The following is a 576716-nucleotide window of genomic DNA, read 5'->3' as shown; positions in this document are numbered from 1 at the left end:
TTTCAAATTTATACTGACTTTTTGGTCACCCGGTACATTTATGTGTTATATACATTAAAATATGTAACCTCTACGTATCCTCTCATTAGGCGAACAGTATATCGTCGTAACGAAGCAGTGCAAGGGACATAGACGACAGCTCTAAGGGGTGGAGGGGGCGCTATTCTGAGCCGGACGGCCGGGGTTCGACGACCGGCGTCGGCCGTGGGTCGGTGACTCCGGCGGCCGGCTAGACACGGGAGCGGCGGCGGCGTCTGGCGGCGGCCTATGCTAACACGCCGCCATTCTGCTGCCTGCCGGCCAGATTTACGGCCCACAGCTGAGCCAGCAGCGGCCGCGACCTGCCCAACATGGGCGCGCGCCTAACAGCCGCCACCGCCGCCATTCTGCGATCCAGGGCCGCTCTCTGTCCGTCCTCTTGATAGACCTATTACCCACATGTGGAACAACAACGCACACTGGCATCACCTTTCTATACACGGCCATTCAGGAACAATAACTGTGTATCTACCGATATACGTACTGGCGGAAGTAGAGCTGTGAGCATGGGGCGCGAGTCGTGCTTGGGTAGCTCAGATGGATGCCGGCACGGTAGCTCAGCGTGTTCGGTCAGATGGTTACACGTGCCCTCTGTAAAAAAAACTGAGTGAATAGATCAACTTTGAACTTGAATAAGCGTCATGAGACGTCCGCCCCGAACAAATACAACGACCGATAGTGAACAAAATGAGATCAATTAAAAAAAGAAGTTGATAGAGCACTTAATCTCAATAGGCAAAGGTCCCGAGTTCGAGTCTCGGTCCGACACACAGTTTTAATCTGCCAGGAAGTTTCATATCAGCGTACACTCCGCTGCAGAGTGAAAATCTCATTCTGATATACGTACAGTCCGCAAGCCACTACACTCCGTGGCAGAGTGTGCCTACTAGCGAGTTCCAGTGCCACTCCATTCGCGTGCTGAGAGACGGCCTTTGTGGCCTCGTATGTTCTCTAATTTTTGTTTCATTTATTCATTCATCCAGTGATCATCGCGCAATGACATAGGGTCTGTCATCATATTTCAATGAAAATAAGTAGCTCTAACATACATACATATATTTTTTTTCCTTATTGTTATTTCATTCCCCTCACTCCCTATGTGCGTGCGGTGTGCTGTCGGCTGTACAATATTTCGCTCTTCAGCCGGGAACATTTTTAAAAATGTAGCAAAAATGAAAAAAATTGAAACTTATTTTCTTACTGAAATTGAAAATCAAAGACAGACATGCAAAAAAAACGAAAACATATACATTTTAAAAACACATCACAGAATGGCGAAATTCTTCTGAGAAAAAGCACTGGAGCACTGCACTTTCACTTGAAATCTGAAGGACATCCACTGGGAGAGTAGCGTATCTGGAGGGGAGAATATGTTGTACGTGGTTAAGAGGTACAGGTCTATTAGGTAGGAAAGCAATCGAGATGAAGGTAGGTGTTGGGGTGGACAGTGGGAAGACGAAAGGTGGCGAAGACAAAGGGTGAGGAGGAGTCTCGTGTCTAGCTGGAGTAGAGGTAACAACACGAAAGAAATGGGGGTGGATGGGGAGGGAAAGGGGGAGGGGATCCTGATGTGGAGTGGGGTAGGTGGGGAAGAGTTAGACCTGGTAGAAGGGGTAGATATCAGGGTGCGTCTCATTATCTTGTGGAAGGAGTTGGTTGGGATAGGATATGGAGTGTATGTAGGCGAAGGGACGCGGGACTTTTTGTGAAGTCGCAGCACCAAGCAAGGGTTTCTGTTTGCAGCGGAGCAAATAGGTTTATTGGAATCTATTATGCAGTTGGTATAGGAGTGCAGAGGACTTAGATGCCGGTGAGAAAGGGTGGAAATTTGATGAGATGGTAGAAGACCGACGTGGGGGAAGGTAAACGGATGCAGGAAGGGAGGTGGATTGCATGGCGTTCGAGGATTTGGAGGGATATACGTAACTTTGGTGAGGCAGATTTCCATCGTCGTGGTGGTAAGTTCCTATGAGACCAAACTGCTCAGGTCTCGGTCCCTTGGCTTACACACAATCTAACGCTAAGGACAACACACACACCCATGCTCGAGGGAGCACTCGAACCACTGATGAGGGAAGCAGCGCCGGCCGCTGTGACCGAGCGGTTCTAGGCGCTTCAGTCTGGAACCGTGCGACCGCTACGGTCGCAGGATCGAATCCTGCCTCGGGCATGGATGTATGTGATGTCATTAGGTTAGTTAGGTTTAAGTAGTTCTAAGTTCCAGGGGACTGATGACCTCAGATGTTAAGTCCCACAGTGCTCAGAGGCATTTGAACACCATTTTTGGGGGAAGCGAACCGTGGCAAGGCGACTTAGATCATGGAATATTTGCATTGCAGAGGATGGGTCGGATTAGGGTTTTGTGGATGTGGAGAATAGTGGACGGGTGTAATCCGCAAGTTCAGCCTGTTAGTACTTTTAGCAGTGTTCATCTGTTGGGGGCTTTCTGTTGGATGGTTAGTAGGTGAAGTTTCCACATTAGTTACCAGTCGATGGTTAGTCAAGATATTTTAGTGTATTAGTTAACTGGACAGGACGGTTGTAATTGGTAAGGTAAATATCGTGGGGATGGACTGTGTCAGTGATTTGTTCTACATTTATTGCCTGGGTTTTGGAGAGGTTGATCTTGAGGAGCCATTGCTTACAACAGGAGGTAAACTATCTGAAATGTATTTGAGGGGATCGTGTGGAGTAGAGGGTGAGTAAAGCGGTGTCATTAGCATACTGAACGAGGTGGTCTGGTGGAGGTGGTTAGGGCGTATCAAGTGTGTAGAAGAGATGAGAGAGATCACCGCCTTGGGGACTCCTGCAGTGGCATGGAAGGGATGGGAGCTAGTATTGTGGATGGGCAATAAGATAGGAAGCATAGAATGAGGCGGACATAGCTAACTGGAAGTACATATGGCTGGAGTCTGAAAAGGAGACCAAAATGCCGTACATGATCATAGGATATCTCTAGGTTGAAGAAGACACAAATACCGGATTTACGGAAAATGAGCTGGTGAAATATGAGATGGGGCATCAGTGGAGAAATTAAGATGGAAGCCACATTGCTTGATGGGAAGGAGACGGCGTTGGTTAAAGTGCTGTTCGATGCGTCAGGAAAGGATGGAACGAGGTGAGGCAGAAGAGACAGTAGGATGAAGTATCAGAGCAGGTTTCTGTGGCTTTCCATTGCTGAGGATAGTAATCTGCTGAGAGGTTGGAAGGAGTCTGCTGGGGTACACTTGTATGTGGCACCCTAATATGAAAAGAATATTAATGTACACCAGACTGAACATTATAAACGATATATGTCTCTGATATTCTTTATAAAGCGGATCCCTAACTGCACGACCGCAGAGCCAAAGATTGTAGTGTTGGAGTAAGAGCACTGGGCGCACAGTTGTAGGTAGCTGTCTGTGAGCGAAATACGATGGAGAAGGCAGTTTTTGTGGTGTGCTCTCTGAAGCGACCAAGTGTTAGATTAATTTAGGTATGTCAATATTGTTGAATATGGAAGCAGAAGTCTTCATGTTACCAAGGTAAAAATGTTAAATAATTATGATTTTTGTTTTCCCAGCGCGTTAGTGCAGATGAGTCGGCTGATAATTAGTAATTGTTGAGCAACACCAGAATGTACGTAAACTGATTTTATAAAAAGGCTAGTTAGATATTTCACTTTTGTAATGCTTATAAGATTTGTTAACAAAGCTATATGTAATCTGACGATCTGCGTTTATGCTGGATTAGTGAGGCTAGATAATAGTTGCTGTAAAAAAATCTAATTATTTGTGGGTCAATTAATAAATATCATATATTCCTTTTTTAAAAATGTAACTTCAGTTGTCAAATGTTTTTCAAAAGACAAACTTAACTTGCAATACAATTTTGCCAAAAAAACACAGTGTTAGTAATTCACCATAATCAATACCGCCTCACTGTCCAGATCATATATTTTTCAAAGAAGTTGTTCCTCAGCCATAAGAATTTAAGGTGCATGTCAAGTGTTATGGTCAGCATTGCACAGTGTTGAGCGTGTAGTTAGCAGAATATACATTTTGTGATCAAAAGCATCCGGACACCTCAAAAAACACACGTTTCTCATATTAGGCGCATTGTGCTTCCACCTAATGCCTGGTACTCCATATCAGCGGCCTCAGTAGTCATTAGACATCTTGAGAGAGCAGAATGGGGCGCTCCTCTGAACTCACGGACTTCGAACGTGATCAGGTGATTGGGTGTCGCCGCGGTGGCCGAGCGGTTCTGGGCGCTTCAGTCCGGAACCATGCGACCGCTACCGTCGCAGGTTCGAATCCTACCTCGGGCATGGTTGTGTGTAATTTCCTTATGTTGGTTAAGTTTAAGTAGTTCTAAGTTCTAGGGGACTGATGACCTCCGATGTTAAGTCCCATAGTGCTCAGAGCCATTTGAACCATTTGATTGGGTGTCACTTGTGTCATACGTCTGTACGCTAGATTTCCACATTCCTAAACATCCCTAGGTCCACTCTTTCTGGCGTGATAGTCATGTGGAAACATGAAGGGACACGCACAGCACAAAAGTGTACGGGCCGACCTCATCTGTTGACTGACACAGACCGCCGGCAATTGATGAGGGTCGTAATGTTTAATAGGTAGACAGCCATCGACAACATTACACAGGAATTCGAAACTGCATCAGGATCCACTGCAAGTACTATAACAGTTAGGGGGAAGGTGAGAAAATCTGGATTTCATGGTCTAGTGGCTGCAAATAAACCAAAAATCACGCCAGTAAAAGCCAATCGACGCCTCGCTTAGTGTAAGGAGCGTAAACATTGGACGATTGAACAGTGGAGAAATGTTGTGTGTAGTGACGAATCACGGTACACAATGTGGATATCCGATGGCGGGGTTTGAGTATGGCAAATGCCCGGTGAACGTCATCTGCCAGCGTGTGTAGTTGTTCAAATGTGTGTGAAATCTTATGGGACTTAACTGCTAAGGTCATCAGTCCCTAAGCTTACACACTACTTAACCTAAATTATCCTAAGGACAAACACACACACACATGCCCGAGGGAGGACTCGAACCTCCGCCGGGACCAGCCAGCGTGTGTAGTGCCAACACTAAAATCAGAGGCGGTGGTGTTACGGTGTGGTCGTGTTTTCCATGGAGGGGGTTTGGACCCCTTGTTGTTTTGCGTGGCACTTTCACAGCACAGGCCTACTTTGATGTTTTACGCACCTTCTTGCTTCCCACTGCTGAAGAGAAATTCGGGGATGGTAATTGCATCTTTCAACACGATCGAGCACCTGTTCATAATGCACGGCCTGTGGTGGAGTTGTTAGACGACAATAACATCCCTGTAATGGACTGGGCTGCACAGAGTCCTGAAGAACACCTTCGGGATGTTTTGCAACGCCGACTTCGTCCCAGGTCCCACCGACCGATATTGATACCTCTCCTCAGTGCAGTGCTCCTTGAAGAATGTGCTGTCATTCCTCAAGAAACCTTTCAGCACCTGATTGAAAGTATGCCTGCAAGAGTTGAAGCCGTCATCAAGGCTAAGGCTGGGCCAACACCAAACTGAATTCAAACATTACCGGTGGAGGGCGCCAGGAAGTTGTAAATCATTTTCAGCCAGGTGTCCGGATACATAATGTATCGCATTCCACCGTTGCTGCTTTAGAGGTAAGAAAATTTAATTAATTTGTTATGTGCACAGGGGCCGAAGTTATCACTTATAAGTTTTGAATAGGCGCAGAGGGTTCAGTGCTTAAGGGGCTGAATATGTTTTTTCACTGACTGTATTTCATTATTGGTACTGGGAATTGCATTGCCCTATCAATGCGTACAAAGTTTTGCTAACAATGACACAGAGTAAGCACACCACTTGCAGTTACAACACGCTACACGATAACTCGAGTTTAGTATCCATTCTACAGTTCAGACATTCATTCGACATAATCTAAAAAAATAATTTTTAAAGAGCGTTACAAGGTTAGTGATGTAAAGGATTTTAAAGGTGAGTGGAAAGGAGACGGGGCATTCCTTGCGGTGTTAGTAAGTAATGCAGTCGTTACCAGGGGAAGCGTTGCGTTTTCTGTGGAACACGCGGTGATTTCTTATCTTGAGACAACGTAGTACCTCAAAAACTACAATTCGGATTAGAAAACGAAAAAGTATGTGTTCAATGCAACAACTGTAGCTCCTAGTGCCATACTGCCTTTTCACCAGTTCAACGAAAAAGAAGAGGAATGGCTCGAGTTGTTGCAACAGTATGAAGCCCACATCATTGCTCATAACGTATCAGGAAATGCGAAGCTACATTACTTTTTGTCAATGATAGGAAGTGGTCTCTCTCCTCATTCAGAAACCGTTCCCTAACGCCACTCCGAGTAAACTTTCCCATGAACAGGTTGTAGATTCTCTAACTATTATGCCTAACAATTGAATCTGGTGGCAGATAGGTACCAATTCTTTCGTTGCAAGAAAAGGTCAGAACAAACTTATCACGAGTGGGTAACAGATTTGCAGGTATGACGAGGAGATGCAAACTGAAATGTGCTTATGTTGCTTAATATTCAGATGTTACGTTGCGTGATGCGATCGTGTACAGTGTAACTGATGTCAACAGATTTTGAAACAGTCCAGTCCATCGTTTCAGCATGTAGTGCAAATTCTAGATTAGTATGATTCAGGTGCCATAGCGGCCGATAAATTTGAGCAGCAGCCAATTTGTCGTGTTGAGTTGTCCCTTGCTCACGACCGGCCCAGTAGGCAGCAACAGCACGTGCAACAGTTCTCTAAATAGGCGAACAGAATTAAGTCATGCCCTCGGTGCTATTGACGACACCAACACCAAGACTGCCCTTCTTGACAAGCACAGTGTTACGCTTGTGGCAAGAAAAGACATGTGCAAAGCACATGTTTGCAATGGAACAAACTTAAGAATTCTGCCCGCTCACAAAAATCTACTCATAAGGCCCATGTCATAGATGTAGCGTATTCAAAGCCTGCTGCAGGCATTAGCAAAAGTAGCAAGCAAACAGTTTCTTCAGTGCTATGCTAGTCCAACAAACGCTTTGTTCATTTGTATCTTAGTGGAAAACATGTGAAATTTCAATCGGACATGAGTGCCTCTGTTACACTGCTGAAAAGTAACACGTATGAACAATCAGGCTCCTCACGCCTGTCTAAAACTAGCACGCACCTAACGGCTTATTAAAGGACAAGACATTCCCGTTTTCGGAAAATGTACTTTGCCTACCACTATCGCTCGCATACTTGAACTGTGACTTTCACTGTGCCACAACCACGCGATTGTGAGAACATATTTGGCCTTGATTCGTTTGATTTGTTTGGCTTTAAAATTCAGGACAATGTGTTGTAAGTGAGTGCATTCAATGCCAACGACTGTGTAGCTAGTTTGCTGAAAGAATTCACTGAACTCTCTTCTGAAGGTTTAGGTACGGCTAACAATTTTGTTGCACATATTGCCATGAAAGACAATGCTCAGCCGAAAGTTGGCAGAGCCAGAACTTTTCCCATTGGGTTTCGGGACAAAGAGGCTGTTGAACTTAAGGAATTGCAAGATGGTGGAGCTATTCCGCCCATATAAGCTAGTCAGTGGGAAGGTCCACTGGTTTTGCTCCCTAAACCTTCAGGTCGTATTTGGCTTTGTGTTGACTTTAAGTCTATAGCCAACCCACAAACTATGATTGTTACTTATCCATTGCCACGCCCAGAGGATCTCATGGACAGATTAGGCGCTGGTAGCTACTTTTCAAAAAATGATTTGCGTGACGCATATCTTCAAATACCACTAGATGAAGAATCCCAAGCCGTGTGTGTTGTGAACATTCATTTGGACTTGTTCAGATATTTCTGTTTGCTTTTTGGCAGTGCTTCCGCACCCAGCATTTTCCAACGGTATTTGGAACAGCTGACTGTTCAAGTACTATACTCTTCAAGCTATTTGGACAATATTGTCGTAGCAGATCGTACACCTGAAGAACACATTGCAAATTTTCGTGCTTTGTTTCGTGTGTTATGTGATGCAGGACTAAAGAGTAGACTGGATAAGTGTGATTTTTTTTATTTTATTTTTTTTAATCTGAGTTGCAGTATCTTAGTCATGTCATAAAGAGTCAAGGTGGACATCCTCTTCAGTCACATTTGTTAGCTATACGTGACGTGGAAGTTCCTCGCAATGGCACAGAATTGCAGTCTTAGGGCAAATGAACTATTGTATTCGGTTCATACCGAATGCTGCACAAATCGCAGCACCATGCAACGCTTGCGCCGCAAGAACGTCCTGTTTGTTTGGACAGATGAGTTTCAAGAAGCTTTTCAAAAACTTAAAGATGCATTGCTTAGTGATCGATGCCTGGTTCACTTTGATCCTGACAAACTACTTGTGTTGCAAGTTGACGCTTCCTCTTACGCAATCGGTGCAGTGCTTTCACACAGATTTGGTGATAAAGACAGGACTATTGCTTTCGCATCAAAAGGGTTGTCAAAAGCTCATGCATAAATACAGAAAGAGGCAATGGCTATTGTTTATGGTGTCACCAAATTCTACCACTATTTGTATGGCAGAAAATTCTACTTAGTAACGGATCACAAGCCATTGCAGTCCTTGTAGCATCCGATGCAGCCGGTTCCTGTACGAAGTGCCCAAAAATTACAAAGATGGGCTTTGTTGTTGTCTCAATACCAGTACGAGACTGTGTATCGTCCGACAGCTCAATTTGGTAATGCGGACCCACTTTCACGGCTTCCGACTGGCCCTGATACAGATTTTCTGCTGCATCTTGTTGTCACAGCGATGCTCAGGATTCTGAATTGCTTCAATCCTTTCCTCTGAATTATAGGAAAATTGCACAGGCCACGGAAGCTGCTTCAGATTTGAACATTTTGCTAAAATGCATTCGCACATCTTGGCCTCGCTCATTGCATAGCATAAAGAACTCTGTAGAGCGCCGATACCTTGCACGGCGCCATAGCCTCGCTATACAGCAAGGTGTGATTCTTGTTCAAAATGACAGTGGACAGTCACGTGTGTTGATCCCCAAAGCTTTGCAAAAATAAGTTTTGCTGCTACTTCAGCAAGGACATTGAGGGAATGTTCGTACGAATCAGTTAGCGCGTCGACACTGTACTTGGCAGGGTATGGACACCCAAATAGAACAGATAATATCACAGTGTCACGCATGTGCGGAAAATCAGTCCGCTCAGCCGCAAAAATTCTCTGCTTGGCCTAACTCTCCATCACCATGGCAATGTGTGGACATAGACTGTGCGGGACCTTTTTGGAACACTCGCTGGTTGATTGTGATAGACTCATATAGCAAGTTTCGTTTTGCCGCGCCAGTAAACTCGACGAGGGCACGTAGCACAGTTCAGGCGTTGTCCTCTATTTTTTGCCACGAAGGTTTGCCTGAAGTCATAGTGTCGGACAATGGCCCTCAGTTCACGTCAGATGAATCTGAAACATTCTGTGAACGAAATGGCATACAGCATTTAACTAGTGCACTGTTCCATCAACAGTCAAACGGCGAAGCGGAACGTTTTGTCAGGACCTTCAACCAGGAGCTGTCCAAACTTCGCACGGCACACACCAGGGATCAAGCATTGCAACTGTTTCTCGCCTCATATCGTTCGCACCCACGAGATGGACCATCGCCGGCGGAATTGCTACACGGTAGACGCCATCTGCTCCACCCTCCTCAGCATCCGGCGCCGAGGGAAGGCCGCAAGTATCGTTTCGCACCGCATGCTATTGTGTTTTTCAGGGTTTTTAGCGGCGGCAGGCGATGGGCGCGAGACGAGATGCTTCGTGAACTTGGCGCATGCATGTATCTCATTTCAGGTCCAGACGGACTGCAGTGCCGACATCACAATCAAATTAGCCACTGTCATGTGCACGGTGATCCTGCTTTATCTCTTCCCCCAGATTTACGGAACCCGAGGACAGCGCGGACACAGCAGCCGCGAGTGGGTGTCATCAGGACACTGTGGACGACCCCATGGAGACACAGCCTTCGAATCTTCCGTTCCCTCTCGTTCTACCGATGGAGCCCACACCACAGCAGTCGACGCCTTCTACATCTGGGTATGGGCCTCCAGAGGTACACGTACCCTTCTGGGCGTTTTCCAGGGGATATTTCAACCAGAGCGAAGGCCGTATTGCGGGGTACGCCCGGAAGTCTGACGTCCACTGCAGCCAGAGCTTCCTGTCCATCAGAGCGTCCACGCTCCTACCTCTACACCCCCCCCCCCTCCTCATATACGACGACCGTCCGTCGCTTTGGAGGAGGGGGGGGGGCGTGGAGGAGGAATGTTACTGCATAAAGTCAGCGCCGGCACGGCAGTCGGAAACGACAGAGGAGCGATGGCTATGAGAGAAGGTCAGCCAATCGCACGGTAACTGACCTCCCTCCAGGACGACAAAGCGACAGCAGCGACCGCTATGTGAAGGAGACATAAGCGCTAGGCCCGACTAGTGGCAAGTCACTTCGGTAGCAGCGTCAACTCTAGTGACTTCATTAGCACTCTCTACTTAGCACAGACTTGTGTTTGTCTATTCTGAAGAAGACGGATGATTTTGCATTTAGCCTTTCGTTTGCGACACGTATCAAAGTAAAGCAATTGTAATTCTTTTTTGTAAAAAAACTCATTAATACGAACAGAGTATGCAAGATTCCTAGAGACTACACAAACCACTCAGTGTTTTGTAGCTTTTTCGATGTAGCTGTTTTGAAAGACTGATTGACTCACTCGTTCATTCACACTGCTTGTGCACGTCGCCTTTTATTTCTTAAATACGTTCCTTCACATTCTCACTGAGCTGTTAGTTAGGATGCGCACTGTTACGGTAGGAGAGGGTGTGCGGATGACAATCAAAGGAATCCAGCTGCGAAAAGAAATGCCACCTCGTAAGTCGAGCAGAATGGCAGGCGTCGGTCAAGGTGGTACCCAGAACTGTCCGGAGCGCCTCCAAACACGTCTTCGCTGGTCATCGGGGTTCCCCAATAATCCTACATTCTCTGGTATACCACTTCGTTTCCAACCCCACCTGCATCCAAATCCCTCGCGTAGGAAATGTTACCAGAATCCCACAATACTATCATCTTCTCAGAATTCAAAACTGCGCATCTTACCACCATCTTACCAAGCTTGAAATCATCATTTTTATTCATATTCACTTAACTTTATACACTGAAGATCCAAAGAAATTGGTACACCTGCTTATATCGTGTAGCGCCCTCGAGAGCACGCAAAAGTGCCGCAACACGATGTAGCACGGACTCAGACTAATGTCTCAAGTAGTTCTGGAGATAACTGACACAATGAGTCCTGCAGGGCTGTCCATAAATCCGTAGGGGTACGAGGAAGTGGAGATATCTTCCGAACAGCGCGGTGCAAGGCATACCAGATGTAATGTTCACTCTGGGGAGTTTCGTGGCCATCGAAAAAGTTTAAACTCAGAAGAGTGTTTCGGTGCTACTTTGTAGCAATTCTGGACTTGTGAGGTGTCGCTTTGACGAGCTGGAATTGCCCAAGTCCGTCGGAATGCAGAACGGACATGAATGGATACAGGTGATCAGACAGGATGCTTACGTACGTGCCACATGTCACAGTCGTATCTAGACGTGCCATTCACTCCAACTGCATGCGCCCCACAGCATTACAGAGCCTCAACCCACTTGAACAGCCCCTGTTGACTTGCATGTTCCATGGATACATGAAATTGTCTCCATACCCGTACACGTCCATCCACTAGATACAATTTGAAACGAGACTCGTCCGACCAGGAAACATGTTTCCAATCATCAACAATCCCATGTCGATGGTGACGGGCCCAGGAGAAGTGTAAAGCTTTGTGTCGTGCAGTCATGACGGATACACGAGTGAGCCTTCGGTTCCGAAAGCCCATATCGAAGATGTTTCGTTGATTGGTTCGCACGCTGACACTTGTTGATGGCCCACCTCTGAAATCTCCATCAATCTGCGGAAGGGTTTCACTTCTGTCACGTTGAACGATTCTCTTCAGTCATCGTCCGCCCCGTTCTTGCAGGATTTTTTTTCTGGGCGTAGCGATGTTGGAGATTTGATGTTTTACCGAATTCCTGATATTCACGATACACTCGTGAAATGATCGTACGGGAAAATCCCCACTTCACCGCTACCTCGGAGATGGTGTGTCCCATCGCTTGTGCGCCGACTGTAATACCACGTTCAAGCTCACTTAAATCTTGATACCCTGCCATTGTAGCAGCAGTAACAGCTCTAACAACTGCGCCAGACACTTGTTGTCTTATATAGGCGTTGCCGACCGCAGCGCCGTATTCTTCCTCTTTATATATCTCTGTATTTTGATACGCCTGCCAATAGCGGTTTCTTTGGCACTTCAGTGTACGCAGCTGGTTTTTTCTACGTCTGAAGAGGGGTCGCATACGCATTTCGACCTCATTCCATTCTTGGAGAATGTATGTAACATACAGACTATGCAGTCACGTCCAAGGTAGATGTGGCCCCACTCTGTAAGCGACTCGTTATGAATTTACTGTCTCCAGCTCTCCTTACCTCCCGATCACGTGACGGGCTTGGTTGACAGCTTCGGTTTTTACTCGTTCCTTGAGAGTTTGAAGTGCTGTGAGCGTCTTCTCGTCCTTATATCTCTTACTCAAGTAAATTATACCATATTTTGCTAATGAAACGATGTGTGTAATTGAAGCTTATACCCTGACCAGTTAAGAAGATTCATGAAGTTGCTCATGAACGATTCCCGAACTCCAATATTCTTAATAAAGTCTGTTCGGAAGTTGATGACAAATTGGCGGTCCAGTGGTGATGTCTCCAATTCTAAGCGTTACTGTAAGTCTTCAGTTAGAACTGCGGAAGCTGTTAGAAACATTTTGCTTGTAATTAGTGTTAGTCCAAAAATATCTATTAGGTGGCTTTCGCAACAGACGAGTTTGTACCGTACAGCCCATGTACCAGGAACCTATCATGTGTACAAGTATTATCTGTAGCTAATGCAGTAAAGAGGTATTGCGAGTGGTTGCCTACAAAGACTGTACATGGTGGATTTGATCCGACACTGTATTTTAAGAACGACTAAGCTCGGTTTTTGACCGTTTGAATAGCCAGACTAATCGCTAAGGACCCACGGGGGAACCTTCACATTGTGAATCAAATACCACTCCATTATTAAGAGAAACTGGACTTTGCTGCAAGATTTCTGGTGTTTGGACTATCAGGTACATGTTCTTCGAATTCAATATGAATACTGGGGTTTAACATCAAATTTTCGAGGACGTCTGTTACCAATTAAGGGAACATGGAACAGGGTACAACTATTTTTTCGAGCAACGTCTCGTCGATCGCTGTTTCGTATAGGTGAAACACAATGAGGAAAGGTTTGAGGCCGTCTCGTTTCCCGGACCTATCTGCTTGTGGTTTTTATCTGTGCAGATATTTAAAAGGAAAAGTATACGAAGATAATCCTGAACCGATACACCAACTGAAGGAAAACATGCGCCGGAGTACTGAAGCAAATGACATTACAATCTTCGAAAAATACAGGGTGATTCAAAAAGAATACCACAACTTTAGAAATTTAAAACTCTGCAACGAAAAAAGGCAGAGCTAAGCGCTATCTGTCGGCGAATTAAGGGAGCTATAAAGTTTCATTTAGTTGTACATTTGTTCGCCATTTCAGCCAATAAAATTTTTAGTCCCTTTTTCTTCGAAGGTGCTACTGTAACTGGATTACAGAGAATTGGCTGTTCCCTCAGCTCGAACAAGAAGCACAACAATTCATATTTCAGCAGGATGGAGCGCCACCACATTGGCACTTACCTGTCCGTAACTACCTGAACGTCAACTACCCGAGGCGATGGATCGGCCGCCAGGCAGCCCGTGACAGAGCACTTCATCACTGGCCTCCAAGAAGCCCTGATCTTACACCCTGCGATTTTTTCTTATGGGGGTATGTTAAGGATATGGTGTTTCGGCCACCTCTCCCAGCCACCATTGATGATTTGAAACGAGAAATAACAGCAGCTATCCAAACTGTTACGCCTGATACGCTACAGAGAGTGTGGAACGAGTTGGAGTATCGGGTTGATATTGCTCGTGTGTCTGGAGGGGGCCATATTGAACATCTCTGAACTTGTTCTTGAGTGAAAAAAAACCTGTTTAAATACTCTTTGTAATGATGTATAACAGAAGGTTATATTATGTTTCTCTCATTAAATACACACTTTTAAAGTTGTGGTATTCTTTTTGAATCACCCTGTAATACTGAATGTAATTCCAGGAACACAAAAAACGCATAGAGATGCAGAGGAACATTTCCAATATGCGAGCCGGCCGGGGTGGCCGAGCGGTTAAAGGCGCTACAGTCTGAAACCGCGCGACCGCTACGGTCGCAGGTTCGAATCCTGCCTCGGGCATGGATGTGTGTGATGTCCTTAGGTTAGTTAGGTTTAAGTGGTTCTAAGTTCTAGGGGACTAATGACCTTAGAAGTTAAGTCCCATAGTGCTCAGAGCCATTTGAACCATTTGAGCCAATATGCGAGTGATAGGTTTGCAACTGCGTTGGAACTGTGGAGTGGAAAGACTTCGAGCTGTGGGGTCATAATTTTATCTTTCGACGTAAATTTATTTGAAAATAATAATTTCAAAAAACCGTTCAACAATCTTACAAGCACAATGTTGGCGAATTGGCGTAATATTCTGATAATGAAAGAGAAATGACAATAAGAACAATTGGAAACGTGAAAAATTTAAATAACCAATGATTCCCAGAGAACGTATAACTTGATGGTTCGAATGGCTCTGCGACTTAACTTCTGAGGTCATCAGTCGCCTAGAACTTAGAACTAATTAAGTCTAACTAACCTAAGGACATCACACACATCCATGCCCGAGCCAGGATTCGAACCTGCGACCGTAGCGGTCGCTCGGTTCCAGACTGTAGCGCCTAGAACCGCACGGCCACTCGGGCCGGCGTATAACTTGAAACTTGCAATGTGTCGCTATGGAATTTAACTGGCCTTGACGCTCTACAAGTGCAGTAGCACACATTTTTCCGGTGAACACATAGATAAACACTGCAGAATAAAAACACAAATGTTTTAAATCACTACACCACACAGTTATCAGCTTAAGCAGCGGCAGTGAGAATAGTGAGAAGCTTAACATCAAAATTGATGACCACGAAGCAGACGAAGTGAAGGAATTCTGCTGCAAGGTGACAGTTACTGAACTATATGAAATAAAATCGTCATCACTTCTGAACGGTTTGGGCCAGTACGTTCAAACTGCACGGTCGGCCACAGGGCCTTATAGGAATTAGTATGCATAGGCATGATTTGGTTTAGCGACGAAGCCCAAATTCATTAGGATCGGTTTGTCAATAAGCAAAATTGACGCATTTGGGGGACTGAGAATCCGCATTTCTCGATAGAGAAATCTCTCCACCCTCAGCGGGTGACTGTATGGTGGGCAATGTCCAGTCACGGAATAATCGGTGCGACATTCCTTGATGTCACGGTGAAAACCGAACGGTACGTGAAGGTTTTCGAAGATGATTTCATCGCCGTTATCCAAAGTGACCCTGATTTCGACAAGATGTGGTTCATGCATGACGGACCTCGACCCCATCGAAGCAGTAGAGTGTTTGATGTCCTGGAGGAGCACTTAAGGGACCACATTCCAGTTCTGGGGTACCCAGAGGCCACTGGCATGGGCCTCGATTGGCAGCCTTTTTCCCCCGATGTGAACACATGCGACTTCTTTTTGTGGGGCTATATTATAGACAAGGTGTAGAGCAATAACCAAAAACCATTGCTGAGCTGAAAACAGCTATTCAGGAGGTCAACGACAGCAGCGACACTTCAGCGAGTCATGCAGAATTTCTCTATTTGTCTGATCCACATCATCGCCAATGATGTCAGGCATATCTAACATATCATATCCTAAATCCTAATATCTGTAGTGACGTTTAAATGTTGTATAAAGTGTGTACATGACGTAATTTGAAATAATTTACGTTTTTTCTCAAAGTTAAATAATTGTCACCCTCTACCTTCGAAGCAAAATGACCCGTGACGGACAGAGCAAGGAGGACATAAGAAACAGACAAGCACAAGTGAAGGGGGCATGCCTGACCAAAGAAGTCTAATATTATCAGACATAGCCCATAATTTGAGGAAGAAATTTTTGAGAATGTACGATAAATAAATGTCGTGTGACTAGGACCTCTCGTCGGGTAGACCGTTCGCCGGGTGCAAGTCTTTCGATTTGACATCACTTCGGTGACTTGCGCGTCGATGTGGATGAAATAATGATGATTAGGACAACATAACACCCAGTCCCTGAACGGAGAAAATCTCCGACCCAGCAGGAAATCGAACCCGGGCCCTTGGGATTGACATTTTGTCGCGCTGACTACTCAGCTACCGGGGGCGGACAGAACGTACGTTTGGAGTACAGCATTGTGTGGTAGTGAATCATGGTCTAAGGTGAAAACCGGAACAGAGAATCTAAGCGTTTGGGATGTGGTACTACAGAACAGTGTTGAAAATCGGATGAACTGATAAGGTAAGGAATGAGGAAGGTCTCCGCAGAATCGGCGAAGAATTCTTTGACCATTGCCTTTGAGTGACATCAGGCATTATCTCCCCCCCCCCCCCCCTCCTTTCATCTGTCACTCCGCCACCCTCTAACGCATTATACCAATTTAAGCACCTAACTAAACTGTAGAATGAAAGACTTTTCTTAGAACACTTATTATTAAAATGATGAAAGATGAATGATATTTAGTGCATATGTGTGTGTGTGTGTGTGTGTGTGTGTGTGTGTGTGTGAGGGAGTTAGAATAGATGACGAAGGAATTCGAGGTGCATCGCTGACTGTTGGCAAGAGATCTGCTAGGAGAAGGAGATTTTCAGATAGTTTTACTATTGGTGTTTGTAATAGATATGACCAACTGTCAGAGTCTAGTGGAGAGGAATCTCTAGTAGCTGTAGATGTAGGAAGTATGCAGCAGACCTCAGCAGTTACGGTGGCTAGGACAGTTGCAAAGTCTAAGAGAAAGAAGAAGGTTCTGCTGTTAGGTAGTTCTCATGGTAGAGGTGTAGGCCAGCAGTTGCAGAAAGTTTTGGGGAGTGAGTACCAGGTCACCAGCATTGTGAAGCCTAATGCAGGATTGGCTCAGGTGACTTTTAACATAGGGGGGTTATGTAGGGATTTTACTAAAGAGGATCAGGTAGTGATTGTGGGTGGGGCTGGTAATAGTATTGATAGGGATGGGGAGTATGACATAGATGGTGACCTGGAAAAGATAGCCACTCAGACTGGCAACACGAATGTGCATTTCGTGGAACTGTTTCAGCGTCACGATCGGCCTCATCTTAATACAGCCGTCAGGCGTAATAACATGAGACTTGGGGGTGCGCTGATGACAGAAGGCATGAGTCACATTTCAGTGGTGTCGGTGGAGTCTATCAGCAGGACGGGTTTCACTAGACATGGCCTGCACCTCAACAGGTATGGGAAGGGGAGGTTGGCAAAACTTATAGGTGACAGCATAGGTGGGGGTGGTGGGATCACTCATGGGAAAATTCCGGTAGTTGTGGGTGTTAGAGCTGTACCTTTTTTAGATTGAAGTCAGCTGATAGGTATTCCTGCTTAAGGGAAGTCTCTCTAACAAAGAAACCACTTTCTACAAAGCTTGGGTATCCGATTAATGAGGGAATTAGTATATTTCATCAAAATATACAAGGTATTAGAGATAAAGTTAGTGAACTGCTTATAGATGTTGACTCTGAAATTATTGGTATATCTGAACACTTCTTAAATAAGGAGATAATTCAGAGGCTTCCTTTACCAGGATACAGGTTGGCTGGCAGCTTTTCTAGGAGCTCTTTGCGGTGTGGGGGAGTAGCCATGTATGTAAAAAACGGTATCCCATTTGAGTCAATTGATGTTTCAAAGTACTGCACTGAAAAGGTGTTTGAATGTTGTGCAGGTGTGGTTAAATTTAGTGGAGCTAAATTTCTTACTGTTGTTATTTATAGATCCCCAGACTCCGATTTCACAACATTTTTGCTAAAGCTAGAGGAGGTTCTTGGTTCACTTTATAGGAAATACAAAAAGTTAGTTATATGTGGTGACTTCAATATTAATTGTATAAGTGATTGTGCAAGGAAAAGGATGCTGGTAGACCTCCTTAATTCATATAATCTTATGCAAACCGTATTCTTTTCAACGAGAGTGCAAGGGAACAGTAGAACAACCATAGGCAATATTTTTGTTCATTCGTCATTATTAGAAGGGCATTCTGTTAGCAAAAAGGTTAATGGCCTTTCAGATCATGATGCACAAATTTTAAGTCTAAAAGATTTTTGTGCTGCAACACATGTTAAATATAGTTACTAACGTTTTAGGAAAGCTGATCCAGTTGCTGTACAGACTTTTGTAAACCTTATCAAGGAACAAGAGTGGCAAGATGTTTATAGTGCTGATACAGTAGACGATAAATATAATGCTTTCCTCAAGACTTTTCTCGTGCTCTTTGAAAGTTGCTTTCCGTTAGAATGTTCAAAACAGGGTACTAGCACAAACAAGCAGCCTGGGTGGCTGATTAATGGGATAAGAATATCTTGTAGAACAAAGTGGCAATTACATCAAAACGTTAGAAACAGTCAAAATCTAAATGCAGCAGCCCATTACAAACAGTATTGTAAGGTGCTTAAAAAAGTTATTAGGAAGGCAAAAAGTATGTGGTATGCAGATAGAATAGCTAAGTCTCAGGATAAAATTAAAACCATATGGTCAGTCGTAAAGAAAGTGGCTGGTCTGCAGAGACAGGTCGAGAATATAGAATCAGTGCGTAGTGGGGATGTCCGTGTTACTGATAAGTCGCATATATGTACAGTACTTAATAATCACTTTCTGAATATAGCAGGTGAACTAAATAGAAACATAGTCCCAACAGGGAATCATATAGCGCTCTTAGAAAAAAGTGTTCCGAGACTGTTACCTGAAATGCTCCTCCATGATACTGACAAGAGGGAGATTGAGTTAATAATTAAATCACTAAAGACCAAGAACTCTCATGGATATGACGGGGTATCTAGCAGAATACTGAAGTATTGTTCCACGTATGTTAGCTCAGTACTTAGCCATATCTGTAACTTTTCCTTTAGGAGTGGTCGGTTTCCTGACTGATTAAAGTACTCGGTAGTGTAGCTACTTTATAAAAAGGGAGACAGGGATAATGTTGACAATTATAGACCTATTTCTATGCCATCGGTGTTTACTAAAGTTATCGAGAGGGTTGTATATACAAGGTTACTGCAGCATTTAAATTTACATAATTTGCTGTTAAATGTACAGTTTGGTTTTAGAAATGGCTTAACAACTGAAAATGCTATAGTCTCTTTTCTCTGTGAGGTTTTGGACGGATTAAATAAAAGGTTGCGAACGTTAGGTGTTTTCTTTGATTTAACGAAGGCTTTTGACTGTGTTGACCACAAAATATTACTGCAGAAGTTGGAACATTATGGAGTAAGGGGAGTAGCTTACAATTGGTTCGCCTCCTACTTTAAGAACAGAAAGCAGAAGGTAATCCTCCGCAATATTGAGAGTGGTAATGATGTTCAGTCCCAATGGGGCACTGTTAAATGGGGCGTTCCCCAAGGGTCGGTGCTGGGGCCACTGCTGTTTCTTATTTATATAAATGATATGCCTTCTAGTATTACAGGTGATTCAAAAATATTTCTGTTTGCTGATGACACCACCTTGGTAGTGAAGGATCTTGTGTGTAATATTGAAACATTATCAAATAATGTAGTTCATGATATAAGTTCGTGGCTTGTGTAAAATAATTTGATGCTAAATCACAGTAAGACTCAGTTTTTACAGTTTCTAACTCACAATTCAACAAGAACTGACATTTTAGTCAGACAGAATGGGCATGTTATAAGCGAGACGGAACAGTTCAAGTTCCTAGGCGTATGGATAGATAGTAAGCTGTTGTGGAAAGCCCATGTTCAGGATCTTGTTGAGAAACTAAATGCTGCTTTATTTACCATTAGAACAGTATCTGAAATAAGTGACATTTCAACACGAAAAGTAGTATACTTCGCATATTTTCATACGCTTATGTCATATGGTATTATTTTTTGGGGTAATTCTTCTGATTCAAAAAGGGTGTTTTTGGCTCAAAAACGGGCTGTTCGAGCTATGTATGGTGTAAGTTCGAAAACCTCTTGTCGACCCCTATTCAATAGTCTGGGAATTTTGACACTGCCCTCACAGTATGTATTTTCTTTAATGTCGTTTGTTGTTAGCAATATTAGCTTATTCCCAAGAGTTAGCAGCTTTCACTCAGTTAATACTAGGCAGAAATCAAATCTGCATGTGGAATGCACTTCCTTGACTCTTGTGCAGAAAGGAGTGCAGTATTCTGCTGCATCCATTTTCAATAAGCTACCACAAGAACTCAAAAATCTTAGCAGTAGCCCAAACGCTTTTAAGTCTAAACTGAAGAGTTTCCTCATGGCTCACTCTTTCTATTCTGTCGAGGAGCTCCTGGAAGAGCTAAAAAATTAAGCAAATTCCAGTGTTACATTCTTGATTTTCTTTATTTAAACTAACGACTTGTTGCCTGAATATGTTTCTTATATTTCATTTTATCTGTTTCTACAATCGTGTTATAATTTCATGTATCGACTCGTTCCATGACCATGGAGACTTCTCCTAAATGTGGTCCCACGGAACAATAAACAAATAAATAAAATAAAAAAATACTACTCACAACTCCTCATCAGAAAATAAAGCTCACTATCCACAGTGAGGGTAGACACTTGTCAAAAACCATACTACTCCCGCATTACTCCTCTCTACTGCGGCACTTGTTTGACCTGCACACTGCAACGCCATTTAAAATCATAGTTCAGATACGTGCACTATACTTACTATTCGTAAATCACTTCATTGCTGCGTCCCTTACTTCTGAACTGGCAAAAATTGGACGACTTCAGGATGTTAATGCTTTATGGCTAAGCCCTCTAATAATAATAACAATAAAACCGTCTACAATACTGTAGTAGCCCTTATGTAGTTAACTGCCGTGTTGTGCTGTCAATTCATTTATCTGTTTCGAAACGAGTAATGAAGCAATTTCTGGACTACTGCAGGTACCAACTACAACTTAGAGAAGAAATTTTCTTGAGATATTAAGCATTTGTTATGTACGTGTCTCATTTTTATCATCAGTGATGAACGAGACAAAGCACAACATACAGGGTGACAATTATTGAACTGTATGAAAAAAAACATAAATTAGTCACAAACTACGGCGTGGAGACACTTTATTCAACACGTATACATCACCACAGATGTTCGGATGTAGTTTATGACATACTGGATATGCCTGCCATCATAGAATTTGTGGCGCTGACGAATAGCGAAATTCTGCCTGACCGACTGAGGTGTCGGAACACTGATGCTGTTGATGACCTCCTGAATGGCTGTTTCTAGCTCAGCAATGGTTTCAGGATTAGTGCTGTACACCTTGTCTTTAAATATAGCCCACAAAAGGGGTCACATATGTCCAGATCCGGAGAATATGGCGCCAATCGAGGCCCATGCCAGTGACCTCAGGATACCCGACAGCCAGAATGTGGCCCCGAAGTGCTCCTCCAGAACATCAAACATTTTCCTGCTTCGATGGGGTCGAGCTCCGTCTTGAGTGAACCACATCTTGTCAAAATCGGGTCACTCTGGATAATGGGAATGAAATCATCTTCCAAAATCTTCACGTAACGTTCGGTAGTCACCGTGCCATCAAGTAATACAGCATCCATTATTCCATGACTGGACACTGCACACCACACAGTCACCCGTTGAGGGTGAAGAGACTTCTTGATCGTGAAATGCGGATTCTCAGTCCCCCAAAAGTGCCAATTTTGCTTATTAACTAACCCATCCAAATGAAAGTGGGCTTCGTCGCTAAACCAAACCATACAGCGCATACTAATTTCAATCATGCCGCGCGGCCAATCGTGAAGTTTGGACGTCCTAATGCAAACCGTTCAGAAGTGATGACGATTTTATTTCGTAGAGTTCAATAATTGTCGCCCTGTATGTGTGTAATAGGTGGATTATTTGATGAACCTGTAACCTCCACCGGATTAATGCTGCTAATTGATAAAAAGTAGTTATTGATAACTTACATAATATTATTACAGTCTTACAAAATTGTGACAATAGCAATGTCTTTTGAAAATAATTTAGTTTAGTGACTGAAACAGTATCGAATCGTTTAGTTTTTGCCCCTCAGAAAATATCATTTTACTCCTCACGGGGTAATTACCACCTGGTGTGAAACCACTGTACTAGGGGGAGAGGTAGAAGGCAAAAACTGTACAGGAAGACAATTGAAATACGTACAACGACCGAGGACGTAGCGTGCAAGAGCCACTCCAACATGAGGTTGGCACAGGGGACGAATGCGTGGCGGGCAGCATCAAACTAGGCAGCTTTTGCAGCCACCAGGAAATTAACCGACCGGTAAACAGACTTCCTCTGCGCTGCCTCCGTGTGACTCCCAAGGGCAGCTGCGGCCGCTCCATCTCGACTTCCACGGTGGTAGCCGCAGCCTCCACTCTTGAAGCTATGTGTAGCGAAAGCATGACAGACTTCCCGACCGCGCCCATATTGGCCCTTTCTCGCTCCTGCTTATACGAGGGTCGTTCAATAAGTAATGCCCCACATTTTTTTAAGCCATTAATATACATAGACAAAAGTCCTTGTTTGTGCTTCACATTTGATGTTTGTTCCGTGCGTCGGTGAAGTTTCGAACCGTCCTAGCAGATGGCAGAGTAGTAGTACAGCGTCAAAATGGCGTCTACATACTACCCATGTTACAAGCAGCGTGCTGTTATTCACATCTTGTGTGCAGAAAAAGAAACCGTGGTGAACATCCGTAAACGTTTGTGTGCAGTGTATGTCGATGTTGCAGTTGATAGAAGTACAGTTGGGCGATGGGTAAAGAAAGTTACAGCCTCAAGAATAGCGGAAACAGGACTCCATGATCAGCCATGCTCGGGACGTTATGTAACAGCCACTTTTCCAAGATAAGCTGAATCGTACGGGTGTCATTATTCGTGCCGACCGGCGCATCACAGCTCGACAATTGGCTCTACAGTTGTCGGTCAGCATCGCAAGTGCGTCTGCAATGATCGAGAGTCTCGGATATTCAAAGAGGTGCTCAAGATGGGTTCCACGAATGTTCACAGCGGACCACAAGATTCAAAGAAAGGCCATGAAACCTGATAGTCAAGGGAAGGCAGGATTTGGTTACGATTGTGGACGGGCCGTAATCCGTTACTATTGGTTGCCTTTTACAATTACACAGAATTTATTTTAAGCCAGTAATTCCAGACTCAACAATAAATAAAAATACCACACGTTAATGAAGGAATAAACAACTGTGTAAAAAATAGTGTTTTCAGTGAGTTACAATTTAGCAAATCACCATTAAATACAGATAAGCAGATAATGTTTTAAAAGCAAGCAACTGTGATCTGGGCAGAAGGCCTTACACGCCAGTAATAGCAATAAATTAAGAATTGTTTAAGAACTCGCTGCAATTTACAACTTAAAGGTATTGAAATATTATAGGTAAGTTGCCACTAACACAACAGAAGGCATCAGACGCTAGGAATGGCAGTAAATAAGGTTTTAAAGCTTACTGCTGGAATATAAATCCCAAATTAGAATTTTAAGGCAAATGACCAAAATCACGGCTGAAGGCCTTACACGCCAGGAACGGCAATAATATAAAAAAATTAGAAACCTGCTGTAAAACAGCAAATACAATAGCAAAGGTCAATAAAGAAACAAGCAACTGATCACCAAACGGGTGAAATAAGATGATAGTAAACTTTGTAACACAACCATTAACATCCACTGAACGCTACACTGCTAGATTTATCCCAGAAGGCGACCCGAACTATTAACAAGACATATATAACCTTTAATGTACACCTTACAAGGTATTGTACTAAATAATACAATAATAAAACACAAGGACCAGTACATAAGATCCTTAAAAGGTACTGAGGCAGATTATACCCGCAGATGAAGTGGACTGAGTGAGCGTTACACTGAACTACTGGCCATCAGACCTCCCTTTAGAACACACACGTCTTACAAGAACCCATGGGCCACAGACGGTGCTCCAGGAGTCGACCTCTGAGAAGGTCCGGCAACAAACAGTTTCGCGAGCGATGAGACAGCCAACCAACAGTTGCATTCACTTCACAAGATGATAACTCCGACAAGTAGCAGTCTAATGAATGACTAATGATAATCTTGCTGAAGCTACTTGACGTCCGATAAACCAAATTCAACGATGGAACAATACGCCAAAGCGGGAACCGGCGGTCTGCCCTACGTCCCCAAATACTGTGCTTCGAGTGCCCGGAACGAGAAACGAATCACTACCACCAGAGTAGAAGAATCACCAACCAGCCTGCAATGAAGAAAGCTGTCAAAACTACATGCCTTACCGGACAGCAGCGGCAAGGCGAGGAAACGTACATAAACTAACCCCAGGGCAGAAGGGCAGGTAACTGGGGCGTTAGCGGTCACCAGGTAAGAAAAATTACCGCTGGTTGAACTTAACGAATTGTAACAAGTTGAATGCACTAAATAGTAATAAGAAGTCGAGGAAAGCTAATCAGATCCGCCTTCCCCAAGCACTCCACTCTCCGCTCTTCGACTCGGCGACACGACGAGCAGCAACACGAATCCAAGTCACTGGAGAATCGCGAGATATCACAATGGTGGAGGTTTCTCTACTTGGATTGAAATGCACTCATCTTAAGGCTTGTTGGATCCGGTTTACGACGAGGTCGTGCACCCTCGTAACCACAGCCCTTCCATCCGGCAGTCCATGCGTGCCACCAGGAGTCCCAGCGTGTTCTGGCACTGCGCGGACCTGGCTCCTCCTGAGTCCTCAACCAAACTCCGCATACTGACATGACACGGAGAAACAACGACGTCGCCCCAAAGATAGTGCTTTACTACAATCTTCCATATTAGATGTACCACTTATTTTAGACCAAATATAAATTTTTTCGTCGGAATTAATCTTACGTCTAGTCCTACAATTAAGTGACAATGGACCATAAGGTACTAAATAAGAACCTTCACTTAATACAAGAATTTCGGCCAAATGTACAGTACGAAATGCCAAAACTTCACGAGATGTAAAACTTTCCAAACCAGTCCTAGAAGCGTCATGACAAACAACAACAGCAAACGTAATCCAACCATTACCTATAGCACTTGATTCGGATGATTTTGCAATAGAGAAATTCAATTTAAGTCCTAAAAAGTAATTAGGACCTGACAATATAGGAAGACTGGCAATCTTCTTGAGATTTGATACCTTCTTACTCGTACCTGGCGCTGGAACAGTACCATAAGTGCCAGTAATATTCACCAATTGTTTGTAGACCAGCATTCGTCTGCGACGGCGATATCCAAAACGGCGACCCATTGTTGAATAATGCTATTCATATAATGAATGCGCGAAGTTGCATCAGCAGCTATTTATAGCTCAAGATACAAGCGCACGCTGCTTAGTCGCCTGTATCAAATCTCAAGAAGATTGCCAGTCTACCTATATTGTCAGGTCCTAATTACTTTTTAGGACTTAAATTGAATTTCTCTATTGCAAAATCATCCGAATCAAGTGCTATAGGTAATGGTTGGATTACGTTTGCTGTTGTTGTTTGTCATGACGCTTCTAGGACTGGTTTGGAAAGTTTTACACCTCGTGAAGTTTTGGCATTTCGTACTGTACACTTGGCCGAAATTCTTGTATTAAGTGAAGGTTCTTATTTAGTACATATCGATAACCGTCTGGCTTCCAACAGAGGGCGGAAACCTACAAACAGCACCAACGCGAGCCGCATCATGGCTCAGGCCATTTCATCTGAACTGTTGGAGTGTTTTGAGACCGACATAGAGGCCCTTCTGTCACGGAGCGTTACGGCGTACGAAAGCTGGGTGCACCACTATGAGCCAGAAACAAAAAGGCAGTCCGCGGATAGGCATCATCCCCATTCAACACAAAAGAAGAAACTTGAGACAACCTCCTCAGCCGGAAATTTCATGGCGACAGTCTTCTGGGATTGTGACGGCGTCATTCTCGTGGATCTGATGCCAAGAAGGTCAACCAGAAATTCAGAAGCATACGTGAAGACTCTGAATAAACTCCAGAACCGTTTCCGACGTGTTCGATCGGACACTAATCCAGCAGAAATCTTGCTCCAACACGATAATGCACGCCCACACACAAGTCTGAGAACCTGGGAACCCATCGGCAAATTGAACTGGACATCGTTACCATCATTGCCTCATCCACCCTACAGCCCAGACCTGGCACCCTCAGATTTTCATCTGTTTGGGTCACTTAAAGATTCTCTACGGGGATCACGCTTTGAAGATGACGAGAGAGTCAGTCGTGCAGTGAAAACATACGCCTACAGGACAAGAGCTTTCACCAACATGCTCTTCCACAACGTTGGCCAACGGCCATAGAACGTGATGGGGACTACGTAGAAATATTGGACATGGACATGTTGATGTATATTGTCACCAAATTCTGACTCTTTACAATAAATATGTTCTGAGAAAAAATGTAGACCATTATTCATTGAACGACCCTCGTACATTGTCACTACAGCGTATTTAGCAATTTTTATGGATACGAACCTTAGCAGGTAAAAACGGAACTGTTACAGGATCACTTTGTTCTCCGTCCCCCTGTCTGTCTGTGAAGACGCCTTTTTCTTAGGAACGAGCAAAGGCATGAAGCTGAAATTTATATCAAGTACGGCTACTGTCTTTTGGAAGTGTAAATAATTCAAGCTTCCAAGTAAACACAATCAAAAACTACGTCCTTATACGTAACATGTCTTGATAATCACAAATTCACTCATCAACTAGCTACGTACACTACTGGTCATTAAAATTGCTACACCAAGAAGAAATGCAGATGATAAACGGGTATTCATTGGACAAATATATTATACTAGAACTGACATGTGATTACATTTTCACGCTATTTGGGTGCATAGATCCTGAGAAATCAGTACCCAGAACAACCACCTCTGGCCGTGATAACGACCTTGATACGCCTGGGCATTGAGTCAAACAGAGCTTGGATGGCGTGTACAGGTACAGCTGCCCATGCAGCTTCAAAACAATACCACAGTTCATCAAGAGTAGTGACTAGCGTATTGTGGCGAGCCAGTCGCTCAGGCACCATTGACCAGACGTTTTCAATTGCTGAGAGATCTGGAGAATGTGCTGGCCTGGGCAGCAGTCGAACATTTTCTGTATCCAGAAAGGCCCGTACAGGAGCTGCAACATGCGGTCGTGCATTATCCTGCTGAAATATAGGGTTTCGCAGGGATCGAATGAAGGGTAGAGCCACGGGTCGTAACACATCTGAAATGTACCGTCCATTGCTCAAAGTGCCGTCAATGCGAACAAGAGGTGACCGAGACGTGTAACCAATCGCACCCCATACCATCACGTCGGGTGATACGCCAGTTTGGCGATGACAAATACACGCTTCCAATGTGCGTTCACCGCGGTGTCGCCAAATGCGGATGCGACCTTCGTGATGCTGTAATCAGAACCTGGATTCATCCAAAAAAAATAACGTTTTTGCCATTCGTGCACCCAGGTTCGTTGTCGAGTACACCATCGCAGGCGCTCCTGTCTGTGATGCAGCGTCAAGGGTAACCGCAGCCACGGTCTCCGACCTGATAGTCGATGCTGCTGCAAATGTCGTCGAACTGTTCGTGCATATGGTTGTTGTCTTGCAAACGTCCCCATCTGTTGACTCAGGGATCGAGACGTGGCTGCACGATCCGTTACAGCCATGCGGATAAGATTCCTGTCATGTCGACTGTTAGTGATACGAGGCCGTTGGGATCCATCACGGCGTTCCGTATTACGCTCCTGAACCCACCGATTCCATATTCTGCTAACAGTCATTGGATCTCGACCAATGCGAGCAGCAATGTCGCGATGCGATAAAGCGCAATCGCGATAGGCTACAATCCGACCTTTATCAAAGTCGGAAACGTGATGGTACGCATCCTCCTTACACGAGGCATCACAACAACGTTTCACCAGGCAACGCCGGTCAACTTCTGTGTGTATGAGAAACCGGTTGGAAACTTTCCTGATGTTCGCACGTTGTCGGTGTCGCCACCGGTGCCAACCTTGTGTGAATGCTCTGAAAAGCTAATCATTTGCATATCACAGCATCTTCTTCCTGTCGGTTAAATTTCGCGTCTGTAGCACATCATCTTCGTAGTGAAGCAATTTTAATGGCCAGTAGTGTACATGTTGGGCCTGGTGGTCTAGAGGTAGCCGGCACGGTAGCTCAGTGCGTTGGGTGAGAGGGGTGGCTGTTCTCTGTAACAATAGAAAATATAGTAAAAGAAATGAGTGAGGGGATCAACAATGAACTAGAACGGGTGTCATGTGACGTCCGCCAAGGACAAAATGCAACGGAAAAAACGGGGAAGGGGGGGGGGGGGAGGAGAGGTGGGGGGGGGGGGGGCTGCAAACCGCGTGCCTGAAATCCGAGAGGTCTCAGCATCAAATTTCGCCCGGACCACAGGTTTTTCACTCTCCGTTTTAACCTGGCGTTCACATCTCAACGATGTGTGGATTCACCAGAAATAACAGGTGGTTCGGATTTCACGTAAAACGGTAGGGCCTCTTTCCCGTTTGGACAGTTGGGGTAGGGCAGAGACACAAAGTCGCCAAAGTTGCATGCAAAAGAAAGACCATTCCACCCCACAGAATTATTGTCATTAATATTAAATTGGTGCATAATTTCGTAGAGTTTCCCAAAAGTTTAGTAAACACAGCAGATAAACATATCAACGACCTTACTCATTAATAACATATCCTCTTTCGCTATTTAGAACAGTCTGCCAACGTTGGGGTAACGCTGTGATTTCGCTACTGTAGAAATCACGTGGCTTTGAGGCGCACAACTCGTCGAGCCATGTTCGGAGCGCATTTTCATCCGGAAACGAAGTTCCTTGAACGTTGTTCGATAGAGAACAGTAAAGGTGAAAATCTTAGGGCGCAATATCAGATGAATAAGGTGGGTGCGGAATCCAACTCCTGTGCAGTGGTTTTTGCCAGTCTAGCAGGATGCGGGCAGGTGTTATCGTGGAGTAGCATCACTTCATGTAGTCTTCCTCGACCGTCTGCAAGACGTCTAAGTTGTTGACAGTAAATGCCGGTGGTTATCGTTACACCTCGGGGAAGCAATTCGTACTACACCACACCGTTGATGTTTCACCTGATGCATAACATTATTTTTTGTGGATGCACGCAGATGTTTTTGCGGGGAGTTGTTGCTTTGTTTGGGCTCAACCATTTCTTTATTTTCTTTATTTTAACATAAAGACACCATTTCTTGTCACAAGTAACGATACAGGATTGAGATACAGGACAGGAGTGGTCGATGCTGTTCACTAACCAATTGATAGCGAGCAAGCAGAGACGCACATTTGACCATCTGCAGATTTCTGTGAACCGGCCGCTGTGGCCGAGCTGTTCTAGGCGCTTCAGTCCGGAACCGCGCTGCTGCTACGGTGGCAGGTTCGAATCCTGCCTCGGGCATGGATGTGTGTGATGTCCTTAGGTTAGCTAGGTTTAAGTAGTTCTAATTTCTAGGGGACTGATGACCTCAGATGTTAAGTCCCATAGTGCTTACAGCAGTGAACCATTTTTTTTTTAATTTTTGTGATTTTGGCTCAGAGCATGCGGTACGCATACACCCAATTTTTGAACCTTAACCATTGCATGTCGCAAAATGGAGGAATGGTTCATCACATTTGCTAGTTCTCCAGTATAATGACGTGGATCATTGTGGATTAATGCGTTTAAATGATCTTCATCAAATCCCGAAGCTCTTCTTGAACGTGGAGAGTCACTGATGTCGAAAAGATCCTTCTCAAAACGAGAAAACCATTTTCTTGCTGTGGTCTGCCCAATGGCATTATCTCCAAACACGGCGCAAATAATTATAGCCGCCTCCGCTGCTGTCACTCCTCTACTGAATTCTAACAGAAGAATATGTCGGAAATGTTCTCCACTCGTCGCTCCACTTTCTAGCATCCACAGGCCCACTCACTATCACCAAATGACAAAATGACAATACTTAAACTCAAATAACACCAGTGAACTATCAATAAAAAATGACAATCAATAAATAAGTCCATAGCAACCAGAATACCAACAGGAAAAACAAAAACGCTACGAACTTACGGGTCAACCTACTATATACTGAATTTAGAATTATATTTGTACTTTCAGCTGCTGACGGGCGTTGATATACAGGGTGTTACAAAAAGGTACGGCCAAACTTTCAGGAAACATTCCTCACACACAAAGAAAGAAAATATGTTATGTGGACATGTGTCCGGAAACGCTTACTTTCCATGTTAGAGCTCATTTTATTACTTCTCTTCAAATCACATTAATCATGGAATGGAAACACACAGCAACAGAACGTACCAGCGTGACTTCAAACACTTTGTTACAGGAAATGTTCAAAATGTCCTCCGTTAGCGAGGATACATGGATCCATCCTCCGTCGCATGGAAGCCCTGATGCGAGGATGCAGCCCTGGAGAATGCCGTATTGTATCACAGCCGTCCACAATACGAGCACGAAGAGTCTACATTTGGTACCGGGGTTGTGTAGACAAGAGCTTTCAAATGCCCCCATAAATGAAAGTCAAGAGGGTTGAGGTCAGGAGAGCGTGGAGGCCATGGAATTGGTCCGCCTCTACCAATCCATCGGTCACCGAATCTGTTGTTGAGAAGCGTACGAACACTTCGACTGAAATGTGCAGGAGCTCCATCGCGCATGAACCACATGTTGTGCCGTACTTGTAAAGGCACATGTTCTAGCAGCACAGGTAGAGTATCCCGTATGAAATCATGGCGGTGAATCGAGGAAGTACAGTACATACTGACGAAACTAAAATGAGCTCTAACATGGAAATTAAACGTTCCCGGATACATGTCCACATAACATCTTTTCTTTATTTGTGTGTGAGGAATGTTTCCTGAAAGTTTGACCGCACCTTTTTGTAACACCCTATATATCAAAGGGGACAGGTGAAAATGTGTGCCCCGACCGGGACACGAACCCAGGATCTCCTGCTTACATGGCAGACGCTCTATCCATCTTTTTTATTTTTTTAAATCTCATTTTGTCCGCTTTCGTTCGTTGCATCTGCTCGGGGCGGACGTCGTAAGACACCCGTTTAAGTTCGTCGTTGATCGGTTAACTCAGTTCTTTCATTACAGAGGGCTGCTAACCCACGGAACCGATCTGAGCCACGGAGGATAGGGCGACTACAGCGACTATCTGGCACACGCATCTCGTGAGACCCACATTCTCATCTTGTATGTCCACACACTACATTCGTAGTGTCCCACCCCAACACATTCATTACTAGTGGAAGACATTCTTACAAGTCCCGTAAGAGTTTGGGGAATATGTGTCCATCCGCACAGAAGAAGGTCATGGCCGGTATTGCCAGAACTACATATTTATATGGATATGGTGTCTGTTCTTTCGCACATGTCCCAAACGCCGGCACGGTAGCTCAGCGTGGCCTCTGTAATAAAAAAACTGAGTGGAACGATCAACAAAAGAACTAGAACGAATGTCATGTGACATCCGCAACGACCAAACACAACGATAAAAAAAAAAAAAAAAAAAAAAAAAAAATAGATTTATAGAGCGTCTGCCATGTAAGCAGGAGATCCCGGGTTCCAGTCCCGGTCGGGGCACACATTTTCACCTGTCCCCGTTGATATATATCAACGCCCGTCAGCAGCTGAAGGTATAAATATAGTTCTAATTTCGTTCTAGACGGCTTCAGGTCATCAATGGTGTCTGTTCTTTCGGACATGTCAGAAAGAACAGACACCATATCCATATAAGTATACTATATACTGGGTCGGTCGTATACGGATATTTAACTTCGTATAGAACCTTCAGAGTGCGACTCGTACCTGCGCTTGTCCGACTTTTACTAAAGAAGCGGATTCAGACGCCCCACACAGCACTAACGTAAATCACAAGCCTCCGACTGGATATCTAGAATTTTCAGCAACAAAAAATGGAAGCGTAATGGGTCAACAAAATATATTTTGACTAGGTCAAACTTCAGTTTCCGTCATGCTAACATTCATTAACAGTGACAACGGTAAGTTTTTAAGTTCCTCTTGTAACTGAAAGCTAAAATACTTTGCGTTGCTGTATATGTAGCTTTCAACTGATCATCACAGATTGACAGAAGCTGAAAATAGTAAGCAACATCAGTTCGTGAAACGTCGCTTGTTCGAGGAAAACTGAAAGTAGGATGGCAAGCGCCGGAATTCTGAAGCAGTTGCTGTGACAGTTTAAAAGAATTTAACGAAAACGAACCACATAATAGTACAGCAGCGTTATTTAACCTGCAAAAAGGTTTAAATAAAACACCAGATTTCACATTTTCCCCTGCAAGGTTATGCAGAAATTTTCAACACATATTTGTTCAAGTTAAAATATTGCAGGTCTTTGCTACCTGATAAATTGCCAGTGAATCTTAAATCTTAAAATTTACGTTATTGTATGAAAATTGTACTTATTACATATAATCAGTCTTCTCTTCCAGTTTGCCAGTTAGCTCTACTGATTTTCGCTTACCACATTCTTCCTCTTAGTGCATCTGCCTCTTCAGAAGGATGGCTGTAAATATCCCCTCCCCCCGCGCCACCTTCACTCCCCAGCAAGGTAGCATTATTCAACACGAAGTTTACGAAAATACACAAGACTTCCTATGTTACACAAGCAACGTAAAGGCCCAACACGGCGGAAAACATCAGCTTCAAAAGGGAGGGAGGGATGTAAGGCTGCACAGAGCTTTACCACACGGGATGTTAGAGGCGCCATCTCGGGAGCAGTGACGGAACTGCACGCGAGTTTAGCTTCACCTGACCAGTGGGCTGTGACCTCCAGTTTTGCCGCGAATATCACGGCACTTATGTACCTATTAGACTGTTGTAATTTTTAAAAATATTTTCTTTTTTAAAATAAAATTGCGCTTTTTATGACCAAATGTTGTATTATTAACGAGGGTCTCTTATTTTTGTCGTACTGAAGGAAACCACTAAACAGATACGGCCTAAGAGTGCGGCGGCGCGGTTCTTTCCGTCTCTTTACGACGAACCTGCACCTACCTGTGAACATTGTCTCAGCATATCATCAGTAGGGAAGCCGACCGACACCTACTGTACTTCGACGTGAACGAGGCTACAATTAAAGTCACTAATCTACGTTTCGGGAGAAAGTTTTCACACGAAATGAAATGTTGGAAATTTTGTCCTCGATTAATATATTCTGAAACTTAGGTGAACAAGTATCACTGCCAAGCCCGTGCTAGTCTTAACACAGTCACTCACAATCCCTTTCACTCACGTTAGCAAGTTTATGGTGTTGCAGTTCCCGAAAACGTAATAGCTACAAAAGTACTGATTGTTTTTGATTGAGAATGCTCGCCAATATTAAGTCTGTCGGTACCAAATGCAGTCACCGACCTGCTCAATACGCCACGCGCAATATATGTCTTTCCTCGTAACAAAATTCACTTAAAAATTCCGAAATTTCTACACGCCCATCGGAATAAGTATGCCGTCACTTTAGAACGCTTTTGATGTATGAAACACTGCTAGATCCGGCAACTTATCGTTTCCATCGGAACTACTACTACACACGTCCGAACTGTTTCATGGCTAGGCTCCCAATCTTCTGTAGAACACTTTAAGTCTTCTCTACCAGCAGAGAAAGGCGCGCGAAGAATATTGCTTTACCATTGGTCAGTTTACTCAACAGCCAATAGCAAAACAACATTCTCCCGCGTCAGTCCGCGCTTTTCATCAATAACCAATCGCAAAATAGTAAACCTAACGCCTGCACTTTTTACCGACGTAATTATCTAATATGCTGAAGTTTTGTTTATGCATAAAGTTATTTACTATTGTAATTTATACCTGAATTAACTTTCCCTTTACCATAAACTTACTTTACAAATCTATTCTACAAAAATCCCCTTTGTTCACATCCATACTTCTTCGAAATGTTCCCACATTAAATCCCACTACATAACTCGTTAAACTATTATCTTCATATTAACCTTAAACCACACTCACGCATCATTCATACTATTAAAACACATTTATAACATTTTACCTACACAAAAAGACATAATAACATTTTATGAAAATACTAGAACAGTTTATGAAAAACATTCTATTACTTTAGTGCACTCTACTGGGCACAATCGAAACTAAATCAGTCCCATGGCCAGTATTGTCCTCTATCGGCTGATACATAAACTACGTGCGCGTTCAGTCTCGCGTCACCATCTGTCACTATCCAGCTCTGAGACACACCTCTCACTTAACCGCCTCCAAGGCAGGATCGGTATACGGCGCTACGCCTCAAGAGGACTCCAAAACGTATACCGACGAGAGGGGAGCTCGCCTAATAGCCCGGTGGGACCTGCAGTAGCCGCAGGCACTAAGTAGGCTAGGCGGGGTAACTAGCATGGGGAGGTGCGCCGCGTGCCAAGTGCTGGTCCGAGACAACTGACAGTCTGGACACGCGCCTCTGCGTGCGTGCGGACACGCCCCTAGCGGGTCGCCACGCGCTCATGCACTGCGCGTGGGCGTGCACGCGGTGTGTCTTGGCGTGCGTCCTCTTGCTTGCTGCTGTATACTACCAGCTGCCTCTGCAAGACCGGCCGGAGCCGGTACTGAAACCCCGTGCTAGAGCTTGGGCCGTTGTTCGTTGCCCGGCACACATTACTACATGACACCGATGTGCAATACTAGCCGTCTTTAGTTGGATTAAAATATCCCCGGACCCCCTATTTTTTTTAAATTTTCCTCTGCTGCGTACTTTCGAATTTGTAGTCATTTGCAAGTGAGTACTGTGCAAGATGAGTAGAAAGTCTTTCGCCGAAGTTAAAAATTTATTTCTAACAAGGGAACCTCCCCATCGCACCACCCTCAGATTTAGTTATAAGTTGGCACAGTGGATAGGCCTTTAAAAATTGAACACAGATCAATCGAGAAAACAGGAAGAAGTTGTGTGGAACTATGAAAAAATAAGCAAAATATACAAACTGAGTAGTCCATGCGCAAGATAGGCAACATCAAGGAGGGTGTGAGCTCAGGAGCGCCGTGGTCTCGTGGTTAGCGTGAGCAGCTGCGGAACGAGAGGTCCTTGGTTTAAGTCTTCCCTCGAGTGAAAAGTTTACTTTCTTTATTTTCGCAAAGTTATGATCTGTCCGTTCGTTCATTCACGTCTCTGTTCACTGTAATAAGTTTAGTGTCTGTTTTGCGACCGCACCGCAAAACCGTGCGATTAGTAGACGAAAGGACGTGCCTCTCCAATGGGAACCGAAAACGTTTGATCGCAAGGTCATAGGTCAACCGATTCCTCCACATGAAAACACGTCTGATATATTCTATACGACACTGGTGACGGCATGTGCGCCACATGACAACAATATGTTGTCGACCCACCTAACTTTGTACACTTGGCGAATGGGTAAAAAGACTCTTCTATCGTGCCCGATTTAGGTTTCCTTGTGGATGTGATAATCACTCCCAAAAAAAAGTGATGAAAACATAAGAGTTTATCACATAAACTGCAACAAATGAATGCAACAGTTTCGCAGTCGCACAGTTTTCCATGTGCTCTGTCAAAACATATGTTTTTAACGTTTTCAAATTTTTTCCGTGTGTAGACCGTCAAATCCTGCATATGTCCAACCAAATCTGAACATGTCCTGGAATTTTGGAGAGTGAAGTTGATTATGTGTGAGTGCCTGAACTTTGATAATTGTCTGAAAATAAAAAATTGAACTTTTCACTCGAGGGAAGACTTGAACCATGGAGTTCGCATTCCGCAGCTGTTCACGCTAACCACGGGACCACGGCGCCCCTGAGGTCGCATAATCCTTGATGTTGCTTATCTTTCGCATGGACTACTCAGTTTATATATTTGGCTTATTTTTTTCATAGTTCCACACTACTTCTTCCCGTTTTCTCGATTGATCTGTGTTCAGTTTTTCAAGGCCTATCCACTGTGCCAACTTATAACTAAATCTGAAGGGGTTGCGATGGGGAGGTTCCCTTGTAAGGAACTACGGTAGATACAGTTTACCATTTTGTTGGAAATGGTACTTTAACTCGTGAAGCTTTTTGTGGATGCACTTGCATATGCGCCCCGTTTATTGCCTGTGGAATGTCTAGACGATACTTAATTCCTTTACGTATACACTGAACAGCCAAAGAAACTGCTACACTTGCCTAACATCACGAGCACACAACACGACGTGGCATGGACTCGACTAATTACTGAAGTACTGCTGGAGGGAATTGACACCATGGATCCTGAAGGGCTGTCCATAAATCCGTAAGAGATCTCTTCTGAACAGCACGTTGCAAGGCATCCCAGATACTCTCAATAATGTTCGTGTCTGGGGAGTTTGGTGACTAGCGGAAGTGTTTAAACTCATATGGAGCCACTCTGTAGCAATTCTAGACGTATGGGGTATTGCATTGTCCTGCTAGTACTGTCCAAGTCCATCGGAATGCACAACGGACACGAATGGTTGCAGGTGATCAGACAGGATGCTTATTACGTGTCTCCGGTCAGAGTCGAATCTACATCTATCAGGGGTCCTATATCACTACAACTGCACACACCACTCACCATTACAGAACCACCACCAGCTTGAACAGTCCCCTGTTGACATGCAGGCATCACGGATGGATGCATGAGGTTGTCTCCATACCAGTACACATCCATCCGCTCGATACAATTTGAAACGAGACTCGTCCGACCAGACAACATGTTTCCAGTCACCAACAGTCCAGTGACGGTGTTGACGGGCCCAAGCGAGGCGTAACGCTTTGTGTCGTGCAGTCATCAAGGGTACACGAATGGGCCTTCGGCTCCGAAAGTCCATGTCCATGATGTTTCCTTGAATGATTCGCACGCTGACACTTGTTGATGGCCCAGCATTGAAATCTGGAACAATTTGCGGAAGGGTTGCACTTCTGTCAGGTTGAACGATTCTCTTCAGTCGTCATTCTTGCAGGACCTGTTTCCGCCCTCAGCGATGTCTGAGATTTGATGTTTTACCGGCTTCCTGATGTTCAAGTTACACTCGTGAAATGGTCGTACGGAAAAATCCCCACTTTATCGCTACCTCGGAGACGCTGTGTCCCATCAATGGTGCGCCGACCGTAACACCACGTTCAAACTCACTTAAATTTTGATAACCTGCCATTGTAGCAGTGTTAACCGATCTAACGAGTGCCGTAGATTTCTTATATAGGCACTGCCGACCGCATCGTTGTGTTCTGCCTTTTCTGTATTTGAATATGCTTGTCTATGCCAGTTTCTTTAACATTTCAGTGTATTTACGAATGTCCTTTCCGTCATCGCCTCTACATTCTCTCGTATCCGTGCTGTAGTAAAGAGTGCGGCAAAACGTCCTTTCTAATTTGAAGTCGATAACAAATGGATCGAAATGAAAGATATGTATTAACATGAATGGTACGTATGGAGTGTGAAACCTAATAGCTATCGCATTGCCACCCTCTTTAAATAAAAAGTATATTTCGAGTCTTGTTATTATAATTCCAAACTGAGAAGTATAACCCATAGGTCATGTGAAATATTGTAACTGTGAAATATTGTACATGTATATTTCGTGAATTCACTGTGAATAAGTCTATTTCAAGTCTAAATTGACCTGCTACCTGGCGACACTATATTTTCTATATTTTCGTTAATTTACTGTGTTAAAAAGAAAAATGAATGACGTTATTGCAAAAAATGTGTATATAAACGCTGCAAGGTTTCTTGAGTTACCCCAGTTTTTCGAGAGATTTCAAAGTAATCATCGTGCCAGTGGGTTTAGTAAAAATAAGAGGAAGTTCTCTTTTAGAGGGAGATATTTGGAAGTGGCAGAGGTAGAGGCTGTTCTTTGTTTGGTGTGGAGGTATAACGGCCGCACGATGGTGTGATGGCTTTTCTTTGTACCGTTGTAACAATCTCCAGATATGAATAAAACATCTTGGAAACTACAAAAACAATATGTGTAGCACAAATTAGTGCCACATAATTGACTGCCTGGCCAGTGGTCGTATCACCAGGAATTTTCTTTTACATAGATCAACTCACAGCGCCACTCCACTCTGGTTCAAAATGGTTCAAATGGCTCTGAGCGCTATGGGACTTAACGTCTGAGGTCATCAGTCCCCTAGAACTGAGAACTACTTAAACCTAACTAACCTAAGGACATCACACACATCCATGCCCGAGGCAGGATTCGAACCTGCGACCGTAGCGGTCGCTCGGTTCCAGGCTGAAGCGTCTAGAACCGCTCGGCCACATCGGCCGACACTCCACTCTGGTTCGAGATCTTTGTGTTAGTTCACATCAAATAGCAAGGTACTCTGGCATGAGCCACAGTAGTGTTGTTCGTGTTCTGCATCGCTATAAATATCATCCTTACCATATTAGTCTTCACCAAGAATTAACTAGTACGGAGCCGGCCACGGTGGCCGAGCGGTTCTAGGCGCTTCAGTCCGGAACCGCGCGACTGCTACGGTCGCAGGTTCGAATTCTGCCTAGGGCATGGATGTGTGTGATGTCCTTTGGTTAGTTAGGTTTAAGTAGTTCTAAGTTCTAAGGGACTGATGACCTCAGATGTTAAGTCCCATAGTGCTCAGAGCCATTTTTTAAAGCATTATCTGCTGTATCTGTGCACAGAGCCAACTGGTACGGATTGTATGTGCCGCACTGAATTGCGCCGATGGGCTCAACTTCAGATTCAGAGGGATGACACATTTAGTAATATGATTTTATTTAATGACGAGGCTACATTCACGATCCATGGAAATGTTAATTTGCATAACATGCATTATTGGACAACTGAAAATCCATGTTGGCTGCTTCAAGTTGCACACCAAAACCCGTGGTCAGTGAATGTATGGCGTGGGATTCTGGAGGACAGAATTATAGGCCCCTATTTCATCCGAGGAAATCTTAATGGTAGGAAGTACACCACATTCCTACAAGAAACATTAGGCCTGTTATTGGAAAAAATACCTCTAGGAACAAGGAACAGAATATGGTATCAAAACGATGGGTGTCCGGCACATTTTTCGCTGATGGCTAGAAATGAATTGTAGAGGCAATTCCCAAGTCGTTGGATTGGACGGGGAGGAGATGTGTCGTGGCCAGCTCGTCCGCCAGACTTGACGGCTCTGGATTTTTTCTTGTGCGGATTTGTAAAAGACATTGTTGATAAAGACGTTCCAACTATACCTGGAAAAATGCGAGAGAGAATTGTAAGAGCATGTGCTTCGATAAGTGCCTATGTGATTAGGAATACTACTCAATCCATGATAAGAAGACTGCAGCACTGCATTGATACCAATGGTCATCACTTCGAACACCTTCTGTAAATGGACGTTCATGCCACGTTTGTGGCCATTGTTGACCTTCAAAGACCTTACTGTTACACATAATTGGATTCGTCTCGATAGCCGCTATCAGAAAATAAGTACCAAACTATAATATCCCATTTAAAAAAACGAAGTTGACCTTGATATCTCCGAAGCGACCCCACCTAGCAACGAAACACCAGCATCATCCTATGACCGCAGTTGTCCTATGAAACTTTTGTCCCACAAACATTTCAACTTCTATCATACTCGCAGGTTCGAATCCTGCCTCGGGCATGGCTGTGGCTTAGGTTAGTTTGGTTTAAGTAGTTCTAAGTTCTAGGCGACTGATGACCTCAGATGTTAGGTCCCATAGTGCTCAGAGCCATTTGAACCATTCGATATCTGTTATTTACTTCAGTTTTATCAGTGCTGTACACGAACATTCCAAACAGAAACTTTCCATAAACTTATCGAAACTATTTGTAAGCGTTTAAAGCGTTCAAAGTAAAAATTGCAATGATGACAATTTAACAGAAATGGTTCAAATGGCTCTGAGCACTATGCGACTTAAATTCTGAGGTCATCAGTCCCCTAGAACTTAGAATTACTTTAACCTAACTAACCTAAGGACATCACACACATCCATGCCCAAGGCAGGATTCGAACCTGCGACCGTAGTGGTCGCGCGGTTGCACTGTAGCGCCTATAACCGCTCCGCCACTCCGGCCGGCGACAATTTAACAGAGTCTGGCTTCATTGAACATTTGTAACGGAGGCTGACTGCGGTACTGTCTACTGTGCCTATTTAAGGACTGGCAGAAGTTTTTTTATAAAATGTCAAAATGCACACTAATTTTATTTCAATAATAACACAGAAGACAGGAATAACGGGTAATTCTTATACGTACCTGCCAATGAAATTACTTAGTTAAATTGTAATCTGTCTTTCTTTTCGTGGCACCAATAATACTCATATTTCAATGAGCTAATTTGTAGTTGCGGACTTCTCTATAGAGACCAAGCCAAGATTTGTTCTTTTAAGAACCGAAACGAAATGTTTACAATGTTTCCTTAGTTACTATAAAATTATATAAAATTTAGGGCGATAAGATTGTATCACTGCGTTATGGAAACGTTGCATTCGAAACTCTGAATAGGTGAGATGATCATTGATGGTTGGGAGTCCCCTCCTGGTTACGTTCGGCCGCCAAGTTGCAAGTCCTGTCAGCTGACACCACGTTGTTCAACTCGCGTGTCGATGATAATGAAATGATGATGAGGGCAACACTACACCCAGTCGCGAGTGGAAGAAATCTCCGACCCGGCCGGGAATCGAACCCGGGCCCACTGCATGGCAGTCGGACTTTCTGACTACCCAGCTAAGGATGCGGACAGTTTAAATAATTGGCCAATAATGTTGCTGAGTGTAAACAGTTCCTGAATTACAAAACTCAGAAAAAAACATTATGTTCTTTACGTGCAAGAGAGTCTGGCTTTCAAATGAGGTGAGTCCTGCCTGAAACAAACACTTATGAATAAATTTAGCACATTCAGGAAGCATACATGTACAGGTGTTATTAATGAGAGCTCATACCACTCTCGAAGATACAAGTTGGTGTATTTTAATGCATTGGTATACAGATTATCGAGGTTGCCACTCCGCCAACATGAAGTTAAAAGAGAGCTGAACATTTTAAAGCAAGTGGCAGTGGTGAACGGAGACAGAGGTAGAGACGCGATGCAAATTTATGACAAGATAATGAAGAATAAACACAAAATATATGTATTTAAAAAAGCAGATAAAAAATCGCTTGACCCCTTCCTAGGAGACAGTTTCCATTCCTTCCAATCTGACTATGTAAGCATAGGATAGATGCTGTTTAAATTCAGAAAATATCGCCGAGGGCAGTTGACATATATTTACCAAATAAATTAATAAGAGATGGTACTGATCCTGCAGAATTCACAAAACAGATCAGAGCACTGTTGCAGAAGCAATGCAAAAAACAAGCCAAATTTAAGAATACGCAAAGCTCCCAAGATTGGCGAAGTATTACAGAATCTCGAAATTTAGCGCGAACTTCAATGCTCGAAGTTTCCTATTGCTTCTCTCTCTAGAAATCTGGCAGAAAACGCAAAGATATTCTGGTCGTATGTAAAGTACACCAGCGGCAAGACGCAGTCAACACGGTCACTGCGCGATGGCATTGGTGATGTTGGGAACGACAGTGCCACAGTGCAGAGTTACTAACCACCGTTGTCCGATAATCCTTGACCAAATAAGACGAAAGAAATATTCCAAAATTCGAATTAAGAACACATTCCGACAGAATAACTTATAAGTAGGTATCTTCGGTGTGGCGAAGCAGCTTAAATCCCAAGCCAAGGCTTCCAGTCCAGACGGTACATCAGTGAGGTTACTTTCAGAGTACAGTGATAAAAAGTTCCATACGTAGCAAGTATACAGGGTGGTCCATTGATCGTGACCGGGCCAAATATCTCACGAAATAAGCGTCAAACGAAAAAACTACAAAGAACGAAACTGATCTAACTTGAAGGGGGAAACCAGATGGCGCTATAGTTGGCCTACTAGATGGTGCTGCCATAGGTCAAACGGATATAACCACGTTTTTTAAATAGGAACCCTCATTTTTATTACATATTCGTGTAGTAAGTAAAGAAATATGAAAGTTTTAGTTGGAGCACTTTCTTTGGCTTTGTGACAGATGGCACTGTAATAGTCATAAACATATGGCTCACAATTTTAGACGAACAGTTGGTAAGAGGTAGGTTTTCTAAATTAAAATACAGAACGTAGGTACGTTTGAACTTTTTATTTCGGTTGTTCCAATGTGATACATGTACCTTTGTGAACTTATCATTTCTGAGAACGCATGCTGTAACAGCGTGATTACTTGTAAATACCACATTAATGCAATAAATGGTCAAAATGATGTCAGTCAACCTCAATGCATTTGGCAATACGTGTAACGGCATTCCTCTCAACAGCGAGTAGTTCGCCTTCCGTAATGTTCGCACGTGCATTGACAATGCGCTGACGCAAGTTGTCAGGCGTTGTCGGTGGATCACGATGGCAAATATTCTTCAACTTTCCCCACAGAAAGAAATCCGGGGACGTCAGATCCGGTGAACGTTCGGGCTATGGTATGGTACTTCGACGTCGAATCCACCTCTCATGAAATATGCTATTCAATACCGCTTCAACCGCACGCGAGCTATGTGCCGGACATCCATCATGTTGGAAGTACATCGTCATTCTGTCATGCAGTGAAACATCCTGTAGTAACATCGGTAGAACATTACGTAGAAAATCAGCATACATTGCACCATTTAGATTGCCATCGATAAAATGGGGGCCAATTATCCTTCCTCCCATTATGTCGCGCCGTACATTTACCCGCCAAGGTTGATGATGTTCCACTTTTCGCAACCATCGTGGATTTTCCGTTTCCCAATAGTGCATATTATGCCGGTTTACGTTACGGCTGTTGGTGAATGACGCTTCGTCGCTAAATAGATCATGTGAAAAAGATCTGTCATCGCCCCGTAATTTCTCTTGTGCCCAGTGGCAGAAGTGTACACGACGTTCAAAGTCGTCGCCATGCAATTCCTGGTGCGTAGAAATATGGTACGGGTGCAATCGATGTTGATGTAGCATTCTCAACACCGAAATTTTTGAGATTCCCGATTCTCGCGCAATTTGTCTGCTACTGATGTGCGGATTAGCCGCGACAGCAGCTAAAACACCTACTTGGGCATCATCATTTGTTGCAGGTCGTGGTTGACGTTTCACATGTGGCTGAACACTTCCTGTTTCCTTAAATAACGTAACTATCTGGCGAACGGTCCGAACACTTGGATGATGTCGTCAAGGATAGCGAGCAGCATACATAGCACACGCCCGTTGACCATTTTGATCACAATAGCCATACATCAACACGGTATCGACCTTTACCGCAATTGGTATACGGTCCATTTTAACTCGGGTAATGTATCACGAAGCAAATAACGTCCGCACTGGCGGGATGTTACGTGATACCACGTACTTATACGTCTGTGACTATTACAGCGCCATCCATCACAAAGCGAAAAAAGTGGACCAACTAAAACTTTCATATTTCTTTACGTACTACACGAATATGTAATGAAAATGGGGGTTCCTATTTTAAAAAACGCAATTGCTAGTATTTTCGTTTGATGCTTATTTCGTGAGATATTTGGCCCGGTCACTAGCAATGGACCACCGCGTATAAACGGCTCTCTCGTCGAAAGATCCTTACTAAATGGTGGACAGCTGCACATGTCACACCAATGCCGAGAAACTGAAACAGGAGTAATCCGCTGAATTACAGAGCCATGTCACTAACATCGATTTGCAGTAGCAATATGAGACATATACTGTGACCGAAAATTAGAATTACCTTGAAGAAGGTGCTTTATTGACAAATAACCGACACAGATTCAGAAGACATCATCCTTGTTAAACACAGCTAGCTCTTTATTCTCAAAAAATAATGAGTGTTGTCAACACGGGATGTCAAATTGAGTCCATATTTTTAGATCTCCAGAAGGCTTTTGACACCGTTCCTCACAAGCGACTTCTAATTCAAACTGTGTGCTTATGGAGTATCGTCTCAGTTGTGTGACTGGATCAGTGATTTCCTGTCAGAAGGACAGATCAGAGACGAAGAAAGAATGAAAATATCTGAAAGAATGAAGAAGTATTGGGCATACAGAAGAGCAAAACACCCTTCACGTAATAATAAATTATAATAATCCTTGTATTGAAGAGCATTATGTTATAGAATAAAAAGAATTTCTATAATCCCTTGTATAACTGACCAGAGTGGTTCATTGCTCCACCACGAAGATGACGTGCTACAGACGCGAAATTTAACAGACAGGAAGAAGATGCTGTGATATGCAAATGATTACCTTTTCGGAGCATTTACACAAGGTTCGCACCGGTAGCGACACCTACAATGTGCTGACATGAGGAAAGTTTCCAACCGATTTCTCATACACAAACAGCAGTTGACCGGCGTTGCCTGGTGAAACGTTGTTGTGATGCCTCGTGTAAGGAGGAAAAATGTGTACCATCACGGTTCCGACTTTGATAAAGGTCGGATTGTAGCTTATCGCGATTGCGGTTCATCGTATCGCGACATTGCTGCTCGCGTTGGTCGAGATCCAATGACTGTTAGCAGAATATGGAATTGGTGGGTTCAGGAGGGTAATACGGAACGCCGTGCTGGATCCCAATGGCCTCGTATCACTAGCAGTCGAGATGATAGGCATCTTCTCCGCATGGCTGTAACGGATCGTGCAACCACGTCTCGATCCCTGAGTCAACAGGTGGGGACGTTTGCAAGACAACAACCATCTGCACGAACAGTTCGACGATCTTTGCAGCAGCATGGACTATCAGCTCGGAGACCATGGCTGCGGTTACCCTTGACGCTGCATCACAGACAGGAGCGCCTGCGTTGGTGTACTCAACGACGAACCTGGGTGCACGAATGGCAAAACGCCATTTTTTCGAGTGAATCCAGGTTCTGTTTACAGCATCATGATGGTCGCATCCGTGTTTGGCGACATCGCGGTGAACGCACATTGGAAGCGCGTATTCGTCTTCGCCATACTGGCGTATCAGCCGGCGTGTGCTATCGGTTACCATTGGTTACCCGTCTCGGTCACCTCTTTTTCGCATTCACGGCACTTTGAACAGTGGACGTTACATTTCAGATGTGTTACGACCCGTGACTCTACCCTTCAAAAATGGTTCAAATGGCTCTGAGCACTATGGGACTCAACTGCTGAGGTCATTAGTCCCCTAGAACTTAGAACTAGTTAAACCTAACTAACCTAAGGACATCACAAACATCCATGCCCGAGGCAGGATTCGAACCTGCGACCGTAGCGGCCTTGCGGTTCCAGACTGCAGCGCCTTTAACCGCACGGCCATTTCGGCCGGCCTCTACCCTTCATTCGATCCCTGCGAAACCCTACATTTCAGCAGGATAATGGGCGACCGCATGTTGCAGGTCCTGTACGGGTCTTTCTGGATACAGAAAATGTTCGACTGCTGCCCATTCCAGCACATTCTCCAGATCTCTCACCAATTGAAAACGTCTGGTCCATGGTGGCCGAGCAACTGGCTCGTCACAATACGCCAGTCACCACTCTTGATGAACTGTGGTATCGTGTTGAAGCTGCATGGGCAACTGTACCCTTACACGCCATACAAGCTCTATTTGACTCAATGCCCAGGCGTATCAAGGCCGTTGTTACGGCCAGAGGTGGTTGTTCTATGTACTGATTTCTCAGGATCTAGGCACCCAAATCGCGTGAAAATGTAATCACATGTCAGTTTTAGGATAATATATTTGTCCTGTGAATATCCGTTTATCATCTGCATTTCTTCTTGGTGTAGCAATTTTAATGGCCAATAGTGTAGTTTTTGTGATAGCAAATTTCGAGTTCCACCAAGTTTTTAAGGAATCGGCTCTTTTGAGCTCAGTGTAGAATGTCCAAGTTTTCATCAGTCTTCGTGACAGAATGCAATAAAGTCACCACCCTCGCCGCAAACGCTGTTTTGTTTTCAGAGTATCTACGCTCGCTCATTCTAGTTTCATAGTTCCTCACGGTTTGCCGTTTGTATTATATACTGTTGTCACTGCGATTGATCTTATACTCACCTGAATCCCGAACTTATTCCTGGTATTACAGATTTTGTGGCCTAGCGTGAATTTTAGCATGTTATTTGTACGAAAACCTATTTTCACATTCCGTTTACAAACGTATATATCGATTTTGTCGAAAGTCTTTCCGTTACAGGTCATAGTCACGTACGTTTTCTTGTTGTCATTCTAAACTATGATGTGACTTCCATTTAATTCTTTTAATAGTTTCTTCATGCACATCTACATGATTACTCTGCAACTCACAATTACGTGCCTGCCGGAGGGTTCGTCGAACCAACTTCAAGCTATTTCTTTACCGTCCCACTCTCTAACATCGCGCTGGAAAAACGAAAACTTAAATATTTTCGTTCGAGTTCTCATTTTTCCTATTTTATGATGATGATTATTTCTCCCTATGTAGGAGGGCGTTAACAAAATATTTTTTCAACTCTGAGAACAAAGTTTTGAAATTTCATGAGAAGATGCTGCTGCAACTGAAAACTCCTTTGTTTCAGTGAGTGGCACACCAAATTTCGTATCATATGCGTGGCGCTCAATCCCCCGTTTTGTGATAATGCAAAACGATCTGTCCTTTCAGCTTTTTCGATGTCCTTCATCAATCCTATCTGAAGCAGATCCCACAGGCACAGGAATGGCTGACACGCGTAGTGTTGGCAATCTCTTTAGTAGACCTGTTGCATCTTCTAAGTGTTCCTCCAGTAAATTGCAGTAGGTTTACTTGCCGCGCAACATTACCTATGTGGTGGTTTCAATTTAAATTATCCGTAATTGTTATCCCTAACAATTTAGTTGTGTTTACAGTCTTTAGATTTATATAATTTTTCATGCGACAGAAATCCAATGCATTATTTTTGCTTTTCGTGATTTACAGTCAATCGCTACTTTTTACACCACACAGATATCTTGTCTCAATCATTTTGGAAATCGTTTTGATCTTCTGATGACATTAGATGATTGTAAATGACAGCATCAGCTGCAAACAATTTAATATGACTGCTCAGAGTGTCTCCTAAGTCTTTTATATACTCTGGTCAGTTATACAAAGGATTATAGAAATTCTTTTTATTCAATAACATAATGCTCTTCAACACAAGGATTATTATAATTTGTTATTACGTGAAGGGTGTTTTGCTCTTCTGTATGCCCAATACTTCTTCATTCTTTGAGATATTTTCTTTCTTCGTCTCTGATCGCCGGCCGTCGTGGCCGAGCGGTTCTAGGCGCTTCAGTCCAAAGAATGAGATACGTTTTCTCCCTGAACGTGCTCATTACTGTTTCTATTTTCCTGTATACTGTTTCATTTGAAGCTTTTTCTCCAATGCCCATTTACTTGATATAGTTTATTTATGCATGTCCTAATTATTCTTCTTTCTATCTTTAGAATTTTGTGCCAGTTAAGCCGTGTAAATTATTTTGAAGATCGTTTCAGCTGCGTAAGTTGTTTCTGGTTGTGTAATTCGTTTACAATGTTTCAGCTTTGGATCTATGAATAAGCTTTTTTAGTTGTATGTATTTTTGGTAATGTAATTTGCTTTATTCACTTTTTTAATTATATTTTACCATGAGGGTTTCTCATTTAGCTTGTATTTTACGATTTCATATAAATACTTAAATTTATAAACTATTTCGGTTTCTTACTCTGCAATTGTAATTGCTATTGTAATTTTGTTTTGCAAGTGGTGGGTGGGTCAGTTACCACAATCTTTGTTTTTTCGAATGATGTTCTAAGGCCAGTTTTCTATGCTATTTCTTGTAGTGATTTAACTTGTTGCCTGGTTTCATGGACATTGTTGGCTAGGAGAGTAACGTCAGCAGCAGATCCCCCAGCAGTTTTCGCACTACCAATTCCTATGTTCTTTGGGCTATCATTGTACCATTCTCTTATTATGTATTCCAGTGCACAGTTGAATAGTAATTGTGGTAGACAGTCACCTTGTCTTAAGCCTGTTTTTATAAAGAATGGTTCAGAAATTTCTCCTCTAAACTTCACTTTCTATTTGGAGTTGCTTAGAGTAAGTCTCACTAATTTAATGAGTTTTGGATGGAGCCCCATAGTCTTCAACATTTTTAATACACAGTGTCTATGGAGACACTCATATGCCGTCATAAAAACTACAACTGTTATTTCCAGAGGTTTTTTCCGTTCCCTGTGGTAACCATAATCAGTTTTAAACTAATGATCTGATCTGCACCGTTTTCCGTGGTCTGAAACTCCCGTTCTAGTTGTTTCTTGATTCTTCCGTATAGGATCTTGGATAAAATGTATGTGCAGTCTAGGAGAGACATTTCCTTCTTGTGCAGTGGGTGTATAATGGCTGCGGTCCAATATTCATGGAATTGTTCTATTATTCAAATTTTTGTTGGAGCCACGTGCAAAGAGGTCTTGGCTGTTATCAGTTGAATATTTTCACTTTTCAACAAAAACTTGATCTTCTCCACATGCCTTATAAGTTTCTTTTGTCCTTTGAGGGCTCTTTCTATTCCTTGTAAAGTTGAGGGGGGGGGGGGATTATTGGGGTATTTACGTTGATTTATAAGAGTTCTTTGCTACTTCAAAGTTCAAAAGTTTATTAAATACTTTTGCCATGATTTCAACATTTTCTTTGTTGCCTTGTGCCATTCTTTCATCTTCATCTTTCTGTATTAGCGTAGGGGGTTCATATTGTCGTAGTTGTGTTGTGGTAATTATCTTCTATAGCGTTTATTACGTCTCTATTGAACCCTCTCCCTTTCATTTCATTTTTGAGGTTTATGGCATTTTCTTCTGTTTTGTGTGTTCGAAACTTTAACCATACCTGGTGTGTTTCCTCCTGGAATTTGTCACATTCTGGTATGCATCATGCATGTTTTCTTCGTGGGTTCAAGGGAGCTAAATTCTCGGCTTGTTTCTTGAGACTTGGTATCAGTTCTTTTGTCTTTTTAATTAGCTTTTGTAGGTCATACCTCGTACTTGTGTTATTAGTTTTTCAACACTTTTTGTTTAATGGAGTGAATTGTATTTTAATTTTAACCAAACAGTGATCTGAGCCTGTGTGTACTCCTGTGAATATTTTAGTATCGTAAATTTCCTAATGAAAATTTTTGTCTGTACAGACATGGTCCTCCAGTCTGGGTGTTTCCGTGTTTTAAGTTTGCTTAGCTACCTCCTGAAGTATATTGATTTAGATATAAGGTTGTCTTCTCTGCAGAGTTCTACAAGTATTTGACCATTCTTGTTCCGTTTTCCAAATTGGAGACATTGCTTCATAGCCCTCTGTCCTGGTTTACATTGCTTCGTAACCCTCTGTCTTCGTTTACCATTGTAGATTCTGTATCATTGTGATTAGAACGGGCCATCTTTCGTGTTCCTCACTTGTTGGAGCCCCGCTATTAAAATTTTTTGTTTATTTAATTCATCTGTGAAATTGTTGAGATTTCCGGTCTTAAGTAGTGAGTTTATGTTGTGTGTTGCTATATAATTTATTTACTTATGTCGAAACTTCTTTTTGTGCAATTTCCGAAATGCGCAGCTATGATTATTAATAAACACTACATCCAGATAGTCTCAGAGAGGCTGACAACACGGGATTTGAACACAAGCACGCAGGAAATACGACTGGGTGAGAAGGAGTGAGAAAGCAGGACACGACAACTCGTGGAAACTGGACAAAATTTTGCTGACGTTAAGCTCACACTAGAGAGCTTTTCTTGATACTCCATTCGTTACGGAATGAGCACTGAGGGAGTACTGGGAGTAAAGCATCAGCAAGAACCCACAGACTGTCACATCGCTAGCACAGTGGAAATCCGGCTATGTGTAATATAATCCGATAACAGGAATGCTTAATGGTCGTCTGATATTGGTGTGAGACTCGAAAAACTTAGCAGCACGTAAATACACTCCTGGAAATGGAAAAAAGAACACATTGACACCGGTGTGTCAGACCCACCATACTTGCTCCGGACACTGCGAGAGGGCTGTACAAGCAATGATCACACGCACGGCACAGCGGACACACCAGGAACCGCGGTGTTGGCCGTCGAATGGCGCTAGCTGCGCAGCATTTGTGCACCGCCGCCGTCAGTGTCAGCCAGTTTGCCGTGGCATACGGAGCTCCATCGCAGTCTTTAACACTGGTAGCATGCCGCGACAGCGTGGACGTGAACCGTATGTGCAGTTGACGGACTTTGAGCGAGGGCGTATAGTGGGCATGCGGGAGGCCGGGTGGACGTACCGCCGAATTGCTCAACACGTGGGGTGTGAGGTCTCCACAGTACATCGATGTTGTCGCCAGTGGTCGGCGGAAGGTGCACGTGCCCGTCGACCTGGGACCGGACCGCAGCGACGCACGGATGCACGCCAAGACCGTAGGATCCTACGCAGTGCCGTAGGGGACCGCACCGCCACTTCCCAGCAAATTAGGGACACTGTTGCTCCTGGGGTATCGGCGAGGACCATTCGCAACCGTCTCCATGAAGCTGGACTACGGTCCCGCACACCGTTAGGCCGTCTTCCGCTCACGCCCCAACATCGTGCAGCCCGCCTCCAGTGGTGTCGCGACAGGCGTGAATGGAGGGACGAATGGAGACGTGTCGTCTTCAGCGGTGAGAGTCGCTTCTGCCTTGGTGCCAATGATGGTCGTATGCGTGTTTGGCGCCGTGCAGGTGAGTGCCACAATCAGGACTGCATACGACCGAGGCACACAGGGCCAACACCCGGCATCATGGTGTGGGGAGCGATCTCCTACACTGGCCGTACACCACTGGTGATCGTCGAGGGGACACTGAATAGTGCACGGTACATCCAAACCGTCATCGAACCCATCGTTCTACCATTCCTAGACCGGCAAGGGAACTTGCTGTTCCAACAGGACAATGCACGTCCGCATGTATCCCGTGCCACCCAACATGCTCTAGAAGGTGTAAGTCAACTACCCTGGCCAGCAAGATCTCCGGATCTGTCCCCCATTGAACATGTTTGGGACTGGATGAAGCGTCGTCTCACGCGGTCTGCACGTCCAGCACGAACGCTGGTCCAACTGAGGCGCCAGGTGGAAATGGCATGGCGAGCCGTTCCACAGGACTACATCCAGCATCTCTACGATCGTCTCCATGGGAGAATAGCAGCCTGCATTGCTGCGAAAGGTGGATATACACTGTACTAGTGCCGACATTGTGCATGCTCTGTTGCCTGTGTCTATGTGCCTGTGGTTCTGTCAGTGTGATCATGTGATGTATCGGACCCCAGGAATGTGTCAATAAAGTTTCCCCTTCCTGGGACAATGAATTCACGGTGTTCTTATTTCAATTTCCAGGAGTGTAATATGAAGTTGCTGCGTGCTCCAGAATATACGGGACGCAGCCTACATTAAAGAGCACCTGGCTGTCTACCACTCAGGCGCAACACAGTTAGGAGAGGTTCCAGCGAGGAAGCTCGCGATCAAGAACTGTGTTACGATTCCGCTTGACGTCACGCAAATAGTTGCCAAGCGCACATTCAGCAGCCAAACGCAGATGAAAGCAGACGCACTGTTTCAGACAGACAGTATCGAGGTAGTCTCAGCGTAGTACCTCAAGAAAATCATCAAACATCAGTCGCTACGAACAAGAGCGAAACTGGGCATTCTACACAAGTGATGTTAGTTATCGTTCACTGGGATTAATACTACAACTGTGTTTAAAGACAAATCAGTTAAGGTGAACATTGATGCAAATTGTCGTCACATTCTATCTTCATACTGCAGTTAACAAGTGTAAAGTTACTATTAGCAAATTATTTAAATTCTTGCTAATCTGTGTTTCGGTCGTTTTTTGTCACAGCTGTTGCGTAGCCCTATTTGGCTCTGTGAAGAGGCTGTGTACGTACTGCGTGCAAGCAGAGCACCTCATCACAGCAGGGGGCCCTCTTCCTCCAACAATCATTTGTTTGACGCTAAGAACATCTGGTGAAGGCAACGAAAGTGATGAAAATTTCTGGCAGACCGAAACTGTATGACTAACCGGAAGCTTGTCAGATTCGAGTTCCGGTCAGTTGCACGCTTTTAATCTGGCAGCAGTTTGAAAACAGCGCGGGCTCAACAGATTCATTGTCAAAACAATCACCTACACTGTAGGCTACTAGGTGTAGAAGTATGAAACTGGAATTTGGTTGCAATAATTATATGTCTGTTAGTTGAAACTGATAAACAATATCTTATTCAAAATAATCTATTGCCACGACAAAAAAAAACAGATCATCTTTGAAACGAACCAGTCAGCGAGCCATTATTCGTATATTTTCATACGAATTGAAGCGTTCATCAGCAAGAGCGTGTCCCAGTGATGCATATAGATGGTAATCGGTCGGAACCATGTCTGGACAATAAGTCGCATGCCCTAGTACTTCCCAACTGAACGTCTCGATAGTTTCCCTGACCCGTTTTGCTGTGTGTGATGGTGCATTATCAAGGAACAATATGACTGTGTTGCCTTTTTCCATATTCCCATCGTTTTACACGTAATGCTCTATTTAAATCGATTATTTGCTGTTGGTAGCGATCAGTGTTAAGGGTTTCACCAGGTTTTAACAGCTGATAATATATAACACCCTTATGATCCCACCAAACACAGCATTGTCTTCTTTCCGAAGCGATTTGGTCTTACCGTGGATGTCGATGTTTTGTGTGAATTCACCCATGATGTACGACGCTTAGGATTCTCAAAATATACCCATTTTTCATCACCTGTCACTGTTCTATGGAGAAACGACCTTCTTTTGTATCTAGCGAGCACCATTTCACAAGCGGTCTTTCGACTTGCTTGCTGTCTGTTATTCAGTTCATGCGAAACCCAACATTGCACTATCTGTACTTTTCCCGTAGCTTTCAACCGAAGAGAAACGGCTTTCTGCCTCACATTCAATTGTTGCGCGAGTTCCTGTTGAGTTTGAGTATCATCTTCATTCAATAAGGCTTGCAATTGGTTGTCTTCGAACTTTTTCGGTGGTTTCCCGCGCTCGTCGTTTCTCACGTCAAAATTACCACTTTTGAATTTTTTTACCACTCGAAACACTGCAATAGCACTGAATAGGGGATCATAGAGGAATGCATCATACGTTGAAAACAATAGACTGGCTGGGTGAGATTAAGATATGTCAACACAAAATAAACAGTCTCGCATATGCGGATGACTTATTTCTGAGCCGGCCGCGGTGGTCTAGCGGTTCAGGCGCTCAGTCCGGAACCGCGCGACTGCCACGGTCGCAGGTTCGAATCCTGCCTCGGGCATGGATGTGTGTGATGTCCTTAGGTTAGTTAGGTTTAAGTAGTTCTAAGTTCTAGGGGACTGATGACCTCAGCAGTTAAGTCCCATAGTGCTCAGAGCCATTTGAACCATTTGAACTTATTTGTGATGGCAGATTCGATTGAAAGTTTGCAAAGTAATATTTCAGAACTAGATCAGAAATGTAAGGACTATGGTATGAAGATTAGCATCTCCAAAACGAAAGATATGTCAATGGGAAAGAGAGATAAATGGATTGAGTGCCAAATAGGAGGAACAAATTTAGAACAGGTGGAGTGTTTCAAGTACTTAGGATGCACATTCTCGCAGGATGGCAACATAGTGAAAGAACTGGAAGCGAGGTGTAGCAAAGCTAATGCAGTGAGCGCTCAGCTACGATCTACTCTCTTCCGCAAGAAGGTAGTCAGTACCAATACTAAGTTATCTGTGCACCGTTCAATCTTTCGACAACTTTGTTGTATGGGAGCGAAAGCTAGGTGGATTCAGGTTACCTTATCAATAAGGTTGAGGTCGCGGATATGAAAGTAGCTAGGATGATTGCGGATACTAGTAGATGGGAACAATGAGGGAATCAAAGAAAAACTGGGAATGAACTCTATAGATGTAGCAGTCAGGGCGAACAGGCTTAGATGGCGGGGTCATGTTACACGCATGGGAGAAGCAAGGTTACCCAAGAGACACACGGGTTCAGCAGTAGAGGGTAGGAGGAGTCGGGGTAGACCGAGGAGAAGGTACCTGGATTCGGTTAAGAATGATTTTGAAGTAATAGGCTTAACATCAGAAGAGGCACCAATGTTAGCACTGAATAGGGGATCATGGAGGAATTTTATAAGGGGGGACTATGCTCCAGACAGGACGCTGAAAGGCATAATCAGCCTTAAATGATGATGAAGATGATGATGACTCGAAACACTGTTTCCGAAGAGCACGTTCACCGAAAGCTTCGACAAGCATTCGATGCGATTCTGCAGCAGTTTTCTTCAAATGATGACAGAAAACCAACGCTGTCCGCAAATCGTAGTCCGTAGGCACAAAACACGACATGTTTACGGGTTAGAAACAGATAGCGACGTATGGGACTTGGGTTACTGTGTGTTGGCATTCGTCGTCAGCCGTCACAGGAAGCAGATGGCACCGCAGACGCGCTCTCACATTTCTTCCACTGACGGCTAGCACTATCTGTAGGGAAATTCCGGTTTCATACTTCTACACCTGGTAAGCTATGTCTCCGCAGTATCCTTTCTTCCAGGAACGCTAAGGTAGCAGGGAGAAATTGGGTCAAGTTCGGAAGGTAGGAGGAGAGACGCTGGCGGGAGCGAGGCTGTGAGAGCGTGAGGTAGGACTGCGAGTCGTGGCTGGGTGTGGTTCAGACGATTCACACACTCTGCCGGACCCCGTGGGGCGTCCACAGCTCTGGCCGGCTCTGGCCGCATCGCACGTCGAGCCCGTGGCGTACAGAACCGCCCGACCGTGGGCTCGATGCACGCGAGCGATTTGTCGCGGGTCGCATCGTCGCTTCCTCGCGCGGTTTAGCAACAAGTAGGAACAATGGAGCCACGCACACTGCGGCAGTGGAGCTGCGACAGACCGGTGCTCCCCGACCACGGCTAATCGGCAGCGACCTCGCCGCTCACCGCGGAAATTGTGAGAGAATCAGGCGGCGCACGCGTGTCCACAGCGCTGCCATCAGCCTGCCCAACACCGACTCAAAGGAAGGCCTCGGCGCTTGTTCGTGACGTCACGTCAGCTAGGCACGGCCAACGCCAGGTCTATTGCAGGCATACTCGATATGGTGGTGTCTCCCTCTCTGACACAGGAAAATGTGAAACTATTGGTGGCAGTTGAACACACATTGTTCTGAGAGATTTCTGCAGTCAATTAATTGTGCAATTCATTACACTTCTTAACAGATAGTGTACTCCTGTTTTAAGGATTGACATACAAAAACAACTTCATAGTCCAGCAGAAACAGAATTCGTGCTTCTTTACCGTATTTGTAAATCTGAGGAAGTTACGTTTGTACTGGGGTGCTCTTCTTTAGGTATCTTGGTTGACTATGGGGTAAGGAGCACTGAATGTTAATGAAATATCTTGCGATTGTACGCGTTGGGGGAGGGTGTGGGGGCACAGAAGAAGAGGCAAAAGAGAGATACTTGTTTTATAGAATAAAATTGTTTTATGTTATAAAGTTTCTCCTTTCAGTTGCAAGAGGGGAATATTTATCTTTTCTAATGTTCATGTTTAAAAATCTTAAGCTCAGCAGTATTTTCGATGTATGAAGCTATTTTGTTTCCTGTTTAGAATTCCTTTCGTTGAAAATGACTGTAATCTAATGACTGGCAACAGTTGGACATTTACACATGTAAATTAGTTCACATTTGCAGTGACGATGTCAAACGAAAATAAATAAATAAAAGAAACGAGTTCATTGTAAGGGGGTTGGGGTAAGTTCCGATAACAAAATGGATCAAGTAAATATAGTTACTTGAATGTAAAATTTCCGATGCTTGCAATGGGGCAAAGCATCTTATTTTGATCTACGTTTGTTTCGACAGGATTCAGTAATACATGACTATGATTTTCATTTGTAGCTTTACGACAGTAAGAAAATCTTTCATCTAAATAAAACTGCAGAATCCAAAACAATACCAAACATTTTGTCCAAAAATAAGAGATTTATAGCGATAAGCACGCCCAGGCGTTTCTGCCTGCAACAGACCTGGCGTTCGCCGTGCCTAGCTGACGTGACGTCACGAACAAACGCCGAGGCCTTCCTTTGAGTCGGTTTTTGTTTTGTTTTGGTTTTAGGGCGCAAAATTGCTATGTTCAGTAGTGCCCGGTCCGTGACTTAGGAAACAGTAAAAACCGAAAATGGAAACCAGCAGAAATGGGAACGAAACTCAAAAAATTGGAGAAACTAAAAGCAGAAGGAAGGCTTAAAAATCCACTACAGAAAGGGGTTGGTTGTCCCCAAAAAAAGCTTCAAATGACTGACGTCATTTCACTGGCACTAATACACTCTAGAACGCGATCGGCCGAGCGCGTGTCATGTGCTAAAATGGACGATATATCAGGCGACAGCTGTAGACGGGCGCGTAACGGAGTAAAATAGGGGCACTCAATTAAAAGGTGTCTTACCGTCCACAGCTGAGAGCAGTGGGGACAGAGTGGGGGAGGATCGCCGCTTAAAAGATGTCGATGGCTAAAAACACAGTGCCCTATCCGGAGTCTAGTTAAAGTTACCTCCTCCCGACGTCGCGTTCGGGAGGAAGAGGTCCAAGCACAAGGAAGAGCTCTCACGTCCCGCAATTTATTATGGGGAAGTGTCGACCAATGGGCGTGCCATAAAAGAACAACTCGACGACATAAAACGCTCCGTAGATCGGTGAAGGGAATCGATTGAATAGCTGGCCGAAGAAGAGAGACTGCAGCCTTGGCCGCTATATCGGCCGCCTCATTTCCACAGATACCAACGTGTCCTGGGAGCCAGAGGAACGCCACCGAGACGCCCCCCAGGTGGAGCAAGCGCAGACAGTCCTGAATCCGGTGGACCAGAGGGTGGACAGGGTAAAGAGCTTGGAGACTGAGGAGAGAGCTGAGAGAATCTGAGCAGGTAACATACTGTATCCGCTGATGGCGGCGGATGTAGTGGACAGCCTGGAGAACAGCGTAAAGCTCCGCAGTATAAACCGAACACTGGTCGGGAAGCCGAAATTGATTTGGGGTGTCGCTAACAATATAGGCACTCCCTACACCTAACGATGTTTTCGAGCCATCAATGTAAATAAATGTGGCTTCCTTCATTTGTGCACATAGAGCAGCAAATGCCCGACGATAAACAAGTGAAGGGGTACCATCCTTGGGAAACTGACAAAGGTCACGGAGCAGGCAGATCCGGGGATGGAGCCAAGGCGGTGCTGTACCCCAAGTTGTCAAGAAGCTTTTAGGAAAGAGAAAGGAAAGAGAATGGAGAAGTTGACGGAAGCGGACTCCCGGTGGTAGTAGGGAGGAAGAGTGGCCTGCGTACCCTACATCAAAGGAGGCGTCGAAAAAAATGTCATGGGCTGGATTAGCAGGCATGGAAGACAGATGGCTAGCATAACGACTCAGAAGGACTGCTCGCTGATTGGGCAGCGGAGGTTCAGCAGTCTCAGCATAAAGGCTTTCCACAGGGCTGGTGTAAAAAGCTCCAGACACTAAACGTAATCCACGGTGGTGGATAGAGTCGAGACGACGAAGAATAGTCAGCCGAGCAGAGGAGTAAACTATGCTTCCATAGTCCAATTTCGAGCGCACTAAGGCGCGATAGAGGCGGAGAAGGACGACTCGGTCCGCTCCACAGGAGGTACCATTCAGGACACGGAGGGCGTTGAGGGATCGCAGACAGCGAGCCGAAAGATAGGAAACGTGGGAGGACCAGCACAGTTTTCTGTCAAACATAAGACCCAAGAATTTAGCGACGTCCGAAAACGGAAGGTTGACAGGTCCTAGATGTAAGGAGGGTGGAAGAAACTCTTTACGTCGCCAAAAATTAACACAAACGGTCTTACTGGGAGAAAAACGGAAGCAGGTTTCGATGCTCCAAGAGGAGAGGCGATCGAGACATCCTTGAAGACGTCGTTCAAGAAGGCTGGTCCGTTGAGAGCTGTAGTAGATCGCAAAATCGTCCACAAAGAGGGAGCGCGAGACATCAGGAAGGAGAAAATCCATAATTGGATTTATGGCAATGGCAAACAGTACAACACTTAAGACGGAGCCCTGGGGTACCCCGTTTTCTTGGGAGAAAGTACGGGAGAGAGTAGTGTTCACCCGCACTCGAAATGTGCGCTCTGCCATAAATTCGCGAAGAAAACGGGGCAGCCGACCTCGAAAGCCCCAAGAAAACAGTGTGCAGAGGATGCCTGTCCTCCAACAGGTATCGTATGCCCTCTCCAGATCAAAAAATATAGCTACCGTTTGGCGTTTCCGGAGAAAATTGTTCATGATGTAAGTGGAGAGAGTAACAAGATGGTCAACTGCAGAACGATGCTTTCGGAAACCGCATTGGGCAGGTGTTAAAAGACTGCGGGACTCAGCCACCAAGCTAAACGGCAATTCACCATACGCTCCAAAACCTTACATACACTACTCGTGAGAGAAATGGGGCGATAGCTAGAGGGGAGATGTTTGTCCTTTCCAGGTTTCGGAACAGGAACGACGACAGCTTCCCGCCATCGTCTGGGAAAAGTACTGTCGGTCCAAATTCGATTATAAATGCGAAGGAGGTAACGCAGACTATGGGTTGATAAATGCAGCAACATTTGGATGTGGATACCATCCGGTCCTGGGGCGGAGGAGCGAGAAGAATAGAGTGCATGTTGGAGTTGCCGCATGGAGAAAACAGTATTATAGCTTTCGCGATTTTGAGGGAAGAAAGCAAGAGGTTGCACTTCCGCTGCACGTTTCTTCGGGAGAAACGCTGGCGGGTAATTTGAAGAGCTCGAAATCGCAGCAAAGTGTTTACCCAAGGAGTTAGAAATTGCGATGGGGTCCACTAACGTATCACGCGCGACAGTGAGCCCAGAGACCGGGGAGAAACTAGGCGCGCCAGATAACAGTCGAATTCGACTCCAAACTTCCGAGGAGGGAGTGAAGTTGTTAAATGAGCTAGTAAAGAATTTCCAGCTTGCCTTCTTGCTATCGCGGATGACGCGACGGCATCGCACACGGAACTGCTTATAGCGGATACAGTTGGCCAAAGTAGGATGGTGGCGGAAAACGCGAAGAGCACGTCGCCGCTCACGTATTGCGTCACGGCATGCCTCGTTCCACCAAGGAACTGGGGGGCACCGGGGCAATTCGGAGGTGCGTGGTATTGAACGTTCCGCAGCTGTAAGAACAACGTCGGTAAGATGTGTGACCTCATCGTCGACGCTAGGAAAGTGACGGTCATCGAATGTCGCTAGAGACGAAAAAAGTGTTCAATCGGCTTGGGCAAACTTCCAGCGTCGCGGGCGCATATATGGCAGTTGAGGCTGCAGTCTAAGGACACATGGAAAGTGGTCACTCCAGTGTGTATCATCAAGGGCGAACCATTCGAAGCGCCGAGCTAGCGGAACGATACCGACCGAAAGGTCCAAATGAGAGAAATTTGTCGTGGAGGTAGACAAAAATGTAGAAACCCCAGTGTTGAGGCAAACTAGATCCGCTTGATGGAAGACGTCTAGCAATAGTGAGCCACGTGGACAAGGATGTGGAGACCCCCAAAGCGGGTGGTGGGCATTGAAGTCCCCAACCAGCAAATAGGGGGGGTAGAAGCTGACCAAGAAGATGAAGGAGATCAGCTCGTGCCATTGGTGTGGACGATGGAATGTATACAGTACAAAGAGAAAAGGTATATCCAGAAAGGGAAAGACGCACAGCGACAGCTTGGAAGGAAGTGTTTAAGTGGATTGGGTGATAATGGAGAGTATCATGGAGAAGAATCACGCGTCCTCCATGGGCTGGAGTGCCTTCAACAGAGGGGAGATCAAATCGGACGGACTGAAAATGGGGGAGAACAAAGCGGTCATGGGGATGCAGCTTTGTTTCCTGAAGACAGAAGATGACCGGCGAGTAGGATCGTAAGAGGATCGACAATTCGTCTAGATTGGCTCGAATGCCGCGGATATTCCAGTGGATAATGGACATAGGGTGAACAGAAAGGGAGGAATGTGACCAAGGTTGCCGTCAACTCAACGACTGCTCAGAGCTTGCGACCGACAGCATGGAATGGCATTCTGCCGAAGGCAGAAGATCCTGATCCATAGGTTGTTCAGGAGCAGCTCCTGCCACCAGCGATCGGCCGGTTGATCGGCCGCCAGCAGTGCGCCTCGGCGACACAGAAGACGGCCGAGGGCGATTTCCGCCAGGTGGTGCTGTAGATGGGACATGTCTTGGCGGAGAAGGAGATGAACTGGGTTTCTTATTAGCCTTCTTGGAAATATGATGTTTAGATGAAGGAGGAACCGATGGTTGTGAAGTTGGGGTACGTAAAAAATCTTCACGAGTGTGCTCTTTTTTCGATGTCTTGGTGTCTGACTTGTGGGCTCGAGATTTAGCAGAACCCGATGAAGGGTGAGCCATAGAGTGGGCAGGCGAAAGTGGTGAGTTTGAACGGGCGATCTTTGCGCTGGCCGATCTGACGACCGTGGTACTAAAGGTGAGGTCGCAAGTCTGCGTGGCCGCCTCCTTTGTTGGCCGAGGAGAAGCAAGGACAGTGCTGTATTTTCCTGTCTGAGGCACGGTGGGCTGTCGACTGGCGAATAATTTTCGAGCAGCAAAGGTCGACACCTTTTCCTTCACTCTGATTTCCTGGATGAGCTTTTCGTCTTTAAAAATGGGGCAATCTCGAGAGGAAGCAGCGTGGTCACCCATACAGTTGATGCAGCGAGGGGATGAAGGTGGACAAGCACCCTCATGGGCACCCTTGCCACACGTAACACATTTGGCCGGATTGGAACAGGACTGGCTGGTGTGATTGAACCGCTGACACCGATAGCAACGCGTAGGGTTTGGGACGTAAGGGCGAACGGAAATTATCTCATAGCCTGCTTTGATTTTCGATGGGAGTTGAACTTTGTCAAATGTCAAGAAGACAGTGCGGGTTGGAATGATGTTCGTGGCAACCCTTTTCATAACTCTATGAACAGCCGTTACGCCCTGATCAGACAGGTAGTGCTGAATTTCTTCGTCAGACAATCCATCGAGGGAGTGTGTATAAACGACTCCACGCGAGGAATTTAAAGTGCGGTGCCGTTCAACCCGGACAGGGAAGGTGTGGAGCAGTGAAGTACGCAGCAATTTTTGTACCTGGAGGGCACTGACTGTTTCTAACAACAAGGTGCCATTCTGTAATCTGGAACAAGACTTTACAGGACCTGCAGTTGCGTCGACACCTTTCTGAATAATGAAAGGGTTGACCGTGGAGAAGTCGTGACCTTCGTCAGACCGAGAAACAACAAGGAACTGTGGCAACGATGGAAGAACTGTCTGTGGCTGAGACTCAGTGAACTTACGCTTGTGAGCAGACATAGTGGAAGGTGAGGAAACCATTGCGGAAGAATCCCCCATGATTACCGGCGTCTCCCATGGCGCGCTCTTCCCCTGGGGGGGGGCCCTCTCTGAGGTCACTCCCGCCTTAGGTGATTGTTCACACCTCAGGTCACACCTCCCGACAAACGGACGGAGGGACCAATCGGCACTTTCGGAAGGTATCAGCTCGGGTAATCACCCCTCCCTGGGCCTGGCCGTTACCAGGGGGTACGTACGTGTCCTACCTGTCTACCCGGGGCGGGGAATTACGCGTTACCCCGTCACCGGCTACGCATGGAAATGCGTGGGTCAGCCTTCAGACACGCACAGGGAGAAAAAAAGAGAAAGGGAAAGGAAAGAAGAGGGGTCTCAAACGCCGCAGCGGAGAAAAGGGCAAAGAGAAGAGGTAAGGAAAAGAGAAGGACAGAGGAAGGACAAAGACTTGAAAGCAGAGACAGCAAAGAATTTGTAACAGATTCGAGCGTCCGTCTCCGGACGTAGGCACAAACCATACTCCCAGAGGGGGAGAAAGGGAAGGAAAGGGCCAGAGGTGAGGGGGAGGGGCGAAGATGGGGGATGGGGAAGGATGCGGAAAGGGAAGGTATGCAGCCCAGAAAGGAAGGAGGGCCACATTAGCTCGGGGTCCCGTGCTCGCTATGCACGTATCCACAAAAGAGTTGTGGACCCCCTGGGGGGCTTTGAGTCGGTGTTGGCCTGCCATGGATGAAGCCGGTCTGCACTCGGAACTTTTTAGTAAAAGGGTGGAGGAATATTCTGGCATATGGGACTCACCTCCGAAAGAATACATGGTGTATCAAAAAGAATCATCCGATTTGGCGTCTGCCCCTGGTAGGTGAGTGGTCAGCGGCATAGAATGTCATGCTTAACGGCCCGGGTTCGATTTCCGGCTGGGTCGGAGATTTTCTCCGCTCAGGGACTGGGTGTTGTGTTGTCCTTATCATCGTTTCATCCCCATCGACACGCAAGTCGCCGAAGTGGCGTCAACTCGAAAGACTTGCACCAGGCGAATAGTCTACCTGACAGGAGGCCCTATCCACACGGCGGCATCCGATTTGGCCCGTCTATATTTCTGAAACTAATAAACATACACAATTAAACAGAATGAGATTTTCACGGAGCGGAGTGTGCACTTGCCCGCGAAAGGCAAAGGTCCCGAGTTCGAGTCTCGGTCCGGCACACAGTTTTTATCTGCCAGGAAGTTTCATACACAATTAAAATTCTGTTGTTTTGAAAATCCACCTTATGGAAACACAGTTGATTTTTTTTATATTTACCCAGGCATGTTTCGTCACCTTGTATCATCTTCTGTGGGTCAAATTTTTATTTCTGTAAGTACAATATCAGATTTATAGTAATTTCACCAGTAGGTACTGGGAGAGGAAGAAGCTTGCACAGGATAGAGTAGCGTGGAGAGCTGCATCAAACCAGCCTCAGGACTGAAGACCACAACAACAACAACAACAACAACAGTAATTTCACTGTTGTAGGCCTAAGAATTACAGTACATGCAAATTGCTTTGTTTCGTTTAGACGCTCATTGCTAAATGAACTGCTTATTAAACACCGGCGTTATTTTGACGGCATGTCGTCTGCAGACTAGCCATGAAGAAAATTATTGCGTATTTGTGAAGAACTGTTTCGTGGGTAGAGGTTCTGTGCGTTTCAGTACTTACATTTTCCGTTCTGTTTCTGGTTGGTGTTTCGATCAACTGCTGTTCACTGCACTGTTTCGACACAGTTTTCCACAAAACGTTTTTCTCACTAGTTCACCTCCCATGCACTTTCACAAAATGTGACGAAATGTGATCTGAGCAGACACTTCTGATTCCATATCCAGTGAAAGGTGTTACTGTTGACTTGCTCATAGTTGCTCTCATGTTTGTTGTGGCGGTAATTTTGAATGTTTCGTCAGAACTGGTGTGATGTCACTGCTGGGAGAGGGCAGAATGTATGTAATGTGTACACATGTGTGAGTGTGAGTGAAATCGCAAACACGGAAGAACATCAAACGGAGCTACAAATCTTAGTAAAGGATACAATAAATTTTGTTTTTTGATAAATGGGAAACTCGAAAGTTTTTTCCGTAGCATTTCATAGGTGCTCAATATGACCACCCCCCCCCCCCCCCCCCCTTGAGATATTCAGTTTGCTTCCACACTGCAGCGAGCATGTCTTGACTTACAGCTTCCACACAGCTGCTGTTATGCAATGTCTCAGGTCATTCATTGTTGTTGTTAACGGAGGCACATAAAAAGAGTCTTTTATAAACCTCCACAAGAAATAATCACCTATAGTCAGGTCCGTTGAACTTCGAGGCCAGTAATGTAAGGCTGAATCACTTGACCCAGTTCAGTAATCCTTTCATTTAAAAATTCTCGCACTTCCAGATACCAGTCTCTCGGTGCCCCATTCTCTTGGTGAATGAAATCGTTCGAATTAGTCTCCAACTGTGGGAAAAGAAAGTTCTCAAGCATATCGAGAGTCAAAAACTGGTTCAAATGGCTCTGAGCACTATGGGACTTAACTTCTCAGGTCATCAGTCCTCTAGAACTTAGAACTACTTTAACCTAACTAACGTAAGGACATCACATACATCCAATTCCCGAGGCAGGATTCGAGCCTGCGACCGCAGCGGATATCGAGAGTCCCTCTCATGTTGTGCAACTTCCTGTGGTTCATTCGTAACCCATATTCTCACATTATGACGGTTCACTTTTCCATTTAAATGGAATGTTGGCTCGTCATTAAACACTAAACGTGGAAGAAGATTGCCATCCTTCGTCTTGCCAAGAACGAAGTTGCAGAACTCCACACGTTGTTGTTTGTCACCTTCACGAGCAGCCTGCAGTGGTTTGTACGATATCATGTTAAACGTCGACGCAACCGACGCCAGATGGTCATCGGGGGGCGTGTTGAGGTGTCGAGATACATGGCGTACGGATTTCTGTGGACTCCTTGCGAAGCTGTGTGTTCAACGTCTGTGTCAGACACTCGTGGACCATGGATGTGTGTGTTGTTCTTAGTATAAGTTAGTTCAAGTTACTTTAAGTAGAGTGTAAGTCTAGAGACCGATGACCTAAGCAGTTTGGTCCCTTGGGCATTCACACACATTTTGAACACTCGGGGGCTCCCCAGCGATTTGCGTTTACACGAACAACCCGTTTCTCGGAATTGTTCACGTCATCGTCTAATGCTCTGTTCTGTAGGAGGATCCACACCATAAATAGTACGAAAAGTCACGCTGAACAGTTATTACTGACCCGCACTGCGCAAAACGCAGAACCCAAGACGCTTTCTGCTGTCCCGACACCGCATTTACCAGGACTGAAGTGTGCGCACACTTCTGCTACCTACTGGGACCCATCTAAAACTCTAGAGTTTGCTCTTTCCAACAGTACGTTGTTCACGCACATACCTCATATAGTATAATAGTTATGATTTTTTAAATCGAATGATTCTTTTTGATACACCCTGTATTATGGTAAGATTAAGATGACACCGACATTGTTTTAAGTGGGTGAAAGATTCCCGAATGTTTTGCTGCGAAACTCTGTTTTCATCCTCTCTTAAATCTACGACAATGTGACGAACGAGTGGAGGGGGCGCGAAACCTCCTGTTACGTTCCACAAAAACACAATCCGTATTCTCCTACGTCCACACTGTTTTCTTCCAGTGTAGTCGTGCTGCAGCATTGTCGCTGGGATGTCGCCACGTGCCAGTTGGCGTGGCTGATGTTCGCTCTCGTGTGCAACGAGTACAAGGAGCCGAATGCGTTCATCACGCGTAAGCGGAACGAAGATTGTCAGCGGTCTACCCAGTTGTCTCTTATGAAAGTATGTGTTCACAAAAATCCCCTTAATAAATGGGCTTTTAAAATATAAGTTTATACACTAGAAATGATTTTATAACGCCATATGACCATACAGATGGAAGAATGGAAAAACTCGTAGAAGCCGATCTCGGGGAAGATCAGTTTGGATTCCGGAGAAATGTAGGAGCATGCGAGGCGTCAGTGACCCTACGACTTCTCATAGAAGATAGATTAAGGAAATGCAAACCTTCGTTTATAGCATTTGTAGACTTAGAGAAATCTTTTGACAACGTTGACTGGAATACTCTCTTTCAAATTCTAAAAGTGGAAGCGGTAAAATACACGGAGCGGAAGCCTATTTAGAATTTGTACAGAAACCAGATGGCTGTTATAAGAGCCGAGGGGCATGAAACGGAAGCAGTGTTCGAGAAGGGAGTGATTCAGGGCTGTAGCCTATCCATGATGTTACTCAATCCGTGTGTTGAGCAAGCACTAAGGAAACAAAAGACAAATTTGTAGTAGGAATTAGGGGAAAAGAAACAGAAACTTTGAGGTTTGTCGATGACGTTGCAATTTTGTCAGAGACAGAAAAGGACTCGGAAGAGCAAAGAGCAGTTGAACGGAATGGACAGCAAAAGAAGGAGATAAGATGAAAAACCAAAACGAGGGTAATGGAATGTTGTCGAATTAGATCAGGTGATGCTGAGGAAATTAGATTAGGTAACGAGACACTTGAAGTAGTAAATGAGTTTTGCTATTTGGGAAACAAAATAACTGACGATGCTCGACGTAGGAAGGATATAAAATGTAGACTGGCAATGGCAAGAAAAGCGCTTCTGAAGAAGATAAATTTCTTAACGTCGAGTATCGATTTAAGCGTAAGGAAGTCCTTTCCGAAAATATTTGTAAGGAGTGTAGCTATGTATGGAAGTGAAACATGGGCAATAAATAGTTTAGACAAGAATAGAATAAAAGGTTTTGAAATGTGGTGCTACAGAAGAATGCTGAAGATTAGATGGGTAGATCACGTAAGTAGTGAGGTGGTACTGAATATAATTTGGGAGAAGAGAAATTTGTGCTACAATCTGACCAAAGAAAGGGATCGGTTGGTAGGGCAAATTCTGAGGCATCAAGGGCTCACCAGTTTAGTACTGGAGGGAAGCGTGAGGGTTAAAAATCGTAGATGGAGACCAAGAGGTGAATACACTAAGCAGATTCAGATGGATGTAGGTTGCAGTGGCTACTCGGACATGAAAAGGCCGGCCCAGGATAGAATATCATGGAGAGCTGCACCAAACCAATCCTTGGACTGAAAATAACAACAACAACAACCATATTAACAGAAAGGAGCATATTCAAGAGTGTCACTGCTTACTTTGTGTAACGGAAGAAATAGCCGACAGAAATGAATATTTAAGTGAATTTTATGATCACAATTACCATTAGAAAGTTCATAAGCTGGTTTCGAGAACGTGTAGAAACTTATCTTCTATCTAAGTTATATGCAATGACCTTTGTGGTATTACCTCCAGTCTGCCAATGGCACATTCAGTCAGGGGTTTTCTCAAAGGGGCGACATTAGTTAGTGGTTAACAAGATACGTGATTTTACATAACTCAACAGTCGCGACATAAAAGCAGCCAACATTGACGATGGACAGTCTCTTCAGATGGCACCATATAGGCACCTCATTGAAATTCGTCTTGCTTTGACCGCAACATTACTGTATTGCCATCCTTCATCAGAATTTTCTCTTGTAATTGGGATTTCATGAGGACAGGGAGCAGGCAGGCGGGCTTCATTATACAGAAGCGGTAACAGATGAGACCCACACAAACCTCACAATAAAATGTTACTTTCTGTACGAGAACGATCGGATAAAATATCCCAAGGGGAGGAGGGCTGTTCTGACTATGTTATAAAGCAGTTAACGAGAGAACACTGATAGTGCTCTGTCGTCCGCCTCTGAACAATCCGTAGCTAACCCCTGTTCTTTTCCATTGAAACACACATAAAAATACAATATAAATTAAGTAAATGACATGGAGACGGGATGGTTGTCCTCGTGAAATAATGAACTCCGCTAATTAAGGTGAAATAGATAATTATTAATCCAGCAAAATTACATTCAGCCCAACGTACATCTCTTCTGTAGAAGCTACCGGTGAGGGAATTATCGCACAGTAAGCATAACAGCTCACGCATTCAAGTTGCTGACAAGAGTAATCTACAGAAGAGTAGAAAAGAAAACTGAAGATGTGTTAGATGACGATCAGTTTGGTTTTGGGAAAGGTAAAGTGACCAGACAGGCAATTCTGACGTTGCGGTTGATAATGGAAGCAAGACTGAAGGGAAATCAAGATACGTTTATTGACTTTGTCGATCTGGAAAAAAGCATTCGAGAATGTCAAATGGTGCAAGATGAACGAAATTCTGAGTAAAATAGGGGTCAGATATAAGGAAACAGTACTGAATATGTACGAAAACCAAGGGGGAACAATAAGAGTGGACGACCAAATACGAAGTGCTCGGATTACAAAAGGTATAAGACAGGGATGTAGTCTCTCCCACACTGTTCAATCTATACAGCAAAGAAGCAATGGCAGAAATAAAAGAAAGGTTCAAGAGTGGGATTAAAATTCAAGGTGAAAGGATATCAATGATAATAATCGCTGAAGACATTGCTATCCTGAGTGAAACTGAAGATGAACTACAGGATATGCTGACTGGAATGAACAGTCTATCGAGTATAGACAGAGTAAATCTAAGAAAGGCGAAAGTAATGAGAAGTAGCAGAAATGAGAACAGCGAGAAACTTAACATCAGGATGGAAAGTCGCGAAGGAGATGAAGTTAAGGAATTCTGCTACCTAGGTAGCAAAATAACCAATGACAGACGGAGCAGGGAGGACATCAAAAAGCAGACTAGCACTGGCCAAAAGGGCATTCTTGACCAAGAGAAGTCTACTAGGATCAAACGCAAGTCTTAATTTGAGGAAGAAATTTCTGAGAATGTACGTTTGGAGCACAGCATTGTGTGGTAGTGAAACATGGACTGTGGAAACACCAGAAAAGAAGAGAATCGAAGAACTTGACATGTGGCGCTGCAGAAGAATTTTTAGATTTACGCTGAAGCGCCAATGAAAGTTGTATAGGCATGCTTATTCAAATTATATGTAAACCGGCAGAATACGGCACCGCGCTCGACCTCACCTATATAAGACAAATGTCCGGCGCAGTTGTTAGCTCGGTTACTACTCCTACAATGCCAGGTTATAAAGATTTAAGTGACTTTTAACTTGGTGTTATAGTCGGCGCAAGAGCGGTGGGACAAAGCATCTCTGAGGTAGCGATGAAGTGTTGTGAAATCTAGCTTCGCAGGACAGAGCGGATCAAGTTGTGAAAAGGGACCCAAATCAGTTGCTGTTATTTGCACAAACATACAAACTTTATTTTGCTAAAGCACTTAATCACACATGTCCTTAAAAGAATTCAGAAACAATACCGCTGAAGGCCAGAATACAAGTTATTAAAATTGCCTTAAGGAATACACACGGCTAAAGGCCTTAGTTACAAACAGAAGAAGTGAGGGCTTAAGGCTTAGACAACAAGAATTTCAGTAAGAAAATTTTAAAAATTTTAAACAAATAACCTTTAAAATTTTAATTTAAGACGTCTGAAGGCCTTATCTTAAAATATTTCACATAAAGTTCGACTGAAGGCCATATTCTGAACATAGAACAACTCTAGTCTTAAGACCTGGATAGCAAAATTAAGATAGAAAAGAAAATTCTCAAATTTCCAAATGATTTTTTTAAATCTTAATTTAGGACAGCTAAAGGCCTTATTGTAAAAATTTCACGTAAAAGTTCGGCTGAAGGCCACATACTGAACATTAAAACGAACTAAATTAGTAAATGGCTGAAGGCCTCACTCAGTACTTGAAACTAAAAGAAAACCACAATCGAAAACAACAGAATAGTGGTGCTCGGAAGTGTTCCAGGGGTCGGCCCGGGGAGGAAACTCTAACATAAGTTTAAGTGGTACAGGCAGCCAAGTGTAATACTAAATAATTGGATGCCCACACGACCTAGGGATAGCTGAAGAAACAACCAACAACCTAATCAATTCCCTACCACCCGACCAACGGCACGACAACCGAAAATATCAGCGAGGACGAAGGTACCAGCAGCACCATGCCTTGACAACTGGTGTCTAAATACAGTCAAGGCACAATAACCACTTTTAAAAAAAATATGAACAACACAAAGGCTGTCGAACTACACCCCTTGCTGGACAGCATCAACATGACAAGGAAAACACACTGCTGGAAAACTGTGCTAACGTCAAGGGCAGGTAACCGGAACATTAACGGCCACAAGGCAGAAGATACCGCTGGTGCAGTTCACTAATAAGTTACAATCAATTCAATAGTTAAACATCATACAGGAAGACAGCTGCAAAATTTTGCCGACTCCAGCACACCATATGTTGCTGCTTGGCAAACGGCTCAGGAAGCAACAACCGGCAATGAACGAAGAGATGTCACAGCAGTTGAGGTTTCATAAGAGATTAACTGATTACTCAACTGCAGTATCCAGGTTTGGTGGGCTTCGACCTTTGCAGCTCTTGCAACTAGTGCCTCGCAAATCCGATGGCGCATATACACCGCCAGCAGCCCCGGCCTGACCCAGCACTGTGGAGACTTCCTCGCTGCTCTGTCATAACCGACTGACTGCCTCACACACACCACCTCACGGAAATGTAGCCGTCACACCAAAGATGGTACAGCAGTACTAGTATCGATAAGCGCTGCTGCTGCCACTTTCGGAGGCACGTCAGCAACCTGTTACGGTAGTTACTCAAGGAGCAATAAGACGCTACTCGATTGTGAGAATATGCCAAAGAAGAAACGACATCAATGCGACCCGGCCACGGCTCAATCTCTCCCCCCCCCCCCCCCCCTCTAACACCAACCCAGGAGGGGGGGGGGGGAGGGTAACTAACATTAGGACTAACCAAATTTAACTTGGCTAAAGTGTACCCGGTACTGCTTACTGGTGTGGTTATCCTTAATCAGCAGATTCAGCAGAACTAAAATACGTACAACGGTGCAAGGTCCCAAAAAACGGCTAGTGAATTTACTAAGATTTCCGACACGCATCTGCCTCCCGGGAAAATTACGCACATAGACCCGATCTCCTGGCCTTCCTCTAAAGGCTCGCCGATTACGATTATAACGCTCAGCTTGTTTATTATGGGCCCTGAGTATATTATGGTTGGCATGGTTCCAGTTTTCCTTGACGACCTGAGGGGTAACTTCCGCTGGAATGAGATCTACAATTCCCCACAAGTTCGAAAGAGGGGAATTACCTGGATAGGCAAGGACCAAGGAGGTGGGAGTAGCTTCTAAGGCCTCATGATTGGCAGTATTGAAAGCAAAACTAAGCCAAGGCAGAATAGAGTCCAACATACTAGGCGTCTTTTGATGGTAAATAATCAAATCAAATTTAAGATTTCGATTGACTCTCTCTGCAAAAGATCCCTGCGGATAATTCCGCGTAGTAGTGATATGCTTAACACCGTTCTGAAAACAGAAGGCCTTGAAGGGAGTCGAAAGGAAAGCGGGTGCATTATCACTAAACATTTTGTTGTTGTTGTTGTTGTTGTGGTCTTCAGTCCTGAGACTGGTTTGATGCAGCTCTCCATGCTACTCTATCCTGTGCAAGCTTCTTCATCTCCCAGTGCTTACTGCAACCTACATCCTTCTGAATCTGCTCAGTGTATTCATCTCTTGGTCTCCCTCTACGATTTTTACCCTCCACGCTGCCCTCCAATGCTAAATTTGTGATCCCTTGATGCCTCAAAACATGTCCTACCAACCGATCCCTTCTTCTAGTCAAGTTGCGCCACAAACTTCTCTTCTCCCCAATTCGATTCAATACCTCCTCATTAGTTACGTGATCTACCCACCTTATCTTCAGCATTCTTCTGTAGCACCACATTTCGAAAGCTTCTATTCTCTTCTTGTCCAAACTAGTTATCGTCCATGTTTCACTTCCATACATGGCTACACTCCATACAAATACTTTCAGAAACGACTTCCTGACACTTAAATCTATACTCGATGTTAACAAATTTCTCTTCCTCAGAAACGCTTTCCTTGCCATTGCCAGTCTACACTTTATATCCTCTCTACTTCGACCATCATCAGTTATTTTACTCCCTAAACAGCAAAACTCCTTTACTACTTTAAGTGTCTCATTTCCTAATCTAATTCCCTCAGGATCACCCGACTTAATTCGACTACATTCCATTATCCTCATTTTGCTTTTGTTGATGTTCATCTTATATCCTCCTTTCAAGACACTGTCCAATCCGTTCAACTGCTCTTCCAAGTCCTTTGCTGTCTCTGACAGAATTACAATGTCATCGGCGAACCTCAAAGTTTTTACTTCTTCTCCATGAATTTTAATACCTACTCCGAATTTTTCTTTTGTTTCCTTTACTGCTTGCTCAATATACAGATTGAATAACATCGGGGAGAGGCTACAACACTGCCTCACTCCTTTCCCAACCACTGCTTTCCTTTCATGCCCCTCAACTCTTATAAATGCCATCTGGTTTCTGTACAAATTGTAAATAGCCTTTCGCTCCCTGTATTTTACCCCTGCCACCTTCAGAATTTGAAAGAGAGTATTCCAGTTAACATTGTCAAAAGCTTTCTCTAAGTCTACAAATGCTAGAAACGTAAGTTTGCCTTTTCTTAATCTTTCTTCTAAGATGAGTCGTAAGGTCAGTATTGCCTCACGTGTTCCAGTGTTTCTGCGGAATCCAAACAGATCTTCCCCGAGGTTGGCTTCTACTAGTTTTTCCATTCGTCTGTAAAGTATTCGTGTTAGTATTTTGCAGCTGTGACTTATTAAACTGATAGTTCGGTAATTTTCACATCTGTCAACACCTGCTTTCTTTGGGATTGGAATTATTATATTCTTCTTGAAGTCTGAGGGTATTTCGCCTGTCTCATACATCTTGCTCACCAGACGGTAGAGTTTTGTCATGACTGGCTCTCCCAAGGCCATCAGTATTTCTAATGGAATGTTGTCTACTCCCGGGGCCTTGTTTCGACTCAGGTCTTTCAGTGCTCTGTCAAACTCTTCACGCAGTATTTTATCTCCCATTTCGTCTTCATCTACATCCTCTTCCATTTCCATAATATTGTCCTCAAGTACATCGCCCTTGTATAAACCCTCTATATACTCCTTCTACCTTTCTGCCTTCCCTTCTTTGCTTAGAACTGGGTTGCCATCTGAGCTCTTGATATTCATACAAGTGGTTCTCTTCTCTCCAAAGGTCTCTTTAATTTTCCTGTAAGCAGTATCTATCTTACCCCTAGTGAGACAAGCCTCTACATTTTTTTAGGGGGTCCAAAAACACTGAAAACATTAAATTGGAAATAGAAGTGGTAGCAGTCACGTTACGACTCGGAAGGGGCCAGGTAAATCTCGAAAACGCTTCGATAATAACCAACACGTACCGATGACCTCTCTTAGTACGAGGTGGTGGTGGTGGTGGTGGTGGTTAGTGTTTAACGTCCCGTCGACAACGAGGTCATTAGAGACGGAGCGTAAGCTCGGGTTAGGGAAGGATTGGGAAGGAAATCGTCCGTGCCCTTTCAAAGGAACCATCCCGGCATTTGCCTGAAACGATTTAGGGAAATCACGGAAAACCTAAATCAGGATGGCTGGAGACGGGATTGAACCGTCGTCCTCAAGTACGAGGTAAGCGCCCTACATAATCGATATAGAGCTTGTGCATAGGACAGGATTCGTGCTCGGAACTCAGCAGACCCTGTTGATGAGCATTCTTAGGTTTGGCTACATTACACATCCGACATCGAGAAACCATCTCTCTCACGTCACGGTCCATGGAGAGCCAAGTCAAATGCTCCTTAATTTTTTGAAAGGTCTTGAAAGTTCCTAAGTGCCCACCCACCAACGAATCAAAATGGTTGAAATGGCTCTGAGCACTATGGGACTTAACATCTGTTGTCATCAGTCCCCTAGACTTAGAACTACCTAAACCTAACTAACCTATGGACATCACACACATCCATGCCCGAGGCAGGATTCGAACCTGCGACCGTAGCAGTCGCGCGGTTCCGGACTGAGCGCCTAGAACCGCTAGACCACCGCGGTCGGCCAACGAATCATGAAAATAGCGGAAAACAGGGCGCACCAGAGCTACTGGCAAACAGATCCTGAGTTGCTTAGTACGTCCCACCCTTTTACGCAAAATGCCCTTCTTGATAACATACTCATCCGATAGTTCCCCAGCCAAGAGGCGTTACATAACGGGTGACCAACTAGGGTCCCAATCCTGATGCTGAGCAACATCAAATAAAAGGCGTATCTCACGTAACATGCTACAACTAAGACGGCCTCCCTCTGTCTCCGGAGTGTCCTCACTCGGTGTAGGTTCAGTGAACATACAGTTGAGGACATCCGCAAGGACATTTTCAGTGCCTCTCACGTGTTTAACTTCAAATTGAAATGCAGAAATTCATACTGCCCACCTGGCGATATGGTCAGTTTTAAGTGGCCTGGTTAACACCCAGCTCAATGCCTGATTCTCGGTTTCTAGCTGAAATATCGGATGCTCAAGACAGTAGCGGTACTTCTCGAGCGCGAACAAAACGGACAACGCCTCGCACTCGTAGACAGAATATTTAAGTTGGGCACCAGTCAACCGACAAGACGCGTACGCTAATGGCTGCCTCTGACCCTCGAACTCCTGTATGAGGACAGCCGAAATGCCCGCATTAGATACGTCGGTTTGGACAATAAACTTTTTATTAATGTCTGGTACTCCGAGAGCGGGAGGGTTGGCTATAGCTGCCTTAATGTGCTCAAACGCGGTCTCTTGGGCAGGTCCCCATTCAAAACGCACTCCTTTCCGGCGCAATTCGTTTCAGGGGGCCGCCAACTGAGCAAAATTAGGGACAAAACGCCTAAAATAGTTGGCCATTCCTATGAACCTAGCAATTCCACGTTTATAGTGGGCGGACGCAGAGCTTGTAATGCGTTAGTTCGGTCCTGGTCGATGCGAATACTCTGACCTGACACTAGGCGACCTAAAAAGGACACCAGCTGCCTGGCTAACGTCAATTTACTGGGTTTAACAGTTAACCCGGCTCTCTGCAAACTCAAAAAAACTTGCTGGATATGCTGCAAATGGTCCTCAAACAAATGGCTATAAATGACTAAGTCTTCCAAATAATTATACACACGCACTAATATCAAGTCCCCAAGGATATTATCCAGAAAACGAGTAAGAACGGCTACACCAGCAGCCAAACCAATGGGAACCCTGTTAAATTCAATAAAACGTTTACATTCTTCAGCTAATGGAATCTAATAATAGGCTTGGTTCAAGTCAAGAACAGTAAATCAATTAGCACCGGCAAACGAAGTAAAAGAGTTATGAAGATCAGGTAGAGGAACATACTCGAGGACAGTAGTCAACAACAGGCCTGAAATCCCGCCCCTGATCCTTAGGGACAAGGAATATGGGAGAAGCATAGGCAGATGTCGAAGGCCTAATAACCCCTTGCTCAAGCATTTTGGATATTTTAGCTCTCAGTATCTTCACCTTAGGGGTTGAGAGGCGATATGGGGACTGCCTAACAGTAATATCCTCAGCTAGATGGATATGGTAATTAAGAACGTAAGTAATCCCAAACCTATCACAAAGAAGCTCCGGGAACCTCTGCAGCAAATCCTGTAACTGAGAGGCCTGATGTGGGGAGAGATGGGCGAGATCGAACTCCTTAGGCACAGCCTCAACAGCCAGGATGCCAGAATCCTGATGCACAGTACGTTTAGCACATTCACAGAAACCAAACTTCTCCGCAGGAGCGAACTTAAAGAAGAAGGTGTGCCCAGAGTAATCCAAGAACAACCCAGTTTTATTGATGAAATCACAACGCAAAATTAAATGCACTGGCAGCTTCTTAACCTAGTCTAACGATAAAGGCCAGGAAAAATCCCCAACCGATATACTCTCCCAGACCCAACCATGAAGAGGCAACACCTGGCCACTGGCCACCCGACATCTCTGCACCGGAGAAGGGACCGACCGAAATTTCGTAAGATGATCAAATTCAAGAAACCATTCAAAGCTTAATAGTGAAAGTGAGCTACCAGAATCCAAAAGAGCGCAAATCGGTTCCCCACCTACTCGAGAACAAATATAAGGCAAGCGTGGTGATGAGGGAGCGACAACACGGGTACATAACGATTCAACGGCTCGGTGCCGAGGTCGCTGGCCATCCCGGCGTCATTTATTGCCTCTGGATGCGCGAGACTGAATGCAAGAGCGCACCAAATGAGCCGTGCTACCGCACATGAAGCCACGCTGGGGTTCCCTTGACAATGCGCGTGGCCTGACCCTTAACTTCACGACATACATCGTCCGCAAGCGGAAACGCAGATATCGCTACAACAGCGACATGGAGCTCTTCCCAGGTTGAAGGACGATCACGAAAAACAAAGTGCGACTTATCCGCTGCTCGCATTCCCTTAAGCACAATAAACACCAATTCTCGTTCTGGCAAATCGATCAACAAGGCCAAGAAGGGCCGTCTGAACTCTGTCTATATACTGATGTAACTGCTCTTTATCCTGCTGCATCTCTCAAATGTAACGACACTCAAGCTGTTACCGAACACCGGTGGCCAATCTCTGGCTAATGACAAGCTCCTTCAAGTGCTGTAGGGAGAACCCTTCTGCCAAGGCTCAGGACAGGAGGTTCCGCAGCTCACCTCTAGCTAGCGGGTACAACAGTGACAAAACTACTTGGTGCGGAACACGAAAGGCAGCAGCATGTTGTTCAAGACGAACCAACAACCATAGTACTTCAGTAATATCTCAAAAGAAATACGCCAGAGGGCTAGGTAATTTGGCAAACACTGCGTCTAACTTCACAGACGATACAACAACACAACCCCTGGGCTGGCTGTCGGTTCCCCTTTGATATAGCAAGTCCCACTCTTCAGACCTCCTGCCATCCAATTCTAGACATGTAAGCTTAAAGTGCAATGCATTAATCAAAGACTCCAACTCGACGGTTAATTTTTTATGATGATCTTCCAAACCTAAGATGCCCAAATCCGCTATCCGATTGGTTAAATGCACTAACTGTGCCCGCATCGTATCCAGTTGACTGTCACTAGGTTGAGTGCCTTCCAAAACACCAATGGTGTACTCAAGGCACCTAACAGCCATAAAAAGATATTCCAAGGCTGCTTCTGTCTCACCGCCGGCGTGACGTCAACTGGGTGGAGAACGGTAGCACGCAAGCGGGCCGCTAAGTCCGGAACACTGCCCTCAATAGGCTGGCGCCTTATCACCATCTCAAACGTGGTGGTCCTTCCTCAACAGGCCAATCCCCAAGCACTGCCTGACCGCCATTTAAATAAGGCAGCTGAAACAATCAACCTAACAGAAATAAAATACAAACTAACAGCAACTGGAATGGCAATATCACAAACGCAACCAAGCTCTGCTACCAGTTGAAACCTGGCTTCGCAGGACAGAGCGTATCAGGTTGTGTAAAGGGGCCCAAATTAGTTGCTGTTAGTTGCACAAACATATGAACTTTATTTTGCTAAAACACTTACCACACATCCTTTACGGAATTCAGAAAATACCGCTGAAGGCCAGAACACAAGTTATTAAAATTTCCTTAAGTAATACACACGGCTGAAGGCCTTAGATATGAAATAGAAGAACTGAGGGCTTAAGGCCTGGATAACAAGAATTTCAGTAAGAATATTTTAAACAAATAACCTTTAAAATATTAATTTCAGATGGCTGAAGGCCTTATCTTAAAATAATTCACATAAAGTTAGGCTTAAGGCCGTATATGGAACGTAGAACAACTCAAGGCTTAAGGTCTGGAAAACAAAATTAAGATAGAAAGGAAAATTCTCAAATTTTCAAATTATTTCTCAAATTTTAAGTTGAGACAGGTGAAGGCCTTATCTTAAAATATTTCACGTAGAATTTCGGCTGAAGGCCACATACTGAACATTAAAACGAACTAAATTAATACACAGCTGAAGGCCTCACACATTACTTGAGACTAAAAGAAAACCACAGTCGAAAACAACAGAACAGTGGTGCTCAGAAGTGTTCCAGGGATCGGCCTGGGAAGGAAACTATAACATAAGTGTAGGTTAGACAGGCAGCCAAGCGTAATACTAAATAATTGGACGGCAACACGACTTAGGGACAGCTGAAGAACCAACCAACAACCTAATCAATTCCCTTCCACCCGACCAACGGCACGACAACCGAAAATATCAGCGAGGACGAAGGTACCAGCAGCACCATGCCTTGACAGTTGGTGTGTAAATAAAGTCAAGGCACAATAACCACTCAAAAAAAAATATGAACAACACCAAGGCTATTGAACTACACGCAGTGCCAAATATCATCAACACGGCTAGGAAAACATACCGCTGGAAAGCTACGCTAACTACCAGGGCAGGTAAGGCACAAGATACCGCTGGTGCACTTCACTAATAAGTTACAATCAATTCAATAAAACACCAACAGGGAGATGGCTGCAACATAGCACACCATACGTTATTGCTTGTGGGAACGACCCAGGAGCAACGAACGAAGAGATGTCACAGCAGCTGAGGTTTCATAACAGGTTAACTGATTAGTCAACTACAGTATCCAGGTTTGGTGGGCGACAAACTTTGCAGCTCTTGCATCTAGTGCCTCACAAATCCGATCGCACATGCACACATGCACGCCGCCAGCAGCCCTGGCCTGACCTGGCACTGGGGAGACTTCCTCACTGCTCTGTCGCAACCTACCGACTGCCACACATACACCACCACACGGAAATGCAGCGGTCACACCAAAGATGATACATCAGTACTAGTATCGATAAGCGCTGCTGTTGTCACTGACGGAAGCAAGTCAGCAACTTGTTATGCTAGTAACTCAAGGAGCAATAACACGCAACTCGATTGTGAGAAAATACCAAAGAAGAAACAGCATCAACGCGAGCCGACCACGGCTCATGTGGGTTTTCCCGTATGACCATTTCATGAGCGTATCGATATTTACATCAGGAATCCGGTAAAACATCAAATCTCTGAGATCGCTGTGGCCAGAAAAAGATCCTGCAAAAACGGGACTAATGACGACTGAAGAGAATCGTTCAACGTGATAGAAGTGCAACCCTTCTGCAAACTGCTGCAGATTTCAATGCTGGACCATCAACAAGTGTCGGCGTGCGAACCATTCGACGAAACATCATCGATATGAAGTTTCAGAGCCAAAGGCCCACTCGTGTTCTCTTGATGACCGCACGACACAAAGCTTTATGCCTCACCTGGGCCTGTCAACACCGACATTTGACTGTTGATTACTGGCAACATTTTGTTGCCTGTTCGGACGAGTCTCATTTCAAATTGTATCGAGCGGATGGACGTGTACGAGGATGTAAAGAACCACGTGAAACCATGGACCCTGCATGGCAGCAGGGCACTGTACAAGCTGGTGGTGGCTCTATAATGGTGTGGGGCGTGTGCAGTTGGAGTGATATGGGACCTCTGATACGTCTAGATACGACTCTGGCAGGTGACACGTAGATAAGCATCCTGTCTGATCACCTGCATCCATTCATGTCCATTGCCCATTCCGACGGACTTGAGCAATTCCACCAGGACAGTGCGACACCCCACACGTCCAGAATTGCTACAGAGTGGCTCCAGGAACACTCCTCTGAGTTTAAACACTCCCACTGGCCACCAAATTCCCCTGACATGAACATTATTGACCATATTTGGGATGCCTTACAACTTGCTTTTCAGAAGAGATCTCCACCCACTAGTACTCTTACGGATTTATGGACAGCCTTGCAGTATTCAAGGTGTCAATTTCCTCCAGCACTACTTCAGACAGTAGTCGAGTCCACGCCACGTCGAGTTGCGGCATTTCTGCTTGTTTCCGAGGTCCCTACACGATATTAGACTGTTGTACCAGTTTCTCTGACTTCAGTATAGGTGGATTGATAGGTAAAGATTGAGGGGCTTCTGCAGAGAATCGGTGCGAGAAAGACCAAATTAAAAACACTAACAGAAAGAAGGGATAGGATGATAGGACACTTGCCAAGACATCAGGGAATAACTTCCTTGACACAAATGGGAGCTGTAGACGGCAGAAAGTGTACCGGAAGATAGACACGGGAATACATCCAATAAATAATTAAGGACATAGGTTGCAAGTGCTACTGTGAGATGAAAAGGTGGGCATAGGAGAGGAATTCGTGTGGAAGGTCGCATCAAACCAGCCAGTAGACTGACAACCAAGAAAAAAAATAACGCTTTCTGCTGAAAGTTAACATGTCAACATTTCCTGCTACTTTTACAGTAGCGACAAAAACTGAATAAGACAGGTTTAATGCAATTTTTCTCCTGGCATTACTGGTTTCTTGACGCAGGAATACTTGCTGTTTATATACGAGTCAAAATGAAGCATGACATAAGGGAAAGAGGAGAACTACTTTGTTAGTGTTGAACATGTTTCCTTTCTGCAGTTTATTGAATTTTTAAATTAATTTCAGGGTTAAGTTACTCGTTTAAAATATAATTGTACACATAAACGTGTTCTGTTGTAACAACCATTGTTTCTTACATACATCTGAATGATATTTGATGTTTTGTATGGTTGCCATACTCAGTTACCTTCATCGCGAGGTGTCGTTGCTGGCAGCGATGGTCTAATTGAATCCCAAAACTGCGTCTTGTCTTAATGGATATAGACCAAATATTGCTTCATATCATCCATTTTGTTGTTATTTATAGGCAGTACAGGTATGCAGGCTTTCTTCGAAGGGATTTCCAAAGGCCGGCCGGAGTGGCCGAGCGGTTAAAGGCGCTACAGTCTGGAACCGCACGACCGCTACGGTCGCAGGTTCGAATCCTGTCTCGGGCATGGATGTGTGTGATGTCCTTAGGTTAGTTAGGTTTAAGTAGTTCTACGTTCTAGGGGACTTATGACCACAGCAGTTGAGTCCCATAGTGCTCAGAGCCATTTGATTTCCAAAGGTTGCACAGCTTTTCTTAGCCTAAAAGTGACTATCGTTAAGTCAACAGTATTGATGTTCCACGTAACAGTTCGCGTGTTTTCAGCTGGAAAGGTTATCTCGTGGTATTTTGAGGTCTCGAGGAACACTTTCCCATACGAATCATCGCTCAGGCAGCTTCTTCTATAAAATGTAGGCCTACGGGAACTGCAGTCGTGAAGAGAATCCATATTCATTTGATCAGTTATCCTTTTTTGAGGAATGTTTTATGAGTTCATAAAGTCATCCACTGTAGTGTATCTTTTCCTCTTCCACCAACGTGTATCGCACTAGCTCCCTGTTTGCAGTAAACAAAAAATTGACCGCGTTGTCAGATCCGCGATCGTGCAAACAAATTTCCTTATTGTTGCAAAAGTGCAATGATTCACTCAGAACCGCAGTCTTAAAGAATGGAAATTTCTAAATTTGCCTTTCTACAGTAAGCGATTCACGTGTATCTCAGCGTGATAACTTAACACCTTTCTACCTAGAAACTTGAAATACATGGAACCAAAAGAAACACGTCGCACTTCATATGATAAGCAGCCAACGCTGTCCGAATGTTTATGACGTCGCTTAACTTCTAACCTGTAATGCATGCAAAGAATAGCAAAAGCGTTCTGCTGATTGTAGTTCTTGAAATGTGTATACTGAAGGCATCAACTTTCTCTAAATCTATAAATGCTGTAGACGTAGTCTTGACTCTCCTTCATCTGTCTTCTAAAATACGTCATAGAGTTTCTATTGCCTCGCGTGTAGTTACATTTCTTTGGAGCCCAGACTGATCTTCGGCCTCTGCCAGTCTTTCCACTTTTTTTCTGTAAGGAATTTGTGTCAGCGTTCTACAACCACGTCTTATGAAGGTGATAGTTCGGTAATATTCACACCAGTAAAAGGACAAAGACAGCACCACTTTCCATTGTTGCCAAATGTATTCAATATGGGGGATCCAAGATGGAGGCGATAGATATGGTAATGTGGCAATGACGTCATTGAGGAAGCTAAAATTTTGGCGGAAGATAGGTCAATTGAGCTACCTCCACTAACCAAACCCCTCCCCTCCCACCATCCCCCTTCCCTACCCTGCCCCCTCCCCCAGAAATTAGCGGGAAGCTCAAATTCCACCAGGACAATGCAACACACCACAACTAACTCCACTAACCTAAGAAAATGGTGGGAGAGTAGGTCTCTTGGGCCACCTCCATTAACTTATGTCATCCGACCGCCAGCTCTTCCTAGGAATTGTTGGGAAAAGGAGTCAGCATGTACTGGGCTGCTGGATAGTATGGATGTAAGTATTTATTCTGCATGCACTACTTATTTAAACAATTTGAGGCAGTAGCTCCATCCAGTCTGTCCACCATGATGTCCAGAGTCCAACTGACCTAGTACACAGTATTGCCACCAGAGGGTGCTGTCGTCCCTTCAGTGACATAATCCAAGATAGTGATCAAGGGGAGGGAGGGGGGGGGGGATGGTGCGAAAAGGCTTGTGCAGGGCTGCTGGACAGATGGAGGAGTGTAATTTATTTATTTTGGAACAACTTATTTAGGGGCGGATTTTACGTAGTTCATTTATTACACTCACCCTGACATGGTTGGGGTCACACCACACAGCATACAGACCTGCAGCCTACTCGTAAATTACCGAAATAATACAGTACACTGATGTGCAGAGAAGAAAACAATTTGTAAATTGTCAAAATAATACGTGTAAAAGGCTCTGCGAACACTCTTGCTGAGCGTCAACTGTGGAAATCATGAACTGCACAGCCTGCATACCTGTTCACAAAGTAATGCAACAGATACAAAAAGAACTCGAAAATTGTCAAAAGATCATGCATGTGTAATGGTGTGCAAACATGCTCGCAACGCTTAAACAGCCGAAAACAATGCAGTGCACAAACACTCACTGCACGTAAAAAACACTTTTGAGCTATAGTCAACCGCGACTATTAGCGAACTGCCCCCCCTCCCCCCCTCTCCCTTCAGAACTCCACGGCACGCACTCCGCGTGGTATGCTCAAGCCATACTTCTCTACCTTTGAATACTGACATCACAGGTCGCGCTATAGAAATCTGTTCCACTGTTTCCCAGAATAGCACAGGTTGAATTGTTCCCAGCGATCCTAATCCGACATGCGAGCTGCGTCTAGCTGTGCACGCATTTACCTCCCCAGTGTGGCTGATGCATCGCCGCGAAATGTTATCGTAGCGACTCACCATCTAAAAGTTTCTCAGTGTTATAGTGACATCACATGGCTATGTAAATAAGAGCCAAGTCGACCTCTTGGACATTGTAAAGTGTTACAGAAACGGTTAACGGTCGCTTTTGTAAAAGCTTTCATGATGTCTCAGCTTGTCAGCATGGAGTTTCTTGTAGTAACAGAAACTGTCTACAGAAATAGCACATAACAACGCCGAATGCACTCCGTCCAACACATGTTACTCTTCCTGGAAATCGTTAAGTACTGCTTTCAACAAACATCTCCAAAACACAAACATCCTCACCACTATGTAGAGGCACTTATGTCCTAGCACAAAGGATGTCTTGTGAATGAATAGAGCACTATGATTGCCTCTTACTGAATTTACTCACCAAATTACTGATGCCACTGGTGTGGAAACATTGTCCGCCTTTTTTTCTTTCTGTAGATGAGACTTTTAGCTGCAAAACTATTTTGTGCAGATCGCCATATTGCACTGAGAGTTAAACCCTGCAAAAGTGTCCTACAGATCGTCAAATTCGGAAAGACTTTTACTCAATCGCATTCCTCTGTCACTGAGGACAGAAGCTTGAATCTTTCAGCGTGAAACCGATCTCCACATACCATATCCTATATCAAGGTAGTAAACACACAATTCGTATCGTGCGCCATACAAAATTGCCACTTCTGCATCCTGAATAATGCTAACGACCATCAGACAATCGTACATATACCCCAAAGACTCTTGTACAAAGGCTGGGTCGGTTCCCTCTGCACAAACGCATTACTGTTTTTGGCCCCGAACTGCTTGCGTGCTGCTGTGCTTTCTTTGTCCATCTCCAGGCTCACAAGAATATTGGGATCCATACAAATAATTATCAGTGTAACTACAATTAAATATTTGGATTTATACCGCAGTCTGACACCGAGCAATGTAATGGAAATGTCACCTCTTGATGGCCATGGTTCTGGAACGAATCTCATTACCTATAGCGCACTTTATTTTCCAAGTAAAAAAAAATATTTCATCCTCCTTACGGCTGTCAATGTGCTGAATCTATACCTCGCCCAAATTAGGACACACAGTAGCGACCCCTACCTGCCCCTACCTGCCTCCTTGCTGCACAAATCTCCAGACTCTATGATCAGAAGAGTACATGTGTTTTCACACGGTTTACCAGAATATTGTACCATTTACGAGATACTTCCCGATATCAAGCACTTTGTAGTATCGCTTGCACAATCGGTGATGTAGCAGATTCCAAATCATTCTTATAATTTACAAAGTCAACTAAGGTGTTCATCATGTCTAGAGAACCAGCAAAAGTATCTTCCACCCGTCTTTCACATGCTAGATGCATAAACCACACTAGATGTTCTCTTAAATAAATAAAGGTGCGAAATGTGTAGAAACAGTCAACTGGACAATTTACATGGGACAGAATAATAGTCAAGGGTAAACACACATCGTTATTGAATCTTCTAGAATTTCCATGCGATCATGAAAGGTATCCAACACATACTAAGTATTAGTCCGCTGTTCGGCAGTCTAGAGGATGCCATGGTTAAGTCAGCTACATTTCTGCATCCCAACAGGCCTCTCCATTCATACAGCTCCTACTATTCGCCGGAAACGTGAATCATTCCCTCCACAGGCCTCTGGCGCAGCCAGAATTATCCTACTCAGTTATAAATTAAATTCGAATGATCATACTATGTGCAAAGCTGCAAGGATTGTAGTGTGGAGTCTGAGTGGCAGTTGCAAGACACATAGGAAACATCTAAGACAACGTTGTAATTTTACTGTAGCAGATACGTTCGAGGAAGGTGACTTGTTTCAAGATATGAGAGTGTCAGAAATATGATTTACTAGTGACTGTAATCTTTAAAGGACTTCTCCATAGTATCCAAGGCAGGTATGTGGTTGAATGGAAAGATTTGATTCCATATCATAGACATCATTTCTAGCAGATAGCGTAACAGTAGAGATCTCAAAAGCCTGTGTACGTTTCTTACAACCTCAATCAGCACACCATCTACTGTTTCTGATCCTTCTCAATCAACCTTTGCTTATTACCCAGTGGATATAACGCAGAACCTCTAACATGACATCGAGACAGAATGCATTAGAAATACTGGAGAAATATCTAGTGTGGGAATGAAGGTGTTGCAAATACTGGTTTCACACCACGTTCCTAAGCCGAAACACTTTCTAAATTCGGTAATGTTAGTACAATGTTGCACCCTCGGCGACATGTAACCGCACTGTTGGCCTTATAATATGCACTCCGGCGATCGCCGCCTATATTCAGTGTCGCCGTATTTGTCTGGAAAAACCATTTGATCCATAGGTAATGCCATATATCGACTTATAACATGGATAAATGTCTGCACCTGTTGAACCAAGACTGCTTGTGGGTTATACACTCCTGGAAATTGAAATAAGAACACCGTGAATTCATTGTCCCAGGAAGGGGAAACTTTATTGACACATTCCTGGGGTCAGATACATCACATGATCACACTGACAGAACCACAGGCACATAGACACAGGCAACAGAGGATGCACAATGTCGGCACTAGTACAGTGTATATCCACCTTTCGCAGCAATGCAGGCTGCTATTCTCCCATGGAGACGATCGTAGAGATGCTGGATGTAGTCCTGTGGAACGGCTTGCCATGCCATTTCCACCTGGCGCCTCAGTTGGACCAGCGTTCGTGCTGGACGTGCAGACCGCGTGAGACGGCGCTTCATCCAGTCCCAAACATGCTCAATGGGGGACAGATCCGGAGATCTTGCTGGCCAGGGTAGTTGACTTACACCTTCTAGAGCACGTTGGGTGGCACGGGATACATGCGGACGTGCATTGTCCTGTTGGAACAGCAAGTTCCCTTGCCGGTCTAGGAATGGTAGAACGATGGGTTCGATGACGGTTTGGATGTACCATGCACTATTCAGTGTCCCCTCGACGATCACCAGTGGTGTACGGCCAGTGTAGGAGATCGCTCGCCACACCATGATGCCGGGTGTTGGCCCTGTGTGCCTCGGTCGTGTGCAGTCCTGATTGTGGCGCTCACCTGCACGGTGCCAAACACGCATATGACCATCATTGGCACCAAGGCAGAAGCGACTCTCATCGCTGAAGACGACACGTCTCCATTCGTCCCTCCATTCACGCCTGTCGCGACACCACTGGAGGCGGGCTGCACGATGTTGGGGCGTGAGCGGAAGATGGCCTAACGGTGTGCGGGACCGTAGCCCAGCTTCATGGAGACGGTTGCGAATGGTCCTCGCCGATACCCCAGGAGCAACAGTGTCCCTAATTTGCTGGGAAGTGGCGGTGTGGTCCCCTACGGCACTCCGTAGGATCCTACGGTCTTGGCGTGCATCCGTGCGTTGCTGCGGTCCGGTCCCAGGTCGACGGGCACGTGCACCTTCCGCCGACCACTGGCGACAACATCGATGTACTGTGGAGACCTCACGCCCCACGTGTTGAGCAATTCGGCGGTACGTCCACCCGGCCTCCCGCATGCCCACTATACGCCCTCGCTCAAAGTCCGTCAACTGCACATACGGTTCACGTCCACGCTGTCGCGGCATGCTACCAGTGTTAAAGACTGCGATGGAGCTCCGTATGCCACGGCAAACTGGCTGACACTGACGGCGGCGGTGCACAAATGCTGCGCAGCTAGCGCCATTCGACGGCCAACACCGCGGTTCCTGGTGTGTCTGCTGTGCCGTGCGTGTGATCATTGCTTGTACAGCCCTCTCACAGTGTCCGGAGCAAGTATGGTGGGTCTGACACACCGGTGTCAATGTGTTCTTTTTTCCATTTCCAGGAGTGTATATGGTCGTAGCGATCGTATTTTTTTAAGATATAGTGGTTTGTAAGACGATTATGCCTCTCTTTCTAAGACACAGTGGTAGCATTCGCAGGAAAAACTTATGATTTTCGGTCAGTATTATTCATATCACCAGCAATCTTCTATTGGTGGAATATTATACTTAGTAGTAGGGACTGCAGAATAGGTTCGCCTTGAGCATCAGGCTTATAAAGTATGTGTGTGTTCAGACAAGTGCAAAGGTACTGACTATGTCCAGTCGTAAGGAAGGTATGGATCTGACGTGGAATACTGTGGTAGGAAAGGGGAGAGGATGTCAAGTCATAAGAATATCACAGATATTTCTATTTCCAGAACCACAGTTGTCAGCACGGTGTATTTCCGATACTTCACTCATTGTTGAATGCAATATAAGAGAGCAATCGTAATATTTAATTGTAAGTACAGTGTTAAAATACATATGTGGCCAGTTTCCGAGGATAATTCTGGCTGCGCAGGTGGCCTGTGGAGGGAATGATTCACGTTGCCGGCTAATAGTAGGAGCTGTATGAAGGGAGAGGCCTGTTGGGATGCAGAAATGTAGCTGACTTAACCATGGCATCCTCTAGACTGCCGAACAGCGGACTAATACTTAGTATGTGTTGGATACCTTTCATGATCGCATGGAAATTCTAGAAGATTCAATAACGACGTGTGTTTACCCTTGACTATTATTCTGTCCCATGTAAATTGTCCAGTTGACTGTTTCTACACATTTCGCACCTTTATTTATTTAAGAGAACATCGAGTGTGGTTTATACATCTAGCAGGTGAAGGGTGGAAGATACTTTTGCTGGTTCTCTAGACATGATGAACACCTTAGTTGACTTTGTAAATTATAAGAATGATTTGGAATCTGTTACATCACCGATTGTGCAAGCGATACTACAATGTGCTTGATATCGGAAAGTATCTCGTAAATGGTACAATGTTCTGGTAAACCGTGTGAAAACACATGTGTTCTTCTGATCACAGAGTCTGGAGATGGGTGCAGCAAGCAGGCAGGTAGGGACCAGAAACAATGACTCCTTTGTGCTATGGTGAACCAATACAGCCTTTGTCCAACAGTCTTAGCGGTATATGTACGAGTGTCTGATGGTCGCTACTGTGTGTCATATCGTTGGGGTGGAGTGGCCATCAAGAGGAGACATTTCCAGTACATTGCTCGGTGTCAGATTGCAGCAGTAATCGAAACATTTAACTGTAGTTACACTGATAGATATGTGTATGGTTCCCATTATTCTTGTGAGCCTGGAGATGGCTGTAGAAAGCACAGCAGTAAGCAAGGAGAATGGGGCCATAAACAGTAATGCCTTTGTGCCAAGGGGAACCGACTCAGTCTTTGTACAACAGTCTTTGTGGTATATGTGTCTGACGGTCGAAGCTATGTTCAGGATGCAGAAGTGGCGATTTTGTATGGCGCAGGCTTCGAGCTGTGTGTTTGCTACATTGATATGCGATATGATACGTGAAGATCAGTTTCATGCTGAAAGATTCAAGCATCTGTCCTCAGTAGCAGGGCAGTTTATTTGAGTAAGATTCTTTCCGTATTTGACGATCTGTAGGTCACTTTTGCAGGGTATAACTCTGAGTGCAATATGGCGATCTGTACAAAATAGTTGAAAGTCTCGTCTGCAGAAAGATGAAAAAAAGGCGGACAGTGCTTTCACACTGACTGCGGCAGTAATTTGGCGGGTAAATTCAGTAAGAGTCAATCATAATGCTCCATTCATTCACAAGAACTTTATGCTGGGACGTAGGAGCCTGTACATAGCAGTGAGAACGTTTGCGTTTTGGTGATGTTTGTTGAAAGCAGGACTTAACGATTTTCAGGAAGGGTAACATGTGATGGACGAGGTGCCATGTTAGGACCATCAGGAGGAATGCATGCCGGCCGGTGCGGCCGAGCGATTATAGGCGCTACAGTCTGGAAATCGCGCGACCGCTACAATCGCAGGTTCGAATCCTGCCACGGGCATGGATGTGTGTGATGTCCTTAGGCTAGTTAGGTTTAAGTAGTTCTAAGTTACTGATGACCTAAGAAGTTAAGTCCCATAGTGCTCAGAGCCATTTGAACCACTTGAGGAATATATTCGGCGTTGTTCTAGGCTATTTATGTAGACAGGTTCTATTACGACAAGAATTTCCATGCAGACAAGCTGAGACATCACGGAAGTTTCTACAAACGCGACTGTTGACTATTTCTGTAACACTTTACGATGTCTGAGAGGTCGACTTGGCTCTTATTTACATAGCCATGTGATGTCAGTATAACACTGAGATCCTTTTAGATGGTGAGTCGCTACGATAACATTTCCCGGTGACGCATCAGCCATGCCAGCGATGTAAACAAGTGTACGGCTAGATGCAGCTCGCATGTCCAATTAGGATCGCTAGGAACAATTCAACCTGTGCTATTCTGGGAAACAGTGGAACAGATTTCTATAGCGCGACCTGTGATGTCAGTATCGAAAGGTAGAGAGGTATTGCGCCAGCAAAGGTAAACATGAGCGCGTGGCCCGGAGGCGTCTCGCGTATGGCAGTTCACTGGTACGTCGTGGTTCACTATAGCTCGAAACCACTTTTTATTTGCAATATGTGTTTGCGTGCTGCTTTATTTTTGGATGTTTATGCATTGTGCGCGTGTTTGCGCTGTGTTACTCATATATGATCCTTTGAGAATTTACAAGTTCTTTTTGTATCTGTTGCATTACTTTGTGAACATGTGTGCAGGCTGTGCAATGCATGATTTCCACAACTGACGATTAGCAAGGGTGTTTGCAGAGCCTTTTTACATGCATTATTTTGACAATTTACGAGTTGTTTGCGTATCTGCTCATCGGTGTACTGCATTATTTCAGTGCTTTACGAGTAGTCTGCAGATATGTAGACTATTTACTGCGACCGCAAGCATGCCTGGGTGAGTGTAGTAAATAAACTATGTGAAATCCGTCTCCAAATGAATTGTATGCATTATTTCGACAGTTTATAATTAGTGAACATGTCTGCACATCATTGAGCTGCATTATTTCTACAGTTTACAATTAGTGAGCGTGTCTGCAGAGCATTTTACATGAATTATTTTGACGATTTACGAGTTGTTTTCTTGTCTGCACTTCAGTGTACTGCATTATTTCGGTAATTTACGAGTAGTTTGCAGATCTGTACGCTGTGTAGCGTGACCCCAAGCACGTGAGGGTGTATGTTTTCATCAGCATAATAAATGAACTATGTGAAATCCACCCTTAAATAAATTGTTCCAAAACAAATAAAGTACACTCCTTCCTCTGTCCAGCAGCCCAGCACAGGCTGAGTCGTTTTTCTACCATTCCCCCCTCCCCTACACCACTATCTTGGATTATGTCACGAAAGGGACGACAGGGCCCTCTTGTGGCGGTACTGTGTACTAGGTCAGTTGGACACCAGACCTCATGGTGGACACACTGGAGGGTGGAGGGAGCTACTGCCTCAAATTATTTAAATAAACACTGCACGCAAAATAAAGGCTATCTTATCAAGCAGCCCAGCACAGGCTGAGTCGTTTTCCTTCCAATTCCTACGAAGAGGTGGGGGTCAAATGACTTAGGTTAGTGGCCCAAGTGACCTATTTTCTCGCCATTTTCTTAGGGTAGTGTAGGTAGCTGTAGTGTGTTGCATTGTCCTGTTGGAATTTCAACTTCCCGCCATTTTTGGGGGGAAGGGGAGGAGGGTAGGTTAGTGTAGGTAGCCCATTTGACCTATCTTCCGCCAAAATTTTAACATCCCGCCATGACATCACTGTGACATTGCCATATCTATCGCCGACATCTTGGATCCGCCCTCTTGAATAATTTGGCAAATGGAGAGTGGGGTGATGCTGTCTTTGTCCTAATACTCACACCTGTCAGAACCTGGTTGCTTTAGAATTAGAGTTATTACACTCTTCTCGGCTACTCGTCGGGCAAAACTGGCGTTCTAAGGGTCGAAGCAAGGAACGTTACATCCCTTACTCGGGCAGGTATGTTACAAAAAGAGGATATAAGATGAACATCAACAAAATCAAAACAAGGATAATGGAATGTAGTCGAATTAAGTCGGGTGATGCTGAGGGAATTAGATTAGGAAATGAGGCACTTAAAGTAGTAAAGGAGTTTTGCTATTTGGGGAGCAAAATAACTGATGATGGTCGAAGTAGAGAGGATATAAAATGTAGGCTGGCAATGACAAGGAAAGCGTTTCTGAAGAAGAGAAATTTGTTAACATCCAGTATTGATTTAAGTGTCAGGAAGTCATTTCTGAAAGTATTCGTATGGAGTGTAGCCATGTATGGAAGTGAAACATGGACGATAAATAGTTTGGACAAGAAGAGAATAGAAGCTTTCGAAATGTGGTGCTACAGAAGAATGCTGAAGATTAGATGGGTAGATCACATAACTAATGAGGAAGTATTGAATAGGATTGGGGAGAAGAGAAGTTTGTGGCACAACTTGACCAGAAGAAGGGATCGGTTGGTAGGACATGTTCTGAGGCATCAAGGGATCACCAATTTAGTATTGGAGGGCAGCGTGGAGGGTAAAAATCGTAGAGGGAGACCAAGAGATGAATACACTAAGCAGATTCAGAAGGATGTGGGTTGCAGTAGGTACTGGGAGATGAAAAGGCTTGCACAGGATAGAGTAGCATGGAGGGCTGCATCAAACCAGTCTCAGGACTGAAGACCACAACAACAACAACAACATTCTTCTTGAACTCTGAGGGGATTCCAACTGTCACATACACTTTGCACACCATATGGAATAGTTTTGTCGTAGTTGGTTCTTCCAAGACTATCAGTAGTTCTGACTGAATATCGTGTACTCCAGACCCCTTGTCTCCACTGAGGTCTTTCAATGCTCTGTAAACATCCTCTCGCGCTATCTTATCTCCTATCTCATATTTATCTACGTTGTCTTTCTTTTCTGTGATATTGCCTTTAAGTTCATTTCTCTTGTATAAGCTCTCAATATACTCCTTCCACTTTTCAGATTTCCCATTTTTGCTTTGGACTGGTTTTCCAACTGATCTCTTGATATTCATACAGCTGATAATCTTCTCTCCGAAGAAAAATTTTCCTGTAGCAATATCTATCTTTCCCTTAGTGAAATATGCTTCGAAATTTTTACTTTTGCATCTATCTGTTCCTGCTTAGCCATTTTGCACATCCTGTCAATCTCATTTTTAGATGTTTACATTGCCTTTCACCTGATTCATTTGCTGCATTTTTATGTTTTCTTCTTTTAGCAGTTAAATTCAATATCTCCTGTGAAATCCAAGGATTCCTACTAGGCTTTGTCTTTTTTCTTACTTGATCCTCTGCCGCTTTGGACCCAGAAACTTTAATCTTGGTGGTGTGTGTTTCTTTAAACTATCTTCCAAAGTTTAATAGAAGTCCCTTCTGTTTTTCTGCTTAAAATATGACTCACCTGGCGTTATTTGATCTTTTATTTGTTTTACCTACTGTAAGCTTTTGGAAATCTTTTGCGCATGTTTCCTCGCTTCTGTAAAATTTCCTGTGTAGAATACGTATCTTAACTTCAAACATCCCTTCTCAGCAAGTCAAGGACTATGATAACTTCAGTGATCCATCACTTGGTACAAAAACTGTTTGGAGTATGCTTGAGATCTAGGATACGGAAAAGGAATAATAGTTTTGAAAGTTAAGTTGACGTTGTAACAAGAAGGTTTCAAGATGCTCAGAACTGTAGATATCTCAGAGTTGTTGATTTTCTAAGAGCGATGCGGCTCAGCTAACGTCATACTTTCCCACCTGATGATTGAGCAAAACCTACAAAACTATTCGTGAATTTTAAAAAAAGAAAAAAAGAAACATAAAATTCAGTAACTGCTTTCGCTGTATTTTGTTGTTTATGTTTCATAGTGCATAACTGCACTTCCCCTCAGCCGCCCCCCCCCCCCCCCCCGTCTCCCCCCTTCCCGATGAACCAAGGTTCTTGCTGTTGGTGGGGAGGCTTGCGTGCCTCGGCGATACAAAGAACCGTACCGTAGGTTCAGCCACAACGGAGGGGTATCTCTTGAGAGACCAGACAAACGCGTGGTTCCTGAAGAGGGGCAGCAGCCTCTTCAGCAGTTGCGAGGGCTTGTAACATCCATCAAAACGATGTTTCTGTGCTGGTACTGCGAACGGCTGAAAGCAAGGGGAAATTATAGTTAAATGATGATGGAATGCTCTTCGCTAAAATATTCCAGAGATAAAATAGAGCCCCATTCGGATCTCCGGACGGGGTTACTCAGGAGGACGTCATCAACAGGAGAAGTAAAACCGGCGTTCAAATGGTTCAAATAGCTGTAAGCACTATGGGACTTAACATCTGAGGTCATCAGTCCCCTAGACTTAGAACTACTTAAATCTAACTAACCTAAGACATCGCACACATCCATGCCCGAGGCAGGATTCGAACCTGCGACCATAGCAGCAGCGCGGTTCCGGACTGAAGCGCCTGGAACTGCTCGGCTACTCGACGGGCAAAACTGGCGTTCTAAGGGTCGAAGCAAGGAACGTTACATCCCTTACTCGGGCAGGTATGTTACAAAAATTTAAAAAGGGAAATGAATAGGTTGAAGTTAAAATGTAGTGGGAAGTAGTGAAGTTCGATGGTAGGGGGAACACGACTTCTCGTCAGGTGAATACAGAGTTATAAATACAAACTCACATATGGGAAATGTAGGAATGGGTTTAATAATGAATGAAAAAATAGGAATGCAGGTAAGCTACGTTGAAGAGCACAGCGAACGCATTATCGTAGCCAAGATAGACATGAAGCCCCCCCCCCCCCCCCCCACCAACAACCGTAGCATAAATTTATACGCCAACTAGTCCCTCAGATGATGATGAGATTTAAGAAATATATGATGAGATGAAAAGAAATTAGTCAGACAGTTAAGGGAGTCGAAAATTTAGTTATGATGGGGGACTAGAATTCGATAGTAGGAAAATCAAAAATGGTTCAAATGGCTCTAAGTACTATGGGACTTCGGAGGTCATCAGCCCCCTAGAACTTTGAACTACTTAAACCTAACTAACCTAACGACATCACACACATCCATGCCCGAGGCAGGATTCGAACCTGCGATCGTAGCGGTCGCGCGGTTCCAGACTGTAGCGCTTATAACCGCTCGGCCACTCCGGCCGGCAGTAGGAAAATGAAGAGAAGGAAAAAATAGTAGATGAATATGGAGTGGGGGATAAGAATGAAAGAGGAAGATACCTGCTATTCTTTTGCATAGAGCATAATGTAATCGTGGTTTTCACTTGGCTTAAGAACCATGAAAGAAGGTTGTTTGTGTGGGAAAGACATGGAGACATTGCAAGGTTTCAGACTGAATGTAAAACGGCAAGTCAACGATTTCGAAACCAGCTATGAAACTGTAAGACATTTCCAGGGGCAGATATAGACTGTGATCACAATTTATTGGTCGTCGGGTGTAGGTTAAAACCGAAGAATTTGCAAAGGGGTAGGAAATTAAGGAGATGGTACTTGCATAAGTTAAAAGAATCGGTGGTTTTTAAGAATTGCAGGGGGACCGTTAGTAACGATTGACTAAAACAGGGAAAAGGGACAGAGTAGAACACGGAAGGGTAGCTTGGAGAGATGAAAAAATGAAGCCAATGGACGATGAAATAGATAAAAGACAAGGACTAGTACGAATCCTCGTATGTCATCACAGAAGACATTGAATTTAACTGATAAAAGGAGAAAACATAAAAATGCAGCAAATGAATCGTGCGAAAGGCAATGTAAACGCCTAAAAAATGAGACTGACAGGAAATGGGAAATCAGTAAGAAGGAATGGCTAGAGGCGAACCACATTTCACTAGGTGAAAGACAGATACTGCCTAAAGAGAAATTAAAGAGGCCTCTGCAGAAGAGAGAAACAGATATATAGATATGAAGCGCTGAGATACAAAAGGAGTGAGATGGGAGGTCTAACACTATAGGAAGAATTTGGCAGAGCACTGGAAGACATGACTCGGAACAAGGCCTCTGGAGTCATGAGAATTCCGTGACAACTTCTGATAGTCTAGTGAGAACCAGTCATAGCAAAGCTATTCTATCTGGTGTGCAAGATGTTTGATATAAGCAAAATACCCTCACATTTCAAGAAGAATGTAATATTCCAATTCCAAAGAAAGCATGTGTTGGCAAGTGCGAATTTTACCGAACTATCACTTTAATAAGTCATTATTGCAGATTACTAACACGAATTCCATACAGGAGAATGGAAAAACTGGTAGAAGAAGAAAACTGGTAGAAGAAGACCTTGGGAAACATCAGTCTGGATTCCGGAGAAATGTAGGAACACGCAAGGCAATACTGACGCCACGACTTGTCTTACGAGACTGGTTAAGAGAAGGCTACCCTACATTTATGTCATTTGTAGAGTTACGGAAAGCTTTTGACAATATGACTGAAATACTCTCTTTGAAATTCTGAAGGCAGCAGGGGTGAAATACAGGGAGCGATAGATTATTTAGAACTTGTAGAAACACAAGACGGAAGTTATAAGAGTCGGGGGGTCTGAAAGGGAAGCAGTGGTTGGAAAGGGAGTGAGACAGGATTGTAGCCTATTCCCGATGTTATTCAATCTGTACACTGAGCAAGCAGTAAAGGAAACCAAAGAAACTTTTAGAGTAGGAAATAGAGTTCAGAGAGAAGAAACAAAACTTTGGGGTTTGCCGATGACATTGTAATTCTGTCAGAGACAGCAAAGTACTTGGAAGAGCAGATGAACGGAATGGACAGTTTCATGGAAGAAGGATATAAGACGAACATCAATAATAGAAAAACGAGGGTAATGGAATGTAGCCGAATCAAATGAGGTGATGGTGAAGGAATTTGATTAGGAAACGAGTAGCTAACAGCATTGGATGAGTTTTGGTATTTGGGCAATAAAATAAGCGATCGTGGCCGAAGTAGAGAGGATATAAACTGTAGACCAGCAATGGAAAGCGTTTCTGAAGAAGAGAAATTTGTTAACATCGAATACAGACTTAGTTGTCAAGAAGTTTTTTCTGAACGCAATTGTCTGGAGTGTAGCCGTGTATGGAAGTGGAACAAGGACGATGAACAGTTAAGACGAGAACAGAATAGAGGCTTTTGAAATGTGATGCTAGAGAAGAATGCTGAAGATTAGATGGGTAGATGACGTAACTACCTAGGAAGTACTGAATAGTGCTGGTGGAAGAAGACATTTGTGGCACAACTTGACTAAAAGAAGGGATCGGTTGATAGGACATATTCTGCGACATCAAGGGATGAACAATTTAGTATTAAGGGAAGTAGGGGGGGGGGGGGGGGAGGGGATAAATATCGTAGAGGGGGACCAAGAGATGAATACGGTAAGGAGATTCAGGAGGGTTTAGGTAGTTATCCAGAGATGAAGAAGCTTGCACAGGATAGAGTAGCATGGAGAGCTGCATCAAACCAGTCTTCAGACTGAAGACCACAACGACAACAGCTGAAATGAATTCCTTTAATTTGGATCAGTGTTACACACAGCTGGTTCGTGTTAAAGGACGCGGCAGTGGCGACCCCCGCAGTGGCCAGTTAAAGTGCGCGTCATTTACGATGGCGGCCGAGTTTAGGTTCGTTCTGCGCATCTGACATCACAAAACACAGTCAACCAATGAACAGAGAACGACGTTGCCACAGCTCGAGTGCAATGCAGAGCACGGACGAGCGTCTCCAGTTTTAGAAACGTTCAGTTATGAATAAAGTAATTGAACAAAAGCAATGTCTCGGTAGCAGACTTTCTTTTATACAAAGTTGGAAAAAGCATTCTTTATACCAATTGCTTGATATTCTATTAATTAATTAAACCAAACAAGCAATAAGCCTTCTAATTCAGGCGATAGCATGGAAAGGTGTTTGTATCATTCTCACGAACCGCTTTTTCGCAATAAAGAACAGTGGAAATTTTTTATTTCCTATTGTACTTCGACGAAACGTGAGTAATTCATAGACATACCAAATTGCCTGCACGGTAGCTCAGCGTGTTTGGTCAGAGAGCCAGCTGGCCTCTGTAATTAAAAAAAAACTGAGTGGAAGGATCAACCACCGAACTTGAACAGGGTGTCTTGCGACTTCCGCAACGACAAAAAAAAAAAAAAAAAAAAAAAAAAAGCTGTGTTAGCGTAATGGTTAAAGTGTTAGAGTGCTAAGCGAAAGGTTCTGAGTTCAAACCTTCTTTGGTGCTTAATATTTTCTTTATTTAAAAACGTTATCGAAGTGTCTTACTTCATGAATTTTATTCGTTTAAATGTAATTTTTTGGAATTTCTAGTGCTTTGTCTCTTCATTGTAATCGTAATAATTTCTCGCTTTTTCTAATTTTGGGGCCAAATAGTTTTTGTGAAATCGAATGATCAAGTGTGTCAAAGCAGTCGGAACACCATGTGTCTGCACAGGCGGGCAGTGCAGTGATGACAAAATGCGGGGAGCACGTCTCTGTAGCAGCGAAAGGGTTAATGCGGCCTTTGGTGGCTTTACTTCATAAACTGCGCGCTCCCCCCTAAACGTTAAGTTTGCGAACTATACTATACAATGGCGCTGCTTCTCTTGGCGCGTGCGTCGTTTGCAACTGGCAACGCAGCAATCTCCCGCGTCTGGGCGGGCATGCGCGAACCGCCAAGATAAAAGAACTGAACTATAGTAGGGCTGGCGACGCGTCGCGCAGACGGGCCGCGGTTGGTTGGGGCGGTGTAGCGGGCGCCCACAGGCCTCCTCGCACCCCGGCCCACGTCAGGCCGGAGGGCAGCGACCGCGGCCAGCCGGCTGACACCCAAACCTCCAGGTGTCACACACTCACATCGGTACCAAACGTAGCGTGTCGACAGAGCATTAACCAAAACACCAATTTATTTCGTGCTGTGTGTCGTCGTCCAGTAGAACATGTGAAAACGTTCATTAAAAGTAACACCGTAAGTATGGAGTATAGGCAAACTAAATCTGTGAGCTCTGACTGTGAAGATCTCTGGAAGTTGAGTTGGTAGAGCATCAGGTTGTTGTGCTAAGGGTCACGAGTTCGTAACAAACGGATAGAGGATTTTTTTTAACCGATTACTCGTGAAATCGTTATACGAGAGAACGTTTTTCTGCCATATAAAAGGACGTTTCGATTGTAGGAATGTTCTTTTGCCAATCTGCTTTCGCTTCGTTAGCTGAAAGTAGCAAACCTATAGGTTACATTTGCACAGATAGGTGTGGTGTTATCTGTGCAAATGTACGCTATATGTTTGCTAGTTTCAGCTAATTAAGCGAAAGCAAATTGGCAAAAGAACATTCCTACAAACACCGAAACGTCCTTTTACACGGCAGAAAAACGTTTTCCCGTATAACAATGTCACGCGTAATCTGTTAAAAAAAAAAAAAATTACAATCCTTGAGTTACGAACTCGTGACCTTTAGAACAACAACCTGATGCTCTACCAACGCAACTTCCAGAGCTCTTCACAGTCAGAGCTCACAGATATAGTGTGCCTATACTCCAAACTTATGGTGTTACTTTTATTAACCCGAGCGTTCTAAGGCGCTGCAGTCATGGACTGTGCGGCTGGTTCCGGTGGAGGTTCGAGTCCTCCCTCGGGCATGGGTGTGTGTGTTTGTCCTTAGGATAATTTAGGTTAAGTTGTGTGTAAGCGACTGATGAACTTAGCAGTTAAGTCCCATAAGATTTCACACACATCTGAACATTTTTAATTAACGTTATCACATGTTCTGGTGGAGGACAGCACACAGTACGAACCAAAATGCTGTTTTGGTTCATACTCTATCGATACGGAAAGTGTGATACCGATCTGAGTGTCTGAAATCTGGAGGTTTGGGTGTCACAGCGCACCACCTTGGTCCATGACCGCCTGTGCATAGAGAGACAGCGCAGGCTTTCTAAAAGTGCAACTTGAGACACCCGCTCTGTTATACTACTTTTGGAAAATGTAGTTAAATCGCGAGTGTTTTTATAGGCCTCTCACAGACCGACAGTTCAACAAACTAATGTCACAATTCCCCCGCCAAATGTATAAAGAACGATTTCTTTTCCTAAGTGAAGAGTGAATTTTAAGCGAATATTCCCAACTGGTTTCTAATTTCAAAGAATCAATACGTTGTTCTCCGTAAGGGCAAACAAAGGGCTGCGTGCTGGGAACCACTTCAAAACTTTCACATTTGCATTCACACGTGGCAGTGCACTCTGGAATTTTTTGGAAATTTGTGGTAAGTGCCTATGGGACCAAACTGCTGAGGTCATCGATCCGTAGGCTTACACACTACTTAATGTAACTTAAACTAACTTACGCTAAGGACACCATACACACCCATGCCCGAGGGGGGACTCGAACCTCCGACAAGGAGAGCCGCGCAAACCGTGGCTAGACGCCCGAGACCGTGCGGCTACCCCGCGCTGCTAGACTGTGGAATAACATAGGAAAACAGTTTTAAGAAATTTACCCTCTTGCCGAAAAAATTTCAACTTCCCGAAATTTTTAGTCATGATCACTTATATTGTTGTTAATTTAATGAAAAGAAGGGACCCTTTCTATATTTTTTGTTTCACTTTTGTATTAAGAACCAATTACAGAACTTGGTAATTGTTGAACATAAGTAGTTAATGCTTGTTATTATATTGCACAAATGATTTCTATAGCGAGCTAGATAAAACACCTTGTCACAACTGCAATCTCGTTGATAAAACTGAAGAAAGTGAAATAGTCTCACAAGTTTTGCTGGGTGAACAGGTATTAATTAGAACAAGGTTACCTTCAGTTCCAGAGAAGTTTGCCGATATTTATTTCATTTTAGTTCCATATAGAGACAAGTAGAGAATTTCAAATTGTAGCTGTTGCTTTACAATGTCCAGTTAATACAAATCACGAAAATCTGAAACAATGCTGGTAAGGCAATGTTGAAATGATCACTGAAATAGTATCAATCGTCAAAACTACTTTTCACGGACGTCGCATATAATTAAAAGAAATTACTCAGTGGAGAGGCCGCACTTTTAAGATAATTATACTTCATACCTGTTTTCATTTGTCGTAATCATATCAAATTACTATGGTTGCCCAGAAAGTAGTGCACCGCATTTTTTTTCTCAGTCGAAAACAATGCTACGAATGCTAAACGTTACGTATGAATTATTTGAAGTCCCCTGAGTGAGCGCGCCAAGTTTCCGTCACTTCCGAAAGATAGCGTAGCTGCAGCACAGTTTCAAAATGGCATCTGTAGGTGGTGTACGTTACAAACAACGTGCCGTCGTTGAATTTCTCACTTCAGAGAACGGAACTGTGGGGAATATTCACAAACGCTGGTGCAAAGTCTATGTAGCATCTGCTGTCGACAGAAGTACAGTTAGCCGCTGGCCCCAGAGGGTGAGGTTATCAGAAGGCGGTTCGGCGGAGCTCCACGCTTTTCACCGCTCGGGGAGACCATCCACGGCTGTCACACTTGACACACCTGACTTAGCCCCATCGGACCTCCACTTGTTTGGGCCATTAAAGGATGTCATTGGTGGAAGACATTTTGAGGACTACGAGGAGGTGATTCACACAGTGAAGCACTGGCTCCACCACCAGGACAAGTACTGGTACTGACAGGGCAAACAGGCACTCATTTCGCACTGGAGGAAGGCCATAGAACAGGCTCGAGATTACTTGGAAAAATAGGGTGTGTGGATAAAAGACCATTCTTTCATGTGTGTAGTAGTCATTATGTTCAATAAAGAATTGTTGAAGGAAAAAATGCAGTGCATTACTTTATGAGCAACCCTCCTATATACTTTTCTCCGTGGCACTGGAAACGTACTTCGAAGATTGCGTCAGTCAGATAATATACATACCCTCCCAGTCAAAAAAAGTAAAGCACACGGAAGACATGATTGCATGTCAATGCAAGCTTGTACACGTACACACTATGGACGAGTCTGAAGGCAACTGGAGTTCCAATTTTCTGTGCCATGTAGAACAACCAGTGTTCATTTAGTGTTGTTCGTGTTTAGTGTTGTAAGGAGGTCTGGTGCGATATGTACGAGGTGTGGAGAGCACCAGGTGTTGAGCGATCATTCTGAAGGACACGGAGATGCCGGGCACTCGTGTGAAAGCGCCTGACAGAGTTTGAAAGGGTCCTCATTTTGGGTCTCTAGTTGGACGGCCGGTCGAAGAGTGCAACATCCAGATTTGTGGGGCATTCGCATGTGACAGTGACCACATGTTGGACTGCATGGAAACGTGAGGGTAGCAGTATTCGTTGTCATGCTTCCGGCCGACTGGCTCTGACCACCACACGGGAGGATCGCCGTGTTATGCACTGAGCACGTCGAACGTAAGCCCTTCACATCTGCACCTGCCATCTGAGAATAACTGAAGGGGGCCCTGCATCATTCTGAATCATCCCACGCCATTGGCCAGAGACTAGCAGCAACTTGGCTAGGCAATTATCATCACATATGTAGACTGACGTTAACACCACAACACAAATGGCTGCGTTTGGATTGGTGCTGTGACTTGGACGCTTGAACTACTGAAGAATGGGGTCGCCTTCTTTTCAGCGATAATCGCGGTTCTGCATTGCCCTGGAACCCAGTTGACCATTGTCGGCCAGCATGATGGTGACCACAGAAGACACCCCACTCTTTTTATCCCAAATCCTGTCCTCTTATTTATTTATTTATTTACTTATTGAGAGGAACATTGGTATCATGTGATAGTCATCACACGTGATAGTCATCAGTATGTCTTCAGGCCATGGCTACTAATGATTGAGGGAATACTGATGGTATAACGGTGCATCATGAACCTCATGTGTTGTCCCTCATGCGACAGTACTGTGGTGTTATTTTACAATACAGAATGCTCGTCTACCCGTGGTACCTGTGTCTATGAACTGTCTACATAATGCTGAGAGTGTCTGATGGCCAGCAATACCCCTAAATCTGCAAATCTCCCCCCCCCCCCCCCCCAATAGAACATGCGTGTAACCATTTTGGACGTCATATCCGTGGCAGCTCTAGTATCCAGGACATGAAGGACCAGTTGCAACATTTGTGGCCCAGCGTGGCTCAACAGAGGATACAACGGCTTTTTGACACACTCCCCAACCGCATCAATATATGCATCCAGGCCAGAGGAGGTGCAACGTCACTCTGATAAGCGGGCACATGCTGCCAAGTTCTTTATAAAATTGCCGCAGTATTGTAATCGATAAGAAAACATAACACAACCTCTCAGCCAGTGAAATTTAATTCTATTTCTGCATCCCCTGCTAGGCGCTTCACTTTTTGTCAGGTAGTGTGTGTGGAACTTGATCTGACAGTAACAAAACAGCATCACGTATCACTGTGCCCTAACAGGAGGTGTCTCTCATTTTCCCTGCTGTATCAAACGCAAGAAACCATGTTACTCTGGTGCGGTTCCTGTGTTCAGCTGTGCGCTTGAGGCCCACCGGTGTGTACTATGCTGTTGTAGCTATCAGACAACTTGCTCCTCAAGCTAATCAACTTTTACAATGTATACGACAATCGACAAAGGGGATACTCTTTCCTTTATTGCCAAAGTGGCCCAACTCTTAAAACTGAGGAGCTGGTATGTGCTGAAAGATATCCTGCACACGCCAATTCTTCGCGACCTGTCTTGACAAACATTACATTTTTTTCGAGAAAATGGGAGAGCAATTACATGTAAATACACCAACTAAAAAGAATAGGAACTGATGAGAGAAATGCGACCAACAATTTACCAGCAGTAACACATAACCCCCATGTCACTACATGGCATCTTGAATCTCCAAGTGGAATCTGCCAAAGGAGTGTTTGGAAACTTTCACATTTGAATGCATTTCATCTTCCGTGTTTTGCTTCAGTAACAGTTGTATGGTAATGACTTTCAGAATTAAATACAGTTTTCCAAACAGAGTTTACAAAAACTGTTAAGTGATGTGGCGTTTCTAAGCAAGATTTTCTTTAGCTTATTTAAATCTGTTTCATTGATCTGACTAAACACCCACAAACTACGACAGCTCCTAAAAGATACGGTGGTGCAGTTGTTACAGGATGTCCTATTGGACGTGAATGAAATTAAACAGCACCCCAGACCATCACTCCTAGTCGTCGGGCCATATGGTGGGCGACAGTCGGATTGATATCCCACTGCTGTTTGGGGGTCTCCACACACACCTTCTCGCGGTCATCAAGGTTCATTTCGAATCGAGACTCATCACTTAAGACAGTTCTACTCCAGTCAATGAGATTACAGGACAGAGACGTGTCTGGAGAGGTCTTGGACAGTGGTGTCATACCAACCTCACTGTCACCCGCCATAAGGCCCGACAACCATATGGGTTGATCTGATTGCCATTTCATTTCATAGCAGAATTGAAAAAATTGAAATGTCTGGTAAGGTCTTTTGCAGCAGTGGCTATACTGGTTCCCGTGAGATCACCGAAGTTAAGCGTTGTCGGGTGTGGTCAGCACTTTGATGGGTAACCATCCAGTCCGCCATGCGCTGTTGCCATTTTTCGGGGTGCACTCAGCCTCGTGATGCCAACTGAGGAGCTACTCGACAGAATAGTAGTGGCTTCAGTCAAGAATACCATCGTTACGACCGGGAGAGCGGTGTGCTGACCCCACGTCCCTCCTATCCGCATCCTCCACCGAGGATGACACGGCGGTCGGATGGACCCGGTAGGCCACTCGTGGTCTGAAGACGGAGTGATAAGGTCTTATGGGACCAAACTGCTGACGTCATCGGTACCTAAGCTTACACACTACTTAATCTAACTTAATCTAACTTACGCTAAGAACGACACACACACACCCATGCCCGAGGGAGAACTCGTACCACCAACGGAGGGAGGCAAGCGGACAGTGATAAGAAGCCCCAGACCGCGAGGCTACTCCGCGTGACTCCTTTGGTTGTCATCCGCTGCACACTTAAAGCTCATTTGTATGTCAGTGCTATTCTGCGTCTCGTTTTGTTCCCCTTGCGGCAGGGCATCCTTAACATTTCAGCAAGTTACTGCCTGCCCATATTGATGGCGACAGTTTCTACTGCTTGTCTTCATGCCTGCCCCTTGACCAGTAAGATAGCCGGATTGACCGCCAATTGAGAATGTCTGGAGCATTATGGGCAGGGTCCTTCAATCAGCTCACGGTTTTCACGATCTACCTTGCCAGTTGGACAATATTTGGCAGGATATTTCTCAGGAGGACACTGAAACACGTATGTAACGCAGCAGCGATGGCGAGGCATTGCAGCGTCTCTGACCAGAGAGCCTGCGCTTGACCGCGCGAGTGTTGCGAGCGGTTCTCAGTCTGAAGCTCGATTTAGTTACGAGCAGTTCGCTACAAGTCGTCATGTAGTGCAGTACGCTAATAGTCGTCATGCAGAGCGGTCGGTCAGTAGTAGCAGCCCAGTGCGGTTGTGTGATGTAGGCGGTCGGCAACACTGGTCAAGATGCTGAATGAGGTATACTGTTAATTAATATAATCATTAGATAATGTAAAAATTTATTTATTGTAATTATTCTCCAACAAGTGCCCCAATAATAATTTTTATTTCAAAAGCATTTTTTCAAAAATTTTATTTTTTATTGAACTAAAGATTTCGTTGCACTTCCCATTTCACTCCACTTTTTTTAAAGAAAAATTTCAGTAAAATCACAAAAAAAAGGAATATTATTATTTGCAATGCAGTTCCTCCAAGCCGTGCGCACGAAAAAGAGCAGAAATTTGACATCCAGTTATTCTGAGGTAAGACTTTAATTCTGATTGTTTTACACAGGGCCAAAGACCGATATTTCGGTTTAATTGAATTTTCTTATCACTGAATGGACTTTAATTTTTTTTGAAGAATTTATATTTGAGTCAGATTGCGAATTTCACATTTTTGTTGCCATTGTCAATACATTTCATTGTGGGCAGGTTACGCTTAGCGCAATGTCCATTACCATTTCTATTAAGTATCGTCTTTTCTTTTAAATTTTTGTGGGGAGGTTACAACACCAAACAACTTTCTACGAAAGAAACGGCTTACAAAACGCTTGTTCGAACGATTTTTAGGCACTGTTCTTCAGTCTTGGACCATGATCAGGTCGGACTAATAGAAGACATAGAGAAGATCCAAAGAAGAGAGGCGCGTTTCGTCACGAGATCGTTTAGTTGGCGCGAGAGCACTACAGACATGCTCTACAAACTCCAGAACCAGACGCTACAAGAGAGGCATTGTGCAGAGGTTTACTATTGAAATTCAGAGGAGTGCGTTCGGGTAAGAGTCGGACGACATACTACTTTCTCCCTCACGTCGTTGCGATCTTCAGTCCGAAGACTGTTTTCACGCAGCTCAAAATGGTTCAAAGGGCTCTAAGCACTATGGGACTTAACATCTGAGGTCTTCAGTCCCCTTGACTTAGAACTACTTAAACCTAACTAACCTAAGGACATCACACACATCCATGCCCGAGGCAGGATTCGAACCTGCGACTGCAGCAACAGCACGGTTCCGGACTGAACCGCCTAGAACCGCTCGGCCACAGCGGCCGGATTCATGCAGCTCTCTATGCTACTCTGCACTATGCGACCCTCTGCATTTCCGAATAATTTTGGTCTCCCTCTAGCATTTTTACTCCCCACATTTCCATCCCGTACGCAAGTCTGGACATCTTTGTTAACAGGTGTTGGAAGATTAAATAGGCTGCGAGTGGAGAATCGACAGGTGTCCAAATTGCAGCAAAATCCTCCGGAGTAGCAATCAGTCTGAGGAACTCCGGCGTAATTTTCATGTGAAATGCTGTAACAAACGATACAAGGAATGATGTCGATCAGTTCTACAGATGCAGTGATTGCGGATACCCCTACACAGTATTGGAAGTGCAGCAGCAAATCCTGAAAATCGAGCTGATTTTCCAGTAACGCAAGTAGACTAAACAGTTTCTCAGTCAGCAGTTTGTGATATTAATGTCAGGGCTGGACCAGAATAGTACATCACAGTCATGAGTTCCAAATCAATGAAAGGCACAGGAGACTTGCAGTTCTGTCAGCTTCACACTAGCTGTCTCCAGTAGCTTTAATCCTTTGGAGACTGTGGATAAAATGAAACAGATAATCCAAGAAATTCTGAAGAAGTCTCGCGGCAAAGGGAATAAGATGCAAACCAAGTGTGGGAAGAATTGTTCCGAGAAGACCAGGAAGGTCGTACTTGTGGATAGCAGTCCTGGGAGACGAACGTCAGAAGCCGAACAGAAATCTTTGAGAAGTGTTCTCCAGATAACTAGTATTTTTAAGCCAGGTGCAGAGTACAAAGATGTATCTTGAGATTTTTTTTCAATTTATTTATAAGCTTTTAGCACTCTGCCCGTGCAGCCAGCTACATACAATTTATAATACTGCAGGCTAATATTTCTTAGTTGTTGTTGTTGTGGTCTTCAGTCCTGAGACTGGTTTGATGCAGCTCTCCACGCTACTCTATCCTGTGCAACCTTCTTCATCTCCCAGTACGTACTGCAGCCTACATCCCTCTGGTTCTGCTTAGTTTACTCATCCCTTGGTCTCCCTCTACGATTTTTATCCTCCACGCTGCCCTCCAATACTAAATTGGTGATCCCTTGATGTCTCAGAACATGTACTACCAACCGATCCCTTCTTCTAGTCAAGTTGTGCCACAAACTTCTCTTCTCCCCAATCCTATTCGGTACCTAGTACCTCCTCATTAGTTATGTGATCTACCCATCTAATCTTCAGCATTCTTCTGTAGCACCACATTTCGAAAGCTTCTATTCTCTTCTTGTCCAAACTAGTTATCGTCCAACTCCTTTACTACTTTAAGCGTCTCATTTTCTAATCAAATTCCCTCAGCATCACCCGACTTAATTCGACTACATTCCATTATCCTCGTTTTGCTTTTGTTGATGTTCATCTTATATCCTCCTTTCAAGACACTGTCCATTCCGTTCAACTGCTCTTCCAAGTCCTTTGCTGTCTCTGACAGAATTACAATGTCATCGTCGAACCTCAAAGTTTTTATTTCTTCTCCTTGGATTTTAATACCTACTCCGAATTTTTCTTTTGTTTCCTTTACTGCTTGATCAATATACAAATTGAACAACATCGGGGACAGGCTACAACCCTGTCTCACTCCCTTACCAACCACTGCTTCCCTTTCATGTCCTTCGACTCTTATAACTGCCATATGGTTTCTGTACAAATTGTAAATAGCCTTTCGCTCCCTGTATTTTACCCCTGCCACCTTCAGAAATTGAAAGAGAGTATTCCAGTCAACAATGTCAAAAGCTTTCTCTAAGTCTACAAATGCTAGAAATGTAGGTTTGCCTTTTCTTAATCTAGCTTCTAAAATAAGTCGTAGGGTCAGTCTTGCCTCACGTGTTCCCATATTTTCAAACTGATCTTCCCCAAGATCGGCTTCTACCAGTTTTTCCATTCGTCTGTAAAGAATTCGTGTTAGTATTTTGCAGCCGTGGCTTATTAAACTGATAGTTCAGTAATTTTCACATCTGTCAACACCTGCTTTCTTTGGGATTGGAATTATTACATTCTTCTTGAAGTCTGAGGGTATTTCGCCTGTCTCATACATTTTGCTCACCAGATGGTAGAGTTTTGTCAGGACTGGCTCTCCCGAGGCTGTCAGTAGTTCTGATGGAATGTTGTCTACTCCCGGGGCCTTGTTTCGACTTAGGTCTTTCAGTGCTCTATCAAATTCTTCACGCAGTATCATATCTCCCATTTCATCTTCATCTACATCCTCTTCCATTTCTATAAAATTGCCCTCAGGTACATCGCCCTTGTATAGACCCTCTATATACTCCTTCCACCTTTCTGCTTTCCCTTCTTTGCTTAGAACTGGGTTCCCGTCTGAGCTCTTGATATTCATACAAGTCGTTCTCTTTTCTCCAAAGGTCTCTTTAATTTTCCTGTAGGCAGTATCTATCTTACCCCTGGTGAAATAAGCCTCTACATCCTTACTTTGTCCTCTAGCCATGCCTGCTTAGCCATTTTGCACTTCCTCTCGATCTCTTTTTTGAGACGTTTGTATTCCTTTTTGCCTGCTTCATTTACTGCATTTTTGTATTTTCTCCTTTCGTCAATTAAATTCAATATTTCTTCTGTCACCCAAGGATTTCTACTAGCCCTCGTCTTTTTACCTACTTGATCCTCTGCTGCCTTCACTACTTCATTCCTCAAAGCTGCCCATTCTTCTTCTACTGTATTTCTTTCCCCCTTTCTTGTCAATTGTTCCCTTATGCTCTCCCTGAAACTCTGTAAAACCTCTGGTTTAGTCAGTTTATCCAGGTCCCATCTCCTTAAATTCCCACTTTTTTGCAGTTTCTTCAGTTTTAATCTACAGTTCATAACCAATAGATTGTGGTCAGAGTCCACATCTGCCCTTGGAAATGTCTTACAATTTAAAACCTGGTTCCTAAATCTCTGTCTTACCATTACATAATCTATCTGATACCTTTTAGTGTCTCCAGGTCTCTTCCATGTATACAACCTTCTTTTATGAGTCTTGAACCAATCGTTAGCTATGATTAAGTTGTGCTCTGTGCAAAATTGCACCAGGCGGCTTCCTCTTTCATTTCTTACCCCCAATCCATATTCACCTACTACGTTTCCTTCTCGCCCTTTTCCTACTACCGAATCGTAGTCACCCATTACTATTAAATTTTCGTCTCTCTTCACTATCTGAATAATTTCTTTTATTTCATCATACATTTCTTCAATTTCTTCATCATCTGCAGAGCTAGTTGGCATATACAGGGTGTTACAAAAAGGTACGGCCAAACTTTCAGGAAACATTCCTCACACACAAATAAAGGAAACATGTTATGTGGACATGTGTCCGGAAACGCTTAATTTTTCATATTAGAGCTCATTTTAGTTTCGTCAGTATGTACTGTACTTCCTCGATTCACCGCCGTGATTTCGTACGGGATACTCTACCTGTGCTGCTAGAAAATGTGCCTTTACAAAAACCTCAAAACATGTGGTTCATGCACGATGGAGCTCCCGCACATTTGAGTCGAAGTGTTCGTACGCTTCTCAACAACAGATTCGGTGACCGATGGATTGGTAGAGACGGACCAATTCCATGGCCTCCACGCTCTCCTGACCTCAACCCTCTTGACTTTCATTTATGGGGGCACTTGAAAGCTATTGGCTACGCAACCCCGGTACCAAATGTAGAGACTCTTCGTGCTCGTATTGTGGACGGCTGTGATACAATACGCCATTCTCCAGGGCTGCATCAGCGCATCAGGGATTCCATGCGACGGAGGGTGGATGCATGTATCCTCGCTAACAGAGGACATTTTGAACATTTCCTGTAACAAAGTGTTTGAAGTCACGCTGGTTCGTTCTATTGCTGTGTGTTTCCATTCCATGATTAATGTGATTTGAAGAGAAGTAATAAAATGAGCTCTAACATGGAAAGTAAGCGTTTCCGGACACATGTCTACATAACATATTTTCTTTCTTTGTGTGTGAGGAATGTTTTCTGAAAGTTTGGCCGTACCTTTTTGTAACACCCTGTAGACTTGTACTATTGTCGTAGGCGTGGGCTTCGTGTGTATCTTGGCCACAACAATGCGTTCGCTGTGCTGTTTGTAGTAGCTTACCCTCATTCCTATTGTTTTATTCATTATTGAACCTACTCCTGGATTACCCCCATTAATAACCCTGAATTCACCTGACCAAAAGTCTTGTTCCTCCTGCCACCGAACTTCGCTAATTCCTACTATATCCAACTTTAACCTATCCATTTCCCTTTTTAAATTTTCTAACCTACCTGCCCGATTAAGGGATCTGACATTCCACGCCCCGATCCGTAGAACGCCAGTTTTCTTTCTCCTGATAACGACGTCTTCCTGAGTAGTCCCCGCCCGAAGATCCGAATGGGGGACTATTTTACCTCCGGGATATTTTACCCAAGAGGACGCCATCATCATTTATCCATACAGTAAAGCTGCATGCCCCCGGGAAAAATTACGGCCGTAGTTTCCCCTTGCTTTCAGCCGTTCGCAGGCCGTTTTGGTTAGTGTTACAAGGCCAGATCAGTCAATCATCCAGACTATTGCCCCTGCAACTACTGAAAAGGCTGCTGCCCCTCTTCAGGATCCATACGTTTGTCTGGCCTCTCAACAGATACCCCTCCGTTGTGGTTGCACCTACGGTACGGCTATCTGTATCGCTGAGGCACGCAAGCCTCCCCACCAACCGCAAGGTCTATGGTTCATGGGGGGAGTTTAGGTTTATTAATTAAATGAAGTACAAATCCGTCCGGGCAACGGCCATGACGCAGTGGATACACCGGTTCTCGTGCGATGACCGAAGTTAAGTGCTGTCGGGCGTTGTCGGCACTTGGATGGGTGACCATCCAGGCCGCCATTTTTCGGGGTGCACTCAGCCTCGTGATGCCAATTGAGGAACTACTCGCCCAAATAGTGGCGGCTTCGGTCAAGAATACCATCATAACGACCGGAAGAGCGGTATGCTGACCCCACGCCCCTCCTATCCGCACCCTCCTCTGAGGATGACACGGCGGCCGAATGGTCCCGGTAGGCCACTCGTGGCCTGAAGACGGAGTGCTTTTTTTTACGAATACATCGGAGGTAGTATGATTTGCTTAACTACATTAAGAAAGATAACGAGCTAGAACGAATATTCAGAATTAAACGTCTGATATCACGTTACATCAGTTAGTCAAATGAGAGAGCAAAACAGAGACAATTAAAACACTAATGTAAGTTGCACATTACGTAACCGAATAATTAACAGTTTTACACAAGAGAGAGAAGTACTGACTATATACTTCCTGCACAGATTCTGCATGAGTTGGTTTTGGTTCTCCTATTAAATCGCGTAAACTCACAGGAAAATGAAAATTTACATGTTGTTGTTCTCTCATTTTAATAGCTGCACAACTGTGATTTGACTAGGGACTAAATTCTCTCTTCAACAGCCTCTCACGTGGAACCAATATAAATATTAACTCGAATATTTCTTGATGGTCTACAGTCGATAAGGGACAAAATACTGCTGAACAGACTTGGAAAACTCACAACTTGATCACTCATACGAAGTCATTGCTAGAGCCTTAGCTAGCGGCACCACAAAGCTCGAAACTCACCACATGTAATACGAGTAGCAGGGGCACCACGCCACCAGAAAACGTTCCGTGATACTAGGCCCACAGAAGATATTTGGGACTCGGCGTCTGCTTTGTACGTAGCTAATGAACAGTCATGACTCCTTGGTTCGTATCCAGTTTGGCGCGAGCTCTGGGGAATGTGCACGCCTTGTGATATTATTGGATTTCAGACATTTTGCATATGAGAAAAGGACAGCCACCGAGCTGTAGTTTGTAATGATACTAAGCATGACAACGTGAGAGTAAAGAAACGAAATCTGTTTATAACGTGCGCCTATACCAAGACGCGCGGCCAGCGTTTAAAAGGTACTTTTAAACACTATGACTCGCTGGGCGCAGATATTTAAAATCATTGCCGCAGCGCTTGATAGCAAGAAGCTGCGAAACAGAAGAAAGAACAATTTATCATTTGTTAGGAAAATTCTAGAGTCTTTATAGTTAGTTGTACTTCTGGTCGCCGATATGTTAACATGTACTTCATTACCTTTAATGTTTGGTTGCCGACTTGTTAAGACGTGTTGTGTAGCATCGCTACAAGTTATATTTCATTTAGTGTGAAAAACCACGTTATCCCCAAGAAAACAAAAACGCTTTTGTAAACCTTGTGACGATAAAAAATACTTACGCGCACGCCAGGACATTTAATTTTTTACAAAATATCACACATACAAAAGCAGCGATTGTTGGACTGTTCCATGTATGAGAAAAACATAAAAATGTAAGTTTTGTATTCATTGTAAATTTGTTAATGTTTATAGTTTAACGCCTTTGTTCTTTGAGAATATATTGATGCTGCACTGTACAGAAAATCTATGCTTATTCTTTTCTTTAAATTAACCACAAATAATGTTTATGTTTAAATGACCTTTGTTACAGGTTCGCTCTTTATCGCGGTGTCTCGATTGTATTTGGGAGACCTTTAATGTGTTCAATTTCCGATCTGACAACTTGTTTTACAAAATTTCACTGTTTTGCATTCATTTCCAATTTTCTTTTTTTATTATTCAAATAGGTCCCTTAGGTAATTTCATTGAAGGGTCTGATTGCGTGAAAGCAATCCGGGTTAAGAGGTCATTTGAGAAACTATTTTCGCGCAATCAATCTGTACGCCTCCTGAACACAATCGAGAACCGACGCATCAGCGATCATTAATTTTTCTCTCTTTCCAAGTCGTACCAAAAAAAAAAACGGCCAAGGAGAACTACCGTGAGTACGCAATCTAGTGTTAAAAGGTTGCATTCTTTATCTTGTCGGCAAACATTGCCATAAATTATCATCATCAATGTTATATTTGGTTAAATACGAAAAGCAAAAAAACCTTTTAACGCTAGAGCCTCAGCACTCTGGTACAGAGTTTCTACAGGTTAAGAGCTAACGGGTGACTACAAAGAGTTCAACACACAATGAAATGGAGGTAATTCAGGCGTAGGTCTAATAAAGATTAAGAAAACACACATGCGGCCAACGTTCTTTGAACAACATAGTGACCACACTTTCGTAGCCAAGTCAGATACTAAACAACCATTCACCATATTAGTACACCTCTATGGGCCATCTATCGCTATAGATGAAGGTTGAAACAACATATAAAGAGAAACTACAAATTATTCAGATAGTTCAGGAAGACGAAAGATAAATTGTAATGGCGGACTAAAATCCGATAACAGCAGAAAGAAGAGAAGGGTAGATAGTAGAACATGAACTGAGGGAAGGAATGGAAGGCGAACCCGCCCGGTAGACTTCTGCAAAGAGCACAATTTAATCATTGCCAACACTTCGTTTTTGGTTGTCGTCTCAGTCCGAAGACTGGATTGATGCAGCAGTCCATGCTACTCTGTCACGTGCAAGCCTCTTTCCCTCAGAACAACTACTGCCACTAACACCCTTTGAACCTCCGTACTGTGTTCATCTCTCAGTCTACGATTTTTACCTCCCCCCCCCCTCCCCTCCCTCCCCCCCCCCCCCCCCCCACACACACACACTTTCTTGCGATGTTACGTGTAAACTGATAATTCCTTTATGTCTCAGGAAGTGTCCTATCATTCGATCTCTTCTTTTATTCAAATTATGCCACAGATTTCTTGCCGGCCATGTTGGCGGAGCGGTTCTAGGCGCTTCAGTTTGGAACTGCGCTGCTGCTACGGTCGCATGTTCGAATCCTGCCTCGAGCATGGATGTGTGTGATGTCCTTAGGTTAATTAGGTTTAACTAGTTCTAAGTTCTAGGGGACTAACGACCTCAGAAGTTGAGTCCCATAGTGCTCAGAGCCATTTGAACCATTTTTTGAACAGATTTCTTTTCTCCCCAAATATATTCAACACCTCCTCTCAGTTACGCGATCTACTCATGTAATCTTCAGCATTCTTCGTTTAAGACTTACGAAAGAAGGTTGAACACGTGGAAAAAACCTGGATATACCGCAAAGTTTCAGAAAAATTACTTAACGATAAGACAGAGATTTGGAAGAAATTTATAAAGCGTAAAATATCTCCAGAGGGAAATGTTGACATTGATGGAATGCATTGGCTATGATGTACAGATTGAAAGCGGAGAAATTACAAGAACATCGAAAATTAAGGAGACGGTGCCTGGATAAATTGAAAGCAACATAGGTTATAGAGAGTTTTAAAGGGATCATTAGAAAACGATTGCTGAAATACGAGAAAGGATACAGTAGAGGACGAATTGGTAAGTTTGAGCGAGAAAATACTCAACAGAGAGGATTAAAGGGCAAAAATACAAGGCTCGACAGGTATCTCTGGGTAATGTGCAAGTAGTTTAGCTTAATTGACGAAAGGAGCAAGAATAAAAATACAGCAAATGAACCAAGAAAAAAGAATAGGGTCGTCTAGAAATAATATTGACAGAAACTGCAAAATTGGGCAGCAGGAACGACTTGAGGAGAAATAGAAAGATGTAGAACCATGCCTGATTGTGGCAAAAGTAAGTGCCACATACAGGAAAATTAAAAATATTTGATGAAACAGCTGAAGGAGTATAAAGAACTCTGATGGCAAGTCAGTGCTAATCAAACAAGAAAATGCTGAAAGGTGGAAGGAATATGTGAGAGTGGTCTGTATTGGGGGAAGAAACTTGTCATCACTATAGGAAGGCAAGGGGTTGGTTCAAATGGCTCTGAGCACTATGCGACTTAACATCTACGGTCATCAGTCCCCTAGAACTTAGAACTACTTAAACCTAACTAGCCTAAGGACATCACACACATCCATGCCCGAGGCAGGATTCGAACCTGCGACCGTAGCAGTCGCGCGGCTCCGGACTGAGCGCCTAGAACCGCTAGACCACCGCGGCCGGCGAAGGCAAGGGGAAGTAGATGAAGATGAGATGGGAGATATGTTACTGCCAGAAAAATTTGACAGAGCACAGAAAGTCTTATAAACAGCGCAACTGCAGTAGGAGAAATTCCCTCAGAATTGTTGAGGTCTTTGGGGAGAGCCAGCCATTATAAAACGGTTCCACATGGTGTGCAAGACATATGAGATAATCAGAATATCCTCAGAATTCAAGAAGAATGAAATAATTCCGACTCCAAACAACAGAGCTGCTGACAAGTGTAGACATTACAGAGCCATGAGTCAACAAGCTATGGTTGCAAAACACTGACAGATGAATGAAAGAAGTGCTGCTAGTAGATCTGGGGAATGACCACTTTGGGTTCCAGAGAAATGTACGAATACAAGACGCAATATTGACACTACGAGCTTATCTTGCAAGATAGCTTAGAGAAAAACAAACTTACTTTTGTAGCACTTGTGCACTTAGAGAAAGCTTTTTACAATGTTTAGTGGATTACAACTGTTGCACCTGTGAAGGCTGGAGGGACAATACAGTCGAAAGAACCGGAAGGGAGGCAACAGTTGAGATGGGGGAGGAACAGGATTAGCGGTGAGGTCAATCTGCCCTCGATAGGTTGCGGAAAATACATGTTTAAAGTCGGTGGTAAGAATAAACCATCGTCCGAAATAATATAAATGCTTTCTCCGAAGGTTATTTTGAACAGTCAGTTCAGGAGCCCACTCTAAGTGTAAGTAGTTGCCAAAACATATTTGATATCTTAGCAACAAATAATCCTGAGTAAATAGCGAGCGTCAGGATGGATACAGGGATTAGTGACCCCAAGATCCTTCTGAATACCGTAGCAGCCAAATGGAACCAAAATAAACGCAAATTATATCTGTTTAAAAAGGCAGTAAATATTCACTAGACGTCTTCCTAACACAGTCTCCACTCCTTCAAAACTATGTAAGCGTAGACCAGATGTGGCATAAAGTCAAGAAACATTATCGACGGCAGTTGAGAGATTTATAACAGATAAATCAATAAGAGTTGCAGCTTATACCTCGTGGCACAAGAGCAGGTAGTAACGTCACTCTTCCTGATCGGTGTATTGGATTGCGACATAAATGTCCGTGATAGCGTGTGCCTAATGAATTTTTATAGTGAGTAAAGCTATCGTTACGAAAGGAAAATAATGACGGTTAGTAGGAGGAAAGCGTACAACAGACCCTTTTGAAGGAAGAATCTTTTCTAAACCTAATCTATACACTGATAATAACTTTGAAATGGGTGGAATTTAGTACCGCTCACTAACCACACAGGGGGAAAAAGGGAACCACTTAATATTTAATACAAAAAACACTGATTAGCAAAAATGTGATAATGAAAAGGTCGCCAGCCCTCTAGGGTAACGAATATCCAAAACCCTAATAAAACTAACGGCAAAGAAAACTAATCAAATAATCACTGGCGTGGCAACAGAAGGTTGTCACGCCTTGCCACAGCACACCGGTCACGAGAAAGTAAATGAATCAGAAAGCACTGAGTTTGCAGTATTTATACTGAAATATTAAATTCTGAAAGCAAACTTAAATAGAGTTTCTGGTTAAATAAATGACTAACTGTAACTGAAGCTTTTTTACGTAAACAATGACTTTCAGTAACCTCAGCCTAACGTAATGCAAGATTTGTGAAAAGGCGTGCAATTTACTTTTAAGTACTGAAACTTTAAGCAAAATTAAAAAAATGTTCAAATGTGTGTGAAATCGTATGGGACTTAACTGCTAAGGTCATCAGTTCCTAAGCTTACACACTAGTTAAGCTAAATTATCCTAAGGACAAACACACACACCCATGCCCGAGGGAGGACTCGAACCTCCCCCGGGACCAGCCGCACAGTCCATGACTGCAGCGCCTGAGACTGCTCGGCTAATCCCGCGCGAAACTTTAAGCAAACGAACAACTGGTTTATTTTTAACATAAGAGCAATAAAATAGGTACCACACCAGCAGAAGTGATTCGCTAAGTTGAATACAGGATAAATGAAATTGCGCACACTTAATTTGTGCTGTGTCTTTAGTTACTAGTTTTGCCAGTGAAATTTTACATTATTTTAAGCGAGTGAAGTTAATACTCAAAGTTGCAAATCAGTTAAGCCTCTGTAAGACAATACAAGAACGAACAGTTACTGAGGCAGTAAAATTTGGACTGAAACTGGTCATTAGCAAACAAACAAAAGTGGCACGAAATAGCTAGTCAATTTTTATGTTTTTACGGCACTCGGTGGTTGCATGAAAAGGAGAGGGACCCTGCTTGGTAGTAATGCTTGAGAACAATGACACTGCAGGTGTCCTACAGGTTTTAACGATTGCAGGTTATTATTCAAGATAGTTGGCCATTAAAGTTTGTGAAAGAAATACCACTGGGTAATGCCTGTACAATATTAGTTTTACGCCGCCAGTTAACAGTCTTACGATGTAGTAGCTGTGCGCACGATGACGAACGTAGCCGACGACAATGCTGGGCTGTTGCTGGTTGAAAACCCCGAGTCGTGTCCAGAGCCGTGGATAATTATGGGACAGGCAACAGCTGGAATTGCAGCTTCTTCCGCCTGTCCAGTGCTACCGTGGTCTCAATACCCGCTTGTTAATAAATGACGTGAATCTACGTAGGCAAGATCATAACTGCATACTGCGTAGGTGGGAGCGCCCAACAAACACTGCCGCACTCTTCATTCATCACTCAAGTTGCTCTGCCTCCTCTCTGCCTGCAACGTGGCAGAGACTCTCCACACGCAAAGATAAAACAGCGGCACAGCTAGCGCCACATAATTATAATAAATTGTATATTTTCACAAATAAATATATTATTACATCCACTATGTATTAAATACAGTTTCTGTAATGAAGCTTACAGATTGTAAGGGATCCGTGATCCCACGAACATAGATATTAGTGTCAGATGCACAGGTCGATAGCAGACAGGAGTCGATTGTCGAGCGCTGCAGGAGGCAGTGAGACTAGTGTCGAGTGAGCAGTAGTACTGGAGAGTGTCGAGTGAGCAGTGGTGCTGGAGAGACGGCCAAGAATGGTGGTCGAGTGAGTAGTAAACGGTGAATTCACCGGAGTATGACAAATGAGCGCGTCCCCCTGATCGTCGTAGGGTTGACCCTCATCGATACCGATCGCGAGTGATATGAAACCAAAAGTGGCAAGTGCCGAATTACGTGTTTCGCGTCAACCGCGTCGGCCAGCAACAACCGTGGATTGCAGTGAGGATTGTTGTGAATGTTAACCAACATCATTGCGTGTGACGAAGTGCTTGAAATCAGCAACCAATAAAAACATATATCCGTAATTAAAAGTGTAATGCGAAGGTAGCAACTGCCTCAGAATTTGTGTGTTCGTAGAAAATACAATACGGTTTGTACATCGCAACCTTTGTGGTCCTTAATAATAGACAAATTTTCAATCATTCCACTATTCCGTCTCAGAACAGCCGCACTCGGTTGAAATACCCGCGAAACCACAGCAGAAAAACCGATAGCCTTTCATCCGTTAAGCACACGGTCATATAATCATAATAATTAACTGTTTGGCGGCTTCGGTAAATCACGCAAAATCCAGTAAAGGAATTACACGGGGGTGTTTCAAGATTCAGAAATAGCAGTATATTACAAGTTGTCAACAGGTATTCAATGGCGTAAAATTTTGGATGTTGAAGAAAGTATTTTATCTGCATTTTCGGTGTTACATGGTCAGAATAATGTTGCAGAAGCAATGAAAAATTCGTGCGAAATTTGAACGAACCCAAAATCTCCAAGAATGGTGTCGGCCCACTGAAGCTTGAAGCTTAGTGTGGACTTGAATACGAGATGTTTTTAATAGCTTGCACAACGAATGTCGGTCTCTAAAATCGGCAGAAAAGCCAAAGACATTCCGGTCGCATGTAAAGTGCAACAGCTGCAAGATACAATGGAAACGACCACTGCGCGGCAGCAGCGTTAATCTTTGACAAGGACTGGTTCAAATCCTGGCCTTGGCACAGATTTTAATTCATTGCTTCAGCTTCTGTCCTTATCAGATATAAAGTTGAGGCTCAATATGTCTCCAGGAAAATGTAATTACATCAGAGCAATATTATTGTCAACAAAGACAGTGCCACTAAAGCCGATTTAGTAAATACAGCCTTTCGAAATTCCTCCACCAAAGGAGACGAAATAAATATTTCATAATTTAAATCAAGAACAGTTGCCACGTTACCAACCTTTCAGAATATGCTGATGCAATAGTTCCATACTTAACAATCATATACAACCGCTCGCTCGACGAAAGATCCATCCCCAAAGACTGGACAGTTGCACAGGTCACACCGATATTCAAGAAAGGTAGTAGTATTAACCCACTAAATTACAGGCCCATAGCATTAACGTCGATATGCAGCACGATTTTGGAATATATATTGTATTCGGACATTATGAATTGAGGGTAACAGGCTATTGACAGAGTCAGCACGGATTCAGAAAATGTTCTTGTGAAACAACTAGATCTCTATTCTCACAAAGTAATGAGTGCTATCGACAACGGATCTAAAATTGATTCCACATTTCTAGATTTCCACAAAGCTTTTGAACCGTTCCTCACAAGCGACTTCTGAACAAATTGCTTGCCTTTGCAGTATCGTCTCAGTTATGCGATTATATTCATGATTTCGTGTCAGAATGGTCATAGTTAATAGTAATTGACAGGAAGTCACTGAGTAAAATAGAAGTGATGTCTGGTGTTCCCGGAGGAAATATTTTAGGTTCTCTGCACTTCCTAATGAATATGAGAGATTTAGGACACAACCTGAATTGCCCCCTTAGATTGTTTGCAGATGATACCGTCATTTACCGTCTAGTAAAGCCATCGGAAGGTAAACAAATTTCTAAACGATTTAGACAAGATATCTGTATGGTGCCAAAAGTGGCAATTGTCTCTAAACAGTGAAAAATGTGACATCATTCACATGAGTGCTAAAAGAATTACATTAAATTTTTGTTTGAGATAAAACACACAAAAATAAAGTCGTCAATTCAGCTAATTACTTAGCGATTACACTTTCGAAGAACTTAAACTGGAATTGTCGAGAAGAAATTGTTGCGGAGAAGGCTAAGCAAACACACTTTAGGTGATACAACAGATATATGTCCGCCCCGGTAGCTGAGTGGTCAATCCTAAGGGCCCGGGTTTGATTCCCGGCTGGGTCGGAGATTTTCTCCGCTCAGGGACTGGGTGTTGTGCTGTCCTAATCATCATCATTTCATCCCCATCGACGCGCAGGTCGCCGAAGTGGCGTCAAATCGAAAGACCTGCACCAGGCGAACGGTCTACCCGACGGGAGGCCCTAGCCACACGACATTTCCATTTACAACAGATATATTAAAGAGATTACCTACACTACTCTTGTCCGTTCCCCACTAGAGTAGTGCAGCGCAGTTTGGGATCCTTACCAGATAGGAGTGACGGAGGGTGTCGAAAAAGTTCAAAGAAGGCAGTTTGTTTAGTATTACCGCGAAACAGGGGAGAGAGTGTTATGGATATGATACACGAGTTTGGACGACAGTCATTAAAACAAAGACTTTTTACATGTGGCGAGATCTGTTCACGAAATTCCAGTGTCTAACTTTCCCGTCTAAATGCGAAAATATTTTGTTGATGACAATCTATACAGGGAGAATTAATAATTGTAACAGAATAATGAAAATTAGAGCTCGCTCGGGAATAGTGAAGTGTTCGCTCTATTAGAAAGTGTAACGGTAGAGAAACAGTCAAAGTGGTTCGAGGTACCTTTTGCCAGGCTCTTAAGTATGAATTTCAGAGTATATAAGGAGAAAACCATTACTGAAAAAGAGAAATTTGTTAAAACCAAATATGAATTTATGTTTTAGGAAGCACTTTCTGAAGGTATTCGTGTGAGATGGAACCTTGTACAAAGTGAGTTGTGGACAACAAATAAGATGAGAAGTTTTTCAGATGTGGTGCCACAGAAGAATGCCGAGGGTAGCTTGAGAAGATGTGCTAACTGAATGAGGCAGACAAGACATTGAGCACAACTTAACTAAAAGAAGTGATCGGTTGTTTGGACACATTGTGAGACATCAATGTATCGTCAGTTTAGCAATGGTGCTTGCCCAGGATAGAATTGCATTTAGAGCTGCATTGAACCAGTCTTCGTCTTCCGACAGAAGGCCACACCACCACAAATTTTATCGTTCTATGTTGTAAGAATTTCATGTATTTCAAATTAGCATTTAATTTCTTCAGTGGCTGCATATTTTTCGTAGTTTGTATACCAGAGTATGTATCAATTTCTTTGAAACAATAACACTAGAAATGGGCCTGTCTCCCGAATTTCAAGACGTGTAAAATAAACTAAAAATTGTGAACGCTCTTCTGTTTCGAAAAGACCCAAGCTATTCAGGTCAGTACAACAGTAATATGAAACATATGAACTATAATTAGTAAACCAGGTATAATTTGCCCAATTTTTGAGTTTTTAGTTTTGGCGATGATGTGAAATAGAAGAAGTAACACATTATTGGCCTCCTCCTAGGGCTGCGTACAATTTTCGGGTAATACACAGTTAGAAATTAACAGCTTAACACACTTTGCTCATTTCACCTCAGTAGTTCCGTATGTCAAAATGAACTAGGTCTATCATAAAAGCAGCCTACAGTCGTCTTGTACTTGCCTCTTAAGGAGCTAGACATTTTAACCACTCCATCACAATTTATATATTCGTAGTGAAAAATCGTCAAAAACAATGCATAACATTTTGGGTAGGGCACCTCTGTCCACAGCTACAACAATAGGAGAGTAAATGAACTTTATTTCTCATTACTAAATTTGAAACTTCCTGGCAGATTAAAATTGTGTACCGGACCGATGCTCGAACTCGGGACCTTTGCCTTTCGTGAGCAAGTGCTCTACCGAGTTCGAGTTTCGGTCCGGCACACAGTTTTAATCTGCCAGGAAGTTTCATATCAGCGCACACTCCGCTGCAGTGTGAAAATCTCATTCTGATTACTAAATTTGTCAGTAGCTCAGAAATGACTTCAGTATGGAGCCACAAAAATGTTTCTCCAAATATTGTAAAATACGACGTAATTGTCTCATAGGAGAAGGCCTTGAGTGAAAAGCTGTTATTTTAGTTCTTTCAATACCTGGCTCGTGTGCCTGAACATTACAAATAGTAGTAAGGTGTGGTTCCTGAAAAGGGGCAGCAGTCTTTTCAGTAGTTGCAGGGACAAGAATCTGAGTGACTGACTGACCTGGCCTTGTAACAACAAGCCTTTCTGTGCTGATACGGCGAACGGTTCAAAGCATGGGGAAACCGCACCCATTATTTTTCCCGTGGGCTTGTAGCTGTACTGTGTGGCTTAATAATGATGGTATCCTCTTGGGTGAAATGTGTCAGAGGTAGAATAATCCCTTTTCGGACCTCCAGGCGGAGACTACTTAGGAAAATGTCGTCATCAGGAGAAACAGGACTGTCGTCCTATGGATCGAAGCGTGGAAGATCCCTTAATCAAGCAGGTAGGTTAGAAAATTTTTAAAAATAAATGGGTACTTCGGCTTTAGCTGTAGTGGGAATTAGTGAAGTTCGGAGGCAGGATGAACACGACTTCTGATCAGGTGAAGACAGAGTTATAAATACAAAATCAAACGGGAGTAATGCAGGATTAGATCTAATAATGAATAAGAAAATAAGAATGACGGTAAGCTACTATGAGCACCATACTGGACGCATTATTGTAGCAAAGATGGACACGAACCCAAGAACCAACACAGTAGTACAATTTTATAGCCCAGCTAGCTCTGTAGAAGAAGAAATTCAAAAAATATATGATGAGATAAAAGAAATTAGTCAGATAGTTAAGGGGAAGGAAACTTTAATTGTGATGGGGGGACTACAAATCGGTAGTAGGAAAAGGAGCCGGACGTTGTGGCCGAGCGGTTCTAGGACCTTCAGTCTGGAACCGCGCGACCGCTACGGTCGCAGGTTCGAATCCTACCTCGGGAATGGATGTGTGTGATGTCCTTAGGTTAGTTAGGTTTAAGTAGTTCTAAGTTCTAGGGGACTGATGACCTCAGATGTTAAGTCCCGTTGTACTGAGAGCCATTTGAACCATTAGGAAAAGGAAAAGAAGGATACGTAGTAGGTGAATACCGCCTGACGGAAAAGGGTGAAAGACGGAACCACATGCTAGAATTTTGCACAGAACATAATGTAATCATCACAAACACCTGGTGTGCTCTCTCTTCTCTTATATTCAGTGCTTACATCCAGGAAGCTATAGACCAAGTCCGAGAAACTACTGAGTTGCGGATCAAAATTAATGGGCAGAAGATAGACATGCTACGTTATGCAGATGATATTGCTGTAGTCACGGAGACAAAAGATCTAGAGGAAGTCCTCAGAATAATGGAAAAAATTCTATGCAATCAGTATGGAATGAGAAAAAAAAGGTTAAAGTGATGGTATGCAGTACAGGAGCAGAAGAGGAACCTCTGAGAAGGAGAATTGGAAGAGAGGAGCTGGAAGTGATAGAGGAATTTACTTACCTGGAAGCAAAATCATAAGGGATGGTAAAAGCCAGAAAGAAATTGCGAGCAGAATACAAAAGGCCAAAATTGCATTTAATCGGAGTAGGAACTTACTCACCAGGAACAGCATTAGTCTGAAAATAAGGAAACGTATCATTAAAGATTTCGTTTGGAGTGTGGCCATATACGGATGTGAAACTTGGACAATTGGAATAGAAGAAAGAAGACGGCTAGGGGCCCTGAAGATGTGGTGCTATATAAGGATGATGAAGATCAGCTGGAGAGACAAAGAAACAAATGAAGAGGTGCTTAGAAGAGTACAGGAAACCAGATCTCTGTGGAGTCACATCCAAACAAAAAGAGACAAACTTGTAGGGCACATCCTACGATACAACAGCATCATTGGAGCAATAGCAGAAGGAGCTATTGAGGGTAGGAATCGGCGGGGCGACCGAGGATATCATACATGAAACAGATCATGAATGACGTTGGATGTTAACACATACGTGGAAATGAAGGCAGACAGAAGAGAGGAATGGCGCCCTGCTACAAAGCAACCTCAGGGTTGAACACTAAAAGAAGAAGAAGAACACCTGGTTTTAGATTCATGAAAGATGGTTGTATATGTGGAAGAAACCTCCAGACTGTTTATGTAATGGTAAGACAGTGATTTCAGAATCAGATTTTAAACTGTGAGAAATTTGCAAGAGCACATGTGGACTCTGATCACAATTTATTGATTGTGAAGTGCAGATTAAAACTGAAGATATTGCCGGAAGGTACGACACTTAGAAATCTGGATAAGTTGAAAGAACGATAGGTTATTGAGAGTTTCCGAAGGACCATTAGGCAACGATTGACTGAAACAGGGGAAAGGAATGTAGTGGAAGACCAATGGGTTGCATTGAGAGATGAAATAGTGAAGGCAGCAGAGGATCAAATAGGAAAAAGACAAGGCCTAGTAGATATCGCTGGATACTGAATTTAATTGCTCAAAGGAGAAAAAACATGCATTGAATGAAGCAGGCGAAAGGGAATACAAACGTCTAAAAACTGAGACTCGTAGGAAGTGCGAAAAGGCTAAACAGGAAAAGCTAGAGGATAAATATAAGGTTTGAGTCGGTAAACCAGGGTAATTGAGACAAGAAACTTTAGAAACAGACACGGACGTGCGCGCGCCTCCTGTTGTGACCCTAGGAGCAGGCATGTTCGAACCGGCGCGAGTCTTTGACAGCTGAGAAGGGGTGGAGGTCCAGCCAGCAGGACTCAGCAGCTGCACGCGACTCGCATTGCCATCAGTAGAATACGGAACAGTTTGACTCGCAGGGATTGGCGGATGCTCTGAGTATAAAAAATACCAAGGCCGCAATCAGGGAAACGCAAGCTCTGTCCGCACGGTCGGGGAACCTGCCGTTAGAGTGTAACACGGAGGGGTAACCACCATGGCTGAATAAACTGTCCAGAACAAATATGAAATAATACTAAATCCAATAAAACGTGAACCCATTTACGAGTATCGTTCCGAAAGTGATGAGTCCTACTTTTATTCATGGAAACTACAGGAGATACACAAATCAGGACAGCGCAGCTAAATAGAGCAATATTTGAGCTACAGACTGTCATTTTTCCGCATACTCACCACCGATTGTTATGCACTTTTGTCAACGGTGAACCAGAGCTTGCATTTCACACTTGTAAAAATCGGAACCAATTGAGGCTAACCACACGGTTCCAGCTTTGACAACAGCATCCGAGTCTTGAAAATGTTCGGCACGTAGTCCATCTTTCAGAGATGGAAGTCTGAAGGCGCTAAATCAGGACTGTGCGGCGGATGCGGTAAGACAGTCCAGTCGAATTTTGCAATGCGTTGCGTCGTCGCAAGACTGGTGTCTGGCCTGGCGATATCATGTTGCAGGTGAAAGTCGGTCTTCTTCTCTGGCCTTATCGTGCAAATTCGGGCTTTCAGCTTAGTCAGTGTCGCCTTGCAGCGTCCTGGATTGACAGTTACTCCAGAACATCCAAAAAAAACCACACCCTGGCTATCCCAGAATGTGCACATGGACTGTCTTTTGGATTCTGGCTCGTAGTGGTGACACCACGTCTCACCTATTGTGACGATACTATTCAGAAAATTGTCACCTTCAGATACGAGGGTGAGTCAAATGAAAACATTAAATATTGTTTTAAATATTATTTATTGTGCAGAAGTGGTACAAAGCTGTATCACTTTTCAACATAATCTCCCCCACGCTCAATGCAAGTCCTCCAGCGCTTACAAAGTGCATAAATTCCTTTAGAAAAAAATTATTTTGGTAGTCCACGCAACCACCCATGCACCGCGTGGCGTACCTCTTCATCAGAACCGAACTTCTTTCCTCCCATTGCGTCTTTGAGTGGTCCAAACATACGGAAATCGCTTGGTGATGAGGAATGGCGCCATTCCTTGCTCGCTCTCTTCGTTTCCGGTTGGTGGAAGTGAACCCAGGTTTCGTCCCCATTAACGATTCTTGCAAGGAAGCCATCACCTTCTCGTTCAAAGTTCTTCACAAGCATCAACACGTCATTCTCTCAGTTCAGGAGTCAGCTGCCGTGGCACCCATCTTGCAGACACTTTGTGAAACTGGAGCACATCAAGCACAATGTGGTGTGCCGAAACATGACTAATCTGTAAACATGCTGCAATGTCATTCACTGTCACTCGGCTGTTTTGTTTCACTATGGCTTCAATTGCTGCAATGTTCTGTGGAGTCACAACTCGTTGTGCCTGACCTGGACGAGGAGCATCTTCCACTGAAGTCACACCATTTGCGAACTTCCTATGCCATTCGTAGACTTGCTGCTGTGACAAACATGCATCACCGTACTCGGCTGTTTTGTTTCACTATGGCTTCAATTGCTGCAATGTTCTGTGGAGTCACAACTCGTTGTGCCTGACCTGGACGAGGAGCATCTTCCACTGAAGTCACACCATTTGCGAACTTCCTGTGCCATTCGTAGACTTGCTGCTGTGACAAACATGCATCATTCGTCGATGAATTTCAATAGGTTTCACACCTTCACTATGCGAAAACCGAATAACAGAACGCTGTTCTTCCCTGGTGCAGGTCGCAAGTGGGGCGGCCATCTTTATACTGATACTGCGACGGTATGTGAGCATCTGCACTATGCTGCCACCTACAGGCCATTTTGCACGCTGTTTGCAGCACGCTCACCAACTTACAGGATAACGGCGCGAAATTTCGATTTGTTATTACAAATTTAAGGTTTTTATTTAACTCACCCTCGTACATATTGGTCCAGCAGGTTCCGACAGATTTCCAATCGATGAACCACCTCGCACAGACTTTGTGATAACCAATATGTTCCAACATTATTTCCAAGGCATTACAGCCGACATTCAGCTTTGCACACAATTCTCTGGTCGTCATTGGCCGATCAGCACGGACGAGTTGATCAAGACGTTCTTCATGGCGAGGGATGACAGCTGTGCAGAGTCGATCGGGTATGTGACTTGTTATGCACACCCTTTCCACCACCTTGAAAATGTCAGACCCAGCACTTCGTATTGCTGACGTCTATTGTGTCGTCTCCGTACACCTTTAGCAAGCGTCGATGGATTTCAGTCGGCGCAATTTCTTCGGCAGAGAGGAATCCAATCACACATCGGTATTTCAAACGTGTGTCCATATCAAACTCCACTTTAGAAGACTCCTCTGCTGGCGCCAACTACCGCAGAACAACGGAAGCACCTGGAAATGAAAGAGGAAGATTCAACCATTAGCACAACACCAACGACATACGGCGCTGGCATGCAAAGTCACAACAACAAAAATAGGAGGCATTACTTTTGGAACGACCCTCGTACTGACAGGTAAGCCAGGAACACGGTTACAAAGACAAATTTAAGGCGAATGTGTGGGTGAAAACGAGCCCTCGATACGAAGTGCAGTTTTTTAAAGTATTTCATGTTAAATGTCTTATGTATAAAATGAGCTTTAAAAATTAATATCTCTACAACACTTTAAGCGATTTTCACAACCAAAATATCTACAGGTAGGTCTCATTGAGCACTATCGTACTATCATAGCAGATTTTTCATAAATTATACCTATTTTGAATTAAGCGCTGGAATATGCATTTCGCGCATCAAATTATGAAATTTTACACAAATAATGAATGAAACATAAAAAGTAGTGACAGTATTACGAAATAAATAGACCTAATTGTCTATAAATGTACTCAGTTTTAATTATTTATATTTATTAGTAACGAAATAAGGCAAAGTAGCGTTCGACTGGGCAAAATCATTATTTATGAACAAACAGCGTAAGTTAGAGAAAACCTAAGAAGGGCACTAGCAAGCTGAGGAAATCTACGTGCAAATTCGTGCATGATGTATGCAACATTAAATTTACAATTTTTGAGTATCTTATGGAAGTCAGAAACGTGTGCACTTGACTCATGTCAATGCGAGGGCTTAATAGCGGCAGCCATCTTGGCTCTGAGCACTTTGGTAAGCATTCGTTCAGCAGTAGCATTTCAGACATTGAACAGACAGTAAATATCTGTGGCAGCAGGTCGCGTTTCGAGTGAGTCGAAATGTTCCTAAGTGTTGAGTCGTGGACTTGCGATATTTGCATGTGTCACTACTCTGAAATATTTTCAACTGGTGGACTCTGAATATTTCACGCTGGAAAAACGCGTTCTGAATCCTACAAACTTTACTGCGGTTATTTTTGTGAGTGAGCTGCACTAGGGACTTAGTTGGTTTACAATTGTGGAACTTCAGCTTCAGACTTACAGTAAAGAAGTTTGATTGTTTTTTATGATTTTTCGAAAGTTTACAGGGACTGGAGATATTGTACCATTTCATTTAAGCCCAAGAACAGCTAATAATTAATTTCATGCTAAATCATTATTAACTTGTGGTCAATGTTACGGTGATGGAATAAATTCCTTTTTATATAATGTAGAACGACGTGAGTAGTGAAAATTATGTTTTTCAAACCATATTGCTGTCTGCATTTATTTCAACTTTGTGAGTGCGCTTTTTAGGGTTAAATGACTTGCTAATTTACAATTTATCATTTGTGCAGATGTATACGGGAGATAATTAGCCAGTAGGTTACTTAACAAGTCTTTTATAGAAGCAATAAGTGTTAGCTTCTCTTTTGTCATTTATTATCCATAGAGTGGCAGGATATACAAGCATATATAACCAGGGGAAAGAAAGATACCGCCTGCAGGAAGACTGAGGTGGTCTTTGGAGAAAAGAGAAGCAGCTTATGAACATTAGGCTTATACATAGCAAAGAAAGGAAAGTTCAAAGGTGAAGGAGTATATAGAGGGGCTGTACAAGCGAAATGAACTTGAAGCCAATATTGAAGGAAGAGAAGAGGATGTAGATGAAGATGAGATCGGAGATGTGATAGTAAGAGAAAAATTTGACAGTGCACTGAAATACCAAAGTCGAAAAAGGTCCCTCAAGTAGACGACATTCGGTAAGAATTACTGATAACGTTGGGAGAGTCAGCCATCACAAAAGTATTCCACCTGATGTGCAAGATGTATAGCACAGGTGAAATAACGTCAGGCTTCGAAAAGGCCGTAATAATTACAATCGCAAAGAAAGCTGTTTCTTATATGTGTCAATATTATCGAACTATAACTTTAATAAGTCATGGCTGCAAAATGCTAACAGGAATTATTTACAGAGAAATGGAGAAACTCGAGGAATATTAGTTTGGGATCCGTAGAAATGAGGGACACCCAAGGCAATACTGACTCTAGGGCGACCATAAATACAAGAGGGGGAGGGAGATATCTTCTGAAGAGCACGTTGCAAGGCATCATAGATATGCTCAATAATGTTCATTTCTGAGAAGCTTGGGGGCCAGCGGAAGGAAGATCAGTTTGGGAGCTGTAGAAATGAGAGACACACAAGGCAGTACTGACCCTAGGACTTTTCTTAGAAGATAGGTTAAGAAAAGGCAAAGTTGCGTTTGTAGACTTGAGGAAACTTTTGACAATGTTGACTGTCATACACTCTTTGAAATTCTGAAGGTAGCAACCTAACATACACGGAGTGAAAGGTTATTTAGTATTTACAAATTGTACACAGACCAGACTGCAGTTATAAGTGTCGATGGACAGGAAAGGGAAGCAGTGGTTTAGAAGGGCGAGAGACAGGATTGTAGCCTATCCCCATTGTTATTCAATCTGTACATTGAACAAGCAGCAGAGAAAACCAAAGAACAATTTGGTGGAGGAATAGGAGTTCAGATAGAAGAACTATTAACTTTGAGGTTTGCCAGTGACATTGTAATTCTGTCAAAGACAGCAAAAAATGCGGAAGAGCAGTTGGACAGCATGGACATTGCCTTGAAAAGAGGGTATAAGGTGAACGTCAAGAAAAGTAAAACAAGTGTAATGCAATGAAGTCGAATTAAATCAGGTGATGCTAGGAGAATTAGGTTATGAAACTATACACTAAAAGTAGTAGAAGAATTTTGCTAAGATAGTTCACACAATAGTCTTTTGAAGTGCGGTGCTACAGAAGAATGCTGAAGATTAGATGGGTAGATCATGAAAGAAATGGGGAGGGACTAAATAAAACTGGAGAGAAAAGAAATGTGTCCCGCAACTTGACTAAAGGAGGGGATCGGTTGGCAGGACACGTTCTGAGACATCAAGGGATCACCAATTTGGAGCTGGAGGGAAGTGTGAGCAGTAAACACCGCAGAGGGAAACCAAGAGGTGAATACAGTAAGTAGATTCAAAAGGATATAGGTTGCAGCAGTTATTCGGAGATGAAGAGGCTTGCACGGGATAGAGTAGCGTACAGAGCTGCATTAAACGAGTCTTTGGACAGCAACGTTATACTTCACGATAATAACTGATCTGAAGCTAGCTGTAGGTCACAGCTAAATCCGATCACTGTACAAATAAAACGTGTAATTGTCACCAGGAGCTATGAAACAAGAAAAATGAATTTTTGGTCATTTGTCCAATTGGAATATATACCCAGATCGTCACTTCTGTACAACTCCTGTTCTGTTGACGAATTTCTAATTAGTAGCTAACAGATTGTGTAACAAAGCAAACATAAATGTTGAGTTAAGCCTTAAATTTAAATTTGTTTCATTATCAACTCGTGTATTGTGAAAGACTTTTTTTTTTAATTTTTTCCGTCATCTTCTGGCTAGTTTTGTTCGGACCATGACGATTTTTCGTCCTGTGCCAATCTGTTTATCACATGTTAACATTCCGTGCAATGCTCTCGATAATTTGCTCTGCGTGTTCTTCCAGTACCAGCCTTCCTCTACAGTTTTTGCTCTCGACGGCTCCGTCTAGAAACTAATACCTGCTGTCTTCAGATACGTTTCCTAAATTTCCTTTTCTCGACGATTCTGTAGAGAAACTCCACGTTCCTGATTTTATCAGTCGACATAATTTTAGCAAAACTTCGTTACGTCAGTCAAAGACTTCGGTTCTTTTCTGGTTTTGCAATAGCTCATGAATCACAGCCACTGAATACCAACACACTTTCTCAGAAATTCTTTTTTCTGATCAAGCCCTATGTTAGGTACCATTACAGTTCTTTTCTCGGTAATGCGCTCTATGCCTGCACTAGTCTACTCCTTACATCATCCTAGCAACGTTTGTGATGCGTTATTTTGCCTCCAGGATAGTAAAGTGCCATCACTTCGTCTACTACTTGGTCCCATGCGTTACGTTTATTTCTAATTTCACGTCTTCTACAGCTGAGAATTCTTCCGGATTGTATGGCTATGGTCCATGGAGCTTTCGTCCAAAGCTACGTTAGACATCTTCGGAGGTACTCCTGGTTGTGCTGAGTCTTGCCAACTGACGATTCGGACTTTTTTTTTTTCTTTATTGTGATTTTAAACACCTTATACAAGGGTGGGCTGTCAGCAGCACAGTACGCTGCTCTTCAGCCTTGAATTGACAATAAGTAGTACATATAGGTGGCACAGAGAATACAAGCAAAACGGCGGGCAAAAAATGTAGACACTAAAAAACAAAAGAACACGGAGCCGTTCACACTGGACGAGAGACATCACTAACACTAGTTGACACGGTGCACATAACATGGATGACGGCGACGGCACACGTGAACAGTGGTGGCGTGACGGCGAACAAACACTAATAACAAACGAAGACACACACACGACACACTGATGGCAAAGATCTCCAGCGCGCGAATGTTAACTGAGCGTGTGCGAGTCCGGGGACCTGCCAAGAGAGGAGGAGGAGGAAGGGGATTGGGAGAGGGAGAGGGGAGAGCAGAGATGCCAGGGGAATGGGAGATAGGGGGAGGGAGGAAGGGGGAGGGGAAGCCTGGGGGAAGAGGGGTGGAGGGAGGGGATGGGGGAAAAGGAAAGAGAAGGGAGGGAGGGTGCCTAAACGAAAGGACTCAGGAAGTGGGGGGAGGGGGGGATCAAAGTTGATAGGAGGGGTAGATGGAGGGGAGGAGGACATCATCAGGGAGGGGGAGCTGGCGGAAGGCACCTTGGGAGATGGTAAGGAGGGTGGAGAGATGGAGACTGGGTGGGACATGGGAATACAGGCGCGGCAGCGGGCGGGGGTGGGAGAGGATGGGTGAGACAAGCAGATGAGGGGGATCGAGTTTGCGGGAGGCGTACAGGATCCGTATCCTTTCAAGGAAAAGGAGATGGGGGAAGGGGATGAGATCGTACAGAATCAGCGTGGGGGAGGGGAGACGGATGCGATAGGCGAGGCGGAGAGCACGATTCGGACGTCGAAGAGCGGCCTAAATACCGTGGAAAGTGAGCGTAATCAGATCACGTGATAGCAGAGATAAACCTTGTCAAAGATAAAATATAACTATCGATCATAGTACGTCAAAGATAACAACTTCTCATCGATTCTGTAGCGCCATAAATCGCTGATTTTCATGGCTTCTTTTCTGTTGAGGATAAACGTCCTCCTCTGTCTGCAAGTGGGTGTATATGAGATTCCGTGTACATATGGTAAGTTCTACATTGGAACCACAAAGAGAAGAGTGAATACATGTTTGAAGGAACATAAAAGTCTTTTGCCGACTAGGAAAAACAGAGAAATCATCTGTGGCGGAACATGCTCCTCAGTCAGGTGATCACGTAGTGAAATTTTCGGAAACTGAAGTTTTATGTACTATGACCAACTATTATCCACGGTTATATAGAGAAGCCATAGAAATATATAAAAATAGGGATAATTTTAATAGAAAAGAAGAAGCCATGAAACTCAGCACTATATGGACAGTGGCGCTACAGAATCGATGAGAATTGTCTTTGACATACTATGATCGATAGTTATATTTTATCCTTGACAATGTTTATCTCTGTTATCACGTGAAATCCAGACCTTGCCCACTTCCCACGGTATTTAGGCCGTTCTTCGACGACCGAATCGTCAGTCGGCAAGACTCACCACAACCAGGAGTACATCTGAAGATCTCCAGCGCAGCCTTGGACGAGACGTCAGGGATAGAAGAGTTCCATGGACCACGGCCCTACAAGCCAGAAGAATTCTCAGCAGCTGAAACATGCGACTGTGAAAGCCTTCACTGTACTTCTTCTACTGCTCAATATTCTCAATGCATATTGTGCGCTCTATATTATTTTCCTGCCAGTCAACAGGTCCTGTAGTTCCTCGTTACTTCCACAGAGGAAAGCAATGTCATTAGTGAATCTTGTCATTAACATCGTTTCGCCCTGGATTTTAATCCCACTTCTGAATCTTGAACTTCCCTCAACGCTTGTTCAGTGTAGGGGTGAAGATCTGCGTCTCTGCTTTACGTCCTCTTCATTCCCCTCGCTTCTCTCCGATCTTGCATTCTTACTCTTGGATCTTGTACGTATTGTTTATTACCCGTATAGGTATAGGCTCTGAGCACTATGGGACTTAACATCTGAGGTCATGAATCCCCTAGAACTTAGAACTACTTAAACCTAACTAACCTAAGGACATCACACACATCCATGCCCGAGGAAGGATTCGAACCTGCGACCGTAGCGGTCGCGCGGCTCCAGACGGAAGCGCCTTTAACCGCGTGGCCACACTGGCCGGCGTTTATTACCCGTCTTTTCCTATAGTATATATCTATTTTTATAAGGATTTCAACGATCTTGCTCCACTTTACATCGCGTAACACTTGAACTAGGTGGACAAATTTCATTAAAGTGTCTTGTGTTTTCCAGAGTCCCGCTTTCGGTATTTAACACTGAGGCCACGTCACCAGTTTTTTTCTCCATTCTCAATATTATTCGTGTCAGGAGCCACAATGCATGAGCTGTCAACGTGTTCGTGTGATAGTTCTCACATTTAAATGGTCTTCATATCTTCTAAACTGTGTGAATGATTTTCTTCTGGAAGTCGGGTGGTATGCTTCAAGTGCTATGTAATAAAATACTAACATGTATAATCGTTTGATTGCTACTTCCCCCAATGATTTTAGGAATTTCGCAGAGATTCCTTCTGTCTTCTTCACTCACAAGTCTTCCGATCTCTAATATTTAATTGCTACATCTTCCAAATCGACGTCTATTCCTTCCTCCATCATGCTATCAAATAGTTTCTCTCCCAGCTACGGGCTATCAGTGAACTCTTTCCACTTACCTACTCCCTCCTCTGTATTTAAGAGTATAAATACTTTTGAAGTATTCATGTTGACGCCTTTCCTTTTAAAGTCATCGAAAATAACTTAGACTTTTCTATAAACTGTGTCTGTTCTTTCAACAACCATTTCTTTACTGTTTTTAGCTTCCTAGTACGTCCTACTGATTTTATTTCTAAAGGCAGTACGTTTTTTCTTGAATGTTTTCGTATTTCCTTGATACACAGCCATAACCTGCGTATCTTGTGATCAATGTACTAATTAAGAGGGCACAGACAATTCGCCGTAGTTGAATGTATTCAAGATGCGAGACCTCAATATACCAACACCACACAAAACGACAATGAGCACGAACGCACTGGTTGCTCAGGGCTTGTCTGTGTAGTACTAGTCTTTTCCCCGCAGGTCCACTAGCGAATGCGTTCAAGACATACACTGAACACACCTCCTCCTCCCCCTCTCCGTCCCCACCTCTTCCTCTCTGCTTCTGTCCACCTCCCCCCCCCCCCCCACCTCTATTTGTCTATCTTGTAAGAGGCGCACTCGAGCAGATCTAACTTCGATGGATTGCTCACGCGCTGCCTGCGATATGTAAGCTACAAGAGAATCTCAGACCAGAGAGCAGTGTCGGCAGCAGTAGGAGCAGTGTCAGCAGTAGTAGTGGTGGTAGCTCGCAGTCGGGCGGTTGGGCCGGTCGTGCCTGAGCGAAGTAGTGTAAGGTAAAAACAGCCGCGCGCATGTCTAATTTGTTACAACCAAATTTGTACTATTGTTACATCAAGTCCCATGTAAATGTTTAAAAAAAATCTTTTTATAATAATCTTTTTTATAAAATTATCTTTTTGTCAATCATTCATCTGAATTTAAAGAATTTACTAATTTCTGCAATCCATGGTCATTCCGGTTATCGTAAACAAAAATCAGTTGTTTCTTTTTAAACATGACAAATCTAGCGGCCAGCATTGCACTGGGCTGTGCCAGAAAAATTTCTTGTAGGAGCAGATATATACGCGTTATCCGGAGACTTCATTGAGGTAAGAATTTTCAATTTACTCATAATAATCTCTCAGGGCCATGACGCAGCACTGCTGACGTCCAAATTTACCAGGTTAGATTCACAGTCAGTTAATTATCGAAAGGTTATATTGTTGTTGTTGTGGTCTTCAGTCCTAAGACTGGTTTGATGCAGCTCTCCATGCTACGCTATGCTTTGCAAGCTGCTTCGTCTCCCAGTACGTACTGCAGCCTACACCATTCTGAATCTGCTTAGTGTATTCATCTCTTGGTCTCCCTCTACGATTTTTACCCTCCACCCTGCCCTCCAGTACTAAATTGGTGAGCCCTTGATGCCTCAGAACATGTCCTACCAACCGATCCCTTCTTCTTGTCAAGTTGTGCCACAAACTCCTCCCCAATTCTATTCAGTACCTCCTCATTAGTTATGTGATCTACCCATCTAATCTTCAGCATTCTTCTGTAGCACCACACTTCAAAAGCTTCTATTCTCTTCTTGTCCAAACTATTTATCGTACATGTTTCACTTTCATCCATGGCTGCAATCCATACAAATACTCTCAGAAAGGGCTTCCTGACACTTAAATCTATACTCAATCTTAACTAATTTCTCTTCTTCAGAAACGCTTTCCTTGCCATTGCCAGTCTACATTTTATATCCTCTCTACTTCGACCATCATCAGTTATTTTGCTCCCCAAATAGCAAAACTCCTTTTCTACTTTAGAAAGGTTATATATGAGTCACATTTTTTATTGGGAGGTTAGTCACGTTATTGTTGCGAGGTTACGGAGTAATAAACTGTTGGGAGGTTACACTAAATGTGAATATGCATATTTTTTCTGTTGGGAGGTTACAATCTTCTCCTCCTTACTTTCTCTTATCTCTTCATCTCCTCCTCCACCTCTCTGTATCCATTTGCTCCATACTCTCTCTCTAACCATATCTCCATCCTCCTCTCTCTGACCATATCGACCTCGCCCTCTCTCTTTCCACGTCTGCCTCTCTCTCTTCCTTTTCATCTGCCCACTACAAATGGTGCAAATGGCTCTGAGCACTATGGGACTAATGACATCTCACACAGCCATAACCGAGGCAGGATTGGAATCTGACCACTACAGCTGACACCTGCCTCATGTATCCCCCCCTCCCTGTCAATGTGGCCCAGGTGAAGCTAAAAGTTTGGACACTCTTGTTCTAGCCAACAGTCTGTAGTTTATAGATCATTTATGCGCACTGAGAACACTTTCGTTTCCACTCGCCGTCCAGTACGACGTACCTCGTTCTATTAGTCGGAACTCGATCGAGCCGATCGCCTCGTCTCGAGCGCCCGGTGAGTCAGCGAGCCGCCTCCAACTAGGAATGCAAATCGCGCAGCCCGTTACCGGACCGTCCCGTCGGCTCGTGATTAATGCAGGCGCGCTCTGGCGGTCGCCCTGTCGCTCGTTTCCCCAGCCCAGCCCTACCGCCGCGGTAGGCGAGCCGAGGCGGCGAGTGCGCATGCGCGCCGCCGCTACTCTGCATATGAGGCCGCGGCGGGCTCGCGCCGCAGCTACTGGCGACTAGGCGCTCGCCGCTGCTAGAAGCGACGCTACCAGCACCCACCGCCAGGCACCGGCCGCGACAGGGGGCTCGCCGCTGCTAGCAGCACTCACTGCCGGAAGCACCCACCGCCAGGCACCGGCCTTCTGCAAGCACTCACTGCCAGACACCACAACGCTCGGTAAGTCGCCAGGGGCCGTGGCTACGTCACTCGGTGAAGCGGATTCTGTAACGTCGACCATAACAATACTAATACTCATTTTGCTGCGTGTTTCTGTCACTTACTACAAGCAACCATACAGACTGTAACAAACCAGTGGCTTTAATTTCGATAACTCGGTTGCAAAAAGCACGGCGGTGAGGTTGCAATTGTTGCTTTTCAAAGGGAACGAGATACGCTTGCTACCACAAAGTCAGAAAAATCGGATCTCTTTGTTGCTTGGAGAAACAAACTAAGAAGATCATAAAAGTGAACTGGAAACCGTATTTCTCTCCAACTACTTTATTGTCTGTCACAGTGTGACAGTAGGAATTTCACACAAATCATCATCGTCATCACCATCATCATAGTCATTTACTCGTTGACGAGTATGAAATGTCTTTTGGTAGCGTTATCTGTGGATTCTTCGGTGGCTAAGTAGTCCTGTTCTGCAAAATTGGTTCAAATGGCTCTGAGCACTATGGGACTTAACTTCTAAGGTCATCAGTCCCCTAGAACTTAGAACTACTTAAACCTAACTAACCTAAGGACATCACAAACATCCATGCCCGAGGCAGGATTCGAACCTGCGACCGTAGCGGTCGCGCGGTTCCAGACTGTAACGCCTAGAACAGCTCGGCTACCTCGGCCGGCCCTGTTCTGTACCGCAGTAATGGCGTACCCAGTTGGTGTTGTTCCTCTCAAGATCTCTTGTTCTCTTTTGCCATCTCTCTTCCTAATCTCCTGCAATTGTCTCTGCTTTTCAAAATTAAGTGTTCCTTGGTGAACAATTTGTCGCTATTTGGGTCTATCTAGGGCTGCAGTTTCTCAATCATTTGTGTTTATTCGACATTTAACCTCAGGACATGATTTTTTTTGCCCTCCCTCATTCCGTTGGCCATTATTCAATTGGGAGAACATGATTTGCTTAGGGAGACGGGAGTTTGGCATGCGGAGTTGGTGTATGAGAATTTTTGCTCCAAAATTCTGTTGTTTGTTCGCCGATCCTGCCACTTTACTTTCAATATTCTCCTTAGGCAGCGTTGGTGGTATTTTTCAAAGGCCTTTGTGACTTCTGTAGATGGTCCCGGTTCCACATCCATAAAGAAGTGTAGGCATGATAATGACTTTGTAGACTGTAAGCTTAGTTTCAGCACCCAAATAGTGGTTATCAAACGCTCTTTTCAAAAGACGACCATATGCAGTACTTGCACACTTTAGTCGGTGTTGAATTTCTGCATCTATGTTTGAATTTGGAGAAAGATGGCTTCCCAGGTATGGAAAATACTCTACAATGTCTAGAGGTGTTCCGTCAACTGTGGTAACTGGTGCTGTTGCAGTGGAATTTGGGGCTACCTGATAGAGGACCTTCATTTTATCTGTGTTAAGCTCAAGACAGATAGAATTGTATGCCAGACTGAATGCATATAGGGTAGTTTGTAACGTTATCATACGCGGACTGAAATTCGATGACAGCAGCTGTGGTTATTTTGCTTTTAGCTCGGAGTCTGCCAAGGTTGAATAGCTTACCAAATAGTGAATCAAAGACAGACAAGAAATAAACCCTCGATACGAAAATGAAGAGCAGCTTTAAAAATTATCCACACGCTCATAAAATAGCGTATCTCCTTTTTCCTAGCGTTTATCCCGTATCGTCAGGAGAGGCATATTAATTACTACATTTGGCAACTTTAGTGGTAGATGGTGGTCGGATGCTATTCCTCTTACCAACCTGTCACTTCCAGCACGGAATTTGTGAACCCTAACTGTCTGCTTCTATCGTTATCCCTCGTGAAAGTGTATAGACGTTTTCTGAATATTTCCTAATCCGATTCCCAGTATTCACCTATTGGGGTGTGAGAAGCCACCTAAAAACCGCATCCAGGTTGGCCGGCACGCCACCGGCCCGCGTCGTTAACCCGCCTGAGGCTGGCGCCTCTCCCACTCCCGAAAGCGGCGTGCTAACGGCTCTCAAAACCGTACAAAATTCGTCTACAGTTAAATTACTTGACCTTCATAACTCGTACGAAACCGAAACTAACGAGTGTCTGGAATGACGCCGAACCGCCTTTGCAACAATTTGCAACAACGATCACCATACTCACGCAGCGGTAACGAGACATATTTCAGTATTATTGTGAAAGTTACTAGTTGGGAGTCACTAACTGAAATCACTCCGAAGGCGGTGCAAAAGTTTGATGGTCGAGATTTGAAGAGCCAGTCGTTAAACAGTGGATATTACCTTGTAAATTTCGAGTCTAATTTTGATAATCAAAATTTTGCTCACACATACTCTTAGCTTTCCCACCGACAGCACGTCTCACATGAAATCTAGAGATACATTGTCTTCCGTACTCTAGAGATACATTACGGAAGACAAATTTGAAGCTGAACTGAGGTAATAATTTTCACTGGGGAATGAGAGCACACAAACCGCTTCTTTTCACAGCAAGATGCAAATATAACGTCTCCACTGCAATTCAGACAATCCCCTGGTTACAATTTATCGTTGCCAACTTAAAAGGTACTCACCTGTCACAAATTCTCCTTTTTCAAAATAGTGCGTAGTTTGCGTAACGTCTTGTCACAATGTTCCAGTTGTGTGTCGTTAACGCAAATATCTTTTTAACTCCTGATACTGTAGCGTGCACGCTACGTTGTTAACGATTGCGTGCTTCGACTTCTTTAATAATTAATCAGACGCCAGGCGCGTAACGCTACAGCTGTCCGAAACATTAATTGCTATTCGGGCTGCAGGTTCTGTTTATTGCTGGCTCGTTGAGGGTTTACTAATTATTATTTGATTAGCAGCCGACAAACCTGCATTTCACATCGTTTATAGATAGTTGTTGATCCGTTGCTACGGCAGTGCAAAGATAACACTGAAACGCTACGTCACGACTAGCGATTATCTCTGATACACTAAATCGTATTTTCAGTTTAATTAATATTTCCTCATCTAATTATACTGCTCTAGAGACTGAAGACTCATATGAAAAAAATGTATGTGTTGTAAAGTCAATTAACATTAGTTAATCACTCACAAACTCCGTTCAACAAAAATTCACCAAAACCAGAGACGCAAGTACAGTATCTATATGCCATTGCTTTTTTGTTTCAACCTTAATTTGAATTAGTTAACGTTTGAACGACTATTTTCTCATTAGATCAATATCAATTGTTCAGAGAGACAGATCTTCAAATAAAAATAAAAATATCCATATAATAACGTCGAACACATCACAAATTTTTATTGCGTGCTATCATTATAGAAATTACTGACTCGTATAAAGACGATGAGTTAACTGATTTTGATGTTCAAATGTGTGTGAAATGTCCGCAGCTCGTGGTCGTGCGGTAGCGTTCTCGCTTCCCACGCCCGGGTTCCCGGGTTCGATTCCCGGCGGGGTCAGGGATTTTCTCTGCCTCGTGATGACTGGGTGTTGTGTGATGTCCTTAGGTTAGTTAGGTTTAAGTAATTCTAAGTTCTAGGGGACTGATGACCATAGAAGTTAAGTCCCATAGTGCTCAGAGCCATTTGAACCATTTTTTGTGTGTGAAATCGTATGGGACTTAACTGCTAAGGTCATCAGTCCCTAAGTTTACACACTACTTAACCTAAATTATCCTAAGGACAAACACACACACCCATGCCCGAGGGAGGACTAGAACCTCCGCCGGGACCAGCCGCACAGTCCATGACTGCAGCGCTTAGACCACACGGCTAATCCCGCGCGGCCATGCTCTACACTTAGCGTCACATTTCTCTAATCTAATTCCCTCATCTCGGCTAATCCCGCGCGGCGACCTTGATGTGCAATCAAACGTGCCTAGATATGAACTAAATACAGAACATAATACCAACATTGGTTTTCATTTTTTGACAATATTTCTACATTAAACGCTGAGAAAGTTAGGCCACCAGTTCTCAACCTTGTGATGTTTCTACCACAACATTTTTCGGGTCCACGTTATCCCATTATCAAGAGCTATAAAATAGGGGAACCACTCAATGAATCGCAATACAGGTAGTTCACGTACTGACAACCATATAGAAGTTCTACCAGAATTGCGATTTATTTATTGGTTTCTTTGTTTTATAGCATTTGATATGCGATAATACTGTCCCGAAACACGTGATAAAAATATCACACATTTGACGACTGATGCTGGAACATCTTCAGTACCGATTCATGAGACACTTGTAAGTTGGCTTCACAACAGATAATTTGTTCACATGTCCAATCTCCTCTATGAACATGAAACAGACAAACCAAACCAAAACATACATTTGTAGTATTACATATCAACAGGAAGATAGATGAATAATTGTAATAATTGGTCAGTGTCGTCCTAACCGCCGTCTGCTTCACGTCTGCTGTGCAGCGAGCTACCTTAATTTAAGTATTAACTGTATTTTTCTTACTTGAAAAATGGTTCAAATGGCTCTGAGCACTATGGGACTTAACGTCTGTGGTCATCAGTCCCCTAGAACTTAGAACTACTTAAACCTACCTAACCTAAGGACACCACACACATCCATGCCCGAGGCAGCATTCGAACCTGCGACCGTAGCAGTCGCGCGGTTCCGGACTGAGCGCCTAGAACCGCTAGACAACCACAGCCGGCTTTCTTACTTGTCACTTCTTCTTCCGTGTGTTTTTGCTTTTAGGAAGCTTTAATTGTCGAGTGCTATTAATAGTGTTCCATAGATTTCGTGTTTGTTTTGAATACAGTCAGAGTCCCTTTAGTCAGCCACAGTGCCAGTAGTGCTAGTGTTTCTTTTCAATACAGTCCAGAGACAGGTAGTGCTATTTTCATTGTTCTCTACAAGAAGTGGCTAGCAATCGTAGTTTAGTCAATAATCGGCCGCCTTTAGAGAAATAGCAGTCTAGTCAAAAGTTGATTAACTCTCTTCAGTAAATTGATTCCTTAGGATGGATAGAATGTGTGACTGCTGTGTACGGACGCAGGAGGAGCTGGCCACTGTTCGCGAACAGCTGAACGTGTTGATGGCCGCGTTCAGCCGTCTTCAGGCTGCTGCCTCGGAGTGTAGCGGCAGTGGGGAGTCTGGTGCGTCGCATGGTACACCCCAGGTGTTACATGCTTCACCCACTGTCCCTGCTGTCGAGACATCTTCGCGGGTACCGGGTGCGGTTGGGCCACCCTCTCCCCAAGGGGAGTGGCGGGTTCAGCGGCGTTCGCGGCGCACGAGGCGGAAGGTAAATGTGGAGGCTGGCTGTGTGGCATCGCCCGCTCTGCCTGTGAGTGGACATGTGGCCGCTCCTTCAGCAAGGTCCGAGCAGGCACACGGGGGGAGGGGTTTATTAGTTATTGGGAGCTCCAACGTTAGGCGGGTGATGGAGCCCCTTACGGAAATAGCGGAAAGGTCGGGGAAGAAGGCCAGTGTTCACTCTGCTTGCCGGGGGGTCTCATCCGAGATGTGGAGGAGGCCCTACCGGTGGCGATAGAGAGCACTGGGTGCACCCGACTGCAAATTGTTGCTCATGTTGGCACCAATGACTCCTGCCGTCTGGGTTCAGAGGTCATCCTCAGTTCGTACAGGCGGTTGGCGGAATTGGTGAAGGCGGAAAGCCTCGCTCGCGGGGTGGAATCAGAGCTAACTATTTGTAGTGTCGTTCCCAGAACCGATCGCGGTCCTCTGGTTTGGAGCCGAGTGGAAGGCTTAAACCAGAGGCTCAGACTATTCTGCGGAGATCTGGGGTGTAAATTTCTCGACCTCCGCTATCGGGTGGAGAAATGTAGGGTCCCCCTGAATAGGTCAGGCGTGCACTACACGCCGGAAGCGGCTACAAGGGTAGCGGAGTACGTGTGGAGTGCACATGGGGGTTTTTAGGGTTAGAGAATTCCCTCCCTAGGCCTGACAAGACGCCTCCTGAGATGCGGCAAGGTAGGAGTAGGCAAAATGCAACAGGGAATCACAATATTAATGTGCTAATAGTAAACCGCAGGAGCGTCTATAGAAAGGTCCCAGAACTGCTCTCATTAATAAACGTTCAAAACGCCCATATAGTACTAGGGATAGAAAGTTGGCTGAAACCAGACGTAAACAGTAATGAAATCCTTAACCCAGATTGGAATGTATACCGCAGAGACAGGCTGGACAGTGAAGGGGGAGGCGTATTTATAGCGATAACAAGTGCAATAGTATCGAAGGAAATTGACGGAGATCCGAAATATGAAATGATTTGGGTGAAGGTCACGGTTAAAGAAGGCTCAGACATGGTAATTGGATGTCTCTATAGGCCCCCTGGCTCAGCAGCTGTTGTGGCTGAGCACCTGAAGGATAATTTGGAAAATATTTCGAGTAGATTTCCACACCATGTTAAAGTTCTGGGTGGAGATTTTAATTTGCCGGATATAGACTGGGAGACTCAAACGTTCATAACGGGTGGCAGGGACAAAGAATCCAGTGAAATTTTTTCAAGTGCTTTATCTGAAAACTACCTCGAGCAGTTAAACAGAGAACCGACTCGTTGCGATAACATATTAGACCTTCTGGTGACAAACAGACCCGAACTATTTGAAACAGTTAACGCAGAACAGGGAATTAGCGATCATAAAGCGGTTACGGCATCGATGATTTCAACCGTAAATAAAAATATTAAAAAAGGTAGGAAGATTTTTCTGTTTAGCAAAAGTGACAAAAGCAGATTACAGAGTACCTGATGGCTCAGCACAAAAGTTTTGTCTCAAGTACAGATAGTGTTGAGGATCAGTGGACAAAGTTCAAAACCATCGTACAATATGCGTTAGATGAGTATGTACCAAGCAAGATCGTAAGAGATGGAAAAGAGCCACCGTGGTACAACAACCGAGTTAGAAAACTGCTGCGGAAGCAAAGGGAACTTCACAGCAAACATAAACATAGCCAAAGCCTTGCAGACAAACAAAAATTACGCGAAGCGAAATGTAGTGTGAGGAGGGCTATGCGAGAGGCGTTCAATTAATTCGAAAGTAAAGTTCTATGTACTGACTTGGCAGAAAACCCTAAGAAATTTTAGTCTTATGTCAAAGCGGTAGGTGGATAAGAACAAAATGTCCAGACACTCTGTGACCAAAATGGTACTGAAACAGAGGATGACAGACCAAAGGCCGAAATACTAAATGTCTTTTTCCAAAGCTGTTTCACAGAGGAAGACTGCACTGCAGTTCCTTCTCCAGATTGTCGCACAGATGACAAAGTGGTAGATATCGAAATAGACGACAGAGGGATAGAGAAACAATTAAAATCTCTCAAAAGAGGAAAGGCCGCTGGACCTGATGGGATACCAGTTCGACTTTACACAGAGTACGCGAAGGAACTTGCCCCCTTTCTTGCAGCGGTGTACCGTAGGTCTCTAGAAGAGCGTAGCGTTCCAAAGGATTGGAAAAGGGCACAGGTCATTCCCGTTTTCAAGAAGGGACGTCGAACAGATGCGCAGAACTATAGACCTATATCTCTAACGTCGATCAGTTGCAGAATTTTGAAACACGTATTATGTTCGAGTATAATGACTTTTCTGGAGACTTGAAATCTACTCTGTAGGAATCAGCATGGGTTTCGAAAAAGACGGTCGTGTGAAACTCAGCTCGCACTATTCGTCCACGAGACTCAGAGGGCCATAGACACGGGTTCACAGGTAGATGCCGTGTTTCTTGGCTTCCGCAAGGCGTTCGATACAGTTCCCCACAGTCGTTTAATGAACAAAGGAAGAGCATATGGACTATCAGACCAATTGTGTGATTGGATTGAGAAGTTCCTAGATAACAGAATGCAGCATGTCTTTCTCAATGGAGAGAAGTCTTCCGAAGTAAGAGTGATTTCATGTGTTCCGCAGGGGAGTGTCGTAGGACCGTTGCTATTCACAATATACATAAATGACCTGGTGGATGACATCGGAAGTTCACTGAGGCTTTTTGCAGATGATGCTGTGGTGTATGGAGAGGTTGTAACAATGGAAAATTGTACTGAAATGCAGGAGGATCTGCATCGAATTGACGTATGGTGCAGGGAATGGCAATTGAATCTCAGTGTAGACAAGTGTAATGTGCTGCGAATACATAGAAAGATAGATCCCTTATCGTTTAGCTACAAAATAGCAGGTCAGCAACTGGAAGCAGTTAATTTCATAAATTATCTGGGAGAACGCATTAGGAGTGATTTAAAATGGAATGATCATATTACGTTGATTGTCGCTAAAGCAGATGTCAGACTGAGATTCATTGGAAGAATCCTAAGGAAATGCAATCCGAAAACAAAGGAAGTAGGTTACAGTACGCTTGTTCGCCCACTGCTTGAATACTGCTCAGCAGTGTGGGATCCGTACCAGATAGGGTTGATAGGAGAGATAGAGAAGATCCAATGGAGAGCAGCGCGTTTCGTTACAGGATCATTTAGTAATCGCGAAAGCGTTACGGAGATGATAGATAAACTCCAGTGGAAGACTCTGCAGGAGAGACGCTCGGTACGGGCTTTTGTTGAAGTTTCGAGAACATACCTTCACCGAAGAGTCAAGCAGTATATTGCTCCCTCCTACGTATATCTCGCGAAGAGACCATGAGGATAAAATCAGAGAGATTAGAGCCCACACAGAAGCATACCGACAATCCTTGTTTCCACGAACAATACGAGACTGGAATAGAAGGGAGAACCGATAGCGGTACTCAGGGTACCCTCCGCCCCACACTGTCAGGTCGCTTGCGGAGTATGGATGTAGATGTAGATGTAGAATGCTTTCAATACTTATAATCACTTACTGTACAATGTACGCTGCGGCGGAAAAAATTACAAGTGAAAAAGCAAACAAGAATACTGTATCATTACAACATATAGAAAATATTTTTATATCTTTAAAACAACAGCCATGTGTATTCCGCCCACTCACAGGTGGCTGTGGATGTTTGTTTGAAGAGCACTTAGCTTTAAATAACCGATACAAAATAAATGAGAACAATTTTACATAGACTAGGTTTACTACCCTATGGTCATTGTGCCTACGGAATAAAGTTTTTATTATACATTTCAGGTTCAGTTCGCACATAACGTTTTCGTGTCACGTAATGCAGAAGAAAGATTAAGGAAAGACAAACCTACGTTTCTAGCATTGTAGACTTAGAGAAAGCTTTTGACAATGTTGACTGGAATACTCTCTTTCAAATTCTAAAGGTGGCAGGGGTAAAATACAGGGAGCGAAAGGCTATTTACAATTTGTACAGAAACCAGATGGCAGTTATAAGAGTCGAGGGACATGAAAGGGAAGCACTGGTTGGGAAGGGAGTAAGACAGGGTTGTAGCCTCTCCCCGATGTTGTTCAATCTGTATATTGAGCAAGCAATAAAGGAAACAAAAGAAAAATTCGGAGTAGGTATTAAAATTCATGGAGAAGAAATAAAAACTTTGAGGTTCGCCGATGACATTGTAATTCTGTCAGAGACAGCAAAGGACTTGGAAGAGCAGTTGAATGGAATGGACAGTGTCTTGAAAGGAGGATATAAGATGAACATCAACAAAAGCAAAACAAGGATAATGGAATGTAGTCTAATTAAGTCGGGTGATGCTGAGGGAATTAGATTAGGAAATGAGACACTTAAAGTAGTAAAGGAGTTTTGCTATTTTGGGAGCAAAATAACTGATGATGGTCGAAGTAGAGAGGATATAAAATGTAGACTGGCAATGGCAAGGAAAGCGTTTCTGAAGAAGAGAAATTTGTTAACATCGAGTATAGTTTTAAGAGTCAGGAAGTCGTTTCTGAAAGTATTTGTATGGAGTGTAGCCATGTATGGAAGTGAAACATGAATGATAAATAGTTTAGACAAGAAGGGAATAGAAGCTTTCGAAATGTGGTGCTACAGAAGAATGCTGAAGATTAGATGGGTAGATCACATAACTAATTAGGAAGTATTGAATAGGATTGGGGAGAAGAGAAGTTTGTGGTACAACTTGACCAGAAGAAGGGATCGGTTGGTAGGACATGTTCTGAGGCATCAAGGGATCACCAATTTAGTATTGGAGGGCAGCGTGGAGGGTAAAAATCGTAGAGGGAGACCAAGAGATGAATACACTAAGCAGATTCAGAAGGATGTAGGTTGCAGTAGGTACTGGGAGATGAAAAAGCTTGCACAGGATAGAGTAGCATGGAGAGCTGCATCAAACCAGTCTCAAGACTGAAGACCACAACAACAACAACAACAACAACAATGCAGACATAAACAAAAAGGAAAAAAAGTCAATTGTGTGACACCATACTGTATCCTCGTAAGATACACAACAGATGTCCTGCCACTGTTGAGGTCACCGCTGATACATATCCATCGATACTGGAACAAATACAACCCCTGTTGGCTGCGACGATGCGTGTTAAGCGTCTCTGAGTTTTACGGTTGGCTTGTTTTTGAGCGCACGCCAGCGACGAAGTCGTTCAAGTGGAACACAGAGACGCGGTCGGTCGCGAACACTCGTTCAGAGGACGCACCCGGAAGAGAGCCAAGTAGGGTACTGAATTTTACGGTCGCCTGTCGGAAGAATATTGAACAGTAGTTCGCAAGTCGGCACTGTCGTCCAAGATCATAGCACTCATAAAAGACGAAGTTTTATTCGAATCTCGTGGTATGAGTTTGTTACTGTAAGTTAATAATACCTTTCAACATAGGATTTAATAAACTAATAAAGCTATCTCAATCGATTAAGCACAGTCAACTTCCCCTAACCGTTCATAGAATAACGTAATGATGAATTAATCCGTCATCGGTAGGAAGAGCGAGTTTTTATGAGCGAACAAGAGCCTTACACACTTCATCTGGTACCGAAAATTTCATTAACTCTGCTCAACTAATATGAGGTTTGCGCAAATCACGAAGTATTCTTCTAACAGAATTTCAGCTTAAAAAGATTTTAATCTATACAAGGTGTTCCGAAGTTCCCCTTAAAAACTTCTAGGACTTGGAGAGGGGAGTGAGTAGATAATACTTAGAATAGAAACCTTGTCCGGGAATGTACCGTTTCCGTGCTAGACCCTTTTAAAACATGGTAAAGCGACCATTTTTTACAAGTAATTGATTAGGCGTGACCCAGTGCATCACTCGTTTTACAATTTCACTCATTAATAACCAAAGAAATTGCTCGTGTACTCGTTGACGGGTTCTCTTCGACGTGATGCAGTTCAGGTCAGTTCAATTCAATTTCATTTATTATTTGGAATTTTTGACCTGTCAGCTGGAAGTTCTAAACATGTACGTATTTGTTAGTCATGGAGACGAGGTACTGTCAGAATTAAAGCTGTGAGGACGGGTCGTGAGTCGTGCTTGAGTAGCTCAGTGGATGAGCACTTGTCCGCGAAAGGCAAACGTCCCGAGTTCGAGTCTCGGTCCGGCACACAGTTTTAATCTGTCAGGAAGTTTCATACAATGTTTGATGTTATGTATGTGTAGTAAATCATGTTAACAGCAACCATTAGTAATATTAATGCAGAAATACACTGAAGAGCCAAAGAAACTGGTACACATGCCTAATATCCTGTAGCGCCCGAGCGAGCACACAGAAGTGCCGCAACACGACGTGGCATGGACTCGACTAATGTCTGAAGCAGTAATGGAGGGAACTGACACCATGAGTCAACAATCTGTAAGAGTACGAGGGGGTGGATATCTCTTCTGAACAGCACGTTGCAAGGCATCCCAGATATGCTCAATAATGTCATGTCTGGGGAGTTTTGTGACCAGCGGAAGTGTTTAAACTCGGAAGAGTGTTCCTCGAGCCACTCCTTGGGCAATTCTGGACTTGTGGGATGTCGCATTGTCCTACTCGAATTGCCCAAGTCTGTTCTAATGCACAATGGACATGAATGGATGCAGGTGATCAGACAGGATTCTTACGTACGTGCTACCTGTCAGAGTCGTATCTAAACGTATCAGGCGTCCCATATCACTCCAACTACACACTCACCACACCATTACAGAGCTTCTACCAGCTCGAACAGTCCTTGGATGGATTTATGAGGTTGTCTCCATACCCGTATACTTCTATCCGCTCGACAAAATTTCAAAAGAGACTCGTCCGACCAGGTAACATGTTTCCAGTCATCAACAGTCCAATGTCGATGTTGAAGGACCCAGGCGTAGCGTGAAGCTTTGTGTCATGCAGTCATGAAGGATACGCGAATGTGCCTTTGGCTCCGAAAGCCCATATCGATGATATTTCGTTGAATGGTTCGCACGCTGACACTTGTTGATGGCCCAGCATTGAAATCTGAAGGAATTTAAAGAAGGGTTGCACTTCTGTCAGCCGACCAGTGTGGCCGAGCGCTTCTAGGCGCTTCAGTCTGGAACCGCGCGACCGCTACCCGTCGCAGGTTCGAAACCTGCCTCGGACATGGATGTGTGTGATGTCCTTAGGTTAGTTATGTTTACGTAGTTCTAAGTTCTAGGGGACTGATGACCTCAGATGTTAAGTTCCATAGTGCTCAGAGCCATTTGAACGATTTGAACCACTTCTGTCACGTGGAACGATTCTCTTCAGTAGTCGTTGGTTCCGTTGTTGCAGGATCTTTTTCCGGCCGCCGCGATGTCGGAGATTTGATGTTTTACCAGATTCCTGATATTCACGGTACACTCGTGAAATAGTCCTTCGGGAAAATCCCAACTTCATCGCTACCTCAGAGATGGTGTGTCCCATCGCTAGTCCGCCGACTACAACACCATGTTAAAACTTACTTAAATCTTGATAACCTGCCATTGTAGCAGTAGTAACAGATCTAACAATTGCGCCAGACACTTGTTGTCTTACATAGGCGTTGCCGACTGCAGCGCCATATTCTCCCCTTTTACATATCTCTCTGTCCGAATAAGCATGCCTACACCAGTTTCTTTGGCGCTTCAGCGTAAAACAGCACATCTGAAAGATAAGACTGAATAAAAAAAAGCAAAATCATAAAAGTTCCAAGTGAATAACTTCCATCTTTCATTAGCAGATACGTTACCGGCAGCTTCGGAAGAGCTTGAGGTTTGCCGACTAACTACAACTATACCAGCTTTTAAACCCGTTGTTGTCAAACTATTCTACGTCACCCACACTGGTATGTGCGTGCCTCGGCAATCCTCAAGCCTACGCATACCAGTGTGGGTGGCCATAGCACTCTTTCTTTTCTTTTTATTTTACTTTTTTTTAAGTTTCTCTTAATTTAATTTATGTATGCCTATCATTATCTGTAATAGAGGAAACGCTTCTCGTGACCTGCTGAAATTATTTTGATACTCAGAGTGTCCACCTTATCTTATAGACTGAAAGTTAAGCAGTTGTCTTTTAGATATCTGATGTGCTACCATACTGACTTTAGTCCGAAAGTTTTGGTCAATTAGAATGGTTTGCAGATCGCAGTCTAATTGTCTGCAGTCTCTCTCTACCTGAGAAAGGGGGCATCTGAGAACGACATGACCAGCGGAAACTTCCTCTCCACATTCACAGAATGGTGAGCAACTATATCGCACTTGATGCAGATGTTTGGGATATGGACCGTGACCTTTTAATAGGTGCCCCATACCTCGAGCAGGGGAACATCGCCCAATCTGAGCCTGTTCCTGATGCTCGGGAATATGCCTTGCAGAGCCCCTAGTGTCGCTGTCACACAGCCATCCACCTAACTTCCAGGCTCGTAAATGTATTTTATCAGTAACATAGGTTCCTGTGATCTCGTACACACGAGCATATTGTCCACGTCCCAACCAATGCAGCACTGCCGTATAACGGCACTACAGGTGTAGTGGAGAGGCAACAGTGAGCCTCAGAAGTAGGCAGCATTGTTTTGTAGCTGCCTAGACCAAGGCAATGCGCCCAGACGCTGACAGCGAAGCCAGCTATGGCGTTGAAGATAGTTTCGTGATATGACCGCGCCACATGCAACGGTAATTTATAGTCAGCAGTGCCAGTACGTGCAATAGTATGCATAATTTTGGCTGCCTTTTGAGTAACAGATTTTACGTCTTCTAGAAAGTTTATTTTCTCATCTAGAAGAAAGCCTAAAGTGTACAAACAGTTCGGCATTTACAGATATTCCGTCAAACCTCAGCGAAGGATATCTGGCAAAAGAGTCATCCCTCCATAAATATTGAAACGTCCCCTTAGAAAAATTATATATGACTGTGCTTAAACTGACACACAATATTTTTAGTGCAACGCAGTCTGACTTTCAATAATCCCTACAAAAGAATGGCCCTGACTAACATTAACCTATACCTTTCACAAATCACTTACCTCACAAAAATCTTCGTTACTCGAACTACTGCAATACAGCGAGCGCCACTACTGCCAGCTAAATAAAAGATTCAAACTACGGAAGGCACTAACTACTGACAGGCATAGTTAGCAAATGAAAGATTTTGATAGAGAACAAACAATGTATTTACCTTAACAGTGTTGAAAAATCATAATATACATAGCAGTTCATGACATCCAGTCTTACAAATTTCAAAACTCCGCCATTTCTCTCCCCACATCCACCACTGCTGGCGGCTTACCTCCAACTGCGCAACGCTACGCGCTGTTAACATCCAGCTGCCCAACACTACAATGGCAGACAACAATGCAAACTAGCCACAGACTGCACACAGCACAGCCAGTGATTTTCATACAGAGCACTACGTGGCGTTACCAATATAAAAACCTAAACAGCGTACTTACAATATATAAGTGCGATTGCGAACCGCTATAGTCAGTTTCTTGCTCTTGCACCAGTGCTGCATCTGAGCCAGCACATCATTCGCCTTTTACTCAAGTCTTACCCTTGAGTTTGGAGATACAACTACTAGAATGTCATCCGCGTATGCGTCAATACCTCCAAAAGCATCCCTGGCTCTGAGCACTATGCGACTTAACTTCTGAGGTCATCAGTCGCCTAGAACTTAGAACTAATTAAACCGAACTAACCTAAGGACATCACACACATCCATGCCCGAGGCAGGATTCGAACCTGCGACCGTAGCGGTCGCTCGGTTCCAGATTGTAGCGCCTAGAACCGCATGGCCACTCCGGCCGGCAAAAGCATCCCTCCCGTCTAACATTTGTAATAGGGCTCGGTACTAAGATCTCAGAACAGTGGAAAACTTATGGAGCTTTGAGGACAGCCCTTGGTAACCTTTTTGATTACCTTGCTCTCTCCCGCAAGTCACTGGACGCTATATCCACTACAGTAATCTACAAAGCTCTCATACAGACATTTGGTGACCCTGAGATTTCTAACGCTTCCGAACATCGCAGGCCACCAAAGATTGTCTAATGTGCCCTCGATGTGAACCATGAGCGCAACTGCATATCTCGTTGTCGAAGTTTCTACAATCTGAAGAGCTCTAATAAGTGTATCATCTATAGAATTCACTTTTCTGAATCAATAGCGACACTGGTTTAGACGCTAGTGTTCCTCGTGCGCCTGCAACCGATCACAGAACAGACGTTCTGAACTTTGGTCAAAGCGTTTAGTAAGCAAATAGGTCTATAGATTTTCCGTGATGCTGTGTCTTCATCCTTTCCCTTTTTAATCACTACTGCTCTACCTGTTTCCCATATTGCTGGGATTATACCTCTTCGCAACGCCTCGTTTAGTAATGCAGTCAAATATGGCACTATTAATCGATCTACCATCCACACGACCTCTGGACATCTGGGTAGGCGCCATCTGCATCACGTGCCTTTTCCACTTTTGAGCTTGGAAATTGCGACAGCAACGTCTTCTTGAATGAAAGGTATCACTAGCGTCTGATTGTCGTATACGTTATCTAGCTCACTTCCTAGTTGTGCATGTACTTTAGTATATGTGGCTGTGTTATCATCAGGAAGTAGGGTTGTTAGCAGATAATTTGTTGACTCCATCCATCCTGCCGTCACTGAGCTACCCTACTTTCGATTTGTCGACATGATAGTAAGTCCCTTAATTTCAGTCAATAATTTATATGGTCTTCCCCATATGTCAAATTGCAGCTGCCTTTGTAGAAATTTCTTCCAGTGTCTTCTTTTCGTTTACTGAAGCAATGTTCTGTAGCACATCTTAATTTCCCTATATTCATGCAGCAGTGCATTCTGATTACCCTAGAGCACGTTATTAGTAGAGCAAGAGGGGCATCAGCACAGTTTGTTAGGGTGGGTTGACTACATCAGGCACACGTATATATTCAGGAGCAAACCTATTACGCTCTTTTGATTGACAGGTCCTTAACCTGTTCTTCTGTGAAGAGGATTATGACACCCTGGGGATAATCCATCCTTTTGACTGACAGGTCCTTTACCCATTGTTTGGTCAAGTGGTTTTCCAAGAAACCCCACTGCACCCACTCCCCCTTTCGCTCCTCCTCCCCCACCCCCTGAAAACTCCTCTCGCCAATAAAATCACAGTTTTTATATAAATTTGATTGACTAATTCATTAAATCGATCAATTAATTAACTTCTCCCCCTCTGGGAAACCTCCCAGCCCACCTGGGAATTGGCCGGAAAAATACTGAGTTTATTTACCAGTTGGTGGGATATCGATTGCAGTGTATCGAATATTTTTTAAACAATTTAGACAATACATGTATATCGTTTATTTATTTATGGGATGCTAGGTGGTTTATGGAATATAGTTCATTTATTTAGTTAAAGAACTTGGTGGGAAATTGATTGCAGTGTAAGTTCGGTAAGACATCTGATTTTATTACGAGAGTAGTCTCTCCCTGTGTAGGTGGGAGATTGAAATATCGTTAAAATATATCGACACAACGAAAAAAAACGTCAAGTCAAGAACAATATCTGTGGTATCCTAGCCATTGCTTCCACCCGCCAAGTTACATGTCACTGATGTCAGGTTGATAGGATAATTAATTAAATTGATCAGGAGAGCCACTTTGCATGGCAGTAATTTTTCTTTTTCAGTAACTGGATTACAGTCACCTGGTTTTTCAAATAGGAATCACAGGAGGGAAGAAGACGTTCTTTTTGAGGAACACTATGCAGAACCGAGATCTGAAGCTGACCATAGAAGAAATCTACCACCAGTAACATACATTTCGTGTAAGAAATGCGCTGTTAAAAACATGATCACGACTATTTTACAGTCACCCTGCATAAAAAGCGGTCTTGGTTCTACAGGCACACACAAGACTCACTGATAGTGTGACACTTTCTGGTAGAAATGCTGTCTGCGATTTGGAATCAAGTCTATCCATTCAACCACTTACTTGCGTTGGACCCTATGGAGACATCTTTTAATGACTACAGTCATTGGTGAATCATATTCGTGCCACTATCATATCTCGGAACGAGTCACCATTTTCAAACCTATCTCCTACAGTAAAATTCCAATGGGGTTTTAGACGGTCCCTCTGCATATTGCAACTACTCCTCAGGCTCTGCCCCATCCTCCCTGCAGCGTCGTCAACGTGATCGTCCAAATATAAGTCAGAACTGAACAAAAGTCAGAGAGCACTATATCTAAGAAATTGGAAATTTGGGAATTGGTGGTAAGGTCTTATGGGACCAAACTGCTGAGTTCATCGGTCCCTCAGCTTACACACTACTTAATCTAACTTAAACTAACGTATGCTAAGGACAACACACACACCCACGCCCGAGGGAGGACTCGAACCTCCTATGGGGGGGGGGGGGGGGGGGGAGCCGTGCGAACCATGACAAGGCACCTCACACTGCTGGGATTCCCCGTATGGCCTATATCTAAGACCTTGTGCCTTCTGTGGAGAAACAGGGTGAACTGGGTTAATGCTACAGGAATGTGTTTTGATCTCTAGGTGGAAATGGAAAAATGTTGTTGTAACTTTGCCAACTATGTACAGTGTGTAAGGCCAATGCCAAGCGAACGTTATCCTGCAATATGAGGTAGTAGAAAAGATAGTACAAGCAGTTAGGGAACTGGAGGAAGGACAAGGATTTTGCTACTGCACTGTGGTATGTCTCCAAACCACATATAGGTACTGCAGTCGGAAGGAGATCTGCGTCCCTCAGATTCCATTCATGTCTATCGCCCAAATACTCTCTATCGTCGTTATTCTGCACCATCAAACAGAGAAAAACTACAAACTGTAAAAACTCTGCTAACGTCATCCGGTAGAGAACCCGATAAGATATAAGATATATAAAAAATAAATACTGCCTGCATACTGACATTGAGCGTACGTTGCGATTCTATTAAATATACAGGTATCAGTTCATTGGAGCAGGTGGCCCATTATCGAAATTGCTTCCACAGACTAGTGCAATGTTTCATCACCTGTAGTGTAGGAGGACCATATGTCACAGATAGGGGTCCTGTGTTGTTATGTGATACATTCTTTTTTTCTGCTGTAACACATCCAAGCAGTGTATGATTACAGCTACATACACCACTATCATTTTGTTTTCTCCATCAAGACTTTCTTTTTTGAGGTCTGTGTCAGTTGTCAAACGACATTAACATGTCTCAGTATATTGGTTCTCACCAAAAACTGGACATAGCAAGTTGCAAATTATGGTGCTGCTGCTTCCATAACATGTACAGGATGACTGAAATAAAAGACAGAGGCAGTGTTTCTTATTGACAAAAAGAAATGTGGAAGACAATGCGAAATATGGAAACTGGAAGTAATATTGCAGTCATGTATGCGATCAATGTTTCAAAGGTGTTGGTGCCACCAAGGCTCTCTCTCCATCTTGCACAAGTGATGTCAGTCAACTATTATGTGGTAACGAACAGTGTACCAGAGGGTGGATGGGACAGAAAAGACACCATAGATGTACTGTAATAGACACCATAGTTTATAGTGTGATCAATTTTAGCAATTTTGCCAGTTTCTTTCTGTAATTTCAATGCCAAGAAATGACACGCCAGCATGCTCCCCAGTTTCTGTATCATCGCTAAACCACTCCTCCATTACTTTGTCAGTACCATTGCGAAGATAGATAGATTGCAATATTGCCATACATTGTTAATTCTCATATATATATATATATATATATATATATATATATGAAAGCATTACAGACAGCATCCTATATCGCGCTCTACATATCTATATACCTCTAGCATTTCGATCATAATATGTAATTTACGATTACGATTGCTCATCTTCCCCTATAAGGATGGGACTCACAGAGCATCCTTTCATTCTTAGGATAAAGTTGGACATTGAAAGATCTCCCTGCAACACCGTCACCAATTTCCTTTGCAGCTGACCAGAAGTAGGAGGCTACATTCCACACCTTGTGAAGGAAAAGATCGAGCCGAGTCCGTAACTGCCATTCAGCGAAGACTGTTCCACACTAATCGTACTCACAGCGCCCATCCAGAGCACAAGATCCCCTCAGATGCGCGCATGTCGAGGAGGGTACCACCCCTTACCAGTGTGTAGTAGATGTGAGAGTGTTGTGATGATATAACAGACGGTTATGAAGAAGAAACAAGTGGTTTATGCATGATGGCGCTCCAGACAGACGTAGTTTGGAGCATTTTACGTAACTCAACTGCGCCATCAATTCAGAGGTATTGTTCTAGTGTCTGGAGTTAGTACCAAGAAAGTATTGGTAAGATTGTGGAACATAAACACATGCATTCCTAAGGCTACGCGGTTCTGCACTTAAAACATGCTATAATGCTAAAGTGGTATGGCTTCTGATCTATTAGTCACATGGAATGCAATGCAGTTAATATTCAAACGTAAGAAATATATTCCTAGCACATGACATACATTTTCCATGCAAGTTTCTCTCCGATAAACTATGGTGACGAACTGGAGTAAAGTGATAAAACTACTACCTTGCACACCAAAGAAAATATCGGTTCTTTGTAACACAATCACTGCATAGGTTTTCAGAGGTTGCATGGGGGCTTAATTATTATTAAATTTGAAAATCATTTTTTAATTTTTCGTAGCTGTATGTCCGATTACGCTGTTTCGTAAACGGTTGGCCCTGACTAGTTTTATTACGCAATCTGACTGCATAGAACAACAACAAAGAATGAAATGAAAATTTCAGTTAATACAATTAATTAATTAAGTCCCCAGCAACTATAAAACCTACAAAACCAAGGCACAAGTATAACTGTTCTGTGTGTGGAAGTATGACTCAACGTACACATCTGGCATGGTTCTTCTTCAATAAGGCAAGAAATTTTAAATATCATTTATGCTGACGTGATAAAAAAAATTAGAAATACTATAATTGCGCAAGAAACCCAGAATTACACTCTAATACAAGAACACACGCCAGATGCTTTGTTAACTGAACCTGTAGTGGCGCATTATTTAAGACATTGAGATAATAAAAAGAAAAGGAAAATTTTTTTCCTTTACCTTCATATATTGACGAAAATCACTCTAATCATTACAATATATCTCCACACCGACTCGCTACTACCGCATCTCAACAAGAACTTTTCAGTATCACATCTCAGCAAGCACTGCCTACTACGAGTTCTCCACCAGCACTTTTCACTAGCACATCTCAACAAGCACTCACTACTACGAGTTCTCCACCAGCACTGACTACCACAAGCTCTCCCCAAGCACTTTTCACTAGCACATCTCAACAAGCACTCCGACTACTGCGAGTTCTCCCCAAGCACTGACAGTGGAGGCGGCTGAATAATACTCTTTGGCGCAATCTCTGGCGCTGTGGCTCAGTGTAGCCACCTTTCATATGCCCCTCCTCCACGGGCCAGAATTTGATGGTATTTTTGCCATCATTGGTGGTGAAAATACCACCAAATTCGTCCACAAAAATACAGACAAAAATAAAAGATAATATTAATACCTAAACATCACATAATTAGTTAAAATTTTGGCTTTGCACTGACCTTTCAATAACCTAATATATAAAATACAGTAAGCAATACAACTTCTTTTCATACATGTGACTTTACATAATAGTTCACACAATACACAAAAAATCAGTTTATACAAATGTTCACATAAAATGCTTTTAATTATACAAAAAAAAACAAGTAGTTGATAGTTCCAGCAGTAGCACCCAGCAATGGTCAACAGGTGCAAATACCAACAAGTGACATCATTTTAGTAGAAGCAGTTCATCAGTGGCACCCAGTAATGTTGAACAGGTGCAGACACCAACAAGTGACATCATTTCAGTAGAAGCAGTCCATCAGTGGCACCCAGCAATGTTGAACAGGTGCAGACAGCAACAAGTGACATTATTTCAGTAGAAGCAGTCCATCAGTGGCACCCAGCAATGTTGATCAGGTGCACACACCAACAAGTGACATCATTTCAATAAAAGCAGTTCCATCAGTGACATCCAGCATTGTTGAACAGGTGCAGACACCAACAAGTGACATCATTTCAGTAGAAGCAGTTCATCAGTTGCACCCAGCAATGTTGAACAGGTGCAGACACCAACAAGTGACATTATTTCAGTAGAAGCAGTTCATCAGTGGCACCCAGTAATGTTGAACAGGTGCAGACACCAACAAGTGACATTATTTCAGTAGAAGCAGTTCCATCTGTGGCACCCAGCAATGTTGAACAGGTGCAGACACCAACAAGTGACATCATTTCAGTTGAAGCAGTCCATCAGTGGCACCCAGCAATGTTGAGCAGGTGCAGACAGCAACAAGTGACATTATTTCAGTAGAAGCAGTTCCATCTGCGGCACCCAGCAATGTTCAACAGGTACACACAGCAACAAGTCACATTATTTCAGTAGAAGCAGTTCATCAGTGGCACCCAGCAATGATGAGCAGGTCCAGAGAGCAGTCCATAATATTCACTATCACTGATCACACTGTTCATCAGAGTTTATTAGCAGAAATTAAACATGTCCTAGTGGCACCAATCATGTAGAAAAGTACAAGTAACAGTCCATAATATTCACTATCCTAATCACACAGTTCATCAGCAGAAATTAAACATTTCTAAGTGGCACTCATTATGTTGAAAAAGTGCAGGTAACAGTTACATACAAATTCTAATAAACACACAAATGATATCAGATAATTGTCATATTAACTATTACAAATACTCAAATATCAGTAAACCTATAATATTTATGGGTGTCAGTGCAAGCCACTGCAAACAATAAAATAATATTTAGGAGATAGGTGGGTAGGATTAGGAAAGGAAAACACACAAAACACACTCAGTCATCTTTTCATCCACATTAAGTACTACTGTGTAATTGAATAGTGTTAACTGTGTAAATGCAATTCTGTCAAAATTTGATGTTCATCATGTGTATCAAGTAGTAGTGGCAGCAATGTATAACAGTCAATAATAGTTAAGTCAACATCATGGTCATCATGTCAAGACCAATGTTTACCAAGCCAGATCAAAATGTACAGCTGCTGAACAACTGTTAGTGAGCCAAGATATGCAATTACTTCCTCTCTCCACAAAAAAAATGTACTGCTTATTGATTTAACAAAGTGTGTGTATAGACTATCTTCCTTCTACTTGAGTGTTCTTGTCTGCTATCTTCATCCTCCTTGTTCCATATAGACCAACAAAAAAAAAAAAAATATGCACCTCACTTACTTTACCTCTTATCCACCAAAACTCCAATAATCATCAGCATCACATAATCTCAATACTTCAATAATACCTCTTACATCGATACATACAAATCTTATCATCAATATCATTTACCTTACCTCTTGCCCACAAAAACTCCAATAATCATCAACTTCATATAATCTCAATAATACCTCAATAATACCTCTTCAATACGTCGATACATATAAACCTTAGCACCAATATCATTTCACTTCCATAACAACTCTTTCCTCTAGTCAGTCTCCTCGAACAAGTACAGACAAAATCCTAATGCAAACCTCATCATCCTATACAATCCGAAGACACATTGTCAACACACAACCTCTGTGTAATCCATCTGACCCAAATCTTCTACTCATTATGAATTATAAACAAAAGAAATGCATACATGACCTCTAACAGACTTAGTTCGAATAACTCTCAGTAATTAAGTACGATTACGGAGTGTGAATGATCATAATATTTCACAGTGTGTACACCACTTCAAGAATTATGGCAAACAGAAGCAAACATGTGGAGTATTTCTTGTGCCAAGTGTCACTTCCTATTTCAATTGCTCACGAAAAATGCAGTGTAATAACCGTCAATGGTCTAAACCTAGTTTTGGTATGTCATGTCGTTAGCTTCCTTCCTATTAGCATAAATTTATACAGCTTCCATAAACCCTCCAGCTCATGTGACTTCTATGAAGTTTCTTGTACTAATGTCGTTTATGTCGAATTATTGCAGTTCATTTTCTTATCTTAAAAATATAAGGCACTGAGCGTAAGCAAAACAAGCAATAGCGAGTAAATATACCAGTGGAGAACATAATGTCAACCAGTGGATGCAGCACAATTCTCACAACGAGGCTCTGCCAAGCGAACAATCTATAATTAATACAATAGTGTGACCTAAACTCTATGTTTGTACACAGTATATCAGCATTTCTCTATTCTAAATTGAAGAGTAGTTATGACAACAAAACAGAAATGTGTAAATATGCAATCCATAAGCAAGGCAGCAAATATGTTATCTAACATAATAAACAGGTCATTAGCATCATATCAGCATAAGTAAATAAATGTTCATATGTAATCTTAATAAGTAAACATGAAGGCGCAAGCAGATAAATCACATAACTTACATACATATCAGCACAACTAATCAGGTGACAATTATAATTTAAATAAATAAGCACAGCAGGCACATAATAAAAAAAATATGACATCAGTGAAAAAGCATTGCAGCCAAGCGATGCATAATATATACAAATAACAACCCTATTCAATCATCAATCATTGTCAAAATCAGTTAATGTACGCAAGCACGTTGCTTCACAAGTAAATTCATAAAACATGAAATTTAGCACAAAGTATGAATCACGTAATCGCGAGCAGCAAATTACGTCTAAAGTACGTACCTAAGTGGAAATATGTTACCTGAAAAGCGAACTCAATTAATAGTTACCTTTTTTTGTTTATTAGTTTCTTCTTCGAAATTACATTCTTCCTGAAAATTTCTCGATAGCAAGTCGTCTTAACGTCGGACACGCACAAAATTTACCTGAAGTTCTTAAATATTTTATAGAACCGTATCCTGAAAAATACTGAATGTTAATAACATAATTCATCAAGTCACTATAGCTTTATACTGAATTTAATCGGAGAAATTAAACTGTGTATTTGTTTACGGCTGTCAGTGCATTCGCACTGAGCGCTCGATCAGCTGTAGGCGCGTGACGTAAGAAGTAATTGTTTGCGGTCAACGACTGCCTTGTGCGGCGCGCAGACTTGACTGTTGCTTTGAGTATATGCCGCCGCCAAAACACAGCGCGGTATCCTTGTATTCTCTGCATGTTTACATGTAGCTGTTAGTTTCTCTAAAGTATGTCATTCCACAAAAATTTTAACGTTAGATATATGATGTATTCCTTTAGAGCGTCGTGATTTAAGAGTTTCTACTTCAACAGTGTTATCATGAATAATTTTGCGAATTCTATATGGACCGTTATAAAGCAGAAAAAATTTGCGACACAAGCCCTTTCCTTTGTGAGACAAACGGTGAGACTTAATTAACACCTTCTGACCAACTGACAAGATTTTTGAACGACCAGGACGTTTAGATGACTTCTCTCTTCTAGCAGCCACAGATGCAATATTTTGTAGAGCCATGTTCACAACTTCAGAATGCCGCAGTTTCCGTGAAGGCGGAAAAGGAACGATTTCAAATATGCGATTTGTCGGTGCTTTGTTTTTTAATATCAGTATAGGCGGTAAAGAAGTTGAATCATTAGGGAGTTCATTCAGAATGTTTTGAAACATATGAAGATACTGAACCCACGTTCTGTGATTCTGATGACAATAAAGACGACACAATTTATTGATTTCCTTCATCCATCTCTCTGAAGCGTTAGATTGAGGGTGAAAAAGTGAAATGAAAATTGGTTTAATTTTACGACGCCGTAGAGTATGAAGCCAAATTTTAGAACGAAACTGTGATCCATTATCTGATATAAACTTATCAACACGACCAACTTCTTTAAGAAAATGGTTAATGAAAGCATTAGATACTGAACGAGCTGTTGCTTTGCGTAAAGGTGTAAAACACACATATTTTGATGTCAGTTCCACTGCTACGAAAATGTACGCAAAACCATTAGTAGAACGAACCACTGGACCGAACAAGTCAACTGCAGCCATGTCCTTTAATTTCGCTTTGAATGATAGGAAACAACGGTGCTCTGTGAGAAATTGTTGGCAGCTTAGCCTTTTGACATAATTTGCATTTGGCCAGAACAGATCGAATACGTTTTTCCATATTACTGAAGTAGCAATTTTCCCGTAATTTATGAAAGCATTTTCTGGGACCAAAGTGTGCATAACTGAAATGCATATACCAAATCAGCTTATTAACCCACTCATCAGGAATACAAACTAACCAAACAGAGTTGTCGACCGATTTTCATTTAAAAAGAACTTTCCAGATAGTTCGCAAAAACGAGGTGTGACCAAATCGTCCAGTCTAACAAAGCGTCTAAGAAAATTACAGACACCAAGGAAACTACGAACATCACGTTTTGTGGTAGGAACAGCATAATTACGAAGAGCGTCTAATTTTTCTGGATCAGGAAGAATACCTTCTGTAGAAATAATGTGACCGAGAAATTTCACCTGAGAACGACCAAATTCAGATTTCTCCAAGTTCACTGTAATGCCAACTCGTGCAAAAATACGTAATAATGAATCCAACATTTTGTTGTGCTCACTCCAAGAATGTTTAGCAATAAGAATATCGGCAACATATGAAGTGATATTGTTACGAAGATAAACAGGTAAAATTTCATTTAAACTAGGAATGAATGCTGCTGAAGGTACAGTAAGTCCAAACGGTAATTTCCGAAATCACTTTTAGGTAAAATAGTCATATCCGGTTATTGTTTATCTACTGTCTAGATAGATTGATAGTCGAAGAGTTGTTTTGACAGATGCAAAGAATAGTAAAAGAGTAGGCAGCGGTGCAGAAAACTAAAAGGGAAATAGCACCACTACAGCTCGGGGCCCTATGCACGCTACTGCACATATTCACTTAGAGTAGTGAATCCCCTGAGGACCTTAGTAGCCGCACATAATTTCTAGTTTGTGACTTAATGGCCAATCCATGAACATGGATGTATGTCGTTCTTACAATTGCGAAAGATCTTAAATTTCCGAACAGTTAAGAAGTGTTTATAGTCAAAGTTTTCTCCTCGTGGCGACAAAGACCTACCGCGTCTGTCCCAGTCACAATGACGATCATTGTCAAATTCACGCGCCTGGCGCTCTCTTGTTGCATCACGTAAATGAAACAAATTATTTTCTTCAAACCCTTCTGCTAAACTAACACCTGTCAATTTATCTGAGATCTCCTCAACTCTTTCCGATGAGTCACTTAATTGTTCTTTCTGTTTATTTACGTCTTCTGTAAGTGTCGCGACTCGGGTTTCAGTATTGACACATTTGGTAGTTAACTGTTCATATTGTTGTGTTATGTTATTTAATCTGTCATTTGATACGGACTCCTCGATTCTCTCAAGTATTTCTTCCTTTTCGTGTGCACATTGTAAATTTAACTCTGAAAATTTCTGTACTATCACGCGATCTTTTTCTTCCTGTTGCCTGCCCTGTTCCTCTTGTCTGATTTCTGTTGAAATTAAGCTATTATTGTGAGCCTTCAAAATCGGTTGTACTTCTTCTCTAAATTCTTTCTTTGATTCATCTTTCATGTTTTTGAAACATCGTGAGCCTAACTGTGTTTCCATTGTTTCCATCTCGGTTTTACTTGTTCCTATTTGTGATCCTAACCCTCTTATCACTGCTTTCATCTCAGTTCTAATTGTTCCTAACTCTGTTTTTAATTCAGATCGTAACTGTGATCCCAGTGAGTCTAACCGTGATCCCAAATTTAATATTGCACCCATCAACTGCTCCATTTCTTCTGTCGTTAACCACGCAATCTGAGAATTTTTCGATTGTGAAAAATTTTGAACTGTTTCCGGACTATTTTCCTTACTTATTAAATTGTTTTCAACACCATTATTCATCATACTGTTATCCTGTGTTGGCGAGTTCGCCATGTCAACAATTTCGTTATTCTGACTATTCATCATTTTTGCCTGTTTCATTGACCGCGTAATCATTTACAAAACATACAAAACTCGTCACTGTACGAAAATTACACACAATGACTCTTTATCTCCAACAATACCATTTACACGAAATATTTCCCTCAAACACGATTAATCGAACAATTGAAATAATTGCACTAAATTGTCAAACCCGTAGACAAGACAACACAAATTAAATTTTGAAAAATACCATTAGAAGAATGACAATTACCAAATCTACACATGCAATATAGACTACAATTACTAAACTACAAATTACTACAACAATACTACTGTCTACTATTTTTTACAATCAGAAGAATTCCAAGGGACGATCCGAAGCAGCGGTCGCCACGTGCATGGGGGCTTAATTAAATAAAATGAAAATACTTTTTAAATTTTTTGTTGCTGTATGTCCGATTACGCTGTTTCGTAAACGGTTGGCCCTGACTAGTTTTATTACTCAATCTGACTGCATAGAACAACAACAAAGAATGAAATGAAAATTTCAGTTAATACAATTAATTAATTAAGTCCCCAGCAACTATAAAACCTACAACACCAAGGCACAAGTATAACTGTTCTGTGTGTGGAAGTATGACTCAACGTACACATCTGGCACGGTTCTTCTTCAATAAGGCAAGAAATTTTAAATATCATTTATACTGACGTGATAAAAAAAATTAGAAATACTATAATTGCGCAAGAAACCCAGAATTACACTCTAATACAAGAACACACGCCAGATGCTTTGTTGACTGAACCTGTAGTGGCGCATTATTTAAGACATTGAGATAATAAAAAGAAAAGGAAAAAGTTTTTTCTTTTACCTTCATATATTGACGAAAATCACTCTAATCATTACAATATATCTCCACACCGACTCGCTACTACCACATCTCAACAAGAACTTTTCAGTATCACATCTCAGAAAGCACTGCCTACTACGAGTTCTCCACCAGCACTTTTCACTAGCACATCTCAACAAGCACTCACTACTACGAGTTCTCCCCCAGCACTGACTACCACAAGCTCTCCCCAAGCACTTTTCACTAGCACATCTCAACAAGCACTCCGACTACTACGAGTTCTCCCCAAGCACTGACAGTGGAGGCGGCTGAATAATACTCTTTGGCGCAATCTCTGGCGCTGTGGCTCAGTGTAGCCACCTTTCAAGGTGTATGATGCAAACTGTTTGCGAAATTCAATCCCGATTACGGTTCGAAAATTATGATATGTTCAAAACAGCTTTATAAAATTATCGTCGACAGCCGTAAATGCATACAAAGAAATAAACACCACGATCAGTAGCCAGAGGAGATGTAACAGTCTTACCGCAGTTTACCACAGGCCCTAGTAACCCTCTTGCACGCAGAAGTTTTGGCCCGATGTTAGGTTGTATTGCTCACGTGCGGGATAATATTGTCGTTTTGCCTTGACGCCACGTCTCTAGAATGTCTCCTCTCTTCACTATGAAGGTGTGTACATGTAACATCAAACTACTCTTCTCCTCCACAACACGCAGTTTTATTGATTTTGCTCAGTAGTCTTTCCATGGTATTTGTCTCTAAAGTTCTGTATTGTCAATCAGTTTCCGTAATTTTAATAGGATTTCACATATTTCGCGGTATTTCCCTCAATTTTACGTATCTCACATCAATTTTTCGCGACTATAGCAGGTTTTCCTCCAATTTTATCGAATTTATGTCATCTTCCATTTTTTTCCACCGTTTTCAACATATATATATGGTCATATTGCCCACATATCCATGTGCTGTTTGATTTTCTACGAGAATATTTGCGCATCTTATACTCCAACCTACTAAAATATCTCAAGACTTGGCCCGCTCCCCGATGATCCACTTGCATACATTTAAGATGCCCCCTTTTTTCAGGTAGAGAGAGACTGCAGACAAGTAGATTGCGATCTGCAAAGCATTGTAAGTGACCAAAAACTTTCGGGCTAAAGTCAGTATGCTAGCACATCGGATATCTAAAAGGCAACTGCTTAACTTTCAGTCTATAAGATCAGGTGGACGGTGTGAGTATCAAAATAATGTCAACAGGCCATGAGAAGCGTTTCCTCTATTATTAGGATAGGACGAATATGAAAAGTATAGTAACAGTCGCTACGTACCTATATGAAACTCAAGACTCGATTTACGTCCAAGATGTGGCACAGAAATTGACTCTTCGTATACATCGTCGTTAGTGTACAGGAGGGTACCGGAACAGGTTTTCCATCGATGGACACGTTTCATCACACATTAGTTGGAACTCCTGTGATGAGTGTGGTTTGGAGAGGTTCGCTGTTAGTGATCGCAGGTAGATAGTGCTCTGAGTCACACAGAACACGCAGTTGAATACGAGTCGATCGCAGATTATACCACACAACTGATACACCCTGTGAGAACAACTGAAAAGAAATGGTTAAATGACCTGCAGCAACTTCTCCCTCTCTTCCTCCCAACCGATCACTCCACCTACTTTCTATCGTCCTTTAACGCAGATCCATGTAAGTTTAGAGTCAGATGGTTCTATTTTCCAGGAAAGCATCAAATACAGCAGTCAACCTATATGGATCACTATTACTTCAATAAACATACAGTTGAATGTTTTTTTTTAAAAAACATACAGCGACTGTTTGTTAGCTGACACCGCAGGGCTGTGATTGGCGGAGAGGACAGAGAAGCACATTGTAAATACTGTTTGTTAAGGTCTGGAACACCTAAGCAGTCCTGCAAAGGGTCAAACACGTGATCCATTCTGTAATTGTATACTGCACTCACCCCAGCTGGTAATACAACACTCTTCAGCTAAGGACACTTAATAAAAATTTATAAGGCGATTGATGGTAACTTTGGGGTCACACCTGGGCGTGTGATCCGACGTATACAAATCTTTTGAATAATTTCGTGAAGCCTTCAGCTGTCATTTTCTTTATTTGTACTATCTGCTACCAAAAAATCATCCATAAAATACTTTAAAATGGTCTAAGGCCGAAATTGTACAATCGTACAGGAAATAAAGAAAATGGCAGCTGAAGGCTTCAAGAAATCATTCAAAAAACTCATCGCAGCTGTGGACCCTATAGCATTGAAAATTATAGTATATAAATTTATTGCTTTACATTTGGTGGTCATCCACTTTAAATATTCTATTCCAACCGTCTTATCGCGGTCGACGAAAAGTAGCTGTTTCGCTGGTTCTCAGTGCATCCATGTCAACCTTTCCTCGTATTCCTCTTGCTGTCGGGTACTCGTTCCCATGTACAATAGTTGTCCTACACCAAGCAAAAAACAAGCAAATGCTCTCTCAATTTCCCCGCCCGTCGGCGTATTTTCACTCACTTTATAAGCATCTTCCGTCATTTTACGTAATTTTTTCGATTTTATGATACATCTACCCGTGTGATCTTGACATCGCTTCTCGCTCCGAATTTTAAAATTGGTTTTAAATGTAGTACAGTTACCAGCACCAAGCGCAATTCTCTATTTTTCTGGTCGGACGGCGTAGCATAGCACTGTACTGGATCGCATTCAGTCTCATATTCTACAGTTGCAGTGCGTTTGCTCTGTTTTCTGTATGTCTGTCTATGTGTCATGGATGGCTCCCCTAACCAAGTCCTCTGGTGGATCCAACATCGAACGCAGAACACATCTCTGGACGTAATGAGTTGTTGATTCACATTCGAGCCCTATTCCAGATGTGACATACTGTGGATCCACCTCTCAACATTGCTCTAGGTATAACGCACGGAGATCCACCTTTAGTCCCTATCCAGGATGCGCCATACTGTGAATCTGCATCCCAACATCGTTCCGAATATAATGTTCAAACCCTACTCCGGACGTGGCATATTGTGATTGTGGGTCCGCCACGTGTTATATGCTCTTTTTAGAAGATTGCAGCCTACATGTACAGGAGACGATTACACTGGAAATTCAGGAAGGTAGGCAACTAAGCATAGAAGAACCATGGAGATACTAAAAGGTATCAGATATATTATATAATGAATGGTAAGACAGAGATTTAGGAACCAGGTTTTAAATTGTAAGACATTTCCAGGGGCAGATGTGGACTCTGACCACTATTGATTATGATCTGTAGATTAAAACTGAAGAAACTGCAAAAAGGTGGGAACTTAAGGAGATGGGACCTGAATAAACTAAAAGAACCAGAGGTTGTATAGAGTTTCAGGGAGAGATAAGGGAACAATTGATAGGAATGGGGGAAAGAAATACAGTAGAAGAAGAATGGGTAGCTTTGAGGGATGCAGTAGTGACGGCAGCAGAGGATCTAGTAGGTAAAAAGACGAGGGCTAGTAGAAATCCTTGGGTAACAGAAGAAATATTGAATTTAATTGACGAAAGGAGAAAATATAAAAATACAGTAAATGAAGCAGGCAAAAAGGAATACAAACATCTCAGAAATGAGATCGACAGGAAGTGCAAATTGGCTAAGCAGGGATGGCTAGAGCACAAATGTAAGGATGTAGAGGCTTATCTCACTAGGGGTAAGATAGAAACTGCCTACAGGAAAATTAAAGAGACCTTTGGAGATAAGAGAACCACTTGTATGAACATCAAGAGCTCAATATTATGGAAATGGAAGAGGATGTAGATGAAGATGAAATGGGAGATACGATACTGCGTCAAGAGTTTGACAGAGCAATGAAAGACCTGAGTCGAAACAAGGCCCCCGAAGTAGAAAACATTCCAATGGAACTACTGACGGCCTTGGGAGAGCCAGTCCTGACTAAACTCTGCCATCTGGTGAGCAAGATGTATGAGACAGGCGAAATACCCTCAGACTTCAAGAAGAATATAATAATTCCAATCCCAAAGAAAGCAGGTGTTGACAGATGTGAAAATTACCGAACTATCAGTTTAATAAGTCACGGCTGCAAAATACTAACACGAATTCTTTAGAGACGAATGGAAAAACTAGTAGAAGCCGACCTCGGGGAAGATCAGTTTGGATTCCGTAGAAATACTGGAACACGTCAGGCAACACTGACCTTACGACTTATCTTAGAAGAAAGATTAAGGAAAGGCAAACGTACGTTTCTAGCATTTGTAGACTTAGAGAAAGTTTTTGACAATGTTGATTGGAATACTCTTTGAAATTCTAAAGGTGGCAGGGGTGAAATCAGGGAGCGAAAGGCTATTTACAATTTGTACAGAAACCAGATGGCAGTTATAAGAGTCGAGGGACATGAAAGGGAAGCAGTGGTTGGGAAGGGAGTAAGACAGGGTTGTATCCTCTCCCCGATGTTATTCAAACTGTATATTGAGCAAGCAGTAAAGGAAACAAAACAAAAATTCGGAGTAGGTATTAAAATCCATGGAGAAGAAATAAAAACTTTGAGGTTCGCCGATGACATTGTCATTCTGTCAGAGACAGCAAAGGGCTTGGAAGAGCAGTTGAATGGAATGGACAGTGTCTTGAAAGGAGGATATAAGATGAACATCAACAAAAGCAAAACGAGGATAATGGAATGTAGTCGAATTAAGTCAGGTGATGCTGAGGGAATTAGATTAGGAAATGAGACACTTAAAGTAGTAAAGGAGTTTTGCTATTTGGGGAGCAAAATAACTGATGATGGTCGAAGTAGAGAGGATATAAAATGTAGACTGGCAATGGCATGGAAAGCGTTTCTGAAGAAGAGAAATTTCTTAACATCGAGTATAGATTTAAGTGTCAGGAAGTCGTTTCCGAAAGTATTTGTATGGAGTGTAGCAATGTATGGAAGTGAAACATGGACGATAAATAGTTTGGGCAAGAAGAGAATAGAAGGTTTTGAAATGTGGTGCTACAGAAGAATGCTAAAGATTAGATGGGTAGATCACATAACTAATGAGGAGGTATTGAATAGAATTGGGGAGAAGAGGAGTTTGTGGCAGAACTTGACTAGAAGAAGGGATCGGTTGGTAGGACATGTCCTGAGGCATCAAAGGATCACCATTTTAGTATTGGAGGGCAGCGTGGAGGGTAAAAATCGTAGAGGAAGACCAAGAGATGAATACACTAAGCAAATTCAGAAGGATGTAGGTTGCAGTAGGTACTGGGAGATGAAGCAGCTTGCACAGGATAGAGTAGCATGGAGAGCTGCGTCAAACCAGTCTCAGGACTGAAGACCACAACAACAACAGGCAACTTAGCCATCCTAATCCGTTTTACTGATGTCCAACCCAACCCTGCTTTCCTCTGCTTGTCTCCCTGTGTTACCGCCATTTCCGCTTCGATGACAATTACATAATGGTCACTGGATGTTAGGTACTGGAGCACTTGCAAGCTACTAATCTTAGCTGCAGCCATGCGGTTTGCTAAAGTGACGTCTATGTTAGTGACTACACCTGATCGTCCCTCGAATGTACTCGACTGGCCTTCTAGATTTAAAACAATAAGGTCCAATTGCTGCATTGAGCCTAGTATCTCACCTCTTTCGTCAGTTTGTCTACTGTGCCACAGAAAGGATTTTGCTCCTCCTTTGTTGCCATGAGGAGACACGCCCCTCGCCCATATTCAGAAACCGACCTGAGTTTACCTGGATCAGATGGGATGAGAATACTACATTCATCTGCTTACTACAGTCCACTTTGTCTGCGCGTCCTTCACTTCCACTGTGACGATGCACCACATTTGTCACAGTGAATTTGCTACTTCCTGTGACGTCAATGGCACACATTGCCGCATCGTGGTCAGTAACTGTTCCCAATCCGCAGGAAAATGTGGGTGCTCATTGTTTCTACAGTATGGTTCTTGCAAACAGACTGTATCAACACTCAGCACGTCAATTAGTTTTTGAATTTCAGTCATTGCCACTTTACTTAGAGGAGCATTTACCTGTAGTATCCTTAGTATTTTACATCTTCCGAGTGAAAACAAAGCACATCGGAAAGAGGGGGCTGGGTCAATGAAAACGCGTCCATACGATTTTACAAAATCCGAGGATAAAAGCTCAATGTCCAACGGTTCTTTTCTTCTCGTGAACGCCTGACGAAGCAGGTCACACAACGGTTTAAACTCTCTTGGCAAATTATAGACTCTTAAACAATCCTGCCTAATGCCCCAGGTGTAAGATAAGTAATATACTTCTCTTTGGGATGCCCAATTGTAATAATATGTCTAAGAGCAGCCTGCAGTACACTGGGATCCTCCGAACGATTTCATTGGACATTCTGGACTTCTGAATTATTATAAATTTTGTCTGCCATTGAAAATCATTTTTAGTAGGGCTCAGAATGCTATAATTTTCGTTTTGTGTTTGATACAAGGGCCTGATTTTCACTGCACTTCACTGTTTTGTGATTCTTGTACTCATTAGTATTATCATGGTCACCACGTGGAAATAGGGGAGGATCTGCAGATGACGTCGAAGCTACGTGGGTGTCTGCTGTTACTGCAGGTGCGAGCCCCATGTAGATGCGGTATCGCATTGTCCAGCTGACAAGTCGGGAAGCCTTCCTTGAACGAAGTTCACAAACTCCATCTGGTGTGATTTCGCACGTGATGAGAAAGTGGCTTCTTCACTGGAGAACAGGTCATTATGAGGTTTTTTTTTTTTTTTTTTTTTTTTTTTTTTTTTTTGTCATCAGTCTGCTGACTGGTTTGATGCGACCCGCCACGAATTCCTTTCCTGTACTAACCTCTTCATCTCAGAGTAGCACTTGCAACCTACGTCCTCAATTATTTGCTTGACGTATTCCAATCTCTGTCTTCCTCTACAGTTTTTGCCCTCTACAGCTCCCTCTAGTACCATGGAAGTCATTCCCTCATGTCTTAGCAGATGTCCCTTCTCCTTATCAGTGTTTTCCACATATTCCTTTCCTCTCCGATTCTGCGTAGAACCTCCTCATTCCTTACTTTATCAGTCCACCTAATTTTCAACATTCGTCTATAGCACCACATCTCAAATGCTTCGATTCTCTTCTGTTCCGGTTTTCCCACAGTCCATGTTTCACTACCATACAATGCTGTACTCCAGACGTACATCCTCAGAAATTTCTTCCTCAAATTAAGGCCGGTATTTGATATTAGTAGACTTCTCTTGGCCAGAAATGCCTTTTTTGCCATAGCGAGTCTGCTTTTGATGTCCTCCTTGCTCCGTCCGTCATTGGTTATTTTACTGCCTAGGTAGCAGACTTCCTTAACTTCATTGACTTCGTAACCATCAATCCTGATGTTAAGTTTCTCGCTGTTCTCATTTCTACTACTTCTCATTACCTTCGTCTTTCTCCGATTTACTCTCAAACCATACTGTGTACTCATTAGACTGTTCATTACGTTCAGCAGATCATTTAATTCTTCTTCACTTTCACTCAGGATAGCAATGTCATCAGCGAATCGTATCATTGATATCCTTTCAGCTTGTATTTTAATTCCACTCCTGAACCTTTCTTTTATTTCCATCGTTGCTTCCTCGATGTACAGATTGAAGAGTAGGGGCGAAAGGCTACAGCCTTGTCTTACACCCTTCTTAATACGAGCACTTCGTTCTTGATCGTCCACTCTTATTATTCCCTCTTGGTTGTTGTACATATTGTATATGACCCGTCTCTCCCTATAGCTTACCCCTACTTTTTTCAGAATCTCGAACAGCTTGCACCATTTTATATTGTCGAATGCTTTTTCCAGGTCGACAGATCCTATGAAAGTGTCTTGATTTTTCTTTAGCCTTGCCTCCATTATTAGCCGTAACGTCAGAATTGCCTCTCTCGTCCCTTTACTTTTCCTAAAGCCAAACTGATCGTCACCTAACGCATTCTCAATTTTCTTTTCCATTCTTCTGTATATTATTCTTGTAAGCAGCTTCGATGCATGAGCTGTTAAGCTGATTGTGCGACAATTCTCGCAGTTGTCAGCTCTTGCCGTCTTCGGAATTGTGTGGATGATGCTTTTCCGAAAGTCAGATGGTATGTCGCCAGACTCATATTCTACACACCAACGTGAACAGTCGTTTTGTTGCCACTTCCCCCAATGATTTTAGAAATTCTGATGGAATTTTATCTATCCCTTCTGCCTTATTTGACCGTAAGTCCTCCAAAGCTCTTTTAAATTCCGATTCTAATACTGGATCCCCTATCTCTTCTAAATCGACTCCTGTTTCTTCTTCTATGACATCAGACAAATCTTCACCCTCATAGAGGCTTTCAATGTATTCTTTCCACCTACCTGCTCTTTCCTCTGCATTTAATAGTGGAATTCCCGTTACACTCTTAATGTTACCATCGTTGCTTTTAATGTCACCAAAGGTTGTTTTGACTTTCCTGTATGCTGAGTCTGTCCTTCCGACAATCATATCTTTTTCGATGTCTTCACATTTTTCCTACAGCCATTTCGTCTTAGCTTCCCTGCACTTCCTATTTATTTCATTCCTCAGAGACTTGTATTTCTGTATTCCTGATTTTCCCGGAACATGTTTGTACTTCCTCCTTTCATCAATCAACTGAAGTATTTCTTCTGTTACCCATGGTTTCTTCGCTGCTACCTTCTTTGTACCTATGTTTTCCTTCCCAACTTCTGTGATGGCCCTTTTTAGAGATGTCCATTCCTCTTCAACTGTACTGCCTACTGCGCTATTCCTTATTGCCGTATCTATAGCGTTAGAGAACTTCAAACGTATCTCGTCATTCCTTAGTACTTCCGTATCCCACTTCTTTGCGTATTGATTCTTCCTGACTAATGTCTTGAACTTCAGCCTACTCTTCATCACTACTATATTGTGATCCGAGTCTATATCTGCTCCTGGGTACGCCTGTCTTATAGCTTCCTGAACGTTCAGCCCCACTTGCACGAAATAAATGTACCTCAAGATAATTTATCATGTAACACATCTTTGTCTGTGTCATTGCCCATGTAGGAAGCTCTATTTTAAGTTCCTATGCAACTGCTGTCTCTAATCCCTTCTCCAGTATCATGTCATCTATGAAGTTCATGAAGTCAAGATACTGCTTTTCGATAAACTCTGTAGTTATTGGTACCGGAATTTCGTCAAAATATGTCACTCCTCTGCCTGCCAGTAAAATCTCCAGTTGCTGACGTCAGGCTATAGCACGAGGCCAGTTCCCTGTCTGTTAAGTAAAAATGTTTCTGTGCAGCGTCATGCTCACGGCAATGATACTTCAGTGTCTCGCGTCTGCTGAACTGACGCAGTACGGCCTCTTCCAGTTCGAGTGAGCGGCGTCTCCTTGGAGCACCACAAACACCCCTGCTGATGGTGAAGGTACCGATTCTCGAAGCCGTTGCGTAATTGTGGCGGGAAGGGTACGCGATGGAGTCGGACGCTGCGGACAACGATCTCGAAGAAGGCGTCGAATAGTTCTTCCATTACCGTGAACTTCATCGTACAGAAGGATCATATGGGTGAATTCTGCAAACGTGTAATCAGCCACATTGCTCTGACACTCACAGACACGTGAACGACAGGTCAGAGATGTGGGACAGGCGTTAAACGACATCAGCCGATAACCACGACTACCCTGTTGCATACCTATGCAGAAAACATATTTTCAAAAGCCTGTAGCTACCATTTCCGGACATGGGTTCCTATTCAAAATACGAGGGTTTCCCAGAAAGTAATGCACCGCACTTCCTTTCCTCAATATTTCTTTATTGAACTTAATGACAATTACACACACGAAACAATGGTGTTTTATTTACACCCCCTTTTTTTCCACGTTATTTCCATCCCGTTCTATGGCCTTTCTCCAGCACGAAACAAGGGCGTATGCCCTGTTTGCAGCAATCCTTGTCCTGGTGGCGGAGCCAGTGCCTCACTGTGTGAAATCACCTCCTCATCGTCAGCAAAATTTCTTACACGAATGGCATCCCCAAGTAGGGAATGTCAACATCAGCTCGCTGCAACATGTCATGTGTGACAGCTGTGGATGGTCAGGTGTGACAGCCGGGGATGGCCTCCCCGACCGCTGCAAATCGTGGAGCTTCGCCGAACCGCCTTCTGACAACCTCACCCTCCGTGCCCAGCGACTAACTGTACTTCTGTCGACAGCAGATGCTCCATAGACTTTGCACAACCGTTTGTGAATATTCATCACAGTTTCTTTCTCGTGGGTGAGAAATTCAATGACGGTATATTACTTGTACTGTACATCACCTACAGACGCCATTTTGAAACTGTCCTGCAACTACGCTATCTGTCGGAAGTGACGGAAACTTGGCGCGCTCACTCAGAAGACTTCAAATAATACATGCGTAACGTTTCTCATTCTTAGCTTTGTTTTCGGCTGAGAAAAAAAAATGCCGTGCATTTCTTTCTGAGCGTCATATTATGTACTCACTCCGCTCTACATGTTGTAGAAGTCTGTCACGGGAATTGCCGAACACGCTGTATGTTAAGTAAACATGCTTCTGTGGAGTTTCATGCTCACAGTAATGATACTTCAATGCCCCGCGTCTACTGAAGCACAACCAAGACCATTCCGTTCTAGTACCTATCTCGTGGAATTGTTGATGGTTTTTCAACTAAAACGACCGTTAAAACAGTAAGAACTGCAGCTGGGTGTTGAGATGCGATGAAGTTAGCTAAAGTTTCTTTATTACTTTTTAAGTTCTCGTGCGTTGGTAAAAACCTGACTTCTTACAAAAAACTGTCAGTACAAATAAAAGCAATTTTTAATCACCATTTCGGAACCTTCGTCGTCAGTTTCTGGGTTTCATTAGAACACTCTGGATGGCGATTCAAGCCGAATTCGATATTGGTGACACACTCATCCTTTTTTTCCTCCCCTTTATTCTTTTTCTTTTTGTAGTTTGATGTGTTAAGGAACCTGCGAGTACGTTTCACATTGTCACTCATACAAGCACTCTGGAACAAGAAAAAACGACGCACCACTAAGGAATTATCAAAATGAGACGGAAAACAGTAGGTGTAACGTACATATACAGGTGAACAAATGATTAAATTTCAGTAAAATTGGCTGATATATTCAAGAGAAAGAGCTTCAGAAATTTAGCAAGTCAGTAGCTCGTTGGTTCACCTTTGGCCATTATGCAAGCAATTATTCGGCTTGTTGTTGATTGAGAGAGTTGTGCGGTGTGATCCTGGGGGATAAAGTGCCAAATTATGTCCAACTGGAGCGCTTGATAGTCGAAATCCCGAGCTGGTTAGAGATCCCTGCCCATAATGCTCCAAACGTTCTCAATTGGGGAGAGATCCGGCGACTTTGCTGGCCAAAGTACGATTTGACAAGCACGAAGACAAGAAGTAGAAATCCTCGTCATGTGCGGGCTGGCATTATCTTGCTGAAATATAAGCCCAGAATGCCTTGCCATGAAGGGTAACAAAACGGGGCGAAAAATGTCGTCGACGTACTGTTGTGCTGAAAGGGCGCCGCGGATGACAACCAAAGGAGTCCTTCTATGAAAAGAAATGGGACTCCAGACCATCATTACTGGCTGTCGGTCCCTATGGCGGTCTACACTCAGGTTGGTATCCCACCACCGACCCGGACGACTCCAGAAACGTCTTTGCTGGTCATCGGCGCTCAGTTCGATGCGGGACTCATCACTCAAGACAATTTTACTCTAGTCACTGTGATTCTAGGCCGGATGTGCCCAACATCATTGCAGACGGGCTTGTTGGTGTACAGAGGTCAATGGTGGTAGGCGCAAGAGCCCCCGTGAGCTCAAACCCCTTTCTGTGGTCCTCGTGGTCACTGAAGCAGTAAGTGACTACTTCCTTCCTGACACTGTGTTCGGCAATGGTGCACCCATTTATGCCAACATCGTCGAATAGCGGCATCGCTCTTATTTAAAGGTCAAGCGATTCGCCGATTGCTCCAACCAGCTTGTTACAGCCCAACTAGAAGTCCTCTCTGCGTATATTTTTCACGAGCCTGTCGGCGAAATATAGTTACTGTAAAACTGAAAACACAGAATGAAATTCTCAAAGAGTTTATGCCCTTGAACCGATATGTCACCTGTTCATTATCTTTGCCAGCTGCTCGTTGAATCTGCGCTGTACCGTTACACATTGTTGTGTACATAGTTCTGCGTAGTCAGCACGTACACAACTTTTCCACTAGAGCGCGCCCTGCTAAGCACAACAGCGCAGGCGCAGCGCTCGTCCATCTCCGCACAACGAGATGGCGCTGCCTTAGACACGGACCAAATTCTGCTTCCGCCGATCCGCGTATTAATATGTAACGCAGCCAACGAGATTGCTGCTAACGTAGAACCTTTTCTCCTTGCAGATCACACTCGCGCAGTGATACCTGAACGCGCGAGGTATTATAATGAGTGTACAGACCTCCAATTAGTCAATCTGCATTTGTCTGCACCAGTCTGTACCAGTCTGCGTTAGTCTGTACCAGTCTGCATTAGTCTGTACCAGTCTGCATTAGTCTGTACCAGCCTATAGTAAAGTTTCAGTCTGCACCTAATAAGATTACCATATTCCTTTACATAGCCATGAAGATAAATGAATAGACACTTTGTCAAGTATCAGAGATATGTGAGAATAAGATTGACGTACCAAGACCAAAGGAACTTCAGATTATCAATTGTAAACAGCATCCAGAATCAAGTTACGTAATGTCTATGCTTTTTATTATTTTAATAAATGTGTGTGATAATTAATCAAGTTCTGTTTAAAGTTGGTCACCGTCAATCTGCTACTCTAAGTGTGCAAGTGGCATTTCTATCGTCTGACCTAACGGCAGAAGATAAACACGCCACGATATGACCACGAGACATATTGCTGAACACTCGCCTACTTCGTTAGAGTGACAAGTCAAATAATCTGATGGTGTGTGTACCGAAGGTCTTACAGTACACACACCACACACAATTCATCAATCGTCCGCCAAAGTTAACAGTTTTACATTCTCGATCAATACCTGTTTGAATATCGATTTGAGATCAGTTTGCATAACTCCTCCTTCTTGTTTTTAGCTTAAAATTTGTATGCCAGTTGTTTAGATCTTCTCAACAGCCAGAGTTTACAGTGTTCTGGTTTTCCTAAAACCCACCTTGGTGTTTTCTCGGACTTGGCAGATTTCTTGACATCTGTCACTCTTCTTCTACGTGGTCGACTTCGTTCTCGTTTCTGCTGTGGTACCCACCTCAGTACTTTCTATGGCCACCTATTATCATTGATTTCTTATAAATGGCCACAGCACAGGAAGCCGTTTCTTTCAATAGCTTCTATTATGGTCCTTTTTAGGCTACTTTTTCAATTTGTTCATTGCTGGTGTAGTCTAAACATGAGACTCTGAAACTTCGTCTCCAATAATCTGTTTCCATGGATAACTGTTGAACTTTTACGTGTCTGTCTTATTTCCCAAACTTCTCACCCTTATAGGCATACGTTTTGTATTATTGTTTTCTTTATATAAACCTTTTTTTAGTTTTATCCCAAAGATCGAGTTTAACTATCGAATAACGCTTTTTCTTGTCGCTTCTTACATCTTCGTCACTTTACCCATTCACGGGTGTAGATACAACCTACATATCATACAAAAAAAATACTGAAATTCTTTCTGTGGTTTTTTAAACCCGTCTTGTCGAACAGTTAGACAGTTATCACTTGATCATTGTCGATTAATAATATAGCTTATGATCTCCCTCTGGTACTCCTATATTGTTACATTAGCTTCTTCACGTCTGTAATACTTCCTCCACGTGAACTTTAAACAACAGGAGAGCCAGTGACTTCGCTGACGAAGGCCTTTGCTAATTTGGAGTTCCTCAGATAGCTCGTAAGCCACTTTTACGGAGCTGGTGCGTCATTCCAGTTACAACACACACTGATAGTCTACAACATTACGACTACTGCCCAGCGCGAAATTATATCCCGTCTGCTGTCGAAGCAGGCACGTGCCGTGATACAGGAAGTCCGTACGGAGATCACAAAGTTAGTTAGACACGACGTCCCACGCTTAGACCACTGTGCAACAACAGTGGCTCGTACTCGGAACAGAGTACATGTTCCGGATGTTCTGCAGACACAGTTCTGCTGCGATACGGATAACATCTGAACCACAGTGTGCTAGTGAAAAAACAGCCCGCCAACTTGAAGCATATACTGAAGCTCCAAAAAAACGCGTATAAGCATGCGCATTCAAATTCATAAATATGTAAACATGCAGAATACGGCGCTGAGGACGGCAACGCGTATGTAAGACAACAAGTGTCTGGCGCGTTTGTTGGATCGGAATGGCATGTTATCAAGATGTAAGTGAGTTTCAACGTGGTGTTATAGTCGGCGCACGAGCGATGGGGCACAGCATCTCCGCGGTAGCGATGAGGTGGGGATTTTCCCATACGACCATTTCACGAGTGCACCGTGAATATCAGGAATCCGGTAAAACGTCAAATCTCCGACGTCGCTCCAGCCGGAAAAAGATCCTTCAAGAACGGGACCAGCCGGCCGAAGTGGCCGTGCGGTTAAAGGAGCTGCAGTCTGGAACCGCAAGACCGCTACGGTCGCAGGTTCGAATCTTGCCTCGGGCATGGATGTTTGTGATGTACTTAGGTTAGTTAGGTCTAACTAGTTCTAAGTTCTAGGGGACTAATGACCTCAGCAGTTGAGTCCCATAGTGCTCAGAGCCATTTGAAGAACGGGACCAACGACGACTGAAGAGAATCGTTCAACGTGACAGAAGTGCAACCCTTCCACAAATTGCTGCAGATTTCAATGCTGGGCCATCAGCTAGTGTCAGCGTGCGAACCATTCAACGAAACATCATCGATATGGGCTTTCAGAGACGAAGGCCCATTCGTGTACCCTTGATGACTGCGTGACACAAAGCTTTACACCTCGTCTGGGCCCATCAACACCGACATTGGACTGCCGATGACTGGAAACGTGATACGACTCTGACAGGTGGCACGTACATAAGCATCCTGTCTGATCACCTGCATCCATTCATATCTATTGTGCATTCCGACGGACTGGGGCAATTCCAGCAGGAAAATGCGACACCCCACACGTTCAGAATTGCTACAGAGTGGCTCCAGGAACTCTCTTCTCTGTTTATAAACACTTCCACTGGCCACCAAACTCCCCATACATGATCGAGCATATCTGGAATGCCTTGCAGCGTGCTGTTTGGAAGAGATCTCCACCCTCTTGTAGTCTTACTGATTTATGTACAGCCCTGCAGAATTCATGGTGTCAGTTCCCTCCGGCACTACTTCAGACATCAGTCGAATCCAAGTCATGTGTTGACGCACCTTTGCGTGCTCGCGGGGGCCCTACACGGTGTTATGGACGTGTACCAGTTTCTTTGACTCTTCAGTGTGTATTAAATACATTTAAAGTGCTGTCGTCACTGTGACGTATATCATGAATAAACAACGTAGCGCTATGTTTCTACGTTTTGCGTATCGTTTGTGTAGGGCGAGTAGTGATTGGTATTGAGAGGTAAGTGAACAGTGTAGCACTACATTTTTACATAACGTCTTTGTAAAGACGTATACTAGAAACAGTGTTGTACTGTAAGGATAAACCGAATGTTGTTTTGCGTTTTAAGGGTACTAACCTTTTATGCGAGAGGACGGATGCTGTAATCCACATCTGACCGACTTGGTTACATTTGGCATGGTTCCCGTAAATTATGTCACGCAAATGGCATGATGGTTCGTACCAAGAGGCCACTGCCGACTACCTGTCCAGTCTTTGTCAAACTAGACCATTAAGTATGTAGATGTCTGTACACGCCCTCATGAGCTAAAACGTTATGAGCACCTGATTAATAGCGAGCTGCCCCCCCCCCCCCCCTTTAGAACTCAGTACTGCAGCGATTCTGCCTGGCATGGACACGATAAGTGCTTGGTAGGTTTCTGGACGTATGCAGCAGATGTGTACGCACAGCTCACGAAATGCCCGTAAATTGCGGGCTTGTGGTTTGCGGGCGCAGAGTTGGTGCCTGGTAGCATCCCTAACGCGTTCCATGTGGTTCAGATCAGGGATTTCGGAGCCGAATTGGCAAACGAGAGTTCATCACGAAGCTCCTCAAAAAACTGTAGTGTAGTTCTGTCTTTATGACAGGGACAGCTGGAAGACACCAGCGCCGTGGGGAAAGGAATCAGGCTTTAAGGGATGCAGGAGCTCCGTAATCATCTTCAGATAGTCTGCAGCTGTCACAGTGCCTTCAGTTCCTACCACAGGACGGACGGACGCTGAGGTGAATGGCCCATATAGCGTAATAATGTCTCCCACCAGGCTCTGTCCGTGGCACGGTGTACAGATCTTCCAGAAGCCTTTAACCGACTCGACCATCGACGTGGGGTAACAAGAAACGTGGTTCATCCGAACGGGCGGTACGTTTCTATCGATATACTCTCCAGTCTCGATGATCCCGTGTCGACTGCAATCGTAGCTAGTGATGTCGTTGGGTCAACATGGAAAGACATAGAAGTCGTCTGCTGTAGAGCTCCATGTTCAAGGATGGTGTGCTCAGAGGCAGTTACACCTGCACCAGCATTGCACCCACTCCGGAGATCTGCTACTTCACCAAATGAGCGAGCCTCCGACATCCACGTCCAACACCTTGTCGACCACTCGTGGTTTCACTGCCCTTCAGCCACTTTCCACAGATGCTCACCACAGCAGCATGCGAACAGCCGACCAGTTTTGCCCTTTCCGAGACGATCGTTCCGATGCTCTGGCCTCGACAGTGAGCCCTTAATGGGTTATGTCAGTACGTAACGTGACATTCTCCTCTAGAATTACTTTTCCTCAACAGTAGTTATCGATACCAGTATTATTTTTCGAATTTTGGACAGGTCAGTATTATCTCAGTTCCTTTTCTGAAACATAGTATGTTATATTTCAAGCTAAAATTTATTAAAAGGAATTACTTTATAAAACATTTCAGTTTCGATGTTATAATCGGTAAGTACTAGTTCTCAATGGAAAGTTAAAATTATTTTTTTTAGAAACATTTGAAATTACGAATTATTTCCACTCTTAAAATTTCTATTATTAATTGCGCAGTCCTCTCCTGATTACTATGTTTACTTCCGGATTCATTTATGAAATAATAATCGAAATTAATAATTTAACGAAAGCTAGTATGAATTCATTTGTTAGGGAAAATTGTAAACCCTTTGGAATATTGTTATTTCCGCAGAGTGTGAGAGTCGTAAGCTTGCCTCTGATGTGATCGGACACATTTCTGCATAATAGCTGCGAACAATATAATTTCGACTTTGTTAATGTGAAAAATGAAAATAGCGTTTGATATACCAAAATGTGAGAAAATCTGTGGAAAATATATTTGCGTAAAAAAATATGCTGCAGCAACAGTCTTGCAATTCATTTAGTTCACACCAACCCTGAGGACATGATGTTAGATTATCAACTCAAAGAATGAGACCCCTAGACGAGAAGAACTGGAGCCATCTCAACATGACAGGCTAAGTAAACTTGAAAATTTATTGTAATCTTCGCTCCTCTCAAATCTTCATAAAAGATTTTGTTTAGTAATTGCTTGGGCTGGGACAATAGATGGAAGAACGAAGGAAGGGGAGATAACAAGGGCATTCCTTCGTTTAGTAACCATGTTTCTGCTAGAATGCTTCCACATTCGTCTCTGCATCGCTTGTATACGAGCCCACTTCAAAAAGAAAGCTACGGAGTATTACGGCACGCGAACTAACTTGGACTGAATGCTGCACTACACTTCAAAGCGACACAGATACATGGCACTATTTTTCAACACTTCACCAAATCTCTGTAACTAACTGTCGAAACATTCTACTGTCTTTCGATTCGTCGACGATAGAAATTCGGTCCTTCGTTACGGAGCCGTTCGAGAAGCGCTGTGTGAACTTCCTCATGGTTGGAAAGTATCTCCGCTCCCGAGATATTATTTCGGCTTGTCGAAAAGACGGAAACCCCGTGTTGTTAGATCTAGACTTCCCTGTCAGCAGCACGCACCTCTGTGCGGCCTCGGTCGCACTGTTGGCTTACATTTCACTACGCCTGGGCGCGACACTGCATTTGGTCCGTACACTGCCAGAATTTCACGGTATATCTGTGTGAAATTTATTCCTTTTGACTACAAGAATCGTACTGTAATCTACTTGAGTACTCTGCAATTCACAAATGCCCGGCAGAAGGTTCATCGAACCACCTTCAAGATATTCTCTACCGATCCTCTCTCGAACGGCTCGCGGGAAAACGAGAGCTTACCAGGTGTAGAAGTACGAAACCGGAGATTGGTTGTCTGAAACTGATAAACTATACCTTATTCAAAATAATCTCCATTGCTATTTATACATTTCTCTCACCTCTCCGGTAGGCTATGAATGGCACACCAAAAAATAGTTCTTTTGAAGCGAACCAGTCAGCGAGCCATTTTCGTACTTTTCATACGAATTGAAGCGTTGTTGAGCGAGACCGTGTCCCAGCGATGCAAATAGAGTCTGGAGAATAAGCCGCTTGCCCTAGTATTTACCAACTGAACGATTCGATCGCTTCCCTGACCCGTTTTGCTGTCTGTGATGGGACGTTATCGTGGAGCAATACAACTTTGTGTTGCCTTTTTCCATATTCCGATCGTTTGTCACGTAATTCTCAATTTCAATCGATCATTTGCTATTGGTAGCGATCAGTGTAAACGGTGTCACCAGGTTTTAGCAGCTCATAATAAATGAAACCCTTCTGATCCCACCAAACACATAGCATTGTCTTCTTTCCAAAGCAATTTGGGCTTGCAGCGGATGTCGATGGTTTGACTGGATTCACCCATGATTTGTGGCACTTAGAATTCTCAAAATATATCCATTTTTCATCACCTGTTACTATTCAATGCAGAAACGACTTTTCATGGCGTGCAGCATTTCACAAGTGATGTTTCGATTTGGCTGCTGTCTTCCGTTCAATTCATGCGGAACCCATTTTCCCATTTTCTGGACCTTTCCCATAGTTTTCAACCGAAGAGAAACAGCTTTCTGCGTCACATTCAATTGTTCCGCGAGTTCCTGTTGAGTTGAGTATCATCTTCGTCCAAGCCGGCATGTGTGGCCGAGCGGCTCTAGGCGCTTCAGTCTGGAACCGCACGGCCGCTACGGTCGCAGTTTCGAATCCTGCCTCGGGCATGGATGTGTGTGACGTTCTTAGGTTAGTTAGGTTTAAGTAGTTCTACGTTCTAGGGGACTGAAGACCTCAGATGTTAAGTCCCATAGTGCTCAGAGCCATTTCTTCATCCAATAAGGCCTGCAATTCGTTGTCTTCGAACTTTTTCGGTGGTTTCCCGCGCTCGTCATTTCCCACATCAAAACCATTACTTTTGAATTTTTTAACCACTCAAAACATTGCGTTTTCCCAAGAGCATGTTCGCCGGAAGCTTCGACAAGCATTCGATGCAATTCTGCAGCAGTTTTCTTAAAATGATAACAGAAAACGAATGCTGTTCGCAATTTGTAGTTCGTAGGCACAAAAGTCGACACGTTTACGTGTTTGAAGAAGATACAGATGTATGAAACTTGGGTTACTGGGTGCTGACATTCGTCGTCAACAGTTACACGGGCCCTACACTGACGACTGGCACAATCTATAGGCAAATTCCAGTTTCATACTTCTACTTCTGGTAAATCTTTAAGTGTCAGCTCTGATTTCTCTTATTTTATCATGATCACCATTTCTCCTGTGTAGCTGGGTACGAACAGAATATTTTCGTAAACGGAGGAGAATGTTGGTGACTGAAATTTTATGAGAAAATACTAGAGCAACGAAAAACGCCTTTGTTTCAGTGATTACTGCCCCAGTTCATGTATTGCGTCTGTGGCACTCTCTCCACTATTTAACGATAATACAAAACGAACTGCCCTCCTTTGAACCTTGTCTATGTCAGTCCCATCTGATGTCCATCCCACAGCGCGTAGCAGTACTCTAGAGGAGGGCGGAGCAGCGCGGTGTAAGCAGTCTCTTTATTAGACTATTGCACTTTCTAAGTGTTCTGCCAATAAATCGCGGTCTGTGGTTTGCGTTGCCACATTATCTATATTATGGAACCAATTTAAGTACTTCGTAATTGTAATCCACACCCCGCATTGTTCAGCTTTCGGGTACCTACACTGAAGAACCAAAGAAACAGGTACACCTGCCTCATATCATGTAGGGCCCCCGCGAGATCACGGAAGTTCCGCAACACGACATCACATGTCCTCCAATAATGTCTGAAGTAATACTCGAGGCAACTGACGCCATGAATTCTGCAGGGCTGCCCATAAATCCGTAAGAGTACGAGAAAGTTGCGGAAGGGTTGCACTTCCGTCATGCTGAACGTTGCTCTTCTCTCGTCGTTGGTCCCGTTCTTACAGGATCTTTTTCCGGCCGCAGTGATTTCGGAGATTTGATGTTTTACTAGATTCCTGATATTCACGATACAATTTTGATTTAACCAGTTCAACAAGACGGCTGCACAAAATTATTGTCAAATCGATAGTGGTTTCGTCAGTACTAAGGCAGTCTTCATCAGAATAAAAATTACATAGGAATACATAGAAAATATAATGACATGGCTTGAAATACAATATACTTAATAAGATTACTTCCATAAAATGTACAAAAAGTGTACTTACATGTCATCACACCATGGATGAAAAACATCTGAGAAAAAGTGCTCTAGTCAAACAGAAATTGTTACAAGAATAAAAACCGAAATGTAAAAATGTAACATGTTTGTCAACCGGATAAAATATTTCATGGAAATACAGTGGCAGCCGCGAGGTCGCTTAGGGCCAAGAACTGTATCAATACAGGCGTTACCGCCACACTGGACGGCTAACAGGCCAAGGCAGCCACGAGTTGGACACGAAAACAGATTCGCTCCATCTAGCAAGAAGTGATCGAATTACAGACAAGAACAAATGACGCGTTGAAAAGACAATTGTAAACATTACAGGTAACAACAGGGCTCAGTGCATGAAAGTTATAACACACCGTAACAGTCTTATTTTACATAAGAAAATACAGTTCAAGAAATGTACAGAGAAAACGTGAAAATGGAAGGGAAAATGATGTTCAAGAGAGTACATTGAGGAGAGTATCACCATTCAGACCGTTTTTAGTTAGCAGTCTATACCTTGAAAAAAGTTTTTGTTGAATAATTGCAACTGTTCGTTAAGAATGAGACCGTTCTTCAGAGATAGGTGTTTAAAAACCTCTAGCTCTTCTAAGATGTTAAGCCTAAAGCCTTTTTTCTCCGAGTGCAAGATCTGGACGTCTTTTACATCCTTAGGATTATGTCCTGTGATTAACAAATGGTCAGCGAAAGTTGAATTGTGAACATTTGTGCCTTTTTTGCCTAGAAGGTGTTCCTTCAATCTTATCGAAATAGCTAGGCCGGTTTGGCCTATGTAATAGGTGGGACAATTGAGGCAAATATTTTATAAACACCAGAATTCTGCAAAGCGGAAAGCGTAGGTTTCAAGTTATGTATGATATTACTTTTTAAAGAATTATTAATGGAGAAGGCTACTCTACAATTATATTTATTTTGAAGCAGACGTTTTATCCTGTAAGAAATTGAACCCAGAAACGGTACGGAGAAAAATTTTTCCTTTTCATTAGGTTCGTTATTAGAAAGGCCTAGGTTCGTGATTCTCTTATCGGTTTTCCTACTAAAAATTCTATCTACTATAAAAGGATCATAGACATTATTGACATTTTTAATCAGATTGATTTCAGAATTGAGATTTTCACTAACAAGGGGGGGTGGGGTTGGCTCTATGAATAACTGAATGAAAAACGACCATCTTATGAGAATGCGGGTGTACACAAAAGTTTTATCTCAAGTACAGATAGTGCTGAGGATCAGTGGAGTTCAAAAACATCGTACAATATGCGTTAGATGAGAATGTGGCAAGAAAGATCGTAAGTGATGGAAAAGAGCCACCGTGGTACAACAACCGAGTTAGAAAACAGCTACGGAAGCAAAGGGAACTTCATAGCAAACATAAACATAGCCAAAGCCTTGCAGACAAACAAAAATTACACAATGCGAAATGTAGTGTGAGGAGGGCTATGCGAGAGGCGTTCAACGAATTCGAAAGGAAAGTTCTGACTTGGCAGAAAATCCTAAGAAATTTTGGTCTTATGTCAAAGCGGTAGGTGGATCAAAACAAAATGTCCAGACACTTTGTGACCAAAAGGGTACTGAAACAGAGGATGACAGACTAAAGGTCGAAATACTAAATGTCTTTTTCCATAGCTGTTTCACAGAGGAAGACTGCACTGTAGTTCTTTCTCTAGATTGACGCACAAATGACAAAATGGTAGCTATCGAAATAGATGACAGAGGGATAGACAAACTATTAAAATCGCTCTAAAGAGGGAAGGCCGCTGGACCTGATGGGATACCAGTTCGATTTTACACAGAGTACGCGAAGGAACTTGCCCCCCTATTTGTAGCGGTGTACCGTAGGTCTCTAGAAGAGCGTAGCGTTCCAAAAGATTGGAAAAGGGCACAGGTCATCCCCGTTTTCAAGAATGGAAGTCGAACAGATGTGCAGAACTATAGACCTATATCTCTAACGTCGAACAGTTTTAGAATTTTGAAACATGTATTATGTTCGAGTATAATGACTTTTCTGGAGACTAGAAATCTACTCCGTAGCAATGAGCATGGGTTTCGAAAAAGCCTATCGTGTGAAACCCAGCTCCAGCTATTCGTCCACGACTCAGAGGGCCATAGATACGGGTTCCCAGGTATATGCCGTGTTTCTTGACTTCCGCAAGGCGTTTGATACAGTCCCCACCGTCGTTTAATGAACAAAGTAAGAGCGTATGGACTATCAGACCAATTGTGTAATTGGATTGAAGAGTTCCTAGATAACAGAATGCAGCATGTCTTTCTCAATGGAGAGAAGTCTTCCGAAGTAAGAGTGATTTCAGGTGTGCCTTAGGGGAGTGTCGTAGGACCGTTGCTATTCACAATATATAAAAATGACCCTGTGGATAACATCGGAAGTTCACTGAGGCTCTTTGTAGTATATCGAGAGGTTGTAACAATGGAAAATTGTACTGAAATGCAGGAGGATCTGCAACGAATTGACGCATGGTGCAGGGAATGTCAATTGAATCTCAATGTAGACAAGTTTAACGTGCTGCGAATACATAGAAAGAAAGATCCTTTATCATTTAACTACAATATAGCAGGTCAGCAACTGGAAGCAGTTAATTCCATAAATTATCTGGGAGTACGCATTAGGAGTGATTTAAAATGGAATGATCATATAAAGTTGATCGTTGGTAAAACAGATGCCAGACTGAGATTCATTGGAAGAATTCTAAGGAAATGCAGTCCGAAAACAAAGGAAGTAGGTTACAGTACACTTGTTCGAACACTGCTTCAATACTTCTCACCGGTGTGGGATCGGTACCAGATAGGGTTGATGGCAGAGATAGAGAAGATCCAACGGAGAGCAGCGCGCTTCGTTACAGGATCATTTAGTAATCGCAAAAGCGTTACGGAGATGATAGATAAACTTCAGTGGAAGACTCTGCAAGAGGGACGCTCAGTAGCTCGGTACGGGCGTTTGTTGAACTTTCGAGAACATACCTTCACCGAGGAGTCCAGCAGTATATTGCTCCCTCCTACGTATATCTCGCGAAGAGACCATGAGGATAAAATCAGAGAGATTAGAGCCCACACACAGGCATACCGACAATCTTTCTTTCCACGAACAATACTAGACTGGAATGAGATGTAGATGTAGATGGTATAATTTGATCAGAACGGTTTCTTTATGGAAGATATTTTATCTAATTATGTCGGCTACTATCGTTATGTGTGACATCTAGAAAGTTTAACTGCCGGATTTCATTTTCGCCTTCAAATTTACAAAGGGCCCAACGGCGGTATTGATCGACTTTCTAATATGTTCAACGAGTTTCATGAAAATATATCTTTCAACTGTGAAAGCTAAAATGAGTGCACTGGAGTGAAGTCAGGTGCACCATAATCAGATTATTATGCACTAACCATCAGCTTCCATCAGCTCCTTCTAAAAGCCGTACAGTGTGTAAACAGAAGTAATTCTGCACATATCAGTGGGTATTAATATACAGTGCGCCCACCGTTAGCGTTTGTGACGACTCTAAGTCTACTGGAGACACTTTCTGTGTGGTGTGTGAATGCCTGTGGAGGAGTGGCAGTACATTCTTCCTGAAGAGCCCATACCAAAGAAGGTGGCAGTGTTAGATGCTGGACTGGAGCGAAGTCGACACCCTAACTCATCCCAAAGATCTCTGTATGTCCATCTTGTCAGAGATGGTTGCGAGACTCGGCTGTTCGATACAGGATGTCAAATCAAACACCTTTCAGCAGTCTAGTTTTCCAAACATGTTTTACTTGACTACCAGTTTCGGCGATTTACTGCGCCATCTTCAGGTCCCTCACCGATGTGAAGGAAGATTCCACCTGGGTTCTGGTCAAAACAGGGACCACCAATACAGATTTCTGCTTGCTATAGCGACCACTTCAACCACGTGCAGAAATCCACTAATACCAGTATTGCTGGCCCCTGTTTTGACCAGAGCCGAGGTGGAATCTTCCTATACATCGGTCAGGGACTTGGGGATGGCGTAGTAAATCTCGGAAACTGATGTTGTTGTTGTGGTGTTCAGTCCAGATACTGATTTAATGCAGCTCTCCATGTTACTCTATCCTGTTCAAGCTGCTTCATCTCCCAGTACCTACTGCAACCTACATCCTTCTGAATCTGCTTAGTGTATTCATCTCTTGGTCTCCCTCTACCATTTTTACCCTCCACGCTGCCCTCCAGTACTAAATTGGTGATCCCTTGATGCCTCAGAACATGTCCAACCAACCGATCCCTTCTTCTAGTCAAGTTGTGCCACAAATTTCTCTTCTCCCCAATTATATTCAGTACCTCCTCATTAGTTATGTGACCTACCCATCTAATCTTCAGCATTCTTCTGTAGCACCATATTTCGAAAGCTTCTATTCTCTTCTTGTCCAAACTATTTATCGTCCATGTTTCACTTCCATACATGGCTACACTCCATATAAATACTTTCAGAAACGTCTTCCTGACACTTAAATCTGCACCCCATGTTAACAAATTTCTCTTTTTCAGAAACTCTTTCCTTGCCATTACCAGTCTACATTTTATATCGTCTCTACTTCGACCATCATCAGTTATTTTGCTCCCCAAATAGCAAAACTGATATACTACTTTAAGTGTCTCATTTCCTAATCTAATTTCCTTCATCATCCCCCGACTGAATTCGACTGCATTCCATTACCCTCGTTTTGCTTTTCTTGCTGTTAATTTTATATCCTCCCTTTAAGACACCGTCAAATCCGTTCAACTGCTCTTCCAAGTCCCTTGCTGTCTCTGACAGAATTACAATGTCATAGGCGAACCTCAATGTTTTTATTTCTTCTCCATGGATTTTAATTCCTACTCCGAATTTTTCTTTCGTTTCCTTTACTGCTTGCTCGATATACAGATTGAATAACTTCTAAAATAGGCTACAACCTTGCCTCACTCCCTTCCCAACCACTACTTCCCTTTCATGCCCCTCGACTCTTATAACTGCCATCTGGTTTCTGTACAAATTGTAAATAGCCTTTCTCTTCCTGTATTTACCCCTGCCACCTTCAGAATTTGAAAGAGAGTATTCCAGTCAACATTGTCAAAAGCTTTCTCTAAGTCTGCTAGAAACGTGGGTTTACCTTTCCTTAATCTAAGATAAGTCGTATGGTCAGTATTGCCTCACGTGTTCCAACATTTCTACGGAATCCAAACTGATCTTCCCCGAGGTCGGCTTCTACCAGTTTTTCCATTCGTCTGTAAAGAACTCGCGTTAGTATTTTGCAGCCGTGACTTATTAAACTGATAGTTCGGTATTCTTCACATCTGTCAGCACCTGCATTCTTTGGTATTTGAAACTGATAGCCAAATAAAATTTGTTTGGAAACTAGACGGCTGAAAGGTGTTTAATTTGACGTTCTCCATCCCAAAGGCGTTCGACTGGCTTCAGGTCGGGTCTCTGGGAAGGACAGTCCGTTTCACGAATGTTATTGTCGATAAAGCGTTGCATCACAGATGCTGCTGCATGGTAGGGTGCATTGTCATGCTGAAACAAACAATCATCATCCACAAACTGTTCCTTTGTCGTACGCGCTCTGCTGTAAAATGTGTTCATATCCTCTGGCCTTTAGAGTTTTCTTAAGGGCAATAAGGCGATCGGATACAAACCACGAAAAAGACTCCCATACCTTGCCACTTGTTGCCCTCTGCACTTGACTATTAGCGCTACGCATTATGGCAGGTAACACTGTGCAGGCATTCGGCACTCGCCAAACACAGGTTACAATGTAATTCATCACTCCAAATCACTTGTTGCCATTCATACATTGTCCAGTGGCATCTCTGTCTAGACGATCTCCAGCACTGGTTAGCATTGGCTAGTGGCATATGAAGTGCTGTCAGAGCTCTGTACCCCGTTCTGTACGTAAGTAGGCTGTTTAGGTTTTTATATTGGTAACGCCATGTAGCGCTCTGTATGAAAATCACTGGCTGTGCTGTGTGCAGTCTGTGCCTGGTTGGCATTGTTGGAATATTCGCTGTTGTAGTGTTGGGCAGTTGGACGTGAACAGCGCGTAGCGTTGTGCAGTTGGAGGTGAGCCGTCAGCAGTGGTGGATGTGGGGAGAGAGATGACGGAGTTTTGAGAGCGAGCGGATGATCTGGACGTGTGTCCATCAGAGACAGTAAATTTGTAAGAGTGGATGTCATGAACATATATATATTATGATTTTTGGACACTATTAAGGTAACTACATTGTCTGTTCTCTATCAAAATCTTTCATTAGCTAAGTTTGCCTATCAGTAGTTAGTGCCTTCAGTAGTTAGAATCTTTTATTTAGCTGGCAGTATTGGCGCTTGCTGTATTGCAGTAGTTCGAATAACGAAGATTTTTGTGAGGTAAGTGATTGATGAAAGGTATAGGTTATTGATAGTCATGGCCATTCTTTTGTAGGGATTATTGAAAGTCAGATTGCGATGCGCTAAAAAATATTGTGTGTCAGTTTAGTGATGATCAGAATAAGTAAAGACATAAATGTCTGAGTACGTTCAGTTTTGCTCAGCTGTTTGAAAATCAAATAACGTAAGAGGTTTATCAACACATTAATTTATAAATTTTTCTAAGGGGACGTTTCACGTGTAACTCCCTACGCTCAGTCATTGTGCTAGCCGACCTGCTGGTAGCTGTTTGGAACTCACGAGTGATTCCTCCCACCGGTTTCACACGATTCTTTACAACCATTCTACGCAGTGTTAGACGTCCCTGTCCGTCAGTGCGTGATGTATGCTTGCTCGTGGTTTATTTACGGTTTTCCTTCATCACAGACAGGTGAACTGGGCAGCTTTCGAAGTGTTGAAATGTGTTCCTGATGGATTTGCAGCCAGTGACGGACCTATTTCGCTTCTCTAGTGACGACAAACACTGCTGGGACTCGTCTCATGACATCTAGTGGTCAGTGCCACATTACATAAGGGAGTTCAAATGGTTCAAATGGCTCTGACAATGGAACCTCCCCATCGCATCCCCCTCAGATTTAGTTATAAGTTGGCACAGTGGATAGGCCTTGAAATACTGAACACAGATCAATCGAGAAAAATGGAAAAACTTCTGTGGAACTATGAAAAAATAAGCAAAATATGCAAACTGAGTAGTCCATGTGCAAGATAGGCAACATCAAGGATAGTGTAGGCTCAGGAGCGCCGTGGTGCCGTGGTTAGCGTGAGCAGCAGCGGAGTGAGAGGTCCTTGGTTCAAGTCTTCGCTCGAGTGAAAAGTCTAATTTTTTATTTTCAGTTTATGTGACAAACTCTTATGTTTTCATCACTTTTTTGGGAGTGATTATCACATCCACAAGAAAACCTAAATCGGGCAAGGTAGAAGAGTCTTTTTACCCATTCGCCAAGTGTACAAGTTAGGTGGGTCGACAACATATTCCTGTCGTGTGACGCATATGTCGTCACCAGTGTCAAAGAGAATATATCAGACGTGTTTTCCTGTGGAGGAATCGGTTGACCTATGACCTTGCGATCAAATGTTTTCGGTTCCCATTGGAGAGGCATGTCCTTTCGTCTACTAATCGCACGGTTTTGCGGTGCGGTCGCAAAACACAGACACTAAACTTATTACAGTGAACAGAGACGTCAATGAACGAACGGACAGATCATAACTTTCCGAAAATAAAGAAAGTAAACTTCTCACTCGTAAGAATTGAACCCAGGACCTCTCGTTCTACAGCTGCTCACGCTAACCACGCGACCACGGCGCCCCTGAGCTCACACTCTCCTTGATGTTGCCTATCTGGTACATGGACTACTCAGTTTGTATATTTTGCTTATTTTTCCATAGTTCCTCACAACTTGTTCCTGTTTTCTCTATTGATCTGTGTTCAGTTTTTCAAGGCCTATCCACTGTGCCAACTTATAACTAAATCTGAGGGGGGGGGGGGGGGGGGGGGATGATGGGGAGGTTCCCTTGTGAGCACTATGGGACTCAACTTCTGAGGTCATCAGTCCCCTAGAACTTAGAACTACTTAAACCTAACTAACCTAAGGACATCACACATATCCATGCCCGAGGCAGGATTCGAACCTGCGACCGTAGCGGTTCCAGACTGTAGCGCCTAGAACCGCTCGGCCACCCCGGCCGGACATAGGGGAGTCTGGATACTTTCGGGAACTTAATGTGTTGAGTAGGAACAACGCGTGGGACGAAGAGTCGTCAAAGGAAGTGTTGCTAGGAACAGAAGGCATACAAGGACGAGGCTTAGACTGCTCGATGACATTAAAAATGGATAAAGTTGGCAGGATATGAGAAAGAGGCGCAGGACAGAGGGCAGGATCCTGTCGTAAGGCGGGAGTACGTGAGTAGAAGAAGAGTCTTGACGAGGTGTGTTCCCACAGCAGCTGCAGTACTGGTGGCTAACCTCGCCGTTCGCCGCTTACAAGCGGTGTCGGCTCCCCCGCGGCGTGACTCCGTCAGCGGCGCAGCCGAGTCGATTTTCTCGTTACGCAAGCCGGCCACCGCTCGGCCTTGATTCGGGCAGGCAGGCAGGCGCGGCGGGCAGACACAACACCTCTCGCCGCCGCCAGAATCTGCTCCCACTGCGGACGCTATCCTGCGAGGGTGGTCCAAAAAATACTACGGTGACGACTAAGCTGAACAGCTGACCCATCAGACTTGTTGAGAAGACTAGCGATCAGTGTTGGCTATAGGAAAGGTAAGAATTCCAGGGAGGAAAATCTGACTTTTCCCTTGATGATGGAAGCAATGCTCAGAACCAGTACAATGTGTACAGTGTAAAATGGTACAACCTTTGGGATGGAGAATGTCAAATCGTCTAGTTTCCAAACAAATTTTATTTGGCTATCGCCGGCCGTGTGGCCGTGCGGTTCTAGGCGTTCAGTCTGGAACAGCGTGACCGCTACGGTCGCAGGTTCGAATCCTGCCTCGGGCATGGATGTGTGTGATGTTCTTAGGTTAGTTAGGTTTAAGTAGTTCTAAGTTCTAGGGGACTAATGACCTCAGATGTTAAGTCCCGTAGTGCTCAGAGCCATTTGAACCATTTTTTTAATTTGGCTATTAGTTTCCAATACCAAAGAAAGCAGATGCTGACAGATGTTAAAATTACCGAACTATCAGTTTAATAAGTCACGACTGCAAAATACTAACTCTAATACTTTACAGACGACTGGAAAAACTGGTAGAAGCCGACCTCGGGGAAAATCAGTTTGAATTCTGTAGAAATGTTGGAACACGTGAGGCAATATTGAACCTACGACTTATCTCAGAAGACTGATTAAGGAAAGGCAAATCTACGTTTCTAGCATTTCTAGACTTAGAGAAAGCTTTTTACAGTGTTGACTGGAATACTCTCTTTCAAATTCTGAAGGTGGCACGGGTAAAATATAGGCATTTCTAGCATTTCTAGACTTAGAGAAAGCTTTTGACAGTGTTGACTAGAATAGTCTCTTTCTAATTCCGAAGGTTGCAGGGGTAAAATACAGGGAGAGAAAGGCTATTTACAATTTGTACAGAAACCAGATGGCAGTTACAAGATTCGACGGGCATGAAAGGGAAGCAGTGGTTGGGAAGGGAGTGAGACAGGGTTGTCGCCTATCTCCGATGTTACTCAATCTGTATATTGAGCAAGCAGTAAAGGAAGCGAAAGGAAAATTACGAGTAGGAATTAAAATCCACGGAGAAGAAATAAAAACTTTGAGGTTCGCCGATGACATTGTAATTTTGTCAGAGACACAGCAAGGGACTTGAAAGAGCAGTTGAACGGAATGGACGGTGTCTTGAAGGGAGGATATACAATGAACATCAAGAAAAGCATAACGAGCATAATGGAATAGATTATGTTGTGGGGAAAGCAAACCAAAGACTACGATTTATTGGCTGAACACTTAGAAAATGCGCATAAGGAGAGTGTTTGCACCACGCTTGTCCGCCCTCTTCTCTTGGTGTGATGTGTGCGATCCGCATCTGATGGAACCGACGGAGCACATCGAAAACGTTCAAGAAAGGGCAGTTCTTTTTCTTTGCAGCGAAATAGAGGAGTGAGCGACACGTACTCGAATTGGTGTGGCAATCGTTAAAGCAAAGGCTTTTTCCGTTGCGACAGAATATTCACCTTAAATTTCCACCACCAGCTTTCTTCTCTGTTCAGAGCTCGCACAGAAAGATTTAAGTGCTCGTTTTTCCCACGCACCATTCCAGACTGGAACGGTAGAGAAACAGTTCTAACGTGCTTCAATGAACCGTCTGTCATACACTTAATTGTTTATTGCAGAATAATGATGCAGACGTTTATGTAGTTGTCGATGTAGCTTTGACCAGAACTACCTCCTGTAGGAATGCTTGACACTTTTTTGTAAGCAGCCTGTATGTTGGATCGATAGGGATGAAACCACTGAAGACTCAACAACACGAAATGATATCAGTTAAATCTACTCGGAAATGCTGATCCTGCAGTGTAACCTATATTTCGTGACTAGCTATAATTTCTGCCAGATAATTTCGTTTCATAATTCATAAGATTTATGTTCCTTGTAACAGGTTAAGTCATGAGTCTCCAGTAAATCTGATAACAGTCCAACGCATACCGTCTGGTTGTACCGTTCGCAAATCAGCTAAATTTCGATTACGCAATAAGTCAGACAAATCTGAAGGCTGTAAATTCGACTAAATACTTAGGGATTACAATTACAAATAACCTAAATTGGAACCATCACATACATAATATTATGGGTAGAGCAAACCAGCAGAACACTTAGAAGGTGCAACAGGTCTACTAAAGAGACTGCTTGTACCACGCTTGTCCGCCCTATTTTGAGTACTGCTGTGCGGTGTGGGACCAGGTGGGACTGACGGATAACATCGAAAAAGTACGAAGAAGGTCAGCTCGTTTTGCATTATCGCGAAATAGGGGACATAGTGTCACAGACATGATACGTGAATTGGAGCGGCAATCATTAAAACAAAGACGTTTTTCGTTGCGACTGAATCTTCTCATGAAATTTCAATCACCAGTTTTCTCCTCCGATTGCGGAAACATTCTGTTGGCACCCACCTACATAGAAATGATCATCACGATAAAATAAGAGAAATCAGGCTCGCACAGGAAAATGTAAGTGCTTGTTTTTCCCACGTGCCGTTCGAGAGTGGAACGGTAGAGAAACAGCTTGAAGGTGGTTCACTGAACCCTGTTCCAGGCACTTTATTGCGAATAGCAGAGTAATCACGTAAATGTAGTAGACGATAATGACAGACCCAGAGCTGTGTTTAAATACATCTTTAAAGCTTCACTAGAGAACATTACGTGGGGGTATAGAAATTCGGCATTACTATTCTTTTTAAACATGTCGTTTGTTACCTCTGTAACCATAGCAGCTGGCCAAGTAATTTGTTTACAGTGAGCGTTTAAACGAACAGTTTGCGAAGAAAAAAGGAATTTAGCGTTAAGGTTTACATTCGATGATGCGTTTACGTTTCTCGTCTGAGAAACCATGGTGAACCAGTCGGCTACGCCACGGAGGATGACACCAGAGTTCACAGACCACGTCTTAATGTTGTAAGGGGGAAGGAGGGATTTTACAGCGGGACGGCTCTACTAATCAGTTTCAAGTGGTCGCTCCAGTTTATGTTGCTCTGGGCGGCTAGTCCTAGATGTTTTACGGTTGCTACTGTTTCTGGCTTTTGCAATATTGGGGCTAAACAGCAGTGGGTCTTTTCACCTGTCAATTCGCAGTGCGTCACATTTTTTTCACCTTCACGGTCGACTGCTAGGCCCTGCATCAATGCTGCTCAGTCGCTACTGGGGAACTGATTATTCTTCGTGTTTTACTGTTCCTGTTAATAAATATCGATGAAGCGAATAACGCACTAAACTAACTTGCGGCCAGTCTATGAAATGGACACGAAAAATTCCGCTTTAAAAAACATTGGGAAACATGCCGATGGTTTTCGTCAACGATGGGTGTTGCAAGAACGAAAGTGCAAATATCTGTCGAAACACCATAGAAAATGTGCCCGACGACTCATAGGAGACACACCCGATAGAAACACTGATCAGCCAGGGCATAATGACCACTGACCTACTATCGATATGAACCCGTCCAGGCGATAGCAGTGTCACCTGGCGAGGAATGACTGCTAGGCAGGCACTAGCATGGTGCATGTAATATCAGCGAGCGTGGCATGTCCGTGTGCAGAATGGGGTAGAAGGGCGATGTACCTGAGTTTGACAGAGGGCAGATTGTCGTGGCCTGGAAACTCGGCACGAACATTTCGGAAACTGCACGATTTGTCGGGTGTTTGAGGATTGTCTTCAACACAAGACGAAACGAAGACGAAACCATGTCCAAACGTTTTGGGGTTGGGCGGTCACCCCTCATTACAGGTGACGGACGTCTCAGGCTGGGTACACTGGTAAAATAAGACGGCGGCGAGCCGGCCGGTGCGGTTCCAGGCGCTTCAGTATGGAACCGCGCTGCTGCTACGGTCGCAGGTTCGAATCCTGCCTCGGGCATGGATGTGTGTGATGTTCTTAGGTTAGTAAGGTTTAATTAGTTCTAAGTTCTAGATGACTGATGACCTCACATGTTAAGTCCCATAGTGCTCAGAGCCATCTGAACCATTCGGAACCGGCGGCAAGCTGTGTGTCTGAACACACAGTGAACCGTACGCTCCTAACGAGCAGTCGACGAAGCGTTCATGTACCAATGTTAATACGACGACATCGGCAACTACGGCTGAAATGGGCACGTCACCTTCGGCACTGAAAGTTGGTGCAGTGTCAGAGCTTTGTATGGTGTGATAAATCCCGATACCTTCATCATGCCGATGGGAGGGCGTGAATCCGTCGTCTTTCAGGCAAACATCTCTTTGACGCATTTACTGCGGGGCAGATATAAGCCGGCAGCGGCACCGTTATGCTCTAGGGAACATTCACGTGAGCATCCGTGGATCCAGTGGAGCTCGTGCAAGGCAATCATGACGGCCAAAGACTGTCGTACTAGGGTTGCAGACCACGTACATCCCTTCATGACGATCTTGTTTCCCTACGGCAGTGGCATTTTTCATCAAGATAATGCTCCAAGTCACAAGGCCAGGAGTATGATGGCGTGATTCCAGGAACACAGTGTCGAGTTACAGTTGATTTGCTGCACCCCCCTCCCCCCCAGCTCGCCAGATCTGAACGCGATCGAACTCATCTGAGATGTAACTGAAGGTGGTATCAGATTCAGAGCTCATCACCTCCCCCCTCCCCCCCCCCCCCCAAAAAAAAAGACGGCAATTAGGTGCCTTGTTTTGTGTAGATGTGGTGCCAACTGCCTCCATCGACCCACCAAGGCCTCATTGGTTCCGTGCCAAAGGTTACATACTGCCTATTAGGTAGGTAGTGGCGACCAAAAAGTTTCCATTTCAGGGCGTTTCTGTGGTGTATATGCAACGTAGCACCGACGTGTAGCAAGGAGTCAGCGTGGCATTCGTGTCCTCCGGCGTGAGTGCCGCGAATGCGGAAACGAACTATGGCGACGTTATTACCAAATGCGTCCAAACAGGCCCAGCGTGCTTTTTTTTTTTTTTTTTTTTTTTTTTTTTTTTGCTAATTGCCGAATGATAAACACCGGTAGACATCCATCAAAGGGTGAAGAATGTGTATGGAGCAGCATGTCTGCCGAAGATCGCCGTTGTGAAACGGTGCACCAAGGCTTGTTGCTGTTTCACGATAACGCGCGTCCCCACGCAGAAGTGGGGGACGCTCGGGAACCCGACCTATAGTCCTGATCTCTCCCCATACTGTTATCACGTCTTCAGTCCCATAAAGAAGGCCATGAAGGGTCGAAGATTCTTGTCGGGCGACCACGTGCAGTGACGCACTTCGTCACGTAGCATGCCAGTGTTTTACCAAACGGCTATCGTCAACCTGGTGCGTCTGTGGTATGGTTGCCTCAATGCTCACGGCGATTTCGCCTGATTGGCATACACTGTTTCACTGCTCATCACCTCGACGTGAACGGACGGAAACGTCTCACTTTCAATGAATTTGTTACTAATACTCCTACATATAGGGTGGAAAGAAATTTGCGCCTTCGGACTTCGCAGCGCGATTCTTCACATAATAACAATACAAAAATGTCTCTCACAAAATTTTGTATGCGTCTATTTTCGGCAGTAAATGGACGTTTATGGCTGGAAATCAGGCAATGCGGTAATACTTGTACGGTAAATACCTCTGTCAGCAAATTGGAGCAGTGATGTGCAGCTCGTACTGTGGATAGACGTTTTGGGTTAGGATGTAGGAGGTCGAGGGTTCGATTCTGGCTCGTGGCGTATTTGTTTTTATTTCCCAGTTTAATTTTGCCGTATAGTACTGTCGTATATACCGTTTCTTAAGCCACATGAATCCGACCTTTACGCAGTACATGTTTGGATATTATTTACAAGCCACGTTGCTAGCTCTGTTGGTGACGTAAGGCCATAACGAAATGCAATGGACCTAAACGTGGCAAGAGTAATAGCTGGTACTAATCGATGGGCTAAGGCACACTGGCCGGCCGGTGTGGCCGTGCGGTTAAAGGCGCTTCAGTCTGGAACCGCGTGACCACTACGGTCGCAGGTTCGAATCCTGCTTCGAGCATGGATGTGTGTGATGTCCTTAGGTTAGTTAGGTTTAAGAGTTCTAAGTTCTAGCGGACTGATGACCACAGAAGTTAAGTCCCATAGTGCTCAGAGCCATTTTTTAAGGCATACAGGAAACAGGTTTGCAATCTAGTAGATGCAGCGGTGCGAAATAATTCGCGTCCACCGCGTGCAAAAGGCCTCTTAAAAAGCTCGCTAGTGAAAACGATTGTACTTCCATTTCTGTCTTCGTAGTATGTAAGTGCAAATTTTTTGTAGAAGACCCGCTGTATGACGATTAACACAGCGAATACAGTACCACGCAGTCTACATTTATCAAATAAAAACTAATACGCCTCGACCAAGAATCGAACCCTTGACGTCCTGCAAGCTACCCCAAAAGGATATCTACTGCACCAAATACACAGCACTAATCTGATATGCTGACAGAGATAATTACCGTGTTACCGTGTTGCCAGACTGCCGATCTTAATCGTTCATTTACTGCCGGAAATACGCGTAGGACGAAATTTTGTGAGAGTCATTTTTGTATTGATAGTGCGTGAGGAATCACTCTGCGAAGTCCGACTGCGCTAATTTTTGTTCACGCTGTATACAGTACATTGGTCCAAAAACTTGTACGTATTGTTTGTGATTCTTCAGTTTCTTCCAACAAATTTACTGGTCGAACAGTCCACCGGTGTACTGCCGGTTGAAAGTTCCCAACTTCCGATATACGCTGTTTTATTGCCCATGACTTCCAAATCAGTTTACTTACACGAGTCATTTTTCTAGTTTAATAGTTTACTGTTCTGACAGTCGCCACACAGGAGTTTTTTTTTTTTTTTTTTTATAGTCAAGTGACAGCCGCCGCATACGCGTTCTTTTGTTTTGTTACGTGATAATTTTTTGTTTTCAGTTATTTGAGTAAACACGGTTGGTGCAAAGCTGACATCCGGTGAAAGGAAGATCGTTTTGAAGTCGTACATCAACAACGAAAACAATGAGATTCAACGCCAGTGGCGAACTGAGTTTCAAACAGAGCTACCGACACATGTAACGGTCTCTCACGTTCGAGACAATTTTACTTTGAAGGCTGTGTTACAGATCTGCACAAACAACGGTCCGGACGAAAATGTAACAGCAACAAGTCCAGCGAGCTCCCGTGCTGTATTACGAAAATTCGCTTGCTCTCCACAGAAGTGAGTGAGAAACGAAAATTGCAACGAGCAATGGACGTGGACGACCCAGATAGTAGAACGTTGTACTGCCAGAGATTTAACGGCATCGTACGTCACATTCTACCGGTTGCAGAGATGATTGTGTGGTCTGATTGGCACAGTTTAAACTCGACAGTACGGTAAACCACCACAGCTGCGTCTGCTGGGCCGCCGCTAATCCGCACACAATGTGGACAAAGCCGTGAATTTACCGTGAACGTATGGTGCGGGTTGTTTTACCGGGCTTTTATTAGGCCGTTCTTCTTTGACCGCACAGTTAACAATGGTGTGTACCAAGAGAAACCTGAGACATATTTCACTTGCCATCCGTGAGTGATCGTTTGGTTTTCAACAATACGGTGCCCCACCTCACTACAGTAATCGTGTCAGGGAGAAACTCAAATAAAATCTACCCGCACGATGGATAGGCCGAAGAGGTGTTCTCGAGTATCCACCGCGTAATCCTGACTTAACGCCTCTGGACTTTTACCTATGGCCAACACACTAAATGACGTTCTTTACCGACAAAAACACCGGCTGCAATTGCACGATTCTTCTGTTCTATTGATGGCAGCTTGAAGCGTTACTCTTTAACAATAACATGATCTAGAAAATCATTCATTATATTCTCCAAGTTGTCTCTGAAGCGCTCTACCAATAGAGTCCTTTCCACACCTGGTATATAAAAGCACCCGATTACCACGTGTGACCTGCTTCTTATGCTTAACCTCGCCCAAATTATTTCACATTCGGAATCTGCGATAAACTCATCAGACACTCTTAGAGTTTTCATGGCAGTAAGTCGCCACCATTGACCTCTAACCTATTCTAGAGACAAAATCTCAGTTTGAATTTACTATTTAGCTGCCTTTCACTTTCGGTTTCAATCAACTTTCTATTCCAATCCCATGTGGACATTGTTAACTTCAAAAACCGATAGTTATGTTCGGACCTTACCATGGATGCTCCTGCATTTTGCAAATAGTACATTAACATTCTCTCTTTCCGATCTGCAAAACCGGAATTTCTCCTCCGAGGGTAATGCGGCTGACGTGTCTTCGATTTTGGCAGACATTTCATCATTGATTCAAAAGAGGGGATGCTCCAACCTAAAAATCTCCCTTGTGCATGCCACACGTGGAGAATAGTGTTTTACCTAGCCGATAATGTACCTAGGAACACAACATTTATTTTGGTCGGTACTTCAATCCACCCACTGCTTTTAGAATCACATCAAGGAATTCGCACAAGAGCACCATTAATCATTTTCCGAAAATTTTCAGTTTTTCTTGTTGATACACATAAGGTTGGGTTTCGCGTATTATTTGCAAATATTTCGCGTCCTACGAATTTAATTGATTTACAATATACCAATGGACCAGTGTGAAACTTTCACACATTTTAATAGTTGTAAATAATGACATATATGGAATAAGTGAAGTAGTTAGGATAAGGGTAGTTGGCGACAATGACAAATATGTTTGCCGCTTGGGAAGATATACTCGTTTAGAAAAGTCAACTTGTACGACGGGCAGAGATAATGTTCTAACGCAGTGGTAGCAGTTATTAGCTACTACGACAATGCTGTATACAAATTATCCAGTTAATAAGTACTTTAAAACAAATAAAATGGTATTTGTAATAAGATAATACGGAAAGGAGTCTCTTATTCGTGACTAACAAGTTAGATTCGTAAAATGTAGGTACGAAGTTGGCCATTCTTACTTTAAAATTTACCACGAACAGTAAGTTTTACCGCAAAATCGGAATGCTGCGTCAGAAGGCAGTTAAAAAACCTTCATAACGATACCTCATTCATTCCTTTAGAATTAGTAAATGTTGAGAAAAAAAGATGTTGAATCTCGTATATATGACTCAAACTATCTGAGATATATTGTTAATTCTTCAGGTACAGAGTTTTCTGGTGACTAAAATACTACACAGATTTTTACAACCATTTATATAAAATGTGGATAGTTAAGCCGTATTTCCTTCTATGTCAAAATGTATTTAAATTGCAGCTGGCTTTTATAATACGTCTGCTTGGTTTGATTTCACTTTCTGATTACTGGTACGTAGTAGAGACATAATGTAACAGATCGTCTACCGAATACAGTACTGACAAGATTTTCTCGATTGCAACGCTTTTAAGTTTCAGCCGATTATTTGTTCCTAGTACATGCCCATGTTGTACCTTGGAAGATGCTTTCACCCTATGAAAAAAATTCTTAATTTTCCGGAGTAAATTTTGTAATTTCAGATAAAGTCTGCAGCGCATAAAAAGAAAAAAACATCATTTAAAAACGAAATAAGAAAATATTTCAAACTTCTATTACAGAGCTGAAAAGTTTACTGAGGTCGAACTCTCTCCCCTACTCTGCTACCCGAACAGTCGATTCCAACGTGCAGATCACGCCTTGACTGTGACCCTACAGACTCCACCCACATAGTGGAGGGTGAGAAATTCGATTCTGGTATCATCACAGAACCATCTGAGCATCTGGTTTATACTGTCCACTCTTCTCCAAACGAAGGTCTGCGATGGACTCTGGGTACGACTTTGCTGCTAATATTGATTCGTGCTTCCACTTCGTGTGCGATACTACTAGTAGCTGCGTCCACCACTGCAGCCAATAGTGCAAGTCAACGTTCCTTCGCGATCTGCCTGTTATTTCCCTAAAGGTCTGCATTATCCAAAATGGTTCAATGGCTCTGAGCACTATGGGACTTAACATCTGAGGTCATCAGTCCCCTAGACTTAGAACTACATAAACCTAACTGACCTAGGGACATCACACACATCCATGCCCGAGGCAAGATTCGAACCTGCGACCGTAGCAGCCGCGTGGTTCCGGACTGAAGCGCCTTGAACCGCTCGGCCACAGCGGCCGGCGTTGCATTATCCGCGTAACGTTCTAGCTCCCAATGACCAACACACCCGCCCTTTGCGCTTGTCCACACTGAGCAGGAAAATCGGCCACTAACGCAAAAGACGAGGTACACAACGCACCACGAAAGAATTATCCGAATGGAACGGAAATTAGTAGACATGATGTACATTTACAGAGAAATAAATGATTACAATTTCAGAAGCATTGGATGATTTATTCAAGAGAAAGAGCCTCGTGAATTAGGCAAGTTATTAACGCATTGGTCCACCTCTGGCACTTATGCAAGCAGTTACTCGGCATCGATTGATACATTTGTTGGATGTCTTAGTGGAAAACGTTGTGCCAAATCCTGCCAACTGGCGCTTTAGTTCACCAGAATACCAAGATGGTTTGGGGGCCCTGCCCATATTGCACCAAATATTCTCAATAGGGCAGAGATCCGACTACCCTGCTGGCCAAGGTAGGGTATGAAATCACGAAAGTATACTGTAGAACCTCTGACGGTGTGCAGGAGGGCGTTGTCTTGCTGAAATGTATGGCTTGCTGTGAAGGGCAGTGAAACGGGGTGTAGAATATCGTCGACGTACCGCTGTGCTCTAAAGGACGCAGTAGATGTCAGCCAAAGGGGTCCTGTTATGAAAAGAAATGCCACCCCAGACCTTGACTCCTGCTTACTGGGCCGTAAGATGGATGGCAATCAGGTAGGGCACCTCCACACACGTCTTCGCTCGTCATTAGGGCTTAATTCCAAGCAGGACTAATGAGTGAAGACAATTGTTCTCCAGTAAATGAGACTGCATTCCGAAGACGTGTCTGGAGATGCCCCGGACAGTGCTCTGGTGCCACCAACTTGACTGTCGACTGCTATACGGCCCAACAACCAAGAGGGATGGTCTGGGAGCCATTTCTTTTCAAGCAGGCCCCCTTTGGTTGTCATCCGCAGCACCCTTACGGCACAGCGGTATGTCTGCCGGGATATTCTATGCCCCGTTTTGTTGCCCATAATGGCACCCATCCTGGGCTTACGTTTCAGCAAGATAATGCCCGCCCGCACACCGCGAGAGTTTCTACCTTAGCCAGCAAGGTCGCTGGATCTCTTGCCAGTTGAGAAAGTTTCGAATGCTATGTGCAGCGACCTAGATGTTTTGACGATTTAACGTGCCAGTTACACAAATTTGGCAGAATATTCCCCAGTGGGACATCCAACAACTCTATCAATCAATAAAAGCCGAATAACTGCTTGCAGAAAGGCCATAGATGGAGTTACTGACTTGTTCAATTTGTGAAGCTCTTTCTCTTGAATAAATTATCCAACTTCTCTGAAATTGTAATCATTTGTTTGCTTGCACATGTACGTCACATCTACCGATTTCCGTCCCATTCGGATGTTTCCTTCGTCGTGGGTGTCTTTATCTTTTTTTTTTCTTTAGTGTACCTCGTGCTGGCTCAGATATATTATCACCGCTGGACAACACCTCGTACCGGTTGTCAAGGCGGAAGCGTCTAGCCGTGCGGCAAGTTGCCACTTTCGTCTTCCGCCCAGAGCAACGCGAACACGTCACTGTCCGCCACCAGCTCTGGAATGAGGACAAAAGGTGGCACGCACCGGAAGACGCGGTGATGTCGACGTCGCCAGGGGATTCTATCAGCACCAGAGGTGACGTGGCTTCGGCCACTGACTTGGGCCCTTCGCAGTTTACCCGTTCAATTCATCTACTCTTCAACACCCTTCTGTATACCAAGTTTCGAAAGGTCCTGCTCTCTTACTGCGTGTACAACTTATGCTTCATATTTCACTCCACGTTTCATTGAAACAGCATGAAACACGTCGATCGCGGCCAACTGGCTGTCTTTGCCGTACAAAAGCCGATTCTCCTTGCGTGTGCACACAACACGCACAGACCACTCCACTTCCTGTCATGCGAAAACTATTTAAAATAACGATCGTATTTACTAGCCGCAACGTCAGGGACTTATTGTGACTGACAAAGAGGACCCGAAATGTGGCAGAAAAAAAATGGTTGGTTCAAATGGCTCTGAGCACTATGGGACTAACATCTGTCGTCATCAGTCCCCTAGAACTTAGAACTACTTAAACCTAACTAACCTAAGGACATCACACACATCCATGCCCGAGGCAGGATTCGAGCCTGCGGCCGTAGCGGTCGCGCGGTTCCAGACTGAAGCGCCTAGAACCGCTCGGCCACCACGGCCGGCGCAAATGTGGCAGAATTCAGGTAAATATAGCAATAATAGTGCTTATAGCGACGCCTTAACTACACCAAGAAGTTAACTCACTCTGTACTGACAACGGTGGAATACCCAAACTCTTGCAACAAATTCAACAGGTCTACCAAAACTGGTAAATAATAATTACTATCCACTTCTATTCAGAAGAAATCAGCGTCGTTGTATGGGCACCCACAAAATTTTTCCTTGGAGGTGAATACGATATGAAGTCTCAAAAATGCAAGGGTACTACCCAATCAGTAGGTTTTTGAACAGCAACGTAGAAATTAATCAGACGGTAAAGACGGCACACATGTCATTTGACATACAACGACGTCCGAAACATGTAATTAGAAGGATAACACAAAGTACACATTCTGAAAAGTTACATTACTAAGGAGAAATTTGTGACAGGAATTAAAGATCAGGGAAAAGAAAGAAAAACCTTAAGGCTTGTGAGCGATATAGTAATTCTGTCAAAAACAGACATGGAATGTCAGTTGAACCGAGAGGATAGTCTTAAAAAGAAGATATAAGATGCACATCAACGAAAGTGAAACGATTGTTAGGGTTTGAATTAAAACGTGTGATGCTGACGGAATTGTATTACGAAACGAACGTTGGAAGCAACTGACGTGTTCTGATATCTGGGGAGAAAGATGACTAACTACGGCGCAGGTAGTGAGGACGTAATTTGCAGACTTGTGATTTAGCTGTTTAACTGCATTCTGGAAGCGTTTGTCTGCGGTATCGGAACGAAATATGGGTGAAAGACGGTAGAGACAAGAAGAAAATATAACTTTTAGTAATATGGTGTACAGAAGAATGCCAAAGATTAGATGTGTAGTTCGAGTAAATTATGAAGAGTTGCTACACTGGATGCAGGTGAAGCGGCATACACAGGAGCTGGATTTATTCAGGTTCCAGATTGATGAAAAAAAAGCACAACTAATAACGCAAGTAGAGGTTACTCTAAATAAGACGACAGAGTTTAACAGAGTCATGCGAAAGATTTTCTTTGTGAAATAGGAATGAAATTTAAGTACTACGTCGTACATAAGTATACACGAATACTACTTATGATATACTTAATAATTACTGATACATTATAAACAATGGAGGCTGTAGTTCTGAGTCATATGGATGTGATAGTGTATAGAGAGGTGTTATCTGATGTGTGCGTATTGTGAAGACTATTATATCTACAAAGTTTAGTAATAACCCTGCAATACGACATGCTCGTCTGATCTGAAGTAAATGGATTACAAATGTTAAACAACAACACGATTTGGAACTTCTGAAACAGGACTCCGTAAAGTTTGTCTATAAACTGCAACTAGCAAATAAATTAAAACACAGGCCAGACGGAAATCCATAAAGTACGTATACAGTGATAAAAGTGCACAGCAGCTTTTGAGGCTCGTGGAAGAAAGACATAAGTGGAACCTGCGGTCGCTTTGGATCAGCTCTACTCGCAGAAGAGAAATAGAAATGAAACGTGATATTCTGATAATGAAGGCTACAGCAATGCGGTGTTTCAGTTCTCAAGATGTGTATCAGTCTTTCATCCCAAGAACGTGCAATGTGATTACTGGTTTCGATCAAGTGCAATCATCTTTATATGTGTGATAATATAATGGCATAAAACTATGAAATTTTGAGACAAAAATGATTTTTAAGGTTTTTTGGAAGTCGATAGTTGCTCTAATTATCGGGCAGTTTTCCGAGCATCACAGTATTTGTTACGTCTTATCTACTGAACTGTGTGTTGTACAGTGATATGATTTTTCAGGTCCATTCTGTGGTAAGAGGCTGCAAGATGTGTTGCAAATAGAATTAGTAATAAATAAGTAATAAATTAAAACTTCATGCCTTATATCGAAGTTTTGGTGCTTTTACTGTGCGAGGTGTCAGCGAGGAAAAGTTCCGAAAATGTTTGAAATTATGTTTAAGGTTCTCCCATTCTCAAATTCTGGCTGAATGTAAAGGGTGTCCCAAAAGTAGGTTAACATTTGAAAATGCAATAAATCACGGAGTAGTGTAGATAGAGAGGTAAAAGTTGGCAGACATGCTTGAAATGACATAGGGTTTTATTGTAACCCGAAACGAGTTCAAAATCCGGCCAACAGACGGCGCTGGACACCGTTTGTCTTCACCCACAACTGCAGAATTTTGGCCGCAGAAAGTCGTGGAACTGTCGTGGAAACCCCACTGCACGACGAGAAAGTCACAGTGTGATATGGATTTTCCATATGAATCGGGATCGGACCTTTTTCTTCGTGGAAATACGGGGTGCTGCTTTTCCAACTGCCAGCATGACGGGTGCGAGGCATGCCGATGCGTTACAGAACCGTATCATCCCTGGCCCGGCTCATAAACACCAGCTGGACGGTACGACTTTTATGGAATATGGCGCACCTCCCCATGTTTATGCACGTGTGGAAAATCTCTTGCGCCCATCGCTTGGTGGGGATCACGTGCTGAGCCACCACTTCCGTCATGCTTGCAATACCCCCCTCCCCATTCTCGCCCCTCCCCCCCTCCCCCCTGCCCCCTCCCCCGTGCCCGCACCCAGGTCCTCAGACATCTGAAAGTGTGATTACTGGTTGTGGGGGTTACCTGAAGTCGCAAGTCTACCGCGATCGTCCGACCTCATTAGGGATGCTAAAAGACGACACTCGACGGCCGTTTCTCACCGTTCGTACTGACACGCTGTATAGTGCTGTTCACAACAATATTCCCCGACTACAGATATTGTTGATCACTGATGGCTGACATGGTGAGCATTTACTATGAAGAACCATCTTTGCTACAAGTCAATTATTATGCTAATTGTTGCTTTTGTGTTATATGAAGCGACATCTGTTGGTCATTTTGTGCACTTTCTTTGGTTCAGTGAAACCTGATACCCTTTCAATCACGTGTGTCAATTTTTACCTCTCTGCCTACTTTATTCCGTGAAGCATTGAATTTTCAAATGTTAATGGGCTTTTGGATCACCCTGCAGTCTGGTTAATTTGCAGACAGTGGGTCAGGCTGCCGCAGGACATATACACCCTTTCTAATTTGTCTTCCTGTGTTAAATCTCTAGCGTAAGATAACCTTCTTAATGAGTGGATTATGAGACGATTTAAATTTTTCAATTCGGTCAATGGTGATATCAAATACTGAAAAAGTAATTTTTGTTGCTCCTGGACGCCGTTATATAGGCAACCTGCAAGTGGGATCGTGAACCATGAACCTGGTTAGCCGTCCAGTGACACACATTCGTGTGCGAAACGTTAAGAATGAAAGTAATTTTTTCATGATATGTCACTACCACTGACATAGCTTGATGAAATTGGACCACACGGAGAAAGAACTGGTACAGTTTGGTACGTAAGGTAATTGAAAGAAATACGCAATGGCACAACCAGAAGTGACACTTTTATTCAGAGATAATAATTACACTGAAGTTAACTGCGATTTATCGTGGTCCCCTGTAATACGTCTCCCCAACGCATCCTACAAGCGCTCGATGGGATTTAAGTCGGCAGAAAGGACAGGGCAGTCCATTCGCGAATATCCTCTCGTTCTCTTGTTCCAAGAGCACTTCCACCTGTGCTGTTCGATAAAATCCGCATGCACCAATAACCATCCGACAGTTCTCAACCACGCTGGTGCAGGAATAAAACGCCCAACACCTTATCAACCTCGTGACAAGCGGGAGAGCAGGTTGCAGAGTATGCATTGCCGTCTGCGGTGGTCACCCACCCTGTAGAGAACCCCGTCCCACCTTTTGCAATGTCCAGGGGACCATCTTTCTTTCTTTCTTTCTTTCGTTGACGCCATAGTCCCGCAGCGATCGCAGGGTCGGCGTGGTTAGAACGGATTTGGCAAGGTTAGTGTTAGTGGTGGCCGGATGCCCTTCCTGCCACTACCCCGTACACCCCCAGGGATGGAATCAGTGTACCCCAACTGTCTGCATCTAGTGTAAATCGTGAAATAGTGCGAACGTGTTTCAAATGTCTGTGACTCGTGTAACTGAGGCGGGACGTGGGGACCAGCCCGGTATTCACCTAGCGGGATGTGGAAAACCGCCTAAAAACCACATCCAGGCTGGTCAGCACACCGGTCCTCGTCGTTAATCCGCCGGGCGGATTCGATCCGGGGCCGGCGCGCCTACCCGAGTCCAGGAAGCAGCGCGTTAGCGCGCTCAGCTACCCTGGCGGGTCGTCCAGGGGACCATCTTAAAAGACAGTGTAAGCGATGCGTTCCTATGGGTCCAAACTGCTGAGGTCGCCGGTCCATGAATAAAAGTGTCTCTTCTGTTCGTGACATTGTTTCAGTTACCTTCCGTTCTATACTTCAGCAGTTCTATCTGTAGTCCAAGTTTGATCGGGCTATGGTGCTTTGCAGTGACACATGAGACGAAATTTACTTTAGTCCTTAAGTTTTGCACACCAGTGTTTCTTAATGACACTATAGAACAGAACGGATTACAAAAATTTGCAATAGATATTACAGTTAATAAAATGGAAAGAGCATGTGGTTTGATAAATGACATCTACAACAAGAAAAGAAAACTAAAACACTATTTTACAACGATAAGACTAGAATGTTTAAATGTATGTGAATACTCAACGATGAACCATAAGCTCAACAGAATAGAGGTATTTGAAAGGATGTTTACTACAAAAAATAGTGTGTAAAATGAACTACAAACGTCTAGAAAATGAATAGTGACGAGGAAATCTACGAAAATGTAGAACAAATGTCAGAAGTAATAACGAAGCGAAAATTAATCTTCTTAGGACGCCTCTACAGGATAAATGAGAACAAGCCAAGGAATCAAAAATTGTTGTATTTCTGAGAAAATAAATTGATAACAGCATGGATTTGAAATTTGTTTAATTCGCTATTTTGTCAGTGTTATTATACTGGTGAAAGACGTACGGAAATGTGTCAAGATCCATCTCCTATAATATTAGTATGCTGATTAAGCAAAGAAAGGAAAATAAAAACAAATTTACTACTCTTCCTATAAATCATGAAATATCAAATTCTGTTGTATGTGACTGCGATTATACAAATAATTTGTAACATCTCCTAATAATTAATGCAATACTGCTCCTCCTCGCAGCAGACAACTTACCTCGTCTTGCCGCTACAACTGCGTGAATATCCTGCATCCAGCAACATGCTAAAATAATTCAAAAGAAATACCGAGATCTATGTAGTCACGATTATCAAAACAATTACTACAATTTCTTTTATACACAGAAATTGGATGATCAGGAGGCTTTTGGTCAACAAGCCTTAAGCGGCGTAGAAAACGAAAGCAACCAATAAAATTTTTTAATTTACTGTGTTCTGATAACTGACAATTTAAACTCTGTCCAACTTTACTCGGACATTTCCGTATCTTCGACAGATTGATTAGCAACATCTTTAATTATTCTAGAATGCCTATAATCAATAATCACGTATTTAATCACAACAAAGATGAAAATATTACTCTCAATGTATGCATACACAAAAAGATGACAAAACCCCTCCAGTGCACAAGCAAGCAACAGTTACGTGGATAGAAAAGGCAAATTACCAAAAATCCTCTATAAATACCAAAGTCTCCTCCGATGCCACTAGCACGATCACTCCTCCTGACAAATGTTCGCTCGCTACCACTCGCGATAATAATATCTCAGACTCACAGTTTGTGTGTGCACACCGCAGTAGAATCAGTGGCCAACTTTCCAAAAAAATATTAACATCCAGTTCCCAGATTACAGAAAAAGAAAAGAACTAGAAAAAACAATATAAAAATCGGAAGTAACAGAAAAAACCGTTTTAAAAATAAAATACTAAATTAAGAGTGTTCTCAAGGCATAAGAAATAAAAAATGGAGAAAAACATGGACAGAAAAAAGGAAAAGAGATCATCGGGAGAATATGAAGCAGTACTGGAAGAAACAGGAGACAACTACAAAGAAATAAGGGCAGTTGAGCTTGTTGTGTGATCTTATTTGATACATCCAAAAAACAAGTGAGTGACAGTAGAAAGAGCAAAATAACTAACAAAGAGATTTGTCACTACTGTCAAAATGTATGGTGGAGGCGACAAATGTGGTATCATACGGAGATCGCGTTGGCTCACCAAAGCCGGCAGTACGAATCGAAAACGCCGTCATTAGCGGCAGCTCGCTGTAGTTTGTAACAACCAATGGGAGGCACTCCAGAAGCCCACGACCTGATTCCCCTTCATTCCCATCCCGGTATCGAGCCGTTCTCTTCTTCCACAGCTCACCACATCCTTCTGTCCCGGGTACATATTATCACGCCTGCTTCCTTAAGCCTGCATTTGAGAAACTGAAGCTATTGCGTTCAGAAAGAGAAATTCCGTCTTACTTCGGGATGTTTCATAGAAAGCACTACCCCGAAGCTGCAGTCTCCCTGATGAGTCAAAACATTATGACCACCTCCTTAATAGCCTTCTTGTCTCCCTTTGGAATAAGAAACGTCACTAATTCTGCGTACTAAGGATCCGAGAGTTTGTTGGTAGGTTTGTGGAGGTATGAGCCATTAGATGTCTACGCACAGATCACGTAATTCACGTAAATAACGGGCCCCCGATAGAGACACAGATGGGTTCTATAGCATTTACATCAGCCGAATATGGTTGCTGAGACATCATAAGTTCGCTGTAATGCTCGTCAGACCACTGTAGCATGGTTCCGGCTCCGAGGCAGGGGCAATTATACCGTTGAAAGATGACATCGCCTTCGGGGAAGAGACCGAGCATGAAGGGATGCAGGTGGTTTGCAGCTGTCAGCGTGTGTTCGATTTGTCACAGGGTCCATGCAAGCGCAGGAGAATGTCTCCCATAGCATAATACTGCTCCTATCAGCCTGCATCCTGGGGCACTGCATATTTCGAGCCACCATTCACCTCGATGATGGCATTTGTGGAGACGACCATCGACCTAGAGCAGAAAAAAATGGATTCACCGTAGACTCGACATGTTTCTATTGATGAAAGGGCGAATTCCGGTGGTCCCGTGACCACTGCAATCGTAATTGATGATGTCCTTGTGTCAACATGCGAACACGTAGGGGTGGTTTGATGCGGAGCTCCATGTTCGAAAATGTACAACGAACGGTGTGCTCCGAAACACTTATGCTTGCACCAGCATCGTGGTCTATCGGCAGAGATGCCACAAATCACCGTCTATCCTACTTTACAGAGCAGACAAGCCTCCGAACCCCACGTTCTGTAAAGAGTCGTGGACGTCCAACCATTTAGCAACTAGTGGTAGTTCCACTGTCCTTCTACCTCTTTCTGTGGATGATCGCGACAGTAGCATGTGAACATTCGACCAGCTCCGTTCACAGGCTCTGTATAATAATAATTCGCCCTTTGGCAGAATCACTTATCTCAATGGGTGTCCCCATTTGCAGCCCATATATTCGCTAGAGTGATCCCCCATCCGTGTCTGCTCTGCTTACATACTTTTGTGCCAGCAGCGCCACCAGATAGCATCTGTCGTAGCAGTGGGCATGGTCATAACGTTTTGGCTTATCAGTGTAAACTGGAAATAGCAGTAGAACGTGATCAGGCGTTCCAGTGGGACTCTCAATTCTACAACTTCGGGAATGGACCGTGACCTGTAATATAGTGCAAAGGACAGTGATTTTAAACAAGAAAGAGGAAAGCCTTACACTATGATCATGTGCTACTGTGATCGGCGACCATAAGCAGCATGTGAGAGGCTACGCCAATGGTAACCATGCAAAGTTTCTGGCACAACACCTCTACCAGTGTGTGCAGCATAACCTCCGTAGACACTGTTGAGCCAGAATGTCATGATAAGCTGCTTAGTGGCGTGTTGGTCCACCGTTCGAACGCAATACAGGGCCGATTCTGGGTGACATGGACTCGACAAAATCCCTGGTAGGTTTCCGGAAGTCTACTCAAAGGTTTCTTAACTCCCGTAAATGGCGGACCTGTGGTCTATGGTCACTGAGCTAGCGTCCGATAGCGCCCCAGAGGTGTTCCATTGAGTCCAGATCAAGTGGATTTTATGGGAAAGACATCGACCTGAGTTCCGTTGTGACGTGACGAAACGGCAGTCGCCCGATCATAACTCTAGGTTCGTGGATTTGTCTAGGAGATGGCTCATCGTAACTACAACATATGAAACATTAGTTCACTTGTTTACAATAATGATAAAAAGATGTGGTTAACTTTTCATGTTGGCCATTTCCAGAGGAATGAGCCCAATATTTAACATTGCCTTTCAACAGAAAAGCATCACTTGATGCATACAATTACAAACCTCTTGAAGTACTAGTTCAACATTTACTCAAGTACAGTTTCATCTGAGACTTGAATAGCACTGGTGTTCTAACTAGGTGATGCTGACTGCTTCATTCGAGGTCATAAACTGGGGCTGAAGTCTTGCACGCTCGGATTTAAACTGACGTCTTTGGGATGGCGCTACTGTGCAAAGAGGGAGGCCATGTCTTGAAGAGTGCCTCCCATTCTTCGTTGCAGACAGCAGCGAGACATCGCTAATGTCTGTGGTACTGATGTACACTGCAGACCTTGGTGGGGCACTGCAATCTTCGGACGTCACCGTAAGTTTACTACTTCGCACCTCTCCTATTGGACGATGTCATCGACGTCAGGGAAGACATCAGGCATCATGTGATGTCTGTGGTCTGCAATAATGTCCGCTTAGTGTACAGCAGTCATGGTGCCTTCGATTACAATACAGGACCCTTGGAAGCCCAGGTAACCCTCCCACAAAGCATAATACTGTCCCCGGGCGACACCTTTGCATTGACCCACGGTCCAGCCTCGATAATCTCATGCCCACAGCAGTCGTAAGTGACGTGTCGCTAGGTCAGCGTAGTAACACGCCGGTGCCGTCTGCTATGGAACCCCACATTCAACAATGCACTCTGAACAATGTGCTCCGAAACACATGTGCCTGCACGAGCACTGTACGCTGCAGTCAAGTCTGCCACAGATCAGTGCCTAAGCAGCTTCACAGAGCGGACTAACCTCCCACCTCCACGTTCTACGATGTGTGGACGTCCAGTTCCGTTTCACCTACTCGTGATTTCACCGACCTTGAATCACGCTCCATAGATGCTCGTAACAATAGCTTCACCGTTTTCTAGCTGCTCGTTCCCAGACGTTGTGCCACAGCAATCTGTCCTTCAGCAAACTGGCTTATGTCACCAGAGGTTGAAAATACCGCTGCAGTTGTAAGGTCCTTTTCTTTAGGACACGACCGGTTTCGGGCTCTTGTACGACCGTCTTCAAGTGTGGTACTGAAAATAGCAAGAGACGGCAGAATTTTTTACAGACATCAATACAAATTAATAACAAAAAAAGAGATTCTATAAAAAATAATGGTCCAGTTTTCAATGGAAATCGTCCGCCACATTTTCCGTGATCCTTCGGGCATTTTGAACGAGCACTGCGCTTAAGCACACAGGTCAGCTGAATTACTTCTTTTTTGAAGCAGCGCCCAGCCTTATTTCCTTGTCTTTCTGGTTTCTGATTATTGTACATCACACATGTATATTTCTTAACTGGGTGAGTGTTTTTCGCCCTTACTTTTGTGTCCCCTAATTAGGCTGAATGAATGTACGGCATATGGCTGTTTCCTATAGTGAGGTCTGCGAGGTCCACCCATTTCATTTTACATAGCTGTAAAAGTCCTCTTTTAATGGAAGTTTGCATGTTTTTCATTTTTATCCTATGACTATGGCCCATTATTGTGCTGCGACATCAAGTGTCTTCATTAATGTAAAAGTTACCTGTTTTTCATGATGTAAAATTCGTCTCAGGTTTTATGTAAGCCTTGATTAGTTGACTTTTAGTGAGCAGGTTTTAAATTGACCCAACTTTTAATGTGTCCTTTTATTGCTATTGCTGCAAGCTATTAATTGGCATAAGTTTCTTGCAGTGTGGATTGTAAGATTAACTACTTTCCCTTTAGATCAGTGGCGAGATGCTTGTAAATAGGAGTGGCACATGTGTATTTTCTTTTTTCTGATGATTTGACGTGTTGTTCCACGTCGCCACGTATACATCCCCACTAAATTAAAAACGTCATGCCACTCGTGTAAAGGAAAAAGTTTCATTGCGTTTTATGGTTTGTACATAAATTTTATGTCGCCAGTTTCTACTCAGTTTTACCGCAATTCTGTACTAACCTCTTCTATATTCCTTTACCACGCATGATGCACTTTTAACGTTTTTCATGTAACTTTCTATATAATGTTTCCTTTCCTTCATTTTTCATTCTAACTGTAAATCACTAATTGAAATTGTAAACGGCCGGGCTAGTGGCTCCGCGTTCTTCTTCCCGTCAACAGATGGCAGTAATTTTGCCACTCAGGTTTACTAGTTTGCTTCCTCCTTCGCGTACGCTACTCCATGCTCTGCTCTCGTTGGTAGTACAACGCGTGTTGTCCATCGCGGCGCTCAGAGTCACAGCACCAAGTGTAAGTGTCCTGGTATTTTTGGCATATTTCTTCACCGAGGCGGTTGTCTGTAGTACTGTCTGGTGTCACTTTGGCATTGACTTAGGTTTTACAGCACCTAGCCCGACCGGTGGTTTTTTTTTTAAATTATGGGATCTATTTTTTTTGTTTTTTTTTTTTTGTTTTTCATGTGTATTGCTGCGTGTAAAAATTATCTCCCGTCTCTTTCTGTTTTCAGTACGACGCCTGAAGATGGGCGTATAAGAGCCCGAAACCTGTCGCGTCCTAAATAAAAAAAAAACCTTGCAACTGTAACGGTATTTTCAACCTCTGGTATAATGCTCAGTTGCAGATGTTCCTCGGACAGGACTGTTTGGCTTACGTCAGTTGATTTCCATGTATCGGCGATAAATTGATTCCCCTTCGTCTCTCCCCTGCTTCATACACTGCCTGCCGCCTCACGTGTCTGCAACGCCAGCAGGTGTCATTACAATATATGGCACCGTGTCAGCAGGATGTGGGCATGGTAGCGCGTTGACGTGACTGCCGATCCCGAAACGTCCGCGCTGGGTCCCGTTGGGAGGTTAGCGGCAGGCTGCATTCCGTGGCGTCGCGCATTTGGCACCGTCTATGCTGCCAACTAACGCGAGACGGTCAACTATCGGCTGTCCGCTAGCCGACGCGTGCTGTGATGTGTCGACACTCAATGTCGGCCGACTGTGAAAGAATGCCTCGGTCCTGCGCTGTTGGGCCCTCCCCCTCAATCAGTGAGGCGTAACACAACCTGGCCCATCAATAAGCTTTCTCTCAAGGAATGAAAATAATTATATAATAGTCCCTATCTTAGGGCTACCACCACTTTTAAACAACCAAACGCATTCTGTAAGCAGCCCGGCATACAGTGAGACAACTAGCTTTAAACACTGGACAGAATAGAAAAAAATTGATGCACGTTCTGACTTAAGTCCCGCGAAATGTTGTGTGGATCGCACTGGTGCGTACTCGCCCCATGCTGCGGTGTCACTCCGGTCTCAAGTCGATAAGATAGTGCCGTGACACTTCACGCTGAACAGTGAGTCGGACAACGACACATTTTTCAGATATTGTTTGTGTGACCTGTTTAACAAATGAGACCCATCCCACCTACACTGAAGCGCCAAAGAAACCGGTACAGGGATGAGAATTCAATTACAGAGATATGTAAACAGGGAGAATACGGCGCTGCGGTCGGCAACGCCTATATAAGGCAACAGGTGTCTCACGCAGCTGTTAGATCGGTTACTGCTGCTACAACGGCAGGTTATCAAGATTTGAGTGAGTTTAAGATGGTGTTACAGTCAGCGCACGAACGATGGGACACAGCTTCTCCGAGGAAGCAATGAAGTGGGGATTTTCCCGTACGACCATTTCACGAGTGTGCTGTGAATATCAGGAATCCGGTAAAACATCAGATCTTCGATATCGCTGCGCCCGGAATAATATCCTACAAGAACGGGAGCAACGACGACTGAATAGAATCGCTTAACGTGACAGAAGTGCAACAATTCCGCAAATGGCTGCAGATTTCAATCATGGGCCATCGACAACTGTCAGCGTGCGGACCATTCAAAGAAACATCATCGATATGGGCTTTCGGAGCCGAGGACCTACTCGTGTACCCTTGATGACTGCACACCAGAGAACTTTAAGCCTCTTCTGGGCCCCCTCAACACCGACATTGGACTGTTGATGACTGGAAACATGTTGCCTGGTCGGACGAGTCTCGTTCGAAACTGTATCGAGCGGATGGATGTGTACAGGTATGGCTGACAACCTCATGAATCCACGGACCTTGCTTGTCAGCAGGGGACTTTCCAAGCTGGTGGAGGCTCTGTAATGGTGTCGGGCGTGTGCAGTTGGAATGATATGGGACTCCTGATACGTCATGCTGCCTGATCACCTGCATTCATTCATGTCCGTTGTGCAATCCGACGCACTTGCGCAATTCCAGCAGGACAATGCGACACCACATACGTCCAGCATTGCTACAGAGTGGTTCCAGGAACACACTTCTGAGTTTAAACACTTCCGCTGTACGCCAAACTCCCGAGACATGAACAATACTATGAATATTGCTGAGCATATCTGGGATGCGTTGCAACATGCTGTTCAGATCTCCACCGCGTCATACTCTTACGGATTTAGGGACAGCCGTGCAGGATTCATGGTGTCATTTCCCTTCAGCATTACTTCAGACATTAGTCGAGTCCACGCCACGTCGTGTTGTGACACTTCTGCGATATCGCGGGGGCTGGTGTACGGTACCAGTTTCTTTGGCTCTTCGGTGTAGTTGTCAGGGCAAAGCCTGACGGGTGGCACTTCATAAGTTATGTTTACTACACTTTAACCGGTGTAATGGCGTATATCGACTAAAAATTAACTGATATTATGAGAAATTGTTGTCTACAAAATTTCCTCCGCGTGGTCCACTTCTGTAATGGCTCTCTTACTATCTTAATAGTACATTTAACGAGTCAAATGTATTTGTGTTCATACGTATATTTGCCTGTTTTTAGTAGACGGTCATTTTCCTACCGTGCGGCAGTGCCATGACGTATTACTGCTCCCCTCATTATTGCAATTCTCTTATTAACTACGATCTACACAAAGAAAATATTATTAGGGTATTCTGTAGAATTCTTGGGAGATTATTCGGAATTGTGATCGTAATTCTTGTTCACAAATTGGCAAATAGTTTTTCTATAAGATTAAGATTTTCCCGAGAATATTTTCTTTCTTTTGTCGCAAAATCATGCAGAACTTTTCAAATTTCATTGGGATGACTCTAACAAAAATGGTTCAAATGGCTCTGAGCACTATGGGACTTAACTTCTGAGGTCATCAGTACCCTAGAACTTAGAACTACTTAAACCTAACTAAACTAAGGTCATCACACACATCCATGCCCAAGGCAGGATTCGAACCTGAGAGCGTAGCGGTCGCGCGGTTCCAGACTACAGTCTGAACCGCTTGGCCACTCCGGCCGGCTGACTCTAACACTAAAACACTCAATCAACTCCCTGGAAGTCAGCATCACTGGACTCAGAATATTCTGCAATAATGCCCAATGCCGGCACCAGTCCACACACTTTTTATACAGGGATATGTCATACTCTAAAGCTGCTCCGTTCCGATTGGTCGGCTGTCTGATGATGCGCAGGAACATGGGAATAACTATACGCGGCGTTACCAAGAAAACTTTACACCCAAATAGTCCCGTGTGAAAGCGATGAATGTCGTATTCCATCGGTTTGTGGCGTCTTGCGATCCACTCATCTCGAGAGTGTAAAAAATTGCAAGTGAAGAAGATAAACAGATGCCACCTGAGGTAAAATTTCTGCTTTTCGAACCATCCCCCAGTGAACAATCCGATAGCGACCCTTCATAATGACACAGACGAAGAATATGACAGTGATATCGACTTTGTAAAACATCGAGTAAAACATTTCAGTACTGGAGTTTAGACTTCTAATTCGTTATCGGTGACCTCGCAATGTTTTGTACCCGAAATTTTATTGTAATCTGCTGAATTTATCATTTCTGATCCGCCAGATTGAATCCACTATTTTGAATTTTGAAATTCAGAAAATAGATTTCTAATCAGAGACCCAAATAATTTATTAACAAAACAGTTTTGTAGGATTTTATATCCATTGTTGTACTGTGTGCAGGTTCTGAAGCAAGTTGGTCCACTGTGCGCCGGTGTGAAATGCCGACAATTTCCAGACACGTTACGGTCAAGCTGGAAAGCAAACACGTACACTCGTTTTTGCATACATGTACCTTATACCCATTTAGATTTCGCATTTAACAAAATATAAAATAAAACACAATATGTGTCAGCCGGCCGGAGTGGCCGTTCGGTTCTGGGCGCTACACTGTGGAGCCGAGCGACGGCTGCAGTCGCAGGTTCGAATCCTGCCTCGGGCATGGATGTGTGTGATGTCCTTAGGTTGGTTAGGTTTAATTACTTCTAAGTTCTAGGCGACTGATGACCTGAGAAGTTAAGTCGCGTAGTGCTCAGAGCCATTTGAACCAATATGTGTCATTTGGACAGAAGATTTAATATAAGGTAACTAACGTTGCTACACCAATCCGATTCTTTCCAGCTTCATTCACGGAGGACACATTAGAATCTCCGTCCATTTTTACCAGATTTCTTTGTGGCTGTTCTGACACTATCCGAATTTCCCGCCATTTTCATCGTGAAGATGGGAAAGATTAATTGCTTTCTGATACGCCAAATAGTTGCAGCAGGCTCAAACGGTTCAAATAGATCTGAGCACTATTGGACTTAATATCTGAGGTCATCAGTCCCCTAGAACTTAGAAATACTTAAACCTAACTAACCTAAGGACAACAACCACATCCATGCCCGAGGCAGGATTCGAACCTGCGACCGTAGCGGTCACGTGGTTCCAGGCTGAAGCGCCTAGAACCGCTCGGCCACACCGACCGGCCAATGATCGCAGGCCAAGAAAGTTTTATTGAATGCTGCGCCATAGTACAAAGTAACACAGACGCATGGCACCACTTTTGAACGCAGTTACTAAATCTCTGTAAACAACAGCCGGAACGTTCTACCAACCGTTCAACTCCTCGAAGACAGAAATCGTCATCTCGGTCCACGCAGCCCTCCGAGAACCGCCATGAGAGCGTACTCAGCGTCCGAAAAGCTGCAGCTGCTGCGGATCAGTTGGTCGATCACTTGCCACGGTCGCTGTCGTCTCTGAATAATGCCGATGACCCATCATTTCACCACCGCCGCGTGAGAAATCGCGTTTGGTCGATATACTGCCAGAATTTCACGTTGAATTTGTATGAAAATTAGTGGTTTTGGCCACACGTACTTTATTGCATTTCGATCGCCCCCCCCCCCCCCCACGGCCCCTCCCCCCCCCCCCCCCCCCAGTGGGGGGACAGCTAGCTGCAAAGTAGTACGCCGCTCTGCAGCCTGCGGATAAAGCTACAAAACATAATGACCAAATATAACAATAAAAAGAGGTGATAAAACGGTGACTGTGAAAAACTGGTACATGGCGAAAAAATTGTGAAGAAAACATAAAAAACAAAGGGGGTAGGTGACGCTGATTAAAAACACTTAAGAAATAGACAGGCACAATTACACTACTGGCCATTAAAATTGCTACACCACGAAGATGACGGGCTACAGACGCGAAATTTAACCGACAGGAAGAAGATGCTGTGATGTGCAAATGATTAGCTTTTCAGAGAATTCACACAAGGTTGTCGCCGTTGGCGACACCTACAACGTGCTGACATGAGGAAAGTTTCCAACCGATGTCTCATCCACAAACAGCAGTTGACTGGCTTTGCCTGGTGAAACGATGTTGTGATGCCTCGTCTAAGGAGGAGAAATGCGTACCATCACGTTACCGACTTTGATAAACGTCGGATTGTCGCCTATCGCGATTGCGGTTTATTGCACCGCGACCTTGCTGTTCGCGTTGGTCGAGATCCAATGACTGTTAGCAGAATATGAAATCGGTGGGTTCAGGAGGGTAATACGGAACGCCGTGCTGGATCCCAACGGCCTCGTATCACTAGCAGTCGAGATGACAGGCATCTTATCCGCATGGCTGTAACGGATCGTGCAGCCACGTCTCGATCCCTGAGTCAAGAGATGGGGACGTTTGCAAGACAACAACCATCTGAACGAACAGTTCGACGACATTAGCAGCAGCATGGACTATCAGCTGCATCACAGACAGGAACGTCTGCAATGGTTTACCCAACGACAAACCTGGGTGCACGAATGGCAAGATGTCAGTTTTTCGGATGAATCCAGGTTCTGTTTACAGCATCATGATGGTCGCAATCGTGTTTGGTGACACCGCGGTGAACGCAGATTGGAAGCGTGTATTCGTCATCGCCATACTGGCGTATCACCCGGCGTGATGTAATGGGGTGCCATTGGTTACACGTCTCGGTCACCTCTTGTTCGCATTGACGGCACTTTGAACAGTGGAAGTTACATTTCAGATGTGTTACGACCGTGGCTCTACCCTTCATTCGATCCCTGCAATACCCTACATTTCAGCAGGATAATGCACGACCGCATGTTGCAGGTCCTGTACTGTCCTTTCTGGACACAGAGAATGTTCGACTTCTGCCCTGGCCAGTACAGTCTCCAGATCCCTCAGCAATTGAAAACGTGTGGTCAATGGTGGCCGAGCAACTGTCTCGTCACAATACGCCAGTCACTACTCTTGATGAAATGTGGTATCGTGTTGAACCTGCATGGGCTGCTGTACCTGTACACGCCATCCAAGCTCTGTTTGACTCAATGCCCAGGAGTTTCAAGGCCAGAGGTGGTTGTTCTGGGTACTGATTTCTCAGGATCTATCCGTCCCAATTGCGTGGAAATGTAATCACATGTCAGTTATAATATAATATATTTGTCCAATGAATAGCCATTTATCATCTGCATTTCTTCTTGGTGTAGCAATTTTAATGGCCAGTAGTGTAAAAAATCCGGCGACAGTCTGGTTTCTGTCCGCAACGCTGAACACTCACGGAAAACACTGCACTGTAGAGTACTAAGGTGTGGTACAGGTACGTCGATGATACTTTCGTGGTGTGGAGCCATGGTGAAGAACAGCTCGGTGACTTCCTAAGACACTTGAACAGCCTCCATGCCAACATAACATTTACCATGGAAGTAGAAAAGGACAAGAAACTGCCATTTCTAGATGTGCTAGTCACAAGGGAAGGCGAAAACCTGGGACACAGCGTGTATCGAAAACCGACACACACGGACCAATACCTGCACAAACTGTCAAACCACCACCCGAGCCAGAAAAGAGGCATGATTAGTACGCTCGTAACGAGAGCAGGACGAATATGTGAGCCGCAACACCTCAAACGAGAAATGCAACACCTCAAACGAGAAATGCAACACCTCAAACGATAAATGCAACACCTCAAACGAGAAATGCAACACCTCAAACGAGAAATGCAACACCTCAAACGAGAAATGCAACACCTCAAACGAGAAATGCAACACCGGGAAACTGTTCTGAGGAGCAATGGGTACTCCACAAATTACATTAGAAGTGTAACAGAGCCAAACACTCGGCGAAGTAAGGAACCAGAAAAAGAAATGTCGGGTACGGCCTTTCTGCCATACATTCCCAGAGTGACGGACAGAATCGGCCGTATATTGCGCAAACATGGCGTAAAGACGATTTTCAAACCGACAAGGAAGATCAAAGAGTGTCTTAGATCGGCGAAGGAGAAAAGAGACCCACTTGCAATGTCGGGAATATACCGTAAACCATGTACATGCGGAAAAGTTTATGTCGGAATGACTGGACGATCCATCAGCACCAGGATCAAAGAGCATAAGCGACATTGCAGGTTGGGGCAGGTGGAGAAATCGGCCGTGGCAGAGCACGCACTGAATGAGACCGACCACGTAATAAAATTCGCCGACACGGAAGTTCTGTCTGTAGAGAAGCACTATCACACGCGCTTGTTCAGAGAAGCTGTAGAAATACAAAAACACCCGAACAGTTTCAACAAGAAAGAGGAAAGCCTTAAGGTAAACGGATTCTGGCTTCTCGTACTGCAGCGGACGACCGTCGCAGGTAGCAAGAGGAGAACCGCACCGGAAATGACCGCGGAGAAGCCCTCGGACGTTGGCGCGCCAGGTACATATAGTCTGCGGCCGCGAGCTCGGCTCCAGTTCACCACCGGCAATGGAGGGTGAAGCTTTGACAATGCTAGCCACTCGTGCTGGCGAAACGTCAGAAAAATCATTAGATGAACGTCGGCCGAAGAACCCGAGACAGAAGCCAATAGGCAGTTTGTCAGCCAGTAGACTCATTTGAAGTGGAAAAGATGGACGATTACGCATGTGAAGACGCGCCTTCGATATCCGCATTGGTTTATAAGTTATTTTAAATTAAATGTTGTAAATAATTCCTGATCTGTGCAGTTGAATACATCGACAATGCATAATGCGATAGCAACGAACGAGGTGTCTACGGCTCCACTTCACTTCATAGAACTGTATGGGACAGTGATAAGAGATTTACCGAAATTATTCACATATTTAAGTGAGAGGCTGAAAAATGGATTTCGCACAGTTAAAAACAGCTTTTATTACTAAGTAAATAGAGAAACATAAAAAGTAGTGGAAGTAGTGTAGACGTTAGATATATCGTAAACTATTTAATATATAATTTAAATTGCTTGTTGATGTTTCCATGAATGGAGTTAAAACATGGACGATAAATAGTTTAGACAAGAAGATAATAGAAGCTTTCGAAATGTGGTGCTACATAAGAATGCTGAAGATTAGATGGATAGATCACGTGACTAAAGAGAAGGTACTGAACAGAATTGCGGAGAAGAGGGATTTGTGGCACAACTTGACTAGAAGAAGGGATCGGTTGGTAGGACACCTTCTGAGGCATCAAGGGATCACGAATTTAGTACTGGAGGGAAGCGTGGAGGGTAAAAATCGAAGAGGGTTGGTTCAAATGGCTCTGAGCGCGATGGGACTTAACTTCTGAGGTCATCAGTCCCCTAGAACTTAGAACTACTTAAACCTAACTAACCTAAGGACATCACACAAATCCATGCCCGAGGCATGATTCGAACCTGCGACCGTAGCGGTCGCGTGGTTCCAGAGTGTAGCGCCTAGAACCGCTCGGCCACCCCGGCCGGCAATCGAGGAGGGACCCAGGAGGTGAATACACTAAACATATTCAGAAGGATGTAAGTTGCAGTAGTTATTTGAAGATGAAGAAGCTTGCATAGGATAGAGTAGCATGGAGAGCTGCATCCATCCAGTCTCTGGACTGAAGACCACAACAACAACAACAATATTTACACTTATAAATCATAAAACGCAGGAAAACCATAGAAATTATTGTTTATCAATAAAATATTTGAGATAAAAGAAAACTAATAACAGCATTACATTTCTCGGAAAATTTCCATGAGATTTGATGTCTCATGTGTGTACAAATGGTTAAAATTAAGAATGTCGGCAATTTTCTCGTTCAGCAGTTCAATTGACTTCAGTGGTGCATGACCGAGGTCTCCTTGAACAGCACCAAATTGGAGCGGAGTCTAGGTTCGGACGCCGTTGGAGGCTGTCAGATTGTGCTTGTCAGGAGAAAGTTTTATATGATGAGCGGCGAAATAGCCGCTGTTTCGCATGTGTGAATTATTCAGAGTTCCTACTTTAGGACATAGATATTTTTCGGCATCTGATGTTCTTCTTCCTTTCAGATTGCGCGTGACACAAGCCGTACATACAAGATTCCAGTGTGTAGCCGTTGTGGAATTTATGGTTTGATATGCTGTGGAACTTTAACTGTTTTCTACAGATTATTTATTGTGGACTGTGACTTTCGATTTTTTTATGTTCTTCGTGGAAATAAACCCGAATTTGTGAAAGTTAAAAAAAAAGACATGAGTGCGTATGTGATTTTTGCATAGCAAATCCTGCCTGCATTTATATTAAGTACCTTTGTGGAACATTGGGTTCAATGCGACGAATGTGAGTTGGTGCCACATAGACGAAACGTAGCCAAACTTTTAAGTCCGACCACATTTACGGGGCCCCAATGCAGTGTTTGTGCTGCGTAATGTGGGTAAATCTTTTCTTGTAGTAGCTTGTGGGGGCTCCGAGTTGACATACAACTTGTAAACAGTTTAGAGCTCTGAATTTTCACGAGTTGGTGAGAGAGACTGTATTTTATTTCATCGTACACATTACACGCACACTGCCATACGACGAGTACGGTCGCAATTCTCGTACGACAATTCGCCACTCCCATTGCTCGATGGCTGAGCGTGGCGCAAAAAATTTTTCCTCTCCATCTGCGCAAAAGGGGAGTCCGTTCCTCCGAATCATTGCACGTGTTTTCAATAGCGACCATAGTTCAATTTCAGGCGTGTCACCGTCACGTAAAACTGGCGCGGGATTGTTTGGAATACCACGGTGTGGATAGGACGCAGCATCGTAGCTCGCTGTAGAATCGCCCCCTAGGGGCCTCAGAAGTTTCCTTTGCAATTCTTTCAAAGCAGCGTCGATGTGCAGTATCTTTTCATAGTCGTGGTGGTCCGTAATGATCTGGTCCTTTGTCCATCTGTGTAAGATTCCATGCCCACTGCGAGGTATGTGTCACGGACAATTTGGGTCGCTAATCAGATTAAAAGCAGTCAGAATCATTTTAGTAGGAGAGTATAGTTCAGATATAGGTGCACACGGGAAGATTAAAAGCTGTGTCTTCCCCTGTTTTGATTTAAATAGAGGGGTTATCATTTATTTCAATCCAAATATTCAATAGTATGGCCGCGCGGGATTAGCCGAGCGGTCTCAGGCGCTACAGTCATGGACTGTGCGGCTGGTATCGGCGGACGTTCGAGTCCTCCCTCGGGCATGGGTGTGTGTGTTTGTCCTTAGGATAATTTAGGTTAAGTAGTGTGTAAGCTTAGGGACTGATGACCTTAGCAGTTAAGCCCCATAAGATTTCACACACATTTGAACATTTTTCAATAGTATGAGGGAATGATCTGTATTCAGAACAAGCAAAATACATAAACACACTCACTGTTTAGGTGACAGAAATTCCAACCCTTGCAGTCCCACGTTGTCATGACGCTCATCACTATTGTTGCAATACTGTTTTCATTGTGGTTACTGTAGTTTAGCACGGAGACCATGAAAATTAAGTTGAAACAAGGACATGTGAATTATAATTTATTCTTACTGACACGCGATTATTAATGTCAACATTATTCTCTTACTCATGCAACAACTACACCACTTTGTTTACTCAAAAATGTTTTTGCCGGCCGAAGTGGCCGTGCGGTTAAAGGCGCTGCAGTCTGGAACCGCAAGACCGCTACGGTCGCAGGTTCGAATCCTGCCTCGGGCATGGATGTTTGTGATGTCCTTAGGTTAGTTAGGTTTAACTAGTTCTAAGTTCTAGGGGACTAATGACCTCAGCAGTTGAGTCCCATAGTGCTCAGAGCCATTTGAACCATTTTTGAAAAATGTTTTTCTCTTTATTAATCATATTGCCATGGCTGTAAGAAGAAAACCATTGTCACATATGGTAGTAACTAATGCTATTTGTAATTATGTAGTAAAGCCGGCCGCGGTGGCGGAGCGATTCTAGGCGCGAAGTCCGGAACCGCGGGACTGCTACGGTCGCAGGTTCGAATCCTGCCTCGGGCATGGATGTGTGTGATGTCCTTAGGTTAGTTTGGTTTAAGTAGTTCTAAGTTTATGGGACTGATGACCTCAGATGTTAAGTTCCATAGTGCTTGGAGCCATTTTTTTAATTATATAGTAAATACTTCACTCTATTTTCTTATCTTCTGTGTAACTTTTTGGTCCTTATTAGATGTATGTTGCCAACGTGTGAACATTCATGCAGGCTGCAATGCTGAAATACATCTATTATCCTTGTATGTAACGCAATACGTCATAACTCAAAGACAGTGATGTGCGAAGTGTGCCCTCCAGCATATTGATACTCTTTGTGCATACGTTCAGTGTTTACGTACTGCGAATGAGTGTGAAACTAAGTGCAGCTAAATACTGTGTGTGTGTTTTGATGTAGCCTGTAAAATGTACACTGTCGGAATCAATCTGCTAGACCGATGCAGTGCAATGTCACAGTATCCTAAAACATCATTTTGTTTCACAAACTTTTAGTGACCAGTAACTAAATTCTAAAGAATAATTGAAAAGAAGGTAGAAGATATACTGTGTGAATGTCATTTTGGATACAGGAGAGGATTAGGAACAAGAGAGACGATTCTGGCTCTGAGGGTTCCTACGGGAAAGCAATGACAGAAAAATATGCCAGCCTATATTACCTTTATAGACCTGGAAAAGACATTTGATAATGTTATCTGGCAAGAGATGTTCAGAGTGAGGAAAGAAGCACATCTAAAACACAAAAACATGCAGGTGATACTCAGCTTTTGTAAGAATCAAGTCGCTGTGAATAAAACTTCCGTCAGGAACAAAAAGCAAAAACGAGAAAAGCAGTGAGACAAGGATGTGCTCTCTCTCCTGTTATGTTTAGTGCTTGGGTCCAGGAAGCTGTAGACCAAGTTAGCGATACTACAGAAGTGGGGATCGAAATTAATGAGCAGAAGATAGACATAATGCAGTATGCAGATGATATTGGTGTGGTCATGCAGATGAAATAAGATCGAGAGAAGCACAATGGAAAGGATTTTCTGTCATAAGTATAAGCGAAATACTACAATGATATGCCATACTGACAAAGAATACAAACCTTCAAGAATAAAAACTAGGAGAGAGGAGGAATTTTAATATCTTGGAAGCGGTTTCCCAAGGTAATGATATTACATTGGTGTGAACCCACAATCATATAAAACTTTCTGAAAGATGTAACCGCCATTTCACTGAACAATAGGTTTTATTACACAATCTACATTTAGGCCTTAGGCAGTTTCAAAGTGTTACAAATATCAAAATTCATTAGACTTCAGAAGAACAAGAGCCATCTTTAAACTACATATCTTCGGTTATACACACAACAAAAAATTTTTGCACCACCTCGGTTCCGAAGGTTCTGAGACCTGTATAGAAAATTGGAACAGAGACGCCCTTTTTACTGCTCATTAGAAGCGCATGTTGTATGTTGTACCACCATACAGCGAAACCTTCAAAGCTGGTGGTCCAAATTGTTGTACACACCGGCACCTCTAATAACCAGTAGCACGTCCTCTTGCATTGATGCATGGCTGTATTCGTCGTGGCACACTACCCACAAGCTCATCAAGGTACTGTTGGTCCAGATTGTCCCACTCCGCAACGGCGATTCGGCGTAGATCCCTTACAATGGTTGGTGGGTCACGTCGTCCATAAACAGCCTTATTCAATCTGTTGCAGGCATGTTCGATAAGGTTCATGTCTGGAGAACATGCTGGCCACTCTGGTACAGCGATGTCGTTATCCCGAAGGAAGTCATTCACAAGATGAGCACGATGGGGGCGCGAATTGTCGTCCATGAAGACGAATGCCTCGCCAATACGCTGCCGATATGGTTGCGCTATCGGTCGGAGGGCGGCATTCACGTACCGTACAACCGTTACGGCGCCTTCCATGACCACCAGCGGCGTACGTCGGCCCCACGTAATGCCACACCAAAACAACAGGGAACCTCCACCTTCCTACACTCGCTGGACAGTGTGTCCAAGGCGTTCAGCCTGACCGGGTAACATTCGTGTAATAGGCTAATAGGCTAATTTACTGGCAATTAGCATGACTTCTTCACTTGATATGGTTTTGGAGAAAAATAGATGACCAAATCACAGGTTTTAAACTTCGCTACACTGTGTCTAAGGAACTACTAACTAATTTTTATGTCAATAGCTGCTTAGACACAGTGTAGCGAAGTTTAAAACCTGGGATTTGATTATCTTTTTTACTTCAAATCCATATCAAGTGAAGAAGTGATGCCAGTTGGCAGTAAATTAGCCTGTACACAAATATTCTCTCATTTTACAAAATTGGTTTATATATCAGATGGTAAAGATTATGATGACCTCTACCTCCAAAATGCCTATTACCACGTAAGGCAGCCCAGCCCCCTCTTTAAACTCCAAACCTACACCCTGCCTATCAATTTTCTCCGTCTGGTCGCTTTCCTTCTCTCACACAGTCCTTCCTATGTCATCCTCCACGACAGCAACTGCTGTATCTTTTTCCCACTGCTGGCGTCCCCCAAGGCTCCGTCCCCTCCCCTCTCCTCTCCTCTGTCCCCTGTACACTGCAAATATGCCCGAGCAACCCCCACCTGTCCACCTGCTCCAATATACTGATGGCTCCGCCCTCCTGGCTCTCTGTCCCACCCTTCAACGGTCCTAGTGCTCCCTCCAAGCCCACCTTGAACAGATCACCACTTGGTCGTATCAATCCCTACAAAACCCAAGCAATTGCCATAGGCCACACCACCCGCTCCTTCTGTCTTCACAATTTCTACCTCACCATTAATGGTCGTCCCATCCAGCTTACCCCCATCCTGAGGTACTTCGGCCTTACCATCGACTGTCACCTCACCTGAACCCCTCATCTCCTGACTATCCAACAGAAAGCCCATTCCCTCCTGAAACTCCTGTCTGGTCGGACATAGGGATTGCATCCTTCCACCATCCTCCACACTTACAAATCCCTCATCCTTCCTATCCTCTGTTACGCCAGCATTACCCAGTTCTCTGCCTCCTCCCCCCCCCCTCCCTGCACTTTTATAAGGCCCCTCCACATCCTAGAACGCCATGCACTCCATCTTGCCTTCCATATCTGCCTTCCTTCCATGACCTGATCCCCTTCCCTTTTCCTCCAATGTATCTGCATCCTTTACACTGTCTGCAGGCTTGATCCCCCCCACCCCCTGGTTTCCTCCTTCCTCTCCACTCCCCACCCATTGCCATGGCTCTATCCCTCCCTCTCTCCACCTCCATTCCCTCCATCTCTTTCATCAGGGCAATTTCCAGCACCTCCCCATCTTCGATCTTCTTGAACTTCACCGTGACGTGAACTGGCCTTGTTTCCCCCCTCCCTATGCCCCCCCTTTTCCTCTACCTTCTTTCTCCAGAACGGATTTTCCTCCTTCCCCTCTGAGTCTCAGCACCCTCTCCTCAACTGCTTCCCTTCCATGTCCTTCCCTCCCCGCCCCCCTTCGAGGCGCCTGCCACCCATCTCCCCCCTCTCCACCCCTTCAGCATCCCCCACCCCACTTTCTTCCCTTCTCCCTTGTTTCCATCCCCCTGACAGATCCTCTCAGTCTGTTCATCGTCGGCAGTGTGCTATGTCAGCGTTGCGTTTGGTGCTGTTCTCCCACGACGTCAAGAGCTGTGATTTTAATCGTGTGCTGGACTTGTACATAGCGTTGCTGTCAGTGATTGTTATGTGCTACGTTGCCCATCGCTACTTTTATGCTCCAGCCGTACTTTGCCTTGTGTTATCTTTTAATCGTCATAATGTGTGGTTTTTTGTGTATAGTGTTCAGATTTTTATAGCATTTTTACAGTCACCCTGTTTTTTACGCTATCTTTCATTATGTTTCTCCTTTTATATGTCTGTTTCGCCATATTTCTTTCTTTATGTTGTTTTAAATGTCTCCATGTTCTGTACTTACTGTCTGTCACTCAGCTGAAGAGCGGCTCTTATCTGCTGCCAGCCTGCTCCATAGTCGGTACTGAAATACAATAAAGGAAAAAATATTGTTGACTGTGAGACTTCAGTGTATTTTATGTGCTCCACAAATCGACAACTGTGGTTTTTAACTTTGTGTCGACTTTTTTGACTGTCCCACAATGAACATCTCTGTGTCAGTGTATATTTTAACCCCCATTGTCTCCACTTATTTTGTTTTCATGTCCCCTTTTTGTCGCTTTTATATATATAGTTTCCTCCTTTTATTCACTGTCATGTCACTCGACTGAAGAGCAGCGGATTGTGCTGCTGCTGGCCCTCCCCTGCCCATATGGGGCAAGGGAATGAAATCACAATAAAGGAAGAAAAACAGTTTGTTGATGACTTGTGTTTTACTCAAGTCTAATGGTTATTTGATACTTGTTAATCGCTAAAGGCCGAAATCTAGATTGTGAAATAAAACCTGTTGTGCAGTCAAATGGCGCTTATGGTTCAAATGGCTCTGAGCTCTATGGGGCTTAACTTCTGAGGTCATCAGTCCCCTAGAACTTAGAACTAGTTAAACCTAACTAACCTAAGGACATCACACACATCCATGCCCGATGCAGGATTCTAACCTGCGCCCGTAGCAGTCGCGCGGTTCCAGGCGTTTATGTCTTTCAAAAATCTTCACAAAGGAAGTCGGAAAGAAATTGTGGGTAGACTGCAAGCAGGCCAAAATAGCATTTAATTTTAGAAAGAACTTACTCACCAGCAGTAATGTCAATCTGGAAATAAAGAAATGTATCATGAAAGCATTTGTTGTGTTGTAGCCCTATACAGGAGTGAAACACGGGCCATAGGAAAATAAGAGAGTAGACTGTAAGAATCTCTGGAGATTTGGTGCTACAAAAGGATGATGGTCGTCTGGAGGGGCAGTGTTACCAGTGAAGATGCGCTGAGAAGGGGACAGGACCAGGTCTCCATGGAGGCAAGTTCAGACTAGAAGATACAAACTCGGTGACAGATTGTGAGACACACCAGTGGAACAATATCAGAAGGAGCTATCGAGCGAGAGAATTGCCAGAGCCATCTAAGGATGTCATACACGCAACAGATTATGAAAATGTGGGATTCACTATGTATGCGGAAGTGAAAAAGAAGGCACACAGAAGGGAGGTATGGGGCACTGTTGCAAACTAATCTCAGGGGGGAGACGACGAGCCGGCCGTTGTGGCCGAGCGGTTCTAGGCGCTTCAGTCCGGCACCGCGCGACCGCTACGGTCGCAAGTTCGAATCCTGCCTCAGGCATGGATGTGTGTGATGTCCTTAGGTTAGTTAGGTTTAAGTAGTTCTAAGTCTAGGGGACTGATGACCTCAGTGCTGTGCCATTTGAACCATTTTTTTTTTTCTGGAGACCACGGCCATAGCGTCTAGCTGCACGTAACCCACTCTGTTACTACAGCAGCCCTCACGGAAAACAGACACCTCAGTGTCATCGTGACATCTCACAGCTTTGCCAGGTGGTGATAATTTCAAATGTTAGAAAAAATTTCGAAAAAAATATTACGCATATCTATTTTAGTTTAGAATATGATGGAATACTTTCCAAAAGAAAATTCTAGCCTGCTGCTACAGAAAAAAAAAAAAAAAATAGAAACTAATGTTACAAGAAATTCTGAAGAGAAATTATTTTCTACTTCACCCTGTGCAAAAAACGGAACCATAGACATATATGAACGTTCTCCAACTTCATAGGTGCATGTGATACAAGTTTTATCGTAAAACTGTAAAAATACACTCCTGGAAATGGAAAAAAGAACACATTGACATCGGTGTGTCAGACCCACCATACTTGCTCCGGACACTGCGAGAGGGCTGTACAAGCAATGATCACACGCACGGCACAGCGGACACACCAGGAACCGCGGTGTTGGCCGTCGAATGGCGCTAGCTGGGCAGCATTTGTGCACCGCCGCCGTCAGTGTCAGCCAGTTTGCCGTGGCATACGGAGCTCCATCGCAGTCTTTAACACTGGTAACATGCCGCGACAGCGTGGACGTGAACCGTAATGTGCAGTTGACGGACTTTGAGCGAGGGCGTATAGTGGGCATGCGGGAGGCCGGGTGGACGTACCGCCGAATTGCTCAACACGTGGGGCGTGAGGTCTCCACAGTACATCGATGTTGTCGCCAGTGGTCGGCGGAAGGTGCACGTGCCCGTCGACCTGGGACCGGACCGCAGCGACGCACGGATGCACGCCAAGACCGTAGGATCCTACGCAGTGCCGTAGTGGACCGCACCGCCACTTCCCAGCAAATTAGGGACACTGTTGCTCCTGGGGTATCGGCGAGGACCATTCGCAACCGTCTCCATGAAGCTGGGCTACGGTCCCGCACACCGTTAGGCCGTCTTCCGCTCACGCCCCAACATCGTGCAGCCCGCCTCCAGTGGTGTCGCGACAGACGTGAATGGAGGGACGAATGGAGACGTGTCGTCTTCAGCGATGAGAGTCGCTTCTGCCTTGGTGCCAATGATGGTCGTATGCGTGTTTGGCGCCGTGCAGGTGAGCGCCACAATCAGGACTGCATACGACCGAGGCACACAGGGCCAACACCCGGCATCATGGTGTGGGGAGCGATCTCCTACACTGGCCGTACACCACTGGTGATCGTCGAGGGGACACTGAATAGTGCACGGTACATCCAAACCGTCATCGAACCCATCGTTCTACCATTCCTAGACCGCCAAGGGAACTTGCTGTTCCAACAGGACAATGCACGTCCGCATGTATCCCGTGCCACCCAACGTGCTCTAGAAGGTGTAAGTCAACTACCCTGGCCAGCAAGATCTCCGGATCTGTCCCCCATTGAGTATGTTTGGGACTGGATGAAGCGTCGTCTCACGCGGTCTGCACGTCCAGCACGAACGCTGGTCCAACTGAGGCGCCAGGTGGAAATGGCATGGCAAGCCGTTCCACAGGACTACATCCAGCATCTCTACGATCGTCTCCATGGGAGAATAGCAGCCTGCATTGCTGCGAAAGGTGGATATACACTGTACTAGTGCCGACATTGTGCATGCTCTGTTGCCTGTGTCTATGTGCCTGTGGTTCTGTCAGTGTGATCATGTGATGTATCTGACCCCAGGAATGTGTCAATAAAGTTTCACCTTCCTGGGACAATGAATTCACGGTGTTCTTATTTCAATTTCCAGGAGTGTATTTTGAGATAAAAAATAAAATACCCTAAGAGATGTGAAACTGTTACACTAGTGTGAGGCAAAATGTCGTCTGTAGGACTTTGCACAAACTTCCACCGGTAAATTTGTTAAGAAAACTATAAAATTAATCCTGGTAACAATGAGACAACGTTACTGTAACGTGTCACGTATGAACGCGTTTTATTTACGAGAGCGCTCCACAACTAGCTATTTATATTATTCTTGGATAATCAAAACACGTGTCCGCAGCACGTGGTCGTGCGGTAGCGTTCTCGCTTCCCGCGCCCGGGTTCCCGGGTTCGATTCCCGGAGGGGTCATGGACTTTCTCTGCCTCGTGACGACTGGGTGTTGTGTTATGTCCTTAGGTAAGTTAGTTTTAAGTAGTTCTAAGTTCTAGGGGACTGATGACCATAGATGTTAAGTCCCATAGTGCTCAGAGCCATTTGAACCATTTGAACCATCAAAACACGTGCTCACATCTAGACATTCTGCAAATATTACTGCAGTGTTAATGAGGAAAACAGTCGATTTGGTAATGCCACAAGGTTTTGTTGTCTTTTATGAACACAAAATTTATATTATTCATGGCTGGATCACTAAAGAACTTCAGTATTCTGACAATTTCAGATTATTTTCGAATGTCTTTTCGTCCATCACGCACTCTGGCTGGTGACATAGCCCCTTGCTCCTGCGTTTCACTCACTTCCGTTCCATGGAAAGCTAAAACCACACATGAACACACGATATTGCATGTTAACACTGAACATTTAGCTACCACTGATCTACTGCGTTGTTAACAGTGCATAGTGGCGAGAGAACCACAAGGAGGGCGAATCACGCAGCTTAGCACCTGCCCACATCATGCATTGGGTGTGACCTCGAAATGTCTACTTTCGTGACGGCAACTGTGGTCCATAAAATAAATCGTATCAAAATTTTAAAAAAGCGACTGGTTGCGTATTATACCCACATAAATCACCAAGTAATGATAAATATTCTTGTTTTCATCGCGGTTTACCTGCTTCAGTCATCGTCTGCATTTGATATCAAATACCGTTTCACGTGACCGGCTCAAAATTCTGGTTGTCTCCGTTTGGCTCCAAAAAAGCGTTGGCCGCGTCAAAACGCAAACCGCGCCAGTGCCAAACTGCTGTCGTTTCTCCCTCACTCTGTTTGCGAGTGGGATAGGAAAGGAAATGACTATAGAAGTGGTACAAAGTACCCTCCGCCATGCTCCATAAGGTGGCTTGCGGAGTACGTGTTTAGATATATAGATGTAGATGCAGATTTCCAGGCGACTCCTTCTCTTGTCCACCAGTTCGTCGTCCTGAAGGTCTTACGTCCAAGTTAATGAAATTCCAAAGTCGATATGCTGTATCGTAACGACTTGCCGCACAACTGGCACAGTAATGTTCATACGAGGGGTACCCAAAAAACCGGAACAACGTTGCCGTGGGCAGAGCTTGTGTAGTATGCATTTCTGCCGCTAGGCGTGTACAGTGCAATTCATTGCCAGTTCAGTGCCGCCTGTGTTGTCGACCTGGCTTGTTCTGTTTCATCTGCAGTGATGGTTTTTGCTAGCGCTCTTTTGTTCTTGTTTCGTTTTTTATGATGACAGCTTTAAGTGAACTGCGTGCAACTGTGAAATTTTGTTTTATTCTGGGTAAAAATGATGCTGAAACTGTTTTAATGTTGAAAACAGCTATAGGAGAAACTTAAGTGTACAAGTGGTTTGCTCGATTTAAGAATGGCGACATGTAAACTGATGACGAACATTGTTCTGGACGTCCATCAGCTGCCCGAATCGACGAAAATATTGAAAAAGTTCGAGAGCTTGTGCTCATAAACTGTCGACAGAAAACTAATCAACTGTCAGAGATTAGTGGGTTATCTTGGAGCTCGGTTCAGCGAATTTTAACGAAAGATTTGCGAATGAAAGGGGTTGCTGCGAAGTTTGTTCCTCGGTTTAACTGACAGCCAAAAGGAACGTCGAGTTCAAAAATTTCGTGCTTAGAAACGACAGCTTGAAACTGATCCAGATTTTGTGTCAAAAGTCATTACTGGTGATGAGTTATGGTGCTACGGTTACGACCCAGAAACAAACCCACAGTCAAGCCAGTGGAAGACATCATCACCCCAGCCAAAAAAATGTGAAGTTAAATCAAACATCAAGACAATGCTGATTTCCTTTTCTGATGCCAAGGGCATAGTTCATTCTGTTTGTTCCCCCATGTTAGACCGTCAACCAAACATTTCTTTGGAAGTTTTTAAGAAGACTGCGCAACAGTGTTCGTCGAAAAAGAACCGGTTTGTGGCACACAGGAGACCAGTTCTCCCACCACGATAACGCACCTGTGCACATAGCCATCTCTGGTAGACAGTTTTTGGCTAAAAATGTCATGGTTCCACTGACCCACGCACCTTATTCACCTGACTTGTCTCCGTGCGACTTTTTCTTATTTCCACGCAAGAAAAGGGGCATCGAAGAACATCGATTTGACAGCGCTCAAGAAGTCCGAAAAAAAGCGGGGAAGGAAGTGTCAGCCATTTCTAAAGATAACTACAAAAAATCTTTCGGACAGTGTAAGCACTGGTGGGACAAATATATTGGTTGTAAAGGAGAGTAGTTTGAAGGAGATAAGTTTGTTTTGTACACAATTTGAAAATAAATAGCTTTCAAAAAGATGATTCCGGTTTGTTTTGGAGAGCCCGTCGTACGTTCTTTTCAAGATACGCTGGAGGTTGCAGAGTTACACAGATAGCTAGGTTAGTAGCTGTCGGTGTTGCGTTGCGACCGCGTGCTGCGGCAGTCCAAGGGCGGGAGAAGCATTTACCTCCAGAGTCACGTGACAGACACGGTTACGGAACCGCACGGCGTTATTCAGTTTAATGAAAGCAGCGTAACGGCTGGAGAGAGTGGATACTTCGGCATTCTGCGACCTCGCTGGCAAAATTATTTCTCCCGGCGCGCGCGCGGGTCTCGGCGCGAGCACGTAATTCAGGGGCCGAGATTAAAAACGACAATGTGCGGCGAGCGCCGGTGGTTGTTTTGTGCGCATTGTCACGTCGCGCTGCATTCACAATCCTGACTTCCCTCAGTTAAATTTCTCAATTCTCCGCGGCGCAGAATCCACTCAGGTGCGCGGCGGCCGCCGCTTCTCCGGGTAAATGTGCCCGGGTTTGCTCTGCCGCAACAATGCGACGCGTTAGCCAGACCAGGCAATGTGCGGGGGCGGCCCTCGCCGGAAGCGGATGCCTTCCCCCCCCCCCCTCCCCCCTACCCCCCTCCCCATCATCGTCCGGAAAATTAATGCTTTCAAGGCCGGAAACAATCTCCGTTTGCAAACATGACGTACACTTACAATAATGTGGCTCTAGAATCGAAATTCTACTACCTTTCCATCCCTGAAGACAGAGATTTCAGATATTTGTTACACTCTACGTGACTTGTGGATCCGTTTTGATGTACTCCATTCATCATAAGAATGAACTTGACGTAAACATTACGCCATGTATTCTTCCGCGTTTGAGTCTCATGGATTTCGCTTCACGTGTAGCGGAAGCCAAGCTGTGACCAGTACTGTCAAGTATGGTCACAAGGATACGTTTTATGCTCTGTTACGCGCACGTGGACTGAGCTATAATGTGCTGGATAACAGCTTTACCGGCGCATTAAACTTGGACAGCACTGGCCAACCAGTGGTCCAACTAGCCTTCAATGATGAGAGTAGTTGCAGTTCAGATGTAAAAAGAGACGGGCAGAGAAGCAATGTAGCTTCGAATGTCATTTAACATTTAAAGAGAATGAAATAATATTCCGCAAACTCTAGCACTACCGCGCACTTCTTAGCTGAACACACGGAAGGCATAAAACGCTCTCGTTCTCACCTGACATAGTAATCTAATTACAAACAACAGTGATGAAAATTCCTAACATAAACACAGGGTATTTTTTCTGAGCGAGCTATGAGTGATGCAAAGGCATACTGCAGGGATTTCACCGTACTGTTGAATACTGAAGTTCTTAATTACAGTCAGTTCTCTGGTAACCTCTTAGCTCTTTTCTTATCCGAATCCGAGAAATATCTCTTATCCGAATCACGGAAATACATTTCAGCTCTGGAACTGTCATCTGCTACGTTGATAGCGAGTCGATCAAAAACAAAATCAACGAAGCCCCCCAGGCGTCGCATTTTCTCCTCTCCTTTTATGATGAGCCGTTCTATATCGTGCCACGCTCGGCAGTGACACGTGAAAAAGCTGCGTGCGTTAGTTCCAGTACGTCTGGCAGCTTAACAGTCTTGTCATTCCTCGGGCCAAATCCCTTAGCTTGGCTCCAGATCAGTTCTGTTGTGTTCATATTGTAATGGTACAGTGGCAAATGTAAAAATGCAGCGTTTGTATGGTGTGCTCGACGCTGTGAAAATGATTGTTTTTCATGTTTTTGCGACACATATCTACATCTGCGATCTGAAACACTGGATATAGTCCAAATAAAGAGCATTTAGTTTTTCATTTTTGCCTTAAAAATTAAATTGTTATGTTTTCTTAAATTAAGCAACGTTTCTTTCATAAAATATCGATAATTGAGAATTTATATTTGAAATGAAAACAGGAATTTCGCGTGCAATATGTAATTAAAAACAAGAAGACCTGCATTATTCATAAAAAAACAATGATGAATTTTACTATTGCGAGACGTAGGTAATTCAAATTGAACGAGAAAAGAAATTGACTCGGGCGAGACTTGAACCAGCGAACCACTTACTACATTGAACTACATTAGCTACTACGGTACCGATTCGTCTACACACTAACTTGTATTTTCGTTGCAGCTGTATCTAATACAAGCCTCGGAAAAATTCGAAGCCGATTATCTCTCTAAATTTATGACAAACATTAAGAACAATCTATTCCTCGACACTTTTTAACCGTGTTCCACAAGTGTGTTCCACTACGGAATAGGAAGCAGCCTCAGCCATTTTCATACTGCGTATTAACAGCGCAACAATCAGGGCAATAGTGCAGAGGCTGTGACAGTACACGATTTTTGAAAGAAAAGCTACATAACTAAAGCGTGATTAAGAAAAAAATTGATGGCTGCTAATACATTTGTATAGTTTAAAGTTTCATGTAACGTAACTTAGTAGCAATATGTCTAATACGTAAGTAGGACCTACTTCCAAGAGCGCAACAACACCAGTCAGTGTACGTGTGCTACGTGACCAATCATCGCGTTTTTGTTTGTTTACGTCAGGTTTATTCTTATGATGAACGGAGTACAGTAACTCTTGTTTGTTACGTCCTAAGTCGTTTTTGTGATAATATCGCCATCATCAGTGGACATTTATTCTAAAAGCACATGCAGGATGCTAGCGAAATGCTGAAAGATGTGCAGACGATCGACTGTCGTTGCAAGTACTGAGCGTTGGCGTCAGTGTGAATAGACGTAACGTACTGCGCCGAATGCTCCATTACACTGCTTGTGATGAATCATTGGAAATAGGAACCACAGTGACAATCGGAGAACTATCGCCCAGAGCAACATTAATTGGAATAAGCACATAAACCTAACTGCAGAAAGAGCACAGGCCAGGCTAACATTTCGTGCAAGAATCCTAAGAAAGTGAAGGTGCGCCGTTGAAAAACTGGAGAAGAAAGTTTTTGGTAATATTTTCGGAAAGCAGCGATCCTCTCATCTATATAAAATCAGTGAATGAACAATCTAGATGGCGATGGTACTTTATTAAAATGACCGGTTTCGGCCTATACTTAGGCCATCTTCAGACATCACCATCATCTGAAGTTGACGATGCGTATAACAGCCAGTTGATCTCAGTCACTGAAACTTCGCTAAGTGTTGAGCAGTTTTAGCGGCTGAGATCAACTGACTGTTCTATGCATCATCAACGTCAGCTGATGGTGGTGTATGAAGATGGCCTAAGTATAGGGCGAAACCGATAGCAATGAACTTAACCGAAATCCTAAATGATTTCGTTACCATGATAAGCTGAACTTATCCAGTCAAAATGCGAGAAACGACTGGCAGACGCAATGCCATTCGACGAGGATTTCAAAAGGAATTCATTATGGCTGGCTGCAACCTAAAATAGCGTTATCCCTTGGCTTACACATTGGCGTAGAAGTAGACGATTCAGAACAATGATTACACGCATGCGCTTAAATGACGGCAAATTTCCAACCAGTTGTTGTTGTTGTCTACAGTCCTGAGACTCGTTTGATGCATCTCTCCATGCTACTCTATCCTGTGCAAGCTTCTTCATCTCCCAGTACCTACTGCAACCTACATCCTTCTGAATCTGCTTAGTGTATACATTTCTTGGTCTCCCTCTACGATTATTACCCTCCACGCTGCCCTCCAATGCTGAATTTGTGATCCCTTGATGCCTCAGAACATGTCCTCCCAACCGGTCCCTTCTCCTTGTCAAGTTGTGCCACAAACTCCTCTTCTCCCCAATTCTATTCAATACCTCCTCATTAGTTATGTGATCTACCCATCTAATCTTCAGCATTCTTCTGTAGCACCACATTTCGAGAGCTTCTATTCTCTTCTTGTCCAAACTATTTATCGTCCATGTTTCACTTCCATACATGGCTACACTCCATACAAATACTTTCAGAAACGACTTCCTGACACTTAAATCTATACTCGATGTTAACAAATTTCTCTTCTTCAGAAACGCTTTCCTTGCCATTGCCAGTCTACATTTTATATCCTCTCTACTTCGACCATCATAAGTTATTTTGCTCCCCAAATAGCAAAACTCCTTTACTACTTTAAGTGTCTCATTTCCTAATCTAATTCCCTCAGCATCACCTGACTTAATTCGACTACATTCCATTATCCTCGTTTTGCTTTTGTTGATGTTCATCTTATATCCTCATTTCAAGACACTGTCCATTCCGTTCAACTGCTCTTCCAAGTCCTTTGCTGCCTCTGACAGAATTACAATGTCATCGACGAACATCAACGTTTTTATTTCTTCTCCACGGACTTTAATACCAACTGCGAATTTTTCTTTTGTTTCCTTTACTACTGTACAACTGTATTTTACCCCTGCCACCTTCAGAATTTGAAAGAGAGTATTCCAGCCAACATTGTCAAAAGCTTTCTCTAAGTCTACAAATACTAGAAATGTAGGATTGCCTTTCCTTAATCTACTTTCTAAGATAAGTCGTAGGGTCAGTATTTCCTCACGTGTTACAACATTTCTGCGGAATCCAAACTGATCTTTGCCGAGGTCGGCTTCTACCAGTTTTTCCATTCGTCTGTAAAGAATTCGCGTTAGTATTTTGCAGCTGTGACTTATTAAACTGATAGTTCGGTAATTTTCAGATCTGTCAACGCCTGCTTTCTTTGGGATTGGAATTATTATACTCTTCTTGAAGTCTGAGGGTATTTCGCCTGTCTCATACATCTTGCTCACCAGATGGTAGATTTTTGTCATGACTGGCTCTCCCAAGGCCGTCAGTAGTTCCAAAGGAATGTTGCCTACTCCTGGGGCCTTGTTTCGACTCAAGTCTTTCAGTGCTCTGTCAAAGTCTTCACGCACTATCGTATCTCCCACTTCATCCTCATCTACATCCTCTTCCATTTCCATAACATTGTCCTCAAGTACATCGCCCTTGTATAGACTCTCTATATACTCCTTCCACCTTTCTGCTTTCCCTTCTTTGGTTAGAACTGGGTTTCCATGTGAGCTCTTGATATTCGTACAAGTGGCTCTCTTTTCTCCAAAGGTCTCTTTAATTTTCCTATAGGCAGTATCTATCTTACCCTTAGTGAGATAAGCCTCTACATCCTTGCATTTGTCCTCTAGCCATCCCTACTTAACCATTTTGCACTTCCTGTCGATCTCATTTTTGAGAGGTTTGTATTCCGTTTTGCCTGCTTCATTTACTGCGTTTTTATATTTTCTCCTTTCATCAATTAAATTCAATATTTCTTCTGTTACTTAAGGATTTCTACTAGCCCTCGTCTTTTTACCTACTTGATCCTCTGCTGCCTTCACTACTTCATCCCTCAGAGCTACCTATTCTTCTTCTACTGTATTTCTTTCCCGCATTCCTGTCAATTCTTCCCTTATGCTCTCCCTGAAACTCTGTACAACCTCTGGTTTAGTCAGTTTATCCAGGTCCCATGTCCTTAAATTCCCACCTTTTTGCAGTTTCTTCAGTTTTAATCTACAGTTCATAACCAATAAATTGTGGTCGGAGTCCACATCTGCCCCTGGAAATGTCTTACAATTTAAAACCTGGTTCCTAAATCTCTGTCTTACCATTATATAATCTATCTGATACTTTCTAGTATCTCCAGGATTCTTCCATGTATACAATCTTCTTTTATGATTCTTGAACCAAGTGTTAGCTATGATTAAGTTATGCTCTGTGCAAAATTCTACCAGGCGGTTTCCTCTTTCATTTCTTAGCCCCAATCCATATTCACCTACTATGTTTCGTTCTGTCCCTTTTCCTACTGTCGAATTCCAGTCACCCATGACTATTAAATTTTCGTCTCCCTTCACTACCTGAATAATTTCTTTTATCTCATCATACATTTCTTCAGTTTCTTCGTCATCTGCAGAGCTAGTTGACATATAAACTTGTACTACTGTAGTAGGCATGGGCTTCGTGTCTGTTTTGGCCACAATAATGCGTTCACTATGCTGTTGGTAGTAGCTTACCCCCACTCCTATTTTTTTATTCATTATTATACCTACTCCTGCATTACCCCTATTTGATTTTGTATTTATAACCCTGTATTCGCCTGACCAAAAGTCTTGTTCCTCCTGCCACCGAACTTCACTAATTCCCACTATATCTAACTTAGACCTATCCATTTCCCTTTTTAAATTTTCTAACCTACCTGCCCTATTAAGGGATCTGACATTCCACGCTCCTGATAACGACGTCCTCCTGAGTAGTCCCCGCCCGGAGATCTGAATGGGGGACTATTTTACCTCCGGAATATTTTACCCAAGAGGACGCCATCATCATTTAACCATACAGTAAAGCTGCATGCCCTCGGGAAAAATCACGGCCGTAGTTTCCCCTTGCTTTCAGCCGTTCGCAGTACCAGCACAGCAAGGCCGTTTTGGTTATTGTTACAAGGCCAGATCAGTCAATCATTCAGACTGTTGCCCCTGCAACTACTGAAAAGGCTGCTGCCCCTCTTCAGGAACCACTCGTTTGTCTGGCCTCTCAACAGATACCCCTCCGTTGTGATTGCACCTACGGTACGGCCATCCGTATCGCTGAGGCACGCAAGCCTCCTCACCAACGGCAAGGTCCATGGCACATGCGGGTAGGTCCATGGCACATGCGGGTAGTTCCAACCTACGTTCTACAAATCGGACGGAAGAAATCTCCATTGTGTGATGTATGCTCTGAAGAGGGAGACGTGTACCAGCTGCTATTCTCGTGTATCAGATACAAGACATAACAAAAATGTGTCATCCGAGCACTTGTTAACGGAGGGATTCTCCTACCATCTTAGGCTGCAGTGTTTCTATGGACCCAGAAGAGTGAACTGTTATTAAATGTTAAGTTCAAGCCCATAAATATGTATGTTCTAATTCCCTATATATGTATTGGGTATATGATGTTTGGATATTTTTTATGATGCAATTTTTTTTATTACTATGTTATAATTGCTCTATGAGTAGGATGCAGTCATGTGTCAATCATTTATTCATACATTAAATCTTCTTGTAGACATGCTTAGGAGAATAACCGTTATGAATGGTACTATGTAAATGTAGCTGACGCCTGTTCTGAGATGGCCAAATACCAGTGATGAAAGGAAAAAATAACTCGAAAGACTGGTGAGCTAAATAAAAAGAAAGATGAGCAATAATTTTTTTAAGTTTTGTTGTGTTAGAATGAGAACAGTTTTCCCTATTCATGTCACTTATGAAGATGATTATGTGCTGTACACGTACATTTATAACCTGCAAACCATCCTACGTTGCGTGGGGTTGCGTACTTTGTGTGCTATCATCACGTCTCCCCTTTTCTGTTCCAATAGCGATGAACGGTTGTTTGTAAGCCTGCGTGTGGATTCTAATGTCTCTAATTTTACATTCATGTTCTATCCTCTAGATTTATACAGAGTGGTCTATTAATAGTGATCGGGCCAAATAACTCACGAAATAAGCGTCAAACGAAAAAACTAAAGAACGAAACTTGTCTAGCTTGAAGGGGGAAATCAGATGGCGCTATGGTTGGCCCCCTAGATAGTGCTGCCATAGGTCAAACGGATATCAACTGCGTTTTTTTAAAAATAGGAACCCCGATTTTCATTACATATTCGTGTAGTACGTAAAGAAATATGAATGTTTTAGTTGGACCACTTTTTTCGCTTTGTGATAGATGGTGCTGTAATAGTCACAAACGCATAAGTACGTGGTATCACGTAACATTCCGCCAGTGCCGACGGCATTTGCTTCGTGATACATTACCCGTGTTAAAATGGACCGTTTACCAATTGCGGAAAACGTCGATATCGTGTTGATGTATGGCTATTGTGATCAAAATGTCCAACGGGCGTGTGCTATGTATGCTGCTCGGTATCCTGGACGACATCATCCAAGAGTCCGGACCGTTCGCCGGATAGTTACGTTATTTTAGAAAACAGGAAGTGTTCAGTCACATGTGAAACGTCAACCACGACCTGCAACAAATGATGATGCCCAAGTAGGTCGCGTCTAATACGCACATCAGTAGCAGACATGCGCGAGGATCGGGAATCCCAAAAACGTCGGTGTTGAGAATGCTACATCAACATCGATTGCACCCGTACCATATTTCTATGCACCAGGAATTGAACGTCGTGTACATTTCTGCCACTGAGCCCTAGAGAAATTACGGGACGATGACAGATTTTTTGCACGCGTTCTATTTAGCGACGAAGCGTCATTCACCAACAGCGGTAACGTAAACCGGCATAATATGCACTATTGGGCAACGGAAAATCTACGATAGCTGCGACAAGTGGAACATCAGCGACCTTGGCGGGTTAATGTGTGGTGCGGCATTATGGGAGGAAGAATAATTGGCCCCCATTTTATCGATGGCAATCTAAATGGTGCAATGTATGCTTATTTCCTACGTAATGTTCTACCGATGTTACTACAAAATGTTTCACTCCATGACAGAATGGCGATGTGCTTCCAACATGATGGATGTCCGGCACATAGCTCGCGTGCGGTTGAAGCGGTATTGAATAGCACATCTCATGAAAGGTGGATTGGTCGTCGAAGCACCATATCATGGCCCGCACGTTCACCGATGTGACGTCCCCGGATTTCTTTCTGTGGGGAAAGTTGAAGGATATTTGCTATCGTGATCAACCGACAACGCCTGACAACATGCGTCAGCGCATTGTCAATGCATGTGAGAACGTTACGGAAGGCGAACTACTCGCTGTTGAGAGGAATGTCGTTACACGTATTGCCAAATGCATTGAGGTTGACTGACATCATTTTGAGTATTTATTGCATTAATGTGGTATTGACAGGTAATCACGCTGTAACAGCATGCGTTATCAGAAATGATAAGTTCACAAATCATATTTCTTTACGTACTACACGAATATGTAATAAAAATGGGGGTTTAAAAAAACGCAGTTGATATCCGTTCGACCTATGGCAGCGCCATCTAGCGGACCAACCTTTGGGCCACCTGGTTTCCCCCTTCAAGCTAGACAAGTTTCGTTCTTTGTAGTTTTTTCGTTTGACTCTTATTTAGTGAGATATTTGGCCCGGTCTCGATCAATGGACCATCCTGTATAGGAGGAAGCAACATATCGGTTGACTCTTCTAGAAACACATGCTCTCGGAATTTTAACAGCAAACCACACCGTGATGCAATACACAGGCGAGAGAAGCGATCCTTGGACAGTAACAGGTCGGTATAATGTGTGAGAATGTGTAGCACAGGTGAGCGGTGGACTTCAGTGTGATTCTTTTCATGTTTGGCCCAGTTGTATTCAGAATAGAACCCCTACGCAAGAAAAACATTGTAACTTCCCGGCTGATTCCAAATTGTTTGCCGGATCGGGGATCGGACAAGGGACCTTTGTCTTTCTCCGGTACGACAGACGACCTAGTTCCATAAGATACGCAGGAGAACACCTGTGAAGTGTCGAAGGTAGGGGATGAGGTACTAGTTGAAGTAAAGCTGCGAAGTCGCGTCATTGGTCGTGCTTGGATAGCTCAGCTGCTGGAGCATTTGCTTTCTGTATCATATGTGTGTCTCTTAGGCTCAATGGGAAGAAGATAAAGGAGACCAGAATGCCTAGATTAGGATACAGACTGCCATTTTCTCTCGCACTATGCGCGAAGGGAGTGGGACAGATAATCACTACCATAGACAAGAATTACCTTCCACCAAACAAGTACACTGCCTGCCTTGTCCAGTATTTATGTAAATGTAGATACTAAAGTTTCCCACTCTGAATAAACAATTGTGAGTGAGCGACCTCGTGCTGCTACTTGAGTCTTGTTCTTCACGTAAAAATCCCACCTTCTTGCTCCACACCGTTATTCCTTGTCGCATAGCCGTCACTGAAACGTGTCTATTGGATCGACAGCGCCCGTCCAGCCTCTCAAAGCCTATCTCCTCGGCGCTTGAGAATCGTATCATTACAGCATCACACCATCCGTAGCCAATCACTGTGCGACTGCCACCTTCAAGGTAAACAGCATGGCAGGGCTGGTTCGCATTCATAAGTGTGCTACCACATTCCATGTCTCTACATCATTGTCTTACGCGGATCAGTCCATACGTTGATATTAATTATTCGTATTTTTATTCTGACACTCACATTCATTTCTTTAGTGTTTAATTTAATCTATTGCAAAGCGTTTCAATCACGTTTTGCTCAACATCATGCAGAAAATGACTTTTAAAGATACATTGCATTAATCTCAGTTAACATGGAATTGTTTTGTTCCTGTTCTGCTGGTGGAGTGGCTATTGGGGTATTTGGGGGGGGAGGAGGGAGGTCAGTAGTTGGCCAAAAATATTTGTACAGTGGTATCTTTGCTAGCGTGCAACTGCGATTTTGGCGTCCCGGAGCTTCATTCGCAGTGTTGGTACACTGGCGGAGCTGTTCTACGATTATGAAATTACACTACTCTACTGCTTAATCTAACACTGATTTGGACATAAACTGAGGTGACAAAAGTCTTGGGATACCCCCTCTAATGGTGTACGATCTCCTTTTGGCCGGCGTAGTGCAATAACTCCACGTGGAATATCGCAGAAACAATGAGACACGCTGTCTCTATAATCCTGCATAGCTGGGAGAGTGTTGCCGGTGCAGCATGTTGTGCACGAGCTGACCTCCCGATTATGTCCCATAGATGTTCGATGGGATTCATGTCGGGCAACCTGCATGCCCAAGTCCAAATGGCTCAAATGGCTCTAAGTACTATGGGACTTAACATCTGAGGTCATCAGCCCCTACACTTAGAACTACTTAAACAAAACTAACCTAAGGACATCACACACACCCATGCCCTAGGCAGGATTCGAACCTGCGACCGTAGCGGTCGCGCGGTTCCAAACTGAAGCGCCTTGAACCGCTCGGCCACTCCGGCCGGCGCTGAATTCCCTAACGATTTCCGAAATGGAATGTCCCTTGCGTCCAGCTCCAACTGCCATTCCTCGTTCAAATTCGTTAATTCCTATCTTACGGCCATAATAACTTCGAAAACCTTTTCACATAATTACCTGAGTACAAATGACAGCTCCGCCAATGTGCTGCTATTTTATACTTAGTGTACGCGATACCACCGCCATCTGTATATGTGCATATCGCTATCCACGGCTTTTGTTCAGATGTTCAAATGGGTGTGAATTCCTAAGGTGCCAAACAGCTTAGATCATGGGTCCCTACACTACATCTTCATCTACATCTACATCCATACTCCGCAAGCCACCCGACGGTGTGTGGTGGAGGGTACCTTGAGTACCTCTATCGGTTCTCCCTTCTATTCCAGTCTCGTACTGTTCGTGGAAAGAACCATTGTCGGTATGCCTCTGTGTGGGCTCTAATCTCTCTGATTTTATCCTCATGGTCTCTTCGCGAGATATACGTAGGAGGGAGCAATATGCTGCTTGACTCCTCGGTGAAGGTATGTTGCCGAAACTTCAACAAAAGTCCGTACCGAGCTACTGAGCGTCTCTCCTGCAGAGTCTTCCACTGGATGGTTCAAATGGCTCTGAGCACTATGGGACTTAACATCTTTGGTCATCAGTCCCCTAGAACTTAGAACTACTTAAACCTAACTAACCTAAGGACAGCACACACATCCATGTCCGAGGCAGGATTCGAACCTGCTACTGTAGCGGTCGCGCGGCTCCGGACTGAGCGCCTAGAACCGCGAGACCACCGCGGCCGACTCTTCCACTGGAGTTTATCTGTCATCTCCGTAACGCTTTCGTGATTACTAAATGATCCTGTAACGAAGCGCGCTGCTCTCCGTTGGATCTTCTCTATCTCTTCTATCAACCCTATCTGGTACGGATCCCACACCGGTGAGCAGTATTCAAGCAGTGGGCGAACAAATGTACTGTAATCTACTTCCTTTGTTTTCGGATTGCATTTCCTTAGGATTCTTCCAATGAATCTCAGTCTGGCATCTGATTTACCAACGATCAACTTTATATGATCATTCCATTTTAAATCACCCCTAATGCGTACTCCCAGATAATTTATGGAATTAACTGCTTCCAGTTGCTGACTGCTATATTCTAGCTAAATGATAAGGGATCTTTCTTTCTCTGTATTCGCAGCACATTACACTTGTCTACATTGAGATTCAATTGCCATTCCCTGCACCATGCGTCAATTCAATGCAGATCCTCCTGCATATCAGTACAATTTTCCATTGTTACAACGTCTCGATATACCACAGCATCATCCGCAAAAACCCTCAGCGAACTTCCGATGTTATTCACAAGGTCATTTATGTATATTGTGAATAGCAACGGTCCTACGACACTCCCCTGCGGCACACCTGAAATCACTCTTACTTCGGAAGACTTCTCCCCACTGAGAATGACATGCTATGTTCTGTTACCTAGGAACTCTTCAATCCAATCACACAATTGGTCTGATAGTCCATATGCTCTTCCTTTGTTCATTAAACGACTGTGGGGAACTGTATCGAACGCCTTGCGGAAGTCAAGAAACACGGCATCTACCTGGGAACCCGTATCTATGGCCCTCTAAGTCCCATGGACGGATAGCTGGAGCTGGGTTTCACGCGATTGTCTTTTTCGAAACCCATGCTGGTTCCTACAGAGTAGATTTCTAGTCTCCAGAAAAGTTATTATACTCGAACATAATACGTGTTCCAAAATTCTACAACTGATGGACGTTAGAGATATAGGTCTATAGTTCTGCACATCTGTTCGACGTCCCTTCTTGGAAACGGGGATAACCTGTGCCCTTTTCCAATCCTTTGGAACGCTACGCTCTTCTAGAGATCTACGGTACACCGCTGCAAGAAGGGGGGTAAGTTCCTTCGCGTACTCTGTGTAAAATCGAACTGGTATCCCATCAGGTCCAGCGGCCTTTCCTCTTTTGTGTGATTCTAATTGTTTCTCTATCCCTCTGTCGTCTATTTCGATATCTACCATTTTGTCATCCGTGCGACAATCTAGAGAAGGAACTACAGTGCAGTCTTCCTCTGTGAAACAGCTCTGGAAAAAGACATGTAGTATTTCGGTCTTTAGTCTGTCATCCTCTGTTTCAGTACCATTTTGGTCACAGAGTGTCTGGACATTTTGTTTTGTTCCAACTATTGCTTTGACGTAAGACCAAAATTTCTTAGGATTTTCTGCCAAGTCAGTACATAGAACTTTACTTTCGAATTCATTGAACGCCACTCGCATAGCCCTCCTCACACTACATTTCGCTTCGCGTAATTTTTGTTTGTCTGCGAGGCTTTGGCTATATTTATGTTTGCTGTGAAGTTTCCTTTGCTTCCGCAGCAGTTTTCTAACTCGGTTGTTGTACCACGGTGGCTCTTTTCCATCTCTTACGATCTTGCTTGACACATACTCATCTAATGCATATTATTCGATGGTTTTGAACTTTGTCCACCGATCCTCAACACTATCTGCACTTGAGACAAAACTTTTGAGTTGAGCCGTCAAGTACTCTGAAATCTGCTTTTTGTCACTTAAGCTAAACAGAAAAATCTTCCTACCTTTTTTTAATATTTCTATTTACGGCTGAAATCATCGATGCAGTAACCGCTTTATGATCGCTGATTTCCTGTTCTGCGTTAACTGTTTCACATAGTTCGGGTCTGTTTGTCACCAGAAGGTCTAATATGTTATCGCCACGAGTAGGTTCTCTGTTTAACTGCTGAAGATAGTTTTCAGATAAAGTACTTAAAAAAATTTCGCTGGATTCTTTGTGCTTGCCACCCGTTATAAACATTTGAGTCTCCCAGTCTATATACGGCAAATTAAAATCTCCACCCAGAACTTTAACATGGTGGGGAAATCTACTCGAAATATTTTCCAAATTTTCCTTCAGGTGCTCAGCCACAACAGCTACTGAACTAGGGGGCCTATAGAGACATCCAATTACCATGTCTGCTTTAACCGTGACCTTCATCCAAATTATTTCACTTTTCGGATCTCCGTCAATTTCCTTCGATACTATTGCACTTGTTATCGCTATAAACACGCCTCCCCCTTCACTGTCCAGCCTGTCTCTGCGGTATACATTCCAATCTGAGTTTAGAATTTCATTACTGTTCACATCTGGTTTCAGCCAACTTTCTGTCCCTAGTACTATGTGGGCATTGTGACACGGATCTGTACGCCTATTTCACCTGTTACTCTACGAATTTTACACTGCAGTTTCATTTTCGGACAACTCAGTGTTTATGAGGTATCTTCTGAAGTGTGTGTCATAAAATGATATAATTTGGCAGGTTTACTCAGCAACATATGTGGATACTGTCTGCCTAATGTGTTGCGAATGAAGTTTGCAGCAAAAATGCAATAAATTTGAACGTCATGCATGATGCAGCAGTTTTTCACTCATCTCAGTGTTTATGACGTCATATCTCCTGAACTATTCTCCGTACAATTATGTTATTTTGTTGGTACATTCATTGATACACGTGAATGCGATATGCGAAGTGTGCCGCAAATACAGTCAGCAGTAAAGAAGTAATAAATTCGAACGTGTTGTTTGACGCAGCAGTTTTACTGCATGAACAGCGACAATGTAGTGAGCGATAAACTTTTTTTCCTTTCATCATTCTGTGGGGGTTGTCAGCGAGAAAATGCTCCGTGAAGGTTTAAAATTGTGTGTAAAGTTTATTGCAAGTCACTAAGGGATGAATGAAGTCTGGGCATAGGCGCGTCGTGGGCTGCACTGGTATGTAGGTGGTTCTTAACCCCATAGCTATTCTCTCCAGACAGAAGGCGATACGTGTACCAAGTTTGGTTGAAATCGATCCGGTGGTTCAGAAGGATATGTGGAGCACACACACCAAAAAGTCAGTATAAATTTGAAAACTGAATAAATCACGGAATAATGTAGATATAGAGGTACAAATGGACACACATGCTTGGAATGACATGGGGTTTTATTAGAACCAACAAAATACAAAAGTTCAAAAAATGTCTGACAGATGGCACTTCATCTGATCAGAATAGCAATAATTAGCATAACAAAGTAAGACAAACCAAAGATGATGTTCTTTACATGAAATGGTCAGTATGTCCACCATCATTCCTCAACAATAGCTGTAGTCGACGAATAATGTTCTGAACAGCACTGTAAAGCATGTCCAGAGTTATGGTGAGGTACTGGCATCGGATGTTGTCTTTCAGCATCCCTAGAGATGTCGGTCGATCACGATACACTTGCGATTTCAGGTAACCCCAAAGCCAATAATCGCACGGACTGAGGTTTGGGGACCTGGGAGACCAAGCATGACGAAAGTGGCGGCTGAGCACACGATCATCACCAAACGAAGCGCGCAAGAGATCTTTCACGCGTCTAGCAATATGGGGTGGAGCGCCATCCTGCATAAACATCGTACGTTCCAGCAGGTGTTTATCAGCCAGGCTGGGGATGATGCGATTCTGTAACATATCGGCGTACCTCTCACCCGTCACGGTAGCAGTTACAAAACCAGAATCACGCATTTCCTCGAAGAAAAAAGGCCCGATAGCGGTAGATGTGGTAAATCCAACCCATACTGTGACTTTCTCGTCTTGCAATGGAGTTTCCACGACAGTTCTAGGATTTTCGGTAGCCCAAATGCTGCAGTTGTGGGCGTTGACAGACCCTCGGAGAGTGAAATGAGCTTCGTCGGTCCACAACACGTTACTCAACCAATCGTCATCTTCCGCCATCTTTTCAAATGCCCACACCGCAAATGCCCTCTGCATCACTAAATCGCCAGGTAACAGTTCACGATGCCGGTGGATTTTGTACGGATAGCATCGGAGGGTACGCCTAAGTGCCAACCAAACAGTAGTGTATGGAATGCCGGTGCGACGTTCGACTGCACGAGCGCTGACTTCCCCGTGCTTAGACGAACCCGCTACAGTCTCCATTTCTTCCTGAACTGTCTCAGCAGCATTACGCCTTGTGCTCGGTCGGCCACTACGGGGTCTGTCGTCTAAACAACCCGTGGCTTCGAACTTCTAAATCATTCTCACCACAGCTGCATTTGTGAACGGACCATTTACCCGTTCGAATCCCCTTCCTATGGCGATAGGATCGTAACGCTGAACTAGCACATTCCCCATTCTGATAATACAGCTTCACTAAAAGCGCCTTTTCAGGTAACGTCAACATGCTGCGACTGCTGGCGCATCTGATTCTCTCTCTCATTACAGCTCCTTTTATACACGATTGTCATGCATAGTCACTGACGTTTTGCTGTCCAGCGCCATCGGACATTTTGTGAACTATTTTTTTTTTTTTTTTACTAATGAAACCCCATGTCATTCCAGGCATGTGTGTCAATGTTTACCTCTCTATCTACATTATTCCGTGGTTTATTAAGTTTTCAAATGTATACTGACTTTATGATCACCCGGCATATATATATATATATATATATATATATATATATATATATATATATATATATATATATATATATATATATATATATATATATAAGGATTGTCTAAATAAATACATTAAGGTTACGGTTACAAAAGTTATAGGACAGCGATATGCACATATACATATGGCGGTAGCATCGTGTACACAGGGTAAGGTGCATTGATGATGTCTGTGCTCAGGTGATGAATGTAAAAAGATTTCCTACGTGATAATCGGAGTGTGGAATGTCAGATCCCTTAATCGGGCAGGTAGGTTAGAAAATTTAAAAAGGGAAATGGATAGGTTGAAGTTAGATATAGTGGGAATTAGTGAAGTTCGATGGCAGGAGGAACAAGACTTCTGGTCAGGTGACTACAGGGTTATAAACACAAAATCAAATAGGGGTAATGCAGGAGTAGGTTTAATAATGAATAGGAAAATAGGAATGCGGGTAAGCTACTACAAGCAGCATAGTGACCGCATTATTGTGGCCAAGATAGATACGAAGCCCACACCTACTACAGTAGTACAAGTTTATATGCCAAGTAGCTCTGCAGATGACGAAGAAATTGAAGAAATGTATGATGAAATAAAAGAAATTATTCAGATTGTGAAGGGAGACGAAAATTTAATAGTCATGGTGACTGGAATTCGAGTGTAGGAAAAGGGAGAGAAGGAAACATAGTAGGTGAATATGGATTGGGGGACAGAAATGAAAGAGGAAGCCGCCTTGTAGAATTTTGCACAGAGCACAACATAATCATAACTAACACTTGGTTTAGGAATCATGAAAGAAGGTTGTATACATGGAAGAACCCTGGAGATACTAAAAGGTATCAGATAGATTATATAATGGTAAGACAGAGATTTAGGAACCAGGTTTTAAATTGTAAGACATTTCCAGGGGCAGATGTGGACTCTGACCACAATCTATTGGTTATGACCTGTAGATTAAAACTGAAGAAACTGCAAAAAGGTGGGAATTTAAGGAGATGGGACCTGGATAAACTAAAAGAACCAGAGGTTGTACAGAGATTCAGGGAGAGCATAAGGGAGCAATTGACAGGAATGGGGGAAATAAATACAGTAGAAGAAAAATGGGTAGCTTTGAGGGATGAAGTAGTGAAGGCAGCAGAGGATCAAGTAGGTAAAAAGACGAGGGCTAGTAGAAATCCTTAAGTAACAGAAGAAATACTGAATTTAATTGATGAAAGGAGGAAATATAAAAATGCAGTAAGTGAAACAGGCAAAAAGGAATACAAACGTCTCAAAAATGAGATCGACAGGAAGTGCAAAATGGCTAAGCAGGCATGGCTAGAGGACAAATGTAAGGATGTAGAGGCCTATCTCACTAGGGGTAAGATAGATACCGCCTACAGGAAAATTAAAGAGACCTTTGGAGATAAGAGAACGACTTGTATGAATATCAAGAGCTCAGATGGAAACCCAGTTCTAAGCAAAGAAGGGAAAGCAGAAAGGTAGAAGGAGTATATAGAGGGTCTATACAAGGGCGATGTACTTGAGGACAATATTATGGAAATGGAAGAGGATGTAGATGAAGATGAAATGGGAGATATGATACTGCGTGAAGAGTTTGACAGAGCACTGGAAGACCTGAGTCGAAACAAGGCCCCCGGAGTGGACAATATTCCATTGGAACTACTGACGGCCGTGGGAGAGCCAGTCCTGACAAAACTCTACCATCTGGTGAGCAAGATGTATGAAACAGGCGAAATACCCTCAGACTTCAAGAAGAATATAATAATTCCAATCCCAAAGAAAGCAGGTGTTGACAGATGTGAAAATTACCGAACTATCAGCTTAATAAGTCACAGCTGCAAAATACTAACACGAATTCTTTACAGGCGAATGGAAAAACTAGTAGAAGCCAACCTCGGGGAAGATCAGTTTGGATTCCGTAGAAACACTGGAACACGTGAGGCAATACTGACCTTACGACTTATCTTAGAAGAAAGATTAAGGAAAGGCAAACCTACGTTTCTAGCATTTGTAGACTTAGAGAAAGCTTTTGACAATGTTGACTGGAATACTCTCTTTCAAATTCTGAAGGTGGCAGGGGTAAAATACAGGGAGCGAAAGGCTATTTACAATTTGTACAGAAACCAGATGGCAGTTATAAGAGTCGAGGGACATGAAAGGGAAGCAGTCGTTGGGAAGGGAGTAAGACAGGGTTGTAGCCTCTCCCCGATGTTGTTCAATCTGTATATTGAGCAAGCAGTAAAGGAAACAAAAGAAAAATTCGGAGTAGGTATTAAAATTCATGGAGAAGAAATAAAAACTTTGAGGTTCGCCGATGACATTGTAATTCTGTCAGAGACAGCAAAGGACTTGGAAGAGCAGTTGAATGGAATGGACAGTGTCTTGAAAGGAGGATATAAGATGAACATCAACAAAAGCAAAACAAGGATAATGGAATGTAGTCTAATTAAGTCGGGTGATGCTGAGGGAATTAGATTAGGAAATGAGGCACTTAAAGTAGTAAAGGAGTTTTGCTATTTGGGGAGCAAAATAACTGATGATGGTCGAAGTAGAGAGGATATAAAATGTAGGCTGGCAATGGCAAGGAAAACGTTTCTGAAGAAGAGAAATTTGTTAACATCCAGTATTGATTTAAGTGTCAGGAAGTCATTTCTGAAAGTATTCGTATGGAGTGTAGCCATGTATGGAAGTGAAACATGGACGATAAATAGTTTGGACAAGAAGAGAATAGAAGCTTTCGAAATGTGGTGCTACAGAAGAATGCTGAAGATTAGATGGGTAGATCACATAACTAATGAGGAAGTATTGAATAGGATTGGGGTGAAGAGAAGTTTGTGGCACAACTTGACCAGAAGAAGGGATCGGTTGGTAGGACATGTTCTGAGGCATTAAGGGATCACCAATTTAGTATTGCAGGGCAGCGTGGAGGGTAAAAATCGTAGAGGGAGACCAAGAGATGAATACACTAAGCAGATTCAGAAGGATGTAGGTTGCAGTAGGTACTGGGAGATGAAAAAGCTTGCACAGGATAGAGTAGCATGGAGAGCTGCATCAAACCAGTCTCAGGACTGAAGACCACAACAACAACAACAACGTGATAATGGCCACACGACGGAAATTAACAGACTCTGAACGCGCAATGGCAGTTGGAGCTAGAAGCAAAGGACATTCCATTTCGGAAATCGTTAGGGAATTCAATATTCCGAGATCCGCGGCGTCAAGGGTGTGCCGAGAATATCACGTCTCAGACGTTATCTCTGACCACCGACAACGCAGTGGTGGACAGCCTTCACTTAACGACCGAGAGCAGCGGCGATTGCGTAGAGTTTCAGCGCTAACAGGCAAGCAGCATTGCTTGAAATAACAGCAGAAATCAATGTGAGACGTATGATACACGTATGCGTTAGGAAAGAGCGGCGAAATTTGGCGTTAATGGGCTGTGGCACCATACGAACGACGCGAGTGCTTTTGCCAACAACTCAACATCACCGGTAGCGCCTCTCCTGGGATCGTGACATATGGGTTCAGTCCTAGACGACTGAAAAACCGTGGCCTGGTCAGATGAGTCCAGATTTCAGTTGGTAAGAGTTGGCGCAGACCCCACGAAGCCATGGACCCAGGTTGTCAACAAGCCACTGTGCACGCTGGAGATGGCTCCATAATGCTGGGGGCTGTGTTTACATGGAGGGGAGTGAGTCCTCTGGTCCAATTCCACCGATCATTGACTGGAAATGGTTATGTATGGCTACTTGGAGTCCATTTACAACCATTCATATACTTCATTTTTATGGATGACAGTGAGCCATGTCACAGGCCCACAGCTGTTCGCTATTGGTTTGAAGAAAATTCCGTAAAATCCGAGCAAATGATATGGCCTCCCAGATCGGCCAGCATGAATCCCAAAGAACAAAATGGTTCAAATGGCTCTGAGCACTATGGGACTTAACTTCTGAGGTCATCAGTCCCCTAGAACCTAGAACTACTTAAACCTAACCAACCTAAGGACATCACACACATTCATGCCCGAGGCAGGATTCGAACCTGCGACCGTAGCGGTCGCGCGGTTCCGCACTGTGTAGCCTAGAACCCCTCGGCCACTCCGACTGGCCCCAAAGAACATTTATGGGACATAGTAGAGAGGTCAGTTCGTACACAAAATCCTGCATCGGTAACACATTCGCAATTACGGTCGGCTATAGACGCAGCAGCATGTGGTCTTGCGGTAGCATTCTTGCTTCCCACGCGCGGGGTCCCGGGTTCGATTCCCGACGGGGTCAGGGATGTTCCCTACCTCAAGATAACCGCGTGTTGTTTTGTCGTCTTCATCATCATCATTCATCCCCATTATAGTCGGAGGAAGGCAATGGCAAACCACCAGGACTTTGCCTAGTAGGCGGTGCGGGTCTCCCGCATCGTCCCTTACGCTCCTCGGAGTATGGGACCTCATCATCATCATCATCACAGAGGCAACATGCCACAGTATTTCTACAGGGCACTTCCAACGACTTGTATCATGGCACATCGAGTTGCTCCATTATGCCTGGTAAAAGCAGGTCCTATACGATATTAGTAAGTATCCAATGACTTCTGTCGCCTCTGTGTATTTTTCTTTGATTTCAATGTGTGTTGCAAAACATTGATCACTTTTTGTCGAAGCTCTGTCCTTTTTATATCCTACTGTTCACAGTGCCGAACTTTGTATATGTGTCATACTATATCAAAGCAAACTACACATATGCAGTATTTCTACTAGAGCATTTGCATGGAGTACTAACGTACATGGCTCTAGGTATGATAAACTTCCCCTTAATAGTGGGGCCATAATTTACAGGAGGCGGCTTAACAGGTAGCAGGTGCTGTGTGGAGGCGACGGGGCGGTTTTTAGGTTAGAGGCTCCCGGGAAACTACAGAAGGGGTTTCAGTTTCAGAGGGAGAAGATCGAACGCAGAAATGCAGAACGAGGATATATCTTGGAACCATAGGTGTTACAGTAGCAAATTGTCGTAGCTGTGTTGGGAATGAAACAGATCTCCAGCCGCTAATAGGAAGCATTGAAACTCAAACCTTTGTAGCTGCTCAAACCTGGCTAAAGCTCAAGATGAGTTCAGCCCAACTTTCTGCTAAGACTCTATCTGTGTTCATAAGGGACAGATTAAATACATTTGGGGCGGCGTGATTGTTGCTGCTAGAAGTAGCCTATCTTGTAGCGAAACTGAATAGATAGTTCCTGTGAGCTAGAATGGGTAGAAGCTATGCTTTACAAACAGAATAAATTAATAATTGGTTCCTTTTACTGACCCTCGAGACTCAGATGATACATTTGCTGAACAGTTCAAAGGAAACTTGAGTCTCACTTCAAATAGGTATCCCAATCATCCAGTTATAGTTAGTGGTCATTTCAATCTACCCTCGACATGTTGACGAAAATACGTATTCAAAACCGGTGGCAGACATAACATGTGTCAGAAATTGCACTAAATGTCTTCTCGGAAACTTAGACTGGTCAATTAGTTCTGCAGCCCATTCTAAGTATTGCTGAAACATACTCGACCTTTTAGCAACAAATAATCTCAAGCATATAGGGAGCATCGTGACATGCAGCGATTAGTGACCACAAAGCCTCTGTAGCGAGATTCAATACGATAACATCCGAATCCACCAAAAACTAAATCCAAAATATACCTATTTACAAAAAAAAGCAGATAAAAATTCACTTGACGCCCTCTTAAGAGTCAGTCTCCATTCGTTACGAACTAACGGTGTAAGCGTAGACCAGATGTGACTTAAATTCAAAGAAATGGTACTGACATCAGTTGAGAGAGTTATACCGAATAAGTTAATACGAGACGGAACTGATCACCAATGGTACGCAAAATCTTCAGAACACGGATGCGAAAGCAACGAAAAACGAATGCCAAATTTAAAAGACGAAAAGTCCTCAAGACTGGTGAAGTTTGACAGAAGCTCGAAACTTAGCCCAGATTTCAATTCGAGATGCTTTTAATAATTTTCACAGCGAATCTCCATCTCGGAATCTGGCAGAAAATCCAAAGAGATTCTGGTCGTATGTGAAATACACCAGCCGCAATACAATCCGTTCCTTCAATGTGCAATAGGTATGGAATTGCTACCGGAGACAGTGTTACTAAAGCGGAGTTACTACATACGGTTTTCCGAAACTCTTTAGCCATAAAAGATGAAGTAAATATATCAGAATTCAATCAAGAACAGCTGTCAACATTAGTAACTTATAAGTAATATCTCCGGTGAAGCAAAGTAGCTTAAATCATTACCAACTGCAAATTTTCCGGCAAAGGCTGTATACAAATTAGATTTCTTTCAAAGTATATTAATATAACAGCTCAGTACTTAGTAATCGTATACAGCCACTCACTCGACAAAAGATCCATACCTAAACATTGGAAAGTTGCACTTCTCACACCAATACTCAAGAATGTTGTGGGGAATGCCAACCAAGTCTGTGTGTCATTGGCAGAACACTTAGAAGATGCGACAAATCCACTAAAGAGGCTACCTACACTACGCTTGTCCGTCCCCTTCTGGAGTATTGTTTATAGGACATCGAAAAAGTTGAAAAAAGGTCAGCTCGTTATTCATTATTACAAAATAGGGGAGAGAATGCAACGGATATGTTACGCGAAATCGGCGCGCAATCAATAATACAAAGGCGTTCTTCGTTGCGGCGAGGTCTTTTAACGAAATTTCAATCACCAACTTTCTCCTCTGAATGCGAAAATATTTTGTTGAGGCGCTCCTATATAGTGAGAAACGATGATCGTAATAAAATAAGAGAAATCAGAGCACGCACTGAAGAATGAAGTTTCGTTTTTCCTGCGCTCTATTAGAAAATGGAACGATAGAGAAATAGTAAAAATGTTTCAATGTACCCTGTGAAAGGCTGTTAACTGTGAATTGCAGAGTAGACAAGGAGAAAACCATTTCTGAAATAGAGAAACTTGTTAAAACCAAATATGAATTCAAATTTTAGGGAGCAATTTCTGATGGTACTTGCGTGAGGTGTAGCCTTCTATGGAAGCGAATCGTGGGGTACAAATAAGAAGAGAAGAAACGTTTTTCGAATGTGCTGCTACAGGAAAATGCTGAAGATAACTAATGAGGAGGTGCTGATTGAATGAGAGAGCGTTTGTTTTTCCAGTGCGCTGTTCCAGAGTGAAAAGTGTTGAAAGTAAATCGATTGACCCTCTGCCGAACCCTGCCAAGTACGAATTCCTGAGTAGTCATGTAGATGTAGATCTATATGTAGATGTAAAACTAGATGAAGGAAATGGGAGTAATCCATTGAATTACAGACCCATATACCTGGCGTCGATTTTTTACTGTGTTCGAACGCTAGGAATAACCTCGAAGAAAACCATCTACTGACAACCAGTACGAAATCAGAAAACATCTTTCTTGAGAAACACAACTAGCTCTTTATTCGCAAGGAGTAATGAGTGCTATCGAGAAGGTACCTCAGGTTGATTCCATATTTCTAGATTTCCAGAAGGCTTTTGATCCTGTTCCTCACAAGAGACTTCTAATCAAATTACGTGCTTAAGGGCTATTGTCCGAGTTGTGCGACTGGATTCATGATTTTTTGTCGAAAATGTCATAGTTCGTAGTAACTGACGGAAAGTCATGGTGTAAAACGAAAGTTATTTCTGGTTTTCCCCAAGGAAATGTTATAGGCCCTCTGCTGTTCCTTATCTATATAGACAGTTTAGGAGCCTATCTCAGTAGCGCTCTTACCCTGTTTGAAAATGGTGCTGTCGTTTGTCGTCTAGTAAAAGCATCAGAAGATTGAAACCAACTGGAAAATGATTTCGACAAGATATCTGTATGACTTGAAAAGTGGCATAGGAGTGATGTCATCCAGATGAGTACTAAAAGGAATCAGTTAAATTTCGTTTACTCGATAAATCACACAACTCCAAAGGTTGTGAATTCAACTCCAGGATTACAGTCGGTCAGTCCCATCTGGTAAGGGTCCCATACCTCAGAGTAAAACTGTGGCAGCGGAGGGACAGGCAAGCTGTAGGCAGTCTCGTTAGAGACATTGGCCAAACAGGAAGACATTTTGTCAGATATAAGGAGCACATTAGAGAGAGCTAAAATAATTAATTGAGCTTATTTTTGCATTTGAAAAATCAAAACCATACTGCTTATACGACAGAAAGTGTACTACAGGTTCTGCACAGATTACCAAAAGCTTTTGCAATGAACATTCTTGACGAACTGCAAATCTCGTACATAAGAGAATATACCCACAAGAAATATTAAATGATTATACGGAACTTAGACACAAGTACTACCTCAAAATCTGTATTGAACTTTTAGAGCACGAAAATGGATAAATCAGTTGGATGTAACATAGGCAACAACCAAGGACAATCGAACAAATTTTACTTAATAAAATAATATCGCTGTTCATCTTTGTAAACATATAGCATCGTAAGAGTGGGACTCTCAAATTACTGTCACACAACAATTAACGTTTTATTTGCAATTTATTTACGTCCTTTACCATCTGATTAAAACAATGACAGTTATAAGACAGCTCATTAACGACGTAATATGGACATCACATCAGTCTAGACGTGAGTACAATATCGTCAATTTATTATAAATTATGTTCACATTTATACACGTTCTCAACGAAATTAAATTCGCAGGCTCTTGGCATTGGCGATAAATGCCGAAACAGTCTGACGTGAATGAAGATTAGCTAGCTATTCGTATCTGTTTGGTGCAACTCTCTAATAATCATGTAATTATCACAAGTATATTATACTGCTGGCCCTAAAGAATAAAGATTGTTGACGATATATAAAGGTCAACATTCCGCGTTTTATTCACTTAAAAGTCCAATTTGTGACGATAGATGAGGGTATTAAATATAATAAGCGTTGTCTTCTATATAATATCATTCCATCATATAAAAGTGACAGCAGGAGCAGGCCTTGTACATGAAATCAAGAACTATGCAGCAAGATTTTGGATAAGACAAGAAATACAGGACTCATTACATCGAAACGGGAACTGTGTATCAAGAACTCTATGTAGCACATCTAAAGTTAAGTAGCAGTGTAACACCATTAGCTTTTGATCGTACGACAACCTACACTTTAATTTGAACCTCATTTTCAATTGTACTCATGTTTAGAAAATTACACAAATATAGAATTTAAAGATAACGAAAGACATCTCCTCACAAAATGTCTGAAACACAACACAGCCTCAGTACTACAGAAAAATTCTCTAAAGCATTTGATAGCCACCGCTAAAGTTGCAGCAGATGCAACAAATCTCTCGAACAGAAAATAGAATGAAATTACAGTTAGCGTAACTATTATTATAGACAATGCACTATGCAATCAGAAAGTATACAAATACCAGCCCAAAACAGAACATAAAATTCTAAATAATATAAACCATAAACTGCTATTAAATGATCTATAGCATTGAAAGCAGATAAAGGAAATAGAGTGGTCATTCTTAACCAAAACGACTATATAGATACAGTCATGTTATTCTTTGAGTCTAATAATATCACAGAACTGCCTCACAACCCTACCAAATGATTGGCATCTAAAACAACGAAAGCCATTAAAAATTCCAATACCATTCTTACTGAACGCGATAAAAGAACATATATAGTAATGAATCCAAGTACACCAAAATTACGAACCCAACCAAAGACCGATAAACCGACGGTTCCAAGAGCGCTCGTAATTAATGACATTAATATCCCATCATATTTGATAAGCAAAAATCTAAACACACTAATTACAGAACTTTATACATTCAACAAAAATTCACGGAATCTAGCAAGCGGTATGAAAGACATACAGATACCACTTAATGGTAAATTTATTTCATTTGATGTCACTAATCTATATACCAATGTATCAGTACAGAAAACTGCCCAAATAATAAATTATAGCATGTTACAATGTAGCAAAATATTCATCACTGGAACACTTGAAATCTTTTAGAAATAGCTCTATCACAAAACTATTTTGAATTTAACAATAAAATTTATACGCAAACAAATGGACTAGCCATGGGTAACAGTGTAACAGGCACATGAGCCGATATTTTTCTAAATTCTCTGTAAGAGAAATTCTTTGAATCAGATTGGCCTACTCTCAACCAAATTGTTTACTATTTTAGTTATGTAGATGGCATCCACGTAGGTACCGAAAATAGCCAACAAAAACTTAACCAGCTACATCCTAAAATTAAATTCACAATGGAAATTGAGAAAGACAATGCCATTAACTATCTAGACCTCACAATTGCCAAAAATTATAATCACCACAAATTAGATATCTATTGAAAGAATACTACTTCTGACTATAAATACCAATGCCTCTCATCCAGTGGCTCATTAGCTAGAATTTTTTTATTCAATGATTAATAGAATAAATAACCTACCATTACAAAAATTAGAAATTCAAAAAGAACTTAACAACTTCTTTATATAGCCTACATAAATTACACTGACCCCACCATAATCAAGAAATTATAGAACAAGTGTAAAACACCAAAGAAGAACACAGTACATAGCGAGGTATGCATAACTCGAGAAACATCCCCAACACAGAGAACAAGATACTCTGGTAGAATCTCAAACAAAATTAACGCTCTTTTTAAAGTTACCAATATTCAACTAACCTCTGGAATAAATAACAACCTTTCAATAAAATTAGTTTCCGTTAGTTTCCATCACCACTAGAGCATCGAAATATGATAACTCAGGGATATACACACATCAAAAAAGTTTGCGTCACCTCGTTTCCGAGAGTTCCGAAACCTGTACAGAAAATTGAAATAGAGATCAAAATAAACATCATTTCCGCCCTTTTAACTGCTCATGAAAACCCCACATTGCATGTTGCACCACCATACACACCATACAGAGGTGGTGGTCCAGACTCCTGTACGCACCGGTACCTCTAATACCCAGTAGCACATCCTCTTGCATTTCTGCATGCCTGTATTCGTCATGGCATACTATCCACAAGTTCATCAAAGCCCTGTTGGTCCAAATTGCCGCACTCCTCAACGACGATTCGGTGTAGATCCCTCAGAGTGATTGGTGGGTCACGACGTCCACAAACAGCTCTTTTCAATCTATCCCAGGCATGTTCCATAGGGTTCATGTCTGCACAACATGATGGCCACTCTAGTCGAGCGATTTTCATTCACAAGATGTGCACGATGGGGGTGCGAATTGTCGTCCACGTAGACGAATGCCTCCCCAATATGCTGCCGATATGGTTGCACTATCGGTCGGAGGATGGCATTTACGTATCGTACAGCCATTACGCCGCCTTCCATGACCACCAGCAGCGTATGTCAGCCCCACATAATGCCACCCCAAAACAGCAGGGAACCTCCACCTTGCTGCACTCGTTGGACAGTGTGTCTAAGGCGTTCAGCCTGAACGGGTTGCCTCCAAACACGTCTCCGACGATTGTCTGGTTGAAGGTATATGGGACACTCATCGGTGAAGAGAACGTGATGCCAGTCCTGAGCGGTCCATTCGGCATGATTTTGGGCCCAACTGTACCGCGCTGCATGGTGTCGTGGTTGCAAAGGTGGACCTCGCCATGGACTTTGGAGTGAAGTTGCGCATCATGCAGCCTATTGCAGACAGTTTGAGTCGTGACACGACGTCCTGTGGCTGCACGAAAAGCATTATTCAACATGGTGGCGTTGCTGTCAGGGTTCCTCCGAGCCACAATCCGTAGGCAGCGGTCATCCACTGCAGTAGTAGCCCTTGGGCGGCCTGAGCGAGGCACTTCGTCGACAGTTCCTGTCTCTCTGTGTCTCCTCCATGTCCGAACAACATCCCTTTGGCTCACTCCGAGACGCCTGGACATTTCCCTTGCTGAGAGCCCTTCCTGGCACAAAGTAACAATGCTTACGCGATTGAACCGTGTTATTGACCGTCTAGGCATGGTTGAACTACGGACAACACGAGCCGTGTACGTCCTTCCTGGTGGAATGACTAGAACTGATCGGCTGTCGGCCCCCCTCCGTTTAATAGGCGCTGCTCATACATGGTAGTTTAAATCTATGGGCGGGTTTAGTGACATCTCTGAACAGTCAAAGGGACTGTGTCTGCCGGCCGCAGTGGTCTCGCGATTAAGGCGCTCAGTCCGGAACCGCGCGACTGCTACGGTCGCAGGTTCGAATCCAGCCTCGGGCATGGATGTGTGTGATGTCCTTACGTTAGTTAGGTTTAACTAGTTCTAAGTTCTAGGGGACTAATGACCACAGATGTTAAGTCCCAAAGTGCTCAGAGCCATTTGAACCATTTGAACCATTTTTTGGACTGTGTCTGTGACACAGTATCCACAGTCAACGTTTGACATTTGAAAAATGAAAATCACACTCCACAAAATACCAATATTTTTTGCTATGAACATTCTTGAAGAATCGGAAATCTATATATACACAAGAAAATACCCACAAGAAATATTAAACAAGCATACAGAATTTACATGTAAGCAATACTTCAAAAACTTTATTGAACCTGTAAAACAGGGAAATGTATAAATTAGAAGTAACATAGGCAACAACCAAAGACAATCATAACAAATTTTAGTCAATAAAATAATATCGCTGTTCATCTGCATAATCTTTGCAAGCACACTGCCTCATAAGAGTGGAACTGTCAAATTACTGTCACACGATATTTAACGTTTTATTTGCCATATATTTACGCCATTTACCATCTTATTAAAATAGTGACAATCATAAGACATTTTACTAAGATCGTAATATGGACGTCACATCTGTCTAGACGTGAGTACAATATAGTTACTTTAATATAAATAACATTCACATTGATACACTTTCTCACGCAAATTATATTCGCAGGTACTTGACAGTGGAGATAAATCCCGAAACAGTCTGTCGTGAATAAAGATTAGTTAATTATACATAGCTGTTTGGTGCAGCTCTTTAATAATCGTGACATTATTAGACTATATTTAGCTGCTGGCCCTAAACAAGAAAACTAGTCGACGATATCTCCTTAGGGGATTTGTTGCATCTTCTAAGTGTTCTGTCAATGATCCACAGTCTTCGGGTCACCTCCCCTATAACATTCTTGACTATTTGCGTGACCGGTGAAGTTTTCTAGTCTTTAGATACGGATCTTCAGTCGAGCGAGTGTTTGTGTGTGATTTAGTTAGTTAGTTAATTACATGTTCAATAGATCATTTGAATGATTCCTTTATCGAAATGATTTGGCAGGACAGTAATGAACACGTTATTGTTTTTAGTCCTGCTCATGCAACTACGCTTTTTTTTTTTTTTTACAAGCTACCATTTTTCAAGTGGTAACTCGTCAGTGGATTTGAAGTTGTCTAGGAGAAATGATTTTAAATTAGATTTAAAACTTGCTATCTGTCAGACATTTTTGTTCTGCCTATTGAACTTCTTTCTGAGTTACTGATGGCTTCAACAGCGTGTAACAAAGATCACTTTTTTCTCCAGTGTTGAAGGTATGGGCATCATTATTGTTTTCAAATTGTGATCGATTATTTATGACGCATTTCATTAGTGGATAAGTGTATTGTGACGGAGCAGTTAAAATACCTAGTTCCTTGAAGAGGTACCTACATGACGTCCGTGGGTTAACACCACAATTTATTCTTACTGCTCCCTTTTTTGCAATGAGTACATTCTTTCTAAGTGATGAGTTTCGCCAGAAAATTATTCCACGCGACGTCATTGAGTGGATATATGCAAAATATGTCAGGAGATTGATTCGTTTGTTTCCAAGGTTAGCAATTATACGAAGAGCAAAAGTAGCTGAACTTTATTGTTCGAGATGCTCAGTAGCATGCTTCTTCCAATTGAAGTTTTCATCAATACGTACATCCAAAAATTTGGAACATTGTACTGTACCTAATGACTCCTGCTCATATGTTACATCAACTGTTGGTATTACTGTTTATTTAACACTATCATAGTGAAGGCATAGTCACAGTACATAAATTTTTTTCTTTAAAAAAAAAAGGAAAAATAATGTGTACTGTGACTATGGTTTCACTACTGTAGTGTCAATTATTCATTTAACTTACATTACAGTCGCACTCCTTCACGACAATTATGTCGAAATATAGTATTACTGTTTGTTGTACAGGACTGAATCTAGTGTGTTTTTTATAATTTCGCGCGAACCACTTAATAATTCTTTGGAAAATATTATTAACACTCTCGTCTGTTGCTTTGCCTCTTATGTGTTTTACACTCCTGGAAATTGAAATAAGATCACCGTGAATTCATTGTCCCAGGAAGGGGAAACTTTATTGACACATTTCTGGGGTCAGATACATCACATGATCACGCTGACAGAACCACAGGCACATAGACACAGGCAACAGAGCATGCACAATGTCGGCACTAGTACAATGTATATCCACCTTTCGCAGCAATGCAGGCTGCTATTCTCCCATGGAGACGATCGTAGAGATGCTGGATGTAGTCCTGTGGAACGGCTTGCCATGCCATTTCCACCTGGCGCCTCAGTTGGACCAGCGTTCGTGCTGGACGTGCAGACCGCGTGAGACGACGCTTCATCCAGTCCCAAACATGCTCAACGGGGGACAGATCCGGAGATCTTGCTGGCCAGGGTAGTTGACTTACACCTTCTAGAGCACGTTGGGTGGCACGGGATACATGCGGACGTGCATTGTCCTGTTGGAACAGCAAGTTCCCTTGCCGGTCTAGGAATGGTAGAACGATGGGTTCGATGACGGTTTGGATGTACCGCGCACTATTCAGTGTCCCCTCGACGATCACCAGTGGTGTACGGCCAGTGTAGGAGATCGCTCCCCACACCATGATGCCGGGTGTTGGCCCTGTGTGCCTCGGTCGTATGCAGTCCTGATTGTGGCGCTCACCTGCACGGCGCCAAACACGCATACGACCATCATTGGCACCAAGGCAGAAGCGACTCTCATCGCTGAAGACGACACGTCTCCATTCGTCCCTCCATTCACGCCTGTCGCGACACCACTGGAGGCGGGCTGCACGGTGTTGGGGCGTGAGCGGAAGACGGCCTAACGGTGTGCGGGACCGTAGCCCAGCTTCATGGAGACGGTTGCGAATGGTCCTCGCCGATACCCCAGGAGCAACAGTGTCCCTTATTTGCTGGGAAGTGGCGGTGCGGTCCCCTACGGCACTGCGTAGGATCCTACGGTCTTGGCGTGCATCCGTGCGTCGCTGCGGCGCGGTCCCAGGTCGACGGGCACGTGCACCTTCCGCCGACCACTGGCGACAACATCGATGTACTGTGGAGACCTCACGCCCCACGTGTTGAGCAATTCGGCGGTACGTCCACCCGGCCTCCCGCATGCCCACTATACGCCCTCGCTCAAAGTCCGTCAACTGCACATACGGTTCACGTCCACGCTGTCGCGGCATGCTACCAGTGTTAAAGACTGCGATGGAGCTCCGTATGCCACGGCAAACTGGCTGACACTGACGGCGGCGGTGCACAAATGCTGCGCAGCTAGCGCCATTCGACGGCCAACACCGCGGTTCCTGGTGTGTCCGCTGTGCCGTGCGTGTGATCATTGCTTGTACAGCCCTCTCGCAGTGTCCGGAGCAAGTATGGTGGGTCTGACACACCGGTGTCAATGTGTTCTTTTTTCCATTTCCAGGAGTGTATTATAGCACTAGTTTCATCTTCAAAAACTACCAATTTTTCTTGTTGAACGTTAAGTGGAATGTCGTTCACATATAAGCAATTGGAATGGACCCAAAATTGAACTGTAGGACATCCTTTGTGATTTTTTTCCCCGAGTCACTAAAGTTCTCTGTCTTTCCAACATTGTCTGAATTTCTTAAAAAGACATCATAGTCGCCGTTGACTGTATAAAATATTTATTGTTACTATTGCAATTTCGGCCTTACGCCCATTTTCAAGTAACACTGCAAAGTTACATTCTGTCAGAATATAAAACTATCTGACATGAGTACATGTCGTCGTCAAAATGCATGTACATATACTCATGTCAGATAGTTTTATATTCTGACAGAATGTAACTTTGCAGTGTTACTTGAAAATGACCATAAGGCAGAAATTGCAATAGTAACAATAAATATTTTATACAGTCAACGGCGACTATGATTCCCTTTAAGAAATATTATGTGACTTTGGATCCCAACCATGAGAAGTTAATCAATTGTCTGAATTATTTAGCAAAACTTTTTTCATTCTTTTTGTTAAGTACGATCCAATCCAAATTTGCGTACTGCCATTAGTACCATAAAACTTGAGTTTTTCTAAGGGAGTGATTGCTAAGTATGGATCTATTATATCAGCATTCTCTGAAAGGAATCGAACTGGTATTCAGTCTTGACCTGAAGACTTGCCTTTATTAAGTGCTTTGTTACATCGAAGACATCTACTTCAAAATTACTCATGTTGGCAGTTACTCCCTATTCGAATTCTGGGATTTCTTTGGTGAAGTAATTTCAGAAAATCGTGATAAGTAACTCTGCTTCAGTGGCAACGTTATATGGCTGTCACGTTGTAAGCTACAAGGAAACTTGCATAATGTAGTGTACAGCAGCGTTATACAGACCAGATCAGTGTGCAGCTGTCGTTTCGTGGGATAAGCGACAGTCACATGGCTACAAGTGTATATGTTATTCATATGTACGTAATCAGACAGTTGGAAAAGCGCTAACAACGTTGTACGCAATGGCGATAAAGTGATATTCGAGGAAAATTTGTTATTATGTACGTAAGGATGTTAAAATTTATATTCTTTTCGTGTTTCTAATATCTCTGTAACGGCTTATTTTAGGTAGTCTGATGTCCTGTGAGCCTCACGCATAGAAAGAGTACTGACTGACATCATCCGCGATGAGAGCGTGTTTACGGAAGTGTGGCCTTAGCTCGAGTTACGATACTCTGGGGGTCGGGTTTATCGCAGACAGAACCTCCCACAAGCTCAGCTGTTGTCTGTCAGCATCATCCACACGTTAACTCCCTCCCAACCCAAACAGTCACGTGTTGGTAATGTCCTGTCAGTCTCACAAGATGCTCCGCCTACTCTCTGCCGAAATACCCAAACTTCGCAGCACACCGATTTTCACAGCATAGTCGCCTACAAGGCAAAAACAGAATGGACCATGTAAACGGGTTGGACGGTAGCATGAAAGGCACATAATACTGGGCGAAAGGGCAACATATTCCAGGCCATCCTTGGTGTTTCAAATCGGGGCTGTCACAAAAAGAATACGTTACTATTAACAGATTAACAGCACGCCACATCAGTACTACTATCTCACTGAAGAGGGCATAGTACATACGTAGTATATTAACAGAACGTGAAAATCACAGTATTCCTAGAACAATTACGTTACACATTGTTTTAAAAATTATGAATCATTTTTCTCGTGCAGTATCACTCATCTCCACGAAAAGGACTGATGCGAAATGTATGTGCAGTTTCATTCGTCTCTGTAAAAAGGAACTTCAAAATTACACTGTGTTCTTACGAACAATTATTATATTTCTCTATATACATAATTAAAATTTATATAAAACTGTCTTTTATCATTATTACTCACGTATGGGCCCACGCGAGGAACATTAATCAGTGTCGTTTTCGACGGTTGGCCTTCCTTTCTGTCCAGATTTGTTTCATCCTTTCAGAATAAAGTCTCTTTCTTTCATCAGACCATGGTGCTCCAGCCCGTTTTCTAATTTCCCTTTGACCAACTTTCCAATCAAATATCTTTTTTCCTGAATCTTTTTCTATTTGTAACGTCTGCTTGAGTTATACTGGCTACATTAAGATCTTCCTTAATCCCAACGATCCACTTAATTGGCTCAGTTTTAGCCTTACTTCTGTTTTCGTACAGTTCTACTACTACTTTTCTCAACCTAGTGCCCATTAAATTTAAGACTTCGTTTTCTCATGTCATCATGAATGTCTGTGTATTCTTCAATTTCCTTATTAGTTCTCAGCCTATTAGTTTCTCCATCAGTAATTTTGGGCCATAATATTGTACTAATAATCTTTCTTTCTTTCTTTCTTTTGAATTTTTTCAGTATCCCTCTTTCTATTTAAAATTAAAGTTTCTGCTCCACAAAAATATTCAGGTTTGATTAAAGTGCTGTAATGCCTAAGATTACTGAATTTGGAAAATGATTTTTTATTATAAATATTTTGTGTTAATCTGAATGCAGTTGCCATTTTTTGGCAGAGAACTTCGTTTGCAGCTTTTTCCAGACCGATTTCTTGCATAATTTCCCCCAAGTACTTAAACTGAGAAACCCTTTTTATTGTTCCATATTTCGTATTCAAAAACTTTGGTACTTGTTTGTTGCATGTCATATATTCCATTTTTTAACGATATTTGTGGTCCCACTTTTCCCGCAACTTCTTTAAGAATTTCAGTTTTTCTTGAGTTGTGGTATTATCCCTAGTTAAAATTGCTAGATCATCTGCAAAGACGAGGCAGTCTACTCTAATATTACTTTTACCTAACTTGCTTGATTGATCTATATTTTAATTCGACTTTTGCTCCCACCATTGTGTAATTACCTTTTCCAAAACACAGTTACACAGTAATGGGGAGAGTCCATCTCCCTGTCTAACACCAGTCTTTATATCAAATGGCTCAGAAACTTTTCCCATGAATTTAGAGCTAGTGTCCTTTAACGTTTCCTTCATCAGTGTGAGAACTTTATTATCTAGCCCTTGTTCCTTTAAAATTCGGGAAAAAGATTCACGATCAACTGAGTCTTAGGCCTTTTTAAACTCCACAAATGTATATACAGTACCGTTACTAGAAATTCTTGGTGCCTAAAGATTAGCTTTAAATTAAGCCGGACAGGATCTGTTTGGTTTAAAGCCTGCTTGGTATTCAGCAGTTTTGGGTTCTAATTGTTCTTGGACTCGATCAAGTAAACAATGCGAGGCAATTTTGTATGTGACCGGGAGGAGAGAGATTCGTCGGTAATTATTAACATCGGTTCTATCCCCTTTTTTATGTAATTAATGAATTAGGGCAGTTTTCCAGTCCTCAGGTACTTTATCAGCTTGTCAGATATGTCCTTTGAGTTGAGTGATCTCTTTTGTAGTGTGAGGGCCAGCTAATTTTAGTAGTTCTCCAATTATACCGTCTTCTCGGGATACTTTATTGTTTTTATCTCTCTTAATTTGTTCAATTATTTCTATTTCGCCAGGTTCTTTAGAGTTAAGATTGGGGTTATTAGTTTGCTGTGGTTGGACTTTATTCGCTGGTTCTGGACAGTTTAATAGTTTTTTTTAAATAATTAGCAAGTACCTTACAATCTTCCTGCCTGTTAATACCCAAACTGCCATTTTCATTTTTGAAGCAAAGACTTAGAAGTTGGTAACCGGTTGGTTCTGTTTTGAAGGTTTTATAAAAGTTCCTTGTATTGTTCTTTTGGAATTCTTTTTCGATTTCTAAAAGTTGGACGTTTTCATAGATTCTTTTAGTCTGTCGGATTAATTTAGATGTTTCTTTTCTTACAGCTAGAAAGGTGTTGTACGTATTTTCAGTTTTGTTACTATTCCAATTTTTGAATGCCTTATGACTAGACTTAACTCCTGTTTCACAATCCGCATTCCACCAAGGATGTTTTTGTGTCTTTCGAAGCGCAATTAAAAATTTTGAGCTATTTTGATGAACTTTTCTTTTAGGCTTTCCCAACTGTTGGATTGGTTTTTATCAAGTTCGCTTACTTCATACCCGAACTACAAAGAAATTTTAAATGTCCAAGTTAGGAAAGCGACTAATATTGATTCTGACCATTATTTAACGCAGACAAAAGTAAAACTTCAACGTCAGAAACTGTCTTTTATAATAATGTTGTAGTCAAATTAATGTACTCATCATCTCATCTGCCTGTTCGCTTGTCTTTGTGTTTATGTAATATTTAGTGTTTTATATTTTGTAGTGACGTCACAGAAATATCCTAATCTCTTCATTATGTCACATAAATGTGTCCTGTCAAGTCGGTTCTACTTAATTAAAATAACACACTAGATCACTGCCACACTGACGCATTTATTTTGCCAAATGCCGAAATGTAGGGCTCAGTTGTTAAGACAGAGAAATCGAACTGCGCGGAACAGAGCGCTTAGAATTATATCCCTTAAGAAATTAAATAAGTGAACCTTTTAAGCCCACAAGAAACATAAAAATATTGAATAAGACGCGCAAAATTTTCACGCCATGTACAGGGTGTTACAAAAAGGTACGGCCAAACTTTCAGGAAACATTCCTCACACACAAATAAAGAAAATATGTTACGTAGACATGTGTCCGGAAACGCTTACTTTCCATGTTAGAGCTCATTTTATTACTTCTCTTCAAATCACATTACTCATGGAATGGAAACACACAGCAACAGAACGTACCAGCGTGACTTCAAACACTTTGTTACAGGAAATGTTCAAAATGTCCTCCGTTAGCGAGGATACATGCATCCACCCTCCGTCTTATGGAATCCCTGATGCGCTGATACAGCCCTGGAGAATGGCGTATTGTATCACAGCCGTCCACAATACGAGCACGAAGAGTCTCTACATTTGGTACCGGGGTTGCGTAGACAAGAGCTTTCAAATGCCCCCATAAATGAAAGTCAGGAGGGTTGAGGTCAGGAGAGCGTGGGGGCCATGGAATTGGTCCGCCTCTACCAATCCATCGGTCACCGAATCTGTTGTTAAGAAGCGTACGAACACTTCGACTGAAATGTGCAGGAGCTCCATCGTGCATGAACCACATGTTGTGTCGTACTTGTAATGGTACATGTTCTAGCAGCACTGGTAGAGTATCCCGCATGAAATCATGATAACGTGCTCCATTGAGCGTAGGTGGAAGAACATGGGGCCCAATCAAGACATCACCAACAATGCCTGCCCAAACGTTCACAGAAAATCTGTGTTGATGACGTGATTGCACAATTGCGTGCGGATTCTCGTCAGCCCACACATGTTGATTGTGAAAATTTACAATTTGATCACGTTGGAATGAAGCCTCATCCGTAAAGAGAACATTTGCACTGAAATGAAGATTGACACATTGTTGGATGAACCATTCGCAGAAGTGTCCCCGTGGAGGCCACTCAGCTGCTGATAGTGCCTGCACACGCAACAACTGGTTCTCCCGTAGCACTCTCCATACAGTGACGTGGTCAACGTTACCTTGTACAGCAGCAACTTCTCTGACGATGACATTACGGTTATCGTCAACTGCACGAAGAATTGCCTCGTTCATTGCAGGTGTCCTCGTCGTTCTAGGTCTTCCCCAGTCGCGAGTCATAGGCTAAAATGTTCCGTGATCCCTTGATGCCTCAGAACATGTCTTAACAACCGGTCCCTTCTTCTTGTCAAGTTCTGCCACAAACTCCTCTTCTCCCCAATTACATTCAATACCTCCTCATCAGTTATGTGATATACCCATCTAATCTTCAGCATTCTTCTGTAGCATCACATTTCGAAAGCTTCTATTCCCTTCTTGTCCAAACTATTTATCGTCCATGTTTCACTTCCATACATGGCTGCGCTCCATACAAATACTTTCAGAAACGACTTCCTGACACTTAAATCTATACTTGATGTTAACAGTTTTCTCTTCTTCAGAAACGCTTTTCTTGCCATTGCCAGTCTACATTTTATATCCTCTCTGCCTCGACCATCATCAGTTATTTTACTCCCCAAATAGCAAAACTCCTTTACTACTTTAGGTGTCTCATATCCTAATCTAATTCCCTCGGCGTCACCCGACTTAATTCGACTACATTCCATTATCCTCGTTTTGCTTTTGTTGATGTTCATCTTATATCCTCCTTTCAAGACACTGTCCATTCCGTCCAACTGCTCTTCCAAGTCCCTTGCTGTCTCTGACAGAATTACAATGTCATCGACGAGCCTCAAACTACTTTACGAATAATAATTGACTTACCCTCGTATATAAATGATCGGAACCGCAGTTCTCTGTAACAGAAGGGTCATCAGATTGCTTTAGAGATGAAACTTCCTGGCAGATTAAAACTGTGCGCCAGACCGAGACTCGAACTCAGTAGAGACTCGAGTCTCGGTCCGGCACACAGTTTTAATCTGCCAGGAAGTTTCATGACAGCGCACACTCCTCTGGAGAGAGAAAATTTCATTCTGCATTAGAGACGTTCTTGTTTATTACCGTTAGCAGGCCTTGTATCGTACATAAGCGTTATTAACAGCGCCAGACTTTGAGTTACAACCGTGAAGGCCGCGGAGATGCTGCGTACCCCTGTGAGACGGCGTTATAAGTACTTGACAGAGTTTGGAAGCGGCCTGCGTCCTCACGTGTCTCACGCCACAGTACTGTGGCGCTATTTTTCAGCGGGATAATACTCGTCTGTATACGGCACGCGTCTCTATGAACTGATGTTGAGTTGCTTCTGCGGTCAGCACGATCCTCAGAACTGCTCCCTGTAGAACATCTCGGACGTCACCTGCACCCCAGAGCCAGTACCCAGGACGCGAAGCACCAGTTACTGCAGTTGTGGGACAACATGTCTCAGGAGCACCCTTACCAGCTGAATCAACGCACGCATTCAGATCAAAGGGGGTGTAACGTCACCCTGACAACTCGGCTCATACTGGTAAGGTCATCCTAAATCTAACTCGATTTTCTAATCACCGAATTAACATCCCATACTTTCCAACCACTGAAGTTTCATTTTGTTTCTGCCTTTTTTTCCCTGGGTGCTTCACTTTTTTGTCAGAGTATACGAACTACACTACTGGCCATCAAAATTGCTACAAAAAGAAGAAATGCAGATGATAAACGACTATTCATTGGACAGATATATTACACTAGAACTGACATGTGATTACATTTTCACACAATTTGGGTGCATAGATCCTGAGAAATCAGTACCCACAACAACCACCTCTGGCCGTAATAACGGCCTTGATACGCCTGGGCACTGAGTCAAACAGAGCTTGGATGGCGTGTACAGGTACAGCTGCCCATGCAACTTCAACACGACACCACAGTTCATCAAGAGTAGTGACTGGCGTATTGTGACGAGCCAGTTGCTCGGCCACCATTGACCAGACGTTTTCAATTGGTGAGAAATCTGGAGAATGTGCTGGCCAGGGCAGCAGTCGAACATTTTCTGTATGCACAAAGACCCGTACAGGGCCTGCAACGTGCGGTCGTGCATTATCCTGTTGAAATGTAGGGTTTTGCAGGGATCGAATGAAGTTTAGAGTCACGGGTCGTAACATATCCGAAATGTAACGTCCACTGTTCAAAGTGCCGTCAATGCGAACAAGAGGTGACCGAGGCGTGTAACCAATGGCACCCCATACCATCACGCTGGGTGATACGCCAGTATCGCGATGACGAATACACGCTTCCAATGTGCGTTCACCGCGATGTCGCCAAACACAGATGCGACCATCATGATGCTGTAAACAGAACCTGGATTCATCCGAAAAAATGACGTTTTGCCATTCGTGCACCCAGGTACGTCCTTCAGTACACCATCGCAGGCGCTCCTGTCAGTGATGCAGCGTCAAGGGTAACCGCAGCCATGATCTCCGAGCTGATAGTCCATGCTACTGCAAACGTCGTCGAACTGTTCGTGCTGTTGGTTGTTGTCTTGCAAACGTCCCCATCTGTGGACTCAGGGATCGAGACGTGGCTCGATCAGTTACAGCCATGCGGATAAGATGCCTGTCATCTCGACTGCTGGTGGTACGAGGCCGTTGGGATCCAGCACGGCGTTCCGTATTGCCCTCATGAACCGACCGATAGCATATTCTGCTAACAGTCATTGGATCTCGACCAACGCGAGCAGTAATGCCGCGATACGATAAACCACAATCGCGACAGGCTACTATCCGACCTTTATCAATGTCGGAAACGTGATGGTACGCATTTCTCCTCCTTACACGAGGCATCAAAACAACGTTTCACCAGGCAATGCCGGTCAACTGCTGTTTGTGTATGAGAAATCGGTTGGAAACTTCCCTCCTGTCAGCAAGTTGTAGGTGTCGCCACCGGCGCCAACCTTGTGTGAATTTTCTGAAAAGCTAATCATTTGCATATGACAGCATCTTCTTCCTGTCGGTTAAATTCCGCGTCTGTAGCACGTCATCTTCGTGGTGTAACAATTTTAGTGGCCAGTAGTGTACATGTGTCAAATGGTTCCAATGGCTCTGAGCACTGTGGGGCTTAACTGCTGTGGTCGTCAGCCCCCTAGAACTTAGAACTACTTAAACCTAACTAACCTAAGGACATCTCACACATCCATGCCCGAGGCAGTATTCGAACCTGCGACCGTAGCGGTCGCGCGGTTCCAGACTGTAGCGCCTAGAACCGCTCGGCCACCCCAACCGGCGTACATGTGTAAACGTCAGTGCACGTGCTGACCAATCTTGCAGGTTCTGCTGTTGTATTTGACCACATATGGCACCCAAGTAATGCCCTCAGTACGTCCCCATTATCAGTCGTGGTGAGAACAGTGTTCTCTGTAGTTGTGTGTGCATCATATTGGATGTAAGTGAATTCGAACATGAGTAAATTGTTTATGGTCGAGTGATGAATACTAGCGTAACCAAGGCAGCCGAAGTATCGAAGATGTAAACCACAATAAGGAAAGTGGAGAAACACCGTCCGCCTAGTCACGACGCGGACGAGACTGTGTGTTGAGTGATCGTGACATACCGTCATGAAGAGGATTGTGACGAAAAAGAAGGAGGCGACAGATGAAAATTTGGAAATTTGTGTTAAGTTCCTTTGAGACCAAACTGCTGACGCCATCGGCCCCTAGACTTCCACACTACTTAGTCTAACTACAAATAAGTTACGCTAAGGACAACACACACCTATCGATGCCCGAGGGAGGACTTGAACCTCCGTCGGGGGCAGCCGCGCGAACCGTGGCAAGACGCCCAAGAGCGCTTGGTGACAGATGGAAAAATCACCCACGAGCTTAATGTCGCACCCGCGAACACTGTCAGCGCCAAAACAACAGAAAGTGTGCTCCGTAAGCTGTGAATTGCAGACCGAAGTGAAATTCCTAAACCAACCACTGATGATGCCCGTAAGAGGGAAACGTTCTGCTGAAGCTATAAAACCTGACAGTGGAGCAATGGAGCAAAGTCATTTGGCCGATGAGTCTTGTCTCACAGTGTTAACAACTTCTGGCCATATTTACGTCCCAAAAGTGAAACATGGCTGAGGGTTTGGCAATGATTTGGGCAGCCAGTTCGTAGTATTCCATAGTCCAAGTCCATAGTCCAAGGTCGTATTACGGCCAGGGATTATGTCACCCTTTCGGCTGATCAGTACCGTTCCGTGGAACAGTGTTTGTTTCCCAATGGTGATACTGTGTTCCAAGACGATAGGGAGCCTGTTTACACAGCTCGACCGTCCAAGACTGGTTATGTGAACACAAGGATGAAATGTCGCATAGCCACTGGCCATCACAGTCATCAGACCTCAGTATTATTGAGTTAATGTTATTGGTTCGTTCGGACAGAAGGTTGCGTCATCGCTATCCACCTCCATCATTCTTACCTGAACTTGGCACTGTTTTGCATTAAGAATATAAGAGTCCCTTGAAAGCCATACAGGTCCTGTATTTATGATTCCTTTGAAACGAATACAAGATCTATATTCATCCATTCCGAGACGACTGGATCCTGTTTTGAATGCCGACGGGTCCCTACATCATATTACGGATTTTAATGTACACTACTGGCCATTAAAATTGCCACACCACGAAGATGACGTGCTACAGACGCGAAATTTAACCGACGGGAAGAAGATGCTGTGAAATGCAAATGATTAGCTTTTCAGAGCATTCACACTAGGTTGGCGCCGGTGGCGACACCTAAAACGTGCTGACACGAGGAAAGTTTCCAACCGATGTCTCATACACAAACAGCAGTTGACCGGCGTTGCCTGGTCGAACATTGTTGTGATGTCTCGTGTAAGAAGGAGAAATGCGTACCATCACGTTTCCGACTTTGATAAAGGTTGGATTGTAGCCTATCGCGATTGCGGTTTATCGTGTCGCGACATGGCTGCTCGCGTTGGTCGAGATCCAATGACTGTTAGCAGAATATGGAATCGGTGGGTTCAAGAGGGTAATACGGAACGTCGTGCTGGATCCCAGCGGCCTTGTACCACTAGCAGTCGAGATGACAGCCATCTTATCCGCATGGCTGTAACGGATCGTGCAACCACGTCTCGATCCCTGAGTCAACAGATGGGGACGTTTGCAAGACAACAACCAACAGCACGAACAGTTCGACGACGTTTGCGGCAGCATGGACTATCAGCTGTGAGACCGTGGTTGCTGTTACCCCGGACGCTGCTTCACAGACAGGAGCGCCTGCGATGGTGTACTCAAGGACGAAGCTGGGTGCACGAATGGCAAAACGTCATTTTTCCTGATGAATTCAGGTTCTGTTTACAGCATCATGATGGTCGCATCCGTGTTTGGCGACATCGCGGTGAACGCACATTGGAAGCGTCTATTCGGCATCGCCATACAGGCGTATCACCCGGCGTGATGGTATGGGTAGCCATTGGTTACACGTCTCGGTCACCTCTTGTTCGCATTGACGGCACTTTGAACAGTGGACGTTACATTTCAGATGTGTTACGACCCGTGACTCTACCCTTCATTCGATCCCTGCGAAACCCTACATTTCAGCAGGATAATGCACGACCGCATGTTGCAGGTCCTGTACGGACCTTTCTGGATACAGAAAACGTTCGACTGCTGCCCTGGCCAACACATTCTCCAGATCTGTCACCAACTGAAAACGTCTGGTCAATGGTGGCCAAGCAACTGGCTCGTCACAATACGCCAGTCACTACTCCTGATGAACTGTGGTATCGTGTTGAAGCTGCATGGGCAGCTGTACCTGTCCACGCCATCCAAGCTCTGTTTGACTCATTGCCCAGGCGTATGAAGGCCGTTAATACGGCCAGAGGTGGTTGTTCTGTGTACTGATTTCTTAGGATCTATGCACCCAAATTGCGTGAAAATGTAAACACATGTCAGTTCTAGTATAATGTATTTGTCCAATGAATACCCGCTTGTCATCTGCATTCTTCTTGGTGTAGCAATTTTAATAGCCAGTAGTGTATTATGTTTATGACCTTTCCACATTCTTGTCCATCTCTTGTATTACCGAGTGGGACAGGGAAGGGGGAAATTGATTCTTGTGCGAGAAGTACCCTCGGCCACGCACCGATAGGTGGTTTGCAGACTCTGGAGATAGATGTAGGAAAAGCTCTCTCAGGGCAGCAGAGATCCTCCCTCCTAGTTGACCTCACCGTCGACAGTCAGCTGTTTTCGAGTTGCCGCGTTCCCTGGGCAACTATGCAGCACAGCTGGTTGCGCAATGGATTACGAAACGACGTAACGAAGTGACTGAGTCTGGGGCTCGCAATTAGTTTGCGCTGTATGCGTCTCCAGGCTGTGGAGGCCATATCCGGCTCAAAAGAGGGCAAGGGGGTGACGTCACTGAGCGGACTTTGCTCCACAGCTCGTACACCGCATCGCATAATTCTCTCTGGCCAATGCTGCCCGCCAACTGGCAGGAGGCGGACTATTTACCACATCCACTCCGACGTTACAGCCTTGTATGGCTATAAGGCAATTAGGATGGGATGACGCTAATTTCTGTACTCACCGATGAATACCGAAACTATGAGAAACATTCTGCTGACCTAGTCGCACAACCGAGATCACCAAGAACTGTTTTTCATATACTCTGAACAGCCAAAGAAACTGGTACACCTGCCTCATATCGTGTAGGGCCCCAGCGTGCACGCGGAAGTGCCGCAAAACGACGTGGCATGGACTCGAGAAACGTCTGAAGGCAGTTGACGCCATGACTCCTGCAGGGCTGTCCATAAAGGCGTAATAGTTCGACGGGTTGGAGATCTCACGTTGCAAGGCATCCTAGATGTAGTATCATTGCTACAGATACTACTTCAACGCCGCGCCAACGCAAGGTTGGCAGCCCGTCGTCTGCCGAGCACAGCGCACTCTAGTGGGCTTTGCAGCTCGACGGAACTGGAGTGTGCCTCGTTAACTTCTTAGCTAGCTTTCGACCTAGGCAGACGCACTTTCATAATCGGCCCTCAGCCAGTCCTGTTTGTATTGATTCTCTGAGGAGGGCCCATCACGCTTAGTCCCTGAGAATATGTTGTGTTAGTTATACCCGTAGCTGCAGTCCTACAAACTACTGGAGATAAGTAATTTCATTGTACTATGTGTTTCTTGAATAATAATACTTCTCTAACAGTGTGCCGTACCGCATATTATGCAACCTGGACTCCTTCAGCTCCTATCAACTCGGCCTCCTACTTATTTGCATTTAGTAACGAGCTGGAAACACCCACGCGTTTTGTGCCTCTAAACAGTGAGACACAATACTAAATATGCTCAATAATGTTCCTGACTGGGAAGCTTCGTGGCCAGCGGAAATGTTTAAAATCAGAAGAGTGTTCGTGGAGCCACTCTGTGACAATTCTGGACGTGTGGGGTGTGGCATTGTCCCGTTGGAATTGCCCAAGTCCGTCTGAATACACAATGGACATGAACAGGTGCAGGTGATCAGACAGGATGCTTACGTATGTGTCACCTGTCAGAGTCGTATCTAGACGTACCATGGGCCCCATATCAATCCAACTGCACACGCGCCACAAAATTACAGAGCCTCCACCAGCTTGAACAGTCCCCTGCTGACATGGAGGGTAGATGGATTCATGAAGTTGTCTCCATACCCATACACGTCCATCTGCTCGATACAATTTGAAACGGCATTCTTCCGACCAGGCAATATACACTCCTCGAAATTGAAATAAGAACACCGTGAATTCATTGTCCCAGGAAGGGGAAACTTTATTGACACATTCCTGGGGTCAGATACATCACATGATCACACTGACAGAACCACAGGCACATAGACACAGGCAACAGAGCATGCACAACGTCGGCACTAGTACAATGTATATCCACCTTTCGCAGCAATGCAGGCTGCTATTCTCCCATGGAGACGATCGTAGAGATGCTGGATGTAGTCCTGTGGAACGGCTTGCCATGCCATTTCCACCTGGCGCCTCAGTTGGACCAGCGTTCGTGCTGGACGTGCAGACCGCGTGAGACGACGCTTCATCCAGTCCCAAACATGCTCAATGGGGGACAGATCCGGAGATCTTGCTGGCCAGGGTAGTTGACTTACACCTTCTAGAGCACGTTGGGTGGCACGGGATACATGCGGACGTGCATTGTCCTGTTGGAACAGCAAGTTCCCTTGCCGGTCTAGGAATGGTAGAACGATGGGTTCGGTGACGGTTTGGATGTACCGTGCACTATTCAGTGTCCCCTCGACGATCACCAGTGGTGTACGGCCAGTGTAGGAGATCGCTCCCCACACCATGATGCCGGGTGTTGGCCCTGTGTGCCTCGGTCGTATGCAGTCCTGATTGTGGCGCTCACCTGCACGGCGCCAAACACGCATACGACCATCATTGGCACCAAGGCAGAAGCGACTCTCATCGCTGAAGACGACACGTCTCCATTCGTCCCTCCATTCACGCCTGTCGCGACACCACTGGAGGCGGGCTGCACGATGTTGGGGCGTGAGCGGAAGACGGCCTAACGGCGTGCGGGACCGTAGCCCAGCTTCATGGAGACGGTTGCGAATGGTCCTCGCCGATACCCCAGGAGCAACAGTGTCCCTAATTTGCTGGGAAGTGGCGGTGCGGTCCCCTACGGCACTGCGTAGGATCCTACGGTCTTGGCGTGCACCCGTGCGTCGCTGCGGTCCGGTCCCAGGTCGACGGGCACGTGCACCTTCCGCCGACCACTGGCGACAACATCGATGTACTGTGGAGACCTCACGCCCCACGTGTTGAGCAATTCGGCGGTACGTCCACCCGGCCTCCCGCATGCCCACTATACGCCCTCGCTCAAAGTCCGTCAACTGCACATACGGTTCACGTCCACGCTGTCGCGGCATGCTACCAGTGTTAAAGACTGCGGTGGAGCTCCGTATGCCACGGCAAACTGGCTGACACTGACGGCGGCGGTGTACAAATGCTGCGCAGCTAGCGCCATTCGACGGCCAACACCGCGGTTCCTGGTGTGTCCGCTGTGCCGTGCGTGTGATCATTGCTTGTACAGCCCTCTCGCAGTGTCCGGAGCAAGTATGGTGGGTCTGACACACCGGTGTCAATGTGTTCTTTTTCCCATTTCCAGGAGTGTATTTCCACTCATCAACAGTCCAACGTCGGTATTGAGGAGCCCAGGCGAGGCTTAAAGCTTTTTGTGGTGCTCTGAAAGCCCATATCGATGATGTTTCGTTGAATGGTTCGCACACTGACACTTCTTGATGGCCCAGCATTGAAATCTGCAGCAATTTGCGGGAGGGTTGCACTTCTGTCACGTTGAACGATTCTCTTCAGTCGCCATTAGTCCCTTTCATGCAGGATTTATCCCGGATGCAGCGATGGCGGAGATTCCATGTTTTACTAGATTCCTGACATTCACGGTAGACACGTGAAATGGACGTACGGGAAAATCCCCACTTCATCGCTACCTCGGAGATGCTGTGTCCCGTCACTCGTGCGCCGACAACATCACCACGTTCAAACTCACTTAAATCTTGATAACCTTATATTGTAGTAGCAGTAACCGATCTAACAACTACGCCAGTCGCTTGTTCTCTTATATAGGCGTTGCCGACCGCAGCGTCGTCTTCTGCCTCCTTACGTATCTCTCGGACTACGCATGCCTACACCAGTATCTATGGCGCTTGAGTGTAACACTCTTTGAATATGTCCTCTCATTACTGTCTTACTGTCTTCCTCATGAGGAAGAAAATATCGAATGTGCAAAAGCGACCAATGAGAATAATGAGTGGTCCTTTGTCTTGGACGCCTCTTCAAGGAGATGGGCAACTTAACTGCTCGATCACAGTATGTGTACCGTCCAATGAAATTCTTCATAAATAATCCATCACAATTTCAGGACAATACTGATGTACACAGCTACAACACTAGAAAAGAAAATAACTACTATTGATCATTACTGAAGCTTTCAGTGGTTCAGAAAGGCTTCGCGGAGCGTCTTCATCTGAGGCAGATTGTTTTGTAATTTTGGACAACGGTACCCCAGCCATCCTACACTACTGGCCATTGAAATTGCTACACCACAAAGATGACGTGCTACAGACGCGAAATTTAACCAACAGGAAGAAGATGCTGTGATATGCAAATGATTATCTTTTCAGAGCATTCACACAAGGTTAGCGCCGGTGTCGACACCTACAACGTGCTGACATGAGGAAAGTTTCCAACCCATTTCTCATACGGAAAGATCAATTGACCGGCATTGCCTGGTGAAACGTTGTTGTGATGCCTCATGTAAGGAGGAGAAATGCGTACCATCACGTTTGAGACTTTGATAAAGGTCGGATTGTAGCCTATCGCGATTGCCGTTTATCGTACCGCGACATTGCGGCTCGCGTTGGTCGATATCCAGTGACTGTTAGCAGAATATGGAATCGGTGGGTTCAGGAGGGTAATACGGAACGCCGTGCTGGATCACAACGGCCTCGTATCACTAGCAGTCGAGATGAGAGGCATCTTATCCGCATGGCTGTAACGGATCGTGCAGCCACGTCTCGATTCATGAGTCAACAGATGGGGACATTTGCAAGACAACAACCATCTGCACGAACAGTTCGACGACGTTTACAGCAGCATGGACCATCAGCTCGGAGACCGTGGCTGCGGTTACCCTTGACGCTGCATCACAGACAGGAGCGCCTGCGATGGTGTACTCAAGGACGAACCTGGGTGCACGAATGGTAAAACGTCATTTTTTCGGATGAATCCAGGTTCTGTTTACAGCATCGTGATGGTAGCATACGTGTTTGCCGACATCGCGGTGAACCCACATTGGAAGCGTGTATTCGTCATCGCCATACTGGCGTATCACTCGGCGTCATGGTATGGGGTGCCATTGGTTACACGTCTCGGTCACCTCTTGTTCGCATTGACAGCACTTTGAACAGTGGACGTTACATTTCAGATATGTTATGACCCGTGGCTCTACCCTTCATTCGATCCCTGCGAAACCCTACATTTCAGCAGGATAATGCCCGACCGCATGTTGCAGGTCTCGTACGGGCCTTTCGGGATACAGAAACTGTTCGACTGCTGCCCTGGCCAGCAGATTCTCCAGATCTCTCACCAACTGAAAACTTCTGGTCAATGGTGGCCGAGCAACTGGCTCGTCACAATACGCCAGTCACTACTCTTGATGGACTGTGGTATCGTGTTGAAGCTGCATGGGCAGTTGGACCTGTGCATGCCATCCAAGCTCTGATTCAATGCCCAGGCGTGTCAAGGCCGTTATTCCGGCCAGAGGTGGTTGTTCTGGGTACTGATTTCTCAGGATCTATGCACCCAAATTCGTGAAAATGTAACCACATGTCAGTTCTAGTGTAATATATTTGTCCAATGAATACCCGTTTATCATCTGCATTCCTTCTTGGTGTAGCAATTTTAATGGCCAGTAGTGTATACGTCACACTTATACCATGTGTCTTTTCATTCAACTTATATTATAAAAAATTTCAAAATACACTGTAAGCGAATTTTACGGAAAATTTAAAGCATTAAAATTAAAAACGAATCTCTCGCTGATTGCCGTTTCTGTTCGGATGAAAACGATGTTTATACTATATTTATCCAACAAAGATGGCATGAGGACGGCAGGGTGCAACACATACAAGAACAAAAATTACTTCAAAAATCAAATCGGACGATGTGTAGGCAAAGTATTTTGAATATTATCGATGGATTATTGTAGATATTTGACTTAATTTATATAAATCAAAATATCGTAAAATAGATGAAACTAGTTACCGGAATCGACTTATCTGGCCTCGTGGTTTGAATAAAATCTCTATTGCTTCAAAATGCTTTATTTAAAACGTGTCAACAAATAAGCTGAGCACTGCTCTCGTGCTTGGAAGCTGTACCTTAACAAAACCTTTTACGTCACTGTGAATAAGAAATGGTGGCGACTTCCAGTAAATGGTAGTAATATTTGGCATAATTTGTGTAAAGGAAACCAAAATCGAAAATATGAATGACACGACGAGTGTTGATAAACGAAAAACAAATATATGAAAAAATAATTTCGGGCAATATAATCTTGTAGGCAAAAGTGTGTGTTATGTTACATCGCAATCAAGTTTTGTTACTTGGATATTTGGGCTGTGATTAACAAAATGACATTTATCTCTTACGCAGTGGATTGTGTGTATATCGGGTGCATGCAGTCAGTTTTAGATTGACAGAAATAGCGGAGAATTCGAAAGAATTGTATCGAAACGTTATGAAATGGATCTTCGACGTCCGCAGCAGCTACTTTGTAAAGCAACTGTCACTGTCAATGAAACTCTGCAAGAGCCGTGTAATTTGAGATGTTATTTTATTTTATTTTGAAGGCGACCAGTTTCGGCATTCCAGTACGCCCCATACGCATCTCTCCAAATAAACGATATGTCATATAGTGCCATATATCCCTGGATGTCGTGAATTCAATCGTTTCACTAGCGATTCATTCGAAGATGTTATCAAGCGTTCGAATGAAGCACTAGTGAAACGAGAGATTTATGGCACTATATGACATATCGTTTATTTGGAGAGACCTGTATGGGACCTGAAGATGGCGTAGTGGAATCCCGAAACTGATAGCCTTCAAAATAAAATAAATAAAATAACATCTCACTTACTCAGCTGTTGCAGAGTTTCACTGACATTAACAATTACTCCACCAGCCATGTCCCCTGTCCATGAGGGATCAACAGGGATTGAACCCTTTGAAGCGGTTAGAGCACAGAATCGCAGCAGATACACACACATAAAAAAAAGTTTTGCATCACCCCAATTCCCAGAACTCCTGAAGATAGACGTCGACTGTGGACGTTGTATTACAGACTGCTTAGCTGGGTGGTAACGTCCTTGTCTCCCGTGCACTGAGCCCGGGCTCAATTCCCGGCCGGGTAGAAGATATTCTCCGCTCGTGGACTGGGTGCTGTATTGTGCTCATCATCATTCCATCATCGGCCAAAAGTCGCCCAGTGTGGCGCCGAATGAAATAAGACATGCACTTGGCGGCCGAACCCGAATGGGACATCAGGTCCAACAATGCCACACAATCATTTCATTTTCATCACAGACACAGTTCCTTTGACTGTTCAGAGATGACAGAGGGGGTCCGACAGCCGATCAGTTCCTGTCATTCCACCAGGTAGGAGGTACACGGCTCGTGTTGTCTGTAGTTCAACCATGCCTAGGCGCTCAATACCTCTGTTAGGTCGGGTCCGCATTATTACTTTGTGTCAGAAAGGGCTTGAAACGTCCCCTTTGAACAATTTATATAGGACTGTGCTTAACCTGACACACAATATTTTTAGCGCAACGCAATCTGACTATCAAAGATCCCTGCAAAAGAATGGCCCTGACTAACATTAAACTATACCTCTCACAAATCACTTACCTCACAAAAATCTTCGCTGCTCAAGCTACTGCAATACAGCGAGCGCCACTACTGCCAGCTAAATAAAAGATTCAAACTATGGAAGGCACTAACTACTGATAGGGATAGTTAGCAAATGAAAGATATTAATAGAGAACAAACAATGTATTTACCTTAATATCATCACAAGTCTTAATATATATATATCAGTTCATGACAAATTACAAATCTCCGCCATCTCTCTCCCCACATTCACCACTGCTGGCGGCTCACCTCCAACTGCGCAACGCTACGCGCTGTTCACAGCCAGCTGCCTAACACTACAATGGCGAGTATTACAACAATGCAAAGCAGACACAGACTGCCCACAGCACAGCCAGTGATTGTCATACAGAGGTGGCGTTACCAATAAAAAACCTAAACAGCCTACTTACATAGAGAAAACATAAACAGCCTACTTACATAGAGAAAACATAAACAGCCTACTTACATAGCCCCCATGCTCCCCACAAAAATTTTACAAATTTTTTTTGGGCAGTGGCCAATAATGATTTGATAAAATTTTTCATAATTACAATAACAAAGAAATCAAATGCACACACTTATTGATACAATGTTGGTCAAAAGCTAAAATTTTCTCACAGTCCATAAAGACAGTCCACATTGTTCATCACAGTAAAATAGTGTTTTTCTCAAAGTCTGAGCAGTAGAAGAAAATGCACACGGAAGTAGTGGATTTCCATGCAGTCTTGAAGAAGTAGTGTTGTCCTTCCAACGGAAAGTCAGTGCTGACTCTCGACATGCTGACAGGTAATGAGCCACAACAGAGCAAACCCACTGCAGAGTCAGTCGAAGTTTTGATGAATATTGGTAGGTAGGTCATCACAGAGCAGACCCACTGTAGTCCTGGTAGAGATTACGGTATTGGTGGGCCACCAGAGGTGCAGACCCACTGCAGTCCTTGTAGAAATAATGGTATTGATGGATCATCAAAGATGTAGACCCACTGTAGTCCTTGAAGAGATGGCCACCAGCCATCTGTTGCGATCTGTTGCGACTGTGCAGGTGCACAATCACCATCGAAGAGTCTTGCGGATAATATAGCAAGTCCATAACCACCACTTGTGCATTCATAAAGTTTTTGGAATTGTCCTTAGAACCAGCAATGCTGTTATCCAGTCCCTTGCTGAATTAGTAACACACGTGCAAACACTAACAGTCCCTACTTCTCACATATTGTCCATATACTATGACCAACAGAAACGTGTGCAGTGAAATGGAACTTACAAGTTAATAATATCATGAACTGGTGACAATTACAATTTTATAACATAAGAATACAATAACAAAGGTACAAAATACATCATTAAAGAACATAACAATACAGATAACATTTGTAGTACAGGCTTTACAAAAGAATAGAAATAGACATATACGTCAGTGTTACAGGAATTATGACATGAGTACATACATAAAAGATCACAATAACTTTTGAAACATCAACTTCACACATTAGCATTAACACAAAACAGAGTAAATAATGTCTAAACATCTTTACAAAGTAAATAACATATTATTAATGCCAATTATATTTGATGATAACAGTATTCCTCATCATAGTGAATGTAGCTTAATATTAAAAGAGGGAAAAATTCTATGAAACTACACAGAGACAGGAAGAAAACAACTACACAAGGGTACACAAACACATAGTGGGATAACACCAATAGGAAAGGACAGGGTTCGTTTTCAGTGTAACATTTGGTACTGCAGTCCAACCCAAAACTTCATTCTATAGATCTTTCGTCTTATTTCAACCTTTGCTTCCACCAAAAAAATCTTATCCAAGCATGCTTTCTGTATTCTGTTCATATTTCTTTCAAAATAATTATTTCTGATTGTACAATACTCATTTGGGCCCAAATCCTTTTTATATAACTTCGCAATGCATTCTTTACCTATTCTCCATAGTCAGTTTCTCATATAGTCTACCCCCTCTTAAGCTAACTTAAATCTACTGAGCTCAGATGCTAAACTAAGGGACGAGGCAATGCAGCAGCACAAAACAATTAACACATACATCAATGACAAAAATACAAATGCCAAAGCAATTGCAATATTACAACTCATATAGGGCACTGTGCAGCAAAAAAAAAATAAATCTGGCTTAGCAGAGTAACACAAATTAAAGTTCAGTAGCACTATGCCTGGCAAACAGCAGCTTATATCGAAACATGACATAGCTCAAGTAGAAAAAATAGTACACTAAAGATAACAATGCAGATAAGGCAAATGTATAATCACATCTTAATGTCTAAGTAATTAAAGTGGTGCACCACAAGAAGTTATTCTACCAAAAAGTTACCAATTACTTGAAAAGAAAATTATGAAAGCAGTTACTAGTTCCTTCTTATTGTTCTTTCCTTTCCAAGTGCTCCTTTTTTAAAGAATGTGGATCATAAAATAATTATTTAATAGATCTGTTGACAGAAAGTGTTCACATTAGCAAATGCATTTTATTTTATAAAAGCAATGCTGCAACACAGCTGAAAAACAGATGTCAAATGAAATAAGCAACTATGAAAAGCAAAGCATAGAAATATCATTCAGTAGTCATGTGACATTTCGTAAGTTAGTAGAAATTCTCTCAACTCTCATAGAAAGACGCTTGTCATAATCAGGTGTGCAGATGTAAAAATATTTCTTGTCATTTTATTAGGCATTTCAGTAAATATCGTAAATTAAGAGCTAGTGTAATCATATGTTTTCAAGTTCGACCGTGTCGTTTTTGCGATGCTTTCTCTAAAGGAATGACAATGGCCAGGATAATGGCCTTCCCTTTCTTTTTTTTTTTCTTCCTGTGCTCTGAAAGGCACGCGCTAATGACTTTTTCTCCAGACGTCTGACACAGCTGGGTGCCCGCGACGCATTACGTGCAGGTGGTCACTTAACTTTCGTACGGAAATATTTACGACAGCAATTTTCGCTAAAGTGACAGTCTCACATAGAAATACTTCACAGGTCAAGAATTAGCGTTGCAAATCTGTAGAAACAAAATCCTATGAATATAACAGTGTCCAAAAAATGTTCAGTGGCATTGTGATACATTCACACATGATTCACACATGTCATAACTCTTAAAGTACGATTCTTGGTTTCCAACATCCTTTTTCACAAGTCAAGAGTCCCTACCCACTATTCATTACTCCTTACCTCATTATACATATACATATTCGTCGACACTTCTTCAATATTTCATCGTGAGAAATACGTAGCATAATAAACATTCCTCAACAACATAATACACATCGTCGTCGTAATAATAACATCATAACACTTCAGTCAAATCTCAAAATCGTCGTAACTTCCTCCAATAATTTCTAAGCCTAAAATAATTCTCTGCTCATGTCAAAAGTGTCAGCTGCCTCAAACGTACTTTAAAAATCATGATCTCATACCAAATACATCATTCAAAGCTCTCATAGTATCACAATGATTCCGAAAAAATATGAACAGTTTACAAAGTACAGACAAAATACAATTTCGTAAGTGTGAAGTTATCCAACGGTGTAATTACGTAAACATGTGTCACTGATGTAGTAAAAATAAATGTTTGTCTCTCTCAGTTAAATGATCAGATAGCTGTGTAAATTGTGTGTTAGAGAAATATGGTACCGATGTGTAAAGTTGTATAAGCACATACCATATTAGCTAGGGTTCCTTGTGGTTGCCACACACATGGTACACAAAGTAAGCATGTACCCCCCTGAGGATTAATGTAATTATACCCTCAGGTGTTACAGATTACACCAATGGAATGAAATATATCACGGAAAACTTTCTTTGTAATTCAAAAATCTTTAAAAATAAATGTTTTAAGTATAAAATTGATCACTCAAATACGTGTACTGTAGCGCTAAATGTGCAACTTGTTGTAAGATAATCTCTGGGAAGTGTCGTAGTTATTGTCCTCCGAAAGCTAAGTTCTGCAGAAGTCAATGTACTTACCTCATGATACACAAAAGTGAAATGCTTTGCGTATAGATAACTTAGTTATTACGCTTATTGCCGTAATGAGGAAAGTACTGTGCTGTAACGTATTGTTGTCCTACGTAAAAGGCTGTCTCCTTGTAGCAATAGCACAAAAGTTACTACTAAAACATGTCTTACTTTATAGAAGAATTCAGAAAAAACTGTGCAGATATAAGACAGATACACCGCAAAAGCAACATTGTAAATTGTCATGCATTAGCTGCGTCGTGATAAAATCGTGTAGCTGTCACATAAACTAACCACTGTGTCATCTGGCATTTCACAGAAAGCACCTCAAATCCAGAATCCACTCTCAAGCAAACCAAAATGTTGCATGAAAATTTCATTAGCAGTGCTGGTATATGTTCTAAGTATGTAAGCCTAATATTCGTTACGTAATCGTGCAACTAACGAGGAGGAATGTATAAATAACAACACTGTGTCGTCTGTTCGCAATAACAATGCATTAGCAATTACTTGTCTAAGTTACCTATGTTCTTGACTGGATGGTTAGTTAGCTTTTAAACATAGTTGCATGTTAACAGTTTCTCAGTGTGACAAATTGTACAAGTAGCGTGAAGTGAAAATTGCAAAGACTAAATTAAAAAGTAGATTATCTTTCAATAAACGGTTTTACATGTGAAATGTGGTGTAGCCCTTTACTCTTCCTAGCACGCAGAGTTTCAACTTTAACGCAATTATCATGTGGTATACGTCGGTAAAGAATACTGGAATTTTGCTCAAGGTTAGCGTCAATGTTATTTTTCCCTGAGCCAGCGGGCGCACGCGGCTGCCTGCGGTGTGAGTCATTGTCTGTTTCTTTGTTGGCGCGCGCCGTTACTGGGATTAGGAGGCCTAACTTCCACAAATTCGCCTTGCCCAGAGGGCCCAGCTCTGTTTAAAGCTCGCCAGTTCTGATGGAATTCAGGTCTGTCGTTATGTCGGTAGTTGACATAGTTTCTTTCTTGTCAGTCACATGGTGGAGAATTTCTCCCTGAATCGAAACTGCGCGCTGGACCGTTGCGTCTAAAGTTATTCTGTCTCTCCTGATAATATTTATTTTGGTTCCCATATTGTCTGTTTCTCTGATTGTCTCTGTGATAGTCATTACCACGGAGAGGTGATCTTTCCCTGTAGTTATTACTACTCTGCCAACGGTTGTCATACGGGTGTTGTCTATTTTGGTCACGATTTGTGTTGTGAGAATAGCCTTGTCGTGTCCAGTTATTACTTCTTTCATCGCGGATTTGCGACGGATGTGACCTGTAATTGTTGTGTTCCCGGTTTCGCGTTCCGCGATTGTCAGTGTCAATTTCTAATTCTTGTAACAGTCCCTGAAATGCTTCAATGTCATCTTTGCAGCGTCCTGCTAAAATAATATGTCGTAAATGTTCAGGCAATTTGAGTAAGCAAATACGGATGAGTTCTGAGGGGCTGTATGGGTTTGATAGATATTGATTCTTATGCAACATGTCTTCAAAATATTTGACAAGACTGGAAAATTCAGATTGTTCAAAGTGTTTCATCATCATGATGCTATGTTTTACACGGTCTTGTGTAGCTTGAGACCAATACGCTGAGAGGAAGGCATGATAAAAATCTCCTTCACTGTGACAATCGTGAATGACCGATCGCATTCTTACACCTGGTTCATTCTCTAAGTAGCCACACATAAATTCTAACCTATGCTCCAATGACCAGTTGGGAGGGAAACAATGAGAGAATTGATGGAGCCACGCTTGTGGATGAATGTCGTTGGCAGAATTCTTAAACGTTTTGAATTTACGTGTAGTAATGAACAGCTTATAGTCAAAATCATCATGTCGGCGAGTCGCATATCGGTCATTGTTAGGTCGTGTCGGCCGTTCCATCTCAAAATTCGGTGCACATTGCCAATTTCTTTCATAACTTCCGAAATGCCCTGTGTTATTATTTTGTGTCTGTTCCGTATTTGTATGTCCCTCTTCCCGTATTGGGGCGCGAGTGTCCTCAGAAATACGTAATTCTTGTACTACTTGTGCCAACTGATCTTGCACTTCCCGGATTTCTCTTTTGTACTGTGTATTGATTTGATTTTGATTTTGTTTGAATTTTCTAATTTGTTCATACTCTTCAGTGTCCATGAAAGCTACTGGTGTTGTGTCATTCAGATCATCATCTACCTTTGTAGATAAGTTAGTGAACTGATCTGAAAGTTCGGCTACTTTATCCGATAGTGAAATCATTTCCTCTCTATGTTTTTCTGAACCAAGTTTCAGTGTGTCCATTTGTGTTGCAATCGTGTCTACTGTGACCTTTAAGTTTTCCTGAGTTTTTGCAAGTTGCATAACCGTATCGGTAGATGCAACTGAGTCAAATTTTGCTTGCAAGGTCTCATGATTTTCATGAACAATAGTTTGCAGTTCTTTTATAGCTGCTTCGTGATTCTGTAGTGCATTTTCATGACGCGAAAAAATAGGTTGGAAATGCTCACAAATTTGTGTTTTTACGTCATTACAGACTTTTTGACATTTCGATTCAATGTGATGTAACTCAGCAGTTAAATCCTCACGTGTTCGTTCAAGAGTTTGCTCCAATGAGTCTAACTTTTTAAGATTTTGTTCCATTGTGTCTAACTTTTGAAGCTTTTGCTGTGTTTGTCTCTGATTTTGTTCCATTGTGTCTAACTTTTTGAGATTTTGTTCCACTGTGTCTAACTTTTTAAGATTTTGTCCCATTTGTCTCTGATTTTGTTCCATTTGTTGCATTAATTGCAATAATAATGTATTAGTGTCTGGAATCTGTTTCTCTACGCTTTTCGGCAGTGCATTTGCACCGGCAACATTCACATTTTGACAAGCAGAAAATGCGTCTTGACTTATTTGAGAAAACGGTGATAACCCAAAACCTGAATCTACAGTATTTGCGAAATTGTGTCCTGTCATTTCGGATTCCTGAGACGAGCTGTTGCCGACCGATCGATCGATAATGCTTCCCTCTTCACTAATTGTTTCACTGTCCGTGCCATTGTTTGCCGCCCGCTCCATTTCCCTATGCACGATTACCAAATTACTACTTTGAACATCAGTTAATTCATTACTCTGCGGCGCTAACACACTGCCTTCGTCTTCACTGTCATTTCTCAGTTTACTTTGGAGCCTAGTATTACGTTTTTCACACGCCATTATTGTCACAGTATTTCACACGACAACACAGAAAAACACAATTTGAAGAGCAAAATAAAATAACGTAGCAATGGAAATAATGTCTAGTTAATTGCAGCTGCGAAATACTTGGTGCAAATCTACATGCATGCCACAACTGTTTTACTCTACAACAATGAAAAACTACAACTACAAAGGAGATTCTCTCTACAATTACGCGCTAGCAATAAACAAAAGCTACACTAAATACACAAACTACAAGAAAAAATCAGAAGATTCCAGTGAGGTATCCTCGGCTAAGGGTCGACATATGAAACGTCCCCTTTGAACAATTTATATATGGCTGTGCTTAACCTGACACACAATATTTTTAGCGCAACGCAATCTGACTATCAAAGATCCCTGCAAAAGAATGGCCCTGACTAACATTAAACTATACCTCTCACAAATCACTTACCTCACAAAAATCTTCGCTGCTCAAGCTACTGCAATACAGCGAGCGCCACTACTGCCAGCTAAATAAAAGATTCAAACTATGGAAGGCACTAACTACTGATAGGGATAGTTAGCAAATGAAAGATATTAATAGAGAACAAACAATGTATTTACCTTAATATCATCACAAGTCTTAATATATATATCAGTTCATGACAAATTACAAATCTCCGCCATCTCTCTCCCCACATTCACCACTGCTGGCGGCTCACCTCCAACTGCGCAACGCTACGCGCTGTTCACAGCCAGCTGCCTAACACTACAATGGCGAGTATTACAACAATGCAAAGCAGACACAGACTGCCCACAGCACAGCCAGTGATTGTCATACAGAGGTGGCGTTACCAATAAAAAACCTAAACAGCCTACTTACATAGAGAAAACATAAACAGCCTACTTACATAGAGAAAACATAAACAGCCTACTTACAGGCTCTCAGCAAGGAAAGTGTCCAGGCGTCTCGGAGTGAACGAATGCGATGTTGTTCGGACATGGAGGAGATACAGAGAGAGAGGAACTGTCAATGACATGCCTCGCTCAGGCTGCCCAAGGGCTACTACTGCAGTGGATGACCGCTATCTACGGATTATGGCTGGGAGGAACAATGACAGCAAAGCCACCATGTTGAATAATGCTTTTCGTGCAGCCGCAGGATACGTGTTACGACTCAAACTGTGCGCAATAGGCTGCATGATGCGCAACTTCACTCCCGACGTCCATGGCGAGGTCCATCTTTGCAACGTCGACACCATGCAGCGCAGTACAGATGGGCTCAACAACATGCCGAATGGATCGCTAAGGACTGGCATCACGTTCTCTTCACCGATGAGTGTTCCACATGCCTTCAACCAGACAATCGTCGGAGACGTGTTTCGGCAACCCGGTCAGGCTAAACGCCTTAGACGCACCGTCCAGCGAGTGCAGGTGGAGGTTCCCTGCTGTTTTGGGGTGGCATTATGTTGGGCCGACGTACGCCGCTGGTGGTTATTGAAAGATTGAAGGCCCCTTAACAACTGTACGATACGTGAATTCCAGCCTCCGACCGATTGTGCAACCATATTGGCGAGGCATTCGTCTTCATGGACGACAATTCGCGCCCCCATCGTGCAAATCTTGTGAATGACTTCCTTCAGGATAACGACATCGCTCGACTAGAGTGGCCAGCATGTTTCCAGACATGAACCTACCGAACATGCCTGGGATAGATTGAAAAGGTCTGTTTATGGACGACGTGGCCCACCAACCACTCTGAGGGATATACGCCGAATCGCCGTTGAGGAGTGGGACAATCTGGACCAACATTGCCTTAATGAACTTTAGGATATTATGCCACGACAAATACAGGCTTCCATCAATGCAAGAGGATGTGTTACTGGGTATTAGAGGTACCGGTGTGTACAGCAGTGGACCACCACCTCTGAAGGTCTCGCTGTATCTACATCTACATCTACATGGATACTCTCCAAATCACATTTAAGTGCCTGGCACATGGTTCATCGAACCACCTTCACAATTCTCTATTATTCCAGTCTCGTATAGCCTGCGGAAAGAATGAACATCTGTATCTTTCCGTACGAGCTCTGATTTCCCTTATTTTATCGTGGTGATCGTTCCGCCCTATGTAGGTCGGTGTCAACAAAATACTGACTTTCCGTCAATTACTACGAACTGTGACCTCTCTGACAGGAAGTCGCAAAACTAGTCCATAACTAAGACGATATTCCATAAGCACGCAATTTTACTACGAGGCGCTTGTGTGGTACAGTGTCAAAAGCCTTCCAGAAATCCAGGAATACGGAATCGATCTGAAATCCCTTGTCAATAGCACTCAGCACTTCATGTGAATAAAGAGCTAGTTGTGTTTCACAGGAACGATGTTTTCTAAACCCATGTTGACTGTGTGTCAATAGACCGTTTACTTCGAGGTAATTCATAATGTTCGAACACAATATATGTTCTAAAATCCTGCTGCATATCGACGTTAACGATATGGGCCTGTAATTTAGTGGATTACTCCTACTACCTTTCTTGAATATTGGTGTGACCTGTGCAACTTCCCGTCTCTGGGTACGGATCTTTCGTCGAGCGAACGGTTGTATATGATTGTTAAGTATGGGGCTAATGCATCAGCATACTCCGAAAGGAACCTAATTGGTATACAGTCTGGACCAGAAGACTTGCTTTTATTAAGTGATCTGAGTTGCTTCACTACTCCGAGTATATTTACTTCTACGTTACTCATGTTGGCAGCTGTTCTCGATTCGAATTCTGGAATATTTACTTCGTCTTCTTTTGTGAAGGCATTTCGGAAGGCCGTGTTTAGTAAATCTGCTTTGGCAGCACTGTCTTCGATAGTATCTCCATTGTTATCGCTCAAAGAAGGCATTGATTGTTTCTTGCCGCTAACATTCTTCACATACGACCAGAATTTCTTTGGATTTTCTGCCAGGTTTCGAGACAAAGTTTCGTTGTGGAAACTGTTATAGGCGTCTCGCATTTAACTCCGCGCTAAGTTTCGAGCTTCTGTAAAGGATCGCCAATCTTGGGGATTTTGCGTCTGTTTAAATTTGGCATGTTTGTTTCGTTGTTTCTGCAACAGTGTTTTAACTCGTTTTGTGTACCAAGGAGGATCAGCTCCGTCATTTGTTAGTTTATTTGGTATAAACCTCTCAGTTGCTTCCGATAGTATTTCTTTGAATTTAAGCCACATCTGGTCTACACTTATATTATTAATTTAGAATGAGTGGAGATTGTCTCTCAGGAAGGTGTCAAGTGAATTTTTATCAGCTTTTTTGAATAGATATATTTTTGTTTTTTTTTTCGAGGATTTGGGGATTACAATATTCAATCTCGCTACGACAACCCTGTGTTCACTAATCCCTATATCGATTTTGATGCTCATTATTAACTCAGGATTATTTGTTGCTAAGAGGTCAAATGTGTTTTCACAACCGTTTACTATTCACGTGGGCTCATGAACTAACTGCTCGAAACAATTTTCAGAGAAGTCGTTTAGCACAATTTCGAATGATATTTTATACGTACCTCCGGAATTAAACATGTATTTTCGCCTACATATCGAGGGTAAATTAAAGTCACCACCAACTCTTATTGTATGAGTCGGGTACTGTTTGAAATCAAACTCAAGTTTTCTTTGAACCTTTCAGCAACTGTATCATCTGAACTGGGAGGTCGGTAAAAAGATCCAATTATTATTTTATTCCGGTTGCCTACAATGACCTCTGCCCATACTAACTCACAGGAAATATCTACTTCAATTTTGCGACAAGTTAAACTACTTCTAACAGCAACAAACACGCCACCACCAACCGTGTTTAGCCTATCTTTTCGGAACACCAATAAGTTCATCGCAAAAATTTCGACTGAGCTTATACCCGGCTTTAGCCAGCTTTCGTTGCCTATAACGATTTGAGCATCAGTGCTTTCTATTAGCGCTTGGAGCTCTGGTGGTGCAAAGTCCAATGTGGGGTTTTCATGAGCAATAAAAAGGGCGGGATTGATGTTTATGTTGATCTATTCTATTCCAGTTTTCTGAACAGGTCCTAGAACTCTCGGACCCGAGGTGATGCAAAACTTTTCTTGACATGTGTAGTTTACACAGGCAGACGGCGCGCTTGCTCTTACGTCAACGTGGATCCCTAGTGGCAGCACGCGAATCCCACCCAAAGTAATTATGATACCAAATCGATCAGGCGTCGACTCCACCATACAGGAATACCGCGAATAAAGTGCACGACTTGTGAGAAAAATACGGTAGTTTTCCTAGACGACACGCGGATGAAGTAGGACAGGAAGTAGATAACGTTGCCATCTGAGGCTTTCCCGGCGTACATGATGCTTCAAAGGTTCTAGGAAATACTGCCGGACGCAATCGTCGAAGGTCCACGATATTTTGACTAACAACCTTTGCGCCATCGCCAGGTGACTATCAGTGCCAGCTGATGATGGCAGAACGGTTGTTCACCGAAATATCGTGGACCTTCGACGATTGCATCCGGTAGTACACCCAGGAATGTTGGAAGCGTAGGTAGTGTTCTATCTACCCTCCGGCATGCACTTTAGAGTAGCTTGAGGATTATGTATGGAGACGTAGAAGAAATACAATCCTGGAAATTGAAATAAGAACACCGTGAATTCATTGTCCCAGGAAGGGGAAACTTTATTGACACATTCCTGGGGTCAGATACATCACATGATCACACTGACAGAACCACAGGCACATAGACACAGGCAACAGAGCATGCACAATGTCGGCACTAGTACAGTGTATATCCACCTTTCGCAGCAATGCAGGCTGCTATTCTCCCATGGAGACGATCGTAGAGATGCTGGATGTAGTCCTGTGGAACGGCTTGCCTTGCCATTTCCACCTGGCGCCTCAGTTGGACCAGCGTTCGTGCTGGACGTGCAGACCGCGTGAGACGACGCTTCATCCAGTCCCAAACATGCTCAATGGGGGACAGATCCGGAGATCTTTCTGGCCAGGGTAGTTGACTTACACCTTCTAGAGCACGTTGGGTGGCACGGGATACATGCGGACGTACATTGTCCTGTTGGAACAGCAAGTTCCCTTGCCGGTCTAGGAATGGTAGAACGATGGGTTCGATGACGGTTTGGATGTACCGTGCACTATTCAGTGTCCCCTCGACGATCACCAGTGGTGTACGGCCAGTGTAGGAGATCGCTCCCCACACCATGATGCCGGGTGTTGGCCCGGTGTGCCTCGGTCGTATGCAGTCCTGATTGTGGCGCTCACCTGCACGGTGCCAAACACGCATACGACCATCATTGGCACCAAGGCAGAAGCGACTCTCATCGCTGAAGACGACACGTCTCCATTCGTCCCTCCATTCACGCCTGTCGCGACACCACTGGAGGCGGGCTGCACGATGTTGGGGCGTGAGCGGAAGACGGCCTAACGGTGTGCGGGACCGTAGCCCAGCTTCATGGAGACGGTTGCGAATGGTCCTCGCCGATACCCCAGGAGCAACAGTGTCCCTAATTTGCTGGGAAGTGGCGGTGCGGTCCCCTACGGCACTGCGTAGGATCCTACGGTCTTGGCGTGCACCCGTGCGTCGCTGCGGTCCGGTCCCAGGTCGACGGGCACGTGCACCTTCCGCCGACCACTGGCGACAACATCGATGTACTGTGGAGACCTCACGCCCCACGTGTTGAGCAATTCGGCGGTACGTCCACCCGGCCTCCCGCATGCCCACTACACGCCCTCGCTCAAAGTCCGTCAACTGCACATACGGTTCACGTCCACGCTGTCGCGGCATGCTACCAGTGTTAAAGACTGCGATGAGGCTCCGTATGCCACGGCAAACTGGCTGACACTGACGGCGGCGGTGCACAAATGCTGCGCAGCTAGCGCCATTCGACGGCCAACACCGCGGTTCCTGGTGTGTCCGCTGTGCCGTGCGTGTGATCATTGCTTGTACAGCCCTCTCGCAGTGTCCGGAGCAAGTATGGTGGGTCTGACACACCGGTGTCAATGTGTTCTTTTTTCCATTTCCAGGAGTGTATGAATGTAGATCAAGCTCCTATCGCCGAGTAGCAGCAGTCTGGACGTGTTTGCTGCTCTCGCCAGTTCGCAGCGGCGGTGCGCTGTCGTCTGAGCAGTGGGTGCTGACTCGCTGACTTGTTGCAGGCTGCTGACAGTTCGCGATGGCACCGGCCCCGCCAGCGCCGCAGATACTGATGCTGACTCTGGTGCTGATCTTGCTGCCGTCGCCGCCGGTCGTGTGGGCCAATTCACCGCGGTGAGTACAAGCAAGAGCGAACTCTGCAGGCGCATGGCATTCCGAGACGTGTAGCGTAACCAGCAGGTTGTGAAAGTGAAGTACACTCATCATCACGTAAATGCTGTCATGTCAACTCACTAACTGCGATAAAAGCACAAAGTCTTCCACGACCGATTTGTCCCATTAAACGTTGTCGGTGCAGTTGTCGCGCAAACTCTCAATAAAAAGCTGAGCTTTCGGCAATGTCCCTCACTTGTCTTCTTTGGAAAAGCAACTGACCGTAACGGAGTCAGAGTCCCTTAATTCTTCGACAGTGTCTTGCTTGCCTCATGGAGGTTGTTGTTGTTGTTGTGGTCTTCAGTCCAGAGACTGGTTTGATGCAGCTCTCCATGCTACTCTATCCTGTGCAAGGTTCTTCATCTCCCAGTACCTACTGCAACCTACATCCTTCAAAATCTGTTTAGTGTATTCATCTCTTGGTCTCCCTCTACGGTTTTTACCCTCCACGCTGCCCTCCAGTACTAAACTGGTGATCCCTTGATGCCTCAGAATAGGTCCTACCAACCGATCCCTTCTTCTAGTCAACTTGTGCCACAAATTTCTCTTCTCTCGAATGCTATTCAATACCTCATCATTAGTTATGTGATCTACCCATCTAATCTTCAGCATTCTTCTGTAGCACCACATTTCAAAACCTTCTATTCTCTTCTTTTCCAAATTATTTATCGTCCATGTTTCACTTCCATACGTGGCTAAACTCCATACAAATACTTTCAGAAACGACTTCCTGACACTTAAATCTATACTCGATGTTAACAAATTTCTCTTCTTCAGAAACGCTTTGCTTGCCATTGTCAGTCTACATTTTATATCATCTCTACTTCGACCATCATCAGTTATTTTGCTCCCCAAATAGCAAAACTCATTTACTACTTTAAGCGTCTCATTTCGTAATCTAATTCCCGCAGCATCACCCGATTTAATTCGACTACATTCCCTTATTCTCGTTTTGCGTTTGTTGATGTTCATCTTATACTCTCCTTTCAAGGCACTGTCCATTTAGTTCAACAGCTCTTTCAGGTCTTTTGCTGTCTCTGACAGAATTACAATGTCATTGGCGAACCTCAAAATTTTTATTTCTTCTCCATGGATTTGAATTTCTACTCCAAATTTTTCTTTTGTTTCCTTTACTGCTTGCTCAATATACAGATTGAATAAAAGCGGAGATAGGCTACAGCCTTGTCTCACTCAATTCCCAACCGCTGCTTCCCTTGCAAGTCCCTCGACTCTTATAACTGCTATCTGGTTTCTGTACAAATTTTAAATAGCCTTTCGCTCCCTGTGTTTTACCCTTGCCACCTTCAGAATTTGAAAGAGAGTATTCCAGTCAACATTGTCAAAAGCTTTGTCTAAGTCAACAAATGCTAGAAACGTAGGTTTGCCTTTCCTTAATCTGTTTTCTAACATATTCGTAGGGTCAGTAACTAGGTAAGTGGTGGATATTGCCGAAATCTCAGGCTTTTATATTGAGTTAAACAGATAGTACATCAAGAGAATTTAGTACAAACAAGATTACGTAGAAACTAAATGGAAATTTCAACCTTCTGCTTATACACCCGTAAGGACATACGGTGACAGGAACCGCCGCGACTCTGTTGAAGTGTGATGCTATTTATAGCCGAAATCTAGATTTGCAAGAGTAATAAAAACTAATGGAACTGCGACTGACTGCTGTGTGCCTGTCCTTCCTTACGGTCCACAGTCGCTGTACACAACGGTTCCTGGTCAAATCAAAGTCGATTAAGGATATCGAAATGTTTACTCAACAACGTAACGCTTCATTACAAAACAGTTGTCATAAAACAGAGTCCAGAACGTGAAATTACGTAACTTGTGAAAGCAATAATACAAGTTTCGAGAAAAAGTAACCAAACTGGAAATTTCGTTCACCAACGAAAAAACTGATAATTTCTACATCTACATCAATACTCCACGAGCCAATTTGCGGTACATGGCTGTGCGTACATCTGACAAATTTCCTCCTATCCCTGTTCGATTCGTGAATTGGTACGCGAGAAGAACAGTAGGATATTTTCCAACGTTAAAAATATGGTTCGGACTGTTGTTATTCTGATTATGACATTCAAATAACATTTACGGCTAATATTCTTACGAGATATATGATATTTATATAATATTAAAGCTTAAAAATCATTAAATATCACTTCCAGTAATTTTCGGGTTTGCAACCGGACCCCATCAACATCCTGCCACGATATTTCGGCCCAGAGACGTCCGGCCATCCTCAGGTGAGTAGACGAAGTACTGAAGAGAGCTGAGGCACGTCTGGTGTACGGACATCTTTGCGCTGAAATGTGGCAGAATGTTGATGGGGTCCGGCAGCAAACCCGAAAACTACTGAAGAAGAAATACGCCGGCAAAATTTCAGAAATCACATTAAATATCACGATGTGATCACGTGGTCGAAAACGCTCTCTTATTGGCTGAAGCTCTCGTGACGTCACAGACTAGGAGTAGGACGACGTTGTGGCCGTGCGGTTAAAGGCGCTGCACTCTGGAACCGCAAGACCGCTACGGTCGCAGGTTCGAATCCTGCCTCGGGCATAGATGTTTGTGATGTCCTTAGGTTAGTTAGGTTTAGCTAGTTCTAAGTTCAACCTCAGCAGTTGAGTCCCATAGTGCTCAGAGCCATTTGAAACATAGGACGAAGTTGATGTGTGTTATATGAATGTTAGTCGAAGTTACCAGATTTTTACGTAAAAAAAACTTAGCTATTTAATGACGGAAAACATAATTACAAGTTTTAAGTGACAATAGTAAGAAATTTTCTAAACGCTGATAGTGCAAACCTTCCGAAAGCTAATGCGTTTATGCTCCACCCATTTACAGCGGCGATATGTGCATTATTAAAAAACTAAGGAATTGTACTACTTTCGCAAATGGATCTGTATACTACAACTAGACTGTCGACTATTAGTCATGAATTATGACTCAAACCAATTTCTTTTCTCTCTCTCTCTCTCTCTCTCTCTCTCTCTCTCTCTCTCTCTCTCTCTCTCTCTTTTGGTAGATCTTAGTGCTGATTTGCTCTATAGAAGACAGCAGAGGCAAAGCTCGGAGCAGAAGTTCATAGAGCAACGGGTAGCGCAACTTACTGCTGGTATAGAGATCACAGGTTCGAACCAGGAAAGGTCACATATATTTCAATGTTTTACACCAATTTGTTTAAATGGTGGGATGTTTTATGTATAGATTCACGCTAATCTTAGTTCTGAGCAATGGACAACTGAGGATAAATTCATTTACTTTTCGTAGAAACAATTCACTTTCTCTTTTCTTTTTTAAAGCTTTGCTACTAGTCAAGACATCACCATACGCCCACGGTACAACGACACCTAGGACGATGAAGTTTTGTGTACGGAGAGATACACTGAAGAGCCAAAGAAGCTGGTACACTTGCCTAATATCGTGTAGGACCCCCGCGAGCACGCAGAAGTGCCGCAACACGACGTGAAAAGGTCTTGACCACTGTCTGAAGTAGTGCTGGAGGGAACTGACACCATGAATCCTGCAGGGCTGTCCATAAATCCGTAAGAGTACGAGGGGTTGGAGATCTCTTTTCTGAACAGCACACTACAAGGCATCCCAGATATTCTCAGTAATGTTCATGTCTGGGCACTTTGGTGGGCGGCGGAAGTGTTTAAACTCAGAGGAGTGTTCCTGGAGCCACTCTGTAGCAATTCTGGACTTTTAGGGTGTCGGATTGTCCTGCTGGAACTGCCCAAGTTCGTCGGAATGCACAATGGACATGAATGGATGCATGTGATCCCACAGGACGCTTACGCACGTGTCACTTGTCGGAGTCGTATCTATACCTATTAGAGGTCCCATATCACTCTAACTGCAAACGCCCCACACCATTACAGAGCCTCCAGCAGCTTGAACAGTCCCCTGCTGACATGCAGGGGCCATGGATTCATGATGTTGTCTCCATACCGGTACACGTCCATCCTCTCGATACAATCTGAAACGAGACTCCTCCGATCAATCAGCATGTTTCCAGTCATCAACAGTCCAATGACGATGTTGACGGGCCCAAGCGAAGCGTAAAGCTTTGTGTCGTGCTGTTATCAAGGGTACACGAATGGACCTTCGACTACAAAAGCCCATACCGATGATGTTTCGATTAATGGTTCGCACGCTGACACTTGCTGATGGCCCAGCACTGAAATCTGCAGCATTTTTCGGAAGGGTTGCACTTCTGTCACGTTGAACGATTCTCTTCAGTTGTCGTTGGTGCCGTTCTTGAAGGACCTTTTCCGGCTGCAGCGATGTCGGAGATTTGATGTTTTACCGGATTCCTGATACGGTACACTCGTGAAATGGTTGTCTGTGAAAATCCCCACTTCATCGCTACCTCGGAGATGCTGTGTCCCATCGCTCGTGCGCCGATTATAACACCACGTTCAAACTCACTCAGATCTTGATAACCTGCAATTATAGCGGCAGAAACCGATCTAAGAAATGCGCCAGACACTTGTTTTATATAGGAGTTGCCGACCGCAGTGCCGTATTCTGCCTGTTTACTTATTTCTGTATTCGAATATACATGCTTATACCAGTTTCTTTGGCACTTTAGTGTATCTTAGGTCCACCATGAGTGAACCACGACGTTATAGTTTGGCAATTTTTTCAGTTCATAATAGTGTAGCTAATGGTATCGATTGTGATGACGTAATTTCAAAATTTCCGTCAGAAAATGTTAGAAGGACGAGATTCCAAGCTTCATGTTCAAGTCACCTATCAGTGAGAAGATCGCTTGCTGTTAGTGCTGCTTCATTCCCAATAACTTAAACTGTGTTATTAATTAAAACACGGTTTGCTAATTTGTTTCCATTTGTGAAAACTGGTTACAAAACTGTTAACGTTGTAATGTGCTTGCTTGTATTAAGGGGGGGACGTACGTGAAAGCGACCGAAATTTTGAAAAGCTTTTATTGGCTCTTTATTTACTGTGCGGTATTGAAATTACAATTCCTCAATTTACGTCCCAGTTCCACTCCTAAGTGTAATAAAAATGATAACTGACAAAAACTTTCACGGGGCACATCCCTTCTTGTTCCGTATCTTCTCGTAATATTTATTCCTGGGGCGGTTTTTTATAGTTTTGCGCAGTCGCAATGCGGGGGATGTTTACACGGTACATGTAAAGGACTTTGCCACTGATATCGTATTTTTTGGTTTACGGTGTTCGTTTGCAAGTGGTTTCAAAGGAGTAACTTTTACGAAAGTTTTGTGTAGATCTATGATTACAATCTGCAGCATGCCTCGTTTCAGTAACGTGTGTAAAATGTTTAGGAAGTGCCGTTCTTCTCAATGCCATAAACCCAGCTTCAAAACTAGCTCAGTAATAATGAAGAAGACGTCTCCGCGATCAAGAAAACAATTGCTTAACAGAAGAGAATTGATGGACCTGACATTATTGCTACTCCACTTAAAAAATCAGGTTAACGCAAGAAGACAAACACATAAAAGTCTCCCTGAGTATGTAGAGGAGTATGCGTATGTTTTACACCAATTGACCCAGATAAGGTAAGGTCTAATACAAACAGTGACAAATCTTTGGTTCAGATCTTCCGCAACTTACGTTTTTCGAGACTTCATGTACCTTTTCCTCACAAACCACAGACGTAACATTATTTGAATTTGACATGCAATTAGTCAATACTGTAGTGAAACATTCTGTGGAAGGAATTTTCATTTACTGCAATATTATGGCATTTATGTCAGAGAAAAACCATAAAATTTGTTGCAATTTTTTCAGAGATATTCGGAGAGCCGTAAAACTCCAGCAAAAGGAGATATCAAAAGTCTGTTGCACACCTATTTGTAATAATGTTACATTAAACCTTGTACAAAAAGGCACTGATTTCGTTCTGATAGATCTTTCGAAAAAAGGAACGTTTGTATTCGTCTTGATGGAAAATTTCATTTGTTTATAATTAAAACGGTATCACGTCAATAAGCATGAAACTTTTGTGTGTACGCACATAATATTTCTTAACAACTATCTCCAGTTTAGTTATATTGTCTTGAAAAGCTTGGATTCTACAATGTTTTCTTCAGAGTATTGCAGTTTCGCATACATCCCCCTAAAAAACGGTATTTGATATTTTTCTGGAGTTGGTGTGGATGGGGGGGGGGGGGGACAAGTTAAAACTCCACACCGGGTGCCAGACTTCACTGTCGGGTTCTTACCTTTGCTGTTAGCGTTACACTGTTTTTATCTACATCTAATGTGGGCTGCTATTTTCACATCAATTAGGCATTTTGTTCAAGTCTGTCCGCATCTCCTTACGATCGTCCAACGAAGACATTCTCCTGCAGGCAGCAGTATCGCTAGCGAACTGTCTGCTAGTCCGGCTGACTCTGCCCCGCCCAATCGTTTGTGTATGAACAGTCCCTCTCTCTCTCTCTCTCTCTCTCTCTCTCTCTCTCTTTCTCTTTCCCCGTGTCTGTGCCTCTCTCTCTCTGTCTCTTCTCTTCTCCCTCCGCCCTCTCTCTCTCTCTCTCTCTCTCTCTCTCTCTGCCATCCATAATTCAGCACATTTGGATCGGTAGTTGGTACAACAACTTTCTTAGAATTCACTCGCTCTGGAATGTTAAAGTGCTGGCAAGGACCGTGTATCTTCGAGATCTCCTTCCCGGTTGTTTCCGTATTCCGAGTACAGAGAATGAAGCGTCACTTTCGAACTGAGGCCCCCTCCAGCTGTCTGAATGTGCGGCACGTATTCCGATACACTATCTCGCCAGAAACGTGTCTGTAACATAACTTATCGTCACTCCACTGCACAACACAACACAGCGTTATCAGGTGTCCCGTGTACTGCAACACTGAGCTCTACGCAACGTCTATGTGGCATATATAACATCAGCCACGGAAAAAAAACACGTGGAGCCGCAAAACTACAACTTTCCAAAGGTATACTTCCCCTTTTTATCTATGATATCGTTGGTTTGTCTATAAGTGCCGGTTCACAACTTCCCTTCACGCGTTAAGCATTTTCGGCGATATGTTACCAATTAACAACGCAAAAGAAACGTTGTGTGTACTTTTAAATGCGAAAATTTGAAGTTAGGCTTTGCCGATACCGTTATGGATATCAATTGAAACTAAATTAACAGTAACTATTCACGACGCCCTCTGCAGAATTATACACCCATCATTTGGTGGATCTATGTGAATCAACCAGGTACAGACTTATTTCAAGTACGACTTTTGCGTAAGGCTGGCTCTGAGCACTATGGGACTCAACTGCTGTGGTCATCAGTCCCCTAGAACTTAGAACTACTTAAACCTAACTAACCTAAGGACATCACACACATCCATGCCCGGGGCAGGATTCGAACCTGCGACCGTAGCGGTCACGCGGTTCCAGACTGTAGCGCCTAGAACCGCACGGCCACTCCGGCCGGCCTTTGCGTAAGGTGTAGCACAGCCTGGCAGCAGAGGACAAGAATTATTCTTGCACATAGCTCGATGTTATGTGGATGCTTTGATTACACAGATGAATAGTAACACAAATGTTAGCGCCACAACACGTCCGGTACGTGTTTTCCTTTGCTGGGAGCTGGCTGTTACACATCCAACGCAGGCTGCTTCGTGACGTCATACGCCAAGCAAGCCATGCATCATAATAATGAAATGTTTCTCAATTCAGCTTACGTGTTATACACTCTTAAATTAAGCTGAACGCCAATTTCCTGAATTGTTCAGCGCCTCATAACAGAAACCAGAATCCCTCATAGAGGGTCAGGTGCTCTACCCACGGACGTCACTTTTATAAGTTGTTCGCTGAACGAAGTTAACAGAACAGTAGAGGGACTAAAACTAAAAAAATGCTGTTAGCTTACCAAAATAAAAACCGAATGAAAAAATAGTATGTACATCAAACAATACCATTCGATTTCGGATTAGAAATCTGGACCCAGCTTTTGTCAAGACAACGCATTTGCAAAGTAATCGATGTATTCTTACTTTTGTTTTAATTTAATGGTATTGATATAAATATCACTCTTGGTGCTATTAGTTCGTGGAAGCTATACAACGAATGTCATGTCTACCTTTTAGTGCAAGTAAAAGGTGGATTGGAATTTCAATAACTGTCAGCAACATTAGGCATCATATCTACACTTTTGGATCAAATAAATGTGGCCCCGACAACATGGTTTCAGAGTACAAAGAAACACAACAGAGCAAATGAAATACAGTACTACTCTGACTATAGCAGATGTTGAAAGTGATCACAATTCATCTCTTGGCACTTTTGTAACCTGATCAGCAAGCTGCTGTAGGCGGATCGAAGCTGGACTGATGGAATTGCTGCAGTCCCGTCCGAAATGTTCTTGAAGACCATGAGTATTGTTGTAATACACCTTAGATTTGAGGGCTCCCCACACGAAGAAACCGCACACTGACAGATCAGGTGACCTGGGTGACCAGCTAGGGCCGCGACCTCTGCTAACAATTCTGTCAGGCGTGAAGATTGTATAATGCGCTCCACGGTTCGGTCGGCTGTGTGCACAGCTGCTCCACACTACTGAAAGTTTAAGTAATTGCAGGTCTTTTCCTACTCCGTTAATGCTGGCACAAATTCACTTCCAACCGTACCTTCTCGTCCGGGCCACTTTTAATTCCCCCACCATGTAGAAACGAAGCGAACAGCGAAAACTTCACTTACTTTATCTACATCTACATCTACATTGATACTCCGCAAGCCACCCAACGGTGTGTGGCGGAGGGCACTTTACGTGCCACTGTCATTACCTCCCTTTCCTGTTCCAGTCGCGTATGGTTCGCGGGAAGAACGACTGTCTGAAAGCCTCCGTGCGCGCTCTAATCTCTCTAATTTTACATTCGTGATCTCCTCGGGAGGTATAAGTAGGGGGAAGCAATATATTCGATACCTCATCCAGAAACGCACCCTCTCGAAACCTGGCGAGCAAGCTACACCGCGATGCAGAGCGCCTCTCTTGCAGAGTCTGCCACTTGAGTTTATTAAACATCTCCGTAACGCTATCACGGTTACCAAATAACCCTGTGACGAAACGCGCCGCTCTTCTTTGGATCTTCTCTATCTCCTCCGTCAGACCGATCTGGTACGGATCCCACACTGATGAGCAATACTCAAGTATAGGTCGAACGAGTGTTTTGTAAGCCACCTCCTTTGTTGATGGACTACATTTTCTAAGCACTCTCCCAATGAATCTCAACCTGGTACCCGCCTTACCAGCAATTAATTTTATATGATCATTCCACTTCAAATCGTTCCGCACGCATACTCCCAGATATTTTACAGAAGTAACTGCTACCAGTGTTTGTTCCGCTATCATATAATCATACAATAAAGGATCCTTCTTTCTATGTATTCGCAATACATTACATTTGTCTATGTTAAGGGTCAGTTGCCACTCCCTGCACCAAGTGCCTATCCGCTGCAGATCTTCCTGCATTTCGCTACAATTTTCTAATGCTGCAACTTCTCTGTATACTACAGCATCATCCGCGAAAAGCCGCATGGAACTTCCGACACTATCTACTAAGTCATTTATATATATTGTGAAAAGCAATGGTCCCATAACACTCCCCTGTGGCACGCCAGAGGTTACTTTAACGTCTGTAGACGTCTCTCCATTGATAACAACATGCTGTGTTCTGTTTGCTAAAAACTCTTCAATCCAGCCACACAGCTGGTCTGATATTCCGTAGGCTCTTACTTTGTTTAGCAGGCGACAGTGCGGAACTGTATCGAACGCCTTCCGGAAGTCAAGAAAAATAGCATCTACCTGGGAGCCTGTATCTAATATTTTCTGGGTCTCATGAACAAATAAGGCGAGTTGGGTCTCACACGATCGCTGTTTCCGGAATCCATGTTGATTCCTACATAGTAGATTCTGGGTTTCCAGAAATGACATGATACGCGAGCAAAAAACATGTTCTAAAATTCTACAAGAGATCGACGTAAGAGATATAGGTCTATAGTTTTGCGCATCTGCTCGACGACCCTTCTTGAAGACTGGGACTATCTGTGCTCTTTTCCAATCATTTGGAACCCTCCGTTCCTCTAGAGACTTGCGGTACACGGCTGTTAGAAGGGGGGCAAGTTCTTTCGCGTACTCTGTGTAGAATCGAATTGGTATCCCGTCAGGTCCAGTGGACTTTCCTCTATTGAGTGATTCCAGTTGCTTTTCTATTCCTTGGACACTTATTTCGATGTCAGCCATTTTTTCGTTTGTGCGAGGATTTAGAGAAGGAACTGCAGTGCGGTCTTCGAAATTATCTATTCAGTAGCTCAGTGACCATACTGATACCGAAACGGAAAATGACAGAGAGAAGGTTGAAATACTGAATTCGGTCTTCCGAAACCGTCTCACCGTGGAATATTGTAGTACGGTCCCTCCTTTATGTCAACGTACAAATGTCGAATTGGCAGATACTGAGATAACCGATCGCGGAATATAAAAGCAACAGTAATAGCTTAGTAATTGAAAGCCATCGGGGCCAAATGAGCTACCTGTAAAATTCTGTAAATATATTGGAGTAATGAAGGGTACTTAGCTACTGAAAACAAGCGCACGTCATTCCCGTTTTCAAGAAGTGTCGAAAGACAGACGCACATAATTATAGATCTATAATGTTGACGTCGCATTTTTGTATAATTATTGAACATGTTTTAGGGTAAAGAATTGTTTTTAGAAAAGAAATCTCATCTACAAAAAACATCACGGATTCTACAAAGAGAGATCCTGAGAAACTCAGCTCGGTCTATTCCTCCATGAGATCCACAGTACCGCAGACAACGGCGCTCAGGTAGATGCCGTGTTCCTCGGCTTCATGAAGACTCTTGACACTACCGTCCCACACTACCGTTTAGTGAGAAAACAGAAGAGCTTACCTAGTATAGGACCCAATACAACACCTGCGTAATATCGTGTACGGTACCCGCGATCACGCGGAAGTACCGCCAACACGACGTGGCATGGACTCGACTAATGTCTGAAATAGTGCTGGAGAGAATTGACACCAGAGCTGTCCATAAGTCCGTAAGTGTGCCATGGGGCACGTTGCAAGGCATCCCAGATATGCTTAATAATATTCATGTCTGGGGAGTTTGGTGACCAGCGGAAGTGTTTAAACTCAGAAGAGTGTTCCTGGAGCCACTCTGTAGCATTAATCGACGTGTGGGGTGTTGCATTGTCCTGCTGGAACTTCCCAAGTTCGTCGGAATGCACAATGGACACGAATGGATGCAGGTGATCAGGCAGGATGGTTACGTACGTGTCACCTGTCAGAGACGTATCTAGACGTATCAGGGGTTCCATATCACTCCAACTGCACACGCCCCACACCATTACGGAGCCTCCACTAGCTTTAACAGTTCCTTGCTGACATGCTGGATCCATGGATTCATGAGGTTGCCTCAAAACCTGTACACGTCCATCGGCTCGATACAATTTGAAACGAGACTCGTCCGACCAGTCAACATATTTCCGGTCAATGTCGGTGTTCACGGGTCCAGGTGAGGTGTAAAGATCTGGGATGTGCAGTCATCGAGGGTACACGAATGGGCCTTCGGCTCCGAAAGCCCATATCGATGATGTTTCGTTGAATGGTTAGCACGATGACACTTGTTGATGGTCCAGCACTAAAATCTGCAGCAATTTGCGGAAGGGTTGCACTTACGTCACATCGCACGATTCTCTTCAGCCGTCGTTGGTCCTGTTCTTGCAGGATCTATTTCCGGCTGGAGCGATTTCGAAGTTTTGATGTTTTACCGGATTCCTGGTATTCGCGGTACACTCGTAAAATGGTCGTACGGGAAAATCTGCACTTCATCGCTACCTCGGAGATGCTGTGGCCCATGTCTCGTGCGCCAACTACACCACCACGTTCAAACTCACTTAAATCTTGACAACCTGCCATTGTAGCAGCAGTAACCGATCTAGCAACTGTACCTGACACTTGTTGTCTTATATAGGCGTTGCCTACCGCAGTGCCGTATTCTGCCTGTTTACATTTCTCTGTATTTGAATACGCATGCCTATACCAGTTTCTTTGGCGCTTCAGTTTAGATTAGATTAGTACTTGTACCATAGATCATGAATACGACACTTCGTAATGATGTGGAACGTGTCAGATTAATAAAAGGTGTCTATACAAGATATTACACTACACAAAATATTACGTGACACTTAATATTTTTTTTTATTTTTTTTAGTGGGCGTTGGGGAAATTACCCACTTACTATATCCAAAAATTCATCTAATGAGTAAAAGGAGTCGCCATTAAGAAATTCTTTTAATTTCCTTTTAAATGCTATATGGCTATCTGACTTTTCATGCTATTAGCCGGCCGGAGTGGCCGAGCGGTTCTAGGCGCTTCAGGCTGGAACTGCGCGACCGCTACGGTCGCAGGTTGAATCCTGCCTCGGGCGTGGATGTGTGTGGTGTCCTTAGGTTAGTTAGGTTTAAGTAGTTCTAAGTTCTAGGGGACTGATGACCTTAAGTCCCATAATGCTCAGAGCCATTTGAACCTTTTTTTATGCTATTAGGTAAGTGACCAAAGACCTTTGTGGCAGCATAATTTACCCTCTTCTGAGCCAAAGTTAGATTTAACCTTGAGTAGTGAAGATCATCCTTTCTCCTACTGTTGTAGCCATGTACACTGGTATTACTTTTGAATTCGTTCTGATTGTTAATAACAAATGTCATAAGTGAAAAAATATATATATATATATATATATATATATATATATATATATATATATATATACACTATTGGCCATTAAAATTGCTACACTACGAATATGACCCGAAATTTAACCGATAGGAAGAGGATGCTGTGATATGCAAATGATTAGCTTTCAGAGCATTCACACAAGGTTGGCGCCGGTGGCGACACCTACAATGTGCTGACATGAGGAAAGTTTCCAACCGATTTCTCATACACAAACAGCAGTTGACCGGCGTTGCCTGGTGAAACGTTGTTGTGATGCCTCGTGTAAGGAGGAGAAATGCGTACCATCACGTTTTCGACTTTGATAAAGGTCGGATTGTAGCCTATCGCTAATGCGGTTTATCGTATCGCGACATTGCTGCTCGCGTTGGTCGAGATCCAATGACTGTTAGCAGAATATGGAATCGGTGGCTTCAGGAGGGTAATACGGAACGCCGTGCTGGACCCCAACGGCCTCGTATCACTAGCAATCGAGATGACAGGCATCTTATCCGCATTGCTGTAACGGATCGTGCAGCCACGTCTCGATCCCTGAGTCAACAAATGGAGACGTTTGCAAGACAACACTCATCTGCACGAACAGTTCGACGACGTTTGCAGCAGTATGGACTAACAGGTCGGAGACCGTGGCTGCGGTTACTCTTGACGCTGCATCAGAGACAGGAGCGCCTGCGATGGTGTACTCAACGACGAACTTGGTTGCACGAATGGCAAAACGTCATTTTTTCGGATGAATCCAGGTTCTTTTTACAGCATCATGATGGTCACATCCGTGTTTGGCGACATGGCGGTGAACGCACATTGGAAGTGTCTATTCGTGACCGTCATGTTGGCGTATCACTCGGAGTGATGGTATGGGGTGCCATTGGTTACACGTCTCGGTCACCTCTTGTTCGCATTGACGGCACTTTGAACAGTGGAAATTACATTTCAGATGTGTTACGACCCGTGGCTCTACCCTTCATTCGATCCCTGCGAAACCCTACATTTCAGCAGGATAATGCACGACCGTATGTTGCAGGTCCTGTACGGGCCTTTCTGGATACAGAAAATGTTCGACTGCTGCCCTGGCCAGCACATTCTCCAGATCTCTCACCAATTGAAAACGTCTGGTCAATGGTGGCCGAGCAACTGGCTCGTCACAATACCCCAGTCACTACTCTTGATGAACTGTGGTATCGTGTTGAAGCTTCATGGGCCGCTGTACCTGTACACGCCATCCAAGCTCTGTTTGACTCGATGCCCAGGCGTATGAAGGCCGTTAATACGGCCAGAGGTGGTTGTTCTGGGTACTGATTTCTCAGGATCTATGCACCCAAATTGCGTGAAAATGTAGTATGTCAGTTCTAGTGTAATATATTTGTCCAATGAATACCCATTTATCATCTGCATTTCTTCTTGGTGTAGCAATGTCTCGAAATGACCACGACGAAAACTTCGAGAAATTAGAGCTAATACTGGGACTTACCAACAACCATTTTTCATGAGTCGAACAGGGAAGGAGTGATCAGTTTGTGGTATCAGAAGTACCCTTCGCCGCACACCGTAAGGTGGCTTGATGAGTGTGGGTGTAGATGTAGGTGTCGTGGACGACGAGTGTCCCAGATACTAAGATAACGTCCGGAGTGACCCAAGGAAGGGCGACAGGCCAGCTCCTGTTCTCTATGTACATAAACGATGAGGCTCGTAGTACGAACTGAGGTCGCTCGCTGACGGCGTTGAGTGAGCGTAGGGGGATTCAGGATGACTTGGACGGAATCTCTGTTTGGTGGAGTGACTAGTAGCTTGTTTCAAAGGTGCATCAATTTAAGTTATGCGGATGGGTAGGAGGAACAGTCCTCTAATGTTGGAAAACTTTATTAACTGTTAGGTCTACAACTTTGCTTCCGCCGTTTTGCAATAGACAGCAGTAGCGGCAAGTGGGGTTCGGGTGGTTGATGATAGGTGTAACATAATAAGCTTAGGCGTCTTTAAACATAATGCCATAAAAATATTAGTCGATTTGTGATTGCATCATAAGGTTATTCTCGATTAAGTACGTCAACTTATGTATCCATTTCTCGCCATTTGCGGGAAGTTTTAATTTTCTGCCTTACCATGAAGAAATCTGCGGCTGTGGCTCTTAAAATGCTGGGTAAGACCAATGGTGGGGGAACTGTTAGTGGAAGAACGTGCAGAGAATGTTTTCAACGCCTTAAGAACGGTGATTTTGATGTCGAAAACGGGCATGGCGGTGGAGGACAGAACGTTTTCGTGGCTACTGAAACAGACGAAGACAGTCACAGGACATCATTATCGAAAGCAGCTGACGCGTTCGAGACCAGTACTGAAACACAAACGGGTACAATACAGCGATAGACAAGTGAAGGTAATTTTGCAGCATATCGCAAAACCCGTCAAAATATACATGGAAACATTGAAGTGATAAGTCCTATCCCTCCCGCCGTACTCTTCATACGTTGCTTTTTCGATCAGAGGCATACAGTCTGGCTGACCGGCACTTCTGTTCATACGAACAAGTGCAAAATTGAATCGATACATGGATCTCCACAAAAGACACCCAGTTCTTCAGCCACGGCATTCGAATTCTGTCTGAAAGATCGGAAAATGTAGTGGCCAGCGATGGGCAATACTATGAATCATAATTTTTTTGTAAGTTTTTCACAATAAAGCCCCGAACATCGAGAAAAACGGTGGAAGCAAAGTTTTAGACTTAGTATATGTAACTTCACTTTCTCACGTCGATCAGAAAACTAGGCGTAAGGCTCGGAAAAGACATGAAACGGAAAGACGTCACGAATTCATTTGCTGGGAAGGCTATGGTTTGTTGGAGGAGTTTTGAGAAACAGTATCTCACCCAGTGCGACAGGGCGACTAGCTCTTAAGTACTTTTCGAGTGTTTGGGATCCGCACCAGGACGGATTAATGGAAAACCTCAAAGCGTGTGACAAGTGTGCTGTTAGATGTCTTAACGGTCAGTTCGCTTAGTGCAACGGAAACACTTCGCGACCTTATATGAGAACGTTGGATCTCGGTAGGTGTTTTTACGAAGCGGTATTAAGAAGCTACACTAGATAACCAACATTTTCGAGAGAGTGCCGAACGATGCTAATGTCTCCAAGTATCCATCTCGACTAAGGTAAAAAAAGGGAAATTTGGGCTTGTACGAACGAAGAGAGGGATTCATTTTTCCCTCGCTCCATTTGCGAGTGACACAGAAGAGAGCAAACAAGCAATGGTACAAAGTACCCTTCACCATCACGGTAGACAATGGCTTATGGAGTGTGTATGCAGAGGTGGATGAAGAGCAAACGATAACTACTGTCTACGCAGTGATGCGTCCCGTGGTACTGGCTATTAAACATCTCCATCTACGTCCATACTTCGCAAGCCGCCTTATCACGAGTGGCGGTGGGTACTCGTGTACCAGTGTACTTTCACCACTTTCCTGTTCCATCGCCAGCCGGAGTGGCCGAGCGGTTCTGGGCATCACAGTCTGAAACGGCACGACCGCTACGGTCGCAGGTTCGAATCCTGCCTCGGGCATGGATGTGTGTGATCTCCTTAGGTTAGTTAGGTTTAAGTAGCTCTGAGTTCTAGGGGACTGATGACCTCAGAAGTTAAGTCCCATAGTGCTCAGAGCCATTTTGAACCTGTTCCATCCCGAATGCTTCGCGAGAAGAACGATTGCCGGTAGGCTTCCGTGCGACTGCGAATGTCAGAAATTTTGTTGTTGTTAGTCCAGAGACTAGCTTGATACAGCTCTCCATGTTGCTCTATCCTGTGAAAGCCTCTTCATCTCCGAACAACTAGTGTAACCTACATCCTTCTGAATCTGCTTAGTGTATTCATCTCTTGGTCTCCCTCTACGATTTTTACCCTCCACGCTTCCCTCCAGTACTGAATTGATGATCCCTTGATGCCTCAGAACGTGTCCCCCCTTCTTCTAGTCAACTTGTGCCACAAATTCCTCTTCTCCAAAATTCTGTTCAGTACCTCCTCATTAGTTACGTGATATAACCACTAATCTTCAGCATTCTTTTCTAGCACCGCATTTCGAAAGCTTCTATTCACTTCATCCCTAAGTCGATGTTTCACTTCCATACATGGCTATACTCCATAGGGTCGGCCGCTGTGGCCGGGCGGATCTAGGCGCTTCAGTCCGGAACCGCGCTACTGCTATGGTCGCAAGTTCGAATCCTGTCTCGGGCATGGATGTGTGTGATATCCTTAGGTTAGTTAGGTTTAAGTAGTTCTAGGTCTAGAGGACTGATGACCTCAGATGTTAAGTCCCATAGTGCTTAGAGGCATTTGAACCATTTTTTTATACTCCATAGAAATACTTTCAGAAAAGAGTTCCTGACACTTAAATCTATAATCGATGTTAACAAATTTCTCTTCTTCAGAAACGCTTTCCTTGCCATCGCCAATCTACATTTTATGTCCTCTCTATTTCAGCCATCATCAGTTATTTCGCTCCCGTAGCAAAACTCATCTACTACTTTAAGTGTCTCATTTCCTAATCTAATTCCCTCAGCATCACCTGATTTAATTACACTACATTCCATTATGCCGACGGCCTTGCCGCAGTGGTAACACCAGTTCCCGTCAGATCACTGAAGTTAAGCGCTTTCAGGCTGGGCTAGCACTTGGATGGGTGACCATCCGGTCTGCCTAGCGCTGTTGGCAAGCGGGGTGCACTCAGATCTTGTGAGGCAAACTGAGAAGCTACTTGATTGAGAAGTAACGGCTCCGGTCTCGTAAACTGACATACGGACGGGAGAGCGGTGTGCTGACCGCATGCCCCTCCATATCCGCCTGTGGGTCGAGGATGACAAGCCGGCCGGTCGGAAACGTTGGGCCTTCCAAGGCCTGTTCGGACGGAGTTTACATTCCATTATCCTCGTTTTGATTTTGTTTATGTTGATCTTATAACCTCCTTTCAAGACACTGTCCATTCCGTTCAACTGCTCTTCCAAGTCCTTTGCTACCTCTGACAGAATTACATTGTCGTCGACAAAACTCAAAGCTTTTATTTCCTCTCCATAGATTTTAATTCCTACTCCAGATTTTTCTTTTGTTTCCTTTACTGCTTGCTCAATATACAGATTGAATAACATCGGGTATAGGCTACAACCCTGTCTCATTCCCTTCCCAACCGCTGCTTCCCTTTCATGCCCCTCGACTCTTACAACTGCCGTCTTGTTTCTGTTCAAATTGTAACATACGTAGGACGAAGCATCTTCCAGGAATGTACACTCTCGGAACTTAAACAGTGAACCGCGCCTCCTTTGCAGCGTCTGCCACTGGAATTAGGCCCGCCGCTGTGGCCGAGCGGTTCTAGGCGCTTCAGTCCGGAAGCGCGCGACTGCTACGGTTGCAGGTTCGAATCCTCCCTCGGGCATGAATGTGTGTGATGTCCTTAGGTTAGTTAGGTTCAAGCAGTCTAGGGGACATGACCTCAGATGTTAAGTCCCATAGTGCTCAGAGCCATTTTTTGAACTGGAAATGGCTGAGCATTTGCGTGCTGGTTTCGAGCTTACAAAATGAACCTGTAAGGAGAAGTGCTGCTCGGCTTTGAATCTTCTCTGTTTCTTCTGACAGTTCTGTCTGCTACGGATCCCAGACTGAGCAAGATACGAGTGTTGGTCGAATGATGATTGCTACCTTTCCTGAGGATTCGTCCAATGCATCTCGGTCTGACATCTCGCTGAATAATAGGCCTTTCCACCTAATTACAAGCAATGCACTACATTTGATTATGAAGAGGGTCAACTGTCATGGCTGGCTCCGAGCACTATGGGACTCAACTGCTGTGGTCATCAGTCCCCTAGAACTTAGAACTACTTAAACCTAACTAACCTAAGGACATCACACACACCCATGCCCGAGGCAGGATTCGAACCTGCGACCGTAGCAGCAGCGCGGCTCCGGACTGGAGCGCCTAGAACCGCACGGCCACCGCGGCCGGCGGTCAACTGTCGATCCACGCACCAAGCGTCGAACCTTTTCGGGTTCTCCTCCTTACACGAAGCATCACAACAACGTTTCACCAGGCAACACCGGTCAACTGCTGTTTGTATATGAGAAATCGGTTGGAAACTTTCCTCATGTCAGCACGTTGTAGGTGTCGCCACCGGCGCCAACCTTGTGTGAATGCTCTGAAAAGCTAATCATTTGCATATCACAGCATCTTCTTCCTGACGGTTAAATTTCGCGTCTGTAGCCCGTCATATTCGTGGTGTAGCAATTTTAATGGCCAGTAGTGTATTTACCGGTGAAGCAGGGTTCAAAGAGATGGTGTTGTAATTTTCCGTAACCAGTAAGTATGGGCAGACGTAAACTGCCGAGCAGTTCTGGAAAGTGGGCACCGACACCGATTCTCAATGAACATATGGGTAGGCGTAGTTGGCGGTAGATTAATATGCCAATACGTAATGCCAGAAAGGTTAACGGGGGCGTATATCTGGACTTTTCATCAATGTATTGCCTACTTTGCTGGAGGCTGTGCCGTTGCGGCAACGAATACAAACGTGGTTCACGCATGATGGCGCACCAGCACACTTTTGTCACAATGTACGTAACATCTGTCGCAGACATTTCAGGATCGCTGGATTGGTTGGTGGGGGGAGGGGGGAGGATGGGGGTGCACACCTCTGCTTCCTCGTTCCCCAGACCACAATCCCCTAGACCTTTGGTTATGGGGACACTTGAAGAAACTGGTCTACGACACACCAATCGATGATATGCGGACACTACCGGGTCCCGTCTTCAGTATGTGTGCCAGAAGGAAGAACAACAACCTGGTATACTTCAAAGGATGCGTCATTCCTTACGCCGGGCGCAAGGGGTGCATTGTTATAAAGGAACGTCACGTTGAACATCTCCTGTAAACACGTGTTTATCGCAGCAACTACTCATTTCCGGACCTATATCTGTTGGAATTATCTAACAGAGTATGCATTTCCGGACCTTATTTTTCTTGTTTCGATGAGTACTACCACCTCTCAAAGTATTCGACACTTTTTTGAACACCCTGTGTATACTGTTGTAATATTTCTGGCTTAGTCAGCCTTCATGTTAGGCTCCAAGAAGCTGTTCCCAGAGCAGTGGAGGTGCAGGAACTATATAGATGACGAAATGTGATGTGAGGTACCTGTGACAGATGTTAGATTCGGTACCATTTCCGTGAGAAAGACCGCCTGCATAATGCTACTGCTCTGTAATTGGCTGCTGTGTTCGGAGCGAGGGTGTCAAAACGTTAAAGTATAGTTATTATTATTAATTAAACTACTCATTTGAATTACTTCACTTTTTAATATAAATATCTCTCAACAGCTGACTATCAATCAGTCATTTTAGAATTATTAAAAACAATTTAAATCAGAAACAAAAGACTGACGAAATTGCAGACGAAGCACATCGGAGGCGTTCGGGTCACGCCTTTTCTGGTATGGCGCGCGAAGTGTTTCGGGCTGTTCGTCACTCTGGATTAGGCTGTCGAGAAGAACAGACATGTTGACTGTCGCAGGATATTTTTCCAATTTTTATTTAAGTTCCTGTTCATCACTCTGGATTAGGCAGTCGAGATGTACAGTCATGCTGTCTGCGCCAGGATGTGTTTGCCAGTATTCAGTATTAAAAGATTCATTCCAGTAGTCATGAGGCACAGACACGTGCCACAAATAGTGTAAAGATACATTTTCGTAAACACTGTGTTTGATCATGTACTTTGCCGTATCAGAAGGTGTTGTATTAAGATCATGTAGTCATCTCGTGTGGCTATATTAAAATACGCGAGTGGCATTCCAAAGAAGTGATACATTATTTCAGAACAGAACCTCGCTAAAAGTCAGTTAGAGCCTCAAGATACAGAACCTACGACCTGCGTGCTGTTTTCTGCGCTGGGGACATCAACTTGAAGACAGCAGGCTAGTGAACTATAACAGAACCTTCGTATCCCACACAGTGCAGTGGAAACACTAGGCGCCTAACGTGTACTGCATGCACAGAGCAAATGTGCTCAGTGACACGTCATCTGCAGTAATGCAGAGGAGGTAAAGGAGGATGATCGTTATTCACACCAACAATCAATTCATTCTTCCTTTCTAGCCGTACTGGTCCGATAACACTCCTTTGCGGCACCGCAGAAGCTATTTTTACATCTGAAGATTTCTCTCCGTTGTGAATGACGCGCTGTATTCTACTTGCCACAAACACTTCGATCCACTCACACAGCTTGTCTCATATTCCGTGTGCTCTTACATTGTTCATTAGGAGGCAGTACGGAACAGACGAATGCCTTCTGGTAGTCAAGGAACGCGGTACAACGTGTGCGCCGGTGCCTACCGCCTTCTGGTTCTGGTGGACGAACAAAGTGACGTTGGTTTCACACGATCGTCGCTTCCGAAGTAGTATTGCCTCCTACAGAGTAGATTTTCTGTCTCCATAAATGTTTCAAGTTGCTACAGGAGACCGATTTATCCGGCCGAAGTGGCCGAGCTGTTCTAGGCGCTACAGTTCTGAACCGCGCCACCGCTACGGTCGCAGGTTCGAATCCTGTCTCGGGCACGGATGCGTGTGATGTCCTTAGGTTAGTTAGGTTTAAGTAGTTCTAAGTTCTAGGGGACTTATTACCTCAGAAGTCAAGTCCCATAGTGCTCAGAGCCATTTGAACCAATTTTTGAGACCGATTTCAGAGATATAGGCGTATAGTTTTGTACATCTCTTATACGAACCGTCTTGAACACGGAATTGGTGTGAGTTTTATTCCTGCTCTAGCAAAGCTCCTTCAGCCACCTATGACACACTGCTGCTAAAAGGGGAGCAACTTCTTTCGCATACAATGTCTAGAATCATATGTGTATCGTATGAGTTCCAGTGGTCTTTCCTGTGTTGGGCGATGTCAGTTGATTTTCTATCTTGTGGACACTTATTTCGGTGTCCTGCATTTTGACTTTCTCATGGACAGTTAAAGGAGGAAACATAACACGATATTTCTCACTGACACAGTGTTGGGAATGGCGTTTAGTATTTCGGGCTTCTCTCTGTTACCTACCCTTTCAATACCGTTATGGTCTTTTCTGTGAAGTCAGCAGACAGAATTTTGCTATCGAATTGGTTGCACGCGTAATTCTCCTTACGCTAACTTTGGCTTCGTTCGGTTTTTGTCTTTGAGGCTTTCGCAAAGTCTATATTTGCAGCGAAGCTCTCTTTGCTTCATGACAACTTTCTAACACCGCTGTGGAATTACGGACTACCTTCTCCATTCCCCACAACTTTGCTCAGCACATACTTGCTACAGGCAGGCATATTGTACAATACTCATGACCTTTGTCCATTTATGGTCAATATTTCTGTCCTGGAGACGAATTTTTCTTGTTTACTGCTCTTGCTAACTAAAAATATCTATCCTTTTTACAACCGTATTCAGGGATGCTGTAAGGGCCGTATGACCACTAGTTGCCTGTTGTACTCTGAATAAGTCGTAGAGATCAAGTCTGTTGGTGACCAGGATATTTAGCATGTTACTTTCAAGAGACGGTTCTCTGACTATCTAATCGCGATAATTTTCGGATAAGGCACTTAGAAAAATTTCACACGATTCTCTGCCTCTAGTACCCGTTTTAATCACTTGAGTCTTCCAGTCTATAGCTGATTAGCTGCAATGTTCGTTTGGACATTTGGACGCAACCTTCTCCAGTCTTTTCCTGAAATGTTCCGCCACTGCTGTTTCTGAGGCAGGGTCTGTGAAGTCATCCGATAACCACGTTTCATCGACCTTTAACCGTTAACTTCACAGAAGTTATTTGGCATTCAGGTCTGTTGTAACCTAACCGGTTTTTTCTTCTCTTACACAAACGCCTCCACTATCCGCTATCAACCTCTGGACTGAATCTGATTATCAACTAAGTTAGTGATGAACCACTAGCAGCGCCAACGGCAAAAATGCGTTTTGCTGTCGTCCAGTACACGTGCACTCCTATTCAACACTGACGCCAGTTTCGGCACGCTACGGTACCTACGCCAGGAAGATACACAGACTGCAGGTAGGGAAACACCTCGGACACTTCCCACACTTGGCTGCCTAGGTTGCACTGTCCCAGAAGGTAGCGACAAATGAAAGCAGGCGGTCAACATGTTGACACTACGTCCACGGCGAATGGCCCCAAGACAAAGTCTGGCGGTAGTTGTTATCAGGGCCTGTGGAAACAGCTCAGGCCGGGGAGTTTTAGAGCTGTTAGCGTCGACTTGACTGCGCGAGCTAACATCTCAAAGGCGTTCGGGCTCACATGTGGTTCCTCTGCGTCGTAATGTCTTGGCTCAAACTTTTCTAGGGGTTGAACCGCACGTGTCACATTACACGCCCTAAATTAGACGCTTGTGACCCTTTGGTTAAATTGTCTAGCTGATGGCAAGTTTGCGGAATACAAAGTTAATATAACATATAATAACTGTAATAATAATATCGGGAACTAAATTGTTGTTGTTGTTGTGGTCTTCAGTCCTGAGACTGGTTTGATGCAGCTCTCCATGCTACTCTATCCTGTGCAAGCTTCTTCATCTCCCAGTACTTACTGCAACTTACATCCTTCTGAATCTGCTTAGTGTATTCATCTCTTGCTCTCCCTCTACAATTTTTACCCTCCACACTGCCCTCCAATGCTAAATTTGTGATCCCCTGATGCCTCAGAATATGTCCTACCAACCGATCCCTTCTTCTAGTCAAGTTGTGCCACAAACTCCTCTTCTCCCCAATTCTATTCAATACCTCCTCATTAATGACCCATAAATGATGTAGGCTACACAGCTGCGATTTGGTTAGAATTATGTTTATTCAGAAAGCAAACTAATAGCGAAAGTGGTCGTATTTAGAGTTGCTGTTACACTCGAGCGCATATCCATTTGATACAGTTCGATCATTCACAATCTCATCGCGAAATACAAGTCCAATACTCCACCTCGTTAACTACGCGAAAAGTTAGAGTTCACACCAGGCGCGCGGCTGCTCACCGCTCAGAGACTAAGTCCCGCGATACCACTCAAAGCGAAATTTTCTAAGTCGTTTCTCTTCCTAGCTACCTAAAGACCGACTGTCCGCTTTCGCGTCTCAATCCCTCTGGTGTCTAGACCAGAACTGTCTCCGTGCCCGTTCTGGACGCGTCTCGGGAGTGCCGAACATCGTCGCTCAACTGTATAGTGCAGTTCCCTTCCGTGAAGCCGTCCATCTGATTGGCTACACCTAATTCTACATCATTTTACATTCAAACATATTTAAAAAATCAAAACATGACCACTTTCATGATCTAAATAAAGTAACAATAGTATCCACTACATAATAAATGTTAAATTCTTTTACATAAAACCAATACAGTTTCCTTCTTAGCTTTGAATGCCACGGCCAGTAGCCTTGGACCTATGTGCTTCCTGATAAATAAAGAACAGAAGTAACTATTATGCACTAAACTTTACAACAAATATTCTATTACCTAATGATTCAATAAGGTGTCATGCTGTCATCGTTCAATGTGTTTTGTGCAGAGAAATGATGATCTGATGCTTAACTGAAAATACTGATAATTTAAATTTACTATATCTTTTAAACAAATAAAGTTGCAGAGTTAATATTTACAACATTTGTCACTTTAATGATGCGCTTCTACGAGGTGCGGCTAGAAAAAAACCGGACTGATGCTGGAAAAAACATTTATTTACAATTATTTACAATTTCATGTTATCGCCTTCTATGTACTCTCCTCCTCGGTCTCTACACCGCTCCATACGAATTTTCCACTGTTCATAGCAATACTGCAGATCATTTTCGGTAAGTCCATACATTACTTCCGTCGCTTTTTCTTTTACTGCTTCAACAGCCTCAAATCTAGTTCCTTTCAAAGCTGACTTGACTTTAGGGAAAAGAAAAAAGTAACAGGGGGCCAAATTAGGTGAGAAGGGTGGATGATCTAAGATGGGAATGTTGTGTTTTGCCAAAAACGTCTTCACTGACAACGCACTGTGAGCTGGGGCATTGTCTTGGTGAAGGATCCATGATTTTTTTCTCCACAAATCGTTCCGTTTTCTCCGTACTCGCTCACGTAGGGTAGCCAGGACTCTGATGTAGTAATGCTGATTCACTGTTTGTCCCTCTGGTACCCAATCAATGTGCACAATCCCTTTGATGTCAAAAAAAACAATCATCATTGCCTTGAATTTCGATTTTGACATTCGTGCTTTTTTTTTTTGTCGTGGAGAACCAGGAGTTTTCCAATGCATCGATTGGCGTTTAGTTTCGGGATCGTAAGTAAAAAACCACGATTCGTCGCAAGTAATAACATTTTGTAAGAAGGTGGGATCACTTTCAATGTTTTCCAGGATGTCAGAACAAATCATTCTTCGGCGTTCCTTCTGTTCAATTGTGAGACACTTTGGAACCATTTTTGAACACACTTTGTTCATGTTGAAACTTTCATGAAGAATCTGCCTAACACTTTCCTTGTCAACTCCTGTTAACTCAGACACTGCTCTGATTGTTAAACGGCGATCTTGTCGAACAAGTTTACCGATTTTTTCAGTGTTTGCATCAGTTTTTGCTGACAATGGTCTGCCAGTGCGATGTCATCACTGGTGTCTTCGCGGCCATCTTTAAATCGTTTAAACCACTCAAACACTTGTGTTCGCGATAAACAATCATCGCCGTATACTTGTTGTAACATTACAAACGTTTCACTTGCAGATTTTCCTAGTTTGAAACAAAATTTGATGTTAACACGCTGTTCTTTCTGTACACTCAACATTTTCCGACGCACAGACAAAACGTCAACTACTTAAAACAGACGCCACGGGCAGACTGAGTGCAGGAGGCAGATGAAACTCGAGCAGTAGGCGGAGCGAGAGTCACGTGACAGGCCACGCGACTTTCAGCCTTATTGCATTCGTTTTATTGTTTCACCAGTACTAGTCCGTTTTTTTCTAGCCACACCTCGTATATGAAATGTCGTTTGTTATGATCGACCAAAGCGTTCAGATTTTAGCATTCAGGTCTTTGTTACAAAACTTGTTAATTTCACTCTAACAGTAAATCCTAAACTACTATAGATATGATCAATATTCCAGTTTTATTGGGATCACCATGAAAACTTATGAAGGATGGTAGATTAAAATTACTGTGGCTTCATTTCCTGAATTACTACAGAGTTAAATAGTTTTCATAAATCTTTCTCTTTATGGTCAATCTTAGGTCGGCCATATTTGCTGCGTCTCCCTGGCTACAAACGGCTTCTACGGGGTTTCCCTATGACGTAGGTTCTCGTCTATCTCACTCACATACTACAGCGCTTAAGCCTCATTCAGCACAATAGACGGTTTCCCAATCTCATGGCGAATCTGCGCTCTTTGTGACACAAGGTCCTGGACTACAAGGTTCGTTTCACAATTCCTGAAGACTGATTCTTTCGGCCATATATTTAAATGAGACGAAATGCTCGTTAACTCACAACTGGCACGTCATAACACGGGTAAACGCAGAGTGACTGAATAGTGAAGTGAATATTTCCAGCACTGACCAGCACCAACAAAAGATATTGTGGCTAAAATTATTATTTTATATTAACTTCAGATCTTTTCTTTTTTTCATCGCTTGGTTCAAATGGTTCTGAGCACCACGGGACTTAACATCTGAAGTCATCAGTCCCCTAGACTTAGAACTACTAAAACCTAACTAACCTAAGGACATCACACACATTCATGTCCGAGGCAGGATTCGAACCTGCGACCGTAGCAGCAGCGCGGTTCCTGACTTTAGCGCCTAGAACCGCTCAGTCACAACGGCCGGCTATTCATCCGGCTTCTGACTCTTAATTTCTTCACGTGTCTTCAGTGTTGCTTCTAAGTGATGAAACCATTTAAAAACCACTGTAGGCTGTCAATTACTGTGTAGAGTTCCTTTATTGCACCACACACACACACACACACACACAAGGGTGTTACAAAAAGGAACGGCCAAACTTCAAAGAAACATTCCTCACACACAAATAAAGAAAAGATGTTATGTGGACATGTGTCCGGAAACGCTTAATTTCCATGTTAGAGCTCATTTTAGTTTCGTCAGTATGTACTGTACTTCCTCGATTCACCGCCAGTTGGCCCAATTGAAGGAAGGTAATGTTGACTTCGGTGCTTGTGTTGACATGCGACTCATTGGTCTACAGTACTAGCATCAAGCACATCAGTACGTAGCATCAACAGGTTAGTGTTCATCACGAACGTGGTTTTGCAGTCAGTGCAATGTTTACAAATGCGGAGTTGGCAGATGCCCATTTGATGTATGGATTAGCACGGGGCAATAACCGTGGCGCGGTACTTTTGTATTTAGACAGATTTCCAGAACGAAGGTGTCCCGACAGGAAGACGTTCGAAGCAATTGATGCGCGTCTTAGGGAGCACGGAACATTCCAACCTATGACTCGCGACTGGGGAAGACCTAGAACGACGAGGACACCTGCAATGGACGAGGCAATTCTTCGTGCAGTTGACGATAACCTTAATGTCAGCGTCAGAGAAGTTGCTTCTGTACAAGGTAACGTTGACCACGTCACTGTATGGAGAGTGCTACGGGAGAACCAGTTGTTGTGTGTGCAGGCACTATTAGCAGCTGATTGGCCTCCACGGGTACACTTCTGCGAATGGTTCATCCAACAATGTGTCAATCCTCATTTTAGTGCAAATGTTCTCTTTACGGATGAGGCTTCATTCCAACGTGATCAAATTGTAAATTTTCACAATCAACATGTGTGGGCTGACGAGAATCCGCACGCAATTGTGCAATCATGTCATCAACACAGATTTTCTGTGAACGTTTGGGCAGGCATTGTTGGTGATGTCTTGATTGGGCTCCATGTTCTTCCACCTACGCTCAATGGAGCACGTTATCATGATTTCATACGGGATACTCTACCTGTGCTGCTACAACATGTGCCTTTACAAGTGGTTCATGCACGATGGAGCTCCTGCACATTTCAGTCGAAGTGTTCGTACGCTCCTCAACAACAGATTCGGTGACCGATGGATTGGTAGAGGCGGACCAAGTCCATGGCCTTACGCTCTCCTGACCTCAACCCTCCTGACTTTCATTTATGCGGGCATTTGAAAGCTCTTGTCTACGCAATCCCGGTATCAAATGTAGAGACTCTTCGTGCTCGCATTGTGGACGGCTGTGATACAATACGCCATTCTCCAGGGCTGCATCAGCGCATCAGCGATTCCATGCGACGGAGGGTGAATGCATGTATCCTCGCAAACGGAGGACATTTTGAACATTTCCTGTAACAAAGTGTTTGAAGTCACGCTGGTACGTTCTGTTGCTGTGTGTTTCCATTCCATGATTAATGTGATTTGGTGAGAAGTAATAAAATGAGCTCTAACATGGAAAGTAAGCATTTCCGGACACATGTCAACATAACATATTTTCTTTCTTTGTGTGTGAGGAATGTTTCCTGAAAGTTTGGCCGTACCTTTTTGTAACACCCTATATATATATATATAAACGGCCGGGAGTTGAACACAGGTCTCGTAAACAGTAGATAGATATGCTAGCTATTACACCATTACACCACTGTAGCGTTAAACAGCATGGATGACCTAAGTCAAATGATTTCCCTAACACAAACTTCAAATGTTCTGCCCATTTTCCCCTCTGGAAAAATGTAATTTCACCAAAAGAAGTGTAAACAGTTAAGAAACATTAGTGAACATCATTGTGCTTCCATATTACAATTGTTTTTTATATTACATACGCAGTGTTCGTGGTGAGGGTGTCACATTTTCGAGCTATTTAGTGACGTACAGAGATAAGCATAATAATGAGAACACCTGTACTTACTTGGGAATGGTTTACTAATAAGGGGTTGGACCCCCATTTGCCCGTAATACAGCTGCGATTCTTCTTGGAATACTTGCATATAATGATTATATAGTCTCCAGTGGAACGTTACGCCATTCTGCTCCGGAGTCTGCGTTCCAATACCGGCCACAAGGGTTCGATAATGTTCAAGTCCGGGGGCTGTGCTGGCCAGGGAAGACGCTGCAGTTCAGTTGCACGCTCCTCATACCACTATAGTACTGTCCTGGCTGTGTGAATGGGTGCATTATCGTCGTGAAACATGGCATCACTGTTGGGGAACAACATTTGAATCACGGGGTGCATCTGATCACCTAATATTGTTCACATAACTGTTGGCTCTAACACAGCCTTTGGGAGTAATGGTGGGACTAGCAGAATACCATGATATGGATGCCCACACCATCACACTTCCACTTCTACGCTTAGCCGCTAGAATCAAGCAGTCAGGACTGTAGGCTTCTTTTGGTATTCTCCAGACGTAAACCCGGCCCGGTGTTGTAAGCAACGAAAACGTTGACTCGTCGGACCATATGACGTGTTTCCACTGATCAGCCGTCCAAGATTTATGCTCCTGACACCATGTTTTACGCTTCTTTGCGTTGGTTGTCGTCACTAATGGTTTAGATATAGCAGCTCGTCCGTGAATATTCCCATTATGGAGTTCTCGGCGGACAGTGTCGATAGATACGGCGTCTCGAAAATGGCTATTGACATCTGCAGTCACTTAAGCTGCCGTAGTTTTGTGCTGTTTTGGCACAATTCGTGTTAGCGTACGACGACCTCACTCATTTAGTTTTGATTTACGCCCACTACTACGTTTGCACGATGATGCCTTTCCATGTTGTGTAGTCTGTCACGACTGTTGAAACAGTTTCTCTTGAAACATTCAATAAGTTGGCTGTCTTACTTAGTGATGGTACAGCTAATCGGGCCCCCACAATCTGCCCTCTCTGGAACTCTGTTAGGTTTTTCATTGCACGCCGATCTCGGCCTCTGAATGCAAATACGAAGTGTCCACTACTCTTAAACAACCTGCAGTGACTCCTAGTCCTCACTGAACACGTACAGTCCAGCGCGACACGTGCCTTACTTACATTGTTGACGCCAAATACAACCATCCCATTACTACCACTGTTCATATTATATGCCTATCCCCTGTACACTTGTTCCCACCCACACTCGTCAAACTTGTACAACACAACCTGCTTACAAACACATATTATACAACACGTCATGCAAGTGAAAATAATAGTAACAGTAGGGTTTCTGGTCCTTGCAAATTCATTTTACGGCATGACGTGTACTTTTGCTCCCTACACATAGAACGAAACAGATTTTAAATGTAAGGCATTAACTCTTTGTAAGTAATTTAACAACAGTTGTAATATGAAAGCATGATCATGTTCACTAATGTGTGTCACCTGTTTATTGTTCTTTTGGTGTTGTATTCGCAGATATTTGAAAATGGCCAGTAATGTGATATACATACAGACACGGTGCAATAAAGTCTCCCTGCATAATAAAATTGACAGCCGACGGTAGCCTTATCTTCTGACTCATTTGATGTGACCCGCTATGATTTTCTGTCCTGTGTCCATCTCTTCGAGTTAGAGCAGCACTTAACACGCTACTTCCTAAGTTATTTGTTGTATGTATTCTAAACCTTTTTATTTACATAATTACGGAACGACTGGAAGAAACCGACCTCGGGCAGTAATGTAGGAATGCGAGGCAACGCTGATCCTACATCGTATCTTAAATGACAGACTGAAGAACGACAAAATTACATTTACGTTATTTGTAGATGTGGAGAAATTTTTTAGCACTGTTTAGTTTAACGCATTCTTTGAGACTCTGGAGGTAGCAGGGATAAAGTACAGGCAGCAAAAGGTTACTCACAAAGTCTACAAAGGCAGACTGCAATCATAAGAGTCGAAGGTTATAGTCGGCGCACAAGCGATGGGACACGGCGTCTCCGAGGTAGCGATGAAGAGGCGATCTTCCAGATGAATATCAGGAATCCGGTAAAACATCAAATCTTCGACCCCGCTGCGTCTGGAGAAAAGATTCTACGAGAACAGGACCAACGACGATTGAAGAGAGTCGTTCAGCGTGACAGAAGTGCAAACCTTCCGCAGATTGCTGCAGATTTCAATGCTGGACCATCAACAAATGTCAGCGTGCGAACCATTCAACGAAACATCATCGATATGGGCTTTTGTAGCCGAAGATCCACTCATGTATTCTTGACGACTGCACAACATAAAGCTTTACGCCTGGCCTGGCCTCGTCAACACCGGCATTGGAGTGTTGATGACTGGAAACATGTTGCCTCGTCAGACGAGTCTCGTTTCAAATTGCATCTTGCGGATAGACGAGAGTGGGTATGGAGACATCTTCATGAATCCATGGACCCTGCATGTCAGCAGGGAACTGTTCAGGTTCGTGGAAAAACACTTCAAATGGCTCTGAGCACTATGGAACTTAACTTCTGAGGTCATCAGTCCCCTAGAACTTAGAACTACTTAAACCTAACTAACCTAAGGACTTCACAAACATCCATGCCCGAGGCAGGATTCGAACCTGCGACCGTAGCGGTCGCGTGGCTCCAGACTGTAGCGCCCAGAACGGCTCGGCCACTCCGGCCGGCGGAGAAACACTCTTCTGAGTTTAAACACTTCCGCTGGGCATCAAACTCCCCAGAGCGTATCTGTGATGCCTTGCAATGTTCTGTTCAGAAGAGATCTCCTCCTCCTTGTACTGTTACGGATTTATGGACAGCCCTGCAGGATTCATGGTGTCAGTTCCCTCCAGCACTACTTCAGAAATTAGCCGAGTCCATGCCACGTCGTGCTGCGGTGCTTCTGCACGCTTGCGGGGAGCCCTACACGATATTAAGCAGGTGTACCAGTTTTTTTGAATCTTCAGTGTAATAACACCCTCGATTTTGCGGGGCCGGTATTTGTTATTTACGGGCGAAAGACAATCATAGCTCGAAGACGGTATCCAGATCATTTTAGGTTCTTATATGTCCATCCTTTTGACTGGATGTCTTGGGGAAACGGCCGTTCACTATAGTAAGAAAATGAATCGCCCTTGTGATTTTATTTAATGTGTAGTTACTAGTTTAGACGCTTCAGTGCGCCTTCTTCAGGCCTTAGTTGATGCTGAAGGTGTTATCACAATCCATATACACGCTGCATAGTGGCCAGCGTGATTTTCACAGACTGTAGCTGCGAAGTCAGCATTCGAACTAGCTGAGATGGCAGTTGATAGATGGAGTGCTGACTTCACAGTTAGAGATAGTCTGCGTAAATCAGTTAAGCTGGTCACTGATATAGCGTACATATGGATCGTGAAGATGGCGCACTGAAGCGCCGGAACTGGTAGCCAGTTATTAAATATGATCTTAGGGACGACTGAAGGCGTTCATTTCCTTACAACGTTTAAGGTCCCGTGCTTGTATTCAGCTTTACAAAACGCTTCGTGATGATCCGCAGCTAATCTCAGGGACCCACCATACTTGCTCCGGACACTGCGAGAGGGCTGTACAAGCAATGATCACACGCACGGCACAGCGGACACACCAGGAACCGCGGTGTTGGCCGTCGAATGGCGCTAGCTGCGCAGCATTTGTGCACCGCCGCCGTCAGTGTCAGCCAGTTTGCCGTGGCATACGGAGCTCCATCGCAGTCTTTAACACTGGTAGCATGCCGCGACAGCGTGGACGTGAACCGTATGTGCAGTTGACGGGCTTTGAGCGAGGGCGTATAGTGGGCATGCGGGAGGCCGGGTGGACGTACCGCCGAATTGCTCAACACGTGGGGCGTGAGGTCTCCACAGTACATCGATGTTGTCGCCAGTGGTCGGCGGAAGGTGCACGTGCCCGTCGACCTGGGACCGGACCGCAGCGACGCACGGATGCACGCCAAGACCGTAGGATCCTACGCAGTGCCGTAGGGGCCCGCACCGCCACTTCCCAGCAAATTAGGGACACTGTTGCTCCTGGGGTATCGGCGAGGACCATTCGCAACCGTCTCCATGAAGCTGGGCTACGGTCCCGCACACCGTTAGGCCGTCTTCCGCTCACGCCCCAACATCGTGCAGCCCGCCTCCAGTGGTGTCGCGACAGGCGTGAATGGAGGGACGAATGGAGACGTGTCGTCTTCAGCGATGAGAGTCGCTTCTGCCTTGGTGCCAATGATGGTCGTATGCGTGTTTGGCGCCGTGCAGGTGAGCGCCACAATCAGGACTGCATACGACCGAGGCACACAGGGCCAACACCCGGCAGCATGGTGTGGGGAGCGATCTCCTACACTGGCCGTACACCACTGGTGATCGTCGAGGGGACACTGAATAGTGCACGGTACATCCAAACCGTCATCGACCCCATCGTTCTACCATTCCTAGACCGGCAAGGGAACTTGCTGTTCCAACAGGACAATGCACGTTCGCATGTATCCCGTGCCACCGAACGTGCTCTAGAAGGTGTAAGTCAACTACCCTGGCCAGCAAGATCTCCGGATCTGTCCCCCATTGAGCATGTTTGGGACTGGATGAAGCGTCGTCTCACGCGGTCTGCACGTCCAGCACGAACGCTGGTCCAACTGAGGCGCCAGGTGGAAATGGCATGGCAAGCCGTTCCACAGGACTACATCCAGCATCTCTACGATCGTCTCCATGGGAGAATAGCAGCCTGCATTGCTGCGAAAGGTGGATATACACTGTACTAGTGCCGACATTGTGCATGCTCTGTTGCCTGTGTCTATGAGCCTGTGGTTCTGTCAGTGTGATCATGTGATGTATCTGACCCCAGGAATGTGTCAATAAAGTTTCCCCTTCCTGGGACAATGAATTCACGGTGTTCTTATTTCAATTTCCAGGAGTGTATTTTCTAAACAAAAGAACGTATTACAAACTATCACAATGTGCATAAGCTGACTGCCGTTATATATTTGAAATATTATTTATGAAATAATAATTACATTTCACAAAATTAATTTGACGTAAGTTATTTGGCTTTGAAGTTTTTTATAGTATATAAATAGATAACTCCACTTGTTTGTACTTTCCGTTGTTTTTGCGACTTTAAATTTACGTAACATTACGTGGGTCTGTCCATGTAATGCTTCAAATCCCGGTGCGTTCGTATTCCATAGCAAGCAGTGCTCTGCGACGCCAACTTGTTGGGTTACGTTATTGGAGTGTGCCGCTGGTGTTCTCGTCATCGATATCGGGAGTGCGCACTGTTTATCCAATACATGTCTGGTCACACTGGCACGATATCTGATACATCCCGGCCTTCCATAAAACGAGGTCATCTTCGAAGCTCTCGAGTAATGCCCATGTTTTATTGGGTGGGCGAAATACACTTTTTGCTCAGTGCTTTTTTCAGTATGCGCCCGATTTTTCCAGAGCAAAGAAAAAACGAACACATCTACCTTTCCGTGCGAGCTCTGATTTCCCTTATTCTGTTATGATGATCGTTTCTCTCTATGTACGTCAGCGTCAATAAAATATTATCGCATTCGGAGGACAAAGTTGGTGACTGAAATTTCGTGAGAAGATTCCGCCGGAACGAAAAACGCCTTTGTTTTAATGATGTCCACCCTGTATCATTTCACTGACGCTCTCTCCCCTATTTTGCGATGGTAAAAAACGTGCCGCTCTTCTTTGAACTTTCTCAACGTACTCTGTCAATCCTATCTGGTAATGATCCCACACCGCGCAGCAGTATTCTAAAAGAGGACGGATAAATGTATTGTAAGCAATCTCTTTAGCAGATCTGTTACACTTTCTAAGCGTTTTACCAATAAATCGCAGTCTTTGGTTCGATTTCCCCACAACATTTTCTACGTGTCCTTTCCAATTTAAGTTGTTCGTAGTTGTAATTCCTTGGTATTTATTTGAATTTATGGCCTTTAGATTTGATTGATTTATCGTGTAACCTAAGTTTCACGGATTCCTTTTAGCACTCATGTGAATGACCTCACACTTTTCATTAATTAGAGTCAATTACCAATTTTCGCGCCATGCATATATCTTTTCTATATAGCTTTGCAATTTTTTTGATCTTCTGATGACTTTACTAGACGATAAAAGAATGAATTATCTGCAAAAAATCTAAGACGGCTGCTCAGATTGTCTCCGAAATCGTTTATGTAGGTGAGGAACAGCAAAGAGCCTATGACACTACCTTGGGGAACACCAGAAATTACTCGATGACTTTCCGTTAGTTACTACGAAATGTGACCTCTCTGACAGGAAATTACGAATTCAGTCACGTAACTGTGACGATATTCCATAAGCCCACAATTTCAGTACAAGCCGGTTGTGTGGTACAGTGTCAAATTCCTTTTGGAAATCTAGAAATACAGTTTGAAATCCCTTGTCAGTGGCACTCAGTACTTCGTCTGAGTAAAGAGTTAGTAAGTAGTAAGTAGTTGTGTTGATTTTCGGGTCCTTTCGTGTCGTTGCTTTTTGAGAAGAATTAATTTCGGGTTGTTTGTGCTGCACTTGTGAGCCCTACTCTACTGCTTAACTCTGAAATAAAGCAATTTCAGACAAAAATTTCTTTAAGGGGACTGGTCCGTGAATACCAGGAGAAATCTTCAAAAATTGTCAGTTTTCTAAACAGTGTAACATGATTCTTTACACTACTATCTTTAAAGCAGACCATTGAAAAGATGATCTGTCATAAATTGTGGTACAAAATTTTTTAAGTATGGTTATCAAAACTTTTGGAAATGAATTCAAGGTTTTTCTTCAAAAAAGCATTTCATATTCAAAGCTAAGTCACAGGAGTAGTCTCCTTTTTAGTTCAGCGTGTTTTAAGACAATATATAAAATTTCAGCTTTCCATCTTTAATAGTTTTGAGCGAAAGTGTATCAAAACATGAAATAAATGGTTCAAATGGCTCTGAGCACTATGGGACTCAACTGCTGAGGTCATTAGTCCCCTAGAACTTAGAACTGGTTAAACCTAACTAAACTAAGGACATCACAAACATCCATGCCCGAGGCAGGATTCGAACATGCGACCGTAGCGGGCTTGCGGTTCCAGACTGCAGTGCCTTTAACCACACGGCCACTTCGGCCGGCAAAACATGAAATAATTTAACTTTCGGGAAATTCAAGTTACAGTTAAAACTTGCTTTTTCTACTAAACTTGCATGGTACTAATGCATCCCAAGTCCATATTCGTCTTGTTTCAAGCGGAAGATTTATGAAAGCAGGTTTCTCATACTTGGTTTTTCATTCCCTCAACGTCCTTTTATTTTGTCTTATGGCTTGTCCATAATAATACCGCAACGTGTCTGTTTCTTCGTATATAAGCCGACCACATCCACTAATGCACTTACCATCACCCAATTGCTTTCTCTTCAAATTTCTCTTCAAGTTCCTCAGTCTTGTACCTAACCTTTGCTGGACGTCCAACATAAATTCAATTTTTTTCAATTTCTGTGTCAGTATGAAGTCTGGATTCGCAAACTTTTTGGTACCCTTTTGAGTCTCCATCTCTTAGGTAAGACGTACACATCACACCATATTTCTCCACTGACCTGTGAAATACCTTCACAACGTCTTCAGATTACATGCCTCCACTGTTGTTGTTGTTGTGATCTTCAGTCCTGAGACTGGTTTGATGCAGCTCTCCATGCCAACCTATCCTGTGCAAGCATCTTCATCTCCCAGTACCTACTGCAACCTACATCCTTCTGAATCTGCTTAGTGTATTCATCTCTTGGTCTCCCTCCACGATTTTTACCCTCCACGCTGCCCTCCAAAGCTAAATTTGTGATCCCCTGATGCCGCAGGATATGTCCTACCAACCGATCCCTTCTTCTAGTCAAGTTGTGCCACAAACTTCTCTTCTCCCCAATCCTAATCAATACTTCCTCATTAGTTACGTGATCTACCCATCTAATCTTCAACATTCTTCTGTAGCACCACATTTCGAAAGCATCTATTCTCTTCTTGTCCAAACTATTTATCGTCCATGTTTCACATCCATACATGGCTACACTCCATACAAATACTTTCAGAAACGACTTCCTGACACTTAAGTCTATACTCGATATTAACAAATTTCTTTTCATCAGAAACGCTTTCCTTGCCATTGCCAGCCTACATTTTATATCCTCTCTACTTCGACCATCATCAGTTATTTTGCTCCCCAAATAGCAAAACTCCTTTACTACTTTAAGTGTCTCATTTCCTAATGTAATTCCCTCAGCATCACCCGACTACATTCCATTATCCTCGTTTTGCTTTTGTTGATGTTAATCTTCCTCCTTTCAAGACACTGTCCATTCCGTTCAACTACTCTTCCAAGTCCTTTGCTGTCTCTGACAGAATTACAATGTCATCGGCGAACCTTTAAGTTTTTATTTCTTCTCCATAGATTTTAATACCTACTCGGCTACAGCCCTGTCTCACTCCCTTCCCAGCCAGTGCTTCCCTTTCATGTCCCTCGACTCTTATAACTGCCATCTGCTTTCTGTACAAATTGTATTTTACCCCTGCCACCTTTAGAATTTGAAAGAGAGTATTATGCCTCCGCTATAACCACTAAAATTAATCAAACATTGATGAATTTCCGTTCCGCTAGTACAGCCATAACAGTACTCGGCAATACGTTTCACATCAATGACTTTACCATTGTCCAAGGAGGTAGCTGTCACTACGCCATTTAGGGAACTATGTGTTCTTCGTTGCCAGGATGCATCCAGGCCTCGAGGGATACATATACTGCTGTCATTCATGTCTACACTTTCCTGAACAGCATCTTACATAGCATCATTTGCTACTTGTTCTAAAGTCTGAAGAATAATGTTATTGTACCTGTCAAACATTGTAGGGGGAGGTAAGTCCACAAGAGCACAGAAAATTTGTACACTTCTGTACCCTTTGTTTATACACTTCATAGCATAAGCAAGTTTAATATTTGTGTTGTACACCCTCTGTTTTTATACGCCACAAGTATAACCACATTCGCTTCTATCACAAAAATTACAAACAATTCTTAATTTTGATGCACAATCTCTTCTAGCACATATCTCCTCAACTACCGTCACACCAATATTGCCATATTCATTACACTGCAAAGCTTTATTTATTAGTTCAGAGAGAGCAGAGGGTTCAACAATAACACAACCTGAATCAGTAGTTGGCGTCTCTACATTATCAGCTTTAATACTGTCGAGCCCATTGTCCAAATATTCCAGTTTCAGCTTCGAAGCGCTTGGAGTAGTTGAAGCTGATTCAAGTGTTGTATCACGTTGTATTTCAGTATTAGCAGAGTTAATCCGTTTGGACCACCGATTTCCATAAAATTTATATCGTTTAACAGCGAACTTCTTAATTCTTCCCATTGTTTTCAAGCGAAATAGGAAACCCACCCATACAATAGGAAGCTCACGCACACAATTACTTCGCTGTAAACAAAATATCCGCGCCAAAAACAACGAACAATGACTAAACTCTCTGTATAAACAAAGATAAGCAACTGTAAAGCTTTCGCAGGTTAGCGAACTTGAGGGGCAAAAACGTGATAAAAACGAGCACAAATGAGAGCAAAACAGTGTTTTTAACAGAGCTGACTGTGTGCCATAGGAACGTCGTGGAAGGTTCTAACAATCCTACCACAACAAAGGTCAAAAATTAATTATGATTTTAGTGTTGCACACGCTGCTAAATATTGCATTTTCGGGCAACAAGAAAGTTATATTATGTGGCAGGTGTCATTAAAGCACAGTTAATAAAGTCATTTCCTGAAATAATGGATAAACTAGACACTCATCTTTTCGTGTTTGCCACGCTGGTCTCGTTGTGAACTCATGACTCAATCGTCGAAAATCTAGGTAGTGATGATTCCAAGCTCGGATGCAAAGAGGCCTAGGTGTTATTCTGCGATATTCAAAAGTTTTATAGATGTGGTTCATAAACCATTCTTGAAGATTAAACTTTTGCAAGTTAGGGCAAGGGTGATGTAAAAAAGTAATCAGCACTCCGAATTTACGTTACACTTCTTTTTTATTACTTCTGTTGCAATATCACGTAACTCTTTCCCAAACATCACTTCACAATATAACACATACTTGAAAATATCGTCCCCACTGTTAAAGTTCACATTTCATAAACTGACAACAATTTGCGTCTTTTTAACATGACGGCCAAAGCTTGACTCTCTAATAACCGCTTACGCGCCCAAAATTCAGAGTTACAAGTACGTCAAAGATCATAGTGACAAAAGAAACAATACACATAAGAATAATATCATTGCAACACATAAATATCGATGTATCGAAGCACCTCTACATTAATGAAATCAAATCTGAATGTTGTCACAGAAATATGTTAACTATTTTACAGAAACACAGTAGAATATTGCTGGTATCGAGAGGTTGAGGTGAGGTGCCGTAATGGTTACGTAATTCAAGTACCATTACAAGGTGCAGCCACTTTTTTTTAAATTCCTCTAATTTTTGTACTTTCTGTGGTCCATTTTCCTGGAAGTGACCTTTTTCCGTTCACAAAACTACAGAGAATTTTTAAGACAAAATTTAAAAAGTCGATTTTTTGACAGTTATTCCCGTACAAATCCACTTAACATTTTATTCTTATTCTGGTGTATACATTACATCCACGACGTGTGTACAGTTGCTTTTGAATCACCCTCTATGTTGAAAGTACAAACACGAAGGTAGTATAAACAGCGGAGGTAAAGTGTTTTGAAATAAAAGAGGGCTTGGAAATTGCCGCAGAAAATTTCTTGTGAAGCAGTCTACTTCGTCTGGCCTGATGACAAGCGGAAGCGCTGAAAGGGTGGAGCATCGGGTCGCGTGTCGCCCGTTCTCGCCTGCCCTTGCTGCCGCGCTCCGGGTTCGTCTCCCGGCCACAGCAGCTGGTACGGTAGCCCCGCGCTCCAGCCCAGCACGCCCCCATTCCTCGCGCCTCACGCAAACACCGGAGCAGCCGTCGTGAGGCGTGGCTGGCGGCGCGTAGGAAGAGGGCCGCCACATGTGGACCGAGGTCGGCCGAGGGAGTGCGCGGTCTCGGTCATCGACTCTGCACTCCGGCTGAGTGAGTGGGCCGGTGGCGAGGCGAGGCACGCTGAGCCCACACAGGACGTGTCGCGGCCGCCGATTTATGGAGTCCACAAGTGGTCGATGCTGAACGGTGCGCAGTTGTTTCTCTGGCAGTTGTCTGGTAGTCGTCGATGAAATCGGGCAACCGACGCTAAACGTCGCGACAACTGCAGTCGTCACAGAGCAGCTCAAACAATTGATTATCTGACGCGTAAAGGCAATTGATTAAAGTCTCACATCCCGTGTTTACCTAATTTGTCACTTTGTGTCGGACAAAAGATACGCGGACAGTGTTTTCCATCACCTCAAGCCGCTGTTGTGCCCTCAAGATGTCGTATTGAGTGGTGCCAACATAAGAGTGCTAAAAATGCACACAATACTGTATAACACCGATCTTATCCATTCCGGATGTACACTGAAGCGCCAAAGAAACTTGTATAGGCATGTGTTTTCAAATAGAGATATGTAAACAGGCAGAATACGGCGCTGCCGTTGGCAACGCCCATATAAGTCACCAAGCGTTTGGTGCAGTTGTTAGATCGGTTACTGCTGCTACAATGGCAGGTTATCAAGATTTAAGTGAGTTTGAACGTGGTGTTATAGTCGGCGCATGAGCCATAGCACGCAGCATCTCCGAGGTAGCGATGAAATGGGGACTTTTCCGTATGACCACTTCACGAGTGTACCGTTAACATGAAGAATCCGGTAAATCATCAAATCTCCGACATCGCTGTGACCGGAAAAAGATCCTGCAAGAATGGGACCAACGACGACCGAAGAGAAACGTTCAACGTGACAGAAGTGCAACCCTTCCGAAAACTTCTGCAGGTTTCAATGCTGGGCCAACTATCAGCATGCGAACCATTCAACGAAACATCATTGATATCGGCTTTCGGAGTCGAAGACACACTCGTTTCACCTTGATAACAGCACGAAACAAACCTTTACGCCTCGTATGGGCCCGTTAACACCGGCATTGGACTATAGATGACTGGAAACATGTTGCCTGCGGACGGACGTGTACAGGTATGGAGACAATCTCATGAATCCACGTTCCCTGCGTGCTAACAGTAGGAGGCTCTGTAATGGTGTGGGGCGTGTGCAGTTGGAGTGATATGGGACCCATGATACGTCTAGATACGACTCTGACAGTGACATTACTTAAGTATCCTGTCTGATCACCTGCATCCATTCATGTCCATTGTGCATTGCCACAGATTTGGGCAATTCCAGCTGGACAATGCGACACCCGACATGTCCAGAATTGTTACACAGTGGCTTTAGGAACACTCTTTTGAGTTTGAACACTTCCACTAGCTACCAAACTCCACAGACATGAACATTATTGAGCTTATCAGAGATGCCTTGCAACGTGCTACTCATAAGAGACCTACGCCCCACCCCCACCCCCACCCCCCACCCCCCGGTACTCTTACGGATTTATGGACAGCCCTGCAGGATTCTTGGTTTCAATTACCTCCAGCAGTACTTCAGACATTAGTCGTGTTCATGCCACGTCGTGTTGCGGCACTTATGTTTGATCGCAGGGGCCCTACACGATATTTGGCAGATCTACCAATTTCTTTGACTCTTCAGTGTATTCAAAAAGGCTTAAGAACCTTAAATAAAATATTCGGTGGCATTATTTTTCAGCACGCCTGCGTAGGAATTTCTTGCAGTTTCTCGATACCTTTCTTTCAGCCGCGGTACGTCGGCCAGTAGGTGCAGTTCTCACAATGACCCAGCGCGAGGAGGGTGGAAAGCCAGTCGCAGACTCCTCTTCTCAATGATTAAGCTTTTCCATTACGGATGTTTTACAACCCGTTACTGTTAATTGAATGTAAATACATAAAACTGCAATTAGTCACGTTTTTTAATAGTTATTTATCATTCCATGAACCGGTTTTCGAATCGTTTCAGGTTCATCTTCCGATCGTTTTCTGGAAGTTACATCACTGTTTCTAGCATAATGATGCGTGCTCGTTTGCGATAGTGTGGGTGTCCATACTGTCGCATCGACAGCATTGCCCCAAACAACAGCTGCGTACTCGAGGAGATTTCATATGGGGCACTTGTTGATAGCAAGATAGGTGTGAGAGGCAGCGTAGAGAGTAGGTTCATAACCAGTTGTCCCTGAGTGGTCCGAAGCCCCTGTCGCGTACGTCGTCTGTGTGCTGGTGCCACGTCAGACGTATGTCCGGCTTGACACCGAGGAGTCGGGCAGATGACGCCCAGTTTGCGGCTGTTGCTCGGACTATGACGTCTGACAGAGGTGCTGGCACTAACCTCTTCGTAATTGTGATGACCTGCGTCTTGTTTCAGTTGAAAGATAGACGTCGTTTTGTTTCGCAGACGCCGAGTTGATTTATTGACATCTGAAGTAGCCGTTGCAGTATCTGTGTATTTAGGTTCTCGATGCACAAGGGTGTATCGTCAGCGTATGAGACTTGTTTCACCCGTGATGTTGTGGAGATATCTACTGTACACAGTGGATGTAGAACCTGGCCTTAAGGTACACCGCCGGTGACGGGACGACTTGAGCAGTTAAACAGAGAACCGACACGTGGCGATAACATATTAGACCTTCTGGTGACAAACAGACCCGAACTATTTGAAACAGTTACGCAGAACAGTGAATCAGCGATCATAAAGCGGTTACTGCATCGATGATTTCAGCCGTAAATATAAATATTAAAAAAGGCAGGAAGATTTTTCTGTTTAGCAAAAGTGACAAAAAGCAGATTTCAGAGTACCTGACGGTTCAACACAAAAGTTTTGACTCAAGTACAGATAGTGTTGAGGATCAGTGGACAAAGTTCAAAACCATAGTACAATATGCGTTAGATGAGTATGTGCCAAGCAAGATCGTAAGAGATGGAAAAGAGCCACCGTGGTACAACAACCGAGTTAGAAAATGTTGCGGAAGCAAAGGGAACTTCACAGGAAACATAAACATAGCCAAAGCCTTGCAGACAAACAAAATTTACGCGAAGCGAAATGTAGTGCGAGGAGGGCTATGTGAGAGGCGTTCAATGAATTCGAAACTAAAGTTCTGTGTACTGACTTGGCAGAAAATCGTAAGAAATTTTGGTCTTATGTCAAAGCGTTAGGTAGATCAAAACAAAATGTCCAGACACTCTGTGACCAAAATGGTACTAAACAGAGGATGACAGACTAAAGGCCGAAATACTAAACGTCTTTTTCCAAAGCTGTTTCACAGAGGAAGACTGCACTGTGGTTCCTTCTCTAGATTGTCGCACAGATGACAAAATGGTAGATATCGAAATAGACGACAGAGGGATAGAGAAACAATTAAAATCGCTCAAAAGAGGAAAGGCCGTTGGACCTGATGGGATACCAGTTCGATTTTACACAGAGTACGCGAAGGAACTTGCCCCCCTTCTTGCAGCGGTGTACCGTAGGTCTCTAGAAGAGCGTAGCGTTCCAAAGGATTGGAAAAGACCACAGGTCATCCCCGTTTTCAAGAAGGGACGTCGAACAGATGTGCAGGACTATAGACCTATATCCCTAACGTTGATCAGTTGTAGAATTTTGGAACACGTATTATGTTCGAGTATAATGACTTTTCTGGAGACTACAAATCTACTCTGTAGGAATCAGCATGGGTTTCGAAAAAGACGATCGTGTGAAACCCAGCTCGCGCTATTGGTCCACGAGACTCAGAGGGCCATAGGGCCATAGACACGGGTTCCCATGTAGATGCCGTGTTTCTTGACTTCCGCAAGGCGTTCGATACAGTTCCCCACAGTCGTTTAATGAACGTAATAAGAGCATATGGACTATCAGACCAATTGTATGATTGGATTGAAGAGTTCCTAGATAACAGAACATAGCATGTCATTCTCAATGGAGAGAAGTCTTCCGAAGTAAGAGTGATTTCAAATGTGCCGCAGGGGAGTGTCGTAGGACCGTTGCTATTCACAATATACATAAATGACCTTGTGGATGACATCGGAAGTTCAGTGAGGCTTTTTGCGGATGATCGAGAGGTTGTAACAATGGAAAATTGTACTGAAATGCAGGAGGATCTGCAGCGAATTGACGCATGGTGCAGGGAATGGCAATTGAATCTCAATGTAGACAAGTGTAATGTGCTGCGAATACATAGAAAGAAAGATCCATTATTTTGCTACAATATAGCAGGTCAGCAACTGGAAGCAGTTAATTCCATAAATTATCTGGGAGTACGCATTAGGATTGATTTAAAATGGAGTGATCATATAAAGTTGATCGTCGGTAAAGCAGCTGCCAGACTGAGATTCATTGGAAGAATCCTAAGGAAATGCAATCCGAAAACAAAGGAAGTACGTTACAGTACGCTTGTTCGCCCATTGCTTGAATACTGCTCAGCAGTGTGGGAACCGTACCAGATAGGGTTGATAGAAGATATAGAGAAGATCCAACGGAGAGCAGCGCGCTTCGTTACAGGATCATTTAGTAATCGCGAAAGCGTTACGGAGATGATAGATAAACTCCAGTGCAAGACTCTGCAGGAGAGACGCTCCGTAGCTCGGTACGGGCTTTTGTTGAAGTTTCGACAACATACCTTCACCGAGGAGTCAAGCAGTATATTGCTCCCTCCTACGTATATCTCGCGAAGAGACCATGAGGATAAAATCAGAGAGATTAGAGCCCACACAGAGGCATACCGACAATCCTTCTTTCCACGAGCAATACGAGACTGGAATAGAAGGGAGAACCGATAGAGGTACTCATGGTACCCTCCACACACACCGTCAGGTGGCTTGCGGAATGTGGATGTAGATGTAGATGTAGTCTGCGGCTTGTACTTGGAAAGTTGTCTCACGTGTTGTGTTGGGACTCCGTGCGTTACTGACATGCTGTAATCCCTCATACCACACGGAATCTACACCCTCTGTTGGGCCCCGCTACTTAATTACCTAAATACTTAGTTTCATGTTCCACAGATTACCTGCACGATTCGTTTATAGAAATTATTTGGAACGAGTCAGTTTACAAGATACAAGTGTGTACACAGAATTAGCGATAATGTTTATGAACACGTTATTTTGTAGTCGTAGTCATGCAAGTAAACTTGAAAACAAGGCTTTTTTTCTCATTTAAGTGCGGCGTATGGGAAGCCTGCCGGCCGAGGTGGCAGAGCGGTTCTAGGCGCTACAGTCTGGAACCACATGACCGCTACGGTCACAGATTCGAATCCTTCCTTGGGCATGGATGTGTGCGATGTCCTTAGATTAGTTAGGTTTAAGTAGTTCTAAGTTCTAGGGAACTGATGACCTCAGAAGTTAAGTCCCACAGTGCTCAGAGCCATTTGAACCATTCTAGGAAGCCTGCTTACTCGGTTCGGTAGACAAACCTTCAGGACGGTCGTTCTAGTGAGTTTTATTACAAAAAGAAGACATACAGTACTTAACTTTTGCAACTACACAGATGTGTCGGAAACAAAGGGCGAAATACAAAATGATCAATCTTTTTCAGTATAAACTGTCCCAAGTCTTGGCTACATAGAGAGTATAAACGAAGTGGCTAGAGTTGACGCTGCTATAGAACTGGGTCGTCACCAGTCCAGTTTCCTTTAAAACGTCTTTTTCCTTAAATATTTCAGAAAGAAATGGACAGAAGAGTAATCGTACTTTTAAGTAAAAACAATTCATTTAAAACATCGCAGTTCGCATTCCTGAAGGGTTGCTGAATAGAAAATGCTATTCACATGTTATGCGACCAAGTATTACAAACCTTAAATACTGAAATATTGCCAGTCGCTACTTTTGTAGTTTTTCCGGCAGGCTTCCTAGACGCCGCACTTAAATGAGAAAAAAGCCTTGTTTTTAAGTTTACTTGCATGACTAGGACTACAAAATAACGTGTTCATAAACATTAACACTAATCCTGTGTACACACTCGTATCTTGTAAACTGTCTCGTTCCACATAATTTCTATAAAATAATCGTGCAGATAATCTGTGGAACATGAAACTAATTAAGTAATTAAGTGGCGGGGCCCAACAGAGGGTGTAGACTCCGTGTGGCATGAGAGATTACAGTATGTCAGTAACGCACGGAGTCCCAACACAACACGTGAGACTTTCGATTGTTTAGATTATGTTACTATCTTGGAGAAACTTAAGTTTTATGGAACTGATAGCGTTACACTCAACCTATGTCCTCTTCGCATAGGGGCCACTGCTGTCGCGTTCTCGTCCTGGAGACAGGTCGGTCAGCGTGCGATTGGCTGACCTCTTCTCACAGCCATCTTTTCGCTATCGTTCCCGACTGTCGTGCCGGCGCTTGACTTCACACCGTAACCTTAAGGATATTCCATTTTCAGAGAACGACTTAAAAGTTCTTTGTAAAACGAATAAGAGTGAGTTACTCAACAAACTAAGAATGAATTGACCCTTGTGGGACTCGCTTTGTGATTTCACCTAAGTCACTAAAATTTTCTACCTTTCCAACATTGCCTTAATTATTCAGCATAATGTTTTGCATTCACTTTATTAAGTATTATTCAAATCAGTTGAGTGTAAAGGTATCAGTTCCATAAAACATAAGTTTTTCCAAGAGAGTAACATAATCTACACAATCGAACGTCTTGTAAAAACCACAAAAGTAGCTACTGGTAATATTTCAGTATTTTAGGTTTGTAATAGTTGGTCCCTTAACATGTGAATAGCATTCTCTATTGAGCAACCCTTCTGGAATGCGAACTGCGATGTTTTGAATGAACTTTTACTTAAAAGTACGATTACTCTTCTGTCCATATTTTGGGAAAAGACGTTTTTAAGGAAACTGGAACCTAATCATTTAAAACTTTGTCACCTTTCTTCTAAGCGGTATTTTAATCTGTCTAGAAAATTCCTGTGCCACTGATGCTTTGCGTATGTCACAAAGGACACGACTTTTTAAGTTAGACCAAATTTTCAGAATTCTCTTTGAAATTCCATCAAAGCCATACGAGCCTTTTCCTTTAGAATTTTTATAACTCCGTTAATTTCAGTGATGGATGCTGGTACTACTACCGGTTGCTTAAAGTTTTGTGGAATGCTATTTTTGGTGTACTCGCTTGTTACTTCAACTGAACCATTTAATCCTAGTGTTGCTGCTTTTTTTAGAAAATGACTGTTAAAAGTACGTGCATCTTGTTGGAAGGAGGAGGAGCTTACGGGCGCTCAATGTTGAGGTTACTAGCGTTGCGACTTGCGAATTATCACTCACAACATTGTAGTCTCACAATATAGCAGCTCACATACATACGCACGCGGCGGAATGATACCGAGCAACTCTCAGTTTCCGCCAGTGTGGCAAGCGATGCACAGTAGGCCGGACCGGGATTTGCACTTTAGCCGTACGTAGTCTTGGTCGTTTAACGCCTGCGCCGCCGGCAACCCGAATGACACTGGTGTACTGCATGGAGCATCTGCACCCTGCTGGATACAGCAGACGCACGTAAATACTTCAAAAGCGACTGGTCGCTGTTACCTGTGCTTATATTCAAAAAAGTTTATAAATTTTAAAGGTGAATATTTTATGAAATAATAAACCGCGGACGTTTCTGTTACGTGTTTTCGTAATAACTTAAAAGGTATCCCTCATATTAAATGACGACATTTTCTTAAATCCACGAAATTTATATCTAGCGATTGGCAAAGTTCGACTTAATTGTCATTTTAAAATGGTTGTTGCTGTTTTCTCTCCTTGAAGTTCTATAAGTATCGCAGTGACTACTGTTCCCTGCATCACACTTGGCGCCAATTGTGTAATGGACCATCTGCCATGTCACCTATTTAACGAAAGATGGGCGCCAAATCACTTAATCTGAACCAAAACAGATCGAATTTGCAGGGTTATCATTGAAGGAAAGTAGATAACAGGGAACCACGTAGGTTAAAACAAACAACTCCGTTATTAACTTGAAAAGAGATTATGTTCACGGCGCCGAATCCGTGAACGGGCGGAGGGAGAAGTGCAACCTTTCGTTCCCCGTAGTACCATGAGAAAGAGAGGGAGATGAGCCCATCGTCTCATTTACCCCCGAGAAATGTCTCGGGTAGTCAAATTGACTTCATACTGACAAGGAGGCCACCCGGCTGTCGGACTTTTGTATTTTTTTTATATCTATGGTAACGTAAAGTTCAGAACTCAAATATGAATGGCCCAAAGCAGTTAGATGAAATTCTCAAAAATTCTCGAGAAAATAGATCTTGAAATTTTCCGACCATCCTTAATAACATACAGTACGTTAATTTTTCAAGAACCAGCTTGGCTCTGTGTAGTTTGTTATCTTCTCCCTCCTTCCTAAATCCATCTATTGTCTACATTAGTCTTTTATCAAGATTTGAGAGGAGCGAAGATTACAATAAACTTTCTAGTTTACTTAGCTCGTCATGTAGAGCTATCTCCAGTTCTTCTTGTACAGGCGTCTGATTCTTGAAGCTGAAAATGTCACATTTTAGGTCCTTACGGTTGGATTGATCCAAATAAATTTGATGATGTTGCTGCAGAATTTTTGTTTTTCGTAAATATATTTTTTCACATTTTAGTGTATCATACAGTCTTTTGATTTTTCACGTTAATAAAGTCGAAATTACATTATTCGCACAAAATACAAAAACACGTCCGATCGCATCAGAGGCATGTTTATGACTCTCACAATCTACGAAAAAGGTTTGCAATTTTCCTTGACAAATGAATTTCTATTAATTTCGATTATTATTTCATAAAGGAATCCAGAAATGAAAATAGTAACCAGTACAGGATTGAGTACTTAATAGTAGAAATTTTAAGTGTGCCATTAATTCGTTATTTCAAATGTTTCTAAAAAAACTGAACATTCAGAACGAGTACTCGATTACAACATTGGAACTAAAGTATTTTGTAAAGTAATTCCTTTTTATAAATTTTAGCTAGAAACATAACATAATGTGTACAAAATTATATGAAAGTTTTCAGAAAAGCAACTGAGATAATACTGATCTGTCCAAAACTCGAAAAATACTACTGATATCGACAACTACTGTTGAGGAAAAGTTATTCTAGAGGAGGGTGTACCATTAAAAGTTGATCAAAGTTAGGGCCAACACACAGCTGCATTCCAAGCCATGTGTAAATGAGCAGAAAATAAAACTAGTCAACAAGTTCACCTTGCAAGGGGTATAAGGCAAGATATTTTTATTGGTGACTGCGGACAGTGTACTGAACAACATGACGTCAGTATTTACTTCATTTGGATACTAATAATTATAGCTATTAGGAGCAGTATGTTTTAGGTTGGTCAGTACCTCCAATTACATGTGGTGAAAGCAAGCCGTTAATGCTTATTTTGCCCTGGGCAATAATTCGGATTTTGAAGTGTGGACGCATGGACGCAAAACGAAAGGTTATACTGACACGTGTAGTCCACCTGGCGATGCAATTACGGCCGTGCAGGAAACATCAGGTAGTAAATTATGTCACGTGGTTGAGGGAAAGCTGTTAGACATGGAGAAAAAAACAATTAACATGCTGAAGTGGGTACATATTAAGATACCAATGATCACAATATCTACAGTTATACCGCTAACACCCTGTATATAACACATTACTAAGCAGCACCATACCATGATTATTCTCCTTATTTCTTAAAAACGAATACTGAAAAATCACGACACATGCCAAACACCCGGAAAGCTTTAGCCACATGCTAAAAATAATAACCACATCATAAATACAAGAAGAAGAAGAAGAAGATGATGATGATGATGATGATGATGAGTATCAAACTGCTGGTACTGATGATTCAGCAGCTCTAACCTACAAAGGAAAGAAATGCTACTTACTGTGGAAAGAAGTGAAACTTTTTAATGTGTCAAATAACAATGACATTTTTGTGTGCTAAAAACAAAGAAATGGATGTACTCCGGTTCGAATTCTGGCGGAGAGTTCACCAATATTTGGTCGACAAAGGTAGGAGAGGTGGTGCTGTAAACTTTCTGATCATCTGATTAAATTGAAAAGCTTTCCTCAGTTTCTTATCAAGTCAGGGACGTGGCGCTGTCCATCGACTATTCGAGGAAAGTAGGCCGCGTATTGGCACTATGTTTAACCCTCTCCCTTCCCTCATTAACATACAACACAAACATGACACCACGCTACACACTACACACCCATCACAGCCACCTAGACACGATGGAAAGTCTTAAGATACAACTCTCACACGTCACGAGTACCATTGTGTGTAGGATAGAAAGATGCTGAAGATGAAGAGCGACCGGTTGTGGAAATAGATGGCTGTCACATTGACGTGGAAGACAGACTGGGGCGGTACAAGGATGCCACACGAGGATGAAGGTGTTGGAAAAGAGAGTTGTTTTGTAGAGATAGTGCGATGGACTTGAGCTGAGGGATTGGGACGGAGGGAGTTGTCACGGTGGACTGGGCTTCCGACTTGTCAGATGAGAATGGTGAGTTTGGGATTCGTTGGAGGAGGATTGAGCCTGGACACCCTTTGTCGTGTGCAGACAGTGGACTCCATATGGTGGGATGACGGACGCTGGTGCTCTGCCTCGCAGGTGGCAGTGGACGTGCGACTCGGGGCTGTGCGTGCGCAGCGAGGCGCCCCCAGACCCACGGCTGGACGCGGAGCTGGAGGAGACGGTGGTCCAGCGGAGCGCCCACCGGCTGCGGCCGCCCTGGCCCTCTCACGAGCTGTGCCGCCTCACCTGCGGGCCCTACGGCGCCCTCTGGCCGCGTCCTACGGGCCACACGCTGCTCGCCGACGCCCTCGTGCCCTTCAGCCCCGCCACAGTCAGGTTCGACCTCTCTGCCGGTGAGTGAGTGTAGAGCCTTGTACCGTAAGGAAGCAACCGAGACGATGTTGTTACGGGTGACCAGTATCCTCCTTCTATAGCACAAATGCACACCTGGATAAACACAGTTCTTTATTCACATGAACTGGAGAGCATGTACTCAACTGGAATAGAGTCCATGTTCTGTGGTATAAGCTCATCAGTAACAGTCCTCTTGCAGACAATACACATAATCTTGCTATAGTCACTAATCTGGTCGCTACGTACAGTCGTAGAGTGTGATGTGGACTGAGCCGCTCCGCAAGTATTCCGACAGACGCCAAACTAGAAGAGTCAGCGAGTCACTGAGGCACTCCAGTCAGTGGTGGTGGCCCAAATACGTGCTGACGACAGGGCGTTGGCGGTATGTTGCCAGTTGGTGTGTCTCCGGCCTCTCTCGTGATGGGCAAACGTGATCCAGCGCCTACAACTGATCTTCGCGCTACATCTTTGCCAACCGGTGTGCAGGCGACAGCTTATGTCATCACTAGGGCCCAGATTTTAATTACCTAAAAAACAGTGAAATATATAAGCATGTATGACCAAAAGTTACATAAATATGACCTTAAAAAATAAAATATGACTTAATATAAGTTTATTTAAAGCACTCTTGTTTGTTTATTTAGTATTTTATTCACCATAAACTAATACAAAATTTACTTCTCAAAATATTGTACAAGTATAGTTCTTTCTTTCTGTAGGGTTTGTGGCTAATTTGCACCTATTTTTTGAATGTCTGTATGGTTTACTTTCTAAACACACAGTACAGTGAAAAGATCATCTATCGAAACAGTAAAACAATGTTTTTATTTCTACATAGTATTTAAAGCGTTTCGCATTGTTTAATACCATATGTCAATCATCAGTATCTGCAAAGTTGCACAGGATCACAAGGTGCATTTTCAGGTTTTGCATTGTCAAAAATCTACAGTTGTCGCTGAGGACAGTTTTATACCTGAAAAATCTCCCCTCCACTGCACAAGATGTCACTGGAGCGTATTTGAAGGCAGCCAGGTCACTGGAGTTCAGCTTTGTTTCAGTATCTTCAAATGTTGCGGCATTCTCTGAAAGACTGTCACTAATTTTGCACAGTGTAGAATATCCAGGATTCCGTTGGAGAACACTTTGCAATTTCGTTTTCACGTGACCACGAGCTCGACCCAACTCAATCTGCACATGTTGCACAATACTCAGGGCCTCACATAGCTGAGTGCCAACAGCTTCCAGTCGTTTGATGGCTTTTGATATCACTGAAAAATTGGCGTTGATCTATGCCAAGTTTCGAGACAATGTATCTGTATAAACTTCTTTCACAATTTTGATAGCACCTGATTCATCGCTATCAAGCTCAGAGAAGATTGTCTTTATTTGGGTGTAGGTAGTGCAGTAGTACTCAGCAGCATTAAGCCAAGAACCCCATCGTGTAAGAACAGGTTTAGGTGGGAGGGGCGTTGGAGGTGTTTGTTCCTTGAATTTCTGCCCCCGTAGCGGAGCCTTCACATAGATTTTCTTGCCACAGGAAATTAATTTGTCCACGTCAGGATAATTTGATCGCACCTCTTCGGCAGCTCTGTGCAACGCATGTGCAAGGCAAGTGGCGTACACCATACTGGGGTGGAAAATCTGAAGCCCTTTGGCCACTTTAGCCATATATGAAGCACCATCTGTTACAAGCAGCAAAACGTTGTCTCATTTCACACCATCCGGGCACAGTAGCTTCAGAGAGTTGACAAACAAAATAGAAATCGTCGAATTGTTTACTCTATCGAGAGCTTCACACGTTAGTAGGAACATATTTCCAGGACCATCAACTTTTAGAACACCAACAGCTACATTTGCAATATATCGCCCACTAATATCCCTAGTTTTATCTATCGACAGCCAGATCTTTTGCTCAGCAATAGTAATTCGTATTTTACTGAGCACATCATTGTATCTTACGGATAAATAGTTCTTTCTCAGTGTAGATTCATCTGTAACTGAATGTGTTGTGTACTTCTCCAAGAACCGTCTGAAGCGTGGATTCTTGAACTTTCCCAATGGGATGTTGCAGGACATCATCATCTCACACAAATCCTTGCAGAATGATTGCACGGTTGACGATTGACCTGTCTGTTCAAGAGACAGCGTTTGCTTGCTGTTATTTTCAGCACTTCGTTTCACACAGTTGCTGTGTTTAGTGGTATTACAGTGTTGTTGCACATTAAAGCGCTTTTCTGCACTAACTTTAACTTCACACAGTTTACAAAATACATTACTGGCCATTACAATTGCTACACCAAGAAGAAATGCAGATGATAAACGAGTATTCATTGAACAAATATATTATACTAGAACTGGCATGTGATTACATTTTCACGCAATTTGGGTGCATAGATCCTGAGAAATCAGTACCCAGAACAATCATCTCTGGCCTTGATACGCCTGGGCATTGAGTCAAAGAGCGTGTACAGGTACAGCTGCCCATGCAGCTTCAACACGATACCACAGTTCATCAAGAGTAGTGACTGGCGTATTGTGACGAGCCAGTTGCTCGGCCACCATTGACCAGACGTTTTCAGTTGGTGAGAGATCTGGAGAATGTGCTGGCCAGGGCAGCAGCGGAACATTTTCTTTATCCAGAAAGGCCCGTACAGGACCTGCAACATGCGCTCGTGCATTATCCTGCTGAAAAGTATGGTAGAGCCACGGGTCTAACACATCTGAAATGTAACGTCCACTGTTCAAAGTGCCGTCACTGCGAACAACAGGTGACCGAGACGTGTAACCAATAGCACCCCATACCATCACGCTGGGTGATACGCCAGTATGGCGATGACGAATACACGCTTCCAATGTGCGTTCATCGCGATGTCACCAAACACGGATGCGACCATCATGATGCTGCAAACAGAACCTGGATTCATCCGAAAAAATGACGTTTTGGCATTCGTGCATCCGGGTTCGTCGTTGAGTACACCATCACAGGTGGTCCTGTTTGTGATGTAGCGTCAAGGGTAACCGCAGTCGTGGTCTCCGAGCTGATAGTCCATGCTGCTGCATAAGACGTCGAACTGTTCGTGCAGATGGTTGTTGTCTTGTAAACGTCCCCATCTGTTGACTCAGGGATCGAGACGTGGCTGCACGATCCGTTACAGCCATGAGGATAAGATGCCTGTCTTCTCGACTGATAGTGATACGAGACCGTTGGGATCCAGCATGGCGTTCCGTATTACCCTCCTGAAGCCACCGATTCCATATTCTGCTAACAGTCATTGGATCTCGACCAACGCGGGCAACAATGTCGCGATACGATAAACCGTAATCGTGGTAGGCTACAATCCGACCTTTATCAAAGTCGGAAACGTTATGGTACGCATTTCTCCGCCTTACACGAGGCATCACAACAACGTTTCACCAGGCAACGCCGGTCAACTGCTGTTTGTGTATGAGAAATTGGTTGGAAACTTTCTTCATGTCAGCACGTTATAGGTGTCGCCACCGGCACCAACCTTGTGTGAATGCTCTGAAAAGCTAATCATTTGCATATCACAGCATCTTCTTCCTGTCGGTTAAATTTCGCGTCTGTAGCACGTGATCTTTGTGGTGTAGCAATTTTAATGACCAGTAGTGTAATATTTTCCATTCAGTACTAAAGAACTTCTCTCCAAATTCTCGAACATATCCTCGAAACTTCACGCTGTCGGAGCACTTGGCTTTAGGCATGTTGAACAAGGCAAAGGCTGTATTCAAACTGGTTACTGGGAACACCTGTGCGACTGCGATGATTATTACGGCAGAAGCCGCCTTTGTTGGCTCTGAGAGCGTATTGTCGACTGTGCGCAACAATGTTTTATGTTCACGAACGACTGTTGTGGTACACCAGTTTTCTGCTACAGTCCTGAGAAATAATGCTGTATACTAATTTATCTGTTTATCTTTCATAATAGCACGTTAAATATTGTCTCGTGAGCAACATATTCATTTTCTTATTCGTGTGTCCCGTAAGATACGAGAAAAACGGCATATGCATTTTTGGCAAAAGTTGACGGAAGTATGACCTATTATATTAAAAGTTAGACGCAATATGACCTATTACTAATATTTGTTGAAATATGACTTTATATGCACAATCGAAATACATTTTTCGACACTAAAATGCCTAGATCTGTGTATAAATTGTTCTAAAATTCTCCCTACAGTTCAGAAAAAAATATGACTTGTCATTAAAATTCGGGCCCTAGTCATCACCGTGAACAGCCCCTGCACGACAACTATCCTGCATACCAGACTCCAGTCTGGCCTAGTTCACACCTCCCCACACTTGCCCTCCCTGCACGAGCCTCTTCATGTCTGCAGCCTGCATCTGTGCTCAGAGCTTTTGTCTCCCTCCGCCAAATTTAACCCTGATTATTCCTTGATATCTCTGCTTGTGTCCCATCAAACCATCTCTTCTTTTAGTCAACTTTTACCATAAATTTCTTACCTCCCCAACACGATAAGAATGTTTTCAGTAGCTCTGTCTCTAATGACGACGCCATACAACGTTCACCATTCTTCTGTAGAACCACATTTCAAAAGCTGCCATTCTTCTCCTGTCCTGTTGTTTATGTCACGCGTTTCACTTCTACATACCGTTTGAACTCCAAACAAATACTTCCAAAAACAAAAAGCCGCGCGGGATTAGCCAAGCGGTCTAGGGCGCTGCAGTCATGGACTGTGCAGCAGGTCCCGGCGGAGGTTCGAGTCCTCCCTCGGGCATGGATGTGTGTGTTTGTCCTAAGGATAATTTAGGTTAAGTAGTGTGTAAGCTTAGGGACTAATGACCTTAGCAGTTAAGTCCCATAATATTTCACACACATCTGAACGTCTTCCAAAAAAGGCTTTCCGATCAATTTATATTCGATGACAACAGATTTCTGTTTTTCAGCAACGCTTTCTTCTGTCGAATCTCTCCTTTATATCCCCAGTCAATTTCAGCTATTTTGCTACCCAAACAGCAAATTTCGCCTGCTACATTTAACGTCTCATTTCCGAATCTAATTATCTTCATGAATTCATTTAATTCGATCACATTTCATTACCCTCGTCTTATCTCTGTCAGTGTCCATTTTATAGCATAATTTCAAGACACTACCTATTCCGTTCAACCCATCCTTTCATGTCACAAGACCTTAACATAACATATAGTTTCCACTTCGGGCAAACCCCTAGCTACTTTGGTGCCAGAGAAACTTACTCATCATGTTAATCATCGTTATAGTGCTACACAATTTAGAGTTTATGTTTTGCAGAAAATAGATGAAATTCTACTCAAATGAATTATACACTGAAGACCCAGAGAAACTGGTACAGCTGCCTAATATCGTGTAGGGCCCCCGCGAGCACGCAGAAGTGCCGCAACTCAACGTGGCATGGACTCGACTAATGTCTGAACTAGTGCTGGAAGGAACTGACACCATGAATCCTACAAGGCTGTCCATAAACCCGTAAGAGTACGACGGGATGGAGATCTCTTCTGAACAGCAAAGCATCCCAGATATGCTCAATAATGTTCATGTCTGGGGAGTTTGGTGGCCAGTGGAAGTGTTTAAACTGAAAAGAGTGTTCCTGGAGCCACTCTGTAGCAGTTCTGAACGTGTGGGGTGTCGCATTGTACTGTTGGAATTTCCCAAGTCCATCGGAATGCACAATGGGCAAGAATGGATGCTGGTGATCAGACACGATGCTTACGTACGTGTCACCTGTCAGAGTCGCATCTAGACGTATCAGGGGTCCCATACACGCCCTACACCATTACAGAGCCTCCACTAGCTTGAACAGTCCCCTGGTGACATACAGCATCCACGGATTCCATATGCGTACACGTACATCCTATCGATACAATTTTAAACAAGACTCGTCCGACCAGACAACATGTTTCCAGTTATCAACAGTTCAAACTCGAAAACTCTGTGTTGTGCAGTCATCAAGCGTACACGAGTTGTCCTTCGGCTCCGAAAGCCCATATCGATGATGCTTCGTTGAATGGTCAGCACTCTGACAGTTGTTGATGGTCCCGCATTGAAATCGGCAGCAATTTGCGGAAGGGCTGCACTTCTGTCACGCTGAACGATTCTCTTCAGTCGTCGTTGGTCCCGTTCCTGTAGGATCTTTTTCCGGCTGCAGCGATGTCGGAGATTTGATGTTTTACCGTATTCCTGATATTCACGTTACACTCGTGAAATGGTCGTACGGAAAAATCCACTCTTCATCACTACCTCGGAGATGGTGTCTCCCATCGCTCGTGTGCACGCTATAACATCACGTCCAAACTCACTTAAATATTGATAACTTCCCATTGTAGCAGCGGTAACCGGTCTAACAACTGCGCCAGACACGTGTTGTCTCATATAGGCGTTGCCGACCGCAGCGCCGTATTCTCCCTGTTTACATATCTCGCATGCCCATACCAGTTTCTTTGGCGCTACAGTGTATGATACCCCACGCTATACTCAGGCTTAATGACGGCACCACCCAACTCCTAAGCAAAGGATCACATACAAGGGTACAGAAGGTTCATTTTAGCAGTAACGAGCAATTTCTGTATAACTGTGTGGAGGAAAAACTATTTGCTTACTGGTAAGCAAACTTAAAAGAATCATATAATTCGTAACTGAACTCCAATAACCACTACATGTACATGTAGACGTACATAGTAGTGCATCAGTCGACATGTTAGTGAAACATTGGAATCCAAAGAAAAGAAAATTAAGTCTTCGTGTTTCTTGCGCTATAAAAATATGTATATAAAAATTTACTAGTCCCAATGCAGTTCTTCAGCGGATACTGTTCTGGTCAGCTGCATTCAAAGAATTTTCTGCCGCCGTGTCGAACCGCATCGAATTCTCACTTAATGTTCGTCCTCGAGAACTTCGCCGTTTGTTTTTCTGCAAGCGACTATAGTGAAATACAATGTGAGCTTTCACTAGAAATTATTTTGGCCTAACTATTGGAGTTTACAGGTCAACAGTCCGGAATTTTGTTTTTCTGAAGTATTTAACCGATACAGATCTCCATGTGTTAATTAGTATTCGCAGTTTATAGGTACAGCTATAAAATGTTTTGGGCAGATCACCATATACTCTGCTTGTTTCTTTATGCACCCTTCAACACTGTCCATAAAGCACAGTATTTAAAACTGTACAGACTTCTCACCATACAACACAGGAGCATGCGCCTTGCTATAATTTACATGCAGTCGTACGCGATAAGCGAAAATCGGCACAGTACAATCATTTTTCTGAGATACAATTCCAGATGCAAATATTATGGTCATTAACACAGATCAACATTACTCCCGGCTTTTCGCTTGTATTTATCAAAACAACTCGTTATTTCGCGATCATATTGTTCCGCTTCTCATTTCTCTGTTACTCCAAATACAGATAAACACTTCAGCCACAGTAACGAAAATCAGGTAACTGACTTAAAAGAAAAAAGAAAAAAAAGCACTTGTTAACAGATCTATTAAGATTGGTAGAGACTGAAGCATAAAAACTAAAGTGACTTCAGATATATTTAGTTCTCCCGCTCTCTCTCTCTCTCTCTCTATTCCGCTCTCTTCTGTCTACTGACGACCACGTGAAATAATTTAGGTCTTTTTGCTTTTGTCATTTCTTTCTTACGAGTAGCTTGTCGTTGTTTCCCTATGTTTATCTCTCATTCCTTCCCTCATATTGCTCCTGTCTTTTTGTTTCCTTCTAGAAGCCCTTGGAACATTTTACTTTTGCTCTTAACTTTTCTCTTTCTCATGTTCCTTTCTCTTTACATTGTACTCAGGCCTGCTTTAACTTCTACGATGCACGCCATTGATGTTTCTGGATTTCTGTAGAAAAAAATTAAAACTCTTTTTGTTATTCTTTACTCGGCTAGCCTTTTAGGTGTGCGTAGAATACAACTTTTCTCCTCCTCATTGTATTTAATATCCAGCTAGTCTTTAAAAGTTCTTTGTTATTTCTTAATTTCCGTTTCTCATTGTCATATTGGGTTTTCCTAATTACTTTCCTTTCCCTCTTTTCTATTTCACCTAATTGGTTGGTTGGTTGGTTTTGGGGAAGGAGACCAGACAGCGTGGTCATCGGTCTCATCGGATTAGGGAAGGATGGGGAAGGAAGTCAGCCGTGCCCTTTCAGAGGAAGCATCCCGGCATTTGCCTGGAGTGATTTAGGGAAATCGCGGAAAACCTAAATCAGGATGGCCGGACGCGGGATTGAACCGTCGTCCTCCCGAATGCGAGTCCAGTGTCTAACCACTGCGCCACCTCGCTCGGTCACCTAATTGTTCGGCTGTTTTTAACGAAAGACATTCTGAAGCATAAAAGCAGTTTGGTCTAATGACATTGTTGTAGTGGCAGAGATATGCATTTATGGAAACAGATTTCGTGTTACACAGGTTTTTTGTTAACTGGAAAGCCATTTCAAAAAATGGTTCAAATGGCTCTGAGCACTATGGGACTTAATTTCTGAGGTCATCAGTCCCCTAGAACTTAGAACTACTTCAACCTAACTAACCTAAGAACATCACACACATCCATGCCCGAGGCAAGTTTCGAACCTGCGACCGTAGCGGTCGCGCGGTTCCAGAATGTAGCGCCTAGAATCGCTCGGCCACTCCGGCCGGCAAAGCCACTTCCATTTTCCTTCCCTTTACTAAGTTATCTTCTTTGTCCAAAGCATTTGGTTGTATTATTTCACTTAGATATTTAAAGATTGTAGCCCTTCTTATTCTTCTATAATCAGTTCCATGTAGTGTAGCCCTTTTCATTGTTCCGTAAAAATTTGCATGTATGTCGGTGCCTTCTTCACACCTGTCACATATTCTTTACATTTTAAAATAAGAGACAACACAGGCCTTTGTTTAAAGCTGTCTCTTGTAATAGAGTTGTCTGATTTGTTGCATCTTCTACAGGTTCAGCTAAGATGGTAACACCGTCTGCAAAAGTCAAACAATAAATCCTCAGATTATTCCCTTTTCTCTCCATTGTGATTTTAATACCTTTTTCTGGTTTTGTCCTCGATTCTCAGATTACCATTTTTAGTACACAATGAACGGCACATATATGTTCACTCAGAGGTGTAAATGCTGGATGGCACTATCTACTAAAAGGCCTGTTTTCGTTTTAGGTTTTTCCACTGATATCTCGATATTACTGCGTATCGGATACGTCAAGAAAACAACCGTGGTTAACAAAAACTACGCCACAGCAAAAGTCATTTCAGTCACTATCTTCAAAGCCCTCATCCATCTCTGAGAGAATTGCAATGTCATTGGCAAACCTCAAAGTTTGTATTTCTTCTCCCTGATCTTTGATTCTCTTTCCAAACTTATCATTATATATAGATACATAGAATTAAATGTAGTAAATAAACACATGTTATGTTTTTAATGGAGCTGTCACACTCTGATAACTGAATGATGGGAACTGAAAATACAATACTGACTAATACTGTCGCAACACCGTAAACACGGAATTTAACAAACGACATATCGGTAGCAAATGCACTGCGTGCCACAATACGTAGAGGATTAGCAGTTGAGTGCAGTTGCACAAAGTACTCGTAGGTATTAGTAACGACACCTACATTTCGTCTATATGGAAAGATTACACATCGGGTTTCTCATTCGGCAATCACATTTAAATGTTTTATGTTTATGAGAAGATCGTGTATGTGGAATCTTAAGGCACTTAACTGCTAAGGTCATCAGTCCCTAAGCTTGCACACTACTTAACCTAAATTATCCTAAGGACAAACACACACACCCATGCCCGAGGGAGGACTCGAACCTCCGCCGGGACCTGCCGCACAGTCCATGACTGCAGCGCCTTAGAACGCTCTGCTAATCCCGCGCGGCTGAGAAGATAGTGTTACGCCCCATGTAAGAAGGAAAACCGCCTACCAGCAAATGTCGGAATTCGACGGAGGCAGGATGGTATTGTATGGAAACTGCACATTATACTGTTGTTCACACTGGTCGGGACCACATGGGTTCAGGAATGCCGTACTCAACAGTCTAAAGGACCTCAACGGCCAAATGCGACTAGCACCCGAGAGGATAGACGTACTGTTGGCTCGGCCATGCTGGGTCTTGTAGCCACGTCAGGAGATGGGCTTGAATCCCGTTTAAGACGCGGAGAGTGAAACGACGTCTGAAGCACTGTGAACTGTTAAGGCCCCCATACACAATCAAACCTTTACTTGTTCTGTCAAACATTTGATAGTTTACAGCGCCGACTGGCGCGTTTGTCAAACGTTAGGCGTGTTTCGTGTATGTGTGAGAAACTCTGATTGTCAGCAGATTTGACAAGAGGGCGGACATTGTTTGTGCTGAAGGGCAAATTATTGCTCCGGCTTTTCGTTACTGGGATTGTGTGCTCAAGGAATCCATCGAAATACCATCATCTGATGACATTATAAATAGAGATACAGGTTTTCCTTCAAGCAGGATATGGAAGCCTATTTCATCTGATATAAAGCAACAACGGTCTGGTTTTCGACCCGCTACATCTTAATTTGCGATTTATCACTTTCGCCAGTTTCTACCGCCGGCCGCGCTAAAATTCTTCGTTTCGCAGGGGGCAGCTCCTCCGCTTCTCGCGCAGACGCAGTGGCCTCGTCTTGGGGTATAAAGGAGCCGCCGTTTCTGATGGTCATACAGTTTCGGCATGCTTATGTACTCAGCGATCGCACTTGAAGATGGCGGCCAGATGGGTGGCCGAAATATCGTGTAGTGAAGATCATATCCGGCAGCATACCTGTGAAGAATCTAAACACAGAAAAATGCACCTATGTGTGTGTACTCAGGATCAGTTCGATGTGGTGCCCAGTCAAATGGTTCAAATGGCTCTGAGCACTATGGGACGTAACTCCAGAGGTCATCAGTCCCCTATAACTTAGAACTACTTAAACCTAGCTAACCTAAGGACATCACACACATCCATGCCCGAGGCAGGATTCGAACTTGCGACCGTAGCGGTCGCGCGGTTCCAGAGTGTAGCACCTAGAACCGCTCGGCCACCACGGCCGGCAGGTGCCCAGTCAGGCTACACACTTTTTTACTGGCAGCGGTGGCTGCCCTGTATGCTTCATTTCACACACTGTGTACGCCCAGCAAGCACATTTTCTTCCTGGTGTCGCACTTCTAGCGTCCATTAGTTACCATCTGGATATCCACCGTGAGTAAGATTTGCAGCCTGTATTCTAGACGGAAAGAAGGTGCACAATGTATGTTGCGAGAGTCCACACACCTGTCAAACTCTTCTGATGCAGTAGAAGTTGACAGACTCCCGACAAATTCTCCTCAGTTACTCGGTAATGATTAGCAACTCTACTGAAGGAGCGAGTCACCAACTTGTGGGTGAAAAACTATTTAATCTTCACTGTTCATGCATCGATTGACTCTCATTGCGTTTTGCAGACAAGTTCTTAATGATCATACAGAGCCGGCTGGTGTGGCCGAGCGGTTCTAGGCGCTTCAGTCTGGAACCGCGCGACCGCTGCGGTCGCAGGTTCGAATCCTGCTTCGGGCTTGGATGTGTGTGATGTCCTTAGTTTAGTTACGTTTAAGTAGTTCTAAGTTCTAGGGGACTGATGACCTCAGACGTTAAGTCCCTTAGTGCTCAGAGCCGTTTCAACCAACCCAGTGTTGAAGTGTTCTGCAGTTCTCAGGTATTGTGAACTAGTGTTTTGTGTTGACGTTGGGGTTGCGTAATAACGGTGCAGCTAGTCTGAACACGAGATTCATAATAAAAGCGGTCGTCCAAGAACACGTTCACCGGCTGTGAATAAAATGTTGTTGTTGTTGTTGTTGTTGTGGTCTTCAGTCCTGAGACTGGTTTGATGCAGCTCTCCACGCTATTCTATCCCGTGCAAACTGCTTCATCTCCCAGTACCTACTGCAACCTACATCCTTCTGAATCTGCTTAGTGTATTCATCTCTTGGTCTCCCTCTACGATTTTTACCCTCCACGCTGCCCTCCAATGCTAAATTGGTGATCCCTTGATGCCTCAGAACATGTCCTACCAACCAATCCCTTCTTCTAGCCAAGTTGTGCCACAAATTTCTCTCCTTCCCAATTCTATTCAATACCTCCTCATTAGTTATGTGATCTACCCATCTAATCTTCAGCATTCTTCTATAGCACCACATTGCGAAAGCTTCTATTCTCTTTTTGTATAAACTATTTATCGTCCACGTTTCACTTCCATATATGGCTACACTCCATACAAATACTTTCAGAAACGACTTCCTGACACTTAAATCTATACTCGATGTTAACAAATCTCTCTTCTTCAGAAGAATAATGTAGTGCTGCAAAATATTCCTCCGAATCCGACACTAGTGATGGACTAAACGTCTTACCACTCCGTTGTGATGGATAAAGCTCCCACCATGCAGTGAAGGATGGCGAACATATCGCTCTGGGTAGAAAGAAATGTTCTATTGGATAAAGTTGAATCTAGCATGTGTAAGTCGGGTACCACAGATCTGGTCTCGTGCTGTCACCCATACTAATAAGGTAGTTGGGGAGACATGGACTTCATGAAGGAGTCTGAGACTTTTGAGTCATATGTAACTTCTCTTGTTGCCATGTTAAAATCTGCTGCTTTTGCCAAAACACGGCAGAGTTTACAAATATTCTTCTCACTAACATTCTAATACAATTGAAATTCTGACAAAATTCTGTAACAGCGTACTATTAAACTAATAACTGAGGGTAATACAGGTCAATAGATACGAAAAAGCCCATTGTCAATATAAAAATAAACATGTTAACTTCTTCACTTAAACCACTGTAATTCTGTTTTCACCAGCTACTGATCGTCCTTAAATATTACGATATTGTATTGACAGAAACTCTTGAATATCGTGGTATAAGGGGCATTCAAATGAAAGCTGGTCACTAGTGTAAAGTAACGGTAACGATTTTATTAACTCAAAAATGTAGTTATACACAATACACATATTCAAAAACAGTCGCCAAAACTGTTGGCACATTTATCCCATTGCGACACTAGCCGGTCGATTTCATCCTTGAAGAAGCTAGTGGGTTCCTGTCGGATCCAGGCCTGGACCCAGTCACACACTTCGTAATCCGTTACGAATCGATGTCCTTGAATAGCTTGTTTTAGAGGTCCAAATGCATGAAAGTCACACGGTGAAAGGTCGGGACTGTACCGTGGATGTTCCAGCGTTTCCCACCGAAACGGCTGCAACGTCTTCACCCCATTGGTCGTGCGTGGGCGGGTATTATCATGCAGGAGGATAACGCCATTGGACAACATGCCTCGGCGATCCGACTTGATGGACCGTCTAAGGTTGTGTAAAGTGGCTCGATAAAGCTGGGCATTGATGGTGGTTCCTCGTCCCAGGAACTCGACAAGCAGTGGGCCCTTGAGGTCAAAAAAGAAGGACATCATGACCTTACCACAACTGGTGTGCACGGCCTTTGATTTGTTAAGAGGTGGTGAAGTAGCATGTTTCCACTGCTTGCTTTCCGGTTCAAAATGGTGACACCATGTTTCGTCACCTGTGACAATACGCGGCAGAAAGCGGTATTCCTCCTCGTGATGACGCTGGAGATAGAGACATCGCCATTGGAGTATTAAGCTGTTCGGTGGTCAGTTGGTGGGGAACCCACTGCGCACAGAGTTTTCGCAAGTTCAAGTGTTGATGCATTATGGGGTGGGCGGTGCCCACGCTAATACCCAGTAACCGATGGATCTCGTCCACGGTGATTCTGCGGTTGTGCGAGACTAAAGCATTCACTTCCGCAACCATTTGCGGTGTGATGTCACGATGAGCCTGTCCAGGACGAGCGTCGTCTTCCAATGAGCTGCGCCCCTCAAGGAATCGTTTGCGCCATTCCACAACACTTGAACGACTCGGACTGTACTCACGTACACAGATCCGTCGATACATTTCACGGCCTCCAACTCCCTCCACCGCCAAAAATCGTATCACTCCTCGTTGTTCCCGCTTACTCGCCTGCATATTCTGTAGTGGACGATAACTTGAGTGACCACCTTCCCTTCGGCGTGAAACTACACTGGCGCTATGCAACATCAAACGGTGCGCACGCGACAGTCTGTCTACCAATAGATGGCGCCACCACACCGGCAGTTCGTGGTGCCACCTTACGTGTAAGGCAAAGGTAGACGCACTTACCAGGTTTCGTTTGAATGAACCTCATAGATATGGAAGTTTCCCATATTAGTCATATGGCAAAATGCTCTCCTCTTTATGCGCTATCGTTTGCCAAAATCTTGTTCTGGTGTCTGGAACCGTTTATGAGATACGAGGGATTTATGAATATTTCATTTCAGCTTTTTCACTGTCTAACAACCCTACCACAACAAAGGTCAAAATTTAATAATGATTGTGGTGTTGCTCACGCTGCTAAATACTGCATTTTCGGGCAACAACAAAGTTAATATGTGGCAGGTGTTATTAGAGCACAGTTAGTAAAGGCATTTCATGTAATAATAAATAAACTAGGCACTCATCTTTTCGTGTTTCCCACGCTGATCTCGTTGTACAATCATGGCTCAATCGTCGAAAATCTAGGTGGTGATGATTCCAAGCTCGGATGCAAAGAGGCCTAGGTTTTATTCTGCTATATTCAAAAGTTTTATAGATGTGTTTCACAAACCATTCTTGAAGATTAAACCTTTCAAAGTTAGCACAATGGTGATGTAAAAAAATAATCAGCACTCCGAATTTAAGTTACACTTCCTTTTTATTGCTTTTGTTGCAATATCACGTAACACACAAAACATCATTCACAATACAAAACATAATTGAAAACGTCTTCCTCACTGTTAAAGTTCACATTTTATAAGCTGACTACGTTATGCGTCTTTCCAACATGACGTCCAAGACTTGACTTTCTCAAGGTCCGACTCTAACAAACTGCCTACGCGCCCAAAAATCAGAGTTACAAGTATGACAAAGATCATAGTGACAAAAGAAAGAATACACATAAGAAAAATATCATTGCAATATAAGCATATCGATGTATCAAAAAAGAAATCAAATCTGAATGTTGTGTCAGAAATATGTTAAGTAGTTAACAGAAACACAGTAGAATATTGCTGGTATCGGGAGGTTCAGGTGAGCTGCCGTAATGGTTACGTAATTCAAGTACCATTACAACTGAAGCCTGCGTTCGTGATGGAGCAGTCTACACACATACAATTGTCTCGACATTGGAGACATATAGCGATATTTTTTCGAGTTTAAAGAATAATGCAGCATGTTATCTAAATTTCATATGGAGAAACATATGAGCTAACACACACCAGATGCAGATTCATATTTTCAGTGAAAACTTTAAGAATTGCTCATAGTAGTTTATTAATATCGAGATGCCACAATAACTACGACCATTAACGAAATAGGCACTTCATCATGAAGCTGACGAATTAAGCAATAAGATGTGCGAGACTCAGAGTTGATTACTGAAGATTTTCTTTAAAATCGTTTGGAAAAGACTGCAGATGGGCCGGCTCCCGCGCGGTTTGCTGCTGACTCAGTGAAGCGAGAGGCTACATGTCGCGCGTCGAATAGGCCTCGCGTTGCCGTCACCTCTGCGCTTCCCACCACGCGCTCCCTACCGAACTGTCACAAGTCGCAACTAACAAGGGGACCCTCCATACTGTAAGTCACGGATTTTGATGCGCTTCAAACATGTTGTAGAGGCACTTACCCTGAGTACCTGGCTATCCGCTTTTTTAGCGACGGGCCTTCGTTTTTGAGAAAATCTACACTCCTGGAAATTGAAATAAGAACACCGTGAATTCATTGTCCCAGGAAGGGGAAACTTTATTGACACATTCCTGGGGTCAGATACATCACATGATCACACTGGCAGAACCACAGGCACATAGACACAGGCAACAGATCATGCACAATGTCGGCACTAGTACAGTGTATATCCACCTTTCGCAGCAATGCAGGCTGCTACTCTCCCATGGAGACGATCGTAGAGATGCTGGATGTAGTCCTGTGGAACGGCTTGCCATGCCATTTCCACCTGGCGCCTCAGTTGGACCAGCGTTCGTGCTGCCGTGCAGACCGCGTGAGACGACGCTTCATCCAGTCCCAAACATGCTCAATGGGGGACAGATCCGGAGTCTTGCTGGCCAGGGTAGTTGACTTACACCTTCTAGAGCACGTTGGGTGGCACGGGATACATGCGGACGTGCATTGTCCTGTTGGAACAGCAAGTTCCCTTGCCGGTCTAGGAATGGTAGAACGATGGGTTCGATGACGGTTTGGATGTACCGTGCACTATTCAGTGTCCCCTCGACGATCACCAGTGGTGTACGGCCAGTGTAGGAGATCGCTCCCCACACCATGATGCCGGGTGTTGGCCCTGCGTGCCTCGGTCGTATGCAGTCCTGATTGTGGCGCTCACCTGCACGGCGCCAAACACGCATACGACCATCATTGGCACCAAGGCAGAAGCGACTCTCATCGCTGAAGACGACACGTCTCCATTCGTCCCTCCATTCACGCCTGTCGCAACACCACTGGAGGCGGGCTGCACGATGTTGGGGCGTGAGCGGAAGACGGCCTAACGGTGTGCGGGACCGTAGCCCAGCTTCATGGAGACGGTTGCGAATGGTCCTCGCCGATACCCCAGGAGCAACAGTGTCCCTAATTTGCTGGGAAGTGGCGGTGCGGTCCCCTACGGCACTGCGTAGGATCCTACGGTCTTGGCGTGCACCCGTGCGTCGCTGCGGTCCGGTCCCAGGTCGACGGGCACGTGCACCTTCCGCCGACCACTGGCGACAACATCGATGTACTGTGGAGACCTCACGCCCCACGTGTTGAGCAATTCGGCGGTACGTCCACCCGGCCTCCCGCATGCCCACTATACACCCTCGCTCAAAGTCCGTCAACTGCACATACGGTTCACGTCCACGCTGTCGCGGCATGCTACCAGTGTTAAAGACTGCGATGGAGCTCCGTATGCCACGGCAAACTGGCTGACACTGACGGCGGCGGTGCACAAATGCTGCGCAGCTAGCGCCATTCGACGGCCAACACCGCGGTTCCTGGTGTGTCCGCTGTGCCGTGCGTGTGATCATTGCTTGTACAGCCCTCTCGCAGTGTCCGGAGCAAGTATGGTGGGTCTGACACACCGGTGTCAATGTGTTCTTTTTTCCATTTCCAGGAGTGTATTTTGAAGTTCATTGCGCGCTTTGTTTATTTAAACTATTTATTGCAGCAAAATAGCCATTATAATTATACATTAGATTACAATCATTTGGAAATGAATTACAGGGATGTATTGAGTGTCTGCATAATTCTTAGTAGTAGATTACATTCAGTGTGGGTATTATAACAGATTATCATTTGAACCATTTATTGCATAGTCTGTAATTGATCTGGTCCTCATGTTGAATATTTCTATACGGTATCTCTCACGGGACTGTCTACATAGCGTACACTTGCAAAGGTTTGACGGTTCGTGGTATGTTGTATCTGCACAAATATCATGGTGGAATCCGTGTACTGAGAGTCTTGTAAGTACGTGTCTCATCTCAAAATTTGCTGCTGTCCAAGTGCGGTCGATCATGCCCCCGGATCCATAGAATTCCGTTGGTACTTCCTCTCTTTTCTTGAGTAGTGATCTTAGTAGATTCTCCGATGCTGATGTGTTGGGAAGTAAGAACCTTGTCCTTAGATCCTCTATGAGAAAAGATTCTTGGGCGAGAAGGTAGACTAATCTTGATCTTGTGTTTTTGCTACCCCTAATGCTCTTTTGATATAGGTTGCTTTTACTCTTTCCAATGTTTCTAAGTTCTTTTCATTTAGGTGTATCCATATGATTTCTATCCCATAAGCCAGTATCGGTATTATTTTTTATTTGGAGAGTGCCATAGCTGTGTCTAGATTTTGTGTTCTGATGGAACTTATTTCGTTTATCGCTCTGATGGCTTGTGTCGCTTTCTCTGTTGTGTGTTTAGTCAAGCACTTTGCGGACGGCTGGAGTGTTATCCCTAGATATTTGTAATCTTTTGTGATAGATATTTGCTTTCCTTGTAGTGCAATTCTTGTCGTTTTTGGGATTTGCCCGCCTGGTCTGAATACCATCATTTCCGTCTTGTCGGTGTTGATTACGAACTTGTGTTTTGTGCACCATTTTTCCACGTCTTCTATAGTCTCCTGTAGTTTCTTTAAGTTTTTTGAGCCTATCACAATGTCATCCGCGTAGGCATATGCTTCGACATCTTCGTCTTGAGCGATTTCCATAATGTCCTTAGCTGCCAGAATGAACAGGAGTGGGTCTCCTTGGAGTACTCCGTTTGTTTGCCTTATTGGTTCAGACAGGTCGAGGTTGTCCGAGATCCTTATCTCGTTCCATTCATTTATGGAGTTTATGATCCTCGTCCAGACGCTGTCTCTTCCCTGGGTTTCGTCGAGCATCCTTTTCACTAATGATCGATCGAGGAGGTATTTGTTTGTGTCCTTTGGGTCGCCCTTCCCTTTGTACATTACCCTTACTATTGATTTTCTCCACTGGCCTGGGATTTTTGCTGTTTCAGTGCATTTGTTATAAAGTTTTGTCCAGGTTGGTGCTAGCAGATGGGCTGTGTCTTTAAGGTATTCGTTGTAAAGCATTCCGGCCTCGCTGCTTTCTTCCTTTTTGTTGATTCAATGATGTTTCGGACCTCATTTGGAGTGAGTGGGGAACAGGCTGGCATCTCTTGCGGTGAGAGCTCTTGACCTGCTACCTGTGCTCCTTATCTAACATCTTTGTTGAGAATGTATTTGAAATGTCTCGTCCATTCTTCCATGCTTATATAGTGTGACTGTGCGCGCTTTGTATAACCGTAACATTACATATACTCCGAGCAAGTTACCATAGCGCAGCGGTAAAGGTTCACGCCTACCGTGCTGGAGGTACAGTGTTCGAATCCTATACCCACATGTTTTTTTTTATGTATGCAAGAACCGTCCGGAAAATTTGGCCCTGACGTTCAAAAACGAGTAGACGAATTAACTAGGAAATACAGAAATGTAGTCGTGTCCTGCACGAAATCCGGTAAGTTCACGAAACTGGTGTAAGAAGAATTTTTGCGTTGTGTAATTCTTCCGTACGTGGGACAGAAATTTTTTGGCACATTATCGATTCGTGAGGAAGGCAAACCGATTCAACTTTATACGATTATCTATTCACTGATGAAAGGAAAGCGAGCACCTGCACCCTAAAAGTGGACCCACCGAAGTGCACTCCTTACTGCCAGCCCTGCGGTGTTTATTTTTACCGACAGGTGAAAATCTTCACGAAAATTATTCATTATGCTCCCGACTTGATGAAAGACAATAGAGAGATCGCTTCTAGGGATGGTTTGATAATATTATGTTCGCTAATCCTACATCAATTCAGCGCACCTGATTTTGAAATCATGATTAGATACACATGGTTCGCATCGAAATTAGCGGGTGAAAGAAAAATCTTTTTGAATGCAAAAGAATTGTGTTTCTTGGTATCGCTCATGAAGAAACCGTGCTCCTGCAAGACGGTTGCTTTCATAAAATGGACGTGGTGCTGCGAAAATTTGTGCTTCGGTTGTTTCTATGATAAATATCACCCACAATACTGTTCTGGCACATCAAGCAACATGGAGGATGAAAAATAAGATTTTGTAATATTTTATCACAGAGAAAAATTAATAACTGAATATATCTTTATAATTTCGCACACCTTGTTAATATTCTTTGAAATAAAATTGAAAAATTCGGCGATTTTGAAAAAAAAAATTACACGAGCAGGATCTGAACACGGTACCCCGAGGGCGGTAGCCGTGAACCTTTATCGCTGGGCTACGTTGACTTGCAGGGATTGAATGTAACGTTAAGGGTATATTAAACGCGCAATGAACTTCAAAATCGACCAAGGCCCGTCGCTAAAAAAGCGAATAGCCAGGTACTCAGGGCAAGTGCCTCTACAACATATTTGAAGCGCATCAAAATCCGTGATTTACAACATGGAGGGTCCTCTTGTTTTGATTAGATTTACTTTCATTCCAATTGATCCGTAGTGAGGAGGTCCTCCATGATGTAGGACATCTCAGAAAAACAACAATACATAACAAATATTTACAAACTCAAACAAATGAGCTAATGTACCATTCCACAGGTCCCAAGTGGCATGGTCGTCATGTTTTAATGAAGGCTATATGAAAGAATCATTTTACAAATACTAATGCACTGAATTTAAAATAAAATTTTTTTTACTTGTTTATAAGGTAATAAACGTGTAATACAACTACTAAATACTTATTTACAATGAACACATTACTGCACTGAACTGATGCGGAAGTTAGATTGTACTTACTTACACACACACACACACACACACACACACACACACACACACACACACACACTTATTTACAATAAACACATTACTGCACTGAAATTGTGCAAAAGTTACATTGTACTGAAATACATATATACACACAAATCAGTTGGTTCTACTGAGAAATTCATCAATGGAGTAGAAGGAGTTGGCCATCAATAAATTCTTTAGGCTTCTCTTAAACTGAATTTCATTGGTTGTTAAGCTTTTTTTGGCTGCTGGCAAGTTATTGAAAATGTGTGTTCCTGAATAATGCACACCTTTTTGTATAACACTAAGTGACTTTAAATGCTTGTGAAGATTATTCTTATTTCTAGTATTGATTGCATGAATTGATCTGTTTGTTTGAAAAAGTGATATATTTTTAATGACAAATTTCATTAAAGAATAAATATATTGGGAAGCAGTAGTTAGTATCCCTAGTTCCCCAAACAGGCTTCTGCAGGATGTTCTTGAGTTCACACCACATATAACTCTTACTGCACGTTTTTGTGCCCAGAAAACTTTTGCTTGGCTTGATGAATTGCTGCAAAAAATAACCCCATATGACATTATGGAATGAAAGTAAGCATAGTATGCCAGCTTTTTCATTTTTATATCCCCTATGTCTGACACAATTCGCATTGCAGATATAGGTTTGTATTGTGAACATAGTTCCGCATAGTCAGTGCGTACACAACTTTACCACCAGAGCGCGCCCCGCTAAGCACAACAGTGCAGGCGCAGCGCTCGTCCGTCTCCGCACTACGAGATGGTGCTGCCATAGAGACAGACCAAATTCTGCTTCCGCCGATCCACGTATTAATATGTAATGCAGCCAATGAGATTGCTGCTAACGTAGAACCTTTTCTCCTCACGGATCACACTCGCGCAGTGATACATGAACGCATGAGGTACTATAACGAGTGTACAGACCTCCGATTCGTCAGTCTCCATTTGTCTGCACCAGTTTGTAACAGTCTGCATTAGTCTGTACCAGTCTGTAAGAGTTCTACATTTGTCTGTACCAGTCTATAGTCAAGTTTCAGTCTGCGCCTAATAAGATCACCATATTCCTGTACATGGCCATTAAGATAAATGTATAGACACTTTTGTCAAGTATCCGAGATATATGCGAGAATAAGATCAACGTACCAGTACCAAAGGAACTTCAGATTGTCAATTGTAAATAGCATCCAGAACCAAGTTAAGTAATTTTTATGCTTGTTATTATTTTAATAAATGTGTGTGGAAATTAATCAAGTTCTGTTTAAAGTTGGTCACCGTCAATCTGCTACTCTAAGCGTGCAAGTGGCATTTCCATCGTCCGACCTAATGGCAGAAGATAAACACGCCACGATAAGACCACGAGACATATTGCTGACACTCGCCTACTTCGTTAGAGCGACAAGTCAAATAATCTGATGGTGTGTGTACCGAAGGTCTCAAGTACGCACACCACAATTTGTTAAGACACTTCAGCAGTTCTGTGGTGTGCTCCTCCCAGTTGAATTTATTATAAAGCTGTAATCCCAAGAATTTAACACTGTCCACTTCTTCTATCTGCTTGTCATCGTATGTGAGGCATATACCTGTGGGACACGCCTTACAAGTTCTGAACTGCATGTAGTGTGTTTTTTCAAAGTTTAGTGACAAATAATTGGCTATGAACCAGTGATTAATGTCCACAAATATTTTATTAGCTGACCTTTCTAAGACTACACTTGATTTGCTGTTATTAAGTTTAAGCGCACTGTAATACAACACGTGATTTTCTCTCCAATCTGTTATATCCATCAGAATCGTCAGTTGTAAAATCGTGGGAAGCCTCAGGCGCTATCACGACGTGGGGTGTTTGGGTTACAGTGGCCGGCGAACAGGGCAAGGAGCTGGCGGACGCGGCGTCTCGGCGCTGGGTGCGAGACCTGCAGCACGCCTTGGCGGGGGGCGGCGGCCACGGCGGCGGGGGAGCGGGCGCGGGGGCGGCAGCGGGGGCGGGCACCGACGTGCTGGTCACGGTGCTCACCAGGGACCGCCCCCAGGCTCTCAGCTGGGAGACCGACGAGACCTACACCCTGGACGTCGCCTCCAACGGTAAGTGTCCGACATTGTCAGAGACGGGGGTACCGCCAGGTGTGCCACCAGGAAATCTGATAGTACCCAACTTAGGTCTACTCTCTGCATACATAAATGACCTGACAGACAGCGCGAGCAGCAGTCTCTGGCTGTTTTCTGATTATGCTGTGATGTCCGGGAAGTTGTTGTTGTTGTTGTTGTGGTCTTCAGTCCTGAGACTGGTTTGATGCGGCTCTCCATGCTACTCTATCCTGTGCAAGCTTCTTCATCTCTCAGTACGTACTGCAGCCTACATCCTTCTGAATCTGCTTAGTGTATTCATCTCTCGGTCTCCCTCTACGATTTTTACCCTCCACGCTGCCCTCCAGTACTAAATTTGTGATCCCTTGAACCTCAGAACATGTCCTACAAACCGACCCCTTCTTCAAGTTGTGCCACAAACTCCTCTTCTCCCCAATCCTATTCAGTACCTCCTCATTAGTTATGTGATCTTCCCATCTAATCTTCAGCATTCTTCTGTAATACCACATTTCGAAAGCTTCTATTCTCTTCTTGTCCAAACTATTTATCGTCCATGTTTCACTTCCATAATGGCTACACTCCATACAAATACTTTCAGAATCGACTTCCTGACACTTAAATCTATACTCGATGTTAACAAATTTCTCTTCTTCTGAAACGCTTTCCTTCCCATTGCTAGTCTACGTTTTATATCCTCTCTACTTCGACCATCATCAGTTATTTTGCTCCCCAAATAGCAAAACTCCTTTACTACTTTAAGTGTCTCATTTCCTAATCTAATTCCCTCAGCATCACCCGACTTAATTCGACTACATTCCATTATCCTCGTTTTGCTTTTGTTGATGTTCGTCTTATATCCTCCTTTCAAGACACTGTCCATTCCGTTCAACTGTTCTTCCGAGACCTTTTCCGTCTCTGACAGAATTACAATTTCATCGGCGAACCTTAAAGTTTTTGTTTCTTCTCCATGGATTTTAATACCTACTCCGAATTTTTCTTTTCTTTCCTTTACTGCTTGCTCAATATACAGACTGAATAACATCGGGGAGAGGCTACAACCCTATCTCACTCCCTTCCCAACCACTGCTTCCCTTTCATGTCTCTCGACTCCTGTAACTGCCATCTGGTTTTTGTACAAATTGTAAATAGCCTTTCGCTCTCTTTATTTTACCCCTGCCACCTCCAGAATTTGAAAGAGAGTATTCCTGTCAACATTGTCAAAAGCTTTCTCTAAGTCTAGAAATGCTAGAAACTTAGGTTTGCCTTTTCTTAATCTAGCGTCCGGGAAGTTATCGTTGTAGAATGACTGTAAGAGGCTACAAGATGGCTTTGATAGAATTTGTGTTTCGGAACTTGCTAATCCGACTAAAAGCCGAAATACTAAATGTCTTTTTCCAAACCTGTTTCACAGTGGAAGACTGCACTGGAGTTCCTTCCCTAGATCGTCGCACAGATGACAAAATGGTAGATATCGAAATAAATGACAGAGGGATAGAAAAACATTTAAAATCGCTCAAAAGAGGAAAGACCGCTGGACCTGATGGGATACCAGTTCGATTTTACACAGAGTACGCGAAGGAACTTGCCCCCCTTCTTGCAGCGGTGTACCGTAGGTCTCTAGAAGAGCGTAGCGTTCCAAAAGATTGGAAAAGGGCACAGGTCATCTCCGTTTTAAAGAAGGGACGTCGAACAGATGTGCAGAACTATAGACCTATATCTCTAACATCGATCAGTTGTAGAATTTTGGAACACGTATTATGTTCGAGCATAATGACTTTTCTGGAGACTAGAAATCTACTCTGTAGGAATCAGCATGGGTTTCGAAAAAGACGATCGTGTGAAACCCAGCTCGCACTATTCGTCCACGAGACTCAGAGGGCCATTGACGCGGGTTCCCTGGTAGATGCCGTGTTTCTTGACTTCCGCAAGGCATTCGATACAGTTCCCCAAAGTCCTTTAATGAACAAGGTAAGGGCATATGGACTATCAGACCATTTGTGTGATTGGATTGAAGAGTTCCTAGATAACAGAACGCAGCATGTCATTCTCAGTGGAGAGAAGTTTTCCGAAGTAAGAGTGATTTCGGGTGTGCCGCAGGAGAGTGTCGTACGCCCGTTGCAGTTCACAATATATATAAATGCCCTTGTGGATAACATCGGAAGTTCGCTGAGGCTTTTTGCGGATGATGCTGTAGTATATCGAGAGGTTGTAACAATGGAAAATTGTACTGAAATGCAGGAGGATTTGCAACGAATTGACGCATGGTGCAGGGAATGGCAATTGAATCTCAATGTAGACAACTGTAATGTGCTGCGAATACACAGAAAGAAAGATCCTTTATCATTTGGCTACAATGTAGCAGGTCAACAAGTGGAAGCAGTTAATTCCATAAATTGCCAGGGAGTACGCATTAGGAGTGATTTAAAATGGAAAAGCAGATGCCAAACTGAGATTCACTGGAAGAACCCTAAGGAAATGCACTCCGAAAACAAAGGAAGTAGGTTACAGTACACTTGTTCGCCCACTGCTTGAACATTGTTCACCAGTGTGGAATCCGTGCCAGATAGGGTTGATAGAAGAGATAGAGGATATCCAACGGAGAGCAGCGTGCTTCGTTACAGGATCAATTAGTAAACGCGAAAGCGTTACGCAGATGACAGATGAACTCCAGTGGAAGACTCTGCAGGAGAGACGCTCAGTAGCTCGGTACGGGCTTTTGTTCAAGTTTCGAGAACATATCTTCACCGAGGAGTCAAGCAGTATATTGCCCCCTCCTACGTATATCTCGCAAAGAGACTATGAGGGTAAAATCAGAGAGATTAGAGCCCACACAGAGGCATATCGATAATCTTTCTTTCCACGAACAATACGGGACTGGAAAAGAAGGGAGAACCGATAGAGGTACTCAAAGTACCCTCCTCCACACACCGTCAAGTGGGTTGCGGAGTATGGATGTAGATGTGGATGTCGATAAATGTAAATTAATGCAGCTGAGCAGTAAAGACAATCCTCTGATGTGGCAAGACAGTGTCAGTGGTCACTGCTTGACACACATCGGTTAAGTAAATTGGCGTAAAGTTGAAAAGCCACATGAAATGGAACGAGCACGTAAGGACGTTAGTATGGAAGGCGAACGGTCAACTTCGGTTAGTTGAGAGAATTTTTGGAAGGTGTGGCCCATCTACAGGGGAGACAGCGTCTACAACAATAGTGTGGCTTTTTCTTGTCTATTGTTTGAATTTTTCGGATCTGCAGAGGTCTAATTGAAGGAAGACACTAAATCAATTCGCCAGCCGGGGTGGCCGAGCGGTTCTAAGCGCTACGGTCTGGAACTGCGCGACCGCTACGGTCGCAGGTTCGAATCCTGCCTCGGGCATGGATGTGTGTCAAGTCCTTAGGTCAGTTAGGTTTAAGTAGTTCTAAGTTCTAGGGGACCTCATAAGTTAAGTTCCATAGTGCTCAGAGCCATTTGAACCATTTGAACTAAATCAATTCAGACACGTTCTACTAGATTCATAATCAGTAGGTTCGATCAATATACAAGAACGAGGGGTGTTCAATATACAATGCAATACATTTTTTTTCTCGGTCAGTTTCGGCTTAAGAAATCTGGAGTTTATTGTGAAGCATGGTGGAATATTCCAGCTTCAGCCCCTATAGTTTCACGAAATTCCTATAAGTTGCTGCGCTATTCGTAGACTTCAAAGTGACGTTTGTAATGGGGGCGCATTCCAAGCAGAGAGCTGTCATCGGGCTTCTTTTGGCGCAAAATCAGAGCACTGCAGTTATTCGTGGGCACTTTTAGAATGTCTACAGTGAACAAAAGCACAGTGAGTCGTTGGGCCAGGTGTCTGTCATCATCGCAAAAAGATTGTACAAACCTGTCCAATCTACCGCGTGTCGGCCAGCAGCACACTGCTGTGACTCCTACAATGTTGGAACGTGCGGACACTCTCATTCGACGTGATCGATTCACAATCAAACACCTCGCGCCACAACTGGACGTCTCTGTTGGTAGTGTTGATACACATGTCCACCAGTTAGGATATTCAAAGCTGTCTGCCCACTGGGTTCCGCGCCGCCGTACAGAAGACCATAAAAAGCAACGTACAACCATCCGTGCAGAATTGCGTGCGAGTTACCAGGCTCATCGTGACAATTTTTTGTCGAACATCGTCACAAGCGATGACACATGGGCTGGTCACATCCAACCGGAATCAGAACGACAATCCATGCGGTGGTACCACACCGCCTCTCCTCTGAAGAAAAAGTTCAAAGCCGCACCTTCAACCAGTAAAGTCATGCAGTCATGTTCTAGGACTCTGGAAGGGTTATTCTGTTTGATGCCCTCCGTCATGGCGCAATTATCAGCTCTTAAGTGTATCTACCCTCAGGAAATCGAAGAAACGGCTTCAGCGTGTTTATCGGCCTAAAAATGCCAAAGAACTTCTTCTTCTCCATGAAAGCACAAGGCCTAACACAAGTCTGCACACCCGAGGCGACGTCACACAGCTTCACTGGACTGTTCTTCCTCATCCACCTCACAGCCCGGATCTCGCACCTTCCGACATCCATCTGTTTGGTCGAGTGAAGGACGCACCCCACAACAAGAAGTACGCGGATGATAGATTATTAAGGGGAGGTTTACTATCTTTGGCCCGAAAAAAGCATGTTCTTTGAGAATATTTTTCTCTGGATGTGTTACAGATATCAAGTCAAATTTGGTCAAAATGTTTATTGATATTTCCTTTTCAAACTGGAATTTTTGGCCGGAAATGTCGAAGAGCAAAGGCGGAAGTGCCGCCGGAACGAAACAAAATTTCGATGTAGACCTCCACACGCGGTATGTCACAGGTCAACCGGCTCGTCTGAAATCAAAACTGAGTTGGCGTTAGCGAAGTATATAAGATTCTTTAGGAGTTGTACCACGCTTAAGTTATTTGGACCATAGGAAACAAAATGGCGGCCATTTGAAAAAAATAGGCTTTTTTCGTCGGCCAAGTAAAACTATTTATAGTTGATGTATCTGAATAAAAGTGGTACAACTCCTAGACAATTTAATTAGCTTCGTCGGAAACAAAGAATCATGCCAATCGGTTCTGCAGATTTGAAGTTACCACACCGCGCGATAAAAAGAAAGTCATTTCGAGAAAAACGCTTTTGAAGTTTTGACTACATATAAATGCCATATTATGCAACGTACGTTCAATCTGCTATTCCGGGTCCATAAACTAGTCCTTCCTCTTCCTCATAGAGGGCGTTCTGCTGGATCTGAGCCATCCTGCGCTGCTCCAGAGCCGCTCGTACTGCCGGTGACAAGCGGTTTTCGGCCGCTTGAATCCGGTGGTCGTCCGAATGCTTGGCGAACTGCGTCGAATAGAGTCCCAGGGTGACGTCCATCGTTATCATGGTCTTCAGGATTGCTGAGTACCCTTCGTTGAAGCTGCTCACTGCCAGGAAAGTCGCAATCTCCACAGTCTTCGCACCAGAATGCAAATGCTTGGGGGCTAACTTCCAAACACACGGTTCAAACTTTCATTTGAATGTTGTGCGTTTCCTCCCAAGCACCGGTAAAATAACTCGTCCTCTAAAGAAAAAAACTGGTGCGTGAAAAAGGCCGATTTGAGGCAAGTGCACTTTTTGTTCAACCGCGAATAACCAACATTTCCGTTCCGTACTCGGAAAAACCGTTTCGGTGGTAGATTCTAAACACCTTTATGGATCAAAAAATGCAATTTAAAAAATCGATTTTTGAATCAAAAGATAGTGAACCTTCCCTTCATGCAACAAGACGCTGTCTCTGACATCGACCAGTAGAGTCGTCCCATGTGGGCTTACAGGTTCCCCCAATAAGGTGACGTAAGGTGGTCGCAGTGAACGGAAATTATGTTGAAAAATTGGGTTCTGTAGGCAAAAGGTTGGGGAATCCTGAATAAAACCAATCTGATTTGACAAACGTAAAATGTGTTGCGTTACTTATTGGACGTTCTTCGGATTATAGAGATGCTTCGTGAGCTCAAATGCGAATCCCTGGGGGGAGGGGGGGGGGGGGGGGGGGGGAGAGCGCGATGTTCTTTTCGCGAAACACTGTTGAGGAAATTTAGAGAACCGGCACTTGAGGCTGACTGCAGAAGGATTCTACTGTCATCAACGTACATTTCACATAAGGTCCACGTAAGTAACATAGGATAAATTAGGTTCTTGTGGAGGCATATATACCGTCGTTTTTCCCTTTCTCAGTTTGCGAGTAGAGCGGGAAATGACTAGTAATGGTACAAGGTACACACCATTAATCACCATACGGTGCTTTGTGGAGTATGTACATAGATATAGATGTAAACTGCCCCAGTAGTAGTAGTCACAAACATATATCATTTTGAGCAAATCAGGCTGCGACACGTGAAACTGCGTGATCGTGTTGGTCTTTCTCCACTTGTCCGCTATTCAACGTGACACAGTTTAACCCAACAACGGATGATTTGATGGAGACCTCGATTATAGCAGTCTGCATTGCATGTGTTCAGGAAACGTTCCACATTGAGAAGCAACTCATCATTATTCTGGAAATACCTGCCATTCAATGGTTTCTTCATCCGAGGAAAGAAGAGGAATCACTGACTGCCATCTAAGGAGTATAGGGGAATGGGACGAAATTTGACAGCCCAAAGAAGTAGTTATATGAGACTGTGTCCTGTGCAGAGCAAGTTGGGACGTTTCTCTCGAGCAGAAACAGTTTCCTACGATACATCGTCCTGAGAGCCTTCTGTAAGCTCGTGAGGGGATATCGCTACTATGCTCCTTTGAGGATTTGGCCCTGCGAGTATAACCTCTTGACACCACACCAAAGCCAACGGCCATGTCTCGTTGAATACACTGGTTCCTGTCGGAGCATCAAAGTTGAGCAACATCATGCATGGCCTTATGATAGATCGGTAACTGTCTGCGTACATCACGCATTGTTGACAGGTTTCCTATTGCCGTTTCGCCATTGGGCCGGAGAGGTGGTTGCACAGAGTTCCTGAGCACCAGACTTTCCGTCAACATTACGGATTAAATCCATACCTCTCGACGTCTCTCATGGAGTGAAGCCGTGGGATGGTTGATGGTGATATGTCTGTTAGATGGGTAGTTAAGCTTTGTGACCCTCTTGGTTCTTTTCGAGAGAAATAGGCTATGTGCCGACACTGAGTCTCACCCTCTCCTTTCTGTCGTCACCATACAACGCAAACATGGCACTACAGTACACATAGACCCATTGTAGTCATCTACACATATCAAATACACTTAACACACAACTGTTATACTTCGCAGAGGAAATGCTAGTGTGCACAAAGGATAGGGAAAACCTTTCAAATTAGGTGGTACAAACTGTCCTTCAGGGTCTTACAGCCAACCATGCTGTACGATTTTACTTCTTACCACACTGATTCATTCCCAAAAAAACACCCAGCCTTGCCTTCCCTGACGATGGTCGGGGTTTCATCTTTGTCGTCTGAAGAATTCATCTGGGTTGTCCTGATACAGCTGCCTACGTTCCCGCTGCTGCCTCAGTTCGTTGGACGGTTTCTGAATGGGCGTGAGCAGTCGCTGAACTAACAGGTGGCGACATTCTTCATGTTCTAAATGTCATGCTACATGTTGAAACCTGATCCGTGACCGATTTTCTCTTTTCCGTTAATGCCTCCATCGTTATTCGCAGCTCTTTGTGCACCAGAATTACCACTTGATACTACATCATACCAGCTGGCATCTCCATTTTATTTTGGCTCCCCTAGCAGGTACTGTCTGATGCGTACCAGCACAGCAGGTAGGTATCTGCAACAAACAAAAAATTAATTATGTATATTTAATTTTCGAGATGATGATCAAAATTTATGGCTACTGTTCGGGAGTAGTGCGAGGGTGAAGTATGTCACCTAAACTGTCCAACATCTGCATCGACGACCTGGTCAGGTATGGATGATGGACAGAATACCTGGAAGTATAAGAGTTGGGCCAGGCAAATTTCTAAATACGATACTTTTTGCCAACGACCTGGTAATTACACAGGATAGTGAAGACAAACTACAAATTGCCATACATAGATTAAACAATATAAGTCTAAATTATAATCTAAAGATTCATACCCCATAAGGACTAAGAACTAAGATGATAATCAAGAATATAATAATAAAACAGGTGACCCATTTCCAGTATCTAGGATGTGATATAACTTTTGAAGAAGTGAAAGATATAAATAATAAAACTATCAACATATATGTTGCATGATAAAAAGAACAGTGAAGGGTAAAACTAGAAGAAAAACCCAAGTGAAATTTTGTAATGTCATGTCAGTACCCACATTACTATATGGAGCAGAAAGTTGGATATGAAGATCAAAAGACCTAAGACAACTTGAAACATCAGAAATTAAGTTCCTTACATCAATGAAAGGCTGCACAATAGAAGACAGAATAAGAAATGAAGAAATAAGGAAACAACTGGGGGTACAGTCATTAGCTAAAAAAGGAATCCAATGAAAACAGAACTGGAAAGAGCAAATATTGCGTATGCCACTTCAGAGAATCCCTAGACAAACAGTGTAATATAATCCTATTGGAAGAAGGAGTGTGGGAAAACCAAGGTAGAGTTGGTGAGCCTGGAACAGGCTATAAGGCCTGATCCCCATACTGACAAAATAAAAAGAAGACTATCGCTTGTATGCGTACATTATATATTGTGGGTGATATGGTGCATAATTTTCGTTCTCCTTACTTATTTATTAACAGCTCTTAGTTCTTCATGTGTAAAAATATTCAGTGCAGCTTCTGACCATCACTATCTTCTTGTAGCCCAAAATAGATTCATTAATTTTGAAGTAAGCTTAAATTTGGGCGGCTGCTCACTGCACACTGAAATGGTGACAGACCGCAGGGAGAGGTAGCAACGGTGGAATCTGAATGAACAGTGTTCATAATACTCATCTTTTACTCTTCTTCTTCGTTGAAAGTTGGGGCTCATAGTCCATTCTGAAATGCAACTTTATATACTGGTCTAGAGGATGCCTGGCTTCATTTTCTTTAAATAATATAAACGCAGGTGGAGTTCCTGTTGTTGAATAGTTATATTTTCAGTCATTTTTCTCCACAATATTGATTACAATCAACCAACATGCTAACACACCATACATAACTTGTACTCCATCCTCGCACATCAAACTCGTACTACAAACTGCCCAAGGACAAAGATTTACCTCTAACAACATGTAGTAAAGTAAATACTGTCATATACCGATCTATTTATGCAAAATCATCTTTGAAACATACATTTGAAAAATAAGGTACAAATAATTGTTTATCACTGCTTATCTTTTTAAGAAGTCCGTAATTGTAATCGTAATTACATTAAGTGTTTATATGACGACATTTATACATTTTCGTGTCGCTACATGGTAGTGGGTTTCTGGGTTTTGAGTCTTCAGCTTGGGAATCGGAGATTTCATATGATCCAAGATCAGTTAGTATATTTATCTCACAATAATCAGTTTTATTACAAGCTTCAACTACTCTTTTTTAAAAACAGAATTCAGTGGTTTAGATATGTTTTTTCAGTCACTGTTTACTGATTGGAGGTCCACAAATGTTATATAATTGAGGAAATTTGATTTTTTTTCTGTCTCAGTTGCATGGATATACAATCTTTACTGTAGTGGTTATATGTTCCAGGCTGACACACAATTATAAAACCATACACCTTGTCATTAACCATAACTAGTTATAAAATATGGTGCCATAAGGCACTAATAGCTTCTGTACAAAAAGTCAAACTGTATGCAATAAATAATCTCATTGATAAGTTAGCCTAAGTGTTTCCAATGAACAGTAAACATATAGTCTAGCTTAGGTGTCTACTGTAATAGCAGACACATAGGCTAACAGTTTGACTTCCTGTACAGAAGTTACTCATATCTTTGGGCGCCATATTGTACGACTAGTTACGATTAATAATAAAATGTATGGTTTGAGAATCGGCGTGTCAGCCCGAAACCGGTAACAGCAGCAGCAGCTGAGACCGAAACACAAAAAAAATTAAATTTCTTCACAGTTCAATTATCTTCAGCTTGCCTAAAACCTGCTTAAAATCTATAACTGCTATATGCGTTTCCGAATTGCATTCTCGCCTTTATTGTATATTGTTTAAGGGCCTACAGAAAGCCCTATCTTTCCAATGTTAAAGTAGCACTTATAAATTACATGTTTTCTCAAAAAGTGATTGAGCTAGGAAGTTGACATTTTTACAGGTTATTTATTGGAGTATCGGCTGCAAACTAAAACAGGGATTTTTAAAAATATGAATTCAATTCTCACAGATTATTTTTTTCTATTGTAATGAAAACTGATTACATTTTGTGGCATTTTTATTGATAAATTCAACAGTATACAGATTTTTTGAAAAAGGATGTGTTAAGTTACTAAGAAGGGACTGTGTAACACTTCCTAAAAGTCTGAAGCAAATTAGTTTGGTAGATACTGAGAAAACATGTAAATTAAATCAATGAATAAAAGTTTTGGGACTCGAACGACAAAGTTTGAATTATCTTTTTAGAGTGTTCCAGGTCCATAGAATGGATTATCTTCGCCTTCTGCAAACTTCTCCTGCAGCTTCCTCTTTGTCCTCCTCCTGTTTATTCTGGCCTGTATTTCTAGGCTACTTAGAGCCCTGTCAGAAGCCCAATGACATTCCTTGTCTAAAGCAAGCCACGTTTGTACCATGTTGAAACCCATCTTCAGTCCCATATTTCGAAATACTCTGCACCTTACAACGTTGCCATAATTGAAAGTAGCAACAGTATCATACACACCAAACTGAAGTGTTTCTATTCCAACAAACACTGCCTTGGGAATTCTTGACCATAAAACTCTATTTACATTGTCATTGGGGTTTTGAGTTTTTCCATGAACACACTTTTTCAACAGTTCATGTGCTGCTAAGTCTCTAAAATAGGTTTTATGGTCTTCATTACTGCATCAGGTATACTCTGTTTATGAGTGTACACTTCACTTATTGGTACACTTACTCCAACTGTTTTCTCCTTTCCGACACAAGTAAGAATGAGGACTTTCATCGGTAGAAAAACTATGAAAAAAAAAGCCCAAACAGCGTTCTTCATTTCAGCAACATTGTGTGTGTTTTGCCTAATACCTATTCCATAATAATTCTGTATTTCTTCAATTACACTGTCAGTTAACCTTCCCTTCCCAACCAACCCTTTACCATCATTGAGTTTTTGTACAAAGCTTTCGGTCGCATTTCTGTACGTGTCCAGTACGCTCAAATTTCTTCGCTACAACATCTTCACCATAGGGCTTCAATTATTGAATGTGGTAAAACATTGAAGAATCACCATCACCAAGGTAATTCTCATATGGCACCTGATCACACACAACAGAACCTTGAAATATATTTACGACACCAGCCACTTCCATTCCTCCACTACCATCACTATAGTTACCTATGCAATTATTTTCATGTGTAACTTCATTCTTTTATGGATACCTACAATATTTAGATGTTACTGCCACATACAGGACTTTCCCTATATACACACTGGTGGCCGATACTACACCATGAAGAGATATATGCCAGGTACTATCGAATGCTGCAGTCAAGTTACCACTGTCTTCTACTATTGCTCCTTCGACAGCTTACACACATCTTCTACTTTAGATCCTATAAAACTATTATAGTTCATAAACTTTATTGGAGCATTTGGAAGATCCATCATGCCACAGAAAACTACACCTGCAGTAGCACCCTTACCAACTGTATGCAAGGCATAAACAAATCTAATGTTGTGATCATAGATTTTGCTACTATTTTCTTCATGTGGAGTTATTGGAACACTGTTCCAAAGGTGGTCATGTATGAACACTTACTGCACTTCAGTTCCATTTCACTGGCAAGTCCTACGTGATTTTTTATAGAAAGTTCCAGACCGACTTCACTACACTGAATTCATCTTGCACACTTTGCAAAAATTCCATTGACAACTGACACCGAGTATTTCATTCACATCGGATTTGCCCATAAGACATTCATTCATACTTTTCGCTAACTGAACCAAGCTGCCTTTGTGAAGCACTTTCTTTCTCACTTCCATTGTAATGAGCAGGTGTACTAGCAAGGTTAGGTTCACACTTAGTTATCATCTTTATTGTTTATAGTAATAGCACCTACCTTTGGCTTTCCAACATTTATCCTTTTCTTAAAAGCCTTCAGAGGATTTCTAGTCCTTTATGTTTACCAATGATTTTCCATCAATAAAACAGAGACTTCAATGAACAGAATTTACTACGGATATTTTCAGGATACCAAAGAGTAAATAAACATGAAACGCACAACAATCGAGTGATCAATATGTATCAAACTGTCACAGGTTCCTCGCAATACTTATTTTAACACTGATTTTCTCTCACATCACTAAAATGTACATGACGAGCATGTAGATTCATGAGCACAACTGTGACACCAGTTTAACAACGCCACATTGTGTCACGCCCATGTAGAACATATTTCAAAAACGTTTTAAAAATAGTTGTTGACTTCTGAACTGAATAATTTATATACCAATCGAAAGGGGAAAGACTGTAATCTTTAAAATGCAAAAAATAAAAGTTAATCATTTCATAATTTTTAACCTTTCTGGATCCCCTTAAAGGCAAAATGTTGCCCATAGCCAGAGACCAGCTTGTTTTTCTTCTAGCATTAACTCTGCTGCTGTTTTTTATTTGATGTTTATTGCTCTTGCATCAATTTTATGGGCTGAATTTAGCAAACATCTCTCATTACTGTGACACACTTCTCCGGATTGAACATCTGAGTCCTAAAGTCAAGGATATGAGCAGCACAACTGCAAGTCAGGTCAAACAAAGACTCACCTGTGAGAAGATTTTGACACTTAGTGACAGCAGTGACACCTCGTGTTTGTTTGCCTTATGTGTGTGTTGCCTTGCTGGCCTATGAAGAGGCTCCTGCTCCAGCGTGCTGCTACAGTAGCCTGAATAGACTTAGCGATGGCAGTGTCTCGCCTGGAGATGATGATCAGTTGGACTGTAGAAAGACAAGTGCTGTGTCTCCTCGACAACATCTGGCACCAATCTCAACACAGGTATTACAAGTTATTTTGTTGCAAAAGCCCACAAAGTCACATCTCTCATTACTTTCCTGATTTTTGTTTGGTAACAGTTCCCAACACCAGCGACCCTGACATGCATTGCCAGCTACTGAAATACACTAAACCAGTTGACTAAAAGTTTGATGTGATACAACCAATTGTCTCAACGTAGTGATACCCATGAAAGCGACGGTGACATAAATATTAACACAATGTACACTTTAAAAATTGCTTTGTAATCGTTGTGTGTAATGGAATGGTGGTAACTGTTTTGGAACAAGTCTTGAAAAGAGTAACTATTGTCTATCTAATCATGATCCATATTAGATACATTTTGTGTAAATAAACACAACTTTGATGTACTTTAATTATGTTCCTGTAGCTGGCACACCTAATTCTTTTATTTGTTATTGACTGCAAATGCCACACATAGGCGCATTGTTTACAACTGATAAAAAAAACAAATATAAATTAGCTTCTCAAGCTGGACAACGTAATAAATCTTTCACAATATAAGTTAAGTTCTCATATAACGATCTCAGATGCATTTGAAAGGATTGCTAACTAATAATACATTCATTTCATTAAATTTCAAGGCTATGATACATATATTTGTAATTAATCCAGCGAACTAAAAGATTTGAAACAGAGTTCACTTAAAATCCTCCTCCTCACCAGATTCACACAATATCTGTCAACAAAATCCTTCAAACACACCATTATCTCAGATGTATCTCTGCACATTCAGTAGCTTTTTAGGAAATATGTTAACAATAAAAGCAGATTTTTAAATTTTATTTCTATCTTCCCATTTTTCTGGTACTGTAACATCTATTCCAATTATTTTTTGTATTTTTATACTGCCTAAATAGATGATCCCTCAAGAATATAAGACAATGAAACAGAAATTTCTGTATGATCTATTAGTTTCCCTATAATCTGTAGAATGGTACATAATAAATAGATATAGTCATAAATTATTCTCATTATTTTATTTATTAAATTTAGGGTAACTCAATAATTAATTTAAATTATTTCAATTGTTTTATTCTGTCTCTATAAATTACTTATGCTAGAGATATTGTAGGCTTTTACTGACAGATTTCCATTGATAACCACACTGCAGTTTGTCCTTTTCTTAGCTTGTATCCTTTTAAGTACTTCTTCTATGTTGTCAATACAAGAGTTGCACTTCTGCTTCTTCTTGTAATAGCTTCGTAAATGTTTATCATGAACTCATTTATTACCATTGGCAAAGGATTTTAAAATAATTTCTTCCAAATAAACTTCTTCTATTCCATTAAAAGCAACCATTGATATCCATTTTGTTATCACTCTATCTACACAAAGATAAGAATAATAAATCTATCTAACAGACAACAACTTATGGGAAATGAAAAATGGAAAATCTCTAATCAATGATAATTTTATGGAGGAATGAGTGTACCACATTATTTTAGTAACACAGCAATAGATAGTTACAGATACCAGTATATCGCTGTCTCTGAAGTTACATTTTGTTAATTTTATGATTTTACAAAAAATTATAAATTTAAAGTCATATGTATCAAGCTTTCAAATACGTTATTTGGTGTCAAGATACAACTGCATCATAGGTTTTTAAATTATTCTTCTACACATTTTTTTAATCTTTGATATAAATTAGTTGAGTTGTGAAACGAATTTTTACTTTCTGGTATTTTTTTAAATATTATTATACCTTACAACAATTGTATCTGTTGCATACTATGTTTTGTGGCGTCCAAAATGTAATTAAAATGAAAAAATATATATATCATTCATCATCATTTCAGTGCCTTTAATGGATTCACTACACATTTTGACTTTTAAACCAACATCATCCGCTGGAATTCATCTTTTACATAGCTGTATTTAGTGACAAACATTGGCAATTTATTGCATCAGGATGTAAGGGGGCCATTATGGTAGACCAAGATTTACTCTATAGAAATGACTGAATTATCCATGGCATCTATAGATGTGACATAGCAAATAGTTTAACAATATAAAAGCTATTTACAGCACAGACAGTATAATATATATGCCATATACTGACATAGAAAATCATATATTATTTCATTTTTCGATAAAGATGTGACATAGCAAATAGTTTAACAATGTAAAAGCTATTTGCAGCACAAACAGTATAATATATATGCCATATACTGACATAGAAAATCACATATTATTTCATTTTTCGATAAAGATATTAAGATTTTAAATAACTGATTCATGATAAACAGTAAATCATTTACGAAATATATCCTCATTTTCTATGATGTTATGACCCAGAACTAATGAACATTTTCACTTATATATTTAACAGTAGTAACGTTTGATAAAATTACTTTCCCTAGAAACAAATGTTTCTGTAATAGAATGATGACAATGAAATACAGAAAAAATGAAGACATTCCTTACATATGCACTGAAGCTGACTTCAAAACATTGCAACATTTATGGCTAACATACTAAGAGTTAAGACAAACATAGTGAACCTGATCTTCATGTAAAAAATATTTCATAGGTTATTCAGGTATTTATTCAGAGTACTTGTGTGTAGTGTACATGTGGTCTCTGGTGACTTGTCTGAGTGCAGTTGCATTTTATTTCTGTCCTAACCTTCATTTTTCTTTCTGTATGTTCTGCACTGAAAATATCTGTACAACAGTATGGTTGCGCTTTGTGTGTCCTGTTTGGAAATAAATCTTTCTGTTCACTCAGAGTACTTGCTGTTGACAACAGTAATGCTCTCGTCACTCCACACCTCCTCACTTGCGTACAGTACTGCTGGGTTCTGACTTGGACTGGTTTCTCCAGCAGTGTCTGTTGTAGATTAACAGTGACCCACAGCAGTGTCAGTAGGTTACCGATGAAGAGTTTGTCAATATGCACCTCATGTTTACCGAATGCAGTGGAATTGTGCCACAATGGCGCTATGTTGATATGTTCCCACAGTGGCGGTAACATACCACAGTATACTTGCACCTGTGTATGGCTTGTTCTTTAGTCAGTGGTGGTGTGGCATGTTTCGCATATTACAGGCTTTTCACTATTATGAAGAAATTTTTAGAGTAGAAGAGGTGATTGTGCTAACAATCTGAGTAAATCATAACACATCATTACATGCAACGAGCCACCAGAGACAACAGTGTTTTTATACCAAACTTCTCAAGAAATACTATCTGAACAACCTTTCAAATTTGATTGGTAGAGTTCGAGTTAGAGTCATGAAACATAGTCACAATTCTCAGAGGCACAGAATTTCACGTTTATTGGGTATATCATTAATTGCATGCCTATAAGGTACTATGAGTTAAGATACATATGTGCAAACACCTACACTTCTCAACATAAAATTTTTCTGGCTATGGTACCATGTCATATTGTATAAATCTACTGCTGGAGAAAGCCAATGTTTCAGCCATGGTTGCAGCGACCTTCTTCTGCCTCTACTAGTGCGTTCTAGCTACGTAGTGTCCCTTATATTTAGTTATTACTCCTCATTGTGCATGCCATTAGATCATAATTTTAAAAAGATAGTTCATTTCATTGGTCATTTACGGAAGAATAAGGGGGAACTTTATTTTAATAGCTTATTGTGGTGGAGGAAGAGCGTAACCTCTATTGCCTATTGGCTCTTGCATTATGTGCCATAATTTGTGGTCACTGGCGATTGAGAAGTTGCCTCCTTATTACCAAGTGCTGGACGTCAGCCACACGACAGTAGCTACTGGCTGGTAGTGTTCGTGCCTCATGTTGACAGTGCAGTCTGTTGGGCTCTGATTGCTGGCAGTCAAGATGGGGCAAGCCTGAATTCATCCTCTCTGTTCATGTTCTTAGGATGTTTAAATATTTTGATGGCCTCTGTGATTTTGCGTTTTGTCATAATCAGCTGCTTGGCCAACACACAGGCCTCGTTTAATTTTATTTCTTTTCCACAATCTTGCTGAAGTTATGCCTCTGCAGATTTGTTGTATTGCCGCTGGACGAATATAGCGCTCATGTTCCCGATTGTCCGTTGCTATTGGTCTGCCAGTCTCGCCGATTTATGCCTCTTCACATTCACATTCCACCTTGTACATGCCTGCAGTGTGTAATGCTTCCACCTTAACATTTTTCGCAATAGGTAAGTGCACTGCTGGCCGCAGTTTGTCTATTTCTTGCTTATCTTGCTTAATTGTATTCATCGACGAGGCTGTGTGGATCGATTTATAGCTGTATTTCATGCATAGTAAACAATAATAACAGAATAAAAGGGACACTGCTTATAATTTTTTTTCTTTGTAAATAAGACCAAACTCAATCTATCTATACCCAAACCAAAATTCTCATTTACTTAAAAATTTAAAAATGTAATAAATTTTTTATTTATAAATAAGATCCACCAAACCAGTTCTATGTATATCCATGGACCAAATTCTCATTTATTAGAAAAATTTAAATCTACTACGTTTTTCTCTTTATAATAAGCTCTGTCAAACCTTGCCTATCTATATCATTGATTGAAATTTAAACTAACAAGACTCAAAGACACATTTCAAACATACACATTTTAATTTTTAAAACCTAAATTTTTATATATAAATAAAAGCAAAACAAAATGAATTCCAAGGCTGAGCTATTTCAAAACTTCTATATTATTGTGTAGAAAAAACGATATGAGTTATAATATTTAAAAAATTACTGTAAAGAAAATGGTTATTCAACTGTAACTAAATACGTTCTGTTGGAATTTGTTATTTTAATATGAAACAATCTAAGAAGAAAGAATTAATACATAAAGCTGTAAAAGATGGTCGATCATTTTTTGTAAAACAAAAAATTTAAACAGTTTCTTCAAACTTAATGTAGGAAAATTAGCACATCTTATTCTAAAGTCTATTCACAATATTAATAACAACAATAATGGTGATAAATTGAATAAAAGATCATTAAATGAACATCATAAAAAATGTAAAACGAAAAATTAAAAAAGTGATTCTACTGTTAATAAACAGATATAAATCGATCTTTTGAAAAGATCTGAGAACAATATTATTAATAAAGGTATTTATTTTCAAAAGCTTCTTGTAGATAAACATCAAGAAATTAAAGAAAAAACTTATCAAAACATATACCAGGTTTCTGTTTTCTAGAAGATAACGATTTTTTAAATCACCTAACTGATTTTATAGAAATATTCTGCTTTTAATTCAGTAATAATAACTATGAATTTAATAATAATGATCATATCATTAACTAGAAGAATTTTTTAATCAAATTAACAAATTCATAATCACCAAATTAAAGAATATTTTTAATACAAAGAAGAGTGATTAAAGCTAATATGAAATTTTATTGTAATTTGAAAAGACAAGATGAAATACAAAGATTTAATTTTAAAACAACTAATCAAGTTATATTAAGAAAAATTGATTTAGAAGTCTATTATCAAAGATTAACGAATAAACTATTAACTGAAATGGAAGACATGCAAAGGGAAAAATTTGGTTGGTTCTATTTTATACAAATAATTTAGAATTAATGTTAATAGACACAAACAAATTTCTGATTCTTCTTATTTCCATTTACCAAAAGGAGTTAAAGATAAAAAAAGTTTTAATTAATGTAAAAAGCACATATCAAAAATGTTTTCTTTATTCAAAAAAATCAGCTTTATATCCAGCAAATGACCTTGTAGAATGAGGTAATAATTATAAAAATATTAGATTAGAATTAGATGAAATTTTTGGAAAAGAGAAAATTAATTTTCCTGCTCAGTTAACAGATATTAAAAATTTGAAAAGAGATCAACTATTTTAATTAATGTTTATGCATATGAAAACTATGATGAAAAAGGAAGAATTGTTGTACATCGTCTTTACCATACAAAAAACATGTTAATCTTCCTCTAATCAAAGGAAAAAATAATTCACATTATTAGTGGATAAAAATCTGTGTAGATTAATTCGTTCATAATCAGCTACAAAATGGTCATCAAATTTATCTTCATGACAGATGTTTAAGATACTTTTAGTCACAAGAGAAATTGTTTATTGTATAAGAACTGAAGATAATTATGAATATGTGAACATATTCTTTTCGTAAGTATTGTTTAATAAGAGAATCATAACCATTTACTGGATCTTGTATGAGTGCTAGTGCCTTTAAAATCAGTACATCCTGTAGGTGCTTTAAAAATGATACACTACTCCTTATGCAATTTTTCAACTAAACATTCCATTTTTGGATCAATTTTTGCTTCTAGTTCATTTTTTTCTAACTTTATTTTACCATTAGTCATGTGACCTCTTTGCCACTGCTCATTTATTAAAAAGATGCATTTATAAAATTAAAAATGTCATTAAACTTATATTTCATACATAATAGTCTTAAAAAATAGACACAAATGTCCACATATTATTTCACCATATTTCTGTATAGTTTCGATATTATAATATAATCATTTTTTCCTACATAATTGACTAGTTGCTTTGGTATATTGACCCCAAATGAATAAAAAATTATATTTTCATTCTTATAATAACAACTCCAGTGAGTACCAACATGATCAGAAGTATATAAATTTACTATTCCATATTCTAAATTTTTTGGTTTATCATGTAACACAGACCAATGCAAATTTTTTTTAAACTTTTTTTACTTTGTTACCTGATCTTTATAGATTTTATGAACTGACAGAAAATCTAGCTTTAGTTTTTTTGCATCCCCCATAGTTTTCGAGCAATATGCTTTTTTGTATAGTCCTATAGTATACGGTAAATGGGGAAATTAATAAAATGCTTTGTTACAATGTACACATGGTTTGCATTTACAGAAAGTTACTTAAAACAATGATATGTGTTAATAGAGGCTTCATTTGTCAGCTTTAATTGGTTTCTATTTTCTTTCTGTTTTTTCTTTGAAGCTTCTTATGTTGTTTTTTCTACAATGAGTCGCTTGCTGAAGTTCTCAGTGAAGTGACCAACAGTAGTCCCCCATCATGTTGGTGTTCCAGCACCCTTGGTAGCGTTTTTCCATCACTTCAATGTCCTGGTGAAAACGCTCTCCTCACTCCTCACTAACATCTCCCATATTGTCTGGGAAGTAATCAGAGGCTGTTCAAAAAGTGAACTTTCGGGCTCATTAAACATCCGAAGGTTTTAAACTTCTTTAACATTGTACCTATAATAGAAACATATTCTGCATCTTTTTTCATGTCCTAAGAACTTTTTAATGCCCAGATCCCTAAACATTTAACTGTAAAATGTAAAGAAACGGTGGTTGATACGCCTTTTTAAGTATGATATTTGGATTTCCCGCCCTAAAAAAATAAGAATAAGGTATTTTCAGCAAAAAAGTTTTTCCATCATTGGCCTGTGTAATTCATCAGTAGTAAAAACACAATTCAAATATTTCATTTTTAATTGTTGAACTTATTCTGTGTCAAAATTAGATGTAGGATTATTAATTTTTATTTTTTTTTATTTCTTGCCTATTTAAACGTTTTCCTTTACTTTCCACTGCTAGATTGTGTCTTTTCAGTTCTTCCAATTTTCTATTGGCTTTATTCTTATTTATAACTGTGTTTGCAATTGCTCAAGATCCACCACCTAGTGAAGCAATAGTTGCTAGATGTTCAATGCAGCTAACAATAGTGGTAAAAGTCTTACCTTAGTGTTTTGTGTCTTTTTCGTTCAATAATTATTTGATAATCTCTTTGACAACATGAACACCTAATTTAATCATTAAATTTCAACCAACTTTTTTAACTCTTTTGTTTTTTGTGTAACAGTTAAAAATCGATCAGCACTATTTAATATTTCATTATTTAAATTTACTTTAAATGATTTTGGTTTCATTTTTTCATTGGAAGTTCAGTACAATCAATAACAAAATTATTCAGTTATATTGATTAAAAATTAATAAGGAATTCTTTATAATCTCTATCTATATTCACCAACATTTAATCCACATCCTAACTTTTGATTGCCATATGTTATTTCTCTAACTGCAGATGAATCTATTTTTTTTCATAATGAAGTATCAGAAGCAAGCACTCTTGCTTTTGCAAATAATTGAAGTTCTTTATAAGCTTCATGTCATTTCTCTAAATCTTTAGTATCTCTGTAATCAATTTTTATGACTTTTGCAAGTTTCATTTAATGGAACAATTCCTTTATCACCTCTAGCTTATCTCTCATCTAGCTTTGTCCTGAATCACAAAATTGATAGCCTTGAAGATGGATTTCAAATAGTAATCTATTAATTAAAGTACTGACTAATACTTTTCCATATTTTTTACTTCTCCAAAACGTGTGTGATATATTATTCAAAAATCCAATTAAATAAGGTGTTCACTAATAACAAAATCGATTAATTTCTTGGTTAGTATTTGAATTATTCCTACCTATTCATTACGATAATTTTTATTTCCAGCAAATACTACTCCATGGATTACTGCTAATCTATCAGTTAACTGACAAACATCATTCATCCGCATATATTCCACAGATTTTTGTGAATATTTTTTTACTAAACCTTCAGAACTTTTTCAAATGAATCATCAAAATTATTTCTAAACAACTAAGAAAATATTATTCGATAATTGTTTTTGACAAATAAGTATGTTTAATTCTGATAATTGGTTTATTTTAAAGCAAAAATTTGTAAATTTAGATAATCAAATTATGTACCTAAATTATTCAGAATTATTTGTTGTTTGGTTAAAAGATTCAATAATGCATCTGTTCCTACATTTTTTTCTCCAATTTTTAATTTATCACCATTGAATTCTACTGGTAGTTTACCAATGTACTTAAACTGAAAATCAGTTGTCAATCAAGAAACAGAATCTTCACTATAATTGATAAAGCCGAATAGTCCTTTACCTATATTTATTTTTTGACTTCTTTTCCTTTTAATTTTCAATCTCTTTCATAAATCTCAGACAAATTATTTGTTTCTGATCCACTTTACATGTAATCAATTTTATCACTATCATGTCGTTTATTTATGCAATATCACTACACTATTATAAAATAAAGTGGTTTATAAGAAACCATTTATTTTCAACTTCTCTGTTGTCTTCAAATGCTTTCAAAACATAATCACCTAATCCTTCAATTCACTGTTAAACTTTATCAGTTGCATCAAATGCTGGTTGATTTCCTTTTTTAAATTATACATATTCTGTTCTTTTTTTCATTTTTAAACTTCCATTTAATAGTTCTTTTCATTTTCAATTACATTTTTTTAACAACTTCTGGATCGTATTTTCCAAAACATTTATTAAGGATTTTTAATTTAATTCAACATTTACATTTAACAGTTTTATGTTCTTCATTTACGTTCAACATTTCTAAGTTCAACATTTCTATGTTTAACTTTTTTATACTTAACGTTTTTATGTTCAACTTTTTTTATCTTAAATATACTTAATCTTTTCTCTATATTTAACTTCATTAATGTTTCCTGTCATATCTTTTGTAAAAAAAAACAAATTCATCTTTACCACATTTACTACATATGTATGGAAAATCATAAAATTTCTATTATCTTATGCATTGAAAATATTTCCGAAATTTACATTATCTCTAATTGTTTTGGTAATTTTGAATAATCTGAGCTAAGTAAAAACAATGTATTCATTTCTGTCTACCTCTGGTAAAGTACTTTCCACCTATATCTTGATTTTGAAAATGAAGTTATCAAAAATACAACTGAATTATGTTCACATTCTTCTCATGGAATAATTTAGTCATTATTCTCAATAAAAATAGCAATTTTCCATTAATTATGTCTTCATCTTTTTCACATCTTTTTCTAAATTCTTGATATTTTGATTGATCTAAACTTTTGAACGAATTTTTTCCAGTTCAACCATCCTGGAACTAGAATAGAATTATGAACCATTAATATTGTTTTCCCACAACTACTTGCTCCTATTACAGAACATTGAATAGAATTTGGTAAAAGCTTACCATGTTAACTTTTAGCTTTCTTCTCTAGAATTCTAATTTTTGGTTTCCAATCACCATTTTTTAGATGCATTTTTTGAATATATGTGAGTAGGTTATTCCAATTGAGTGATCTTCATCTGTTCTTAAAAAAAGATGAAGTATTGCAAGAAGAGAAACTTTCACTAGTTGACCTTTATTCAACATTTTAAACTCTAAATAATAATACATCAAAAACTAATAAATTGTACACTAACAAACATATGATAGAAATTCCTGTTGGTCAGTATAGTTTGAATAATTAAGGAAAATTTATTCAGTCGAAAAAAGCTATTATAGGCATTTAAGAAGATACAATTTTAAATAGAGTTCTTTTTGAAGGTGATGTTACATTTTTTATGGAGTAGATAGATTGGTCAAGTTTATGATTTAATAGTCACATTAATGATACTAAAGAAAAACAGTTGATAAAAATGCTCCTAAAAATACTTCATTTCAATTAATAAATATAATTTTTATCTAGCTGGTTGAATGTTTATTAAATATAATGATAGTTTTAAAAGAAACTTCTTCGTTTAAATCAAATGTCGAATTTGGAGGACCAACAATTTATGAACCAAATTATTCTATGACTATTCCAGTTTATGATTCTACTCAGAATTTAGAAATAACTATAACTGATGAGAATGATAATTTAATTGGTGCTTGTGTGATTGTATTTTTAAAAATGAATTAATAATTGTTTTCTTTAAAAAAAGATCCATACTCTCCTTTTATGTCCACAACAACATCTCTATTATATATAAATAAAAAATATAGAAACCCATACATCAATAAATGAATTATATTATATTCTTTCTATTTACTCTTTCTTTTCATTAATAATAAATAAAAATTAAATAATATACTGCATATATTTAATATAGAAATGTAATTTAATGCAATGTGTTACTAATATAAAATTAACTTTACATTAGATTAACTTAAATATTAAATAGTTGAAGAAGTTAATTGATAATAAATTAGTTAATTATTAAAGCAAGAGTTTTTATTATATAATAGTTGATATTATACACATATAATTATAATAATATTAATATTTATTTACATATTATTATATAATATTATATACAATAATTCATTTTTAGCTTAAACCATGAGTAGCTGTAATTCTTGGTAAATATAAGTATAAAAGTAATAATTTAATATTAATAAATAAACCTATAGGTATATATATTTAATTATATGTAATATATTAATATAAATTATATATATATATATATATATATATATATATATATATATATATATATATATATATATATATATAATGAAAAATATGCTCAAATCACAACAAATTAATTCAAAATCAACAAAACTACACACATCCTAATTTTTTTTTAAACTTGCGATTCATGTATTAAATACAAACAAATGAAGTGCCTGATTAAAGAGTTACCATAATAGGCTAAATTAAGTAAATCAAATTACGTCATTAAGTAAATAATGTAAGATAGAATTAAACTACCTTTTTAGTATCAAACAATAATGCGCATCATACACCTTAATGTAAAAAGGTAAGCTAATCAAGTTAATGGATTATTACCCCATTTATAGAGGTGTCAATCCTCTCCTTTTTAATGACCAACAACTCTACAAAACCTCTCTTCCTATCAATGTTAACGATAGGAATGATCCTGTCCATTTCAGCAAATTCCTGATTCAGTGTTTCAATAGGTCTTGAGATCAACTTAGTTTCATTTACTACAACTCTAACAAGAAATAAAAACATAATGATAAATGAATCATCAATTAAATATTTTATTCTCCAAGCAATTGCATAGACAATACTATTATTTTCAATTCTGCTGATTCAGATAAAGTACCTAATAACATGGGAAAGAGAGTTTATTCGTTCAGTAATAATCAGATTAAGTTTACTATTAAAGATTGGGCTGCACCTTCCAGAAGTCTTAGATGCTTCAAACTGAAATAATTGCTTAACGTTAATAATATGACAAAAATTGCCCCAGTTCTATCGTACTCTATTCAACTAAGAACGTTTATTTGAACCATTATCATTTTAAGAATTATTATTGGGGCAATAGGAGGTTTAAATCAAACATCTTTATCACAACTTCTTGCATATTCCTCAATTACACATTTAGGGTGAATAATTTGATATTTATCTGTTAGAGAAATCATTTGAGAACTATACTTTATCATGTATTCCTAACTAAGACTAATTATAGTTTTATTATTTAAGTAAATAAATTCGTTATTTATAAACCAAATTTATTCATCCAGAAACATAAATGCTGAAATGAAATTCATAATATTTGTGTCTCCACTTTCTCTAAGTGGTTTACCACCATTCCTTAGATTCCTGCCAAAATGAGTTGTAATACAATCACTAATAGAAAACAACATAACAACCATTATAACAAATATAGTTGTGCTCGCCACATGGGATCAGCCGAGCGGACTAAGGAGCTGTAGTCATGGACTGTGCGGCTGGTTCCAGCGGAGGTTTGAGTCCTCCCTTGGGCATGGGTGTGTGTGTTTGTCCTTAGGATAATTTATGTTAAGCAGAGTGTAAGCTTAGGGACTGATGACCTTAGCAGTTATGTCCATATGATTTCACACACATTTGAACATTTTTTGAACATCAGACGACTGAAAGTAACTAATGGTGTCTTAAACCAAATAATAGTAAATTAACGACTACTTCTGATGGGATACTTAAAATCCAAATCCCTTAAATATCCTCTCTCATATGATTCTCTCCATTCATTATATTTTCAGCACCTTTAATTCTATTCAAACAAATAAACTTTTTCTCATTTAAACCTAATCTTATTGAAAGAGCAGAAAAAAGAACAATTGAGATAAAAAATCTAAATTGAAAATGATAACAAACTTATTTTTAACATTTGATCCATCAACCAATATCTTCAACTTATCATTAAATTGAACTAGAATATTCCTAGGATTATTATTAATCCCCTCAATATTTTGAATTACACCATCATGAATTAACATTATCTGGAATAAATGAAACATAAACCTACACAACTAATTTAAAACATTATTATGACCAAAATCATTTAATGGAACAACATTCATCTTTATCCCAATTTTCATTATAATATTATTCAATAATTGCATAGGGCTATTCCCTTAACATTTGCAATCGCTCTACCCATATGATTAAGATTTATATTATTTGGATGAATCAATCATACTAATCACATATTTACACATCTTGTACCCCAAGGAACACCACCTGCACTAATGCCATTTATATTATTAATTGAAATAAATAGAAATGTTATCTGGCTGGGTACATTAGCAATACAACTAGCAGCAAATATAATCGCTATTATTAACCTCATTAGGAGATACAGGACCATCTATAGCAGTAAATGTAATCTCATTAATTATTGCTCAAGTACTTGTAATAAGCTTATTTTTTCTGATTTTTAAGAATTCTATATTCTAGATAAGTATACTAAACTTATGTTAACAACTCACTCAAACCACACTTTCAACTTAGTAGACTATAGACCTTGAACATTAACAGGAGTAATTGGAGCAATAGTCATAGTATCTGGATTAGCAAAATGATTTCACTTATTTAACATTAACCTACTCATAACTGAATTTGGAATTACCTTATTAACTATAATTCAATGATGACAAGATGTAGTACAGGAAGGAATATATCAAGGATTACACACAGGATGCGTATCAATTGGATTACAATGAGGAATAATTGTATTTATTGCATCAGAAGTCCTATTCTTTGTATCATTCTTCTGACACTTCTTTAGCAGAAGACTAGCACCAACAATTGAACTAGGGGTATTATGGCCTCTAATAGGAATTCAACTTTTTAATCCTATACAAATTCCATTACTTAATACAGCTATTCTTTTAGCCTCAGGAGTATCTGCAACATGAGCAACCCACAGTCTTATAGAATCTAATCACACTCGTGCACTACAAGACCTATTCTTCACAGTACTATTAGGACTATATTTCACAATACTTCAAGCATATGATTATTGAGAATCACCTTTCATTATCACAGACACAGTATGTGGATCAACATTCCTTGTTGCAACAGGCTTCCATGAACTCCATGTAATTATTGGAACAATCTTCTTAACAACATACCTACTTCGACACTCAATAAACCATTTTGGATTTGAAGAAGCAGCATGATAGACACTTCATAGATGTAGTATGATTATTCCTATGTATCTCAATTTGTTGAGGAGGTTGACAATTGTTTTTCTAGACTAAATAGTACATATGACTTCCAATCAGAAATGTTGATATAAATGAAGATAAACAATCCTAGTCCTATCTACAAGAGTTTTCATTAGATTTATTATCCCAATCATCGTTATAATCCTTGCAACAGCACTATCAAAAAAAATTTATTAATGACCATGAAAAAAGATCACCATTTGAATGTGGGTTCGATCCAAAAAGATCAGCATGTATACCATTCTCCCTCTGATTGTTCTTAATTGCCGTAATCTTCCTAATCTTTGATGTATAAATTGCTCTAATTCAACCAATCGTAATTATTTTAAAAACATCAGACATCAATCTGAACAGCATCAACAAAATTCTTCATTCTAGTCCTAGTAGGGGGGTTATATCATGAATGAAATCAAGGAGCTCTACAAGGAGCTCTATATATATATATATATATATATATATATATATATATATATATATTGATATAATCAATCAACAATCAACCTTAAATGGAATAAGAAGCGAAATATTGCAGTCAGTTTCGACTTGAAAGGTTGGTGAATAATATACCCTTAATAATATACCCTTAATTAATTAATTGAAGCCAAAAAGAGGCATATTACTGTTATCAATTATACTCATTTCCAACTAATGAGAAAAAATAATTTAAATCTTCCTAACAAGGAAACAGCAATTATATTAATATTTGTGATGGTTGGACTCATCCAAATTGTTCACAGTTTTATATCACATTCGATGATATTCACACAGTTGGAACAGATTTTACCGCATATGATGGTAAATCGAATATTAACTAATTAATAATTATGTGTTAAATTTTTTTGATGTTATACCAATTAAAAAAGGAAACAATATTATGTCTAGAATAGAGCATCCATTTATTTATTCATCAACTCTTATTCACTTAACTTCATCTCTATCATATGAGTTGCCTATGGAAGGACATATTCTTAAAATGGTAAAATTAGAAACAAGCCAAATTAAGTACTTCATCCATTAGAATTACTTGGTGGGTTTCTTAATGACTTTAAAGAAAAAATTTGGAGGGAGACAGAACAGTAATTTTTACTTGGAGGTTAAGAGAATATCAAGTATATTCTATTCTTCGATGGTCTCCTAGTATGATAATAGTATGCTTTCAAAAGAGGGTGATATTGTTGTAAAATGTATGGAAATTCATGTTCCTGTTGTTAAATATGATCCAAAATATTCGCTTGAACTAGAATAAGAAAAACTGAGAAATACAAAAATTCCAATTTCTTTCTTTGAACAACAAACAATTGAATTTGCTGGATTGAATGGAAAAAGACATTTTAAATAGGTTTTACTAATTGTTATAATTCTTCTGAATTTGATGCGTCATTATTTTCCAAGCTAATCGGTAAAATAATTAGTTAAATGATTCTTCTTCATTGTATCATGTTAAATTACAAAATATCCATGTAAAAATGGAAGAAATGAAGCTTTTCCTCAAGAATTATGCAATCTTGACCCACTGAATAACTTTTGAAAAGCTTAGGATGGTCTTAGAGTTTTTAATAGAGTAACACAATTAAGTAAAGATATAAATGTGAGTCCATTCCATTTTTTTCAAAATTATCCTATCTATGTTGTATATATGACTAGAAGAATTAATGTTTTAACTACTCAAAATACAACAATAAGGTAAAGTGCATTTTTTAATGAAAATACACCCAATGATACAGTTGCAAGCATAATTATGTATGGTAAAAAGAATTTAACTAAAGATTCACAACACATAATTTTATCTGAAAATTTTAAAAACATATATGAATAAAAAATTAGAAAGAGTTATAGAAGTTTTACTTCATATTTATATTTTCTTCTGAAATATTTTCGAAAAAGTAGAGAAGATATAACCTGAAAAAATTCAGTTTTTCAAAAATTAAAACTTTTCATAAACATTTTAATTTTTTAAACATTATTTTTTCTATATAAATAAAAGCATAACGAAATGAGCAAATTTATAGTACTGAAAATCTGGAAAGTGACCTTAACAGTTATAGTAATGGTTGTGCAAGAGATTTCACTAAATTATCAGAGTTGAAAAAGGTAAACCCTTTTAGGTGATAAATATAAAATTACTCTTCCAGACAGTTATACTGAAGTCTTTTCAGATGCCAAGGATTGCATTTTATTAATGGACACAAAAACAAAATAAAGATAAATCTGTTCATATTATTGAATTTGAATAAATTTTAGAATTTTTATAATTTTAAAATTTAGTTTTTATAATATTAAATATTAAATGAATAATTTATTTTTTGATTAAATTTCGTTTGGAGGTACAGATAAATTTTTGATCAGGGATGCAGCAAAATTAAAATCTTGGTTTAAATCATTGAATTTTAAAAAAATATGCTCTTTGGTGCAGAATTGGCACACACATACTATTGATGAGAAATGTGTCAACCAGATACCTCCTGCAGAAACCTAGTTTTTGTATGCATAGCGATTTTTCTTGAGTACTTTATGTCCAAGGTATTTAGAAATATTACAGGTGCAATATGTGATGCAGGTCACGAGGTGCGGGTAACAGTGTCGGCACAGACAGTGTGGGGTGCACTGCATGGCCTCACATCATTGCGGCAACTGGTGGGCTGCTGCGGTGAGGGTGGCGCAGCTGTGCTAGTGGCCGAGGCAAGGATAGCGGACGGCCCAGTGTACACTCACCGTGGTCTTCTGCTGGACACGGCGCGCAACTTCCTGCCAGTGGGGACCATGATGGCTACGATGGATGCAATGGCTGCATCCAAGCTGAATGTGCTGCACTGGCACGCCACTGACTCACAGAGCTTCCCCCTCCTGCTGCCCAGGGTCCCACAGCTCGCCAGGTCAGTCGTGCAGGAGGACCATTCCTAAACACTGTGCCGTTTCACCCACGCATGGAGCGCAGTGCCACGAGCTACTGTAAGGTGTATGGTTAATGGACTATAGTATCAAGGGAGCCAGAGGCTGTAAAATGAAAACCACTGAAAGGGTTTGAATGTCTATGGAAGAAGGTAAGAGCACTGAGATCAAAAACTTGCCACTCGAGACACACGAGTCCACACACACCCACATATGTGATGACAGAGTGAATACATCTGTGCATCAACTTTCCATTCCACTGAGTCATGCTGAAAACAGAAAAATGGAGGTGGTTTGAGAAGAAGAGCAAAGAGATGTGCATTTCCTGACAGTGGAAGGAGTGTGGCAGTGAGAAATTCATTGAAGGACAGCAGAAGTGGACAGAGGGCACTGCATGTCCATTCTGAGGGTCACACCATAGCACAAGTGACATAAAGAAAGACAGATGTCTTTGGCGGATGATGTACAATCTGGAATGCCACACTACACTACCAACAAAATTGTCCAGCTAGTTAATGCCCTCATCATTGAAGCTATTACTGCAAAGATCGCATTGAGCATTGGAATTGCAATGGACGTGCAGTGTTTTCCGTACACTTGTGCCACTCTTTGATGAATTTTCTTAGCCACACACCTTCTGCTGTAAGGAAAGACACTACATCCCTTTGCTTGAAACAAGCTCTTTGTGAAATAAAGATGTAAACAAAAAAGTACATCGTCATATTACTGGTATTCTAGACTTATTAATCGACATATCAGCTAAAGAAGGTACCTTTTAAAATGGTAGTGTTTACAATGAAACATTCAGTTGAGTTTGTTCCTAGCTTTCTTCTTCCAGAACAAATACGATAACTTCTTTGGTAACCCAATTCTACATCTGAAGCTTGTTTGTTAAATGGAATATACAATTAGTTTCTTGTAATTGGTGCTTATTAGATGGTTTCTTTTACAAATTGCTTTACTGTACCATTGTCATGCCACAAACAGTCAGCTGTCAGTAGGGTGCGAAGCACGGTAAAAGGAAAGACCCCTGTGAATATGCTCAACACGAGTAGACTAATCCTAGCGGCAAACATCATCCATGTCATTGCTAATATAATCAGCACTTGAATGTTGGCAGGTGAGACAGTAATGTCGGCGCCTGATAATATGTCTGCAAGGTATGGCGACTTATCCTGGACAGGCAAAAATATTTATGTCACAATTTAATAAATATTTGATTGCTACTTTGGATGGTTGCTAATGGGAACTGTAGGTCACTGGAAAGGTCAAAAGATACATAATTAGGCTTCTTCTTTGTGAATTGCATTTTTTCCATTTCTTAATTCATGTACAACTCATGATATAGAGTAGAAGAAGAATGGGTAACTTTAAGAGATGAAATAGTGAAAGTAGCAGAGGAACAATTATGTAAAAAAACCAGAGCAGGTATAAATCCTTGTGTAACACAAGAGATATTGAGTTTAATTGATGAAAAGAGAAAATATAAAAATTGAGTAAACGAAGCAGGGGGAAAGTAATACAAACGTTTCAAAAATTGGATCCACAGAAAGTGCAAAATGGATAAGCAGGAATGGCTAGAGGACAAATGTAAGGATGCAGAGGCATATGTCACTAGAGTTACGATATGTTCCGCCTACAGGCAAATTAAAGAGACCGTTGGAGAGAAGAGAACCATCTGTATGAATATTAAGAAGCTCAGATGGTCAACCCCCAGTTCTAAGCAAATAAGGAAAAGCAGAATGGTGGAAGGAGTATACAGAGGGTCTGTACAAGGGAGATGTATTTGAGGAGGATATTATGAAAATGGAAGAGGATGCAGATGAAGATGAAATGGGAAATGTGATACTGTGTGAGAACTTGACAGAGCACTGAAAGACCTGAGTTGAAACAAGACCCCCAGGAATAGAAAACATTCCATTGGAACTATGGATAGTCTTGGGGAGATAGCAATGACAAAACTCTTCAATTTGGTGAGCAAGATCTGAGATAGGCGAAATACCCTCAGGCTTCAAGAAGAGTGCAATAATTGCAGTTTCAAAGAAAGCAGGTGTTGACTGGTGTGAAAATTACCGAACTATCAGTTTAATAAGTCACGGCTGCAAAATACTAACGTGAATTCTTTAGAGAAGTATTGAAAAACTGGTGGAAGCCGAACTCAGGGGAGATAAGTTTGTATTCCATAGAAATGTTGGGACACACGAAGCAATACTGGCCCTACGACTTATCCAGATAGACTAAGGAGAGGCGAAGCTACGTTTCTAGCATTTGTAGACTTAGAAAAAGCTTTTGACGATATCGACTGGAATACTCTTTCAAATTCTGATGATGGCAGTGGAGTAAAAGGCTATTTACAATTTGTATAAAACGAGATGGCAGTTGTAAGAGTCGATTGACAAGAAAGGGAAGCAGCGGTTCAGAAGGGAGTGAGACAGTGTTGTAGCCTATCCCCTGTATTATTCAATCTGTGCACTGAACAAGAACCTGAGGAAACCAAACAAAAATTTGGAGTAGGTATTAAAATCAATGGAGAAGAAATAAGCACTTCAAGGTTTGCTGAAGACATTGTAATCCTATCAGAGACAGCAAAGGATCTGGAAGAGGAGTGAACAGAATGAACAGTGTCTTGAAAGAAGGATATAAGTTGAACATCAACAAAACCAGAACAATATAATCAAATGTAGTAGAATTAAATCAGGTGATGCTGATAGAATTAGATTAGGAAATGAAACACTTAAAGAAGTAGATGTATTTTGCTATTTGGGGAGTAAGATAATTGATTATTGTCGAAGTAGAGGGGATATAAACTGCAGAATGGCTCTTCTGAAGAAGACAAATATGCTAGCATCGAGTATAGATTTAAATGGTAGGAAGTTTTTTCTCAGAGTTTTTATTTGGATTGTAGCCATGTATGGAAGAGAAATAGGGCAATAAATAGTTTAGACAAGAAGAGAATAGAAGCTTTCGAAATGTGGTGCTACAGAAGAATGATGAAGATGATAGGTGTATTCACGTAACTAACGAGGAGGTACTGAACAGAAGTGGGGAGAAAAGGAATTTGTGGCACAACTTGACTAGAAGAAGAGATCAGTTAATAGGACACATTCCAAGACATCAAGGGATCACCAATTTAGTATTGGAAGGAAGTGTGGAGGGTAAAAATCGTAAAGGGAGACTAAGAGATGAATACACTGAGAAGATACAGAAGGATGTAGGGTGCAGTAGCTAATCAGAGACGAAGCTTGCACAGGATACAGTAGCATGGAGAGCTGCATCAAACCAGTCTCTGGACTGAAGACCACAACAACACAACTCACATATGCATTCACTTATCATATATATATATATATATATATATATATATATATATATATATATATATATATATATATATATATCCAAACCTATTAAAAGTTTATTTTTATTTCCAAATAATTCTTCAATAAAATCCAGTTTTTGGTTGAAGAAATTTTATTTGAACCTGCCTATACAGAAAAGTCATGAATTGCAGTTAAAAACTGGTTTCAATACAAAATATGAATAAAAACACAATGCACCACATATCTACCTCAGATACAAAGCTCTCGAGGTGATTATGCAACAAAGATGCACAACACTAGAGACATTTCTACATTACTGGTCTTCTGGGAGCAGTGCACTCAAGCTATACATGAGCAATATTATGTTTACCACAAGGATTTGCGCCGAGCCTACCCTTGTTTGCAATCTGCATAAATGATTTTCCAATCTATCTTAAAAGGTAGTGCAAAAGTTGTAATGTTTGCTGAGTTGATAACTGTACATCTTTCAGAGGCCTTTTAAAGGATCTTCGAATTCTTACACTCAATTCCCAATACATTTAGGCCCAATCCTTAATGGTTTTCGTTGCTGATAATATCTATTAGTTTCAGCTGATTCATGATTTACAGTCAGAATATAAGATACAAAACTAATTTTCATGTAGACTTTGTCACCTTGTCTAAAAATTAGAATGAAGTTGTATGCTCTGTTGGGAAGATGTTCAACAAGCTCCCATTCAACATAAAGCAAGAAATTTAGAATCCCAACCAGTTCAAAAGAAAGTTAGAAACAAACCTCATTAGCCATTCTTTCTACAAATTATATGAATACATGTATTCAGGGACTGAAAATTTCTCTCATCTACTTGACAAATAACAGTGTTTGTTGTGAAAGTGCATGGCAGCTAGGAATGAACAGTGAGCAATAGTATTTACAAACAAAGTTTTCTTGAAAACTACCATTGTAATCAAATGAATGTTGAGCTATTGATAGGATACGAATTGTTGCTGCATCTTGTGAGAAGGTGGCAACTCTTTTTTCAAGTTACCAACTTTGTTTCTAATGTACTGAATTACGTTTAGAGGCATAACCATGAATAGAAGTAAGCACTATAGTGGTATTTTATTGTTAATGTAGTACAAAGATTATATTTCTATGATTTTCTTGGCTTTTGTTGATGTATACCTTGACTCATTCAAATCCCTGAAGTTTCTCCTTTTTGATATGATGTACAGAAAATGATGAGTAATTGAATGAGTGAATGAAAAAACTGCCCCAGATAATGGAGAAACACCACTGAAATGCACTGTAAATAAAAACTTCAAGTTTAGTGACTGGTTATGTTCTGTTTCTATTTGTATTTCAAACAGACGACTATTAAACTGTCTACAAAACATATATATCTGTAAACATTGCAATTCAGGGTGTCCATTAAAGAATGTCCCAGTTATAAATTTTAGTGGTATTAACCTTGAGCATTGTAGAGCCTTAGTTCAAGGTCACAATGAAAGAGTAACTCAAACAATTTTAGGTAAATGTATGTGCGACTACAGCTTTGTCATCTTCCCACTTGCAGTACCACATAATCAAATGGCGATTCCTGAGGGCAAAGTATTTTGTGTATTGCCTTTTGCTGAGAGTGAATTTGTCATTTCAGCTCAACGCGCTTTTCGATTACAGTTTAATTGTGATCCTCTATTTGGCAAAAACATTCGCCGAAGGAATGGCCAATTCGAAATGGCGGGATGTACATGTTAAGTGAAAAGCACGGTATGACCAAAAGTGTCTGAAGAGGATGCTGACTAAGTCAGGGCATTTTGTCTTCATAGTCATAAGAAGTCTCTCTGGAAAGCAGTTCCTGAACTTCAGGTACCAAAGACGACAGTGCAGAAGGTTTTAAGTAAACATTTACACATGTGTCTTGGTTACAGTTAGTATGTGCTTTAAAGCCAGATGACTATGGTGTATATGATAACTTTTCAAGGGAAGATTTACAGTGGGGAACTGACTTCCTTGATTGTGTGTTGTTCAGTGAAGAAGCATTGGGAAGAACAGTATTCATAATGTTCGTATCTGAGAATCAGAACATCCTCATGAAATTGTGCAACATCAAAGAGGTTCCAAAAAGTTAAAAATTTCCCTCACTGTGTCCTGAAGTCAAGGACCAATTATTATTATTATTATTATTATTATTATTATTATTATTATTATTATTATTATTACTATTTTCGCTGAAGCTACCACAACAAGGGTGACTTACCTGGATATGTTGCAAGAATGGCTCTTTCCCAAGTCACAAGGTCAACCTGAAAACTTTATTTGGCAACAAGATGGAGCCTCTCGCTGTAGGCAGCTCTTTGTATGATTAATGAATGTAAGTAAAATGAATGGAAAGACAGCTGTAATTACTGATTTCTTTGTCACAACAGGATTCACTGAATTAGGGCAGCGTCCTCAAGTGAACTACATTAGAAGGAAAGAATCCCATGTAACACATATGCTCGAAATACAATAAGAATTATTTTTAAATAATTTTAAAATTTTAAATTTTTTCAGTATTTTTTTAAGAAAATTGTTTTACTGTTGTATAGATACCATGTAATGTATTTAAACGATTAGAAAAAATCAGAATTAAGATGTACTTACAACAGTGTCACATTAGTGCATGAGGATACATCCCAAAGTCCATAGTGAAATCCCTGAAGAAGGGAAGTCATCAAAATAGATAAAACAGGATGTTGGTGCAATAGTGGGGAGGCACACTACGAGAAAAAAAGTATGTAAGCGCATGAGTGAGACCAAAAGACATAAATCAGGAAATATTAAAATTATTCACTCATCCACACACCATTATGAATAAATGTTAAGACAATGAAGTTGATTAAGCAACAAACGGATGAGCACGACCATAGAGAATTTATGAAATGGAGGACACAATTTTAAAATGACAACATACTGACACAGTTATTGTCACGTTAAAAATTTTTGTCACGCTGACTATCTCAAATGAAAGGACACCTAACCATGGCAGAAAATTAAGATAATGATATAACAAAGGACTAAGATAAGTTGAAGAAAGATATAACAGGAATCTATGCATACAGTTTAATGGTTGCAAGGGTGCAACTCGGAAGGCAGTCAGGTGTGTATTAAAATGGAAAAATGACGTACCATGGGAGGTGCTAGCGATCTATGGCAAGACCATGACATAACGTAACTGCAGAGAGATTTTTGAACATGTAGATTGGTAAGTACTCTAACAGTGAAAGAATGTATCCAAAGATAGAATAATACAAAAGTAAAAGATAAAAATCATATGAATTGCTCATTCAAGGAAAGGTAAATATAATTATGAAAAAGTAATGCATGTAAAAATAAGTAGAATCGCAAAGTAGATAAAATGAAAATCCAGTTTGTAGTGATATGAACTGCTGTTCTAATGCAGCATAAGCATTCGTGACAAAGAAATTGTAAATTACAGCTGTTTTGCGATTCATTTTACTTCTGTTTGTTATGAAGTTTAAGGGCTGTGTGTAGCCCCAAAGTATTATATCTTTGTGCGAGAGAGGTTGAAAGTCGAAGTCCCAGACTGTTACATTGGTTGTAATGGTCAGTAAAGTAGGTCCCTTTTCCGCTTGCCTAAACGTTGGTCTGACTTCAAGCGATGCGATTTTTTCCTTTGGGGGTCCATAAAAGATCGTGTATATGTGTCACCACTATCTAATGATTTGCCGGAGTTGAGGCACAGAATTGAACAGGCTATTTCTTCCCTTTTCCTCCACACATGTCAACCAAAGTGACGGAAGTATTGGATTTTAGGTTGCATGTTCTGCCATGTAACTGAAGGTGCACATGTTGCACAATTGTAAGAAAAATATGGTGAGTTTGCCTCCAGCTTGATGTTTAGGGTGTTCCAATTATCTTATGACCGCCTGTGAGACGCAGTAGATGTCCAGCGATCGATGCCGTGTCGCCCATCTACTGCTGCAGTACGACATGGCTACATTTAAAATACAAACAAATAAATTCTGTACTCACCTATGTCATGCAAAGAGATGCTGGAACTGCCCGCCATTACATTCAACGGATTTGTGACATCTACTCAAGAAATTGTTAATCACATGATCTAATTCTCTCTCAAATATTGAATTATTTTATTCACCGGTTCCTCTATCGTGTGGGGATTTGTTGTGTGCAATTTGTCCTTCAGTGCACCCTACAAATAAAAAATAGCACAGAGTTAAATCAGGACTTCTAGCAGGCCAGATATTGTTACTAATCACTTTCATCGAACAGCGTGCCAAGAAACATTGGTCTTATGAGCCCTTGCCGAATCCTGTTGAAAAATGCGAGCTTCGTCCTCTTTCACTCAGTTCATTAAAAACAGTCGCAAAATTTTTTGCACCTGTAAGTACATCATTAAAAAAATTAGTCACATTATTCTGTCACCACTAACTGCACACCACACCCCTATTTTCTGATCATGAAGGGAATCCTCATGAAGCACAGCAGGTCCATCTGCGCTCCAATGTCGATAGTTTTGCGAATTGACACAGCTGTTTAAATGGAGCCACGTCACGTCTGAAAACAGACTGACATAAGGATCCATCTTACCATCATGCAATTGTTTTAAAACCCATTCGCAAAACTTAACCCTGTGCACAGGATAATCAGGGCGAAGTTCTTTTATTACTGATACTATATAGGGCCTTAGCCCTAGCAGCACTTCTTTGCATTGCTGCGAAAAATGTCCAAGAGACTTTTTAAGGGAATTTTGCAGGCGGTATGCAGTGTTATCGAGACGAGCATCTGTGAGCACTGTACGTCGCCGTTACACGAAATTTATTCACTAATTGGTGAACTGCATCACGACTCGGAACTGGACCACCTGGAAACTTCTGTTCAAAAATCTCCTAACAGTACGGGTTGTCTGGGGGAGAAGACCAAACAGTGAGGTCATCGGTCTCATTTGATAAGGGAAGGATGGGGAAGGAAGTCGGCGGTGCCCTTTCAAAGGAACCATCCAGGCGTTTGCCTGGAGCGATTTAGGGGAATAATGGAAAACCTAAATCAGGATGCCCAGACACGGGATTGAACCGTCGTCCTTCCGAGTATGAGTCCAGTGATCCGAACAGTATGGCCCAACTCTGTACACACATACGAATCGTAAATAAATACTCGTTGTGGAACATAATAATTCGCTCTTGCCATTGTTGCATTTGCAAACTTCACCGTTGCACTCATGATGCCTGTTTCACTGCTCGAATGACACTGACCGAGAAATTGCGTATTTCTGTACAGCATTCAGGCTAAAATGTACAAAAAAAGGGGGGGTGGGCATAGTGCTGTCCTGAGGGACCCATTCAACTGGCAGGAACGACTTCCTGGTTGGCCTGCAATACCCCGGGCAGGTGGTCGTCAGTTAAATGGAACACCCTCAATGATTTAATAATTTTTTCATAATGCAGGGCCAGAGTCATATTTCTTTAAAGTCAGTGCCGCCATTAGACTGTTGTTTATTTGCAGTGTTACATTTACACTTATATAATCATCGTTTCTGCTTCAAAGTGCCATTATCAAGTGTTTTAAGTGTTATAAATTGCCTTAGTATGCCATCTTAGACGATTTATAACACTTAAAACAACTGCTTAAGATGGTGTACTTAGGCAATTTATAACACTTAAAACACTTGATAATGGCACTTTGAAGCAGAAATCATGATTGTGTAAGTGTAAATGTAACACTGCAAGTAAACAACAATCTGATGGCCGTACTGACTTTAAAGACCTCTATGATTTGTTGTAAATAGTCTAAATTAAATTGTTGTATCATATCATTGAAACCTGGACATTCATTTCTGGATACCTTGTATACTCTGAAAAAATAGAAAACTAAAACAGGTAAATAAAGGAGGAATGACATTAAGGGGGGTAGGACGTCAAACGGGCCGACTTGGAGCAGGAGAGGCACCACAGGACATTTCAGTTTCCACTGTCTATCATTTTACAAGTAAATTCAAAGAACTTTGTCAGCATGACCAGAAAGGACTCAGGATTCACACTGGTAGCAGCAGAAGTTCAAAAATATAACAAAATAATTTTTTTACATGTCAAATTTCATCATTTTTTCATTTACTATTGGCTGCATTTGTTGCTATAGGTACACTTTTCTTCATAAGTAAGAAAGGCTATTCGATAAATTTTGCACAGCATACAAACCATACATACAGGTGTCCGAAACTCTAGAATATATTTAATTTATGAAAAAATGAATGAGCTTTAACGTTTTAAACTTTATGTTTAGAAAAAATCAAATTTTGTAGTTAATTATCTCAATTTTTACTACAGTTTTTAACAGATTTGGAAAATTCTAGAGTTTCATACACCTGTAAGTATGGTTTGTATGCTGTGCAAAATTCATCAAAGAATCTCTCTTACTTGTGAAGAAAAATATATCTATAGCAACAAATACAGCCAACAGTAAGTGAAAAAATGATGAAATTTCGTATCTAAAAAAATTGATTTTGTTATGTTTTTGCACTTCCACTGCTATGAGTGTGAATCCTGAATCCTTCCTGGTCATACTGACAAAGTTTTATAAATTTATTCGTAAAAGTATGTTGTTGTTGTTGTGATCTTCAGTCCTGAGACTGGTTTGATGCAACTCTCCATGCTGTGCAAGCTTCTTCATCTCCCAGTACTTACTGCAACCTACATACTTCTGAATCTGCTTAGTGTATTCATTTCTTGGTCTCCCTCTACGATTTTTACCCTCCACATTGCCCTCCAATTCTAAATTTGTGATCCCTTGATGCCTCAGAACATGTCCTACCAACCTGTCCCTTCTTCTTGTCAAGTTGTGCCACCAATTCCTCTTCTCCCCAATTCTGTTCAATACCTCCTCATTAGTTATATGATCTACCCATCTAATCTTCAGCATTCTTCTGTAGCACCACATATCGAAGGCTTGTATTCTCTTCTTGTCCAAACTATTTATCGCCCATGTTTCACTTCCATACTTGTCTATACTCCATACAAATACTTTCAGAAACGACTTCCTGACACTTAAATCTATACTCGATGTTAACAAATTTCTCTTCTTCAGAAATGCTTTCCTTGCAATTACCAGTCTACATTTTATATCATCTCTACTTCGACCATCATCAGTCCTTTTGCTCCACAAATAGCAAAACTCCTTTACTGCTTTAGGTGTCTCATTTCCTAATCTAATTCCCTCAGCATCATCCGACTTAATTCGACTACATTCCATTATCCTCGTTTTGCTTTTGTTGATGTTCATCTTATATCCTTCTTTCAAGACGCTGTCCATTCCATTCAACTGGTCTTCGAAGTCCTTTGCTGTCTCTGACAGAATTACAATGTCATTGGGGAACCTCAAAGTTTTTATTTCTTCTCCATGGATTTTAATACCTACTCTGATCTTTTCTTTTGTTTCCTTTACTGCTTGCTCAATATACAGATTGAATAGTATCGGGGAGAGGCTACAACCCTGTCTCACTCCCTTCCCAACCACTTCTTCCCTTTCATATCCCTCGACTCTTATAACTGCCATCTGCTTTCTGTACAAATTGTAAATAGCCTTTCGCTCCCTGTATTTTACCCCTGCCACCTTCAGACTTTGAAACAGAGTATTCCAGTCAACATTGTCAAAAGCTTTCTCTAAGTCTACAAATGCTAGAAACGTAGGTTTGCCTTTTCTTAATCTTTCTTCTAAGATAAGTCGTTGGGTCAGTATTGTCTCACGTGTTCCAACATTTCTGCGGAATCCAAACTGATCTTCCCCAAGGTCGGCTTCTACCAGTTGTCCCATTTGTCTGTCAAGAATTCGCGTTAGTATTTTGCAGCTCTGACTTTTTAAACTGATAGTTCGGTAATTTTCACATCTGTCAACACCTGTTTTCTTTAGGATTGGAATTATTATATTCTTCTTGAAGTCCGAGGGAATTTCACCTGTCTTATACATATTGCTCACAAGATGGTAGAGTTTTGTCAGGACTGTCTCCCAAGGTTGTCTACTCCCGGGGCCTTGTTTCGACTTAGGTCTTTCATTGCTTTGTCATACTCTTCACGCAGTATCATATCTCCCATTTCATCCTCAAGTACCAACTCTTCCATTTCCATAATATTGTCCACAAGAACATCGCCCCTGTATAGACCCTCTATATACCCCTTCCACCTTTCTGCTTTCCATTCTTCGCTTAAAACTGGGTTTCCATCTGAGCTCTTGATAATCATGGAAGTGGATCTCTTTACTGCAAAGGTCTCTTTAATTTTCCTGTAGGCAGTATCTACCTAACCCCTCATGAGATAAGCCTCTACATCCTTACATTTGTCCTCTAGCCATCCCTGTTTAGCCATTTTGCACTTCCTGTCGATCTCATTTTTGAGACGTTTGTATTCCTTTTTGCCTGCTTCATTTACTGCATTTTTGTATTTTCTCCTTTCATCAATTAAATTCAGTATCTCTTCTGTTACCCAAGGATTTCTACTAGCCCTCGTCTTTTTACCAATTTGATCCTCTGCTGCCTTCACTATTTCATTCCTCAAAGCTACCCATTCTTCTTCAACTGTATTTCTTTCCCCCATTCCTGTCAATTGCTCCCTTATGCTCTCCCTGAAATTCTTTACAATCTGTGGTTCTTTCAGTTTATCCAGGTCCCATCTCCTTAAAGTCCCACCTTTTTGCAGTTTCTTCAGTTTTAATCTACAGTTCATAACCAATAGATTGTGGTCAGAGTCCACATCTGCCCCTGGAAATGTCTTACAATTTAAAACCTGGTTCCTAAATCTCTGTCTTACCGTCATATAATCTATCTGAAACCTTCTAGTATTTCCAGGGTTCTTCCATGTATACAACCTTCTTTCATGATTCTTGAACCAAGTGTTAGCTATGATTAAGTTATGCACTGTGCAAAATACTACCAGGTGGCTTCCTCTTTCATTTCTTAGCGCCAGTCCATATTCACCTACTACGTTTCCTTCTCTACCTTTTCCTACTGTCGAATTCCAGTCACCATGACTATTAAATTTTCGTTTCCCTTCACTACCTGAATAATTTTTTATCTCATCATACATTTCATCAATTTCATCATCACCTGCAGAGCTACTTGGCATATAAACTTGCACTACTGTAGTGGGCATGGGCTTCGTATCTATCTTGGCCACAATGATGTGTTCACTATGCTGTTTGTAGTAGCTTAGCCGCACTCCTATTTTTTTATTCATTATTAAACCTACTCCTGCATTGCCCCTATTTGATTTTGTATTTATAACCCTGTATTCACCTGACCAAAAGTCTTGTTCCTCCTCCCACCGAACTTCACTAATTCCCAGTATATCTAACTTTAACCTATCCATTTCCGTTTTTAAAATTTATAACCTACCTGCCTGATTAAGGGATCTGACATTCCACACTCCGATCCGTGGAACGCCTGTTTTCATTGTCCTCATAACGACGTCTTCTTGAGTAGTCCCCGCCCGGTGATCCGAATGGGGGACAATTTTACCTCCGGAATATTTTACCCAAGAGAACGCCATCATCATTTAATCATACAGTAAAGCTGCATGTCCTCGGGAAAAATTACGGCTGTAGTTTCCCCTTGCTTTCAGCCATTGTAAAAGTGTAGACAGTAGAAAATAAAATGTCCTGTGGTGCCTCTCCTGCTCCAAGTCGGCCCGTTTGACGTCCTACCCCCCTTAAGTTGGAGGTGTTTCGAGGCTAGCGCTACACAGCTTTACTGCTAGTGATCCAGTGATCCACGTGGCCGGCAGGTGGGGAGCGTTTTCGGCGCGCGAGACGTACTCGGCGCAGCAGGTGTCGGCGCTGCTGTCGTACGCGCGGGCGCGCGGCATCCGGCTGCTGCTGGAGCTGGACGCGCCTGCGCACTCGGGCCAGGGCTGGCAGTGGGGGGAGGCGGCGGGGCTGGGCGCGCTGGCGCTGTGCGTGGGGCAGCAGCCGTGGCGCCGCCTCTGCATCCAGCCGCCGTGCGGCCAGCTCAACCCCGCCAACCCGCGCCTCCTCGGCGTGCTGGCGGACGTGTACCGCGACGTGGTCGACCTCTGGCCGCCAGGACAGCCGCTGCACATGGGCGGCGACGAGGTGCGTAGCGCGTCTGCCAGGGGGGCTTCCCCGCGTACTCACAGGTCTACCACACTCGCTGCCGAGCTAGCGCCTCCTGTTCCTTAAGCCGTCGGCACGCGGACTGTGCATCGGAGCGTTGAGCGTGCCGAGTTTCTGACGTCATAGCGTGGAATAGCACGCTCGGGAGTCTTTCCGAACGTGCAGAGCAATATCTGGCATGTCAGATATTCTGAGCGTGCGTCTGAGCGTTGACCAATGAGATGGCACAACGCCACCTACGTCACACGCACGCCGTCTCTCTTCAGTAAAGAGTTGTGAGGCGCCATATTGGCATTCATGTCAAGCATATATATATATATATATATATATATATATATATATATATATATATATATATATATGCCGTTTCTGAGCACCAGCAAATTGAGAATCACTGGAAAACCCGTTGTTAACTGTGTCATTCGTTCTAATAAAATCATGAGAAACATCATATTCGTGGCAAAAGAGTTATTGTAACTTGCGTATTGTGAGGGTAGACTATTTGAAGGCAGCGACACACAGAAGATCCACCCAAAACGCATTGTTCTTGGTACAATTTGTTATAATTAAATTTGAATTAGTAACATATCTACGATTAAGGTTTTCAGCAAGGGGTAACATACTATGATTAGGATCAAAGGATGTGTTGTTGGTTTGGCGTAATGAGTAGCGTCACTGTCCTGAGATGATTTTTTTTTTTTTTGGGGGGGGGGGGGGGGACGGTGGTTTGCGTCTTGAAACTTCAAAATTTTTTCCTAACATTGGCGTTTTTATTAGGTTCTGATACTTTATTATTAGTTTAATAGAAGTGTATACTATAATATTTGATGTTATGAAAATATAAGCTCACCTTTTTTGACGGGTGACTTTGTTCGATTGGTTTAATCTACAGGACAGCTTGCACTACTTGTATAAACATATTTTGCTCCTTTTTCTTTTACGCATCGTAATTCACATGTTGCAAAGATTCTCCTACTGGGTAGGAACAGTGATCAAGCAAGACAGACCTTGGGGTTTTGCTAAAATGTGGGAATGATGAAATAATGCTTATCTTATGCGGCGAAGTATTCCAAATTTTTACCGCACTGTTTGTAATGGAACTTTTATAAGGCTGTGTCCTTATTGATTGGACATGGTACTTTCCTTTTCGTGGAAGATGGAGGAAATGTGCGTTTTAATAGAGCTAATGTGGGAATTTTACGCGCGCCTGTTGAGCAAGCAGTATGATTTACGAACTAGAAACATCCCTCAACTGTCGCTGGAGTGCGTTGAGATCGCGTATACAACGTTGGAGCCCACGTACCGTATGCACAAGTCGCATCGTTAAGCCGTCGGCACACGGACCGTGCTGTCGAACGTTAACGTTGAGCGTGCCAAGTTCAACGTGCTGCTGAGCGCTCAGGAACAATGCGACCTGTGCATACGGTACGTGGGCCCCAACGTGGTATACGCGATCGCAACGCACTCCAGCGGCAGTTGAGGGATGCTTCTAGTTCATAATCACACTGTTTGCTCAACAGGCGCGCGTAAAATTGCCACATTAGCTCTATTAAAACGCATATTTCTTCCATCGTCCACGAAAAGGAAGGCACCATGTCCAATCAATAAAGACACAGGCTTATAAAAGTTCCATTACATACAGTGAGATACAAATTTGCAATACTTCACGTAAGGTAAACATCATTTCATCATTCCCACATTTTAGTAAAACTCCAGTGCCAGTCTTACTTGATCACTGTTCCTAAGCAGTGGCAGAATCTTTGCAACATGTGAATTACGAAGCATAAAAGAAAAAGGAGCAAAATATCTTTATACAAGTACTGTAACCTGTCCTGTAGATTAAGCCAATCGAACAAAGTCACCCCTCAAAGAAAGGTGAGCTTATATTTACATAACATCAAATATTATAGCATATACTTATATTAAACTAATAATAAAGTATTAGAACCTAATGAAAACGCGAATGTTATGAAAAAGAATTTGGGAGTGTTATGACGCGAACCTCCACCCCAACAAAGACTCATTATTGGACAGAGACTCTACTCATTACGCTTTTTTTTCTTTTTTTTGCATCTGCTTGGGGCGGATCGTCGTAAGACATCCGTTTAAGTTCGTTGTTGATAGATTAACTCAGTTTTTTTATTACACAGGGCAGCTAACCCTCTGACCGAACATGCTGAGCTACTGTGCCGGCTGCTAAACTAACAACAGACTCGGTTTTGTTAAGCATATTTTCATACTCCTTGCTAAAACGTTTAATTTTACCCCTTCCTAAAAACGTTACTCTTAGATAATTATGTTAATTGAAATTTAATTATAACATTGTACCAAGAACAATGCGGTTTGGGCTGATCTTCAGTGTGCCACTCCCTTCAAATAGCCTATTTTCATAATACGCTCGTTACAATAATTCTTTTGCCACGAATATGATGTCTCTTATTATTTTACTGCAACGAATGACACAGTTAACTATGGGTTTTCCAGTGATTCTCAATTTGCTGGTGCTCAGAAACGGCATATATACATATTGGCTTGAAATGAATGCCAATATGGCACCTCACAGCTCTGTACTGAAGGGATACGGCGTGCGTGTGACGTAGGTGGCGTTGTGCCGTCTCATTGGTCAACGCTCAGACGCACGCTCAGAATATCTGACATGCCAGATATTGCTCTGCACGTTCGGAAAGACTCCCGAGCGTGCTATTCCACACCATGACGTCAGAAACTCGACACGCTCAATGCTCAACGTTCGGTTGACGCTCCGTGTGCCGACGGCTTAGTGTTTCTCCAGTGTCTCTGGCGGATTATGCTGGAGTGATTTTAATTGTAGAATCTTCCAGCTACGGCTCTTTTCTTATCCTGTGAAGGATAGCACCAGCAAAATATCGTCTTGTACGAGGGTCACTCCAAAAGAAATGCACACTATTTTTTTTAAATCCGTTTTTTGTTTTCTACACGTTTGAAAGTTTTACAGTATGTAGATCATCCTTTAGGAATAAAATTTTCATTTCACCACATAATTTCCATCCCTCTCAACTGCCTTACCCCATCTTAGAACCAGCACCTATATACCCGCACGGTAAAATTCTGGACCAAGCTGTTGGAGACGCTGTTTGGCAGCGTGCACCAGGGAGTCATCATCTTCAAATCTTGTTTCACGAAGAGAGTCTTTCAGTTTCCAAAAGAGATGATAGTCACATGGAGCCAGGTCAAGTGTTCTCAGTGTTGTCCATCCGAGTTCTGTGATCGCTTCCATGATTTTTTGACTGACATGTGGCGATGCGTTGTCATGCAACAGCAAAACATCCTCCTTTTGCCGATGTGGTCGAACATGACCCAGTCGAGCTTGAAGCTTCTTCAGTGTCGTCACCTATGCATCAGAATTTATGGTGGTTCCACTTGGCATGATGTCCACAAGCAAGAGTCCTTTTGGAATCGAAAAACACCGTAGCCATACCTTTCCAGCAGAAGGTGTAGTTTCGAATTTTTTTTTTTTTTTCCTTGGGTGAATTTGCATGATGCCACTCCACTGATTGCCTCTTCGTCTCTGGTGAAAAAGGAGCCATGTTTCATCACCTGTCACAATTCTTCCAAGAAATTCATCTCCACCATTCTCGTAATGTTCCAAAAGTTCACTGCATACCGTTTTTCTTTTTGCTTTTTGAGCCACTGTCAACATCCTGGGAACCCACGTGGCAAAAACCTTTTTTAACGCCAACACTTTCAGTATTCTGCAAACACTTCCTTCCTCTATCCCAGCGTAGCGTGACAATTTGTTCACTGTGATGCGTCTGTCAGCAGTCAGCAATTCGTTAACTCTCTGCACATTGTCTGGAGTGTGTGCAGTACGAGGCCTGCCGCTATGAGGACAATCCTCAATATTTCCGTGCCCGCTTTCATCACGTTACCTGCTTGCCCACTAACTGTACTGCGATCTGCACCAGCATCTCCATACACCTTTTTCAACCTCTTGTGGATGTTTCCCACTGTCTCGTTTTCATAGCACAGTAATTCTATGACAGCACGTTGCTTCTGACGAACGTCAATTGTAGCAGCCATCTTGAAGCCATGCTGTGACGGCGCCACTTACGGGGACAGGTTGAACTAAGTTTGAAAACAAGCGGGAAGGATTTATCTACACACTGTAAAACTTTCACACATGCAGAATGAAATTTGTATTTTTACAAAGATGGTGTGCATTTCTTTTGGAGTGACCCTCGCAAAACAGTACAGTGTGTGAAAAAAAGAAAAAGAGAGAGAGAGAGAAAGGATATGCAATGGTATTTCAGTCATTACAGTGTCGAGTCAGAGTTACAAAGAACTTGGCAGTATGGGCCGACTTACGAGTATGACGTTGTAGCCCCCTCTGTGCTGAACGAAAACAGTGATTCGGTTTGGAAAGGCGTCCTAAAGCCGTTTTATCCTCTCCTGAGACAAACTAGCCTACAACTGCTGTAACTGGATACTGGTGCTGAGAGACCTGACGTTCGAAATGGTCCTACATGCATTCTGTCTGTGACAAATTTTGGTGGTCTTGTTGGGGTAGCTCAGTAGATATGTGACGTGTGTGTATGAGCATTGTCCTTTTGAAAACTGGCACTGCGATATGATGCACAAGAGGAGACAAGTGGGTATTCAGGATGTCGGTGTTCTACTGTTGTGCCCTCAGAGTTCCTTCAACCGCTACTAGCCGTGTCCTGGTGTTATACCGGATGCCCCATCACACCATGATGCCAGTAATAACGGCGCTGTGCCCCTGCAAAATGTTGGAAGAACGGCACCTTCCCCAGGTCGCCAACATACTAGCCGAGGATGGTCGTCTGGGATAGTGCTAAACCGTGATTGAGCGCTGAACTCAGTGTGACTCCGTTCCTCACAGTCTCCCAGTCACAGCACTGCCGCACATTCAGCCCTTTGTATTGTGCTGCTGGCGTGATTCCCTAGCCTGGATGCTCTGCAGCTAGTCTCTGACAAGTAACGCGGTATGAAGCAGAAAGTTACAGGGGATCCATTACTCCTTCTCGGATGGCAGGCACAATTTGAGAGTATTGCAGTGTGTTTGGTGCATAATTCGCGATCCTCCGTTTTGGTAGTCAGAGGTGTTCGAAGAATGAAGTGGACTTGCCTACAGTTAAAAGAAGCGAATAAATCCCATTTGTTTCTCTGGAAATAACAGTGTTGTATTTTTGAGTCACCTTTCCCCTATTGACTAAACATGAACAGCGCTCACGGATTAGACCTTAGCCGCGCGGGGTATCTGCGCGGTCTGGGGCGCCTTGTCACGGTTCGCGCGGCTTGCCCCGTCGGAGGCTCGAGTCCTCCCTCGGGCATGGGTGTGCGTGTGTTGTTCTTGGCGTAAGTGTAAGTTAGATTAAGTAGTGTGTAAGTCTAAGGACCGATAACCTCAGCAGTTTGGTCCAATAGGAACTTACCACAAATTTCCAAAAAAGTTACGCCTTAGGCCTGCTCCGAGTAGCTGGTTAGTGCCTACGAGGCATTACTAGGAACGACCTCTGACTGTGTGACACATGGTCACCATGTCGCCAACTCTTCCAGGTCGCTATTGCCACTAGATAGAACCTCATGGTGCTGCTGCTTCTTCGTTCAAGCAGCTCCTCATTTGGCCTCATGAGGCTGGGTCGATTCTGTTACAGACTTCCCTGCCTCGTAGAAAATAATCTGATGAGGTGCTGGGAATCGAACACCCGTCCTTCCGCACTGAAGGCAGTAACACTAGCCTTTTTCCCCCTTTTTTTCTGTCTCTCTGTTCCTTGGTCGTTATTTCCTTAGCAGTTCCATACTTTGGATGAAATCTCTTTAATTCCAGTGATAAAAGCTTCACCCAGTTTCTTTTTTTCTTTTTTTGTGCTATAAAAGTCCCCTGACCAGACACGCTGAGCTACCATGCCACCTACCACTGGCCTACAGAGGGGCTGTTTCCCTTGTTTCCCTTATTGACTTTCAACTGTATTTCTGTTTCGGTCGTTGTGGAGAGTTTCGGTGAAAGTCGCTAGTAGCCAGATGGAGTCGATATTACGAACTGTCAGCAATGCGCAGTTCCCAAACCAGTTTTCGTATTCCGGAATGCTTATGAAAGCTTGGGAGCTTTAATTATTATCAAAAATGGTTCAAATGGCTCTGAGCACTATGGGACTCAACTGCTGTGGTCATAAGTCCCCTAGAACTTAGAACTAAAACCTAACTACCTTAAGGACATCACAAACATCCATGCCTGAGGCAGGATTCGAACCTGCGACCGTAGCGGTCGTGCGGTTCCAGACTGTAGCGCCTTTAACCGCTCGGCCACTCCGGCCGGATTTAATTATTATCGCTAGAGCTGTAAGAACCATGCTGCGCGGCTCAAAGCAAGCATGGATACTCCTATTTGTGCTGCTCCTGTAAGCATACCAGTGCACAAAATTAACCTGGGACCGCCAGTAAACGCTTCCGACTGATTATACGGTGCAATACGTGGCGTGTTTTGTCTCGCGCACCACACCTTGCGAAGGCAGCGCAGTTACTGACAGTGGCCGCGACTGAGAAGCACTCGAGACCACGGATGCCTGAAGACTGACGAAAGAAAATCCATCTGCAGCGAAAGTGACATGCAGTTGTAACCTCCCAACAGTTTATTTCCATAACCTCCCAATAAAAATGTGACTAACCTCACAATAAATTGTGACTCACATACATAACCTTTCAATAATTAACTGACTGTGAATCTAAACTGGTAAATCTGGACGTCAGCAATGCTGCCTCATGACCCTGAAAAGTCATTCTGAATAAACTGGAGATTCTTACCTCAATTATGTCGCCGGATATATCTGCCTCTATAAGAAATTTTTCTGTCACAGCCCAGTGCAATGCTGGAAATTAGATTTTGTTATGAATAAAAAAACTTATTTTTCTTTACGGTAATTGGCATGACTATGGATAGGAGAAATTAGTAAAAACTTTAAATTCAGATGAATGACTGTCAAAAGTTATCTTTATAAGAAAGATTATTATTGAAAAATTATTGAAAAATATTCTCATGTGACTGATATAACAATAGTATGAAATGAGTTGTTGCAAATGAGCACGGCAATAAATAATAATATTTTTTGCTTTTACCGTATACTACGTCGCTCAGGCACCGCCATCGTTCTCCACGACTGGCCTTGGTAATTCCATACAGGACACAAGTGCTGTCTGTGAGCTATACAACTAGACAACTGCTGTCTAAGAGCGACCTGATCCTCCCGGCCGACTGCGAGCTACTACTACTGCTGCTGCTGCTGCCGACACTGCTCTCTGGTCTGCGATTCTATTGTAGCTTACACATCGCAGGCAGCGCGAGAGCAATCCATCGAAGTTACATCTGCTCGAGTGCGCCAGCAATAAATTCCTTAGTCATGGACCTTTTACACAGTCTTCTGGGATAGGCAAGGAGTGGTTTTATGTAGACTGAAGCAGCACGCAAAAATTTGTTCCAAAATCGGGAATCGAACCCGGGTCTCCTTGTTACAAATTTTCGTTCGCCGCTTCAGTTTACGTACATAAAATCATATCTGTATGAGGCCAGTAAAGTCTTTGAAATTGTATCATTTCATCTGTGTAAGTATCTGCACCTGGATTCAGGCTGTATCCCCCATTTACGTTCAATGCACAGATTCAAAGTGTTCAAATGTGTGTGAATTCTTAAGGGACCAAACTGCTGAGGTCATCGGTCCCTAAGCCTACACACTACTTAACCCAACTAACTTACTCTAAGGACAACACACACGCCCATGGCCGAGGGAGGACTCGAACCTCGAACCTCCGACAGGGGGAAGCCGCCCGGACCGTGACAACACGCCCCAAAACGAGCGGCTACCACGCGCGGCCTCAATGCACAGGTGCTATTCCAAAATACGGAGAGCCTCGGCAGTTCTGTTAGTGTATAAGTGGGAATTTAAAGTAGACTGAGCCGGCAGTGAGGATTTGAATCGAGGAGGGAGGCGTGCAGGGTAATATGTGCAGGTGTGTAAACCGCTGTGCCAAGATAGCTTAGGGGGTTATATCTAATGCAAAAAAAAAAAGCCAGCACGGTAGCTCAGCGTGTTCGGTCAGAGGGTTAGCTGCCCTCTGTAATAAAAAAACGGAGTTAATTGGTCAACGACGAACATAAACGGGTGTCTCGCGACGTCCGCACCGAGCAAATACAACGAACGAAAACTAACAAAATGAGATTTTAAAAAAAAAAATGGCTAACGCACCTGCCTACTGAGCAGGATACCCGTGTTCGATTCCTGGCCTTGGTACAAATTTTTGCTCGCTGCTTCAGTCAACAGACGTAAAATCATATCTGTATGAGACTAGTAAAGTGTCTGAAATTGTATCATTTCATTTGTATAAGGTGTGGTTGTTTCGGGTGGCTTGGAGCCTACAGTAATCTTGACATTGAGGTATGTATAAAACAGAGATGTGTCGTTGAATTCTTCTCTGCTGGGCAACTTGTACCAACTGAAATCCGTCGATGCCTGCACAACTCGTATGGAAACAATACAGCAGACGTGAATAATGTACGTGAGGTAGCGGGTACTGCTTTTCAGGAGTAATGAACAGGATGTGCGAGTCCAGTGAAGACACTGTCTATGCTGTTGAGCTACCATCCTTCGTGATGAACAGTGCCTCGAGCCACACATCCGTGATGATCGTGTCTTACGACGATGTATTGGGTGTACAGCTAAACGTCGGTTGTAATGCCTCAGACAAGAACTTACTCTACCACGTTTATCGCAGAATTTGTGGGAGACGACTCCAGTGGACGTCTACATGAAACGAAAACGATCACCAAATGGAAATTTCTAAAGACCTTCTGGGCCAATACGATGCCGAAGGTCCTAGTTTTCTGAACACGGTCATCACTGGAGGTGCTACGAGTCATTGCGAACGAAATCCGAAAGACAGTCTGTGGAGCAGTGACAAGCAAAGTCTCCAACAAAGAAGCCATCTGCAGGCAAAATGATTGCACCACCTTCTCTTCGAACGTCTTGGAACCTGATGTAACTGCTGATTCAGAACGAAGATGACGCTAACTATTTTGAAAGCCAAAATGTCCAGAATCAAGTCAGAGAAGAAGAAAAACGTTCGGTTGCAGCACGATAATGCCAGGTCCCACAACAGTTGTCAAATCTGGCTGAACTGTCCTACTACATCCATCTTATTACGGTCATTATTTATCAGCTTATTCAGACTACCATCTCTTTGGGCCTTTGAAAGATGAACGACATGGCAAACACTTCCCGAGCTCAGATGCGGTGGTCAAAGCTGTGAGACGGTGGGCAGCCTCAGCTGTGGGCACTATTCCCTCCTAAATTTTGATATATTAATTTGTCAGTTTCAGAAAAAAAATTGTAGGTCAATTGTGGAGAATACGCAAAGGACTGACGTGGCTTACGATCCGCCATTGGCGAGATTTATATTCACGCTAAATTTCACAAAGCAGTACTTCCACGCGACGTGCCGGCAATCTACTAAACCACGCTGCAATGCAGAAATGCCTGAACGAAATACTATTATAAAAGGAAATTAAATCTGTTGGATACGTACCTCAATGACAACTCTTGTGCATCGTTGGCAAAAGTCCGTAACGATTGGTGCTGTCTCTGTCGCAAAATGGCGGTACGGAGCTGAAATCTTACTTCGTTATTGGGCTTCATGCCTCCGCTGTAGTTTTAATGGAAATGAATGGGTGGCTTTAGCTTCAGAATTACTCTCACATGATCATAGCAGCTGGATCAATCTAAACCACTGACCAGCACAATCGATGCGCTTGAGCCCTCCTACACGGCCCCTAAGTTGTACATGCTATCCGCCTAGCAGCTTGGCACCTCAGTGGTGAAAGCGGAGCTATGAAGGATTGTCCTCCGTACGAAAAGTCGGAATACAGTGGCAGCATTAAGGAACTAGCAATGGTGGCAGAGTTGATTAATGACCAAAGAAAAATTTGTAAAGTTGATTGGGCGTGACTTTATCCCAGACTGCAGGCAACGCTTTTGCTAGCTTTCAACTACGAAGTGCAAACGGTTGCAGGCGAAAACGATAGGTGTTAACAGAGCTCCGGGTACGCTGAGGCGTTGTTATAGAGACGCTTACAAAATCGCGTAACGTGATTGGTTACAGTAGGCACGTGGAGCTGCTGTACCCAACCCACTGCAGCTGTCAAGGACCTTCCTACAGCGACTCGACTGCAGTGGATGTTCTTGAGAAATGTGATAGGATAAAGTGCCCTCTCCCCCCACTACTACTGAGACAATAGGAAAAGCGTCGTCCAAAAATTTCAAAATAATATTTATTTGCTGAAAACATATACACATACAAACACATCTAACAATGAAACTATATCAGCGCACACTCCGCTGCAGAGTGAAAATCTCATTCTGGAAACATCTAACAATACTTAGAAGGAAATATATAGAGGCTTTCTTTCCCCCTTGTTTTTTTCTCCCAGTAAGCACCAAGTACTATTGTCAATAAATTCTTCATTTGTATGACCATATTGTACGTAGTTGCTTTACAATTCTCGAGGGTATTTTCGTTCTGTCGTTGCAACTACAAAAAATGCGTTTTTTTTCACCAGACGCGTTTCGCTTTATTGCGGTAAAGCATAATCAGTGGTCTGCAACTAAGTTATTTACTTTTTGATTTGCTGTAAGATCGAAAAATAGATCGTTAATAATATGCCATAAGTAAAGACCAGCATATTGTTAACGAGCTGTTTTTTGATCTTAAAGCAAATCAGAATGTAAATAACTTAATTACAGGCCACTTATGATGCTTTACCTCAATAAAGCGAAAGGCATCCGATGAAAAAAAACGCATTTTTTGTAGTTGCAACGACAGAACGACAATACCGTCAACTATTGTTTTCCTTCACCAGAATTGACTTTTTCACTGTAGGCCTATATTCATCTCCATTATGGGGAAACACGCGTAGGAAAAACAACAAAGTGTTCATGTAGCTATTTCAATGTGTTTGAAAACAGAGCTGTCAATACAACCAACATTGAGAAGACACAAAAGCACAAAAATCACGCGTCTAGCACGAGTAATCGCAGCGTAAATAAGTCAGCCTCAGATGTTAGCAGAGGATCCTACAGTCCTTTTAAACCAGGCCAGAAGCTCAGTACTCTGACATGGTATTTTTTAACTCTTTTTTTTCAGACGTGTTCTTGCTGCTTGTGAAATGTAGCGCAGGTACTTTTCTAATCACAGGGTAATGAATTCGACAACGTTTGCTCTACTTCAGGACACGGTACTATTAACTAGTACAGGAACTTCATTTTTGATGACTAAAGATCTACATCTGTGGTATAGGCTTTATTTTTAATTTTGCTATGCCAAACACTTCTGCCAGGTACCTGAATTTACAAACGTCTACAACAGTATCACCAATGAAAAAAGTTACACAACAGTAATCAGTTAGTAGTTCAATTAAAAAATTAAATTAATTTTTTTAATTTAAAAACATTGTTGTTGCTTTTTTAAGGTGATAATTAAAATCTTATGACTACCTTACTGCCCTTCCTGCAGTTTTACTGTAGTCATTGTACTGAAATGGACGTAAACAATCATTATGTTAATGCGATTTTGTCATATGACGACATGGTTGGAGACCGTGGCTGTTATTTGAAGACATAGGTTGATGGTGTTGAGACAGCAACCAGCCACAAATTTATTTCAAGTTCTTTTATTCAAAACGTACCGTTACCGACGTCGAATCATTACGATTCATCTGCAGATCAAGTAGCAAATTTATCTGTTAGTACAATTCTCATGATGCTAAATGTAAATGAATAATGTATTGTCTTAGCCATATATATATATATATATATATATATATATATATATATATATAAGCTTTGACATGGAACATCTTTATAATTAGTGTAGCAGTATTCGCACTAATATTCACATAATCAATATCTCTCTGCACTGGTGTAAAAGGCGTTTCAGTTGCATAAGTGAATATATGATCTTTTTCCATACATGTAGCATCTTTGTGATATTACGATATATCATAGTATCTTTGACACTCATATGTTTTTGAACACTATGTACCTATAAAAACATGCGGTGCATGTTAGAAGTATGTTCTGTGACTAAGCTGAAGTGCTCAGTGATACAAATTTACGTGTGCAACGCCTGAAATGTGGTGGAAATGCATTCAGTGACAAATCTGAAGTGCTCAATTATGCAAGTTTATGTGTGCAACGATGTGAATGCGGCGAAAACTACAAACATTGTCTGCTGGACGAAAACTATGAAAACAAGTACTCCAAATCGACATTTCATGTGAGTCACATCCCAATGAAAATCTGTAACTCAACCATCTTTGTGACGTGCTTATAATTATGTATTATTTATGCTTTAGGATAACTAATCAGTAAAAAACGCAGTACATGTTGTAATGAAAGCATGAAAGCCATCTGACGATGAATCGTAATGATTCGAAACCAGTAACGTTTTCTTCTTCTGTAGTGGTCAATCCAAGGATTGGTTTGCAACAGCTACAATGGCAGCTTGTCTCCATTCTGTGCGTCTTTCAGCTTTTCTCTTCATTTCTTTATAGGTGTTAACAACCCACATCTTTCACGATTTGATCCATGTACCTCAGTCGTGGTCTCCCTCTTGGTCTTTTTCCTTCGGCACATCCCTCTATGATTGTGTTCAGGAGTCCTTTATGTCTTAATAGATGGCCTGTAAATTGCACTCTTCTTTTAACAATGAAACTCCAGAAGCTTCTCTTCTCACCTGCTCTTTCCAGAACCACTTCGTTTGTGACCTCGTCGATACACCGAGCGAGATGGCGCAGTGGTTCGACACTGGACTCGCATTCGGGAGGACGACGGTTCAATCCCGCGTCCGGCCATCCTGATTTAGGTTTTCCGTGATTTCCCTAAATCACTCCAGGCAAATGCCGGGATGGTTCCTCTGAAAGGGCACGGCCGACTTCCTTCCCCATCCTTCCCTAATCCGATGAGGCCGATGACCACGCTGTCTGGTCTCCTTCCCCAAAAACCAACCAACCAACCTTGTCGATACATTTTATTTTGAGCATGCGTCTATAGCACCACATTTCAAAAGAATTTAGCTTCTGGTCTTCCTCTGTCCCGAGAGTCCATGTTTCACACCCATAGCATGCCACACTCCACACATATGATTTCAAAAATCTTTTCCTTATTTCAAGGCTGATGCTCTTAGATGTTAAGATGTTTTTCTTCTTGTTAAAAGCAGCCTTTGCTTGAGCAATTCTACTTCTCACTTCTGCCTTGCTCCTTCCATCCCTGGTAATATTACTGCCCAGATAAGTAAATTTATCAACTTGTTGAAGCAGTTCATTGCCTACATGAACTTGGACTTTCACTTGATCTTTTTTGTCGCATGCCATTACTTTTTTTTTTGCTTTATTAATTCTCATATTATATTCTTCCCGCATAACTCTATCCATTCTATTCAGTGGGACTACAAGATCTTCTTCACTTTCAGCCAGGATAGCTATATCATCGGCGTATCTTATCATATCTATTCGTTGGCCATGAATTACTACACCTGTCTGTGAATTTTCCCTTACTTTTTTCAGCGCCTCTTCAATGTATAGGTTAAAGATAACAGGGGATAGTGCGCAACCTTGTCGGACACCTTTCCGTATCTGCACCTCTTCTTGTTTTGTCCGTCCACGGATAACTGCTGTCTCGTTTTTGTACAGGTTCCATTTGAATAAAAGAACTTAAAATAAATTTGTGGCTGGTTGCTGTCTCAACACCATCAACATTTGTAATCATTAGGTTTATGTGTGACGTAGTTACTCGATACACATTCGCATAGCAGTATGACATGTGGCACACGCATAGCACGAGAACAAATAACTCTCCCTAGCATCAGCATCTCGTACTGTAAGCCCATCAGCAGTGAGACGTAACGAGTGACTTAAGCTCCCTCTTCATCGGAGTGAATGGAGCGAACACAATACTGAGCATTCGCGGACGACTCACCAGTTTCCACTAACATGGACTTGTATCGGCGAACCAGCGTTGACACTAGAGGCAACGGAAGACAACTCGACATAACGCTACGTTATTGTATTTTGGCGCTAACAATAATCGATGAGCATACAGGATACAGCACTATTAAGCCACTATGCCAAAATCTGATACTCAGAGAAGATTATTCTGTATGCCGAGCGCACTGTTTTTGAAGAAACAAGAAAAAAACACGTAGGAAAGGAAGATTTTTTGTTCCCCAGTTTGTAGGAAAACATGAAATACGTGGAGGCAGTGCAGTAAACACCGAACTGCAGCGTCATCTCTCCTCGGCATTAGTCCAGTATTTTACACGAATATCGGTTAACGATGTCGTTGGCTTCTCATTACTGTCGAAGAGGAAGTTTGAAAGCAGAATGGTAATTACCGACGACGAACGCAAAGAAAGGCCAGAATTTACATTCTGGTTATTAGCAGCTGGAGACACTACGTATATATGCCGGCCGGAGTGGCCGTGCGGTTCTAGGCGCTACAGTCTGGAGCCGAGCGACCGCTACGGTCGCAGGTTCGAATCCTGCCTCGGGCATGAATGTGTGTGATGTCCTTAGGTTAGTTAGGTTTAAGTAGTTCTAAGTTATAGGGGACTGATGGCCTCAGAAGTTAAGTCGCATAGTGCTCAGAGCCATTTGAACCATTTGTTGTATATATATTTTGTGGAGGCCAAGATCGCTTGATTCCAATTACTTGTTTCGATAGAATCGTGGTGTCATCTTCAGATTGACATTACGCTTTGCGTGTATGTTCACATACATGTGTCATCGAAAAAAATATAAATGACAAACCATGTGGAGTTTTTTAATGTACTTACACTTTGTTCTCAAAATGTCGAGGACAAATGTATGAGAAGATATAACCAAAGTGTAACGTCAATCTGAAGATGACAGCACGATTCTGTCGAAACAAGTAATTGGAATGAAGGTCTTAAAATCAAGCGATCTTGGCTTTCCCATTTTAGTAGCTTCTGATTGTTGCTGTTACATATGAAAAGCAATTCTAGGATCTTATTAAAGTGCGTATAAGGAAGACAATATCAATAATATATGATAAATGACAAGCAAATATACATACGACATAATATACAGGTTACTCGATAAAATGTGCTGTCCAGTTGTTAGAGGGTAGCTAGCGCGATCCCGCGTAAACCATATTTATTTGTGATGAAAAATATCTAGATAACAGTGGTACGTCAGACATGTGTTTACAGAGAATGATCAGATCTCTCGTATATTATTAACTAGCTGAGTACCGGGCATTGCCCTGCTATGTGTTTATCCCAGTCTTGTGTTAGTGTAAGTCCTGCTTCCCCTTCAGCTATGCACCGCCTCCTCTCCCTCGTCTATCTCCTTCCCCCCTCTTTACCCCACTTACCCTCTCCCCTTTGTACCCCTCTCTCCATCCCCTTCTCTATCCATCTCCTCCTCCCCCACCTCCTTGTCCATCTATCTCCTGGTTCCTCCCTCTGTCAGTCCATCTCCACGTTATCACTCCTACCCCAGTAGGTCACTGGTTCTCACACCCAAAGTATTTCTTTCAGATACTAAATAGTATGTGTATCAATTTTGGTTGAAATAGGTTTAGGGGGAGCTTTATCAGCCGTGGCTTTCCCCATGTATGCACATGTCACTCATATTTCACATTTATTTGTCGTATATCACAAATATTTGTACATATAATTCACCTGTGTGTCTAGCGAACTGTATGCTGCAGATTTGTTTTCACACAACTCAATGTATATGACGTCATATCTGCTGAATTATGTGTTGTACAATGATACAAGTTTCTAAGTAAATTCCGCGGCGTATGTAGACACTGTCTGCGAATATAATTAGTAGGAAAGAAGTAATTCAGTTAACCGTCATGCATGATGCGATAGTTTTTCACGAATCTCGATGTTTATGAAGTCATATCTCCTGAACTGTGTGTCGTACAGTGCTGTAATTTTGTAATTACTTTTCTTGGTATATGTGAGTATCGTTTGCAAAATGTGACGCGAATGCAGTCAGTAGTAAAGAAGTAATAAATTAAAATGTCGTGCCTGGCGCGTCAGTTTTACTGCCTGAACAGCGAAAATGCAGTAAGTGATAATTTTTTTTCCCTTCATCATTTTGTGGGGGTCATCAGCGAGAAAAATTTCCATAAAGGGATTGAAATTATGTATAAAGTTTGTTGCAAGTTATTAAATGTTCTGATTCTCAAACACTGGATGAATTTCTTTTTCACCCCCCAACCCCACCCCTTTGATAGACGGGTGTTTCTTGCCCCCAAAGCGATTCTTTCCAGATAGTAAATGATATAGAAACCATGTTGGTTGAAATCGGTACAGTGAGTTAGGAGGAGATATGGAAAATACATACACATGTACATCCATTGTTATAGTAAATATGGATTTCACCCAAGACAGTAGATACATAGACGCACTTGTTTTCTTAAAAGGAAATTTATTTTGCTTTTTCTTCTTTATAAAAGAATTACAAAGCTTGTGTTTATTTACTCCTGATTCATGCATCTAATGAATTTATCTACTTTTTCGCATCTTCAGTTGGACCTTTCACTGCATCAGCAATTTTCTACCAGCCGTATTTGTTTGTCCTTCGGAATTTTTGCTGTGCATCTCTTAGATACCAGAAGCTTGTATGTTATCTAATATTTTTCCGTCAGCAACATTACATTCACTTCGAACCACTGCATCTCTCACGCAATTCACGTCTACAATAACAAAAGTAGATAAGGTAGCAGACGTAAGGTTTCTGTAATGCTAGCACCGAAGCAGAGAGGACGAGAACTTCCTTAGATGGTTCGGTAAAAGACCGACAAGTAGCGGAACACGGTCGAACACAAGGGAATACCCACCGAACACACTGGACTGCCGCTCATGCACGCCTAGCGTTTGCAGCGGACAGAATTGTCGTCCGCTGTTATACGTTCGCTTCGTTGTTAAGGGTTCTTTCAAAAAGCTTAGGTGTAAAAGGTGCTTTACACGGTTCTGCCTTGACGTGTGTGTTTTTCCGTCGTTTCAGGGAACTTTGTTCTAGGAGGCAGCCCAGAAGAGTGACAACCTTCGTGACATGCCCGCAGGTGTCGTACTCGTGCTGGAATTCCAGCGCGGAGGTCCTGGAGTACATGAGCAAGCGGCGCTGGGACCGCTCGCAGGACGGCTTCCTGCGGCTGTGGGCCGAGTTCCAGCAGGCGGCGCTGGAGGCGCTGGACGAGGCGCGGGGCTCCAGCGACGTGCCCGCCATCCTCTGGAGCTCGCACCTCACGCGGCCTGGAAACATCGAGCGCTTCCTCAACAGCTCCAGGTACCGTGCCGTTAACTGTCAGCGTGCTGGAAAATTCACACCAGCAGTTGGCATATCGCGTCGTGATGGCTCTGTTTGTCGGTGATATGGAGACCGACACGGTGCCTTCCAACTCGTTGCTCAGTTAATGCTTGATCCAGAGCGCCACACGGTGTAACTCAGTCAAAAAGAGCTGATAAGAAATGACTGCACGGGTGTACTCCTAGTTTGCACACTGTTGATTCTTAAACCACTTTACGTTCATTCTAATAATTAGCTTTAGGTTCGCTGCCTAAATAAGGTAAGATCTTTGAAAAATAACTGTTATATTTCTAGATAATACTTCCTGACAAGAAGTACAGCACCCAGAAGACATGGTCAGGTGTCAATATAACATCATACACTATGTCATCAAAAGTATCCGGACACCTGGATGAAAATGAGTTACAAGTTCGTAGCGTCCTCCATCGGTAATGCTGGAATTCAATATGGTGTTGGCCGACCCTTAGCCTTGATGACAGCTTCCACTCTCGCAGTTATATGTTGAGTCATGTGCTGGAAGGTTTCTTGGGGAATGGCAGCCCATTCTTCACGGAGTGCTGCACTGGGGAGAGGTATCGATGTCTGTCGGTGGGGCCTGGCACGAAGTCGGCGTTCCAAAACATCTCAAAGGTGTTCTGCAGGATTCGGGTCAGGACTCTGTGTAGGCCAGTCCGTTACAGGGATTTTAATGTCGTGTAACCACTCCACCACAGGGCGTGCATTATGAACAGGTGCTTGATCGTGTTGAAACATGCAACCGTCATCCCCGAATTGCTCTTCAACAGTGGGAAACAAGAAGGTACTTAAAACCTCAACGTAGGCCTGTGCTGTGATAGTGCCACGCAAAACAACAAGGGGTGCAAGCCCCCTCCGTAAAAAACAGGACCACACTATAACACCAACGCCTCCGAATTTTAGTGTTGGCACTACACACGCTGACAGATAACGTTCACCGGGCATTCGCAGTACCCACACCCTTCCATCGGATCGCCTCATTGTATACCGTGATTCGTCACTCCAGAGAACGTTTCTCCACTGTTCAATCGACCAATGTTTACGCTCCTTACACCAAGCGAGGCGTCGTTTGGCATTTACCGGCGTGGTGTGTGGCTTATGAGAAGCCGCTCGACCATGAAATCCAAGTTTTCTCACCTCCCGCCAAACTAACATAGTACTTGCCGTGGATCCTGATGCAGTTTGGAATTCCTGTTTGATGGTCTGGATAGATGTCTGCCTATTACACATTACGACCCTCTTAAACTGTTGGCGGTCTCTGCCAGTCAACAGACGAGGTCGGCCTGTACGATTTTGTGCTGTACGTGTCCCTTCACGTTTCCACTTCACTATCACATCGGGAACAGGTGGTGGTGGTGGTGGTGGTGGGTAGTGTTTAACGTCCCGTCGACAACGGGGTCATTAGAGACGGAGCGCAAGCTCGGGTTTGGGAAGGATTTGGAAGGAAATCGGCCGTGCCCTTTCAAAGGAACCATCCCACATCGGGAACAGTGGACCTAAGGATGTTTAGGAGTGTGGAAATCTCGAGTACAAACGTGTGACACAAGTGACACCCAATCACCTATCCACGTTCGAAGTCTGCGAGTTTCGCGGCGCGCCCCATTCTGCTCTCCCACGATATCTAAGGACTACTGCGGTCGCTGATATGGAGTACCTGGCAGTAGGTGGCAGCATAATGCACCTAATACGAAAAACGTATATTTTTGGGGTGTCCGTATACTTTTGGCCACATAGGGTACATGAACACACCATCGACGGGTTATAAATGATTATGGAGTTAAAATTCTGTGTGACAGGTAGAATGGCCGTCAGACTGCATTAGCTTTGTTCAGCATCAGTGTTGTCGCGGGTCTGCTTCTGGTAAATAATGGGCGTGAATAGCTTCAGATGGTGAGTAATGGCTGTGACGGACACGGAGATGCCACGTACTCGTGCGAGACAGGGGTATCAGCACCTGACAGAGTTTGAGAGACGTCTCACTGTGGGACTCCGTTTGGCCGCCTGGTCGCATCGTGCAGCATCCAGATTTGTGGGGCATTCAGATGTGGCAGTGAACCGATGTTTGAGGGCATGGGAACTTGAGCCCTCGCATATTCGTCGTCAGGGTTACGGTCGACCGCGCCCGACTACCACGTGGGAGAATCACTATTGCGTGCACTGAGCACTACAGAACCCCTTCACATCCGCACGCCCATAATTCTACAGTAGATTAACGTCGCCGGCAGTTGTGGCCGTGCGGTTCTAGGCGCTACACTCTGGAACCGCGCGACAGCTACGGTCGCAGGTTCGAATCCTGCCTCGGGCATGGATGTGTGTAATGTCCTTAGGTTAGTTAGGTTTAAGTAGTTCTAAGTTCTAGGGGACTGATGACCTCAGCAGTTAAGTCCTATAGTGCTCAGAGCCATTTGAATGCAGATGAACGTCGGCGTTATAGGTCTACAGAGTGAACCCCCAACTCCACCAACAAAATTTCGGAAGTCGTTCGTGGACATTTTCTGTGTATGAGACCTGGGTTTCTGCCGGCGTTTACAGCTTTCAGATAACTTACGAAAATGCAGCCGGGTGACGACGTCGACAACCTCTGATATTACGACAGGAGCACACCCTGCCATTTCAAAGGCAAAGCTGCAGCAGGTGAGTGCTGTGCAAGGGAATTTAAAACCTCAGTTGCAGAGGAACTCCGGAAGGATAACACAAACGTACACTGTAAACAAAGGCGCCGTCACACAAACCAAAGACGGTCGACGTCAGGAGTTGTAGATATTTAAATCAATAATAAATTGGTGTGGTAGCATTAACTCTGTCCCTCCTTTTTTTTTTTTTTTTTTTTTTTTTACAAGAGAGAGAGAGAGCGCTGAATTCAATGCAGAGTTTAAAGAAAAAGCACCAAGTCTATTTACCACATTACTCGTTAATTTAATTTCAACTACTTCCTTCGTAACGCTATACGAGTAGCTAGAACTGCGTGCCAGAATGTCCGCGTTGTTATATTCTAAAGGATGACCGGTGCCAAGAAAATGTTCTGCAACGACGGATTTGCTCGGCTCTTGTAAGTGTGTGTGCCGCTTACGATTAGTACAGCGATCGTCCACAGTCCTGATAGTCTGACCGATACACGACGTGGCACACCTGCAAGAAATACGGTAAACACCCGCCTCATGCAAACCGAGATCATCCTTTACGGTACCTAAAAGGACCCTGATCTTGGATCACTCTTAACATCAGCATGGTTGTAGAAAGCATCGCTCGTGCGAAACTCAGCTTCCACTCTTCTCACTTGATGTACTGAGAACTATGGATGAAGGGCAAGAGGCAGATTACATATTTCTAGATTTCCGGAAAGCATTTGACAGGGTGCCGCATTGCAGGCTGTTAACGAAGGTACGAGCATGTGGAATAAGTTCACAGATATCTGAGTGGCTCGAAGACTTCTTAAGTAATAGAATTCAGTATATTCTCCTCGACGGCGAGTGTTCAAGGGTATCGTCAGCAGTGTCTAAGGGAAGTGTGATAGGACCGCTGTTGTTCTGTATATACGTAAATGATTTGGCTGACAGGGTGGGCAGGAATCTGCAGTTGTTTGCTGATGATGCTGTGGCGTACAGTAAGAAAATGGCTCCAAGCACCATGGGACTTAACATCTGAGGTCAACAGTCCCCTAGACTTAGAACTACCTAAACCTAACTAACCTAAGGACGTTACACACATCCATGCCCGAGGCAGAATTCGAACCTGCGGCCGCAGCAGCCGCGTGGTTCCGAACTGAAGCGCGTAGAACGGCTCGGGGACAGTGGCCGGCGCTACAGTCTGGAACCGCGCGACCGCTACGGTCGCAGGATCGAATACTGCCTCGGGCATGGATGTGTGTAACGTCCATAGGTTAGTTAGGTTTAGGTAGTTCTAAGTATAGGGGACTCATGACCTTAGAAGTTAAGTCCCATAGTGCTCAGAGCCATTTGAACCATTTGAACACTGGCCGGCCGTACGGTAAGGTGTCGAAGTTGAGTGTAGGAAGACAAAATTTCCAGTTAGTGTGATGATGGCAGCTAGCCCTAAAAGTGGAAAAATGTAAGTTAATGAGGATGAGTATAAAGATCAAACTTGTAATGTTCGGTTCAATATTACTACTGTCCTGCTTGAGACAGTGAAGTCGTTGAAATATCTGGACGTAACGTTGCAAAGCGATATGAGGTGGGACGAGCATGTGACAACTGTGGTGGGGAAGGCAAATGGTCTACTTCAATTAATTGGGAGAATTTTAGCAAAGTGTAGCTCATCTATAATGGAGAAGGCGTACACAGCACTAGTGCATCCTATTCTTGAGTACTGCTCGAGTGTTTGGGATCCGTACCAGCTCGGATTGAAGAAAGACATCGAAGCAATTCACAGGCCGACTGCTGGATTTGTTACCGGAAGGTTCGAAGAACATACATGTATTGTGGAGATCCTTCGGGAACTGAAATGGGAATTCCTGGAGGGAAGGCTACGTTTTTTTCCGAGGAACGCTGTTGAGAAAATTTAAAAGGACCGCCAGTTGAGGCCGACTGCCGAGCGATTCTGCGGCCACCAACATACATTGCGCGTACGAACCACGAAGATAACATTAGAGAGATTAGGCCTCGTATGGAGGCATGCGGACACCCGTTTTTTCCTCACTCTATTTGCGAGTGAAATAGGAAATGAAGTGACCAGTTGTGGTACATGGTGCCCTCCACCACAAATCTTGTTCGAAATGCTCCATGGGTAAGGCAAAAAGGCCGTAGACTTTGATGCCATCCGGTACGCAGCTGGTCGATAGCGCAACGCACGCCTTGATATCTTTCTCACTGCAATCACTCTGACGAAAGGTGACCTCGAGATGGGCTAACTCAGCTGACTCTAAGAATCCGGGGCCCTGCAGAGGGGTCGAAACGTCGATAATTTTAGAAGAAATATGACGCGACCTAATAACCCAGAAGATTTTAACTTCAGTGACAACGGTCACGAAAGCCTGCAGACTTACATAATTTTCTGAGTATTTTGTTATAAGGGACGTGTGGGCTCCAGTGGTTCATCACAGATTAATATCATTTCTTTTCATTTTCTACCTCCATGAAAATACCTGCAAAATACCCCACACGAGACGACAGGCCTGAGTGTGTCCTGCTTGCAAAATTTGGAAATTTGTGGAAAGTTCCTATAGGACCAAACTGCTGAGGTCATCGGTCCCTATGCTTACACACCTACTTCATCTAACTTAAACTAACGTACGCTAAGGACAACATACACAACCATGCCCGAGGGAGGACTTGAACCTCCGACGGGGGGAGCCGCGCGAACCGTGACAAGGCGCCTTAGACTGCGCGGCTACCCCGCGTGGCTGTCCTGCTAGCAAACAAATTTGTCACGCTTACTCACGGTTCTTGTTGTTGATCAGAGTAGACCATACTTTCCTCTCCGCCTTCGAGGTCGCATTCAGGACTGCTTGGTTGTGTCACGAGTCTGTTGTTGCGGCACTGCTAGCTGTACGCTAAGACTGATACAAGGCAGTATGCGTAGATTTACTGTTGAAGAGGTGGCCGATTTGCTCCTCTTGTGAGGGTCCTCTGAATGCAGCGGCAGACTGACATAACGACTCAGTTTATGAAGACTTTGCTAACTTTGAGTGTTAGAGTTGTAAAACTACCATAGGGTACTGTAGACCATCATTAGAGAGCCTGCACTACGGTAGTAGCCTCGGTCAGTTAAGATCGTGGCCACGTTACCCGTTCATTAGGTGTGCCGCATACGTGTCGCCCTGTACCTCATCTCGATCGTTCTGTTATGTATGTCATCAGTGTCTTGCTACGCGTAGGTACCCTTAGAAACCGGAAGCGACGAACCGTCCAGAAACTGAGTTAGGATACAGATAGGCCTGCGTAACCTACAGAACATTTTTGTTCTACACAGTTATCCTCCTGTCTGTTAGTTAAAAATAAACACACTACTTATAGCAAAAATGAAATTGCCAATGTTTAACTCAGATTTTACTCAAAAATTGTTGATCTGCAAAGTAAACTACAGGGGCATTATACTAAAAATTAAAAAAGAACAATATAGATTTATCATATGGCACTGTAAAACGCAATTCCCACAAAAAAATAAAACATCGTTTCAGTACTTGGTCAGACTTGTAGAAAACATGTTTCTGTTATTCTTAAACTGCTTTCGCATTTATTAATAATAGCAGGAAACTCTTGCCTTTGATAATGATGAACTTCCTACTGAATACAAAATAACAACAATACTTGTATAGATTTTTTACGAATTTGCATGTAAATTGTACCTGCATATAAAAGTGCAGAAGTTATGCCATCAATTTTTTTTCTTACAGAATGCAGTTTGTATTCTTTAAGGATATACGCAGTAAACTAGCACTGAATGACGTGCAGCTCTAATTATGTGCTGAACAAACAATCAAGCAAACAAAGAAACAAAGCAGAGAGATATCGTCAGCTCCCAGTTTCTCTCTTCTACATTCGTTTTTTGTTTCTTTCCCTCCCAACGCTGCCAATATTATCGTTAATTCTACCATTTACTCCGTCATTTATGTACTGAACCGTAGTTTTGGAAGAGCACAGCCCCAGTGAGTAGTCATTTCTTGTCTTCTCTTTACTTTTTATGTATATTTGCTGGTTCAGCTATCTTGTTCTATAGTGTAAAGTGTAACTACAGGATGTATTACCCTTCTAGTGTTACCATACAAATTTCATACTAACAAGTTTACTTAATTATTTGAGTATGCTAAAATTTTAATGTTATGATAATCTGCGTAATACTACTGATAAAAGTAATGTATAAAAGGAAACTGCTACACGAGCAGTGGGAGCGAAACCCATACGGATAATCAGTCGAACAGTGAGAGAGAGTCCCCGTGTATGCAGCGTGCAAAACTTACGTCAAATACTGGCGCACACTTACTTTCCGAATACGGAATGGGCTCAATATTTACGTGGTCACTGTGAAAGGAAAGTGTTAAACTGTTTTGAGCCTCGCTCCAAACTGAACGGACAACACACATGTGTGTGATCACTGATTGGCGTCTGTTGCTTTGAACTGATTGCTGTGGCGTGAGTTGTAATAACTAACGTGTTCTAAGATCTTACATTTATGACTTAATCAGGTTTCATGCATTTTACAGCATTAACAGTTGCTATTAAAACAGTTAAGCAGTTTTGTACACTTTAAAGCTGTTCACCGGACTGTGAATTCACGGATGTAACGGGTGTGATAAAATGGACAAACTGTAACTTCAGGATCCGCTTGCTAGTCGAAGTGAATTTCGTATTTTTCAAAACTGTGTTCTTGACATTAATAACTGTATCGTGCGTCTGAAATCTTATCGTCGTACACATCGAACTTCAGCCGATACAGGCTGATTCTGCTGACACTACTGAAGTGTTTTATGCAACCTGCAGCACCGTCAAAACATGCGCGAGATTTTTATATTCTCGCGCTCGCCACGGTCGAACTACGAGTATTACTCCTATACAAAAAATGAACAACACTTTTTTGTAAGAAATTTAATGTCGTTTTCGCTAGAGCTTGTTGTTTTCGATTTATTCAAGAGAAATGTACAAAAGTGATCTTCAAATGCACCCTTACACTAAGCCTCAACCGGTCATTCTATTATGATGCTCATAGCACTCCCTCCCAATACATTTATCGCATTCGACCTTCTTCGGTCTTGGCCTTATTATGCCATCGGCTTCGTCGAGCACTTGCAGATTGTGAAATTGACGTTTGTTTACATTTTACCTCATAATTTTATGAATTTTAGCAGCATCAAATAAAGTCGTTGTATTCGTCAAGCCTTCTGACTACGAAACTATTGTTTTTGTGAGGTTTGAGTCTGGACAGAATTGTCAGCATATTTAGTTTTATTGAAACGATTATAAAAGTCGTTCTTCTTTCGTTAGCCTCACGGATACGTTCAAATTAATAACGTTAACGAAATAGCTGATTATACCGGTGGCGTAATAGGCCACTCATTACAGACGAAAAATGTCGAATATCGGGAATAGTTCGTGTAGTTCGCAATTCTTTGTACAGTGATAGAAGGAAGTGGCACGGATAATATACTAGAAATTCCGACTGGTGAGGGATGGGAATGGGGATGGAGTTGAGTTTGAAGGTCACTTCTGTACATCATTCTTGAACAACTCGAAACCCATAGCCTCAAACAAAAACATACCCAAGACAAAATTTATCTACATTAAATTTCCTACAACAATCACCTGTTCATTTTTCTGTAGCATTAATACACTCCTGGAAATGGAAAAAAGAACACATTGACACCGGTGTGTCAGACCCACCATACTTGCTCCGGACACTGCGAGAGGGCTGTACAAGCAATGATCACACGCACGGCACAGCGGACACACCAGGAACCGCGGTGTTGGCCGTCGAATGGCGCTAGCTGCGCAGCATTTGTGCACCGCCGCCGTCAGTGTCAGCCAGTTTGCCGTGGCATACGAAGCTCCATCGCAGTCTTTAACACTGGTAGCATGCCGCGACAGCGTGGACGTGAACCGTATGTGCAGTTGACGGACTTTGAGCGAGGGCTATAGTGGGCATGCGGGAGGCCGGGTGGACGTACCGCCGAATTGCTCAACACGTGGGGCGTGAGGTCTCCACAGTACATCGATGTTGTCGCCAGTGGTCGGCGGAAGGTGCACGTGCCCGTCGACCTGGGGCCGGACCGCAGCGACGCACGGATGCACGCCAAGACCGTAGGATCCTACGCAGTGCCGTAGGGGACCGCACCGCCACTTCCCAGCAAATTAGGGACACTGTTGCTCCTGGGGTATCGGCGAGGACCATTCGCAACCGTCTCCATGAAGCTGGGCTACGGTCCCGCACACCGTTAGGCCGTCTTCCGCTCACGCCCCAACATCGTGCAGCCCGCCTCCAGTGGTGTCGCGACAGGCGTGAATGGAGGGACGAATGGAGACGTGTCGTCTTCAGCGATGAGAGTCGCTTCTGCCTTGGTGCCAATGATGGTCGTTTGCGTGTTTGGCGCCGTGCAGGTGAGCGCCACAATCAGGACTGCATACGACCGAGGCACACAGGGCCAACACCCGGCATCATGGTGTGAGGAGCGATCTCCTACACTGGCCGTACACCACTGGTGATCGTCGAGGGGACACTGAATAGTGCACGGTACATCCAAACCGTCATCGAACCCATCGTTCTACCATTCCTAGACCGGCAAGGGAACTTGCTGTTCCAACAGGACAATGCACGTCCGCATGTATCCCGTGCCACCCAACGTGCTCTAGAAGGTGTAAGTCAACTACCCTGGCCAGCAAGATCTCCGGATCTGTCCCCCATTGAGCATGTTTGGGACTGGATGAAGCGTCGTCTCACGCGGTCTGCACGTCCAGCACGAACGCTGGTCCAACTGAGGCGCCAGGTGGAAATGGCATGGCAAGCCGTTCCACAGGACTACATCCAGCATCTCTACGATCGTCTCCATGGGAGAATAGCAGCCTGCATAGCTGCGAAAGGTGGATATACACTGTACTAGTGCCGACATTGTGCATGCTCTGTTGCCTGTGTCTATGTGCCTGTGGTTCTGTCAGTGTTATCATGTGATGTATCTGACCCCAGGAATGTGTCAATAAAGTTTCCCCTTCCTGGGACAATGAATTCACGGTGTTCTGATTTCAATTTCCAGGAGTGTAGTTCGTGCATAGCGAGCCAGAGAATATGAAAATCTCGTTGTTTCTGAAGGTGTTGGAGGCTACTTAAAAACCCAAGCTGAATTGCTCTGCACACACTGAACAACACTACTGAAAGACCGTTTCTTTGAAACTCCATAATTGCCTCCCATTGAGACACAAAAGTTTGAACTTTCTCTCAGAGGTGCCTCCAACGTTCCTGAGTAGTGGTGTAAAAGCATGGCGCCCTCCAACGTCACTCTGCGGCTCGGCGACGCCTCAAACAGCAAGGCGTTGACACATGCAAATATAAGGCCAGAGCACAGAAGTTCATGTGAGATGCAAGGTGGGTTAATGATGCAACACTGGCACAAATTTCACAAAAATTCTGCCGAACGCCACTGTGGACGCGCCTCACGCTGGGAAGTCGTCACACCCTCTCTTACCTTCGTATAACGCCTCTGCGATGGAGGTCAAAATCGTGATGCCTAGCGTTGAAATCGCGCGGGTTTCTTATGGGCGCCCGAGGAAAACATTTCGAACACACTGTCGCTCAGTATCGACACAAAAAGGCCACAGGAGGTGGAGCATAAGGCGTCAATGAAGCCACTCATTCCTTAGGGGGCGTTCGTTTTCACACATTTCGCGCTCGAAAACACAAGTTTACAGTAGGGTGTGCAACAGAATGACGTTCTTGACAAATTTTGCCACTGCTGACACCCCAGACGATTCAACCCTTTTCTAAGGACGTCGCAGGTCTGAAAACCCATTGAACATCATCTCGATACTTCGGAGTGTAACGGAACAGCAATTTTTATTTAGGTATGCAGTATGGAACCACTAGGAACCATTTAAAACCTTTCGACGAAATCTGAACGTAATTCGAAGCAGAATAAGTTCGTTTATGCCTTTTCATCCCTCTTTTCTCGAGGACTCCTGCGGCGTGTGTACAGTGGGATTTGACTTTGAATCACACGTGAATAAAATGGCAAAGAGCCTATCTAATCCCCCAGTTTACCGACACCATAGATACCACTGGCACACCTTTCGTGGGCGCTTTAAAATGCCTCTGAACAGAGTATCCATCTAGCGATCTTTACCCGCTGTCCAGATAGGTAACCCTTTCGACACCCCTCTGATTTCGTACGCAACCGTCAGGCGCTACTGTGGAATGGGTTGCTTCTCTTTCCTGTGTGCAGGGATAATCGAATGAGTTCTTCCACACAGGGGCAGTTTTAAAGTGACCAACTCAAGTTCTCGAGTGATACCAAGGATGCCACTGAAGGGCAGGGCCTTAAGGGGACCCTTTGCCATTTCATTTAGGTGTGTATCAACGTCGCATCTCTCCATGCATAGGTCGTGGGAGGGGGCGAAAAAGAAGCTATAAAAATATAAATACATAAAACTGCAACCAGTCACTGTTTAAAATATTTATTGTTCCAAGGACCGGTTTTAGAACCTTCTCAAGTTCATTTCAGATGGCTATCTGGAAGTTACATATCTATTTCTAGCATAATACAGGGTGCTGGCTCTGTGACAAGAAGATGGAACATGCTTTAATGCATCGTCATGAGTATCGTTTATCAGTCGATACAGATGCAAAATTTTTAGTTTTGTACTCACTGCGACAGTACGGGCGGCTTTTTTTCTGTTGGTTTTCATTGTCTGCTTCCATTTTGATGGCCAGTTGGTACATCACTTCACACCCCTTTACACAATTTGTATGTATTTACACTGTGATAGCGAAACTATGGCAGCATCCAGCATGTGATATACAGCTGTTACTTGTTGCAAATATAGCACGTTTTGGATGCTACCAAAATTTGTCAAGAACGTCATTCTGTTGTACAGTCCACTCTAAACTTATGTTTTCGAGCGCGAAATGTGTGAAAACGAACGCCCCTTGGGAGTGGGTGGTTTCATTGACACCTTTTACGCCACCTCCTCAGACCTTTTTGTGTCGGCTCTGAACGGTGATGCGTTCGAAATGTTTTCCTCGGCCCTTCTATGAAACCCATGTGATTTCAACGTTAGGGGTCATGGTTCTGACCTCCATCTCAGAGGCTTCGAACGAAGGGGTAAAATGTGGGTAATAGGGGGTATAGTGACCTTCCCATCGTGTGACACGTCCACAGTGGTGGTCGGCATAATTGTGATGCAATTTTGTGCCAACGTGACGTCATTAACTCATCTTACCGCTCGCATGAACTTCTGAGCTATTGCAGTTTTTTCCGTATGTGTTGACATCCTGCTGTCTGAAGCGTCGCCATGCCTTTGCACCATTACAAAGGAAAGTTGGAGGTACCAATGAGCCAAATTTCAAACTTCTGTGTCACAATGGAAAAACGATTTGAGGTTTCAAAGAAGTGATCATTTACTTGTGTTGCGCTGCATAGTACTGGTAGCTTCTGACAACGTTACACCCAACGGAAGGCGACCAAGGAATAACATTACCGTCAAGTGGACCATAAACGAGACAACTGGACATGATAGCTGCAGTTTACTATTGACCAATTTGCTATCATTTCCCCGCCGCCACCGCCTGGTTGTTGACGAAATCTCACATCTCCTGCTGCGCGCAGATAAGGATTCTCACAAAGCTCTCTCTCAGTAAACAGTTAGAAAGCGATTCTGATTATTTTAATTTAATTTCATATAAGTGCTTCTCTTAATAAATGTAATTCTATACTGGGTGGATTCAAAATTTCATGTCGTCATTGTTCGCGATATTATTTCTCTAGTATTACTGTTTGTTAATATCGCCTATCTGTTTATATTGAATGCCGCTGTATGTACAATATCATTACGTGTCTTTAAGGGATGTGTTTCGACACGTATGTGTGTGCCGCTATTTCGTTAGCTAATTTTACGTTTTTATATGTTACGTTTGGTACAATACGTAAATTGGGGCGTCCGCTATTAACTTCCGAGGTCCGACCAATCACAGTAAAGCAAGCCATTTCTAACTGGTGCAGGCTGTAAACACAATGGGGATTTTAAGTTTGACAGCTTATATTTACGTTCTGAAACTCTTGAGATTGCAGCTCTCTCAAAGCCATGAGTGAGCTTACTTGCTTTCGCAGATATCATTGAGCGTTATTAAAACCTCTTTGACCATTTTTTCGCCCTAAAGCCTTACATGAGAGTTCTGTAATTTGCATTCTTTTGGGGGTTTTGTTTACTAAATCCGGAGATGACTTTTACACGATATCGAAACGGCAATATCGAGTGCAGATATTTTTTATTTCGCAGTTTTCAGTAATTATACAAAATTTTTCTTTTGAAATTGTAGTAGAACATAATTTTACTTTCATTGTGCGAAGGAGTCTACTACTTTTTAAGCACCCATCACGTCCAGTCTTTCTCTTTGACTGTGTGGCGCAAGCATAGGTGGTGCAAAGAAAAAGTCCGATTGCACGGGGAGGAGGTGGTGTGAATGGAATAACAAGATTTCCGATGTGGGGAAATAGCACACCAGTTGCGTTAAAAAACAATTTTTGACACAACTAATGTGCTGTTTCTTCACATCAGCGTTCATCAAAAACAGTTATTGAAAAAGATGACCCTAATGTAAATGACAAGATCGGTTTTTGCAATAAGAGGAGACGTGTGAGCGGATATGCTGATGTAGTCGGCGCTGCGAACAGAAACTACCTACCACCTTTAGCAGCACACCGCAATTTTGACACTACAACTGCTAGGTCGCTGGCGTTTACAGAAATGAAAAAACAGGGAAGTTGGCAGGAAGTGTTCAAGACGAGTCCGCTACGCGTCGAAACTGAACGACGGACCGATCGCACACCTTTTGTTGTGCAACTGACATGTAGTTACCATTGTTAGCAAACTGATTATCGTCAAGAGTGAACGTGCACCGTTTTCCTTTCAATTCTTGCTCTAAGGAGGATAAGCAGGCAGTAACTTGTTGATGTACAGAATATCTAATAATAAATCAATACTGACATATACAGCTCTAAAACCTCCTGTAAATTTACAATGTGCAGCTGTTTTTCTTTTTGTAGGCCGGTACGTCGATTTTCTTTTTTTATGGTGTATCAATACTGTTTTCGATATATCGTGGGCCGGAAATAGTATTTTCCAATAATCGATATATCGAATTTCTGTTATTTTTAAAAATATGAACACTCCTACATCATACCAAGACGAATTCTCAATCATTATATTTTATTTCATTACGTTTCCGAGTTAAACATTTAGGCTCGTGTATGGTCAAAATTCTGAGCCACCTTCGGAAGAAGCTTTCGCTACAACGACAGCAACCACAGCACAGTACTTTTGCATCTCTGCCTACGAGAAACTACATCCTTTTGTGTTTTGGTGACTGCGTATTGCAGGCTTTTCCGCTGTTGTGAAGGAATTTTTGCAGCAACAAAGATCCAATCCTCCAAATTTTATTGGTGCAGTTCTGATTGATCTTGTATAGATGTGTTTTCTGTTCCGTGACCGTTCTGGAAGACGAGTCGCTTGCTAACACTTGGCTGCTGCAGCTTTCTACTAGAAACTGCTGGTAGAAGGGCGGTAGGCTCTGTTACACCGGTGTGCTGGGTGTGCCGGCAGGTACGTGATCGAGACGTGGGTGGAGGGCGGCGACCCGCTGCCACAGCAGCTGCTGGCGCTGGGCTACCGGCTCGTGGTGGCGACCAAGGACGCCTGGTACCTGGACCACGGCTTCTGGGGCAGCACGCGCTACCACGACTGGAAGGCCGTCTACAGCAACCGGCTGCCTGGCTCCATGGCACAGGGCGTGCTGGGTGGCGAGGTCGCCAGCTGGGGGGAGCTCGTCGACGACCAGGTCAGTGGCGCCAGCACTCGACCCCAGCCCCAACTGCAACCCCAAACCCAACCTCGACTCCAACCGCAGCCCCAGCCCCAACCCCAACACCCAGCCCCAACAAAAACACCCAACCTCAACCCCAATCTCAACCCAACCCTATCAGGAGGGTTGGCAGGCAGATGGGTCTGAAAAGTTTCACTTGATCCACGCCTGTACTACTAATGCCATCATACAGCGAGTAGCGGAGTGTCTTCTGGTATCACTATTACTTTCCGCTCTTTACTGATGCTTCAGGTGTTTACAGGGAAGTATCATCAATGGACAATGATTGGGAACTACAGAAATATTAGTACAAAACGTCCACTTTATGTAATGAAATGCAGCTCTCTTTAAATGTATATAAACGTAAGATAATGCCTACATGAAACAGAAACAACCTGATGATATGTGATTATAGGATTAATAGCCAACATCTCATGCTCATCCCATTGTATAAGAACATTGTCTGATGAAAAGTTCGCAGACCCATACTATGAGACATTAATATGGAGTGTGTTCACTCTTCGTCTTTATGACAGCTTGAATGCTACTGGGGACACTTCCAATGAGGTGCCTGAATGTCTGTGGAGCAATGGCAACCCATTCTTCCTCAAGAGTCGAAAACAGAGAGGGTAGTGATGTTGCCCACTGTAGTCTGAGGTGACATCAGTATTCCAACCCATCCCACATGTGTTTCATTGGCTTCAGTTGGGCACTCTGGGCAGACGAGTCCACCTTTGGAACTCTACAAACCCATGCCTCACAGGTGCTGCTCTGTGACAGGGTGCATTGTCATATTGATCCAAAAAAATATCATCTCCGAACTTTTTCCTCTACTGCGTGCAATACACTGTGGTTGCTGCTCATATCCTTCCATATTTAGTGTTTTCTTGTGCGCAATAAGAGGACCATACCATAACCATGGAAAACAGCCCCATACCATAACACTCCCTCCTCCATATTTCATTGTTGGCTCTGCACATAGTGGCAGACAACATTCCGCAGGCATTCCATCGGATTGCCACAAACTATGAGTCATTCATCACTCCAAACCATTCGTTTCCAGTCATTCATTGCCCAATGGCGTCGCTCTTTACACAATCTCAAGCGTCGCCCAGCACTGACTCTGCAGGGTGCCTCAAACTTTTGGCTCTGATTTCACAGGTGATAGTGGGTCCAGTACTGATTATATTGTGATAGGGAACCAATGGTTGGAAATGCATGTTTATTGTGTTACAGACATACACAATGTACACCACATAAGAAGGACATAGCTCACAGTAACTGTTGAAAGTGATGATTGCACTCTCGCAAAGATACTTTTGTTGTTCGCAGAAGGATGTGGTTTCAAGACGATGGTGCGCCACCCACTTTGATGTTAATCTGCACGAGCACCTGAACATTGCATACCTCCACTGCTGAGTTGTATACTGTCCCCCTAAATAAAGAGACTTATTTTTTCCGACAGTATACAGTATTTACTCCTGTCATGGTCGCCACTTTATAATATATATATATATATATATATATATATATATATATATATATATATATAATAAAGTGTGTGGCCTTTTAGATATATTGAATTAATGAGATTATTTTTTCAGCACTCGGACAAGCACAATAAACTGGGCTATGACTGTAAATGGGTAAAGAATCCTTTTATATTAGTTTCACATAAATGAAATAGTCTTTTTCTTGTGGTATATTTATGCTTACAAATTAATAATATTATGTCCGATTGCCATATCCACCTACAAAATCTTGACCGTGTCCATGTTGCCTTAATCGGATCTTCGTAAATTTTCTGAAGTACGCAGATGGGCTTCAGTTGTTCTTATTACATTACTACTTGAAATAATAACTCATGCAATCTTTCAGTTAAAAGAATAATACTATATTCTTTTGTTCGATGCACATAGAAAATACATACTCTTCACTTACTCACATCGCCCAAAATGGCTACCTCCGTTGTCTAGCAGATGGCAATTCCTTCCTCCTACTGAGGGACAGGAAAAACATGTTTTTTAACATTTGAATATCAAAAATACATGACGGTAGGCACAGTCTCTTCGCTGGGCTAACGCTTCACCTTTTCTCTTTGCCTTTAAAGAAAACGAAAACATAAAAGTAAGAAATGCAAAAGGTTCATCACAGTTGGACCTGGAAGTCCTGTCCCAAGGCCAGCTCGATTGCCAGATCTCACACCTCTGGGTTTTTTCCTCTGGACTGACGTCGAGACGTTGATATGTGAAACCCCCGTAGAAGCGACTGAAGACCTACTTCCTACGGTTCAAACTGCCTGCGTCCTGGTACAAGAGACACCAAGGATCTTCGAGAGAGTGCTGCAGAACTTCATGTGTCATTGAAATGCATGCATTGAGACTGGCGGTCGTCACTTGGGGCCACGTCGTTGTTAGGTTTGCAAGACAATAAATATACGTTTTCGGCCGTTGTTTCCCGGTTTGAGACACCCTGTGGAAATGTGTGGCTTATGATGGGCAGCTCGACCATTGTACCCCATTCTCCTTAACTGCCTATGCGGAGTCATCGTGCTAGCTGAACTACTGGCAGCACTTTAGAGCTCACGAGTGATCCCTTCTGCTGCTTTCATCAGATTTTTTACAACCCCCCCCCCCCCCCTATATGATGGACGGTTCCTCCCCGTCAATGCTTGAGGTCTATCTCGGGTTGGTTTAGCTGTCATTGTTCCTTCGCGTTTGCACTTCACAGTCACATCACCAACAGTCGATTGGAGCAACCTTGGACGGGCCGAAACGTCCGTGATGGATGCGTTACTCAGTTGACACCCACTGACCACCCCGCTCTCCTGACCGACCCATCCAGCTCTCATTGCTTCTCCGCTGGCAACACAGCTCTCCCCTCCTCCTCTTACACTGGCGGTCCATGCCTTGTGACATGCAGTGCTCCATTCCGCTTTACACAGGTATATTTAGGGCAGTATATTTAGGGCAAATTCTAAGAAACGATACTATTAGGTAAAATTAGTAGTAAGGAAGGCGAATGAAAGACTTACATTATGTGGTAGGGTTCTGGGAAAATAATATCCCAGAAGCTAGACTGTCCTAAATGGAATCACCATGAAGTACCAGTCCGATATTTACGAAACTTTGGGGACATGTTGATCACCTAACGGCTATTAAATGATTACACTGTCATTCCATTGGAGACTGTCGTCGGTCGTCAACACTGGTGCGATGCGTGACTCCCACAGGCACGTGTAGACTACGTATTCGTTGCGGCATGGAAGCAAACAGCATTAGAATCTCTTCTTGAGGAATTTCTTACCATTCCTGAAGCACGTGCTGTGTCAGCTCACTAAAATTGGTGACTGGAGCCTGATACCGTCGCGTGCCATACATACTGCATGAGCGACAAATCAGAGATAAGGTAGGGTCGCCCAGGATCTGTGTCTAGGATCCGTCTGTCGGGTGAACTGCAGTGTGGCGTCCTAGCACTATCATGGTGCAATACGCCATTTGGTACCCTAGTTATGAAGGGTAAAAGTACTGGGTTTACCATTCTTGCCACATACTGGCGAGCATTTTGTCGCTCTTCAACAGTTACCAGATCAGTCTTGTTGTCATATCCAAAAGTCCCGACACCATGATTCTAGCAGTTGGAGACGTATGAGTCTTCAGAATCGCTCTTTTCTGTGGCCTTTCACAATGTCGTCTATGGACGTTCTGGCGCCAATCTGTTGTCTGTGCCATAATGTCGTGACAACTCATCTCACCCGATCTTCCAGTATCCTGTTCGTGGTGCCGGTCTGCCTGTAACCTCTTTCCGGATTTCACCTGCTGTCGTCTGTCTGTTCGTCAGAGCCAGTCGAACAGCCCTACCCGCTTCTCGTGGTGTAGTCTTGTAACTACTACTGTAGCCACACCGCTCTCCTCAGTCCGTCTCGTGGTCACTGGTTCTGCATCCACTTCGCTAGAGACAGCTGTAGGTATGTAGCTTCCGTATCCCTCACGTCAATGAACAGACCTACCTCACCAAAGTACGAAATGTAGCGATACGCTCCACTTGCAGGTACTCCGGGCATGCTGCGTTGCGACCTCCATCTCAGAAGTCCCGCCAACTTTAGACACACCCAGTGAAATAAGTTCACATGGCTTGATTGTTTGGGAGTTCCTCAACAGAGATGTTCGGTCGCCTGCCTGTAAGGTCTTTCAAATGGACACCATTTCGGCAACCCGCGCGTCCTTAACCTACTCCAGTTATCCAACTGGAGAAAGGGAACCTACAGTTTGAAGTGGAGTCCGAACCACGTGTCGTTCCTGGAACTTCTTTATATCAATGAAAGAAAGGTGAAGGCTAGCGTCAGGGTAGACTGAAAAATTTCAGTGTCTGACCAGGATTCGATCTCGCGACCTTATATTCTACAAGCTCGCACTTTACCACTTCTAAAAGTACTGAATATAAGCTCGCACGACGGTGCATTTTAATCAACATAACCTACAGGCACGGAAATACTGCAGTATCAGTCTGCTAACTTTCTATCAAAGTGTTCATTATGGGACAGTTTCCACTTTCGACAGTGTTTTACATTAGCAATAACAAGTCATTTTCAATAATGTTTACTACAAAGAGAGAGGGAAGAGAGGAACTTTATACCCACAACAAAAGTTAGAAGAATCGCAAATTTCGTTAACTTTTTAAATAGGTACTGAGGTATAAGTAGGCTCCAGAATCTGAACGTATATTTTAGCCCAACCTTAACAACACAAACGCATTTTCCGTATAGTGAAAACTGAAGGGACGAATACTCTATGACAACCACCAAAAACTTAAAAATGCAAATTTCGTAAATTGTTGTTGACTTTTATTCACATTATACACTTTGAAAACATGTAAGATATTTAAGAAGGGTCCCGAACCCGAAAATATTAATATATTTATTTTGAAAGGTGACATTCACTACTAAGACTTACATTTTTGGCTTGAGTTTTACTGAAAAATTACGGAATCTAGTATAAGAGATCATTAAAAAGTATAAGTTTTTTTCAAAATTTTAAAATACAAGTGACATTTGATAGATAAAGCACACACTTTTTTTACTTACACCTTTTTATCAATATTTCTTTACAGTCCTTCATTACAGTGTTCTTGCTTCTCTATAATTAGATCCCAACGTCTCGGAAGCTCTATTACTCCATCCAGGACACCACTTCTGTTCAACTGTCGAATAGCTCAGGTAACGATGGTAGAGAGCACTTGCAAAGAAAGATAACGAAGTCCACGTATAGCTTTTTTCAACTTCGGGAACAAGTAGAAGCAGAGGTGGATTGACGTCCGGGCTGTAAGGAGGATGCGCCATCACCTCCCATCCGTATTCGCGCAGTTCTTGGGCTACAACATCGCCGATTTTGGGGGCGAGCATTGTCATGGAGAATTAGTGGCCCATCCGAAAGCAATTCAGGTCCGGTGTTGTGCATTTTTCTGCGCAGTTTTGCATGAAGTTACGATAATACACTGCTGTGACAGTTGTTCGACAGGGGACTATCTGCCATGATAATTCCTTGGTGATCATAAGAAAGAAACATCATTTGTTACAGCTTTGATTGAGCACGTCGAAATTTTTTTGGACGTGGAGAATCTGAAGTTCTCCACTCATTCGGCTGTGAAATCAACTCCGGTTCAAAGTCTCTAACTCACGTTTCACCAATAGCGACAATCCCACACAAGAATTCTTAGACATCACAATCGAATCGTTGCTTCAGCAAGGTTGCAATGTCCAAGCGGTAATGCTTCTCTTCAGCAGTCGAACAGTGTATGACCCATCTCGAAGAAATTTTTCTCTTCTTTAACTCATTGGTCACAATACGGAACACTGATGTTGGGTAAATTCCTGTGGCTTCAGAGAGTTCCTCATAAGTCGCACTGCCATCTTCTTCACGAGCACCTGCCACAAGTTTCACATCTCGTTCATCTGTTGACGTTTTCAGCCTTGCGGGTCTTGGATTATCGACTATGCTCATACAACCAACACGAAAACGATTAAAACGTTTCAGTCTTGGTGTACGACCTCTGGTCTTCAACAATAACAATACCCGAGACCATTGCAGGGCCCATTTCTATCTGTCGCCTATTTTATGTTACAGTACACAGCGAAAAAACAAAAACATGAGCTCCTTCCTCGAGGCCCCAACAATATTACTGGCCATTAAAATTGCTACACCAAGAACAAATGCAGATGATAAACGGGTATTCATTGGACAAATATATTATACTAGAACTGACATGTGATTACATTTTCACGCAAGTTGGGTGCATAGTTCATGAGAAATCAGTACCCAGAACAACCACCTCTGCCTGGGCATTGAGTCAAACAAAGCTTGGATGGCGTGTACAGGTACAGCTGCCCATGCAGCTTCAACACAATGCCACAGTTTATCAAGAGTAGTGACTGGCGTATTGTGATGAGCCAGTTGCTCGGCCACCATAGACCAGACGTTTTCAATTGGTGACAGATCTGGAGAATGTGCTGGCCAGGGCAACAGTCGAACATTTACTGTATCCAGAAAGGCCCGTACAGGACCTGCAACATGCGGTAGTGCATTATCCTGCTGAAATGTAGGGTTTCGCAGGGATCGAATGAAGGGTAGAGCCACGGGTCGTAACACATCTGAAATGTAACGTCCACTGTTCAAAGTGGCGTCAACGCGAGCAAGAGGTGACCGAGACGTGTAACCAATGGCACCCCATACCATCACGCCGAGTGATACGCCAGTATGGCGATGACGAATACACGCTTCCAATGTGCGTTCACCGCGATGTCACCAAACACGGATGCGACCATCATGATGCTGTAAACAGAACCTAGATTCATCCGAAAAAATGACGTTTTGCCATTCGTGCACCTAGGTTCACCGTTGAGTACACCATCGCAGGCACTCCTGTCTGTGATGCAGCGTCAGGGGTAACCGCAGCCATGGTCTCCGAGCTGATACTCCATGCTGTTGCAAACGTCGTCGAACTGTTCGTGCAGATGGTTGTTGTGTTGCAAACGTCCCCATCTGTTGACTCGGAGATAGAGACGTGGCTGCACGATCCGTTACAGCCATGCGGATAAGATGCCTGTCATCTCGACTGCTAGTGATAGGAGGCCGTTGGGATCCAGCACGGTGTTCCGTATTACCCTCCTGAAACCACCGATTCCATATTCTGCTAACAGTCATTGGATCTCGACCGACGCGAGCAGCAATGTCGCCATACGATAAACCGCAATCGCAATAGGCTACAATCCGACCTTTATCAAAGTCGGAAACGTGATGGTACGCATTTCTCCTCCACGCATTTCTTCTCCTTACACGAGGCACCAAAACAACGCTTCACCAGACAACGCTGGTCAACTGCTGTTTGTGTATGAGAAATCGGTTGTAAACTTTCCTCATGTCAGCCCATTGTAGGTGACGCCACCGGTGCCAACCTCGTGTGAATGCTCTGAAAAGCTAATCATTTGCATATCACAGCATCTTCTTCCTGTCGGTTAAATTTCGCGTCTGTAGCACGTCATCTTCGTGGTGTAGCAATTTTAATGGCCAGTAATGTACATCTGACGTAATTTCCATTGTCGTTGTATCAAAGAGTCCACAGTAGTACCAAGCTGTGCGTTATTTATGAAATTTCCCTCGTATAAAATACATGACTAGATTATGATATTTTCCAGAAAGTATCCCCGCTCCCTACCTCTACCCGGGGACTGGGTGTTTGTGTTGTCCTCGTTATTTCATCATCATCATTATCATCATTCGTGACAGTGGCTAGTTTGGATTGTGTAAAAAATTGGACTGTGTAAAAATTTGGACTCTGTACGGGCACTGATGACCCGGAGTTTGCAACAGTTCTTTCGCGTTCTCGTCAGTACGGTACCAGAACGTTTAAGTTCTACCACTGTAAAGACGAAAGATCCGCGATTCGGAATGTCAGAACTGTGTAGTAAGTAGCGGCAGGAACACCACCACAAAATTACGCAGCAGTAACACTCCAAACCATCGACTCACAGAGAGAAATTTTAACCGTGTTCAACCTAATGGTGAAGTATCGAACTGTTTTTCTCCGAATCACAGTTTGTGGGAAAAGCAGTGAGAATAATTACTTTTGGAAACCTTTAGTCAGACAAAATCCGTTATAACAATAAACTGTTTCGCTTAATAAAACGGCCGCCAGCCCAAATCGGGCACAGTGTCTATACAAAAAGATGAAGTCAATTTTCGACACTGAATAAATAACTACTTTCACTTACTACGTAATTTAAATACAACCACTTAATTTTCATTTACTACGGTCGCTTGGCAGTAAGTACTATTAATTCCACTTTCTGTTACTTATGGAATTTATCACTATACTTCAGTAATTATTTAAAGAAGACACACATATGTTTCAACAAGGATACAAAAAACATATATTAAACTTATAGCTATCATTCATATGACCAAAACTATTATTTAACATGACTAAATTTCATTTCTTTAGGACTGTTATTTGTTAATGTTTTACTAACACCAATATTTGTCTGGCTTTCTTTGACATGGAGAAGCAACACGAACAATTACTGTTAAGATTATTGCAGTTAAACAATTATGTTACTTTACTTTCAGAAATGATATTGAAAACTTAACCTCATGGTCACGCAAAGCGGCGGCCCTTAAACTGATACGTGCAAACTTTAGTATTTAACAATGATTTTTAGAATTTACTCCCAAAACAGTACTATTGCCAGTAATTTACTATTATTCAAGCTTCAATAAACATTAGGATACTCGGAATAAATTCGTTTAGGTAAGGACCCTACTGAGGTACATGAAATAGGAAAATTACGGTCAAACACAAAGGTACATTTAACACTTATATTCCACTGATTGAAGATGGATGGTTCATACTGTGATACACTTGTAAATAAAGTACTTTGCCTGTTACTGATGTCGAAGGTGGCGTGAGGCGGTGCTGCGTAGTAACATTGCGCAGGTACGGCTCTTGATTTGCATATCTCTGTCTTTCTCTTGGTGGCGACGATAAAATTGCAAATTTCTGAGCTATCAACTTATTGCCGTACTGCGCCAATCATGTAGAACACGTCCGAGGCCAAAACCCAGTCTTGCAGGTAAGTTCGGGGCCTCTAGAGCTTGACCAAAGTAATGCGTGTTCACCACTTTCAGGGCAGCTACCGAGACTGTCTGAGCCACTTTCGCGCCAATTCTCACTCGCGCGCCCCACCACCTTTTCCATTCCACCACAGAACGGAGTTCCGTTCTACCTATGATCCCTACACCTTTTCAATTTACACTTCTGCTTACAAAAACCCTAAGTATGAAACATCTACAATTGTATGACAGTATATACTGGGTGATCAAAAAGTCAGTATAAATTTGAAAACTTAATAAACCACGGAATAATGTAGACAGAGAGGTAAAAATTGACACACATGCTTGGAATGACATGGGGTTTTATTAGAACCACCCCATACTGCTAGACGCGTGAAAGATCTCTTGCGCGCATCGTTTGGTGATGATCGTGTGCTCAGCCGCCACTTTCGTCATGCTTGGCCTCCCAGGTCCCCAGACCTCAGTCCGTGCGATTATTGGCTTTGGCGTTACCTGAAGTCGCAAGTGTATCGTGATCGACCGACAGCTCTAGGAATGCTGAAAGACAGCATCCGACGCCAATGCATCACCATAACTCCGGACATGCTTTACAGTGCTCTTCACAACATTATTCCTCGACTACAGCTATTGTTGAGGAATGATGGTGGACATATTGAGCATTTCCTGTAAAGAACATCATCTTTGCTGTGTCTTACTTTGTTATGCTAATTATTGCTATTCTGATCAGATGAAGCGCCATCTGTCGGATATTTTTTGAACTTTTTTTTTTTTTTTAACCCCATGTCATTCCAAGCAGGTGTGTCAATTTGTACTTCTCTATCTACATTATTACGTGATTTATTCAGTTTTCAAATTTATACTGACTTTTTGATCACCCAGTACATACAAAATTGACATAATTAATTACAGTTGTACTTTGAATATTACATAATTATTTAGAAAATATGTTTTAATACATTTATTCCACCTACGTCAAAGAGGTTATTTTAAACAGATAAACTACACTTAACAAAAGCTTACTCTCGTTATAGTATTTGCTTAATTTTTCAAAATTATTACGGAGCAAAAAATTTTGAAATATACAGATTAATGGCAGTATTATATTTACAATAGCATTACAAGTTGAGCTCGCCACAAACCAAACATCATCATCATCATCATCACCGCTCCCTAGCACCTGCTACTGTGACAGTTTGTGTATCGCCCCAGACAAAATCTCGCCTGTACGCATTGTTTAGCTGTGACGGTGTAGCACACTGCGCTGGCTCTTGGAGACAGCCTGAGCCCTTCCTGTGTTGTTCGCAGTCGCTGGACGCGCGCGTGTGGCCGCGCGCGGCGGCGCTGGCGGAGCGCCTGTGGTCGAACCCCGGCACGTCGGCCAGGGAGGCGGAGCCGCGGCTGCACGCCCACCGCGCCAGGCTGGTAGCCGCCGGGGTCCGAGCGGAGGCCCTGGCGCCGCGCTACTGCGTGCTGAACGAGGGCGCCTGCCACTAGCCGCAGGCACCAGCTCAACACTCTGCTGTACCGCTCTGCACAAGTTCCTGCCGCCAATAAAGGCTACGTCTTGTTCTGTACCGCTCTCCTGTTTTGAACTGATATCCCCTCAGGTATCCACCTTTCAGCGCACAGACCCGGCACGCTCAAGACCCACATAGTGACGATAAATGGCTGGCAATCTCGTCAGCAATATCGCCTGCAATCCGTTGCTCTCTTCGACTGTCATCCGGCAAGTGAGAGGTGAATGTGACAACAGCAAAGGAGAGAGAACACAGTCACACTGGTCAAGGATTTGGATGGCGTCTTACACAGCGCATTTAGAACAAATGTGCCACATAGTCCTATAGCAGGTAGTACTTGTAATTTGTCCTCCTATCTATGTAATTATGTAGTTATGTAGTTCTCAATTCGTTCGAGCAATCAATCATTCATAATAGGAAACACAGTCATAACTCAGTCACTCAAAATGATTCAGAAATTTTACTTGCTAGAATGAAATCAGGCGATGATTCTTCTTCTCTGCAGGCTCGTGCTTTGCGGCAGTCTGCTAATCTATACAAATAAAATGCCTAGTATTTTTGGGAGCGTTGTATAATCAGTCGGGAAACCTCGATCAAGCGGATATTTGGCTTTGATGAAGTTTAACCTTCCGAAGAAGTAATGGAGCTCTTGGATTATTAAATGCAGGTTCGTATCCAGTCTTTCGGAAGTTCCCTTCTCTGATTAACAACTACGCAATATATCGATGAATATCATTAATTCTCAAATGTCAAATAATGTAAATTGTTACACACCTTTTGTATGAAGGAGCAAATATATATATATATATATATATATATATATATATATATATATATATATATATATATATATATCCCTTTTAATCGTGCAATTTCGTATCGGTTATCTTTTGTCATAAATCTCAATATTCAGATTAAAATTCTTCAAACAATGCTCAGGCTAATCGGCACGAAGACAATCTCGGGAGCTTTTTTTTCTAACAACCACCAGAGAGAGTACTACAAAGAATAATTATGCGCTCATGGCATAGCTATTGTATGAAACTACTTTGCGCATGGATTCTGCTTGTATGAAGATAGAAAATTAGTAACTGTCATTCAAGGGCAGAATTGTATCAGAATAATTCATCGAATATAAAGAGATATTACATACTGATCAAAACTACGAGGGTCACCCCAAAAGAAATGCACAGTTTTTTTTAAAAAATCCATCTTTTATTCTACATGTTTCAAAGTTTTACAGTGTGTAGATACATCCTTTAGGAACAATATTTTCATTTCTCCACATAATTCCCATCCCTCTCAACCTGCCTTACGCCATCTTGGAACCAGCACCTGTATAACCCGCACGGTAAAATTCTGGACCAACCTATTGGAGATACTATTTGGCAACGTGCACAAGGTAGTCATCATCTTCAAACCTTGCTCCACGAAGAGAGTCTTTCAGTTTCCCAAAGAGATGATAGTTTAGTCAACTGGCATTTAATGATGTAAGGAAAAATGAAAGAAACCAATAAAATCTATAGTCTATTATATCTGAAAAACATTATTAAACACTGACAAACTTTACACAGACTTTTAAGTATTCCACAATGTCTATACTCAATAAACACGCTTCTGGCCACAACAAAGGTACGAATAGTACTCTCAACGTATGCATACACAAATCTGACAAAACCCCTCCAGTGCACAAGCAACCAACAACTGCGAGCAGCTAAAAGGCAGATTACCAAAAAATCCTCGTTTAATACCAAAGTCATCTCCGGCGCCACCAACACGATCACGGCAGGCAGCGGCTTCCCATGTCGCGCGGTTTCTCTCCACCACACGCTGCGTCCGACCACTTCCGACTCCCCTCGACAACTAGTTGCAATAGTAATATATCTGACTCAGACTTTGTGTATGCACACAGCAGAATTATAGACGTCCAGCTTTCAAAGAGACTGGCAGCCCAGATCATCACTTCAAGTTGTTGGGTCATTTGGCGACAGTCGGACTCCTATCCAACCGCTGTATAGGGTGTTTCCACACACGTTCTCGGCCTGGAATCGCAATGACCAGAGTACAGTTGTCATCAATGAGGAGTACAGCTTCGAACTGAGCCCCGATGACCAGCAAAGACTTGTCTAGAGGCGCTCCGGACTTCGGTGGGATACCAACTAGACTGCCGCCCGCCATACGGCTACTTCCACAGCGTAAGATTCAAAATTTTGATCACTATATAATCTAAAAGTATGAATTTTTTTATATTTGTATTCAAACTTGATATAAGTGTAGACTCCTCCATCAACTCCATTTTACCGAGTGGTTTGTATTCCCTAAATAAATAGATTAGGAAATCGGACACTTAAAGTAGTAAAGGAGTTTTGCTATTTGGGGAGCAAAATAACTGATGATGGTCGAAGTAGAGAGGATACAAAACGTAGACTGGCAATGGCAAGAAAATCGTTTCTGAAGAAGAGAAATTTGTTAACATCGAGTATAGATTTAAGTGTCAGGAAGTCGTTTCTGAAAGTATTTGTAGGGAGTGTAACCATGTATGGAAGTGAAAAATGGACGATAAATAGTTTGGACAAGAAGGGAATAGAAGCTTTCGAAATGTGGTGCTACAGAAGAATGCTGAAGATTAGATGGGTGGATCACATAACTAATGAGGAGGTACTGACTGGAATTGGGGAGAAGAGGAGTTTGTGGCACAACTTGACAAGAAGAAGGGACCGGTTTGGTAGGACATCTTCTGAGGCATCGAGGGATCACAAATTTAGCATTGGAAGGCAGCGTGGAGGGAGACCAAGAGATGAATACACTAAGCAGATTCAGAAGGATGTAGGTTGCAGTAAGTATTGGGAGATGAAGAAGCTTGCACAGGATAAAGTAGCATGGAGAGCTGTATCAAACCAGTCTCAGGACTGAAGACCACAACAACAACAACAACAACAACAAATAACTCAAAAAATTCGAATCTTAAATCCTACACTCCATTTATATGAAGATGGTATCTGTTCTTTCGGACGGGGCACACATTTTCAACTGTCCCCGTTGATGTATATCAACTCCTGTCGACAGTTTAGGGTCTTGATTTAATTAACATTACATTTCGGACATATCTGAAAGAACAGATACCATCGGGGACCATGCAGCTCTCTTAGAATGAAATGATAATTAAATCAAGAGCCTAAGCTGTCGACAGGCGTTGATATGTATCAACGGGGGACAGTTGAAAATGTGTGCCCCGTCCGGGACTCGAACCCGGGATCTCCTACTTACATGGCAGACGCTCCATCCATCGAAGCCACCGAGGGCACTGAGGATAGTGCGACTGCAGGGATTTACCCCTTGCACGCTCCCCGTGAGACCCACATTCCCAAATTACAGCCCACACACTACATTCGTAGTGCCCCTGCCCATTACACTCATTACTCGCGGCAGACAATCTTACCAAGTCCCGTAAGAGTTCGGGCAATGCGTGTGCAATCCAGCATAGAAGAAGGTCAATGGCCGGTTAGCCTTAACTATATATGAAGATGGTATCTGTTCTTTCGGACATGTCCGAAAGAACAGATACCATCGGTAAGCACGCAGCTCTCTTAGCATGAAACGATAATTAAATCAAGGGGAGCGTGCAAGGGATAAATCCCTGCAGTCGCATATCCTCTGTGCCCTCACTGACTCAGATGGGTGGAGTGTCTGCCATGTAAGCAGGAGATCCCGGGTTAGAGTCCCGGTCGGGGCACACATTTTCAACTGTCCCCGTTGATGTATATCAACGTCTATCGACAGCTTAGGATCTTGATTTAATTATCATTACACTTCATTTGGCGCTGCAGTCATGGACTGTGCGGCTGGTCCCGAAGGAGGTTCGAGTCCTCCCTCGGGCATGGGTGTGTGTGTTCGTCCTTAGGATAATTTAGGTTAAGTGGTGTGTAAGCTTAGGGACTGATGACCTTAGCAGTTAAGTCCCATAAGATTTCACACACATTTGACCATTTGAACTTCATTTGGCCACAGCGAAATGCTGCAAAACAACACACTCATGCATGACTGCTAGATCGCAGTCAATCAGCCATATTGCCAGGCGCAAGTCGTTTGTTTGCTTGCAATTGATCAGATTGCTTGGGAAGTAGGAGCGATCGCACGCACGTACGATCGACGGTCAGATAGAGCGACATAGCGACAGATTACTGCGACCCACGGCTCGTGTGCTGGACCTCTTCGGAAAGTTAAGGACCCCGCACGCACCCCGATTTATCTACTGACCGCCAAACAAATTACATACACATCGATTTTGCTTGTCGGGCAGTGCGTTGGATCTGACCACGCATCAGGTCACCTCCCACCTCCACAGCCAACTGCGCCGTGTGCAGCGTTGATGAGAAGTTGGAATACTGCAAATGTTTGTGAGGTACATCGTTAGGGCTGTACAGCGATACAGGTGCAAGAACTGAAGCACTTGCTTAATTTTTTTTTACGAATCCATTACCGTTTCATATGACACACAGATACAGAGAAAGATATATATTTTATGAATAGAAGTGTTGTCGACTAAGTTTTTAGGTTTTATTTGCGACAAGTACCGGAAATCAAATCTAAAATCCAATGTACAGACTTTTATTCATAATACATACTTGCTTCGTTGTTAGAACTGCATTTTAAAAAATCCAACCGAATGCCACGCCTTTAGCTATGAAGAGGAATGTATATGATTTTACGCCTTTTTTACAGTTCTAAAAGTTGCTAAATGCTTCGTTTATTGTTTATCTGTTGCTGCATTTACTACATGTGCGCCACCACAAGTTGTGGTCTTTCTACACCTAATGAGTTTCATAAATGGGTACGGGGCATAGTTTATGTGGTATCCACAAATACACTACTGGCCATTAAAATTGCTACACCAAGAAGAAATACAGACGATAAACGGGTATTCATTGGGCAAATAAACTATACTAGAACTGACATGTGATTACATTTTCACGCAATTTGGGTGCATAGATCATGAGAAATCAGTACCCAGAACAACCACCTCTGGCCGTAATAACGGCCTTGATACGCCTGGGCATTCAGTCAAACAGAGCTTGGATGGCGCGTACAGGTACAGCTGCCCATGCAGCTTCAACACGATACCACAGTTCTTCAAGAGTAGTTACTGGCGTATTGTGACGAGCCAGTCGCTCGGCCACCATTGACCAGACGTTTTTAATTGGTGGGAGATCTGGAGAATGTGCTGGCCAGGGCAGCATTCGAACATTTTCTGTATCCCGAAAGGCCCGTACAGAACCTGCAACATGCGGCCGTGCACTATCCTGCTGAAATGTAGGGTTTCGCAGGGATCGAATGAAGGGTAGAGCCACGGGTCGTAACACATCTGAAATGTAACGCCCACTGTTCAAAGTGCCGTCAATGCGAACAAGAGGAGACCGAGACGGGTAACCAATGGCACCCCATACCGTCACGCCGGGTTATACGTCAGTATGGCGATGACAAATACACGCTTCCAATGTGCGTTCACCGCGATGTCGCCAAACACGGATGCGACCATCATGATGCTGTAAACAGAACCTGGATTCATCCGAAAAAATGACGTTTGGCCATTCGTGCACCCAGGTTCGTCGTTGAGTACATCAACGCAGGCGCTCCTGTCTGTGATGCAGCGTCAAGGGTAACCGCAGCCATTGTCTACGAGCTGATAGTCCATGCTGCTGCAAACGTCGTCGAACTGTTCGTGCAGATGGTTGTTGTCTTGCAAACGTCCTCATGTCTTGACTCAGGTATCGAGACGTGGCTGCGCGATCCGTTACAGCCATGCGGATAAGATGCCTGTCATCTCGTCTGCTAGTGATACGAGGCCGTTGGGATCCAGCACGGCGTTCCGTATTACCCTCCTGAACCCACCGATTCCATATTCTGCTAACAGTCATTGGATCTCGACCAACGCGAGTGGCAATGTCGCGATACGATAAACCGCAATCGTGATAGGCTACAATCCGACCTTTATCAAAGTCGGAAACGTGATGGTACGCATTTCTCCTCCTTACACGAGGCATCACAACAACGTTTCTCCAGGCAACGTCAGTCAACTGCTGTTTGTGTATGAGAAATCGGTTGGAAACTTTCCTCATCTCAGCACGTTGTAGGTGTCGCCACCGGCGCCAACCTTGTGTGAATGCTCTGAAAAGTTAATCATTTGCGTATCACAGCATCTTCTTCCTGTCGGTTAAATTTTACATCTGTAGCACGTCATCTTCGTGGTGTAGCAATTTTAATGGCCAGTAGTGTAATTACGTAACGTTTACATGAACATCATTCATTTGTTTTGCTTTACTATAATGCATTTCCTCGGGCACCTGGAAATGACGACGCTGGTTTCAGGAATAATTTTACATACTAGCTGCGGGGCTACAGTTGCACTGAAATAGAGGTGTCCGTAAGCCCTGCTAGTAGCGAGCAATCTAAAGAGCCACTCTCCCCAACTTACAGCTTCTCCCATCAGATTACTGCTTTTCTTTTTCGTTAAATGTGACCTGATGTGGTTCAGCAGCTAAAATATTTGCCGTTCATTCTAAAATAATTTATTTAATTGTTGGAGTCCAGCTTCTTTAGTAACGAAGCTTGGGTGAATTTCTTCGCTTGAGGAAGCCATTTGTTTCTTTACAGCTTCCTTTCGTCATTTCAGTTCTAAAACTGTCAATGGTGGTGGTGTTTCTCGTTTCACTTAATAGGTCGGGGGGTGGATTACGGGTGGATTACACACAGGGGCGGCTGCATGGGTAGCGGAGGCTGTTTGGAGTTGATCGGTCCGTTTCTTTCTTTTTTTTTAGGTTAGAGGGTCTCGTGAAAGTATCTTAAAGGGTAGAGGGCAACACGGGATGAGGGTAGACTAAGAAAGAAGTGATATTATAGTTGTAGACTGTCGCAGCTGTGCCGTGGAAGAACCATAGTTCCGAGCACTAACAGAAAGCACTGAAGCACAAATCAATGTAGGTACTGAAAGCTGGATAAAACCGGAGATAAGTTTCACCCGAAATTTTTACAAAGGACCTAGCTGTGTTCACAAAGGATATATTAAATACAGTTGGTGTTGGAGAGTTTAGACCATAACAGTGAGAAGTAGTTCAGCTTGTAGTGAAACTGAAATGGATAGTAAATAGGTAGAGATTATAGTTGTCAACTGGAATAAATAAATAATTAGTTCCTTTTACCGACCCCGATGCAGATTATACAGTTTCGGGACATTTCAATGAGAAATCTGCGTCCCATTTCAAATAGGTACCCCACTCATAGTATTACATTTGATGGGGACTTTAATCTACGCTCGATATACTGGCGAAAATACATGTTTAAAGTCGGTGCTAGGCATAAAGCGTCGTCCGAAATCGAGGTGAATGCCTTGTCCGAGACCTTTTTTTCCAATTAGTTCAGAAGCCCGCTCGAAGTGCAAGTGATTACGAAAACATACTTGACAGTTTAGCAATAAATACACTTCAGGAAATATGAAGCACAACGATGGGTACAGGGATTGAACACAAGGTCGTTGTTGCGAGACTGAATACCCTAACACCCAGACCCACTAAAAATAAACGCAATATATACGTTTAAACAAGCAGGTAAAATTTCTCTTGTACCCTTCCTAAGACACAGTCTCCACTGCTTCCATACTAACTACGTAAAGTGTAGACCAGATGTGGCTTAAATTCAAAGAAAGTATTAACACCAATTGAGGCGTTATACCAAACAAATTAACAAGAGATGGTACCCATCCGCCATCTGTCGTTAATGACCTTGATGTTGTAGGACCGTTAAACCCTAATCGCCCTTCCTTTGATCTCCCATTGTACACAAAACAGGTCAGAATACTGTTGAAGGAGCAACGAAAAAAGCGTGCCAAATTTAAAAGAACTGGGAATCTCAAAGATTGGGGAAGTTTTAGAGAAGTATGAAATTTAGCGCAGATTTCAGTGCGAGGTGCGTTTAATACATGATGTCAAATCAAAGACCTTACAGCTGTCTGGTTTTGAAACTCATATTATTTGGCTACCAATTTCGGCGATTTATTACGCCATCTTCAATCCCCTGACCGACACGTAGGAAGATTCCACCTCGGTTCTGGTCAAAACAGGGGCCAGTAATCTGGTATTAGCAGACTTCTGGTTGCTAAAGCGATCACTTTAACCGTCATCTAGCCAACTCGGCAGATGATGGTTCAAATGATTATAATATAAGCTTGGAAACTAGACGGCTGATAGGTGTTTGATTTGACATCCTGTATCGAACAGACGAGTCGTGCAACCATCTCTGAAAAGATGGACATACAGGATGCTTTTAATAGTTTGCCACAACGTAATTTTGTTTCGATATCTAGCAAAAAATCAAAAGAGATTCTGGTCGTATGTAAAGTACACAAACAGCAAGACACACTTACTACCTTCATTTCGCGATAGCAGTGGTACTGAATGTATCTAACACTGTCAGAACAGAAGAAAGCGATCGTAAGCAGTTAAGGAAGTGTAAAATTATAAAAATTTTCAAACTTTTTCTATATGTTGTTTCAGTGCCATTTAACATAATTTTTTTGTACAAAGTGATGACTAGTTTCAGTAATTTAGCCACAATCATCAGATCTGAAAACCCACAAACCAAAAGAAAAATTGCCTTAAGTAACAAAGTTAAGTACAAATTGCCAAGACTTACTTTTAAAAATATACAGAGAGTTAACGGACCACACATAGTACTATAATTGTATTAGATACCCCCTACAACACCGTTGCATCGTCCATAACATTCTTATTTTAAATCTTCAGATAAGATATGTATATGTGCAGCCTAAAACGAACGTAAGGGCAAATATATTTTGTACTGGCAAACCAATAATAAGAAATAATTATTTAGGAGAAATACTAGTCCATTGAACGTACCACGCTGTCTGTGACAAAGACTGAAACAAAACACCTGGATAGCATCATAAAAATTTTATACATTCAAACGTCCACATAATCATTTTTGTTACAGTCAGTAACTGCAAGCAACGATTTTGCCTATGAAAAAAAAGCAAGTGGCAAATGTTTGCTCTTGGTTAACTGCGCATAAAAGTAATATCATTTTTCAAAATAATAAAATATTCGTAGCGAAACATACCATGTAAGTTGCATTTTCATATTTTCAGTCAAAAGTAAAACAAAACATATATATATAAGTTCGCCACACCGATTAACTTGTCCAAACAGTAAGAGATATATGTACACTGGGTGAGTCCCATGTACTCATACTTACAGCATTACTGATCGCTGTGTTTAAATGAAAATGGCAAGTTAACAGTTCTAATGTAAACACGACGGTCAGTATCCTTCACCAAAGAAGACGAAGTACAGGGCTATTACAAATGATTGAAGCGATTTCATAAATTCACTGTAGCTCCATTCATTGACATATGGTCACGACACACTACAGATACGTGGAAAAACTCATAAGTTTTGTTCGGCTCAAGCCGCACTTCAGATTTCTGCCGCCAGAGCGCTCGAGAGCGCAGTGAGACAAAATGGCGACAGGAGCCGAGAAAGCGTATGTCGTGCTTGAAATGCACTCACATCAGTCAGTCATAACAGTGCAACGACACTTCAGGACGAAGTTCATCAAAGATCCACCAACTGCTAACTCCATTCGGCGATGGTATGCGCAGTTTAAAGCTTCTGGATGCCTCTGTAAGGGGAAATCAAAGGGTCGGCCTGCAGTGAGCGAAGAAACGGTTGAACGCGTGCGGGCAAGTTTCACGCGTAGCCCGCGGAAATCGGCTCATGCCACAACTGGAGATCGAAAGCGCCGACTCCATCTTTCAACAGGATGGTGCTCCACCGCACTTCCATCATGATGTTCGGCATTTCTTAAACAGGAGATTGGAAAACGATGCTTTCGAACTCACTGATGGGGACATGCTGCGCCGAGTGTGGGAGGAACTTGATTATCGGCTTGATGTCTGCCGAATCACTAAAGGGGCACATATCGAACATTTGTGAATGCCTAAAAAAACATTTTGAGTTTTTGTATGTGTGTGCAAAGCATTGTGAAAATATCTCAAATAATAAAGTTATTGTAGAGCTGTGAAATCGCTTCAATCATTTGTAATAACCCTATACATACTCCACAATTCGAATCAAAAACAGCTGACAACATGAGTAACTCAGAAGCAGATATCCTCGACGCAGCGGATCATTTAATAAAGGCCGGCCGCTGTGGCCGAGAGGCTCTAGGCGCTTCAGTCTGGAACCGCGCTGTTGCTACGGTCGCCGGTTCGAATCCTGCCTCGGCCATGGATGTGTTTGATGTCCTTAGGTTAGTTAGGTTTAAGTAGTTCTAAGTCTAGGGGACTGATAACCTCAGATGTTAAGTCCCATAGTCCTTAGAGCCATTTGAACCATTTGAACTTAATAAAGGAAGCTTCCGGTCCAGAATGGTACACTGGTAGGTTTCATTCAGACTATGCTGATGCAGTAGCTCCGTATTTAACAATCGTGTACAACATCTCGGTCGACGATGGATCCTTACCTGAAGACTGGAAAGTTGCACAGTTTTGCAGTCGTGGCCTCACTAGTGGGCTTTCGACTATCGACTTCCCCCAGCGAGTGTGAACGACCACTCTTTGAACAGTGTGTATTTTGATTATTCATTTAGATTGTAGTGTGTGTGCCCCAGTGTGCAGTTTCAAAGCAATGTTGTTGTTGTTGTGGTCTTCAGTCCTGAGACTGGTTTGATGCAGCTCTCCATGCTACTCTATCCTGTGCAAGCCTCTTCATCTCCCAGTACCTACTGCAACCTACATCCTTCTGAATCTGCTTAGTGTATTCATCTCTTGGTCTCCCTCTACGATTTTTACCCTCCACGCTGCCCTCCAATACTAAACTGGTGATCCCTTGATGCCTCAGAACATGTCCTACCAACCGATCCCTTCTTCTGGTCAAGTTGTGCCACAAACTTCTCTTCTCCCCAATCCTATTCAATACTTCCTCATTAGTTATGTGATCTACCTATCTAATCTTCAGCATTCTTCTGTAGCACCACATTTCGAAAGCTTCTATTCTCTTCTTGTCCAAACTATTTGTCGTCCATGTTTCACTTCCATACATGGCTACACTCCATACGAATACTTTCAGAAATGACTTCCTGACACTTAAATCAATACTGGATGTTAACAAATTTCTCTTCTTCAGAAACGCTTTCCTTGCCATTGCCAGCCTACATTTTATATCCAGCCTACTTCGACCATCATCAGTTATTTTGCTCCCTAAATAGCAAAACTCCTTTACTACTTTAAGTGCCTCATTTCCTAATCTAATTCCCTCAGCATCACCCGACTTAATTAGGCGACATTCCATTATCATTGTTTTGCTTTTGTTGATGTTCATCTTATATCCTCCTTTCAAGACACTGTCCATTCCATTCAACTGCTCTTCCAAGTCCTTTGCTGTCTCTGACAGAATTACAATGTCATCGGTGAACCTCAAAGTTTTTACTTCTTCTCCATGAATTTTAATACCTACTCCGAATTTTTCTTTTGTTTCCTTTACTGCTTGCTCGATATACAGATTGAACAACATCGGGGAGAGGCTACAACCCTGTCTTACTCCCTTCCCAACCACTGCTTCCCTTTCATGTCCCTCGACTCTTATAACTGCCATCTGGTTTCTGTACAAATTGTAAATAGCCTTTCGCTCCCTGTATTTTACCACTGCCACCTTTAGAATTTGAAAGAGAGTATTCCAGTCAACATTGTCAAAAGCTTTCTCTAAGTCTACAAATGCTAGAAATGTAGGTTTGCCTTTCCTTAATCTTTCTTCTAAGATAAGTCGTAAGGTCAGTATTGCCTCACATGTTCCAGTGTTTCTACGGAATCCAAACTGATCTTCCCCGAGGTTGGCTTCTACTAGTTTTTCCATCCGTCTGTAAAGAATTCGTGTTAGTATTTTGCAGCTGTGACTTATTAAGCTGATAGTTCGGTAATTTTCACATCTGTCAACACCTGCTTTCTTTGGGATTGGAATTATTATATTCTTCTTGAAGTCTGAGGGTATTTCGCCTGTTTCATACATCTTGCTCACCAGATGGTAGAGTTTTGTCAGGACTGGCTCTCCCAAGGCCGTCAGTAGTTCCAATGGAATATTGTCTACTCCGGGGGCCTTGTTTCGACTCAGGTCTTTCAGTGCTCTGTCAAACTCTTCACGCAGTATCATATCTCCCATTTCATCGTCATCTACATCCTCTTCCATTTCCATAATATTGTCCTCAAGTACATCGCCCTTGTATAGACCCTCTATATACTCCTTCCACCTTTCTGCTTTCCCTTCTTTGCTTAGAACTGGGTTTCCATCTGAGCTCTTGATATTCATACAAGTCGTTCTCTTATCTCCAAAGGTCTCTTTAATTTTCCTGTAGGCGGTATCTATCTTACCCCTAGTGAGATAGGCCTCTACATCCTTACATTTGTCCTCTAGCCATCCCTGCTTAGCCATTTTGCACTTCCTGTCGATCTCATTTTTGAGACGTTTGTATTCCTTTTTGCCTGTTTCACTTACTGCATTTTTATATTTTCTCCTTTCATCAATTAAATTCAATATTTCTTCTGTTACCCAAGGATTTCTACTAGCCCTCGTCTTTTTACCTACTTGATCCTCTGCTGCCTTCACTACTTCATCCCTCAAAGCTACCCACTCTTCTTCTACTGTATTTATTTCCCCCATTCCTGTCAATTGCTCCCTTATGCTCTCCCTGAATCTCTGTACAACCTCTGGTTCTTTTAGTTTATCCAGGTCCCATCTCCTTAAATTCCCACCTTTTTGCAGTTTCTTCAGTTTTAATCTACAGGTCATAACCAATAGATTGTGGTCAGAGTCCACATCTGCCCCTGGAAATGTCTTACAATTTATAACCTGGTTCCTAAATCTCTGTCTTACCATTATATAATCTATCTGATACCTTTTAGTATCTCCAGGGTTCTTCCATGTATACAACCTTCTTTCATGATTCTTAAACCAAGTGTTAGTTATGATTATGTTGTGCTCTGTGCAAAATTCGACCAGACGGCTTCCTCTTTCATTTCTGTCCCCCAATCCATATTCACCTACTATGTTTCCTTCTCTCCCTCTTCCTACACTCGAATTCCAGTCACCCATGACTATTAAATTTTCGTCTCCCTTCACTATCTGAATAATTTCTTTTATTTCATCATACATTTCTTCAATTTCTTCGTCATCTGCAGAGCTAGTTGGCATATAAACTTGTACTACTGTAGTAGGCGTGGGCCTCGTATCTATCTTGGCCACAATAATGCGTTCACTATGCTGTTTGTAGTAGCTTACCCGCATTCCTATTTTCCTATTCATTATTAAACCTACTCCTGCATTACCCCTATTTGATTTTGTGTTTATAACCCTGTAGTCACCTGACCAGAAGTCTTGTTCCTCCTGCCATCGAACTTCACTAATTCCCACTATATCTAACTTCAACCTATCCATTTCCCTTTTTAAATTTTCTAACCTACCTGCCCGATTAAGGGATCTGACATTCCACGCTCCGATCCGTAGAACGCCAGTTTTCTTTCTCCTGATAACGACATCCTCTTGAGTAGTCCCTGCCCGGAGATCCAAATGGGGGACTATTTTACCTCCGGAATATTTTACCCAAGAGGACGCCATCATCATGTAATCATACAGTAAAGCTGCATGCCCTCGGGAAAAATTACGGCTGTAGTTTCCCCTTGCTTTCAGCCGTTCGCAGTACCAGCACAGCAAGGCCGTTTTGGTTATTGTGACAAGGCCAGATCAGTCAATCATCCAGACTGTTGCCCTTGCAACTACTGAAAAGGCTGCTGCCCCTCTTCAGGAACCACACGTTTGTCTGGCCTCTCAACAGATACCCCTCCGTTGTGGTTGCACCTACGGTACGGCAATCTGTATCGCTGAGGCACGCAAGCCTCCCCACCAACGGCAAGGTCCATGGTTCATGGGGGGGGGGGGGGGGGGGGGTTCAAAGCAATAGGGCAGTGAAAATGTATTACAAACGCGTCAGCCTTATCATTAAATGTCGGTTAATGACGCAGCAACGATACAAGGCTTGGAGAAATATTACGATAACCAAGACTTGACATCAAAGTCGTATGATTAAACCTTAGTGTAGCGGATATTGTCGTGGTTTACGCACCAATACCTTTTTTTCGTCTTAACTTTGTTAAGAGAGTCTGGGACTTTGTTACAAATGTAATACAAGTATATTTTGATTTAACATTTCCGTCTGAATGGAGAACGAAGGATGAAATAAATATTTGGATGTTTATTGTCGAATATGTGGTGATTTCTGCGTGAGTGGTTAGGCAAGAAAATAACAAGACAGCCTTACTTTGCTGCGTATGAAACGAGCAGCAAAAAAATCATACTTTTCCTTGGCACAAACACTTCACTGTTTACTGCCGAATATGAGGTGATTTCCGAGTGTGTGGTTAGGCAGGAACCTAAGAGGATAGCTTAAATTGCGAGTGAAACGATGAGCAAAAACATTCACATTCTTCCTTGCCACAAGTATTTCGCATGTTGCACAACCACAGACACATTCCTACAAAGAGGTCTCGCTACAACTGTCAGATTCTCCTGCCACTCACAGGTCCATAAACATCAACTCGGCGCTGTAGCGTTCGACAAATCGATAGCCTCCTTTCCTGTCGCCCTCGCAGTGCCACTACGTCACGATTACGTCAGTTCCTGCAAAACGTAGTGTGATACGTACTCGACCCGGTCATAACGCCGCGAAAATACAGATACCAAAGGAATCAATACACTGAATAAACCCAATGAAATTAGCGTGACAACCGCGAGAGGAAAGGGGTTTCGCGCGGGGACAAACTAAAAATTCAGTAACAAAAACAATAACATTGTTCAAGACGCAACACTCTGAAAAAAACTTCGAAACTGCCAAAAATAAAACCCGACAAAAGCACAGAAAACACACCATTAGATTACGGTATCCCAATCTCCAGTTCACCTATATAGCTCAGCCCTAGACCGGGATACCAATGAACAACCTCCCCCTGACAAAAACAAAAGCCGGTATCCCAATCCCCAGCTCACCTATACAGCACACTCCTAGAGTAAAAGTGCAGTTAAAGTGTCAGCGGCTTTACTGTTGTGTGTTGCAGTTTGGTTACTGGATGTGCGATGAATGACAGGAAGTGAACGTGGCGAATTATGAGTTGGATCGGACAAGACGGTAGAACCCATGAGAAAATAGTTTTCGTTAAATGTTGTAGTGGATTAATGCTTTTTAATTGAATCATGAGTGAAGGTAGGTGAATGAATAGCTTTTAACCAAATCATGGGAGAACGTAGGTCAATCAATCTTTTAAATTAAATAGTGGGAGGAGGTAGGTGGATTAACATTTTTAATTCAATCACGGGAGAAGTCGCACATTCGATATATTTAGAGATATTGAACCACCTATTATGCGGACACTATATCGTGCAGTTTTAGATGGTAAGTGTTTTGCACTACTGTAGGTATCGGGCCTGAACTGCCACTGCCAACCTCAGCAAACAATTACACTGCAGCCACTACCAAATCCTTTGTGTACTCCAATTCGCTTTTTTTGTGAATTGCTTGTCTTTTTTTATTTTCAAATGAATGGAGAGACTAATCCTGGTGCATAAAGGGATTCGAATGCGACTCTCACCATAACAAGAGGATCCCTGTGACCTTTATGTCAGTTCTGCTTTCGTGGAAGCACAGAACGCGGCCGTTGGTTGGCAGCCCTTAGAAAGGGGAGATGGGCTTATTCCCCCTCACCCCTCCCCCAGTTCAAGTTCTCGAGCGTTTACAGTCGGCGCCGATTGCCACAATATACTGTTCGCATAATATCTTCTCCTCTGATCATTATATTAACACGTGAACAAGAAAATTGAAGTTCCGGTTTTTAATATTAATTATACAAGGAGGCCAATGAAACTTATTTAATGCGAAAGATACTATGCCATAGATGTGCAAGGAGAAAAAAAATCATACGTGTAAGTAGCCGTTAAGAGCGGTAAAAGGAAGCAAATGCTTTCATATTCATAACTCTGATGATACCTTTCCCATCACACATTAAAATCTTCAATACATGATCAACTGATTTATTGGTCAATACATTAAATGTACACTGAAGGTGATTTCACATAATTTTGACAGCTACAATTGCGGTTTATTGAATTTACAGTGTAGATTTTGTAATGTAACGTGTTTTGCGTCAGATGTTACTGTATGTGATACAAGGGCATTATATTGTCACAAAGGAAAAGTTAATTTGCGAGCGTTAACAGAAAATTTATTTTTCAACGCACTTTATCTAGAACGCACTTAAAATAATCCAATAATTTGAGAGGAATCAAAGAATTAGAATTATATTCGTTGCTGCAATGCAGCATTTGCTTTAGTCACTTCTGAGGCCAAAATTTCAGACACAGTTTTATGCAGAGTGCAACAGTTTAAGAACTCATTTTGTGTTATAGTTCAGATCCAATGACTTCTACATACTGTCGTTTACTATGTTATGCGCTATTATATTTTTATAACATAGACACTGCAGAATGAACAAACAAACGACTTAGTTGTGTAGTACTGATAATAATGAAATTCGTGAAGTTGCTATTGAATTAGGACGCTCTAATCCTTTTGTGCATTCTTTATCTGATTATTGAACAAACTGGAAAACGAAAACAGTGAAACTTTTGTGATTATTACGATTAACAAAAATTTGGACCTCCAGTGTGAAATGATGCAATTCTAGCTGATATGGCCGCTGTTTTTACCACAGCCTATGTGGAGCCACCATTCGAAAGAAATATGGCGTGGTTTTTTTTTTTTTCCTTAATACTGGTGCAGTGAAATCCATATTGGTTTTAGATTCCTCACTGGATCCATCAGCACTTCCATTGTTTTTCCCTAAAGGAGACACTGGGTGACATGCTAATTTGTTCCGTAACACACCAAATACGTCCACTGTGAAACAGCCTAGAAATATAGTTACTATGTTGCAATATGCATGCTGTCGCCTTTCAATTAGAGATGATTTCAGCCTTTTACATCATTCACAAAAATTATTTTTGCAGTAGATTGTTAATATGTACGTGCACAAATGGTCCAGTTTCGACCACGGGCGATACTAGTTTAATTAAAAACATTGAACCTCTTACTCAGAGGTTACTCGGGTACCTAAGAGTGCAGCGTAAATTTTTTGACGTATTATATTTTGTCTGACAACAATCTGCATAATATATTACATTGAACCACCACACAATTTCGTACACTCCTCATCATGACGACTGTAGCACACTAAATGACACAATGACGTACGATACCTCACAAACACGTCGCCACCACATAATTAAACCACTAGAGCATGCCACCTTGTCGCGAGTCAAAGTGAACGGATGGGATTCTACACTGAAGAGCCAAAGAAACTGGTATACCTGCCTAATAGCGTGTAGGGAACTCGCGAGCATACATAAGTGCCGCAACACTACGTGGCATGGACTCGACTAATGTCTGCTGTGGAGCTGAAGGGAATTGACACCATGAATTCTGCAGAGCTGTCCATAATCCGTAAGTGAACGAGGGGGTGGCGACCTCTTCCGAACAGCACGTTGCAAAGCATCCCAGATATGCTCAATAATATTCATGTCTGGGGAGTCTGGTGGCCAGCGGAACTGTTCAAGCCCAGAAGAGTGTTTCTGGAGCAACTATGTAGCAAATCTGGACGTTTGAGGCGTCACATCGTCCTGCTGGAATTGCCTTAGTCCGTCGGAATACACAATGGACTTGAATGGCTGCAAGGGATCAGACAGGATGCTTACGTACGTGTCACCTGTCAGAGTCGTAACTACTTATAGACGTATCAGGGGTTCCGTATCACTCCAACTCCACGTGCCCCACACCATTACAGAGCCTTCACAAGCTTGAACTACCCCTGTTGAAATGCAGGGTCCATGGATTTATGAGGCTGTCTCCATACCCGTACACGTCCATCCGCTCGATACAATTTGAAACGGGACTCGTCCGATTAGGCAACATGTTTCCGGTCATCAGCAGTCCAATGTCGGCGTTGACGTGTCCAGGCGAAGTGTAAAGCTTTCTGCTGTGCAGTCATCAAGGTACACGACAACCCATGTCGATGATTTCCCGTTGAATGGTTCGCACATTGACACTTGATGATGTCCCAGCATTGAAATATGCAGCAATTTGCTGAAGGATTGCACTTCTGTCACGTTGAACGATTCTCTTCAGTCGTCGTTGGTCCAGTTCTTGCAGGATCTTTTTCCGGCCTCAGGGATGTCGGAGATTTCACGTTTTATCGGATTCCTGATATTCAGTGTACACTCGTGAAATGGTCGTACGGGAAAATCCCTACTTCATCGCTACCTCGGAGATGCTGTGTCCCATCGCTCGTGCGCCGACTGTAACACCCCGTTCAAACTTACTTAAATTTTGATAACCTGCCATTGTAGCAGCAGTAACCGATCTGACATCAGTGCCAGACACTTATTGTGTTATACAGGCATTGCCTACCGCAGCTCCGTATTCTGTCTGTTTACATATTTCTGTATTTGAATACGCATACCTATACCAGGTTCTTTGGCGCTGCAGTGTATAATTAATTATACCGGTACCCGAAACTTGGCCAAAAAAAGAGAAACAGCGATGTTGACTTCCGGTTCAATATACTTGTATGAAATATCGTAGAAGTATTGCTATCAGGAAAAATACGTGGTTCAATACATGTAAATTAATGATACAGTATTATGTTAATAAGTAGCTGGTAAAGAACATGTGTTACAAACCATTACTTGAGAAACTGTGTTATCTACAAACAATGTTTTCAAAAATCTTACACCACTGGCCATTAAAATTGCTACACCAAGAAGAAACGCAGATGATAAACGGGTATTCATTGGACAAATATATTATCCTAGAACTAACACGTGATTACATTTTCACGCGACTTGGGTGCATAGAACCTCAGAAATCAGTACGCAGAACAACCACCTCTGGCCGTAATAACGGCCTTGATACGCCTGGGCATTGACTCAAACAGAACTTGGTTGGCGTGTCCAGGTACAGCTGCCCATGCAGCTTCAACACGATACCACAGTTCATCAAGAGTAGTGACTGGCGTATTGTGACGAGCCAGTTGCTCGGCCACCATTGACCAGACGTTTTTAATTGATGAGAGATCTGGAGAATGTGCTGGCCAGAGCAGCAGTCGAATATTTTCTGTATCCAGAAAGGCCCGTACAGGACCTGCAACATGTGCTCGTGCATTATCCTGCTGAAATGTAGGGTTTCGCAGGGATCGAATGAAGGGTAGAGCCACGGGTCGTAACACATCTGAAATGTAACGTCCACTGTTCAAAGTGCCGTCAATGCGAACAAGAGGTGACCGAGACGTATAACCAATGGCACCCCATACCGTCACGCCGGATTATACGTCAGTATGGCGATGACGAATACACGCTTCCAATGTGCGTTCACCGCGATGTCGCCAAACACGGATGCGACCATCATGATGCTGTAAACAGAACCTAGATTCATCCGAAAAAATGACGTTTGGCCATTCGTGCACCCAGGTTCGTCGTTGAGTACACCATCAGATGCGCTCCCGTCTGTGATGCAGCGTCAAGGGTAACCGCAGCCGTGGTCTCCGAGCTGACAGCCCATTCTGCTGCAAACGTCGTCGAACTGTTCGTGCAGATGGTTGTTGTCTTGCAAACGTCCCCATCTGTTGACTCAGCAATCGAGACGTGGCTGCACGATCCGTTACAGCCATGCAGTTAAGATGCCTGTCATCTCGATTGCTAGTGATACGAAGCCGTTGGGATCCAGCACGACGTTCCGTATTACCCTCGTGAATGCATCGATTCCATATTCTGCTAACAGTCATTGGATCTCGACTATCGCGAGCAGCAATGTCGCGATACGATAAACAGCAATCGTGATAGGCTACAATCCGACCTTTATCAAAGTCGGAAACGTGATGGTACGCATTTCTCCTCCTTACACGAGGCATCACAACAACGTTTCACCAGGCAACGCCGGTCAACTGCTGTTTGTGTATGAGAAATCGGTCGGAAACTTTTCTCATGTCAGCACGTTGTAGGTGTCGCCACCGGCGCCAACCTTGTGTGAATGCTCTGAAAAGCTAATCATTTGCATATCACAGCATCTTCTTCCCGTCGATTAAATTTCGCGTCTGTAGCACGTCATCTTCGTGGTGTAGCAATTTTAATGGCCTGTAGTGTATATACAAACAAGTCTACTGCGATTTCTATGTCTTTTGTTGTGAGGCGTCTTATGTGATTGTGACAAATGATAGTGCTGCTATAGCTGGTGAAAACAAGATCACTGAAGTAGATGCATCGCACGTTACTCGCAAGAACCCAGGTCCAGGAGAGGACTTGTTAAAAACGAAATTAAACACATATGAGTGTATGGAGGCATTGGAAGGGAGTCTGGGAAGTACTTTATAAACGAACGTTAGTGTCACTTAGTAAGCACATCATAATTATCGAAAGACCTGCACCAGGCGAACGGTCTACCCGACGGGAGGCCCTAGCCACATGACATTTCCATTTTTACTGATAGCTGGAAGTCTTAACAATAGTTTGAAGAAGGATTCGACCTCAAATTTGTCAACCATTCAGTGCAGTATGTCTCTTTGGAAGATCTTTCGGTCCATACGTGGAATATCGAGCGCTTATGGAAATCTCTTGAATCATCTATTAAAAGAGAAGATTGAGTGGGAGACAAGAGACGAACTGCACACATTTTAATACCTGTATTTTCACAACTTGCGATTAGGTTGCGAAAAGATTTCTTGTGAGATTCTTTCACTTTTTCTGAAAAATAAACTTGCGTCTACCCGGCTATGGCAAGAAACGATTGCTCCCAGCTGCGTACACAAAATGTAGGATGAAGATATGGATGTCGATTAGGGTAAGTTAAATTACATTCATCTTTTGTCGTTATTGTTGTCGAGAAAGCTGTAAACAAGATCGATATTTCACCCCATGAGAGTCGCGCGCTCGATATATGACGCTTTTAACGGTTCATTTAAATGGAAGTAACAACCTCAGTAACACAATAAAAACGCACAATTCCTAATTAAGAAGAGTCTCACTGGATGTAGCTAGAAATCTTAAATCAAGGGACGTAAAAACATCGTTTCTGTGCACAACATATTTGGGCAAGTTTTGCCCAGTGGCAAAGACAGCACTCCAGCTTTGGAAAAGAGTGGAATATGTAAGTTGGAAAATTCTGTAGAGGTTAGTTTAGCAGGGCTTGCAGACCACCCACTTAAAGAAGGCCATAGTTACAAGTTGAAACATGAAGAAGTACATCACATCCATAAGGGGAGGAAGATGAACTGTATTGAAATAATGGAAATTAATAAACATATAGCCATCAGCCCAAGCTTAGTACTGAATAAGTAGACACAGTTAAACTTACCTCCCACTTCTAACTGCATAGATTACTCAAAATCTAAATTTTCCCTCTGACTCTTGTCTTATTAAAAAAAGTTTTATTTGATATAATCACAGATGCTTCACTCTCTTGCTTGTTATCACCATTGTATTTTATTTGTTTATAAATAAGGTTCTATTAAAGACAAGATTATTTTGTTCAACCACATCTTTGGAACATGCCACCAAAGTTGATTGTTCAATTTATTTTCTTCTAAGAATAACTGTTGTAATTTGTGTATAGCTTTTTTTTTAGTTAATGTGGCACATATTTTATCTTATGTTATTTAAATAATCTTACATCACATTCACACTGAAATAATCTTTCTTCTTTTATTACTAAACCTAACGCTAACATTTTTCATCTCTGGATAGGGAGATACTCTGTAGATGCACTAGTTTAAAATCTTTGAACCAACAAAATTTCACAGCACCACAGACTTTTTTTTGTTATTTTAATATCTTTGTACCTGATGAAGGTGTATTAGCCGATAACTGGTTTGTGAAATAAATAATTAGTATTGTAGACTATTACACGAGTGTTGTGTGTGTTTTCACTCATAATGAATGTGTTTTGCTCCAGGACAGAGAGACTAGTCTTTCCATTTCTTTAAGGAAAACTGGCTGCAGGTAAGAAAGGCTTTCAGAAAGGAGGTATTAAGGAAACATGGAGATGCTGTGGTGTGGGAGAGTTATTTCTTCCTGAGGTTCCAGCAGTAAATCTGAAGAAAATGATTAATATGTATTTATTAAACATGGGTTAACATAAGTTATATGTGATCTATTACGTGGAAACATGATAACATGGAATGGAACAAACTGTGCCGACAAGATATTGTTGTTGATGTTCCCTCTGTGAAAGTCTTTCAGGCCTGTGGTATATTTATTTTCCAATAAAATAAAATTGTGCATTACTATGAAGAAACAAATGCTGATGCATTTAAACACTGCTTCAATCATTACCAAATTTCAATTGGATAGTGTTCTTGTAGCATAGTGGAAAACGCACTGCACTATTCCTTGTAAGTAACAAACTGCGAGAACAAAAGATGAAACTCTGAACAGAATCTACAACAAGCTGAACTTCTAGTATCCGTGAAAAGATGCAAACCACAGAAACATTATATGTCTTCCATGGTACCACAACCACATTAGTGCCAGTGAACTCAACTTGGCTGAAATTAATCCAGATGTCACTGGGCAGAATAAAATGTTTGCATTTCTAGATATACTCAAATAGTGTCTGGTTGAAAGAGGCTGATGTACAATCAACACCACAGCACAGATATGGTAGAACATTAGATACCACTTGTGGAATGATATCAAAACTTAAAATGAATAAGAGGACATAAGAAAAGAAACAGTACCAATCAATAATTTTTTCAGCAGACAAGGGGGACAGCAACAGTGAAGATAGAAATGAAATGTTGGTGGTATGCATATGCACGCATGTGTGTGCGCATAGAGGAAAGTATTGGTGGCAGGGGCACCTTTCTGTAAAAAAAAAAAGAAAAAAAAAAGACCTGGTACTAACCCTGTTTGCAAATGATGCAGTTATCTATAATCAGATACTATCCAAAAAAAAGCTGCATAAATATTGTGTCAGCTGCACATCTACATACATACTCAGCAAACTACTGTCAAGTGTATGGCACAGAGTACTTAGCATGATATCACATGTTAGGGTTCCTACCTGTTTAACCTGTATGTGGAGGGGGAGAAGAATGATTGCCTGACAAGATTTCAATGTGTAGTTGAAACCAACAAGTTGCTTTAAATATTCAGATTCTAAAATGGTGCACGCATTAATGCTGTAACATAATATCGGTGACTCCATCAACTCAGATGTAGCTGAGGCAGGTGGTAGACTTTTGTTCATTGGTAGGATACTGGTAGAATTCAATTGTTCTACAAAAACTTTTCTTTGAAATAGAACTGGGAAAATTTCCTTTTGTGACAAAAGTGCTTACCAGTTGAACTATCCAAGTGTGCCTCATCATCATACCCTCACAGTTACAGTTTCATGTCTTGATCCTACACATCTCAGTACAAAATGAAAAATTCATTCTTAGAACAACTCCTAGGATGTGAATAAGCCATAAGTACTAGAAAAGATGAGAAGAACTGAAGCATTTAAGAGGTGAGGTTATAGAAAGATGCTGGAGTTAAGACCTCAGGGAATAGCTTCCAGTGTTCTAGAGGGAACCACAGAGGGCAAAATTTGTATGGGTAGAAAGAGATTAAAATGCATCCAATGTACTGAAGCTACAGTAGCCCAACACAAACAGTACTGTAAGGTGCTTAAAAATGTTATTAGGAAGGCAAAGAGTATGTGGTATGCAAATAGAATAGCTAATTCACAGGATAAAATTAAAACCATATGGTCAGTTGTGAAGGAAGTGTATGGTCAACAGCACAAGTTTGACGATATAAAGTCAGTTCGCAGTAAAAATATTTCTGTTACTGATAAATCAGATATATGTACAGTATTTAACAATCATTTTCTGAGCATTGCTGGTAAATGGTGAATTAAATAAAAATTTAGTTTCTACAGGAAATCATACAACTTTCTTGGCAAATGCCTTTCTGAGATTGATGTCTGAAATACTCCTCTGTGGTACAGACAAGAGGGAGATTGAGTCAATAATTAAATCACTGAAGACTTAGAACTCTCATGATTATGATGGAGTGTCTAGCAGAATATTAAAGTACTGTGCTGCACATGTTAGCCCTGTATTTAGCCATATTTATAAGTTTTCCTTTAGGAATGGTCAGTTTCCTGAGTAATTAAAGTACTCAGTAGGAAAGCTGCTTTATAAAAAGGGAGAAAAGGATAATGTAGATAATTTTAGATGTACTTCTATGCCATCAGTGTTTGCAAAAGTTGTTGAAAAGGCTGTGTATGTAAGAATAACTGATCATTTTATATCATACGATTTGCTAACAAATGTACAGTTCGGCTTTAGAAGTCGTTTAACAACTGAAAAAGCTATATTCTCTTTTCTCTGTGAGATACTGGATGGGCTAAACGAAAAGTTTCGAACGCTTGGCGTGTTTTTTGATTTAACTAAGGCATTTGATAGTGTTGATCACAAAATATTGCTCCAGAAGTTGGACCATTATGAAATATGGGGAGTAGCTCACAATTGGTTCACCTCTTACTTTAGCAACAGGCAGTCATTATTCACAATTCTGATAACGGCTGTGATGTGGGATCTGAGTGGGTTACTGTCAAGTGGGCGGTGCCCCAGGGATCAGTGTTGGGGCCACTCCTGTTCCTTATTTATACACTCCTGGAAATTGAAATCAGAACACCGTGAATTCATTGTTCCAGGAAGGGGAAACTTTATTGCCACATTCCTGGGGTCAGATACATCACATGATCACACTGACAGAACCACAGGCACATAGACACAGGCAACAGAGCATGCACAATGTCGGCACTAGTACAGTGTATATCCACCTTTCGCAGCAATGCAGGCTGCTATTCTCCCATGGAGACGATCGTAGAGATGCTGGATGTAGTCCTGTGGAACGGCTTGCCATGCCATTTCCACCTGGCGCCTCAGTTGGACCAGCGTTCGTGCTGGACGCGCAGACCGCGTGAGACGACGCTTCTTCCAGTCCCAAACATGCTCAATGGGGGACAGATCCGGAGATCTTGCTGGCCAGGGTAGTTGACTTACACCTTCTAGAGCACGTTGGGTGGCACGGGATACATGCGGACGTGCATTGTCCTGTTGGAACAGCAAGTTCCCTTGCCGGTCTAGGAATGGTAGAACGATGGGTTCGATGACGGTTTGGATGTACCGTGCACTATTCAGTGTCCCCTCGACGATCACCAGTGGTGTACGGCCAGTGTAGGAGATCGCTCCCCACACCATGATGCCGGGTGTTGGCCCTGTGTGCCTCGGTCGTATGCAGTCCTGATTGTGGCGCTCACCTGCACGGCGCCAAACACGCATACGACCATCATTGGCACCAAGGCAGAAGCGACTCTCATCGCTGAAGACGACACGCTCCATTCGTCCCTCCATTCACGCCTGTCGCGACACCACTGGAGGTGGGCTGCACGATGTTGGGGCGTGAGCGGAAGACGGCCTAACGGTGTGCGGGACCATAGCCCAGCTTCATGGAGACAGTTGCGAATGGTCCTCGCCGATACCCCAGGAGCAACAGTGTCCCTAATTTGCTGGGAAGTGGCGGTGCGGTCCCCTATGGCACTGCGTAGGATCCTATGGTCTTGGCGTGCATCCGTGCGTCGCTGCGGTCCGGTCCCAGGTCGACGGGCACGTGCACCTTCCGCCGACCACTGGCGACAACATCGATGTACTGTGGAGACCTCACGCCCCACGTGTTGAGCAATTCGGCGGTACGTCCACCCGGCCTCCCGCATGCCCACTATACGCCCTCGCTCAAAGTCCGTCAACTGCACATACGGTTCACGTCCACGCTGTCGTGGCATGCTACCAGTGTTAAAGACTGCGATGGAGCTCCGTATGCCACGGCAAACTGGCTGACACTGACGGCGGCGGTGCACAAATGCTGTGCAGCTAGCGCCATTCGACGGCCAACACCGCGGTTCCTAGTGTGTCCGCTGTGCCGTGCGTGTGATCATTGCTTGTACAGCCCTCTCGCAGTGTCCGGAGCAAGTATGGTGGGTCTGACACACCGGTGTCAATGTGTTCTTTTTTCCATTTCCAGGAGTGTATAAATGATCTGCCCTCTAGTATTATGGGTGACTCTAAAATATTTCTGTTTGCTGATGAAACTAGCTTGATAGTAAAGGATGTTGTCTGCAACATTGGCTCGGTTTCAAATAGTGCAGTACATGACCTCAGTTCATGGCTCGTGGAAAATAAACTCACGTTAAATCACAGTAAAACTCAGTTTTTACAGTTTCTAACATACAATTCAACAAAACCTGACGTTTTAATTTCACAGAATGGGCATATGATTAATGAAACTGAACAGTTCAGATTTCTAGGTGTTCAGATAAAAAGTAAGCTGTAGTGGAAAGCCCACATTCAGGATCTTGTTCAAAGACTTAATACTGCCATTTTTACTATTCAAACGGTATCGGAAATGAGTGATACTTCGACACGAAAATTAGTCTACTTTGCTTATTTTCATTCACTTATGTCATATGGTATTATATTTTGGGGTAAATCTTCCCATTCTACAAGGATATTTTTGACTCAGAAACGGGCGATTTGGGCAATAAGTGGTGTGAGTTCACGACCTCTGTTCATGAATCTGGGTATTTTGACATTGGCCTCTCAGTATGTATATTCCTTATTGTCGTTTCTTGTTACCAACATTAGTTTATTCACAAGAATAATCAGCTTTCACTCAGTTAATACTCGGCAGAAATCAAACCTGCATTTGGATCAGACTTCCGTAACTCTAGTGCAAAATGGTGTGCAGTATACTGACGCATCCATTGTCAATAACGTGGCACTCGAATTCAAAACTCTTAGCAGAAATCCAAGCACTTTCAAATCAAAACTGAAGAGTTTCCTCATGGGTTACTCCTTCTATTCTGTCGATGAGTTCCTTGAAAATTCAAGCTGATTCTTAACCATTTACCTAAACTTATGGACTGACTTTTTTCAAGTTCATGAACATTTATTTTTATCTGTTATTACTTTTATGTTGTAATTTCATGTGCTGACACGTTCCATGACCTCAGAGATTTGCTCCACAATTTGGTCCTATGGAACTTGACGTGTAAATAAAAAAAAAATGTTTGCTTGAATAGCTACTCTGAGATGTAGAGTTGGTACAAGAGAATAATTTAACTACCTGCATTAAACCAGTCAGAAGATGGGGAGAAAGATCTTCATGGTATCATGTCTTTCAGGAGTCAGAAAATTAGGTTGATCTTCTGTGGAGTTTGGAAAATAGGTAAAAGGTACTAATAGAATTGAAGTTATGAAGCTGAGCTGAAAATCTGAATGTCTCCACTGGTAAAAGAACTGGTCATTAACTGCAAGCTTTTGCATTCAAGTCCCAGTCTGGTGCTCAGTTTTAATGTGCCAGTAAGTTTCAAAATAACACGCGTTCCTCTGCAGATTGAAGATTCATTTTGTTGTTCGAATATCTACATCTACGTACATACTCCACAAGCCACTTGTACTTCACACCTCTGCTAGTCACTCTCTTCCCTCTTCCTCTCAGACATAGAGTGGCACAAACTGATTGCCTGTATATCTCTGTACAAACCCTACTCTTCCTAACTTTCCTTAACTGAGGTGGACATTCAAGGAGGTGGCATAGTTCTGCACTTGGTTTCAAATACTGGTTCCTCAACATCATTTTGCAGATACATCATCTTCTTCCCTCCAAGAATCTTCATCTGAGCTCATGGACCATTTCTGTAACACTCTTGTGTTGATCGAACAGACTGGTAACAAATCTGGCAGCACACTTATGAATTTCCTTGATAACTTCTTTTAATCCAACATCACTGGAACAGCAGACACTTGAGCAGTACTCACAAACAGGTTCAGTACATGGGTGTACTTTATAGCCTTGCTACACTTTTTCAGAAATCTTCAAATAAACTGTAATTGGCCAATGGTCTTCATTACTGACCATATCTATTAATTCTGTTTCATGCCATTTGTCAATGTTACCAGTGGGGAACTTTCAATGCTGTATTTGAGCATCACAGGAATGTTTTAATACCATATTTGAGCATTATAGGAAAGTTCCTCCTAATCAACCACATCAAGTTAAAATGTCTGCATTTAAAGCTAACTGCCATCTCAACAAGAAATTTTCTCAAAAATTAGCTGCCATCCATTGCACCTAATAAAAATTCTGTCCAAGTCATCCGGAATCCCCTCCTACAATCTAGCAAAAACAGTACTTTTCCGTACTCAATAGCATCATCAGAAAACAGTGTCAGTTTGCTGTCCACCCTATCCGACTCATCGTTTGCATATGCAGGAACCGGGACAGTCCTATCATACTTCAGTGGACCACTCCTGACATTACATTTGTCTCTGATGAACACTCGGCAGCCATTGTTATGGCAATATTGAAGGGCTACATAAATAAAAATCCAAAACATGAGATTCCTTGCAAAAACAGGAGGCAACTTTGGAGGAACCTGAGAAGTGAGAGGATAAAAATAAAAAGTAGTTTAATAAACTAACTGGTATACTGTGGATAAAAGACATTGGCATATCACAACAGTAACATAATTAGATTAACAAATAATACAATTGGAATGGAAGCTGTAAAGTGTGGAGTGGCTGTAGCGGCACTACTCTTGGAGCACAAGGGGCACCAGCCTGCAGATGAGCTGCTGGAGGAGTTTGGCACGGGAGCTGCTGACTTCGAGGACCGCCTCATGGGTCACCTCGTCCTCCTGGTCGTAGCTGATTGCACAGCGGTTCGTGATGAGGCTCATCCCAAATACCGTCAGCCCGCAGTGGCGCGCTGTCACCACCTCGTGCACCGTGCTCATGCCTGCAGAAATAAACACTGAACTGATATCTAACTGACTAAAACTAAGGGAAGATTTTATGAGCCCTATACTATAGACCTGCATCATGACACTTCTGATCACATCGCAATGTTTTTTGTTTACTTGTGTAGGGACTGTATAGGGGCAAGCACAGAAGAATGAGGTGCTGTGTCCATGTAATTAAGTTTCAAATGATATTACACATATACAGTCTATGTTTCTTGTAATAGTATTTGACAATATTCAGTGATGATGCTAATTTGCTTCAAGCACCTGAGAGTTTATATTTAAATCACCTAAGACTGTGGTAATGGTTCTCTCAGTAAAAGTCTCGAAACTAATGATGACTCCATAGAGGTGTGTATTTCACGATAATATACCTTCATTGTCTATACCTCCAAGAGTATGCATGGATGCCCACAACATATTTATAACCACTCAGCTTAAACGGGCTAGAAAACATATAAAATTGTGAGTACATTCTTAGGGTAATTAAACAGTACAAGTAATAGATTTGGTTTTTACTTAATATTTCTCAGAATCTTTTCATAACTGCATTTAACAAAATATTAGTACATTAGTGCCTGTGTTCACAGCCTACTGATATAGCTGTTAAAGTCCGTTAAATTCTCCATCTAGTATTAACGTAGAACAGTGACAGATTCTATTTGCTTCACACCGATACCAACTTAATTTGTAGTTGAGTTTGGAAATCAAAAGAGTCAATAAAATGGTGACAACTAGTTACAAACAAAAATTATGCACCACAACTTTCGTGCCTACTGGATTGCAGTAATGTTAGTCAGAAAGCATTTTAAGATTGGCCATTATAATGTGCACACTAGTCTCTGCACATAGTAAAATATGACATAATCAGAAAGTTTTGTTATTATCATAGTGTGTTACTATTAGCCACCGGATGTTGCAAATTGCAACTAACTGGCTTTGCCAAAGTATATTATGAAGAAAAGTTGGTGCTTTCAGTTAATAAACATACATAGCATCCTTGAAAAATCTTTCTTGGTAGTGAAACAGAACCACTGCCTCATCCCAGTACTATTTCACCATAGTACTACAAGATCTGGCAACCTGCACTCACTCTACACAGCAGTACAACAATCTATGATCTCACCTATAGTTAACACGAGGTTAGTGCTGGCGCTTTGACTTCTGTAGAGAATCAAAACTGTGGCAATTCATAGATGGAATATTGTCATGAGAGATGTCCACTGCAGGTACATCATAATTACCACCTGCATGTATCACTGCTGTAAGGTGTATGGGTCCCAAGGAATTGTAACAAAAGTGAACAAATTGCATTATTTTAAAAACTTTTATATAGTTTTACACAGTAGATAAAATACAATCAATAAAGATGATATTGTTGATGATATAATAGTGATGCTGATGGAGCACAAAAATGATCATGCCATGATGGAGGTGGAATGAAGAGTATGACAATGTAACCTGCAGCACCTACAGGAAGCAGCTGTCAGTTAATGAGGGGAAACATAGAGGGGGGAGATAAACTGAAGGGTTGGATGAAGTGGAATGTTGTTGACTATGGCTGGAGTGAATCTGGGGACAATTTCATTATTGAGTAGCAGGAGGGGTTAGAATTGTGGTGAGAGAGGCAGGATAAGGCATGGAGGTGCATGTAAGATGAGATATAACTTCAGTGGCACACCAGGGCACCTGAATTGATTATTAGTGGATGGGAATGTTAATGTTTTGAGTCCTGAGTACTCCAAGAAAAAGCCCTAATAACCTGTACATAAACAGCTGATAAGTAACATTTCAGGAAATAAATCTTCCAGACTACAGTTTTCTTTATTTATTTATTCTGTCATAAACATTTTAGAGGATAAGGCCTCATCATAAAATGGTCACCAGCATCATACTGCATTAACAATTATAAAGATACCACAAAATATTGAGATGGAGGCCAAAATTACACACACTTACTGAAACCAAATCATATATTGCCAATACATTAAATGTCAAATGCATCAGATCACACTAAAAAGATTAAAAAATAAAAATAAGTGAAATTATGTGAACCATCTCTTGCATATTATGAGGGTTTCCCAGAAAGTAATGCACCACATTTTTTTGTTCAACAGTTCTTCATTGAACATAATGGGAATTACAGATATGAAATAATGTTTTATCTACACCCCCTATTTTTCCATGTAATCTCCATTCCATTCTATGGTCTTCCTCCAGTGCGAAACTAGGGCATGTATGCCCTGTTGGTACCAATCCTTGTCCTGGTAGTGAAGTCAGTGTTTTACTGTGTGAATCACCTCCTCATCAGTCCAAAATGTCTTCCACAAATGACATCCTTTAATGGCCCAAGCAAGTGGACGTCTGAGGGGGAAAGATTAGGTACATCAGGTGTGACACATCTACAGATGTTCTCCTCGATTGCTGCAAATTGTGGAGCTCTGCCAAACTGCCTCCATTCATGCCCAGTGACTAACTGTAATTCTGTCAACAGCAGATGCTCCATAGGCTTTGACAATCATTTTGTGAATATTCCCCACAGTTTCTTTCTCTGCAGTGAGAAATTCAATCACAGCACATTGCTTGTAACATACATCACCTACAGACACCATTTTGAAACTGTCCTGCAGCTACGCTATTGGTCGGAAGTGATGGAAACTTGGCACACTCATCCAAAAGACTTCAAAAAATACACACATAATGTTTTGCATTCGTAGCATTGTTTTCAGCTAAGAAAAAAATGCAGTGCATTACTTGCAGGGCAACCCTTGTATATGATATATTAATATGGTACAGTATGGTTTCATTATTCATGAGTAATTTTGGCCTTCATTAACATATTTTGTGGTCTCTTAGAAGATTAATCAGTATATGATGATTATCAGCACTGGATACCGAAGCTACAGCCTCAAAACTGATCAAGTCAGACTCAATAAATAATTAAATCAGTGGAAGCAATGGAAGATGTATTTTCTGAAATACCTGAGAAATCTCACACCATCAGCCACCATTGTTGTTGTTGCGATATCCAGTTGGAAGACTGATCTGATGCAGCTCTCCACGCTCGTCTATTCTGTATGAGCCTCTTATTCCCTGCATGACTATCACAACCCACATCCATTTCAACTTTAGTAGTCAAGACTTGCTCTGTCTCTACAACTCCCCCCCTCCCCCCCTGCCCCCCCCCCCCCTCCACACACACACTTCTTTCCATTTCCAAACTGATGATTCCTTGATGCCTCAACTCAGGATGTGTGCCATCAGCCAATTCCTTGTTTTAGTCAAGTTGTGCCATTAATGTCTTTTCTCACCAGTTTAAGTCAGTGCCATCTCATTAGTTATTTGAGCTACCAACCAATCTTCAGCATTCTTCTGTAGCATCACATTTCATATGCTTCTTTTCTCTTCTTTTCCATATTATTTGTTATGCTAGTTTCACTTTGTACTAGGCTAGGTTTCAGACAAGTACCTTCAGAAAAGACTTTTTTTCCTATTCTCAGCATCAATTTTTATATCCTCTCTATTTCAGCCATCATCAGTTAACTAGCCACCTACTAACCTTAGTATGTCATTTTCTTATCTGATTTCCTCATCATCTGATTTAATTCAACTAGAATCCATTTCCCTTGAATTACTTTCATTGATGTTCATCTCATAACCTCTTTTCAAGAGTGTCTATTCTGTTTAAATGGTCTTCCAACTCTTTTGCCATCTCTGACAGAACTACAATGTAAGTGGCAAACCATGAAGCCTTCTTCCTGAACTTTAATTCCCTTTCATGATTTCTCTTTGTTTTCCTTCATTTCTTGATCAGTGTACACATCGAATAACGTCAGTGACAGATTATAACACTGTCTCAGTCCCTTCTGAACCACTGATTTTTTCTGCCCTTTGGCTCTTATAACTGCAGCCTGCTTTCTGTATAAATTGTGGATAACATTTTGTTTCCTGCATCTCATCTCTGCTACCTGCATACTTTCAAAGAGTGTATTGCAGTCAACACTGTCAAAAGCTTTCTCTAAATCTACAAATCCTATAAATTTAGGGGTACCTTTCTTCAACTTCTCTTCTAAAATCAGTCATAGGGTTGGTCTGACTTGTGTGTGCTTAAATTTCCCCAGATCCCAAGCTGGTCTTCCCCAAGATTGGCTTCTTCCAATTTTTCAATTCTTCTGCAATTATTTAGAGCCAATATTTTGCAACTATGACTCATTAAACTGATGATTTTGAAATATTTACACCTGTTACCACCTGTCTTGTATAGAATTGCAATTATTACATTGTTCTTTATGTCTGTCTCAAATCTTGCATAGCATGTAGAATAGTTTTGTCATGGCTGGCTCAGGATCTCAATCATGCTGAGAGAATGTGATCTACTCCAGGTGCCTTCTTTCAACTTAGATCTTTAAGTGATCTGTTAAATTCTTCTCACAGGAGAGTGTTATCCCCCATCTCATGTTCATCTGCTTCTTCTTCTCTTTCTATAACAACCAATAGAGACAATAAATATTCATAAACTTTTCTTGCTGCCAAAATTAAGTGCTGAAAGGATGCCATTTCAAGACTGCTGATGACATGAAGAAGAAAACTTTCTAGATCTGCATAACTACGTGGAAACTTGTGGAGACAAGTGTGCAGGTAGCGAAGAGGACTACTCAGAAGGTTACAAGGGCTGAGCATCTCTAAAATGAATAAAAATGTTTGTTTATACTTTGCAAAATCTGGAAACTGAATAAAATTTGTAGCACACTTCTTACCAACTGCATCAGTACCCAGTGCCTTGAGGCAGCGTGTTTCTGCAACAGTCTCAAATGCAGGACCACCTTGTGCTGTGTATACTCCTTCTTTGATGATCTTAGTGATGCCCATCTCTTTGGCAATAGACATGACTTTTTTCCTTATTCCTCTGTCATAACATTTTACAGTGGCAGGGAACCGAGGTCCAAACCTGTTGGAACAAGGAGAATTAGTTTGTTGATTATTTTCATGTTCCATCTTCACAGTTTACAGCGGGTCATTATGTCTGAACACAAAATATGTTCCATGATACTACAACAAATCAATGTCAGTGAAATTGGCCAGTAATTATGTGCATCCAATTTTCTACCCTTTTTATAGATTGCTATGACCTGGGCCTTCTTCCAGTCCCGTGGAACTTTCCACTGTTCCAATGATCTCTAATAGATGATGGATAAGAATGGTTCTATATTTGTAGCATAATCAACATATAATCTTACGGGGATCCAGCCTGGGCCAGATGCCTTCTTGGCATCTAAGGATCTTAACTGTTTTACAATCCCAGATACACTAAACACTATGTCAGCCACCCTTGCATTTGTTCAATAATTGAGTTTTTGAAAGCTAGGTTTAGAATATCGGCCTTCTGTTTATCATCATCCATTATATTACCTGTACTGTCAGCAAGAGAAGGTATTGAATTATTTGTTGCGTTCATATATTTTACATACAACCAAAATTTTTTGTTTTTAGAGTCTGCAGATAAAATATTGCTTTAAAATTCGTTAAAAGAATGTCTCATTGACCTTTTGACAGCTGCTTTCATTCCACATAATTTCTGTTTGTCAGCAGGACAGTGACTACGTTTAAAATGACTGTGCAAAATTCTCTGCTTTCTCAGAGAACCATTCCTATCACCAAATGAACTTTATTATTTATAACTGTTACTCACTGCTCAGCTTAACATATTATTTTTACTGAGTCACAAATGAGGCTAATTCTGAAAAAGGCATACATATCAAAGACTCTTAGAATATCGATGATGCTAGCAAACCTGGCAGAGCCCGCACCCAAACCACTGTACCTCTCGTATTAACAACCACACTACAATGACCTGATGCTACTGTAACTGCAAAACCAGCTAGGCAGAGCTGTTGAGCTTCCTGCTTATAAGCTGCCCCATCTCCATGGCTTTTCATGTAACAAATCTGTGACAGAGCACCTATTATCAGTTTACTGTAAATTATTTAAATTAAGTGCCTTTCACATGAGTTATAAGTGGCTAATAAGAGAAAAGAAAAACAAGACTAATTTGTTGAATCTGTGCCAATAAGTACATCAGACTGATAGTTTTTAATATTGTTCACAGTTTCACAAATTGATCATATAAATAAACATACATAAATAATATTAATAGTAACTTCATACTTCTATAATGAAGTACTGTTTGAGAAAACTGCACAAGTATTCAGTCTAATCCTGATGAAATGTTTATAAATGTAAAACTGTGAACTTCAGATAACAAAAAACATGGTATTCTACGACTACAGTATCAATGAGTCACAGCTGGAATCTGTCAACTCGCACGAATAGTTTAGTGTAACAGTGAAACAGAACGATCACATAGGCTCAGCCACACATAAAATAGGTGGTAGACCTTGTTTTACTGGTAGAATACTGGGGAAATGCAATCAATCTACAAAGGAAATTGTGAACAAAACACTTGTGAGACCCATCCTAGAATATTGCTCCAGTATGCCAAACCCAAACCAAGTAGGACTAACAGCGAATGTTGAACATATACAATGGATGATACCATGAATGATCACAGGTTTATTTGACTCATGGGAGAGGGCTGCAAAGATGCTGATGGAAGAGAACTGACAGACTCTAGAAGATGGATGTAAACTATCCCAAAAAAGCCTACTTACAAAGTTTCAAGAACTGACTTTAAATGATGACTCTAGAAATATGCTACAACCCCCTACATATTGCTCCCATAATAATCATGAGAACAAGATTAGATTAATTACAGCATGCACAGAGGCATTTAAACAGTCTTTCTTCCTGCACTCCGTACGTCAACGGAATGGAAAAAGCCCTAATAACCAGTACAAAAGAATGTGCCCACTGTCCTGCATTCACAGTGGTTTTGCAGAATATAGATGTAGTAGATACAGGAATCATTTCACATATATGCATCCATTATAGGAAATTATCTATTAGTCAGCAAACATTGCTGCTGCTAGAATCAACCAAATGTTAACTACATCTCCTCTTTCTACTTGAGCATTCAAATAGGTGATATCTGACACTGTGCCTTTGTAGCTCATGTATGTAATTACAATCCTATTATTTATCACTTTTTCTATATGAATATGAACATGTGTTTTGAAAGTTGTTTCTACATTGACATGCTGTTGGGTGTCAACATGTTTCTTTCTGCTACTTGATTAGACACTAATTAATTGTGTGATTACAATATTTTGTGATTTTTTGGCAGCCTGGTATCATGTACTACAGCTCTGATTCAACAGATATCCAGCTACACGTTTATTTTTAGCATTTGATAAATTATTTTTCCTTATTAATTTTACAAGTGTTAGTGCACATTCTTATCTTTCATTGTGAATGTCTTTTAATATGATATGAGGGTAATATAGAACTCTGTTTGTGTGGCAGTTGGTCACACTGTTATGAAGAGAGCTTCACGCGCTGTGTGTAAACATGTGCATGCCATGCTGAGGCACTTAGTCTTGGCTTGGCAGCCGTTGAGAATGGAGTCCCATTGGATGTTACCGCTAAGTGCGAATTGCAAACATTTATTCAGTTTTTGAATGCAAAGGGCACTGCACCGATTGAAATCCACCACCAATTGACAGAAGTGTATGGTGAGTTGTGCATGGATGTTAAAAAGGTTCATAAGTGGTGTAGAGAGTTTGCAGCTGGTGGGACTGAAATTCACAACGAACAAAGGAGTGGTAGACCATCAATTTCGGAGGAGACAGCGTTGAAGGTTGAGCAAAGCATGCGTGAAGATCGGCGGATTGCCCTGGATGATCTCTGCACGTTGGTTCCTGAGGTTTCCTGAACCACCGCTCACAGAATTTTAGTGGAAAGCTTGAACTACCGGAAGGTGTGCGCAAGATGGGTGCCACACATGCTGATTGAGGACCACATGCAGCAGCGAGTTGATGCTTCCTGCACATTTCTTCACCTCCTTGCAGCCGAACAGGACAACTTTCTGGACTCAATTGTAGTGAGTGACAAAACCTGGGCATACCACTTTACATCTGAGACCAAGCAACAATCACACCAGTGGCAGCATCCTTCTTTGCCAAAGCCACGGAAATTCAAACAAACACAGTCTGCCAGTAAAGTCATGACAACCATTTTTTGAGATCGCAAAGGGGTATTGTAGGTCGAATTTATGCCCACTAGGACCATAATTAACACTGAAGGGTACTGTGAGACTCTGAAAAAATTCAAATGGGCAATTAGGAACTGGAGAAGAGGAATATTGAGCAAGGGCATAGACATTCTCCACGACAACGCTCACCCACACATCACTTGGCAAACCATTTCTCTCCAGCAACAGTTTCAGTGGAGCATAATCACCCACCAACTTGAATTGGCACCCAGTGACTATCACCTGTTCCCTAGGTTAAAAGAACATTTGGCTGGAAAGCGATTCAGCTCTGATGATGAGGTGAAAGAAGAGGATCATAACTTTCTGAACAGCATGGCGGCGAGCTGGTATGACATGGGCATACAAAAACTGCCACAGTGTCTACAAAAATGCATTAACAGAAATGTTTCTACAATGTAAACCATTGTAGAAATAAACAGGTCTATGTACTTATAAAAAAGTAGACCTTACTTTTGGGGTTACCCTCGTAGTTGTGTCATGGACCCATCCAGATGGCCATGCATGTTAACTTGCTGCTTCCAGGACTGGGGGAGGCACACTCAGCAGATTAACTAGGAGGGCCAGTATGCTGGTCAGCCTGGATGTGGCTTTTAGACAGTTTTCCACCCCGCAATAGATAAATACTGGGCTGGCTCCCAAGTCCCACCTGAGTTTCATGATTTGCAAACATTTCAAAAAGAGTCTCACCCTTTCACAAGTTAGAACTCTAGACACAGACAAATACGTTATACAAATTCTGTCCCAGGGAGAAGGAGCAGTTACAGGAAGGGTGGGGATAGGGAGAGCATCTGACTGCCCTCATACATGGATGTTATCAAATCAAGAATAACATGTCAAACCCATGAAGATACGGGGTAAGGGCAAGAAAAAGATGATGATGAAGGAGAAGAAAACTGTTGGGCAGCAAAGTCATTATCACCAGTAATTTTGTTTCTGCATTTTCTGAAACCTGATGTAGTTGCTTATTATGTAGCATGTCAATAACCAATATTTACGAAGTCCCCACATAATATTGTTTGTTGTATTTTGCCAGACTGCCCATATTAAGGATGGAAGCAACTGTCCACTTTTGAGCTTCTGCTTCCTGATGGATTTTCTGCTAGGTCACTGCTATAATTTAACCTGACACCTGCCTTCAACAGTCCCTGCTGTCTACAGTAAAGCTGAAGCCTTATTGTGTCTTAGCAGCCCATTACTAAGCCAGGCCAGGGTAAATAATAACTGTGATCCATCAAGTTTAATTCCCATTTATGCAATGAGTTTGTCATCTTACACAAAAGCATGCTACACAAATTATTTGTTGTGTGAACTCAAACACATCCTGCACAGGCCTGTTCAGGAAACTGCTGGCACCGGAGTGTAGACACTACAACATGGCAGTCATCCACAATAGTAAACAAATGAGAACCTGGACTGCCTGAGGGGTGAAGAGCAGAGTGGGGAAATAAGGCCTACATCCCTCACACAGGGCTAGTAACCTACACCCTCATGTTCCATGCTCCTTGCATGCTCCATGCTCCATGCCCCATGAAGAATTACATATGATCATAAGTACTGTCAGTCCATTCTGATACTGTGAGGGTCTTACTCAAACCCCACCATAGGCCAGAATTAGTCTCTTCACTTATTTCGAAATAAGAAGGAAAATAATGAGTAATGCACAACACAAAACAAAATAAAGTACACAAAGCATCTGGTAATGACTACAACACAGCTGTTTGCTGAGACTGACAGTATTGTAAATGTCAACATTATGAAAAGGATAGTTGCTACTCACTGCATAGTGGAGATCCTGAGTTGCAGATAGGCACAACAAAAAGACTGTCAAACAAATAAAATTTTGGCCAAAAAGCCCTTCATCAGACTTAGATAAAACACACACGCACATGACAACAGTCTCTGGCTGCTGAGGCCAGACTGCAAGTAGCACTGCATGATGAGAGAAGTGACCTGGGTGGTGGGGGTAAGGAGGAGGCTGAGATGGTGAGGGGAAGGGATAGCAGGGTAGGGGTAGGGGATGTTAAGTTGTGGTAGCCTACAGGGATGAGGTGGGGAGAGGGTAGTGCAGTTAGAAGCAGTTGGGAGGTTAGACAGAAGGCAGGGGTGGTAGGGCATAACAGCAGAGGAGAAAAGTAAAAAAACAGTGGGTGTGTTGGTAGAATAGAGTGCTGTGGAGTGCTGGAGTGGGGACAGGGAAGAGGACCTGTGGGTAAAGGACAATGACTAACAGCGGTTGAGACCAATAGGAGTACGGGAACATAGAATGTATTGCAGAGAAAGTTCTGACCCATTTAGTATTGTAAATGGGATAGCTCAGACCCAACCATTATTGGTATCTCATGCAACCATAGTTCAAAACACCGTACCTAAAATGGCCATGCTGAAGTATCTAGGTAATAACTGTTGCTTCCCAACACATTTATTACTTGATGAAATTTGTCATAAATAATACATACAGTTTTCAAATCAATAGTCCAGTTCATGGAATCAGTATTAGAAATAATAACAGTCTTCAAAATATTTGAAGTCACTTACTCTGTTTTAGTAGGGTGTGCATTATGCAGGAACATAAAATCCCAATCAAATCCTAGATATTTTATTTGTTTACCTTTTTAAAGCTGGCCCGATCAGCTGACGAGTCAATGACCCTTCTACTGTTAAAGCTAAAATTGATAAAATACATTGAGTCAGCACTTTCCACCTTTGGGAGGAGTCCGCTTACTCCGATAAATAGAGTTACTCCATGACATACAGTTGGCTATGGAAAAAATTTTGAGATTGGAAAGAGGACTCACAATAGAGTAGTGTTAATGTATGGACCTAAGGGACTTGAATGTGCATAACTGTCAATTGTTGAGCACAATTTTGTAAAAAAAAAAATAAACTAGTACAGAATTTTATAAAGAAAGAGGGAATATGTGGAAATTCTATAAAAGGTAATTCAATCAAACTAAATTATTTTCTGAATTGAATTTTGAGGAATTGTGGTATGGTTCTACAGGAATTTCAGACATTTCAATAATGTAGGAGAAGACAGATTGCTACATACCGTAAGGAAGAAACATCAAGTTGCAGACAGGCACAGTTAAAAGACACTTACATAGAGCGTTCAGCCACAGTTTTCATCAGTAAAAGAGAGGCATTCTGCCTCAAGAAGCTGGAGTTGGCGGTTGTGTGTGTGTGAGGTGTGCTTGCTTGTGTTTGTAAATGGAATGTGTCTCTCTTTGACCATGAAATCTGTGGCCGGAAACTTATTTGAGTGTCTTTTAATTCTGCAACTTGATGTGTCTTGTTTATGGTAAGTAGCAATCTGTCTTTTTCAACAATACCAGAGAAGGAAAGTTGCTACTCACTATATAGCGGAGATGCTGAGTAGTGATAGGCACAATAAAAAGATTCACACAATTAAAGCTTTCGGCCATTAAGGCCTTTGTCAGCAGTAGACACACATACACACACGCACACACACACACACACACACACACACTCACACACACTCACATAAACGCAACTTGCACACACATCTGCAGTCTCAAAGAGCTGAGACCACACTGCAAACAGCAGCACCAGTGCATGATGGGAGTGGCGACTGAGTGGGGGTAAGGAGTAGGCTGGGGCGGGGAGGGGGAGGGATAGTATGGTGGGAGTGGTGGACAGTCAAGTGTTGCAGTTTAGACGGAGGGCAGGAGAGAAGGTAAGTAGGTGGGAGGGGTAAGTAGTGGAAAGGAGAGAAAATAAAAGACTGGGTGTGGCGGTGAAATGACGGCTGTGTAGTGCTGGAATGGGAACAAGGAGGGGGATGAATGGGTGAGGACAGTGACTAACAAAGGTTGAGGCCAGGAGGGTTACAGGAACATAGGACGCATTGCATGGATAGTTCCCACTGCCGCAATTCAGAAAAGCTGGTGTTGATGGGAAGGATCCATATGGCACAGGCTGTGAAGCAGTCATTAAGATGAGGGATATCATGTTTGGCAGCATGTTCAGCAACAGAGTGGTCCACTTGTTTCTTGGCCACAGTTTGTTGGTGGCTGTTCATGTGGACAGACAACTTGTTGGTTGTCATGCCTACATAGAATGCAGCACAGAGGTTGCAGCTTAGCTTGTAAATCACATGACTGGTTTCACAGGTAGCCCTGCCTTTGATGGGATAGGTGATGTTAGTGACCGGACTGGAATAGGTGGTGGTAGGAGGATGTGTGGGACAGGTCTTGCATCTAGGTCTATTACAGGAGTATGAGCCATGAGGTAAGGGATTGGGAGGAGGGGTTGTGTAAGGATGGACAAGTACATAGCGTAGGTTCAGTGGACGGCGGAATCCGACGGTAGGAGGGGTGGGAAGGATAGTGGGCAGGACATTTCTCATTTCAGGGCATAACGAGAGGTAATCAGAACCCTGGCAGAGAATGTAATTCAGTTGCTCCAGTCCCAGATGATAATGAGTTACGAGGGGAATACTCCTCTGTGGCTGGACTGTTGGACTTTGGGAGGTGGTGGGAGACTGGAAAGATAAGGCACGTGAGATTTGTTTTTGTACAAGGGTGGGAGGATATTTATGGTCAGTGAAGGCTTCAGTGAGACCCTCGATATATTTTGAGAGGGACTGCTCGTCACTGCAGATGTGACGACCACGGGTGGCTAGGTTGTACAGAAGGGACTTCTTGGTATGGAATGGGTGGCAGCTGTCGAAGTAATGGGTGGCAGCTGTCGAAGTGGAGGTATTGCTGGTGGTTAGTAGGTTTGATATGGACGGAGGTACTGATGTAGCCATCTCTGAGGTGAAGGTCAACATCTAGGAAGGTGGCTTGTTGTGTTGAGCAGGACCAGGTGAAGCAAATGGGAGAGAAGTTGTTGAGGTTCTGGAGGAATGTGAATAAGGTGTCCTCACCTTCAATCCAGATAGCAAAGATGTCATCAATGAATCTGAACCAGGTGAGGGGTTTAGGATTCTGGGTTTTTAGGAAGGATTCCTCTAGATGGCCCATGAATAGGTTAGCATAGGATGGTGCCATGCGGGTGCCCATAGCCATACCGCGGATTTGTTTGTAGGTAATGCCTTCAAAGGAGAAGTAATTGTGGGTGAGGATATAGTTGATCATGGAGGCTAGGAAGGAGGTTGTTGGCTTGGAATCCGTAGGGCATCTGGAAAGGTAGTGTTTGACTGCAGTAAGGCCATGGGCATTAGGAATGTTGCAGAGAGATGGACTCTGGGGAGAGGTTCTGGGATGGGCCTAAGGATTTGAGTAGTGACTGGAGATCCTGCTGGATTACTGGAAAGGGATCACTGTGGCATGGTTTGTAGGTGGAAGTGTCTGACAGCTGATGGAGTCCTTCTGCCACATAATCCTTGCGGTTAAAAACAACGGTGGTGGAGCCTTTGTCAGCAAGTAGGATTATAAGGTCAGGATCAGTTTTTAGATGGTGGACTGTGGTTCTTTCTGTGGATGTAAGGTTAGTTTGCATGTTGAGGGATTTGGGGAATGATGTTGAGGCAAGGTTGGATTTGGGGAATGATGTTGAGGCAAGGTTGGATTTGGGGAATGATGTTGAGGCAAGGTTCGAGGTTAAGAAATTCTGGAGAGTTAACAGGGGGTGGTTTGGAGGCAATGGGGGTGGATCACAGTTGGATGGAGGAGTGAACTGAGTTAGGAAAGGTTCAATATTGGTCTTTGGTTGAGTCTGATTAGTTGGGTTGGTAGCAAAAAAGTGTTTCCACTGTAGGGTCCCAGAGAAGAAGAGAAGGTCTAACTAGTCCAGCATGGTTGAATTTGGGAATGTGGCAAAAGGTGAGGTCTTTGGAAAGGACTGATATTTCTGTGGGACTAAGGCTTCTGGGGAAAAGGTTCATAACTGTGTTGCAGGTCTGTTTAGGTTCTGGGTTCTATATGGTAGTGGGAGGGAGTTTTGGAGGGTGGGGTAAATGTAGTAGGTCTGCGAGACAGGGTTTGTCAGCTATGAGGGGGCATGGGGGAGGTTTGGAGGTGGTTGTAGAAGTGGTGGACAGTGGTACTCCGAGGTGGCAGTATGAAGTGAGTAGAATGGAGAGCTTTTTGAGGTGGTGTTGCATGTTACTCAAGTTCCTGCAGGGATTGTTGATTTTCCTACCTGGATTTTCCATTGTTTAATTTCAGACATTTGGTGAATGATGTTTGCTGGTGGATATGCAAGCACAGTCAGGAGAATTTAGAAGCATTTCCTGTTATAATAGAAATCTGTGAATGGCAACACATCATAAAATGAAATGTGGACTCAGTCATACAGAATCTGTATCCAAGGATCCTACACAAGTTCCTATTTATGAACAATAACAGTTTTACAGGTGAACAGAGGATTTTGGCAGTTGATTTTGCTGTACAAGATTTCATCACTACAGATTTAACATTCTTTCTAGGTTAAAATGTTACTGCGAGACATTTTTTGATGAAGACTGAATGATATGAGCTCACATTTTATAAGACTGTTGAGGTACAAAAATAACAGTAATTTGTGCTCTAGTAATTGAGATTTTCAAGCATTAGCAATAGAGTTTTTGCTTATTTGTTACACAAACTTTCTCAGCGTAGAGTAGTAGACACAGATTCAGACATTGGTGCATCCCTATTAGCTTCATGCTATAATTACTTCAAGTTAAATTGTTTTCTTGTCATGATTAATCACACCTTCGGTGCAATATATCTGCACATACATACAACAATATATACAAATATGATAAGAGCTATACTGTAGGAACACACACTAACAATAAAGTGCCTGAAGTCATAAAGAGTTTAGCTACTAATATAGTTCATTTTAAGAGGAGTCTAAGGGATTTATTGGTGGCCAACTCCTCCTACGCCATGACAAATTTCTTAGTAGAACCAAATGACGTGTATAATCTGAAATAAGGTGAGTGTTATGTAAAATCTGATATCTGCCCATCTTCAGTGCAGTAATGTGATCAATGCAAACAAGTGTTGAAAACCTGAGAGAGAGAGCACTTTATACTTCTGAGGAAGGGCTTTATCCAAAAGCTGAGATATTTCTAACATTGTTGCTGTCTGCAGCTCAAAACTTTCTTTATGGGGTAAGTAGCAATCTGTCTTTTTCATATTGCTGAAAATTTAAAGAAAATTTTCTTGGAAATTAATTACTCGATCTCTGTAAATGGACTGTCACTGAACTTACCGGTAAACAAAGCACAGTACATACATAAATACAGTCATTAATTAAGAATACAATATTTCATAATGATTTGGAATGTGCCTTTAAACAAATTTTTTTTTACTACTTCATATCAAAAAAATCATCTAGTGAGTAGAAGGAGCTGTCATTCAGAAATTCTTTTAATTTGTTTTTTAGTGTAGGTTGGCTTTCGGTCAGACTTTTAATGTTTTTTGGCAAATGAGCAAAGATTTTTGTGACAGCAAATTCACCCCTTTCTGTACCAAAGTCAGATTTAACCCAGAATAGTGAAGATAATCCTTTCTTCTAGTGTTGTAGCTATGCACTTTGCTATTGTTTTTGAATTGGGGTGGATTATTAATAACAAATTTTATAAGTGAAAATATGTATTGCAAAGGTACTGTGAATATTCTGAGTTCCTTAAATAAGTGTCTGCAAGGTGATCTTGGATGGGCTCCAGCTATTATTCTGATTACACACTTTTGTGCAATGAATACTTTTTTTCTAAATGATGAATTACCCCAAGGTGTACATTAAGTGTGGGAACACTTTCAATTATTTATTGCACAAGAACTAAACATTGTACAGATGTGATACACATAGCATTTTGAAGAGAAACTCTAAGAGTTATTTTTACAAGCATTTGATATGCGAATCATGAGTGACCCAGCAGACGTCAACAAGGTAACTGAATTTTTGCCATACTCATCACAGCATGGCATCATCGACTGTGGCAGTCGCTTCCTGTGTTCTCTCTTGGAGCACTGCTACATCATGTGGTAGAGGCAGTACATACACCAGATCTTTAATGTGTCCCCACAGAAAAAAGTTATACAGAGTGACATCTAATGATCAGGGAGGCTATTTCATGAAACAGTTGTCCTGTTCTGTAGCATGGCTGCCCTGTTTGTGACTAGCGCTGACTATTGGCAAATTACCAAACTACACTGTGGCAGTATGCATGAAACAAATTTTCAGGGTTTCTCTTCAAAATGACATATGTATGATATCTGTACAATGTTTGGTTCTTGTGCAATAAATAATTGAAAGTGTTCCTGGACTTTATGTACACCCTGTATTATTTTCTTAATTTTAGTGGGAGAGGTGGGCTGAATTTCAATTTTATCAAATTGCATAGGTATTGCCTCTTCCATACACTGCCTTCCATTTTCTAGTGAACAGCTGGATCCTATTTTCTTTACAGCACTTAAAAATTATTATTAAAAATGTTTTCTACTTCTGACTTCTTGTTATCAAACTTTCCATTGAGTTTCATATAAATACAGTCTTCCCGTGCTCTTGGTTGCCCTGTTCTGTTCTGATCAAGGTCTGACCATGCTTATATAAATAATTTAAGATGGTAAACCAATGAATGAAACAAGGTATTCTAAATTCTTATGTCCTTATACTGAAAAAACTGCACTGGAAGCCATATGCTACATATCTTCTAAAATGTCTAAGCTCTGCAACTTCTGTGTTATCAACAACAGATGATTTTGGAGCTGAAAATGTCAAAATTTGACTTACTTTTTGTACTTTTATTCAGCAATGGGTTACTACATCATATTCTGGGGCAACTTATCACTGAAGAAGAAAGTATTCTTTTAAGTGATGCATGGCTGCAATGGAATAACAATCATATACACCTCAGTGTGTTGTATGTATTTGCACTTTCTGACAATTTATATCACTTAAATTAGACTTTTCCACATCCACAAGCCTCATTTGACTTAGGATCCATGGAATGAATATTATCACATGTTTTTGTAAATATGTGTTATGTGTATCTGTTTTATGATATGTTCTACATCCTGTAGGAGCACCTTACTCTGGATTTATGGAACCAAAGGTAAATCTAATCTAACCTAAATGTTTCTCCTTCTAGTATTATATCTATGAATGTTACTGTGGTTTTTAAATTCAGTCTGATTCTTGAGACCAGACTTCATAAGGGAATAAATATAGGCCTACTAAAACCCTGTAGCCAACACGCCCAATTGTTTAAAGAGCTATCTACAATAGACTCTGAAATGGACATAATACATTATCATCATTAGACGCTTCTATGCAAAAATACTTCCTCTCTCAGTGATGGTTTGCCCCAGAAATAATTTAATAACACATTTCTGGAAAAGCATTGTCATATAGCTGAAATATTTCTAACATTGTTGCTGTCTGCTACTGAATGCCTCCTCTTTATGGTGAGCTGCAGTCTATCTTTAGTATATTGTTGTTATTCCATCCAGGACTTTCCATTGTTTTATTTGAATTTTCAAGTGTTGAAGTTTCTTCTTTGTAATACTTACACCATCAGCAAAAATAACTATTTCTGCTTTTTGGATATATGATGACTGACAGCTATAGCTTGCATAAAAAGTTCACTTCAACAAACAGTTATAGTTTTCAAACAATGTTCCTTTTTTTACAGAGTTTGAGCTCTTTTTTATTTTTTATACTGTAATTTGCATTAAGTTATTTGTAAGGACACACTAAACTCATCTTTAAGACTTCCATTCATCTTCATTTTTCTGGGACCTGTTATCTGCTTTCTACAATCTGGGAACTGTTTCTAGAAATGTTTCCTAGTGTGCCAAAACAGTAAAATGTCCAAGATGGTCATCTTATCAAGGATGCATGTTTGTTCTTTACTTTTTAACTAATCATTTGAACTAAAAGGATGTTTTCTTTGAGAACATTAGACGCATTTTCCTTCCATTGTTTCAGTTACTGTGTGAACTGAGAAATGTTGCATAACATTTCTTTCTCTCAAGAAACTGAGTTGTGTTGAGCTTCAACTGCAACACATAATATTGATTTCTGCCAGGAACTTGTAATTGGTGTGATCCAGTTAACAATGTGATGTGTTTGAACTTGGATATTCAATTGCTGCACCAGCATTGCTTTTTGTGCACATTGTTTCATATGCTACACCGTAATACACAGTTGATACCAGTGCTTGCAGCAGCTATCAATATGATAAATGGTTTTGTTTTCAAGGAGAAATGCAAGTTCAAAATAAGTTTGTGCGAAATTTCTCAATCATAAAAGACAAGGTAAGAATGTTAACTGCACAGTTCGTGGTACAGAATTGGATAGGCAGGATAAATTGGTATTTTAACTCATGTAATGAAACAATCATATGGCATTATTTAGTGAGAGACCCCGTATATTTCGCTGCCTGGTGCACACCTTTCTATAGGACATATCTTCAGTGACCTGCACATTGATGATGATGAGATGAAACGATAATACAAACACCCAGCCCCGAAGCAAAGAAAATCTCCAATCTGGCTGGGAATTGAACCTGGGACCCCGTGATCAAGAGGCAATGACACAAGCCACTAGACCATGTGAAGTAAACAAACATAAGTCTGGCTACATTTGCATATCACATTGTGATGCACAGCCAGTATTTTATGCTGACTGATTGTGCCATCAGTACAGTTGAAATGCCATTCAAACAAAACTTTTTTCATTCGCAGTTCAAAATGAAAACAGTTAAGAACTGCCTCTCTCGTGCTTTACCTCTCCTAAAGCCAAACTGATCATCACCTAAGAGATCCTTAACTTTGCTTTCCATTCTAATTTTTTTTCTATTTTCCTCTATATTATTCTTGTCAGCAATTTGGATACACGAGTTGTTAATAGATTTCTTATCTGCCCTTGCACTCCTCAGAACTGTGTGAACCACATTTTTATGGAAGTTTGTTGGTATGTTTCCAGTCTAATGGATTTTTAAATACCAACTTGGATAGTCATTTGGATACCATTACCCCCAATAATTTTAGAAATTTCACAGGAGCGTTATCTATGCCTTCCAAGTTCCCTATGTCTGCATATCACATTCCATTTCTTTTTCTATTGTATCAGCAAACCGTATTCTTTCCACTTATCCTCACTCTTCTCTGTGTGTAACACTGGAATTACTCTTGCAATATTAATGTTAATATCTTTGCTTTTAATTCTGCTGGAAGTTGATTTGACTTTTCTATAAGCTGATCAGTCCTTACAATGACCATTCATTTTTCAATTTGTTTACATTTTTCCTGCATCCATTTCACCTTATCTTCCGTGTTCTTCCTATTTATTTCATTCCTAAATGACTAATATTGCCATATTCCTATCTATTCCTGAACATTTTTGTACTTCCTTCTTTTGTCAGTCAGCTGAAGTATTTCTTCTGTTACCCAATGTTTCTTCGCAGTTACCTTGTCTGTCTAATCTTTGTGACTGCCCTTTTTAGAGATGTTCCTTCCTCTTCAACTAAAGTAACTACTCTTCAGTTCAAAATCTGCATCTGGCCCTGGGAACAACTTACAGCCCAAAATCTGGTTTCATAATTTTATCTGTGATGTAATCCAGCTAGTATCTTCCCATGTCTCCTGGCCTTTTCCAAGCATATGTCCTCCCTTTCTGATTTCTGACTACTGTATTTGCTATTAAAAGCTGAAGTTTATTGCAGATGCCTGTTAGTCTTTCTCCTCTCTCATTCCTACTACTGCGAACCTAGTCTCACATGACACTGTCATCAGTTCCTTCTACTAGCACAGAATTCCAATCCCCATTGTTTATTAGGTTTGCCATTTCCCTGTACACATTGAGCTATCTGTCCAATGCCCTCATACTTTCTGTCTTCATCTTCTGCTTGTGACATCAGCACATATATGCTTGAATTATTGTTGTTGGAGTTGGTTTGCTGTTGATTCTGATGAGAACTGCAATATCACAAAATTATTCAAAGTAACTGACCTTGCTATTCATAATGGGTCTTACACCTGTTAAATCATTTTCTGCTCTGGTTGATATTACTCTATATTTGTCTGACCAGAAATCCTTATCTTCTTTCCATTTTACATCACTCATTCCCATTACATCTAGACTGAACCTCTGCATCTCACTTTTCAGATTTTCTAGCTCCCCAACCACATTCAGACTCTGACCCATAGGATGTTGTCGTGTCATTGGTTATTCAAACTTTTTCTCATGATCACATCTCCTTTGACAGTCTCCACATGGAGATCTGAATGGGGGACAAATCCAAAATCTATTGCAAATGGAACAATCATCACGTCACTTTTTCTACTACATGCCACATATCCTGTGGATATACATTAATTCTCTTTAATGCCATGATATCCAGTGACTTCTGCACTCTGCAATCATTGCACACACATATTTAAGGGCTCTATCCCATCCCAAGGTGCCCTGAAACTCTGTCTGCTCTTCAGCCCTCTTTGTCAAGACCATTACCATAATGAGGGTGACTTCATATACCAGAAATCTTTGGCTGCCACCTCTGATGATTTTTATTCAAAATTTGTCCTTTAACTAAGGTTTAACCCTCACACACATGTCACATACACTGCATTCCATCTCTCACTTCCCTTCTTTTTGTCCATCTTCTCATCCTCCTCTCTCTACCCATCTCCTTCTCCCCTCTCTGTGTCCATCTACTCCCACTCTTTCTAACCATCTCACCTCTCTCTCTCTCTCTCTCTCTCTCTCTCTCTCTCTCTCTCTGTATGCCTCACACCTCCCTCCCCTCTGTCCATTTCCTCCACTTCCATATTCTATCCAGCTCCTCCTCTTCCTTCTTTAAGTACAACTCCTCTCCTTCCATTTTCTCCATCCATCTTCTGCTCCACCTCATCTCTGTCTCTCCATCTCCTCCTCAACTCTATCTGTCCCTCTCCTCCCACTTTCTCTATTTCTGTCTCCTCTCCTCCCCCTCGCTTCTCTCTCTCTGTCCATTTCCTATGTTGCCCCATCCCCATCAGAATGGGAACCTGAGTTCTGTTGCTAGTTTTTCCTCTGCATTTGCAGAAACAAGCAGAACACTATTTCATTCATCAATTCACTTATGCATGAGACAATATATTTGTGGGTCATTCCCTAATCATTGCCACAAATGGCCTCTCTGGCCAGGATGCAGCAATCCACACTTGATAACTTGCCTGCTCACAGTGAAATGGTGTCTTGGAAAACTGAGGTAAATGAACATACAACGGAAAGTTTCATGATGGCCTTACAGGAAGCTGACTGGAGGGATGTGTATAATGTGACAGAAATCAATAACTAAGCAACACAAGAACATGTTTATAGACGGAGTGCAAATTCCTCTCTATAGTGACTAAAAGCTTTATAAACATTTATTAATATAAATTAAGGTTTCAGATAGCAAGAAAGTGCACAAAAAGACATTCTTAAAGAGAGAAATCATCAAATATTATAAAGAGTATATGGAAAACAAAACATTATCTTACCTTTCATCATTCGGCCCAATGAGAGGGTTTTTTCCAGAAAATCCAAGCAAGTTGATGTGGTCCTTAATGATCATAAGGTCACCAACATCCAGATGCTCACTTATCCCACCAGCTGCATTTGTAACAATCAGATGAGTAATGCCACACAACTTCATGACCCTCACTGGCATAGCACACTTTAAAATAACAGAAAAGCACCCACTTTACTAACTGACCTCAGGCCACCCTCCATTGCACACATTCACTGAAATTTAGTTATGTGGTATGACATTTTCTGTAAAAACAATCAACAAAGGGTTCCAAAATTGTGAGAAGACTTACTGCATGAGAATGCCAAAATTTTAACCCTCTACATTGAAAAAATATCTCAAGCTATACATCACTGGAAATCCAAAAGCCTTTCTTTTATATGAACTAGTCCTTTTCTTTTCTAAATGAATTTTTGCACCAGTGGACAAAAATATATTACCACAACACTTTGGCATTCAGAACACCAAGATTCTGTAAACAATGTCTCATTTCATCCAATTTTAGTAGATATGACAATATGTACTGTACATTCATTCAATCACACATTGTGTTGCCTAAATTCCATCATGTATGAAAACCTTTAGGAATTTGGAATGAGACAAGTTACACTTTAATGGGCAAAAGTGGATGGAGGGAGGAGGGATAGGGAAACAGGGGCCTAGAGGCCTTAATGGTGTTTCACCCATCTCCAAAGCTCACATGTCAGTCCTTGGCTTCAGGGGTATCAGGATAGGATTGAGATAGTAGTTAGTGTCAGAGATGACAGGGTTTGGGCTTGGATAATCTGGTCATTCCTGGATGTCTCAGCACTTCAGCACAGTGCACCAGGCATGGTTGTAAGTGAAACACCACCTGATCTGTTCCCTGGTTACCTAGGAATGTAGGATTCTGGGCAAGTATATGGCTTGAGTATCCACTTATGGTTCTTCAGTCCAGTGGTGGATATTGTGATGAAGAAAGCTGGGATATTTTTTACTTACCCTCTTGCTTTGCCATCTTTCACTATTAACTAATTACCATTAACATATGTGAACATAATTTGTATTTTCATAAAAGAGAAAGGTTGGCCCTCAGTTTTAAAGAATATAACACCAGATCTAATTTTGTGCCTAGTTATATGTATGTATTTGATTTTCTAATTTATTTGGACTATTACCGGTTAGTATCTTTTGTAACTTAAATTCTACTGTTGACTTATAAACAAATATAAATTCTGTACTAATTATAACTTGGTAGACAAAATGCTAGTAATCTTAAAGTATCTATTTGGCTCTATTCAAAAACATGTTAGCAAAGCCAGCCCTTAACTAATTCCAAAGTAATTAACAGTTTTGTAAAAAGTATTGTTTGCATAACTATATTTGTTGATTTCAAGATTTAAACAAATAATTCAGGCTAACTCTTGTAGCAGAAGAAACTGTTAAAAAGACAGAATTTTTTGATGTATTAAGTTAATTTAATGTGTTAAGTTTTACTTAATTTCTGTAAATTTAACTTGAAACCGTGCGTAGTTTCAGCCCCTATTACTGCAAGGATATATAAAGGCCTGCATTTTGGTCATGAGACAGTCAGTCCACAGTTGAGTATCAGATGAGGAACTGGTGTTTGTTTAGAATGACAACAGTGCATCAACTTAACTGTGAAATAAGAGTTACACCAATAGCCCGTGTGTTAAAGCAATGACAGTGTCTGCTCCATATGTACCTTTCTATTCTTGAAGAACAGTGAACTTTGTGGTTACGTTTTCACTGCTCGTAGATGTTCAATAGTAAACTATTGTAGCAGTATGTGGAGGTTTGTCTGCAAACTATTAATGAGGCTTATGGAAAGTTTAAACAATATATAACTGTGTATTATTGAGGGGGGGGGGGGGGGGGGGAGGGGGGGGGGGGGGTTGTGAAAAGTGAAAGTAAAAGAATGTGAAACACAACTGTGCGTCTGTTGCTTACATCATTATAGTAGATAGTACTGCGATGTCCACCCCCTATTTTTTCACTCAGTACATTGACACTGAGGACAACAAAGGAAGAAACAAAGTAGGCGAACTGCTACAATATCACCAGGACTTAAGTATATTGTCTTTGTCTGCTGATCCTATAGAGTGGTTACTTACCAAGGCCAGTATTAACACACTTGGAGTTATGATGGGTGACCTAACCAGCCCTCCCCGACTCTTTGAGTCATAGTTGGAGCTATGACTCTCTTAACATGGATTAATTCTCTAAAATATGCTAACAATAAATTGTGACCAGGTCTATGAAATGGAATGAACACATAAGGTCAGTAGTAGGCAAGGGCACCCATACCCAGAGGAAAGGGTGGGCCACAGATCTCCCCTCCCCCCCCCCCCCCCCACCACCACCACCACCACCACCACCACAACCAACTGTCAGGGAAAGGAAATAATTAGTACAGTCAGGTGTTCTGCTTTCAAGAAAATGATTTAAAAGTTGGTATTATGCAGGTTTTTAAAAGGGGCAGATATAGAACTTTCTAATGGCTACTTAAAAGTCAAAATATTAAAACCATATCCCCAAGAACCCCCGTCCCTTGGCTCCCCCCCCCCCCCCCCCCCCACACACACACACGCACACACAGATTATCATATGAGTACCCTTGGTAGTAGGGCAGGAAAATGGTTGACTCTAGGTAAGTGTAGCTCGTCTATAAAGGAGGCCACATAGAAAAACTTGTGCCACTCATTCTTGTGTACTACATATTGTCTGGGATACTCACCCGGTCAGATTAAGGGAAGACACTGAAGCAATTCAGAGGCATACTGCCAGATTTGTAACTGGTAGATCTGATCAAAATTCACGTGTTATGGAGATGCTCTGTGATCTCAAATGTGATTCCTAGGGGGAGGGGGTGGGGATGTTCTTTTTGCAAAAAACTATTGAGAAAGTTTAGAGAACTGCCACCGCTCACTGCAGAGCAATGCTATTGTCATCAATGGTACATCTCACATAATGGAAGCAAAGATAAGATATGCAGGCACATAGACAGTTGTTTTTCCCTCACTCTATTTGAAAATGAAACAGGAAAGGAAATGAATAGTAGTGGTACAAGGTACATGCACCGTATGGTGGCTTGTGGAGTATGTATATAGATGTAGATGTACATATGTAACTTTACAGATAAAATTATCAGCTGTGTGTGTACTAAAAAGTATAAACCTGTTTAATTTGAACATTAATGTAAATATCTGATGACATAAGTTTCTGGCAACCTGTTAATGACTTACAACAATGAAAACAATCAAGTTTTGACAATATAATGTAATTAGATATACAAAAAATCTATTCACCAAGCAGTGACAGAACACACACATAAAAGAAGGTTATAATTAGCCAAGCTTTCAGAGCCGGTGGCTCCTTCTTCAGGCAGAAGTATTCAAGGGAAAGAAAGAGGGGTGAAGGAAAAGGACTAGAGAGGTTTAGGGAAAGAGATACAGTTCAGAAAAGTTACCCAGAACCCCGGGTCAGGGGGGACTTACTGGATGGGATGCGAAGGAAAGATTGATTGTTGGGAACTGCATTGGGTGAGATTAGCTCAGGGCTTGAAGGTGGTAGACAAGGTAATATACAAGATAGATATTACTGCTAAAGCATTATGTATGAGTTAATAAGAGTAGGAAGCTAAGTGCATTGTATGTAACAGAGATGGGAGTAGGACAGAAAAAAAATAGACAGACAAGAAAATGAAAGATGTAGGAAACTAAAATTGAGTGAAGAGAGGAGTAGTTACTGTGAAGAAACGCTGAGATGGAAGAAATTAACGTAAATTAAGGGCAGGTGAGTGGTGAGAACCAAGGACATGTTGTAGTGCTTGTTCTCACCTGCGGAGTTCTGAGAAACTGGTATCTCTGGGAAGAATCAAGATGTCGTGTTGTGAAACAGGCACCGAGGTCACAATTGTCATCTTGTAGAGCATACTCTACAACAGGATATGTGTGCTGCCAGTATGCATCCTCCACCTACGCCCATTCTTCCTGATTGATTACTGGATGGTAGTCATGCCAAAGCAAAAGGCAGAACAGTGTTTACATAACAACTGCTATATGATATGTCATTCCACAGGTGGCTCTCCCTTTGATAGTATCTGTTTTGCCATTTACAGGGACAGTATGGGTGGTGGTAGCAGGGTGCATAGGGTAAGTCTTGCATTGGAGCAGTCACAGGGGTATTAGCCACAGGGTGAGGAGACAAATACAGAAGAAGCATAATGTCTGACAAGAATATTGCGGAGCTTGGGAGGGTAATGGAAAGCTTTTCGTTGCCCTCCCCGCCTCCACAATATCCTTGTCAGACCCTATGCCTCTTCTGTAAAGAACCTTAACAAGTTTTTAGCATCTGTCTGGGATACTATTCTGGGACACAGCAATTTGTAAAGTAATCTTGGGTAGCCAGCTCCTGCAGTCTGCTGGTGCTAAGTGCTGTGATTTGCCGACCTCATAGCTTTGTTGTCACATGTATACTGTTAACAGTGCATTAGGTCATTGTCAGCTGCATATTCCTATGTTTCCATGCAATATCATGTGTTCACATGTGGTTTCACTCCTCTGTGGAATGGTACATTGATGTGTGTTTGGTAATGAGCAAAGTGCAGGAGCAAAGGCTTAAGGGCAGTGCTGCTTTGTTCCGTGTTCCTAAAGGGTGAAATGGCAATCAAAAGCAATCTCAAATTTTCACACTGAATACACCGAAGATTTCTTTTTGACTGACCTACACAACAGCAAAAAGGCAGGAATGACATAAATTTTATGTAAGTTCACAAAATGACAACAAAACCTTGCAGTATTTCCAAATAAACTGTATTACATAGGTACAAAAAAGAGCTGTTTGAATTATGACAAAAATAGCAAGAGAACTCATTGCACTGAGTTGTTTAAATCTACGACTATTCTTACTGTTCCATGTGAGTACATTCTGCAAACAGTGATCCACATTGAAAAAGACATTGATGAGCAGCCAACAAATAGTTATCTACATGAACATGGAATCAGATCCTGCCATGACTTACATCTCAATAGAAAAAGCAAAACAAAAACCCAAAGTAGTGTGCTGTATATTGGCATTAAACCATACAATGAAATACTGCAAGAGGTCAACGACAAAATTGAAATACATGCCCTCAGGGATGCCCTAAAAATTATTTGTTAGAAAACTGTTTTCATACTGTAAACGATCCCCCCCAAGAACCATGGACCTTGCCGTTGGTGGGGAGGCTTGCGTGCCTCAGCGATACAGATAACCGTACCGTAGGTGCAACTACAATGGAGGGGTATCTGTTGAGAGGCCAGACAAACATGTGGTTCCTGAAGAGGGGCAGCAGCCTTTTCAGTAGTTGCATGGGCAACAGTCTGGATGATTGACTGATCTGGCCTTGTAACACTAATCAAAATGGCCTTGCTGTGCTGGTACTGCGAATGGCTGAAATCAAGGGGAAACTACAGCCGTAATTTTTCCCGAAGCCACGAAGTTTTACTGTATGATTAAATGATGATGGCGTCCTCTTGGGTAAAATATTCCGGAGGTAAAATAGTCCCCCATTTGGATCTCCGGGCGGGGACTACTCAGGAGGACGTCGTTATCAGGAGAAAGAAAACTAGCGTTCTACGGATCGGAGTGTGGAATGTCAGATCCCTTAATCGAGCAGGTAGGTTAGAAAATTTAAAAAGGGAAATGGATAGGTTAAAGTTAGATATAGTAGGAATTAGTGAAGTTCGCTGGCAGGAGGAACAAGACTTTTGGTCAGGCGAATACAGGGTTATAAATACAGAATCAAATAGGGGTAATGCAGGAGAAGGTTTAATAATGAATAAAAAATAGGAGTGCAGGTAAGTTACTACAAACAGCATAGTGAATGTATTATTGTGGCCAAGATAGACACGAAGCCCATGCCTCGCCTACTACGGTAGTACAAGTTTATGTGCCAACTAGCTGTGCAGATGACGAAGAAATTGAAGAAATGTATGATGAAATAAACGAAATTATTCAGATAGTGAAGGGAGACGAAAATTTAATAGTCATGGGTGACTGGAATTCGGTAGTAGGAAAAGGGAGAGAAGGAAACATAGTAGGTGAATATGGATTGGGGGGAAGAAATGAAAGAGGAAGCCGCCTGATAGAATTTTGCACAGAGCACAACTTAATCATAGCTAACACTTGGTTCAAGAATCATAAAAGAAGGTTGTATACATGGAAGAAGCCTGGAGATACTGACAGGTTTCAGATAGATTATATAATGGTAAGACAGAGATTTAGGAACCAGGTTTTAAATTGTAAGACATTTCCAGGGGCAGATGTGGACTCTGATCACAATCTATTGGTTATGAACTGTAGACTAAAACTGAAGAAACTGCAAAAAGGTGGGAATTTAAGGAGATGGGATCTGGTTAAACTTACTAAACCAGAGGTTGTATAGAGTTTCAGGGAGAGCATAAGGGAACAATTGACAGGACTGGGGGAAAGAAATACAGTAGAAGAAGAATGGGTAGCTTTGAGGAATGAAATAGTGAAGGCAGCAGAGGATCAAATAGGTAAAAAGACGAGGGCTAGTAGAAATCCTTGGGTAACAGAAGAGATACTGAATTTAATTGATGAAAGGAGAAAATACAAAAATGCAGTAAATGAAGCAGGCAAAAAGGAATACAAACGTCTCAAAAATGAGATCGACAGGAAGTGCAAAATGTCTAAGCAGGGATGGCTAGAGGATAAATGTAAGGATGTAGAGACTTATCTCACTAGGGGTAAGATAGATACTGCCTATAGGAAAATTAAAGAGATATTTCGAGAAAAGAGAACCACTTGTATGAATATCAAGAGCTCAGATGGAAACCCAGTTCTGAGCAAAGAAGGGAAAGCAGAAAGGTGGAAGGAGTGTATAGAGGGTCTATACAAGGGCAATGTACTTGAGGACAATATTATGGAAATGGAAGAGGATGTAGATGAAGATGAAATGGGAGATACGATACTGCGTGAAGAGTTTGACAGAGCCTGAGTCGAAACAAGGCCCCAGGAGTACACAGCATTCCATTAGAACTACTAACGGCCTTGGGAGAGCCAGTCCTGACAAAACTCTTCCATCTGGTGAGCAAGATGTATGAGACAGGCAAACTACCCTCAGACTTCAAGAAGAATATAATAATTCCAATCCCAAAGAAAGCAGGTGCTGACAGATGTGAAAATTACCGAACAATCAGTTTAATAAGTTACGGATGCAAAATACTAACACGAATTCTTTACAGATGAATAGAAAAACTGGTAGAAGCTGACCTCGGGAAACATCAGTTTAGATTCCGTAGAAAGATTGGAACACGTGAGGCAATACTGACCCTACGACTTATCTTAGAAGCTAGATTAAGGAAAGGCAAACCTACATTTCTAGCATTTGTAGACTTAGAGAAAGCTTTTGACAATATTGACTGGAATACTCTCTTTCAAATTCTGAAGGTGGCAGGGGTAAAATACAGGGAGCGAAAGGCTATTTACAATTTGTACAGAAACCAGATGGCAGTTATAAGAGTTGAGGGGCATGAAAGGGAAGAAATGGTTGGGAAGGGAGTGTGACAGGGCTGTAGCCTCTCCCCAATGTTATTCAATCTGTATATTGAGCAAGCAGTGAAGGAAATAAAAGAAAAATTCAGGGTAGGTATTAAAATCCATGGAGAAGAAATAAAAACTTTGAGGTTCACCGATGACATTGTAATTCCATCAGAGACAGCAAAGGACTTGGAAGAGCAGTTGAATGGAATGGACAGTCTCATGAAAGGAGGGTATAAGATGAACATCAACAAAAGCAAAACGAGGATAATGCAATGTAGTCGAATTAATTCGGGTGATGCTGAGGGAATTGGATTAGGAAATAAGGAGTTTTGCTATCTGGGGAGCAAAATAACTGATAATGGTCGAAGTAGAGAGGATAGAAATTGTAGAGTGGCAATGGCAAGGAAAGCGTTTCTGAAGAAGAGAAATTTGCTAACATCGAGTATAGATTTAAGTGTCAGGAAGTCGTTTCTGAAAGTATTTGTATGGAGTGTAGCCATGTATGGAAGTGAAACATGGACGATAACTAGTTTGGACAAGAAGAGAATAGAAGCTTTCGAAATGTGGTGCTACAGAAGAATGCTGAAGATTAGATGGATAGATCATATAACTAATGAGGAGGTACTGAAAAGGATTGGGGAGAAGAGAAGTTTGTGTCACAACTTGACGAGAAGAAGGGATCGGTTGGTAGGACATGTTCTGAGGCATCAAGGGATCACCAATTTAGTATTGGAGGGCAGCGTGGAGGGTAAAAATTGTAGAGGGAGACCAAGAGATGAATACACTAAACAGATTCAGAAGGATGTAGGTTGCAGTAGGTACTGGGAGATGAAGAAGCTTGCACAGGATGGAGTAGCATGGAGAGCTGCATCAAACCAGTCTCAGGACTGAAGACCACAACAACAACAATTGTAAATGATTGCCTTTATAGTGTGTAATTTTTGTTGACAATTGTGGTAATGATCAATTGCTGTAATGAAGAGGTATTTTACAATATATTCCGTAGAACAGTGACATATAATGACCAAATGGGTAACTCAGTGAGGCAAGAAACAATAAAAATCAGCAATGGAGTAACATCAGCAGAATCTCTAGATACGGACATGTGTTTTGATTCTCTGAGAAAGGGATATAAATGTTACAGTTTTTAACATCATTGTTTTTCAGCAACCATATACAAGTTTCAGTGGGGAAATAACACAGAGACAAATGGTTGGCTGTACTTTGCAACCACTTATTTCTCCACTGAAAAATAATGTAAATGTAAACATATTTATTTATTTTTTTATTTATTTATTTTTTATTTATTTATTTGTTTATTGTTCCGTGGGACCAAATTAAGGAGAAGTCTCCATGGTCATGAAACGAGTCAATACATGAAATTATAACACGATATTAGAAATAGATAAAATGAAATATAAAAAAACATATTCAGGTGACAAGTCGTAAGTTGAAATAAAGAAAATCAACAATATAACACTGGAATTTGCTTAATTTTTTAGCTCTTCCAGGAGCTTCTCGACAGAATAGAAGGAGTGAGCCATGAGGAAACTCTTCAGTTTAGGCTTTAAAGAGTTTGGGCTACTGCTAAGATTTTTGAGCTCTTGTGGTAGCTTATTGAAAATGGATGCAGCAGAATACTGCACTCCTTTCTGCACAAGAGTCAAGGAAGTGCAATCCACATGCAGATTGGATTTCTGCCTAGTATTAACTGAGTGAAAGCTGCTAACTCTTGGGAATAGTCTAATATTGCTAACAACAAACGACATTAAAGAAAATATATACTGTGAGGGCAATGTCAGAATTCCCAGACTATTGAATAGGGGTCGACAAGAGGTTCTCGAACTTACACCACATATAGCTCGAACAGCCCGTTTTTGAGCCAAAAATACCCTTTTTGAATCAGAAGAATTACCCCAAAAAATAATACCATACGACATAAGCATATGAAAATATGCGAAGTAGACTACTTTTCGTGTTGAAGTGTCACTTATTTCAGATACTGTTCTAATGGTAAATAAAGCAGCATTTAGTTTCTGAACAAGATCCTGAACATGGGCTTTCCACAACAGCTTACTATCTATCTGAACGCCTAGGAAATTGAACTGTTCTGTCTCACTTATAATATGCCCATTCTGTCTGATCAAAATATTGGTTCTTGTTGAATTGTGAGTTAGAAACTGTAAAAACTGAGTCTTACTATGATTTAGCATCAAATTATTTTCCACAAGCCATGAATTTATTTCATGAACTACATTATTTGATACTGTTTCAATATTACACACAAGATCCTTCACTACCAAGCTGGTGTCATCAGCAAACAGAAATATTTTTGAATCACCTGTAACACTAGAAGGCATATCATTTATATAAATAAGAAACAGCAGTGGCCCCAGCACCAACCCTTGGGGAACGCCCCACTTAACAGTGCTCCATTGGGACTGAACATCACTACCACTCTCAATATTGCGGAGAATTACCTTCTGCTTTCTGTTCTTAAAGTAAGAGGCGAACCAACTGTAAGCTACTCCCCTTACTCCATAATGGTCCAACTTCTACAGTAATATTTTGTGGTCAACACAGTCAAAAGCCTTCGCTAAATCAAAGAAAACACCTAGCGTTCACAACCTTTTATTTAATCCGTCCAAAACCTCACAGAGAAAAGAGAATATAGCATTTTCAGTTGTTAAACCATTTCTAAAACCAAACTGAACATTTGACAGCAAATTATGTGTATTTAAATGCTCCATTAACCTTGTATATACAACCTTCTCGATAACTTTAGCAAACACCGATGGTATAGAAATAGGTCTAAAATTGTCAACATTATCAGTGTCTCCCTTTTTATAAAGTGGCTTCACTACCGAGTACTTTAATCGGTCAGGAAACCGACCACTCCTAAAGGAAAAGTTACAGATATGGCTAAGTACTGGGCTAACATACATAGAACAATGCTTCAGTATTCTGCTAGATACCCCATCATACCCATGAGAGTTCTTGGTCTTTAGTGATTTAATTATTAACTCAATCTCCCTCTTGTCAGTATCATGGAGGATCATTTCAGGCAACAGTCTCGGAACACTTTTTTCTAGGAGCGCTATATGATTCCCTGTTGGGACCAGGTTTCTATTTAGTTCACCTGCTATATTCAGAAAGTGATTATTAAATACTGTACATATATGCGACTTATCAGTAACACGGACATTCCCACTACGCACTGATTCTATATCCTCGACCTGTCTCTGCAGACCAGCCACTTCGTTTACGACTGACCATATGGTTTTAATTTTATCCTGAGACTTAGCTATTCTATCAGCATACCACATACCTTTTGCCTTCCTAATAACATTTTGAAGCACCTTACAATACTGTTTGTAATGGGCTGCTGCATTTAGATTTTGACTGTTTCTAACGTTTTGATATAATTGCCACTTTGATATTCTTATCCCTCTAGTCAGCCACCCAGGCTGCCTGTTTGTGCTAGTACCCTGTTTTGAATGATCTAACGGAAAGCAACTTTCAAAGAGCACGAGAAAAGTCTTTAGAAAAGCATTATATTTATTGTCTACTGTATCAGCGCTATAAACATCTTGCCACTCTTGTTCCTTGATAAGGTTTACAAAGGTCTCTACAGCAACTGGATTAGCTTTCCTAAACAGCTGATGACTATATTTAACATGTGTTGCAGCACAAAAATCTTTTAGAGTTAAAATTTGTGCATCATGATCTGAAAGGCCATTCACCTTTTTGCTAACAGAATGCCCTTCTAGTAATGAGGAATGAACAAAAATGTTGTCTATGGTTGTTCTACTGTTCCCTTACACTCTCGTTGGAAAGAATATGGTTTGCATAAGATTATATGAATTAAGGACATCTTCCAGCATCCTCTTCCTTGCACAATCACTTTTACAATTAATATTGAAGTCACCACATATAACTAACTTTTTGTATTTCCTATAAAGTGAACCAATAACCTCCTCTAGCTTTAGCAAAAATGTTGTGAAATTGGAGTCTAGGGATCTATAAATAACAACAGTTAGAAGTTTAGCTCCATTAAATTTAACCACACCTGCACAACATTCAAACACCTTTTCAGTGCAGTACTTTGAAACATCAATGGACTCAAATGGGATGCCGTTTTTCACATACATGGCTACTCCCCCACACAGCAAAGAGCTCCTCGAAAAGCTGCCAGCCAACCTGTATCCTAGTAAAGGAAACCTCTGAATTATCTCCTTATTTAAGCAGTGTTCAGATATACCAATAATTTCAGAGTCAACATCTATAAGCAGTTCACTAACTTTATCTTTAATACCTTGTATATTTTGATGAAATATACTAATTCCCTCATTACTCGGATACCTAAGCTTTGTCAAAAGTGATTCCTTTGTTAGAGAGACTTCCCTTAAGCAGGAATACCTATCAGCTGACTTCAATCTAAAAAAGGTGCAGCTCTAACACCCACTACAGCAGGAATTTTCCCATGAGTGATCCCACCAACCCCACCTATGCTGTCACCTATAAGCTTTGCCAACCTCCCCTTCCCATACCTGCTGAGGTGCAGGCCATATCTAGTGAAATCCGTCCTGCTGATAGACTCCACCGACACCACTGAAATGTGACCCATGCTTTCTGTCATCAGCGCACCCCCAAGCCTCATGTTATTACGCCTGACGGCTGTATTAAGATGAGGCCGATCGTGACACTGAAACAGTTCCACGAAATGCACATTCGTGTTGCCAGTCTGAGTGGCTATCTTTTCCAGGTCACCATCTATGTCATACTCCCCATCCCTATCAATACTATTACCAGCCCCACCCACAATCACTACCTGATCCTCTTTAGTAAAATCCCTACATAACCCCCCTATGTTAACAGTCAGCTGAGCCAATCCTGCATTAGGCTTCACAATGCTGGTGACCTGGTACTCACACCCCAGCACTTCCTGCAACTGCTGGCCTGCACCTCTGCCATGAGAACTACCTAACAGCAGAACCTTCTTCTTCCGCTTCAACTTTTCAACTGTTCTAGCCACCATAACTACTGAGGTCTGCTGCATACTTCCTACATCTACAGCTACTAGAGATCCCTCTCCACTAGACTCTGACAGATGGTCATATCTATTGTAAACACCAATAGTAAAACTATCTGAAAATCTTCTTCTCCTAGCAGATCTCTTGCCAACAGCCAGCTCCCATTCCTCAACCCCCTTCTCCCTCCTCATCCTATCTAGCTCCTCCTGTGCGTTTTTCAACTGCACCTGAAGGGCACAGATCTTACGCTCCTGCTCCTCTATCAACTTACTCTTGCTACATAACCTGCAGTTCCAGGAGAGGATCTCACCAGAATGCCCACTGGCTTCCCCACTGCATTCCCCCCAGTGAAAATACTTCGAACAAGTCTCACACTGCAATCCATTACTCAGGAACCTATGGCAAAGCCCACACTTCTCACTCATGGTAAAATTTTACTTTTTCTAAGTTCCACTACTACAATAAGAAGATGTTAAAAACCTGACTACAATAATCACAAACTTACTCTACAGGGGAAGTAACTACCATTATTAACAGTATTAATAAACAACAAATGTGAATATAACAAAAGACTAATACAGAAAGAGAATCAAACGTCTAATGACACGGTAACGAAACTGAAAACAGTTCCCAAAAGGTTCTTCTGAAACTATTTCACCAGAAAACACAAGAAACACTGGTTGAAGACTACTAAAGTTCCTAAATAAACCACTATACACAAACAATTAATTAGTACTTAGCTTTCGATGCGCCGCTACAGCTGCAACTGGTCAGCGCGGAATGTAAACATAGGTAAGAGGTTACGTTGCTCGATACGAAACACTCACAAATATCAGGTCACAACACAAGAAAGGCAGAGGTGAGTGAAGAAACCACTAATAAGTCACTTATATAGTAAATATTATCACAAAAACCGTTAAAATATGTATTCCATAAATTATGGAATTTGATAATTTTGACAAAAAGTTTGTGTATGGAGCTGTACTTTGATACTATGACAGAGTACCCAATGGCTATAAAAATACATAGTTATCTCCATGAAGAAATTAATTATTGTGGCTCAAAGAAAGTATAATGATAGTCAAAAAAAATTTAATGGAATACTGAGACTTCACAGCAGCAAGAATAAGGTTTTGTGTAAGAAGCACTTACTGTTTGCTGAGGACAGTAGTCTTGTAGTATACTTTGATAAAACTTAGGTTTTACAAAACCACATGAAAAAATATATTTTTCTTGACTTCAATGTAAATATTGGCTTGGAAGTACCAACAATTACTTTTGTATAGCATGCACTGGTGAACTGGGTTATGAGTGCATTGATGAAGGGTCAGTAAGGGCTGCATATAAAAAAAACTGGTAATCATGGAATATTCTCAATCAAATTAAGGTGAGCCATCAGAACTAAAATCATGGTGGTGTCATACAAGTACTTGTGCACTCTTGCACACACAGTGTCTTATCAGCTTTATTGCTGGAAGTTTGTACAAGGTCCAACAGAACACAAATTCATCAGTGATGACATGTAATTGTTTCATTACACAAGCAGAATAGTTTCACACCTCTTATCATATTTTATTTTTTGTCTCAGAATACTTTTATGTTTTCTTGATAAAATACATACCACAATCATGTACAAACTTTGAGAATATCCATATATTAACTTCAGTCTAGATATGTCAGTGTTTCCATTTTTTCCACAGGCTGAACTAAAAAATACGTTTCTTCAAAATGTCTTGTGGTGTTATTTTTATTTTTATTTATTATTTTTTCATAGAGCTGGCAAGAATTATCTTTTGGGAAATATTTTCTAAACTAAAAATAGAGGTGTCTAATATTTTTTCAGAATTTTTATTAACTTTTGAAGTTACCACTAACTGGCAATACTGTAGGATTATGATATGACAATGAGGTACCTATTTTCATGATGACCACTATAGTAATAATTTCCATGGTTATCAATGTGAGTAGATTAGTACTGATCATAAGTTGCTGTTATTGTGCTACTGAAGTAGCCTGCAGTGGCTGTTTCTGAAATTGACTGAATCCCTGTCACTGAAGACTGTTCTTCATCATGAGATTTATGAAATACAATGTGTGAATGAATGAATGCTATGTTAATTATTTTTCCTCAAGACATTGCTCCATATATATATATATATATATATATATATATATATATATATATATATATATATATATATATATATCACTTGTGACGAAGCAAGCTGGCATAATTTTAATATTTGGTTACTTTTAACTAATTACCACTAATATACGTGAATATAATCTGCATTTTCATGAGAGAAAGATTGGCCCTCAGTTTTAAAGCATATGACACCAGATCTAATTTTGTACTTTTTCTTCTACCGTATTTCTTTCCCCCATTCCTGTCAATCATTCCCTTGTGCCCTCCCTGAAACCCTCTACAACCTCTGGTTCTGTCAGTTTATCCATGTCCCATCTCCTTAAATTCCCACCTTTTTGCAGTTTCTTCAGTTTTAATCTGCAGTTCATAACCAATAGATTGTGATCAGAGTCCACATCTGCCCCTGGAAATGTCTTACAGTTTAAAACCTGGTTCCTAAATCTCTGTCTTACCATTATATAATCTATCTGAAACCTTCCAGTATCACCAGGCCTCTTCCATGTATACAACCTTCTTTCATGATTCTTGAAACAAGTGTTAGCTATGATTAAGTTATTTTCTGTGCAAAATTCTACCAGTCGGCTTCCTCTTTCATTTCTTACCCCCATTCCATATTCACCTATTATGTTCCCTTCTCTTCCTTTTACTACTATCAAATTCCAGTCACTCATGACTATTAAATTTTCATCTCCCTTAGTGAAGGGAATAATTTCTTTTATCTCATCATATATTTCATCAATCTCTTAGTCATCTGCAGAGCTAGTTGGCATATAAACTTGTACGATTGTGGCAGGTGTGGGCTTCATGTCTATCTTGGGTACAATAATGCTTTCACTATGCTGTCTGTAGTAGCTTACCCACACTCCTATTTTTTTATTCATTATTAAACCTACTCCAACATTACTCCTATTTGATGTTGTATTTATAACCCTGTATTCACCTGACCAGAAGTCTTGTTCCTCCTGCCACCGAACTTCACTAATTCCCACTACAGCTAACTTTAACCTATCCATTTCTCTTTTTAAATTTTCTAACCTACCTGCCCGATTAAGGGATCTGACATCCCACACTCCGATTCGCAGAACACCAGTTTTGTTTCTCCTGATAACGACATCGTCCTGAGTACTCCCTGCCCAGAGATCCAAATGGGGGACTATTTTACCTTCGGAATATTTTCCCAAGAAGACACCATCATCATTTAACCATACAGTAAAGCTGCATGCTCTCAGGAAAAATTATGGCTGTAATTTCCCCTTTCTTTCAGCCGTTCACAGTACCAGCACAGCAAGGTCTTTTTGGTTAGTGTTAGAAAGGCAGATCAGTCAATCATCCAGACTGTTGCCCTTGCAACTACTGAAAAGGCTGCTACCCCTCTTCAGGAACCACATGTTTGTCTGGTCTCTCAACAGATACACCTCTGTTGTTGTTGCACCTACGGTATGGCTATCTGTATCACTGAGGCAAGCAAGCCTCTCTACCAATGGCAAGATCCATATTGTATGGGGTGGGAGGATGTCTATGGTACTTAATTCAAAATTGAAAAAATTGGCACCATGCTATCGAAGAAGTGTCGGACCTCATCTTTGACCTCAAGCACCTGCCAGCCAAGTGTTCTTTCAGCTTAGGAAAGAAGTGGTAGTCACTGGGTGCCAAGTCCAGACTACAGGTTGGATAGATGATTATGTCCCGTGCAAACTCTTGTAGAGCATTCACTGCTTGACAGGCAATGTGGAGGCGAACCTTGTCATCAAGAAGATTGTGTCCTTGCTCAACATTCCTCCTCTAAGGTTCTGAATCACCCATCTGAGTCTTTTTAATGTCTGACAATACCTGTCAGCATTTATTGTTGTCCCAGGAACCATGAAGTCAAACGACAATTTTTTATTTTGATCCCAAAATACAGTTGCCATAATGTTACTGGCGAATTGTGTTCATTTGAATTTTTGCAGCATGGGTGAATCAGAATGCCACCGCTCATGTGACTGTTGTTTTGTCTCAGGTGTCAAATGAAAGCCCATGACTACTGAATACAAAAGGTCACCTGTTTATGTGCATAGCATTGAAGAACTTGGCAGGAAGTTTCAACATGTTGCTGTTTGTGGTCTTCTGTTAGCATTTTTAGGACCCATCTTGCACACACCTTCCAAAATTTAAATGCCTCAGAGTCCAGTGAACTGTGCTTGAAAAAACCTCAGGATCAACATTGCAGAGCTCATCAAGAGTGATCTGCTGATCTCAAAGCATGAGTTGTTCAACCTTTAATTATCTTTTTGGGAATTGTGGTCTCCTGTTTCTTTCCTCATCATTAATTTCAGAATGACCACTTGCAAACTCTGTACACCACATGCAGAGATTTTTGGTATCAATACATGACTCTCCACACACTTCTGTCAACTGTAGATAATGTTGATTGGTTTAGCATCTGTTACACTCAAAAACTGAATAACAGCACAAACTTCACAACTGGTAGTAGTGGCTAATGGGAGCTCCATTACAACTGGCTGCCAAGCCAAGACAAAGCTCCAGTGGATGTGCAGTGGTTTCTGTAGAGTGTGGAGGGAGGAACGAAAAATATTGTGTGACCAACAGCCATGCAACCAGTTTCCTTGTGACCCAGCACTTTTGAGAACTTACTTCTGGGTTTACTCTTGTAAATGGTTACTGTGGTAATTTTTTTATGTCACTCTGTGTGAATTCCTCCTCAGCCATAAATAAAAAGTAAGTTTTGAAATATGTATCCCCAGTACTGTCTTAGAATCCACTGATAAAACTCTAATTTGTTGTGGTGGTTTTGTGACCTAAGTGTTTGAATATATTGTAAGTGATAGGGACAAAATAACAGATCACATATCATGCAAGATCCCTACCTAGGAAAAATTATCTTCATAAACCAAACCCTGCCACACTGGTAGATGTATCAACTCAGTATCAGTCTGAAGAAAAGTGGTACATGTTATGGATACTGACCAGAAGCAAATGTAGTCAACACCATTTCATGTGAAATCTCAAAACTATTTTTCCCAGCCCAGATTGTGGGTATGTTCTTAACCAATGTAAGCATAATCAAGATGCTCATGCATCATTACTTAAAATGAAGTCAATATAACAGGCTTAAATCATCAAGCCAAGAAATGATTGATTGGTAAGTATAATGATTAATTAATTATGTTTTCTGTAAACTAGCCTTTTATAATAAATTTGCATAATGCTTTACAGCAACAAATATTTACCTTCCATACTGGATATCCTTCAAATGGGTGGAAACGTCCCTGCATGCACATGACCTGTACTCCATTCAAAACACCGAACACAAGTTTCCCAGCATGTCCAACAACAGTTGACACAGGAAATCCAGGTATGTCTTCATAAGGAAATGTCTGACGCTCTGTAACACTTTCTATCAGGTCTCCTGTTAAAACACAAAGTTTATGAACAAAATTTCACATGTAAGATTGGAATTGTTTATTTTCAAATATCTAAAGAAAAACAAACACTTGAAATGCTACCACTATTTTCACAAGCCACCGCAGGCATAAGGCAAGTACCTGGAAATTCCTTGAAATAGAAAAGAACATTTAAAGTATCTCTCAGAAACCACTTTTCATAATCTCTTTAAATAAAATGACTGCTAAGGAGTCTACTGCATGATATAAATGAAAAGACCTCCTAGAACTTCTTAAGATTCATTTAGTGGAACAAGAATAAACACTGTCCTGTACCTATCCTTTGTAGCCATCTGTTTGAAAGAACATCTATAAATAACACAAAGCCCAAGTCAAAAGCTACAAATTGACTGTGGTAGCTGCCATAGAATTTATTGTTGAGATAACTGCTACCAAGAACAAGGAATATATAACAAGGGTGTTCCTTGATCTCGAGAAGGTATCGGCAAAATTATGGAACACAGGCTTCAGAGGCACTGTTCCTGATCTTTTATAAGTAAGAGAAAGTAATTTATACTGTTAAAAATGGTGAATGGCATGCACAGATATAGCGCTACTGATATGAAATACAGGGTAACCCATGGCTCAGTGTTGGGAACTTTTTTTTCCTTGATTAATGTTTTCTTCTTCTTCTTTCCAATTGTCAGGCTTCTTGACCTGTTCTGTATCTACATCTAGTCTGCAAACCACTGTGAGGTGCATGGCGCAAGGTATGTCCCATTGTACCAGTTCTTCTTGTTCCATTCATGTATGGAGTGTGGAAAGAATTATTGTTTGAATGCCTCTTTGCATGCAGTAATTATTCTAATCTTATCCTCACGATCCTTGTGTGAGTTATATGTAGCGGCTATAGTATATTCCTAGAGTAATCATTGAAAACCAGTTCTTGAAACTTTGTGAATAGACTTTCTCAGGATACTTGATGTTTATCTTTAAGAGTTTTCCAGCCCAGCTCCTTCAGTATCTCTGTGACACTCTCTCATGGCTTGAACAAACCTGTGACCATTTGTGCTGCCTTTCTCTGTATACATTCAATATCCCCCATTAGTCCTGTCTGGTATGGGTCACACACACATGAGCAATATTCCAGAACCGGTAACACAAGTGATTTGTAAGCAGTCTTCTTCGTAGATTGATTGCACTTTCCCAGTATTCTGCAAATTAACTGAAGTCTACCACCTGGTTTACCCATGACAGAACTTTTGGGAACATTCCATTTCATATCCCTACAAAATGTTACACCTAGGTATTTGTATGAGCTGGCTGATTCCAACAGTGACTCATTTATGTTATGGTCATAGGATACTATGTTTTTTCGTTTTGTAAAGTGCAATATTTTACATTTCTGAACATTTAAAGAAAGTTGCCAATCTCTGCACCACTTTGAAAGCTTATCAAGATCTGACTGAATATTTACGCAGCTTCTTTGAAATGGTACTTCACTATAGATAACTGCATCATCTGCAAAAAGTCTGATTTTATTATTAATATTGTCTGCAAGGTCATTAATATATAACATGAACAGCAAGGGTCCCAACATACTTTCCTGAGGCATGCCCAAAGATACTTCTACATCTGATGATGACTCTCCATCCAAGATAACATGCTGCATGCTCCCTAGCAAGGAGTCCTCAATCCAGTCACAAATTTCACTTGATACCCCACTTGATCATACTTTTGACAATAAGCATATGTGTGGTACTGAGTCAAATGATTTTTGGAAATCAAGAAGTACTGCAACTATCTGATTGCCTTGATTCAAAGCTTTCAGAATGTCATGTGAGTAAAGTGCGAGTTGGGTTTCATGTGATCGATGTTTTCAACACCCATGCTGGTTGGTATGGTCATCCTGTTCAAGATACTTCATTTTGTTTCAGCTCAGAATATGTTCTATGATTCTACAACAAATTGATGTCAAGGACATTGGATGGTAGTTTTGTGGATCACTTCTGCTACCCTTCTTGTAGACGGGTGTGACCTGTGCTTTTTTCAAGAACTGGGCATGGTTTTTTGTTTGAGGAATCTACAATAGATTACAGTCAGAAGAGGAACTAAATCAGCTGCAAATTAGTACAGAATCTGACAGAGATTCCATCAGGCTCTGGAGCTTTGTTCAATTTTAATGATTCCAGCTTTTTCTCAACACCTCTCACACTAATACTTATTTCATTCATCTTTTCAGAGGTATGAGAATTAAATTGGGGCAGTTCTTCTCAGTTTTCCTCTGTAAAGAAACATTTAAAAATGGAGTGTCATTGAGAAGTTCTTCTGCTATCTTTTCATTGGTTGAACTAGCGATCTTACACTGTTGGGCTGGTAGTACAGCATGGGTTTTGGGTTCCTCTATGAGCTCATTTGTTGTAGATGTTTTCTCCAGCTGTGTTTAGTAGTTCTGCATACAATGTGTGATGTGTTCCATTTTAAGTTCCTTCAACACACCTTCACTCATTTTGTGTTCCATATGGTGTATCTAACTGTTCATCTCAAATTTCATTTCACAGGCTGTTAGTCTTTTCATTTCTTTTGTTTTTGCCATCCAGGCTTCACTGTCATAGTATAACACACATCTTGCTAAGCTATTACAAAAGCTTCTGGACTAGAGGAGGATTCATTACAGTATCAATGACTCCCATTGTTTTTATATACCTGGAGGCTTTTTCTGTTAGGTCTGATTCTTTGCGGTGTGTAAATCACATAAATAACTTTTGCTACATCTGTGGGAAGTATTCTATTAAATCATGCAGATGACATGTGACATCCATAGTGGAAAAATTGCATGATCTTTATTTTGGGTGCATGCTTGGTAACCAGGACTGAAAATGGGCACCACAAAGTCTGTGTGAACTGTTTGTCCTGTCTTAATGGTTGGGTGAAGAAAAAAGATAAAGTTACAATGCCTTTTGCTATTCCATTCATATGGAAGAAACCGATCAATCACCTACATGATTGTTATTTCTGCATGGCTAAAATAGCAGGGATGAAGGGCAAGGATAGAAAGACAATCAAGTATCCCTCCATCAAGTAAGCTGTTCAACCACACAGTTCTTCCTTTCCTGTTCCCACTCCTCCAGACACATGGATTGGAAGTTGACATCTAGGTCAAATCTAGTACAGATGCAGATAATGCAATCTCTGATTTCACCCACAAAGAAATGATGTCACATCTCCTGACACTAAATGATTTTAATAATAATAATAATAATAATAATCTTTCTAAGGCATAAGCTGAACTTTTGAGTTTGTATCTGAAATAATGGAATTTGCTACACAAATATGCTAGGCTCTGATGTTTGAGACCATACATTCTGAAAGTACTGCAACCATTTAGGTAAAGGGATGGAACACACTTTCACATTCTCTTATGTGTCACTGTTAAGCTTTTTAATAATTTTGAACGTCTGTGGTTGGAATCTGTAATTATCATGTTCTATATGAGCCACAAATTCTTCCCAACTCTGTCTGTGTTTTCTACATATTTCTCCTTTCCTATGATATTCTATTGTATCCTTCTGTTTTCTTATTGACAGATGTTTCACAAATACTTCTTGTTTGTTCTTTACAGCCTTTTTGGCATCATAGTTCCATTCTCTCAGTCCAATCTTTTAATGCCAGTTTGTTTTTCTTTCAAGGTTTTGATTGGCAGCTTCTCTTAGAAAGTATTGGAGAGTGTCCCATTCTTCCTCTGAGCTCTCTTTTACAGATGGTATTTTCATTATATCATCAATCCACTTTCAATATAACCAAACTATACTGGGATCTCTGAAATGCTTACTTGGAAAGCAAGATCTTTATTCATTGGCAGTCTCCTATACCGCTATTTCTTTTTATGTCATCTTGGTCTTATTCATATGTGGCTTACTAGAAGGTAGTGATCACATTCACTTTCAGAACCTCGAAACACTATTTTATCCAATACCATATCAGCCATTTTGTTATTACAAAGAAAATAATCTTAAGGTTCCTGACTACCCAAGTGAATTTGTGACTTATATTGTGTTTGTTTTTTGTAAATGACATAAAATACTGCTTCTCAAATTCAAAGATAATTTTGATGCTGATGATATATCTATTGCACACAAGCATAAAAATTGTGATCAATTAGAAATACTGTGAACTGGAAAATTTTTTAATTAGGGACACTGTATTAGAGTGGTTTAAGTCCTATGCAACAAATCAAAGACAAAGAGAATTTATATCATCCAAGAGAGAGGAGTTTATACTTCAAAATGGAAAACCATATCCCCCCCTTCTCCCTCCTCCAATAGCCCATTGTCAAACCTCCATCTAGTCCCTGGATGCTCCACCAGACAGCACTCTGCTCTCCCCCTCTCATACTTGGCTATCCCACACACTTTACTGCCCCTCTTCAGAGTGGTGCCCCTTTCATTCAGTACAACAGTTGGATTATGGCCAGAGCAGCCAGAAGAGGTGGTCATGTGTGTGTGAGGCATGCCTGCTTGTGTGAATGAGTGTGCGTTTTCTTTTCTTTTCTGAAGAAGGTTTTGGCCAAAAGATAAACATCCAACAGTCTTTTCATTTTGCCTGTCTGCAACTCAACATCATTTGTATGGTGATATTGTTGATGTTTGAACCTAGAGTTTGCATTTATTGGTAGGCAAAACCTACTCTATAGATGGACTTCATAGTACAACCAGTTGTTGTCTATACTCCTAACTAACAAACCTGGCAATGCTTTGCAATTGCTAAATATACGTGGGACTTGCATATACTTCATAAACTAATCTCCCCCTCTCTCTTTCCATCACCTTCTCCTCCCCCCCCCCCCCCCCCCCCCCGTACATCCCCCCCCCCTCCCTCCGTATCCTCCTGTCGTCTTATCCTTCTTTGTGATCTAGAGCATTGATTATTGTTATTGCAAACAAGACCTAGATTGGTAACTGAAGTCACTTAAAATGAATTGGTAATTGTTGGGATCGTTGGTGTATGATTTATGAGAGAGACTTCTCCAGCTGCTTGATCTGTGAGAATAGTAGCTTCAATGATGGTATTTCTCATAGTTTTAATCTGCAAATGAGTAGGGCAGCTAAGTTTTGAACAATTCAGATTATGTAGTAGTATTGTAATCATAAGCCATAAATACAACTTTCCTCTTTCCTGTGAAACCGATGGTGAGAAAGAAAAGAAAACAGCACATTGCTGTGTATTCATTTTCTTATAAGTTTTATATAGTAAGAAAGAATGTATATGGGACAAACAACTTGTCTCATGCTTTACATCCACTGCTAACATAGTTGAAAATGACTCTAAGAAAGAAAACGAACACATTTTCATTGAACAGCACAGCATCCTATTTCTCACAGTTGCTTTCAACAAAAAATCTGTACATTGTCTTTTAAAAAATTATGTAGCCTATGTCCCTCTGAAAGTTTACTGGTGTATCATGTAGATCATCATCATCATCATCATCTTGGACAGTTTCCAGCCACTGGCTGGGTCTGTCGGGAACACAAGCCTCTCCATCGTGTTCTGTCTTTCCACCATTCCCCCTCTTCCACCTTCGTCCAGTTCTCTCCTCTTCTCGCTACACATTCCTTCACTCCCTTCACCCATCTATCTCTTGGTCTTCCCCTGGGCCTTTTCCCCTCCAGTTGCAGATCAAACATCCTCTTTGGAATTCTTCCCTCATCCATTCTCTTCATGTGTCCATACCACTGCAGTCTTGATTTTTCTATCCTGTCCAGTACTGGTTCCTCCTTTAGTCTTTCCCTCACATACACATTTCGCAATCTGTCTCGTCTTGTTACACTCAACCCGCTCCTCTGGAACTTCATTTCACTAGCTTGTATTCTACTTTTGTCGCTTTTATGCATTACCCATGTCTCACTTCCGTATGCCAATATGGGGACAAAGTAGGTTCGGTATATAATTCCCTTGGATTTCTGTGGCACCTCCTTGCTCCAAATAAGCCCCCTAATGCATTTGAAGAACTGCCCTGCTTTTCTGCACCTTTCATTTATTTCCATTGCGTTTCCCCCCTTACTTTCAATCATGCTTCCCAGGTACTACTTCATGTATCATGTAGATACATGAAGTAAATTGTTGAAGTAATTTTCAAGATCTTTGGTAACAGAGTTTTCTCTTTCTGTATTAAATATGTAGTTAGAGATTATACATCTTTTAAAAATATATAGTGTGTAAAATGTTTAAGCAAATTGGTAAAACTTTTTGAGATATTTGGTAACTATGTTGCCCCTTTATATATTACGTATATACTAAAGCACAAAGAAACTGGTATAGGCATGCATACTCAAATACAGAGATATATAACAGGCTGAATATGGCGCTGTGCTCAGCAACACCAATTTAGGACACCAAGTGTCTGGCACAGTTGTTAGATCAGTTACTGCTGCTAAAATGGCAGGTTATCAAGATTTAAATGAGTTTGAATGTGGTGTTATAGTAGGCACATGAGTGAGAGGACACCGCATCTACGAGGTAGCAATGAAGTGGGGATTTTCCTGTATGACCATTTGATGAGTGTACTGATCATATCAGGACTCCAGGAAAACATCAAGTCTTGGACTTCGCTGTGGCTGGAAGAAGATCCTGCAAGAAAGGGGCCAACAGTGACTGAAGAGAATTGTTCAACGTGACAGGAGTGCAACCTTTCCGCAAATTGCTGCAAATTTCAATGCTGGGCCATCAACAAGTGTCAGTGTGTGAACCATTCAATGAAAGACCATTGACATGGAATTTCGGATCCAAAGGCCCACTCATGTACCCTCGATGACTGCATGACACAAAGCTTTATGCCTCACTTGGGCCTGTCAACACAAACATTGGACTGTTTATGACTGGAAACATGTTGCCTGGTTGGACAAGTCCTGTTTCAAATTGTATCAAGTCAATGGAAGTGTAACGGTACGCAGATTACCTCATGAATTCACTGACACTGCATGTCAGCAGGGGACTGTTCAGCATGGTGGAGGCATTGTAATGGTGTGGGGCATGTGCACTTGGAGTGATATAGAACCCCCGACATGTCTAGACACAATTCTGACAGGTGACATGTATGTAAGCATACTGTCTGATCACCTGCATCCATTTATGTCCACTGTGCATTCCAATGAACTTGGGCAATTCCAGCAGGGCAGTGCAACACCCCATACATCCAGAATTGCTGCAGAGTGGCTCCAGGAAAATTCTTCTCAGTTTAAACATTTCCACTGGCCACCAAACTTCCTAGACATGAACATTATTGCACATATTTGAGATGCCTTGCAACGTGCTGGTCAGAAGAGATATCCATCCCCTCATACTTTTATGGATTGATGGACAGCCTTGCAGGATTAATGGCATCAATTCCCTCCAGCAGTACTTCAAACATTAGTCAAGTCCATGCTATGTAGTGTTGTGGTACTTCTGTCTGCTCGTGGGGGCCCTACATGATATTAGGTAGGTGTACCAGTTTCTTTGGCTCTTCAGTGTATATTTATATTTTACATATATTAAAAAGTATATAGCCTTTGTCCATGTGAATGTTTGTTAGACCCTCAAATATATACAGACACACACACACACACACACACAACTTACAGAGTTTGAATAAATGGATTACTACACTGTTATGTGTGTAACTGATTTTGCTGACTTCCATCCACAAAAAATGTGTAAAAGTTGAATAAATTGGGAAATGTGTTTAAGAATGTGCTTACCAAGGCCTGTACCACAAATTATGGCTATCTTTGGTCGTATCTTTGTTCTGTCCAGTAGGAACTGTGCAATCTCCTGAACCTGCTCATAGCTGTAGCTGCAGAAGACATAGAAACAAACAGAAAATTATCCAACAAGTCACTCACATTTTTATTGTTTCTTGTAAGCAAGAAGTGTCTACTTATCATACAAAGAAAGACATTAATTGGAAACTCCTGGGTGCAATACAAATTATCCAACCAGTACAAGTGACCACTCACCATATATTTGAGGCTTGTGGGCAGTTGGAGGCACACCAACAAGAGTGAATTTTTTTTTTCTTTTTGAGGCAATTGCTGAATACATTTACAGTAATTAGCACTTTTCAAGACTCCACATGCAATAGATGGCATATGGTAAACAAAGCAATCATGATATTTTAAGTATTTTTGTTTCAAGGAAAGACAGTGTACAAAATCTCAGCAATGTCATTCTTGTTTATGTGTCTGTCAACCACTCAACAGCAGAAAAATATGGAGAGTGAATACATCTACTACCTTCATACTGTGATACAAGAACCATACCTTTAAAACGTGAATTGTTTTACAATGCAAATAGTTTTGAACAATTAAATTTTCTGTATGGAAATATGTGCACATCTCCCTTAATAAAGACAAGATATTCGCCTTCCATAATCCACTTAATTTCAGTCATCACTGCTGTAATTGCTGCAGTAATATGAATGAATATATAGCAGCACACTGGTTTTCAGAAATTTGTGAAAGTGGTTTGTAACTGTTGTGGATTCCACAACAGGAACTGACTGTGGTTACTGAATGAAATGTTTATATGTGCTACAAGATTTTTAAATTTCTTAGCCTGTGTGGGCACAAAATATTACCTGTGAAAGTGACCATAAAGCTTAAATTGCAGTTGTGGTGAGTGAAATTAAAGAGACAGTGAAAATCATAAATATCACCTTTAAAAAAGTTCTACATCAGTGTGACAATGTTTGTGAAACTAAATTCTTTGTATGGTCTAAGGGAGGTTAGAGTTTAACGTCCCATCAGTGATGAAGTCATTAATAATGGAGCTCAAATGGTTCAAATGGCTCTGAGCACTATGGGACTTAACATCTGAGGTCATCAGTCCCCTAGAACTTAGAACTACTTAAACCTAACTAACCTAAGAACATCACACACATCCATGCCTGAGGCAGGATTCGAACCTGCGACAGAAGCGGTCACGCGGTTCCAGACTGAAGCGCCTAGAACCGCTCGGCCACACCAGCCGGCAATGGAGCTCAAACTTGAAATAGTCATTAATGGGACAGGATATTTATCAAACAAATCATACTGATATTTGCCTTAAGCAGTTTAGGCAAAGCAGAGAAAACCTATATTTGGATGATTGTATAGGAATTTCATCACAACTTCTCCCAAGGACTCAAGTGCCATATTTACCATTGTGCCACCTGACTCAGCAGGCCCAGGTTATATATCATCTTTTGTATCTCATACTCATTACTTTCGGGCTTTGTACCTATAGGGCAGTGATTGTTCTCTGTAGGTCTTTTTAGCTTTCACAACATTTCCTTCAGAATCACACTATCTAGTTATTTTGGGGGGGAAGTAGATCTTACAATGTTTTCGTATCAGGTGCCACAGCTAAAAATTTAATAAGAGACAATTCCAATTTCCACTTCAGACGTTATACTAGCACTGTTATTTATACTACACAATCAACTGATTTCAGGTGTGTGGCATTTTCGTTTTATAATTGTAATTTTACACTGGCATCCTGCCTGTGTGTACAGTCCATTTCATATTAAAATGACAGACACACATTTGTATACAGCCACATATGATTATGATGTAAAATTATAATAACAAAGAGTAGCACTTGAAAATGGCACACACCCAAAATCAGCTGATCATGTAACATAAATTACAGTTATTGTCAAAGTGGAAATTCAAATTGTCGTTTAAATTGTCTTACAGTAGCCTTTTTAAGACTACTGGAAAATCTACTCTCACTTGCCAATACATTTACTTTTTAATAATTTATGTAGCTTACAGCTGTGACCAAAATGTGACCTACACAGTCACAGTACAATATGCCAAAATAATAGGCCTCACTTGGTTGATTTGACTTTTTTAGTCTCATGTGACATGTCATATACCTTAATGACTCATCAGTAATGTTTTGTTTGTTCAGATTGGGCTTAAAGTCTGAAGAGTTTGCAAGGGTATTGCAGATTAGATTGTGCGGATAAATAATTTTTAAGAAAAAATGTGGTATGTTGCACCATTTACAAGTTAATTAGCCCTGAAGTTAGCCAATCAGGCCATTGTGCGTGCAAATTTGAGTGGCCCACCGGATACAATTTGTGTTGGTTGTTCTCATAATGTAGAAGATAGCACATGAGAGTGCTCAGTCTTTAGCACAGGTTGGGACCCTTACTACCAGCCCATGTCCAATTTCTGTATCACTGTCTCGTTCGGTTTTAGGAAACAAAACAAAGAACACATTTGGTGACACCATCTCTGTCAGGCCACTCGCATATGTGCACACAGTGTCCTGATTGGCTAATTTCAATGGTAATTAACTTGGAAATGGTGCAACATACCAAATTTTTTCATTAACAATTATTTCTCAGCACAACCGACCCTACAGCAACTTGAAAGCTTTTCAGGCTATGTCTACATCTACATCTACATATACACTCCACTAGCCACCAAGCAGTGTGTGGCAGAGGGCACAAATCGCACCCAAGTCATATTTCCCCCCTCTGTTCCACTTGCGGATTGCACGAGGGAAAAACGACTGTCTAAATGCCTCAGTACAAGCTCTAATTTTTTTTATTTTTTAATGGTGATCATTGAACAATTTGAAAGTTGGTGGTAATAATATATGCTCTACATCCTCAGCGAAGATCGGATTTCGGAATTTAGCGAGCAGCCCCTTCCATTTAGCACGTCATCTATCTGCAAGTGTGTCCCACTTCAAACTTTCTATGAGATTTGTAACGCTCTCATGATGGCTAAATGCACCAGTCACAAATTTTGCCACTCTTCTTTGGACCTTCTCAATCTCTTGAATCAGACCCAACTGGTAAGGGTCCCACACAGACAAACAATACTCTAAGACTGGACAAACTAGCATATTGTAAGCAATTTCCCTTGTTGTAGGATTCCATTGCTTCAGGATTCTACCAATAAACTGCAATCTAGAGTTTGCCTTGCCCGTTACTTGTGTCGTCTGATCATTCCATTTGAGATCATTTCAAATAGTCACACCCAGTTACTTGACGGATGTTTCTGACTACCCTGTATAATATGCTAGTTTGTATTTATTTCTGTACACTACATAGATCTGCATTTATTCATTACTTCACAGAAAATGTAAGATACATTTAAGATTTAAGGTGCCATACAAATATCAGCTTACCTGTGTTGTGTAATATTATGCACATTTATCATCCATCAAGAATTATATTACAATAGTTAACAACAGCCACAATTTGGTTATAATTACTTATCAGTCATGGATCTTCTTTACTATAATAACATTTCTTTTCATATAATTTTTTATTTTGGGCTCAGAGGATTTTTAATACTTGTTCCTAAATTAATTGTAAATTTTTGGTGCCATGTAATAGAAAGTATTCTCAAGCAGTTTGAGCGTGTGACATGGTAGTTTATAATCCGACCTATCTCACATAATATCCATGTTCAAAGGAATCTTCTATGAATATTTGAATATTCTGACTTGCAACAAAACTTAATTATCTCAAAAGTAATCATCATAACTATTAGTACATGTATCCCACTGGGAGACAAGATGGTGAATGCCGTCATGGAAAAATATTAGTGGTCGCCTATGGTACCATGATTTTACCCAGACATGCACCCCTTCATCTGAGGCAAATCCATGGCCATGAATGTCTTTCTTCATGGCTCAAAAAATAAGGAAATCACATGGGGAGAGATTGGGACTTAATGGAGGATGTGTAAGGGTTTCCCAGGAAAACTTCTGCAGCGGAACTGAAACAATCTTCACAACATGTGCAGCTGCCATGCTGGACCTGAGATGTACCACATTCTGAGGCTACTAAATAGATGGCTCTTCTTCAGCAGCCCATAGAATGTGCTCTTCCTGGTGAGGTGTATGAGCAACATGTGGTCTTCCTCAGTCAACAGTCTCGGTGCAGTGCTATGGATCAAGTCTCAGCAATGCTACAATACACAGCTGCCTTCAGTCTGGAAACACCATTTGATACAGCTGTTCAGCCTCATGTCTATTACCCATTACTATTCATGTGGCAGTACACAAAAATTATGTGTGCCTGCTCACAAAATGAATATTCTACTGTGTTTGAATGGAGCACTTTGGGTTAACTCACTACCTGTAGTGCATGTACGCAATGGACACACTGAAGATAGACAAATTATGAATGAAACCTAGTCTCCCTGGCAACAGAATGCCATCTAGGACACAGTGAGTCAAACAGTGCATAGATAAGTGAAGTTATTGGGTTTTTACTGGAAAGCTGTTGGATATCAACTTTCATCAATAACTGGAAAATGAGGGATTTTCAGACATGTGTTTCTATCAATGTGTGTGTGTGTGTGTGTGTGTGTGTGTGTGTGTGTGTGTGTGTGAGTAGAGAGAGAGAGAGAGAGAGAGAGAGAAAGAGAGAGAGAGAGAGTCAGTCTACTGTAACACCTGATGAACACCACAACCATACTGGTTACTGCTGGTCTTTGGGGCTCAATTCAAAGTGGAACACTTAATGGAAGACAACTCTACTCCAGTCAATGAGTTTGAAGGCCAACAACATGTCTGGAGATACCCTAGACAGTGATGGGATACCAATCTGACTGTCACCAGCCATATGGCATGACAACTAGGAGTGATGGTGTGGGATGTCATTTATTTTCATCCCGTTTTGTTGCCCATCGTGGCAATCCATCCTAGGCTTATACTTCAGCACGATAATACCCACCCACACATGGTGAGAGTTTCTACTGCTTGTCTTCGTGCTTGCTGAGTTCTACCTTTGCCAGCAAAGTCACGGAATCTCTTCCTGTCTGAGACCGTTTGGAGGATTAGGGGCAGGACCTTCCAACCAGCTCTGGATTTTGACAATCTAATATGCCAGTTAGACATAACTTGGCACAAGTCACTCCTGTGCAAAGCTCCAGTTGCCCCATCCTACTTACGCCTGCAGGTTTAGTGGGAGTTTGAAACCTACTCATGCGAAAATGTTAGCCCGTAATTGTTTGAAATGATTTCATCATCACGCCACCTTGGTTTAACTTTAGGCAACAGGAGTTGGAAAGTGCCCTAATTGCTTGTAAACAGTCATGGGTAGTGGCCTGTGCCTCGACGTCACGCATGGCACATTACAAATAAGGTGCATGGGCCAACACAATTTCGAGAGGACGAGAACATCACTCGAGCACAGTACTCTACATTCAACACACTCACTTTTGAGTTGATTCACAGTTCAGACACTCCTGAGTCAGCTTCCATATAACACCTGTAATTCCACTGTACTGTGCAGTAGAGGGCATGGTAAACAAAGTTCCACAAATTGTGAACACACCTGCGTATATACTAAAAGTGCATCATCCAAAGTATTACAGTTATACCTTACACAGTTCTGTACTCACAGATTAACTAGTGGCTGTGGCAGACTATTGGCAGGCCATTACCGCAATTAAAGGCCCATATACTCTGTGATAGGTACACAATGTTCCATTGTTTATTACAAAAATGATACTGTCTCTAATTCAGTCCCAACGCAGTTTAACACACGTTTATGAATATGACTGATAACATTATGGAGAAAGTTCAGAGTTCGCACTGTTACTGGCCTAGCAGTATCACATGAATCCATAGATACAGTGGTCAGAAAGAGTGTGAAAAGCTAGTAAGGATGTTGCAAGGTAGGATAAAATCTTTTCGGTTTTCAAGCCACGTCAATTCCAACAAAATTTTCGAGTTTTCGATGGCTAGCTTTACCGTCATCAGGAGTAAAACTACTGACTGCCGGGATTGTTTTTTTTTTTTTTTTTTTCCTTGTTTATTGTGCTTTCATTCTCCTGCCCCATATAGGGCAGGGGAGGGCTGGCAGCATCACAATCTGCTGCTCTTCAGCCAAGTGATACATTTAATAAAAAGGGGAAAACAAGATATATAAAAGGTGATAAAGGAGGACATGAGAACATAGTAAGGGGAGACAGTGGGGGTTAAAATATACACATGGAGAATTTCATGTGGGACAGTTAAAAAAGTCCACATAAAGTTAAAAAACACAGTGGGTTATTTGTGTAGCACATAAAAGACATTGGGTCACACGATACTAAAACAGTCCAGAATGACGACACTTAAAAACTACTGCATGAGAAGGAGCACACAAGACGAAGAGTAAAACCTGGACCTGCCGAGGGAGGGGAGGTCTGATAGGAGGGAAAAGTGAGGACAGAGGTGGAGGTGGGCTGGAGAGGGTGGAAGGAAAAGCGAGGGTTTCAAGGGGCACACCAAAGGGCAGGAGACAGCTGGGGTGGGTGATGGAGAGGGAAGGCAAGTCTGTAGGAAGCGCAGAGAAGCAGAAGGGGTGCATTGGAAAGAGAGGGGAGCAAAAGAGTGAGGAAAAAAGCTGCTCAGGGTAAGGGAAAAGGAGAGGAGAGGGAGCCAAGAGGAGAGGGAGGGGGAAGGTGATGTTAGAGTTGGTAGGAGGGGTAGGCATCAGGGCGAAGCTCATCGTCTGAGAGAGGTAGATAGTGAAAGTTCATTTGGGAGAGGAGGTGGAGGGTGTGGAGATGGAGAGAGAGAAGGACACAATGGTAAAGGTGTGGCAATGAGCGAGGGGAGACACCAGGAGGGGGGATCCAGTCTGCAGATGATGTACAGAGTGTGGATGTGTTCGAGGAAAAAGAGAAGATGTGGGAGGGGGATTGGGTCATGGAGGTTTTGTGTAGGGGACGGGAGGTGTATACAGAAGACGAGGCAGAATGCACAGTGTTCAGGATTTGGAGGGCTGTATAGGATCTGGGTGGGGCGGAAATCCAGGTGACGTTGGCATAATGAAGGATGGGGTGGATCAAGGATTTGTAGGTGTGAAGGATGCTGGAAGAATGCAGTCCCCACATGCCGGGACTTGTCTTTTTTTCCTTATTGTATTTTCATCTGGGGCAGGCTCACAGCAGCATGGGCAGTGCTCTTCAGCCTAGACACCTTACAAGTATACAGGAGATTTAAAACAGTAAAAAGGAGAAAACATGGCTGGACACAGATATAAAGGGGGATCATAATGGAAGAAAGTACACAAAACAAGGGTGACTGTAAAATGGAGATAAAAAAAAACAAAAAAAGTATTTTACACAAAAAACCACATACTGTATTAATTAAAAGACACAAGTCCAAGTATGGCCAGAGCACAAAAAAAGTTGCAGAATGATTAAAACAGCCATGTGATGGGTGGCATAGCACAGGAAACCCACAGACAGCAAAACTATATACTAGTCGAGCACACCATTAAAATCCACACCACTTGACGACACTGTAGAACTGCACCGAACACATCACTGATGCAGCACACTCGGTGATGGATAAGAAAACTGGGAGGATCTGCCAGGGGTGGGGAGATAAGGGAGAAGGGAATAGAGGGGGAAGGGGTGGTGCTAGACAGGGGGAGAGAAAGGTTGGTGGGGGATGGGGTGGGGGGCACAGCAAAGGGGGCCGAGGAGGGAAGGACGGGAGAGGGAAACCGCCGAGGAGGGTGTGCAGAGACTCAGGGAGGGGGAGGAGGAGGAAAAACCACTCAGCAGGCAGTAGAGGATGGGATGGGAAAGGGGGGGCCTGGGGAGGGGGGGGGGCTACAGTTGATAGGAAGGGTAGACGTCATGGCGAAGTTCATTTGGGAGGGGGAGGTGTTGTAAATTGGCCTGATGAAGGATATGGAGGGTGTGGAGTGGAGGGAGGTCAGGACTGGTTTTTTTTTTCTTCTTTATTGTAATTCCATCATTCCCCTGCCCACACGGGCAGGGGAGGGCTGGAAGCAGCACAGTCCACCACTCTTCAGCCAAGAGTCTTTATAAAATACAGCAGAAAGGGGGATTCTTACATTAAAAGGAGGATAAAAAAGGACCAGAGAAACACTGTAAATGGAGATGAGAGGAGTTAAAATACACACTAGTATGGGGACTTGCACTGGGGGACAGTTAAAAGTCGACATAAAATTAAAAGAAACACAGCGGGAGACCTGAAGTGCACTTAAAAAACACTCGAGGCAAAAACAATGTAAAAGGCAGCCACAGTATAAAAACGCACTAACAATCGTTGACTATACACAGGCCGAGCACATAAAACCACATCACTAGATGACACTGTATAACGGCACCGAACAGAACACAAACGCAGCACACTTGATAATGAATAAAAACCTGGGAGGACCTGCTGGGGGGGGGGGGGGGGAGACATGGGAGAAGAGAAAAGGAGGCGAGAAGGAGGGGAGAGAAAGAGTGATGAGGTGGGGGGCGCGCCGAAGGAGGGCTTGGGAGGGAAGGGACTGGAGAGGAAAACAGCCGAAGAAGGGAGTGCAGGGACTCGAGGAGGAAAATCCGCTCTGGGAGAAGGAGGGGAGAGGAAAAAGGGGGCTCTGGGGAGAGGGGGAACAAGGTCAGGTTACATTTGGGAGGAAGGGCGAAGTTCAACATCCAGGTGGGGGAGGTGCTGGAAATTGCCCTGATGAAGGAGGTGGAGGTGGAGAGAGGGAGGGATGCAGCGATAGAGGCACGGTAGTGGGCGGGGGGAGGAGAGGAATGAGGAAACCAGGGGTTGGGGGGCGGGGGGGTCAAGCCTACGGACAGTGTAAAGGATGCGGAGATGTTGGGGGAAAAGGGGGAGGTGGGGGAAGGGGATGAGATCAAATCGGGACTAGCACTATCTCCCTGTTATATACCTGCGATTATGGCTGGTAGGACCAATCAGAGAGGGCTGAAACAACGCGTGCCGCGGCACCGAGCGACGTCAGGTGGCGCAAGGGGCCGACGCCACATATGAAACGGCCGCTCCCGCCTCCCTACAAGCGTTAAGCGTCCGCCATTGCTTCCTTTCGACATCCAAAGCCCTCTCCCACGCCCTGCTCAGTGTGTAGCCCTAGTCTCTGTTGAAATTGTTGCTGCTCATTCTAATCACCTAGAAGATTTTATCCAGTCGTGCCACTGCGAAAGACTCCGAGGACACATGTTGCAAGGTACGTTTTGCTGAGAAATAATTCTAAGGAAAAAAATCCGATACGTTCCGCCGTTTCCAAGATAACTAGTAGTGAAGTCAGCCAAGTAGGCCGTTCCGCACGAAAAGCTATCTAGGGCGGTATCGAACACTTCATAAAGTTTCCCTCGCTAATTCCTATTACTCCACGTGTCTATCGTGTCATTTCTTGACTTATCTCCGAATTATATTTCAGCTTCCTGACTTCCTCTTCTGTTCTATTTCAGTTATAAGTACATAGTTTGCTGTCTTCATTCCCGCGACTCATACGTTATCTTTCTTCGAATTAATTAGCTCTGTCAGATATTTGCTTGGCTTGTGTGGTCTCATTGTTTCATTTTGTGGCGACCATCTGAACGAGTGGAACTGTGGCTGCTACTCTAGCGAACGAACAGACCGTCTTGTATTTGTTTTCTTCCCTAAGCCTGACATTTTCATCTTCCAATTGTACTGTATGCCCAGTCAGGTTTTAGTGCGGCATTGATCAATGAGTGAGTTTGTATTTCAAGTCTAGTACATTTGTAGTAGTAACTTTTGTAGTTAGTGCAATTACTCATAACTGTATTGTATTAAGTCCTCAAGTTCGTCAGGCTCTACATTATTTGTTTCTGAGTGCTCGAAAGCTTTTGTGGAGGGCTTTGTTGCACACTCTGTGTAGTTTTTGTCTTATTCACGTTTCAGAATGTGTGGATGAGCTGCCTGGACCTTGCTATGTTCATACAGATCCCATTGTTACTAGAACAGCTGATATTTTTAAAAACATCGGGAATCCAATAAACCGATACTTACGAAAATAACATAATCGGAACTCGATATATCGTAAAAAGACATAAAAGTGCTGGCAAAAAAATATATCGGCTGCACATTGTAAATATACTGCGGGTTTTAGAGCTCTAAATTTGAGTATTGGTTTATAACTAGATATTCTGCACATCAACAAGATAGCAGCCTGCTTATCCCGCTTAGAGCAAGAATTGAAAGGAAAACGATGGGCGTTCATACTGGGCGATAACATCTTACCTAACAATGGTAACTGCATGTAAGTGGCACAATAAAAGATGTCCGATGGCTCCGTCGTTCAGTTTCGTCACGTATCGGGTTTGTCCGGAACACTTCATGTCGACTTCCCTGTTTTTTTATTATTATTTTTTCTTTCATTTCTGCAAACGCCAGTGACCTAACAGTCATAGTCAAAATTGCGTGGTGCAGTTAAACGTTACCGTTTCTGCGGGCAGCGCCGAGCGCCGATTACGTCAGCATTTGCCCTCACATCCCTCTCTGCCCACAGCAAAGACCAATCTTGTCATTCAGATTTCTGTTCGTTAGTTTCAGCAATTGTTTTCGAAGAATGGCGATGTGAAGAAATACCGCACTAGTTGCGTTATTTTTTTTTCTTTTTTTCACGCAACGGATGTGCAATTTCTTCACATTGGGAATTTCGTTATTCCATTCACCCCTCCCCCCCCCCCCCCCCCCCTCGCGCCTCTCTCTCTCTCGCTGCGCAATTCTCTGTCCCATCTCTATCCTTGCTTCACACAGTCAAAGAGAAAGACTGGACATGATGAAACCTCAAAATGTACTAAGACTCCGTCGCACAGTGAAAGTAAAATTATGTTCTACTACAGTTTCAAAAGAACAACTTCAGATATTTACCGAAAATTGCGAAAACAGTGTAACATAAAATAAAAATATCGGCACTCGATATTCGCAGTTTGATATCGATATTTTGGTGACTAAGAAACGCCGATATACACTCCTGGAAATTGAAATAAGAACACCGTGAATTCATTGTCCCAGGAAGGGGATACTTTATTGACACATTCCTGGGGTCAGATACATCACATGATCACACTGACAGAACCACAGGCACATAGACACAGGCAACAGAGCATGCACAATGTCGGCACTAGTACAGTGTATATCCACCTTTCGCAGCAATGCAGGCTGCTATTCTCTCATGGAGACGATCGTAGAGATGCTGGATGTAGTCCTGTGGAACGGCTTGCCATGCCATTTCCACCTGGCGCCTCAGTTGGACCAGCGTTCGTGCTGGACGTGCAGACCGCGTGAGACGACGCTTCATCCAGTCCCAAACATGCTCAATGGGGGACAGATCCGGAGATCTTGCTGGCCAGGGTAGTTGACTTACACCTTCTAGAGCACGTTGGGTGGCACGGGATACATGCGGACGTGCATTGTCCTGTTGGAACAGCAAGGTCCCTTGCCGGTCTAGGAATGGTAGAACGATGGGTTCGATGACGGTTTGGATGTACCGTGCACTATTCAGTGTCCCCTCGACGATCACCAGTGGTGTACGGCCAGTGTAGGAGATCGCTCCCCACACCATGATGCCGGGTGTTGGCCCTGTGTGCCTCGGTCGTATGCAGTCCTGATTGTGGCGCTCACCTGCACGGCGCCAAACACGCATACGACCATCATTGGCACCAAGGCAGAAGCGACTCTCATCGCTGAAGACGACACGTCTCCATTCGTCCCTCCATTCACGCCTGTCGCGACACCACTGGAGGCGGGCTGCACGATGTTGGGGCGTGAGCGGAAGACGGCCTAACGGTGTGCGGGACCGTAGCCCAGCTTCATGGAGACGGTTGCGAATGGTCCTCGCCGATACCCCAGGAGCAACAGTGTCCCTAATTTGCTGGGAAGTGGCGGTGCGGTCCCCTACGGCACTGCGTAGGATCCTACGGTCTTGGCGTGCATCCGTGCGTCGCTGCGTTCCGGTCCCAGGTCGACGGGCACGTGCACCTTCCGCCGACCACTGGCGACAACATCGATGTACTGTGGAGACCTCACGCTCCACGTGTTGAGCAATTCGGCGGTACGTCCACCCGGCCTCCCGCATGCCCACTATAGCCCTCGCTCAAAGTCCGTCAACTGCACATACGGTTCACGTCCACGCTGTCGCGGCATGCTACCAGTGTTAAAGACTGCGATGGAGCTTCGTATGCCACGGCAAACTGGCTGACATTGACGGCGGCGGTGCACAAATGCTGCGCAGCTAGCGCCATTCGACGGCCAACACCGCGGTTCCTGGTGTGTCCGCTGTGCTGTGCGTGTGATCATTGCTTGTACAGCCCTCTCGCAGTGTCCGGAGCAAGTATGGTGGGTCTGACACACCGGTGTCAATGTGTTCTTTTTTCCATTTCCAGGAGTGTAGATACGTGTTTCAAAGTGTTACTGACCATCAAAGTATTCACCATAATTGTGTATAATCCGTTGCCAGCGATGTGGAAGTCGTAGGACACTCTTAGCTGTGCCAGTTGTGTTGACAGTTCGAGCGGCGCGGTCTATTGCCCGACGAATTTGTAACAGTTCTAAGGGGAATGCCGTGAAGTGTTTCCTTCAGTTTAGAAGTCGAGTTGAACTCACGAGGGCTTCAGTTAGGAGAGTGCAGTAGGTGGTATAGCACTTAGCAGCTCCATCAGTCAAACAAATTAGTAACAGCTTGGACTGTACGTGCTTCAGTATTGTCCAAAATGGTGGTCAGGTCCTGCAGAAAGTGTCATCACTTCTGTCTCTATGCTGTTCATTTTTGGAACAAAACCTACGACCAGTCCATTCGATTTATGTCCGGAGAGAGTGGAAGCCATGCAATTCGTCCATCTCTATCTATCCATATGTCATGTACTCTGTTATTTAGGCCCGACGGACATTAAAATGAGAAGGTACAGCATCGTGCATGAAGTGCATGTTTTCTCGCACAGTCCTACGAAACAGTCACCAAGAATGCCGGTCCAAACACTGACAGAAAAGCTTGTTGATGATTTGCTTCAACAGTTCCGTGAAAATTTACAATCTGATCTCGTTGAAACTATTCCTCATCTGCGAACAGCACCGTTGCACTAAAATTAGGGTTGACACTTTGTTGAATAAACCACTCGCAGAAGAGTGCACGTGCAGGAAAATGAGCTGCTGATAGTGCGTTGTAAATGGTATGGTACAGCTGGTCCTCGGGTAACACTCGCCAGTCATCTGGTAAACATCCAGTGTTGCAGCTACATGTCTTGTAGTGACACTAGGGTCACCGTCAACTGCATGAAGAATTGCCGCCTCCCATTTCAGTGTCCTTGTCCTTCTAGGCCTCTCCTGGTCACTTCAATGCCCCAAGTTCCCTGAGACGACGTTCAATGGCTTGGAACGTTTTCCTGTCGGAGCTCCTTCATCCTAGAAATCTCTCCCAGTACAAACGTTGAGTGAGAGCGCCATTGCCATCAGCTAATACAATATCAAATGGGCATCTGCCATCTCCGCATTTCTGTACACTGCAATTGCACGAACCAAGTGCCGGCCGTTGTGACCGAGCGCTTCAGTCCGGAACCGCGCGACCGCTACGGTCGCAGGTTTGAATCCTGCCTCGGGCATGGATGTGTGTGATGTCCTTAGGTTAGTCAGGTTTAAGTAGTTCTAGGTCTAGGGGACTGATGACCTCAGATGTTAAGTCCCATAGTGCTCAGAGCCATTTGAACCACAAGCCAAGTCTGTGATTAACTCTACGTAGTAACCCGTGGGATTGCAACGGTAGTACTGATCGCTGCAACAGTTGATGTATCCTGTAAACAAGCAATGTCGTCGCATAGCAACAGGGACACGTAGAACAAAACACTGGCAGTGAACAACGCAATCAGACGTCATCAAGAGCCCATATTCCCAATGATTGTAACATTCTGTTCTTGTGTGTTTGCCATGGCTAATGAGTTGGAGAAAATTATCTGTAACGCAAAAAAATAGCGTTTCCAACTCATGTTCATATAACATAATTTCTTCGTCTACATGTGGCGAATATGACCTGCAATTTGTGCCGTACATTTTTGTTGCGCCCTGTGTATAGGGGCATCGTCTGACGTTGTCCGCTGTGTCATGTACATTGTGACTCACGTAAAACTTGCACCACAAATATTGCGGAAATGGAAAGTGCTATTGATGTGCAGTCTTCACAGAATGGGTTGGTAGTCAGGGGCTCGTATTGTTAACCGACAAACAGATTGTAATAATACTTAGGAAGTGTATTTTTTTGCAAACATACACTTTCTTAAATGGAACATTGTTTATTCACATTAACAAACTAAAAGTAGGGTAAATTAGAATGACAGCGATGTTTGTTGCAGGCGTCTAGTGCGAGTCGTTTATGACGTATCGTATTTTCAAAAGTTCCAATACCGACACTTGTTTGTGGTATTCAATCTGCGTAGTCGCTACTTTGTTGTGTTTCTGTGTTCCTTGAGTGCATTGCTACACGGTTAGTGTGCGACAGTCCAAGCCGTAGGCCGCGAGTGGACGATGAGGTTTACCAACGCACAAAAAGCCGATATACTCATGGCTTACGGAGAGTGTAGGACGAATACAGTTCGTTCTTGCACGGTGTGTGCGGCAAGATATCCCAATAGATGTCAACCATCTCGGCAGTTACTTATAAAACTCTTCAATCAGTTATGTGAAAGTGGTAGTGTAACTACTAGGCAACGTAAAAGAAGGAAACAAGTGACGACAGATGAGGGGCAAATTAACGTTCTGGCTGCTGTTGTAGTTGATCTGCAAGTTAGCTCCCGCCCAGTCGTACGAGGAAGTGGCACGAGTCAGACCAGTGTCCTAAAGAATGGTTCAAATGGCTCTGAGCACTATGGGACTTAACATCTGACGTCATCAGCCCCTAGAACTTAGAACTACTTAAACCTAACTAACCTAAGGACATCACACACATCCATCCGCGGGCTAGGATTCGAACCTGCGACCGTAGCGGTCGCGCAGTTCCAGACTGAAGCGCATAGAACCGCTCGGCCACAGTGGACGGCACCAGTGTACTACTCATTCTTCATCGACATAGGTTCCATCAAGAGCTGCATCGAAACGATTATGAGAACCGTGTTAACTTCTGTTCATGGGCATTAAGGCAGGATACTCCTGATGTATCATGTATCTTGTTTAGTAAAAAAATTGGAAATTTGTGTAAAGTCTTATGGGACGAAACTGCTGAGGTCATCGGTCCCTAAGCGTACGCACTACTTAATCTAACTTAAACTAACTTACTCTAGGGACAACACACACACACACACACACACACACACACACACACACACACACATGCTCGAGGGAGGACTCGAACCTCCGACGGAGTGAGGCGCGCGCACTGTGACAAGGCGCCTTGGACGCGCGGCTACCCCGCTCGGCTATCTTATTAAGCGCTGAAGCCACATTTTTCGATCATGTCCGAAACATGCACTACTGGTCTGTTCCCCGGGACGGCCGGTGTGGCCGTGCGGTTCTAGGCGCTTCAGTCTGGAACCGCGTGACCGCTACGGTCGCAGGTTCGAATCTTGCCTTCGGCATGGATGTGTGTGATGTCCTTAGGTTAGTTAGGTTTAAGTAGTTCTAAGTTCTAGGAGACTGATGACCACAGCAGTTAAGTCCCATAGTGCTCAGAGCCGTCTGAACCATCTACTGCCCGCCCAGTTAGCCGAGCGGTCTAACGCACGGCTTTCCGGAGTGGGAAGGAGCGCCTGGTCCCGGCACGAATCCGCCCAGTGGACTTGTGTCGAGGTTCGGTGAGCCGCCCAGTCTGTGGATGGTTTTTAGGCGGTTTTCCATCTGCCTCGTCGAATGCGGGCTGGTTCCCCTTATTCCACCTCAGCTACACTATGTCGGCGATTGCTGCGCAAACAAGTTGTCCACGTACGCGTACGCCACCATTACTCTACCACGCAAACATAGGGGTTACACTCGTCTGCTGTGAAACAACGTTCCCTGGGAGGGGGGTCCACCGGGGGCCGAACCCCACAATAACCCTGGGTTCGGTGTGGGGTGGCGGAGGGGTGAAGTGGACTGCAGTAGTCGTCGTAGGGTTGTGGACCATTGCGGCTGCGGCGGGGACGGAGCCTCTCCGTCGTTTCTAGGTCCCCGGTTAACATAGAGTACAATACAATACTGGCCTGTTGACAGTTCCCGTTGGATTCGTCCGGTGGAACGTCAGTGTCCATGGAGTGTAAACGTGTGGTGTGGGATAGAGAACCGTCAGCTCATACGCCCATTTTTCGTAGACGGAACACTTCAATTCGTATGAGAAGGTACGGAAATGGCTCGCTGGTTGGTTCGCTTCAAAAGAAGAATTGTTTTTTTGGCGTGGCATTCATAGCCTACCGGAGAGGTGGGAGAAATGTATAACCAGCAATGACGATTATTTTGAATAAAACATTGTTTATCAGTTTCAAACAACCAAATTCCGGTTTCATATTCCTACACATGTTAAGCGGTCGTTTTCCCGCACGCCGTTCGAGAGAGGAACGGTAGAGAAATAGCTTCTGCCGGGCACTTAATTGTGAACTGCAGAGTACTCATGTAGAAGTACAGTACGGTTCTTGTAGTCAAAAGAAACGTCAGTGTCCCTAGAGTGTAAACGTGTGGTGTGGGATACAGAACCGTCAGCTCATACGCCCATTTTTCGTAGACGGATCACTGAACGCGCTCAGGTATCGCGACTTGCTAATATACACTCCTGGAAATTGAAATAAGAACACCGTAAATTCATTGTCCCAGGAAGGGGAAGCTTTATTGACACATTCCTGGGGTCAGATACATCACATGATCACACTGACAGAACCACAGGCATATAGACACAGGCAACAGAGCATGCACAATGTCGGCACTAGTACAGTGTATATCCACCTTTCGCAGCAATGCAGGCTGCTATTCTCCCATGGAGACGATCGTAGAGATGCTGGATGTAGTCCTGTGGAACGGCTTGCCATGCCATTTCCACCTGGCGCCTCAGTTGGACCAGCGTTCGTGCTGGACGTGCAGACCACGTGAGACGACGCTTCATCCAGTCCCAAACATGCTCAATGGGGGACAGATCCGGAGATCTTGCTGGCCAGGGTAGTTGACTTACACCTTCTAGAGCACGTTGGGTGGCACGGGATACATGCGGACGTGCATTGTCCTGTTGGAACAGCAAGTTCCCTTGCCGGTCTAGGAATGGTAGAACGATGGGTTCGATGACGGTTTGGATGTACCGTGCACTATTCAGTGTCCCCTCGACGATCACCAGTGGTGTACGGCCAGTGTAGGAGATCGCTCCCCACACCATGATGCCGGGTGTTGGCCCTGTGTGCCTCGGTCGTATGCAGTCCTGACTGTGGCGCTCACCTGCACGGCGCCAAACACGCATACGACCATCATTGGCACCAAGGCAGAAGCGACTCTCATCGCTGAAGACGACACGTCTCCATTCGTCCCTCCATTCACGCCTGTCGTGACACCACTGGAGGCGGGCTGCACGATGTTGGGGCGTGAGCGGAAGACGGCCTAACGGTGTGCGGGACCGTAGCCCAGCTTCATGGAGACGGTTGCGAATGGTCCTCGCCGATACCCCAGGAGCAACAGTGTCCCTAATTTGCTGGGAAGTGGCGGTGCGGTCCCCTACGGCACTGCGTAGGATCCTACGGTCTTGGCGTGCATCCGTGCGTCGCTGCGGTCCGGTCCCAGATCGACGGGCACGTGCACCTTCCGCCGACCACTGGCGACAACATCGATGTACTGTGGAGACCTCACGCCCCACGTGTTGAGCAATTCGGTGGTACGTCCACCCGGCCTCCCACATGCCCACTATACGCCCTCGCTCAAAGTCCGTCAGCTGCACATACGGTTCACGTCCACGCTGTCGCGGCATGCTACCAGTGTTAAAGACTGCGATGGAGCTCCGTATGCCACGGCAAACTGGCTGACACTGACGGCGGCGGTGCACAAATGCTGCGCAGCTAGCGCCATTCGACGGCCAACACCGCGGTTCCTGGTGTGTCCGCTGTGCCGTGCGTGTAATCATTGCTTGTACAGCCCTCTCGCAGTGTCCGGAGCAAGTATGGTGGGTCTGACACACCGGCGTCAATGTGTTCTTTTTTCCATTTCCAGGAGTGTAATATCTTCCACGGCTGTAAGAATACTTTCCTCTGCAGACTAGGGGGAACATGTGGTACCAACATGATGGCTCTCCAGCCTACAGTGTACGAAGTACTCCAGCATGTCTTTACGAATTGTTTTCAAATCGTTGGACTGGACGCAGAGGACCTGTACTTTGGTCGGCCCATTCCCCGCATTTAACGCCTGTAGATTTTTTTCCTGTGTGGAAGCTGAGAGACCCCGCTTGGACATCTCCGCTGAAATGTTACCACGTGTGTAGCACTCGTTCCATGCCAGACTGGAAGCGTGTATTGACGCTGGCGGTGGTCATTTTGAACACAACCTCTGATGGTCAATTGTCTCGTTACTCGTCAGAATCCACGTAAGTAGTGTACGCATTAGTGTAGTTCAAAAATGGTGAAAATGGCTCTGAGCACTATGGGACTTAACTTCTGAGGTCATCAGTCCCCTAGAACTGAGAACTAATTAAACCTAACTAACCTAAGGACATCAAACACATGCATCCCCGAGGCAGGATTCGAACCTGCTACCGTAGCAGCAGCGCGGTTGCGGACTGATGCGCCTAGAACCGCTCGGCCACAACGGCCGGCTTGTGTAGTTCCTTAGTGTGTGCTACGACAAGTATTGTACAAGTGTCGGTGTGGGAAGGTTTCAAACTACGATACCTCGTAAACGACCCACACTAGAATCCTACAACAAACACCACTGTCTCTCTAATTTACCCTATTTTTAGTTCGTTAATGTGAACAGATATTTTTCCATTTAAAAAAGTGTATGTTTGGACAAAAATACACTTTCTAAGTACTGTTACAATCTACATCTACAACTACATGGATACTCTGCAAATCACATTTAAGTGCCTGGGAGAGGGTTCATCGAACCACCTTCACAATTCTCTATTATTCCAATCTCGTATAGCGCACGGAACACGAACACCTATATCTTTCCGTACGAGCTCTGATTTCCCTTATTTTACCGTGGTGATCGTTTCTCCCTATGTTGGTCGGTGTCAACAAAATATTTTAGCATTCGGAGGAGAAAGTTGATGATTGGAATTTCGTGAGAAGATTCCGTCGCAACGAAAAACGCCTTTCTTTTAAAAATGTCGAGCCCAAATCCTGTATCATTTCTGTGACACTCTCTCTCATATTTCGCGATAATACATACCGTCCTGCCCTTCTTTGAACTTTTTCGATGTACTCCGTCAGTCCTATCCGGTAAGGATCCCACACCGTGCAGCAGTACTCTAAAAGAGGACGGACAAGCGTAGTGTAGGCAGTGTCCGTAGTAGGTCTGTTGTCCTGCCAATAAAACGCAGTCTTTGGTTAGCCTTCCCCACAACATTTTCTATGTGTTCCTTCTAATTTAAGTTGTTTGTAATTGTAATACCTGGGTATTTAGTTGAATTTACGGCTTTTAAATTAGACTGATTTATCGTGTAACCGACGTTTGACGGATTCCTTTTTTGCACTCGTGTGGATGACCTCACACTTTTCGTTATTTAGGGTCAACTGCCAATTTTCGCACCATTAAGGTATCTTTTCCAAAACGTTTTGCAATTTGTTTTGATCTACTGATGACTTTATTAGTCGATAAACGACAGCGTCATCTGCAGATAACGTAAGACGGCTGCTCAGATTGTCTCCCAAATCGTTTATATAGATAAGGAATAGCAGAGGGCCTGTAACACTACCTTGGGGAAGGCCAGAAATCACTTCTGTTTTACTCAATGACTTTCCGCCAATTACTGCGAAATGTTACCTCTCTCACAGGAAATCACAAATCCTGTCACATAACTGATTGTTGACACTGACATCTGTTGATTGGTTACCTGGTTACCAATACGAGCCCCTAACTGCCAATCCATTTTGTGAAAACTGCACATCAATAGTAATCTCCATTTCCAGAGTTTTTTTTGGTGCAAATTTTAGGTGACTCACCCTGTCTATATTGTAAACAGCAATTGTCCTATAGCCCTCTCTTGGGTTACGTCGAACCTAACTTTACGTCTGAAGATTCCTCTTCGTCAGTAATCAAATAAAACGTAAGCATAACTTCGCAGTGCGCTAATTATTACAGATTACGGCTTTCAGCAGCCTGTGGATATTAGCAGTGAACTGTTCAACAAAGTGGTTGCGTGAGCGGTAATTGAAAGTAAGTTGTCGCGTGTAGTTCTGTGGTTAGACACAGCCTACACCAGAAGTATTTCCATCGGCTTTTTTTCGCCTGTTATTGGTCACCTAAAACAAAACTCGTATTGGCCGTGTGCTGTGATGCGTTGCCATAGTACGATCGATACCGTATTTTTTTTTTCTTTATTGTAATTTCATTCTCCCATCTTACATGGGCAGGAGAGAGCTGGCAGTGGCACAGTCCACCACTCTTCAGCCAAAGGGCTTTACAAATACAGAAGGCGAGCTCTTGTATAAAAGGGGGATAAAAAAAGGGGGATGTAAAAAACACCATAAATGGAGACGATGGGAGTTAAAATACACACTAATATGGGGACATGCACTGGGGAACAGTTAAAAAGTCGACATTAAGTTAAAAAGAACACAGCTGGCAATGTGTAGCACACTTAAAAAACACTGGAGGCAAAAACAAGTTAAAAGTCGGCCACAGTATAAAAAGCACACGAACAAACATGGACTATACACAGGTGAAATTACTTTATTTCGAGTTTTTCTGGTAACACATTGGAGCTCAGAATGTGTTTCAGCATTTTACAGCAAACTGATGGTAACGATAAAAGTACGCAGATTTTCCCTAATAAGCTTTGAGAAAACGGGGATATTATCGGACCTGTTCCTACCACGCGATATTATCGGACCTGTTCCTACCACGCAGGACACAGTGCACCAGACGGACCCTAAGACAGGCCTGACTCTACCAATTACACTGTTATCTGTTGTACACCGCGTATGTCCGACGTCAGCGTGCAGTAATCTCTCACAGATGGCAGCACTAGCAGTGGTGGGTATATAAAGCGTGTCGAGAAGGATGCAGAGAACCCCCCCCCCCCCCAAATTCTATAAGTCCCTCCAGATCCTTGAGCGTCATGCACTCTGCCTCGCCTTCCGTATATGCCTCCCGTTCCCCACGTGGATCGTCTGTGACCTCATTCCTTTCCCCCATCTGCTCCTATTCCTCAAACATATCCGCATACTCTACACCTCCCGCCGCCTTGATCCCCCTCACCCCCTGGTTGCTCCTCTCCCCTCCAATCCTCGCCCCCTGCCACATCTTCACTGTTGTGTCCCCCCTACCCTCCATCTCTACACCTTTCATCTCCTCTCCCAAGGTGGCTTCCATCTACTCCCCCTCCCGGATGATGCCCTCTCTCTCTCCATTTATTCCTCCTATCAACTCTGATCCTCATTCCCCCTCCTTTCCTCTGTCCTTTTCCCGGGCTCCTTCTCCCCCCCTTCCATCATCTTGTTTCCCCACCTACCCTCTCTCTGCCCCCCTTCTCTCCCCCGAGTCCTTTTGCATTTCCCTCCTCTGCCTTTTCCCATTCCCTCTCACGTTTGCTCTGCCCGTCTCCCCCCTTGTGAGTCCTCTCCCTCCTTTGGTTTCACCTCCTTTTCGTTTTTTCCTCTCCTCCCTCCTTGTTTTCCCCCTCATCTGTCCAGGTCCCCCCCCCCCATCTGCCCTTGGCTAGGGAGTGTCATCTTTGTGCCAACATTTTCGTGCAGTTTTTTACAGTGAGTGTTCAGTGTTGTGTGTCTTTTCGGAAGTGTTGCGAACAGACATCATACTGTCACTGGGTGTGATTTTTTATCTCTTGCGAACAGAAACCAGACTGTCGCCATGTTTTTTCAATTGTGTGTCTACTATGTTACTTGTCTGATTCCTGTGTATTTTATGAGCATTGCCTACCCCTTTCCTTTATGTTTTAACTTTCCACAATTTTCCGCGGTTTTACAATTTAAGTCACCATTTTATCGCCTGCTTTTATTGTTTATTTTCTTCTTACTTTTTTAAAAAGTCTGTAGGCTGTAGAGCAGCGTACTAAGTTGCTGCCAGCCCGCCCCCCTTCAGGGGGAATTGAAATTCAGTAAAGGAAAAAGAAAGATGTAGAGAACAGTGCAGTCATTGTCGTGTAGGAACGGAGCGATTTATCTGACGCCCAAAAGGGCATGATCTTTGGCTTTCGGGCCAAGAGTGGAAGCATTTCCGAAAAGGTTTAACTACCGTTCGCATGCGACCACGATTAAAGCATACCGTGCATGGAAAAATGGCGCAATGGCGCTATTCAGACCAGTGCCGACACAACTGTAGTGCACCACAGGCTGTAGGTGAGAGGGATGAACAAAAACTGAAAACATGTGCATGGGCGAATAGACGTGTAACCGCTGAGCAAATGATCGCCCATATGGACCAAGGTGCTACCAACAGTGTCTCCTCAACGACCGTTCAGCAGATGTTGCTGCGTACGGGCCTCCACAGCAGGCATGCTCACTGCTGTTCATTGGTGACGGAAGCTGGAATTTGCAAGCCAGTGCCACAACTTGACGTCCACTGAACGGTAACAGGTGGCCTTTTCAGATCAATCACGTGCTATGCTTCATTGGCGTGTACTGCGTGAAACATCTGAAAGCAGACACCCTGAAACAATCATCAAAAGGTCCAGGTTGGAGGAGGGAGCGTTGTGGTCTACGGAACATTTTCATGACATTCCCTGGATGATCTCGTCATCCTGGACAGCGCACTGTACCAACATGAGTTTGCATCCATCCCTGGGGACCATATGCACCCCTATATGCAGTTCGTTTTACCTGGTTTCCACCAGCAGGACAATGCAGCGTGTCACACAGATCACAGTATAAATCCATAGTTCGCAGAGCACCAGGATGTGTTTACCATACTCTCCTGACCACCAAATTCCCTGGATCTAAACCCAATCAAGAATCTGTGAGAACACCTCGATCTGCCTGTTCATGCCGTGGACCCTCAACTGAGAATCCCAGTGCAGTTGGCCACAGCACTGGGGTCAGCATGGCTTCACATTCTAATTGGTACCTAGCAGAACATCATTGACTCTCTTCTTGCACATCTTGCACAGGTTCACACTGTAGAAGTTGGCTATTCAGGCTACTGATAGGTCGTCGCTTTAATGTGAGTGTACAGTGTCTATACAAAGCAGGATGTATAAGTGTGTTTCTGGGATCTGCTCCCCTGGATCGATTCCAACCAAATTTTGCATAGGAACAGCAGACCTTATGAGCATCAGCACTGTGGGGTTTATACCCTCATAGTTCCAACAGGTGCGAAGATACTGGCACAAACACGTTTTTCGTAGCCCCTAGTCTATAAGCTGCCCCGTACGACAGGTATGTTCAGTGGGAAGAGCATCAGCCTGCCAAACGAACCTGCTGTGCAGGGCAGCCTATGTGTTGGGGGCAAGAAGTGGTATTCTGGGCCCTGACATGTAGACTGCCCTGCATGAGAGGAGTATCATGTTGGAGTAGTATTTGCTGCTGTATCGACATGCTTTGCACGGCAGCCTGTATGTCGGCGGCAAATAAATAATTTACAAACCCCTGAAATGTAGCCTGCTCTCCATGACAGGTGTGTTGTGGGAGTAGTATTGGCCTGCATTATTGAGCTGTATTGCAGGGGCTACACATGGCGATGAGTATGGTTGGGGACAGATTGAGACGGATAGAGGAGGGGAAGGACAGAGCGAGGGGAGGAGGAAATCGAAAGTGAGAGGGGAGGAGGGGGAGCTGCATAACACAGGTCCAGGGTGTAGAGGGGTAGTGGGCAGGTGGAAAAGAGAGGGGTGCGGAGATGGAAAGAGAGATGTAGAGAAAAATATGGTCAGAGGGAGTGATAGGAAGATGTGGTGAGAGAGGGGGAGGAGGAGATGAAGAGAAAGAGACAGTGGGGAAGAGGTGATACAGGTGGGAGAATGGAGTGGACACACAGAGGGAGAAAGAGATGGAACAGAGAGGGGAGGAGGAGATGTGTTCAATATATGTGTTAAATACACATGCAGGTGAAGCCGCAGGGAAAAGGATAGTTGACTATATATTATGTCCATACAGCCGTCTCGATAGCAGAACCTCAATTATGACGATACGAACATAAGGACAACACAAAAGTGGAGAGAATCTTCGGCCCGGCCGAGAACCGAACCCAGGGTCCGTTCGCTTGGCAATGCGCCGCGATAGTCACGCAGCTACCGAGACAGGACGTGGGTCACAACCTTGGGGTGGTAACACTCATTTCCCAAGACTTCATACAAACGGGCCGTCATTTCGACGTCACACGCTGTGTCGTGTGTTATGAAAGCACGCCGTCTCAAGGCAACGGCACATTGAAGGTTTATACAAAAACGTCGTTCTTGGTACAATTTGCTGGAATTAAACGCGAAGTTATGACATATCGGTGTTTAAAGCCTTCATGAGTTACAGCACAAACTCAAAAATTTCGTAAGATCGTCGTGGTGCAGTAGTTATGAGTGTACTGTAAAGTAGGCGATTGACGTCCCACCATTTCCCAAAAAACAATGTTCTCATTTCTAAAAACGTCCTGACACGTCTTTATTAATGTAACAGAAGTGTGTCCTGTCGTATTCGGTGATATGCACATAGAAGAGCGCTCTCCCTACGAACTTCCAGCATGCTGGAATAGCTTGGGTCGGCAACTTCAGTTAATCAGTAGAACGAAAAACCAGTCCAAGTTGAAAATTTTTACTTTTATATTCATTCGATGACTAGTTTCGGTCCGAGACCCATTTTCAAATCATCATAACATGATCGAAAATGGCATTTTCGAAGCTGCCAAAAACGTGCAATGTTCATTGTCGACGATGTGACGATGATTTGAAAATGGGTCTCGGCCCGAAAGTAGTCATCGAATGAATAAAAAGTAAAAATTTGCAACTTGGACTGTTTTTTTCGTTCTACTGAGAGCTCTCTCCCTCTCTCCCTCCCCTCCCTCTCGCTCTCTCTCTCTCTCTCTCTCTCTCTCTCTCTCTCTCTCTCTCTCCCTCCTTCCCTCTCTCTCCCCCTTCTCTCTCTCACACATACTTACTCTCACGTGCGAGTTCTCATTGTCAATAATTAATATAATATTTGATTAGGACTTCTTTAACCAGCAGTACGCCGTTTTTTGTCAACTTATAACAACAAATCTTACCAATGCCAAGGCGTTTTCGAGAGATTCTCAATGTGCTGTTATTTTGAAATAACATTAATTCATAGGACATAAAATAAAGCAGCTGCTGCTTCAATTAATCTGCTAGAATTGCTACCCACCCTTTCCAATTGCAGACCAACTCCTGAAACTACTTTTCAGAGTTTCTAGACAGTGTTGTTGAGACATCTTAATGAACACTGTCGAATATGTACGTCATTGGATTCAATGCCAGCTGGCCTCAGATTGTTTTTTTCTTGTAAATAAGCAAGTCGTCTGACTTTCGGGGTTGATGAAGGCGTATGAAGAAAAATAGTTGGTATAACTTTTTCAGCAAATTTCGGAAATAACTCTTGCAAATACTCTAATTACTCCCTTATCCTAACCCAGTCCACACGAATGCAGAACTTTTAGACATTTATAAACACCGTAACTCCGTGATTAATATGCCCTGCAGTAAAGAAAATGTGTAATGTCCAGTTATCTGCACTTCAGGCAAATGTTCTTGTTTCGAACGTCATGTTCGCTTCTTCGGTACAGCATGTGAGTCATAATGACGTCACGTGTGCAAGAAATCATGTGTACCCGGCGTGGAGACGTGACAGAGCGGCGGGAATGAGCTGTCGTGTTCGGGCGCGCCCGCTACCACGTCACGGGTGTGGCTGCCCGGTTTGTTGGTGTATCAAAGCGAACTATCCAACGAGTCTACAAGGAATGCAGTAGCTCTCGCGGTCTCGGAACAGCGGTCTTAAACGGATCCAGACCGACAGCGACCAGAGGCGCGTGCCACTCCGTGTCGATTTCAATTCCGACAGAAACTGCTACTGTCAGTGTATGCAGGCCTACCTTCACCAGTCTAGGAGAGATAGCTAATAAGAAAACTGCATGCAGTGGACGTTTGTAGTCGAGTACCTCGCGTTAGTCGTTGCTCACACCGGCATCTGAAGTTCCACGTCTTCAGGTGACCAAGCAGCACAGACATTGGGAAGCAGCTGGCTCGGGCCGTGTAATGTGCTCCAGCGAGTCACTATTTTGTCCCAGTTCAAATGATGCAACGTCTAGTGCACCAGCGGTCCAATGAAGTGTTTGAAGTGTGTAGTTCAAAAATGGTTCAAATGGTTCTGAGCACTATGCGACTTAACTTCTGAGGTCATTAGTCGCCTAGAACTTAGAACTAATTAAACCTAACTAGCCTAAGGACATCACACACATCCATGCCCGAGGCAGGATTCGAACCTGCGACCGTAGCGGTCGCTCGGTTCCAGACTGTAGCGCCTAGAACCGCACGGCCACTCCAGCCGGCGGAGTGTGTAGTTTGCGTCGTAGTTGGTTCTACGATATTCTACAGTGAATAACGTCCGCTCGCTCTCTCTTTCTCTGCTTTTAAGGTGCTGAATCCGCCCATTCATGTTACTATCAGCCTGAACCAGAATGTTTCTTCCAACATGCCAAATTTAAAAGAAGTCAAAATCCCCAAGACAGGGAAAGTCTGGCATAAATTCGAAATATAGCGCGTACTTCAATGCGAGGTGCTTTTAATAATTTCCACAACGAAATTCTGTCTCGATATCTGCCAGAAAACCCAAAGAGATTCTGTCCATACATAAAGCACGCCAGTGGCAAGACGCAATCAATACCTTCACTGCACGATAGCAACGGTGAACTCACTGATGACAGTGCCACTAAAGCAGAGTTATTAAACACGATTTTCCAAACTTCTTCACCAAAGAAGACGAAGTAAATATTCCTGAATTCAAATCAAGAACAACTGCCAAGATGAGAAACATAGAAATAGATATCCTCAGTGACGCAAAGCAGCTTAAATCACTTAATAAAAGCAAGGCTTCCGGTTCAGATTGTATACCAGTCAGGCTCCTCTTAGAGTATGCTGATACAATAGCTCCATATTTAGCAATTGTATACAACCGCTCGCTCACAGAAAAATCCGCACCTAAAGTCTGGAAAATTATTCAAGTCGCACTAATACTCAAAAAGGGAAGTAGGAGTAATCCGCTGACTTACAGGCCTATATCACTAACGTCGATTTGCGGTAGGGTTTTGGAACATATACTGTATTCGAACATTATGAAGTACCTCGAAGAAAACGATTTATCGACACACAGTCAGCACGGATTCAGAAAACATCGTTCTTGCGAAACACAACTGGCTCTTTATACTCATGAAGTAATGAGTGCTATCGACAGGGGATGTCAAATTGATTCCATATTTTTAGATTTCCAGAAGGATTTCTACACTGTTCCTCACAAGCGTCTTCTAACCAAACTGCGTGTGTATGGAATATCGCCTTAGTCGTGCCACTGGATTCGTGATTTCCTGTCAGAAAGGTCACAGTTCGTAGTAATAGACGGAAAGTCATCGAGTATAACAGAAATAATATCCAGCGTTCCCCCGGAAGTGTTATAGGCCCTGTTATTGTTCCTGATCTATATTAACGACGTAGGAGACAATCTCAGTAGCCGTCTTAGATTGTTTGCAGATGATGCTGTCATTTACCGTCCTGTAAAGTCATCAGATGACCAATACGAATTGCAAAATGATTTAGGTAAGATATCTGTATGGTGCGAAAAATGGCAGTTGGACCTGAATAAAGAAAAGTGAGTACTAACAGAAATCCGCTAAATTTCGATTACGCGGTAAGTTACACAATCTGAAGGCTGTAAATTCAACTAAATACTTACGGAAACGATCACATAGGTAATATTGTGGGTAGAAGCAACAAAAGACTCCGATTCATTCGCAGAACACTTATAAGGTGCGACAGGTCTACTAAAAAGGCTGCTTACACCAAGCTTGTCCGCCCTATTTTGGAGTATTGCTGTGCAGTGTGAGATCCGCATCAGATGGGACTGACAGATGACATCGAAAAAGTACAAAGAAGGTCAGCTCGTTTTGTATTATAGCGAAGTAGGGGAGATAGTGCCACAGGCATGATAGGTGAATTGGAGTGGCAATCCTTAAAACAAAGGCGTTTTTCGTTGCGACGGGATCTGCCCATGAAGTCTCAATCACCAGTTTTGTCCTCCGATTGCGAAAACATTCTTTTGGCTCCCACTGACATAAGGAGAAATCATCATCACGATAAAATAAGAGAAATAAGGGCTCGCACAGAAAAATTTAAGTGCTCGTTTTTCCCGCGCGCCGTTCGAGAGTGGAACGGTAGAGAGACAGCTTGAAGGTGGTTCATTGAACCCTCTGCCAGGCACTTTGTTGTGAATAGCAGAGTAATCACGTAGATGTAGGTGTAGACGTAGAACATACTCGGCAACCATGTGTTTTCCTTTCTTCTACATCTTCGTCATGAATATGCTGTGAACGCTCACGTCTTCCAAGACGACAACACCTTGTTCTAGGGGTAGCACACACACTTCTGACGAACAATTAGGCACCTTGTTGCGCCTTGACTGACCCACAAAATCACGCGATTCTAGTTGCATAGAAAATGTCTGGGACTATTTGCAAAACTGGATAAAAGGCTGCAATCAACACCCCTGCAACGTGTTAGCTCTGCGGTATCCAGTGATCACTGAATGGCTTAGCTGGATGCGGCATACGTGGAGAAACTTGTAGTCTACATTTCTTGCCGAAATGAAGCCGTTGTCAAGGCTAGAAGTGATGATACGTGATGTTAGCCTGATGTCTTGTGGCTGTGACTAATTCTTTTTGTCTGACGTGCTTATAATGATGTCCACCAGTGTGTATAGGCCACGCCGATGTAGCTTAAGCAGTACGATTATCACTTTTAGTTGTGAAGCCATGGCAGTTGAGACGGCATTTAACTCTGACACATGATCTGTATCTTTAGCTGTGAAGCCATGATAGCTGAGACGGCAGTTAACTCTGACACATGATCTGTGTCTTAGAAGAAAGTTTAGTGAGAGGAGTCTTTCTGCTAGGGCACATGGGTATTACAGGGTACAAAAGGGTGGACGTAGCAGCCATTTCACTGTGCCAACCCCCTACGTGGTATCGACTCGCTGTTGAGGTACAGAGTCATATGCGTCGATGGGAAGATGAGTGGCTGGAAGTGACAAACAATAAGCTGCGTCTAGTAAAATCCCCAGTGCGGCCGTGGCGTACCTCTTTCCAGCCACGCACACGGCATGAAGTCCTCCTTACTCGCCTTCACGTAGGCCCCAGCCGTATGACTCATGGCCTCTTGTTCCGACGAGAGATCCTCCAGAATTCTAATGTAGAAAAACTGCCGCATAAAAAACTTAAAAGCAGGTATTTACGGTGAAGCGAAGCAGCGTAAGTCACTTAATAAAGGCAGGGCCTCCAATCCAGAATGTATACCAGTCTGGTTCCTTTCAGAGTACGCTGACACAATAGCTCCATACTTAGTATTCATACACAACCGTCGCACATCGAAAGATCCGTACCTAAAACCCGGAAAGTTGCACAGGTCACGCCAACACCCAAAAAAAGAAATAGAAATAATCTACTGAATTACAGACCCATACCATTAACGTCGATTTCCAGTAGGATTTTGGGACATATACTGTGTTCGAACACCGTGAATTACCTCGTAGAAAACGATTTACTGACAAATAGCACAGATTCAAAAAATATCGTTCTTGTGAAATACAACTACCTCTTTACTCTCACGAAGTAATGAATGCTGTCGACATGGTATGTCAAACTGATTCCACATCTTTAGATTTCCAGAAGGCTTTCGACGCCTTTCCTCACAAGTGACTTGTAATCAAATTGCGTAACTATGAAGAATTGTGTCAGTTGTGTGAGTGGCCTCGAGATTTCCTATCAAAAAGGTCACAGTTCGTAGTAATTGACGGAAAGTTATCGAGTAAAACAGAACCAATATCTGACATTCCCCAAGGAAGTATTACAGGGCCTCTGCTGTTCCTGATCTACATGAACGACGTAGTAGACAATCTGAGCAGCCCTCTTAGATTCTTTGCAGGTGATGTTGTCATTTACCGTCTTGCAAAGTCTTAGATTCTTTGCAGATGATGTTGTCATTTACCGTCTTGCAAAGTCATCACATGGTCAAGACCAGCAAAATGATTTAGACACGCAATCTGTAAGATTCGAAAAGTGGCAATTGACTCAAAACAGTGGAAAGTGCGGAATCATCCACATGAGTACTAAAATAAATCCGCTAAGTTTCGGTTAGACGATAAACCACACAAATATACGGGCTGTAAATTCAACTGAGTACTTAGGGATTACAATTACAGATATCTTGAACTGGAAAGATCACATAGATAATGTCGTGGTGAAAGCAGACCGCCGGCCGGAGTGGCTGAGCGGTTCTAGGCGCTACAGTCTGAAACCGCGCGACCGCTACGGCGCAGGTTCGAATCCTGCCTCGGGCATGGATGTGTGTGATGTCCCTAGGTTAGTTAGGTTTAAATAGTTCTAAGTTCTAAGGGACTGATGACCTTAGAAGTTTAGTCCCATAGTGCTCAGAGCCATTTTTTGAAAGCAGACCAAAGACTGCGATTTATTGGCAGAGCACTTAGAAAGTGTAACAGGTCTATTAAAGAGACTGCTTGCACCACGCTTGTCCGCCCTCTTCTGGAATATTGCTGTGCCGTGTAGTTTCCGCACGAGATGGGACTGACGGAGGACGTCGAAAAAGCTCAAATTAGGGCAGTTCGTTTTGTACTATCGCGAAATAGGGGAGAGAGTGTCACTGACATGATACGTGAATTGGTGTGGCAATCATGAAAACAATGGCGTTTTTCGCTGCGGCAGAATGTTCTCGTGAATTTTCAATCACAACCTTTCTCCTCCGAATGCGATAACGTTTTGTTGATGCCCATCTAGAGAGGGAGAAATGATCATCATACGAGGGTGGTTTGAAAAGTTCTCGGCCTAACCTAACCTAACCTAACCTAACCTATCACCACGATAGGTCGGCGCTAGCGCAACGAATTGTTCACGTGATATCCATTGGACTGTTGCCTGTAAACATGTGCCACGTCAGTGCTCTCGGAAGAGAGTTGTGGCGGTGACGCTGTTGTTGTTCCCGTGTAGTGATTTGCGAAGATAGAAAAAAATCGAGATTCGAGCAGTGATTAAGTACTTCGTAAAGAAATGTGCGAAAGCAGAGGACATTCATGCCGATTTCCAGAATATACTGGGATACTCTGCTCCATCATATTCAACTGTTGCCAGGCGGACAAATGAATTTAAATTTGGTCAGGAGAGCTTAGATGATGATCCGCGCAGTGGTCGTTCAAGATGTGTCACTATTCCAGAAATCACTGCTAAAGTGCACAAAATGGTCATGGAGGATCGCCGATTGAAAGTGCGTAAAATTGCTCACGCTTGCCAGATGTCATCTGAAAGGGTAAATCACACTTTAAGTGAAGAATTAGATATGAAAAAAATTATCTGCAAGATGGGTGCCGCGACTCTTGACGCGCGCCGGCCGCGGTGGCCGTGCGGTTCTAGGCACTGCAGTCCGGAACCGCGGGACTGCTACGGTCGCAGGTTCGAATCCTACCTCGGGCATTGATGTGTGTGATGTCCTTAGGTTAGTTAGGTATAAGTAGTTCTAAGTTCTAGATGACTGATGACCTCAGAAGTTAAGTCCCATAGTGCTCAGAGCCATTCGAACCATTTTGCCATCTTCGAGACTCTGTATCTAAAGGCACTGTCTGCCAAGAACTCCGTAAAACGAATTTTTACGGACGACCTGCTGTACCGAAACCATTAGTGACGACAACTAACGCAAAGAAGCATAAAACATGGCGTCAGGGACATAAATCCTGGACGGCTGATCAGTGGAAACACGTGATATGGTCCGACGAGTTAACGTTTTCGTTATTTCCAGCATCGGGCCGGGTTTACGTCTAGAGAACGCCAAAAGAAGCCTACAGTGCTGTTTGCTTGATTCCAACTGCTAAGCATGGAGGTGGAAGTGTGATGGTGTGGGCGGCCATATCATGGTATTCTGCTGGTCCCATCATTACTCTCAAAGGCCTTGTTAGAGCCAACGATTATGTGAACATTTTAGATGATCAGGTGCACCCCATGATTTAAATGTTGTTCCCCAACAATGATACCATATTTCAGGACGACAATGCACCCATTCACACAGCCATGACAATACAATCGTGGTATGAGGAGCGTGCAAGTGAACTGCAGCCTCTTCCCTGGCCAACAAAATCTCCGGATTCGAACATTATGGAACCCTTGTGGGCGGTAGGGAGCGCAGACTCTACAGCAGATTTCCGCCTCCCTCGTCGCTACAGGAGTTAGAAGAGGTTCTAATCGAAGAGTGGCATAACATTCCACTGGAGATTATACAATCCTTATATGCACGTATTCCGAGAAGAATCGCAGCTACATTATCTACATCTACATTTATACTCCGCAAGCCACCCAACGGTGTGCGGCGGAGGGCACTTTACGTGCCACTGTCATTACCTCCCTTTCCTGTTCCAGTCGCGTATGGTTCGCGGGAAGAACGACTGCCGGAAAGCCTCCGTGCGCGCTCGAATCTCTCTAATTTTACATTCATGATCTCCTCGGGAGGTATAAGTAGGGGGAAGTAATATGTTCGATACCTCATCCAGAAACGCACCCTCTCGAAACCTGGACAGCAAGCTACACCGCGATGCAGAGTGCCTCTCTTGCAGAGTCTGCCACTTGAGTTTGCTAAACATCTCCGTAACGCTATCACGCTTACCAAATAACCCTGTGACGAAACGCGCCGCTCTTCTTTGGACCTTCTCTATCTCCTCTGTCAACCCGATCTGGTACAGATCCCACACTGATGAGCAATACTCAAGTATAGGTCGAACGAGTGTTTTGTAAGCCACCTCCTTTGTTGATGGACTACATTTTCTAAGGACTCTCCCAATGAATCTCAACCTGGCACCCGCGGTACCAACAATTAATTTTATATGATCATTCCACTTCAAATCGTTCTGTACACATACTCCCAGATATTTTACAGAAGTAACTGCTACCAGTGTTTGTTCCGCTATCATATGATCATACAATAAAGGATCCTTCTTTCTATGTATTCGCAATACATTACATTTGTCTATGTTAAGGGTCAGTTGCCACTCCCTGCACCAAGTTCATATCCGCTGCAGATCATCCTGCATTTCGCTGCAATTTTCTAATGCTGCAACTTCTCTGTATACTACAGCATCATCCGCGAAAAGCCGCATGGAACTTCTGACACTATGTACTAGGTCATTTATATGTATTGTGAAAAGCAATGGTCCCATAACACTCCCCTGTGGCACGCCAGAGGTTACTTTAACGTCTGTAGACGTCTCTCCATTGAGAACAAGATGCTGCGTTCTGTTTGCTAAAAACTCTTCAATCCAGCCACACAGCTGGTCTGATATTCCGTAGGCTCTTACTTTGTTTATCAGGCGACAGTGCGGAACTGTATCGAACGCCTTCCGGAAGTCAAAGAAAATGCCATCTACCTGGGAGCCTGTATCTAATATTTTCTTGGTCTCATGAACAAATAAAGCGAGTTGGGTCTCATATGATCGCTGTTTCCGGAATCCATGTCGATTCCTACAGAGTAGATTCTGGGTTTCCAGAAATGACATGATACAAGAGCAAAAAACATGTTCTAAAATTCTGCAACAGATCGATGTCAGAGATATAGGACTATAGTTTTGCGCATCTGCTCGACGACCCTTCTTGAAAACTGGAAATACCGGTGCTCTTTTCCAATCATTTGGAACCTTCCGTTCTTCTAGAGACTTGCGGTACACGGCTGTTAGAAGGGGGGCAAATGGGGATCCAGCCCCTTATTAATAAACCATTCCCAAGTAAGTGCAGGTGTTCACATTATTTTGCCTGTCCCCTGTACATGTCCTGTGAACATGAACGTTCACTCTAGTCATTCAAGGTGTTCTTTTTGTTTCTGAACATGAGTGTATAAGATAGCGACCTGCAGCAGGATCTAAGCCTTCGAAAAGCATCGAGATTAGTAAACATTCATATCAGTGAGAGGTTACAATGTTTCTTATGGTTAGTCAGGCTGTTATTTCCAGCAGTTTCAGTACGAAGCGTCATATTTGACGAGCAAAGCGCAGCGGAGCAACTATAGTGACGGACGAAGCTTACGGTTGGCTGTCTCCGGTATCCACCATGGCTGCCTCGCTGTCAGCTGCTGACTGGACCAGAGTGGAGTGACAAGAGAGAGGGAGTCTGCTATCCTCTTCCCTCCTTGAAACAAGTCGGCGCAACCGCTAAAAATACGGCCGCGTGCTGCCGCCGCCGCTTCTGCTGCTACACACACGTGTGTCGCGTCTGGCTGGCAAACTGCGCTGCTGCTTGTCACACGCAGAAACTTCCCTTGTCTACTTCTGCGAACCTCTGTCCATAGCCGTACTCACGCCGCCATTGGCTACGGCCGCTGCTTCTTCCTCGACAACTCGAGCCGGTAACCTAGTAAGGCGGCGACGGTGGGGAGAGAACAGCTGACTGAGCGCGCTAGGGGAAGGCGGGGGAGGGGAGGGAATCTCAGCTACGCGCGCTTGTCTCTTGTCACAGTGAGCGGCGTCGCGGACTCGCCGATAGCCAATTCCCACGTGCCGACTGTGTATACGGGGCTTTCAAAAAAGTAAGGTGATTATTCAAATTGCACGGGCAACGTACATTCGATTATCGATCTTTTCAAATGTGTGAAATCCTATGGGACTTAGCTGCTAAGGTTACCAGTTCCTAAGCTTACACACTACTTAACCTAAATTATCCTAAGACAAACACACACACCCATGCCCGAGGGAGGTCTCTAACCTCCGCCGGGACCAGCCGCACAGTCCATGACTGCATAGGCTAGGCGCAAATTGAGACGCGTGTAGCACGTGTGACGTGACACGACACAACAGCGCGACACGCACGTGCCGCATGGGTCGCGCTGGTGCAGCGCATATTGCGACGCGTACACCGTACTTCGCACGCGCCGACTGGCGACGCTCTGCGCTGACAGAACCGAAGCGCACGCAACCTGTTATCTTTCTCAAACGATTTTACAGAAAATATTCACTGAAAATATTTTATTTTTGCCTTACTTGTACCGTTATATGTCAGCTTCGTGGCGAAGTGCCCATCATCTCGCTAATGGCCATTCTTATTGTGATGTACACATTTTAGTAAGACACTACGCAAAACTCAAAACGTTTGCAATGAAAATTAGGGGTCTCTATGCTTTTGCGTCTGCTGCGTATAACACCATATGTTGCTGCGTATGAAATTTAGCTAACATGTTGAATTTTTCTTTAGACTTGGGAGGAGGTCTCTAATTGCCTCCGATCTCGAGAAAATGGAACCTATGTAGCACGCTCACTTCCAATCTCACGCCCGCGAGAATGAAATACTCGCAACATCTCTCATATCTCCTAAACCGCTCGAGACATCGAAACGAAAGTTTGGCGAATGATAGCACCCAAGGAGGAGAGCATTTTGCCAATTCGTAAACACACGGAACTTTCTTATAACAGTACTTTCTTATAACAGAACTTATACTTCCCGTTTTATTTTATTTTTTACTCCAGTGACTGTAATTTTTTAAGAATTATCGACAGCTAGCGAAGCAAGAGATTCCTAGTATGAAAATAAACATGAAATTTCTTCTCTTATGTTACTGCAAACCGACACTATGACGTTTCTCGTAAGCTATTGAGCTCTGTTATTGCCAATTACTTGTTTAATGAGGCACTCCGTTTCAGAATTCTGTCGCAATAGCTGCTGTGAGATGAGTTTGGCAAATTACACTGTGACAAAGGAAGTACAATTAACCCTGTCACCATCATAAACGATGATGCTTCTTCGAATGAGAAAAGGTTAGCCACTAACACAAAAATAGATCGCCAATTCTGTTGAAATTTTGGTGGAATCCCCGTAACCCATCGTATTTATAACACTGAGCGACTGGATTGGAAAGTTACCAAAGGATTTTATTCCTTCTCCTGATCTGAGCAGTATTAAAATAATGAGCGTTCCTTCAGGTGGAATGATAGGCACATGCCAGGTACTGGTTACTCACCTACGGCTTGACAAACTGACAATGTGTGATCACGAATAAAATAGTTGTTATTGAGAAAAATAAACAACTGATCTGCCGCACAATAGAATGGTCAGTGTACTGTCAGCAGCGGAGGATAATGCGCGCGACAGGAATGCAGAAGCTAGCCATGTGCGCCTTGTGAGATGAAGTTCGAAAAACATTGCCATGAAAGGAGATCTGCCTTTGTCAGCAGTACATTTCAACAAATTAAATATATCTAATCATGACACTTTTTTAGGATATTCCTACTTCCGTAATAATACCGACCATTTTCTTCATTTGTGTAGCTTGTTGCATAATTAGTTTATTAATGCTGATAATGTACATGTAACAATGGAAATGCTTTTTCTCATCATGGCGAACCAATTAAAACATTGTTATTTGTGACTACTTTTCGACTGTTTCTAGCTTGTAGTGAAAATGTGATATTCACATGCATGTAGTACAGTGTGTCGTACTACATTATTACATCCATATCCAAGTAATCACAGTGAGACTTCTATACTTCAGATCTTAGACGCTTTTTACCAGGAGAGTACCCCTTTCCAAATTTTTGTAACAGATCGTACAGATACGCCAGCATACTAGGCAGCGAGAAGATAACCTTGTTTTACTTTCCTGCCTTGCTTCTTAATCACATGATTTTATAATATTCCTTGCTTCCTTATTCACCACCCTCTGTCCCTTCTTACTATCTGAAAACATCGCGGAGGCATATAATAAATCCCAGCGGCCAATGGCTCACCAGTTACTGAAGTATGCATTTTTCTTGACAGAAGAAAAACCAAAGAAAACAATACAGATATAAATAACAGAAAAGTATAATGTACTAACGAAGAAAGCTGGAGCGTTTAATTGGCGAAAAACGAAACACTACCCAAAGGCAATAAAATTCAGTATACAGTAAGGCAATATTTATCGTATGGGCAATACTACCACTGCTCATATGCGCCGTGCCGATGTGAGCATATGGCCGGACTACTTTTCTGCTCGCCGCCTAGATCGCTCGGCTAATCCAGCGCGGCTTATCGATCTTTTCTTTTGTTATGTTGATACACATGTCCCGAACATATGTTCACAGTTTCAAGTGTATAGCGTACTTCGTTTGTTTTTGACAGATAGAAAGGATGGAATGTTTTAGTGTGTTCGGCGATTTTCGATTTTTATAAAAAATAGAGCAAAGAATCTGCATCGAATTTTGTTTGAAAAATGGAAACAAGTGGTCTAAAACACTTGCAATGTTGACAGTAGTATACGGTGAGTCTGCTTTAAGTAAAAAAAATGTTTACAAGTGGTACAAGCTCTTCCAACATGACCGAGAGGATGCCAAAATACGAACCTCGTTCTGGGAGCCCCAGCTGTAAAGAAATTTTTTTGGAAAATCGTCGAATTCCCATAAGAGAAGTTGGTGAGGGTGTTGGCATATCGGTCGGCTCGTGGCATGCAATATTTTCCGATGTTTTGGGCATGAGACTTGTGTCAGCGAAGTTTGTTCCAAAACTTCTCTATTTTGATCAGAAGAACCGTCGCATGAGCATCGCTCAGGAGCTCTTGAATGATGTCACTGATGATGGGTTTACGGTTATGACGTCGAAACCAAAGCCTAATCGTCCCAATGGAAGCAACCAGGAGAGCCGAGGCCGATAAAAGCACGCCAACTTCGAGCAAATTTCAAAGTTTTACTCACTTTTTTTTTCAATTATCGTGGCGTAGTGCATCATGAATGTATGCCTCTAGGTCGTACCGTCAGTAAGGAGTAATACCTTGACGTTACGCGTCGTTTGCGAGAAGCAATACCCAATAAAACGGCCGGAATTGTGGAAAAACAATTCATGGCTTTTGTATCACGACAATGCACTTGCACATTTACCGTTGCTTGTGAGAGATTTTTTGGCCAAAAACAACACGACGACCATGCCCCAGCCACCATATTCACCGGATTTGGCCCCCTGCGACTTTTTCCTGTTCCCAAAACTGATGAGACCTATAAAAGGACGAAGATTTTCAACGATTGAGGAAATAAAAACATCGTCACTGGAAGTACTCAAGACAGTACCAAAAAGTGCTTATGAGAAGTGCTTCGAGGATTGGAAGAAACGTTGGCGCAAGTGTATTCTATCTGGGGGGGGGGGGGAGGGGGATTACTTTGAAGGGAACAACATGAATATTGATGAATAAATAAATATTTTTTCATAGAAAATATAAAGTCACCTTACTTTTTAAACACACTTCGTACGGGGTGTTTCCGTAAGAGCGTGCAAAAATTTAACAGAACATAGAGGATGATCCACTGAACAATCTGAGGCAGAGAGTCTCGGGTCGGAGAAGCCAGTTTAAGGAGATAATAGGAGTAAAATCACAATAATTTGTACCTTATTATTTACATTTATTTACATTAGTTACAGTTAACCGCAAACACCATCCTTGACACGATGAACGTACCATATGCACTATATCTTACAAAATGTGCCGAAAGTGATGGCTATCAATCGCCGCGCGGGATTAGCCGAGCTGCCTGGGGCGCTGCAGTCATGGACTGTGCGGCTGGT

The 576716-nt window shown here is 42.7% G+C and overlaps 2 protein-coding genes and 1 pseudogene across 2 annotated transcripts; 2 read left to right on the top strand and 1 right to left on the bottom strand.

The window, feature by feature from the left end:
* Positions 1 to 136059: 136059 nt before the first annotated feature.
* LOC124789313 (chitooligosaccharidolytic beta-N-acetylglucosaminidase-like) lies at positions 136060 to 461392 on the top strand. The gene is made up of 9 exons (XM_047256627.1): positions 136060 to 136226; positions 301866 to 301977; positions 352313 to 352569; positions 374829 to 375056; positions 405007 to 405322; positions 418430 to 418757; positions 435920 to 436143; positions 450435 to 450669; positions 461124 to 461392. The coding sequence occupies exons 2-9, from the start codon at positions 301883 to 301885 to the stop codon at positions 461310 to 461312; spliced, it is 1872 nt and encodes a 623-aa protein (XP_047112583.1). The 5' UTR covers positions 136060 to 136226; positions 301866 to 301882; the 3' UTR covers positions 461313 to 461392.
* Positions 319347 to 319464, top strand: LOC124790244 (annotated as a pseudogene).
* Positions 461393 to 490024: 28632 nt separating the features above from the next.
* Positions 490025 to 572521, bottom strand: LOC124789703 (purine nucleoside phosphorylase-like). The gene is made up of 6 exons (XM_047257155.1): positions 572223 to 572521; positions 537806 to 537900; positions 529917 to 530095; positions 511931 to 512106; positions 495097 to 495287; positions 490025 to 490335 (listed from the first exon to the last, which is right to left on the bottom strand). Exons 1-6 carry the CDS (start codon positions 572246 to 572248, stop codon positions 490130 to 490132), a joined length of 873 nt encoding a protein of 290 aa, XP_047113111.1. The 5' UTR covers positions 572249 to 572521; the 3' UTR covers positions 490025 to 490129.
* Between the last annotated feature and the right edge of the window lie 4195 nt (positions 572522 to 576716).

This window comes from Schistocerca piceifrons, chromosome 3, assembly GCF_021461385.2.
Source record: "Schistocerca piceifrons isolate TAMUIC-IGC-003096 chromosome 3, iqSchPice1.1, whole genome shotgun sequence".
NCBI lineage: Eukaryota > Metazoa > Arthropoda > Insecta > Orthoptera > Acrididae > Schistocerca > Schistocerca piceifrons.
Note: the sequence above shows the minus strand (reverse complement) of the source record. Positions and strands in the feature narration are given on the sequence as shown.

Coding starts and splice junctions, on each gene's coding strand:
- LOC124789313 (XM_047256627.1), top strand. CDS start 301,883: ATGGCACCGGCCCCGCCAGCGCCGCAGATACTGATGCTGACTCTGGTG. Junction 375,057..405,006: donor CCTGGACGTCGCCTCCAACG/GTAAGTGTCCGA, acceptor TATGTGATGCAG/GTCACGAGGTGCGGGTAACA. Junction 418,758..435,919: donor TGCACATGGGCGGCGACGAG/GTGCGTAGCGCG, acceptor ACATGCCCGCAG/GTGTCGTACTCGTGCTGGAA.
- LOC124789703 (XM_047257155.1), bottom strand. CDS start 572,248: ATGGTGGATACCGGAGACAGCCAACC. Junction 537,901..572,222: donor GATACCGGAGACAGCCAACC/GTAAGCTTCGTC, acceptor TGTCTTCTGCAG/CTACAGCTATGAGCAGGTTC. Junction 495,288..511,930: donor ATTGGGCCGAATGATGAAAG/GTAAGATAATGT, acceptor TTGTTCCAACAG/GTTTGGACCTCGGTTCCCTG.